This window comes from Sinohyriopsis cumingii, chromosome 5 (assembly GCF_028554795.1).
Source record: "Sinohyriopsis cumingii isolate HCF-2022 chromosome 5, ASM2855479v2, whole genome shotgun sequence".
NCBI classification, from domain to species: domain Eukaryota; kingdom Metazoa; phylum Mollusca; class Bivalvia; order Unionida; family Unionidae; genus Sinohyriopsis; species Sinohyriopsis cumingii.
Window position 1 is genome coordinate 107,885,587 of NC_142965.1, and position 576,716 is coordinate 108,462,302.

Consider the following 576,716-nt stretch of genomic DNA (forward strand, 5'->3'; position numbering starts at 1 on the left):
TTCATCAAGGTCTTAAAATCTTTCAGAGTGGGTAGAGCTGTTTCGTCTAAAGCTTTCTGGTGAAAGAGTTGCAGTCGTTGCAAGAGTTCACCGTACTTTTGCGATTTTTCTGTTTCGGACAAATCTTGGCGGTCCATCACGGACTGCAATTCGTGTTGTAACTGGGACATCTCGCTCAAATGGGGATTGGGAGGTAAATGCGGGGTGCGTTGTTCTTGCCAACGATGGTATTCCATCCATCGTTTGTAAGGCACTAAAGCTAGTTTTCGTCCTTCCATGGGTTGTCAGGGGTCGATTCTGAGATATTGGGACTTCCGAGGGCCTTTATATCTTGCTCCCACCAGTCCTCCCAACATGGTTCCCAAGACTCCTTTCAGTAAGGGGCCTAACAAGAGGGGTAAAATACCTCCACGTTGGACCAACATCTTCTTATTTTGACGAATGGGAATTTTCTTTTGAACCATTTGGCTAAGAACGTGACGATGTTTGCCTAAGCATTGTTTCTGGTGTTTGGACAAAGGGATCGTGCCTTTCAAGACGTTCAAACAGCATTCGCACACGGTATCGATGACCTCTTTGGAGGCTGATTGAATGAGTTCTTTTCGTAGGGGTGGAGAAGTTTTGGACAGGACAGATAGCATGTCCCCATGTTTGACTAAACGAGGAGGCAGTCCTTTCCTTTTCTTTCCTTGGGGTTGTTTAGAAGAGGGATGTTTTCTGGAGGGTGACATCTTCAGGAGCACCAAAAACACTGATACCCTACTTGGTCACAGGCCTTTTTTATACTGGAACGCGTCGCCACTGATTGTCTTTACGTCGTATCAACTTCAGGACAGGCATGGCACGTCGTGCAGGTGTACGCAACGGACTAAATCGAGCCAGTTCTTGCTTGGACAAATCCAGTAAACTTTGTAACATGCCCGATCTTTCTTGAACATTGATTTTGGGAGCAGGTACTTTGTGAGCAGCAGCCACTGCCACTAAATTGGAGGGTCCTGCCACTGGGGAAGTTCTTGGTGTCATCAACGGAGAAGTTCTTGGTGTGATCAACGTCTCCAAGTACTCTTCAGTTCTTGGTGTCATCAACGGGGAAGTGGATGAACGTGAGGCTGCCGGAGACGCAGTCACCGCCGTGGCAGGTCGTGGTTTGCGAGTGTAAGGTTGCGTCCTGGCCGAAGTGCCTCTCTTGCGACTAGTTTTCTTTTGTGGACTTTTCTTTTTCTGGGGACTTTTTCTCTGTTTCTTTTTCTGGGGGCTTCTTTTCTTTTTCCGGGGTGGTGTCTGGTAAGAGGAGGATCCCGCCACTGGAGAAGTTCTCCTTGGGGACCTGGTCTTTTTCTTCTTCTTGGAGCTTCGTTTGACTTTTTTCTTGGGGAGAAGTTTGGGGGCATTAGGATCTCATCTTAACAGAGAGCGAATGATGACCCCTCCTGGAGTACCGCTCCCTCCAGGTTTCAAAATGATTTGTTTTTTGGTTTGGGTGTCGATGCGGGGATCGGCCAGTTGGGTCAAAGCGACTTTGTTTCGATCAAAAAAGCGTTTGTTTTGATGAGGAATCTGAATGATTCCTTAGAGTAATTGACGTGCCGTCACCGTGAACCATCGTAAGACTTCTTTGAGACTAGCTTCTAAGACACGAGCTCGTATTTGTGGATTTTTTTCTCGACTGATGCCATACAAGGCACGAATCAATTTGACGGGAAGATGCGACTGAAGGGACGTCATGTTCAAAATGTGTGTGAGACAGACGAAAAGGGTCTGAGGTTTTTATAGATTTTTGTGTTGAGTGAAATTAAGTCGAGGACGGAGACGTGTACAGGACAGGCCCTCCGTGTTGGCACCAGTGGTGAAACAAGTGGGTACGAAATCGCAAATCATCGGGGGTCATAGGTTTCAAATCGACGAGTAAATAGGCGTGTGGAGTTTGAGTGGCATCGTCGTACACCTGAGTCAGCCAAGGCGTTCCTAACTGTTTGGCTAAGACTTGCACTTGCGATTTATCTCGAGGGCTTTTAAACAAGACCACGTAATGCGCATTGAGACTGATGGTGCGATGGGCTTTACTTTGTTGAAACAAATTTTGGGTGATGTAAACGACACTGGCATTACGGTGATGCCCTTTGCGCGTGAACCACAGTTTAATTTCTTCTTCGTCTTCTCCTAACATGTCGTCGAAAATGACCAAATGGGTTTGACGGGAGTCAGAGACGATGCCGTCGTCTTCTTTAGGAATGCTTCCACAAACACGATGGAATCGCCTTGACTTTCTCGCAAGAGGCTGTACGCCGATTGCCACTCTTTGTAACACCACACGATCCGCTGAGGTGGTCGATCGATCAAATGATGTTTATGTTCGATCAAACGTTTGACGAATTCGGTTTTGCCTGAACCGCTAGGTCCAGCAATGAGCATGTTAAAGGGATGGCGAAGATACAAAGCCTCCCAACTGGCACGATCTAAGTGTTCGTCGATGACTTTGACAGTAGAGGAAGAGGGAGCAGAGACAGCAGAGGTAGCCATAGTGTTAGGAATGTCACTTGTGACACGAAATCAAACAAGACGAGAGTTTATATACTTTTTTCAGGACACGTTTATTGAATGTTTTAAACATGAATACGAAAGACAAAAATACATAAAAGCCAAAGGCTTAAGTACAAGGATAAAAGGCACATGATAACCATCAACGTGGAATAAACACAAGTGTCTGTACAACATGTTTTGGGTAATGTTCTGACCAGTTGTATATTGGGTAAGGTCACACAAGTGTCCTCCCGAAAGGGTCTTTCAGGCCTGTCCACGACAGTCCCGTCCTGGGTGACGGGTTCTTCTGGCACCGTCACTAACACGGGTTGAAAAGTAACTTTTTTCCTTGAACAACTCTCGTGGATACTGGGCCACTTCTTGGGTCCAAGCCTCAAAATCCCATTCTTTCCAGGCACGGACATCTGTCCAATGGGGGTGTAAGTCACAAGCTACACACACATCGTCATACACGTCTTGGGTAGCTAAAAGTTGACGAATCTTTTTTTCCCGTAGAGGTCGAGAAGTATCCAGATGAAAACGCAAGGTTTTGAGCAAAAGGAGTCTTTCGTGACCATTTAAGGCCATTGGGGTGGTAAGTACTGTTCGTAAAGAGTCCACAAGGAATCGGCTGGTAAACGAAATCCCAGAAAACAAGTCACTAAGACACACACCACTTGTCGACCCGAATTGAATCGATACAGTTCTTGTAATAATCGATGGTAATGATCCACGGTTTGAATATGGTCATTGAGTTCCTTCCACGGAATCTGTTGGATTACATACGATAAAAGTCGTGGCATGGCAGCCTGTTTTTATAGTCTCTATTTTTCGGAAACAATACACGTACTTTCTAGCCAGAGATCTTCGTTCTCCAGTAGGAAATTTAAATGTTGCATACTGTAACCGAAACGTCAGAGTTCGTTTAGAAGTTTCCTCTTCCGCTAAGTAGATTCCACGTAAAATATGTCGGTAATCCTTTAACTTGTCTTCCTCAATGTGTTGCACTAGGTGAATCTCGAAGTAACTAAAATGATCAACACGTGGATCATCGGGGCCCTGGAAGTATTGAACAAGGTCTGGCCACTGAAACAATTTCTGACGAATCAGTTCTCTTATACCATTCAGGTACCAGTGGTTAAACATCTGGTGACGTAACGGATGCAACTGTTCTTCACGTTTCACTTGTATTTTCACCAGCTCTCGGTAAATGCGGTCTCTCAACTCCACAGGCAAAGCACGAATGTTCTCTTGTAAAGTATCCATGAATAGGTCAGTCCGTACAATTCACAATCTTCTCCTAGAGCAAAAGTAATCCACATAGTGAGTAATTTCTGACCACTGCCATTCAGGGTAACGTCCAATAATGTCACTGAACTCTTTTGATGTAAACGGTCTAGAGTAATACAATAGGACGAATGCACACTTGACCCAAAGAAATCTAACACACTGGTTGACTTTTTTCACTTTCCTCTTGTGAATTTCTCGGCACAAAAGTTCTACAGTCACCCATTGAGATTTCACTCTGGCAAGTCCCTGCCAAACTTCCTTGTAAATCTTCTCTTGCAGTTCTTTAGGTAATGATTCAATATCATTTTTGAAATGAGGTTTAAATACTAGTCTCGTTGATGTCCAACATTTGACTCCTAGCCAAACTGGTTTCTTCTTCGTCAACGACATGGTAAGTTACTTTAATGTCTCGGTCCCACTGAGGGTAAGTAATGACAATTCGGTGACCATCGAGCATGTTCTACGTAGGCCGAATCTTGCGGTTCCCAGTGGTGAAGTGACACACCGCAACTGAAGCACTTGACTTTATCTCCTTCGCCCAAGTAGAACAATCCGGCTCTGGCTAATTCTTCGGGGGTCGGTCCTCCCAGATACTTAGGCCATTTTCCTTTGAACGATTGAAGATGATTTTCAGAGTCGCAGTATTCCGATAAACGCACAGGGAACGAATATTCGTCTTTCACAGGTTCGTTTCGATGAGGGTTGGGTGCCATGGACAGGAGTTTTCTCAGAGCTGGATGACATCCGTAGGGGAGTAGACGTGAAGGTGAACATCCACCTTTAAAACGAAACCCAGTAAAGTGTCCAAGAGGACGAGCGGCATCGCTTTCGCATCCCTCAGGTTTGACACGCACAGCATCACTTTCCATGATAGGGATAGTGAGAACAAAGTGCCCATGATGCTTTACGGCATCGCTAAGGTCACAACGTACAGCGTCGTACCCATCGCAAGGCTCACAATCGCATTCCACTTCCGAAGCCCCACACTTGAATTGTGCCTGTCTAAACTTGTTTTGTGTTTCTCTGAAAGTATTCATCTTGTTCGCTCGGTCTTGGTAGTCCCAATGAACTATCGATCTTGACCATAGCCCCTTTTTCATACTAGTCGCAATGCAGTCTCAAGCTTGTCTTGTTTTGGAAGGTACCGTCTCTAAGGTACCGTCATAACTGTACCGTAATGTCATGGGTGGAAAGGCCATAGAAAGGTAAAGGCAGTGCGGAGACCATCGAGTATGTTCCAGAATAGCTGAATCTTTATAGATATATAGATCCATTCGTAACTTCAGGCCACAAGCGAAACACTGTACTTCATATCCCAATCCTGACTCAGGTCTCAAGTAGACAAATCCTGTTCTAGCTAAAATATGCGAAGAAGGTAATCCTTTCCTATCCGTAGGCCATGCTTGAAACGTGTCCAATCGACGGGCACAATCATAATAGTCAGGCAAGAAAACCGGAAAATGGTAGGGTTTGAACTTGGAGCTCTCATCGGGTTTCTCACTCGATTCTTGCTGTGGCGAAGTCATCCTTCTGGTGGGTGGCTATCCGCTTACAACCAAAGTTTTATACCAACATGTCTATACGGCAAAGTGAAATTATTGGGAAGTCGCACTCGCTTCTGGTACACGATTTGATAGACTTTTTCCAAGGGTCGACTGACGATGTGGTGAGTGGGTAAACGTACAATCTTGTTCGGTTGATAGGTGGTCACTTTAAAGTGTTGATCTTTTCCAGACTGCAAGGCTTCTTTCAGTACCTCAAAGTTGACCACTCGACTGGTACGATAATTCAGAGTCAATCCTTTCACTTTGCACTGTGTGTGCACTTCTCCTTGTTTGTCCCGGTATTCGTAACCGTAATTTTTAGGACCACCACTGGCGAAACTTAGAATCTTGTCGTCAGGATGCTCGTCTGTCCAGGCTCCTAAACGGTCTCTTTCGATGTCAGGGTGCTGTTGACTCGGGTGATAGATGTAAATGCAACTGTCCGTGTCAAAGTACAGGACGCGTTCCCCTAACAGTTCTAAAGCTTCGTACAATTTTAAGCGAGCATGAGCTGTCACGTAAGCCGCAATGATGACATTTCCAAAAGGGTCGTCTTGTACAAAGTCCAGATCTTCTTCGTAATTGACCAAGATCAAATCATCGCGAACGACGTCCACGTGTTTTATGTATTTGGTTTTGTCGTGAATCATCTGGAAGTAGAGGGAAGGTTCTGTCAAATATTCCGTCTTGGGTAAACACGGTCGTTGTGCCATTTTACCCCACAAGCAATTTAACATCACTTTGGCAAACGATCGCCTGCCTTCGTTTTTCTCGATGTGGTCTAAAGAGATGCCTTCTTGTTCATAGTATTTCTCTTTGAATTTTATTTGGTCTTCGGGAGTGTGACACCAGGAAGGATAGCCGCTGGCTTCTTGCTTTAGTTTCAAAAAGGCATCCACGTAGTCGGCGAAAATGCCTTTCTGAGTGGGGTCACCCTTGTGATATTGTTGTGTCTTGGGAAAGTGACAAATTTCGTACACTTCTAACAGTTGGTATCCCATGTCCAGAGCTTTGAACAATTCTACGCTGACCCAGGTTCCCGTCAAGGCGCGTTCTTCCTGGGTGTGCTGGCAAGGTTGATCTTGGTTGCACGTTTCGGCACAAGTACGGCACAAAGGAAACATCAGTTTGCCTTGGCAATGGTGAGGTAACACGGGATGGTACAAGTCCGTGGGAGGCAAAACTTTACACTTGATCAGACCTTCGTATTGTCGAATGTTTTTCAGGTCGATGTGTTCCGTGAACAATTGTGGGTGCCCTGCAGGAAAGCGACAATATTTGCACACGTAAGGATACAGCAAGCACACGTCCAAGTATTTGATTTCTTCTCCTTTCTCTACGTCGGCTTGGTACAGCAAACAGGTGGCATTGGTCCTTCCTCCGTACAAACTATCCCTTGGATTCAGGGGGTCCATGAACTGGTAACTTTCCACGAGGCGTTTAAACTCGGGATCGGTTTTCAAACGGTGATCGTACTCGTGTTCCCACATTTCCACCACTTGGTATCCTTGCTGTTCTAACTTTAGGCGTCGCTGACAAGTGGCCTGGTACAAGTCTTCCATGGTTCGTTGTAAAAACTGATTTTTAGTGTCACGGTCAGGGTAACAGAGGGGACATCCGTGAAATAAGCAACCGTTAAACTCGTACACGATCTTGGGGTTTTCTAAGTCCCAACCATCGACCGAATGCGTTCCGATGGTCTTTTCACCTCCTCCGTTGCGAGCATGCTGAATCCATTTGTCTTTCTTGTCGCACAAGTAATGTAACCAGCGTAGGGCTTTGACCGAGTATTGACGTTTGACATAGTGGGTCGTTCGAGGACTGATGACAGCCACGGTGTTTTCAGGCATGAATCGTTGCCGGTACACTAAGGAACACGCTTTGGCAATGGTGCAAGCTTCTTTCAAAGGATCGATCCCCCCCCCCCCCCGTGTTCCATGAACAGTTCTCGAAATTTTCCACAGCATCGCCGTAAAATGTCCACGTCGGAACGACAATACTTTAGCATTTCTTCCTGAAAGTCGAAAGGGTCAGAGGCGTGAGCCTGGTATCAAGCGTAGAAAGCTTCTCGTTGTTCGGTACGCATGTTGTCGGGGTCGTAATAATGAGCCTCAGGTAAATGGGGTAGAACGACGTGTTGATTGGCTTCCGTATTGAAAAAGTGTGGAAAGTACCCTTTAGTCATTTCTGTCATTCCAAACGTTTTAGGCATTCGACTCAAAGGCATGGCCAAGTAACTCATCAAATCTTTAAACTGTACTTGTCCCACTTGCATGAAAATGATTTTGGCTCCGTTCAAAGTCACTTTAGGACGTTCGGTGCCTTGTTCCGTATAGTATCTCAAAAGAAACTGTCCATCGTATCCGGAGAAATTGTGAGCCATCACTGTGGCATGACGATGATAATCTCCGTAACGTTCGATTTCCTCTTGGCTCCACGTCTTGTCGATGGGGTCTAAGACCCATTGTGCAAAATCGGCTAACGTGTTCGGTCCTCGAAAGATTTTTTCACGCCCTCCAGGAATCTTGCTGCAGTGAGGGCAATGACTGAAGATAGGTTCTTGAATGCACTTCTTGCACGCTCGATGAGCCACGCAGAAATTAGGAATGTGAATACCGGTCTCTTGCATGCATTCGAAATAAAAAAAGATGAAATTGCCTTTCTTCTTGTGACCGTCCTCTTTCTCTGGTGGGGGCTGGTATTTTTGCACGGTTTTGGTGATGCGAAGGTCGCTCACCAGTAACACCTTATTACGTTGTCCGGTCCCTTGAGGAGGAGAGACGTGGGTCATGTCGAGTGTGGCTTTTCCATCGGTGATGTCAAACTGGTCATTAGATTGTTGCACGTGTTGAATCTTGTCCATGACTTTGGAAGCAGTCAATTCTGCAGGGGTGCTAAACTCGATCCAAACATGGGATTTCAAACCGTCGTGTTGTATGGAAAGTCTCAAGCGATCGTCTTCTTTGGGTTGACACTGTCGCTTGAGTGCGGTGAGCAAAGAATCCCACACCCCAGTGATGAACCCTTCTGCTTTCTCTAACGGTACTTCAGCCTTGAAATCTTTAAACTTCACCGTGTATTTGTAAGCCGTGGTTCTAAATTTTCTAGAGGAGCGCATTTCCGTCTCTCGAATGGAATAGTACTTTTCAGGGTTGACTAAGGGTGGTGAACTTTGTTTAGAGGGTTCGGATTCTGGTTCACTCATGTCCTCTTCAAAATCACTGGCATGAATTTGTGCCAAGACTTCAGCCCTGGTACGAGGCGATAGATCACGTTTCTGCCTCTTACTTTCTTCTTCTTTCTTCTCGAATGAATTGGATCGTTTCATCTTGAGTGTAAAACGTCAAATGACTCAAGTTTAAACACCATAGACTAATTTATAGTCATGGCAGACCAGCGTATATAAAAGGGTGTGTGTCTTGTCCTTTCACTATTCATTTCACTCTCAAACCGAGCACAACGATGGAAGAGACTAGCCAAATCGAACGTTTCATCAGAGCTTTGCGAGGGGTCATTAGAAAGTTCTCTTCAGACCAGCCGACGGACTACTCTCCTTCCTTTCAAGATAAAAGTAAGATACTTGCTATATCTGTCAAAAGAAAGGGCATTGGTCTTCAGAGTGTCCAGACCGTCAAAAAAGAAAAACAGGGGCTAGAAAAGACAAAAGTCAAGATACCTGTTATTATTGTAAAGAAAAAGGACATTGGTCTCCAGATTGCCCAAAAAAGAAACAAGAGGAGTCAAAAGAAAAGAGGGATTCTTCAGAAGAAGAGAGGGATTCTTCAGAGGAAGAAAGCAGCCAGGTGAAGAAAAAGAAACAGGAGAAGAAAAGAAGAAGGGAAGAAAGCGAAGAGGAAGAGGAGGAAAAGACTGTGACGGTGAAGAAATTGAAAAAACAGAGAGAGTAAACAATGAATAGAAGAAGTCTATGAACTTTTTAAAGTGTTATGTTGTGAATTGTGAATTGGATTGTAACTATTGAGAAAAGAATACATTAATTATATAAGGTAAGTGTCTTTGAGTTTTGATTTTAAAATAAGAAGCTACACTCACGCACTTATATACACGTAATAAAGGGGTAAAATGGTTTGGTTTTTTTTTGAGTTATTGGCAATTGAAAGTGTATCTCTTTTCGAGAGACGTTGGTGGCCCTTAAAAGGGCCTTTTTTGGTGCAGGGGTGAGTTTAAGCAATCAACTTTAACTGCCTTAAGCCTTTGCCACGGCCAAGGCCTACTTCTGGACTGCGTACTGTTGATGATGATTTGGTTGAAATCACTAAGGGTGGTACGGTAGGCTTAGTCACAGGGTTGACGTGTTTAGCTCGGGAAGGTCGTATTCTCTTCGGTCGTAATAAAGAAGTCTGATACATTTGTTTCAGACTTCTTAACTCCGCTAAAATGTCCAACAGTACCGTGACCGTTTGATTTTCACCCTCTTGTTTCTTTGCTGCTACTTCTTCTTCTTCTTGTTTTTTTCTTACCTCTTCATCTTGCTGCTGTTGCTGTAGGAGAAAAGCTTGTTCCGCTTCCTTTTGTCGTTGTATAAATTTCTCCAATTCTTCTTTCTGTCTCTGTCTAAAATTCTCCACTTGCGGTAATGAAGGTGACGAAGGTTCCGGAACAAATTCTTGCGAGGTAAGAAAATCCACAAAATCCCAATTTACCTCTTCTGAAAGTAAGTCCGGGTTCCCTTGGACGGTCTCCACTGCTGGTGCACCCCAATGGATCGTTTTCTGAGTTTCCGTCATGTTGAATCACTGTCTCATAGATTGACTGCACACAGGCGCTAGCGAATCTATATAGACCACGTGACGTCACAGACTGCTCTCTTCGGATTGGATGCGGGCTGACTGAATTTTGTAACGCGTGTTTGGATTGGTCAATGAACTCAATCCGTTTCAATCCTTCCTCTACCTATAAATAAGCGCAGTTCACTGCATTGATTCACCTGTTCTCGTCGCCTCAAGATGTGGACCACAGTTGAATCATCCACCCTTGTGTCTTCAATGATGTTTAGGACGGACATGCTAATGTATGTCCGATCCAAGTGGACCGTTGTCCACAGGACAGACACCAGTCTGTGGATACGTAGGATCTACGTAGAAAGACAAGGATGCCTCAAAAGAGTCCTGGTTTACGGGCCTACAGTGAGGCGCAGCCTAAGGACAAGAAGAAGACCAATACGGTGCCCCTTATGTTAATGGATACATTAACATAAACCCAAAGGCCCTTTTCAGGGCCACCCACATTTCTCGAAAAGAGATTGACTTTCCATTGCCTACCCCTTTTTTATTTTTTTTTATTTTTTTAATTTTTAAAAATCCCATGTTTCAATTGCCTTTGTCCCTAGAATGGATATTTTTTTCTCCCATTGTTCAATTGCCTTTTTCCCTAAAATGGATATTTCCTTTCTCCCATGTTAAATTCCCTTGTCCCCAGAGTGGATGCCTTTTTTTCCCATGTTAAATTTATATAGTCCCCAGAGTGGATATTGCTTCCCATGTTAAATTTACGTAGTCCCCAGAGTGGATATTACCTTTTTAACATGGAACTCCCCTAGTCCCTAGACCGTCCCACCTTACTACTCCCGTACGTGCAATGAATGGGAATACCTTGAGCAAACCAGCATAAAAGTTCGACAGATGGAATGAACATTTCATAAGTTTGATCAAGAACAAACCTGTAAAAGACCGGCCCATCATAGGAGAGAGAGAGAGAGAGAGAGAGAGAGAGAGAGAGAGAGAGAGAGATGTCAACATAGGGACTATTACCAAGATATAGGTCATACAAGTAAACGGGAAAATCAAGAGTGGTAAATCCCCTGGCCCAGACAACATTCTGCTAGAAGTCTTCAATGTATATACCACAGTTAAAGTTATTGGCCCTCTACAATAAATATGGGAGAAAGAAGAAGTGGAGAAAGCCAGATCGGCAGTAGATTCACGAGCATTTGCAGTAAATATCTAAAGTTGTACGTGTATGATACTTGACTTGATTACATACTGCTTTGTCCAGCGGTCAAGTAATTTTTTAACTACCTTGACCATCATGACCATGACATAAGCCAGAGACAGTATATCACATAGGGATTGGAAACTCCTGAGTGCAGCCAAATATCACCCGTTCCCGTTGACATGCAAATGGGGTTATCAATGGTCTGCTGAGCAGTAAGATCAACGTAATGTTGCCATCAAGTTAATACCCACTATATACTTATGTTTTCAAAACTTGAAATTCTATCTTTATCCATATTCTTTACTCTTCCTTTACTTTTGGGTCTTCTTTTTTTCTATTCTCCCACACTCCTATCTTAATGTTAATAATGAAATATAGGAGCAGTGAGGCTTACATACTGTGCAGCATGAATAAATTCGTTGGTTCCATCAACACATCCACCCTACGCTCTTACAGTGCAATTGGAATCTCGTTTGCATAGCACTAGGGAAATGGGAATATTTGGTGTGTTAGGTAGGTAGTTTCCCATCTCCCTGTATATTAGTCTCGGTCTAATATACGGCGTTTATAGTATTTTGTTATGACAGTATTAAATAAATAGCCACTTGCCGGTATGACTTAGTTGACGATCTGGCTATGTATGACACACAAGCATTAAAACCATTTTTTTTTAAAAAAAAAGAAATCACATATTACTATACTATACTTAGTTTTGTGAGAAATTTGCTTATTTTAGACTGATAATGCTTGTGCATTTTGGGGTTCTTTAGTAGGCGTTTCAGACTATACGTTAGTTACAAATGGTTGCGATCCAGTATTCGGCTGTTTGGGCCTGTGTTTGAGTTGGTACGTCACAGCAGAGACCTGTATGTAGACTGGTGCGTGGCGGTTTGTGCGCCGGTATGTAGGGTAAATTTGCGACTTTTATCATATCAGCCCATCCATAGATTCATCAACCTGCTTTGGTTAAATTTATGAGCCCGCTATATTGTTATGTCTAGCTTTGTTATAAAAGGACATACACATGCAACTTACATATGGACTATACACGGGCAATGGTGAGGAAATGCGTATTTCGGAACCTTTTCTGGAAGTTTAGGACTATATGAGAAGAGTGACAGACACATGCTATATATATGAGAAATACCAACGAATACGAATTTATTTGAATAAAAATTTCTTTTCAAAATGTGACTAGTTTTTAAAAAAACTGATACCATAGTACACATATAAACGTCAATCTTGTCGAGAATACACGAAAAAAAAAAGAAATTTAATCCTAGTTACGTAACTGATAGGATTTCTCGTGGTATTCCATGTTACGTAACCGATAGGATTTATCATGGTACTCCATGTTACGTAACCGATAGGATTTATCATGGTATTCCATGTTACGTAACTAATAGGATTTATCGTGGTATTCCATGTTACGTAACTAATAGGATTTTGTCGTGGTATTCCATGTTACGTAACTTATAGGATTTATCGTGGTATTCCATGTTACTTAATAGGATTTATCGTGGTATTCCATGTTACGTAACTTATAGGATTTATCGTGGTATTCCATGTTACGTATCTGATAGGATGTATCGTGGTATTCCATGTTACGTAACTGATAATATTTATATAAGTATTCGTGTACAAATCTAAGATGTACCTCATCCCGGATATAAATCATAAACAACACATAGGATTTTGGAACAGAAAATAAATGAATGAAAAAGAACAAGAACATCCAACAGACTGAAAAAATGACAATGGAGTAGTAAATTTGTACAGATTATTGGAGGGGGGGGGGCTTTTAAAAAGTGGGAGGGAAAATCATCTGCATACGAAACATAAGTAGGGTATGATTTTTTTTTTATGCCAAACCAGGTTAGATATATAATGCATGTGTGTGAGTCTCAGATAAACTTATTGGTATAATATTAATGACACAGTAAATATTTATCAATTTCTGAGCATGCGCCGTTGCTGTAGTTCGATATGGCACATACGTAGGATGGGCATTTCCTTATGCACATTTCTTCTCCAGGCATTTTTTTTTAATTACTAAGAAAGATAACTGGCTGAGTTTTGAAGTGAATTTAAACTACCAACACCAGCACAATTACAGACCTTACTGTGTACAGTCAAAACTACATTGAATGTCACCTCCACTGAGCAATCATCTTTCTTTAACATCCGACGTATTAAGGTGTATACAAAAATTGTTATTGACATGAAGCTCGATGCTACTATCTTTGCAATCTCGATGCTACTATCTTTGCAATCTTACTCATCGCATCCTCAAATACTTCCAAACAGTCGGGCCCTTACAACATTTCGAGTGTATCTCTTGCGGACTGATTCAACGTAAAATGAATATACAAAACTACCACTGTGTTTTATTCAGAGCTGGCGGAAAGAACGAGTTGGATATAACACAGGGCCCGAGACCGAGACCTATTCATACGCCGTATCAATCAATCAATCAATCAATCAATCAATCAATCAATCAATCAATCAATCAATCAATCAATCAATCAATCAATTAAATGATTGAAGTCGCCTACGCAACTAGTGCTTTCGCGACTGGTTAAATCTCGAAGGTCGAGATTTTCAATTGGTCGGGACTGTAGGAATGGAGCCACTACAGTCCCGCTTTTATGTGTGAATGTCGCACTTTTTAATTCATGAACATGTCCGGCCGAGGAAAGGAGGCAAGGGACCCGCGGGTCGCGAAACTCCACAGGAAAGCTGTACTCCCAGAAACGGCAAAGCGCGCAAGGTCAAATCCAGTTGTACTAGTGGACAGAAATCTATTCCAATGGTGTGTAAGCCACTCGTGTAATTTTCCTAATCATCTGAGTTGTGTAAATTCATTACTGTTAATTAAAGTTGGAATTTGGTGTGCAAGGTATACTTTTGATTTTCCGAAATGTTGTCAATCAGCTGGGTGTCAGACACCGATACATGTTTGGGTCACGCTGTATTTACTTTCGTTTTTCACTTTTGATGGTGGTAAACAAAGGATCGAGTTAGGGTTGTGGGGACAGAGCTTTTATCGAAAGAGGTCTTCAATAGCCGAAGGAAGAACGTCATATAAATTGGCAATTTGAAAGTCGATGTCCGTTTTCTTCTTTACTCCTTCTTCATTCTGTGATACCCTCTTTCTTTCTTCGTGCTGTTGTAGTGTTTTGCTGTTTTGCTAGAGTTTGCTGTTCTGCTTCGACTCGACTTCCATAGCCTTAGATTTTGATGTTTGCGACTGGTCTTTTATCGCCATGATTCTTTGTTTAATAGCTATATTGAATTTGAAAGGTATATTGTGCCCTTTTTGTTGTATAAATAAGTATGTTTGGTCTGATTATCAGTGATGGATTTACATGTCGTGTTAATAATTGGGGATTGTGTTGTTGTTGTTTATTTAGTTCCGCCTTGTGTGTGTGTGTGTGTGTGTGTGTGTGTGTGTGTGGTTTTGGGGGGGCCTGATGAATGAGCTTAGGTCACCTCATAGTCTTAAGATGGTTGGGGCCTAAGAATTTTTTGTGTTTATTTATTTCTTACCACTCTTGTTGTCGTGTGTATCTGGTCCTGATGGCGGGGCTTTGCCACCTGTATAATATGTATACATATACATAGTTATGGTAATATATGTGGGTTTTTTCTCTCAGACCATGATGGTTAGTATTGTATTAGCTGCATACCTACATGCGGACCCCCCCCCCCCCAACAACAACAACAACCATGGGCGTGCGCTCAAGCTAGCAGTCTTACCTTACTGCTTTAGCCTTTCTATTAATTGTTATTATAATTACTTGTGGGTGTATTTATATGTTGCCATGTTTGTTAATTTGTTTGAGGTACATTATTATGTTCATGTATGTGGTATCGATGTTTTTGTTGCGTACCTTATCCAAAAATTCAGGGTATGTTGTAGGGGAATTAAATTTCTTTGGGTAATCTTGGAAACCGACTCGTTGATTATGGTATCTGGGACAGGTGTTGAATACGTGGTCCAGTGTTTCTGCAGCACGGCAATGTGGACAGCTAGTACTTTGGTTCAGTTCCTTTCTGAGATATTTCCCAAAGCTGTTTCGGAGTAAAGTTTTTCCTGTTTTGATCCTATTGATAATTCGGATGTCCACTATTTCCAGGATTTTAGGTGTCTTGATTACCTTCAAGAAAGTTCTTTTCCCAACTAAGAAATAAAAAACGAATGTGGTTTGGTAATTATTACGAACCACCTCTTTTGCGCTTTCGAGTTATTCAAGCTTGATATTTTAGCGTGACAGTATCAATGATATTCAAAACGAATTGGGATTTATGCAAGTTCACTGTTTAAAGTTATCAGAGAAGACATGCAAGTTAATATATGCATCTGTGATACGGAAATACGACCTGAACATTTACATCTAACAGCCGATCGACCATGTAACCTTAAACGGGCATGTAATACAGCCCTGATGGTATGTATTAACATATTTTGGTTGTCTAAAATACTTTTCTTGATTACAAGCTTCCGTCACGTTTTGTGTACACTATATCAAATAGTTTATAAAAGCGTTTGAATTTCATAATGCTAAAAGGTCTAGTTGTGTGATATAATTCATTATGCTCAGAGGTTTGGTGGTGTGGTTTAATACATGGTGCTGAAAAGAAAGGTTGTGTGGTATAATTCATGTGCTAAAAGGAAGTCTGGTTTTGTGGTATAATTCATGGTGGTGTGTTCTTGTTTATACACTCAACTTGGTCTCCTTATTCAGTGGGTCTCTTTGCAAGTCCCAATGTTAAGTCTAATTTAACGTTCACTGAACAAAACTGTTGGAGATTTCCCATGGTGAACTTCTCCCAGAATGGTTCAATGTCAGTGAAAAAGTAACACATATATTAGTGGTTCCCTCTGTAAAATGTGTGCTCAAAGACATTTCGATTCAACAATTTAAAGGAGTATTAAAGGAGTCTGTATGTTTTTCTAAATTGTTTCAGCGTTGATTAATAACTATCACTGTATTAATTTGGCAAAATTTATTTTCTCGAGTCAATTTCAATACATTTGACTGCTAATTTTGTACGTTTATGAGGCTTAGTGTTTTATGTCATTATTTCATGTGTACATGTACGTCATGGTTTCACGGGGACAAGTCTACAGTTCAATAAAGCAGGGAATACGTTGCTGTTTCATTAGTCGTTTATCGAAAATAGTGTAATCTGCTCACTTTGCTTTTCCTGATTTGCCATTAGACACATTTCAATCTGTAATACCATGCGTTACCTCTACACAAAAAAGTTGTAAAAATTATAATAATGACGAATCTTTGCATGTGACAGACAAAAATCTGTAAAATCCTAACAGGCGATATCTAGCATTCTATAACTACGTCTGACTGCACTAAAATATATATATTTCCTTACCTCCACGAAGTCTGACTGGCATAGTAATTTACAACTCTCTCTCTCTCTCTCTCTCTCTCTCTCTCTCTCTCTCTCTCTCTCTCTATATATATATATATATATATATATATATATATATATATATATATATATATATATATATATATATATATATATATATATATATATATATAACGTGTAATTATAAAACTAAGATTAATTCGAATCAAACAGTTACGGAGCGAGATTAGTCCAAAATGGCAAACTATATAATGTTGAGAATAGCATGTCTTGCTAAATATTGGGTTAATTTAATTTAATTAATTTTTGTAATTGCAGGGCGAAAAAAACATTATCAGAGCGTAAAACTTATGCAGGCGAGACACTTCCCTTGTAGTTGTGAAGTGGGAAAGATGGACTATAGGTCGAACAGAGTTTTTCCCCTAGTATTTTAAGATAATGGTGGTATATATCAATATTTCGTCAAAAACGATTGATATTATTACCAAAACCAATAATTTCAATATATGGACGACCATTTTAAGGGGATGTGTGGAATGGGTTAGCACTTTTTGTCCGTTACCACATGTATCTTAGTTTAGCGAATGTTCGACACGTAGGGTGCGGCATCTTCGGCAGCCAAGGCTCCGATATGATATCTCTGTGTATATAGGGTTATCATATTTATCACATCAGAACCTTGGCAATCGAAGATGAGGGTGCGGATGTAACTGTGTATGTTAAGTCTAAATTATCTTGACATAGACTCCAATGTCTTATTCCTTTGTATGCCGACTTTTTACGTATCTTACATAACCATTGTTCGTTTTCATGTCCACAAATTATAACTTTTGTGAACGGGACTTCTAACGCATTATTCGCTGTATCGTATCAAAGAAATGGGAGTTAAGTGCCTTTCCCAACGAACTGATCTGGCATTCACAGGTATGAAACCCACGACCCTTAGAGTACGAATCAGACGCACTACCAACTGAGCTACCTCTGTTCCAGAACAGCTACGCAAGCAGATTGTTTTCCGAACATGATAGTTTTTATTGGACGTGTGAATTTATGCCAGAAATAAAACAATTTTGCGGATGTTCATTAATATTACATCAAACTTTTGTGTTGCAGTCATCTTAACTTGAAACGTTTCCATTCCTTCGTTATAAATGTTTTGTAGACTGTTCGTATAAACAACCTACTTTGGACATAAAAGTATATAGCAATTGAACTTGTTACTATACGAAATACGAGAATACAATCGCTTTGTCCATAACAAATGTCGAAAAATAAAGAAAAGAAATACATCTGAAAATTTATTTTTTTATTTGAAAAAATACCATCACCGTTTGTTATGTACAAATTTTAAAGTCATCTGATACGTAGATTTTTGACGGCGACTTTCCATGGTAAAACGGCAATGCACTTGCTTCTCACTTCTGCGTGCAGTCTGAAATTCGAGTCTTGTCAAAAGTTGGTGTACTTCAGGTTTCGATTTTCTCCATTCACATTTCGAATCATGGTATACTGAGAACTGTTGTACAACAGAACTAAAAGTACAGAGACGGAAAATTTTCAAATGATGTCAGATTTCGTAACAAATAGTGACATAAAAAGGAATATCTAAATGGTTGTTAAACACAGATGGCTGGTGATGTGTGAATGTGGGCTCGAAGCGGGCGAGTGAGAAAAGTTTTAGCTTCTTTAATGGCACTCAGAACAGTGTGTGTGTGAGGGAGAGAGATATTAAGCATTTAAGGGATTCCCGGCACATCAGTACAATCATGGTTATACAGTTTAGATATCCACAGCAAATCCTCTCAACAAGTCGACTCGTCAGAATACGAAGTCAAACGACACGAGGGCGCAGGGGTCATAATCTAGATCTTCGAGCCCATGGGGGGGGGGGGGGGATAAAATCGAAAAGAAAATTGGACCGGGATAAACACTCTAAAATGATTAGACCTTTCTGTACTGTGAATATTCAGTGTATGCTATCCTAACCTACAAGTATAGAAAAATCTAATTACATCATGGCCTCAGATTACGCCCTTACGATGATAAACAAGAACGAATACTCTACGAATGTTGATGGAAAATGATACGTCTAAACCAAAATCCTTCATCTTGTATTTCATATATACAACCTCTGTGCAGTGGGATACCTGTCAATATATGCTTGTAAAACTTAGAAGGGTACCTACCTTACGTATTAAACGAGTAGAAGTTGTTGAAATGTCTGATAAAGAAACTAGATCTGGAGATACCTAAAGAGTTAGACGACTACTACACCCACCCACTTGCGCTTGAATAAACAGCTTGTATTTAGCATGCAGTACCGGATTACCCATTAAGCACACTAGGCACGTGTTCAAGGCACTAGTGATGTGATGTGATTTTGGATTTTTAACGTAGCTTTAACAATTTTTCAGTCATATCGCTACGATGTCTGCAATGTGGCAGTTTATAGCGATGTCTAGCAATGGGGCATCATGCCGCAGACATGTAGCTTGATGTCCCACCCAGTCACATTATCCTGACACCAGGCCAACCAGTCCTAACACTAACATCTTAATGCTGAACGCCCAGCGAGGCAGCTCTTAGTACCATTTTTGTAAGTCTTTGGTAAGACTCGGACGGGGATCAAACCCACGACCACCAGCATCCGAGACGGACGCTCTAACCACTAAGCCACCGGAGAGGTATCTCAAGACACTAGCCAAACAGTGGCACCATCAAAAAATTCAAATTAATTGTTGATGATAAAACTGAATGAATTATATATGACCAATTCGATCTGCATGTACGAGTATGTTTTGACTTGGAAGGATGGAAACACTGGTATTTTCACACCATTTTAGTTTTAAACATATTTTTTTAGTTTCACATTTTGTGGGGCGGGGCACCTTCATAATTTTAGTACTTAGGGACCAGGGAAGCCTTAATCCGACAGTGCTAGCATGGACGACATATCTGAGTTTCAAAAACAAATCCTTGATCAGAAGGTCACTGCAAACTAAAGAGCAATATATTCTCCATGAGATATATTAAAGCGTTACACATATTATTGTGTACAACCGAAAGGGATTCATATAGCTGCTCTGTCAGATCAACAAATCCACATCGAGATCAATCTAAGTTTGAGGCACACACAAAAACCAATGACGATTTAAGGAAGGACTTTTTAATATTTATAGACAAGAATGTATCCTGTAATTAGATGGAGACTTTGAAGATACAAAAAAAAAGACTATAATATGCTGGTAGAAAAATAAACTTCCGAAATGTCACTAAAGATCTTGTAATTTGCCATTGGAACAAGTATTGATACAAACAAATATATGGTGGTTCTACTTTGCTGAGGCTATCAAAGCGTTTAAGATATAATTTTTATTTCAATATATTGGAAAAACAAGTCTGAAGAAAGAAAAAATTGCTTACGATTGATATTGGATACAGTCTGTGTCCATGTTAAACCGGAACACCTTCATAATGGCCCGAGATAAAAAAATAATTTTACTATCTCAGTGAATACTCCAAAGAAAACATATTCAACATAACATACTTAAACAAAACCATACCAAGAGTTTCAGAGGATGAATTAAACGGCATACCAGTTAGAAAACTATTGTTTACGGTCAAAATTATATTCGTTTCAGATTGATTATGAAAAATACAGTTCAGCAAAGAATACAAAAATGTGTGATAAGACAATAATCTCAAGAGATACCTAATGAAAACAAATAATAATAGTTTTATTACCTCAAACAATAAATTCATTTTGATTGACAAAAAATGCAATTTCTTGCGAATATTAAATCAATAAATTGTAATAGTTGATTAAATTTTCAAAAATCTGTATACTTGTACGTGTGATATCTATGTTCTTTCATGTTTACAATGTTTTTATAAACTTTATATCTATATTTTAATTTGGTGGCCGAGTGGTCTAAAGCGATTTCCGGGTTCTTCCTCCACCATTAATACTAGCCGCCATACATAGCTTATCATTTGCTGAAAAATGGTGTTATTGTTGTTGTTGTTGTTCTAGGGTTTAACGCCATTTTTCAGCACAAGATAGGCTATACATGGCGGCCAGTATAACTGGCGGAGGAAGAACCATGGAAAACCCAGGGAATAACCACCGACCCACGAGAAGCTACTGGCAGGCTTTCCCATGTACCCACGCTAGCCGAGCCTTGGACTCGAACCCACGCAGACAGAGGTGAGATGGCAGTGATCCGGAACGGTGAGCGCTTTAGACCACTCGGCCACTCGGGGCCCCCAAAAATGGTGTTAAACCCTACAACAACATTTTAATTTAGATGTATGGACTATGTAGTATGAAATAAAGAATCATTATCTTAAATAGTAATAAAAACTCAGGTTTGGTGCCTTTGTACGCCCTCGAAAAAGGCAATGACGTATCCAATAATATGTTTAAAGTGCGGTTAGAAACCAAACAACCAACCAATGTCAAGACATAAATATTTTTTTTTCTGTTGCAAAGGTGTTCAAATGGGATAGCTTAGGTCAAAATTATCCATGACATCAAAACAAAAGACAAAAACAAAAACACTTTAATAATCTCGAGCTAGATAAAAAAGCGTTCGAAGAGCATGCCAAATATGTTGGTGTGCTGAGTGATACGTATTACATATTCAAGAGTTCCTTTCGTATACCATCCCTAATTAGATTCTTGAAACAAAAGTTATATTGTTCCGAATGGACAAAAAGTGTCACCGAAAATGAAAAACATCTATAAAACAAACAAACGAATAAAAGAAACGTTGAAACAACTAATGAGGCAGTAGGTGGTGGGTCAGTTTATGTTAAAACAACAAATGAGGCAGTAGGTGGTGGGTCATTTTACGTTAAAACAACTAATGAGGCAGTAGGTGGTGGGTCAGTTTATGTTAAAACAACTAATGAGGCAGTAGGTGGTGGGTCAGTTTATGTTAAAACAACTAATGAGGCAGTAGGTGGTGGGCCAGTTTATGTTAAAATATTGACGCCAGATTATGCAGAACGAAATCTCTACATGTTTTAATGAGATATTATTACAAAATGAACCAGTAAATGAGTATTCCTTCCTGATCATATTAAACGAGCCAGATTATTTATTTGTGTTTCTTATATTACGATCTCAATACACCTTATTCATATTCTAGTACATGTATGAACAAAAATGTCAAAAATGAATTAGCGTTAGACCCAGAAAATAGTCCGTATATTATTGAAAAGGTAAACGAGCCATTTCACACAATAGCAAGACCAAGAAAGCCAACTAACAAGATGACACAAATAGCTGATCCACTTTATGAAACAATGAAAAGACCATACTACGTTACCATGAGGCACATGAAAGTATTTTTAACAATCTATTTTCTGGAAACATATTTCCATTTGATGAATTAATTGTTGATGATTACAAGTACCTATGCCATCATGAAGACGGAATTTCTGGCACACTGATGCTTTTGTTTGAAAATTTTAAAAAATCAAATCAAAAGGTAAAACTAGAGTTGCTAATGTGTGTACAATTTGGAAATTTAAAAAAAAAAATGGCAGTGTTCCATAATTCACACCCTCACCGGACCTCTCCTTTCCAGTTTGTAATTCGGTTACCCGTGTATTACAATGTCGACAGCAAAAGGAAAGAAAAGCATGTACATACGTATTCATGCGTCTTTCTGGTGCATTTACAATCTTTTTTAAGCAAATGGTAAACTTGATTTCTTTCTTGAGATTGATTATTTTCTTGTAATGATATGAATTGAAGTCATTATTTTACATGATGCATGAATTCATGAATCTTGAAAGTTGATTACATGCCATCGACTCCGTTTTGGCCGTTCGTGTAGTGTGCAATCCATTTTCCAGCTTCATGACTGCGTGAAAAATTCAGTTCTTTTTTCAAATCTGTCTTTAATTCCTGTAGCAATTAAATGATCTGTACCCAGGGTCAGGTTAAGGTCCGTGCAGGCCCTATGCACACAGGTACACACCTGTCAGTAACACGGTGTTCATAGGCCAGGTATGTACTTTTCAGTAACGTAGTGTTCGTAGGCTTTAGGTATACACTTTTCAGTAGCGTAGTGTTCGTAGGCTTTAGGTATACACTTTTCAGTAACGTAGCGTTCGTAGGCTTTAGGTATACACTTGTCAGGAACATGGTGTTCATAAACCAGGTATACACTTGTCAGTGATGTAGTGTTCATAAGCCCCACGTATACACTTGTCAGGAACATGGTGTACGTAGGCCCTAGACACAGTGCCTACTCTATCTATTGAATAACACAGCCCTGTCTGTACCTAGCGAGATATCAACTTACTACACTATGGATTATTTAAGCCTGAAAAGTTTCATATTAACTATCCCTCGTCATAGTTCAATCGGTAGCTTTATCTTTTCGCAAGGACTCGAGGGTAAAAATTAAATTCCAATCATATGCTTATTTTCTTTCTTTCCTTTCAGTACGTTTTCATTTATATTTGTCACCTATTAAGAACTACCTGAAGAGTTTTATGTTTCATGTAGCAATATCTAAGTAGGGAATAAAGAGTTTCATGAAACACTTAAACTTTGAGTAAAAACTCGTCTGAAATCGTATATGCTATTTTTGTTATTGGCAAATTACGATTAAAAAAAATCAGCAGTAAATCTTCCTTTTTACTTTGCTAATTGAAACTTAGAGATTGACCTTAAATGTTACTTTCTGAATATTTTTTTAGAGGAACACAACTTTTAGTTGAGTACGTGATTAAGTTCAGAAGTTTTATGAGAACAATGCCTGATGCCTGTAATTTGGTATGCATTCATTTCTGTTGATGATACAGTCATATAAATATTTGGATTTGTGTTGTTGTTGTTTATAGTATTAATATTTGGTCCAGAACTATTACATATGTATGGCATGTACTGTGATATCATTTTGTTTATGCTAGTATCGTATTCATATATTGTGTGACTTGTTGATATCCTATTTAAAGGACGTTTTTGATGGCATGGTACATCTTTGTTAACTCAAGTTAGCAGTCCACAGAGACAATGTAGAACGGAGTGTATTGACAACACAAGGCTATCGACGGTATGGACTGATTTCAGCCTATCACATTTTATTGATTAATACTATAATAGCCTATTAAAAAGAAGAAATACCAGAATCACTTTATCAGGGTAATATAATTTTCTTTAAGAACACAAACTGATGGCACAGTTAGATACGTCTGCATGACCCTTTTATCGCTGGATATCTGTGTCATCAACAATGAACCAGACAATCGCAAGCTCTAAAAACAAAACGAATAACAAAAACGACAGAGTAAATATGAATCAGCTTTGAAATGCATGTCAATATTAAAAATTATCATTTGTAGCGTACTTTTAGCGTTAAAGTTTGCAATCCGTTCAAGACAGATTCTAGATTAGTCATGCGGTACACAGTAGTACATAATCCCATGGATATTCCCCTACAACTTTAATAAGGAAACCGATCAGGATGACCAAACAGATAGACCCACCTTCATTCGTCAGATTCATGTTACAGACATTTATTATATAAATTCATTTTTTTTTCTTTTTCTTCTTGACAATCACACAGTGGAGGAACCTCACAACAAATATTACTATTTGCCTTATTTAGTTTCCCCGTTTCATAGAGAAACAAGCCATCCAGAATACTAAACAAGTCTACTCAATAAAAGAGAAGAATAAATAAATAAATAAATGACACAAAAAGAGCTAGCATCTGTTATTAAGAGAGAAAAACAAGCATGCATCAAAACAGTATTATAGCGTTATACTGCTTGGTGTGACCAAGTTGCTTTCCTTTCAAACTTCTGGAGAACCCGACAACAGTTTTGTAACTTTGGAGTTTCTGGGGAAATCTGCAACTTGGTTTCTCTCGATCGTCTTGGGACTCCTTCGCCAATAAAAGCCTAACCCAACCCACTGGATATGTGCGTGTGTTTGTGCGTGAGTGCGTGTATGTGTGTGTGTGATAATTTTATTTTAAAGCTCGTCTTGATTGTGTGAAATGTATTTGCCCATGAACCCTTGCAGTCAATAGTTAAACTTGTACATGTATAACACGATTACGTTCTACTTTATCTGTCGAGTATTTGTTTACTTGCAGCAATCTTGACCATCGTGACCATGACTTGCTCCATGTACAGTAAGTATATCGCACAGGGATTGGAAACTCCAAAGAGCAGTCAGATACCATATGTTCCCAGTTTACATGTAAATGATGTTCTCAGTGGTCGGTGAATCATTAAGATCAATGAGAAGTTTCCCTCTGTCCAAGACCCTAGTTATACTTAAGGTTTTGACACTTATAGTTAAATGTTTAGGCCTATCCACTTATCTTCCTCTTATTCCCTCTCTCTTTTACATGACAATTTTATTTTTATGTTAATGATGAAACCATGGGCGCCCGCAAGATTTTTTTTTGCGGGTGGGGTGGGGTGGCCGTCAGTCACGGGCGCGAGAGTTAGTTGCCTAGTTCCGTGTGTAAGCAGTCTGAAACTAAAGCTAATATTTACTAAGCGTTTTGGACAGAATCTTGGGACATATTTTCAGCTTCATTTGCATGATTAAACTTGTCGGAATTTGTGTTTATATTTGCATGACATATGCTGCGGGTGCCCATGGATGAAATGTAGGAGCGGTGTAGCATACAAACTGTGATTCATGCAAAAGTTCGCTGATTCCGTCAACAAATCCACCCGATGTTCTTACGGTGCACTTGAAATCTCGTTGGATTAGCAATAGCGAAATGAAAATAGTTTGAGGGCTAAGACGGTGTTTCTGGTATTTTATATGCCAGTAATAAATAAATAACCAATTCGTCTACATTTGAGTATGATTTGGTTTATGATTTGACTGGGAATGGGGTACAATACCATTAAGACCATTAAGTTCAGCCGCGAAAAACATACGCAACCATTAAAAGCTATTAAACAAAACAACGAAGTTTCGCATAAAACCAAGTATTTGTATAGTATACTCGATTTTAGATGAAAATTGTTAATTTGAGATTTTTGTAACGTGCTTCTTTTTTGGTGGCTCGACTTTTCTGTCCTGTGTTAAGGCGTCTCAAAATGCACGTGATTTACAATGGTTGCGTCCCAGTCAGCCTATGTGGCCGTACAGGTCTGCACTTGAACCGATAGATGGCGGTAGGGATCTATATGTGGACCGGTACGTTGCAGTGTGGGCCATAGGTTTCACCACCATACTTCCATTAAATTCATGTCTCCACTCTATTGTCTTGTAGATTTCGTTAAACAAAGGACCATACATTTGCAATAAGATTCATCATCTGAGATCATAGAGGAGACAAAAATAAAGTTGATAGCATGTTAATTGTCAGTCATGCTTATCTACATGTCTGTCTGTCTACACACACACACACACACACACACACACACACACACACACACAAATACATACATACATACATACATACATACATACATGCATACATACATACATACCATGTACCACATTTTAATAAAGGTGTATTGAGGTAGTAATATAAAAAACACAAATGAATATGACTTTCTTTTTTATAATAATTTTCTTTTCAAAATTTGACTAAAATCTAGTTAAAACACTAATGTTCATACCAGACATATAAATGACATTTATGCTAAATACACGAAACTACACGACAGAGATGTAAGGATGGTTGTCATAGGTCTTGATTGTGTAACTGATATGATTTAGCTTTGTATTCCAGGGCATGTAGCTGATAAGATTTATAGCAGCAGAGAGGGTGAACAGACCATAAAATTCCGACAAAACAAATAAAACAAACAAATAAAATCATCTCGTAGAAAGGTTCAAATTTTTACAAATGAACTTTTCCTTGAGATGTTTTATTTCTGTAATGACCGATTGTACTAATAAAACCTCAGTTCGAAATAGTAGCTGAAAAAATAAAGTACTCTACGTGTTTATTTATTTTTGTTTATTTTTTTGACGACCAACGTTGGTAGGTACCCTCTCTGCTGCTATTAATTTACCACCATACCAAGTTTGATGAATATTTCTCAACTCGTTCTCGCTGTCGTTTTTCCTCATCTGTTTCATCTTCATCTGTTTCATCTTTATTTGTTCTATGTTTCAAGTAATATTCAAGTTCTGATGGTGGTTTTTCTATTTTTGGATTTATGTTCTTTCTGTGTTTATAATATATCATCAAACTTCTGTATCGATCTCCACCGCAATTTTTGCAAATCTGATACAATCCTCTAACGCCGTTGTTTTCAACACAACTCCGTGGACCAGCATGAAGGTTTTTCTTTATAAGATAATTATGTTTCTTGCAATATTCTCCACGGCATTTTTTATTACATTTGTTAGTGGTTCCTTGACGCAGCCACGCACAGTTGTTCATTATCTGTTTAATTTAATTTAATTTTATCATCACCCCTGTTACCCAAATATTTTATCAAGACCCACACGATATCTTGTTCTTGGATCATGTAGATTTATTGTTATAAATCCATGTGGAGTAGCTTGCGCTCGTGAGAAGAAATTTTTGAATTTAATTATATCCATGTCACCACCACACCAAGTTTGATGAATATTTCTAAGTGTGTGTGTGTCTACGCCATTAAACACAACTAAAATGTTGCAGTTGTCTCTGATCACCTTCGGAATTTGTGTATATCGTTGAGTAACATAGATTACGTCTGTATTTTTATGTCTACCTCGGGAAAATATTCTGGCTGGATTTGATTGTTTATCTAGCATCACATCGTCGTATACAACTAAATTATTAATAAATCCGTCTATGGAATCTACGGATGGTGCTTCATCAATATCGGTTATAAACTCTATAACATTATTACCTTCATCCAGTAATCGCGCGTTTTCATTGAAATCTTTAAGTACATCATAACACCGTTGATCATCAGCGGATGGTGCTACTAAATACAATTTATCCCATTTCAACCATCTCATTATCAGATTAAGTAATAATTGCGTCTTACCCGATCCAGATGGTCCTATGATAATCATTCTGATGGAGTTCGGTAGCGCAGGATGATGCTTAACTGGCTCTCGTTTTCTTGTTGCTGAGAAATCAATTATATCCATATATTTTATAACATGAATTTATATTGCTTACGCTGTAAAGTTAAAACTCCAACTACTGATTTAGCTACGGTTACAACAAAAAATAAAAAAATAGCGTACGGTGGAAAATGTTCTATATGCGGTAGAAAGAAATTTTCGTTTTTACCTAATAAGCGCGGTGGTGATATTGCTAATTTGATGTCAAAGTTTCCAGGTGCTCCATGGGCTAAATACAGTGGAGAAAAACATCTACCGGGATATAATTATTGCGGTCCTGGTACCAGACTTGATATCAGGCTCGATAATCAAGATCAACCAAAACCAGGCGAGGAACCAATAAACGCTATTGATCGAGCTTGTCATGCTCATGATGTAGCTTATAAAAGTCAAAATCTACAACATAGGCATATTGCAGATGTGAAATTAATTCATGCATTAAATTCTATAAAAAATAAAAATATTAGAGAATCATTAGCTATTTGGTTAGTAAGATCCGCAATGAAAGGTAAATTAGCGCTTGGGGCTGGTAATTAATAATGGAATTAATTTATTATTCACCAAGAGGATACTGGAGAGGCAAAGCAGCAATTGGTAAACTCGCTGATGCAGCAGCGGTTAAACATTCTACTGCTAAAGCGTGGTTATCCAAACAAGCAATATGGCAAATTTATCTACCACGTCCTAAACGAATTCAGTACGCGTATTTCGATGTCAGTGTTCCTAATGAAGTTCATCAAGCTGATATTCTGTTTTTACCGCATGATACTGTGCGTAGAAAAACGTACAAATACGCGTTAACCGTAGTTGATGTTGCAAGTAGATATAAAGAAGCAGAGCCGCTATCAGCAAAACATCATCTGAAGTAGCCGATGCGTTTGAACGAATTTATCAACGAGGACTCGGACCACGAGGTGGTCTGCGATGGCCACAGCTACTACAGGTTGATCCTGGTAAGGAATTTCTTGGTCCAGTATCATCGCTGATGAAACGACATAATACCAAAATACGACGAGGTCATACTGCAATTCACCGTGATCAAGCAATTGTTGAGCGATTTAATCGAACACTTGCTGAGCGGTTATTTGGATATCAATACGCGAGGGAATTTATTCAGGATAAAAGATCTCGCGAATGGGTTGCAAGATTACCAAGCGTGATAGCTGCATTAAATAATGAGATCACACGAACAACCAACATGAAACCCATTAATGCAATTACAAAAAAAATATACCAACACAACGAAAAGATGTTAAAAAACAAAAAATATTAGGTGATGTCACAGTCAGATATTTATATGAGCCTGGTGAACTTGAAGGTGGTAAAGCGAGAGCGACTGATCCTATTTGGAGTGTTACCACACACAAAATATCTACCGTCACAAGATCCTCAGGTAGACCTGCAATCTACAGATTAGATTCGGCCGCTCCTCAGCGTGGATTTACACGTGAACAACTACAAATAATTTCAGCGGATACACAACTACCACCAAAATCACTTCAGTGATTTCGATCACTTAACTAGCACTAGCGCCAAGGGTGCCAGCACCCAAGGCGCTAGCGCCTCTACGTCGATTACACTCAAGACAGGTTAACATGGTATTTTCTCGTATATGACCGCGACTATTATCTTTTCTATCTACGGTGAATTGTCTTGAATCATTACTCGAATATCGCCATAACATTATACAATTACAACTTGCGCAATGATTGTTCTGCTGCTGTTTTAACTCAATAATAACTTCAACATCAAGATCAAAGTCACGTTTATTTTTTTTATCAGATTGTTTGTATCCGATTAATTTTTTTCTTATTATATCATCATCGATGATGTTAAATTTATCAACGATTTCAGGAATTATGATTCTACGTAATTGAGATATATTTCTGACCCTCGATACCGCTAAATAAACTAAATTTGACCACTCGATGCGATCGTCTACAATCCAGACTCGTGTATCAGAAATAGTTAATCCCTGAGACGAGTGGATTGTCATAGCGTATCCCAACACCCATGGAGATTTGTCAGCGTGTATTGCATCTTTGACCACACTGATATCAACGGCGACAATATCATTTAATACGAGATTTTGTTTTTCAGTCTGTCCTGGAATATCAACATTAATATTCTGTTTTCGTGTATCTGATGGTCTATAACACAACGGTACGGGTAATTCTGAGTATTTTTCTTTATGTAGTTGAAATAACTGTTGTTGTAAAGCGTCTCTGATTATTTTTCTACTTGCTACGATCAAATCGGTGGGTCTCCATAATTTCAAAAAATCACTCATTGAGGTCTCTGAGATCACTCCACGTATTATTTCACACTGAATTTTGTTTGATTGTAATCTGATTAATTTTTTAAACTCCCTCAAATTTGCATCAAGAGCTCTATGATCATCATCTATTTCTTCGTAATAATCAACGAAATTTTTTAACCAATCATGTGGAGATGGTCCAACAAAAGGCGGCGGTTGACCATGATCGCCACACATTATTATAGCGGTATTTTTCGTCAACAACCAATCAAGAAACTTTTTTAATGTATCCAATGAGACCGTGCATATCTCATCCCAAATAATTATTTTAGGTATATATTTTTTCCCATCCGTTCAGGAGTCCATGTATCTCCGCGCCACCGAAAGAAACTATGATACGTACACGATTGTACTTGCCGCTGTTTCATCTCACGTGCAAGTCTATGTGTGGGTGTCAGCACGATTATATCTGAATTTCTAAAAACATTAATCGTTCGAGTTGTTTTGCCGCATCCACCAGGTCCATTGAGATATACTGTCTTATATCTGGTTATTGGATCACTCAACGATGGTGCTTTCGACATTTCTGATATTTTATTACCCTTACGATAAAAATCTCTCATTGGAACATCTGCTGATTCTGCATAATTGTGTAATAGTTCCTTTTTTATTCTCCACGAACCCCATCGTTCATCATTACTTGTAAATTTCATAACAGATTCTAAATATTTACTCGAAATATAAAACGAATCTGTTGCGACTCTGACTGCGGTCTCAGGAAATCTATTAATCATCGATAATAAATTTATAGAAACATAAGCCAACATGGAAGATCTTAGATGAGTATATTGTGGGGATACGTCATTTATGTAGCTAACGATCGTACCTAATTTTGTTCCGTCGGATAAATAAACACTTTCTCGATTTACAAATATATTGTTCGCTGTTGTATCAGCGATTATAAAATCGTACTCGGCATCATCTAAAATTAATCGTGCGTGATGTCTTTTATAATCATATGCACCACCTTGAGTAAATTTACCTATAATTTTTCTACCGAGATCTTTTGCGGTTTTGAGTTTATTAGGAATATCATCTTCAGAAACATCAGGACATTTTTCCTTAAACTCGCTAATAACTTCAGAATCTGACATGGGCAACCAAACTTTGGTCTGTGCATGATATGATATAATTGCCTCACTGACCACCAACGATGTCAGTATCATACAATCTAGCATATATCGTAACAAAACTATAGGTGCCCAACGTTTTTCACAAAAATGTCTACCAAACCAAACATAACAAATCTTGTGAAGATTTTCGTTAAACTCGAATGATTCAATACAGGCGAATCCAGTCAGATCAAAATCAGGTAACGGTCCATTAATTGCCACTCGCGTCATCTAGTTTGTTGGGTGACCAAATCTTTCAAAGTACACAGAACAATCTCCGTATCCCAGAAAACTTCCTGGATAACATGCAACCATATCAACCGAAATAACATCATTGTAATTATATTTGGTATTCCATAATCCGCCATGTCCGTATTCGACGCAACTTGCGCGTACGTCCTCGAGTAAATCAAATCGTGTTGGTTTCCATGAATTTCTTTCTCTGGCGAAATGAGCCGCAACAGATGGAACGGTAAAACAATTAGTTAGTAATTTGTCAGTATTTCCGCGTGCTTGCACTCTAAAAACTTCGCGAGATTTTTCATCTCGTCATGGAGGGATTCTGTGCGATATATTTCACCGTTTGGTTTGACAAACTGATCAAATTCACCTTCCTCATTACTTTTAAATAACCATACCGATATAGGATCGGTTTTACTTATTTCTTTAATAAAATCAAACATACCTCCCCCAGAATTATCTGTGGGGTAAAATCTAACAGTTCGATCACGTGGAAATATTGTTACTGCGTTAGTCCATGCATGCGCGTTGTGATCAATAATATTTATTGGAGCTCCTTTCGATTTATATTTCGATTGGTACAGTACTTCTCCCGTTATTGTCGCTACGGTTATTGGAAATTTTAATATTTTTCCTAACTCAGCAACATCTTTTATTGTAGCACCGGTATCCTTAACTGAATCAGCCCACCAGTTTATTTTTTCACGTCTTAAATCAGTTAATCCATTTCCACGCATCGCGTTTGTAAAGTGTTCTATTACTCGTTCGGCTACACAATTTAACCTTGAAAATTTCATCGGCGCTAGTTTATCAACGTTGGGTTTTTTATTTATCTCATAGATTCCATAAATAACCACTGTTACAGGATACGCTCGCTCATAATACGGTTTGTCAATACCCGTCAGTAGACCCGGTCTGGAATTTTTACTTAATATGACAGCTTTATTATTGCCAAGGACAGGATCATATTTGTCACGGATAATCCAACTACCTGTTTCTGTTAATACAATAAATTTTACTCTGAAGAAATATTTTTGATTACCCTCGTATTCAGCGATGTAGTTAATGATAGTTGCCGCTCGCTTGTCGTTCATTGTGGCGTCCGTGACAGAGTCGACACTGACTTTGTCAGTGTTGCGTATGATCTTGAACGTTGACCATGTATGAGATGCACCATCCGTGTAAAATTCTTTCTTGGCGTCGTGAATTTTCGAGATCAAACTTTTTTTCGGATCAACCAAATCTCGCACTGGCAAGTCTGGAGATAATTTGTCGAGGTTGAATTTATATTTAACAGGCCTAGTTTGGGATAATCTCTCAAACTCGTTCATATAATTAAAACAAATATTTAAAATAAAAAATATTATATATACAATGTCTCAATGCAGATGGTTGATGATCGGCTCAGTAAATCGATGCAACAAATCCTGCAGAAAGGAATTTTGTTGGATGCACTTACAAAACATACGAGGAAGTCTAGGACCAATACCATGTCTGCGGTGTGGTATTGGAGTGCGAGGAAAAACAGAATTATGTGGAAAGTGCGGTGGAAAACGGTTCAGGGAACTTAAAAGATATTATGACAAAAAAAATAATAACGGTGAAAACGCTATAAAATCCGTGGAGGATTATATATCAAGATTTCAGACAAACAATGATTTAAACAAATAATATTATTATAATGGAGCAAAATAAATTTGTCCCACATCCTGTCATAACAAACTATGAATCAAATATTAATGGTATCATCAGACACTGCAAGTTGAAGAGACCAGTTGGCGTTGTTTCTAATACTGGCTATCTTAGATTTACAGTTGGAAAGAAAAGATATCATTGTCATCGTTTCATCTACGAATGTTTCTTCGGAGTGATCAAAGACGGTCTTGTTATTGATCATATTGACGGGGATCCTCAAAATAACTCCCTACACAACCTTCGAGTTGTCACACGAAGCGTGAACTCTGCATGTGGTAATACAGGAAGATGTAAGACAATCGGAAAGAGGGCGGTAATTTCCACAAACACAGAAACTGGAGAAAAAATATTTCGTTCAATGTATTCAGCTGCTAAATATTTTGATACTGACTCGCGTGTGGTAAAATACGTCGCAGAAAATATAACCAGATCTACATTCTCGAAAAAATATAAACAGAAAATTACCTTTCAGTATCAATAATTATCATCACCACATTGAATTATATCATTATTTGAGGGGGTCCAGTACTGTCTGATTGTATGCTACTGAATTTTTGATTATATAAAAGGGAGATTACTTTGTAATATATAGTTTTCTTCGTAGATTTTTGATTTTTTATGATCGTAATTAGTCAGTTTAACTAATTACATCGTAATTAATTACTCATAGAAGTATTATTTATGGTTTTTAAATATTTCCCATCATACAACATTACGAGAAATCATGATAATGTTATTGATCCGCAAGGTACAGAACAGAAACCGTTGTCATGGTATAAATCGATCTGCAGGTGTGTTCATGCCACTGTTATTATTGATTCGCAGTCTGCTTAGGACAAACGCTGTTTTATATTCAGAAACTGTTGTTATAAATACAGAAACTGTTATTATTCAGAAACCGCTGTTTTAGTGTAAATATTGGTTCCTTGGCTATATATTAACTTTCGAAACATATGTTCGTAACAAGGTTTGATAGCTCAGTCAGTATGGTATTGGACTGTGACGCTCGCGGTCCAGGATCGAATCCCCATGGCTGACAATTTGTCGGTGGTACGCATAATTGCGATTTTTATAATAATGGGGGAACCGCAAAACCCCCCGCTCAGCAAAATTCAACCATCATATTGACTGGTGGTTGATACATATTTTCGTATCACCCACTGGATTAATTATTGTGGGTGGGATTTTGCTGAACGTATATGTTTGTACTGTCCTTAATTAAGTTATATGTTTGTGCCGTCCAATGCATAATCTGAGCTCGCTAATACACTCGATAGGGGCTCTTCATTCATAATCTGAGCTCGCTAATACACTCGATAGGGGCTCTTCATTCATTGTATATAACCATTTCATTGTATATATCCATTTCATTGTATATATCCATTTCCTTAGTTATATGTTATGTGTATATCCTCTAAACTTGGTAGATTGCGGTGGCAAGCTACGAGTTTAATGAGGATTGTGCCGTCCTTAGTTATATGTTATGTGTATATCCTCTAAACTTGGTAGATTGCGGTGGCAAGCTACGAGTTTAATGAGGATTGTGCCGTCCTTAGTTAAGTTATATGTTATGTGTATATCCTCTAAACTTGGTAGATTGCGGTGGCAAGCTACGAGTTTAATGAGGATTGTGCCGTCCTCCCTCTTGGGCCTTCTAGACCGTTGTTTGGCGGGTTAGGGGCTCTCGTAGAGGGAATATTTGCCTAATGAACTTGGTAGATTGCGGTAGCAAGCTACGAGTTCTTGGTTGTGCTGTCCTTGAAACATCCCGACGAACTCGCTAAACACTCGATAGGGGTTCTAGGGATATTTTTTTTTTATTTTAAAGATTTATATAATATATAATGAACCATGAAAATATCAATGATGTAATTGTTGCTATTAAAAAATTGAAAAAAGATGGAATTAATATATCTGATGAACTTAATCCTGAAAAAATAGTTTCTGACTTTGAGATTTTACAAGAACGTAAAAACCAGGGAACACACACACTATCATCTGAATACAAGCTCATGAAACGGATTCAGGCGGCAATGTTTCAGTCGCTAGCTACCGTAGAAGATGATCATGTGAAGGAGTTCGTTCCTCTCTCTGCCGCCGTAGAAAGAATTAAATCGTTATTATCCCACGAGTATGAGGCAAAGAAAACGATTAGTACTCGTATAAGACAATTAAGAAAAATTATGTCAGAAAGTAACTTCGTTACTGGTGAAACGATCCAGAGTAACTTCGTTACTGGTGAAACGATCCAGGGTAACTTCGTTACTGGTGAAACGATCCAGGGTAACTTCGTTACTGGTGAAACGATCCAGGGTAACTTCGTTACTGGTGATAATGAAAATGAAAGTTTTGGTAACTGGGGTCCCTGTCAACGCTGACCACGTGTAGTGTAAAATGATCAAATTTTCAGAAAAAAAATATTTTTTTTTGCAAGGCCGATTAATTGGTACCAAACACAAATTTGTGCCAGTAATAATAAAATATTTTTTTATTTATTTTTGTTAAGTTGATCGAATTTAAGTCTGATCTCTGTTAAAAATGTTCTTCTAACTGTTAAGAAATCCTCGTGTGTAAAAACCCTCCATTACATAAAGATCTACGATTTCACATACAGATTTATCACAAGTTCTTCTCCACGTATGTCAATTAAGCGATTAAGGTGGTCTGTGAGCTTAAAATTTATTCGTGTTAACATATTATTGTGACACCGCAAATACACAGGATTAGTTGGTTCTTGCACGATTAAACTTCCAGGGGGAACTTGTGGTGTGAACGTGTACAGGATGTATCCTTGTTGAGCCTGATTTGATCTTCCGAGATCTATTTGATAGCTGCCATCGATTACGTCACAAACCAGATTGACCGCGACCGTCGGTGTTATATTAACGATTCCCGGAGATACGTGTCTTCCGCCGCCATGTGGATCATTATCATATCTAAGAACGGTTGGATATGGTGCTAGTTTTCTCCATGCATCGAGTATTTTAGGAAAAAACTCATCAATGACATCATTGACAGATTTTCTTAATTTATCCGGATTATAATCAGGAAATTTAAACGTTACAATGTCAAAATCTTCTATAATCGCCAGATGATTCAAAAACCAGGTTTATGATTCTATTATGAAAATATTCAATAGTATCAGCTATATGATTTAAAATTTCCACTCGTTTAATAATTTCTTCACGCGTAGATGTCAAATCAGACAAATATTCATGAAAACTATCACGTAAATTAACCAGTTGTTCTTCGTGATCTGAATTTATGATATTAATGACATTATTGATATTTATATCGTAAAATGAATTACCACCATCAACGTTGTGTAAGAGCCAATAATACTCACCAATATTATTGACATGAAATTGATCCCGTTTATCCCATACACGTTTTTCTATATTCCACCAGAAACTTGTATAATTCATTTTAATATTATGATGAAAACTTTTCGATGATGTAAAATCATCCCGAGTTGGTTCTGGTAGTCCTTCATACACCGGGGGAATTTCAGGCCAACCTAGTACGGATCTGATTGAAGATTGATAAATATCAACGACGTAATCGGGAGAATGTATTTCAACCGTCGAGGACAGGGTCGGTTCATGAACATTAATTGATATTTTTGCTTCTTTTCCCGTTATTGATTTTATTCTACGTTGAAATTCCTCATTGATCTCTTCAATCTCGTAACTGCCAGTTGGTATTCCAACAATAACCCAGTCAGGTGTTCCATCGGGTTTGTTGTTGTTAGCAAATACAAGCGAATTATTTGCTGGTGTACCATTAAATGATTTTGATCTGATATTTGGCCAGCTGTAATATACTCGTAATTGTGCTAGTGCTATTTCTTTTACTGGAATTGCAGTAGGAAAATTAACACTAAATTCAGGATTAATTGATCTTACCGAGATCATCGTTATCTTTGGCGGAGTTGTGTTGGTCACAATCTGCTGGAGTAATTCTGTCATTATTGATACTTGTATCTTTAATACCGATACCTTCGTCGTATATTTTGGTTATCATTGAAAATTCGAAATCAGATATAATTCCATCACTGAGACTCGCTGATAACAACGAGGATAATTTCGAGTATGCTACCGTCGCTGTATGTAATTTTATTGTGTAATCGGATAATTTTTCGTTCGTGCAAGTACATATTTTTTTGTGATGATATTAAGCACACCTGCAATAGTTGTTGCTGCTGAAATACAAATAGTTACAGCTACTGGTGCCATCGTTGTCAACGCTGATAATATTACACCGGTTCCAGCAACAACAGCGGATACTGAATAAACAATCACATCAACGATAACCAATCGTCGTCGATATTTTTTTACTTTTACTGTATATTGATCAACTTGATCTTTTAGCGCAGCCTGCCATTCACTCGCTTGATTGTACCTGTATTGTGCACCGTCCATATATATTTTTATGCAGTAACCAATTGAGGTGTTTCAGCTACAAATTCCAAACACCACCAGAAGGATGTTGCGGTTAATTTCTTATCAGCTGCTTCCAGAATAAATATTTCTTCGGTTCCGCTATTTAATATAACAGATACAACCCCGGAAAACCTGTCGGTGGAATGACGCCATGGAAACGTTGTAAATATTTCAAATTTTGCAGCACTAAACACAGACAGCCTGTACACGCCAGTGACTGTTGCGGTATATTTGATAGTATTATTTTGCTGCGACCATGTTGCAAATCCCGATGATACCGTGCATACGATGTTTGTGATATGCCCGGGAGTTATTCCAGCTGGAATTTTAATCAAATTGGTTTTATTGATAATCTCAGGAATTCCCGCTACGATGTCTTGCTGTGTTCGTTTGATCGTGTCTAGGTTAGTTTTGATATCAACGAGTTTCATGTCAATGGCGTGTGGAGTACCGAAGAATTTATCTATGGAATCATCGGTTTTTTGAAAATTTCTTCGAAATCTTCCAAAAGCGCCTGCGTGAACATCATATTCGGCTCGTAACGTGGATAATTTACCGTCTACGGTGTCGACGTATTTTTTTGTTGCTGCGTCTTCGTCAGATGTTGGATCTCTTAAAACTACTATTTTATTTCCGTTCATGCTGAGTTCACCCGTCATTGTGTCACCGGTGTTTTTCATACGATTAGCAACACTTCTTGCAATTTCATTTCTAATTGTTGCTAATGATACACTTGAATCTCTGATTTTGCCGCTATCAGTAAACACGGGAATATTATCCGTAACTGCACTGAGTACTCGCCGGACTATATCATTCCATTTGATATTGCTGGTTTTTAGTTTACCATATCGATCTTGAAAAATAACAACTTCATCTGGGTCAATTCCAGCCAGGTTCATAATATCAGCGAGGTCATCCTTAGTCGCATACTTTGACAGATCAACGTCGCCGGGTTTTTTCTTAACGCGTGAAGATCTTCTTTCGTAGATGTCAACCATTATATAAGATCCTTCGGATCTAAGATCTGTTTAAAACGCTTTACGCGCAACATATCGGTTGCTTGTATAATCGTGCACGACTTTATGTGGCGGCCTGGATGATTTTGATATAGCGTCGAGTACATTAATTACTTCACGGCCGCATATTGGCGGATCTGTCATTGTTTGTGTGGGTAGCGTTGAATACCAAACTCTGGTTGTTGCGTGAAGTGGTGCGACATACTTGATAAATTCAACAGGTGGAGCTAACCTGTACGAATCAAAATAAATGATTCCACGTGGATCAACCGCGTATGATACCCAATGAGTACCGGGTCCGGAACGTTCGTCAAGATTAATAATACCTGTTTCGAGTTTGTTTGGTTGTTTCGGTAATTGATCTCGCATAAAAACACCTCTAAAGGCTTTTATTTTTAATTTTTTAGCAGCATTAAGTAAATCAAAATTTGATGCTCGAACGTCTAACGAAGTGATCCTGGAAGCCTTAGGCCTCTCCCCCAACGAGATCCTGGTAATCTTAAGCCGCGTCCCTTTTTTTTGTATCCTTGCCCTGTTGCTTTCTTTAGTGCCATTCCAGCAGCTGTTCCAACAGCACCTAACGCGGCTGCTTTTGCTACGGCTGGAGCAGCTGCAGCTATTAATGCCGGAATGGCCGCGAGAAGTGGAAATATACCACCCGTTTTAACCATGTCTTTGATGGCGCTCGGGGAGACATGAAATTGAACTCCAGTTTTTAATTCCAGAGCTTTATTGAAATGTTTAATCTGATTATTTGTCAACGATAATTTGTTTGGACCACCACTAATCTGATCTCGTTTTAGTGATATTTTAGTTCCGCATTTGTTGGCGGTTTTTGATTGAAGCTTTTTTACCTGACCGGGAGTCAGAGTAACATTAACATGACTATACGACATTTTTTATATAAATAATATTTTTTCTGAATAATTAAAGATTTTCCACTGGTGCATCAACAACTCTCATTCGACCACTACCACCTTCAAGTAACATGGCTTTGTCGCTAAGTATGACCGCGATCGCTCTGTAATCAACACCACCGGTATTTAATGTTGCTTTGAGATGTATATCAACGACAGATTGTTTTGATAGATCAAGATGTTCTAATGAAAAATAATAAATCGGGTACAAGTTTTTAAAATCTAGTTGTGATATTTGCAACCCAGTATCAACATTTTGATCACGTCCCATAAATGACATCAAACGATGATATGCACGTCCTATATGATTTTGTGCATAATTTAGTTGTACATTCTCTGTTGGTTCCTGTTGTCCGTTTATCCGTAAGGAAATATTTGTGAGACCTAGTTGGTCAAATATCATATGAGAGTGAGTTTGTGAGTTTAAACGATTAGTTCCCTGAAAAGCAATAAAAATATGTCGTGGTGCAGAAACACCCTGTTGTGATGCTATATGCCATGTAAACTGACCGTTAACGTTAGTTTGCATGCTATCCGTGCTTGTTGTTAACCATGACAACAAGGATTTACCACCTGCATCCATGAAAGAAATCAGTTTTTGTTCTTCTGCGATCGTTGGAGTCATTACCGGCATCCACAGTGAAAGTTTCGATAATATTACTTTACCAGCATCACCAGCGGGTCTCCACAGAGCATCATTATCATCGTTCTTTCTTACAAGAACAACCGTGTGTCTAGCTCCAAAAATAACCTTTTTAACATTCCTGCAAAATCCAAAAATATGCGATAGTGGAATTGTACATGAAAAACCTCTATTGCCTTCTAGCAACATATTTCTACGTGCTGCAAATCCCAAGTTGAAATTTTCGCTAGAACCATGAACCACTGGCCACACGTCAGCATCAGCGTTATTGGCAAAATTTCTTGGTCGTCTTATATTATACAGATCGCTTTCAGGGTTATTGGAGTTATCTTTCACAAACATCATTGTGGGACCTGCTGATCTTGTATAATCATCAGAATATCTTGCTAATCCTATTATTGTTGTAGCAACGTCGACATCATTCTGAATTGATTCAATATTTTTTCCATCAATCATATATGTGGCGCCACTAAATAATGCCATGATCCCGTTGTTGACAAAACCAATTTTTACTGGATTTAAGTAATTAGTATCATCCGTTTTCACAATTGTACCTTCTACCTCAAGAAAGGCATCAGCGGGTAAAAAGTATCTACTTGTGTCATGAACTTGTAGTTCAATTCTTCCACGTTGATCTGGTTGTTTTGCGTCATAGGAATAAAATTGATAATCACGTACCGATTCATCCTTAAGGACGGGTGCTTCCATGTCAAATGCTGTGTCGGATACGCGCTTGAACATTTTATTATAATTATTTTTCGTCTAACACGTTGATTACCGCGTTCGGGAAATTCCACCTCGGGAAGTTCCACTTCCGGATATCAAACTTGAGATATTATTTCCAGATTCACCGAATCCTTGATCTGCTAACGCTGCTAGTTTTTGATTTGCAGCTTGATTTATTATTTTACTGACATCTGCAGGCATCACTTCAGTACTTGCCAGTTTCACTGGTGGTTGTTGTTTTCGTCGCAATAATCGTGCTAGTCTTTCTTTGATCGCCGAGAACGCCTTACCAGCAACATTGACAATTGCACCAGGAGCTTTATCACGAACAATATCAATAGCCTTCATCGATAATTGTTTTGCTACAGGTGCTACTTTTGGAGCTATCCTTGTAAATAATCCCTGAATAACATCACCAAGTCCATCTCCGTAAGTAGCTCTATAGATTGGTAATCGTGAGTTTACCGCTCTGACCTGTACAGGTTTGCGATGATTATTATGCATTATCATCTTATTTTTATTTACCATTTATCTAACAACTAGTCATCAACAAGTTCATCAATAAGTTCTCGGTAAACGCCGATATCCATGATACCACCTTGAAATAGTCGCCGACAAATATCAGCTGCTTCATTAATTATTTCTGGTGAATTATTTCCAGCTCGTTTTCCTCCTATGAGAACTTCTAACCGTGACACGTCATTGATGATATTATCAGGACATAAACCAGATCCTGTTTTAGGTTCATCTTGAGGTGTTTTAAATACTGGTGGTTGCATTACCGAAGTAAGTACTTCAGTGGTGACCGGGGATGAGCCAGGTGAGTCACTTCCTCGAAATCCAGGTGGTGTATCTATCGGTGTAAATGTTATTTCCGGTGCAGAAATTTTACGTAAAGGTGAAGGAATTTTCTTCAAGGAGGGTGATTTTTTAAGTGACTCTTTAGCCCTTTTAATTTCCGACTTCAACCTTTGCTGCGGCGAAGAAGATTGCTGTTGTTCTATTTGTTGCAGAGGTGGAGGAAGCTGATACTGGGAGAACTCTCCTTGTTCTGGTTGTTCCAGTCTCTCTCTGTAAAGTCTTTTTACTTCTTCATTAAGTCTTTTGAACTCTGGACCTCTAGCTCGTTTTTTGTTGTAATATACGCGATATATCCATTTAATGAAATTATCATCACTTGTTTTTTCATGAAAGGGTTTTAAAATATTAGATTTATCAGATATATTATTTAATATCATCTCAGGTAATTTTTTTCTTTCAGTATTTCTAATAATATCAACAACTCCTTCGTTAAATCTTGCAATTAGTTTTAAGTTTTCTTCTGCTGATTTGGATTCAGATGCAAGTTTTTTTCTCACATCGGCGACTTCAGTACGAAGTTCTCCAATACTTTCAAGTATTTCCTCACCAACAGGTGGAGGTTGAGCTGCAGCTATGTCAGTTGGAAGGTCTCGTAAAATCTTCTTTGCCTGTTTAGTTCTTCTTGCTATTTTTTCTGATACCGGAAGAAGATCTTCTTTGATGACAGTTGTAACTTTCTCAGTAGCTGCAGTGACGGGTTTAAATAGTTTTTTAGTTTCTTCTTCATACTCAACTTGTGCTTCTTGCTGCGCTTGCAGATTTTTTCTGAATGAGTCTCTGACAGGAAGAAATTTTTTAATTGCTTCTAATCGTTCTCGAGCTGTTCTTGCAGTATGAGATTCTGGATGTATCATTTTATTATAACATAATGATTTAATTAATATCAGCAGAAGAGGTGTAAATTAAATTAAACAGATAATGAACAACTGTGCGTGGCTGCGTCAAGGAACCACTAACAAATGTAATAAAAAATGCCGTGGAGAATATTGCAAGAAACATAATTATCTTATAAAGAAAAACCTTCATGCTGGTCCACGAAGTTGTGTTGAAAACAACGGCGTTAGAGGATTGTATCAGATTTGCAAAAATTGCGGTGGAGATCGATACAGAAGTTTGATGATATATTATAAACACAGAAAGAACATAAATCCAAAAATAGAAAAACCACCATCAGAACTTGAATATTACTTGAAACATAGAACAAATAAAGATGAAACAGATGAAGATGAAACAGATGAGGAAAAACGACAGCGAGAACGAGTTGAGAAATATTCATCAAACTTGGTATGGTGGTAAATTAATAGCAGCAGAGAGGGTACCTACCAACGTTGGTCGTCAAAAAAATAAACAAAAATAAATAAACACGTAGAGTACTTTATTTTTTCAGCTACTATTTCGAACTGAGGTTTTATTAGTACAATCGGTCATTACAGAAATAAAACATCTCAAGGAAAAGTTCATTTGTAAAAATTTGAACCTTTCTACGAGATGATTTTATTTGTTTGTTTTATTTGTTTTGTCGGAATTTTATGGTCTGTTCACCCTCTCTGCTGCTTTTATCTAATTATTCATGTCAAACTCACTGAGATGTACATTATCTCAGGTTACAGATATCACTTGCTTATATAATTTCGGGACAGAAAATGTATGAAGAAAAAAGAAGATAACAAAGAGACTGAAAGAATGATAGCGGAGTAGTCAATTGTTACCGCGGGGGGGGGGGGGCGGTTGGGCGGCTTTTAATTAGGGGAATGGAAAATTATTGCGCACTAAAAATAAGTACAGTATGATATTTTGTATGCCAAATCAGGCTAGATAAATAATACATGTATGTTAGACAGGGGCAAAACTATAGGTAATTACAGTTACACTGATCCCCTTCCCAACAAATATGGACTGCTTTCTGAGCATTGTCGTTGCTGAAGTTGGACATGTCATATGAGAAGGATGGAATTTTTTTTTATACACAATTCTCCTTCCGAAATACTTTAACGGAAAGATGGGCCAACGTTTGAAGTTAATTTCCACTACCAACACCAGCACGGCTTCAGACCTTACTGTGTAAAGTCAAACCCTCAGTGAAGGTCACCTCTGTTAGGGAACCACCTTTCTCAAACAGTCGACGCTTTTAAGGTCCCATAAATAAAATATCGTAGAAATGAAGCTCTATCAGGGTTGAAGAAACATAATGGTATTTTAAAGTACAAAATCGGATGCTTTAAATTTTAATCGGGTTATCTTTATTTGTATCAGATTTAATTCATTTTAATGAAATTTATCAGGCCATAGAATATGATTATATTGGGAATAAAAGAAGAGATAAATTCTTCATGTTCCATAGGTGAAAGGGCAGTGTTAGTGTTATAAATGTGTAGTTTATGGTCGTATGTTACACAAATCATTTCGATTATTTTTGTGATGATGTTTAGAATGATTTAAATAACGATCTAATGCATCTGATTCAAATCAGGCAATAATGAGCTCTCTACTAATAGTATTCCATTTTTACTCAAAGCATCCTCAAATACTTCCATACAGTCTGTACCTATACGAATATTTCCATTTCATCTCTTGTGGACTGATTTGACGTAAAATCGATACACAAAACAACAACTGTGTTTTTTGTTCTGAGTTGGCGGAAAAAAACGAGTTTGATTTAGCACAGGGATATGGGGAGGCCCTGAGATTGAGACCTATTCACAAGCCATATCAAACGAGCTCTTTCCACAGCTCTGAATAGAACACGAATGCGGTTTGGTAATTATTAAGAACCCCCTCTTTTCTAGTCTGATATTTTAGCTTGTTACGAAACGAAATACGAAAGTACAACCGTTTTGTCCATAACAAATGACGAAAAGTAAAGAAAAGAAATATCTGACAATTTTTTTTATTATTTTGAAATTTTTATGTCACGTGTTTAGGTTCGACTAAACAGTAATACAAGAAAGAGTGAATAGAACACGAATGCGGTTTGGTAATTATTACGAACCAACTGTTTTCCGCTTTCTAAATATTCTAGTCTGATATTTTAGCTTGATTGCATGAATGACATTTAGAACAATTTGGGATTTATACAAGTTCAATTCACCGCATTTAAAGTTATCGAAGCGCAGTCATCAGAAAAGACACAATAAGTTCATTGAAAAGGTAACACAGACCTTGGTTATTACCTCTGTAAACTGTTTGCTGATAGATATTTCAGTTTAACGATTCTTGAAGTTTCTTCGTAATGATTGGTTTTTATTTTTTTTTAAATTGGTCGGTTTTTAGTCAGTTTCTAGCTCAAAGGCATAATGAAGGAGTCTAATTTGTCTAGATTTTTTCGGCACTCATTCATCAATTATTGGAACATTACTTTGGATTTATTTATTTTTTCGAATCATTTTCAATATATTTAACTGTTAATTTTTTGCACGTTTATGAGTTTCATTGTTTTATGCCACTGTTTCACGTGTACATATACGTCACTGTTTATGGGCACATGTCTGTAGATCTATAAAGCAGGAAATATATTGCTATCTCATTAGTCGTTGATCGAAAATCGTGTACACTGTTAATTTTGCATGGCTTGATGTGCCATTTGACAACTTTAAAGATTTATCTAATTAAGAAGAAGAAAAAAAAAAGAAAGGATTTTTCACCTCTGACAAGGTTAAGTCGTTGAACCACAAGCTGTCAGTTTGTAATATTGTGCGTTACCTGTAGAACAAACATTACAAGTTGTACAGAATAAAAAATAATGACGTTTTGCCTGCATGTTATTCATCTACATGTAAAATCCTAACAATCATATCTAACTTCCTGTACCAAAGTCTGACTGCACTACAAATATATATATATATATATATATATATATATATATATATATATATATATATATATATATATATATATATATATATATATATATATATGTGTGTGTGTGTGTGTGTGTGTGTGTGTGTGTGTGTGTCCATAATACCAACAAGTCTTGTTGTTGTAGAGTTTAACGCCATTTTTCAGCACACGATAGGCTATACATGGCGGCCAGTATTAATGTGGAGGAAGAACCCGGGAAAACCTCGGAAAAAACCACCGACCCACGAGAACTACTGGCAAGCTTTCTCACATACCCACATTGGCTGAATTTGAGACTCGAACCCATGCAGACAGAGGTAATATGGCTTTAGACCACTCGGACACTCGGGGCTCCACCAACAAGTCTGACTGCACTACAAATATATATATGTCTGTAATACCAATAAGTCTGACTGCACTACAAATATATATGTAACATAGTAATTTACACCAATATATTTTTTGACGCTTGTATTGGTGGATCATATTTATAGTGTTATATTATAAAACAAATATTAATTCAAAACAATTACGGGGCGAAATTTTAATTACAATTAATGGTGTTAATTTAATATATTAGTCCAAAAAGGCAAAATGTATACAACTGACAATTACCTAACTTACTAAATATTGCGTTGATCTAATTAAATTATTTTTTAAATAGTACATAATGAATGTTTAAACGTTAAACAGGCGAAACACTTTACTTGTAGTGGTAACAATAGGTAAGAAGAATATAGGTCCAATATTTTAACATTAATGGCGGTAAGTATGATTAATATTTCGTCTAAAACGATTGGCATAATTACCACAACCGATACTGTCAATATATGGACGTCAATTTTAAGAGAAAGAGATGCGTAATGTGGAATGGGGTGGGTAGTGTATTCTTCCAACGAATGCTGTGTTTCATTTCATTTGTACCTTATATCTATGTTTATTACGTTGTATTTTAAGTTTATTTTGTATTGCCTAATGGTCGACAATATCCAAGCAGATAACTCATTAAGCTACACATATGGTTTGTACGGTCCATACATATATGCAATCCAATGATACATATGGAACAGTCTGAGGAAGCTGCAGTGTCCTAATGCAAATCGTTTTTTTTATTTTAATTTTTAGTCGTAACTACAAATATCGTAATTTAGCGAATGTGTGACACATGTAGGGTAGGTGTTCTTGTGTACGACTGAATGCGAAATCTCAATTACCTGTAGAAGAAGCATTAACTCTGATGGCTTATCTCCCTTTTATGCAGACTTGTTATGTATCTTACATATCCATTGGTCGTTCTCATATCCAAAATTTACAACTTTTTAAACGGCACTTTAAGCTTACTGTTCGCTGTATCGTGCCCAAGAAAAACGAGTTAAGTGCTTTCCCAAGGCGTTGATGCGGCCGATCTGTGCTGGCCTGGGCAGGTATAAAATCCACCACCCTTAAAGTACGAGCCATACGCTCTATCAACTGAGCTTCCGCGTTCCAGAAGGGCTACTCTTGCAGATTTTTCGAAAATGACAATGCTTGATCTCCTTTTTTATATACTGGACTCCTGTATTTGTGCAATAAATGATGTCATTTTTGAGGAAGTTTGTTAATATTACAGGAAAATGCTGTGTTGCAATCAATTGGCATTAAAAATTTCGTTTCATTCGTGATAGATGTTTTGTGGATTATTTGTATAAACAGCCTACTTTGGACACAACGGTACAAAGCAGTTGAACTTTTTTAGAAACGAAATACGAGCATCTAAACTATCGTTTCGTCCATAAAAACAGCGAAAAGTTAAACATTCCCCCAAATACAAAAACAACAAAAGACAACAACAACAACAAAAAAATAATTAATAAAGCCCTAAAACTTTTGCCGTTTGTTATGTGAAAATTTCAATGTTATCTGATACACAGATTTATGAAGGCGATTTTCCGAAGGTACAACAGTAATGCACTTGCTTCCCAGATCTATGCACAGTCCCAAATTCATTTCTGGTCAAATGGTGATTTGCTTCGGGTTTCGATTTTCTCCACTCACATTTACGACCATGGTCTACTGAGAACCGTTGTTGAACTAAAAAACAATATACGTTAATGGAGGTCACCCAAATATAGAGACGGAATAATTTCGAACGATATACGATTTCATAACAAACAGTGGCACATAAATTAGTATCTAAATGGTTGTTAAAACACTGATGACTGGTGAGGTGTAAATGTGGATTCGAAACAGACAAGTAGTGAAAGTTTCTGTAATGGCACTCTAAAAATTAAGAGAGAGAGAGAGAGAGAGAGAGAGAGAGGTGCGTGTAGATTTAACTGAAATAGAAGTGTTATAGTATAGGGTTTCCCGGCACATCATGGTTATACAGTGCCGGATAAAGTTTAGGTATCCACAAAAAGGCACTCCAAACAAATCGCCAAAATAAATATCTAAAAATACAAAGTCAAACGGCATTGGGACGCAAAGGGCATATTCGAGATTCCAGAACCCGCAGAGGGACGAGATATAAGTGAAATGAAAATAATGGACGAAAAAAAGACTCGAAAATGACGGTATGCGGAGAACTCGCCCTGGGAGAACTCGCCCCAACGTATCTAGATAAGTCGCCCCAGAGTGGTTGGAGAAGTCGCCCCAGTTGGTTGGAGAAGTCACCCCAAAACTTGTCACCCAGATAACATTTTTATAACAGAATTAAATCATCTTTTACTTGATTCATATTTAGATTTTTATATATACGCGATCACGAAAGAGATTTAATTGGTAATCATAAAAAACAATATCATAGTAATATTTCTAAAGACGAAATTAAGTCTTTATATAATCTCATGAATGACGACAGTATAGTGATTAAAAAGGATGATAAGTCTTTTCGTTCTCTTAGACGATCATATGCTTGGTACTGAATAATATGGGAAATATTGATGTTCTTTTTCATCAGTGTTCATCTCCGACAGTTATAAGGCAAAACTTTTTCAATATTGGTAGCAACAAGTATTCGTTTTGAAATCCTTACTTTATTTCGTTGTTGAACTATGATAATTATATTGTAAAATTATATTAACATGGGTACTGGAACAATCCTCAATTTTTGGGCACTTTTTTGTATCTCATTCTTTGAATTATAATAAAAATAATTCCAAATGAAATAACATTAAAAACATGTTTACGCGTTTTCATTCAATGTTTCCAACATCAATTTATTATGCACCTTTGATTTTGTATGTAACTGAATCGGATGAATATGCATTTTTCTTCCACACTTACTTACAAGACTGTTTTCCACTCGTTGTATAATAAACCCTTCCTTCCCATTCTGCATTCATCTTGTTTGAGTGATGTTGATAATAGAAATATAAATCACTTATAATTGAAAGTCACAAAGAAATAAAGTAAGGATTTCAAAACGAATACTTCACATAAAAGCGTTAAATTTATTATAACAACACACACCGGATCACCACGAGCATTTTTTTAAAAACAAATATAACGTTCGTGATTGATAAATCTACTATAGTAACATTACTAATTAATGTGGTAATTCCTCTCAAACTCGGCCCAGGCTGAATCTGTAAAAATTACTGCCTGAATCGGCCCAGACTCCTGGCTGGTTCTCCAAACTTCCAAGCTGATTCGGACCATGTGAAATATTATTCAGTTTAGTCCAGGACTTAAATGTGACTTTTAAATTTGTTTTTAAAGATGATCTTCTCATTATGTTCCAAGTACGTCGAGCAGTTCAAATATGCATTTAAGGTAACAAAATCCTGCTAGTACGCGTGATCATGGTGTTTTTATATATATATATATATATATATATATATATATATATATATATATATATATATATATATATATATATATATAATAAAATAACGTAATCTTGTTTATTTTGTATCGGCAGTTTAGTAGTGAAATATTTTTTTTAACTTCTCGTTCAACTTTAAATAGTTTGTTTTATTGAGAAATAATAAAATTACGAACACTGACAAAAAGGAAGAAATAAACTAAATGATGAGCTTATAGAAACCGTCCGAATTCTGCGTATTAGCCATGATGATGAACTCAGTAGCAACCGCATATCCTGAGTAGATGTCAATGATGCTTTTTATCGAGTTCAAGTATCATTCGTCAATGGTTAGCAAATCTCAATGAACAATCAGATTAAACTGTTCAGTTATAGTGATGATACTATAACCCTTTGGCTTATTGACGGTCATCGCAAATTCAGTCGATTTTGGGTTAAAGAGGTCCATGCCATAAAGTCGTCTCAGGATGACTTTAGGTTATTAGGTTGCAACCCTTTCATATATAAAACTGCAGACATCACATCATGCTTACACCCACTCTATTTTTCCAAATAAAATGCATCTAATGATTTGAAGAGCAGAGCAAAAGGGACGGATAACACTTATTTTTGTTAAGGACAGAAGCGGAGTTGATCAAATGGAAAAGTTGAAAAATTGCAAATTTTATAGGTTTAATAAGTTATTAAGTTGAAGAAAAACAATAAATAAAGCCGTAACAACCATGTGGCGACATCTCAGAATTACTATATATGATTATTGGGGCGAATTCTCCAGGCGAAGCGGGGCGACTTCTCCGACCACCAAGTGGCGACTTCTCCTGGCACCTGGGATGAGTTCTCCCACGGCGAGTTCTCCACGGGGCTAGTTCTCCGCTATTCGAAAATGCCGAGGCTTTTTCTCAAATGAGAGTATTCGGGGTATGGTATCCCAATTAACAAGTGTCAAAAAGTCTACTTACATGATGGCCTCAGATTACGTCCTTAGAATGCTAAATTATACTGTCACTTACTACATTTAGTTGAGTAAAAGACAATTACCCTGGGCAGAATACCTTTGAATGAAGGAATTAATTATTATTCATAAACAGAATATGATTCAGTAATACATGCCATAGACAATAGTTGTCCATCTACAGTCACGCGGATTTTTTTCTTTCTTTTTTGTGGCCTTCGCTCCATACGAAAATTCAGTTCTATGATTACAATATATAACTACTATAATACATATATGTATGGCCCACGAACTTTACATTTTTGGTCCATGTGGCCCACTGTGTTGAAGATTTTGGACGACCCAGACAAAGACTATTACTGTGAGGTATACAATCTAAATTCTGCGCTTTCAAAACAGGAACTAAATCGATGAGGCTTAATTGTGTATTGTCAGCAGAACTGCAGTCAAGTTGTACAGCAGCTTACTTGTGTTGAAATAAATACTATATGTTCCTGTTCGACTCAGTTTAATGCACATTAAAAAAATTGTTAGCATCCTCGAAGAAAACAAATATTTCACGATGAAACCAGCAATTGTCGCCGATGAAATGTTCCCTGAGGGAGCAGGACCATACATGGATATAGAGGAGGTCAACATTTAATATGTCAATAATAATGTCTTTAATGACTTGTAATTGAAATGGCCTTCCAGTCTTGGTAAATCGTATTCCTACACTTAAGAAAACGACGCTGCTATTTATGTTATGGGCATCAGGGTCTTACTGCCTGACTAACGGCGCTGTGTAGCCTGTTTTGATGTCGACTAACATCGTAACGAAAGTCAAATTTTCAGGAATATCTCACACAACTGGCAACTAAAATAACGACGCTTTTCTACAAAGTAAAGTCATAATGTTTAATTCAAACTTTACTTACTCTGATGTCTTTTCTCTAATAAATTCAGATTCTCACAAAAGAAATGGACCTGTTTTATAGCACTAAAACAAACTTAACATGTGCTATGTCTTACATTGTAGGACTAGGTAAATCAATACATCCTAGTCCTACACGTAAGACCTCAATGTAATCCCACAATGTAAGACAACACGTTAGTTTTGTTTTAGTGCTATGTCCCAGACGCCCAAAACATAAATATCAGCGTCGAGGTCTTGCATGTAGTACTAGACCTCGACGCTGATATTTATGTTTGGGGTATCTGGGACATAGCACTAAAAACATTAATAATATGTGATATGTCTTACAATGTAGTACTACTGTACATCCTATTACTGCGTTACTACTTTAGGAAACGTGCCACAAAAATATTCACTATCCATTTTTTTTCTTTTTTCCCCCTGCTGCAACAGTAAAGAAAGTGTGAGGCATTGGCTGTATCAAATGATTTTCATTTCTTATCAATGGTCCACCAAAATGACAGGTATTCCTATTTGACCTTTTACGAGAGGCTCTTTATTAAAGAGAAGGCTGTATGGCCTCTGGAGTTAAGATTACTGTAACCGTTCGTAGTATGGTATCAAAGGGGTGAAATGATGTTTTGTAAAGGCAACACAGTTAATACAAGTTTTCCAAATTAAATTCATAAGTTTAATTAAGAGATTTGTAGGCCCAGATCATAGTAGAACCATTAAATGATTATGAATTTAACAATTCTTGTGTGATATTACATAGCATATTTGTATGGTACAGGTCACACGGGTCATGTATGCGCATTTTCTCATTTTAAATTAAATATAAATTGTTCTCTTAAAATTTAACACTGATTTTCTTTAACCAAAGTCTATTCAGTCCTGATTATTAAATGCTCTGCACCTTAACTGTCACCAGGAAACTTCCAGATGAAAATTATCTATTGTTATGGACTTTTACAATGTTGGCCATGTACTCAGCTTGGGTCAAAATAAGAGTGCATCTAGTGCAATCGTCACAATTGAGGGTAGTATGAATTTGCTTATCAATATTTGTAGCTTTCATTGTGACATAGCACATGACATTCAATCCTGATTAGGTTCATTTCTTCCAAAATGTCTATGTACTTTAACATTGATTTTGCCATATATGCACATCTTTGGGCATCTAAAAAACGACCTTCCAAAGGAATATGGATGTATATGAATCTGAATGAAATGAATACTTGCCACTTAAAGGTATGTAGAATCAAATTCTTAAAAATGATAACCATTACTGTAATAGTCGGTGTTGAATGCCTACATAACCAGTGTGACTTGTACTATAGTTAACACCAGCCTCCATAAACTTAAATTGTATGCTTCATGTTTAGAAAGTATCTTTTATGAATTTGAAGGGATGACAAGATTATTTAAGTTACTTTTATGCTACTAATCTAAGGATTCAAAATGAAATTTAATGAGTCTGACAGGATACCTTTAATTGGTCAATACACAAGAAAGATAAAAAATTTTTTTACCAAATAGCTAAAGTCATATCACCAGTTTTTGCATTGTTTAAATTCAGTAAAAGCAGAAGATGTATTTTTTGACATTGTGCATAGTTAGATTTTATGAATGAAAATTATAAATAAGGGACTGGATAAATCAGATCTAATGACTTAAATGTTTACATATAAGAGAAATATATTTTTTTAAACTATAAATAGAATATTGCTTTCAAATGTTTAGCTTGATGGCAGTGTGAACTTCTTTAGTACACATCTATAGATGGGTCATTCAGATGTGACACATGATCACAGTTTTCAGAAATGCTCAGATGCCATAGTGATACCCATGATGCTGTAATAGGATGCCATAGTGATACTCATGATACTGTAATAGGATGCAATAGTGATACTCATGATGCTGTAATAGGATGCCATAGTGATACTCATGATGCTGTAATAGGATGCCATAGTGATACTCATGATGCTGTAATAGGATGCCATAGTGATACTCATGATGCTGTAATAGGATGCCATAGTGATACTCATGATACTGTAATAGGATGCCATAGTGATACTCATGATGCTGTAATAGGATGCCATAGTGATACTCATGATGCTGTAATAGGATGCCATAGTGATACTCATGATGCTGTAATAGGATGCCATAGTGATACTCATGATACTGTAATAGGATGCCATAGTGATACTCATGATGCTGTAATAGGATGCCATAGTGATACTCATGATGCTGTAATAGGATGCCATAGTGATACTCATGATGCTGTAATAGGATGCCATAGTGATACTCATGATGCTGTAATAGGATGCTGTAGTGATACCCATGATGCTGTAATAGGATGCCATATTATATTGCAGCAGCATAATATGGTTCATCATACCACCTTGGTCATTACACCAAGACAAATTTTCACATAAAAAAATATTGTGCTAAATTCTAACTGCTGGTAAAACCTATATTACATTATTTTATTATAAATAATGAAAATTTAAGACACTCTCAACTAGAATTGTCCATTTTTTTAAAAAATTTCTATAAACTTCAACAAAAATTGACGAAGTCAGAAACATTCAAATACACTTTTGAATTGACTCTGTAAACATGTAGTTATAAAGTTGAGGTTACATGCCATAATGTTAGTGACCACTATTTAGTATTACCCAAATCCATTACCAGTATAGTGTAAAGACATTTGTGCCTTGTGCTTTCCTGTACATTGATAGTGGTTGTTTCAAAATTACTTTGAAATATTTGGGCTTTGTGACTATCAGAAAAGTCATTCTGAGGCAGAATGAGAACCATGTCAAGTGTCAGACAAGTACATGTTTACTACATAAGCCCACCCCCCCGCGAAAACATTATATATATATATATATATATATATATATATATATATATATATATATATATATATATATAGCATGCTCCATTATAACATGAATTCGGCCATAACATGGTTGTGGTATGGCTCCCAAAATTTCATACACATGTAGTTATCTTGTACAGAATAAATAAAATCTTTCTTAAAAGTATTAAAAAAACATAAACAATTTATTATCATTTAGGAAAGAGACCATTGTAGTGTGACTCCTGAAATTTATTATGTATTTTTGTCGTACACAAAAAAATAGGTTTTTCTTCTTAAAAGTATACAAAATAATGTGTAAAATGTTTATTCAGGGATCGTGCAGGGCTTCGCCAGTGTGGCAAATTGTGAATTTTTTTCCTTATTGGTGGCAAAATATGCCATCTCAATTTTTTTTTTTTTGGCAACATTGTTGTCTAAACTTGAATATACAACCATTGGTTCAGAGTGGAGAAATTCAGAGACCGCATGAAAGGAAGCCGCAAAGTTTATATAAAATGCACTGAAATATATGTTGTTACATAAACAAATTCATTGATCATATTGACTAACCATCTTAACATTGCATTGTTATATCTGCTAGCATGAGTGTATGTTATGAGATATCCGCTGATTTTTTGTTGTTGACATTTCTGGTAGCGGAGATCAGCCGGATGAGGCATAATCTCAATAATCTATCTTTCATCGGATTTTTGGCCACTCGCTAGTAATTAATATATTTACATAGACTGGCATTTGTATGTGGATGGTAAGTAAAATTCCTCTTCTTTTCACTCAGAATTAAATCCTTCAGAACACTCATATTTTCTGTAGTAATCCCTGTCATCAGAACAGAACACCTGCGTCTCTATCTTATCTTGACCCTTTTTAAATTTCTGACCCATGTATGGAAGGCAGCACCACTCCGCTACCACAAATGTACTCCCCCAAACAAGATCATACTTGTTGGTCTATTAAATAGGCAGGGAGGAACAGTAACTACATACAATCACCCAAATGACAGCCAATTACTTTTTTAAAAATGCACCCAGATAAAATAGTTTGCTGACATTTCAAAGAAAACAGATTACCTTTGAAGCACCGGTTGTTATGAAAATGTACTAAGCAGATGGAAAAAAAACCAGTCTCAACCATGCAATACAATTATTTGATGTTGCCGCCTCAATAAGAAATGGTAATTTATTTGGTTCTCCAAAGCTTTCCTTTAGCGGTGACTTCAATAATGCATGAACCCTTCATTAAAGAAAGCTGACTACAATCTTCAATAAAAACAAAGAACTTTTCTTCAAAGGAAGTCAGTACCAAACTTAAATAAAACCAATGGAATCTGATGGATTGTTTCTTTTTCCAACATGACTGGAACATTGGGTTATTGTGCCATGAAAGTTTTCTGTTTGCATGAAAAACGTTTATACTTACAAACACTACCAATGGCGATTTAAAACGCAAACTAAATTTTACAAACTTGGGACGTATTTAAAAGTAAATCTGTTTCATCATTTGTTACGTGATTGTGCTATTTTTTCCCCCACTGAATTCAGACCTATATGACTTGTGACAAAATTGTTGATTATTTTAAATCTCTGTGTGTGCATATTTTTGATGGATTTAATTGTATTGTGGATTCAATGTATATGATGAGATTTGCGGATGAGTACATGGTGTTGATACTCTATTCATGCTATACATTAGACATGTATATATAAACAGTATACACATATATGGACTTGATTTGTGTTTACTAGTTCATTTAATATAGCAGTTTTAAAGAATGCTAAAACAGAAAGTGGCATTTATTGCACCCTTTAATTATTGTAACTTCTGAAAGAAATGGACAATAAACAGCCTGGCAAATAGAGTAAACAAAATTGGCTGCAAAATCATTTCATGTTAGAAAATATAATCCCTTTAATTGTATCTACTCAACTGTTTGTCAAAGCATTGTCCAGTGGGTGCAAAATCAGATACTCTGAGTAAATGATACTTTATATTTGTGAGAAACACAAAGGGTAATTTGTAATTGGAAAAGGGCAGTTTGGGGGGTAAAAGGCCCAGCATTCTGGAAAAATTAAAAAAATGGCCAGGAATGCAGAAGGAAAGAACTACATTTTGAGACTCCAACTAATCAATCATTTCATCAAATTTACAGATTTTAATCAGAACATGTTTGAAATTATACAGCTGTCCCTCATTATAATGCCGTAGTCGGGGTATTGTAAATAGTATAATTTATGAAGCAGTGGTATAGCCGTAAAGGGTGTTTTAAAAAAGAAATGAAAATACAAGACTAAGTTTCACTTTGTTTTCTTTCAACCCATATTGTTATACATTAGTTTGAATTTGGTTGTAGGATGCATAGTCGTACCATGTTGTATCATGAATCGTGTTATAATGGGGGAGATTTCTGCTAAGTTTGAGCCAAGTCTGTTTACCCATATTCATTTATCAGCTGTTTAATTTATAAGATATTCGGGACTAGTTTCTTTTTTCAGTAGGTTGCTCATCACCATAACTATGGTCTTTTGTATTATGACTGAAGCAAGACCAGACCAGTTATGAAATCAGTGCTAAATGAGTTTATAATAAAATGAAACCAAGTGGAAAGTAGATTGTGTTTGGCTCATTCATACTGACTTGCATGGAAGGGTAAAACTTTTTGTTTATATCTTTTTGCTTATTGGTCCATGACTTGTTTCCTTCTCCCTCTGTTTATACCTATGCCAGACTTTTCCAAATTTTCATAAAGCTTAATCCCATTCATTGCTACTTTGACTCAAGTAATATGGCTTTTATGAGAGGAAGACTAAAATCCTGACCCGTGATCCAAATCCAGTATCACTGATCTTTTTACTCTGAAAAATCCAGTTCTTAAAATTTTCCTTTTTCATCTAAATCTATTACTTATATCATTTTAAATCAAATATTTGCACTTTCTGCTTATACCTTACGGATGGGTATATGACAAACAGTTGTCACACCCCTTGAAAGAAGGATACCATCCTTGCCACCTTAAGTCCTCTCTGGGGCTGATTGTACATTGTCCTTGTCTGATGCATATCGATGCATAAGGGGCAATTGAAATCACAGAACAACTAATACAAGTTGACTGCACTATATTTATGTAGGATTTACCCATAATGATTAAGTGCACATAGTTTTCCATGTTCATTACAAATTAAAATGTAAACTCCCAATATATCAGTCTGCACATTCCATGTAGTACTCTAAGGTCTTCTACACTAATTGAATCTAGTACTTGTTATTACATCCTGTTGTAGTGTCAAAGAAAACCGTACCATTGTTTTCTCTGGTTTTTCATGGCGATTTGCTTACCAGTGAAGAATTTTATATGTATTCAATAGATAAAAGAATTTAAGTCTAAGCAGAAAATGAAATGTTCATATGTTCATCAAGTCCATTTTCTTGCATTTTGTATAGGATGACACAGGAAACTGGTGTAATAGACTGGTTTTGGAATGGTCATTTTTACTAACAATGTTGGAATGGAAATATGGAAAGAAATTAACAAGTATAGTGGTGCCTCAAACTCAGGAGAATTTGGAGTATCAGGCAGAGACAAATTTAGATGTATGTTTAATAAATGACTACTTTATTTAAATAGTATTGTCAATATGTATTATTTGTTCTGTGGAACATGATTTATCACAAATGAGTACCTAAAGTTGATTTTGTATTTCAGGCTGGTGGTTCTAGTGCACTTCTGATGGATTTGGCTGCAAATGAAAAATCTGTCCATGCAGACTTCTTTAATGGTGAGCCAGTCATTGAAACACTTTTATTTGTATCATGAAGTTTATTAAATTTAGCTAAAAGAATGCACCTGCTGCCCTCCTGTGCATGGTAACAAATATCTAGTTATAATCTCAAAATGTTTGAACACAAGATGATATCTGGAGAATACATAAAAATTGAACATGCAAGTAAAGGAACCAGACGGAAGAAAATTCTTGTAGTTAAATTTGTCCAGTTAAAGTGAGAGAAAGTAACACATTTTAATATACAAAAAATTAAATGTGTGTAAAGCTTCATTTTAAATATGCAGTATCCAACAAAAACAACAGCAAGAAGAAACATCCGATGGCAATTATTTAAGAACGGAAATACTGGTAATCAACATGGAAATACTGGTAATCAATGTGGAAATACTTTATATGTACCATATTTAATATGCTAGTATTGATGGGTCCATAAATCGGGCATAATTTCTTACTCCACTCACTGCTCAAATAAAATATTTTTAGACACAGGCTCTGGGCTAGTCACTTAAACTCACAAGACCGAAATTCCACAAGCTTGGACAATAATTTCCACATGCCCCAAATTTCCCCTTTTTTAATGTTGTCACACAGTGTTGCAATAGCTACAGTTTGAATAGAAATTCATGATGGTTCAAAGGGGTTTGAAGGAATGGCATCAGGATATACTTTATTGTTGAAAAGGTCAGCAAAAAGATTCAGTGTAACTTGCACATGTTGTTAATTTATGTTTAGTGCAAACTGTGAGTGTGAGACATGATTGGGACTGCTTAGTGTTTTAGGGACTAATTACTTAGATAACTCGTTTTTGTGGTCTTTACTGAGTAACACAGGATGCAACTACAAGGTTGCTAGTCATCGACTGTAAAGGACGCGAGTCACTTATATTAATGAAAAATTAAAACTGTACTTTGTAAAACAAGTACCACTCCAGTGGCCTAGTGGTTTGAGCATCCACCTTGGAAGTGGGAGGCTGAGGGTTCGAACCATAACCGAGTCATACCGAAGACTTACAAAAATGGTACTAACAGCTACCTCGCTTGGCACTCAGCATTAAGAGGTTAGTGTTAGGACTGGTCGTTCTGGTTTCAGGATAATGTGACTGGGTGGGACATCATGCTACGTATCTGAGGCATGATGCCCCAGTGCTGGTCATCACTATAAGCTGTCACACTGCAGACATCGTAGCGATATGACTGAAAAATTGTTAAAGCTACATTAAAATTCATAATCACACACACACACACACTCTCACACATATAAAACAAGTCTGTGTCAAGTACAAAGAATATGGCTACTCTAGCTCAGAAAGACAAAGATTTATATCCAGTTGAACATGAGGCGGCTACCAGGTTACTTGTTGCTCCTATTTCTACTGTGAGGGGTTCAGGTCCCAGAGTCTGATCAAAGCAAACTTACGAAATTCTATAGGTATATCTACCCTGAAAAACTGAATGAGAATTTGTTGATGTGCCCAGTGTTGAGAATTTTTATATCAGGAAGGCATTTAAGAAATGGTCTTGGAAAAAAATGAGGAAGACATTGATAAAGTGTCATTGACATTGTTCATAAATACTAAGCAGTATTTTGTATTATAAGTTAAAAAGAAGCATTCTTATTCATTCTTGCTTTTCAAGTGACTGTGATTTGGATTTTTAATGTAGCTTTAACAGGACTATATCATGACTATGTGACGAAACAGGACTATATCATGACTATGTGACGAAACAGGACTATATCATGACTATGTGACGAAACAGGACTATATCATGACTGTGTGACGAAACAGGACTATATCATGACTATGTGACGAAACAGGACTATGTCAGTGGGGTTGGTAGTACAAAATCACCATGCTTCAATCTGATTAAAATCAGATTTCAATTTCATGTAGGACAGTGGTGAACTGATTTAGATCACAGAGGCTTGTATCATTGCTTACAATTTAACTATCAGTAATACATGTAGTATTAGTATTATTTGTATGACTGAGAGTTAAATTGTTGGCAGCGTTATGAGCCCCTGTGATTTAGATTGTGCCATGTTATGGCAGGTAAGTCAGAACATTTTGAAAATACAGTTACACATTTCAACGACTGAAACATTTCCTCAGGCAAATTTAATTTTTTTGGACAAGCCCGATGGGCAATCTCTCTAAGAAAACAGGGTGGGCCCGATCAAAATTTAGAGGAACCCCAGGAGTCAGACTTTCTGATTTGTTTTGCACTGCCACTTCTCAGTAACTTGTTGCATTGTCTTTCCCAAGTGAAAATTCTCGTTATGAACAAAGAATGAAAAACTGTTTGAATTGTTAACACTAGATTAAAATTGGAACAATTTCTGAGTTGTTTTAAATGGCAATTCATATTGTATCTCGGGAGACGGAAGACTTGACAAAGGCAATGCTCACTTCTCATCAGTTTGGTTATGGGTAATTTCATACCACTTTATATCCGAAATGTTTTATTTCTTGGCACTTTGGTTCATTTCACATCTAAGGCTGCTAAGGGACCTGTATGCATTGTGTATGCCTTTTGGTGAACTGTCAGGTTGTTTTGTCCTTAAATATTTGTGGAATCCCATGTCTAGTCCTATGAACAGTCCCAACAGCGCTCATTGTCTGTGTCCCATAGGTTTAGGAACAGTCTTGGACATGTATGGTAATTGTCCATGGAAAAAGTAACCCTGTTCCAAAATGTTGCATATCATGTCCGTAGCCAGGTCATATATTTTGCCATTTTCACTTAAAGCTACACTAGTTTTTCCAACTTACAACTAGAACTTATATCCATTAGTGAGTCAAAGACCATATAGGACTTGATCCCATACTTGATGGGTTTATCTGGATTATAAACTCTGAATGCCAGTTTGCCCCCATGCGGGATCATCCCCTCATCCAAGCACAGGTACCTGTTTGACTCAGATTACATAGTTTCATTTAAAGTGAGTAACAAAAACTGGTTAAAAAACTAAAGACATTTATTTGGAGTCATCTATGTTCCTCCATAAAAGTAAAGGCTTTCTACGCAAGATGAAATTGATATTTTTGTGTCCTAGATTAATGTCTTGTGCATTGCAAATAATGTTTTTAATGGGAGATTTTAATGCTAGAATCTATTATGCATTATTATTTAGAAAAGATGAGTTCCTTCTCATAGACTTCAAGTTTGGGGCCAATTATGTTTTTTCAGCCATACCAAGAAAATTCTTGATTAGTATATACTGCCTAACAAATGAGTATACAGTAGGTTTCAAAATTAGTACGACTAGGAAAATACTGATAAACAGGTTTAAAAATAATGATCTTGTGTAGAAATAATGATCTTTTGTAGAAATAATGATCTTGTGTATAAATAATGATCTTGTGTAGAAATAATGATCTTGTGCAGAAATGATGATCTTTTGTAGAAATAATGATCTTGGTATATAAAATGGAAGATGTAGTGACAATACAACTTTTCAAAATGCATCTGTTATTGACTATTCATTTGTTTCTAAAACCACTGAAATATGATGATAGTTTCTGTATACTTGAACATACCTGCTTTTTTACAGTTGTCACTCCTTAATAATTACTAGATTTGTTTTTACTACAGAACTAAGCAAAGTTTATTTGTTGACAACAATACATTATCACAGAAACCATGATGGCAAGAAAATAGAAAGACTTTTTTTTGTGACAATTATTGACACTGATAAACAAGAGATAGCAAAGAAGACTCAGTATGTACATAATGTTATACAATTAGAATGACATCAACAGTCAATGTTCATAAATGTCATAATTATTTAATGACACTGCTTCAGAATATTTGTAACAGATAATAGCAGTCTCATTTGTAATAAAATAATGCACAATGTTTTGTAACTAAATGCCATTTGCCTGCAGAAATATCACCAGATAAATATACATAACAATAACCAAACACAAACAAATATTACCCATCATATACAGAGTTTATATGGATCAATCAGTCTTATAACCTTTAATGCCATTTAGCTAGTGCATATAGCAAGAGCATGCTTTATTTAGTAATACATTTGCATAATATGATGGTTTGTCTCATTCCTTCAATGCCATAGTGATTCTACAAAACAGAGTTCTGCTTGTGCTTAATTGTGACATCATACAGGGATTTGTTTCTGTATCAATTTGATCATAGTCATTATTCTTAATGAAGAGATTAAAATATTCCAGGGGCTCTTGAAGTTGTTCAGCACGTGCCTGCAACCCAGGTGCATTCTGTTCTTGTGGTTTTATCACCAGCTTTCCACTTTTCCAAAATATCATTTTCCCTGTCACCAACATCTCTTCCATCATCTTTGTGAACACTGTCCTTATCAGACCCTCTCAACCTCACTCTCGGTATCCTCACCCTCCAACTTGTGCAAGGAGTTTTCTTTATAATTATACAAACTACCATGTATTTTATATCAGTGTATCCCATTGGCAGCCAAATCTCCTGGCAGATTTGTTACTTTTCTTCCTTTATTTGTTGGTTATGTATCATTTACATGTAAGCATGAAACTTACTGGACCATCTAGGATATGGTATTCTTTATAATACTTTTAGCATGTCCTTTGGCGATTCAGCATCCTTTAACGTCATTGACAATTTTTTTATGGCTACCACATACAGAAGAGAGTGTATTATGACCATATAAATATAGTTACCACATACTGGTAGATTCATCCACACTACAATGGATAATAAAACTTTAATAATGTTCTAAGAAATAATTAATTATTGTAGCAGTATGCACTTAGTGTTTGTTTTAAATGGATTTTACAGCATGTAGAGATAATAAATTTATTTATTTGCAACAAATAATAACAGTCCCTTTTGTAGTAATATAATGAACAATGTCTTAGAACTCAGTGCCTTTTGCCTGCAAAAATATCACCTTGAAAGAAAATATACATAATAATAACCAAACACAAACAAATATTATCCATCAGGTATAGAGTTTATATGGATCAATCAGTCTCTTATAATCTTTAATGCCCGTTAACTATTGCATATAGTGAGCACATGCTTTATTTAGTAATACATTTACATAATATGATAGTTTGTCTCATTCCTTCACTGCCATGGTGGTTCTGCAAACCAGAGTTTTGAAATTTTCCTTATCATTATACACAACCGCCATATTGTTTTTATCAATGTAGCCTATTGACAGCCAAACCTTCTGGCAAATTTGTTACTTTTATTCCATATTTTGTTGGTTATGTCTCATTTACATGTAAGCATGTAACTTGCTGGACCATCGAGGGCCATGTTCTTTATAATATTTTTAGCATGTGCTGTGATATTTGGTGGAGACTCAGCATCCTTTTACATCATTGTTGGAAATTGTTATGGCTACCGCATGCACAATAGAGTGTATTATGACCATATAAATATAGATTCATGTAACTTAAGACATATATTATTGCTTCCACACTACAATGGATAATGAATATCAAATAAAATTTTAGAAATTTTTAATTTTTGCAACAGATTGCACTTACTGGGTAGTATTCATTTTGAATGGATTTTGATAGCATGCAAAGATAATAAATTTGATGACTGGTAAAGCATGGGATGGTGTAACGTTACCTCAGTTTTGATGTTTATATATTTTCAGATTTTGAAGACCTGTTTGATGATGAAGATTTGTCCTAGAGGAACTTCTCATCACTAGTTAATTGTGTTCATGCAAAAGAAAACTGAAGAATGTTTGTTAGATTTGCATGTTTCATCATATTGCCAGATCGAAAACAAGTACAGAGTATTGACTAAGATAAATATTTGTGCACAGTGACTTCCAGTGCTTAAAATATATACCCTCAAATAAGTCAGGTCCAACGGCAAACATTATAGACCCAGATCTGCTGATTGGCAAATCAGGGTCTGTCTTTGTTCTACTGTTTACTCCTGTAGACCCAAAGCTACTAGCACTTTCCTGCAACAGATCTGGGTCAATGCAGTCTGCAGTTGGACCCGAGTTATATCAAAGTATGTAGGGTACATGTATACTGGTAACATATCAGTTGTTGTAGGTATTTATTTGTCAGTGTCAGTTTACATTTCTTTATCATAAATATTCTTGCAAATTTCCACTTTGACTTTTGCAGTCCAGTTCTTACAACTTTCTGTTAAATAATATGTAATTAATTAAACGCCTTATAAAATCAGCTTTCATGCAGTTGTTACACGTACATGAATTTTAATGTTTCTCATCAGGAACTGCCTTTTTTTTCTCCAAGTATGAACAGATTTTACCTATAAGAAACCTTCTGCAAAGACACTCATTACATACATTTATATTATCATTTTATGTGTGATATTTATTGACAGTAATAAAGATGGGTTGATACATGCACCTGACATGTTTTTCTCTTTTTCTCTCAGTTCATTCATAGTTAAACCTACATACTTTAAAAAATATTCAAATTAATATGGATTCTTTCTGCATGTATAAATGCAAATTGCTGATATATTTTGATATAAGGAAACCAAACATTAGACTGGGCATGAATGGAGATGTATCTGGCTACAAACCCACACATTTGGTTCATAAGCCAAGATAATCTGCATTGCAGGGGTTCTGAAAATTGGCATGTAAAAAAAAAGTAACTTTCAGTGACCCGACAATTATTAAACTGTTATAAAAGTACTATGATTGATTTTGTTATTATTTTGCATGTGTATATTTTCTGATTTCTCCTACACAAAGTTAATAAAGGTAAATACAGACTTCATAATTTGCGGGCTGGTTGAGTTTACCATGACGAATTATAATGTACAGTACTTATGCAGAGCGTCACTTAAATCCCAAACATAGATACAAATTTTTCTTTATTCATTGTTTCGACGAAATTGCATTCTTCCAGATAACAATTCAGCTAGTCCTTAATAGCTGTTTCAATTACGTTGAATCATGCGCTCACAAGTTACTCATTTTCAATGATATAAGCGATCCTACAGAGGTAATATTTTTAAAAAGGTATGCACATTTATTTGTACAAGGCACATAACCATCATAATTTACATGTTCACAAAGAGTGGTAATAATAAAGGCTAAAATCCTCATATAGATCAACTAAGATCAACATCAATCAATTTTAGTTTTGTGTTTTAGCTGAACAAATATAACTTTCCACACAATGGAAAGCTTGATGTTTCAGTGTCTCCTATGTTGATAGTTGGCAAATTTGTCTCTTGTATTGTGACAGCAGTACAGGCCAGTTAATCATTTAAACCCTGAAACTGGCTTGTGATAAGAGGGAATTTTGACTGGCAACTATACCAGTACATTTTAACATTGGTATATACGGTATAAAAATGCCAGGTGTTCACTCGTGTAAGTTTCTTTTGTGGGAATGGAGCTATAGCATATGGAGTTTAAGCATTCATAGTGATCATTCTTGGGATTGAAATTAATTGTGGATGATTTTATTGTTGTGGTTTATTTTTTTTGTTGTGGTTTATTTTTTTATTATTATAGAGGTAAAAAGAAATCATTAATTTACATGATTAATGTTTAAACTTAACATTCTATTTAATGAAAAAGCAAATTCTTTATAGTAAAATAATTATTTCGTCCAAACAATAATTCACAGGTGATACAACAGAACATGTAGGACTCAAACAAAAAATATTTGGACTTTAATACCACATGTATTACAGCCCCATCTTTTAACAGATTTATGTGAAAATGAGGAGGGATAGCCAGTATTTAATTTTCTGTTACTAAGAATAGATTTGGTTTTTAATAATATGCACTTCTTGTTTAGCTCTGTTGTTTTTAATCTTGAAAGGCCATTCATGCTATGTGAAGGGACATAAATTCTAATCATGGCATGTGCAACTTCCTCTAAAGTGCAGATTGAACAGCAGTTTTTAAATGTAACCATATGATGTAAATGTAACTAGATAAAACGGGTTGTGAGCTTGTAGACTGTAGTTTGTGCATACCTGTTCAAATTCTTAGCAGAAAAGGACTAGACACAGAGTGATTACATCCCTTTAGAAAGTTTGACAGTTCCCATGTGGTACATTTAAACCAGTGGTTCCACAACCCCAGGTTGCAACCCAAATTAAGGTCAGGATGGTGTTTTGCAAGGTTGCAGAGGGTCGTCAGGATTTTGTCTTAGGGTGGCAAAATTATCAAAATGTGGAAATAAGGTCACGAGGCTCAGAAAGATTTCTTTTAGGGTCATGGTCAAAAAAAGGTTGAGAACCACTGGTCTGAACAATATAGGCTCTTTTCAGGAGAAAATGTTAATCAGAAAGGTAATTGCTTAAAGATTTTCTCCCTAAATATATTTTGAATTTATAAATGAATTTGCAGTTAAGAGATAAAGAGGAAAAAAAACCTGAATCATTTATACACATATTACATGTATATAGAGAGGGATAGTGGTATTTGCGTGTGATCATATAAAACCCCCAAAATATTCCCACCTTAACTGTCCAGTATTATCAGTACTTTGATTCAACTGTATTTTCGAAGATGGTCTTCTTGTTGTTTTTGTAGGGTTTAACGCCATTTTTCAGCACATGATAGGCTATTAGGCTATACATGGCGGCCAGTATTAATGGTGGAGGAAGAACCCAGGAAAACCCTGGAAAGAACCACCGACCCATGAGAAGCTACTGGCAAGCTTTCTCACATACCCACATTAGCTGAATCCGAGACTCAAACCTACGCAGACAGAGGTGAAATGCCAGTCATCCATAACGGGAAGATGGTCTTGATTAATGAATTGTTTTAATATGGTGCTAGTACAACATGACTAAATAATGAGCAAGGCCCACGAAATACATTTAACATGCAATGCTCAACCCAGGTGTATACTCTTCATTGCACAAGAAAAGTATGCAATCAGATTGTGTTGCATGCCATTCATGTTTTATTGGGAAATCACATAAATGTTACAAATGATAGATATGTGTAAACTTGATACAAGAATGATCTTGTCTATTTATATTATTTTAATTTAAGTTATGTCATGAAATTATTGCTTATGTTTGGTACTAATTTTTGTGGATTTTATGCTTGCTACATATTAAATAACCAACAAAGAATTATATTTTAGTTGGAAATCAGTAGGAACCTTTTCCCAATCCAATAATTTAAATGGAAAATCTGTCCTTCAGATTTGTTATCATAATATTAATCTTCACATCATACCAATTTTCAAAAAGTGATTAATCAAGTAAGCTACAGACCAAAATTTAATTCTTACAGGGTCATTCCATGTTGACTCTCCAGATGACCTGAATTAACTCCCTTTATCTTCTGGGTGATCTCATTGTTGTTATGGGTATAATGCATTGTTTCAGCACAAGATAGGCTATATTTGGCAACCAGTATATTTGGTGGAGGAAGAACCACCAACCCAAAGGAAGCTACTGGCAAGCTTTCTCACATCCCTATGTTGACTAAGTCTGAGACTCAAGCCCACAAATCAAAGGTGATGTTTAAGTGATCTATAAAGGTGAGCACCATAGATCACTTGGCCACTAGGGTCCCAGGTGATACTATCATATCTTGCTGGTGATAAATGTCAGGATTTACACTTTAATTGCTTCTGTATATTTATACTAGAATTCTGCATTTTTATGGCAGTGAATTAATTTTTTTCACACATAAACATAAGCTATACAAAATCCATACAAGATCAACTTTTCATATTCAAATTCCTGTAGTTGACGGCAACTGTTTAAAAACATTTGAAACATATACTTGAAAAATGTACAGGTACTAATATTAGGTTTATTTTATTAGTTTTTATAAATTAGCAGGATTGGGTCCATGACTTACAATGTTGAAATGCATTTCACAAACCTGGCCATCATATTGATAAAGGATAGAACACTAAAATTTAACATGATTACTTAGTCTCATCATACATTCATCATGACATGGGACAGGTTTATATTTAAATGATCCCAGGTATCATAAATATGAAATTTGTTGTCGGGGGTTGCTGCAGGCAGCTGCTCATTTTTTTATTTTAAAAAGCCATGTATTTGATAACTTGTGACTGAAATGCTATGAGCTGCACTGATATGTTTGCACTTTTAATACAGTAAATGCATGCATGCATGCACACACACACACACACAGAGTGATCAGACTTGACAATGCTGACATGACAGTAACTGGATGTGTCAGTTACACATCACAAATGTTGCTTTCTTGATGGTGAAATGCCTGTCAAAATATTGAAAAATGATGGCAAAACTTATGTCATAAATAATGAAAAATGAAAATACTATTACATACACTGGTAACTAACAGCTGTGCTAAAATTTTACACTGAAAATAAATAAAATGAACTCGCGTGTTCTTTCCCTTCAAATACCAATGAAATCCAATTTTTAAAGTGCAAATTTTATTTCAACAGTGCTTGCCCAGTCATATGCTAGGAGTACATTAACAACCTCACAGATCCAACTGCCTGATTCGCCAAGAAAGATATACACTACATCTTTTGGCTTCTTTCATCAATGTATATGTTGAAAGGTAATCAGCTTGCCTTGGCAGAGGTATGTAAAGGGTGGTCTTTCCTTGGACTGAGGAATTGGTGCTAAATCGGGTCAATCAGCAATTACTTGGAATTGTATATGCTCACTTATCCATGAATGTGACTTGGGTGAGTGGGTGTCTGTATTATAATTTACTTTTAAAAAAAATTGGTTTCTTCAGAAATGTTACCAATCATAATATGTTAGGAGAATAGCCATTTGTACTATTGACATAGGTCCCACCAGGTTGAACTAAGCTCTTTGATATGAGAGGTGTCCAAAGTAAAATCTGAAAATGTCATCACTAACCACAATCTCATGGCTGGGATGTTGTCATTTGGAAATCAGTTGCATTTAAATGCTATGCTAGTAATGACTGCCCCAAGTTTATGTGCTTACAAAATGCATCATATCTTTGATTCTTTGCATGACCTCATATCCCGGATGACAGTCTTGGTGGAAATATTGTTCCTTCCTTTGAGTGGTCAAAGCAGGCAGATCTCCCTCTTGTGATCTGCTCAGTTCATTTCAGGTATCAATTATGTGCCTGACAGGGTCCTAAAAATGCCCCATGGATAAAGTTCCCAAAGAAGAAAGTGGATATAAAGACATAGGACTCAATCCTGATAAACAAGTTCGTTCTTGGCAATGAAAGTGGGATTGTAGTGAGAAAAACTGAACTATCATTGGAGAACTGCAAATGCTGTTAGTTCGTCACAGAATGTATCTTGTTTCTTTTTCCTAAATTGAGTGTGTCTTGTCATGGACCTTGTGATCAATGTTTTAAAGTATATAGTCATGTTACAACCCACAGAATATCCCATTTCAGACAAAGGGCCAATGGTCAAGACAGTCAAAATTTTGAATAACGCTGGAGATGTATTTACTTTGGCCTATGTTCTCCTTTTCTTAATGGTGATTCGTCTCAGAAATTATGGTACAGTAGCCCTTTATTGTCATGGGAGCTATGTTCTCTTCCTTGAAAAAGCTAAGGGAGGGAAGTTAGCTATTTGGTGTATGGTGGCTTTTAAGGGAAAGATGTTTCTCTTGGCAAATGTGGATGAAAACTGTCCACTTCCTTAGTTACTTTTCAAGGTGGTGGATCTTGTGTAATTCTGTCCCCAGCTTTTTTGGAGAACTATTTCTTCTGAGGGTCTTTATTATATGAACTGCTGGACTTGCAAGCTTAACATCTCTAGGTTTGGATGGAAAGCTTGCACTTGCGATTGTTTCAACATTAAAGCCAGGATTTCCCTGCAAATACAATAGAGGTCATTGAATCATGATTTTTTTTCTTGCTTGTTGGGAGCTGTCTGGATTAGGTGGTGCTTCAGATCCCTCATTTTCTGCATGAATTTAGGAATCGGTGGGGATGGGGATAAGGCATGTGCAGATTGAGCAGATGTGATTTGGCTGGAAAACCCAAGTACATGGTAATTGGAGAGGAGATGACAGGAATGACCAAAGCTACACGGTTGATTCCTCCATTTGATGGGAGTAATGACAATTAGTTGATTACTTCGATTATATTCATTCTGCAAGATGTTTGGGAATCAGAGGGCTTGTGGGAAAGGCATGCATATTAAAACCACTCCAATTTGGGGAAAGACTGATGATGTCAATTTCTTTAGTAATGAAGCTGACAGTATGTCACCTTAAACTGCTTGTAATAGAATTAAAATTAATTTATATAGTTCATCAAATAAAATGATAAGCAAGTGGGTGAGAAAAATAATCATGGCTGAAGCTGGCACTAAGATGAGGAAAACCAGTCCCAGATTTCAATCGTTTTTGTTTCCCACTGCAAAGCCTTACAAAAAAATGACTGAACTTCTCACCTGGGATTTTCTTTTCTCAGTTCCAATCCAAACAGATTCTGTTAGTCTCTGTGACACTACCAGATGATTTGTGTATGACCTAAAACAAGGTATGTCTCCAAAATGTATGAAAGAACCATTAACCAGAAGCAGTCATCTGAACGCCGTGCATGTCTGTGACCTTGGGAAAATAAGTCTTGCTTCTCAGTATGTCCACTTCACTTAATCATTACTATTCTACAACACACAAGCATTCCCAAAAACTTAAGCAAAATGGATAATCTGGGTGGATTTTTAAGACCAGCATTACCTTTTGAAACAAAATTTCTGAAGGGTTGAAAACTATATTTTACAAAAAATATTCAACTAGAAAATTTGCCTTTTTGATTGCTTATAGAAAACAAGTGGATATACACATCACACCAATATTTAAGAAATATCATAAATAATTATTTACAAATAATTATATACTCATATTCGAAAAATGCTGGTCTAATTCATCACATAGTTTAAAAATAAAATCTTAAAAATATTTTCCATTGGTTTCATTGAATTTTCATCTACTTTTCCATGTAATTATGGATGATCCAGTATCCTGGACATATTCAGTGTTGCTGAATGTTAAAGAACTATTGTTGAGAAATAGTGACAGTATATACAAATCTTTATTTAGGCATATGAAACTGCATGGATCTGCAAATATGGTCAAATCTGACTTCTGTACAGTCATGGGTTTGAGTTGTTACCTCCCCATTCTTAAGCTTAGTTTACAGAACAAGAATATATTTGAAACCAATGTAACCAGGTATTTATTTCTGTTTAATGCACTGAGCTTTGCATATAAAAGGAGTAGAATGTGACTTGTTGTCCAGATTGTACTAAAATTTCTAATATTTTGCAATGTCAACGGGTCAATATGAAGGTTGCTTATTAACTCCCTTTATTGATGATGCTTTTTAGTTCCAGAGTTAACTAATGCAAGACATGATCAACACTTTTATGTCAGAGGCCGAATCCTTGGATTCACATGTTTTTAGCAAATAGGAGAATGTTTAATTTCAAAGTAAAATTTAATAACTGATGACTACAATCTGGCTCATTCATTGCTCAAATTCTGGAATGTACAGAAAATGGAGATGGTGAGACAAAATTACTGTTGCATTTAGTTTGTGGGTGAAATATTACTTCACATCGCTATTATTGTAAACTTGCGATTTTGGTATAGGACCTCAACCACTAATTATTAATAAAGTACCAGTCTTGAAGTGAGGAAACAATGGATACCTAGAAGGGACTGACACTCTACTGGCTTAAAGAGTTTTCAGGAATTTGAGATAAGACTATTTAATATTTTTAACTATCGAGTGTTGAAACCATCTCTAATATTCTTTACTGATAACAAACTTGGCAAATTAGCTGTTGGCGTGGACGTACTGGATGTCATACTGTCACCATTTTAATTTGAAACCAATTTGACATCATACTGTGTTTCAGTGAAAACTCCTTACTGACTGACTGACTGACTATTCATTTGGAAGGAATAGTAATAAAATGATTTTGAAGATGGCCATTGTGAGAGCCATACTGGATGTACAAGTTAGAATCAACTAGACATAAAAAAAAGTTTTTTAGCAAACACCCCATGTTGATACTAAATCCATGAGAAACAGCAATAAGAGTATTTTCCAGATGGTGACTGAGGTGGACATTGTGGATGTCCAGGTGGCACCATTTTCACTGACAACCAACAGGACCATGTTGAAATCCCATGGCAATGTCCAGGGTGAGTAGTGATAACAATATAACAGATGTGAAAATTGACACCATTTTCATTTACGACCAATCAGCCATCATATGAAGTCTATAACTCCAATGTTGATATGACCATCAACTCAGATTTTTAAGATGGCTGATGTGGAGGCCATGTTTAACATCAGATCAGTACCATTTTTATTAAAGACCAACTAACAGATTGACAGATGATGGACAACAGACCATCACACAAACTCTCTGGTCTATAATAAGTAGTGCTAAAAACTCCCCAAAATGCTGACAATATAGCTTGTTTGGGATTTACTGTGATATGTACATGGACACAGCTAATATAATGCTAACGGACAAATCTTTCAAGTCAAAAATAGGGTCATAATGCTGTAAAACTTTGTTGAAATAGTGGCAGGCAAACTTCATTTAGGTCTTAATAATTCAAAATGAAATGTGGTTTGAATGCATGAAGGGTCAATCTGTAGAAATGAAATTTACTGAAGGGCAAAGTTCCAAGTCAAACATGGGCCATAATTCCCAAAATAAGGGTCTTCAAACCAAATTTTGTTTCAATCCATAAAGTCTTTTCAACGTTATTGAAAGAAAATGATGGGGATAATGTTGATGTCAAACAGATTATAACTCTGTTCCATTTTGTTGCAAACCCTAATCTCACTCTAAAGCCTCGAACCAAATTGATTTTGAATCCCTGAAATCCTTCAAAAGTTATTTTGTGGAAATGAAATTTGAAGTAAGTTCCAAGTTAAACATGGGTTTTAATTCCATTCAGTTTTGCTTGAAAATTTTAAAAAGGATCTTGACCAAGATCTTTGGAATGTTAAGTCCTCAAACCAAATATGGTTTCAAGCCAATAAACAAGTGGAAATTGTGTTGTATCCCCATCCCTTACATTTTCCGTTCCTGAATAGACCATGGACTGGACTTGTGGAAAGGAATAAGCAACAAAAATTGTGTTTTTTGCAACTGAAATATAAAATGCTCCTTTCTAAAGATGTTGCTAACAGCTCCTAAAAGACAAGAGTGGATTTCCTAAGTGATCAATAGGTGACAAAGCAAACAATAAGCCAATTTTGTGCTGTCTTTTGTTTATATCCATTTACAGAAAGGTATAAAAAGCATTACATGTACAACATGGTAGCTTATGAAAAGATTGGAAATTTATTTAAGTTCTCCCAATTCTGATGATGGAATTCTACAGATCATAATGTAAAGTCTTGATCTTGCTGAAGCCAACAAAACACTTCTGTCTCCACGGTTTGTCAGTGTGCCTGCTTTTAGCCTGCAAATCAAATTTCATCATATGTTTCTGGAACTGAATGCAAATCATATCTTTAAAAATGATTTACTAGCATCAAACAGTTACTACGTGTACACATTCTAAATATAACCATATCAACATTCAAGATCAGAACTTTAACAGAATTAAAATCTCAAAATGTGACCAAAGTGAATTGCTTTTGCAAGATGACATGAGTACTTTTCATGGGCAACCTCACAAAGAAATCTTCTACTTGTTCAATTTATGCTTATTACTAATATTTTTCATGCTCCTTGCATGCTTGAAATCTGTGTCAGTTACTGATGACGATGATCTGGACCTTGACTTTCTACTCCCTTGTGAGGCACTGAAGAAAAAATAAATAATTTAAATGCTAGATACACATTTAATATATAGAAGAAAATATTACAATCCATAACCTCACATTTCAAACCATTTTAAAATGCACTGTGGTCTTCAATGTGACCTTTACCTTTGAACTTGTAAATTATGAACCGCTGTAGGATCTTACAAAACATTTGATTGGTAGCACTTGTACTGCATCGTTGTTGTTGTTGTTGTATGGTTTAATGCCATTTTTCAGCACAAGATAGGCTATACATGGTGGCCAGTATAATTGGTGGAGGTAGAACCCTGGAAAACCCCGGGAAGAACCACCAACCCACAAGAAGCTACTGGCAGGCTTTCTCACATACCCACGTTAGCCGAGCCTGAGACTCAAACTCATGCAGACAGAGGTGAGATGGTAGTGATCCGTAACGGTGAGCGCTTTAGACCACTCAGCCACTCGGAGCCTCTTGTACTGCATCAATATCACCTCAAGTTAATAACTGCCAAGAATAGAGAATGCTTTTGCACTTGTGTAGGGTACTGTTTGCACCATCTGAGACTAATTTTAACCATCTCAACAGATAAAACCAACAAATGAATTATATTCTGGCGAGCATCTGAGCAAAGCTTAAATTACAAGTCAATGATACAAAAATAAAAATAAAAATTCTGGTAAATCAGTGAGCAAAGCCTATGAAAAGGTAAAGTTATGGAGAACATCTTTTGGCAAACCTCAACAAAAAGCTTAATATAATGACAATGATGCAAGGGCCCCTAGTGGCTGAGTGGTTTAAAGTGTTCACTGTTACAGATCACTGGCATCTCACCTCTGTCTGCACGGGTTCAAATCTGTGGCTTGGCCAATGTGGATATGTGAGAAGGCTTGCTAATAGCTTCTCATGGGTTGGTGGTTCTTTCCGGGGGGTTTCCCGGGTTCTTTCTCCACCATTTATACTGGCTGCCATGTATAGCCTATCCTGTGCTGAAAAATGGTGTTAAACCCTATAACAACAACAACAACAAATGCAAAAATGGAGCAATTGAAATTTAAAAAAACAAAAACATTTTATATATCCACCCAAGTCTGATTTGCATGAATTCAATCACAAAATGTCAATGCAAAACTTGAACTTTATTGATGTCATCATGCTTATGCAGGGGAGGCAAAATCAGTTTGTACTAAAAAGGTGACACTGGACTGATTGAAAGACATCATAACCACTATATTTTACTCTTGTGACATATATCACAGGCAATCCTTGTGACATATAACACAGGCAATCCTTGTGACATTAACACAGTCAACCCTTGTGACATATAACACAGGCAATCTTTGTGACATGTAACACAATCAACCCTTTTGACATATAACAGGTTAACACTCAAATATTGAAGGAAACCCTTTGACATATATCACAGGCAATCCTTATGACACAGCACAGGCAATCATTGTGACATGTAATACAAGCAAACCTTGTGATATACAACACTGGTAAAGCCTGTGACATATTGCAGGAAACCTTGTGACATATAACACAAGCAACCCTTGTGATGTATAATACAGGTAAACTCTTTGACACATTGCAGGAAACCATTTGACATATATCAAAGGCAATCCTTGTGACATATAACACAGAAAACCTTTGGGACATTTGACACAAACCTTGTGACATAAATTATAGGCAACTGCTGTGACATATATTGCAGGAAAAAAAAAACAAAATGAGAAGAAAACATTTAAGTGTTTAGTGGTTTTAAATGAATGAGTCAATAAACAGCCATCCAGTGACTTTTATCAGACAGATCTTTTTGCCATCATAATGGCTTGGCAAAATGGGTCCTATTTTAAATCACTATTTTCAGGATACAAGAACACAGCTGATTAATCCCTTCATCTTCAGTGGCATACATGAATAATCTTTTGTACATTCTAAGCATAATTTTTAAAACTTGGTTTATTGTAGAATTATGATCTGTGATAAGCAAACTGGTTTTTCTTTCAGTCTACTATTGTACAAGTCATCTTAAATTCTGAAATGTATGTAAAATATGACCTCCTATGGATTATGTAAATGATTATATAAAAATATATTGCAATCTAACTATACATGTACAAGGAATTATTTCTTCATAAAGATTTGACAAGTCAATTGTCATTTAAAACACAAAAAGTAGGTTCATGTGACCTAATTACCACAAAGGCATTAAAGAATCATGCCTAGAACATGCTCATAAAGTTTCATAAGAATAACATGTGATAACAGGAATCTATGGATGAAAGGAGTTGCTAACTTGATTAAAGAGTGACAGATTTCAAAGACTATTGCTAACTTGATTCGAGAGTGACATATTTCAGACTATTGCTAACCTGATTAGAGAGTGACAGATTTCAGACTATTGCTAACCTGATTAGAAAGTGACTGATTTCAGACTATTGCTAACCTGATTAGAGAGTGACAGATTTCAGACTATTGCTAACCTGATTAGAGAGTGACAGATTTCAGACTATTGCTAACCTGATTAGAGAGTGACAGATTTCAGACTATTGCTAACCTGATTAGAGAGTGACAGATTTCAGACTATTGCTAACCTGATTAGAGAGTGACAGATTTCAGACTATTGCTAACCTGATCAGAGAGTGACAGATTTCAGACTATACTTAACCTGATAAGAGAGTGACAGATTTCAGACTATTGCTAACCTGATTAAAGAGTGACATATTTCAGACTACAGTTAACCTGATTAGAGAGTGACAGATTTCAGCCACATACAGATTCATATATTTAAATCTCAACTTAATGCACATCCTGTTAAAGAGCTAGCAAAATGGAAGATAAATATCTTGATAACAAAAAACATTAAATATATATCAAAGCAACAGCTAATTAGGCTGACAAGTTTACAAGTTGTGTGAGAGAAAATATTCTGTCTAATATTAGGATAAATTTATGGTGGCAACTGAAAAACAGTGGAGCAAGAGATATGAATAATAAAAAAATGGCTACCTTGTATTTCTATCTTGTAACTCAGTCACAGCAATCATAAATCAGGACCAACGTTTCCATTCAATCCATCTATTGGCAAGTCAATATGGGTGTCAATACAGTTGAGACTTTCATTAGTTTTAAGTTCTGATTTCTTCTCAATTTTTTTGTCCATTGCTAAATTTACTTCACACTTCTTGGTATCTTCACTTCCTGACCTCTCTGTAGATTTTGTTCTTGCCCGATTGTGTGGTCTGTTAGATGAATGTTTCCTCTTTGTCCTTTTCCTATGTTTATGGTCTGATGATACTGAACTTGACCTTGACCTTTGCTTTGCCTGTTTGTTCTGTCTGTCATAAGATCTTGACTTTGATCTGGAACATCTACTGGTTTTTCTATCAACAGACCTTGACCTTGATCTACTTTTTCTGTTTAGGTAGTGCTCACTATCATCATAAGAACTTGACCTTGATCTAGAATATCTGTCTCTACTAGACCTTGATCTTGATCTAGCTCTGGAATATCTACTATGTGATTCTGACCTTGATTTAGATGTTTTCCTTTTCCTCTTTGACCTTGACTTTGATGAAGATTTGGAGTGTCGATGAGATCTTTTTGACTTTGACCATGACCTAGACCTACTCCTTTTGGATCTTGACCTTGATCTTTTAGACCTACTTCTTGACCTTGATATTCTTTGGTATTGCCAATTACTGTGGTGACTTCTTTGACTTGGGTGATTGCTTCTTGCTGGTGTATCATAATCTCTGTCAGCCCGCCAGAATTCATTATTAGGATTATGAAACACATGGAGAAAATTACAATTTTTCCCTTTCGGACATTTCTTGCTGGCAAACAATCCTGCAAAACAAAAAAAAAAATAACTACATTTCTAATTAACATCATAATCAAGTGTTACTCAATGTCAGTCATGATATAATGTTTCCAGATATTTACTCGGGAAGCAAGTCGTAATTACTTACCTGAATCTCAAACATGGATGCTTGCATAGTCCATTTACACTTTTTGGCACAGACAATAAATGTACAGTGTAATTTCTTTTATATACATGTGGGGAGGACATATACAACAGTTCATGCAGTGTAAATGCATGCCCTACATACTGTGAAAGTTAAAAACAAAATTAAAAACAAATTGTGTAATTCAATGATTTGGGACATGTTTTATGCGGTTCAATGTCATATAAAAATCTGACTAATGTTTAGCAAAATACCAAATTCCTGTTAGAATTGAGATGCATCAGGGGTAATGTAACTAGCAGCTAGTCATATTAATGGTGAGAAGGAGGAGCTCAGCTGGCAGAGCATCAGACGTGTACTCCAAGAATCATGGGTTCAATACTCACTCACTCTGTCCAGCATGGAACAGCTGCCTCAGTGTTTTCTTGGAAACAGCACTTGGGTCCCATTTCCTTGTCATGATATAGCCAATAATGTGTTAAAAAAAGTCTCTTAAAACAAGACAAGTTTTTGTTTATGTGGTGACATTTTATACTTACGTTGTAGATAAATATCATTTTTTAAAAAGTCATAATCAATATCCATTCTTCAATGGCTATTTTTTTAATAAATCAGATGATTAAAGATTGTATGCCAGCTTCCATACAATTGACAACTTTAGTATAAAGGGAGGTAACTTCAAGACAAAATATGCATAACACATTTCTATTACATAATTAAGTGCTGATGTTAGATGGATACAACTCCTTTCATTTATGACTAAACAGCTATTTGACATAATTTCTGTACTGAGCCTAATTGAATTGTTCAGCCTACATGCTTTGTAGCATTTAAATTCATGTATTGTCAGTGCCTGGTCTTTTATGACTGGATTAGTTCCCCAAGATTACGTTTAAATTCGTGAAAATAAAATCATAAAGTACATGACAGACATCTGAAGGTGACACACTGACATGTTATTAATCCCTCCTCAATCCACTTTTCTGATCATTCCCTTACCACAAATGGCTTTCCTCCACTCAGCAATATCAACAAATTGGCATGACAGAATTTTGCCTCCATAGTATCGCCCATTGAATTGCATAAATGCTTCTTGTGCTTCTCTCTCCCTGAGGAAAAGAAACAATACAGAAAATCAATAATTTTTTAGAAGCATATATCTTTTGATCAATTTAAAGTGTTAGTAGAAATTTGTGATCTAAAAATGTTATGCTTTTTTAAAGGTTTTTTAAGGCCTTTGTGACAAATTTTTAGGTTTAAAGAACTGCACAATGTTCAGACTTTCATGCACACAAATAATAGCATACTCATCAAATTTACATTATTTTTAATAATATGACTTGAACTTCTTTTCCGCATCCTTCAAAGTAAGATCTAAATGAACAAAGCATTGAAAGGTTAAATCATTTATTTATATATATACACACAAACACACACACACACACACACACACACACATAAAAGCAGAGCAATATACATTGCACAAAGTGTCAAGCAACATTCAGACATATTTCAATGTTTCTAGTTTATCATCGATCTGTTTGTCCAGATCCAACTGTTCTTCCAGGTTTTTTTCATAGATGTCCTTAAGTTATTTGATGTGCTGATGAAAGTAACATTCCTCTGATGTTCAGCTTTTAATGCATAGTCATCAGCTAAACTGTTCATTGTTTCTATATCATAAGTTAGTGCTGATTTTTTCTTATTCAAATCCATGATTTCCTCGTCCAATGTTTTTCTTTTCCTATTTGTTGTCTCAGTCTCCTTTTTCTTCTTCTCATCTTGAAGAAACACTTCATACCTGCTGTATGCACTTCCGGCACTGGTAAGCAGCCTTGGGGTGATTTCAACTTTATTGATTCCACCAGAAGCTTTAACGACATCAATAATGACCCTTTTGGCAATCAAAGTTCTTTCTGCTATATTTATCTCTTCCACTTCTTTATTTACTGAGAACCCCCTCTAAACCGTGGCTTGCCCATGTGACAAGAGAAGCTAGGTCTTGATAACTTGCCAAAGGTTAGAATACTGCTGCTGATGAGCAAGCCTGTCATAAATAAAAGTGTCAATATGTTCTTTCTTTCTTGGAAAAGATCCAAGTGATCCATTGCTAATGACAGAGTCAACAAATGCTGAAAACTCATTAATAACAGCATCACAACAACTGACATTGAACTTTCTCCTGCTGACTAATAAGTGCATTATTCTCTTCAATTCAGCCTCTGCTTGTGCTTTACTTTCTAAAATGGCAGCAGGGTCAAGGCATGCCATGTCTTTCACTAAGCCATAATGAAGTGGTGATTTTGTGAGGAATTTGTCAGCAAAACAAACAAGAATAATTTCGCATGCATCCTTAAATTCTAAGATTTGTAGCTCACTCACTTTTTTGACCATTTTTAGTTCATAAATCATAGAATCTGCTACAAAGCCAACAGCAGCCATATGTCTGGTTACATGATTTAATGGGTCCGTCACTTGAAATGTAACCATGTCTTTTGTTGATCTGATTTCCTCAATCTTTTCTGGGATAACAAACCTCTTTAGGAGGCCTATGACAACAGCATTCAGGTAATGATGAGCAAATGGTAGCATTGGTGCATCAGTTTTGTATTCTGTAAGGTAGGGCTCCACATGATTGGAAAGTGAAATGAAGAATGTCAACTTAGGTGCCAAAAATGTATCCTTCTAAAGGGCTATTTTCACATTCTTAAAGGACTTGAGTCAGAAACACTTGATTTCATTACCTCACCAACATATTTTCTTAAAGGTTCCATCAGATTTAAAGCCCTCTGATCAACAGTGGTGTTCTCTGATCACCTGTGTTTGCAGAACTGAAGAGGAAAGGTGGAAGTACCAGTAGCATTTAGAAAATCTTCTCTTTTTGCTGGTGTGTCGTGAAAAAGCTGGAAAAGAGATCTCAGAATTTTATCTAATTTCCATTTAACAGCATTCATTGCTGTCTTGCATGCACCATGGACCTTGTGAAGGGAACAACTTCCTGCATTTAACAATGTGACACCATGTTCAGTGGCTAGGGCAGAATCAATCTTCTTCTAAAAAAGCAAAATTAACATTTAGCCCATCCACAGATAACTGAATCAAATAATTCAGGTTTGTTGTCACAGATTCAAATGCTGAGACCACATCTGAGGCAGTACCAAGGAAATTTGATGTTAAATAACTTTGACTATGCCCTGATCATAAAAACATTTGTTTAGTTTGAAGGACATCATTCATGCTCTCATCAAAAAGCAAAACAAACTCTTCACATTTTATCAGATCCTCCAAATGAGATGTAAAATACAGAGCCAATCCAAATGAAGCCAAATATGTTTTCCTGTCTGAGAGACCAAACTTTTTTGGCAACTGCACTATCAGGAAATATGTACTGGAATACTTTTGTTATTACAGAATTTGATGAAAAGCTGCAGTCTTTATCTAGTGTATGCAATGTCCAAATAATTTCTGCTTTTAATGTGTCTTCTTTTGCTAAATGATCTTGCACAGATGCCGAGGTTGTAGACACTACTGAACAGGATGGCTGAGAATTCGGATTTTGTGGTAACACTACTTTTCCTGAATCAGATTGTTGACGCTAGAAAAGAAAAACAACTATAGTTTTATATTTATATATCATTAGAATATATTAAAAATTATTTTACTGTAATTTAATTCTGCCTTTTTCATGCCATAATTTTTATACTGCTGGTACTTTCTGCACATTCAACGTACTGCAATGTATAGCTTGTCAGAAGAGTTTCAACACAAATTCTATTTACTTTTCTAATTTAGTTTTATCATTATTAATTTGAATGTAGCCCACCATAAAAGTAATAAAATGTAAACACCTGGAATAATTACATATAGATCATAAATTCGAAATTAGGGGAGGTAAGCTTACTGTTACAGTTATGACACATGTTTCCCTTTTAATACCCTTATAAATACTTAAGTCTCAGATAATAATGATGATAAAGCAAAATTATGCAAAAGTAAAGAGTAATTAAAATAAATATATATCCTATACAATACTAAAGTATTTCAGACAATTAATCCCTTTCACAAGTTTTATTTTTGCTCCCAGTATTTTCCTATGTTCTGGTAAATAGTGTGACCAGCTTCAAATTCAATGTGACTTCTGCAAATTATTTTGACGCTATAATTCAGAGAGAGAGAAAGATAGACAGATAGTGTACATTTATACTCACAGTCAAGACTTTCTTCAAGTCAAATGTGGAGGATATGCTTTTCTCGTTTGCTTGATGTTTTATTCCTTTTGCATGTATTCGTAAGCCACTTTCACCCAACATCATAATGCTGAATGATTTTTTTTACACAATTCATATCTAGCAGAAAACACATCTTCATCTTTTTCCAACTAAGGAGTGTACTGCAGTTTGGACAGCCAACTCATTTGAAAACATTTTTACTTCAAGCCAGGATAAACCAGATGTGCAAGTTACTGATAACCCGGATGTACGACAGCTGTAGTTGGTTTCCGGTGCAGCTTGCATTTTTTTTAATCGTGCAGTGCTGACTTTTCCGTATAAAAACTTTAATTTACCTTTTTATTGCTGATTTCGGTTGAAGACTTTTAAGGTTTACTTTTAATTTATAAGGTTTCTTATACAAAGTTAAGGCCTTTTTTAGGTTGTTTAGGTTAAAATGAAATCTTAGGCTTTTTTTAATAGGTATTTTAGGCTCCTTATGAACCTTGAATTTAGCAAAGTCACCACTTTTTAGAGCAAAATGTTTCTTCAAAAATACATATTTGATCATAATACCTTGGTGAACACCAAACACTGTGAAAATCGAGCATTCATAGATGACACACACACACACACACACACACACACACACACACATATATATATATATATATATATATATATATATATATATATATATATATATATATACACACACACACACACACACACCAGACAGAACAAAAAGTGCTCTATCATACAGGTTAGATAATTTTTAATTCATACTCTATGGAGATTCAAGCCCAAGTCCGTGGGTAAACGGCACCCATTGCCTTGCCTGTACACACAAGCCCATGAGAATTACTAGGTCGTCAGGCAAATGTGTCGGCTACACATGAGTGCATATAACACCGATTGAGTAACATAATTTTTGGGGTGATGTGTGCTTAGTCGTGAGGGAATAGGGGCTCATATGTGCAGGCAAGTTGATGGATGCCATTTACCGGCGGACCTGGGTTCGAATCTCCATAGAGTACGAATAAAAAATTCTCTAACCTGTATGATAGTATTATCTGTCTGCATGTGAATTCTCCATCTGTCATTAGAAATGTTTCTTTTAAGATATTAGTGTTATATGTTTAGTTCCTTGGACCTTGGGCAGTTCAAGAGCATGTAGTTGCAGCAAATTAGTTGCTTTGTGGTTACATGAATTTTAGCGTATAGCTTCTCCCTATTTTTAACAAAGTGCCACTTCATAGGCATGTTCTCAGACTTCCTGCAGTCCATGGAGTCAAATTATGCTGAATTACTAGTTGGCTAATCCCATATTTATTATGCCTATAGGAAAAACTGAAAATAAGCTTTAGCTATTACCATGTTGATCATTATATTACACTTGGCTTGTCAAGGTCTGTAATTTTTACATTCAGCACCGTTTCTTGCACAAGTTACATGCTTGTGTTACCCCATTTAATACCAAATGGGTTTTCTCCATTACGTGTTTGCTTGATGGGAACATCACAACACATATGGGAACATCACGACACATATGGGAACATCATGACACATACACTAAATATGAAGTTTTAGGTTGTTCGTGTTTCGCAGTAAACAAACTTTTCATCGATCAAGTCAAGTTCTTATGGATGCCAATTTTTTGTTCATTTGTGACCCATGACCTCAATGGTTTGATATTACAGGTATGTGATTCACATACATTTATACTCAGATGAAGTCACAGTGAACTTATTGCTGAAAGTAATACCTGCCATATACTGACTTTATATAAAAACTGTAAGATTTATTGAGTAATGTAATTTGTTTTGTGCAATGTTGCAACCCCCCTAGCAACTGCAATTCTTTTAGTACCATTATGCCCTGTCATTGGTTTGCCACAGTTTATCCATTAAATTAATCTTCCAAATTATCATGCAGTTATCTCCCACCACATTGGTAACCTAGGTTAAACGACTACAAAGCAAATCTTCAACTCTCATCTGTTGGGGTCACTCTGTGAGTTCCAATCATTATTTAATTTATTTAACATTGAAACAAACTATTATGTGCTGAGACATTTCATTGAAATGATCCAGGAACAAGAAGACATCAGTATCTAATTGTTATAATACAAGAGTTCAAGCAATGAGTATTTCCTTGCTGGAGTATATTTGTCTTATTTCAATGAATATTATGTATTGTGACACCTTTCCAGTTTCTTAGCAGTGTTACTCTCATTAAACATTTTTGTTGACTTTACTGCTGAGTGGAACTTCTTCAATGAACCCTCCCTAGCACACAGAAAGGAGAGAGAGAGAGAGACAGAGACAGAGAGATAGGCACAGAGATAGAGAGAGAGAGAGGAAGAGAAAGAGTGACAGAAATTCCAATGGTATGTTTTACTTCAAAGAGAGATCTTATAAACCAAGAAAATGAAGACCATTTAAATATTTCATCACTTGATGAGATAATGATCTCTCTTTTCTAAAATTTACTTCATGTTTGCACCATATAGCTACTACAGTGCTGAGATGTCATAAAAAGGTCTTATGGACAATGAACACAAACTAGAAACACATTTTTAAATGGAAGAGAAATTTGTCTCCTAAATTTTCATTTTGATTAAGGTTTGGATATTTTGTTATGCAGAAGGTCAAAACTGAAAATAAAACAGACATGACAACCACATAATGTACAGTCTTTCTGATTTAACCAATGGAATTAGCAGTACAAAGGTCAAAACTGACAACCACATAATGTACAGTTGGCTCCTGGATGACAGTACAAAAATGTGTTTTCCTTCCGATTCAACCACTGAAATTAAGGTTACAATGCAATATACCACTGTTTTTAAAAAATATTTTCAATAATGAAAGGAAATAGGAAATGGTAGAATGGCAAAAGCTATATCTTCTCAATACTATCAGCCAACTAGACATCAGAAAAAGTCTTTAGTAAACATGACCACCAATGTTTATATCATGATCCATTCTGGAGCTTTAACAAGATTTTCCAAAGTACCACCATGCTGTCAATACTGGATGTCAGATTGGCACCATTTTAATTTAGGACTAACTAGGCAATATGACAAGTTTTATGGTATATAGCAGTAACAATAAGTAGTGCATATCATATCTGGACTGACTTTGTACAGGACAAAGTAGACATCATAAGAAGTCTTCTGGTGAAAACTCTTTGTTGATATGACTTTGTGTTTTTATGAATAATGATATTTTTAAGATGGCTGCCATGGTGACCATACAGAATGTCAGATCAGCACCACTGTCATTTAGGACCAACTAGACATCATAAAAAGTCTTTCTGTATTTAATCAGAAGTAGTACTAACAAGACTGTAAAGATGGCCACTGTAGTGACCATACCATATTTCTGAATGACTCAATTTTCATTTAGACCCAACTATACATCATAAGAAGTCTTGAGGTGAAAACACCATGTCATTATGACTCTCTAATAAGAAGTTTTTGTTGTTGGTTGTTGCCACCTTTTAACACATTACTGTTTATATCATGACAAGGAAATGGAAGTTAAGTACCTGCCTTAAAGACATACCAAGGCAGCTGATTTGTGTGTATGTGTGTGTATCAAACCCACAAACCTTGGGATTCTGAACCCAATTCTCTTGCAACTGAACTACTGTGACTCCCTACATCTGATGACAATATTGAATGTCCAAATTGCAAGTTTTCATTTAGGCCCAACCAGACATCATAAACAGGTCTGTGATAAATTCCTCATATGACTCATTGTTCTGAATGAGTAGTGACACAATTTTCAATGTGGCTGTCATGGTAGTCTTACTGGGTGTACAAGCAGTAAACATCTTCATTTAGGGCCAACTAGACATCATAAGAAGTCTTGTTTTAGAAACCCCATCTCAATATATCTTTCAGTTCAGAAGGAATAGTTATAACAAGATTTTCGAAACAGCTACTGTGGCAGTCCATATCTGCTCTTACACCATTATCATTTGGAACCATGTAATGAGTGTGTGTGCAAACCATGAAGTAGTTTAGAAGCAGTAACGTTAACAAACTTGCACTGAAGGATGGACTGACAAAATACAATCCCATGAGCTTGTTTGGTCTATGACCAGTACAGCCAACAATTACACCACCTCCACCACCAACAGCATAACTATGACAATGCAGCCATGGCACTATCATGCAGGCAAACTATATCTCAGATTCACTTACGTCCTGTACTGGACATACACATTGCCTCGGAGGTGTGGCTCGTAGTTACTGCTGACTTTAAACTGTACAACTCTGCCAAACTTTTTAAACTCTGGGAGAACGTCTTCATAAAATTCTTTGAAGTTGTTGTAAATCTCACTGTCTTCATATTCTAAAACAATATCTGCAATTAGAAATGAAAAAAATGTAAAAGAATAAGATTTAGATGGTGTTGAATAAAAATATCGAAAGTTATTCACATTTAGATATGCTTTTAGCGGATTTTGTGGTTGCTTCAGATGAAAGACTCATAACAATATATGAGGTCTTTTAGCAGGCATTTAAAAATTAACCATTACAAGAATATTGGATTTCCACCACACCCTAACTTATCACAGCTATTGGAAATGTAAAATTAACAATAATTTGCAATGTCATGTTTGGGGACCTTGACCCAAGATCTACTGATCACAGCTACTGGAAATGTAAAATTAAAAATAATTTGCAATGTCATGTTTGGGGACCTTGACCCAAGATCTACTGATCACTGATACAATAGGGAGCTGCCATTCCTCAAAATGTAATGCAAATACAAAGCCAGTAAAAACTGGGAGTAGGATGACTTGTCAGGCTCAACCAAAAATAACAGTTTTAGTACTTGTGACCTTTGATCTCTGAACTCAAGAACTAATGGACAGATGTAGATTACCAGGAAAACTGAGCACAAACCAAAACAATGTTAACTCCTGTGACTTTACCCGTAAAACATGATATATGAAGTGGAAACCAAACACAATTATATAGTCAGCTCCAGTATTCTTGATCTTTCATTTCCTGGCTGCCAGAATCAATTGAGAGTTGACGCTGCACAAGTGTAGTCTACCTATGAAGTCTGATGAAAATTAGGTCAAGGAAACTTGTCATGCAGAAAGTAAAATTATATTTCCTTTTTCAGTGACCTTGACCTTGAATGTATCAGCCCCAATTTAAAAAGCTTTTTGCACCTACCCATGGTAAAGCACGTAAAGTTTGTGAAAAAATGACAGCAAACTAAAGTTTTGTTGCAGAAACCACTTTGTCTATGGAAGAATGGACAGAAGAATGGATAGACAGACTGACTTTGTTATCACCATATTCCCTGAACCTTTGGATGGATGATTAAAATTGAAGTCATAGTATCAAAGCTAAATGGAATACTCCAACCTACCAACATATCTACAATCTAATTTAAAGGATTTCAGAGTATAACTGAATAAATATCTGAAGACTAACTTACATAATACAGCATGCTGGGGATAATGACAAATAAAATTTCAACATTTTTGACAGTAAACAAAAGTTCAATACAACTCAAACATGCTGATAATATCAGCATAAGATACAACTCAAACACGCTGTTAATATAAGCATAAGATACAACTCAAAAATGCTGTTAATATAAGCATAAGATACAACTCACACATGCTGTTAATATAAGCATAAGATACAACTCAAAACATGCTGTTAATATCAGCATAAGATACAACTCAAAACATGCTGTTAATATCAGCATAAGATACAACTCAAACATGCTGTTAATCTCAGCAAAAGATACAATTCAAACATGCTGTTAATATCAGCATAAGATACAACTCAAACATGCTGTTAATATCAGCATAAGATACAACTCAAAACATGCTGTTAATATCAGCATAAGATACAACTCAAACATGCTGTTAATATCAGCAAAAGATACAATTCAAACATGCTGTTAATATCAGCATAAGATACAACTCAAGCCTGCTGTTAATATCAGCATAAAATACAACTCAAACATGTTGATAATATCAGCATAAGTTGTTTTTTTTAAGAAAATAATTTCAAATAAAAAAAACTTAAATCTTGAACAGCATTTCAATATTACGTTAAAAAAATGTTCCATACAAACTTTCCACCCTCTAGAAGGTAAACACTCCTGTTGCTGTAGTCTAATGGATGGAAATCTCTAAATGATATATTCCTACATACAGTCAAACAATGATTATCCAGGCTTCATGGTGATGTATAATTAGTGAGATGCACCCTTCCACGCGTTACAAAAGGCAACTAACCAAGGCAGGAGTCATGGAGACTCAATGGTTGATGTACCTGACTTCTGACCAAATGGGCACCAGTTCAAATCCTACCACTGGGATCAGTCAGGATTGCTTACCATGATGCATCCTTGAGCAAGGCACTTTATTCTAATTATCTCAACATTAAATAAATATTGCTGTTCCATAAAACACCAAAACAAATCCCAAAACAAAATGAACAAAAAAACAAATAAATGAATGAATAGACAAAATGCTACATTACAATTGACAATTATGGTGGCATGGGGATGATAGAGCAAACAACATATTTTGGTCCCAAAAAGAGGACATTCGTCTCCGTTTGCGAAAAGTCTTTTTAATTGTGTGTGGATAGTCAATAGTTTAATGTAAAACTAAAACTGCATGTTTTATCTCAAATTATACACCAGCATGTAATGACTTAATCTGCATGTTATTTTTTTTACCTAGGTCATATTCCTCCATGAGTCCTTGCTGTAACTCAAAGTGATTATACATTCCTGGAAACATCAAAGTTCTGCTGACCTCTGGATATGGATGACCACGGGAACACCTTTAAACAAATATTTGTTAAACTAGAGATATGTTCATGAAATCATCAATGCCCCTAAATAATGATCTAAATGTAAAGCTTTACTGGATCAACAAAGCTGTGTAATGTCATGGTATGTTTCACAATACCTGGTGATGTATTACACTCCTTGATATGTTTCATACAGATAGTGTGTGACACAATACGTACTACAATACAGGAAAAACACCGCAATACATAATATGATACAAACTAATATCATGCCAATTTGTCTTTGAATGTAATGTGTATGTTGCTGTGTTGGCATTGTAAGCAAGAAGCAAGGATGCTAGTATTATCTGCATGACTATAGTATCACCTGCATGACTGTAACATTTCCTGTGACTGTAATATTACCTGTGACTGTAATATTACCTGCATGACTAATATCACCTGCATGACTGTAACATTTCCTGTTACTGCAATATTACCTGCATGACTATAATGCTTGACTGTAATATTACCTGTGACTGTAATATTACATGCATGACTGTAATATTTCCTGCATGACAGTAATATTACCTGCATGACTGTAATGCATGACTAATATTACCTGTGACTAATTTTATATGCATAACTATAATATTACCTGTGACTATAATATTACCTGTGACCGTAATATTACATGCATAACTATAACATTACCTGTGACTGTAATATTACATGCATAACTATAATATTACCTGTGACTGTAATATTACACACATAACTATATTACCTGTGACTGTAATATTACCTGTGACCATTTAAAGGATTAGTGAGAATGCTGTAATTTCCTCACAAGGGGCTTCCTAATATTTGTTGTTGTTGTTGGGTTTAACGCCATTTTTCAGCACACGATAGGCTATGCATGGCGGCCAGTATTAACGGTGGAGGAAGAACCTGGGAAAACCCTGGGAAGAACCACCAACCCACAAGAAGATACTGGCAAGTTTTCTCACATACCCACATTGGCCGAATCCTAGACTCGAACCCACGCAGACAGAGGTGAGATGGCAGTGATCCGTAATGGAGAGCACTTTAGACCACTCGGGACCCCTCCTAATATTTAAAGTGTAATAGGCTTGAGACTTAATAACAGAGAATAAAATTAATAAATCTCAGAATAATAACAACACTTTATTTCTAAGAAAAACAAATGCATTCAGATTTTTATATGGAAAAAAAAAAATCCCTACAGATTACATAGCAAATAAGGTACACTAGGTTCAACAGTTCAATAAATTCTGAACTCCAACTACACTACAAGTACAACTACTGGAGATCAGAGTCTGCTTTTATGACAGTCACAAATCATCACATGAAGAACAAAATACAGTGGAAGGATAAAAAGTAGAGGAAGTAGAATAATCACAATCTTTTCTTTAAATTCTACACTCAAATATATAATTTGCACACCTGAAGTTGTCCATGGAAGACAAAGTCGATTTTTGGAACAACTGCGATGCATGATATGATGCATTTACATGGCATCTTAAAATCGTCTGCTGCGAAGGTATGCAGCATGTTGCTGTGTCTAATTTTTGGCTGTCGTGTGATTACTCATAGAAATTTTAGAGGTACATTGACACGTAGATATAAGTACATAGTGTAGAAGACAGCCTTTCTGTAATTAGGCATTTAGCCATAATTTATGCCCAAAGTTTGGTAACAATGCCAAAAAAGTCAATAACTGACTTTAGCAGACTTCCGAATGTTAGATCATACCCAAAAACCTGAAGCTTGTAAGTACAATAAGAAAAAAATTGTGACTAATTTTGTCTTTATTTTTCATTATCTTTTGTCTTGAGAGTTTGAGCAGCTGATTCACGATGATTTAAAGTACAAAGATGTACCACTACCGCAGAAAATAATATGACAAAGAAGAATGATCATTGGAAAAGATTCATGCACTTTTTAATGCTCTCATCAGGTCCGTGCACAATCATAACTATCTGATTGGTCACGCGTTGTAAACCACCCAACAGCAAACAGTTTTATTTCGATTACATGACCTAATGGTATGAAAAGAAATTTTCATACATTAGTTTGTTAATTTTATATTTTTCAAGGTCTAAGGCTTATTATCAAGTACTTTTCAAGGTAAAAATGATTTTCAAGTTGTTGTAGGGTTTAACGCCATTTTTCAGCACACGATAGGCTATACATGGCGGCCAGTATTAATGGTGGAGGAAGAACCCGGGAAAACCCCGGAAAGAACCACCGACCCATGAGAAGCTACTGGCAAGCTTTCTCACATATGCACATTAGCCGAATCCGAGACTTGAACCTACGCAGACAGAGGTGAGATGGCAGTGATCCGTAACGAAGAGCGCTCTAGACCACTCGGCCACTCGGGGCCCCTCCTAATATTTAAAGTGTAATAGGCTTGAGACTTCAAGTACTTTTCAAGGATGAATCGAAATTCAAGTACTTTTCAAGGTACCATGCAAACCCTGATAGTGTATAACATGGTGACAAGTCAATTTTTATGCAAAAAAGTGATAGTAATATAGAATTTTCCCCAAATAATACAGCAAAAGAAAAATAATTTTAAACATATAGAAAGTTTATAGAAGAGATAATATAATTTTACATTTTTTTATCAGTTGTCAAAATGAAAATGAAGAAACCTAAGAATTCTTCAAAAAATTTATGATACTATGTTCAATATAAAAAAAAACAAGTACTGTACATACTCGCTTATAAGTCATGTCAGCTGCAAACAACACAGACTTTGATCTGCCATCACATATTGTACTGGAAGATCAGAATCAATGTTGTTTATTCTACTGATTAGTCCTAAATACTGCTCTGACCCACATCTGCCAGCACATCATGCAATGCCAGATCTGGGTCTATGCAGATTGCAGTTGGACTCATAAGTGAGTACTGATTGTAACTTCCACTATTCTGAATGATCAAAACACATAATTTGGCTTTCCAATATATTTCTTGCATCAGCTATCACTTTTCTTTCTCCTTTTGTATTTAAGTATGGTTCCCACTAATTATACTCATAAATAAACACATCTGAAATTTTAGTACAGGAATATTTTCAAATCAACATTACCACACAATTATAGAGGCCCCGAGTGGCCGAGTGGTCTAAAGTGCTCTCTGTTACAGATCACTGCCATCTCACCTCTGTCTGCATGGGTTCGACTCTCGGATTCAGCCAATGTGGGTATGTGAGAAAGCTTGCCAATAGCTTCTCGTGGGTCGGTGGATCTTTCCAGGGTTTTCCCAGGTTCTTCCTCCACCATTAATACTGGCCACTATGTATAGCCTATCGTGTGCTGAAATATGGCATTAAACCCTACAACAACAACAACCACACAATTATAAGGAGAGAAACCATGTACGATAACTATGGCTCAATATCAGCATTAGCTACCAGCAAGTGCATTTTCATTTTCACATCTATTACTGGCATAAACAGTAGGTAAAATAAAAACTGACTTGAAACTAAACTTTCTTTTACAGATTTGGACTATAATTTTACCTCTCGGCAAATCTGCAGGCTCCAGTTCTAGAGAAAAACAGGCAGGTTTCCACTTCTCTTTCTTTACTATACTGTACTGGGGCCAGAGGGTTGTGCCAGCTACCAGCCTCCTGTAGGACAGACAATTTTATATGACTAGTTTTTTGAGAACCTCTTTAAACAGTGTGCTAACTTTCTCATCTAAGATGACCAAACTTGTATCAAAACAAGCATAATGCTAAATGGACATGCACAGCACCTGCAAATGGAATGGCTGATACAGTACTCCCTCATTATATGGTCAATCATTATAACACAGTTCCTGTTTAAAGATGGGTAGGGCCTTCAATCCCATTTTAGTATGAAGTAAAATGACTTATGTATTTCATTATAAAGTGGCTTCACTATAATGCAGTATACTCCATGGCTTACACGAAGTGTTATAATAAGGGACTGCCTTATGTACAAGTGTTTCTGTACTTTGGATTTTTAACGTAGCTTTAACAATTTTTCAGTCATATTGATACGATGTCTGCAGTGTGGCAGTTTATAGTGATGTCTAGCACTGAAGCATCATGACGCAGACAAGTAGCATGATGTCCCACCCAGTCACATTATCCTGACACCAAGCCGACCAGTCCTAACACTAACCTCTTAATGCTGAGTGCCAAGCAAGGCAATTGTTAGTGCCATTTTTATCTTTGGTATGACTCGGCTGGGGATCAAACCCACAACTTCCCTCATCTGAGGCAGATACTCTAACAACTAGGCCACCAGAGCAGTTGTTTTTGTCTTTATACATTAGAATAAACATGCATGCTTCAATAGGATATGCAAATACATTAATACAGATGAAATATGATCCCCTTGAAAAACTCATCATGCTAACAAATCCATTTGATCACTGTTTTAACAGTATATAGAACTATCAGCTATTAATAAAAGCAAAGACTATTACATAATATTTTCATTTTGGTTACAAGCTGGATAGGCTCTGTAGGTGGCACTTTGGCATACAATTTGAGTTTGCAAGTTTAGCTTCATAAATGTCATGCCCTCATGCCAAGAAATTAATCTAAATTAATACAATTTACTTTATATCCTAGAAATTAATCTGAAGTAAACAATACAATTTACATTATGTCCGAGAAATTAATCTGAATTATACAATTTACTTTATGCCCAACTATAATCAATTACCCCCCAAAAATGTTACCGATGATGCAATTTATACAATTTTCCAGACCTTTTTTTTGATAAAAGAAGAAACTTCCAAGTTTGAGCAGAATCAAACTAATATTTTCTTAGTTATTTTTGCTGAAACAAACACTTCTTATACATTAGTACATTTTGAAGGACTCAATTTCACTAAACATCTAAAATTTTCTTCCTCAAAATAAGATTATAGTAGATATTTTTATATACTTAATTCATGCTTTACAACACTTTTTTTTTACCAAGTATTCAGCAAGCATCAAGGACTGAAACAAAATTTATAATTAAAGTATTTGAAACAAAGCAAGAATTGTGTTCCATCTCTTAGGAACATTAGGAATATCCTCAACAACTCAAGAAATGCTCGGCCAAAGAATAAACCAATTTCAAGGAGAACTTTAAACAGCTATTTTTCATCTGTCCTTTACATCAGACAAACAAAATCATAAGATTATCTGAAGTTCCAAAACTTTTTTGTGGAGAAATTTTGAGCAATTAAACAAAACTGGTTTTACAAAATCAAAACTACCACAGTCTGTTAAATATTGTATACATCTTTCAGCAAACCTGAAACATAATTTTGCACAAAATTTAATATTACTGATTAAATCAATGATGAGGTTGATGCTACCATAAACACCAATGCCTCCCAATATGCTAATACAATAAACATTCAACAAAAAACAAGGAACGCTTAATTTTTAAGCCTCAATAAATTTTAGTTTAACTTGAATATGCAGAATATTACATGAATAAAATTAATATTGAACATTACGGGTTTAATATTTTGATATTTTGTTTCCTCATTAAATAAAAATGAGTGGCTCAAGAACATTTTTTTAATTTAAATAAAGTTAACAATAAGAAATAATTGTACTTTCTTACCTTGTTTTCATGTGCTGTGGCTTGTTTCAGCAAAGCTTCCTACATGGGCCATGTAGAGAAGAGACAAGGCATATCTGATTATCTGAGACAATATGTTAAGTATCACATAAAATGAAGCTATATAGATATATGTAATTAGTTTCTATATGCCAGTATAATGTTTTATATATTTTATTACTAATATTAATATCACATGCACAATATTATGTGATGACATTACACTGTGTAAATAATAATGATGGATCCACCCACATTTACTTGACACATGACTCTACCTTTTTGTCCATGGATTAAAAAAGGTGCATAGAATTTTATTTAAGAGTTTAACGTTTTTCCTGAGTTTATCGTGGTATAAACTGTCAGTTGCCAACTAACACAGCAAATAACGCCAGAAGGGTATTATGTAAGCTGTGTGAGTTGGCAATTGACAGTTATACCACAATAAACTCGGAAAAAAAACATTAAACTCTTATAACTTAACTTTTAATTATTCATTATATTATTTTGTTTGCATTATTAAAAAACAGAAATCTTAACTGAGCGTAGTAATACATGTTTGGAGTTTTCTGTTACACAGCTATTTATAGCACATGGGATTGTTCTGCTGGATCATAATACATTTTTTACAAATTTCAACAAAGAAAGAATGATTTTATTAAAAAAAGATGCGAAATACCGTTTGCTTTAGTCTTTCAGATTAAATTTATGCAATTATCTTTTTTTAAATTGTAAGAATGTTCTTTTCCTTTAATGCTTACTTCCTGTCTGCCTTCACTGGCAGTGTTTATCTTATGCTCTACACATGACTCTATTTATAGAAGTGGGTATTATTAGAAAAGTAGTTCTCCTTACAGTCCATACAGAAATAAATGCAGTTCATTTAGATCATGTGGTAACATTCTGACCAATGGAAATGTTACTTTCCTTTACCAGCTACTGGCATTGCAATTATATACAGATGAATCTCAATGATTTGAACTCAACTGTCTATCAACACCCATCACTGTTCAAACTACCTTTTAAGTCCCTAGCAAAATCTCTGTATATTATAGAAAAACTGATTGTAGATGCCTTAAACAGCTATTCCCCAAAATCTCAAAGGGACTCTGGTGGGTGAATAAGTGGTCAGAAGTGCTAGCCTTACAGACCACTCACACAATTCAACTATGTCCACACAAGTTTGAGTCTCAGCTAACCAATAGCTTCCTGCAACCTGTTGGTTCTTTCTCCACCAAATATACTGGCTGCCATGCATAGCTTATCATGTGCTACAAAATAGTGCTAAACATCACTGACCCAAATCCAACCAAAATCTCAAACTCAGTCTACAGTTAAAAGATTTGATAGTAAGATTTCCTCTTCCATTTTAAACCGCCTTGTCATCATTAAAGCCTGTCTAGTGATGGATAACATGGAACTATATCATATCATTAATCTAGGAAATGATGTTATCACAATTCTATTCACTAATACCAATGCATCATCACATCATGCAGGTATTTCTACAACTTAATGTTAAGTACATAGCACAAATTGCCCCATCACTCAGAAACACTGATCTTTTTCACTCAACTACGGTTCTCTTGAACTGATTTCACAGGACTCTTGGGGCTCAAACTTTCTAAGCATAACATGATAAAGACATACCCAAATCTCTGAGAATACTGTGCCAATGAAATGTCAAATTATTTTGAATATGTCTTAAAATTCTTTTCAAGGTCAAGAAAAAGGAATTACAAGCCTTCAAATTCCCAATACCTGTTACCAGGGGCAAGTGAATTTCGACATGAGCAAAGAAATATCTTGATGTAGAAAAACCCTCAAGGAAGCTAAAATCTGACATTCTCTCAAAGGTAACCTCCGATCTCTGACAATGTACATAAAGGCTTGTACGTAACATGCAGTAATTTTATCAGATGCATTACTTCAGATAAATGAATATCATGATATCATCTGAATATGTTTCTGACCATTACATGCCTGCTACCAACATTCAGAAATTTGCATGCTTATGGACAAATAAACTTGCAAAGAAATTTCAAAGGCCTAAATTTTTTATAAAGTGTCAACATTATTAAGACCAAGGCATTACGGTAAAAAAAGAACACACTAAAAATCTCACCCATTCTGAATTATAACCACCTTCGATCGTGGAAATTAATAACTGGTTATAATTCAAATTTAAGAATGATTTAATTTCTTCAAACTTAACTTTTTATAAGCAGTTCCTTCCTCAGTAAATATATACTGCATATAATTTGTAAGACATCTGCTACAACAGCTGTAATCTAGAATTTGTATCCTTTCTACATGACACCAGCTGTAATCTAGAATTTGTATCCTTTCTACATGACACCAGCTGTAATCTTGAATCCCCCAGTTTTACATTACAAAAGCTGTAATATTGAATTTGTCTTTATTTCTAAGCAAGAACAGCTGTACTATTGAATTGATATTACTATACCCACATGAGAACAGCTGTAATCTTGAATTTATATCCTTTTTTACACGAGAAAAGCTGTAATCTTGAATATGTACCTTTATATCTACATGAGAACAGCTGTAATCCTTAATCTGTATAATTGCTTCCATATGAAAACAGCTGCAATCTTTATTGCACCCTTTTCTACATGACACCAGCTGCAATCTTGAATTTTCCCCCATTTTTACATGACAAAAGCTGTAATATTGAATTTGTCCTGATTTTTAAGCAAGAACAGCTATACCATTGAATTGATATTACAATACCCACATGAGAACAGTTGTAATCTTGAATTTATATCCCGTTTTTACATGAGAACAGCTGTAATCTTGAATATGTACCTTTATGTTTACATGAGAACAGCTGTAATACTGAATTTTTATAATTGCTTCCACATGAAAACAGCTGCAATCTTTAAAAGCACCCTTTTCTACATGAGAACAGCTGTAATCTTGAATTTGTATCCTTATTTCTACATGAGAACAGCTTCAATCGTGAATCTGTATCCTTTTCTACTTGAGAACAGCTGTAATCTTGAATTCATATAATTATTTCTACATGAGAACAGCTGTAATCTTGAATTCATATAATTATTTCTACAAGATAACCAATGCACAATAATGGTCCTGAAAAAAGTGACTTTGCCCAAAAATTTGTTTTATTCTGATTTAGGTGGTACAGTGAAACCTCTCAAGGCTGAAACCTCACTGAAATGAAAACCTCTTAAAAGTGAACAACTTTTCTTGTCGCATTGTTTACTTCCAAAAGCTATTACTCTAAATGAAACATTTTTGGTTCCAAAGTTTAGTTGAACACTGAAATGAACCCCATAAATTCAAAACATTAAAACTGTGGCAAGATAGCTGCCAGATCCCAGTTATAAGGTCAGTCAATGGTGCAGTAAACAGCTTAGGGACATGTGTGGGGTAAATCAAAGCATGGCACACACCCCTGACTGAAGGGACAGCTTTTGAGGTTAATTGTTTGTAATATAGTGCCAATGGTTGTGAAGAATCAAAGGAGATTATGATTATTTTGCCAATCGTCTATGATGAATTCTATACTTCAAAATACATGTCATTCCCAATCAACTAGATTCTGAACATGCTCTCCGATATTTACCCATTAGTAACATATGAAATCATGTGTATTACCAGATTACCAAAAATAACAAATACATGCCTTTAAATACTTGCCATATAAATATCAACAGAAATAGAATCCCAATATTAATAAGACACAAAATACACACAAATGAACAGATACATTATCCCTATACCTCACATAAGCTTTTATGGATGCCTCTGCCCTACTGTCATGGAAGCACTACTGGATGCTGCAATCTGATTCACATAAAAGCATATATGGACCCCAATTCAAAGAAGCATGTTTCAATGACTACAGTAAACATTAGCCATTTTGAGCTGGTTTTTAGAGTGCCACCTTCAGGGAAAAAGCCCTATCAGACAATAAAGTTACTGAGGCAAATGACCATTATGACACAACACATGGCTGCTATTGAAAATTTAGTCATAATCTGTTATTTAACTCTCCAAAATGAGAACACAGATTCTATTATTATTATTATTTATAAGACTGAACAATTAATTGATACAAATAGAATCTAATAAAAAAATGAAAATATTCAGATCACTTGGTAACACTGAAATTAAAATCAAAAAGAATAAAAGTAGAAATTATCTTATAAAATATATTCTTGTCAACAGTAAAATTTAACTTCTTAACAATTTTGAAATCAGTAACTCATTGGGATGATTATTAACAAATAATAATTAAAAATTTACATAAGCATATACAGCCAAACATGTTTGATACATGCATTTAATCCATACACTTACATTTACAGTTTAACTTTTCACCAAAATTTAATTTTCTGGGGCAACCAATTATCTGGATAAAATCCATTTCCCATGATGGGTAAAGAGAAACAATATTCAGACATGATTTTGGTCTTCCATAAGAAAAGCTGAAAATTTTAAAGGAGGATTTGGGGGTCTTGAAGGGCAATGCCCCTGATGGAGGGGGGGCGCCAAAAATGCATTTTACACTCATAAAAAACTGCTCCTGGTGCAACTTATGATCATAAAATAAACCAAAATAATCATTTGAAAAACTAATAAACTTACCAAAAATGTTCAACTTTATTTCAATAATTTCACAATATTTATAGTCACATGAATTTGTTTTCCAATACTATTGATACTGAAGTTATTTCATCTGCATGCCAGTGTTCTCTTCATAATTAAGTCACAATAATTTGTCAATTTTTTCAGCAAATATATTATACTTTTCTATTTTCATAATAAATCTGTAAAATAAACGCCCAAGTACATCAACTATATACAAATAATCCCATACATTCACTTGCCTTTTTCTAGAATGGACACAAATTGTTGATATGCCAGTCGAGCTCTATGTGTGGCTTTGGCAAAGATTTCATTAGCCTACTTTTTTGTCAACAATGACTTTTTGGCTCAATTTGCAGTCGTTTCTTTTCCTTCTCAATGTTAGCCTTTTTCCGTTCAAGCTGGTGCTTGTATTGGCGACATGCAGTGCACATATTCTGACAGAGGGCTACATCTGTTCTCTCATGCAAAAAATCTTTGTTTTTATAGTAATTAATTGCACTTTTTCCAGATGCCTTCTGAGCTTCGAATTTTCTGTGTGCAGCTTCTTTTGTACGTGCTGTTCCAAACTCTTCCAACTGTGATTACCGTAACTCACATTGTTCTTGCAGAGGTCACAAAATGCCAGTCCTCTAGCATTCAGTTTTCCTATAAACTGACCAACTAAATTTCCGTCAACTTTTTGCTTCAGCCATTCCCATTTCCATACATTTTTGAAAACCTTTATCAAAACTTTTTGTATCATGCTCTCTCTCAACAACTCGGGACACCATGTTTTGCAAGCATGCTTCTTCTTTCCATTGCCATCAGTTTCCATTACATGAAGGTTCCTTGGATGAATTTAAACCTTTGACCAACCAGAATATTCTTTATGAGAATCGTGTGCTAACTAATATATGGAACGAATAATTTACAAGGGTCATTGCAGACCATTTTTTAAAAACTGGAACAGAGATGATAAAAAAAAGGGACTATATAAAGAAAAATCTGATTCAAGTCAGGAGAAAAGTGGAACTCTGCTTTAAAATGGAGAAAAATCATGTCTGAACATTCTGCTGTATTTCTGTATGTTTAGGACATTTTAAACATATTTTTATCTTTTTTATTTCGTTATAAGTAGTAAATCGTTTCTTCCAACAGTACTACTAAAACTATTACCACTAGTCTTATTCTATAGGTATTCATCAAAATGATGCCATTTTAAATACAACCCAAAATCTGAATATGAGTTTGGTATGTTAAAAATAATGGATACAAAAATTCAAGCCTCTATCTACAGCCCATTTTTAAGATGTGAGAATTTTGCCGTTTTTGGTTTCGTCTTTATCTCAACAGCTGCCATTGTAGTGGTGGACATTTTGCAAGTTGTATATGGCATTTTTGTAACCTGCGCATAATGTCTGCAACAAGACACTTCAATTCTGCCTGTAAATTAAGATACCCTGTCCCACCCAAATTCAGAATGGATTTAATACTGCAACTGCTGTTCACAGCAATATTTTTCAAAAGATTTTTTAAGTTTGTGAAGACAGAGGAAGGAATGTCTCGAAATTAATTTGGTGCTAAAACGTTAAATAATTATAAACTAAATCTGAATTGCAACTGATATTTTATATTCCAAAATCAAAGGTAATATTCCATTAAGAAAGAGCGAGATCCTGACTGTAATTTAAAACAGATGTTATAAGTCTGATATGCTAGAAAAACCTGAAAACAAAGAAAAACTACTGACTCAAAAACTTCCAGATAATTTCTTGCAATGAAGCATGCTGTACCACAATGAAAAATGATGCATTAAAATTTGTATACAAGAAAGATTTTATGTTTTAAAAATACTTAAATTTTTCAAAACAACACAAAAGATACAGATAGCATGTCCTAAAAAGTCCCCGTCATCCATCGTATCTGATTTATGCATGTCTGATAGTAATACTGTTAAGGAAACCATGAAATAAACCACAACAAATATTACATTTTATTTAACACCCTATATTATTCATGACATGTCAGTTACAGTTTCTTGTCAAAAGTGAGTAGCTGAGTGAGAACAGTGGACATCATTTTGAGAAATATTATTTTTTTGTAAAATGTTTCTTTGCCAATACTTACCCAATCATATTATCTTAGAAGAGCAACTACTACCTCACACATCCAGCCCTTAGAGGTTAGAAACTTTTAGCTAGAAAGCTGAAAGTTATCTGCACACCTAGGTGGCAGTTGGGCTGAGGGATCACCCCTTGGTACAGGGACTGGTGCCAAATCCCATGAAAATCTCTATTACTAATGGAGAGAAAGGCACACTCTCTATGGATATAACTGCATGGAGGCTGTGAGGGTGTATGTGTATGTATTATGACTGGGTAAGGATTCTTGAAGAAACATTTTACAAGGAAAATTTGGTTTCTTCTTTAAACATGTTACTCAATCATAATACCTTTGGAGAATAGGTAAGAGGTGGAGGAAGGTACATCCACTTAAAAAGGATATATCATCTCAGGTTCCCTAAGGAATGTGACACAGCTTCAAGGTAACCTGACTGGAGGGGACTCCATCAATCTAGGTGCAGCTTCAAAATAGACATCCCCAAAACAAAAATCCAGTGGAAGTCATGAAGCCACATCTTAATGCTGTCGATCAACCAGGAAGGTTACAGATCTAGGTCCAACCAGACTGAATTGGAATGATATCTCAACCCAAAAAAAGCTAGAGAATGTGGACTCAGATTTCCAAACCACAGCCTGCATATCGCTTTGTAAACAGTTCCAGAAAAATGCGAGGCCGATGGCAACGGTTCTACTTTGTGAGCAGAGATGTGTATTAAGTTTATGTGCTGGAGTTATATCTCTATATGCAGAGCAAATAACCCACTTAATCCAGGCCAAGATAGTCTGTGCTCACATATCCTCCTGTCCTGTCTTGAGAGGTAGAAAGAGGTGTGATCTCTCTTGTAGAAAGAGGTGTGATCTCCCTTGATGCAATGGCTGTTCTTAAGGTACCAATGGGTCTGTTATTGTGGACGGCCTTCAGCTAATGTGTCCAGATGAGACAGAGGTTTCATGACAGAAGTCTGGTTACCCATGGAAGGAAGCCTGTTCTTAGCAAATAAAGAGAATGCCATCATGAGTAAGACTGACCCATCTTGTCAGAACTGCATGTAATTTGGGTCTGCTAATGGGGCATGTCTTTTGCTAATTCTGTCTGAAGTCACTAATGCCATGAGGAAGCAGGACTTGTATGAACATGTGCCGGAGATGACCATGAAAATTCTTTCAAAAGGTGTTTTGTTCAGCCAGGTTAATACCAAAGATAGGTTCCACTTGGGCAAAGGTTAATGTTTCAACTGTGTATACTCAAAACAGGCAAGCAGGTTGGATAAGACCTTATTTTGTCAGATATCCTCTCATTCAAGATGACGAAAAGTGTCAGTGATCATGGGGCTGTAACCTTTTATCTTACTCAGTGCTAACTTTCTTTGAAGAGCTGGAGGAGGAATAAGCTATCTGCATTATACTTGCATGTACAATATGAATTTAGCCTGCACTGAATGTGAAGAGTGCTATGGCTCCCCATGCAAGATCCTAAATATGTGATGACAACAAAGTGTTAGAAATCTGTAGATGCAGAAATTTTGTAAACTCCTCCAACTTGTAAAAGTATATCTTCCATGTACAGGCTGGCTTTTGCAAGGCCTCTCATGATGACAGCACATTTTTTGGCACGAGCTGAAGTAGGAACTGAGAGGCTCTAAGACTTTGCTGCCAATTCTTATACATTTGGGGAAATCACTCTGCCTGAATGCCACATAGGTCAGCAGACAACTTTTAGCTCCCACTGGCTAAAAATTGTATCTCTGAGGGCTGGATTTGCGAGGTAGTAGTAGTTTTCCTAAAGTATTATGACTGGGTAATGCATTTAAAAAAGAAATCATGGATATTCTTGTTAACAGGTGTCCAAGAAAGGTAAGAGAATAAACAAATATGGCTGCTTAAATTGGCAGTCAGTACCCTTTCTGCACCTACTTTCTGCAGTGACCATCTAAATGTCTTACTGGAACCCCTAAATATTGCTCTTGAAACTGAATTAAATAAAATGAAGTGACTTAAGCATGTAATATTTGGTAATTCATCATCATAAATTCATCTTTCATATCTAAAGCCAATTGTTGCATGTATTCTATCAACATACAATGAACAGTAAATACACAATAGTTTAGGATATGGGCTCCTGTTTGCTGACGTCACCTGTTTCTCTTTCTTCTTCTTTCTGTCTTCTTCCTCCTCCTTTTCTTTTTTCTGTCTCTCCTCCCATTCCTCTTTTATCTTCCTCTGAAATTTTGAACCAAATTCGTAAAATCTGTATCATATCATTACAAACAAAAGAAAAACAACCATAATACCTGCATATAACCGAGACTCATTTATTAGATTTTGCCATAATGTCACTATTTCAGCCACAAGCTTTTTATCAACAGGAGCATAAAAAAGGAAACAGATTAATGCACTACTACTCTAGGTTTTGAACACAGGTGCCTGTCAAATTTGGCAGAATAATTTGAAGTATCATGTTTGGCTTGTTGCACACTATGCATGGAGTACTGCACACTATGCATGGCTCATTGCACACTATGCTTTGTGTATTTCAGTAAACTGCTATCTTGTTTTGCATCAATTAAGTTATTTCAATGTCTCCAAAACAAGTGACAGCTATCACAACTATCAATTCTGTAAATTAAAGAAATGTTCACACAGAGTGGATCAATTACCGTTTATACTTGTGTGTAAGCCCATTTGCAATTAAGATGACCTGCCCACACTGAACAGGTATAACACTAAAAAATGCATGACCTGCATAAAAGTCGACCCAGAACTCCAGGCCATTGCAAGATGCACTCAGTATGTTCTAAATGCATTTATTTAGGCAAATTTATATTGACAAAAATTACACATATACTTGTCAAGGGGTTAGAATGTATGGTTATTAAACAGGAATGGTATAAACTGGTTTGAAAAGTAATTTTCTTAATTTTCTGTTTTCTTATTTTTTCTGCCCAATTTAGATTTGTGAATAATTTGATTGAATGATGACATGAATTGAGCAATCATGAGTTGCTGTAACACTACCTCTCCCTTTTATCCCAATTATTGTTTGTTTATGCATTACTGCATTGGACATTTTATATCAATGCAACAGCAATCACGTTTTTACTTTGCCTTGAAATTGTAAATACCTAAATAATAAAAGTGTGATCCCAGTATGACAACACAGTGAACAATACAGTTTGATTCAATGCCCTCAATTAGGCTACTGAATGTATTTACATAATGGTGCCACTACATGTACATTGTAAGTCTGAAGTACATTCTGCTGAGTGAAGTGCATCCCTTGGAGTCGAATCACAGGCATCACTGCATTAAACTTTAATGATATCTCCAAAATAAAATACAGAAGTTTCAGAAATAATGCTTCAAAAATTATGTTAATACCGTAAAATATGAGTTGTTGTTTACTTTGATGTAAGCAACCTTAAACCATACCTGTCAACTCTAATGTCAGGAGGAAGAAAAAAAGCTTGATTTTTGGGTTGCGCCACACCTACCTACCATTTCCATAACATCTCCCAATTTTTATATTATGTCTTAGATTTTCATTTCTCCTAAAAAAGACGAGTCCTACATAAATGGATGAATCGTATGCAATCCTTGTTCTGTTGTATCACCTGTGAATTTTGTTATGATGAAATAATTACTTTATTAGAAAGAATTTGCTTCTTCACTAGATAGAATGTTAAGATTAAACATTATTCACGTAAATTTATGATTTTTTCCCTCTACAACAATACAAAAATCAACCAAAAAACAGAACAAAAAGAAAACCATAACAGTAAAATTGTCGACAATTAATTTCAATCCCAAAAATGATCACTATAAATGCTGTAGCGCCATATGCTATAACACCATTCCCACCAAAGAAACTTACATGAGTGAACACCTGGCATTTTTATAGCGTATATACAAACGTTAATTACCACCGTTAAATTAAAAGGAATGAAAATACATACCACGCAGCTTACATGTCCTCACAAAACTAATTACAGCAAACAATACTAAATGCCTTACAAGCTGACAATAAGAAAATAAGGTCAGATATACAACAAGGGGAAAATAGTTACCACATGTATGGTACCATGAGGCTGCCTATTTAGGTACCTTTAGTTCAATAAAATTGGGAATCCTTTATTTGCCAATCAATTGCTGGTGCTTGCATGACACACAGTAGTGTAGACATGGTTTCTTTGAATTCTGACAGAAGACCAGTCATTTTCACAAAATACTTGCATCGAAAAGGATTAACTTTCAATTAGTTGTGATGGCTTTCTTGCCTGTTTATTTAAGACTAACCTTTAGCTATTGTACAGTTTGGTCACAGCTGATCAGAATATGAAAATAGGGCATGTCCTGGGGGAAAATAAGTTGTGTCACAGGGAGAAACAGCGCTTCCTTTATGAATTTCATGCATATTGGACCGGGAAGATCGATCAATATTTATTCAAAACAAGGCTTTAAAAATGCCATGAAAAACCTACTGATTTTAGGTCCCAATCTCTGTTTTTTTTATTCAGTCTCCTTACTTGGCTTTTGAGAAGTTCACAGGTATGCTTTATAAAACTACGGTATTCTTGCTTATATTATGGAATGAAAGGCAATTAGCCATCAATGTACTGGTATAGTTGCTGGTCAAATTTTTCTCTTAATACAAGCCAGTATCAGGGTTTTAATGATTAAATGGCCTGTACTGCCATCAGAAAACAAAAGACAACAGCCAGCAATGGAGACACAGAAACATCAAGCTTTCCATTATATGGAAAGTTATGATGCTGTTTGGCAGAAACACAAAACTAAAATAGATTGATGTTCATCTTAGTTTATTTATAATGAGAATTTTAGCCTCTATTATTACCACTCTTTGTCAACAATGTAAGTTATGCTGGCTATGTGCCTTGAACAGTTAAATGTGCATACCTTTTCATAAATATTACCTCAGTTTGTAGGATCACTTATATCATTGAAAATTAGTAACTCATGAGCACGTGATTCAACGTAAATGGAATGGCTATTAAGGACTAGCTAAAATGTTATCTGGAAGAATGCAATTTGGTTGAAACAATGAATAAAGCAAAATTTGCATCTAATATGTTTGGGAATTAATAAGGATTTAAGAGCCACTATGCACGCTTTGCACTGTGTAAATACTGTACATTATAGGTCAGTCTGGTCTCCCAGGTAATCTCAATGGGCTCGCGAATCATGATGTCTGTATTTACCTTTATTTAACTTTGTATTGGAGAAACCAGAAAATATGCACATGCAAAATCAATCATAGTACTTTATAACAGTTTAAGAAGTGTTAGGTCACTGAAATGATTTTTTTTTACATGCATATGTCTTAAGACACATACACTTTCTTCTTCCATGTCCCAAGATTTACAAACATTACAATAGTCAACAAAAAGACTTAAAAACTGTAAATTTTAGACATTGGCCTGCAGATAAACCAACCCACCCTTCTTCCAGGCCTTATTTTTTCCTAAATTATTCAGTTTATATACAAGTATATATACGGCAGTAGATCCTACTTGTATTAAAAGCTATATTGTATACTGCCCATCTGATTCATAATCTAATGCAAAAATACAACAACAGGGGCTGAATCATTTATAAAAATTTACTTGCCATTCAGGTAAGTACTAAAGCTTCATCCACAATAAACTCAGGCAGTTGTTATAGAAATATAAAAGAAGACTATGAAAACAACCTAAATTTAATTGTGTGTATTTATTCTAGGACCCTTCTAACACCAGTTATTATAAATTACTGTCTGCTCTCCCTCTGGTGAGTGTTTGTTAATACTGAAGAATGAGAGTAAAGCACTTGTATGAGCTTGATAAAAATGACTGGGAAACAAGCTTCAAGTACCAAGCACAGACTTTCAAATAATAAAGACAGCAAATGGCTAACATCCTTGTCCTTCAAGAGAAAAAACTGTCGCATGGATAGGCAGGAATGAATTGTTTCTGCTTGTCCATTTCAATACAATACAGAGAAAACAACAAGGAAAAACAATTTAACAAATGAAACCTCAATCTCTTCCTTTTTCTGTCTCTCCTTTTCTTCCCACTCCTTTTTCTGCCTCAGCAGTTCTTGTGATCTCTGTTCATGGAAAAGCCACAACTCATGCTGTCGTTTGGACTCCTCCTCAATCTTACGCCTCTCAAGCTCCTCTTTTAATTCTTCTGCAGCCCTCTCTGCCTGGTAGCTGGGAGAATTCAGCCTTCTTTCCTCTTCTACACACAACAAAAAGAAATGTATTATTTTCCACAGATACAATGTTATACATGTGTTGGTCTTGTTTTAAAATTATATGATTAATTTTTCACCTGAGTCATGTTATGCTACTTAGGGTCTGCCCAAGGCTAACAAGACATCTTGTTATTAAGTTCTTGGATAAAACATTTTATCTGTTATGAAGTTCAAGTTTCATTTCCCCAGCTAAATTCCTAATCACTACATATTTCAGAGGTCTCGCTGTAACATTCCTTTGTCATAATGTGTGACTGGTTATAGCATTTGAATTGTTGTAAATCAGAGAAAATTAGCTCAGTTTCAATGTTTTTAATATGCGAAAACCAGGTAAGCAATAGCAGTAGTCAAAATAAAGCATTCAAAGGCAAAACTTAACAAAAGCATGATAATCACACTTCAGTCATAATTGCTAATAACAAAGGTACTATGTAACAAAGACTGATAATCACGTCTCGTTCATATTGCCAATTTACAATTGCAGGTTCTTTTTCATTGTATTTAAAGCACGACAAAAAATGCTTTGTTTTGTACTTGTTTGACCACATACACTCGTCCCCCTCTTATACGGCCACCCCTTCTGCACTAGGAAAGTGGCTTGATAAGACAGGTAGACTTTCCAGAGGGGGACTAAATTTTTTGTGAGAAGTAGATGTAATATATGTAGTAAGAAAGCGACGTACTTCAAATGCATGTAATATCTTCATTTAATATCTTCATTTAATATCTTCATTTAAAAGTAATATCAATTATTAAAAGGTTCTTCTTGTCTTAAGAATAGAATTATATCAACTGAATATACATTAATAGTTCTTATTCTTGGCATAAGCGTGATATGCGAGAGGGTACTGTTGTCATGCATATTGCAAAACCATTCCAAAATGTTATTTAAATTTAGGTACACACATAATTCTCTTTCCATTTGCTACATTTCCCCACTGCTGCTGAATAATCTCCTTATCGGTTATGACACTGTTTACTGGAGTCTTTTCTACATAAAATTATACTGCAAGCCCGCCTCCCCACCCCCAATGTCATCAAGAAGAATATCCGACTTTCTTCTAAAGTAATATGTCTCCATTTATGTGATGATATGTTAATGTTTGGTAATGATTTCTGTGGATGTTACTAACTGTATACGATTTAATTATGCAGACAACACTTTTGTAGAGTGGAAAATATGCCTTTTTCATAAAGGAAGTGACAGAGGTATTCTCATGTGATCTTTCTGTCTTTTCTGGTACCCTGTTTTGTTCTGGGTTAATTTCTGTGTGTGTGTGTGTGTGTGTTAATCCAAAAAATCTATCTTTAGCCTACGCTGACAATGTTATGATCTTGACAATTACATCCAGTTGTAATCATCAAAGAGAAAAACTTGACAGATGTGTGAAGCCAAAAACTCTATCATAATATTGTTGAGCATATTTCCTGTAAATGTTGGCTTTTATAGATAATGATATAACCTGGTCACTTTAGAGGAGTGGCCATTCTTGAGGGGTACTTCTGAACACAAGCTCATCAGTGCCTAGGGATTCTGGCCATAAGAAGCGGGTGGATAGTGGTCGGGGGTGGGGGGGGCCATTCAAGAGGAGGACCACTGTACTTAATAAACTTCCTTTAGCTATCATCCTATACTTATATGTTCAGTTCTTAAAAAATCCTATCACCCTATGCCCAGGGCCCTTCTAATTTTAAATCAGGCGAGTTCTATATTCTAAGTGAGGTGCCTGTTGGGTTTATCAACAAAATTTCATTTGCCTGAGGAAGCTTTGATAACACTCATGAAATGTGTAAATGTATTTTCGAGATGTTGACATACCTGCCGTAACATGGTGCAATTTAGATCACCACTGTCCTATGTGAAATTGAGATCTAATTTTAATCAGATTCAATCATAGCATGTCATGCTAAAATTACGATTTTGTACTCCATAACCTCCTAACATGTTCATCTTTCAAGAAAATACAATTTTCAGTAATCTTCACACAAAAATGTACTGTTTTCAGTATATGCCATTTACATCCAGCAAGTATTAACAATAAACAGTCATGATTGGAGCTGATATAAAACTATCACGTAGGCAGTATAAATAGCGCCAACTAAAGCAAAGAGGTCAGGTATAAACCACCACTTCACATATTACTTAACTGGCTGACAATAGCTAGTGTATATGAAGGCTGCAGTGCGTGAGCTAATTGTGCTAATTTGCACAGGTAGGATCAGGAAGTGTAACAACCCATTATAGGTAAATCAAAGAGAAGGTAGATGCATGTACGAGAAAAGAAGTTATTACATATTATTGCCTTGAATTTGAATATTTAAGCCATATGTATTATATTTTTGACAAGTTTGTAAACAGCAGCAATATTTCTTTGAAGTTGGATTTTATTGCATATGCAGAATGCAAAGCATGATCATTTCACTTGTCAAAATAGTGTTCAAGTGTAGTTCATTTCTGAAGCTGATTTAGGTTAGCTATCAGCAAAGCCCAACAAAAATAAATTTCAGAACTCTTGATTTACCAAGTTTTAGTTTGTGAAGCAAGCAAGCATAGTGATGAACGCTAATGACACTTGCTGTACCTTCAAACCCCTTTGAACCCTATTGAATTTATATCTGAATTGTAGTATTCCGATGTTTTGTGACAGTATTAGAAAAGGGGAACTTTTGGGCATGTGTAAATTGTAGTCTGGGCTTGTGGAATTTCAGTAAGGATTTGTGAGTCTATTTAAGTCACCAGCCTGGGGCGTGTGTCTAAAAAAAAAATCTTTGAGCACTGATGAGTATATCTGAGTATATCCTCAAGTAAATCTCTCTACTGAGTCACCTTGAAGTCAAAATACCAATGAGTTCTAATCCGGACATACCATCCAAGCAGAGACAAAAAATCAATATGACTTGCTGGGTATTTTGCGAAGTTCCCACAGACTTTGTTAATACAAATGTAGAGGGTAAGCAGATGACAGTGATGATGTTCCCTTGCCGTGGTAAATGATGCATTATGCCAACTTGGGTCTGGTAACGAGGATGTTGATTGATCATGTTAAATTTGATAGCAATACTGCCACATATGCAATACCAACAACTCAAAATATTGTTTGTGAATCACCTGGAAGTTATGAGGATGGTGATATACCTGTAACCAGACAGGTTTTAGATAATGAAAAACATCAACAAAAAATCTCAAATAAAAAATAAACTGATGACTATGGACAATTTCATTCACGGTGATACATTTATATATATAATGACACTTGTTTAATGCATGTACATCTAACATCATCAACATGGATGCAAACATAACATTTCTGAAAAATATACCATGAATTTGGTTATGTTTCTTGGTTGTAGCATTGTGTGTGTGTGTGTGTGTGTGACTTGGATTTTTAATGTAGCTTTAACAATTTTTCAGTCATATTGCTATGATGTCTGCAGTGTGGCAGTTTATAGTGATGTCTAACATTGATAGCATCATGCCACAGACATATAGCATGATGTCCCACTCAGTCACATTATCCTGACACCAGGACAACCAGTCCTAACACTAACCTCTTAATGCTGAGCACCAAGCAAGGCAGCATTAATACAATTTTTTTAAGTCTTTGGTATGACTCGGCTGGGGATTGAACCCACGACCTCCCACATCTGAGGCGGATGCTCTAACCACTTGGCCACTGGAGCAGTTGGTTGTAGCATTGTAAAAATCCACATCCCATACAAAATGTTATAAACAATCTTTATTGTATATTGAAGAAAACTGAAAATGATTAGTGCAACACCTTTTTGAACTATTAGTATTGTTAACAATTGTACTGTAAAATAAAGTAACATGAAGGTAATATGATATGATATCACATGTATGTGTGAGTAAATTAACATAGCACAGGTATACAAGGGTAATATGATATGATATCACAGGTATACAAGGGTAATATGACATGATATCACAGGTATGTAAGGGTAATATGACATGATATCACAGGTATGTGAGGGTAATATAAAAACATAGGTGGAGAAAAATAATAATGACAGATGTCTTACTGCTGAATTTCAACCAATTCAAAAACAGAGGTACAACAATTGCATTATAAACAAACAAAGAGTTTATGCAGCAGAAAAAGAATATGTGTACAAATTGGGTTTATTAGCACATCAGCAACATCCTGGCTATATAGTGTTGGGAACCTTAAGTATCTCAAAAAATGGAATACAAAACACACATCAAGGAAAAAGGATAGAATCGTTACAATACAAAGTCAAATCTCTTTTTATTATAAACCCACCATATATGTATGTCTACTTAATAAATACTGTTACAGGTACATCTATAAAATAAAGTGAGAAACAAATTTTTGGAACAAATTTGCTTCTTTCATATACTTATTCATTCATAGTACATTAGGTAAAAATCCTGTACCTACCAAAACTAGCTTGATTTAGCAATGCTACAATGCCACCTACTTGCCAAGACAATGGTCAGAAGAGATTGATATTCCGTCCAAGAGGACTTGTACCAAATCAAGTCAACTGTCAGTTACTAAAGATACATATTTTACTCCAAAAACTGGTTCCTTCTTCAATACATCACTAGCAGTTTATCAGGTTGGAGAAATCTGGATATAAACCATGTGAGAGCCTCCAATTTTCTGTAGTGGGGTCTTACATGGTCCAAAACTTTGACAATTTGGTTTAGTGGACAAAATTTTGGCTGCCACTGGGATAGACGGATTGTCTGCAGAGGTTTCATGGACACACTAATAACTCAACAGGGGAAGGGGAAGGCAAGCATGGGCTGAATTTGACTCATTGAGCAAATGGATGACACCAACGAACTGATTTTCAAAGCACTGATTTAAGCGGAAGACAAAGACACAGTGGACATATCTAATTATATTATCCTTTAATTTCTCATATTAACGAATAAAAAATGTACACTATAACAAATGCAGATTTTCGACTGAAACCTATTTCCAAAGTCGTTATTTTATACAATATCTAACTTATACAACAATTGTGGTGAAGCAAAATAAACAAAGCTGTAAGTGTATAAAGTTTTAATATATTTATTTGAATCAGCTGTCATGAAATGTTCAAAAAAGATTGACTATTGAATGTTTTAAATTATGAACTTTCTGCAGAAACATCTTCCTATTTTCAACAATTTCACCATACTCAGGATCAAAAATCCCTGTGCACAAATAATACAGTCGAGCCTGGACCAAACATCTGACTTAAACAAAAATTGTTGTTTTGGGTCTGATTCCATTTTTCAGCACATGAATGGTTATAGCCTGTATGTGGCAGCCAGTATATCTGGTAGAAGAAGAACAGTCACGGTAAATTACTGGCAAGAGTCACACATGCTCAAGCTGGCCAAGCCTGAGACTCAAACCCATGCAGACAGGTGAGATGTCAGTGATCTGTAAAGGCAAGCACCTTAGACCATTCTACCCACCCGAGGCCCCTCAAAAATTTGACAGACCCAATCTAGCTGATTCGCTTCAATGCAATTGTAACTAATAATTTTTTTAAGGTTAATTTATTCCTGTTTCAAGAGTTTAAAAAATGCTGCAAATTGAACCATTTTGTAAGATGGGGAAAAAAACACACAAGGAATTTATGAGAATATTTGAACATGCTGAGTTTGTCTAACCTCTTCTCTGTTCCTCATCCCTCTGTTTGGCTTCTTCCTGTCTTTTAGCTTTTCTTTTCTCTTTCTTTAGAAAAGCCTTCCATTTCTTGTGGCTGAAAATTGATGGAAAATAAAATAATTTTTGTTCATTGCAAGATAAATATAGTTACTGTTCTGATCAGAATTCATACATCTTTTTCAAAATAAATTTCCACATTTTTTCCAGATCAACTATTACAGCTTTCCATTAAACGGGATAATACTTCATCACTTTCCAAGAAATGGTAGCACACATCTAGTTTTATAACCATGGAATGTTTGTTTTTTCTTCTGTTGTATGGCACTGCATTTCATCATGGTTTTATTGTGCCCAGTCAATTGGAGCAAAGCATCTTGCTCAGGGACACACTGCAGTAGCTGGACCAGGCTGGTCAGGTGGTACAGGCTCAGGGTTCAATCTACATTGTAGGCTGAATTTTTATACTAACAGCAAAACAAAATTATTGATGGCTAACTCAAATATGAATAACTCATCCACATGGTGCATTGTCAAAATAACTGGCACAAATTTGTGCATATCATGTTCACAGTTGTAAATCTAGCCCTTTACCTGTCAAATACATTAAGCAGTGGAGCATCTGACTTACAGAGACTGATGGTTTAGTCTGACTTGTTATAGTGCCATATTGCACTGGAGCATTTGATTGACAGAAAATGATGGCTTAGGCAGACTGATTATGGTGCCTGATAGCAGAGGAACATCTGACTTACAGAAAATGATGGTTTAGTCAGACTGGCTCTAGTGCTTTACAGCAGTGGAGCATCTGACTTACAGAGACTGATGGTTTAGTCTGACTTGTTATGGTGCCTTATTGCAGTGGAACATTTGATTTACAGAAAATGATGGTTTAGGCAGACTGATTATGGTGCCTGATAGCAGAGGTACATATGGTGCCTGATAACGGAGGAACATCTGACTCTGAGAGACTGATGGTTTAGGTTGAATGATTATGGTGCTTGATAGCAGTGGAAGATTGGACTTACAGAAAATGATGGTTAAATCTGAAAGGTTACAGTGCCATACAGCAGAAATTTACACTAAATACAGCAATAACTGATCACCATTCACACTGTACACAAACATCTTTCTGAGAAGTGATTCACAAACCTGTTGACCTTTTTCATCAAATTAATTACCAAAATTAATTTTAAAAAAGTGACACTAAGATGTCTTGCAAGGTACCCAGTCTATCAGTGGATAATAAGATGAACTTTTGGATAGAAATCGGAATGGTACTGAAGTCAGCAAGCAGTACAGTGGTCCCCCTCTTACAAGTCACCCCTTTTACAGCAAGAAAGTGGCCTTATGCAAGGGGTTGCCATTTGAAAGAAGAACGGCAAAGATTTAATAATCATTATATATAAAGTTAGACAGAAGTAACTATTTTAAAATATAATAATGAATCAAAGATGATTTCAACAATAATCCATCCCACGAATTTTGAATGTAATTTTTAACACAATGGCTCTCAGTTTTTAACCTCCTGGTCTTCTTCATATAATCAGTGCTGCAATTTATTTTCCGATGTCCTGTTATCTAAGATTAAAAAATCTATATTACAAACCAACGTCAGATCCACCATTGCTGAAATATCAGCTCCCTTGTCAGTTTTGTAACAATTTACAGGTTGGAGAATACAAATACTTACAAAGTCCATACTACTACACGATTCAAGCAAAACAGTCACCTGAGAGTCCATTATTTGACCTAAACAGGTCCAAAGAGCCAAGCTAAATTTGCATGGATTTTATGAAAATTAATCTTTTTATGCCAGATTTCATTTTATGGACATACTTAGTCCATAAAATCAGGGTACCAACATCTGGCTACCATCCTCCTCAGTCCATTTTATTTTTACACTGCTGATCTTGCACCCAATTTCATAGCAATGATCAATGGAATTTTCCCTCTAGTGGTTTAATTAAATTGCTTTAAATTTTCTCCCATAACTGAAAAAGTATAATTACATTTTACCACAGCTTAATCTTGCATTAGCAACGATACCAATATCAAACCAGTTTTACTAACCGAAATGCTATGTTTACAAAGGAAGTATGTTTATAATACAATGAACTCACTTTAGTCTGCTACCCTTTCAAATATTTCATCATCATATATGAAAATCCCTGAATGCTAACATACCGTTTTTACTTTATGACAACTCTAGCTGAACAACAATGTGCTTCTCATCTTGATAATTATCGATGGTAATAACAGATAGTAATTATCAAAGTAATTATCAAAGTGACAAAACCTAATATTGAAAGAACACAGCTGTAAGGATAACTGAATTGCTCAACTGTATGTACAGACTAAAATTAAGTTTTTTATTGGCATGTCAGAACAAATATCAATAGATTGAATATAGAAATGAAAAAATATTCAAAACATTTCTGGCTACAGATGGAGTTTATGAATGGGGTGTACTAACCCCACTATGTATCCTCTTGCGAGGGGTAAATCCAACAATTTTGGCAATGTTAGAGAAGTGGCATCCAAGTCTTGAACACAAACTTGTTCCTACCAAGGAATTATCACTATAAAAAGTGGGTGGGCACTGGACAAAGGGGCCATTCATGAGGGGAACCCATTGTACACTCATCATGGCCTGCTGCAACCATGGTAAAATATTGTAAAAGTAAACATTTGTACCTCTGACTCTCTCAGGGTAATGAGAATGCATTAGTGTATAGCTTGGATTGGAATGGTGCAATTACAGCTCTGGGCCACTGATATATTTTCATTTACATGTTCATTTTTTCAGGCATCCTCTGCTTGTACTCCTACTAAAGAAAGCATAATTATATTGTTAAAATATGCATGAATTTCTAAAACAGCATTTACCTCCTCAATGCAAAAGTATCATATCTACTGCTATTCCAAAGTGAATGCCTTGTTGACTGTACACCCCATGACACCTAATTCCTGGTCACATTGACATTTGTTGAGAACATTAAACTGTCCTACACTACTATTTTTAGGTTAATGAACCAGTCTGGCATGAGCCATTTCAGCTGGCTTGGAATGGATCTTTAGGCAACCGATAAGCAGACCACTCGAGTGACCTTGTGGTTAAAGCATCTTTCTCAGATGCGGGAGGTCATGGGTTTGAATCCCAGTAAAGTCATAACAAAGACATAAAAATGGTACAAACAGCAGTAAGAGGTTAGTGTTAGGACTGGTCAACCAGGTGTCAGGATAATGTGACTGGGTGGGACATCATTCTACCTGTCTGTGGAAAGACGCCACAGTGCTAAATATCACTATAAAGTGTCACATTGCAGACAGCATAGCGATATGACTGAAAAATTGTTAAAGCTATGTTAAAAATCCAACTCACATATACACACAGAAGACTGAAAAATACACATATACAGAGAAAGACAGGTTAAGTTCAACAAGAAAGCTCACAAACAAAGCTTCAGCACTGGTAGCATGCGGGACTTGAGTAGGTGGCTTAAAGTACTCTAAAACTGAAATCTGGGTGGGGATGCTATAGCAGTGTGCTGTTTCACATCGTTCTGCCACATGCCTTGTTTTGTTGCTTACTATTTATCTTTCACACATGTACTTATAATAATATTACTACATGGTACATGTATGACAGGTAAATTGTAAGCAACAATACCAGTCCCTGTGCATATTCCCAATTGTAAAATTCAAGGCAGACTACTGTGTGAAAAGCATAATATACATCGATATTTGACGGGTGAACGCTAGGCCAAGTTTTGGTGTACTCCAATCTATACTTCACTTTTTGTGAAATATGAATCTTTTTCCTTTGAGGTGAAAACATTTTAAATGCAATGTGGTTTATTTATGAAATGGTATTAATCCAGAAGATGAAATCTAGAAACAGCGAACGATTAGTGGTGATGGCACATGCAAAAAATGAACTCAAGCAAATTATGACATATGCTAATCTTTCAATCTCAAAAATTCCAATGCACGAAAAAGCTGTCTTCATGTAGATTTCCAACCTCTATGGGCTTTTTGCTACCAATTTGCTTCCCTGCATAGTCTGTGCCATCATGCGCAATGCTAAAATTTGTGGCACACTGCAAAAAGCATGATGTATATCAGTATTTGATGGCTGAATGTATGGCAAATGTTTGGAATATTCCAAACTAAACTTCACTTTTTGTGCAATACATTTCTTTTTCCTTGGTGGTGAAGATGATTTAAAGATGCGATGCCGAATGGTAGTTTAAACCAGTGTTGGCAGTGCATGCGTGAAGAAAAATTCCAGTTAGGCCCCGGTTTCTTTCAAAAGCCTTTTGTAAAACTATTCTTATACATATAGATTAAATTACACTAAAATGCTTGCTACCGGGCAAATGGTACCAATTGGCTATAGTTCTAATAATATTGTGACTAGCAGTGCCGGACCGTTTTGGCAATGGCCAATATCATGACTAGCACTTAATGGGAAATTGTAAAATAACTGAGAATTGGGGAATTCATGATTTTCTGGCATGTGGCACGAACCTGTGAATTGCTGTAGAAAGTCGTGAAATATGCCAAAATCGTGAGGGTTGGCAGCTTTGTAGAGGGCATAATTCAAATAAGAGAACACACATTGCGCATTAGTTTTTGCTGAAGTTGTATGGCCAAAATGCAGGACAATGTTTAGTCCTACAATGTAAGACATAGTACATGTTGGTTTTGTTTTAGTGCTATGTCTTACTATCCAAATAACAGCCTTATTATTGGAAATTTGCAATGGATAAATGTACACGGAAATGCATATGAGAAAAGTTTAGCAGTATGAAATTTGTACAGACACCATTCATATATCCTGTAACGTAATGAACCGTACTTCGTCTTTCTTAACCTAATTTTGCTGTTAATTTTTTCCACTGAATTCAGACACATAATGTTGTGTGAAAAAATTATTGAATAGTTTAAATACGTATGCAATTTTTGGAATGGAATTACATATTTTATGGATTAATTTCAAGCCCCGACGGTACAATATCAGACAGCAAGTAAACGGTGTTAATACTATGTTTATGCTATATATTAGACGTTGAATTCAGATATAATGATTAGGGGAAAAAATATTGAATATTGTAAATCTGTGTGCAATTTTTCAGTGGAATTACATGCATTATAGATGAACTGAATGCCACGACGGCACGATAGTGTTGACACCCTATTCATCATATACCGTAGACATGAATACATGTATATGTGCCAATGAGTTGTTCTCTCAAAAAAGTAAAATACTGCAAAACCCTGCATTAACGCGATCCAATTTTGTGGGCCCCAATTATCACGCTATAGCCTGGTTCCACTGTACTTACTGTGCTGTCTTTATCCTGGCGGAATGAAACTATGACACTAGCAAATAGATGCATTTTCATGTTCCATTGACATATATCTGAATTAGTTCCAATGCGACAGTAGTCGAGGTATGCCAAAGTATGTTTAAGTAGGTTCATGTGGTAGATATGTTTCTTGAATGAAACGAAATGCTGCTTACTGTTCCAATAGGCATAATATATTTGTGTTCATTTTGTTAAAAAAAATAATGTTTCAACTTAACGTGATTTTGGCATTCTCTGCTTTCATCGCTTTCCAGCCAAATGAAATGTAGGCCAATGAAACTTGAAAACAGGTCCATTTCTTCTGTGAGAATTTGAATTTATTAGAGAAAAGATATCAGGGTAAGTTAAGTCTTACAAAAGCATTATAACTTTACCTTGTACGAAAGTGTCGTTATTGGTTGCCAGTTGTGTGTGATATTTCTGAAAATTTGACTGTCATTACACTGCTAGTTGACATCAAAACACGCTACACGGCGCCGTTATTTAGGCAGTATGTGTGTGATTTAGATTTTTAACATAGCTTTAAAAAAATTTCAGTTATATCGCTACGATGTGTGCAGTGTGACAGTTTATAGTGATGTCTAGCACTGGGGCAGCTGTTAGTACCATTTTTGTAAGTCTTTGGTATGACTCGGCCGGGGTTCGAACCTATTTAGGCAGTAAGACCCATCACCCTAGAACAAAAATATCGGGTGATGTGTCTTACGACGTAAGTTACGTTGTAGGACTAGACAATCTTATGATAAAACTTAAACAAAACACCAGATAAAATATGTAGCAATGTAATTTTGAAAAACAAAATAGTTTCAAGTGTTGGCTACATCATACATGGTGTGTTCTCTATAGTTATAGTCTATACAAAGAATTATTTCATTTTTGTACATTTCGAAAATTGGTGACTATCGATATTAGACATCCGAGTTAAAAACTCGAATCCCTTGCCACAGTTACAAACGTTGACGGCAGTGTAAATAAAGTATATAAATAACCTCATTTTGACTGCAACATTCGAAGTTATATCATTTGTGCCTCCCATTTCGCAATTAACTTTACTTTCATCTGTTTCTGACTTTTTATTTACGGAATCTGAATTGAGCACCAACATTTTTTCTAACCGGAATACCTCATAATTCTTTCTTATCGAGGACCTTAGTTGACTTGTACATTTTCTAATTTGATCACACGTTAAAATAATTTATATCTGGGTACCAGACTTTTCTTCCCCTCACAGCAGTCCTTATGGAAAAGTAACGAAAGTGTCCAAATATATGAATATGACGTTTATCGCAAATTTTGTGTCGTTTTCAACAAAACAGCGTCGAATAAGTCGCACGACAACAGCTGATCAGGATTTATATTTAGATCCTTTGTGGCAGGGTACAAAACGTAAACAAGGCTGATGATTTGTAAACAAGAAAAGAAGCCTCAGCTACTCTCTTAAACCTAACAGCAAACTCCAAGGATTACAGAGATACTGGTCAGAACTTAAGGGAATTTCCCAGTAACAAGGTCGACTCATTCATCTGAGTAAGTGACTCGTTGTAGTATTTAGAGTGAGGTTATGTATATTGAAATACAATGTGCCAAATTCTCGTGTTCCAGTTTCATCAAGATGGGCAAATACATCGACAAAAATGGTATTATGTAGGGTCTGAAAGCAACAGATACTGCTAAACCGAGTACCAGGTAAAAAATGAAAGCCACGTTTGTTGACGTCATAAGAGAAGTTAATTAAAATTTCTAACAGATCTCTTGCATGTATTGAAGCATATGCCAGTTGCGCGTAAGAAACCCGTTACTCTTTCCACATATGGGAATTATATAGTTCTGGAGTCATCAAGCTCATTAGTTTAAGACATTGAAAGAGAGCTAAATGCAAAAGTAAAATAAAGAACATCAGCCCAGGACTTTTACACTGCTGTCGGGCATTTCTGTGCACCTAAGGTTTTCGTTTCCAGTATTGAAGCAAAATGCGTACCGAATTCGAGCAATTGACAAAAATAAAATACAGCAATGCTTACCATTTGAAAAGATGCAATTATAATCACCATTAATTTTTGACACAGAGGATACCAGCCCCCTTGTTTTCATGACTCGCTCTATGTCGACCTATTCTGTGCATAGCTTTGAAAAGATGTAATGTTTATCCATCGGGCTAGAGAAATGAAATATATTACTTTGGACTGTTTCCATCAGCACTTCAGTCGAGTAATTAGGTCAGGTTTATAGCTAGTTTTACCAAATTCAATGTAAAAATGCCAATAAATGGCAAGAGATATTAAGCAAATTAAACCGATCTTGTAAAAAAGTTAGCAAAGTTCAACATTTTATGAAAAATAAACAATTACGTGGAAGAGAAACAACAATGAATAGGATGTAATGTGATTACAACGTCTTGTTGATGGGGAAAAATTACTACAGAATTGAGAAACAGACTATAAGCTGGGGAATTTGTTGACAGTTTATGTTCTAACGTCAAGTAGAAACATTGGGAAGCAAACAATTTTGTATGTGTGGGACAACTTCTTGTAAAACTGGAAACTTGGATTAAAATACAATTTTGTTTTAAGGTACACATTTCCATCTTTTATATAATGTATTTATTTGTATGGTTCTAAATGATGCATAGTAAATCAAATTTTCTGAGTTACAGGTTCAAGAAGGTCATGGATTGGGTCTTCACGTTGCCATTTATAAATCACATTGTTATGTGCATTTCAAGTCTAAATGTGGGATATTTTTGTACACTTTATGAATATCACTTTTCTTAATTAATGAATGATTGTTCTTTCTGGAGACAAAATGGATTTTTGACCCAAAATAGCACTTGATCCAATGTTTACAGAAATGACGTATTTTTGCGCATAATTACCCGACACACAGAATTGGCCAACATGGTGGTAATTAATTTCAGCTGCCGTGTATCTCATCAGGAAAGACCGTTACATGGATGCCATGTATATAATTTTCATAAAGCTTTTTTTTTTCAGGCTCATGCATACCTAATTTTCAAAGCATAAATCAATTTTACACATGATTAGCTTCCATATTTTCAACTCACTATTGTTAAAATTTGTACAATGATATACTCCTTCACCTCCAGGAATGTGGTTGTTGTTGTAGGGTTTAATGCCATTTTTCAGCACACGATAGGCTATACATGGTGGCCAGTATTAGTGGTGGAGAAAGAACCCGGGAAAACCCTGGAAAGAACCACCGACCCACGAGAAGGTACTGGCAAGCTTTCTCACATACCCACATTGGCTGAATCCGACCTCCAGGAGAAATATAAATTTTAGAAACAAATCTTTTGAGTGGGGCACAACAATATTGTGACCTAAATGATGAACCTTAGATTGTTTTTCACACAAAACAAACAATTTTTCATATTATTTTTTGAGTTGGCTAGCTAAAGGCTATTAAAAGCTTGAAAGTAGCAGATTTTTGGGGTAATGTTAACTGTTTACTTATATGTTATGCTGTGTTTTGTGTACATTAGTGTTTTTAAACAGTATTTACAGAAGTACACAAAATCAAACAAGAGATAAAAAGGATTGAGAAACAAGCATAAGCTTATATTATGCTCTTTCCTCAGTGATAATAATATCTACTTATATAATTTGGCTGACATGATTAATGAAGTTATAATAATGCAAATATTGAAAGATGATAATTAGATATTTAAAAAATTATACATACAATATTGCTATATTGACTGAGAGCAAGAAAAAAGTATTTATAGCAGAAACATTTTACTGTGTCATTGCAAATGAACAAATGTGAAAGATGAAAAAGGTATAACGATGTTGACGGTGATGGAGTAGGGGTTAATAAAGGACTTTTTACATTATGTTCACTTGCGTACATTGGTAAGTCTGAGTAATATATGTCTTACTTCAAGAAATAAAGCATACACTAAAAATAAAAAAAGGCATTAAATATGATTCAGTTCTAGACTTTTTGCATGACAGACTTACATTTCAGCTTGACTGTTGGAAGATGATATTTATGTTATGGTTGTCAATTGAAAGCAAAATTCGGTACTGTTAAAGTACAGTTGATTTATCAAAACTATTTTTCTTTTGGGGATAACCACTAATTCATGGACTAAGCTCTAATTATTTGGATACCTTATTATAATCATTGTTATTGATACTGTGAGACATATGCCATTTGCAGTGAGAATATTGTCAGTGAACAGTAGTTGTGTGAATAATGTATAGCCTATCTTGTGCTGAAAAACAACAGAACAACAGCAACAACAACAAAGCAACATGGGCTGGACATTGGTCCTTAAGTTGAAGATGCCAATGGGTATCCAGGTACTCATGTACCTGTCTGTTGAAAAGAATCCCCAAAATAAAATGAGCCATAGGGTACCCGTTTACTGTAGATATGTTTTCTGCCAGTGCTTGTTATGGCAGCACTCACTTTGTTTTCAAGCTGACAGTCCTTTTGACAGAGTTGTGAATATGTGACTTTTTTAGCGCCAAACATAAACTAGTTCTGACTCTTCCAGTAAATAATTGGCCTTAATCTCATTGCTTGTTTTTCTATATGACAACCTTTTATTGCACCATGAGTACAGTAGAGTGGCAAATAACAGAAGGTGATTATTTGATCTTGCTGCAGAACTGTCATGTGTTCAGTTGCAACCTTTAACAGATTTCACAAACTGTATGATCAAAGTCTTACATAGCTTGAGCTGAGTCTCTAAAAAGGCATCTGCATATGATATTGAGCCTAATAATTACATTTGACCACTGGTCAATCATTTATGTCTTTATTTACAACATAAAACACTTGCATGATAGTTCTATTGTGAAATTGTTGTTTGCTTCCTTTCTTGAATCTTAAACTTTCTAGAAACATTTAAATACCAACAGACTCAGCTCATTCAGGTCAAGTTCTTAAGATTATCAAAATTATGAATAATATTTGAATATATATGTATGTCTTTTTGATCACCACTTTTGGTTGTGAAATTTGGTTTATTGACTTGCGTTTATTTTTGTGTTGCACATTTGTGTGAAATCTTTTAAATTATATTTGAATTGTACAACATTGTATTTCAGTAATTATATATATATATATATATATATATATATATATATATATATATATATATATATATATATATATATATATACATTGAAATCTTTCTTTACTAAATAAGTTTTGTCTGTTTCTAGCTGTTTGTCTATACCTTACCATGAGGCACAATGCTCATTTTACATTTAAAATAAGCATTAGCTAAAAATAGTATCAATTCAGACTTGAGTCAATATGTTTACTAGTGTACACAGATAAAACTTATAGAAATGGAGCTCTCAATAGAATTTTGAAATTTTAAGTCCATGACCACGTTGGCCTCAAACAGAGGCTAGTATATCGAAAATTGCATTCAGATCTTTAAAAAACTTAATGTCCAGGACCAGACATTGATTGTCCCAGAAGCAGGGACTATGGAGGGTCATGGTTAACGTAGGGTGAAGGAATCATTTTCTTGTCAATTACATAAAAGACAAATATAGCACCTACATAGCCTTTTATCGAAGGTTCAAGTTGTCAGAGTCATCATATTATACATACAAATACATACAAATTCATGTTCATGTATTTTTGCATGTTTAATTGTGTACCTCTGCAAAAATGACAAGAATAACCCAGAAATTAAATTTGTAGATTGAAATATCTGAAGTTAAGTTAAAATTAAATAAAATTTGAATGTTTGAAATATTGGAAGTTTGTTAAAATAGGTTAAATTGTTCCCAGTAGATTTCAAACATGGTGCTGACTTGAAGCTTTCTTGCAAAGGTTGTTTATACATGTATGTGCAACAAATTGTACTTTATCTCTTTGTGGCATAAATGCCAAAATGTTTCACTACTTTATTACAAGAGATATACATGAAAAATTGCAGATATACGTGAAAAATGTTTTCTTTTTTATTGTTGATCATTTTGTGCAAAGCAGCAGCAAAAATGTACAAAATGATTATCATTTTCTGCAGTAATGTTCAACATGTGCCAAATATCTAAGTTAAATCATGTTCATTTGCAGTTTTAGGATATGTTTATTTTAGATTTAGCAACAGATACTAAGTAAATGGAGATCCTGAAGGGTTTGACAAGGTTAGGCTCATGTATTATAAGTATCACATACAGTTATGTATACCCATTATGCATGAACACAATATTTTTATGGAGTTTCCCTGAATAAACATGTGAGAACCCTGTAGCAACCACATGTATTATTGGTTTTTATGTCTTTTTGATTTTCTTCAAACAAATAGCTCAGAGACACTTTGACAAATGTTGATTCCATTTCACAGAGTTAATGCCTTTTTTATATTCATTTAAATTTTCTTTTGTGGCAGTTACTGATAACCAGTATGGATCATTGTCTATTCAATCAGTATGGATCATTGTCTATTCAACCAGTATGGATCATTGTCTATTCAATTAGTATGGATCATTTTCTATTCAACCAGTATGGATCATTGTCTATTCAACTAGTATGGCTCAATGTCTATTCAACCAGTATGGCTCAATGTCTATTCAACCAGTATGGCTCAATGTCTATTCAACCAGTATGGATCATTGTCTATTCAACCAGTATGGATCATTGTCTATTCAGTATGTCCTGATATACTTGGATGTGGGCATTGTTTTCTAGATGTAGATGACCTTTTGATAACTGCTACATTTTTCTTGTTTCTAACATTTCATTTGTCTGTGCCAAGAACATATTATGTTGTGATGCAAGTCCACCTGTCTGTCTGCCTGTTTATCCATTTTGGTTTTGGCACTTTACTGTAGGTTTAGATTAAAATGTACCTTGACCAAGAATCATACATAGCTTGCACACAGAGGAATAAACTGATATGTTTTGGATTGGAGAGTTCAATTTCTCTGTGATTGAAAGAAGAGATATGGGATTTGCAGATTAGCTTTATTTTCAGACCATTACCTTGACCAATCTTGTGGATAGCTTACTTTTAAGGGACAGGAAGATTTTTGTTGTTTTAAGGGTCCAAAAATCAGCGATGTTGAAATTTACTCTGAAAGATGAACAATGGTTTCTTGGTAAAAACTATATTACTAGACCATGTACTTTGCGCAAACTTTAGTTATACTTCACAAATTTGGATTGAACTGTGTGGATGGCCTGGTCATGGGATGGGAAAGAAGCCTATGCAATTTTGGGTAAGAGGTCAAGGTTACGGAACCTTGACCAGACTTTGTGGATAGCTTGCATTTATAGCAAAAAAGATATCTGTTGTTTGATGGGGGAGTCACAAGCACAAAGGTCAAAGTTTATGTGACTGAAAGATGAAGAACAGTTCCAAATAGTACTTTATTTTTAGGCCAATGTACTCTAACCAAACTTTTTGGATAGATTGTTAGTTTCACAATAGACTCATAATCCAGAGTTGTAGGCTTATTCCCCATCCAGGTCTTAAACTTTTCCTGTTGAATTTTCTTGTTTCCATCTTCACTAGCTGACAGGCAACAAGTCAAACTTCACTAGATGTTGGATCATTGAAATTATGAAAACTTCTGTTCCAGAAGGATATATGATTGCCTTGAGCTGGCAGACTACCACTAATTTTGAGCCCTGTAATATCTTGTAAGTGGCATTAAAAGTCAGCCACCTATCATTGCTCTTGGAGGAAGAATACACCTTTTAATTTTGAGGTCCTAAGGTCAAAAGTCAAGGTGACTGGCTGATTGACTGAAAGCTGAACATTTGTTTCTGCACAGTAATTTTAATTCGAGACTTTGGACATTAACTCATTAAGCCCCAAATGCTGCCTATATTCGTGATGAGGTTGTACCCTACTTCCGAGCTTTGTAGCATCAAGGTCATTTAAGATACATTGAAGTTTGTGGTATTACAGACAAGTAGACTGATGTAGCTCTACAATGATACCTGATAATCTGGACTTTCTACTCACATTACAAAATACAGAGGGAAACACAATTTTTGACACATAATTTTTTTTTACAACAAACTTTGCAGGTAGTTTGAACCAGATTTTGTGTATGGATTTTAGACCTTTTGACCTGAAATCTGAGACAGACCAGTCTGAACTGCACATGAACAGGTGAACTTTTACAAAAAGTACAATAACTTTGAGATCTGAGGTAAAAAGTGGCCAGGAAATGATGAGTCCAGTAAGCAAAATAGAACGGAACTCCAACTTTTACCCACCTGCACATGTGTAAGAAAAATAGCCAATAAAAATGATGTTTCTAACACAGCTAGGCATCCGGCTAAATGAATTCTCTTGGAAGCATATATATTTGGAAGTATTCAGAATTAACCTCCAGACTACATTTCCTACTCCCATTTCAGGTGAAAATGACAAAAATCTCCAGTGATGAAATGAGTTAATCAGGTTTTGTGGATGATGTACAGTGTAGGTAAGGAAGAAGCCAATTTTGATTTTGAGTCAAGGTCACTGCCAAGGTGACTCACAAAAACATAATTTAGCACAATAACTTGAGTTCTAGATCAAGCACCTTTACTGAAGTTTGTAAATGGCTTTCCTCTAAAGTAAGAAAGAAGCCTATCAGGATCATTTTTTCACAAATACTTTTATTCAATGGTAAATTCCATGACAATCTTTTTGGATTCCATGCATTTGGAGTAAGAAAAGAGATCTTTAGATCTTTGGATCCAAATGGCAAGGTCATGGTAAGTTTACTAAGAAAATAAACGGCTTTATGCACAACAGTTAGTTTAGTTTAAGATCGTATTCTCTGATTTTTTAAAAATTGATTATTTTAACAAGGGGCAAGAAAGAAACCACTTGATTTTGGAAAGGTGAAGGTCACGGTGACTCAAATAAAGACAGTTGGGTTCCTATAAAGTCTTCTTTTGATAAAATACAAAAATGGTGCCAAGGATAGAACTTGTTAATAGTTAAATTAAAAGGACAAAATCTTGGAGACAATTGGTCAGTACTTTGCACAGTCAGCTGGTGCCTTCTTAAAGGACTATGCAAATTTGAGGTGGATGTATAATGTATTGTTTTTCATAGCTGCTCCTGCTATTAATTCAGTCACAACTACCACAACTATTTTTTTTTCCACTACTACTGTTGGTGATGATATCAACAAAAAGTTCTTATGCAGAACCATGGTTACTTTGCCATCTGGTGACTTTTGATGCAATTAATACATCGCTGTATGACTTCAGTTCTTCATAAGTCAAGAAATGCATTATCAACATGAACATATTTTTTGTTTTCAATTTTGAGTCTGTGATTGTCATTATTTTTGCTATAATTGTTTCAGTGCACTAGAGACTGTTGTAAAACCTGAAATTGTAGGTAAATCTTATATCAAAATAACCCTTGTTTCATTTTAGGTTGTGTGCAGGAGCGATGTCAAGAGCTTGTGTAAGCTGACTCATGTCGAGTTCAATAAAACCATCTCTGGGTGATGGCAAACTACCAGTGTTTGTCTTTCCCACAACGCTGACTTTCTATTCCAATGACCAGAGTTCCCATAAGCAGATACTCACGCTGTACAATCCCTATGAAGGACCCCTCAAATTTAAAGGTTGAAATCCTTTATAATTTTGTTTGTTAACTTAATATTGGATTATTTTCATTTGTCACTCTGTGCATTGTCATTTTCTATTTGTCTGTTACCTTTTAGTTTTTTCTCATAACCTTGAGAACCATCGGTGTTTAAACCTTTTAATGAAGCTTTTCATGCACAGTAAACTCCCAATTTATGTGTATCCAACTTTCCCATGTTTCGCATTTATACATTATTAACATTAACACATAACCGTAAAAAAATACCCAGAGATGTGCATCATTTGCATATATACATGAAAGTACATGGGTTCCTAGTCATGAATCACCAAATTTTTATGTGTTTGACTGGGATGAAAATTCAGCTCTTGATTTGATTCACATAAATTCAACATGTGAGATTTCTTAGGAATGCAACGTATGTGTAAATCGGGAGTTTACTTGTGAAGTTTTTGTTATTCCTGTGCTTATTGAAAAAAGGGAAGGGATTAATAGAATACTTCATGTATGCACTAGTGTGAAATTGGAAAATCTCACCAAAGGGTCAGAAGTAGAATCCATCATATGCACAGGAATGAGATTAGGAAATCTCACTGAAGGGTAAGAAATTGTAGGCCAGAATGAGAATTTGCCAAGATTGAACCCACATCTTATCTCTTTGGTGAGATTTTCCATCCCATAGCAAATGATTGTTTTTGTTGCATTTCTCACTTGGAATTGGTGTTGTAAAAAGAAAAGGTGAGGTATCAGTGGTATGCATATAGCTTTGGAAATACAGAGTACTTTTTGAAAGAATTTTCATTATTAAAAATCACAGTATACTGCATAAGAGTATGAAATCTAAAATTGACTTGCTTCATGCAAATACCATGCAGTTTAACATCTTGTGTTTTATTGTAACTTTATTTATTGAATCCATATTGAACAGTGAAATCTCCTTATTAAATTATTCTCATCCATTTCTTAAGGATCCTAGATGCTATGAAAACACGAGACTAATTCAAGGCTATGGGAAACCATGCACAATATAAAGTATGGAGAAATAAAATAAGAAGTATGATTAAAAAAGCTAAAAAAAACTTATTATCAATCATTGCTTGAAAACAAAAAGAGCAACACAAACTCCATTGGAAAGTCTTCAATGATCTCACTGGAGGAACACACAAAGATCAGACAAATAAAATTCACTCACTTCTGGTAAATGACATCATAGTCACTGATGACACTGACATTGCAAATGTTTTCAATGATTTTTTCACCAACATTACTACAAAGTTAAAAGAACCAGTGATAGAAATAACTTCAATGAACTGAAAAAGTTCTGCAGCAGCAAAATCTCTAAGGAGGTATGTTTATCCCACCAGTATAAAAAAAAAAACTTTGTTAGAAAATGTCACAGTGAATTTGATACTAAGAAAGCCACAGGACTGGATCAGATTGGTCCACAACTCATTAAATCTTCTGCCTGTGCTATTTTAGATAGCATAACATTCATAATCAATTTAAGTGTTGCAACCTCATCTGTCCCCAAAATATGAAAAACTGCAAAAGTAACTCCTATTCACAGATCTTGTTCTAAGGATGATGCTGATAACTACCGACCAATCTCAATACTACTAAACTTGTCAAAATTGATTGAAAACATGTCCATGACTCATTCTTGTCATATTTAACCAAACACTTGCTGTTACACCCTAATCTATCAGGCTTTAGGCAGAAACATCCCTGTGAGACTGCCTTGATCTCCCTAACTGATAAATGGCTTCAAGCACTTGACCAAGATAGAATAATAGGATCTGTATTTGTAGATTTCAGGAAAGCTTTTGACGTGGTGGATCATGAAATCCTTTTGAAGAAACTGAAAATCTACTAGTGTGATGAATGAACACCTAGATGGTTTACTTCTTACTTAAGTGAAAGAACACAACATGTTTACATAAATAATGTTCTGTCTGAACCTGGAACAGTTATATATGGAGTACCACAAGGCTCAATTCTAGGTCCATTACTATTCATTTTATTTATTAATGACCTACCACTTTTACAAAGAGACTCAATATCATCAACAAATCTCTATGCAGATGACACAACATTGTCAGACATCCAAAGCATGAACTTGAAATTTCTTTACAGATTGCCCTAAACAAACTGGAATGTGAAATGGCATGGTGGTAAATACTGGTAAAACTAAAATATTACTTATCTCAACATAGCAAAAAAGGAAAAATCTTGATAGTGATGAACTATGACATGGAAGGATAAAAATTTGCAAATAGTCTGTCATGATAGACTACTTGGTATTCTGGTAGATAATAACCTATCATGGACTGAACATATCAAACATATCAGATAAAAAAAGTCAATTCAAGTTTATGGCTTCTAAATAGGATAAGACATTTTCTGCCTGAAAGGCACATAAAACTATTTTATAACAGTTACATACAACCCTATTTAGACTACTGTAATACAGTATGGGGGAATTCAAATGATAAAAACATAGCAAAGCTGGCACATCTTCAAAAAAGAGCATTAGGGCTAATATCAATCCAGAAAGAAAGCAAGGAAAATTTAGCTGGTAAGTTAAAAATATTACCTATTAAAGACTGAATCTGTTTGAGAAAAGTCAAATTAATGTTCAGGATATCCCATAATAGTGCTCCTGAATATTTACAGTCACTATTCCAGTATAGGCTACCTGGTAATACTCCCCACCTGAGATCCATGTGTACCAAACAGTATAAAATTCCCAAACCAAATAAGGAGTTATTTAAAAAATGTTTCCAATACTCTGGAACTCTGCTCTGGAATAGTATTCCAGTTGAGATTAGAAATGCCCACTCTGTTTTCTTCTTCCAAACCCAGTATATCCAGTGGCTTCAGAGATGCAGCTAAAATAAATAAATTCCTTTGTATGAGGGCCTCAAGGTAGATTAGTTCTTAGCTAATTGTGTTACCCTCTTAAAATAAGGTCATTATTAAGGATAGACAAGCACTATGAGGTGGCAAAGTGATATACCTCAAAAGAAATATTCCTGTAATTCTATGATCAGATTTTGATTTACCAAGGTTAGAACGCATTTGGGTAGAAATAACTCTAAATGGGAAGAAATTACTGATTGGTGGGCTATACAGACCATCATCTGTATAGGTTCATATTGAATTATGCATTGAGAGAGCCCAGAACACTCAACCAGACTAGTTCTTATGGAAGATTTTAATGAAAATTGTCATGTTCCTAATAATAAAATACTTAAACTTTGCCACGCTTGTAACAACAGATTTTGCATAGTGCTCTGAGACTTTGATATTTGTGATATTGGTGTCAGACCCCAAATTTGTATCTAATGCTTGTGTCCTTCATCCATTTCATTCTAGCGGAGTTAATACCATTGCCCAGTAAACGTTTCCTTAAAATTTACTACCTCAAAACTCTAGTGCTGTAAGAAGGTGGTATGGTTATATGATAAGGGAGACTATACATTGTTAAATTTGCAGAATGTTCTATGGGATGAAATATTTGAAAATAATTAATTAATTAATTAATGATATGATTACTAAATTTACAAGAATACTTTGGGATGCAGTAAGTAAAACTGTACCACAAAAGATGGTCACTCTATGTGTTAAAGACCCAGCCTGGATGCACAATGAAATTAGAAGACTCATTAGACAAAGAAAGCAGCTTTACAGTTAAGCAAAACACACAAGAAACCCTCAACATTGGTCGTTATATCTTCAAAAAAGGAAGTTATTAGTGAAATACATCAATCTAAATATTTTTATTATCAGCAGTTGGTTGACAAAATTTAAAATTGTTCAGGTAATTCTAAGGAGTGGTGGAAACTTGCTAAAGACATTCAGGGAAAGTCCATGAAGAAATTTCGTTGTTTCTGTACTAAACCCTATGAAATGTTATAGACATTCATAATGTCATGGGCATAATGATGTCATATGCATCATCAGTAAGTACCCTCATGTGTGATAAGGGTATAACGTATGTATAAGAATGAGGGAATATATAACTCCTACACCATTTAAGATAAAGGCTTCACTATTTTGGATTGAGTGGAATGGGGATTATACACTAATGTGTACAGCATTTCTACAATTTTGATCCATCCCCATTACTGTGGATTGGGGTTTATGACACATTTACAGGGATTGGGCTAAATGTAACTAAGAAAAGCACATTGTATGCTGTAGAATTATGGTTCAATAATTGTAGGAATGGTTATGATAGTTTGTACGATTATGGGATAGTTACATATTTTTGCCGTGTTAAGTCAGATTGTTTTGTTTGTTTCAGTGCTATGCACTGCTCCACGGAAGTACTCAGTCATGGATTCGGAGGGAACTATACGGCCTCGCTGCTGTGTGGACATGTAGGTTATATTGTTGATGTTGTCTTTCCCAATTTTTTTTCAATATCAGTATTGTTTGTGTTGACATGTTATTATATTATGCTAGGTTAGTTAAAAACCTTCCAATGCTTAATAAAGGCTAATGACCTGAAACCCGTTCTGTTTAAATTGCCTTAGGCAACTGAGCTTGTACACCAATCCCCACCAAACATCCCAACCATAATATTACACTTTTAGCATAATCGCTATAGGCTTTTTTCCCCACTTAATTATGTTTTACTCTCTCCCATAATGGAGTATGCATTTCTGGTTCATTAAAAAATAGAGCAAGAAAAAGTTGTATTTGTCAATTTTATTATAATTTCTTTAATCCCACTCATATAAATTTCAGAATATTTTAAAATGGAAACTGCACCATAAGAATAGCATAAAAGTAAATTTGTGCATCCTAGACCTACTTGTTCTATATTTTCTGTTTAGAGCAACTGTATGACACATTTGCAAGAAAGCAGATGAGTTTGTTTAATTTGAAACTTTGCCATACAGATTCATAATATTGATAATATTGGGGGGGGGGGGCCAAGTGGCAGAGTAGTCTAAAGTGCTCACCGTTATGGATTATTGCTATCTCACCTCTGTTTGCATGGGTTTGAGTCTCAGGTTCAGCCAGTGTGGGTATGTGAGAAAGCTTGCCAGTAGCTTCTCATGGGTCGGTGGCTCTTTTACGGGCTTTTCCCAGGTTCTTCCTCCACCATTTATACTGGCTGCCATGTATAGCCTATCTTGTGCTGAAAAATGGCATTAAACACAACAACAACAAATTGATAATATTGTTAGTTTGTGAACCAGTCTGTACTTGTATAATTGATGAAGTGATCAGGATCTTCATTGTTCCCATCAAACCACAGCATAAGAACAGCATAGAGAATGATATGTCCTTGTATAATGGAATGAGAGATATGGGTCTTCATAGTTCTCTAAAATCACAAATAGAAAGAACAAAATAGACACTAATCTGTCTTTGTGTAATGATTTTAGATGATGGTCTTCATTGTATTTTTGAAATCACAAATAGAAAGAACAAAATAGACACTGATCTGTCATCGTAATATGGGCTAAGAGATCAGGGTCTTCATTGTTCCCTTAAAATGACAAATAAAAGAACAGAATAGACCCTGATCTGCCTCATATAATGGATTTAGAGATGAAGGTCTTCTGTATTCCCTTAAAACATAAATAGAAAGAACATAATTGACACTGATATGTCATTATATAATGGACAGAGAGATCATGGTCTTAATCATTCTGTTATATTCACAGATTCAGAGAACAGAATAGACTGATAACATTCATTGCATAAAAGACTGAGAGATCATGGTCTTAATCATTCCCTTATATTCACAGATTCAGAGAACAGAATAGACTGATAACATTCATTGCATAAAAGACTGTGAGATCATGGTTTTCATTATTCCCTTAAAACATTCAAATCACAAATAGAAGAAATCATAAATATTTATTTGCCCTTACATTGTGATGGTATATAAGAGTTTCTGCTGTTTTGCAGTTGTTGCATTCATTGTACCAAAACCACTGTACTTCTGCATTATTTTGTATTTCTTATATATTCATCTACTCATAATAAACATGGTTTGCTTTATGAAATGTGAATTTTTCAGTGTCATTCGGCATATGGACATCTGTATCAACCATGAGGGGGTCCAGGACAAGTTCAGAGTGCATATGAGTGAAGTTGGGCAGAAGAAAATCATTGGTAAGCATGACCTTCCTTTTCTTTGGTTGAGCACTTAAATCATTTGTTATATAAAAAGTCTAGGAGACTTTGTCTTAAAAAAAATTTCTCCTCTCCAAAGGATTGGGTTGATTTTTGTTAAAAGATTTGCATATAATATATTCATTATTGACTTTTTCATCATCATCAAAAGGGCTGGAAATAATCAGAAAATCATATTCCTGCTTGAAATTCAGATTTTATACATATATATAAAAAACCAGTACACACACTTTCAACAGAACAGGAGCAATTTGATTTTGAGAGTATGGTAGGCATGTTTCTATCTATGTACTGAAATGGTTTTTAGCTGAATTGGCACTTTAGTCTAGCATTAATGCTGGCAGATGTAGAAATCAGCTTAAAGTATGGATTTCAAGGGTTTAGATTATGGGTCATAGGAAGTAAACATGCATTTAATATGCGTTTAAATTTAACTGCTGTTATTGATTAACATATGTTTTGCCTTATTTTGTACTTTTTTACCCAATTTTTCTTTGTAATTGATGGGGTTCACATTAAATATGTGTTTAAAGCTTGCATTTTTGTTGACACAGGTTAAAGTTTGTGTATTAAGTAACATGTGTCTGACATTATTCAATACTTTCATATACTACTGCCATAAGATGGAGTGTATTATATTATAATATTGTCCCTCCATCCATCTGTCTGTTACCAATCTCATTTCAACAAAGTAAGTTGAGATTTCCACTATCTACAGTTACCAAACTTTACTGATGCCTTAAACTTTCAGAGTCAAACATTAAACAGTCAAGATCACAGTGACTGAAAGAAGACAAATGGTTTCTGCACAATAATTCAATCTCTATCATCTACATGTACCAAACATTTATAGACCTTATTAGTTTTGGGGTCAAAAGCTCAAAGGTCACTGTCATTGTGACTGAAGGAAAAAATGGTTTTGTACAGTATATTTAATTCTCCATATTTATGGTCACCAGACTTAACTGAATCACTTGCACTTGAGGTAAGGAAAAATGCTTCCAACGTTTGGATGAAAAGGTCAGGGATGAAGGTCACAGTGACTGAAAGATGAAAATGATTTCTGCACAGTGACATTAGTTCAGCATCACGTACAAGGACCAATCTTTGTGGATGGTTCTCACATTTGTGGTAAGAAAGAAGACTGTTGATTTTATGCATAAAAGGTCAAAGGTCAAGGTGACTGAAAGAAGAAAAATGTTTTCTGCATTCAGAATTCAGTTATTTACAAAAGGACTTCTAAATATGGCTTGAGTATATTATATGCAGTTCACAGTACACTTATTGCCCTATTATACTGATTTGTGTACTATATGTATTTTTGCTAAGACTTTGTATGATGTTTCATTGGTCCTCAATGAAAATAGTGTCAATATGATTCCAGTATGGACTCCAAGGCAACCTTCTTGTTACTGTTACTGCTGTTGAATGGAAGGTCATATTGGTATGGTTTTTCCTCAGAAGACTTCTTATAATGTCTAATTTGTTCTAAATAAAAATGGTTCTGCTCAAACATCCAATATGGCACAGTGATCATCTTGAAAATCTTATTGCTGCCTGGTGGCTGGTCTTATTGACATTGGACTTCTATCAAAAGACCCCTTATGGGGTCTAGTTGGTCCTAAATGAAAATCATACCAATTTGACTCCCAATATGGCTACCACAGCAGCCATTGTGAAAATCTTGATGTTGCATCTCCTCCAGAAAGGCAAGACATGTCAGTATGGTATTTATGGGGTTTTCACTGGAAGACTTATTATGGTGTCTTGTTGGTCAAAAAAATTGTGCTGATCTGATATAATACAAAATGGCCACCACAGTGACCGTCATTAAAATCTGGTTGTGTTTTCTCACCAGAATATTTATGATGTTTGGTTGGTACCAAATGAAAATGATACCAGTCTGACATCTAGTATGGCAACCAATTCAGGCCTCTGAAAAATTTTGTTATTGCTACCTCTTAAAGTCTGATTGACATGGGGTTTTGACTAGAAGACTAGTTGTGATATCTAATTGCTCTTGAATGAAAATGGTGCCAGTTTGAGCTCATATATGACCACCATGTCAGCCATCTTCTTGTAGATATTCCTAAATGGAAAATCATATCGACATAGTGTTTTCACTTCTAATGGTGTCTAGTTGGTCATGAATCAAAGTGATGTTGATTTGACATCCATAATGGATGTCTTGTAAATCTTGTTAGAGCTACTCCAGTAGAACAGACTGTCACATCAACACAGACTCATCATCATATCTAGTTCGTCCTAAATGAAAAAGGTGCTTTGCAGCTATCCAATATGGCTGCCACAATGAACCTATTGAAAATTATGTCACTAATTCTCCTCAGTGAATGGTCATATTTCATGGGGCATTTTACCAAAAGTCTTCTAATTGTGTTTTGTTTGTCCTACATAAAAATGGTGCTATCATTGCAACAGATATGGCTGTCACAGTATCTAATTTGAAAATCTTGTCACTCAGAAACATCAATGATGGTTTCAATACAAAGGAGTTTGAAATAAGAAATGGTCTTATATACAGTTCTTGGAAGTTCCTTTCAGACTGTAGAGCAATCGGTCTTTAGAGGGACATTTGTTTATTAATTTATTTTGTTCCTGATTTTTTTATATTACTTTGTTGTACAAATTCTAGAAATAAGATTGAGGTTAAAGTTTACATTAAAGTTTTATTTTATGAAGATAGTAGCTTAAAGTTTGTGTGTATATATATATATATATATATATATATATATATATATATATATATATATATATATATATATATATATATATACATACATGCATACATACATACATACATATATATATATATATATATATATATATATATATATATATATATATATATATATATATATATATATATATATATATGTACATACATACATACATATTCATGCACACGTTCAGGACAGTTCATTCAGTTTCACTGCTGTATTTATAAACAATTTCATGCCATTTTTGTTAGTTGTTTATCAATCTCATGTTAGTGTGAAGTGAGACATACCACTTTTCCAACTGCAGTTTCAACACTTTCCTATAGCATTCCTTAAAACCTATATTGTGGGTTTGACCTGCATGCTCAGTCTTTCTTTTAACAGATTTTTTCTTATGACAAGTTATACTGTATGTATGAGATTAGGATCTGCATTTTTGTGTTTTCTCCATCAGCTTAAAGTTTTGATAGCCACTTTCTTATTACCTTTAATGTCAAGTAATGTCTGCACAGTAAAACTATGTTCAGATCTTGTTTGATGTTACAGAATAATGGAGATAAGTACATAAAACATTTGCCTTTATCTTGACAAACTTTGTAATCAAGTAACATACCACCCCCACTGCCTTTATTTTTTTCAGTCAAATAATAAATTTGACCTTTTATGCACTAAAGTTTCTTATACATAATATGAAAGTACTGCATGCAAGATGGTAATATTGTTAATAAACAATCATACAGAGCATGAAAGTATTACATGCAAGATGGTAACATTGGCATTTAACAATCATACAGAGCATGAAAATATTACATGCAAGATGGTAACATTGGTATTAAACAATCATGCAGGGCATGAAAGTATTACATGCAGGATGGTAATATTGTTAATAAACAATCATGCAGGGCATGAAAGTATTACATGCAAGATGGTAATATTGTTAATAAACAATCATACAGAGCATGCAAGTATTACATGCAAGATGGTAACAATGGTATTAAACAATCATACAGGGCATGAAAGTATTACATGCAAGATGGTAACATTGGTATTAAACAATCATACAGGGCATGAAAGTATTACATGCAAGATGGTAACATTGGTATTAAACAATCATACAGAGTATGATATTATGACATGCAAAATGGTAACATTAATATTTTTAGACAAACACAGAATATGAAAGTATGATACACAAGATGGTAAAATTAGTATTAAACAATCATACAGATTATGAGAGTATTACATGCAAGATGGTAACATTATTATTTTTACACAAAAATACAAAGTATGAAGTATTACATGCAAAATGGTAACATTAGTATTAAATAATTATAAATATATTTCCAAGTCTCATAACTCATTAAATTATATGTATATACTTTTTGGAGCAAGACATTGTTCCACCTGTGTAATCTTAATTTTATTTCTATATAAAAGTTTTTAAAAAAAATAAATACATATAAAGTTAATGGAAGATAAGATACTTTTAACCTGGGACACAGTTTACATAAAGAAATAACATTCCTTCATGGTAACTTAAGATTTAAAAAGAATAAATATAAAATTCTGCTTGAAGCAGTATGCTATATTAATTAGTTATTAAACATAGTCCTAATACATTTTCCTCTTTCACATGCTGGATTAATTATCATTAAGAATTACAGGTAATTCATCAATTAAATCAGTCTATATTAATATTGTATTTACTGGTTTTAAATATTAAAATATTCATTGTAATATTTGCAGATAATTTAAACGTTTAAATCTCTTGATACTGTGGGTTTCTTATAATTCCCTGATTCAATTAAGAAATAGCCCATGACTCTATTACATTTTTGTTTCAGCAGGTGGTACAAGGTATTTTTTTTAATTCAAAGTCATGCTTGATCGAAGAATTTAGTCAGAATTTATTCCACTTGATTCTTTAACAGATTGTAAACTTTTCTTCTTGGCTAACCAGACTTTCCAGACCTTGAACCATTAGCAATTTCCTTTTGCTGAGTGTGTCTCTGTACACACCTAAAATTGACACAGCAAACAATTTTATATGGAATCAGTCCATTGGCTATGGATCCTGCATCTTCTAATAAACATCAACGTGAAAGAGAGTTATGGTTTCTAGCAATGTTTTACAGTTCTGAAGGCTATATAAATATGTACAAGGTATGTACCTAACTGTACAAGGCTATATAAATATGTACAAGGTGTGTACCTGTCTTCTGATTGCCAGATTACTTCTAACTTTATTATTCCTTCACAGTTGCTGTTTATAATGGCAAGCTAGTTTGTTGTATGCATTCTTATCAAAACAGTTTTGTACTGCTTTACTGTACATTAATGTCCCATTTATTCAGGTATTCCCTAAAGGTCCCATACTTTGCAACAGTTGGTACCTATATGTCTGTTTATTATTTTTTATGTTGTGGATTTAACACCGCTTTTAGCACATAATAAGATATACATCAGGGGTCTCAAACACGCAGCCTATGGGTTATTTCCTGTGACCCACAATGACACCTGCCATTTGCGAAAAATTAATTATGCAGACTTTTTCTTCACAGCCAGCCATTTTTGATAATAAAATTTTATGTGTTACATGATTTACTTCATGTTTCCATTATTTTAACTGCCTACCTTTTATATGAGTTGCTTTTGCTGTATGAAAAGATTTTGGTGATGTGGCACTCGGGCAAGTGTACTAGTCTGCCTGGGTTGATTTGAGTTTCAGATCCATACGATACATGGTAGCCAGTGTAACTGGTGGAAGAGGAACCCAGGGAAACCCCCTGGTAAGAACCACTAATCTGTTGGAAGCTACAGGCAAGTCTTTTCACATACCCATATTGACAGAGTTTGAGACTTGGACCCACATGGACAGAGGTGAGATGTCAGTGATCAGTACAGGCAAGTGCTTTAGATCCACTGGTCACCTGGGGTGTTGTCTGATTATTGAAACAGACAGGTTTAAGCTTAACCAGAGGACTAGTTTGTGTGGTAGGTTGACACTGTCACTATTCATAGCTTCCAACGTTCCATTCATTTGGGGTTTCTTTTGACTCTGAAAGTATGTTTTGTGGTCCTAATTGGGGGTGGGGGGCATTGCATGTCACAGCACAACCGAAAACAAAACAACTGAGAACAAGTTATTGGATAAGCCCTTAGAAAATGAGTGGAAATTCAAATTTGAATAAAAGAAAATAAAAATAGTTTGACTGAAGCATTTAATACACTTCCAGACACAAAATAGCTGGTAGACTTAGCAGTCATATACCATCACTACAAACACACACACACACACACACACACACTCTTGAAAAATAGGCTACGTTTATATCTTTAAATTCAGATAGAAAGTGCAATACAATATTAACTTCTTGTTGAAGGCTTTGCTGCTCTCAGTAGTTCATTAGATGATTTGATGTTGATATATCTGTCATTAGAGTTCGGTGTTTCACCCATTAGAGACTGCATGTTATTATGAAGCAGTGTCTTTAGAGTTAATTGTTTGGCTAATTAGAGACTGCATGGAATTATGTGGCTGTGTCTTTAGAGTTCATTTTTTGGCTCATTAGAGATTGCATGGTATTATGTAGCAGTGTATTTAGAGTTAATGTTTGGCTCATTAGAGACTGCATGGTATTATGTAGCATGTGGCAGTGTCTTTAGAGTTCTTCTTTTCACTCATTATTGGCTACATGGTGTTATATAGCAGAAGAACACTTCTTTATTTATACTTTTGGGACTGAGTTCTTTTAGTCATGCATTGCCTCAATGCAGGTTAGAATGTCAACAGATTTTACATGTCATACATTCCAGAATGGCTAATGTTGACAGTTGTTTCATGTCATACACTCCAGAATGGCTAATGTTGACAGTTGTTACATGTTATACATTCCAAAATGGCTAATGTCGACAGTTGTTACATGTCATATACCACTACTCCAGAATGGCTAATGTTGGCAGTTGTTACATGTCATATACCACTACTCCAGAATGGCTAATGTTGACAGTTGTTACATGTTATACATTCCAAAATGGCTAATGTTGACACTTGTTACATGTCATGTACCACTACTCCAGAATGGCTAATGTTGACAGTTGTTACATGTCATATACCACTACTCCAGAATGGCTAATGTTGACAGTTGTTACATGTCATATACCACTACTCCAGAATGGCTAATGTTGACAGTTGTTACATGTCATATACCACTACTCCAGAATGGCTAATGTTGACAGTTGTTACATGTCATATACCACTACTCCAGAATGGCTAATGTCGACAGTTGTTACATGTCATATACCACTACTCCAGAATGGCTAATGTCGACAGTTGTTACATGTCATATACCACTACTCCAGAATGGCTAATGTTGGCAGTTGTTACATGTCATATACCACTACTCCAGAATGGCTAATGTTGGCAGTTGTTACATGTCATATACCACTACTCCAGAATGGCTAATGTTGACAGTTGTTACATGTCATATACCACTACTCCAAAATGGCTAATGTCGACAGTTGTTACATGTCATATACCACTACTCCAGAATGGCTAATGTCGACAGTTGTTACATGTCATATACCACTACTCCAGAATGGCTAATGTTGACAGTTGTTACATGTCATATACCACTACTCCAGAATGGCTAATGTTGGCAGTTGTTACATGTCATATACCACTACTCCAGAATGGCTAATGTCGACAGTTGTTACATGTCATATACCACTACTCCAGAATGGCTAATGTCGACAGTTGTTACATGTCATATACCACTACTCCAGAATGGCTAATGTTGACACTTGAAATGCTATGTCAATAATGCAGTATATGCAAAGTTTAAAGTGCTCCTCCATGCTACTGTGCTTCACAAAGTCAAACTCAGTCAATGAAGAGTTCTGAAATTTACTTTTGCTTGGCTTTGCAGATGGTGCATCCTTTCCTGAAATACAGCTGTGTTTTGACATTATTTCTTTTAAAAATGAATCGCACTTCCATATTGCTCATAACTTTACAATTCCATCTACTGAATTAATCAAGTTTGTAATTTATTCATTGAGTTGGATCCAACTTCAGAGATATGTTGCCAGAAACATTGCCACTGATCATGAACTAGTCAGTAATCTTTAGTATAGTAAGGCAGTGAGGTACAATAACTTTTGTTTTTTTTCAATGTGTCTCACCTACTGTAACTTCAAAATGAATTAGGTTGTTCCACTTTGTTTACTTTACCTATGCAAATAAGTTTGGGTAGTCACACAGCAGGGATAGTAATGCAAAGTATCACTAGCTGTTTTCAGACAGGTAAGTAACTTGTGGAATTATGATTGTACATCTTTGGGATGGGCTAGGTGGCTGAACAGGTTCAAATCTTGGCTTTGCCAATGTGGGTATGTGAGAATGCTTGCCAGTAGCTTCCATTGAGTATAATCTTAAAGCTGTGGCAATATTGTTTTTACAGATGTTCTATTGTAAGTTATTTCTCTAATTTTATGTCATGCTCTTAGTGACATAGTTTGTAAAAAAAAACAGGAGGTGGAATTGGTTAAAAATTTCTAGCATATAGTGGCTCACATCCTGGAATGTCTGCAACATAATTTCTGGCACTCAGGTATCATTCTTTTTACTACTCAAAAAATTTAACACCAGTTAAATTAATAAGTATATTTAGTATATAGTTTTATGCTTCTTGGAAAAAAAAATCATATTTCCATAGTATTGGAAATGCCAATATTTTGTTGATGAACTTCACTTAAGGAACATTCATCAGGTTTTAATCAGTTTGGCTCTGTTGCCTGATTCATTTCATTCTTTCCAACTTTACAGGGAAGAAAGATATTACATCTGTTCTCTTGCCCACCAAAAGAAAAGAAAGTTCCCCTTTCCCAGAGGATCAATTTCATTCCCTCCCATCAGGTCCCAGGAGAGTTGAAGCATCTGGCTCAGCCACAAATACTCCAACAGGTACTATAAATCATAAAATATTTTAAAATGTCATTTACTACAGTATATATGTTGCAAAATGTGAAAATGTAATGTCACAGATATGCTAAAATTTGCTGCATTGAGAAATATTTGACTTGGAGATCCCATCATGCTGATGGCATACTGTACACTCTTCTGTACTATAAATTGTTTTTGTTTCTAATAATAGAACATATTGAAGTTAGCTCTTTTTGGCCTTGAAAAATTCCAGCTTGTAAAGGGGGCGCTCACCAGTTATTATGTACTTTTGAGAGAGTGACGTATGTAAGGTGAAGTTGTTTGCATTTAAAACATGCACAATGGAGAGAATATTGGCATACCTCTATGCTACATTAATGTAATGTGGATGATATTTCTTTGGATATTGTACTTTTGGATATTATACATGATTTAAACACACTGCTAACTAAAATGACTGCTCCCTTGTGCTAAAATATCAGCTTGAATTAGTCTAAAGTAAACTATCAATAGCAGCTATTAAAATAGGGAAAATGAATTTTGCCAGACTAGACAATACCAGCTTCTGAAAGTGCAATGAATTAATTACCAAATATATTAAATGTACAAAAAGTTATCGGCTCTTTTTTATACAAGTTACCTCTGAAGTTCAGGAAGTGAAAACGACCAAGTGGAGCTAGCACTTTTTTGAAAGGTGCACATCTGGAATAAGGCCAAGCTGTATACTCTATAACACATATTACACCCATCAATTATACACCAAAATAAAGGCAATTAAAGGTTCTTTGAATTATACCAAAGATATACAAGGTCTTTTTTAAATAGCCAGTATAACCAGTGAGGAAAGCCAGGGAAATTCTTTTTCTTTAACATCCTAACCCTATCAAAATATGAAACTGTAGAGCGCCACCAAAGGGATTCTTATCCCTGGAGGAAATAATTAGACTCTGAGTGGTTACCTCCCTTGAAATAGCTTAACATCTTCTGTGTAGTACTTCAAACAGGACATCATTTTGAATAGAACATTCTCATAACAAATAATTGGTTAATCAGTATTTTTTCTCAAACTATCATGAAAGTTTAATCAGTTCTCTATTGAGAGCTAGATGAACGAAAAGCCCTGCAACATATATTTCAAATTATATGAATTTAGGAGGATATTGGTATTTGTTTATGATTATTAAAAGGAACATGATAATCATTATCTGACAGTTTATATTCTTCCTTTCAACCCTGTTTAATGTGCCATATGATCAGAACCTGCCAAGCAATTGATCTATAACCAGTATATTACACAAATCATTTTCCAGTTGGCAGTATATTACATTATTCAGTAATGACTTTCTATTCAGTTAAAGATGAGGTTTGAAAGAAATACCATAAAATGGAATAGAACAGAGTTTTGTAAATGTACTCAGAAAATATCTTGAGATTGGTTAAAAACAGCATAATCATTAAAGCTCACTGTCATCATCATGATTGTTCCAAGGTCATTAAAGCTCACTGTCATCATCATGATTGTTCCAAGGTCATTAAAGCTCACTTTCATCATCATCATTGTTCCAAGGTCATTAAAGCTTACTGTCATCATCATCATTGTTCCAAGGCCATTAAAGCTCACTGTCATCATCGTGATTGTTCCAAGGCCATTAAAGCTCACTGTCATCATCATGATTGTTCCAAGGCCATTAAAGCTCACTGTCATCATCATGATTGTTCCAAGGCCATTAAAGCTCACTGTCATCATCATGATTGTTCCAAGGCCATTAAAGCTCACTGTCATCATCATGATTGTTCCAAGGCCATTAAAGCTCACTGTCATCATCATGATTGTTCCAAGGCCATTAAAGCTCACTGTCATCATCATGATTGTTCCAAGGCCATTAAAGCTCACTGTCATCATCATGATTGTTCCAAGGCCATTAAAGCTCACTGTCATCATCATGATTGTTCCAGGGCCATTAAAGCTCACTGTCATTGTCATGATTGTTCCAGGACCATTAAAGCTCACTGTCATCATCATGATTGTTCCAAGGCCATTAAAGCTCACTGTCATCATGATTGTTCCAAGGTCATTAAAGCTCACTGTCATCATCATGACTTGTATAGTAGGATTTGGCCACCAGATTTTAACATATTACCACTGTCCCTTAAATTGTTCAAATATGTAACAGTCAAGGCTAATTGTTCTTCTGAGTTGCTGATAACATTTATGTATTTTTTAAAAACTTTAAAATCATTTTAGCCCTGTAACACGTGTAGAAATCAGATTGATTGATAGTATCCAGTATTTTTCTTTTTTTTTGCATCTTTGGCTGATCTAACTAGCTAGAGGGTTGGGTTTTTTTTAGCTATTCCTGAGCACGGTCTATAATTAAAGTTAAATGTTTACTTTGTCTTTACTCCAGGTGCAGCCACTGGAACACATGGACCAGGAATGCTAGTCATTTTCACTGCCATATCATGCATCATTGCATTAATGTTGCCTTTACAAGGTGATACTGGATCTAGATTCCCAGACTACCTTCATCTTACCATCAATCAGAAGCTAATTGCAGCCTATGTACTTGGTACGTTATATATATATATATATATATATATATATTTTAGTTAATGTGACAGAAGAACAGAAAAATATCCATTCTTTATTTCTCCAAGCACTTTTACATCATCTTTATGGATACCCTTCAGGTGAATACATACTTTCTTTACATACATAAAATGTAAAGAAATGATGTATTCACCTGAAGAGCATTCCATAAAGATGATGCGAAAGTGCTCAGAGGAATAAAGCATGGATATTTTTCTGATCTTCTATTACATTAAATAATTTTTCTGTGTATTATCTGACATAGACAGATTAATTTTTTAATATATATATATATATAAATATATATATATAAATATATATATATATATATATATATATATATATATATATATATATATATATATATATATATATATATATATATTCTCATAAAATGCCATACAGGTATCACTTCCAATATGGTACCACAGCAGCAATCTTGAATTTTTTTAAAATCACACATGCACCAGAAGGGATGATCCTATCAGCATGGAGTTTTCACTCAATGACTGCTTATGATTTCTAGTTGTTGCTAAAAGAAAATGGTGCCAGTATGGCCATTATGGCAGTCATCTTGAAAATTTTGTTTTCCCCACTCATCCTTAGTGAAAAGGCATATCAACATGAGTTTTTACCAGAAGACTCCTCATGATGTTTAGTACATGAAAATGGTTTTGCTTCTGCATCCAATATGGCTGCCACAGTATCCCTCATGAAATTCTTGTTGTGATTACTTGTTTTGAATGGATGGTCATATCTGCATGGGGTTTTACTACAAGACTTGATATGATGTCTAGTTGGTCATAAATAAAATTGAAAATGGCTCTGTTTTAATATGTGCTATGACCACCAAGCAGCCATCTTGAAAATCTTGCTGTTGCTGAAATGAAAATCATTTCAATTTGGAGTTTTCACTAGAATACTTCTTATGGTGTTTAGTTATTTCTGAATAAAACTTATGTCGATCTGATATCCAATATAGCCACCATCTTCAGAATCTTATTGCTATTCCGCAATGATGGAAAATCATTTCGTCATTGGGCTGTCACCAATAGCCTTTTTATGATGTAAATTTGGTTCTAAATGAAAATGATGCTGATCTGATATCCAGTAAGGCCACCATGGCAGCCATCTTGAAAGTAATGATTTGTTTGGTCTCTGAATGAAAATGGTGCCAATCTTACCAAATCTATAGAATTGACCAAGTCTCTCAATATGCTTGGTCGTTATGTTATACCAGTTCTTACCTTGCTCTTGGTCAGATTCATAAAAGCAGTTTTGTTTTACACAAAGATGAACATCACACTGCTTGGGTCACTGTCACTGTCAAAAGGATACGAACGTATTCAAAGTCAATTTATTATTCTGCAGTTTTATCAAATAATCAGTATTTTATTACATCTATTAAATAGAATTGTACATCTACGCTACTCTCCATTGAAATAATAATCAATATTTTATGACACATGATAAATACAATCTTAACATCTATACACCATAGTTTATTTATCCCATAACTAGTCTGACATCAGTATACCCACATTATGATTCTTCTGTATGCAATGCATAGAATAACACCTCATACATCATGGCATCATCTGAGGCAAGGCCATGCTGTAAAAACAATAAGGACATATTCAAAGTCAGTTTATTATATGCTCATTTTTGTCGCCATTAACTGTACATTGTCATAATTGTGCAATATTTCACGATACACCGCTCCCTCGATAACTCGCGCCTGGATAACTCCATCTTGGCTCCCAATTTTTTCCAGAGAAAATGTATTTAAAATATCTTTAAAATATGCTGAACGTGAAAAAATTACGATAAGAATTGGTAAATTAAACCTTGATACATTGCTCGTTTTATCATCGAAAATGGTGATTAATGCCCGTAAAAATAGAATCCATGTTTTGAAATTTGCGAGTTCTAAATAAGAATTAATTTCAGAGACCTCGAAAACGCTTAATTACGCATATTTGGATGCCAATTTTTGATCTGGGATGCAGAAAATCACTCAGGTGGGAGTCCTTCGTATGCATATAATAGGTGCGCGGGAAAATTCAAAGATTTGCCAGTCCTGTTTCAGCCACCTGCTTTGTGGGAAAATGTGTTGATCAGTTAGCTGTGCTGATATTTACAATGACTAATTCAGTGACTGAAAGACTCCTTGATGTACATACATGTTGCCATTTTATAAGAGTACATAAAAAAAGAACATGATGCAATAGCTAGGCAGCTAGTTCAAAGGCTTTGACTGGTGGCTGGGTGAGAAAATGTACTGATATTTAGTGTTTGAATTCAGAGGCAGAAAGACCCAGTTTTAAAATCCTAGCGAGACCTCTGTTTAAAGGTATCATATATTATGTAAGTTTTTATGATAAACAGTTGTCAGTATACTGTAAATAAACAGTCTGGTGAAATAGCGATCAATGAAAACTTCTGGTAAATGCTAACAGGTGGCAACAGAGAATGAAATAAACACCAATTAAACGTCTTCCTGTGTGAAAGTCACATTCTAATCCTTTAATTCCGTTTCAGTGTAAACATTATAATCGTAACATATTCTATTCATTGAAAACATGAAAAGAGTCAATCGACTGTCACATCGAAACTCGTGAGTACTTCTATGAGAACCTAATTACATGCCGGCTTTGTTTTGATCAACAACTTGGAAGTGTTTGTTGTATTAAAAAAATCGATTACAAGAGACCTGGGGTGCTGGATTAAGGGTCTTGGAGCTGCCATTGATGTGAAGCAAAACAGTAACATAGACAGCGACGATGATAGTGACTTTGAAGGTTTCAGTGAAACTGATGTCATTAATGCCGAGGCTGTTTGGGAGAAATTCATACAGACTCATGGTCCTGAGATGGACGTTTCTCTTGATGATATGGAGGAATGGAATTGTGCTGACAATGATTGCCCCACAGCTAAATACATGTCAGATGAAACAATAATTAATTCTATAACAAACAAATTTGCAGAAGACAATTCTAACTGGAGTACCACAAGAGTTGAAAGAGATGCAGATGTCGCACCACCTTCCCCCTCTGCACAGGAAGCAGTCAAATCTTTTGATATTGCCATAAGGTGGCTGGAAACCCAAAATGTTGACTACGTAAAGCTCATGCAGTTGAGAAATCTGAGGGATTTTGCTCAACAGCAAACAAACCAAGGAGTAACACACAAAAAAAATAAACTGATTTTTTCAAAAAGTGAATTGATATTTGTCAAGCCTGGCACAAACGGCAAGTATTAACTGGTTCTAATTTATGTTGTTTTAATTTGTAGACCCATTAAATATGTTAGTACTGATTAACCTTTGTTTTTTGTTTTACATTTTACTTCTATCGCAATCAAATCTATCTATCTATCATTCAATTGACACTGTTTCTCGAAAAGAGTTGATCTTTTATATATAAAAAAATGTCTAATTTGGATCAAACAATAAAACTAGAATGAATCCAATTCAACATAAAAATTAGTGACGTAGTACACAGTGTGTGAAGTGGTACACATGTTAAGTGAACGGAAACCATGTGGAATAATGTTTTCAATGATCGCCTCAATATACTGTAATTTATCCTGAAATTAATATTGCTCTATGAGGAAATAATAAACAAAGTACACCATTATGAAGAGATATTTATTCACAGTTAATCTCAGCACAATTATAAGGTGAGTATTCAACACTATAATCTGCCTACCCCCCACCTTTTTTTTTCCTTGATGTCGTCGATCACTTTATTGGTTTTGGGCTTATTTTATAGGTCCCTCAATAACTTGCACCTCACTTATAGTGCTGTCGATGTTTCTGGACCCCGATGTGCACGAGTTATCGAGGGAGTGGTGTATTGCACTCACATGCCCAATAGTATATTAGGAACTGCTTTGTGAACAAATCTTGTACACTCACGTAGTAGACCTTTATGTTTTGGTTGATTAAATTTGTTTCTAAATATTATAGTTCCTGTGTATGTATGCTGACATTATAAAAGTCGAATATAAGAACATTTTGATTGTGAAAATTTTCACTTTCAGATTGAACATGAGTTTCTGGGTGAGAGAGGTTTGAGAATAAGCGGCATGAATCTTCACTGATTGCAATGTTGTTTGTGGTGTACCTTTTTCAGATTGAATATTTTGTACTTTTTTTCTTTCAGGTTTGGTCACCATGCTGATTCTCCATGTTTGATGGCAGTGATCTCCTAGCTTGTATCTCATCAATGCTGTGTGGGTGCAGTACCTGCACATCATATTTTACACAGTACCTGCATTGCATGCTTACAAAATTATCATGTTTGTATGTACTATTAGAAAAGTTATCTACCTTTTTCTTTGCTAGCCACACTGCTTGATGTTCAAGGTGGATTTTGCTTCCTTCCCATGAGGTATACCATATATACACACTTATATGTTGGACACAACTACAGTCTGCATAGACCCAGGTCTGCTGGCGCATGATGCACTGTCAGATCTGGGTCTGTGATGTTGTTTTAAAGGTAATCAGTAAAACAAACAAAATATCCCCTGTTCTGCCAGTGCAGTATGTGATCGCAGATTAGGGTCCATGTTTTTTGAAATTGGACCTGACTTATAAGCAAGTACATATGGTACATGTACTGACGCACATGTACTTAAGAGATGGCTAATGTTTTTTTATGTGGCTTTTTTATCAGTAGTATGGTGTGTACTTAATAAAACGTGCAGGTATTACATCAAATACAGCACCAGCATAGGCATACCAATGTGATATTTTCATATTCTTTTCTCCCATCTTTGCTTAAATATATCTATACCTCATTGATTTTGAGTCAAGAATATGTGTTAGATGCTAGTGAACCATTAATTTCTTTTTATTAAATCTTTTTTTCTTTACCGTGTAGAATTAGTAGTGTATATAAAATACTCTTGCCTTATCATTGTAATTTTATCAAGTTGTGCGAAGTATTTATTAATAAAAGCATGTATTATGTTTGAAGACAACACTGTTTTTAAAGCATTTATTGTGAGCTATTTTATGAACTTAAACACAGATGTACGATCTTTGTACCTGTTATCAGTTGTTGTGTTAGAGGCTAGTAGAACAAATACACCATTTTTGCAATGACAATGTTTGCATTTGCTGTGACTTTGTTAAGAAGAATATCATTTTGTCTTAAATTTTTGTGTTTAAATTTTTTAAAAGTCTTTTAACATACATCACATTATATCTCTCTCATTATAATGCTGTCCGTAGGAGTCACAGATTATTTTACCTCTGAATAAGTACATTCTGTAGATAATTTCACTATTATAAAATTGGATTCATGACTGTTGTACAAGAAACTACGTTATAATGAACAGGGTTTTATGATGAGGGAGTGCTGTACATTTCATAAGATGTTCTGCAGATATATAGATGTATGCATATATCTATATGCTACTATTGTCTTATTCATGCACATTATGGGGGAAAGAACTGAGTTGTCCACTTAATATATACCTGTACAACGGGTCTCTAACCTAAAATTTGGAGGAGTGAATTTTGAAATTTAGAATTTCCACTTAAGTTAGAAAATGTGCAAGGTATTTCCATTGTCTTAATGATAAATCCCAGACATTGTTTTTATTTGTTCATGTACATGCGCATGATATTTACATTTGGATAAATGAATGTAAAAGTTTGTGTTTATTTGTTACAGATAGGTATCATGTGTGCCATGCAACATCATCGATTTCAGAAGAAATATTGGAGAAAAAAATAATCCAACTGAAATAAATTTCAAAACAGAAAAAAAGGGCAAATTAGTGATCTTCATGTTGAAATGATATGTATAGCTGTCGGTTATTCCATATCAAAACAATAATATTGACACATAGATAACAAAATGTCTCATACGATTAGAGTAAAATATAAATGTCTTAAGAATTTAATCATTTTTGTTCTCACCTACTCTAAATTTGTTTTTTTGTCAGATTTTATTAGCAAGTAGTTTAGTTACATGTAATGTTGTAGAGGATTTAGCTTATATAGTCAGTTGTTATAAAATCTATGAAGAAGTTTAATAATATGTATTCTGCAAGCTGTAGTGAAGTTTCGCTAAAATAAATTACAGGAAAGTTGCAAGGGTTTACACCAGTAATACACTTGAACTTTTTTATCATATTGTGATGTCAAAATAAGATGTAGTTATCTAATATAATATCATGGCATGATATTTCACTAGAAATTATGGCAGAGTGGTACAAAGAACTCACATTTACAGATCACTGACATCTCATGTTTGTCTGCATGGGTTCAAAGTTCAGGATAGGCCAGTGTGGGTATGTGAGAAAGCTTGTCAACAGCTTTCCATGTGTTTGTGGTTCTTTGGTGGGTTCTTCCTTATCAGTTATACTGGCTGTCATGTATGGCCTATCATGTACTAAGAAATGGTATTAAACCTACAGCATCACTAAAACGTTTATCAAATATCTTCAGTACATCATAATACAGTATCAGTGACTTAATGCATTATCTCTAAACAGAGTAGCAGATTGTGAGATTTGAGAGAATATTGTGTGAGATCTATTTTTTTTTTATTATTATGGCCATTCATGTGTACTAATTTGAATATGAACAATATTGTTCATATTCAATTTCATAACTACTTTTTGGAATCTGGAAACTCTAATGTTCCATCCCCACCAAACAAATTCCAATATTTGATTGGCTTACATTAAATCACACTGACCAATCAGAGTGATATTTGATTATCTTACATCAAATTACTCTGAGCAATCAGAGGTAGAGTTTCATTTGACTCTAATTATGAAAAATTTTGTTAAATATTTGGGCCAGAACAAGGGACATGTGAAAACTATAAACATGCATGACATACAGTTGATTACATGAAGACTTCAAATTTCCTAACTTCTTTTAGTATTGATGAATGGTTTATTGTAATGTAAGAATAAGCTAATGTGATGCATTTTTAAGATGAGAGTAGGTGGTTTAAGGGTGCCACAGTCAAAACTATGCACAAGTATAAACCAGCAGTAAGTATTATGTGAAAAGGTCAGACACACTGGTAAGTTTGACTGTGTTTCATTTAATGTAATACAGCATGCTGTTCAATATGAATAAAAGATTGTAAAATCAGATAACATCATTGTACAGTTAACATTTACAGTTTCCGTTATATTCTACAATGTAGGCAAAGATATACTGCCTATAAATATAACATTCAAATCAAAGATAAGAAGAATGGTGTGAAATTGTTATATAACATGTATAGATTTTCATTACAGCCCATCATCAGAATTTATTTAAAGTATAATTAGATTCAGATTCATGACTATTCAGTTGTTATAAGTTAATGGATGAAATGCTAATTTCTACAGGCTGAAATATCAATCACTTCATTATCATCTGGTTGTGTGGCACTGTTTTTGTATTGATAAAATGCCAGTATGTGTGCTTAACCATTTGTTTTCCATAGTGCAATAGCTATTTGAAATAAATGTGACTGCAATGTTGACATTCTCTTTGTCCTGTCTCTTTGTATGCCCTTGTCATTTTATTCATCCAGTGTCATATGGTAAAACCAGACCATCCCCTAAGCCTTTTATAACTTGCCTCTATATTTATTCAGTGTCAGAGGGTAAAACCAGACTGCCTTCTATCCCTTTCTTGACTTGCCCCTATATTTATTCAGTGTTGTAAGGTAAAAACAGACTGCCTTCTACTCTTTTCTTAACTTCTTTATTTAACCAGTCATTAGATAGAATAAGACTGCCACTTTCATTATTGGTATGTTTCTGACACTAGCACCTCTTAAAAGGCAAACCTCAATAAACTGAAACCCCCTTTAAAAACACATTTTCAGGTTCTGAATTTTTCTGTCTTTAATTGAATAAGAAGTCTACTATGTTGAAATATGATGGCCATATTGTGAGTTAATCTGCATCATTTTCATTTAAGACCAACTGGACATCATAAGGACTCTTATGACAAAAAAACCCATGTCAAAATAACTTTCCATTTAAGAGGAGTAGCAAAAACAAGATATAAAAAATATCCACCATGTTGGCCATAGTGGACATTTGCACCATTTTAGCTTAAGCCTAACAAGACATTATAAGAAGTCTTTTTGTGATCATATTGGAAATCAAATTGGCACCATTTTTTTAATGATGAACTAGACACTATAATAAGTCATTCAGTGAAAAACCCATGCTTATATGTGATCCTTCATTTAGGAAGAATAGTGATGAGATTTTCAGGACGGCCACTATGGTGGACATATTTAGTGAGAGCAATACCATTTTCATTAACAACCAACCAGACAATACAAGAAGTCTTCTTGTAAAAAACCCATGTTAATATAACTGTCCATTCAGGAGAGTAGTAATAACATTTTCAAGATGGCAGCAGTGGCTGGCAGTCATGTTGGATGTGTGGGTGGCATCTATGGTCATTTATGATCAACTTGACATTAGAAAAGGTCTTTGTGTGAACTCCCAGTGTCAATATAACATTTTGTTCAGATGTAGCAATAGCAATAGTTTTGAAATTACTGCTGTTGTAGCCACATTGAACATCAAATCAACACCATTTTCATTTAGGACAAACTGGACAGTGATATGACCATCTATTCAGGAGGAGTAGTGATAACAAGAGTCTCAAGATGGCCCTCTCAGTGATATAACTATATTCAGGAGGAGTAGTGATAACAAGAGTCTCAAGGTGGCCCTCTCAGTGATATGACCATCTATTCAGGAGGAGTCGTGATAACAAGAGTCTCAAGATGGCCCTCTCAGTGATATATGTACTTTTGTTATTATGTAATTTTGAGAGAGAGACATATGTAACGTGAAGTTGTTTGCATTTAAAACATGCACAATGGAGAGAATGGTGGCATACCTCTATGCTACATTAATGTAATGTGGATGATATTTCTTTGAATATTGTACTTTTGGAAATTGTACATGATTTAAACACACTGCTAACTAAAATGAATGCTCTCTTGTGCTAAAAAATGAGCCTGAATTAGTCTAAAGTAAACTATCCATAGCAGCTATTAAAGTAGGGAAAATGAATTTTGCCAGAAGAGACAATACCAGCTTCTGAAAGTGCAATGAATGAATTACCAAATATATAAAATGTAAAAAAAAGTTATTGGCTTTTTTTAATGCAATTTACCTCTGAAGTTCAGGAAGTGAAAATGACCAAGTGGAGCTAGCACTTTTTTGAAAGGTGCACATCTGGAGTAAGGCCAAGCTGTATACTGTATAACCCATATTACACCCATTAATCATATACCAAAATAAAGGGAATTAAAGGTTCTTTGAATTATACCTAAGATACACAAGGTCCTTTTTAAATAGCCAGTATAACCAGTGAGGAAATCTGGGGAAATTCTTTTTCTTTAAAATCCTAACCCTATGCAAAATATTAAACTTTAGAGTGCCACCTTAAAGAAAATAAAATGTATGCAATTTTTTTCTTCTTCATATAATTATGTATGATCTTATGAATCAAATGGTACATTCATATTGATGTTAAGCATGAAAATAAGCTACTTATGCTTCTTTTGCTCTTGTTTATATAATTTGCCATGAGGCATGTTTGTGTGAGTAGTGACCTTAATTATGGGGAAATTAAAAGTCTTAGAATATAGGAATAGAGTCAACTTAAATTTAAAACTGTTGCAATAAGTAAAAGAAATATATAGTGAAAATGTTTCGTTTCATTTATTTGCAATGAAATTTAAAAAAAAAATGATGTGAAAGTGAATTCGCTTCTTCCATATTAAACAATAGGCAAATATTTTACACTTTGACCTTTATGAACCTGATGTGTTCCACCCCTTTTCAAACTGTAAAGTTCATTGTTGATATCTTAGAAATAATTCTGGCTAGTTTCATGTTCCTGTCATTCAGCATAACATTGGTTGCTATGCTTACAAAATGTAATGTGCATTCTTAAAATAGCTCACTTTTTATCATGGGTGGGGGCTGGACTTGTTAGAGACTCTGACACTCATAAACACTATTCTGTGGGGGGAGATGCAGGAGAATTATTCAAAAGGACTGTTTTGATGCTTGCAACTTAAATGTTCAGCCATAAAATCATAATTAAATCATACAATAATAATACCTATATTCTCTTTATGGGGGCACTCACCAATTATTATGTGTTTTTGAGAGAGTGACATATGTACGGTGAAGTTGTTTGCATTTAAAATATGCACAGTGGAGAGAATGGTGGCATACCTCTATGCTACATTAATGTGATGTGGATGATATTTCTTTGGATATTGTACTTTTGGAAATTGTACATGATTTAAACACACTGCTAACTAAAATGTATGCTCCCTTGTGCTAAAAAATGAGCCTGAATTAGTCTAAAGTACACTATCCATAGCAGCTATTAAAATAGGGAAAATGAAATTTGCCAGATTAGACAATACCAGCTTCTGAAAGTGCAATGAATGAATTACCAAATATATAAAATGTAAAAAAAGTTATCAGCTCTTTTTTATACAATTTACCTCTGAAGTTCAGGAAGTGAAAATGACCAAGGGGAGCTAGCACCTTTTTGGAAAGGTGCACATCTGGAGTAAGGCCAAGCTGTATACTCTATAACCCATAGTACACCCATCAATCATGTACCAAAATAAATGGAAGTAAAGATTCTTTGAATTATATCTAAGATGTACAAGGTCTTTTTTAAATAGTCAGTATAACCAGTGAGGAAAGCCGGGGAAATTCTTTTTCTTTAAAATTCTAACCCTATGCAAAATATGAAACTGTAGAGAGCTACCATAACCATCTATTCAAGAAGAGTAGTGATAACAAGAGTCTCAAGATGTCCCTTTCAGTGATATAACCATCTATTCAGGAGGAGTAGTGATAACAAGAGTCTCAAGATGGCCCTTTAAGGTCAGCATCATGTTCATTTTTAACTAAGTGGACATCATAGGAAGTCAGCTGGTGAAAACTTCATTTTTTTATGACTTTCTGTTCATGAGAAACAATAAAAAATTTTAGATGGCCACAGTGGAAGCCATATTAGACACCAGATTGGGACCATTTAGGGCTATCTAGATACGTGGTGACTATTTTGGATGTCTGAGCAGTACGATTTTCATTTAGGATCAGCTAGATGACTAGTGTGATGACACTTTGTAATGTTTCATTGCAATCTTTCAAGAAGTTTAGGAGGAAAAAGGATAATAAACTTGTGCTAACAGGAAGATGGATAGATGACAGACAAATCAACTATCCCAGAAGCTCTTCTGTTCTATGACTACTTGAGCTAAAAAAATACTCAACAGAATTTGACAGGACTAACAAAAAACATTATGCATAAAGGCTTTCAAATTTTTACAAATGATGCCAATCCCCCATCAAATATAGCCACCATGTCTAAAAATAAACAAATCTTCAAATGACTTAATAAAAAACCCTTAACAGAACCTGACCAAATCTAGCATATTAGTCACTTTTAAAATTATATCACTGATAGAGACTCAACATCAAATAATCCTGCCATTACTAAAACAATAAAAGCATCAAAATTGGACCAAATTTGAAAACATTCTTGATTTGAGAACTTTTCAATTTGTTACAAATATGCCAATCCTCCTTAGAATATGGCATCTGTTACTAAAAATAGAAAAGCCTCTAAACAACTCTTTGTCAAAAAGCACTGGACAGAATTTGACCAAACTGGACATCCTGGCATAAAGGCGTTAGAAAATTGGACAAATAATGTTGATCTGCCATCAAATATGGATGATGATTCAAAACATAGAAACTTTTAAACAATTATTTTAAAAACATATTCAATGACCAGCATTGGAAGAAATATTGACACAAGGCATCCTGCTGGCTAACATTTCTTTGTAAACTGCTCTTACATTTGATTTGTAGACCTATATCAGACAGGTGAGAGAATTCAGGCTTCTTGGGACTATTGTTGAGAATATGCAATGCCCACAAAATTAAATCCACTGTAAGAAAGAAAAATGTCTTATCTATTGGGTGTTAACGTGAACACTGTGACCCAAAAATGTTTAACTCCATTAAAATCATCTGTTCACCCCCAACCCATACAATTTTATCCCCATCAGTATTTCTTTTAATTACCCGTGTGTTCAGTCTCCTGTGTGCATGTGTTTTCAGTTGTATTACATAACACATTGTTATACCAATATTCATTTTAATCTAGAAACCATCTAATTTGACATAATAGTACCTCTGCTTGTGTCTGACTATGGATAGACAACACTTATCATTGCAAATGCCAGTTCTGGAGATTGAATCCAGGACTGAAGAGGTGCAAAGCAGGTACCATAACCACTTCAGTATACAATCTTTCTACTGCTATATACTTCACGGGTGCCATGCAGTATGTCCTTTTAATAAAAATGATATAAGATAGAGTGCGATATAAACATTTACTGAGACATACTATTATTAGTAGTTGTAGAGTTAATGACATATTAGCACAAAACTGGCTCTATGGCATTGATTAAAAGTAAATGTCTAAAAATGTAAATAGAAAGAATTGCACACAAATTACATGAATTGAAATGCAGTCGCTAGAATGGATTAACAGTAAGGGAAACCTTTGCACAATAAAAAGGAGTCAAACTCTGAAGAAAAAAGCACAAAGACTTCATTATTTATATTTTTATTAGGTGCAGTTTATATATCAACATAAAAAGATAACATTTATATCTGATTTATGTGAATAAATATCAGATCTCAATCTTCTGAATCAACATTTATGTATTGTTTTACTTTTTACTGGTAATAGTATTTCCCTGACAAGCAGACACCCAATATTTTGATTATAATGCTTTCACATACCAAATATACATTCATAAATTTACAACATTTTTTTAATAATAAGCCCCCCTTGACATCTACAAAATGAATACACATGTTTATCAAAGAAAGCCTTATTTGTCCAATTACTTTTTTTGGCCCCTCCCCCACCTCTCCATCCATCCCCATGAGAAATAATGTACATCTTTTTAAAAAAAAAAGCATATATAAAAGCATTTGTGATGATCCAAAGATTGATGTAGCTAAATACAGTTTGATGGAGGGATACAAATATTTTTAAAAAACGTGTTTTGCCAGATGACTACAAATAATTATGCAGACTATATAGTACACATGCATAGAGTTGATGATATACATATTTCTTATGCTGAAAGACACAAACATTGAATAACTGTGATCCAGTAAATAATGTAAAGGCAAACCTGTGAATAACAGCCTTTAAGTAAACTGGATAATATATTGTTTTGAACAGGTGGTATATGCAGGTAATTAAGGAATTACAAGTGTGCTGGAATGGTATTTATCACCGAGTCATATTAATTATGATCTATGTACATGGGTTGATTTTATGTACCGTATAAACCTGATTGTAAGTCAGATTTAATTGTAAACATAAACTACATAAACGTTCCTGTTTCTTATTAAAATCTGTACTGACAGTGAAAACTTGTATAATGATCATGTGGGTATATTTGAAATCTTTATTAATAGTAAATACTTTAACAGTATAATTAAAAAATGTAAAGTATAGGGAAATGATAATCAGTGTACACTGTACGAACACTAAAATTTCAAAAAGAAAAGAATGGAACAAAATCATAAAATAAAATTAGATTCTAGATTAATATTAAAACCTTTAATTATCTGCATGTACATGGAAAACTGCCTTTTCCAACCTACAAGTTAAAACACTGGCTGACTTTTCCTAAATAAATTTCAAAATGCTGGCTACAGTTTTCTAAATAAATGTCAAAATGTGGGCTATATTTTTCTAAATACAAGTCAAAATATGGCACTTTAGATCATTACCAAGAAATTTGTTATTTAATGCAAACTTAGACATGCTTAGAAAAAGAAAATTAAATTTTTCAGGATGAAACTTTTTCTGTCTAAAAATGGAAATTAAATTTCAGGAAGTTATGGAATTGCATGAGAAGCTTGAACAAGATGAACAAGGCATTGCAGATCTAGAGCTGCCATAATATACAAATCTTGCCACGATATATTGTAGGGACTTCAGACCCAGAGCAGTTATCATTTATACAATTACAAATCTTGACACGATTTATTGCAAAGATTGCAGACCTAGAGTGGTTATGTTGTATATGATTAAAAGCCATGATGTGATTTATTTTTCATGATTAAAAAAACACCAGGACTGCTATGTTGCTAAATTTTCTACTGCTAAAAACTCAGACGGTACTGTACCATATATACCTGAATATAAGTTTAGTCCAACTGCAAAAAAACAACATGGACCCTGATCTGCTATTGCATAATGTACCAGCCAATCAGAATCTATGCTATTTGTTCTACTTATTATTCCTAACAAACTGCATAGACCCCGATCTGCTGATACATTATGCAACTACAAATCCAATTCTGTGTAGTTGCCATTTGGACTAAGCCAATAAGTGAGTAAATATGGTAAATCAATGATAAATTTGACTGAAAGGGATACACATCAAAATACTCATAGGTGAAAAGAAAACTTATTTACTTAGTTTTCTGTATTAATATAGAAAGTATTTTTTATTACAAAAATTCTTTGATGTAAAAATCTGTAATTTAAATTTTCACAGCTCATAAAATTCAGAAATGTCTAGAATGGTCAGTAAATCACGTCTAAACTACCATTTAACAGTGTAATTCATTTGAAATGCAAATAGCATTCAAAATGGATGATAATAAGTGATTTGATTATACTTATATTATGCCCATTATTCTACTGTAATTGTAACGTGTCTTGAAGATGTACTAGTCTGTCCATATGCAATTGTACGGTACATACATACTTTTTTCTCCAAAATGCAAAACAATGAACTTAAACAAAATTGCTAAAAATAGTCATTTGCAACATAAAATCTGTTCTATTAAACCCTAAAATATATATATTTACAGACTATTGACATAACTAAAAATCATGTTGCCATGGTTTATGAATGTCTGTCCAGAAGTTCATCCATTTTCTAGTGTTAAAAATCAGCTAAGGACTTGCATTTAGATAATTTGCATGGAGACTTGCTTGAAGAGTGACAACTTATAATGCATGGCTTTTAACCTGGCAATACTGCATTAATAGTTTTCTTGTGTGTAATGATGTGATTTAAAATTTCATATTTACTCATTAGAATGCTTAGTCAATTGTTTTTCATCAGTATTCCTATTTGTTATGCATGTGGACAGGCATCTATATATATCTCAGGCATGTACAATCCTCAAGGTTCTCACTGGGCAACACACTATCAATTCTGACTGAGCACAACATTCCAATGATACAACAAGCTAAAGCAAAATACTTCCTTGTCACAGCTGTGTGAGTACACTTGTACACCAGTCTGTTTCAGAAATTAGCTACAATACATATGCATGTTGCCAGTTTGCTGGGATGACTGGTGTTGCTTATTTCAGTCAAAGATATACTTTGAAACAGTATTTCTCAATGAAGCAGACCATATTTCACAGTGTAACAACAGTGAAGTATACATACAAATTGTGCCTTCATTTTTCTTTAACACATGTCATATGTGCAATTTTGTGATCAGTTATTTGGTTTGAGAATTTGGCTAATTTTGGAATGTGCTTAGAACTTACTTACCAGATGTCAATTATAATCATACATTTATCATTAAAACTGTCAGAGTAGCTTCTACTATGCTAAATATGAATTGATTAAAAGTAACATTGCAGATTTCTTTGTTGGGCAGCTTTATGTTTCCAAGGTCCCTGTATTTTAAACTTACTGAGTTCTACAGTCAGAGTGATTCTATTATATAACATTATTAAGTATATTTATAATTATGAAACAGATGTTCAACACAATGTTCAAGTTTTCTTAATTAAAAATTACAAATATATGTTTCTTTTATCAAACATGATTAAATTTTTTGATTCCATTATGATAACATTTCTATCATATCCTTGTGTATTGTAATATTGTAATATTGTAACATTGAGATCAGCCATGATCAACATGGTTGTCCTTCATCATAATGCACAAAATATATAAGAATTCAGAAGATATATTTCTAAATAAATTATTCAAGTGCCAGTTGATTGGCTTCAAACACTTCATGAATATAAATAACTTCCAACATTTAAAAATCCCATAAACATGTGTGGATCCACGATATTTCAATGGGGGAGGAGCCAAAAACAGACCATTTGTTTTCCTCAAAATGGTCACCTTTCTCTGTTTTAAATTGATTTTTTAAAAAAATTTCTTCACTAGAAAAGGGAGTAGAGGTTCAGATGACACTCTGGCTCCTCTTGGCCCCACTATGTAGGTACAGTATGGATAAGACCAAGCCTGACTCTCTCTTGCATTTAGATAATTTGAATGGAGACTGTTGCTTCAAGAGTCACAACCTAATTTACATGGCTTGTATACTGGTCATACTAGATTAGCAGTATTCTTGCATGTAATGATGGGATTTAAAATTTCATATTTACACATTAGAATGCAGAATCCATTGTTTTTCAATTTTTTAATTGAATGTTTTTAATTTCCTTCAGTTGATCCTCTGGATCCACTCTGAAACTTAATAACACCAAACTTGACTCTCTCAACTGTACTCTATATTCAAACTTGACTCTCTCAATTGTACTCTGTATTCAAACTTGACTCTCTCAATTGTACTCTGTATTCAAACTTGACTCTCTCAATTGTACTCTGTATTCAAACTTAACTCTCAATTGTACTCTATATTCAAACTTGACTCTCTCAATTGTACTCTGTATTCAAACTTAACTCTCAATTGTACTCTATATTCAAACTTGACTCTCTCAATTGTACTCTGTATTCAAACTTGACTCTCTCAATTGTACTCTATATTCACTCTGCATACATTATGTTATCAATAGGTATGCATTACTAGGTCTTTGCCAAGTAAACATGTGTATATAATAACAACAGATTTTAGGTTTCTGTATAATTACAAACTGCTTACTGGAAGAATCCAGAAGTTTTAATGGGGCTATTTATTTAATTATTTAATTTTGTGCAACATTACTAACATTAATTGACATAAAAATTATCATAACACAACATTATTAAGAAACAAAGTAACAAGGATTGTTGATGTTGTTGTTGTTGGGTTTAACGCTTTTTTACAGCACACAATAGGCTATACATGGCAGCCAGTAATAATGGTGGAGGAAGAATCCAGGAAAAACCCCAGAAAGAACCACCAACCAAGAAGCTAGTGGCCACAGTAACAAGGAATTCTTACACTTTATAGAACACTATTTTTCAACACATGATAGGCTATACATGGCGGCCAGTATTAATGGTGGAGGAAGAACCTGGGAAACCCCCCAGAAAGAACCACCGACCCACGAGAAGCTACTGGCCACAGTAACAAGGAATTCTTACAGTTTATAGATAATACAAATGTAACTTTATTTTATTTAAGCATCTAGAAATAAGTAAATAAATAAACAAATCAATAAATTATTATTTAACCTATATTTATATCATATAAAATATGTTACTTATATATGTATATAATCAGCATGTAAAAGATACCTACATATTTGTATCTTGTTAAAAGAAAAACTTTTGGTCTCATCTGTGATAATAAATAATTGGTGTTAAAAAAACATGTTTATGTTTTATGATACTGTTTGTTCTGATATGCCTTCATACTTTTGTATCAAAAACATTTTAGTATATTATTTGAATCAATTATATAAATGTATTTTTAGTTAGCACAAGGGTCCCTGGGTGGCCTTGTCATCTAAAGCACTTGCTTCTGTGGATCACTGTCATCACAGCTCTGTCAACATAGGTTTGAGTCTTGGGCAAAGCCATTGTGGGTATGTGAAAAAGTTTGCCAGTAGCTTCCCTTCAGTTGATGGTTCTTACGTGGGTTTTCCCAGATTCTTCCTTCACCATTTATACAAGCTGCCATGTATAGCCTATCATGTGCTGAATAATGGGGTTAAACCCACGACAATGACAGTAGACACATAATTAACATTATGAGCTAAATGATGGATTATCAAAAAAAAGAAAGAATGGGGAAAAAACTAGCGTATCCTAATTAACAAAGCCATTGCATTTTTTTATTTGTTAAAACATGGTTTGACCTATAACATGGTTTGATCTATAACATGGTTGGGTTCTATGGATCCCAACCACAGTATTGTAGTGGAGTCACACTGTATTTACAAAACATTTGTACTTTTCAATGCATTTTGCAATGTTTTATATTCAACCTGGGCTGCAGCTGGAGGTAGGAGGTATTAGGATACTTGTTTCATGACCTTCCATCATTGCCAACTAAACAGATCTTTGCAAAGCCTGGAAATTATCTGAGGATAAAGGTGGTGGTACTCATTTTGAAAAACAGTAGTGGACTTACACTAGTGGTTTCAGACCCCTACCCAATTCCAGGCAGATTTGGATATCCTATTACAGACAGGTTTTTGCACCCCATTCTAGACAGATTTAGACATCCCATTACAGGTAGGTTTGGACACCCATTCCAGACAGATTTGGACATCCTATTACAGACAGGTTTGGGCACCCCATTACAGACTGGTTTTGATACCCCATTCCATACAGATTTTGACATCCTATTACAGACAGGTTTGGGCAACCCATTCCAGACAGATATTGATATACCATTACAGACAGGTTCTGACACCCCCATTAAAGGTTGATTCTGACACCCCATTCCAGACAGACACTTTGATTCTCTATGTCAGTAAGGTTTTAAATAATCCAACAAAAACACCTAGAAAATATAACATCTTGTGATTTTTGTTAGCTGTTTAAATTTTTATATACAATTTAGGGTTTAGAGTGAAGACATTCAGAGGCACCATGAGGGGAAACCACAAACTTGATATACAATGCACTGGAATGTATCTATTGTTACATAAACAAATTCTTCATTCATATTGACAAACCATCTTAACTGTACTATGTTATATCATAATCCACTTATTCTGACATCAGGCCTGTGTATGGTAAGCTGTGAGATCTGAAATATTTTAGTAATTTAAATAATTATTGAATCTTTCATGGGTTGTTTGAGCTTGGATTTGACAGCTTTCTAGCCCATTACTGGCTATATCACATTAGGAAATGTAAGTCACATGAATAATCCCAAAGACACATCAAGGCAGCTGATTCAGACTGGCCAAGACAGGTATCAAACCCACAACTCTTGGATTACAAGTCTAATTCTCTACCAAGTGAGCTACAATAACCAATAAAGTGATATATAGTTATTCTGATATTTGTATTCAAATAAATCCACCTGGTCTTTTTTGTCACAAGTTTGATTCAAAAGTATTAATTATTATAGAAGTCTATGGAACTTTTCAATGTAGGAGTTCACTCACACACAAACACATTAACACACACATTAAGCATATATAAATGTAGCTTGGAACTAGCCTTTTTGCAAACAATAAATGGTCCTGTTTTCATGGTACAGGTCATCACATGTGTAACAAATGTAACAAATTGATGTATGTACATCAGTAATCTGGTTGTAAATGGCAGACAGTTTTCCAGTGTTTATTCATATCAACCAGAATCACAAAATGATATCATATTTTCAGCAGCTTGATTCTCCACTGATGAGGCCTACGTAAGCTGGCTTCTTCTGCATTTGAGAGTTCATGATCCAGGCAACATGGGACATGATGATATCATCCATATTGTGGCCCTGTTATTAAATTAAAAAGAAAAAGGCTTAGAAATGCAACAGATAAGTCAGTGTCAATGCATCAAAAAGACATCATGGTTTGGTTGGATGAAGAAATAAATAAAAACAAATAGACAAGTCAAAATGTAATGACTGCAATAAAATATTAATCTTCAGGCAATACCTTTAATTAAAATATGAATGATGTTACAGCAAAACATTGAATTTTTACTCCTTGTACATACTATATTTACCCCCATATAAGTTGAGTTCAATGCAAACACAGATATCTGATCTACCACTGCATAATGCGCCTGCAGATCAGGGTTTATATTGTTTGTTCTACTGACAAACTGCATAGAACCAGAGCTGCTAGCACATTATGCAATGGCAGATCTCGGTCTGTTCACTTTGCAATTGTGCTCAACTTAAAAGTGAGTACACACAGAATGTGTGATATTTTCCAAGCATCAGTCTGCATGGTCTGGCAAAAGGAATAATTTTCTGCAAGATTTATTCTTTTTCATTGATATGTATGTGTCATACGGTTTGCTCTTATAAAAATCCTATAATTTTTTCATAAGAAAAATTTCATTGCTATAAATTTTGTGTGCTTTTCTTGCAACATAAAACTTTAGAAAATAATTTGTATTTCTAAATTTATGTCAATACTGATGAAAAATCACCAATAATATTTCCTTAGTGAAAAAAAAAAGAATAATAATCCATCATAATATTCATTGGCATGAAATATGGAAATTCCACTCTTGGGATTAGAATCTGACAGCAGGAATTTTGCAAAGTCTCATTTCTGCCTACACAAACTGGTCCTAAATTTCTGATAAACATGCTCTCATAAAAAAAAGTTTTATGGTTAAACACAATTTTCAGGGTTATAAATTAATCTACATTACATGCCCTTGATGACATACCATCACTACCAGCAATGCAATTAACAGTTTTAGACTATTAAAAACAAATAACTTCTTCAATTTTTTAATTACAATGTTGCATGAATAACAAAAAAATTAAACATACATGAATTTTAATGTTTGTTGAAACTTACCTTGTTCAAAATCAAGTTCACTGTGCACCTAATAAGGAACACTGATGTTGTTTTGATTTTGGTAAGTAAATAATGCATAATTAATATTTCTTTATGAGAGTGGGTTAATATTAGGATCATTATCAGTAGATGTAAACATGTCATTTGGGTCTAGGTTATTGGAATTCCCCCATGAAGAACCTGTTGTTACACCTGATGTTTACAACATTTTTTATTGTAGTTTTAGGAACAGATATTATCTGCTTACAACTTTGAATTTTCTAGAAATGAACTTTGGACCTACATCCTGGGTCATCTTTTGTGTCTTAGTTTTTTTATATATAATCTTGTTTACTTTAAAAAATATTCATTTTTGCATTCAACATCTTTAGCAGAATCCTTTTTGTTAGTGTGTTCTGATTTTGATTTTGGTATAATTATTTATTCAAATTATTATTCACTGAAAATACAAAGTGCTCTTCAATAATATTCTTGGATAAACACAGTAATTCAGAATTACATGTATAGTGAATTCAGGCAAGGACAACTTGGTTATATTATTGTGATTAATTGGAAGACTGTTAGTACATCATCACACTTCAGGTTATGGATACATTAGTACATTCAAGACTACAGGCACATCAATGCCTTCAGCACTGGATCTTATTTCAAGCATAACTGGAATTTAATTAGAACTTTATTTATCAGGACTTATGGACTATTTAGGATTTAATTTGCAATACTGACAGTTCTTTTCACTTTGTATTCTATCAAAACAAATTATTTGTTGAATTTTACAAAACATGTTGGTTTTTGTGCTTTTCTATTACTTAGTTTAGGATGATAGAGTCCTAAAATAAAATAAAAAAACATACACATCTTGGATGTGTCAGTACAATAATCCTGAAGTCTCTTCACAGAATCAAAGTCATTCAACTCATATTGAGATGAGGTTGTTCTGAATGCCATTGTATGTATGATGTATTAGAAGAGTTAGCTCCCTTTGACAGTGTTGGGAACTCTTGCTTTTTTTACCCACCAAGTTAATTTGTAACACATGCATGATGTAGATTCTGAGAAACTGTTGTGGTCTTTTTTAAATGCAATTTCCCTTCCACCAGGTATGTCTAGATTGAGATAAATTTCTTTAGAAAGTGTCTATTTTATGAACTTTATCTGCCCAAAAGAAGGATTTGGTTTGGAGCTTTATGACACAGCAACACAAATAGGTTATTTAGTGTTGAGACAATTGGAGTAAAGTGACTTGCCCAAGAACACAAAATGGTAGCTGAACTAGAATGGTCTGATGGTAGGATCTGAATTGCACCCTTTCAGTTACGAGTCCAACACGCTAATTACTGAGCCACTGTGGCTACCAGAACAGGGAGCTTTGTTAATATTAAGGCATGTGAGTCTTAACATATTGTGTGTGCCCCAATATTCAATGCATTCTTTGTTAAAGTGCACCCTCTACTTTTTTACTGCTTGGTTTTAACATTGTGAATTTTCAAAATGATTGACAGAGTATTGCATACTGTTAATATGTTTGTCCGCATTGCATTGTGGTATTCTGCTTCATTACCATGGCTATGCATAGTGCCTTTTTTTCTACATTATGTACAATTTAAATCTTGTTACAACATGAAACAATACATCAAAAAATGCTAATAAGTAATTAAATTGAAAAGGATTGGGTAAAAACAGTCTACTTCTTGTGTAAAAAAGATGGAAGTTCTCAAATGCAAGTGTTTCTGATGAAAAAAAAAATTAAAAAAATATTGTTCAATTATTAAATATATTTGGCTATTAATTACATCTAAGTACATTGTCTAACCTGTCTGTTGGCTATTAATTACATCTAAGTACATTGTCTAACCTGTCTGTGAAGATGTCAACCATGCAAGTAGATTAATATCACACTTTACTGTGAAAACTATAATTCTAATTCATGCACTAGTCAGTGTGCTAACATTAAATGGAATGCAAAAAAGAAGTTTTCATTTATTTCAGCCTAAGAATATTTTGAATAAATATACATTTATTGCTCATGCCAAATTCTTTATTGAGGCAAAAAAAAGATATAAAAGTAAAATAATGATATACACTGTATTTCTTTGTCCATGAAAGATTATGTACACTTAATAAGAATCTATTCCAGAAAAGCAAACATAATTAAAACTTATCAAATAGGAATTAATTAAACAGACTGAAAATAGGGATGAATTCATGGAGACTTTCCCCACAGTCTCTTACCCCAACTCTTTTATTTCATGCATTCATATGAAGCCATGATGAAAACAATTCACTGCAACCTATTTCAACTTTATCTGTTAATCTGCCCGATTAATTTCAGGATTTTCATGGAAATGTTCTCTTTAGATTTTAAAGACTAAACTGTCATTACCATGATCCCCCACTACTATCCACCTCAACATAAGATGGTCCCCAATATAAAATGTGAAACAAGTGTACTGCAGTGGCCTCTCACTACCATGCACTTCAGTCTAAGATGTCCCCCAATATAAAATGTGTAACAAGTATAGTGCAGTGGCCCCTCACTACCATGCACATCAATAAAAGATGACCCTCAATATAACATGTATAACATGTGTACTGCGGTGGCCTCTCACTACCATCCACTTCAGTCTAAGATGGCCCCACTAAGATATGTGAAACAAGTGTACTGCAGTGGCCCCTCACTACCATGCACTTCAGTCTAAGATGGCCCAACTAAGATATGTGAAACATGTGTACTGCAGTGGCCCCTCACTACCATGCACTTCAGTCTAAGATGGCCCCACTAAGATATGTGAAACAAGTGTACTGCAGTGGCCCCTCACTACCATGCACTTCAGTCTAAGATGGCCCAACTAAGATATGTGAAACATGTGTACTGCAGTGGCCCCTCACTACCTTGCACCTCCGAATAAATGATGGGATCCAATATAACATGAGTAACAAGAGAACTGCAGTGGTCCCTTGTTATCATGCATCTCAGTATAACATAGCTCCCAATATAACATGTCTAATAAATGTACTGCAGTGGTCCCTCCATACTATGCAAATCAGTATAAGATAGCCTCTTACATCATATGGGTAACAAGAACACTCCAGTGGTCCACCGATAGCATGCACCTCTGTATACCATGTTCCCATATATAATTGTGGTAACAAGAACACTCCAGTGGTCCATCGATAGCATGCACCTCTGTATACCATGTTCCCATATATAATTTGGGTAACAAGAACACTCCAGTGGTCCATTGATAGCATGCACCTCTGTATACCATGTTCCCATATATAATTGGGTAACAAGAACACTCCAGTAGTCCATCGATAGCATGCACCTCTGTATACCATGTTCCCATATATAACTGGGGTAACATGAGTAGTGAGCTTTAACTTGAATGCACCTTGGTAGAACATTGTCTCTCATACAACTGAGGTATACCACTATTGCAGTTGTCCCTAATTATAATTATTGCAATGGTCCCTCATTACACTGTACTAATAGAATAACATGCTTACTCATATTATGTGGGTAATATGATTATTGAAGTGGTGCCAAACTAACATGCACTTCAGTATAACATGGCTCCTGATATAACATAGGTAATAAGAGTATTACAGTGGTCCCTTGTTATAATACACACCAGAATAACATGTTCGCTCACATAACATGGGGGTAACCATAGTGTTACAGTGGTCTCTTACTATAATGTACTTCTGTGCAACACATTTTATCATATAACATGGGTAATAGGATTATTAGTCACCCCCACTAAAATGCACCTCATTATAACAAGGTCCTTCATATGACACAGAAAATGAGACAGTTGCCATGGCCTCTTATTGTAATGCACCTTAGTACAACATGGTCCTTCATATAACACAGAAAATGATACAATTACCATGGCATATCATTGTAATGCACCTCAGTACAATATGGTCCTTCATATAACACATGAAATGAGACAGTTACCATGGCCTCTCATTGTAATGCACCTCGTTATAACATGATCCTTCATATATCATAGGAAATGAGACAATTACCAAAGTCTCTTATTGAATTACACATAATTACAACATGGTCTTTCATGTAACAAAGGAAATGAGACAATTACCATCATGGCATACCACTGTAATGCACCTCAGTACAATAAGGTCCTTATATAACACAGAAAATGAGACAGTTGCCATGGCCCCTCATTTTAATGCAACTCATTATAACATGGTCCTTCATATATCACAGATGATTGTTCTAATAATATGGGTTACATGATGGCCATGAATCCCATTATTTTGGTCAATTAAGTTTTGAAACCAAAATCTACAGTAATTACTTTGCTTCATTTCTGGTGTTCCCTGCTGATTATAACACAGTACAATGTGGTCGCACATAAAAATAATACTATCATAACATAGATTTGGATGTTAAGAAGGCAACATACAGTTTCAACACATCCTTCACTGTAACATATCTCACTATGAGGTGGACTCACCAATAACACAGTGGACTTTTAAGGGTCCTGTGAAATGCACAACAAAGACCATTGCATATTACATAATCAAGCTCTAATCCTTATCCCACAAGCTTAAACACATGGATTATACCTACCACAACAGAGGGGGCCAATATCATGGAATTTGGACCCTCAGACTGAAAAGAAGGGATTACACTGCGTATATGCTTATCTTTTTTAAATAAGAGGAAACACAAGCACTTGTGGTTGAGTTTATAGTTCCACTATTTTCTTTAAAACCTACCCCTACTTCTTTGCATAAGAAAGTCATTTTCCAAAAATTATATAACTTGCTATGATTTTAAATTAATTAAGAAAAGCTAACTTCCAATTTAGGCCAAAATGTAAGTGAAACAAAAAGTTATTATTTACTCAATATGGCTTACTGGATCTTGTCAGACTGTCACCCTACGGACTAATTTGTGTTATGTTAATGTAATCACTAGCTCAAGGCAGCAGCACATAGTTAATGAGGCAATGAAGTGCTAATTAAGTACTAATTAAATGGCGTGTACTGACATTTTTAATCAGTGCTAATGCCTGGTCCATGTATCAAGCTCAGAGGATCTACTTCTTGAATGACATTTATTGGAAATATGTTAAGTTAAACACATGTATTTAAAAGGTGAGTAAATCCATTATTTTCAAAGGGACCATGTTGGACAATAGGACCAGACTGTAGAGTTTCGAAGATAAAGCTAACTATGGAGAACACATATTTTTATTCAGCCAATGTTTGGTCTCTAGGTTTAACATTTTTGTTACACTGAACATTAGACACATTATTTAGTTACCACATATACTGATTTATTAGTTGGGTTCATCTGCAAACAATATAGACCCTGATGTGCCATTGTTTAATGTTGTTTGTTCTACTGATTTCTCCTAAAATTGCACAGATTCAGATCTGAGTCAGTGAAGTCTGCATCTGGATGTGACTTATTTTTCTTGACAGAAACATGGCTAAAAACATCAGGTGATGAGCCCAAGTGTGTGAATCTAACACCCACTGGTTACTCCATCAAGTCGTTCCCCCATAATTCTCGTGTAGGTGGAATTGCCGTCATCACAAAAAACTCCATGATAAAGCGTCTTAACTACACCACAACATTCAATTTCGACAACACATCGTTTGAACTAATCCAAACCACACTCACACTGGAGCAAAGGTCAGTCCATTTTTTCTGCCTATACCGCCCTCCTCCTAGTAGAAAAAACAAGCTGGCTGACTCTCTCTTTTTGGAGCAGTTTCCGAATCTCCTGGACTATAGAAATTAGATAGGTGGCAACCTGATTATTCTTGGAGATTTCAACTTTCACTTTGACTGTCCCGGAAACTCAGATACATCAAAACTCATAGATTCCATTAATGTTTTCAACCTCGAACAGTCAGTTCACCAACCCACCCATAAACATGGTCACATTTTAGACTGGATTCTTCATAGACCTGATGATAACATTCTACGGTCCTACCTGGTATCCCATGACCTTGCATCAGATCACCTCTGCATTATATGCCATCTTAACGTATCAGTCCCTAACCTTCCTCCACCATTAATACTGGCCACCATACATAGCCTATCGTGTGCTGAAAAATGGCGTTAAACCCTACAACAACAACAACCTTCCATCTTTATCTGCTACTAAGAGGAACCTCCGTATGATAAATAGAACCAAACTAATGCACGACATCCAAGTTAACCTAATAACTTGCTTACCTCCTACCGCAGAACAACTCAATAACTGTCTGTGTTCATTACTTGACAAACATGCCCCAGCTACAATGTGCAGAGTATCAATTCAAAAGTGTTCTCCATGGTATAACAGTGTTAGGGACCAGCTTCGCACTGCTAAAAGAGACCGCCGTAAAGCTGAGAGGCTCTGGCTTTCCACTATTCATAATCAAATCTATGAAGTCGCTAAGAAGAATGTCACAAATATAGTCCATGCTGCGAAATCAGCCCACTACACTGTTAAGATCATGGAAAGTTCCAGCTGCAAAGAGCTCTTCGAGATTACTAACAAGCTAATGTCAAGGAACAAATCAACACCACTTCCAACTACCTTCTCTCCAGTCGACCTTCTGGACATGTTTGCAAATTTCTTCCATGACAAAGTACAAACCATTAGAGATAAGCTTGACACCACAATTTCAATTGACTCGTCGTCACCTTACAGTTGGGATACAGAATTTGAGAGGCAACCATTAGCAGCATTTGAACCTGTCTCTATGGATTTCATACGTACAATCGTGATGAAGAGTGCACCAAAATCATGTGAACTTGATCCATTTCCAACATCACTGCTGCTTGAGTGCTTAGATCCAGTATTGCCTTCACTAACTGATGTTATTAATACCTCACTCTCATCCGGGGAATTCCCATCATTTTTCAAAACTGCCATTGTAAAGCCTCTGCTGAAGATACCAACACTAGACCATAACGATTTAAAGAACTACTGCCCAGTTTCTAATCTCCCATTCATATAATAAATCTTAGAAAACTAGGTTGTAATATCCCAGCTTGTATCTCATCTAAATTCAAATAGTCTTTTTAGCAATGTACAATCTGCATATCGCCCTTGCCATGGTACAGAATCTACTCTTCTAAAAGTAGTTAATGACATTCTCTCTGCGTTGGATAGTGGAAAGATTACAGTCCTCACCCTCCTTGATTTGTCTGCAGCATTTGACACAATAGACCATGATATATTACTTCACCATCTCCAGCATGTATTTGGCATTCATGATACGGCCTTACTGTGGTTCAAGTCCTACTTGGTCAACAGGACACAAATTGTATCTGCAAATGGAATACTCTCCAGCCCAGTTGATCTATGTTGTGGTGTTCCACATGGGTCTGTTCTTGGACATGTTCTCTTCATTCTGTACACTCAGTCGCTCTCAAGTGTCATAGATTATCATCCAGTGTCTCACCAGTTGTACGCTGATGACACCCAAATATACAAATCTAGCCACCCAACTGAAGTTGATGCTACCATCCAAGGTGTAGAGAGGTGCATTTCTGATGTGAAATCATGGATGACATGTAACAAACCGCAGATGAATGATGATAAAACTGAGGCCATTTTGATCACAACAAAAAGACTTTCTCATTCACATCCTTTACCTCAAACAATAAATATCAGCAATGCCAACATTAAATTCACACAATCAGTACGAAACCTAGGTGTTACTCTGGACAGTACTCTCACATTGCACCAACATGTCTTGAACATATGCAAGCCTGCATATCTTGAGCTGAGACGCATCAGCTCAATTCACAAATATCTTTCAGTTGATGCCACTAAAACACTTGTGTGTTCATTAGTACTTTCAAGACTGGACTATTGTAACTCAATTCTGTCTGGTTCATTTCAATATCTACTCCAGAAACTTCAGAATGTTCAAAACACAGCTGCTCGGATCATACTTAGAGTACCATGATCAGAGCACAACTCCCCGCCGTTCTGTACCCTACATTGGCTATCCTTTCAATCCAGAATCAAACACAAAATTTGTTGTCTGTGCTACGATTGACTGTTAGACTCTAGTCCAACATACCTATCCGACCTCACCCATGTGTACACACCAGCAAGATACTTACGCTCCTCTTCTGACAATCGTATACTCATTATTCCCACTATAAAAACAAAGTCATATGGACAGCGTTCTTTTGCACACCAGGGCCCAGCAACATGGAATGAATTGCCCACTGAACTTAACACAAAGACACAGTGATCACATTCAAGAGGGCTCTCAAAACTCACTTATTTCGACTGCAAGAACAAACTTAAAGACCTAATAATGTTTCCTACCTGAAATATTCTCAGCATGTTTTTTATGTTTTAATGTTTTTCTAATTTCATGGTGTTTGTTTTTGTAATAATATTATTATATGTTTTTTATCTTATAGGTGTTGTCTAATGTTGTAAAGCGCTTAGAGCTTCTAAAGATTAGGCGCTATACAAATTCCTCATTATTATTATTATTATAAGCAGGTATATCTTCTAGGAACTATATACTGTAGGAACATTTGGTTGGCAAATAAACAGGTGTTAATAGTTATCAATTTAAGGTCAATAAGAAATTGTATGGTACCATACAGTGGTCCCTCACAATAAAGTACTGCAGTATAGAACCATCCCTCACATAGCACAGTTAAAGCCATGATTCCCTTTATTGTTAATGTAGTTCTTGACATTGAACCTATCTCAATATAAGACAACCACTTATAATGAAGTACATTTCTATGGCTTGCCATAACACCAACATAGTGAGAGACCTCTCCTTTATGTCCACTGCCTACTACTTACTGACATATACAAGTCAGTCATTTTTTGTTTTTTTTTTGTTCTAAGAATCCTATCCATTTAGTGCGTTGATTCTAGTTGAAATACCTGACTGATAGCTAATAAAAGTGTTAGCATAGTCCAGCTGTCTTTGAGTGGTCAATTACAATTAATGTATTACTACTCAGAAGGTTTTTTAAAATGTGGATATATTTTTCTTGAATATGGTATAATTATATATTATATAATTTAGTTAATATTGACTCATCAAAAAATGAGGTAGGACTATTTTGGGGGTAAATATATTTATATATTTAAAAGCAGTATTCTCCGAAATATGTTAAGTTCTGAATTGTGCCTTCTGCAAAAGCATTTTAAAGAAGCAAAGCATTGCTTTAATAGTTTTCAAATATTTTAGCAGGATGGAATCAAGCAAAAGTAAATAAATATTGCAATAATAATAAGACGAAGAAGATGAAGAAGATAAAAAATAATTTTTAAAATGGTTGCTAACTTATTTACATTAGAATCCATTTGAATTAAGCCAGTTATCTTCTGACTACGTATAATTGCATATAATCAAGTACAAGTTGGGTTAGTCAAGGTAGATTGTTATTCATCCCAATACCATTTATATTTACATAACATTTACATATTTATAATCAGAATAAACAAGCAAGAAGGCGGGTGGGAAAAAAGTCAGACAAAAATTGGAAAATTTAAAAAATGATGAAATTTTATAAAACCTACCACATTGGTTTCGAAATGGATTTTAGTGAGATTCTGATTTTCACCAACCACCAGGGTGAAGGAGTGTTCATCAAAAGCCCAATTTGGAATCTTGTCATACCCATAGGTTGTTAGGACACTCTGCAGAAGAAAACAAATCAGATAATGATAATTTTACTTACAATCTCTCACAGAGTTATGATAAACAATGGCTTCAAGTGATGTAATATTGATGATGTCATAATGTAATAATCATGTAATACTGATGATGTCATAATGTAATAATCATGTAATTTAGAGGTGCACAGTAAACATTGATTTTACAAAAGTAGATGAGTTTAATTCCCCATGTGCCATGTACACTCACTTATAAGTCAAGCCCAACCACAAACTGAACAGACCCAGATCTGCCACCACATAAAGCACCGGCAGATAAGGGTCTGTGCTGATGGTCAGGATTAATCAGTAAAATGAGCGACATAGTCTGCAGGTACATTATGTGGTGGCAGATCAGAATCTATGTTGTTGACAGATGGACTCGATTTATGCATGAATATACCTCCCTGTTTATTTTGTACCCTCCTACCGATGTCAATAATGGAAATCTTTAATGTGATAAAAAGTGCGCAGAAAATAGTCAAGTCATTCACTGATATATAATTTCTAACCTAAATTTGACCAGAGTGGCCCTAACACTGGCATTCTCTGTGCCTTTCATGTTTAATGGACTTTCCATACTAACACGGAGCATGTTGCATACACTATGGGTGATTTGATTTCCTCAGACAAAATTGTGATATAGCTCCTATTTGGTAACTTCTGGATAATTCTGTAAATTACCATAATGTTGAAAGTTTAGAGTTATATCCCTTTGCACACCTGTACATATAAATTATACCAATTGTTAAATCCATGTGCAAGGCAAATTTGTAGTTGTCATTCTTTTCATTGCTTGATTTGACATTGTAAATATAGGAAGCAGATGATATAGTTATTTTCCTTTTATGTCCATACACGTGTGGTCATGCCTATACCCCTTCGCTGAAAATGGACTGTCCAGGAACAGGAAATGACTGGTGAACAGGGTCCTCTTTTACGCTGAAAACTTTTGTTTGGAATGAAACACGCTGACCATAACAGTGTTAGGGTTCCACCTGGGCATTATTAAGTTTGAAATTATAAATCAATAAATGAACTGACTAAGTTCTGTGCATCTTTTATCTCATTTGTACCTCTTGTTTTTTAAATCAGTATGGGGGAACAAAAAATGGGGAGGTATATTCAGACTATAGACAACAGACACTTACCATTGTCACAAATGTCCATAGTCTCTTTATGTACGGTACATTACACAATAAAATCAAACAATTAGTGTCAGCCTTGTACATTTTCCACTGGAACCTCACAGCATTTTTAGACTTCCTGGATTGAGTTCATTATTTTATCCATATATCAGTTTATATTCATTTTCGATAAATAAACATGTTGATTAGTAGGATAAGAACATCCTTGTGTTTTTTCAATGTGAGTTGAATAATTTCAACTGCCTGAAAGAGACTCGGACATAACTGTAGTAATAGTTTCCGAATTGGTAACTTACTGGCATGAGAATATGAACTAGAATGTGAGGAACAGATCCTCATAATAAATACAGGCAACCCCACCCAATCATTTGGCACTATTTCAACAATCAAATGATGTATATACAATTCAATAATTTAATATTATCCCTATTTAATGAAAAGAAAGCAAATCATTATATTTTTAAAACTATTGCCACTGTTGCTATTAGTGAAGACAAATTATTGAATCATTATGAAGTCATTCAGGTTGATGACATCATAACAACTATGGAATTGTGGAAAGCTTAAGATGGCTACTATATACATGTGAGGTCATTTTCTAGGCCAAGGATGATCTGAATGTTGGTCATTGCTACCTTTATCTCCATGTAAAGTGCACTCTACTGCAAACAACAATGATCATGATCTGCTGTCCCATGAGGCACAGACAATCTTGGTCAATGCTGTTCACTTGAAATTGTAAATAGAACAGAGTAACCTAGACCCTGATCAAATGGCTCATTATTAACTTTGAGGACAGACTTGGGTCTATGCTTTTGCTGATGTAAGCATTTTATACGGTGAAGAATACAATAATATTTGTCTCTGAGTCTCTAAAATATCTATATATCATTGTGTTCTTAATTTAGTAGTCTTTAAGCTCACTAAAGGTGAGCACCTTCCATCACTAAAGGTGATGCAGCTTGCAAGGCTAACAGGACAGCTGCAGCAGAACAATGGAGGCAGGCCAGACAATCCTGAGCCAATAACCCCCCGATCAGCAATGCTATCGTCCCATGTCCACAATGCTACAGAGCATTAAGGGCACACATCAGCCTCATCAGCCAGCTATGCACCAACACACCATTTGTTCCTGATAAAACACTGGATGACTAAAGTGGTCCTCATTGACTGAAGGATGAACTACAAGTTTTTAAGCTATTATTTGGGTTTTGAAAACTTACATATTTGTATGTACATGTATAAGCTGAAAGAGCTTCCAGTGACTCATGCTAAAAGAGAAGCTTCCGTGGAATTTTTAGCTTCCAGAAACTCTTGTTAATAGGAAGCTTCCATGGAAATGTTAACTTCCAGTTACTCTTGTTAATAGGGAAACTTCCATGGAAATGTTAACTTCAGTTACTCCTGTTAAAAAGAAAGCTTCCATATAAGACTTCTGCATATAAAGGACTAAATTGTCATGGCCTCTGACTCCTTTATAGACAGGTTTCATTGCTGTGATGAACTCTTATGTCAAACATGCATAACAAATACTGCATGCATGAATGTCTTTGACATAAATTCAAATGGACACTTTTCATGTCTGATTTCTGACAAAAATGTATCACAATAAAAATTTATCAGTTATTTCCTTCACAGTTCCTGAGAACCAGCTAGCTACTGTATTTAGCATAATACCCACACTATCTATGCACCTCAAAAATTATTGAGACAGTTTCATTAGGTTAAAGTTCATAAAAAGCACAGTTATGTAAACAACTTTGTGCCCATCATTTGCATGTACATAATAGTAAAGTTAGCTCCCTTTAGTGGTGTCTTGCGCTCTACACTTTGAAGATGCAGTCTCTCAGCCAAGATGGTCACACTGAATAAAGTACACATAAAGATCTATTTTTTACAATGATTAAACCCTCAGAGTTAATCTACAAAGAGATACCAGGTATCTTTGTTAGTAAGTTCCAAGGAATTTACAAAGTTCAAGGTAGGTTATAGCATTTGCTTATCTCCCTTGTGGATTGCAAGCAATAAGACACATACTAATATTAGATATTGTTATGAGTCTTCTTCAGCAAAGAGGGTATGTGTGTGTGCTAATTAAAGCAATTGTGAGTACTTATCTTGAATACTCTATAATCCTAAAATATGTACTTGCTTATAAGTTGCAATTAGACCCAAAATCTACCATTATAAAATGAATCAGCAGGTCTAGGTCTGTGCAGCTTGTTGAGACTTATTAGTAGAACGAAAAACAAAAACAAAAATAGACCCTGATCTGCCAATGCATTATGAAGTGGCAGATCTGGGTCTATGCTATTTGCAGTTGGATTCGACTTATAAATGAGTATATATAGTATCAAAGTGTCCATCTGTGACAAATATAAACTTGTTTGTATTTTGCATGAACAAGATTAAAATCTGTTAAAAAATATTATTTAGACGTACCTTTGTAGAGGGATCTATCAAGAGGACTCCATTTATGTTGACAGCCACTGTTAAGTTTTTGGGTATGTTTTTTGATCCTCTTTGCTGAAAAAAAAATGCATATTTGAAAGAGCTTGTAGACTGTCCATATCAGTAATTATTAAACTATAAAATGCATATTTGAAAGAGCTTGTAGACTGTCCATATCAGTAATCATTAAACTATAAAATGCATATTTGAAAGAGCTTGTAGACTGTCCATAACAGTAATCAGTAAACTATAAAATGATAAGTCATTAGAATTATAAATTGATATTATGCCAGTGATTCTATATATCAGACAGGAATTACATGCTAATAAATAGTTTGTAATAAAAGAGTTATTTTTTATGACATACCTTTACTTCAAAGAATACTGATCCGTATGTATCCAGCTTACTCATTTCTTTCAAGAAAGCCACTTTTCCATCATCTTTGTTAGGGAAATGGACTTTCTCCAAATGAGATTGCAGTTCCTACAATTAAAGAAATTTGAGAGGAAAATCAAAGTTGATAACTTTTGTTAAACAGCAATATATAGTTGTTTTTTCAAAGACAGTAGAGAAGGATTTTTTTGCAAAATATTGTTTTGGGTCAGGACTCATTAAAATTTCATTAAGTTTGTTAATTCCTCAAGTTTTGTTTCTTTGGGTATGGAGGGGGATTGAGATACCAAATTGGACTACAGCATACATTTAATGTATGTGCTATGTTGCAATACATGTACTATGTTGCAATGATTCTACTGTGTTCTAATGTCTGTATTTTGTTGTAATGTTTGTACTATATTGTAATTCATTTACCACATTGCAATTTATTTAATTTATTTTAATGTATGTACCATTCTGTAATGTTTGTACCATGTTGCAATCTTTGTACCATGTTGTAATGCTTGCACATTCTTGTAAAGTGTTTACTATATTGTAATGCATGTACCATGTTGTAATGTTTGTATCATGTAATGTTGGAACTATGTTATACTGTATGTACTATGTTGTAATGTTTGTAATTAATTTCATTGTATGGTATGTACTGTGTTATACTGTATGTACTATGTTATACTATATGTACTATGTTATACTGTATGTACTATGTTATACCGTATGTACTATGTTATACTGTATGTACTATGTTATACTGTATGTACTATGTTATGCTGTATGTACTATGTTATACTGTATGAACTATGTTATACTATATGTACTATGTTATACTATATGTACTATGTTATACTATATATACTATGTTATACTGTATGTACTATGTTATACTGTATGAACTATGTTATACTATATATACTATGTTATACTATATGTACTATGTTATACTGTATGTACTATGTTATACTGTATGTACTATGTTATACCATATGTACTGTGTTATATCAGAGACTCTTGACATGGATACAATTTCATCAAATGTTGTTTTCCAACTATTAAAAATATAATTCTTAGAAAAATTGTATGGTTTACAGTACATAATTTTCAACAATGCACACAATTTAGATGCTCTCTTTGTATTATATGAAATTGCTGCTTACAATTAAACCTTTCTAACTTTTATTTGCTAATAAAGGTGTGGATGCATAATGGCATTGTAGCATGCTACCTCAATGATACTAAGCTGAGATCTGCTGCAGCAGCTTTTGAAAACAATAAATCTATTTTCAGAGATGTCATTATTCATCTTTTTAATTCTATTTGAATTAGAATTCAAAGAATTATATAATTACTGTTGTTACGGATTTAACACCATTTTTCGGCACATAATATGATATACATGGCAACCTGGATACATGTATTTGGTGGAAGAAAATAAAGGAAGAACCCCTGGGAAGAACCAGCAAGTCACATGAAGTTACTGGCAGACTTTCTCACATACCTATATTATCCAAGTCCAAGACTCAAACCCATACAGACAGAGGTGAGATGGCAGTGATCTGTAATGGTGAGCATCTTAGACCTTTTGGCCTTCTAGGGCCCCACTTGCACACAGTAAAATTAGCAACGGAACAATTCTTGAAGTAATCTTGCTCCTTTGGGAACAAGAAATCCTTTGTCTGAGTGACATGACCCTTGTTAGATAAAGCATTAAGTTGCAAATGACATGGGCTAGCTCTATACCCATTGGGGGAAGCTTTATACCCATTTGTGGCAACTTTTTACCCATTGGGAGCAGCTTTATATCCATTGCGGGCAGCTTGATAACCATTGGGGACAGCTTCAGACCCATTAGGGGCAACTTTATACCCATTAGGGACAGTTTTATACCCATCAGGGTATATGCACAATGTGTGTACACCACTATAATCCAACTAATCAAAACCCATCAGGGGCAACTTTATACCCATTAGGGGGCAGCTTTAGACCCATTAGGGGGCAGCTTTATATGCATTGGGGAAGCTTTATACACATTGGGGGCTGGCTTTATACCTTTTATAGACAGCTTTAGACCCAGTGGGGGCAGCTTTAGATCCATTAATCACCCAAGTTCTGTCACCCATCACTTCAAAATAGTAAAATATAAAGAGTTGGAAGTTGTCAATCCTTTGTAATTTGACAGTGCATGATAATGAGCATGTCATTTTGAACTGAATGTAAGTTTTACAATGAGTTTCTTACCTTCTTCCACTCATCTGGACTTTTTATGACATTTTAAACTGAATGTAAGTTTTACAATGAGTTCCTTACCTTCCTCCACTCATCTGGACTTTTTATAACATTTTGAACTGAATGTAAGTTTTACAATGAGTTCCTTACCTTCTTCCACTCATCTGGACTTTTTATGACATTTTGAACTGAATGTAAGTTTTACAATGAGTTCCTTACCTTCTTCCACTCATCTGGACTTTTTTTCTCAACCGCTGTCCTGGGAATCAAGGACGGAAGAACATTTCTGTGGTAAAAAATATAGAAATGACTAAATAAGTGTATAATGACTAAATAAATATATAATGGCTAATAAATGAATAATGACTAAATAAATTAATAATGACTGAACAAACCAAGATGATGCAATGGAATAAAAGCATCATGAATAAACCAATGATTTTCAATGGCCGAGTAATTCCTCCTTAAATTAATTAAAATGTAATGAAATATAGCTTCAATTTAACAGTAAATTTTACTAATTTTGTCTGAAAGACATACATTTTAAAAAAATGTGATGCAATATTTGCCTATCAACTTTGATGAACTCTGAAGACACACACAGAAAATACAAAATAAAAATTATGTGTAGTTCAAGAAATGTAACATTTATTAATAGTATAAATTAGTTTTTATTAAGCTCAAGTATCTACCTTACATTTTGGGAACATGATAAATATATTCTTACACAATATGATCTAGTGGCTGCTTTTCCTCGCCGTATTTGGCCCTAAATAAAAGACAAGCTATTTCTGCAATACGCTGTTCACTAATTTTGTGGTAGCCTCGTAAAAAGTTCTGCTGCTCCTGTAGGAATAGATGCATGCAACAAACTAAAATTATTAACACTTTTCAAAAGACTCTTTGTTTTGTCATAATTACTAAAATATTACCTTTTAAAAATTAACCTCCTATTTACAAGATTTATGAAGTCTTGAACCATGTAAATTAATTATACAGTACATAAACAACCAGAGAGAGAAAGAGAGAGAGAGAGAGAGAGAGTGAGAAGGCAAGGGAATTGTATCCATTTTTAACATGGACATTGTTTGCTGATACAACTCCCTTGAAGGAACTTGCACTCTACTGGCTGAGCAGGATTTAAGAATCCATGATAAGTGTTGAAACCCCATCTGATATTCTTTGGTGATAATAAGATTTTCAAGATGGCCACCAAGATAGATGACCAACAGGATAATAAGTCATCTTGGAAAACAATCCCCATGTTGATATGACCATGCATTTATGATGAGTAGCGAAAACAAGAATTTCAAGAAAGTGAGCTCTGTGCCTGTACTATTTTCATTTAGGCCAACTAGGCACCATAAGAAGGCTTCTGGTGAAAACCTCATGTTGGTATGACTTTCTATTTATGTGGATTCATGACAAGAAGACTTGTAAGGCCACTCCACTGGATTTCAGATTAAAGCCATTTTCAATTAGGACCAACATCATGACAAGTAATCTGGTGAAAACTCCACGTCAATATGTCTTTCCATTTAGAAAGAGTAGCAATAATAAGATTATCAAAATAGTCATTGTGGCAGCTATTTTCATTTAGGACCAACTAGACCTTGGGATAAATGTGTGTGTAAAGTTTCAAAGTAATCCTCCAAGTTGTAAATATAACAAACTTTTCCTAGCAGATGAATGGAAGATAGACAACAGACCATCCCATAAGTTCATAGTGGGTTATTAATTTAATGGGTATTTCCCAAAGTATTACAATAAAATGTACATAGTGGGTTATTAATTTTATGGGCATTTCCCACAGAATTACTATACAATGCACTTAGTGAGTTATTATTTATGAACATTTCCCACAATATTACAAGACAATGTAAATAGTGGGTTATTAATTTTATGGACATTTCCCACAGTACTATACAATGCACATAGTGGGTTATTAATTGAATGGGCATTTACCACAGTATTACTATACAATGTACATAGTGGGTTATTAATTTTATGGGTATTTCCCACAATATTACTATACAATGCACATTGTTGGTTATTTCTTTTACCCACCTGTGGGAAGTGGAATTTAACATCTGCTACTTTTTCAACCCCAGGTGTGGCATTTGTCCACAGCTTCTTCATGAATATCAGGACAGGTGGTGGTGACATGGTATCTCCAGTAGAATCATCTGGTTACATTGTTACATTGTTATAAATACATTCATTAGTCAAGTTAATAATTGTAAACAAATAAATCACAAAATGCAGAAACATAATGCTACAATTTTATTTCTTTCAAAAATTATAATTTTCTTTTGACTTCTGGATTTTTTTGTTTGTGATACTTCAAGAAAAACTGCAAAGTCAATCATTTAATAATCAAATCATGTGTGTTTCTTCAAACAAGTCATCAGCTTTTTAAGGACAATGTCTTTTTAATAAAAGAAGATTAACAAAAGAGGCTAAAAGAAGAATTTAATTTACAGTGATTAAGAACATGCTCGTTTCATATAACGTTTTCTGGTGTTAATGATTTTTATATATTATTTTATTGACTCAGTCGTAGATGATGTTATGGGTCTGTAAACAAAATTGCTCCTGAATTCTTTAGCAAAATACAATTGAATTTTCTTCATTCCTCTCATAAATATGATCTTGATGATTTTACTTACTCGTTACATTTGATGCTGCAGACTCAGGATTCTTCACATAATATCTCTGCACGTGAATAATGTTGTCGAATAAAAAATCTCTGTCATTAGCATTGACAACTGAAATTATATAATAGTTTATTACAGAAAATTGATTTAGGGATGGTTCTTATAAAACGTTGATTAGGGAAAACTTCTATTTACATTTTCATATAATGTTTCTTAAGATGGCATGCCCTGTCACTTGGATATCAGAAGAGCTACTATCAAAGAAGATCATCATGGTGGCCAAAAGGAACACTGCAAAGATTTCCTCAAATCATCCTTGAAACACTTGAACACTGACCCTGACTCTTGGGAGGATCTCTCACATTGCTCCACCTGGTGCAGTCTAATCCATACTGGAACTAATGATTTTGAACTGAGAAGTTGCAGATACAGTGCTTAAAACACAAGCAGTGTAAATCTTAGAATTGTAGCACAATCCTCTTTTGATCATGTAATCCCAAGTTGAATCTCCTGCAAAGTGTGTCATGGTCATCTTTGCCCATGAAGGATGAACAACAGCATCAGATTTCTTGATCGCACTACAGATCCAGCCTCCTTATGGCACAGCTGTATCAGTGGTAGGTGTTGAGAATATACCACAGTAGCCACATATCAGTGGTAGGTGTTCAGAAGCCATATATCAAACATAACCACTTGTAGCATTCATGCATAAATCATATCAGTATATCTTGATTCCATCAAAATATTATGTGACATACAAAAGGTGTAAAATTTAAATAAGTTCAGACAATTTTTACACAAATGCAATCAAATCTATTCTTCTGTAGTACTGTGATCCTGTTTCAAATTCTGGTTTAAATCTCCATATATCCTGCATATTACAATAAATTGGCAAGTCTCTTGATAATATTTTGATAAAGTAAATATATAATTTTTAAAACAATTTGGTGAAAGAGCTTTATGAATTTTGTGTAAAGGAACTTAAACAGACTTCTGCGATTAAATGATTTAGAGTTTTTTAAACGAAGCTAATCTCTGATGATCTCTTTACCAAACTGTTAATTTCATTTGATGACAGCTTCAGAAACATCATGAAACATCCTGAAGATGAGCTCAACCAAATTACGTTTTAATGTAACTTGTTTGTCAAGATTTAGAGAAGAAGAGCAGAAAGAACTCCTAATGAAAAGTGCTCATGAAAACTGGAAATGCAAAACGTAAAGCCTTCAACCTTTATCTCGAAGTCCAAAGAATAGTCCATATTCGTCACCTCCCTTCAGCTTCAGCTGTTCAATGACCTCTTTCTTGATGTCCACAATCCTAGTGCTTGCATCCGCCTCAATTTTCTGAATAAAGTTAGAAACAGCAACATCGTTAAAATGAACACATCTGCAGGTTTCCCTGTATCCAGGTGTATAAAAACACAGGACTTATAACTTTTTTAAGAAATAAAATCATTGGTAAGCAGCTCATCATTGCTCTTTTATATTGTAAACCACAAACAATAATCAAGAAAAACATTCTGTTTTTCCATATCTTTGTAATTTTGTTTCCATTTCTGTTGAAAGACATATGATGCATAAAACAATGCAAAATGCCTTCATGTTTTCAAAATTCAAAGAATTTCTCTCTGGACTATGCAAAAGACAAATACCCTATGTACTAACAAGTTGAATCAAAATTCAATCTGCATATACCTAGATCTGCCATTGCATAATTTGTTGGCAGATCTGGGTCACTCTGTGCAGTGTGTTAGGAGTAATCAGTAGAAAAAACAATATAGACCCTAATCTACCATGACATTATGCAATTGCAGATCAGGGTGTTTTGTTGTTATGGAGGACAATGTTTTTTAAACAAAGAAATCTTATGATGATATATGTGTGTGTGTGCCAGATTTAGATTTTTTGACATAGCTTTAACAATTTTCATCATTTCAATATCATGTTTTCAGTGTGGCAGTTCATACTGATGTCTAGCACTGGGACATCATACCGCAGGCATATAGCATCATGTCCCACTCAGTCACACTGTCCCAACACCAGGCTGACAAGCCGTAACACTAATCTTCTACTGCTGAGTGGCAAGTGAAGCAGCTGCTAGTACCAATTTTAGAAGTCTTTGGTATGGCTCAACTGGGATTCAAACCCGCAAACTCATGCATCCGAGGCAGATGCTCTAACCACTTAGGCCACCTGAGAGGTCCATGATATGTACTTTGAACTAAATTCTTATTTGGAAAATTTGACAAGATCATAATGGCAAGGGTAGTAAAAAGGTATCAGTAAAGAATAAACAAAGAATCTACACACCATCTGAGACTGGTCTGGAAACAGAACGTGATAGTTGGTGATAGAAGAGTGAGTTGCCATGGTTTCATGCTCAAGATAGTGTGGTGGGTAGGTTCGGCCACCATCCCTAAAATAAATAAATAAACAAATAAATAAATATGTAAATAATGAAATAAAAACAAAATTACATGTGATCATTATACAATGCATCCACTGTGTAAGGAGTGTTTAACTGTTTTTATTTTTTATGTTTTTTAAATACAAGTCTATATTTCTGCATGGTTACAATGCACAAGATCAGGTCCACAGCACAAACTATTTCATGAATATGACTATTTCAGCCAGTAATAGTAATTTTTTTGTTGCCACTAACAACATCTCTGTCTCTGTAGGTAAAGTTAATGCAAGAAAATATAAAAAATATATGGGAATACTGGATATTCTATCAGTAGATCTTTACACATTTGTTAATGCCTATTATATAATTAAAAATCAGCAATGGTGGTGCTAAATTATAAACTACTCCAAATTTATAAACAGATAATATTCAGATAGTACTTACTGTTTTGTTATTTGTATTCTTGATAAACACCGCTTAGCTAGTGGGTGTTTGTTAGACTTGAGAAATTGTTCAATTTCCTCAAACAGCTCATTTTGCGGGAATGCTGAAGTACACAGGAACCAAAACAACTGCCAGCCTCTTGCCTCACTCGATCTTCAAGAGCATAAGAGTTCCAATAGTAGTCATCTTTCAATCAATTAACTGACATTATCCTCCTCAGACTACAAATAAATGTAGTACTTGAGGAAAAGGTCCCTAAATATAAAAAAATTAGGTTTTTTCCCCCCATGACTGTTATGGAAATGGCATGTATGTCAATTTCTAAGTTAATTTGCACCTAACTGAACAAAATTAGGTATTGTTTTCCTTCAAATGTGGTATTATATGCTACCCCATTGCTATTCACGGTTTCATGCATATATTCCATTGTTGAACAAGGAACTCTTGATCTAATAAACAAGTAATACTCTAAATCACAAAATATTTACTGGCATAAAATATTTCATAATTAGCAATACACTTAAACTGATGCTGAACTTATTCATTTTAATAGGTACATAACATAGCATGTATGTGACCAATCACCAATCAATTAAATTTGTTGTTGCAAACTTGCTAAATTAAGTAAATTGATGAACATTCAGTTTCATAATGGTACAAAGGTCCGTTTCGAACACACACACACACACACACACACACACACACACACACACACACAAGACACACATTGCAAAAAGTTTCCAAATCTCTCATTTCTATTTGGTACAAGGAAACACCAGTGTCCACTTTTTATAGAATTTCTACTAAAATTGTACTCTGATTTATATAAAGATATACAAATAAATGGTGATCCAATTTGCAGATGCAAGGCAAGGTATTGTACAGCATTCAAATTCATCTGAGTAGGACTGAAGAATGTACAAATAATTTAATGAGCAATTAAAAAATGAGTTCTGCACAACACCATATCTCACAATATGCAATATAATTTTCCAAATATGTTGTCAAGTCTTAATGTTGAAAATGTTTGGCATCAACAACAGAGTGATAGCAATACAAAATTCTCACTATGTGGATAAAAATATTAATAATGCCTAAAATTCAGGTTTACAGTAGCTTGCCAAAGTGACCAATAACATTTTACAGGCGCTAAAAAGGTACTTACTTGTCTGGGTTTTGGGTAAGTTGCTTGATCAACTGGCAGTAAATTTCATCCCGTAGATATCGCTGTCAATAAAAAAAAAGCAAATAAATGTGTTTTATCAAACACTGTAATTATGTGATTTTTCCCCATTGTTGTAAAAATTGGTTTTTATGACAAAACACATTATGATTATTTGAAAATAATGTGCCAAAAATGTAAACTCTTCTTGACAAGCTTAAATAACCATTGAAAGTAGCCTAGGGTCAAGATTAAAATAATCATTATTTAGGGTGAATTTGGTTGCTGTAGGTCCTGACATGCAACCTCTTCATTGATATGTACACATTTTTTGCTTAGATAATGAAATATTAGTGAGAACAAGATATTTAAATAAAGAAAGAGATGCTGTATGTTTTATTACATTAGTTGAAACATTTAAATTTTGCCTTATTGCTTCTGCAGACTGATTTAAAATCATTGTTAACATGGCATTCTGATTCACTGCTCCCTAGAGGACATTGCAGAGAAGTAAGAGCAAAGTATATAAATTTCTAAAGGTAATTCAACTATTTTCATGTAAATGTGTAATAGAATTTATCAAAGATTTTTTTCCTCTCTCATTTTCAAAGAAACAACATTTCATTAAATAATGAAATTCGTTACCAAGTGCAAATATAAAATTTCCTCTCCTCTATTAGAATACCTTATAAATCTTCCTTTTAACTTTATGATTCATACGTTTGAATTTTGAGAGACTTAGTTCTAGCTGAAGAGACAGGAATTTCAGGAGTAGTTATAGTCCTAGAAGTTTTTATCTGACCGTCCAGAATATGAGTAGTTACTTCAGGTACAAATTAAATATTTCCATTCTTGTCAAAAACATGAACATGTTCTATACATTACTGTTCATTTTTCAATTTATTACTGTTCATTTTTCTTTGCATTACTTTGAATTTTTCTATTTATTACTATTAATTTTTCCATGTATTACTGTTCATTTTTCTTTGCATTACTTTCGATTTTTCTATTTATTACTATTAATTTTTCCATGTATTACTGTTCATTTTTCTTTGCATTACTTTCGATTTTTCTATTTATTACTATTAATTTTTCCATGTATTACTGTTCATTTCTCTTTATATTGCTGTTCATTTTTCTATATAATACTTATCATTTTCAACAGTCCATATGTCATTTGGTGTAATCAGACTTCATTTGGTATAATCAGACTTCATTTGGTATAATCAGACTTCAAATCAGACTTTATTTGGTATAATTACACTTCAAATCAGATTTAATTTTGTATGATCAATCTTCACTTGGTATAATCAGACTCCAAAATATTTTATGATTATGCATTTTAATGTAGTACTTTGTACATGAGTTTTGCTATTTTAAAAGACAGATGCAATAATTATGTTCTAATAATTCATCTTCTTTATTTAATCTATAAATTAAGTGGTTGTATACCATGTTCACCCCATATCATGCAGATCTATATTGACATTATTAATGTCAGCAGCATTCACAAAATTTTCGAATCAAATGATTACCGGTATATAATATCTAGCTTTTCAGAACCCCACACATCATTATCATACCCTAGACCAACCACTGCATCAAACAAATGACACAGTACATCAGTTTTGACCCAGCCAGTCAAATCACCACAACTTGATACACCTTGACATGGGATCTTTCACCTATATTATTTGACAGGCAAAATTTGCAATAATCCTTAGAATGTGATGATGGCAAATGGAAATATTTGAAAAATTGCCTTTCATATTGACCTTAAATTCCCTCTGCTGTTCTTGCTTCGAGTCTGAATATGACCATGACAACACTAACTAGTTGGATTTCTGTGAGCCCCTGAGTGGCTGTCAGGCAAATTTGTTGTCTGAACTGTCTGTGGCACACTAGACATGAGATGCCACATTGGTGTTCTTGATCAAGGATTGCTGCAGTTCTGAGATATGCTGTTTGCAGTTCTGCAATGCCTCTGCAATGCTCCTGAATTAAAAGTCTGAAGCTCTAATATTATTGAGACTGCTAGGTAGAGCAGTCATGTGCAAGATCTTCCCAAGACTATAGGTCAACATTGAAGTGAATCAAGAATGACTTGAGGGAATTTTGAAGCATGTTTTCCAAACACCTTGAGATTTCTCAACTAGCCATTGATTTTCTTTGACAGTTGCTGTTGTGACATCCTGGTGGCATCGCCTACCCATTTCAACTATGATTTCATTAGCAGAGTGTGAATGCTGTAAATGTCTGCCTCTGTAAGAAGTTCAAGGTCTGGGACCCTGTCCTGCCATTTTGTTCTCATCAGGTTCCTCAGGCAGTCCATGTAAAAATGGCTCAGCGTCTTTCCATGGCATCTATACACTGTCCAGGTTTCATATTCATCCTGTAGGGTTGGGAACACAATGGGTTTGTAGACATTTGGTTTTGTTTGTAAACTGATAACTTTGTGCTGCTCTACATTTAGCAGTAGTCTGCAAAAGCCATACTTTCTTGAGAAATTCTGGCTTTGGTTTCATCATCAATGTTGACTTGACATGACAGTGTGCTGCCTATATAGGTGAACTTGTCCATAGCCAGAAAGGACTGACCATGAAATGTGATGGTAGGATCTGCTAAAGGCCTTCCTGATCAGGATGGTGCATCATCCCTGTCGTCTTTTGGTACTAGTATTTTCTGGATGGCACACTAACTCTCAGACTGGAGCCTTGATTGATGTGATGCACAAGACAATTCTTCAGAATTCTGGTGAGGAATTTGCTGGTTACTGACAGTAAGGAGATGCCATGGTGGTTGTCATAGGAGTAAATTATGTTGTATATTGAATTTCTTCATATATATGTATCATTGATAATCACCCACTTTCATAAATAAAGAAGCATCTATTGCTAAATGCTCTCACTTTCTGATCATCTCAGCATTGTCCTGAAGGGCAGAAAAGACTTGGAAAATTAAAATGCTGATCTTCTGGTGCAACATTTTCTTTATAGATACTGTCCAGTCATGATAAATTCCAATCATGTGAGCTGGTAAGTGGAGTAATCCTGTGCATGACATTTTATCATGTGATAATCAGAGCTCCTTACATTTTCTTAGTGTTGCATACAATGTTATTGAATCTTATTCAGTTAAACGTTATTTTGTCAAGCTTGCCAGTGTAATTAGATCTGACACTTAACTTAAGCAATACAGATTATTAAAAAAATTTACAATTTATATAACCATTAAAAGTAAAATGTTTATCTTCAGGAAAAAGAAATAAAACTTTGGATTTGCTTGCATTTATTACTAGAGACTTAGTAAGACAGTATAGATGTGGGGCATTCAAACCATCATGGAGTTCCTTGTCTGGCTCGGTCAATATTATGGCAAGACCAGCAAATGGCAAAAAATGAAGACAAAAAAGCCCTATACTACTTTCTTATAATCAAAGGTCTGATGAATTATGTTATGATTCTAGTTAGTCCATCATAAGAATTTAAAAATAAATCTATTAAGTCACTGATAAATAGTAGAAATAATATTGGCACAAGGTTTTCACCTTGGTGAACACCTATACTGCAAATGACAATATCGGGATGTCTGTTTTATTGTTTTATTCATGCTTTGCCTTCTGGATACATACAATATATAACTTTAAAAATATTTTTTAAGCTTCATCATGCAGAAGCTGAATGCCTTTTTACAATTAATAAAACACAACATAGTTTTGGTTTCTTTTCTAAAATGTATATTTTTATACAGTACTTTAGAATCAATGTAAGATTGTTTACACTAGAACCTTATCAAAAACTAACACTAGTAGCATTCACAAACTTTCTACATGCCAATTTAATCTTAAAGACAACAGTGAGTAGTTTTTTCCAATACAGCTCAGTAAGTTTGTATCTCTTAAGCTGTCAGTATACAAAATGTTGAATTTTGTTTTTATAAACGCGAAGAACAATTCTTTCATCCATGTTGAAGGTACTATACCAGTCTTGAAAACAAGAAAGTTATGTTAATAACAGAGTTAAAGTGTCCAGAGACTATATTAAGAAAGAGAGAATGATAATAATTTCACACGTATTATTCTTTAATTTTATATGGATTCTCATACATGTACTTATGATTTCATCATTCAAAAACTGGTTACTCATGTCTGTGTTAGCAAGACACATAGATCTTTTGTTACATCAGTTTTGGTTGGTTAAGGAGGCATTTATTTCAGTTTCATGCAAATTAAATTGACTCATATGTATTTTATAGGACACATCAATAGGGCGTGTAAGGCTGGCCAGAATGTTTACAAGTCTAAAAGCATCGATTCCAGCTGCTTTGAAAAATTCTGAAATACCTTATTAGCAGGATTCTTAGAAATACCTTATTACCAGGATTCTTAGTGGGATTAAGCAGAATTCTCAGTGGGATTAAGTAGGATTATTAGTGGGATTAAGCAGGATTCTCAGTGGGATTAAGCAGGATTCTTAGTGGGATTAAGCAGGATTCTCAGTGGGATTAAGCAGGATTCTTAGTGGGATTAAGCAGGATTCTCAGTGGGATTAAGCTTATGGATTTGCATCAAGAGATTTTTGGCAATAATTTTAATCACTGGGCTTCATGCATGTAAAATTTAATTGAACTAGATATGACTTTTCATCCATGAAAGAGACATAAGGTTAAGGGAAAAAAGAAATACCAAAGTATATTTACTAGATAAATATGGTACATGTATTTCATTGTACTTTGTTTTTTGGGGTCATATTGTATGTTTGCTTGAGGGATCCTGCGATAGTATTAATTGATATCGAGCTTGGGCATGTCTGAAATCGTTACCTATGTCTCTAAAGCATGGAAAGTACATTACTGTCTTTTCATCTTGAGAGTAAAAAGTAGCAGACTTTCCAAGCAAAATTCCACATTTGCTCAAACATTTAAAAATTATAATTGACAGCATCTCATGTCACCTGCCATTAATGTTTGTTTAACATTTATGAGTCTTCAAACAAAAAAAGAAATAAATATAGTGGAGGTGAATTGGAAAGCTAAATTTAGTGTAAGCAACAAAGGACTGGACTCAAGCTATATACAGATACCAGCCATTGTAGCTAATAATGAATTTCTGTTATTGCCACACACAGATAGAAGCGAAACATGTACACAGATGGAAACAGTTATTTATAGGTATTCATTCCATATATTAGCAGTTTATCATTCCATGACTGAATTAAAAAAATCTACAATCAGATGCTGCATTCGAAATGAGATTTTACTCCCATTCAGTTTTCATCCAGTTCAATCCCTATAAATCCAAAATTCTTGCCCAATCAAATAAATTCTTCCTCTTGAGTTCTGAATTGTTTCCATGGTAAAGCATCTTCTTAACAAGATCCAAAACCAAAGTGTTTGACTTCATAGAAAAAATATAAATTTGGAAATATCAATTAAATCTATACATGCAAAAAGATTAAATTCATCAGTAAAAAAGACAAATTTATAAAAATGGAAAACAAAATATATTTTGAGTCCTGACTTGCAATAAAATAATAAATGCTAGAAGTAAAGTTCTGACTCACATTGCAAATGGCAGGGTCGAGTACACCTTCATTGGCAATCACCAGATCTGTTGCATTTTCTGTATTTGGGGCATCGCCCATGTATTGTAGTATGGGTAACATTGTTAAGGAGTCATCACAACAGTGTATATATATATGATCTCAAATGCGTAATAATTTAATACCTAATTTATGAAATGAGTTGAATATTGTCCATCTTTTGATAAATATATATATATTAGCAGTTTGTTACATATCTGCAACCATGTAAATAATCAAAACAACATAAAAGTCTCTTCTAATATTTGTTTCTGATGTCTAAGTTAGGACATGTTTGTAACATTGCTAATTTAATGGCAACACCTTTAACTATAGAAGAAAGCCATCCACACTTTTATTTGCCTTCCTTTGATAGGCTATGTCCTGTATTTAAAACCTTCCTTGTCATTTATGTAAAACATACAAATATGATCTTAATCACAGTAGACAGTAATAGCTACTAGGAAGCCTACATATTAAATTTGAACATATGACATCTGATCTGCTTTCCTGCCTCTTGGGCTAATGCAGGAATTGATACATTTATTGTTATCCACTCCTTGGGCTAATCCAGGAATTGATACATTTATTGTTATCCACTCCTTGGGCTAATCCAGGTATTGATACATTTATTGTTATCCACTCCTTGGGCTAATCCAGGAATTGATACATTCATTGTTATCCACTCCTCCAGTAGACACAAGATACCAAATGGGATTGTGCTTCTTCTTTCAGTGTTGATGAAGTTCAGGTTACAAGATAAAACCTACACATAGGCAGACAGAGGAACATATGCACATGTGGACTGATAAGGATAAATAACAGGTCACAATATATCCCCCAATGTGTGTACATAATGCATATATAAAAATGAAATAGAGAGTAAATGCTTTGCTATTTAGATATAACATTAAACATCAAAACGTTCAATTAAAAGTGAATATATCAGCATCAATGAAAGATTTCACCTTTGCATTCCAAATTTATAACACACTGTTGTTACGTGTTTGTATTTCTTTCAGGTCAAAAGGATATATAGGAAAGCTCGAACAGCAGCTCTGCGGAGATCTTCTCTTTGGCTTGTCCTCTTGAGCAGCGGTTTCTTCAGGGGTTCTTTGGAAAATTTCCATAGGGGGTCTTTCTTTTCCTTCTTAAAAGAAGCCTTGCTCAGTAACTTGGTAACTTTGTTATCACTAGACTGTCTGCAATAAAAAAACATAATTCAATGTTTTGCCATCTTAAAAATATATTAAAATTACAAGTTCCAACTGAATCTTTTGAAGCAATATTTGGAATCTAAAAAAAGAACCTGAGGATACATATGTGAATAACATTTTGTAATTGTTTGTTTTTATTTGGCCATTTTTTAAAATATCAGAATATTGCTTTAGCTTTTTAACGTAACATCGAGAAGATGATTCAATTGTGGACTTTAACATTCTTCTTCTTATTGCATGTCATGGTTTTCTATGCATTAGAACAATAAAGGAAATATTTATTTCAAAGTCGAAGCTACTTTCTTCCTTTTAAATGATACTGAATGAAATAATTTCTTCAGATAATTTCACATTCAACATTAGTTCTAAACTAATTCTAGAAATAATACCTATCATTTTAAATAAATCCAGAAACTGTAAGATCTAAAGATAAAATCTGAATTTGTAAACATTTTTAAATTAAGCACAGTTTTTTTCTTAATATTGTGACATACTGTTATTTAATGAACTGCATCCACACCGTATAGGCACAATGATGCTAATACATCCATATGCATAGATATATGCACATGCTTGCACATGTACATACAAACATGCATGTAATGATACATATATGCATACATAAACCAGATATTTACCTGAAATTATTTTTTGCATAATTCTGAAGTGTATGCTCCTCTAAACTAAACCGAATATTCATGGGTAAGGGAGGGAACTCTTTCCTCAGCTGAACAGCAAGCATTCCCTAAAAAAAGTCTTGGCACATTATTCAAATATGTAAACTTTTTTCATCAGAGCTTATAGAAATATAATCATCAAACACCTGACTTATACCCCCTATTACTTAAGTTCACATTTCCTTGCAGTTTCCTTTTACAAAAGTGCTTAATGTTATTTAATTAATAATAGTACAAATAAAGAATATTAATTTTATATCAACTGATGTATGTCAAAAACATATTCATGTTAGTAAGAAGGAATTCATATTGTAGAAACAATCACTCAAGCACTGAATGTTCCAATAACCTATGTTAAAGCTTGAGTAAAATAACTATTTGTCATCAATTCAGTTTTAACTTACTAATCCTTAGCAATCATTTAATGTGTTTTGAAAGCTTGATTTTTCATTCTTTGTCTGTTGTTGGTGTCTTTTGGAGCCAAGCTTAATTTCTTGGCACATAAATATATAAAATATGTGACTTTGATGTCCAGCCAGCAACACTATCAACTGTGGCTTAGTAATGTATTACAAAAGGTCACTTTTAAGCCTGAACTTTAACCACTGAACTATCACATTGCTAGAGATGTTTCATCTCATGTTTTTAAACTTATGCACAATATCTGAATAACAACAAATTTATGAAAGGGAAAGATGTTGATGTTTCATAAAACATCCAACAATATCCCTTGAAAGCTAATAATGACTCACCTTGACCTTTCAATCATTATCACATAGAATGATCCATTTTTAAATGAACCTGTTTCAATGTTAGAGATGTGAGAATGCATTCCTTCCTTAAAAATAAAATAAACCAACTGACCAGCGTGACCTTCACCCCTTCACCTTGGCATTTCAACCATCAAATTACTAGAAATGTTTTGTATCCCATGTCAAATTTCTCCATAGTGTCTAACAACACAATTCACCAGTGTGACAAAAGTTGATGCTGTCAGATTCAGCAACTTAAACCCTTAACCAACCACCTGAAATTTAAACAATGTTTCATAAGACCTTGACACTTTATCCTTAAGGCTTTAATTTCTCAGAATGATTCCCACCCTGATGAAGTTGTGGGCAAGATCTGATGATGATCTACTGATATAAAAAGGGGATACTGTCCATCAAGTCCAGGCAGCCAGAAGGACTGTTATGCTTTGACTTGCATCAGACATCACAGGCAAGAGAAACATGATATGACTTTATTCATTCATACAAATCGTACCAGAACATTTGCTTGTGGTTCATCCGCTGTTGGCAGTATGTAGACCACATCCTTTGGAAGACTGCCATGTTTCCCAGTCCGCATACATGTTCCCTGGTATACGTCAGCCTCCATGTACTCTTCATATGGCTTGTCCAGTTTGACTAGGTCTCCCTTTGCTGCACCAAATCCTATTGCACTCTCTGTGGATTTTATATTATGTCACTTCAATTCCTAAATGTTTACTCTGGTACTATTTATAACATGTTACACAATTTTCCCTTAAACAATTTGTCCTTGTTGTGTATACAATTAAGATTAATTTTCTAGCAACGGATTATACAATTAGGAGAAAGCACCAAGATAGCAGGTAGAGGTAAGATATATTGTGTTTAATCCCTTATTAATCAGATGCTAACAATTAATCAAGTTTCTTGATTGTGCTGAACAAAGCACTGTGTATGGCCATAATATCAATAATCAAGCTATATAATTTAGTCTTTCCCTCATGTCTTTAAGCATATTATTCCTTCTGTGTAGGGTTATTCTAAGCTGTTTTATGCTATCTATTCTTCTGTTTACGATTTTAAGGAAATGAGTAAGAAAAATATTCAACTTTGTTTGGGGACAAATCAAACATGTTTTCACTTATTATTCCAAATTGTTTCAGCTGGTTTTGATTTGAATGGAGTGTCCATGTTGTATTTTAGGTATTAGGATGTAAGTGACATTTTGCATACAATATCCACACGAGCATGGACAATATTTTGTATACAATATCCACACCAGCATGGACAATTTTTTGTACACAATATCCACACCAGCACGGACAATATTTTGTACACAATTTCCACACCAGCATGGACAATTTTTTGTACACAATATCCACACCAGCATGGACAAGTTTTTGTACACAATATCCACACCAGCATGGACAATATTTGTATACAATATCCACACCAGCACGGACAATATTTTGTATACAATATCCACACCAGCATGGACAATATTTTGAACACAATATCCACACCAGCATGGACAATATTTTGTACACAATTTCCACACCAGCATGGACAATTTTTTGTACACAATATCCACACCAGCATGGACAATATTTTGTACACAATATCCACACCAGCATGGACAATATTTTGCTTACTGTATTATCATGGCCTCTGTCAGCCACCATCAGAGACTGTCAGTGATGTTACAAAGTCAGGATGCATGTACAATGGCTATGAATACGACAGAGTTTAAATTTGTAATTATAGTACTTTCATGCCGGATATTTACTTATGTCAGCTACTCTTGATGCTGAAGCTAAAATAGGTTTGCATGTGGCCAATACATAGCTCTCATAAATCCTGATTTAACTATATCTGTACTGAAGGTACAGTTTAGTCAATCAAATCATAATCTTCTTTCCTTCATCATTGTTGGCAATCATCATAACCTTAAGTGTTCTTTTGATAAAAGCATTGCTGAATTGAAAGCAAACATAACTCAAGGTTCAGTGTTGTTAAATTTGGTACTTTAGGAAACTGCTTCATGGGAACATACTCTTAACTGTAGTAGTGAACAATAACCGCTCACAACCCAATGAAACATTCAGAGATCGACTTACGCTTTCATGTGATTATTTATAATTTACCTCTTATATGGAAGTGCTAAACATGCTAGATATTTACCATGTTGTCAAAGTTGAACTAAAATATTTCCATAAGCATAAGTGTTTTTTAAACTTCATTTATATTTTTGTATTTATGAAGTTCATATCTGTCATATAATAGATAGTAACAATTTTCATGAACATTCCATTTAGTACACTGGTATGGGAAAACGAAAGCCAGTATTGTTTCATCTTTTCTAGCCAAAGCTCCAATATGTTAACCCTACCTACACCGTGGCTGATCGAGCAGATATTTTCATGATTGTCCTAGCAACATCTATTGGATACCATGGGTTTCCTCCCTTAGGATCTAATGCCAGCTAACCAATAGCATGTAACAGTGGTGCATTGTACATCGGCCAAAAATGGTGGAGGAAATTGACTTCAAAAGGATACTTCGTAAGTCTAACATCAGGAGTATGACTATGTACCAGAGAGTCCATTACAGGTGTATTTGAGTGAAATGTATTTGTACAAACATGGACCAGCAGTGGAAAATCGCTTATTATCAGTCCATTTAAGTTGTGTGCTCCTCTTGTCTCGATCATGAAGGAACAGTGTTCAAATTTGAACTTAAGTTTCATTGGATGCAGTGTCTTGCCGCTGCATCCAATGAAATTCACAGACCCAAAGCACATACATATCTGCTTGATCTGCCAAGGAGTAGATAGAGTTAACATATCGGAACCTTGGCTAGCGAAGATGGCACAATTTTAATATAAGCTTAATCTTGTTGGTAAATATTCTATTGAATTATATACATTGTGTATAGACATTTGCAATTCGCAACAAACGTGTCATAGTAAATATTTCAACAACGCACACTTCACAATTGATCCCACTTTTCTGATGTGTAAAAAGTTGAATTTGCTTTTGTTCTGTTTCTCGGCAATGATCCGCTGTACGTACAAAATCGTTGAATTAACTTTGAACCTTGTTTAATGCTAACTATGTATGCAAATTCTGTGCAAGAACTATTCGTTTTATAAGAACGAGCAGTTGTCACTGCAATAGCTTTCAGTTGATGTTGCAAATATATACAAACCAAAATGGGAAGCATCTTGAACCACTAAAGCGTATCTGGATCGCCTTCTGAGACCCATTTGGAATGAAGTCACCAAGGTGAAAAGGTCATCTGCATGAGGCGACGTCATGTGGAAGTCATCTCCTTGAACTGTTGTTATGGTAACCAGATATCTGAAAATTTCAGACAATGTGCACTCTAAAACCAAATATAAAGTGGGTTCAGAGGTTATTGGTGTACATCGGAGACATACAGACACCACATGGTTTGATTGGACAAAGCCCGAAATATTTTGAGAGTTTTTATATATATATAAAAAACTTAACGAGTCATTTTATTTACATACACTGGGATGGACTCGGTTACTAAGGATTTCGATTTATAGGGTCGAGAAATAGGATATTGGCGTGCATTAGAGACGCACAGACACAACCTGGTTTAATTTGGCTGTGATTTAAGATAAGATTTTTTTCTTCTTCAAAATCTCCAATAATTGGGTCCACCATACTTACAGAGGTGGGCTCACATATTGATAATGATGATTTTGCTTAGGTGAACTCAGATATAAAGAAAAAAAAAAATAGAAACATCGGTTAGTATTGGATTAAGCAATTATTACTCTGGTTGAATAAAGTATATTTATACAAATTGGTTAGGAAGGCATCAAAAGTCAAGAAAGTTCCATAAAACAAAGAAGTTCTAGTCCTTTTTTTAAATTTGTCTTCCTTGAAAATTTAATTAAAATTTACCTCGGAAAAGTGTATCTTCAGTTTAATTCATGGTGCATTATGTGGGAATTTCTTTTTTCAGTACATTTAATGATTGTTTGCATTTGTGAACATTAAACAACAACATGTAATATTATATATGGTACACTTTCATGTTTTTCAAACGACGCATTTTTCCAGATATTAAATTTATCTCGGCATTATTCCAAAGTCAATGTAATTACACTTAGTTCTTAAATGTATAAACATTCAAATAGTGAAGCAGAAAGTAATGTGTAATTATTTAGACCTTGCGGTAGAACAATTTTGCAGCGGCAGTGTTCAAATTCATTGACATTTTCGATCAATTATGTTACCAATTTTAACGTTTTATTTATTGCCGTGCATAACTTTGGTGTATATTTCATACATCATTTTGGCAGAATGTCATTATCTTTCACTTTCTCCGCTCATGACAACGGCGATTTCATAAAATACCATTTTAAGAAAGAGAATTATAACTTATGTAAACATGTTTGTACAAATGCTGAGAAAATCAAGGTTAATCATGATTAAATAAAGAAATGTAGCTTTAAAAGAATTGCAATACTATTTTGTCTTTTCATCTGAAAAAGCACAGAGTAGAAGGTTTTGGATTTGGCTTTGTAAAATTGCATTCTTATGCAAATATTTTAGAGGCAAGTCCCCGGCGTAAAGCGTATAGACGTATGGAACACGCTGTTTTAAACGAGAATACAATTAACCTAAATTATATTCCTTTATATGAGTTATTTTGATATACTGCGATATAAAAATATACAGGACGCGAAATAAAGCCGATCCATTAATCATAATATATACAATATGCATCATATTATGAAAACTGGTGAAATAATTTGAAATGAAATTTAAAATACACGAATAAACAATTTATACATGTATAAATGTCCTAACCTTCGGAAAGTTGTGATATAAATATCAACAGGAATTCTGTTTTACCTATATTTATTGAAAACATTTTGCTTACATTTGGCTAGATCACTTATTTTAATATTTTTCATGGAAAAATGATATTTCAAAGCAGATTTACATTATTACAATTTTTTAATATACATAAATGCAGTGCTGAAGCAATTTAATAGACAAGCGGGTCAAATAGGTTTGGGATTATCGTAAGAAATTATTTTGTTGTTATTTGATTTATATTTCAAAAGTAAACGCAAGTCAGATGCTAAAAAACATTATAATTTAATTAGGAAGCCTGGTTAATATTCGTTAGTGCATTTGCTTTGCTTCTAAATGTAAAGTAAGACACGTTGTTTCAGTGGATACAATGTCAAACGTTAGACTCATTTCCTGAAGGGTGTTAGTTCAATTCACACTGTGGGAACAGCCTGAGCGGCTCCTGTGGTGTGTGAAATGGGCAAGACACGTTCTGCTACTCGCCTCCATATCAGTTGCATTATCGTAAAACAACAAAACCAAGTAAATTCAAAGTTGTAATTGCCGGAGATCTGATATACCACATGTTATATTCATAGATATAGGTGAACAGATTGATATCTTCTAGAGTTTTTTGAAATCGCATTTTTTAAATTTATGAAAAGATTTTTTTTGAAAATCACCTAGACAAAATCAGTAACAGGATTTGTATGAAATACATAATGACATAAAAATATGAACTAACTTGACTTGTTCGCTTAATTCTTGATTTTTCATGATTTCGCAAAAATATAGGTTCTATTCAAAAATCAATTATTTAAGGACTTTTTATGTCCTTAATTACATCTATAGTAAAACCCACCTTTTTGTGTGTCATTTTTGCTATTGAATAAAATGGATACTTCTATGTTGAAAAAATTCTATACTTAGACTTTCTGGAAATTTGAAAACATCAGGTCAAAACATGTTTGACTTGATCAACATGAATAATCATATCAAACAAGGAAAGCATAACGATTCTCTTGTGTCTTCACAAATATAAAGAAATGTCGGCAAGAAAGGTACTTTAACTCACACCGATTAATGAAATTCTTAAAGTAGCACGGTTAACAACTTTTTCACCAACATGTTATGAATATAGTTTTACCGTTTGTCATTTAATTTGATTTAATTGGTAAGGATACTAAAATCAGACCATGAAGAGCCTTTTCAGAAACCATTTCATCATTAATACTCTACGGCATAACAGCGTATTCAAATTGTATTTTCTCGAATCTTGTGCGCGTGTTTATTACAGTTTGTGTGCGTGTTTATTACAGTTTGTGTGCGTGTGTGCGTGTTTATTACAGTTTGTGTGCGTGTTTATTACTTCATTTAACATAAACATAAGTTTAAAGAACGCAGTAACCTTTATCTGCACTAAAGTAGTTAGAAATATGTTGCAACGAAAATGACACGCACAGAGAAGATACATTTTTTGATGAACGAGCGTTGGTATAATGATATTGCAGTTTCGATCATATAATCGTGTAAACTGATGAATTCGTTGCCTTTCTTTCCTTCATGAAAACATTTTATTATTATTTTGCATATCATGTATATGAGTCTTACTTACAATGTCCAAGGCTACTACAAACACCACCGTAAATATTATGTTTTCATATTTAAATTTTGGATGCGGCAAAATTTGATGAATGACAGGTCTTTAAAAAATAATTGTATTAGTAATTTTTGTCCCACATATTACTGTCTAATGCATGAAAATTTTACTTAAGAACTAAAGAAAAATCATATAAATACAAGAAAGTCAGCTACTGGCGTGACAAAGTAAATTTGCATTTTTAGAGACACAATGTTATTGAATGTGTTTTTTAAATACCACAAACCCTACCTCATGCAGTAGTCAAATTATTATCCATTTACTGTTATCCAGTAATTTGTTATAAAGCAGGAGGTTCAAACGAAAGAACCTTTCAGTCTCACTTACTGTTCATTAATATACAATGTGTTGCACACAAAAATCACAACTAGAAACTCCATATAAACAATAATCTTGTATACATGTTTATAAGTCGAGTGCAGCTGTGAGCAACACATACACTGATCTGCCATCACATAATGCTCTGCCAGATCAGGGTCAATACTGTTTGTTCTAATAGTTATTACAAAGACACCTCATCGACCCAAATCTGCCGGTACATTATGCGACGGCAGATACTTGCAGTTGAATTCGACTTATAAGCGAGTACACCAAATAACCTTAACCGAGTCTTAAGTAAAACATCTTTGTTTCCTGTACTGATACTGTTTAAACATAAAAGTCTGAAGGAACGACGCCATCATGCCAGTTTTTTTCTGCTGTATTCTTCTCATCGATAAAAAATAATGACAATTTTGATTTAGTAACATAAAAAATGATGACGGTAAAAAAGAATTGATTATGATTTATGTGGATTTAATGCACCCAATCTTTCTGAAATGGTTCCCAAAAAACTCCTGCTGATAATGTACAGGATGAGGTAAGACAATGCTCAAACTGTGATCAGAGGGACATGTCTTGTGACTTTGATGGCCTCAACCCAGTCTTCAAAGAGAACACCGAGGTCGCGCAGTTGATAGAGCGTTGGAATCCAAGGTTCGCGGATTCAAAACCCGCCCAAGCCAGCCAGGGTCGACTCAGCGATGTACAGTAAATACTATGCTGAAAATGCCGTCACAAACAAACAAACCAAGCAACTAACCGATCAACTAAACTAGCTTGACAAAACACTTGATACGGTTGACACTGGTAAAGTCTCAAATGATACAACTGTCTCCGTGTCTGATAGACAAAATAATAGCAACGATAAAATAACATATGTTTGTGATCGGATGATTATGATATCAACCGCTATAATTGCCTTTGTATGATCGATGTGTTCAAGATATAAGCTGATATAATAGCCGTTTGTAGGATCGGCGTGTTAAATATATCAATTGATATAATTGCCTTTGTGCAATCGGTGTATTAAAGATATCAACTGATATTACTGCCTTCGTGGTGATCGGTGTGTTAAAGATATCAACCGTTATAATTGCCTCTGCATGATCGATGTGTCAAGGATATCAACTGATATAATTGCCTCTTTGTGATCGGAGTGCTAAGGATGTCAACTGATATAATTGCCTGAATGTGATCGGTCATTTAAAGATATCATAAGTGCCTCTGTGTGATCGGTATGTTGAAGATATCAACTGATAGAATTGCCTCAGTGCGATCGGTTTGTTTAAGACATCAACTGACACATTTCTTCAAATATCTGATCTGGGTGATAATGATTACAACTGATATAATTGACTATGTATCTAATCGGGATACAGGGCCGGATCGGGGAGGGGGTAGGGGTTTCCGGACCCCCAGAATAAATTAATACCCAAAACACACACACACACACACACACACACACAAACGTACAGTCAGTTGACACTTGAAGTTTCACCATCGTTTTATTCTTGCGCAAGTTTATTGGGCATTATGCAAACTTTTAGTAAATAGAAACACAGACGTTTGCTTTGGTGCCCTTTCGATGAAAGTCAGGTCCCTTTTGACCCCCCCCCCTCAACCACACACTAGAACTGATCCGCCCTGAGGTGATAATGATTATAATTGATGCAATTGACCATGTGTCCGATCGGTGTGAAGACTCTCAACTGATAATGCAATGGCTACAAAATAATGAGCTCAGAAAGATTAATTGTACACATTAATAACTAACTTTCCCATGTATATAATTATTTGAATACACCATTTTAAATTTAAATAACAGACAAATAAAGTATCAATTCATCAGATTTGCTTATGAAATGAACTGAATGACTGGCATTAGATTAAGCGAAGCAAGCAAAGACTGAGGTAAAAAAATTCATACTTGATGGCTTGACCATCTTTTCTTTTAGATGAATCCGGCGGATATTCGATATAATGTACTAATAACATTTCAAAAGGAAAGAAGAAGCAAAAGCTGTCACTGAAATCTGTTGAATATTAATATAATTGTACAATCTTACCCTTCCTTGTTCTTGAAGCTGAAATATTACCAGTAATGATGTGATATAAAAAGAATAAAATTAATTGCTTCATAATAAAAAGCCATGCTAACAGATAGACAACATGCAAATTAATGTAGTTAAGAAGTAAAGGGGCGTACATTACTTGAGAATACGTATACGAATTTACTCACGTATAAGTCGGATCCAACTGCAAACGCAAAGAACCAAATCTGCTATCACATAATACGACAGCGTTCCTGGATCTACTGAGATTTTTAGCAGCAAGCAGTGGAACAAACAACATAGACCCTGATATGCCGGAGCAATATGTGACAGCAGATTAAGATCTATGTTGTTCTCAGATGGACCCGACATAAAAGCGAATATATACGGTATACATTCTAACTTACTATAAATTACCTAACATGTAAGCGAATATACACGGTATACTATGTATCTCACTTCAATGGCCTAACATAAAAGCACTACTGGCTCTACTGAAAAGTGTAAAAATATAAATAAAATAATTTGATTTTTTCGGTAACGTATGGCATACCTTTTACGTACATGAACTCCCTGTTCAATTCTGCAACTTAAGCAAGTAGAAGAAGAAGTATAAACTGAATACAAGGTACCAAAAAAACACAAAAAACTTTGATGGATTAATGGCCAACATAACAATTACAAATGGCGCTCAGCTGTATGGAATGGGTAAACCAAATATGTCGGATATAATATACAATTACAATCAGTTGAGCAGTCCAATAGTTTATATTCTGATATAAAATAATTAGAATGTCAAGAATATGATACGTCTACCAACATGAAATGTGTGTGTGTGTGTGTGTGTGTGTGTGTGTGTGTGTGTGATCTGCATTGTTAACGTAGCTTTGATAATTTTTCGGTGAATATGATACGTCTACCAACATGAAATGTGTGTGTGTGTGTGTGTGTGTGTGATCTGCATTGTTAACGTAGCTTTGATAATTTTTCGGTGATTTCGCTACGATATCTGCAGTGTGGCAATTTATAGTGATGTCTAGCACTGGGGCATCCTTCAGCAGACATGTAGCATCATGTCCCACCCAGACACATTACCCTGACACCAGGCCGACCAGTCCTAACATTAACCTCTGAGCACCAAGCGAGGCAGCCGCTTGCACAAGGGCTCGCATCGTTGCTTACAATATAACTATTAGACATATATATAATATAAAATAATACTTTATTACTATAAATGTATGACTAACAGTTACATTATAAGCAACGATACGAGCCCCTGTGGCAGCGGACGCTCTTAATCACTCCAGCCACCGGAGCGATACTAGCATGAACTAACAAGCGTCGATTAATATATGAACCCCCTCCATGCACAGTTCTGCATGCACTGCATTCAAGCTAATATCGTAACATATACACTGTACTCATGCAACAACTCTTAAAGTCGATTTTTTTTACCTTGTACACAAATGTAAAAGATAAAATTTTCTTCTTTTCTTGTTCTTTCTTTTTAATGTCGGAGTAGTACAATATGATTGAAAACTGAATTTTATGCGAATTTATATGAAAGTTCTAGCAATAAAAAAACTGGACATTCCATTTTTATGAGTTCATTGTTGTAAATATTTAATTGATATTCAATAAATGTATGAAAACGAGCAGGAAAAACAATCCGTTGAAATTGTATTTAATTTATTCGGAGGCAGGGTAGGAAATTGATAAATGACAAAGAAAACAGAAAACAGCCTTTACTTATTCCAGGCTTCCAGTCCGATGACAACATTGGAAGCAAGGGTATTGTAAATGTCTGCAGTAAGAAAACTAACTGTGATATTGGTTATTTCAATTTAATTTGGTTTTCTTCTTTTGCCTGAATTTTAATTTATAAGGACACCATGTACCAAGAACGTGAAATAATCTCTCTCTCTCTTTCTCTCTCTCTCTCTCTCTCTCTCTCTCTCTCTCTCTCTCTCTCTCTCTCTCTTTGTGTGTGGTATGGAAGCTGGAAAAAAGTTCCTAAGAATTATATTATCAAAACCTTTGCGCCACTATGCTACATAATGAAGGCTATAAAAAGATGTATGCTTAACGCGAAAATTCCACATGCATAAAGTTTTCCCATCTAGCACTGTGTATGCAAAATTTGATAAATACCGCTCCATCCAAATTTACCTGTACACGAAACTGCATTGGTTTACCATACCAGTATATGTGTCGCTGTAAATATGCAAATGATGATACAACCGTATGCTATCACTGTAAACTATTCTCAAATTTAAATACATTTGTTTATCGGAAGGAGTGGGGTTTTATTCTGACGTGTCATACTTCTTTTAGACTTTTCATAACAGCACTCTACATTATCTTTGTTGATTACAATATATCATACATAAATTAAGGTTCAAGATAGGGTACTATCATCAAATAAATGTCTTTCACCGATTTAGTTATCATATAATAAAAGGGCAACAATACTTTGCAGCTTATTAAAATGTCATATGTAAATTGTTTGGACGTTTACATGAGGGTCTCCTATTCTTTACTGAACATAAATTGTATGGACATTTGCAATAGGGTCTCTTCTTTTATATTGAATATTGTTTGTTATGAGGAGTCCCGCATATTTTAAATCGTTGAACGTTTTAAAATCCACAATTTTCTTCATCGTATTCAGTTTTAATACCGTCGTATTACTTAATTTATAACAATGTTTCGCAAAATATTAAGAGTTTATTAAGAATTAGAGCGAAGTCATAAAATCCTGAATTCTTCAGAACAGAAGAAAATATAACGATTACCTCATAATTTAGTAATTATGTAAAAGGCTTTTAAAAAACAAAACTAAAAAAGACCATGCTGTGCAAATATAGAACAATAGATTTATTTCTCATCTCTTGTATTCTACTTCTGAAAAGAATCCAAAATATTGTCAAAAATGCCATAGGCAAAATAAGATAAAGTGAAATCCCAGTTTGTGAGAACAACGTTGAGACTGACTGAAACTGGAACTAGCTGGTTCGTTTTTGTTCCGTTTTAAAAGACAACTTTGGACCAAAGTCGATGTCAAATATATTTTAAATAGCTAATTGAGAATGTGCATGCACTACAAACAGACCATATATTGCCTGAATCGTTTCCAGCAAATACTTTAGTTCTGTACAGAATTGCAAGACATCGAGGAAACATTGTAGTTTGAATAGTATATTTTTGTTCGAAAATGATCGTATGCATAAATACTAAAGTAAATCGGATTACAATAAATTGTATTTGGATCAAACGTGAAATATATAATAAAAGTACTAACCTTCCTTTGGAAACCTTTGAGATCTCCACGAAAGAAAAGTGCATTTTAACACTCTCACTTTCATCCAGTACATGAACACCTTTGCAGTTGACTCCCACAATCACCTTATTCCACGACAGGTCAGGACCTATGAGTTTCGATACATCATAAAACCTGGAAAACATTGTGTACCACTTGTTCATAGCAAACGTCACAATATCCGATTTGAGCGACTGTATTTTGGGTTTCTCCTTCACAAAATCCTTTTCTAAAGCACTCTTCAACTGTTCCACCCAGTACGGAAGCTCTTTCTCGCTTTGACTTTTTTTGGGAAGCCAGGCTTTCACGAATGATTCAATTTTAGTCTTTTCTAAATTGGTTGAAAATTCTATGTAATACCTTTGAGCAGCCATCATAACAAGCACTTCTTCCTGTTAGAAAGAAATCAGAAAATATATGTTTGGTATTTATTTTATATTTTGGCTTGTTCATTACTGTAAACTATGTTTGTCGTAATGAAGCTTCTGCGACTTTCATCATACAATGAAAGTCAGAGAATGTTAAAGATATTGGTTGTCTTTATTTGTTCATTCGTTTCTTTCGCATCTAATTATTTTGATTGGACACATTTTTGGGTTGTTGTTGTCATTTCTTTGTGCTTTTAATGCGGCCTCCATTGCATCGGAGATTTGTAAATGCAAGCCAAAGACCATCTTTTATGAAAGAAGTTCAAAACTATTTAATTTATTTGCTAAATCATTACTTACAATAGGCAAAGAGACATTACTGAAACAAATCAAGAGCAATTTTAGAAATCCATCTGCGTTAAATAAAATACGTTTTACAGTACTTGAAGGATAAGTTCTACATCAAAGTATCTGTTAGCAAATAATCAGAATGTAATTCACAAGATGAGGTATGGGAATAGTTTTAATGCCAACTGACCTTGTCACATTTGTACTCTCCCACCGAGATACCGCGCATGATCTGCTGATAGACAAGGTCTGTGGTGAATTCATCCGCGCTAGGATCAAACCAGGGCGTGAAAAATTCGTTACGGAAGTACAGTCGCCAATTGCTACTGCTCTCGCGCATGCCCATAGATTTTGTCTGTTGTTCACATTCGGCTACAGCATCCATTACCCTGTGGTTTCCATGGCCAATACACGCAACCTGCGAAGAACAGAAAGTAATTCTGCTAAATCTTTAGGAATCGACCACTTTTTCATGGGTGGTTGGTTGGTTGGTAAAGGGGAAGAGAGGCTGTGATTTTTATTTACAGCTTTGAAATTTTCTTTTAATTTCAACAAATATGACATAATTAATTCTTTTCCCACAAATTAGAGGAAGGGTTTATTTTCAAGTTATTTGATGACCTTCCCACCCACCCATTCGCAAATAAAACTTCTGAGACAGCTGAAGTGTAACTTTGCGTACTGACGAGAATACTACACGTAATTGTTTTAGGTATGGTCATCATGTCATCAGATTAAGAGAGATGGTTCTTCCATATTTATTTTAAATTCATTAAAATTAGATGTGACAGAAATGAATATTGATGGGTAAGAAGCAATTTGCAGCGTCTTAAATTCATACCTTAGGAAACACGTAAAAAATGTTTATGGCCAGTTGGGATTTCGTCGTTCAGTATGTGAAACTACACTTACATGTGCTATCATTATTACTTGATGCATGAAGCCTGAATTCATTGTCAAAAGCCTTCGCAAGGCTATTCTTTTGGTCCTACAAACACAACCACAAAATCAACAACACTCACCCTATGATGAAGACTGACGTAGATGGAAAAACCGCTGCGTTCCTTCAGGCCCACTTTGTCAGCGAGCTGTGAGCACAATTCATTTACGGTAGAGGCAGAGTCCGTTTCCAACAAGAAACGCTTTCCGTCCATTATGATCACTGGAATCAATATTGGTTTCCCATTCTTGGCAGCCTGTCAAAGTAAACACCAGTGGTAGAATGAACATTTCCTACCACACAAAACTTTTACAGCTGCGGATGTACAAAACATTTCACATCGTACATTCTTATTTCCTGGCAATGAAACTATCAGAGTTCTCAAACAACATCTTTCTAATGATGTATCACCAAGGATGAAAGCAATTGTTTTGAAACACTTAATTCACCCAAAACACAATTAGTACCGAATACATTTGCCTTCTATGCTTACTAAATTATATTAAGTCAATTTGACTGCTATTATTAGCCAAATTAGTATTGAGTCAATTTGCCCACAAAGTCAAATTGAGTTAAGTTGCCTGCTATATTTACTATATTTTGTATGATATAATTTTATGCTGACCTAAATCGAGCCATGGCTAAGTATTGTTAATGTTGAATGAATGCGAATAAATACAAAAATAAACAAGTATTAATTAGAGATTTGGAAAAGAATAAATATTTAAAGAACGGTAAAGTAATGTAGGCAAAATTTACCTGGAATTCCAGCCAGCTTGGTGGCTGTCCTCTTGTTCCTGTGATGAATGTCCTGCGCAGTAACCTCTCTACCCTTTGCGCATACTCCACCAAGCCGTCTTTCAGAAATTGAAGGAAAAATGGGCAGAACTGAAGAACAGGCACAATGTAATAAAATAACTTATATGGTATATATTGTTATGTAATATATTGTTATGTTTGTTATTGATTCACATCAACACAATTTGATACTGGTCAATGTGTCGAAGATGTGAATTTTACAGTTAGCTTTATGTAAGACTGGTTTGGCTTTTTACAAAATAACGATAACATTATTTAACTGGTAAATGTTGTTTCTCACTTGCCTATTGCCGAATGGTCTAAAGCGCTCTCCGTTACGGATCACTGCCATCTCACCTCTGTCTGCGTGGGCTCGAGTCTAGGATTCGGCCAATGTGGGTATGTGAGAAAGCTTGCCAGTAGCTTCTCGTGGATCGGTGGTTCTTCCCGGTTTTTTTTTTCCGGGTTTTTCCTCCACCATTAATACTGGCCGCCATACATAGCCTATCGTGTGCTGAAAAATGGCGTTAAACTCCACAACAACAACAACAACAACTCACTTGCCTATTTATTTAGGTGGCGCTCACCAGTTTTTATGTACTTTGAGAGAGTGGGTATGTAAGGTGAAGTTGTTTGCATTGGAAACTTGTGCAGTGGAGAGAATGTTGGCATACCTCAATGCTAATTTGAGGTAATGTGGCTGACATTTCTTAGGATATTGTGCCATGCCGTAAACCGAGAGTCTCTTGTATTATCTATTAAATTTGTCTATTCTAGTTGAATTCTAGAATTACTGTGAATTACTCAAAGGAGTTTTGGAATACGCCATTTTGATAATGTCACGATTTTTGGCGGCCCAGTACATTTCTAGTTTTGATGTATACGTAACTTTTCATTCATCTGGACTTTCATAGAACTTGATCAGGTTTAGCTTGGATTCACTTCATAATGCTGTAAATCATCTCACATTTAAATTTATATGTTTGAAAATTAACTTATTTGTTATGTTTTGCAATACTTGATGGTTTTGCTTCTTTCTGTTACTTAGTTTGTGACCACAGAGTCGAAGCAAGTATGTTATTCTTTTGGCGGTTGTTCTGTTTTTCTTTCCTTTTCTGTTTTCCTATTTTTCTTTATTTTAGTGATTGGAGACGTCTTTGGAATTTCTCGTATGGCAGGTTTTGGTGCCTTTAAAGGCCTCTACTTAAAATGTTTTTAATTTTAAATCATACTTTGGGTAAAATCCAAATAGGTCACATGAGCAATTGCAAAAATCGTATCTACAAGCACGTCGCATGAGGCTGCAACTGACACTTCAAATGCCAAATAATCATTGCGACAAAATAATGAGGCAGCTTATTGACGTCCCTGAAAACGGTAACTTGAATTCCAGAAACAAAATTGTATTGCCATCTAGGCTGTATCTGTAGCCGTATATATTACTGACGCACATATCGTTGCCAGTAACTTTTTCGTCTGCTGTGATAAGAGGCTCAATAATTGTTCCCAAAAGACAAAGAAAAAGTTACATATGCTTGCTGCTTCCCAAGCTTTTTTTTATACCTATATCTTCAGGCAATGCAAATGGGAAGAAACCAAGAACTGTGGCCAGCTCAAAGTCACATACAGTGGTTGGTTTAACCGAGTACCATTTTGGTGTCTTCTGTTCACCTTATGCGCTTTCACAAAATTGTCCAAGATAATGTTCAAGTTCATTATTATGCTATATAATCAACTGTGGGCTAAGCTAACACGTTTATATAAAATCACTATATAACTGTCATCTGCCTTAACTTTTATGTAAAATCATTATATAATCAACGCATTCTGCCATCGTTTTCGTGTAAACAAGAATATAAGAATATAGGCAACTCTGCTAATTAGTCAGAGATAAATACTTTAGCTCACCTCGTGTATTTTTCCATGGTCTCTGAGCTTTTTTCTGACAACAAAATGTGCGGACAAGATTCGTTTCCTTTGATGTGAGTTGAGGCGGTGTCATCATCTCCTAAGGAAAGAGGCCGTCGTCTGTGTGCTCCGATTATACGGGAAAAAGCGAGGAGAGACCACGGAAAAACGTACGTTGCGGTCATAATCTCCTTTACGCATATTACTGACACCTTTCTGGCGAAAGTTGCATAAATAGTGTGTCATATATGTTCTGGTAATTATGTTGATGCCTACGACAGATGTTTTTTTTTTTTAAACTTGGCTAGCATGTAACCAAAATAAATGGTACATAAAGTTCAGAATTATCAATTAGCTTACCCTTGCTGAAGGAACAAAAGACCCAGCGAACATTTGCAGAAGGACCCAGCCTCTTACAGTGCTGTTCTTGGAAGGGTTGTTCGTCAGTTGTTTGCACACCTGGCAATAAAGCTCGTCCCTGTGGAAAAAATATAAATATTATAGCAAAATGGCCAAAAAAAGAATAGTTGACACAATAATTGAAAACCTGATTTTTTAAATCGGTGTATTATTTTTTTACTTTGCCTTGCGTTTTGTGGTATTCATTTTCTCTTTTGTACTTTAAAAAATAAACTAAAGTCTAAATATTAATCTGATAAGATATAATCCTAAAAGCAACACGCACTCCATCAGCAGAATTGTAATCCTATATGCCTCCAAGCTTCAAAAGGCACGCGGAAAGTTGCTGACGATGTTCCTGGTGGAATATATTATTTGAACGATTCTGATGTTTAAGAAACTGTCAGATCTTCACAGTCTTACGGATCTAGTAAGGCTTGGTGGCGCCATGGACCTTATCTCCAACGAGACATGTCCAAATTAAAAACTTAAAGGTCAGGGTGAATGCATAGGAATCCTCAGCTGAATACAATATATTGTTCTTATTCTAAAGTTTTTAAGAAAAATTTGTGTTACCTCAGATCGGTTCTATATATGCCTAGAGCACATATATATTGAACTTTTTCCAACATTGATTCCCTATTGTCGGGTAGGAAGGGAACTTTTTTGTCAATAGCAGATGGGTCTTTAAACTGAAAAAGAGACGAAAAAGATATCTGTAACCTGTAATCTGTTTTGTAAATTTATCAGGTCTAGCATTGTTTCATTTGTCAGACGTACAGAATAAATATATTCACATCATCTCAAAGTTCATTAATTTCTTCATTTAATTGAAAGAATTCACAGCTTATAAATATTCAAGACTTCCATATACATTGAATCGTGAATGTTGTGTCTGTGTTATGTCTTAAACATGTTGATCATTCGTATGTAAGAAAAACACAATGGTCGTTCGTGTCCATTTATTTTCATTACTTAAAAAACTTTTAATGTTAATGAGATGGAGACATTTCCAAGTGAATTTAACAAAAATACAAATTTGTAAAAGAGAGAAAGAGAGGGCTATACATGCGGTTGGACCTTCGAATATCATCACGATCTTTACACGATGAAGTTTAATGGCATAGCTTAATATTTTATGGAATTCATGAAGCTTAAAAATCCAATATACACTATGTATACATGAAAGGACCTCGTTAAACCTTCATCATATGAAGTTCATTTCTTATTACAAATAATTATAAAAAATAAAAGTTTATCTTAAGTAGTAAATAAAACGCATTAGTTTGAATCATTCTTTACATGAACACACCAAGGGCGTATGAATACAAAATAATTCAATTGTGGTGTTAGGAACTAATAACTTTTAGTTTTCCGAGTTACACGATGTGATTTTAACCAATCTAAATAAATGTATTTATTATAAACTCTTCGTGAAAGCTGTATTTATACTGGTAGGAATCAAGGCGAGTAGGTTCATCAACGGTAAAAAGAATTTACCATCTCTGTGTAAGCTTTGTATGCATCATCCACGTCCTTTTTTGAGTACTTCTTATGGTAATTAGACTTTACTCTTTGAACAACTGGTGGTAATTGCTGTAAGAATAAAGATTATATACTTATAGAATACCGACATTTTAACCAGCGATAATTTTGTACATGAGCTTTTCTGTGAACAAGAAACACGCCATACTTGAATAAATCAGCAAATCAGTCTATTTGCAAATTATTAACTTGGAAAGTTTGGCTTGATAGAACTATGACACGTGACAGATTGAATCAATGTTCAATAGTAATGGCTGTTTCTGTTGCACACACTCTCAGATCTTGTCTGTCGTGCCGCCAGCTGGGACAACGTCAGCAATTCAATAGTGTTCTCTGGACTGGCAGCCATATTGTGCCAGAATACATAGAAAATCTTCAGACATCATAATCATTTCGAAATGTAGACTTATTCTAATTATGGATACCATCTCGTACAATGGCCATTATATTGGAAAGTACTAATACTGAACGTTTGTAAAACATATTTTCAAAACTGGAATTATGGTTTGCGATCAAAATAGGAATAACACCAGTTTAAATTCGTCTTGCGCGTACTATAGTTAATAATGATCCAGTAATCCCCAATTAACGTACTTACTTTTTGTCATATTTTGCACTTAAACAGACAACTTTACATAATCATTTAAGGGAGAAAGTGGATAACAAAACTTAATTCCGAACTTGCAAAATCAACTTTTTTTTTACCAAAATCACATGTCTCCTTAGGGCGGAAAAGATTTTATTACAATTGCTCTGAAATTAAGGGCAAGATTTAAAAAAAAAAAAACCATAGTGGAAGATGACGTAAGTAGTGTGAGGCGGGCAATATTCAGTCTATTAGAATTATATCCCATCGCAACGTCATGTCGAATTTCCGTAGACACGATAGTGACTCAACACTAATGCTAATTCCAAAAGACTCCATAGTGGACCAAGCGCATTCAACTTCATATTGAATAAAAACTAATGTTAAATTCTCTTTGGTCCTTAGCGATCCCTAACATAAGGACAAATTTACAAGGACCCCTTATACTACTTACATATTTGAATCAGTTTAATCACTGATTAATTTGTGTTAAACTTTGCACGTATAATATATTTCTGGATGTATTCTAGAGTGTCATCTGATAGGCGTGTAATTTACTGTTACTATGAGACTTTTAAACTTCTTTGATCTATGAGACTTGAAACTGTCTTTGATCTTGGTTTCAATTGGTGATGTTGACTAATAGGCAGGCGATTAGTTTCTGACATAGATTGATATAGTGCGGTAATATTATATCTTGCATAAAAATGTTGACAAGGAAAAAAATACGTGCTATAATTTTCTTTCGTTTCTAGATGTACGTACTGAAATCTCGTAAACTGTAAAGACTTCTCTGTGTGATAACCTTTACGAAGTTTCCGTGCTGAAGCTTGTTACAAATATAAAATATAACTTACCAACAGATTTTCAGAACCAAATATTTATATATTCATTATTTTACATTAGTTACATAGAAACATATTCTTACTGTGCTCACGTATATATATATATATATATATATATATATATATATATATATATATATATATATATATATATATATATATATATATATATATATATATGGAAAAATGCTAGATGCATAGAATGAATGTCCCTGATACTCACTCCAGCTACAGCAAAGGATTCCCCGTAATCAACTTCCGGTAAATCTCCCATGATTCTCAGAATTGTGACCCAGGCTGCTAGGGATGCCTGTAGATGATTTAAAAATGATAACAGCGATGAATTTGATCAAAATAAAGCTCCGAACATGAAACAGGTTTCATATATATCATTGGTCATTGAAAATGGAAAATAGTAAAATGTTTCTTTAGCATTACTTGTGGTGTCCTTCCTGTCTGATTTATTCGTTCCCGTTCGTTTCTTTTTGTATCGTTTATCAGTAATCTCACGGACCATGACTTAAACCAATCATGTTTCAATATGTTGTTACCTGTACTACTGAGCGAAAATACTGTTACAGGTAACATATCATTATTTTTGCCCTTCGTAAAGAAGTTTTAATATTGCATGAAACTAAAAATACATTTTTATTTTTTGTTTCTTCACTTTTTATTGATCTTTTAAACACAAACTATTCAAGACGCTTTCATTCGCCGACGAGATGACAGGTCTTGAGTTATCATTGTTTTACATTAGGATGCAAACACTATTGTTACATAAGTTATTCTGTCAAGAACTAAGAGTTCATACGAATTCATAATAGTTCATCATGCGTGATTCCTTGCTAGATTCACAAACATGCCGCTAAAGTCTTTTTAATTGTTAATGGTTGGTTCCTTTGTAACTTTAAGCGCTGGAAGGCATTTGGGACATAATTTCAATTAGCAGTGTAGAGACTACGCATTAACAATTTATGTAAATGGACTGGTATGCTATTTAATGGACAGGCCGAGGTATTCGGTTAATAATTATGAGAAAATGATATATGATGGTCCGATGTACTGATGCATCTATAATTTTGTACATTTCAATACTCGTTTGCTCAACAACTGTATGACTGGCATAATAACATCTCAATATATGAGAGAGAGAGAGAGAGAGAGAGAGAGAGAGAGAGAATCTCTTTCCACACTTTACCCATATTTTACAATCATCCGTTTCTAAAATGAAACTAACTGAAATTGAGCATTGACGAGTCTACGCACACAATATAGTGATTTATCTAGCTATACTTGTAACAGACAGTCAAGGGTAACTCATCGTACATCAGACATACGTCGAGAAATTGAGTCTAATAAAATTTCGTGCAAGGAATTGGGTACGAAATTACCTATATTACGGAGAAGATCATTAATTATTGAGGATGACCTTTCCTCTACCTCGATAGGCTAAATTTAAACACATTTAATTTTATAACTTTGTATTGGAGAATAAATGACGTACAAATATAGAAGGTAATGGATTAGAACGAAGGCAAATGGATTAAAATGTTCTTCTCCTTTGACGATTCGAAAGTTGTAAATATATATGAACATACGGCGGACGATATTAAGTTTAAATGACAAAAAATAATGAATAGTCAACATGACATGAGGAACATCTTGGTTACTTTTCAATTTATCAAGTTCTCTATTCTCGAGTAATGTGCGCTTGTCCCAAACCAAAATTACCATATTCCAGAATAGATCGTATAAAGTTGTAAATATAATTTTTAAAGAGTTCCTGTCAATTTGGAATTTGAGTCTACTTATTACATTAATTCTTGACCACTCCGTTTGTATGTAGTCTATCTGCTTGTACCATGAGCAGTCATTCAAAAAAAACCTTCAAGATATTTGTGAGCGTCAACTTCCTTAATTCTGTGGTTGAGCAAATATAGTGGATGATGGAAGGGTTTATTAATTTTCATAGAAATTGATAGGGATTCAATTTTAGAACGATACAAACCAATTATTTCCCCCACTGAGGAATTGTTTTTAAGTCAGAGTCCAGATTCTGAGGGGTAGCGATGGAATTATCTATGATCAGAAAAAGACTTGTGGGCCAAAAAACGCAGTCGGTGTATATATCATATATATGAATGCCCGGAAAAGTAAGGGACCTAAAACTGATCCTTGGGGCACACCAGCTCTAAACGTCTCCGCTCTTAAAACTCTCCCGGAAGTATCAATCGTCATATTCTGCTTTTTAGATAGAAAACTATTTTATAAGGGTTCCTGTGATACCAGTAGCAATATATTTTTTGGAGAGTCCTTTATGCCACACTCGTTCGAAACGTTTAGTTATATCGCAAAATACAACACTAAACAACTCTAATTTCCTTACCAGAATATGTTGCTTTGCACATATCGAAGTATGTTAATCGATTAAATGTAGAATCACCCCGAATAAAGACAAACTAAAAAGGCATGAATGCTATTTTTACGGAAGCAACTAAATTTTTGCTTGAAACCAGTCTTTCAAACACTTTTCCAGCTTTATCGAATAAAAATATTGATCTATAATCAGATACGATGGAAGGTTGCTCTTCTTTAAAATTGGACAACGTTTGCTTCTTTCCAAGAGTCTGCAAAGGTTGATTCTTTAAGAGATTGGTTAAAAAGTAAACAAAATGGATGTAAGAGTTCATAAGCCAACTCATTCAAAATACAGTTATTTAGACCATCGTAACCATAAGTCTTAGCAAAAGGTCGTTTGAGAAAATTTTGTACTTCGACCGACATTAAAGTATGGTTGTGTCGTCTAGGATCTGTACTACACTGAGGATGTTGATAAGAGTCGAGAAGGTTCAACCCCATGCAGCAAGATGTGTATATGTTTTCTGCAAAACCAGTGAAGCAGGATGCGTCACCAAAAAGTTATCGGACCTGGGTCTACATACACTCCAAGACAGGCGTAGTGTGATCCGTCTGACATTCCTTTAAAAAGTAGTCGAAGGATTAGTGCCGGCTCTCACCTAATATATTTTTAAAATCATTAGGACGAAAACGCCAAAATAAAAGCCAAATTTTTCCTCATTTTGAAACTATACACTTTGTAGAAAAACAAGTAACAAATAACAGTAGATGTTTCGTAGTTGAGCAAATGAAGAACAGAACAATTTAAAATTCTTTCTTCGAAAAAGCCATTGTGGACTGGAATTATTGACAGTGTTGTGTGCGCGCCAACAGTGTAGAGCTTCAAGACAGTTCTTGAACACTTCTATTAACTTTTTAGTGGCTCCCTCTTCCGGTGCAATTTTATGTCGTAACTGGCCCTACACTGTATACATTCAGATTCAGATGAAGTGACTCTCCCGTTTATATTAAGACATCACAGTGAGTATCGCCTAGACGATATTTCCTAAATGGGTTAGGTAAAATGGTAGGGAAAGGTCATCAGAAGTAATGTAGGGAAATGTCATCAGAAGTAATGGAGGGAAAGGTCACCGGAAGTAATGGAGGGATTAAGCTAAGTTTCAGTGAAGGCCAAAATATTAAATTCCTGCAATTCTGCATACAGTGTATCGTATTTTAGACAAAATACCTTTTAGTCGGTAATGGCGAATTGGTGCAAAAAGTAAAGCAGATTGCGAGAAGAAACTGACGAGCTAGATGTGTCGTATGAGGAACTACTATGAAGTCTGTAGAATCGGGTGCTGATTAGGATTAATGTCACCGGCTATCACGAGTAAGCTCAGAAACCACGTGGTCAAAACCAGTGTGAACATAACGCGCAACAAGAACAAAAATAAAACTGACATTATTTAAATAAGAATTATTTTGCCAGAGCACGTCTAGAGTTACCAATCAATTTGTTCCAATATGAAGTCAGTGGGGACTTGCGTACGTCAAAAAAAAAAATAAATAGATGTAGTGCTATTATCGATCATGGTTAGGGTTCATAATCAGCATGTGCAATCAAGGCGAGCACGTGGTGTAATGGATGTGCCAACAGTAAAATCGATCAATTGTCTGGATTCATTAAAGGGAAATATTAATTTCTAGTCGATCACAAGGCAATAGTTGCACAGTAAATCCATATATTACATTTAACCGTTGTACAGGTAAGTACACTAAAGTGATAGATATACATAGGGGCTTCAAATCTTTTTCTTGAAATTAAGAAAACACATGCAAAAATCCTGCTCCAAAACATATGAACACATTTGAAAAAACGCATTAAAGCAAAGCATATTTTCTGTACACTGCATCAAAATTGGAAAGGTCTTCCTTAAGGACTTGGTCCCACTTTTGCAAAACGTTTTCTATTGACTACATGCTTAAACTAAATGTTTGATCGTGAAAATAATTATCATTGTAGAAATGTCTGAAGAGGTGAAATTAATCTAAATGGAAAGATTTGTTAATTCTGGAGGTCTGGGAAATTTGTTGCATGAGAATCTTAACAAAATAATTCTTTACTATTGACCCGAATTTCAGTTTAAGAGTGCAGTCCAGCTGAGGAAAATTGTAACGGAGCAGCCTGGCCCTAAATTTACGAAATTTGTTAACATGATTGCACACCCAAACTAAAAATATTTCCATTAACTTCATTATTTTTTTATTGAATTTTCACACAACAACCAATTACATTTTACAACATCCTTAAACCAGATAACTTCAATATTTAAACCAGTAGCATGCTGTTCCTCTTCTTCATTATCGATTAGAAGAAGAAGAAAAAAAATTAACCAAATTTGTTCGACAGCGCATTCAAGTTTACAGCTTTGTGAATATGGGCCTATGTTCACAAACAACCATATCCATAATAAAAGTAAACATATTTGTCCGGAACAAGTGTATATCGAAACATTTCTTCCGACGGAAATGCTCATTTCTTTGAGTCAAGTCTTCCTTAGTGGCGTACAGTAAATTTGTACTTTAAATATTACATCGAATCAATAAACTGACAAGATAACGTAAAAAAAATTTACGACACTTTTAAGAAACAAGTTTTGAGAACTGAATTATAAAATATAAGTTTTAAAGCAACATATTTGATTTCAGAGTTTTGAGCTTATTTCAAGTTTCGTCCACAATATGTTTAGAAAATGTAGCTTCGTTACATAACTTGCAAACTTGAACTTCCGTTTCTTACAAAAGTCTTACCTGATTAGGTGAATAAATGAATATCTCATATTCAAGCGTATGCAATTGATCTTTGAGATTCTCAAATATATGTGACTTCTTAAGTCATTATGGACATGTTGAAATTGTTACGAAATATTATTCTAAATTCATTTTATTCTTTGCGAAATTTTTTTTAAACGTTTGAAATGTCAAATAATTAGTCCTACCAGAATGTCTGCCTTCTCCGTTTTAGGTAGCAGCGGCTGCTGAAGCGGTGAACACGCGTAGCTAAAGGCCGACTTAACCTGGAAACGAGTCTGAGCGAACTTGATCCAGTTTCCCGTGCTGGCCTCAAAAGATTCCACTGATGATATGCTTTGTTCGTCCGAATGTTCAGTGGATCTTTCGGTAGATTGGTCTGAGTTGTCACCGTGTTCACCGTTTTGATTTTCATCGACGCTTATCGAAGACGAACGTTTTTCATCTTCGTCTTGGAAAGTTTGCTATTAAATAAATAAATAAATCATTTGAACTGTTGAAGAGCGGAATTAATCAAATCGCAAGCTAACATACCAGGAACTATAACGAAACCCAGAAGGTTATATAACTTCATCTTTAATCTCACTTAAATACCAACAAAATAATAAAGATCTAAAACAATTCTATTAAAAGAAATGTTTTCAATCAATATTTCAGCAGTAAAAAGTCGATCAATCAATCAAACTTTAATCAGTAAGTTTGTCAGTTAGACCTACAACTTTGGAAATAAATGTATATTAAAAATGTAGTACGATGTAAAATATAAGTGTAATACAATGTAAATTACAAGTGTAATACATTGCAAAAAGTAAGTGTAATACTGAAATTATAAGTGTAATACACTTTAAATTATAGTGTAATACAATATAAAATACAAGCATAATACAATGTAAATTAAATTATAAGTGTAATACTATGTAATTTATAAGTGTCATTCAATGTGTGTGAGTGTGTGATTTGAATTTTAACGAAGCTTTAACAATTTTCCAGTCATATTGTTACGATGTCTGCAGTGTGGCAGTTTATAGTGATAACCACTGGAACATGATGCCGCAGACATGTAGCATGATGTCCCACCCAGTCACATTATCCTGACGCCAGGCCGACCAGTCATAACACTAATCTCTTAATGCTGAACGCCAAGCGAGGCAGCTGTTAGTACCATTTTTATAAGTCTTTGGTATGACTCGGCCGGGGATCGAACCCACGACCTCCCACATCCAAGGCGGACGTTCTAACCACTAGGCCACCGGAAAGGTGTAATACAATGTAAATTAAATTATAAGTGTAATACTCGGGTTGTAAGTGTAATAATGCAAATTGAATTCTAAGTGTAATACTATGTAATTTATAAGTGTAATAAAATGTAAATTAAATTATAAGTGTAATAATAGGTAAGTTATAAGTGTAATACAATGTAAATTAAATTATAAGTGTAATACTAGAACAAGAAGAAAGTATGTATATTCTAACGTGTTACGTCATTCTAACGTCAGGAAGAACGTCTGAAGCTTGTATAAATTTATGTAAGTTCTTGTCTCGGTGAAAACACGATTTCTTTAAGATCTGAGATAATTTAAATAATTAGTCGAATTTATAAATACCTTTTCTGACCATCAAAAAGTAATTAATCTGACAAAAATAATTTGATTAATCTCTTTCTTTTCATTTTCTAAGCCTTTTGCGCCTAAATGTGTAGCGATGCAGATTCTCCCTTTTAATACAATTTGTGTTTTGCCTTTGAATAAATAACTTGTATCAAAAATGGATATCTACAACCATTGTAGTGTCCTTATTTAAAACACCCATCACTGTTACACGTGCATTCTGCTTCCCCCAAGGGATCCTGCAACTTACGATTTCATCAAACGCTTTCGTGGATTTTGAGAAAGTGGCCTTTCCGAAGTCTGGTGCCATGATTTCTGAAACCTGTCTGTTGGTTTCACTCTTTCCAACCTTCCTTCTAGTAAGAATGTTAAAACTCTCATCGTCATCTCCAAAACCTGAAGCGGTTGGGGCAGCAAAGGAAGTCCTATCGACGGAAGATCTTTTCTCGTCTGATGGTCGCCTTTCCACAGAAGATCTCCTGTCATCGGAGGCTCTCTGAAATTATGCATCACATCCTTTGTTATTGTTAGTATTAAATACCATTCCGAAACTGAGACGAAGACAGGCGTTTGGCATGGATTACATATGTAGGAAGAAGTATCATTTTAAGATAGGCCTGAAAGCTCACAAATTCAGTCAAGATATATCACTATAATTCATACGATTGGTGTTACCATAAAACAGACACCGTGAAAATATAAATTTGGCCAAAATGCATTCTGTAACAATATGTATGGTTCTGAGTAAGATAAGATGAAAACTGTTCATGCATGATGATGATGATGATGATGATGATGATGATTTAGCTAGCGAAATGATGACTGAATGCTGTTTACGTTCAGTGTCGTTTCAGTCAACACTTGTACATTTATACTCTAAAAAAGTACAGATCCTAAATGATCTTCGTGACAAAGATTAAACAATGGTGAAAATTTTGGGACATTTTACATTTGATGCTCATGTTAAAGGAAATAAATATTTGTTTACGAAAGTGAAGACTTGTAACAGATGAACAAATCTCCACCTCTCCCTCAAACAATGGCAATACATTGTCCATAATAACTAATCGTGGTTTTCAAGAGCGATAATTGTACTTCAGTGAAAGACATCTTTAATAAAAAAAATTCTACAAGTTTTCTTTCACTTGTTCACTTTCCTTTGAAAAATCTCTATAGCACTGAAATGCAACCGCGTAGATTTCTTTGTGTTCCACGAACTTTTCTGTGCCAAGATATCATTTACTTCATCCACATTGGAATGCAAAGGCGGCTAAACATAGCATTACACATTACTATCATTGCCGTATGCATGTCGATACAAAATGTGAATGCCTCGTACGTAGCTACTAATGAATTCCTTTTGAGTTAGGAGAAGACATATAATTCAAATGGTTGTTATTGTTATCTGGGGTGTAACACCATTTTTCGGTACATGATAATGCTATACATGACGGCGAGTATATTTATTGGAGGAAGAACCCGGAAAAGAACCAGGGAAGAACCACCGACACACGGGAAGGTACTGGCAAACTTTATCACATACCCATGTTGACCGGGCCGAGACTCGAACCCACACGGACAGAGGGGAGATGCCAGTGATCTGTAAGCAAGCGCCATATACCTCTGGGCCACCTAGGGCCCCTAACTGGAATTTTAGGAGTTACCAAATGGGGGGGGGGGGATGCAGGAGGGGCACAATCGCGTGAGAGACACGATGTTTCGATCACTGACACGTGACATGAAGCGCACTGATCATCGACACGGTTACTTTTATGAAATATTACAAATCATTGTAGCATGTCATGAGCCGGGATACATATTTACTATCCATTATACATTCTGTTATCATGAATTACATTGTTTACACGTGGTTGCCATGCTTAATTAGAATCGCCTGTTTTACTTGACCAAATTTCTAACGACGAATCAAATAGACGTTTTCTGAACATACTCAAAAAACTGTTTCCACCACCCATTTCTTGCGCTAGCCATGCGTAACCAAAACCACGAGAGAATAAAACATTTTAACTTGATTGTTCCATGTGCTTTTGCTGGCACCATCCATTTTTTAAAGAAAAAATATAAGATTTCAAAGGATATCTGCTTGTCGGCATATGTATCATTTTTGTCCAGTATTTTACACATCTGAACATATAAGCTATACTCAGATAGTATTGTCGACATTCACTATAAATAATTTAATTATTCACAGTATTTGGTACGTTAAGATATCTTTTACAGACTCTGTGTTGAATTGATTATATTTCTGTTGAATATTCATTCTACCATATTTCTGAGCCGTAATATAAAATTGTTTTCACCATAGCATCATATATTTTAAATATATCACATATCATGGGTAGGGAATCTTCTAAATGTGTGCTCATACCTAAATATTCTACATACTTCATTCAACATCTGTGATGCCAACATGGTCTTTTTTTGCCTACGTCTAGCTCAACCTCAATGTGAAAGGCAACCACATATATTTATAAAATGATAGTTTCAATAGGTTTACCCCTATAATACCAAAGCTCATAATTTATCAGGAAGCCACCATTTCGAAAGACAATTATTATTTGTTTTTGATAGATTAATTTCATTCCTGTTTCAAGACGGAATTCATATGTGGCATTAATTTGTTGTTGCGATAACCAGACAATTTCAGCACAATTTAGCCACATCATCTGCATACAATAATCAAAACATCTCAATTTAACCACATCATCTGCATACAATAAGGAAAACATACCAATTTAGCCACATCATTTGCATACAATAAGACAAACATCCAAATTTAGTCACATCATCTGCATACAATAAGGCAAACATCCCAATTTAACCACATCATCTACATACAATAAGGCAAACATGCCAATTTAACCACACCATCTGCATACAAAAAGGCAAACATCCCAATTTAGCCACATCATCTGCATACAATAAGGCAAACATCCCAATTTAGCCACATCATCTGCATACAATAAGGCAAACATCCCATGTTAACCACATCATCTACATACAATAAGGCAAACATGCCAATTTAACCACATCATCTGCATACAAAAAGGCAAACATCCCAATTTAGCCACATCATCTGCATACAATAAGGCAAACATCCCAATTTAACCACATCATCTGCATACAATAAGGCAAGCATCCAGGTTTAGCCACATCATCTGCATCCAATAAGGCAAACATCCCAGTTTAGGGGACGTCCATTAATTATGTCAACAAATTTTAGGCAATATTTTACCCTCCCCCTTCCCCCCTTGTCAACAACTGTCAAACTTTCAGTGACCCCCCTAATAAAATTATGTCAAAATTTTTTACCCCCCCCCCCCACAAACTAACAATATTTTATACGGATGGCTTTTATGCTAAAAATAGAATTATGGAAATTAAAAGGTCTACAAATAAATTTTAATACATTTTTTTACTTGTTTAACAGATTTCAAATTGACTATAACACTTTGAATTCATGAAAAAATCGAGACTTTATATTCTAGCTTCTATCATCTTCCCATGGGGAAGCCAAATGTTCCTCAATTGTTATAATGGGCATAGTGGCTGATTCATTAATTTCTTCAGATTAATACCATATGTGGTTAATCTGTCTAAAGTGTACAATCTACATTGAATAAAAACAAAATATGATGATGCAAGACTATGACTTCCTTGGCAAGAGCTCAACCGGTTTAGGATTAAACTGGTGGGCTGTTGACGGGCGAGCGAGTGTGTGCCATACCAACGCACAGTCTAATTTCCTATTTTTTGATTTATTAAATTGACTGTAAAAAAATAACATTGTTGACGTCAATTTATCTTGAACTCCCCCCTCCCCCATGTCAACAATTGTCAAACTTCTTCAAACCCCCTCCGCCCATTTTGTTGACATAACTAATGGACGACCCCTTAGCCACATCATCTGCATGCAATAAGGCAAACATCCCCATTTAGCCACATCATCTGCATGCAATAAGGCAAACATCCCTATTTAGCCACATCATCTGCATAAAATAAGGCAAACATCCCAATTTAGCCACATCATCTGCATGCAATAAGGCAAACATCCCAATTTAGCCACATCATCTGCATACAATAAGGCAAACATCCCAATTTAGCCACATCATCTGCATGCAATAAGGCAAACATCCCAATTTAGCCACATCATCTGCATACAATAAGGCAAACATCCCAATTTAGCCACATCATCTGCATGCAATAAGGCAAACATCCCAATTTAGCCACATCATCTGTATGCAATAAGGCAAACATCCCAATTTAGCCACATCATCTGCATACAATAAGGCAAACATCCCAATTTAGCCACATCATCTGCATACAATAAGGCAAACATCCCCATTTAGCCACATCATCTGCATACAATAAGGCAAACATCCCCATTTAGCCACATCATCTGCATACAATAAGGCAAACATCCCCATTTAGCCACATCATCTGCATAAAATAAGGCAAACATCCCCATTTAGCCACATCATCTGCATAAAATAAGGCAAACATCCCCATTTAGCCACATCATCTGCATAAAATAAGGCAAACATCCCCATTTAACCACATCGCCTGCATACAATAAGGCAAACATCCCAATTTAGCCACATCATCTGCATACAATAAGGCAAACATCCCAATTTAGCCACATCATCTGCATACAATAAGGCAAACATCCCAATTTAGCCACATCATCTGCATAAAATAAGGCAAACATCCCAATTTAGCCACATCATCTGCATAAAATAAGGCAAACATCCCAATTTAGCCACATCATCTGCATGCAATAAGGCAAACATCCCAATTTAGCCACATCATCTGCATACAATAAGGCAAACATCCCAATTTAGCCACATCATCTGCATACAATAAGGCAAACATCCCAATTTATTCTTTGTGATTAAAATACTCCTATTACACTTAGTTTGTAAATTTTTAACTAAATCATCAATAAAAAAGACAAAAAGGAATTGGGCTTGGAATATCTCCTTGTCATGTTCCTAAAATGCAATTAAAATATCTGGTTAGTCCATCCGGTGTTCGTGCACAGCTTTTCAAAGAAGAATACAAATTTACTTTTTAAACCTTTAAACATATTTTCATCAATACCTTTCTCTAGAAGAGAAAACTATAGTTTAATATGTATATTGTACACGATCAAAAAGCTTTTAAAAAAGGATAAATAAACAGTAAAACCCAGAGGCGTAGCTATGATATTTTGCGCCCGGGGACGAACTATAAAATTGGAGCCCCAGCCCCCTCCCCGTTTAATCACATTTTTGAATGTTACCCTTGTTTACTTATTATAATGTAACGTTGTAAGCCTCATTTTGGCGCCCCTGTACCTTGGCGCCCGGGGACATATGTACCCCCCTGCCCCCCCCGCCCCCCCCCCCAGCTACGCCTCTGGTAAAACCTACTACCAGATTTACATATATACTTCAGGACAATTGCGCGACATGTCCATGATCGCGCTCGCTTAATATGCAAGAACAACCCGCTGAATGGAATACTACCTTCTCATCGGCCAACTGAAAATAAGTTATAAATAAATACATGACGTCATTTTTTTTTAACCAATGAGAAGACAGTATTCCATTCAGCGGGATCTCGCTTGAATACTAAGCGGGCGCGATTGCGACCATGTCGAGCAGTATCGTGGGAAAATGATTTGCCATTCCTTAAAGGTATGATATTAAGTCAAACTTTTGACAGGGATACACAGTCGCATGCATGAGCTAAATATCAGTACCAAATTTATTAAGCTTGAAATATCAGCGTTTATTCTTAAATAGGTCGCGCGAGCAAGGAGACAAGTGTCCTCCTTTGTAGTTACTAATAATACATTTATGATAGGTCCATTGTAAGCAACGATACCAGTCCCTGTGAGATTGACGTATAGTATAGATTGACGTATAGTATAGACACTGTCAAATACAAAGGATCTCTCCGATAAGGATACCTATATACGCAGTGAATAGCCGAAGCATGCATCTAGAGGTAGATCTCAAATTTCATATCACTAATTCAGAGCAGACCGAATTATGTTGGCATTTGGATTGTTAGAAAAGATTAAGTACTTCTGCCTTTGTCATATTTGGAAGGTAACCTGTTGTGATGATTTCATCTATCCTCAGTACATATTTTCAGTAATCTTGATAGAAATTTCATTGAAGTCTCTACGTATAGCATTACAGTTTTAAACACGTTGCATGCTATTGATCTCCAGCATCGTCCGTCGCCTTTCACATAAGTTTCGCCCCCTAGTAAAATAGTTCAACCTTTCTCTTGTGCCCGTTTAGAACGTGTATGCCAGTCTGGTTGATAGGACACTGACATATCGTGCCGAATTGTACTGAGATTGTCACTCTATACTACTGATACCAGCAATCGGAGGCTTGGGGAGACGTAGCTACAGTCAGTGAGACTATCAATTAAAAACTTAATTAGCATTGCATGAAAACCCCCCAAATGTCGTGTGAGTTGACCTCTGTCAAAACATTCATTCTGGGACTGTCTCATTCACAAACGGGTAATTTTTAAGTCTCTCTCTCTCTCGTTTGTGGCGCTTGCTTATTCGCTTTTATTGCTAAGGAGTGAGAGGAACAGATGGCTGGATACCAGTTTATTAAAGGTTTGCGAATAAATGCGTCGTGAATATACCACAAAAAATGTACTTTGCAAGTTTATTTCTTGGACCCCTTTATTTGCCCCCCCCCCCCGCAAAAACACCCTCAAAAAATGAAGAAAAAAAGAAAACAAATAAAAAACAGAGAATATAACCACATACTATGAGTATTAAAATCCGCGCACACGATATACCGTGATTGTCACGTTGCACCATATGACTTTTATTATACAAGGGGTATTTCAATAGTTAAGACTATCAGACTATCAGTGTGTTGTTCATCACTTGCTGTTTTTCCTTAGTGAACAATATGTCATTGCATCCCCGAGAGTACTGCCCATGACCCTCTACACACTTTCTCAGCCAAATATATATATATATATATATATATATATATATATATATATATATATATATATATATATATATATATAGAGAGAGAGAGAGAGAGAGAGAGAGAGAGAGAGAGAGACTCCTGACACCAGCAGTGCATTATTGTTTACATTTCGAGTTTCAGCTAATTCTCTGCTTAGATTCGCCAGTGTTCTTTTAAACAAAAATATAGTTGATTGGGTCTTAATAAAACTAAAGTATATAAGGATCTTATTTATTTGGCCCCACCTGATGGTGGAACGCATATATTTTTCAACTCCCAGGGGAAAGTATATACTGAGAACATGTTTAATTACCAGTTATAAATTGGTTAGCACTTGTAAGGCGGTGTTTCGTCTTATTTTGTTTTGCCTGGAAGATTGTGTGTGTATGTGTGTGTGTGTTTGTGTGTGACGAACTACTGCTAGAATGACACGTTTTCAACCGATAGGCAGCGTCTCCATTTTCATCGCTGACAGCATCACCCGTTACAAGTGTCAAAAAGCGCTTGTAACTGCAATAAAGTGACAATGCGGTTGCGATATTACCTGGTTCTTTTCTCGCCTGTCATTCACGTTCGTATGTTAGCCGGCGACTCTAACGAGAGGGTTACCATTATAAGAAATGAATTGTAACATTTACGTTGTTGTGACATATAATGTCGAAATTGCACCTGCAAGCGTCATAATTGCTTAATTGATTAAGTACAGCCTCTGCGGTACCTGTCATATTGTTTTAGATGAAGATTGTTTATCTCTGCTAGGTGTTTACTTTCCACTCAATCATGTCCCTTGTTTATCCATTTGTGGTCTTTATTCATTTAAGTCTACGTGCGAGTGCGTCTTTTGTTTGTACGCCGATTATTTCGTGCGATAGTTCACGAGGATGGACAGTATATCTCCGCCTTTGCTTATCTACCTGTCCATCTCTTGTATTGAAATATTACTTCTGCCTACTATTATCAAGAATTCTTCTTTGTTAATCCAGGGATATCACTTTTCGTCCTGTCTGCTGTATATTTATAATTCTCTACAATTAATTCTATATACCTTGATTTCTTTCATAGGAATCCGGAATGACTGTGTTGATACATGAGAATTAATTACTATGTCGTCATTTGAGTGTGTCTGCTACACACGAGTACATTTAATCCGATTGAGTAACATCATTTATTAGGTGATGTGTGCTTAGTCGTGAGGAAATACCGTTTACCCGCGGACATGGGTTCGAATCTCCGTAGAGTACGAATTAAACGTTCTCTGACCTGTATGATAGTATTATTTGTATTAAAATATTAATTCTGCCTATTATTATCAAGCATTCTTCTATAGGAATCTAGGGATAACACTTTTCATTCTGTCTGGTGTATATTTACATCTCTCTCTCTCTCTCTCTCTCTCTCTGTATGTATATATATTTCTATTTGTTTGTCTTTACATATTTACGTACTTTGGAGAAGTTACCCTTATACATTTTGGTAGAGTGTAGTGGCGAAAACTCACATTATTTGGTCTAGTAATTACAAAAAAGGTTCGATTTACAACAACATTCACAAAGCACTGTATAAACGTTCAGAAATAGGTAAAAGTATTCATAAAATAATAATTGTTCTTTAATCAAGAAAAGCAAATGTAACGAGGCTATGCAAGCTATAAAGGGTAAGATGAAACAATGAAGGTGTCATTACTGTGTCAATGAAGATATATAAGTGCACCGAAAAAAACTGTGATGTTTTCGAAACAGATGGATATCATTTAATTCTATTTCTGAAGAGTCAGCACATTTGATAAATTTTGTTGTGTTTCAGACACGTTATTTTCTATGTCACATGTGGCATTTACAGGCGCTTGTGGCATTACCGATGCTTGTGAGACTGAGAGGCTCCATTTACATCACTGACGATAGACCGATTTGTCTATGCCTTGCTTTTGAACGGGAAAACATAGATTGGTAGGTTGTCAGTGTCATTTATTTTTACCACAGAGAATAAAACTCATTTAACTCAATCACTATAGACTGGCTGTTTAGTCCATTAGCATTTAACTGCTTTTCGTCCATAATAAAAGCCAAAGCCTTTACACTGTATTCAGTCCATTAGAACATGAATAATAACACGCAAGGACACATTTGAAACGCCGGAGTTTAGTTATGTATTTCGAATACCGAACAATGTGTACTGTTGCCTCATGTAGTCTTTTAATGAATAATTACAAGATGAAATAGAAATATTGTGTCTGTAAATGAAGAATGTGATGCCTGTTTACAACCTAACTTATATCATTGACAATAGTAAAATCAACATTATAGTCTGAAATGAAGTATTTAAGGTATACCTCGCGTACTATCTCCAACTACTTTTTTCAGTAGCCCTAGTCACTCCCCAAAATAAAACACCCATTATTGCAACATGTATATGCAGACTACATTGCAAACGTACATGGTGAAAACGCTTATTATTTACTTATACAAAAAGCTTGACCGGATACGGAAGTCGATGGTTTTGTTGTTGGGTTCGGGGATGGGTGTGTGAAATAAAGCACTTTGATGAGTCCTCATTAATATTTTTTTATAATAATTTGCGCAAATTATTATTCAGCAAACTCGACAAATTTACCTACACTGGTCTTGCAGCGGCAAATGCAGACATTAACACTTGTTGTTGTTTTGTTTTCTTCTCACACAGCCATCATATATGTCTCCTCGACATAGCAGAAAGATCACATGTCACATTACGTCATAAAGTCTGTCTCTGTTTCATTCCTTTAGTTGGTCAGATTTAAACACAGAATTACAATTTATTTAATCCAACTGATTATATCATTTAAGTCTAGACTCAGTTTCTGCCACCAAATCCAGACTATCTATAGTTTTAATTTTACTGCAGGCTTTCTACTGTACCCTTTCTCAATATAAACAATTAGGCCCAGAATATAAAAAATCCCATACATATGTCATATTATAAGTATTCAACCCACTGTACTGCAAACCACGGAGCCCATTTCGAAAATTCAAAATGCCTGTTTTTGTTACTAGTGACAGTCTAGTATCATATAGTCACCTTGTCTTCTTTTAAGTATGAGGCGGTTGTAGTTATTTTTTGGGGTTTAAGGCCATTTCTCAGCTCAAGAAATGAGGGGAAAATTAGTGTATTATTGCTTTTATTTATTATTATTCGACTTTAATGACGAAAGCAGTGCTTTCATAATGTAATTTTTGTTTTTGATTAAAGTGTACTTAAAAATATGAGCATGATGTTACATTTCCCTAAGGATTTTCAAAAGTTTAATCGGGGAAATTAAATGATTATAATGATAACATTCAGAATTTCTAAAGAAAATCAACAATGTGAGTCAGTTCAACCAAATCTTTCTGTACAACAAAATTGTATTATTACAGTTAGCACGTAAAATCATGGACAGTGGCACGTATTCTGAGCACAGGAAATAATATATTTCCTAATCGTTGAAATAAACAGATTTGGAGTCTGGATACTGTATCCACTATTAATTAATATAAAGCTTTATGTCACGTTCCAAAATATCGTCATCTCTTGGACAAATGAAACCACCAGGGAAGGTGCCAAAAAGTCCTATCTAATGTACGCTCCATTCGCAACATTAGAAATAACAGGGCGTGGTGGAACATAAGCAAAAACTAAATGTTTTTGCATTAAAGTTTTTCTTTTCATGAAATAAAAGAAATACTGATAGTATTCATATATCATCGTAACATTATTTACTAGAGGACACGGCTTGAAATAAAATACATAAACGTGGGTGGAGACGGTTTTGGTGCGCTCTAATTCAGATTCTAATGTGTCGTGCGTAAAGTGCGTAGAACGATTCATATTCAGAACAAAAATATGTACATGTATAATTCATACATAAATCCACACACACACACACACAAACGCAAATATATATATATATATATATATATATATATATATATATATATATATATATATATATATATATATATATATATATATACACATATATATATATATATATATATATATATATATATATATATATATATATATATATATATATATATACATACATACATACATACATACATACATACATATTAATAATAATGAAATCAGCGGCTCCAGAATAATTATAAAATATGTAGCAGTATTAGGAGTAGTAGTAGTAGTTTAACACGAACGCTCTTGAGAAGGACACAACAAGAAACTTAAAGCTCAGATCAACCTTACTATATATATATATATATATATATATATATATATATATATATATATATATATATATATATATATATATATATATATATATATATATATATATTCTTTCTTGAAAACCTTCTATAGTAAGGATCTGCTGTCATTCTACTTTGAACAGCAAATGTTGCGATTCAAAATGTCATGCCACAGGCAAGGACGCCCGAAGAATTAGTTTGGGGTGGGGTAGGGGGATTATATGTAGTGGTCAGCTATAAAGTTTTACGGATGTAAGACAAAACATGTCTAGAGGTGAAATCTAGAGGGGGACCAAATGCTTCATCATTGTCCCTATGTGCGGGCACCTATTGTCAAAGGTTGCACACATCTGCAATTGTTATCGAGATAATTACTAACGCACACCACCAGACATGCATACTCTCTCTCTCTCTCTCTCTCTCTCACACACACACACACACACACACACACACACCTGCGCGAATCTACACAGATCGCATTATGGAGTATTGAATAAACTAAATAAATCTGACTTGGCTCCCTTTCAGCGTAACCATTCGAACAAACATTGCTATCTCCTAATTAGACCCTGGATAATACGCTCACTTTACATCGGTCCACGGGTCTTTTGTTTCTTTAAGGAAGGGTATGTTTCTTGTCCACAAAAGATCTTGGGTTTCCACCGTGTTTTCCCAGTACCTCTTTCTCTAAAGCCACACCAAGACAACCACCTTACTCACATTTCGTACAATTTCAGAATATATCGTTGCGTAAGTCTGTTCTGACCACTGGGTCATCTAAACCTTGGTCCGTGGTCATCCCGATCTCCTTCTAATAGAAGTAAAATAACTGCGACTCTCTGTAAGAGACTCGGAGGTAATCGTGTGATACTTCCCAAATCGTTCGGTTTTGGTCGGACGAATGGCTGGATAGATGTGTGAATAAATAGTCTTCTAATAGGACAAATCCTGAAAATAAGACTCGACGATGTTTCAATAAATAATGAAATACTTGAACATTTATGTTTTAATATTATTCACAACATTTGAATTAAAAAAAATGTAAGCACGCATTTGGTTTAAATTGTCTGCAAGTATTCCTTGTGCTTGCGCCGTCATAACCTTTGAGACCTGTGCTTTAGTAAGTAATGCTTAAAAATGAAACTTTGGAGTATTTATTTTGCAACAATAACTCATCTCAATCGAATTTTGCGTAATGAACTCTTGCACACGACATTATTAGGTAAACGAAGTATATGCATATGCAATGGCGGCCACGGTAATATTTCCCTCGTGGGTTGTTTTTTGTGGGTTTTTTTCCCCTCAAAAATCACAGGAAAGACCCAAGCGTGTTTCGACTGATGTATAATGTATAATTTGATATAACTTGTTAAACAATCAGCAATCAACTTAACATGAATAAACTGTTAAACGCATTGTGTATGTATTAGGATCTCCTTATTGTAGATTTTATCTTATATTGAGCCATCATTTCAAAGTGATTCAAAAATTCATTTGATTCGAAGATTTATATTAGTATGCCACACGAAAAACAAAAGTGAGAATAAATCAGTTTTTAGCCAAACCCATTTGTCAGCTGGGTCACTGGTAAGATACTGTCCCGCGTGTAACCGTTTATTAAATAGGTCGCAAGTAAGATAAGTCCCGCGTGAACCTATTTGTTAACTACGTCACTAGTAAAATAAGTACCAAGTTTACCCAATTTGTTACCTTGGTTTGTTAGGTAAAAGCCGCATGTATCCTATTTTTCAACAAGGTCACTAGTAAGATAATTTCCAGGTGTATCCGATTTGTTAACTAGGTCACTGATAAGGTTATGTAAAACGTGCATCCGATTTGTTAACTGGGTGACAAGTTAGAGAATGCCAGCGTGTATCAGAAAGGTATGGATTTATAAAATTGCAAAAGGATGACCATAATTATATCAGCAATGTCATCTCCGGTGTTTTTTTTATATATCCTGGTATAGGCCGCTCAGAAGAAGATTTCAGTCATTTGAAGTGTGATATGATGCTAATATCCCTCGTACTTCCTTTAGCTTCAGAAATACAATCTTGAAATTCTGTGTTCTTTTCTTTTGGTGAAACGTGAAAGCCTTAAATTTTCATCGTTTCTGAGCTGCATTTTAAATGGTCTGGGTTTTGGCGAAATTGCAATTTTCAATCATGATTAACGATACGGTGTGAAAAATCCCAAGTTTTTCAACTACCGAATATATTGTTTGGACCCGTATGATAAAATCATTGATATAACTTTGAAAATACTTGATGACTATCTTCACTTTCTGTATAAATTAAATTTTGACGAATGAACAGAATCTAGCAAAGCTAGCCTCGCACTTTTTATTAAAGGCCCGTGCATTTACTAAGATACCACGAATAGCAACAAAATTCAAATGGGAACTTCCTTGTTAGCAAACTGTGCCCAACAAACAATAATGGATATACTTGAAGAGTACTTTATTCAGTATCATAAATCAACGCGTCTATTCAGTGATTTCTATATTACCTCTGAAAGAAAACAGTATACACTGTTTAGCTATTATCATATAACAAGCGGTACACACTGTATGTATTCGCTTATAAGTCGAGTCGAATTGCAAAAGAGAATAATCCAGATCTGCCGTAGAATAAAGCGCCAGTAGATAAAATCTGTTATTTGTTCTACTGATATTCCTAGCAGACTGCACAGATCAGAACTGCCGGCGCATTATACGATGGCAGATCTGGGTATGTGCAGTTTGTAGCTGGCCTCGTCTTATACTGGAGTATTACCGGATGCCCCATTTACAGCTCTAGTAGACGCTGTTTGCTATTAGAGGTCATATAACAAACATTATATATACGCCATATTCACAGCTGTATAATGAGATGTGGAACATGCTTATGCATACGCTTATGCACCGAGTCGAAAAATACTATTGAATTTTAAAAAAAAAGACTGAAATTCAGGCCATCCGCACATGTTAAGAGGGACTTATAATATTGACGAAAACAAAACAAAACCGACTTATTATACAATAACAAAAATATCGAGGAAAACAAAGCAAAATCTACTTATTATCCAATAAATAATATTGAAGAAAACAAAGCAAAATCGACTTATATACAATAAATAATACTGAGGAAAACAAAGCAAAACTGACTTATTATACAATAAAAAATATCGAGGAAAACAAAGCAAAATCGACTTATTATCCAATAAATAACATTGAGGAAAACAAAGCAAAATCGACTTATTATCCAATAAATATTACTGAGGAAAACAAAGCAAAATCGACTATTTATCCAATAAATAATATTGAGGAAAACAAATAAAAACTAACTTATTATGCAATAAACGCCCCGTGTAACGAATGTATAATTTCCAAATGATATAAAAATATTCCATAAAATCTTCATGTCCTCGCACGTGATGTTAAAATACACAAACAGGTTGATCACTGGCTTTAAAACCAACAAAACGTCTTATTGGGAAGTAAATATTAACATCCTACCCAAAATTAGATATAAATCCCACCTGCGTTCATTTACGTACAAAAGTCTTTCATGTGTATAAAACCTCTTATTAAATCTGAGGGAACCATTCCTACGTGTCACACCATGCTTCAGTGTATAGCCCCCGCCCCACACCCCAGGGACAATGGCTAAAGGTTATATGGAGGTCTTAAGTAAGATGATTGACATGTTGATGGAACTATTTATTTAGAGTAAACTCTAACACTCTCTGTGGGTGCGGTACGAGTCATGTTAATCCAAACTGCAATCCAATGTTCACCAAAAACTAATTCGTTGAGGCCAATTACTGTCAGTTTAACAAAACTTATCATTTTGACGTCAATTACTTTAAATTTTATGAAACCAGTTCTTTGATTTCAATTACTATAAATTTGATAAACCAATCCTTTTACTAAAAAATACTGTCAATTTAATTATTTGAGGTAAATTACTGTCACATTCACTATAAGTTATCAACATAACTTTTAATTTATTTTCAGAGCTGTTAAAAATTTCGAGGTCATGAGAAAATCCTTATAAATAATTCCGTGCATAATGTTTCGTAGGGATAGCTACGTGCGTGACGGATTAAAGTTACCTTGCAGTTTTGAAGCATATGAAATGCGAAAGCGTCATTTTATTTATATCAAATTAAGAAAAGCTCACATCTACAGACATTTATCATTATATAAAGGAAACAAAAACGCAAGTTACATACCACTTGTTCAGATTTTGACATAAGATTTTGTACCTCTTAAAGTGAATAGTTAAATATCATCGTCTGGCTCAAAAATATGACATATATTATTTAAATTGTTTTAAATCAATTTCTAACCGTCGTGGTAGTTATCCTTTGTTTCACTATTAGATCGTGAGTCATAGTAGATTGAAGATACTGACTGGTTGCAATATACATGTCCGAATAATGTATGTTGCTGTTTTTAAAAAAAACAATACAACAAGCAAATCATGATTAAACGATTGATGGGATCCAAGACGTGTTAATTTGGTACGGTATGAATATAAAAGACGTGTTAATTTGGTACGGTATGAATATAAAAGACGTGTTAATTTCGTACAGTATGAATATAAAAGACGTGTTAATTTGGTACGGTATGAATATAAAAGACGTGTTAATTTCGTACAGTATAAATATAAAAGACGTGTTAATTTGGTACGGTATGAATATAAAAGGCGTGTTAATTTCGTACAGTATGAATATAAAATACGTGTTAATTTGGTACGGTAAGAATATAAAATACGTTAATTTCGTACGGTATGAATATAAAATATACGTGTTAATTTCGTACGGTATGAATATAAAAGACGTGTTAATTTCGTACGGTATGAATATAAAGCGCTTAACGGAACAGCAGCACAATCCTAGCTATATCGTGCTTAATAAGTTTCTGTATTCCCAAAAAGGCGTGCATGACAAATATAAAGGCAAAAAACGAATAAAATTCTTATAATAGAAATTAGTTTTTAATATAAAAAGACCACTCTTTAAAAAGTCCAAGAACTTTCCAGCAACAGTAACATGGGATGCATATTACAGCAGCAAGGTTACCTCCTTAAGCCGCCTCTTAATCCAACAGAGCCAACTCTACATCCGCCTCTTAAGCATTGCGGGAAGGAATATCGAGCCTACTCTATATCCACGAGTTTAAATTAACAAGTGAACAGCCAATGGAATATTTCATTATATTGTTAATTGTTACAGCCCAGGGTGATGAAAAAGTCGCGTAAGTGATTTTGCAGGTAAGAAATGGGCGAGTGGACAGGCATATACACATTTCATGGATAATACTTTATTTTTGGGGTGATTGAACATGTTCAATGGATCGGATTTTTATTTTGCAGGGTATGAATAGATAAATATATTTGTGTGTGTGTGATTATAGAGTGTATGGAAGAAGTAAGGTATAAAGAACCATCGCTTGATGGATCGCATAATAAACTCTTTGAAATCGGTCTAACGCCCCACATTGTCGAATCTTGTGGAGTATGAAAGTCGATGCTCCTAAATCCCATAACTTGAAAGGAGACTTTGAAGTAGTCTATGTCAGATTTGAAGCAAGCATGAAGAGAAAGCATCAAACAGTCAGAGACAAACTTTCACAAAGAGACTGAAACTTCCAAAAAACTTCAACTGAGTTCTGAGTTAAAGTTATAAATGGTTACTACTGCTGTACACAGAGTTCGAGTTTGAAGTTCTTGCTCAAACGGTTCGAGCTAAATTTTCCTGGATATCGTCGAGGCCTCAATCCGTAAATTTTCAGTATCAAACACCTTATGGAAAGGACAATTCGTCGAATAATCGTTCACATAGTTTGATACAAGAACCATTCTTTGAACAGTCGCTCTACTCGCCATATACGTTCTATGTACATTTTCCCCAATTTTTCCTCAAAGTCAAATATAGCTGTTGAAAATTAGGCGAATAGAAAAATGCCACATGAATATATATATATATATATATATATATATATATATATATATATATATATATATATATATATATATATATATATATATATATATACGGAGACAAGGTAGGAGCTGCATTTTCAACACTCCATAACGCAATCTCGAGCCTCTTCCCAGATAAAGCCTCCATTTTAACAACTTAAATTACGGCCATAAATTCTTTGAACGACATTTAAAGCTCTTCAAAGAAGACGTCATGGTCATTTTAGATTTCCACTCCACACGGAAAGCCTTTGAAAAACCTTAACCTTGACAACCATATACATTAAAGTATTTGGGGGGGGGGGAGGGAGGGGATTGGCGTATGATGTATAACTGTCTGTCTATCTTGCATCAACACTGAGGTCAGGATTTGCAGTTTTTCTGAAACTATTTCGTTCAGTCATATAAATTGATAACTAGATGTTTCATACGAGAATTATGTCACTGTAGCCTATATTTCCACGGTCCAGCAGATTCGATTTACCATTACGTTTATTCCATTTTCTCAAGTACCACTGCTTATGGTGTCACATCACTTGTAATGGTATCAGTAGCAACACTATATCCATAACTGACTTCAATTTGTTCAGTGATTCATGAGAAAGACAACAACGTTTCTTTTGCACACTGGTGCTGTATGCAGGTTTCGTAGTACTGACACCAGAAATAGTTAATGGTTCAGTGATTTGTACTTACATTTACGTTTAGCTCAGTTATTTTAACGTACCATTTCCATATTTTTTAATAAAACAATTGTTTCCATTTTAGCTCTAAGCGAGACATCAAAATCCATGACACGTTTACTAAATTGTAGGTTGATAACATCACAGTTTTGAAGAACTATAATTATTAGTATTTGAATGTTTAAATTAGTGTTGCGTTACCCTTGTCAATGTTCAAATTAGTGGTGTATTACCCATGTCAATGTTCAAATGAGTGGTGTGTTACCCATGTCAATGTTCAAATTAGTGGCATGTTACCCATGTCAATGTTCAAACTAGTGGTATGTCACCCTTGTCAGTGTTCAAATTAGTGGTATGTTGCCCTTGTCAATGTTCAAATTAGTGGTATGTTGCCCTTGTCAATGTTCAAACTAGTGGTATATTACCCTTGTCAGTGTTCAAATTAGTGGTATGTTGCCCTTGTCAATGTTCAAATTAGTGGTATGTTGCCCTTGTCAATGTTCAAATTAGTGGTATGTTGCCCTTGTCAATGTTCAAATTAGTGGTATGTTGCCCTTGTCAATGTTCAAATTAGTGGTATGTTGCCCTTGTCAATGTTCAAGTTAGTGGTATGTTGCCCTTGTCAATTCCTCCGATCATCACATTCTTCGTTAGGTCTTGTGATCAGGTCATTTCAGTCACAGTGGCGGGTTATCCAAGTTCCATGGACACGTTTCTTTTTTAACTTTATTGCAGGAAAATTACATCTAACATCAAGTCTCCTTTAAGTGTTTGATACTCAATCTCTTAAGCCAGATGAATTTTCCATCTTTAAGATGTATATATTATAATCACATCGTCTAAAAGAATGGAGGATTTAAAAAGAGAAAAGAAATATCTTGTTATAAATTGTACAATTAGCCACCAGTCTTATCTTAAAATCTGTGGGCTGTACGATGACTAAAATAACGTATACACAGAAATGCAGTTTTGGGGATACAATTTAAGAGACACTTATCAGAAGAATTACATTGACCCCACAGAATATGCACTCTATAAAATTTTAATGACCCCACAGAATATGCACTCTATAAAATGTGACTGACCCCATAGAATACTGTTATGTATATTTGATTTAATTATATCTGATTTAATATATATTTATTTCAATTTAATTGTTTGTCAGTTTTAAAAATAATTATTTTTCATTACATGATATTGTAATGCAAATTTATTCACTAGAGATGATAATTTTTTTCAGAAAATAGTTTGACCTTGACTGTTAGTTTATAAACACCAGGTGTTGATCGAAATCCTGACCTTGTTTCAAAATTTGTAGCATCCACGTAAACAAGTTCTATTTTATTTTAAAATGATTGGTTGTTTTCGAGGTGATGATGGGACTTCGGGTTTAAGATGCAAACCTTTTTTTTAAATTATTTTTTTATTTCTTAGAGTCAAATGATTGGTTTTGTCAGGGTCACACTGGGTAGACGTGATCTTTAACAAGTACTAATTTCTATAAACTTCCAGAACATGATCACGTGACCCCTTGTTTACGTTTTTGAAGACCATATAACCTCTGTTTGGGAAGTTATTATCAGTAGAAGCTGGGCTGTTCAACTGGAAGTTGTATGTTGTGCTGTTTTGAGCTATTTCAAATTTATGTTGTGCTGTTTGGAGTTATTTCAAATTACTTGGATTCAAAAGGATTAATTCTGTTATTTTTCTGGAAAATACGTGCTCATATCAGATTCTTAAACAAAGACTATGAAATTTATTTTGATTTCCAAAACGGGAGTGATAATTCTTGTTTCTACAAGGGACTGTAGACTTCAACACTACAGGTTGCACCATGCGTCATCGTCTTCCATCTTAGATTCTTCGTCGGTATTCGAACTTGAAATCAGAAGAACATTTTGTTATTAGGACTTCAAAAATTTATTCGTGGATTATTCTTGGATTATTTTTGGATTTGATTCTATAAAACTGTAAGTTCATATTTTTTTCATTTTTACAGATTTTTTTCCCAGGGAAATGAATTATTGTATTTTTTCAAAGCTTGTTGTTTTTACTCTTCTTGTGTTAAGGTTTAACATAAGAATATGCACGCTATAAACTTTGACTGACCCACAGTATATGCACTCTATAAAATTTGACTGACCCCATGGAATATACTTTCTATAAAACATAATGTTCATTCTAACTGATCGTACAGAATATGCACTCTATAAAATTTGACTGACCCCACAGAATATGCACTTTATAAAATTTTACTGACCCCACAGAATATGCACTTTATAAAATTTGACTGACCCCATAAAATATGCTTTGTACTAAACCTAATGTACATTCTGACTTATCCCACATAATATGCTTTTTAATACACAAAATTAGTAGTTGCGTAGGTTGGAATGTGGCCTATTGACGGAGAAAAGGCTGCTGTATCCTTCATTGGCAAAAAGCATACTACAAAACTTCGCTTGCCTGATGTTGCATTGCTTTTTTTCAGCAGAAATCAGGGCAATAGGTCTTCACTTGAAATATATCAAACACATATATATTTTAAACCCTATTATCATATCCAATTCACTGTCAGTACTTCGATCACACCACAAGAGGGAGTTGGAGAATCCTTTTTGACTATTCTCATTAAACACACAACGCTATGTACCTCTCACAATATAGTATATGATAAGTTACCCAGTCTATATTTAAGGTAATGAAATACCAAAACGCGCTGCCAGATAGCTCTATCTCTATCTGATTTTAAAACTTGCATAAAAATATCATTATTCTGTAAGTGGCTGGCACCATGGAATGATGCTGTCAAAAAAAATCAAAAAAAAAATCCTCAATTCGGCCCTCTTCCTACTGAACCATCCGCCTGGACTAGGTAGTCATTGCATAAATTAGAATTGGTAATACTTGTATGACCCACTCCAAAGTATTCAGTGGCGAAGACCTACATGAGGTGCGTTTCTTGGAACGAACCCTTTACTGTGAAACACTTTCTTGTACATTCGTTCGATGTCCAACCTACATGGGATCATTACTACGATGTTCAGCACATGAAGGAACGTTTAGATGCAGTTAATAAGTCTTGTATTTTACATGTCATGGAGGAAGTTTACATTAGTTCTAAAATACAGCTTATGAGGAAACCCTATTTACTTTGCTTGTTTTTAAGTAGCATGTGTCCAATGGATCTCCATAAATTATCATTTATAGTCTTATTACCATTCTACACATCATTTACATTAGGGAACCTCACCATCTCAATGTTTTTTGTGCGTTTTTGGATCGCTGGCTGATAATGAGCCACTTTTCAAACGTAAATCGTTTCTCATCTAACCTCACTTTGTGGAACTATATAGCCTTACAGCGATGGTAAAACCACAACAAATGAATGAATCAATCAATCCTAATGGAAAATAAAAACTAGAACACGAGTAAACGTCTGAACAGATAAATGAAAAACGTGGGAGAACGGTAAAAAGCCTTTACTCGCTCTAACGAGTACATACCGAGTCTATGCCGAGTCGAGCCTGCAAGCCTATTGTAATGCAGACTGTCACATTTACATTACTGTACCACGCGGTATGGATTTTGCACTCCTTCTCCAGGACAAGGATGGTTTAAATAGTAACCTATAGGATTAAATAAGATTGCCTCGCTTATGGAGAGAATCATAGTCTAATACTAGTTTTTCAAATGAGAATTTTTTTTTATCAACAAAGATCAAACAACTGAAATGCTGTTTATTCTGCAATGTCAAATAGTGTATCTGTGGTGAACATCCATTATGGAATCTACACGCTTTTCGGTGGAAATGTCGCAAGCAGTCTCATTAAAATATGGCGCTACAACTACTCCAGCTGACCTTAGTTAACTTTGTTACATCGCACAGGAATTTCCATCGGAGATCCAGTGTTGAAAATTATGTCAATGTAAATATATTTTTGTCTATTAGGAGTTCATTTAATATTTGAATTGTGATTTGTAAACAATATTCTACTTTAAAATGTTATTGTCGAATTGTGCATTGTTGCGACAATTCGCGTCTGGGACAATTTGTTCACGCGAAAGGACTTCTGAACGAGATTGAAATGAAATACCGAAAATTGCTAGCTATTCATTCTGACTATTTCCACTCTGAATAAACAAATTACACGGTGATAAACAGAATCTCATACGATAATGGTTTAATACTGACTGATTGAGACTCACTGAATAATTTCCAGCTTTTTGCGAGCCTTGGCTGATGAAAGTGGAAAAGAAAAACACCTTTATCTTGTACGTTATATACGGTACATTTTACAGAATTCGAACATCTTCACCTTACCTTTGTCGTCCATTATTCGTATTTGTCTGGAAAGATTTGTCGTCCTAATAATTCTTATACACTTATTTACATTTTCATTATTTCAAAGGTTCATCTTCCTAGGGATTTTATACAATTCTTTATATTTACATTTTTGGAACTTTGCCTTTTAATCGGCACCATATTGCCATTTTTGTGCTGACGTGCCAGTAACCTAATACAACCATACATACATACGCATACACAAACACACACAAATATAAATACGCACACACGAACATACATGCATGCATGCATACATACATACATACATACATACATACATATTTCTTGTACAACAGTGTAATATTATACATAGAAATGTGTGCAGCCACCTAAAATGCATCTATTGATGACAAGATTACAGCACTTGCCAATCAGAACACCTCATTGCTTTTCTACGAAATTTAATTTGACACTACTTAGATGAAATGATACAGTTTAAGAATGGAGGCTAGGCAAACTAGAAGCACGTGAGAAGCATCATGATATGTCCGTGACATAACTTGTACAGTTTCAGTATTGAAGAAGAAAAAGAACATAGCTGTGTATAACCGTAATATTTAATGAGTACATACATGTCATTAAAAAAAATAACTACATTCACCATGCTGTTTCCATGGTACATTTACTCCTAATATATCGTGCTTAAATTACAATCGTTGCAAGCAATAAATTCGCTCTCAAGTTTCTCGTGAACATTGACCTACCTGTGACAAAGTACACTTTAAATAACATGCCTTGTCGTCTGCTCGGGACGAATATTAATAATTGAAAGAAATTGAAAATCTCTTCTAATATTATCTGAATATTTCCTTTATTTAGGTGTTGGCTATTTATTTATTTACTTATTTATTTATTCGGAAACAATCAACGACTTCTCTTTTTGATATAACCATTTCGGACATTTTTGCTGTAAAACTTTGTTAAGCCTGTACTATCAAAGTGGTTAAACATGAAAACCTAGTTAAGGGTTTGCATCGCAACAAATTAGAACATTGCACAGTTTATACCGTCTGAAAGTAAATGTTTCAGCAATCGGTAAAATATAGATGTTAACATTGTATTCATGAAACTGACTCTAAATCAGCCTGGTTACCAAGATCATCACTAAATCTTGTGTTCGGAACGATTACATCAAATTGACATGTATCACTAATAATGACAAGTAATATATATGGAAGTACAAATTGATGGGCCAGGAATCTTGGTGTGACTATGGAAGAAAGACCTGTGTTTACTTTACTTGCCAATATTGTACCAAAAGCAAAAAGGAAACAGTTTGTAGCTGAAACAATTGTACTCTTAAATGTTTCGAGTTACATAATCACGGAGAAGAAATATTCCATGTGGAACCTTGCTTGCAACATTAACAACCTGAACCAGCACGTTCCATCATGGCCTTGATGGTCAGCGTCCAGCTCATTTGCATTACCAGGTGATAACAGTGCTGCAGTAGTTAGGTCTTGACGAATGATAATACTGTACCAAGAAATCTGTCAACACTCATCTACTGAGGCTAGCTACAATTGCAATCCATATATGGTCCAATACTATTTTTTAAATCACAGCAGAATCTGAAGCATGCTTCAACAGACTGGCTGAAGCAGCTGTCCGGCAAACTTTTGAGATCATGGAGACATTGTTCATTGGTCTTTTCAGTCTCATGTGAATCTGGTGTGATTCAGACGCTACGGTTCGTCTTGTGCGTCAATGTAAGCAATTCACTAGAAGACAGAGATGCAAACGTACGGGGGGGGGGGGGGGCATATTGTCCAGCGATGATTTTAAATTTGTGTTCAAAGGTTTGCATCATACTTTTTAACTTAAACTCCGAATTTTAGTTCAAATCTTGTGTCAAGGGCTGTCAAACGAAATAATCGCAATCTGATTAGAATCAGATCTTCGCTCTCCTACGTGAAGATTAGAGGACGACCGATAAGCGGCGTGTTCTGGCAACTGTTGAATTAACCAATGGAAATGCAGCTTTCAAAAATCTGAAAGTGAATCAAATCACTCCGTACACATTCAAGCTCTTTGTCAACGCTATTCATGCTCCAAGCGCGAAGATATAAGACTTCATCTGATTGGTTGATAAAATTAGCGATTATAGTAAAAACATAGGTTACCAGAACATGACCCCTAAGCGGTCGCTCTCAGATCTTCAGTTATAACAGTGAAGATCTGATTTTATTCAGATTGAAATAACCGAGAAATTGAGGTAAAGTCAAGTTTATATATATATATATATATATATATATATATATATATATATATATATATATATATATATATATATATATATATATATATTGGTTTCAACCTTTTAAACATATCACTTACTACTTAATACTGATTCATCATTAAGAGAAGAGAATGTAGAGGCATTCAAATAGATGCATTACAAAACAGGCTCAAATATTAGAGTGAGGTCTGTAATGCTTAAAAACAAACAGCAAAGATCATGTTCATCGCAATGCGTCAGTTTTTCAAGTCCATTTAAACAGAAATATCTTCCGTACCAACTTGATCCCTATCCACGAAACTCCCTTCAAACTGTAAAGGCACAGTCAACAAAATACAATGACACAGACTTCCTTGTCTTGTCTTTCTATTAATCCAGCAAAGAGCAACTCACAACTATTCATGTAGGCTTGTCGCCATGGAAAACCAAAGACAAAGATTCATCTGGATAAATACAGTTGCAGGCAAGATGGAAAGCAGAATTTGCGACGGTCTTCCGGCCGTACAACACTAACAGACTGTGACACCACCAGATCATTCTACAAAATTGGTACACGCACAACCGATAGCGAACAAATGCAGCATGCCATCCGAATGGCGTTTAGTCTTGGCTATGACGATTAATGAAAATTTTATTCTAGCACGAAAAATCCTTTTGACTTTGTAAGATTTACGATGTGGAGTTGTTGGATAATTAACAAGAATATGATAAGTATCATATTGTATGAGCATGACGCCCATACAAAAAAGTTCCATATCATAAAGACGCTCATGTTTTGTAAAGAGAAACAAAAACTGTTTGGTAACTTGGACTGTAATTTGGTTGCTCCATTAACAGCTATATTTTGTAGTCTCTGAAAACTGTGTATAAGTGAATCTTATGAAATATGTTGACTCTTTGTAGAATATTTGAAGTTTTTAAAATTACACGATACTCGTATGTCTTTGATATAAAGAAATATAGATTCAAAAACAATTATTTTATTATATAAAAAAGCTACTTTGCATTTTCATCCCAGAGATTCCGCTTGTTGTCGTCGTTATTAGCCAAGTGTGCAAACAATTTAAAACTTTAGTTACCATGATAAGCAGACCAATTACCAGCTTATACCACGAATACTATTTCAAAAATACTTATTTTCTGAAAACTATGACAATGCGCTATATAGACTGGGTCTTGTTCTTAAGTGGAGAGGGGTTCATCAATCAGATTCCGTCATATCACCTAGGATATACTGTATATGGTAAATATACCTTCGTAATTTCTTGTTTTATTAATTGTAGGTAACTTCCTATTCTTTCACTAATTTCTTTGAATTTCTTTCATCTCCCGATAACAAACTAGTAGCTAATATTTGCCAAGACGACCTTCTTTCTGCCTGTTACAATGATACTGTTACACGCAATGGGTCTCATGCCTAGCGAATTTAACACCTGCATGTGCGTGGTTTGATCGCCTATGTTTTTTCCTATTTCCAGGGACCACAAGACAACACTCTTTGCCATGTGAAAGCTTCTTAGACGCGAAAATGCTACATTAATTGTTCTCATATTACCTATAGACCATACATCACGAAACTATAATTTCACATGAGTGCTTTTCTTTTTTGCATTTGTATGATTCATCAGTAAACCTTTCTAAGCCGAATATTAGAACTTTATGCCATGCAATACAAAACTCGACCCGAACACCCAGTAGAAATGATGACCAAAGTAGTTAACACTTACACCTAAAACTATTCAGAAAATTCAGTGTTAAGATATTACTCGGGAACTCTCACGGTTCGAACCCTGACCCCTAGTTGACTCCGGGCTAATTAGCATATGCTATAGAGTTATTTATATTGTGTTAATTGGTAAGAGAGGATAGTGTTGTCATGAGATCACACACACACCCCTTTTTACTGATAGAATCAAGATCCTATCTGTTGCATGCCTGTAAGCATGATTTTCAGTATTTACCGTAATACTGCAAGGTGTAACGGAAGTAATATCAATTTCACATGACTAAAAGTGCCTTTTAATTATAATTTATCTCTATGTCTGAAAGCTTTGTTTGGTCGCACTGTATACGTGTTGAAAAATCTCAGGGAGACTTGGTAGTCGGGCATCAATGGAGATTTAATTGCTTCGCCTTTCATTTCCTCGAAGGACATTTTTTACGCCACAATCGATTGTGAACATATCATTAAGAGTTCATATATTAGCAGAATGTGTTAAACTCGGTGTTTCGACAATTGGAAGCACGTACGCGTACCTGTATATGGTAACTGAAAAGATCGAGAGAACAGAACCAGCAACTGTTACTTGTGCATAAAATTGTGACTGTTTATTGATGTGCTGACGTAAGAAGGGCTGTCCATATAAATAGCCCCGTAGTTAAGGAAGCTGGCGGCGTGCTAAAGTTTCTAATACGCCCAATCCCTCATGATGCATGATTCACTTTGTTTGACAAAACAGGAGAGAGAATGCACTTTAGAATCGTACCGAAGACATAAATTACTCTGAGGTCTTTAAATGCCATGGACCAAACGTTATAGTTGCAGTAAATCCAAATTCTCAACCACCTGTATTCGGCTAATGTGGGTATGTGAGAAAGCTTGCCAGTAGCTTCTCGTGGGTCGGTGGTTCTTTCCGAGGTTTTCCCAGGTTCTTCCTCCACCATTAATACTGGCCGCCATGTATAGCCTATCGTGTGCTGAAAAAATAGCGTTAAACCCTACAACAACAACAACAAAAATCAACCACCTGTGTGTTCAGAAATGTAGAATAAGTCCGGTGCGCACGACGGGGCTAATTGGTATAGGAGTCACGGTAGCTCAGTAGTTACAATCACGGTATGAGGCGGACAATAACTGGTCCAATGAGAACGTTGCAAATTAAATTTTAAATTACTTGTCCTTAAAGTTCTGTTTCATTTTCCAGGTCGAAATTTTAGATCGTGTTGTTTGAATTGCACAGCAGCGGTTGGAATTTCAAAGTCACATGTCGAAATTTCTTAATTCACGTGTTGAATCAAACTGATTGTGTTGAAAATTCCATTTTGTATGTCAAGTATTGAGATTTCATTTGTTCAATTACATAGCGTTTGTTGAAACTTCGATATCCAGCGTCGCGTTTATAGATTGTATCTTTTGAATTACACAGCGGTTGTTGAAATGTTAATGTCATATGTCGAGAATTTCAATTTCAATTAAACACGTTGATTCACATTCATTTGTTGAAAGTGTTGAGAATTCAAATTTCACGTGTTGAATCGAAATGCTCGTCTTTATAGTTCCATTTTATTTTCTAGATCGAGAGTTTAGATCGTATGTGTTGAATTACACAGTAATGGATAAAAGATCCATTTACGTTGTCCAGGTTTTAGATTGTATCTCTTGAATTACACGGTGGTAGTTGAAATTTCAATGTCATATGTAGAGAATTCTTAATTCACGTGTTGAATTAAGCTGTTTGTGCTGAAAGTTCCATTTCATATGTCGAGTATTTAGATTTCATCTGTTGAATTACACAGCGTTGGTTGAAGTTTTTATGTCCAATGTCGAGCTGTCCATTTCGAATGTCGAGTTTTCAGGTTCTATGTTGAAATACACGGCGGTGGTTGGACCTTTCATTGTGTTTGTAAGAATTGCTATTTTTATATAGTGAAATGTTATGTTTGTGTTAAAACTTATATTACAAGATGAGAATACCCCTTCAATAACTGAAATTAATATCGAGTAGTAAGATGTATCGTTGGTGTAAAATGTTGCAAGGCGTCATTACCTTTTATACATAAACAGTTTGAAAGTTAGCATTCACAGGTCGAGAATTACTATGAATTTCCTCGCTAGATGTCGCTCGGTGCGTATTATTTAACAAGAAGGTTGCTTGTCGTTGTCGCTCCTTTCTATTGGAATCGGGTTACTATTAATACTTCCAGTTCAGTACGAATGTAGTTCTAGTCTATTTTTAGAACATTTTTTCCTTTCTCATTTTGGTGGTGATAGAAGAGTTTTATTTACGCATTTTTGGTAGGGATTTAAAGGTAACGTTTTATTCTTGATAATATGATCTCAGGGTGTTGTTGTCTGTGTGTATTTCGGCGACAGTGCACAGTGAGTAATAAGGCCTTGGTGATGATCCGGAAGTGAAATCTGTGTTCTGTTTACATGCTGCTATGTTGACAGTCCAGCATCTCAAAAAAGAGCAGGTCAACCTTTGACGAGAACTTCACCGTGAAGTCATCTTTGAAGGTATTTTAGATTAATCTATTATCTGCATTGATTGTCACACAAGTGAAAGGTCAGTACTGAGAAACAAATGTAGAGAACATATAGTAAAATTAATTGTGTTCTATGTCATATTATCATGATGCGCGTAAATACAAGTACATCTCTGCTGAAATTATTGATCTTACTCTTATTTTGACAAACAGTAGTAATGTGCTGAATGACTTAGTTCTATCTGCAATTAAGCTGATACAAATGACAAGTTCGGCTTGCTAGATGAGGCAGAATGTCAGTAGAGTCAACATATCAGATAGGTCGTCTGCAAGATCAAGAACGGCAGAACCAACCACAGTTGAGGACGAAGTGAGGATTCTCTTTAGGTAAAGGATACACGCATGTGCTGCAACTGAACTTCTAAAGCGTACGCAATTTTTGTTTGAAGATTAGTATTCGTATAGAATTCGAATAATTGTCAATGTTAATAAAGCTATAAAGATTTTTTTTTCTAAAACTTGTTTTGTATTCTTTTGAGTGACATTCCCCCTCCACATTTCTCCCTTCCAAGACATATTGATACACTGTAAACTCATTCATCTAAATGTAATTTACTAAAAAGCAGATGCATGCAGGTTATTGTCCCTGTTTATGACCCAAAACCATTCCTGTTGATGCTTCCCGATAAGGTCACTAGCAGACGATATTCTATCCATCTTACCAGGACGATCTTCCTGTTTACCCTATATTTGAGCAAGCCGAAACTGAAGCAAAATCAACTTATAAAGCAGGGTCAAGCATCAACAGATTATATAGATACTAACATAAAACCTGATATGCGTTCTATTTATGTATGTTTGTTTTTGTAACAGCATCGTCAGATTCAATGAATTTATTTCAACTTCCAAACACCATTAAAAACCCAACAGGAAATCTGCCAGCATGCCACAAATATGGCTGATGATGACGTCATTAGGGAAGTGCAAGGGACAGTTTTTATACACAAATTTAATACTGCATACACCTGACTGATATAAAAATTAAAAAAATTAAATAAAATACATGAGTGAGGTCACGAAAGTCTGTAGATATGTCATTGTATTGTCGCTCACCAAAAGCAATCAACGGAATCTTCCATATCTAAAAATAACGCGGTTCTTTTAGCGAGAGCGGCCTCTAGCGAGGATGTTCCTAGTGTTCTCGAACCATGAATGATAAGATTCAAACTGTAAATGCATAAAATGTAATGGGGCCTCATAATTAAATACACAAATGATACATCTTAACACTCGATATTATTTTGAATTGTTGCAGTAAACACTGTCACCGTGTAATGTAACTATTAAGCCCAACAATTATTTCAATAAATAAAAATAGCAAATCTGACAAAGCAAACTAAAACGTCCAACCACCGCTGTGTAATTCAGCAGATACAATCTAAAAGCACGACATACAAAATGGAACTTTCAGCACAATGAATGTGATTTAAGATGTGCAGCGTTAAAATTTCAATCACTGCTGTACACTTCAACAGCTAAAATCTAAAAACTCGACATTGGACACCGAAGTTTCAATCGACGCTGTGTAATTCATCAGATGAAATGTAAATACTCGACATATGAAATAAAACTTCCAACCACTGCTGTTCAATTCAACATATAAAATCTAAAGTCTCCACCTACACAACGGAATTTTAAGGAAAAACATCTTGAGTCAACATGTGAAATTTTATTTCTCAACATACGACATTTAAATTTAAACTGCAACGTTCTCATTGGATCAGCTTAGATAAAATCTTAAAAATCTATGAGGCACCATAGGGTACAAAAGCTGGTCCAATGAGAAAGTTGCAGTTGAAACTTCGACGTCGTATGTCGAGAAATCCAATATCACGTGCTGGATGTAATTGCATGTCTTTAAAGTTCCATTTTCTAGATAGAGATTTTGGATTTTATATGTTGAATTATACAGTGGTGGTTCAAATTTATATGTCCTATGTTGACGATTTACAGTATATATTTTGAATTACACAGAGAACCTGGTTGAAATTACAATATATGTCGAGAATCCCTAATTCACACGTTGTATGCAACTGTTTGTGATGAAAGTTCCATTTCATACGACGAGTATTTAGATTTCATCTGCTGAATTTCACAGCAACGAGAAGCAGCCTCACGAGAGCAACCTCTAGCGAAGAAATTCATAATAATTCTCGACATGTGAATGGTAACTTTCAGAATGTAAATGCATGAAATGTAATGGCGCCTCATAATCGAATGCACGAATAATGTAGCTTAATACTCAATATTATTTTGAATTGTTAAAGTAGACATTGTGTGATGCTAATTTTATCACCAAAACATCATTTCGTCATATAAAAATATAAATTATGACAAGCAAATAAAATATATAATCACCGCTTTGTAATTCAAGAGATACAAATTAAAAAATCAACATACGAAATAGAACTTTCAGCACAATCAATGTGATTCAACATATTAATTTGAGACTCTTGACATATGATACTAAAATTTCGACAGCTGCCGTATAGTTCAGAATATATAATCTAAAAACTTGACATTTTATATCGATTTTTCAGCCATCGATGTGTAATTCAGCAGATAAAATTTAAATACTCAACGTATGAAATGGAACTTTCAACATAAACTCTTTGGACCAATACATGACTTAGGAATTCTCGACGTATGACATTGAAATTTCAACCACCACAGTGTAATTCAAACGACACAATCTAAAACCTCGACATAGAAAATACAACTTTCAACCACTACTGTTTAATGTCATATGGACAGCGTTCTTTTGCATACCAAGGCCCAGCAACGTGGAATGAATTGCCCACTGAACTTAGACACAAAGACACAGTGATCACATTCAAGAGGGCTCTCAAAATTCACTTATTTCGACTGCAAGAACAAACTTAAAGACCTAATAATGCTTCCTACCTGAAATATTCTCAGCATGTTTTTTATTTTTTAACGTTTTTCTAATTTCATGGTGTTTGTTTTTGTAATAATATTATTATATGTTTTTTATCTTATAGGCGTTGTCTAATGTTGTAAAGCACTTAGAGCTTCTAAAAATTAGGCTCTATACAAAGTCCTCATTATTATTATTATTATTATTATTATTATTATTATTATTAAACAGATACAGTCTAAATCTCGACCTAGAAAATGGAACTTTAAGGACAAGCATTTTTTATATAACACGTGAAATTGGAATTCTAGATATATGACATTACAAATTTCAACGGCAACGTTCTGATTGGACCATCTTTTGTATGCTATGGCACCTCATAAAAATCAGCATTTGACATCCAAGTTTCCGCCAATGCTGTGTAATTCAACAGTTGCAATCTAAATACTCGATCGGTGGTTCTTTCTGGGGTTTTCCCGGGTTCTTCCTCCACCATTAATACTGGCCGCCATATATAGCCTATCGTGTGCTGAAAAATGGCGTTAAACCCCACAACAACAACAACAACAACAACAAAATACTCGACGTATCGAATGGAACGTTCAACATTAACAGTTAGATTCGACATGTGAACTTGGAATTCTGGACACAGGACGTTGGAATTTCAACCATCGCTGCACAATTCAACATATAAGATCTAAAATCTAGACATAGACAATGAGATTTTAAGGATTCGCAGTTTGATTTAACACATGAAATTGGAATTCTCGAAATACGACATTAAAATTTCAACTGCAACGTTCTCATTCGACCAGCTAGTGTCCATTAGGGTGCTTCATATCACGGACTCACTTCCGACAGGGTGCGAGTTTTAAAATCTTACCATCAGATATGACCCGCGTCAGCTACTGTGGCGTGTTCTTCTGCAAGGCTCTAAATACTCTGTGTTGCTATGTTCTATAGCCAGATAGTTGGAAGGCCATTCATAGGTACAAATTTATCTGCCCTCTAATTACAATGGTCTCGACTAGAGGTAGCCAATGGTCATATATACAAGAACAATATCTGAATCTGGTGGATGCTTTGGAAGTCCTGACCCTAATGAAGTCTCAGGGCTTGATTGCAGTTTTGGGCTCCCTTAAAAGACTAAACTGATGGGCATTTGCCCAGAAAAAGCTGAAAATCTCATTGACAATTGGTTTCAGAGCAATTACCATGCATTTGATCTCATTGTGATTTATGCCGTTTATACAAACAACTTTCAAAATTCAATCATAACATAATTTAGTACTCAACTCGCATGGTAAAACAAAATAAAGCAAGTAACGTAAGTAAGAAGTCGAGGTAAAGTTTTACACGCAGCATTTTGTTTTATCGAAATTCAATGCCCTTGTTGTTTTTCCTGAATCGCTTGACTGATTCTTTTTAACTGCTTCCTCTTGAAAGAGGTTAGACGAAATCGTCTGCACGCCTAGTTGTATGATACCAGTACAAGATATCCAATTATATAAACCAGTCTTATATCCAACTGTGACTATGGCCGCTGTGATCATGCTATAGCTTCAAAACGGATAATTCAAGGGCACCTCTGTTTCGTAAATTTACCAAAATTATATTTCTTAAAACCTTGAATTTCTAGTAAATGTTTAAAGCGGGTGGGGGTGGTATTACGTAGTTATGTGTGTCGTCTGCATCCAGTAGCGAAGCAAATTATTCTGGGCCATTACACACCCCACCCCACCCCATCAAAACTTAACTCTGGAGCCCCTCCAATACAATTTCGCTTGTTTGATAGCAATTTTGGGACTCTTTCAAGCTTCCCCTCCTTGGTCCGGGCCACTGAGAATAACTTTTCGGAGTTTGTTTTTAATTAGCTTTAGTGAATGGACCCAATTCATAATTACATAATGCTATGATAACTTGAACGCCTCTTGTATCCCTAAGTTAAGTCACTCGTACAAATTGTGATATTTTAATGTTCATCATTTGTTTTTTTGTAAACTTGCATACGATTTTCTCCGATCATTCCCAACCTGAATTTTGCTCCTGGTTTGGGGTTTGAGTGGGGGTGGGGGTGGAAGATGGACATTAATTATAAAGAGCATCACGTGATTCACCGATGAAAAATATATGGAGGAGCAATTACCGCCATAATTCTTTGCATGTATTTGAATTATATGCGTGTATTTTCTATCAGTATATGCTGTAGATTCTATTTTGTATTATCCTATATTTGCAGTTTCAATTTGTGTAGGGTTTTCTTTCTAGATTGCATCTTTACATCTGCCGATATTTGTTACTGAATTTATTGAGTGTGTTATTACACAACTGCAATTTCGAATTATCGAATTTCATGTGGGTTTGTTGTGCGTATTTATTACACACGTTAACATTTTGAATTCTGTCTTTCGAAATATAAAACTGACAGAATAATGCAGAATAGGATAGACAGCAATATACTAACAGTAAATACAGAATATATAAAATTATGGCGGCATTCCGCCTCCATAGTAACGATGCAATCTAGAATGAAACAGTAAATTAGGATAATCCAAATAGAACATGCAGCAAATACTAATAGAAACCTACGCATAGAATTAAATTCATCCAATGAATTATAGAGGCAATCTCCTGTCCACAGTAAATACAGAATATATAGAAATATGGCGGAAATTCCCTCCATAGAAATGAGCCGATAAAGAATTTTTCCCATGGCGAAATAAAAACAATAAAATACAAAACCAGAATACATACATGCCGCAGGACAAAATGAAAAATACAAAACTTATTTACCACACACCCCTCCGGCCAATTTTCAGTACACATTAATTTTTGACGTACCTTAAGGCGATAGACGAGTTATTGTCGTCTATTCTCTCATAACAAACCGTCTTCTGTCAGTGTGTATTTTGGACGCCCCCAGCTGGTCAGACATGATTTAAGTTAAACAGAGGACCCACTGTGTTCTTCATGGAAAGCCGTGTCCGTGGTCATAATGACATATCAAAACGTGCAGAATGTATATAATAAAGATTCAAGGGAGCAGGTAATGGGTCAGCGAGTGACAGAAGCAAACAATTTCTCAGCAAAATGTCTCCTCCATGGCTACTGTTTTCATCCTAGATGACACTTAAAACTCTGATCATAAATGTTTTAGTTGCATGGTGTTCCTTATTATACGAAATCATTATTCAGTACCTTGCTCTTTCCCATATTAAAAGCCTCATGCCATGTCATTACTGCCATTTTTCGATATGGTACGTTTCCAGCACATTATTTTACTTGTTGTGTGCAACAGCGGTATTTATTTTCTTTAGGACAAACAAATATTTTTCCTACAAATAGTAGTTGTGTATTTTACGCCCTATACGCCTTGCTGTCCATATCTTTTGCCCTCATAATTAGGTACCCTGCCCTTCGTGGAAGTCTTCTGACAAGTTCGTCTGCAGCATATTCCCACAAACATTATGACACAGTGTGCTGTTCACAATGTGTTTCATCCTTTCACCCCCTCCCCCGTGGCATGCGCTTCCTATGTCCTTTTAAACTGTTACTATGTCACATGAACGATTCTTTGTTTCTGTGAATTAAGTACATTGTCCAGTTATTGAATGTTGTCAATATATGAGAAGTAATCTGTCGATTTTACCTCGGAAGGCGAAATATAATCCAACAACTTTGATAACAAACCTAAGCGCAATATTTACGGCATATATTATCATTTTCTTATTAATTATTACACTCTCATTGATTGAAAAACCTCTTTTTAATATTAATTACCGTGGTTACCTGGTTTTTCACGCCAATTTAGATATGACCTACTTCTTTGGTGCCAAAATATAGTTTATTACCTCCCTCCTGCTTCACTATATTATTTCTATTTTACATCTATCAGACATTAAGTTCAAATGCATTCTGCCTATGTATGTATGTATGTATGTATGTATGTATGTATGTATGTATGTATGTGGGGTAGAAAATTAGGTAGGCCTTCTGGCATATATATATATATATATATATATATATATATATATATATATATATATATATATATATATATATGCACACGCACACATATAATCTTGTAAAATTATGTTTATACTACATATTTCGAATCAATTACCAGCCGTACTAATACCACACTACCCTTCCAGATTTTAGTGCGTGAGGTCGAGTATAAATCATTCCTACTTACTTCCATATCAAAAGCGAACAAAACATACTAATGTACATCAATACACTCACAGCTTAACAATGCAAAGCAACTGGGCCTCTGTGCAAAATTACTGAAAATGTCCCGAATGTATGGCGAAATAATCACTTACTGTGGGTAATCGTGTGTATCCGTTCCTACGGCCTAGCTCGAGGCCTGGGTTTGTGCTGATCATCTGAGATACAAGTCACTTAGGAAAGTACCTTTTTTATAACCTAAAGTTGCTTGAAAATCAAATCCATCAATATTTATTGAAATCATTGTGAACCGCAGGCTGAACATTCTTTACAAGTACTGTATATATTTTTAGTCAACTATTGTATATCAAAGTACGTGGGAGTATTTACTGCACTATTATTTATAATAAATTCAAAATTAATCAAGTAGCGAAGGAGTTGAACACGTACAGTACAATAATCAGACACATTGCAGATTTTTATTTTTGCTTCATAAATGTACCCTTTGTGGAATAGATGGATTTCTTTTTCTAAATAACTATTACATTCACACACACGCACACGTGTGTATATATATATATATATATATATATATATATATATATATATATATATATATATATATATATATATATATATATATATATATATATATATATATATATATATATATATATATATATATGTATGTATATATATATATATATATATATATATATATATATATATATATATATATATATATATATATATATATATATATATATATATATATATATATATATATATGTGTGTGTGTGTGTGTGTGTGTGTGTGTGTGTGTGTGTGTGTGTGTATGTGTGTGTGTGAACGAGTGATGAAACTTTCCTAAACCAGTCCTCCGTAAACCAGCATTGTTTTAATATTAATGGAACCTCCGTACTTTTACCATCTCTATAAAACGGACAATTTTTGTTATCCCGACAGTGTCTGGTTTATGGAGGTTTTATATTGGCAACTATACACACAAACACACATACACACACACACACACGTAAACACGCACACACAGAGGTTTCATCACACATAATAATACATTACTGTTAGTACGTGCCTGCTTTGAGAAGTTCTGCATTAAACAGTACATAATTTCATTTCAACGTTTGTGACCAGTGTGGCACATACGGCAAAATGACGAATGAATGACCATTTACTGACCAATCTCTGCAAGAAAAATATGTCAAACCTTGTGGGTACGTATCATTATCCTCTAAGCCTAAAGAACGTATCTGGTACAGTGATAGCTTCAGAAAACTCGTATCGCTTGTTTGATAGACTTATCGTCCACTTTATGCTTCATTAATCTAACAAAGGTGTTGAATAATCATGAAGAGAAAGAACAACAAGGAGCCCGGTCTTTTGGGGGGTAATATGGTAAGATAGGTTACGATACCATCTCTCTCTCTCTCTCTCTCTCTCTCTCTCTCTCAATCACGACTCTATTGCGATGGAAATTTCATCTGCGGGCAGGAAAATAAAACCACATGTACTATTTCTTGGAATAATTGAATATTGTAATAGTTTATGTACCTGGTGTAAAAAAAAAGGAAAATATCATATTCAAAGACATGACTTCCTTGCTGCATGAGACTTGAAAGGCTATCCCCAAAACAAAAACTGGCAGGTTTTTATTTTATTTTTCTCAGAATTGCACTAATAAATGTAACTTATCTTACATGATTATTTTCGGCAAACAGCTGCATAAGTGCAGCACGCACTATGATAAGAAAGGAAGAAATTGTCGGTATTTGACATTCACTACAGGTATAAAAAAAAAAAAATATGTGTATCGTGAGTACTCGATTACAAGTCGAGTCAAACTGCAAACAGCAAAGATCCTGATCAGCCGTAGCATAATGAGCCTGCAGATTAAGGTGTATGTTCTTTGTTCTACTGATTAATCCTAACAAACTGCACAGGCCAAGATCTGCCCGTGCATTATGCGACGACAGATCTGGGTCTGTACAGTTTGCAGTTGGACTTCACTTATAAGCGATTAAAAACGGTTTCGAAACGATCATTCTTGTGGGTGCTAAGGTTGCAGACAACATAGCCTCAAGAAATTCCTAGATACCTTCTATTTGCTTTTAAGCTACACGCAACGACAATAAATCGATAATACTGACCTCATTGCTTGACTGCCTGAATACCCCCCAGGAATTTCTCCAGATAAAAGCCTTGCTACACCTTGACAATTATTTAAGCCATTTTCAATATTAATATTCTCGTATTCATATGTTGTATGCCCTTAAAATCATATCCTTCAAAATGTAATCTAGTATACTGCTGAGATCAATAATTAGCACTTAACACAGACGCTCACGCTATAGCAGCAGCTTAGTCACTCAATATTTCAGAATATTTCCAATTTACACAAGACACTTTAATTTTCGAAAATTCGGCACTTGAAAGTTTCATTATATAATATTTGGCCAATTAATTTGGCGCGTGGCGAAGGTGACGAGAGTGCGGATGTGCACATACGGCTCAAGAACTTTCAATGAATGGCCATAGTAGAATGACGAGGCTGACACTGTAACTAAAAAAGGCTGGGGATGGAGAGGTTCGGATAAAGATGCCCATCGCTATAGTATTCTGGAGTTCATATTTGACTATATGCCATTGTTTTGTCATATAACCTTCGAAATCGCTTCTGCCCCCACCTTTCCTCGTAAGTGCAGAAAACAGCATTCTGAGTAATACGGTTCAGTACTTACCCTTGTTTCTGTAGTGTTGCTCATGTTAGTATACCCCGGGTGTACAGTTGATTTCGATTAATCCCATTGAATTGATTTTATATCCATAGGTATGATCTTTGATGTGTATTTCTAAGGTGGAAAATACCATGGGCAGCTAACCTGTGCGTTAAAAAGCAGATAAGTGTTTGTTAAATAGCAGATACCAATGATAATAACGCCTTATGTCAAAAAGCTACTCATTTTGGCACAGAACCTGTCAGATCATGACAGTGTGTAGCGTAACAGAACGGTAGGAGTCGCGTACCTTCCACCTTTATACACCTTTTAATCACTCCTTGTTCTAACAACATAACGAAACATAACATAAAAAACATCCAGACAAATGTACGAGAAACTCCCATAAAAGTATGCTAAATGCACTCCAAGTGTGCCAAGCAATCTATTAACTTCCTTCTCCTAGATGGAATGTGCACAACAAAATACTTGTCCCACAACAAACTGTGATCAACAGTATTTTGTCAATGCCTGCGTACATGATAGACCCGTATTTAGTATTCACGGTTTTTAAGTTCTCCAAATCACTGTAGTACCTGCTGTACGCAGCGTTTATACAAACAGCCCAACCTGAACTCCTTTGAAAATGGTGGTGTGGTTGATTGACATCTGATTGTGGCCAGGGCAGGCATACACATACCCCAAACTGTGGTTAGAACAGGCAAATCAGCGTCGCTTGTCTATCTTTTAGTTGTCTACCTATCGACCTATATCAAAGTCTGTTTATTAAAAATGTTGTTAAATAATCAGATCTCTTTCTACATACCACCTAGCCTGTTTGCAAATTGATGTCTTATGTTAAATATTTATGATAATTTGTGTATGATTACATTAAATCAACGCTACATTGTGTCGATATACTACTAACTGTATGCAGAAAAGTATACACAAAAGGAACTGCAAGCCTGAAATGCGTATGTCTGTCTCTCCCGTAAATTATAATTGGAAATAAGACTGAAACCATTATGGAAGAAAATGAACACAATATTGGATGAAATAATTTCCTTTCTTTTTGCACATCAAAAGCACGGTTTTACGATGAATGGATTCCTGCACCCCTGTGAAGTGGGAAAAAAAGCTGTTGCTGACACTGATCTATCAGGCGCAGTGTTTTCTTTCTGCAACTATTCTATTCGGACAAAAGGAGACATAAAGATATACAAAGCCCCCTCTCTGTCTGCCCATCTCTCTCTCTCTCTCTCTCTCTCTCTCTCTCTCTCTCTCTCTCTCTTTATCTCTCTCTCTCTCTCCAAGGTACATATTTATTGGCACCGCTAGGTGAATAAGAATATTACAAAACAAAGGTAATACCCTATTTCGGGAGAAGCATCATACAATAGAAATGAAGGAAGCATCGTAGATACATCGATTATCAGGATCTTACATTGCAAAAAGGTTATGTATGTATGTATGTATGTATGTATGTATGTATGTATGTATGTATGTAATCTTCGAGATTACTAACAAGCTAATGTCAAGGAACAAATATACACCACTTCCAACTACCTTCTCTCCAGTCGACCTTCCGGACATGTTTGCAAATTTCTTCCGTGACAAAGTACACACCATTAGAGATAAGCTTGACACCACAATTTCAATTGACTCGTCGTCACCATACAGTTGGGATATTGAATTTGAGAGGCAACGATTAGCAGCATTTGAACCTGTCTCTATGGATTTTGTACGTACAATCCTGATGAAGAGTGCACTAAAGTCATCATGTGAACTTGATCCAATTCCAATATCACTGCTGCTTGAGTGCTTAGATCTAGTATTGCCTTCACTAACTGATATTATTAATACCTCTGTCTCATCCGGGGAGTTCCCATCATTGTTCAAAACTGCCATTGTAAAGCCTCTGCTGAAGAAACCAACACTTGACCATAACGATTTAAAGAACTACCGCCCAGTTTCTAATCTCCCATTCATATAAAAATCTTAGAAAAGGTTGTTCTATCCCAGCTTGTATCTTATCTAAATTCAAACAGTATTTTTAGCAATGTACATTCTGCATATCGCCCTTGCCACAGTACTGAAACTACTCTTCTAAAAGTAGTTAATGACATTCTCTCTGCGTTGGATAGAGGAAAGATTACAGTCCTCACCCTCCTTGATTTGTCTGCAGTATTTGACACAATAGACCATTATATATTACTTCACCGTCTCCAGCATGTATTGGCATTCATGATACAGCCATGTTGTGGTTCAAGTCCTACGTGGTGAACAGGACACAAATTGTATGTGCAAATGGAATACACTCCAGCCCAGTTGATCTATGTTGTGGTGTTCCATAGGGGTCTGTTCTTGGACATGTTCTCTTCATTTTGTACACTCAGTCGCTCTCAAGTGTCATAGATCATCATCCAGTGTCTCACCAATTGTACGCTGATGACACCCAAATATACAAATCTAGCCACCCAACTGAAGTTGATGCTACCATCCAAGGTGTAGAGAGGTGCATTTCTGATGTGAAATCATGGATGACATGTAACAAGCTGCAGATGAATGATGATAAAACTGAGGCCATTCTGATCACAACACAAAGGCTTTCTCATTCACATCCTTTACCTCAAACAATAAATATCAGGAACACCAACATTAAATTAACACAATCTGTACGAAACCTAGGTGTTACTCTGGACAGTATTCTCACATTGCACCAACATGTCATGAACATATGCAAGGCTGCATATCTTGAGCTGAGACGCATCAGCTCAATTGGCAAATATCTTTCAGTTGATGCCACTAAAACACTTGTGTGTTCATTAGTACTTTCAAGACTGTACTGTTGTAACTCAGTTATGTCTGGTTCATCTCAATATCTGCTCCAGAAACTTCAAAAAGTTCAAAACACAGCTGCTCGGATCATACATAGAGACCTACGATCAGAGCACACCTCCCCGCTGCTCTGTACCCTACACTGGCTATCCATTCGATCCAGAATCAAACACAAAATGTGTTCTCTGTGCTACGTTACACTGTCGGACTCTAGTCCAATATACCTATCCGACCTCACACATGTGTACACCAGCAAGATACTTACGCTCCTCTTCTGACAATCGTATACTCATTATTCCCACTATGAAAACAAAGTCATATGGACAGTATTCTTTTGCATAGCAAGGGCCTAGCAACGTGGAATGAATTGCTCACTGAACTTAGACACAAAGACACAGTAATCACATTCAAGAAGGCTCTCAAAACTCACTTATTTCGACTGCAAGAACAAACTTAAAGACCTAATAATGTTTCCTACCTTAAATATTCTCAGCATGTTTTATTAATGTTTTCTAATTTCATGGTATTTGTTTTTGTAATCATATCATTATATGTTTTTTATCTTATAGGTGTTGTAATGTTGTAAAGCGATTAGAGCTTCTAAAGATTAGGCGCTTTACAAAGTCCTCATTATTATTATTATTATTATTATTATTTACGTGTGTCTGATTTGGATTTTTAACGTAACTTTAAAAAAATTTCAGTCATATCGCTACGATATCTGCAGTGTGACAGTTTATAGTGATGTCTAACACTAGGGCATCATGCCGCAGACATGTAGCATGATGTCCCACCCAGTTATATTATCCTGACACCAGGCCGACCAGTCCTAACACTAAGCTCTTGATGCTGAGCGCCAAGCGAGGCACATGTTAGTAACATTTTTGTAAGTCTTTGGTATGACTTGGCTGGGGATCCAACCCACGACCTGCCGCAGCCGAGGCGGACGCTCTAACCACTAGGCCACAGGAGCGGTATGTATGTATGTATGTATGTATGTATGTATGTCTATACGTCTATTTATAGTATCTAATTGTTTCATCATGTTCTTTTATTATATGCTCATTTTTTCCCCGTTAACTTTACATTGTCAGAATCGTTCAATATTACCCGATACTGAACTCGCGCGACAATACACATATAGCATTCACATGCATAAAGGAACTACTTTCTATCGTAAACAAACAATGGACGCAGACGCCAGCACTTTTGATTTGTACACAAATCATGTACACTCGCGTAAGAGACTCTTTACGTTGTGGTTGTTTAAATTTGTTTCTGAATGAACTAAAACACGTTTCGTGGACTGCAAAACCCCCCATCTGTTTTGGCACATTCCTCGTTGATACAATGTTACGGATTTAGGCTAGCTACATTATATAACAGACGGAAGATAAATTCCTTACAAATAACATACAAGTGACAAGTCATATACTCTCTTCTTTAGCTGGTGACAAGAATGGCAAAATAAAATATACTTACAGTTTTACATCCTGAATTTCCTCAACATGTATTTTCTTAATTCTGCAAATCCGAATTACATGAGCCATGTCATAGGTTTTCAATCTGGATTACACATTTCGAAATTCTGCTGTAATTTCGATGATAAGTGCAATTCCATCCTCCTTACTGCACTCAGAATGAAATAAGCATTAAATTCCATAGCGTCTGTTTGATAATTGCAATTGAAAGACTTCATATTTTTCCCACATTATGATTTCAAACATTCAATGACAGAAACAGAAAATTATTTGCAGATGTAATCACGCTTCTCCCGCGCCACTTTAATCCGATGTATTTCATGTATAATTTTCACAGATGAATCCAGTCCAAAATCAAAAACTTTCGTCGAATCGAAACAAAATACCAAAATATATTCATTCCAGATCAAATGGAAAAGTTGTTGCAATGCGCATTCATTCACAATATGACTGCAAATTTCAATTTTAACTAGACACGCCATTTTCTTTCGAACGTTATGTCGAGCGCGCGACTAAGTTCAAATTTATCTGGGTGGAGTTATGTGCGCATTAATAATGATGTCATTGTGTAATGACAAATCTGCGCTTGTGTATTTAGTTTGGAATACGGCATTCATTCATTTACGTTGTTTCTTGTGGTGTATTTTGTTTATATAATTAAACCTTAGGTAGAATAAAAAATGAGCATATAATAAAAAGGTTACTGCATTTGTATGGGAAAATATGAACTCGTTTTGTCGGAAGGATATACTTCACTCCCAAGGTCGTGCAGTATTTCATCCCAAAACTCGTTCATATTTTCCCATACAAATGCAGTAACCTATAAATACATAGCTGTAGGAAATAACATCATGACGAGTCTAGGGATGTTTAACCTAAATTTTAGATTCGTTAAGCAAAGACAGATTGTTCATACTAAATACTGTTATCATACGGGGTAAATGACATACAAAACAGATGAAACAATCACAAACTGAGCGAGGTGCGGCATTAAGGCTGCAACGTTTACACGTGTAAAAGGATTATTTTAGTTTACTGCCTGTCAAGGTTTACAAATTTTGGTAAACGTGTAAACCGAGCTTGCATGTCGCTGTCACTGACGCAGGAACAACCCGTTTAATGTAAATTAAATATTCGTTCCACATCTTTTCTTAAGATTGATAGTTTTATAGAATTTTTACGTCCTTTGATTTTTGCTGAAGTATGTATGTAATAATTTTAACGCCGAATGTGGGATCGCTAGGAAAAAAGTTGAAGTTGAAAGAATTGGTTATAACGCACATTACATACCATTTCACATCAGGTTGATTCAATGATAATGCTGACAAATATTTCTTTAAGCTACATCATGCATCGTTATAAAAATAGGTTTGCTAATCAGCAGCATTTTATTTTAAAGAAACATCGTTTCAAGTTTGTAAGCCATGGCATAATTTCTTAGACATTGTAGAACCAACAAAAGCATCCCGTGCGCATTTTCCATGCGTACTTCCGGTTCCATTATCGATCTTTCAATTGTGGCTTTAACAATTTTTCAGTCATATCGCTACGATGTCTGCAGTGTGGCAGTTTTTAGTGATGTCTAGCACTGGGGCATCATGCCGCAGACATGTGGCATGATGTCCCACACAGTCACATTATCCTGACACCGGGCCGACCAGTCCTAACACTAACTCTTAATGCTGAGCGCCAAGCGAGGCAGCTGCTAGTACCATTTTTTAAGTCTTTGGTATGACTCGGCCGGGGATCGAACCCACAACCTCCCGCATCCGTTCAATTGTATACATGTATAGAGCTGTCGGTACAAATGCCGCTAGTGATCTTGTGCAGAAGCTGTAAAATATATTCAATAAGGACGTGTCTTATAAACTGAATACTGTTGTAATAAAGGGTAAAAGACGATCATCATGTGAAACGATCACAATATGGACGAGGTATGGCATGCACGTTAAAATTGCAGTCGGAAGTTCAATAAGTCTAGTGGGTAAATAGGAGTAAGAGTTGAGGTTCTAATCGCTTCGATTAAACGGCACATTTTCTGTTATTGTAAACCATGTTTGACCTTTGATAAACTTTGCAATCTTACTTGTTAGACAGCGTTTGAGTAAACGAGGATAAAAGGGCATATTTATAAGAGAGAGAATAGATGGAATTATAAATGGTGATCCTGCTTGGCTTTTAGCGGTACTTTTTTTTGCTATAGCATGTCCAGGAAATGGGATCTCAAGTCTTTCCCAACGATATATCAAAGATAACGAACCGGGATGACCTAGGCGGGTATCGTTCCCGCGACCAGTGGATTACGAGCCTGACGCTCTGTGCCGGATTACCAAATAGGCAGAGTAGGCACCGGCCTAGGGACACCGCGACAACGGATCAAAATAATATTGATTAAACGTATTAGGAGATAATTTGCGGCGGGAGCTTTCCACTGCATAAGTGCCTCCACAGGGTTTAATCCGGCACTGCTGACGCTCTACCAAGTGAGCTACTGTGGTTAAGAATGTAGAGTGACAGAGAGACTGGTTAGTAGTTGGATGGGAATGAGGAGGGTGGCAGAAGGTACAAATATTGGTAGATATGTATAGTCAGACCAACAAGTGGATCTCTACTTTTTTCTGATATTATCACAATCGATGTCAGAAAAAAGCACATATCCACGTGTTCGCTCTACGTATACAGTAAACGTCACCTTATAACAAACAAGGATGTTAAGAGTTGTTTCCCTTATGGTAGCGCTTTAGAGTTTCCTATTTTGCATAGGTTAGAATTTTAAAGAAAAAGAATTTCCCCGGATTTCCTCACTGGTTTTACTAGCTATTTAAAAAAAGACATTGTATAGATTAGGTATTGTTGAAATAACTTTTAATTCCCCCAATTTTTGGTGTATGATTGATGGGTGTAATATGGCTTACAGAGTATAAACCTTGGCCTTACTCCAGATGTGCATCTTTCAGAAAAGTGCTAGCTTCACTTGGTCATCTTCCTGGATTTCAGAGGTAAATTGTATTAAAAAAAGAGCCGATAACATTTTTTTTTAAAATACCTTTATATATTTGGTAATTAATTCATTGTACTTTCAGAAGCTGGCATTGTTTAGTTAGGCAATATTAATTTTCCAAATTTTAATAGGTGTTAAAGATAGTGTACTTTAGACTAATTCAGGGTGATTCCTTTTATCATAAGGGATCAGTCATTTTAGTTACCAGTGTGCTTAGATCATGTACAATTTATATAAGTATACTATTCAAAGAAATGTCAGTCAGGTTACATTCATGTAGCATAGAGGTATGAAAATGCAAACAAATTCACCTTACATAAGTCAGTCTCTCAATAGTACATACTAACCGGTGAGCGACCCCGATGTCATCGAAGACTGAGAGAGTTACTGCCCCTGGTAGGTAGGCAATGATCTACCACAAAATAAGAGCCATAGATTCAACGTTTCCAAACCATTTACTTCACAAATTATTTTTGAAATGTGAAAACATGTTAGTATAGCATTAGTTTATATTTATAAAAAATAGAGTACTAAATTATATTTTCATATATTGCACACAGTACAACCTGGAGTATTATACAATTATACCATTTATTTCACATCAAGTTAAATGGTAAGAATTTTTAAAAAAATGCAAAATATACTACAAGAAATATAACTTTATGAAACACGAACTCATAAAGCAGTATAATATATGACTGTATATGATTCGGTAAAAAATCAAGCATAATCAAACACATAAAAACATTGTTTAAAAAGTTTACACTATCAAACATACAGACAAAAATCGCATCAAAATATAACATACACACAAACATGCCTCGCGAGTGAGTTCTCGTACAACTTGTTCCATTAGTTTACTGGAAATTAATTTGTAGCCGAGTGAGATAAAATACTCGAGAACTAGGCTTGGAACGAATTATAATTGTATAACCCTCTTCATTGACATTATGTATGTGTTTTGGGGTTTTCAACGTAACTTTAACAATTTTTCAGTCATATCGCTACGATGTATGCATTGTGGCAGTTTATAGTGATACCTAGCACTGGGGCATCATGATATGTAACATGATGTCCCACCCAGTCACATTATCCTGACACCAGGTTGACCAGTCCTAGCACTAACCTCTTAATGCTGAGCTCCACGTGAGGTAGCTGCTAGTACCATTTTTTATAAATCTTTGGTATGACTCGGCCGGAGTTTGAACCCTTGACCTCCCGCATCCGAGGCCTACGTAATAACCACTTAGGCCACATGAGTCATTATGTATACATATTTTATATTGGAGCTTGTCATAAGCGCTTTCTTATATTTTTCATATATTGATGTCGACATACGAGTATTTAATTTCATGCATATAGCACGCATTGCTAAATATAATTTATGGCACTGTAGAATTCCGCTTGCCTAGCGAATGAGTTCTCGTGCACCTTGCTACAATATAGTCCGTAAGTTCGATCTTGTTTCATCCTTTGAATAGAGAAGAGCTCATGGAGTAGTGGATTATCGTTCCTATGTATAAGCGCTAGTCGATATAGGCAATAGGTGCCGTTATTTGCAGCATGGGTTCGACATCTGATTAAAGCATATATATGCACGCTTGATCATATTTATGGTTGCACGAGCAATTACAAACACTAAGAAGAATGAGCACAAACAGATGTGTGAGTGTATGATTTTGTATTTTAACGTAGCTTTAACAAGTTTTCAGTCACATCGATACGATATCTGCAATGCGACAGTTTATAGTGATGTCTAGCACTAGGGCATCATGCCACAGACATGAAGCTTGATGTCCCACCCAGTTACAGTATCCTGACACCAGGCCGACCAGTCCTTACACTAACCTCTTAATGCTGAGCGCCAAGCCAGGCAGCTGCTAGTACCATTTTTATAAATCTAGGGCACTACTCGGTTGGGGTTCGAACCCGCGACCTCCCACATCCGAATCAGACGCTCTAACCACTTAGACCACCGGAGCGGTAAAACAGATGCATATACACAGATACATACATATACTTGCACATACTTATAAGTAGCCCAGTATGCATACATACATACATACATACATGCATACATACATACATACATACATACATACATACATACATACATACATACATACATACATATTGTCACTGGAGCGGATCGAGTACATTGGCTTACATAGAGCAAGTGTTTGAAAGTTCATCTAGCGTTAGGGTGGTTTCAAATTCGATCTCCGACACGGCTGTGAATTGTTACACTTTTAAAGTTTTACATAAAATTAGGAGACACGTTTATAAGTCAGTAATTATAAGTCAGTAATTAAACATAAAAAGTAAATAAATACATACACTTAATAAGTTTTCCAAAGAGTAGTCAACCCAGAATATTAACTTGAAAGGGAGATAACTGGATAAAAGACATTACCTTGCCACATAAATCCACATTCATGAGTATTATTTCTGTATACAACGCGTGTCATTCATGTTAAGGTTTCTTAACTGAACACAAACTATATCAAATATTTTCAAAACCAAAGTGATAACGATTTTAGTTTCACACACACACACACACACACACACACACACACACACACACACGAAGTATACAGAAAGGCATGTAGGTCGTAGTACATAATTATTACTACCAATAATTTATACTCGAAGATGTTGTAATGAGCATCAAAGTTGCCCTATTGCCATTCTACCGACCACATATAAGACTGACCTATCAGAAGTCAGCACTATTTGCTGATAAGACTTGACCAATCAGATGTCAGCAGTATTTGCTAATAAGACCTGACCAATCAGATGTCAGCAGTATTTGCTGATAAGACTTGACCAATCAGATGTCAGCAGTATTTGCTAATAAGACCTGACCAATCAGATGTCAGCAGTATTTGCTGATAAGACTTGACCAATCAGATCTCAGCAGAGATCAATGATGAGACCTACTTAACTGCAAAAGCATGACAGTTCGACAATTGGTCCTATTTAGGTTGAATTAAACAGCAACTTCTACTGTCATTATTTAAAGCAATGAAAGGATGATTTTTTAAACGAATTTTGATTCGGTACGCCCAGTGTAATCATTACTATCGTACACTAAAATATAATTAACAAATTTTAAAAACGAAAATTAATATCATAATTGTCCTAATTAAGTTGGAGGAGTTATATGAATATCCTAATTAAGTTGGAGGAGTTGTATGACTTTTGCTGTAGGGTAAATTATATCATATTATGATTCAGATGCATGCTTAACAGAATGAGTTATACTGAACTTAATGATGTATTTATAACATATAATGTAATTCAAATCAACTGATATGATATGACCCTCCATTACAATGATTAGCTTTAAAAAAAATTATTTTTTAAAATATCCTATATCCCGAGTCATGTTGTATATACGGGAGAAGTAAAGACCCGGTAATCTACTCTATGTATTCGTTTACAAGACGAACTAACTGCAAAGACCCAAATCTGCCGTCGCATAATGTGTCGGCAGATCTGGATCTGTGCAGTTTGTTAGGAGTAAACAGAAGAACAAATAATATAGAATCTTATCTGTATGCGCCTTATGCTATGGAAGATCTGGGTTTTTGTTGTTTGCAGTTTGACTCATCTTATAAGTGAGTACATACGGAATTGATAATCAATACCAAATGAAATTTTGAAAAAAATATATGCATATTAATTATGTTGGAAGCTCTTATTTACACTACTTATATGTAACATACAAGTTATATAATATATAGGACCATTGACACAGAACATACAAATTGTATATAGATTTGAGAAATGTGAAAGGTATATAATAATTTGGAACGGTTCGGTTCGGCGTATACTCGTTTACTCGAGTCCAAATACAACCTATACAGATCCAGATCTACAGTCGTATAACGTGCTAGCAGATCTGGGTATATGCAGTTTGTAAGGAGCAATCAGTAGAACAAACATAAAGACCCTGATCTGCCAGCGCATTAAGTTAGATTCCACTTATAAGCGAGTATAGATGGTATTGAATTTAATTTAAATGTCTGTCATTTACTGCACGAATTTGGTTTGGTTTGATGCTATGCTGCACATCAACATAAGCAGGCAATTTAGTTCCGAAGCACTTTTAGTAAAATTCCTTCCCTAAGGACACAACGCGGTAGCTAATTGGTAGAATTCGAACTCGCACCCTTTCGGCCATGAGCAGGCCCGGCCTGAGCGCAAAGTAAACGAGGCAATCGCCTTGGGCCCCGCGCTTTCAGGAATACATCTCCGCAATGCAATTTTTTTTTGTTTGGGGTCCCGCGCTCATCGCTTGCTGCCTGGGGTCTAGCACATCCTAGGGCCGGGCCTGGTCATGAGTCAGCTACGCTAACCAATGAGTCAAAGCGGCTCCCGCTATTGCACATGAACTAAGTTTTTAGTATAAAAAGAACGCTGATACACCAATAATAGATGCTGTTGTTTTTTTTTTTTTTAAAAGAAGTTCAAATCGTTATTTGATATAATAAGAATTCTCGTCAATAAAAACTTGCCGTGTGTTGTTATGTATCCAAAACTTACAAAGAAAGATATATTTCATATTCAATGCAGTTTTTACAATAAAATAAACTTTAATACTCTTGTTACTGAAGTTTTGTTTTTATACATTACCGTTTTACGGTTGAAGCAGTGTGCACTAACCTTTGGTGAGCATAACTAATCTCAGTTAAGTTACAACCGGTTGAGTGATTTTCAAAATGAAAACCATGCTTAATTTAACATTTGTAAACCCACGAATCACAATACATACTTTGTAGGCTAACTATTAAACCATTCAGTAACTTATCTTTTTAAATATTAATTCGATATGGATTCGTATATTACAAGGTTTTGTTTGTGATATGATACGATACAATGTTATTGTGAAGCAACACAGAACCAGGCTTGTACTAATGAATACAGTGTACTCGCTTATAAGACGAGTCCAACTGCAAAACTGCACAGACCCAGATCCGCCGAAGGCGCATGCATATCCGGATCTGTGCAGTTCGTTAGGAGTAATCAGGAAAGCAATAACATACATATACCTTTATCTGCAGGCGCATTATGCTACAACAGATCAGAATCTTCATTGTTTGCAGTTAAACTCGACTTATAACGAGTATATACGGTCTTACAATATATGTGCGTGTACATCCCAAATCAAATGCGATCAATTTAGACTCCGATCTGTCAGATCATTATACAATGACAGAGCCGGGTGTACAGTGTTTGTAAATTAGTGAGTATATTACACGGGGAAATACGGCCATCACTCACAATAATGACTATGTAGTCACAATATATGTACATCTTTGATGGACTTTACAGAACCGTCTCATGTCACTCATTATTAGATCTACATGTATATTAAAATATTATCATCTGCATATAACATAAAAGTGAGATAAATTTTAATTTCCTTCAGTATTTAAAATACAATGTTTCGTACTTTACATGGATCAACACATGTTTTATTTTAAAATTTCCATTATGAGTTTTAAAAATTGAAATGTGTTTCACACAATTTGAACACTTTGTTCGTTTTAAAACATTTACAAATATTTAAAAAAATTAAAGTACTAACTAGATACATACATACATACATACATACATACATACATACATACATACACGTACAAACTTACACTCAAGTAAAGATGGAACCAATTCAATGACTAACATTGTACATAATTTGTTTGTGAATGAAATTATGAAAACGATGAGGTAATCGAAATATCCTGTACAGACGTGAACTTAAATAACATCACGTAACAACGAAGTCATGTCAACAAAGGATACAGAGGCACGGTGCCATAAAAAGTATTTTACGTATATTTGTTATAATGGCAGTGAGTTGCAATAATCGTGTTTTGTGTGCAAACGACCATCCATTTTCTCGTTACGAGGCCTCCTTGATGGACAGTTCTATTTATAAACCTGTTTCAACGTAAAATTACTTTATCCTCCGTGAAACTTCGCCTTTATCTGTTCCTTGAACTACACGTCTTTGTCATTATCTAAACGACCCCGTTTCTTCTGTTGCCCCAAACACACATATATGTCAGTGTTAAAACGTCTCTTTTTTATATTGCCCCAACTAAACGTATTTGTCAGTATCAATCAAATTTTTGGATTCAAACATTTTCAATTTCACAGCCATTCATTTGCATAACAATGAACATCACACATCATACAGAAGTTCATCAATGACCTGATAATATTTCACAGTGCAAAACATCAACATGTACAATTTCCGAATCTCCAATCTGATATGTATAAATAAACACGAGGATTTTTCACTTATATAGTTCTTACAGATCACATATTTGATACACAACACAAACGAAAATGACGTTAACGAATGACGTCGGAATGAAACAAATGTCCCTTACAATACATACGGTTAATATCTGTGTACACTGTCAAGCAGCTCTTCGATTATGGTGATATGACCAGCGGTGTTAGTGTTACTCATACAGAGGACATTGGTTTACGGAGTTAGGCGTAAAATCAAACTCACGATCTTTTCTTTTCTTTACGCCATCAATGAATTCATCAACGACCGTTTGACAAAACTTTTCTATTTTTTAGCCAAGTACTTAATTACTTGCCTTTAAGACGAATGCAAATGCAAACAACATTGACCATGCTTTTAAGTCGAATCAAACTGCAAACAATGCAGACGAAGCGTCTCCGTCGCGTCATGCGCTGGCAGAGCAGGGTCAATGCTGTTTGTTCTACTGATTACTCCTGACAAACTACATTAACCCAGATCTTGGTCTGCGCAGTTTGCAGTTCGACTGGACGTATAAGCGAGCAAATGCGGTACATAAGCTTTCTGTTCGAAGCGAAAACCTACTTCTCGTACGTGTTGACCTAAAACAATCAACACTGACATTGTAATGTTAAAACTTTTACATGAACACAGAATCTGCGCAAGAAACGTATGAGGAATGGCCTGAGACAATTTCCAGCAGGAAACATATGTCAATATTTCTATGTAGGCTAATAAACGCATATGTATTATTCTCCGCCAATGTGTGTGTGTGTGTGTGTTTAATACATTAGACCTTTTCTCACAATACCTGCTCATTGTCCTTCTAAAACAAACGAATAAACCAAAACAATCTCAAACATCTAAGTCAAGATAAGAAACTTCTTACTCAATTAATTTCCGGTAGGAAAGAGACGTCTCTATTTCCACGTAGACTAAAGCATCAATGAATCATATATAATGGTTGTTACGTGATGTGAACCAAAGGTACATAACCAAATATATTTCCACGTTCGCAACAATTTATTCCTCTTTTTCATTTCCTTAAGATGTACTTCTGAAAACAATGTCTGGAATATTGTCATCTTCAAAATCTCCATCTTCAGTCAAATTTTTTATTGATCTATTTGTTCTTTCATCAACAAAAGCAGATGTTTCAAATATTTCATCATAAAAATATCCATCGTCTGCTGCGTCATCTGAATAGTGTCGTTGTCGCGTGCGAGTGACGTCATTGTCATGATCCCCAATAGAAAAGAGCTCACGTGCCAATTTGGGCGCGTCTAAAGTCTCAAAGGTTTGACCTGAACAAGAATCTAATTTATCATCATCATCATCCTCATTGGACAAACATTCTTTGCTTGCATTAAATGACTTCAGAGGCTTTTTCCTTTTCCTTTGCTTCTGGATACATTTTTCAATGCCATCATCGCAACATTTCAGTTTGCTAGAAAGAGAAGAAATAAAAGATAAAAGGAAATCACGGTGGGAACTTTAGTTCACTGATGATTACAATCAGCAGAAGATAAGGATACTGTTGGTAAAATAAAACAATAGTCCCTCTAAGAGACTGACGCTTTACTGGACGAAAATGATTTCCTGGAATACAAGATTAGACCGTTTCTTCTTTTTTACTGTTGAGAATTGAAACAAAATCTCTGGTATTTTGTTTAGAAAGACCCGGTAGCAATCATATTTTCTTATGTCGGAGTTAACATGTTCACAAGATACCTGTAAGAGCAATAAGACGATTTTATCATGGCATTTGACCTTTAACCTGATATCACTGAATATAAGATTATAGAACTTTTCTACGACAGCATCAAGATAAAACCACATCATGCTAAGTTGGCTAAATTTATAAGTAATATTTTTGTAAACAGAAACAGTTATTTGAATGGTAACAGTCAACGTATTTTTCAATTATAGATTATATATGTATATTTCTAAGTGTCCTCATGTTTATAAGCCAGTACATTTGGAAACCAAAGTCAAAATCGTTAACCTTAAAATCAATTTCAGAGAGCTGTAACTAAAAACAAAGTTTCGTTAAAATTCGCTGTTTTAAGTACCACTTACCGTATACGTTACTTAATGAATGTACAGAAATGTAAGCAGTTACCTTTGACATGACCGCAAGGTCATAAAATTCTAGCAGTCAGAACTCATTTACAAAATTGTAGATATGCTGGTGGCCCCATTTTTATTCAGAACCAATTAAATTTCACAGGTGTTTTTTGTTCCATGGCATTAATCACGCAAAAGGAAGAGTGACAACATCACTTTCGAGATAGATGTGATGCCGTTTTGAGATTAGCACCATTTTGATTAGAACTAGTTATATTCTGCTACAGTTTGTATGCGAAAGCCCCATATCGTTTTGACCGTCCGTTCAAGAGAGGTGGGTATATAAATATTTCAGGACGGCTTTCGATGTATCCAGTTTTGAGGTTGCCTCAGTACCATTTTAATAAAGGAACATCGATAGATTGCAAATTTTGTTGGGGGATGGGTGGGATCATTTCCTTTAGAAAAATATAATGAGAAATTATGCAACGACACCAACATATTAGTGTAACTATTTTTAAAGAGGACTAGTGTTCACAAACGTTGCAAGATGGCCATACGGTTTTGGTGTCAACCATATGCCTATCTAATCATCCATTCATAAGATGCAGTTAAAACCAGGTTTAAAAGATGGTTACGAAAACAGCTATACTGGTGGTCTAAACGGCACCAAGATTATTTAAGTCGAACTATATACCATACTAATTTATTTATTTGTTTGTTTTAAATGAAAACCAAACGTTACTAAGATAATACATTGAGAATTACATCAGACGGCTGTCACTGCGCCCATATTAAATCAGCACATTTCTTATTCAATGGACACATGAACATAATTGACACAATTTTCGTTTGGGATCAGCTACATATTATAAGAAGTATTTAATGAAAATTATGTCACTTCTACTATCCCTCCAGAGGCAGTAGACATAACAAGACGGTCCCCGAGTGGCCGAGTGGTCTAAAGTGCTCCCCGTTACGGATCACTGCCATCTCACCTCTGTCTGCGTGGGTTCGAGTCTCAGATTCGGCCAATGTGGGTATGTGAGAAAGCTTGCCAGTAGTTTCTCGTGGGTCGGTGGTTCTTTCCGGGGGTTTCCCGGGTTCTTTCTCCACCATTAATACTGGCCGCCATGAATAGCCTATCGTGTGCTGAAAAATGGCGTTAAACCCTACAACAACAACAGAACAAGACATTTATCATCAGGGTGGCGCCATTTTCATTTATTACCAACGAGATACAACAAGACGTTTTCGGGTGAAACCTCATGAAGCTATATCATTCCGTTAAGAAGTGGCGTTACGGTTTAGCGGACATATTTTTCACTTGTGAGGTGCACCATTTTCAATTACGATCAATTAGACAAGAAGTTTCTTTTTAAAAAAAATTCAAATATAATATGACCATTCAAGATTTTCAAGATGGCCAACATGGCGGCCATATTGGATGTCTGAGGGGAACCATTTACATTTAGGGCAGCTCATCATCATACCAAGTCTTTCGGTGTAAAACCCAAGTCTCGACGGTCACTGTTCAGGAGGTGCAGCAATAATAAGATTCTTTCTACTTGCTGCCAGGTTAATCATACTGGCTGTCAGGACAGCACCATTTACATGTTGGACCATTTTGATATCGTGATAAATACTGAAGTGAAAAATCCATATCGATATGACTTTTAATCGCGACAAAAGTTTCTAGTTATTGTATTACAGAACTGAGAGAAAGAAACTCACTGCAATTCAGTCTGATTTAGAACTATAAGCTAAGAAATTAACGTAATGAAGTAAAGAAACAGTCAATGACGTCACGAAAATGCAACATTGAAATAAGTATCATACGTAACGCGAGGTCGTACAATCAAGTGAAAGAGATTTTCACACGTGCCATATAATAATGAACATTACACTTAGCTTCGTCTAACGTCGATGAAAACATTTATTTATCAGAAATTATATCATATTTCAGAAAACGTTTAAGATTATTCTGAGAAAAGCCACATATTGTGCACCGTCGACGCCACGTAAGTGTCTCCGCTATTCGCCAATTTACCATGCAATTTTGGATATTATCCCAGCAGCACGGACGTATACGTAGCTCCAAACACATTCGTCCATTATCTTGTTTGTAGCTATGACTTGAAAAAGTCAATCTTATATATGTCTTGATCGTAATTTAAACGAAGTTGTTGTTGTTGTTGTTGTTGTAGGGTTTAACGCCATTTTTCAGCACAAGATAGGCTATACATGGCGGCCAGTACAACTGGTGGAGGAAGAACCCTGGCAAACCCAGGGAAGAACCACCGACCCACGAGAAGCTACTGGCAGGCTTTCCCATGTACCCACGCTAGCCGAGCCTTGGACTCAAACCCACGCAGACAGAGGTGAGATGGCAGTGATCCGGAACGGTGAGCGCTTTAGACCACTCGGCCACTCGGGGCCCCTAAACGAAGTAAAATTCTTCGTAAAAATGTGTTAGCATGTGGTTTTGCAAAACGTAAAATTGTCAGTAGTCCTTTGAGCAGATTCATTATCAAATCCCCAGTTCTGTGGAAGGCCCCGGGTGGCCGAGTGGTTTAAAGCGCTCATTTTCGCAGATCAGTGCCATGTCATCTTTGCCATCGTGGCTCGGCAAACGTGGGTATGTGATAAAGCTGCCAGTGGCTTCTCGTGGGTCGGTGGGTCTCATTGGGGTTTTCCCGGGTTCTTCCTGCACAAGTTATACCGGCCGACATACATACTGTTTATGTTGTTGTTGTAGGGTTTAACGCCATTTTTAGCACAAGATAGGCTATACACGTCGGTCAGTATAAATGGTGGAGGAAGAATGTGGGAAAACCCCGAAAGGACCACCAACCCACGAGAAGCTTTCTCACATAACCACATTAGCCGAATCCGAGACTCGAACTCACCCAGACAGTGGTGAGATGGCAATGATCCGTAACGGTGTGTGCTTTAGACCACTCAGCCACTCGGGCCCCCCATACTGTTTATGGTGGCCGGTATAACTTGAAAATATAGCCTATCTTGTGCTGAGAAATGATGCTAAACCCCAAAACAACAACAAGTTTAGTTGATAAGCATTTTTTGTACGTTGTCAAGTTCTTCAGTTTTACACGTCAGTAAGTCGTACATGTAGCTCGTAATATACGGATATATAAGAAAGGACCAAATATCTTTAAATGTATATAATTTACCCAGAATACAAAAATGTTGAATAATTTGGCCACTTGCATTTTTAAAGCTTTTATCATAAAATATAGTGGAATATTCAGACGTAAGATAACTAACTATTCCCGGAATTCCAATTACATAACTTCTCATTGTATGTATTACCTTTAATAATGTAGACCTCTTTTCTCCATGGGAGATATTTAGTTAATTAACCTCCTTATTTAATTTGCATTGACCTGCATCTGCATCCATATGTAATTTCGTTTCTTAATATGCTTTCTTTGTGTCATGTACACTATAGACGATGATACCTTGTTTATTGTACTATCCACCAAAATGTATCCCCATAGTCCGTTCGGGCCATCGGAAATAATAAATACTCTTTAATTAGCATGACTGACTGTGCAGTTAAAGTAGGTGCCTGGAGCAGCACTGATGTACTCCCCCCTCACCACCACCCTTCCACCCCAATTGGCAAAAGCACACCTGTCTATAAGTTTGTACAAGGTCGTAGCAAAGGCATGTACATAAAGTGTTCGATATGCAGTAGGTGCCTGTCGATGACACAGAGGTTCTACCTTCACTCCATAGTGTATATACATGCCCTTGATATTCTATTTACAAAGTTGTAGCCGTGTTTGTTAGATATATATATACTCACCCTCTTTTCCGAAGGCAGTAGATAATTAGACCGGCTAGGAAAACAAACGTGGCCACCCCAAAGGATATGCCGAGGGCGGTACCAGCGTCCATCTTGTAATCTGTTGTATAGTGAAAATAATAATAGTTTTGTTATACAAGGAAGTACAACTGTTACATGTGTACGTGTATGCACTCCCTAAATCCTGTTTGTATGGATATTACAAACACGCCTCAGTAGTGTGTTGCCCTATGAATGCACGTTTACGTCCATGATCTTGTCCTAATGTGTTACTTAATCACAGCCCATTCAAGATTATACCGGCCACAACCAACAACGAGTCCGATTTAGAATAGAGAAGGAACGAGAAAAAAGAAAGAAAAAAAAAAAACCAACAACAAAACGCTCGAAGTCCTTTCCTACTGAGCAAATCAACGGAGTACTTTGAGACCATTTACTTTTCAAGAGGGAGGTCTGGGATTTTTTCCCCACCTGGATACGTAGATATAATAAGGTATTATTTTTGGGAAGTTAGAAGAGAATTGTTACAATGTTTTTTTTTTGTGATGTGGGGGGCAGAACAGTTTTATTAATATAAAAAAAGCACAGCTCGTCATCAGCTCATTAAATGGTAGATTTTAACGACGGGAATTTTAATGGTTGAAGGACTTAGTTAGTAGGTAAACAGGTTGTTTATTATGCATGTAGGTAGATAGGTACTGGTAGGTAGGTAGGTAAGTATATTTGATATATTTCATGTCAGCTAACTAATTTTACTACTGCATTGGTCTGCATCTATTTGTAATTTCGTATCTTAAAGGTACACTATCGATCTTGATACCTTTTTGACTATTGTACTATCGGTATTCAGTTAATTGAAAATTTGTCAATACAGCACATTTTGGACCGTTGCAGTGAATACAGATTCACTTTCATCATCATTAATATTCATATTCGATCAAAAATAAAATTTAGATTCCTTTCGTTTTTCGAAGAGTTGACGAACTTGCAGGGCCAACAAGAGGAGGTGGGCAACCAGGGATATATCCCCCGGGCCCGGGCCACAAACACTTTTTAATTTTATAAAAGAAATCTTGCTTGAACAAAAACTAGGAGAGGCTCGGGTGTTTCTTACCCGTGCCCGTTATCGCTCTATACGGCTCTGCGAACTTGTGTTTATCTCAAGTCCAGTGGCTTTCGAAGAATTTTGTTTTATAGTGAAATGTTATTTTTCTGATCAAAATAAATCTATAGCAAAACGTTTAGCCTTTATTCCTATAATTATAAGTACCGCAAATGTTAGAGATTCGCAACACCCCAGTTATCCAGCTATCTGGCATAGGTTTCCCTTTGGTGAGCAGATTTACTCTTTCTACACGGCTGAGTGGGTGTCCTCTGATTTGGTCTCTTAACTAAGGTGGGTGGGTTGATGTCCTCCAAATGTGGTCTACCAGCCGTCTTTTAGTTTGTAGTCCAATTTCTTTCGCTTTAGTCTTGGGAGTAATTTTCGAAGAAACTAATCCACGATAACAAAATTATACAATGTCGAAAACAATATCTTTCTAACTTTAAAATTTTATTCTAATTGACGCAAAAATAATAATCGATCTCGACTGATCACTGTCGAACTGAATGATAAAAAGGCTAGAACTGACCGACTAATTAATTAGTAGATCAATGAAAGAATTTGATTGAAACCAATCCATTTCAGTTTTATGTCGTGGAAGAATGCTAATTCCTGTTTACATAGTTACAAGTTCTCTTTGTAATAATTTCATGTTTGGAATGTAAAAGCTTGTCAACATCCCAAAGTACCTTTGTATTTTCCCGCAGAAATATTTTCACATACAAACGACAGCGCCAACAAAGGCAACACTGACCAGGCGTATAAATGCAACTAATAAAAAAAATACATGCACATAATCATGGAGCAGCAGGGAAGTTGTACAGACCAGACGGTCAGACCAAAATAAACCTTCCTACGCAAACTTTCTCCGTAGAAGCCTCAGAAAGCAAAAATAAGCCTTCCTGCGAGAATTAATTTGCGTAAATTCGTCACCGATTGCAATTTTTGTGTGCAAAAATCATTGATTTCGGACAGCAATTTTGGGGGGGGGGGTAGGAGAAATTTTATTCCGTCGATGAAGTTTGCAAAGTTTGGCTGCGAGTCTCATGAATAAACTTTATCAAGACCGATTCGATATCTACTACGCGGATCATGAAGATTAATCGTAATAAAACCATGCGGTGTTGCCTGGGCGCGGCTGAAGAAAATTTTGAATTTGTTTATGTCCATATCGCCGTTGCACCAAGTCTGATGAATATTTCTTAGCGTGTGAGTATCGACGCCATTGAAAACCGACAAAATATTACAATTGTCCCTAATTACCTTTGGAATTTGCGTATATCGCTGCGTCACGTAAATAACATCGGTATTCTTGTGTCGGCCACGCGAGAATATCCTAGCCGGATTAGTTTGCTTATCCAGCATAACATCATCGAAAACGACAAGATTATTAACATCACCATCTAAATTTTCCACTGATGGAGTTTCATTAATGTCTGTGATGAATTCGATTGTGCCTTCGTCGGTATTGTCGCTAAATTCCTTTAGTACTTGATAACAACGCTGATCATCAACGGACGGTGCAACCAAATACAATTTATCCCATTTTAACCATCGCATTATCAAATTTAGCAACAACTGCGTCTTTCCAGAACCAGACGGGCCAATAATTATCATCCTTATCGAATTCGGTAACACCGCGTTGTGTTTCACCTGCTCGCGTTTCTTCGTGGCCGAAAAATCAATTACATTCATGTTACTAGAATACATGGATCTATATTGTGTTAAGTGTCGCACGCGCACAGCTACGATAAATCCAACCGAAATCGTCACACGCAACAACAGGAACGCAATTGCAGGAGAATGCGAAGTTTGTAATACACGCAAATTCAGATTTGTAAAAAAAAAATAGAAGAACCGGAGGAGACATTGCCGCCTCCTTGAAAAATCTACCTGGGCTGCCTTGGGCGAAATATCCCGGAGAAAAACATCTGCCAGGATACAATTACTGTGGACCCGGCACAAGGCTCGATATAAGACTCAACGATAATAATCAACCAAATCCCGGCGAAGATCCAGTAAACGCCATCGATAACGCGTGTTACTATCACGATCTTGCGTATCGCAGTGGGGATTTACAACAAAGGCATCTCGCTGATGTCAGGCTAATTCACGCACTAAACGCGATTCCTGACAAAAGTTTCAAAGAAAAATTGGCAACTTGGTTGATAAAAGGCGCGATGAAAGGTAAATTAGTACTCGGTGCTGGTAAATAATAATGGAGCAAATATATTATTCTCCGCGAGGTTTTTGGCGAGGAAAATCAGCAATAGCCAAACTCGCCAAGGCCGCTAAAGTAAAACAATCTGTTGCTGAATCGTGGCTATCGAAACAGGCGGTCTGGCAAATATATCTTCCTCCGCCTAAGAAAATACCATATGCAAGTTTCACCGTCAGTGTCCCTAATGAAGTCCATCAGGCTGATTTAATGTTTCTTCCTTACGATACCGTCGACGGAGTCACATATAAATATGTCTTGACGGTTGTTGATATTGCTAGCAGATACAAGGAAGCCGAGCCGTTATCGAATAAAACAGCAACGGAGATCGCTAAGGCGTTTAGCGAAATTTATTCACGATCTCCATTAACATGGCCGAAGCTTCTCCAGGTTGATCCAGGTCGAGAATTTCTTGGCGCGGTTACTTCACTGATGAAAAAGAATAATGTTAAAATCCGTCGCGGTATTGTAGGTGTTCATCACAATCAGGCTATCGTCGAAAGATTCAATAAAACTCTTGCAGAACGATTATTCGGATATCAGTACGCGCGCGAATTTATTCAAGATAATCGATCTCATGATTGGGTAACAAGATTACCTCACGTGATTAACGCGCTAAATAACGAAGTAACTCGAACAATAGCAATGAAACCCGCAATTGCAATTACAAAATCGAATATACCACTAAAGCGAGATTCCACAATTCCGCCTGTGCTAGGTAGCGTCACGGTCAGGTATTTATATAAAGAAGGCGAGGCTGAAGGAGGAAGAAAAAGAGCAACCGATCCAAATTGGAGCGTAACAACACATAAAATATCAGCCGTAACAAGATCGTCAGGGAGACCAGCAATTTATTTCCTAGATTCGCTAGCGCCACAACGCGGATTTACCAAGGAAGAATTACAAATAATACCGAAAGATACTCAACTACCGCCAGCGTCATTAATGTGAAACCGAATTCTACCTAACTGAGATAATTTTCTTATTCTTGACACGGCTAAATACACTAAATTTGACCAGGAAATTCTATCATCGACGATCCAAACTTGGCCATCCACGGTTAATCCCTGCGACGAGTGTATCGTTGTTGCATATCCTAGTTTCCATGGCGATCTTTCTGCGTTTATCGCGTCATTGACAAGATTAATATCAACGAGAATAATATCGTTCAGTACCAAAATCTTTTCCTCTCCGCATGGTAAAGTAACACTGATATTTTGTTTCCTGGTATCAGCGGGCCTGTAACACAACGGCACCTGTAATGTTGGAAATTTCTCGCAATGCAGCTTAAATAACATTTCCTGAATAATATCACGAATAATTTTCCTACTAGCAACGATCAAATGATCGGGACGCCACAAATTTAGAAAAATATCCATCGGAGTCTCGTCGATTATTCTTCTCATCACATCGCATTGAAACTTATTCGGTTGTAATCGAATTATTTTTTTGAATTCGGTCAGTAAAATATCATCGGATCTATAATCGGCGTCGATTTCCTCATAATAGTCAACGAAATTCCTGAGCCATTCGTGAGGAGATTCACCATCAATCGGATCAGGTTGGCCATGATCTCCGCACATTATCACAGCGGTATTTTTCTCCTCCAGCCATGCCAGGAACGATTGTAATACAACTAAATTTACTGTGCAAATTTCATCAAATATTATAATTTTGTTGATATATTTGTTTCCCATGCGAGCCGAATCCCATAATCCACCGCTGTATTTGAAATAACTATGATACGTACCAGAATCAACGCCGCGTTGCCTTATTTCTCGCGCTAATCTGTGAGTTGGAGTCAATACTATCATATCAGATTTAGCAAATAAATTTATCGCTCGCGTTGTTTTACCGCTACCACCAGGACCATTCATGTAAACGAATTTACTACGCGAAATCGGATCAAATGCGGATGCAGCCGTCGATATTTCCTCAAATTTATCTCGATGAAATTTATCGCAATCTTCGACATCGGCGTCTTCGCAATAATCTAGAATATCCTCGTTTTTTATCCTCCAAGTGCCCCAAGAGCCATCGGAGATTAAATTATCCAGCCTATACTGATATTTCTTATCGATATAAAACGAATCCGTTGCGACCCTTACCGCGATATCAGAAAATTTATTTATCATCGATAGCAAATTTATACTCACATAAGCGAGCATCGATGATCTCAAATGCGTATATTGCGCTGATTCTCCGTCGAGATAGCTAATTACGGTACCTAATTTTTCTCCGTCAATGATAATATTTTCTCTGTTGCAGAATATTCCTCGCGATACCGTATCGGCAATAATAAAGTCCATCTCGGCATCGTTGATAAACAACCTAGCGTGTCGGTGTTTATGATCAACGGATCCTCCTTGAGTAAATTTGCCAATTATTTTTCTTCCGATATCCTTCGCGTTTTCACAATCCGTCGGTAGCCACACTTCAGTTTGTTTTCTATACGATATAATCGCCTCGCTCACCGTCAACGATATTAACATTGATGAATCCGCATATACCTCAATAACACTATAGGGACCCATCTGCGTTGAGAGAAATGCCGACCGAACCAAATATAACAAATTTTATGTAAATTTTCAGCAAACTCGAATGAAGTAACACAAGCGAATCCGGTCATGACAAAATCAGGTAACGGTCCGTTAATCGCTACTCTCGTCATCTCGCTGGTGGGATGGCCAAATTTAGCAAAATAATCCGCACAATCGCCGTATCCGAGGAAACTTCCAGGATAGCACGCGCTCATATCAACGGAGATCATGTCTTCGAAATAATATTTGGTATTCCACAATCCGCCATGGCCGTATTCGATACAGCTAAGTTGAATATCAGCGAGAAATTCGTTCCTTGTAGGTTTCCACGAATTTCTTTCTCTGGCAGCATGAGCAGCAACAGACGGAACCGTAAAACAATTCGTTAATAACTGATCAGGATTTGACGAATATTTCACCGCGATATTTTTCATAGATTCATGTAATTTTTCATCACGGTAAATATCTCCTCGCGGCAATATAAATTGATCATACCTTTCTTCGCTCGAGAATAACCAAACTGATATTGGATCAGACGCGGCTAATATTTTGATATATCGGAACATGGCATCGGAATTATCCTTTGCACCTTCCACAGGATAAAATTTAACAATCCGATTTCGCGGAAATATCATTACCGACTGCGACCACGCATGTGAATTATGATCAACAATCTCGATTGGTACTCCTCGAGATTTATACGGCGACGAGTATAATATTTCTCCCGATAGCGTTTTCACCGTGATAGGAAATTTAAGTTTCTTGCTCAACACAGCAACATCGTCAATCGATGCGCCATCAACAACTGTCTTCGCCCACGCGTTAATTTTATTCAACCTCAACTGAGTCAATCCAGATCCACGACGGGCGTTTTTCATGTGCTCGATAACGCGCTCGGCAACGCAATTTATCATCAGTGATTCTTTCATCGCAGGTAGATTTTTCATGTCAGGATTATTATTTAGCCGATAAATTCCATAAACAACAGCGCTAGAAGGATAAGCTCTAGCATAATAAGGACCGTCAATCCCCAATAACAATCCTGGCTTCGAATTTTTATCAAGAACGACGTTTTTCTTACCGCCACGCACGGGATCTCGTTTATCGCGAATAATCCAAGTGTCGTCAGGCATTTGTGCGATGAATTTTATTCCAAAGATAAATCGCTCCTCGGAATGCGAGTTTTTTATATGCTCGATTATCTTCTTGGCCCGTTCCAGATTCATCGTAGCATCAACAGCGTTAGTTTTCCAAGTCGACCAAACATGAATCCCCCCATCATCGAAAAATTCTTTTTTGGCGCGATCGACCTCAGGAATGATATATTCTGCCTCATCAAGATCAAATGTATCCATTATTATATTTTAGACAAATATTTAAATTATAATGAATAAATGTTCGTGGATACCAATCGGATCAACAAAATCATGCGACAAATCCTGCAGAGGCGATTATTGTGGCGCTCACATATATGCAATTCGACGAGGTAGTAAAGGACCACAACGGTGTTTAGTTTGTCAAGTTGGCACGCGAGGAAAGACACGGTTGTGTTTATCCTGTGGAGGGAAAAATTATCGGGAATTGCTCAGATATTACAAAAAGAAATCTTCCTCGATAATAACATGCGAAGAGGATTATATTAATCGATTCAAGGCAAATTATGATTTAGACAGATAAATATTATATAATGGAAATGAAATCGACGATTCCTCCAGCAACAATCACGCACGAGTATAGATCTCATCCAACTATCGAGGGATACGAGGCATCATCGGATGGTATTGTCAGAAATATCAAAACGAAGAAAAATGTTGGTAAGGTTAATAATTCGGGTTATCTCAGATTTACTGTCGGTGAGAATAAAAAAAGAAAAAAAACGAATTATCTTTCTCACAGGTTTGTATACGAGTGCTATCATGACCAATAAAAATCGATCTTGTTATCGACCACATTGACGGAAATAAATTGAATAATAAATTATCTAACCTTCGCGCGGTAACGCAGAGCGTAAACTGTAGATCCGGTAATGTTGGTAGGCACCCTAAATACGCCAAGGCCATCAAATCGATAAATCAGGAAACGGGTGAGGAGATGATATTCACGTCGATGACCGCCGCCGCAAAATATTATAATATTAGTAAAGCATCGGTGTGGCGAGTGGCAGAAAAAAAATGTAAAGCAGCATTTTCCTACAAATTTGACGAGTGGATTGAGTTTTACTATATCCCAATAATATTCGATTCGGAGAGCGACGAAGAATAATTAAATATTACAGAATTGTTATATAATGGATGAAGAAACCATAATCAACATCATTGAAGCTATCGATGACCTGAGAAAGAAAAAAATAAATCTTCCCTCGGAGTTGGACACGAATAAAATTCGATCCGAATTCGAGACGATTGTTCAGGGGAAACTTGAATATAAATACACGCTACCATCCGAATACAAATTAATAAAGAAAATCCAAATTGCGATGTATCAATCGTTAGCTACAGTCAGCGATGATCAAATTGAGGATTTTGTTAAATTATCGACGCTGGTTGAAAAAGCTAGATTGATTTTATCCGACGAATATGAATCAAGAAAAATTACAAGCTCGCGCGTCAGGCAGTTGAAAAAGCTAGTCGATGAGAGCAAGGCCAAGGAAATATCTTCCTGAAGAAATTCCACAAAAAAAAATAAAAATTAAAAAAATCTTCCAATTTTGAAAATTTCCCTGGATTTTATTTATTTTTTTGGCCCGTTTTTCCCTGGCAGACAGATTCTCACGATTTGAAAATTTCCCTGGATTTTATTTTATTTTTCCCTGGTGTACAGATTCTCACGATTTCACCAGCAGATTGATACTAACAGTTTCCCCGCGGATATCAAGCAAATTTCCTTTCTGATCCGTTAGTTTGAAATTTATCTTCGACAATAATCGATTATGACATCGCAGGTAAAATGGATTCACTGGCTCTTTTATTATCAAATAACCCGGAGAGGCGCTAGGTGAAAACGAATACAAGATAAAACCCTGCTGCGCTTGATTTGACTCTGACGAATCAACATTGTAGCTGCCTTCGACAACATCCGCGTGAAGATAAATCGCGATAACTTCCGTTATATTAACGATACCTGGCGAGATATGCCGCCCCTGCCCGGCGGGATCATTATCGTGTCTGAGAATCGATTCTGATTGTATTTTTTTAGTCCACGCGGCATGTAACTTCGGAAATAAATCATCGATGGTATCAGTAACAGATTTTCTCATTTTATCAACATCATAATCGGGGAATTTGAAATTTGGTAGCGTTTCCTCGGTTAATTCAAATAATCTCATAAATTTTTGTTTTTCTCCTGAATTTTTGATCAACTCGAATTTGCTAATAGGAAGAACATAATCGGCAATTGATATATCGTCGACTATCGCCTGAATAAACATACCATGATAATATTCAACATCATTCGCGAGTTGATTTAAAATCTTCACGCGTCCGATAATTTCGCTACATGAGCCCGATTTATTTAAGATGCATTCATGAAAGGATTCCCGCAATAAATTTAAATGTAATTTATGTTCTTGATTAAATTCGTTGATGGTTCTTCTTACCAAGATGCCTTCTATGGGGGCTATTATCTTAATGTGGGTAGCGTCGAAGATTTTCACACCGGGGGGAATTTTAGGAAGAGGCAACCACGAGAGAATTCTTTCGTCCCTAAAATTAAAAGAGAATATTACCAGGTTAAATTTGTGGTTGTTTATGAGGTTGATGGCGCTATCGATCAGAAATTTGTGTTTGATATCTCCATACCATCCTTCGTCGGTGGTAAAATCTTCCTTTTTTGGTTCCGGTAGTTCTGGAGGAGCTTCTTCGTACCAACCTGGAATAATAAAATCTGATTTTTTTGGTTTTGCTAGAGGTGCGATTTCAGGCCAACCTAATATGGTCCTAATCGATGATTGGTAAATATCTACCATGTACGGTGATTTCAACTCTATCATCGATGACAGTGTTGGTTCATGCGCAGATATTTTTATTCCCGGAGTATCATCGCCGGTTATATTTGATATTCTGGTAGTAAATTCCTTATCCAGCTGATCAATTTCGTAACTACCTGTTGGTATGCCAACGACGATCCAATCTGGCGTTCCATCGGGTTTGTTTTTGTTGGCAAAAACAAGTGAATTATTCGATGATAATCTGCCAAATGATTTCGATCTAACATTAGGCCAGCTGTTATAGACACGCAATTGTGTTAACGCAATTTCTTTGACGCTGATTGGTGTTGGAAAATTGATGCTAAATTCTGGCTTAGTTGAGCTTAACGATATTAACGTTGTTGTCGGCGGTGTCGTGTTTGTCACGATCTGGGCTAGTTCGGACATTATTAATATTCATTTGTTCAATCTCCGAGTAAATACTTATCATTGCCGAAAATTCTAGATCGGAGATAACGCCATCGTTGAGACTCTCCGAAAGCAACGATGATAATCTCGAATACGCGTCATTGACCTTGGTTAGTTTGTTTTTGTACAACGATAACTTTTCACTCGTGCACGAGGATATTTTTTTCGCTACGATATTGAGAACACCAGCGATTGTCGTTGTTGACGAGATTATTATCGTTGCAACGATTGGCGCTATCGTTGTTACCGCGGATAAAATTATTCCCGCGCCGGCAACTACCGCAGATACCGCGTACACAGCAACGTCAATGGTAACTAATCTACGCTGGTATTTTTTTATTTTTGTTTGATATTCGTCGAGGAGCTTTTTTAGCGAATCCTGCCATGATCGCGCCTGATTATAACGGTAATCCGATGCGGTCATTTATTAATCTACGATAACAATTACGGATTCTGCGTATATTCGGATAAAAATTCGAAAAATATAGTATAATACACTGGTCCCATGTTGGTTCTATCTGGTGGTTCTAGCACAAATGTGGAAGTGTAACCTGCGTGCATAATGTAATTAAAATTTTCATTGAAAAAAATGCTACCTGCGGCTCCTATTTTAAATTTTATCGGAGCTTGAAGAAATATTCGATATACTCCAGTAATTGGCGGGGTAAATTTAAATATGTTATTCTCGGGTGTCCATGCGCCCTTTTGTGTCTCTACCATAAATGGAACACGGCATTGTATATTTTTTGTTACCACCTGATCCGGCACGTGAAAACGTGCCAATTTTGGAAGATTCAATGGTGATATTTTTGTGTTAATATCGCTAATTTTTGTAGATGCGTCGAGAAGATCCTCGTTGATTTTTTTTATTTTCTCATCTGTCGATTCACGCATCGCGTTAAACCCCTTAGTAAATTCGGGAACAACAAGATCGCTGAGTTTATTAATTTCCTTGTTGATATCGTCGATTGTTGCTCTCTGACCTAACGAGATATTTATTTTGGTAATTTCCTCGTTAATGGATTTTACTCTCTCGATGAGATCGCTGTGTGATGTTCTATCGGTTTTTTGAAATATTAATGCACGTGCCGATTCAATCTCTCTGTTGATTTGGACGATATCTTCGTTTATTTTCTTTGTTTTCTCGGTAAGATCGTTATGTGATGTTCTATCGGCTTTTTGAAATATTAATGCACGTGCCGATTCAATCTCTCTGTTGATTTGGGCGATATCTTCGTTTATTTTCTTTGTTTTCTCGATGAGATCGCTGTGTGTAGTTGAGGAGGTTTCGATGAATTTTTTTATATCCTCATCGAGTTTTTTATTGAGATTTTTTGATGTATCGTCTAGTTTTTTAAGATCGTTAGTTAGCTTGGTAAATCTTTTTATCATTCTGTCCTGAAGATCGTCGTGTAATGCTTTATCGGCCTTTAGAAGCATCGCCGCTGATAGCTCTTTGTCGGATTTTTCTACATCCGCGATATTAGCCTTTAGTGGCAATACCGCTAATAGATCAGTAATATCAGCTATAGATTTCAACACTAATTCTGATTGACGAGTAAACTGACTAATATGATCATTATATTCTTCTCGCTTGATTATATCAGTTATTTTCACGTTACTAGTGTGTAATCGCCCTTCGGTATTTTGAAAAACAGCAACTTCGCCAGGGTCCACCTCTGACAGCGATAGAAGATTGTTAATATCGCTCTTGGTTGCGAACTTTGATAGATCGACGTCAGTCACTTCTGCTTTTTCCTTCCTGTAGATAAATCTACCGTAAATATCAACCATGATATTTATCTACGGCGTATTCAAATACAATTTTGTGATACGGACCGGATGATTTTGAAATTGCGTCAAGAACATTAATTGACTCTGGACCGCATATTGGTGGATCCGCTAATGTTTGTGTTGGAAGAGTCGAATACCAAATTGGAAGATTTAGTTTTGACACGTAGTTGATAAATTCATTTGGTGGTGCTAATCCATATGAGTCAAAGTAAATAACTTCGCGAGGATTAATCGCGTATGCAACCCAGTGTGTGCCAGGGCCGGTATTTTTATCGAGATTTATTATTCCCGTCTCGGTAGGGTTTGGTTTTTCTGGTAGTTGATCTCGCATAAATACGCCTCTGAAAAATTTTATTTTTTTTTCTTTACTTCACTGATTAGATCTAAATTTGAGGCTGGTAGACGCGACTTAGGCCGGATCCGTATGGGGGGCGTCTTAGATAAAGGCCGGATCCTTTTTGTTGTTTTTGCAACATTTTCGCGATTAGGGGAGAGAGGGCGGGAAATAATCCTCCCTTTTTTTATTGTATCTCCCTCCCACCACCTTCTCTCCTAATTTGGAACCTATGCCTGTTAGCGCGCCTAATCCTAATGTCTTTCCAATTATCGGAAGGGCCATTTTTATCAGAGGAAGAAAAGGAAGAAATTCGCCTGTTTTGATCATGTCTCTGATTGCGCCTATTGAGAGATTCAGATGAACGCCGGAATTCGCTGATTTGGCCTTGGTAAATCTTTCACGCTGACTTCTAGTTAGCGATAGTTTGTTAGGCCCACCGTGAATTTGATCGTTTTTCAGGGTTAAATTCATACCGCATCGCTTTGATATCGCTGATTGGAGCTTTTTCATCTGACCCGGGGTCAGAGTTACGCTGACGTGTTCGTATGGCATATTAATAATCGCTTAGTCTAAATTTGGAATTTGTCACATATTCTCGACAGGAGCATCGATGACTCTCATTCTACCACTGATGCCTTCCAAGATCATTGTTCTATCGCTGAGGATTACCGCGATGGCTCTTGCTGCTCCGGCTGTGTTAATTCTAGCTTTGAAATGAATATCGACAACGGATTGTTTTACCAGGTCGAGATGCTCCAGGGAAAAGTAATAGATGGGATAGCGAGTATTAAAATCCAACTGTGATATTTGCAATCCGGTATCGATATTTTGATCGCGGCTCATGAAACTTAGCAAGCGATGATATGCGCGGGCAGTCGAAAAATTTTCAAAATCAATCGATATTTCCTCCGATGGTTCTTGTTGCCCGTTTATTCTCAGTGAAACGTTTGTTGCATCGAAATTATCAAATATCATGTGACTGTAATTTTGATTGTATCTATTTGCATTTTGAAGAGCAACAAAGATGTGTCTAGGTGCCGAAGCGCCCTGTTGTGACGCAATTCGCCAGGTAAATATTCCGTTGATATTAACATCGCAGGAGTCGGTCATCGTTGTCAACCAGGACATGACAGATTTTCCGCCTTGATTCATGAATGATAATAATTTTTCTTCCTCGAGCATCGATGGAACTATCGCTGGCATCCACAAGGTAAATTTAGTTAGGATTACCTTGCCTGCATCACCAGGATCTCGCCAGATGGCTCTGTCACTGCCAGCAGCGTCTCGAACGAAAGTTATCGTGTGTTTTGCTCCGTAAATAACTTTTCTGAAATGCCTGCAAAATCCAAAAATGTGAGATAGCGGAATTGCACAGGAAAATCTTCGTTCATCTCCCTTTAGCATAGCTCTTCTCGTGGCAAATCCAAGGTTGTAATCGGGATTGGGGCCGAGTACTACATCGACGTTGGTGGCGGCGGCATTACCAGCGAGATTTTGCGGTCTGCCCATAACATACGGGGAATGGTCCGGGTCATTGGAATTATCCTTGGCAAACATCATACTAGGACCGGCTGACCTGGTAAAATCATCCGAGTATCTCGCTAGGCCTATAATCGTCGTTGCTATATCAACGTTGTCCGTAATTGATTCGATCTCTCTTCCGTCGATCATGTAAGTGACGCTCTTGAATAATGCCATGATGCCGTTGTTGACAAACCCAACAACATAATCTCGCTCGTAGTTGGTATTATCTTCCTTTACAATTCTCCCAACAACCTCGATATATGCCTCAGATGGAAGAAAATACCTTGTTGTATCGTGGACTTGAATTTCCAAGCGATTATTTGTATTTGGGTCAACTGCATCGTACGAGAAATACTGGAAATCCCGCACGGATGTGTCTCTACCTACAGGCTCGTCCATGTCAAACACTTCATTTGACACTTGTGCGAACATTTATTATTAAGAATATCATCTAAAACGAAGACCACTACCTGAAATAAAACTTGTATTTGCAACTTCCTTTGCTAGATTTGTCTTAGCAACTTCCTTTGCTAGATTTGTGTTAGCAACTTCCTGCGCTATATTTGTCTTAACAACTTCCTGCGCTAGATCGTTTATTTTTTTATTTGCTGCGTCGTTTATGACTTTGCTGACTTCGGGTGGCATTTCTCTGGTGATAGGTAATTTGACGAGTTGTTTTTTGCGCACTAAATTTAATATTTTACTTTTGACAGCATTGAAACCCTTGCTGGCCAAATTACCGATACCAGAAATGGCAGTCTCGCCGATCTTTCCTATTGCTTTTAACCCGAGCTGTTTGATCACGGGTCCGATTTTAGGTATTACTCGCGTAACGAGACTTCCAATAATATCGCCGAATCCATTACCGTGAATATATTTGTACACGGGCAATCTAGAGTTTACTATGCGGACCTGTTTGGGTCTGCGCTGATGTTTGTGAACAATCATGTTATTTCAATTGTGTTGTTTTAATCGATGAGTTCATCGACGAGTACTTTGTAAATGTGAGAGTTAATGATGCCACCGCGGAATAACCGCTGACAAATATCTGAGGCTTCGTTGATTACTTCGCGAGAGTTATTTCCTGCTCGTTTTCCTCCGATTAATACCTCAAGGCGAGATACATCGTTGACAACACTGTCAGGGCAAATTGTATATCCGCTTCCTGTTTTTGGTTTTGGAAATTTCGATGGCGATAACGTTTCCTCGAATACTTCTCCTGACGATGTCCCTGATGACGACGTTTGTGGCGAATATATTTCTGGTGAAGATGAAGGGGTACCCTTAAAAACCCAACCCTCTGCTGGATCAATACCCCATCTTATTTTGGGGAGAGGTAAGGGACCCTTCCAGTTTGTCGATGTTGGTTCTGGAGGTGGGGGGTGCCAGAAGGGGCGCTCTGCAGGACTCCCCCTTGGATATATTGAAGGAGAAGGGGGTGGGGTGGCGAAGATCAAAAGGGGAGGAAGAAAGATTATCACTCTTAGGTGATTGTTCTGAAGGGAGGTAAAAGGAAGGGGGGGGGGGGGATCAGGGGGATTAACGTGTCACTCGCCACTGTAGGTGACGAAATTGTACTTATCTTCATTAATTTATATTTATTAACATCCGATAAAAATTTTGTAAAATTTTCATCATAATATTTTATTGGTTTTCCTAAACCACCAAAATAAATTATCGCCAGCCAATCAAATTCGTTAATTTTATCGGCAATATCCTTATTCAAAAAAAATCTTTTATTTTCCGGAGAATTATCCGCAGCCATCTGAATTCTTGAATCATAGTTTCTGAGTAAATGCAACAAGTTCTTGTTCAAATAATTATCAGCTGATAGTTTAGGATCAATTACAAACGAACCATTGTCCGCAGATGGTTTATATTCGCTTGGTTGAGTTACTGGTTCCTGATCACTCTGATCTTTTTTCCTTCTTGATTTTCTCTCTTTTTTCTGAGGTGTAATTTTTTCTTTTGGTCTAGCTCCTAATTCCTGTGGTTGAATATCTTCTTCCTGTGGTTGAATATCTTCCTGTGATTGAATATCTTCCTGTGGTATTACTTTTCTTTTCCGTGTTTTAATTTTTTCTTCCTTCTCCTGTTGTTTTCTTTCCTTCGTGTGCTTTTTTATATCTTCCGCTAGTTGCTTATTATGATTATATCTATCGTCTGCTGCTTCTAAAAATCTTCTAAAAAATGGATCCCTTTCACTCGCCTGTGTTTTTTCCGCATAAACTTTATATAACATACCATACCAACTATTACGGGTTTTATATTTTCCCTTTCCTATTTCAGTCAAATATTCATTTCGAACACTAAACATATCTTCCGCAAATTGACCAATTCGATCTATGGAATACAGTGTCGAGAGCGGTCGTGATATTATTTCCCATCCCTCATCGGTGAAATTTTCTCTTAAATTCTCGATATTAAACTTCCCTTTTTTTACTCCCGGTTTTCCTAATACGGTTTTTCCCTTACTACCTGTTTTATAAGCAATTGCAGGTTGTCGCCCTTGTGCTGCTGCTGCTATTGCTAATCGCTCGGGTAATGTTCGTGATTGTTCCTCAATACCTTTCAACATAGGAAAAATTCCCTTTTTCTTCGTATCTGGATCTTTTTCGTCGCCAAATACAACTTGCTCGATTGTTCCGGTAACTGGCTTTAACCATTTCGATGATGCCTCGGCAATTCCATGTTGTACATCTTCGTAACCACGAACATTTCTCTTGAATAATTGTTTTGTCGGGATAAGCTTCTTTAATGCCGCTAATTGCTCTCGCGCTAATCTGGCAGAATGAGGCTCTCCAACTGTACTAGCTTTCGGACTCATATTATTTTCAACTATATTGTTTTAATGCGAGGTAAAATTAGGATCAGCAGCCAAATCTTCGCAAACTTCATCGATGGAATAAAATTTCTCCTACCCCCCACCTAAAATAGTTGTCCAAAATCAATGATTTTTGCACACAAAAATTGCAATCGGTGACGAATTTACGCAAATTAATTTTCGTAGGAAGCTTTATTTTTGCTTTCTGAGGCTTCTACGGAGAAAGTTTGCGTAGGAAGGTTTATTTTGGTCTGACCGTCTGGTCTGTACAACTTCCCTGCTGCTTCATGGCGGTAGTCCCCCTCCATTGGTATAAAGTTAATATGTACGCTTGCTTAGCGGATAACCAGTTAGAGTTAACATCTGGGGACGGTGTTATCTTCGCTAGACAATGTTCCGACAACCTTGTCTACACCTTGGCGTAACGAGCATACATTTCTCTGCTTCGGGTCTGTGAATTTCATTGTTCTTATGTGACCGAGACAATCAAATAAATAAGCAATTTCCCAATGCAGGTCCGTGTTGGCACAAATACTTTTCACTCAAATACACCTATAATGGTTTCTCTCTGGTACATTGTCATACTTTCAATCTTAAACTTTCAAAGTATCCTTGTTAGGTATATTGCCCCAACCGTTTTCGACCGCTATTGGTTAGTTGGCATTACATACTAATGGAGGCAAATCCAATACATGTCGCTAGACCAAAGCACCAGTGTATCTGTTCGATCCGCCAAGGCGTAGATAGGATTATCGGAACCTTGGCTAGCGAATACTGGAGCGCTAGGTACGACGATAGGTACGATAGTAAACTACTGACATCAGTGTAGCTTTTTGATTAATCCAGTGTTTCCCTCTGGAGTTTGTTAATGGACTTCTTGATGAAAAACTTAATTGTGCAACTTTTATGAGAATGACTGACAGTTTTATATTTTACAATTATAAAATGGTCTAGGACTTGGAGAAGCTTCAAAGAGCAAACATGTTGACCAAATCACTTGCTAAAGAACTTTTTTTCTGACCAGTTGCTTCAAAATTCAGATTCAGGGATTATGGAATCCTCAAGATACAGGTTATATGTAAATATTTCTCCGATGTTCTGATATAATAATATTTAAATTTTGGTTACAGTACAGAAGTTTCGAAAATACTATTTTAAAAACTGTAAATATCCACCCCCACCCCCCGTAATTGGCCAATTTAGACTGGAATATGTTACAGACTCTACTCCTACTGAATAAAGTTTGTGTACTCAAAGATAAGCATCAAAATTTTTGGGCCACGGGTGGCCGAGTGATCTAATGCGCTTGCCTTTACAGAGCACTGACATCTCACCCCTGTCCAGGTGTAGCCTATCACTTACTGAAAAATGGCGTTGAACCCATAACAACATCAACAACATCATCAGTTATGACAATGATTCTGTTTCGAATTTTATATATATATATATATATATATATATATATATATATATATATATATATATATATATATATATATATATATATATATATACACACATACATACATACATACATACATACATACATACATATGTGTGTTCACTGTATTATTCGAATTTTATTTGGGGAAAAAAGTGCTTCAAACTTTTTCACTATGGAGTATGGAAGTTTCACTATGGAATACTGAGTTTTCACTATGGAGAACGCATTTTTCACCTGGAGTACGAAGTTTTACCATGGAGTTTTGTAGTTTTGTCAAATCATTAAGTTGGTGCTCTACAGTTTTGTATTTTGCATAGGTTAGAATTTTTTTAAACAAAGAAATTTCCCAGGATTACTCACTGGTTATACTAGCTATGTGAGAAAGACCTCGTATATCTTAGGTATTGTTCAAACAACCTTTACTTCCCTTTATTTTGGCGTATGATTGATGGGTGTAATATGGGCAATAGAGGACACACGGTACTAATTATACGGAAGAACTGTGAACCAGTCTAGAAAAGGGTGAAGAAATAATAGAGTATTTACAGGTTTGGTGGTCCATAATTGGTTAATAATGAAAATTAAAATTTTAGGAAAAATATCTTTTGAGAGCTTATCCTATATGTAATGTAAAAAAAATATTGACAAATTTCTACTGATGCATCTTTAGCATTTTTACAGGCTTGACTCAGGAGTACTCAATACTGAAAGTAGCACCTGATTCATTTGGTGCAGAATCAATAACACGTGTTTCATGCACATGTATGTAAACAAGTTGCCGCGGGTCATATGGTGTTCTCCACACATAAGCTTGCACCAAGGTTAGATGTGCACGAAAAATTATAGGTGTTATTATCAGCACCCATAAATTTTAAGTTATTGAATTTTGAATATGATAGTGTTTCCATATGTTTACCATTGGAGTGGAATTAGTACCGTGAGTCCTATAGTATACAGCTTTGACTTACTCCAGATGTGCACCTTTCAAAAAGGTATTAGCTCCACTCGGTCATTTTCACTTCTGGACTTCAGAGGTAAATTGTCAAAAAAGAGCCGATAACTATTTTTTTTTTTGGTGTACATTTTATATATTGGTAATTTCTTCATTGCACTTTCAGAAAGCTGGTATTGTCTAGTTTGGCTAAATTCATTTTCCCTATTTTAGGTGTTAAAGATTTTAGGTTAATTCAGGCTGCTATTTTTAGCACAAGGGAGCAGTCATTTTAGTTAGCAGTGTGCTTATATCATGTACAATATCAATAAGTACAATATCTAATGAATATGTCAGCCACATTACATCAAAATAGCATAGAGGTATGCCAACATTCTCTCCATTCATGAGGGGCCCCGAGTGGCCGAGTGGTCTAAGGCGCTCTCCGTTACGGAACACTGCCATCTCACCTCTGTCTGCGTGGGTTCGAGTCTCAGATTCGGCCAATGTGGGTATGTGAGAAAGCTTGTCAGTAGCTTCTCGTGGGTCGGTGGTTCTTCTTTATGGGGTTTTCCCGGGTTCTTCCTCCACCATTGATACTGGCCGCCATGTATAGCCTATCGTGTGCTGAAAAATGGCGTTAAACCCTACAGCAACAACAACAACAACAACAACTCTCCATTCATGTTTATTTGTCTAAGAGGCTGATTACTTGGACATCGTTAACACTATATTAGATACAAGAATAAATGACGTCATGGAGAGGTTGTGTGGCTTTAGGATAACTAAGCTAATACCCCCCCCCCCTTCTCTCTCTCTCATACAGAATGTCTCAATGAGAGAGAGAGAGAGAGAGAGAGAGAGAGAAGTTACTCATTCCTGTTATAATCTTTTGAGTTTCAGCACCAACCTGTCCAGGAAATGAGCTAGAAATCTGGACGGGGTAATTTTGATAACATTTCTAACATATACATATCAACCATTGCATATTCAAGCTCTTCTTTCTTTTGGAAATCTTACGTAACAAACACAAAAAAATAATTCAGATGCTACGGTTACATTTAACCCGGAGATCAGAGATTGCACTATCTAAATATTTGAAATATTTTTATCTTCTCTAACAACATTTCATCTTCTGTAACAACTACTAGCACGCGCTTGTGCATGCAATTAGTAAATTATCTCATTTTTTGGAACGAAGAAAATAGAATGGTGCCCTCAATAGCCGTATTTTCCTTCCATATTCAAAAGGGTTAGAACTATTAGTTAAATATCAGTCACACAGGAATTAAATTTGCCACAGGACTTATGTTATTACGTTTGACATCTTTTTAACTATTCGTCATGCGATAAACAATATGAGCCATCCAAATTAAATTTTTGGATCTGTTCGAAAAATTTAAACCTTTTGCTCACCAAGGCTCGGAAAATAGACTCGCGTCCTAAATTTCTTTTAAAATGAGCCTTGAAAATTTAGTGCAAGAAGGTTATTGATACATTTGTATAGCAATTACTTCCTTGAAATAAGAAGCGTTGTGTATGATGCTCCGACATGAAATCATGGTAGTTTTCCCATGCGACTCGTGTTTAAGCAACCGTGATATGTGAAAACAACGGATAGGTTTCGTGTGTGTGTGTGTGTGTGTGTGTGTATTTTAAAACTATCTATTAAAAGCAAACGGAAAATTACGAATAAAGATCTTTACACTCGTAATAAATGTGTTTGCTCGCTTTAATTTACAGTAAGAAGCATTCTATTTACTCGGTCCTCATCCCTTGTTCGTGTGATATTTCTCAACCTAAATAGGACCTGAATTATCTCAAAATGCTTTCTTTACATTATCAAAATGGAGGAGGGTAATTACTGGCGAGCTTGTAATCGAAAATATTTTCCTACAATTCGAAACTCTCTGTCAAAGGATTTTTTAAAAAAAATATTAATCAAAGTTAAACATGTATGAAGGATGAAAACCAAGTAAGTCACGTCCTCAAATGATCCGATAAAGAAATCTGATTCAAGCAGACATTAAAAAGTAAAATAAAACTAACGGAATAAATGTTAGTAATTGAAAAAAAATTAAAGGCAAGAAAAGAACGATTTACGAGTTGATGAAGTTGTAACTGTCGAGTTTATCGTAGTATCTCCTGTTGAACTGTTTTCTGCTGTAGTTTCATATGTTGAAGTGAACGCTGCTGTTGAATTCGTTGACATGAGTTTTATAATGGCTGAAACAAAAACAAATTTTTCATTTAGTAGAACTTGTTCAGGTTGAAAAAATTTAATAGATAATTGTCAAATTTGTTTTGACTGTTTTTGCAAACTTGTAGGGATACCCCATGATAATTGTTTATTTTTATATTAAAGACTTATTTGTGTTTCTTCAAATAAAAAAGGCGAATACAGGAACTCTCTCCTGTGATAAATTATTGATCGGTGGTCGGTGCGTAGAAGTAACCAGCTGCATAATAAGCGCATTTTATTTTAAAAAAAGAAATAAAAATCAAAGAGAACAAACACAAAAAAGCAAAGAAAATAAAGACCCCATAACCCATGGGACGCACATACCTGACTCGTGCACACCTCTTAAATTGTGAACCTCGAACGGAATGTGTACCCTGCCAGTGTACACTGACAGTAAATCACATTCTTGTCAATTTCCACCCTGCGAGACATAAATCTTTTACGTCCACTGCTTGGAGAAACAAAACAATGATGTACAATCCCTAGAAAATCTTGGATTTTTTAAGTGCATTTCAATTATATTTTAAGAATTTATGCATTACTTTATCAATTATTTTATTTACATGTTACACGTTCACCATTCCATTGACCTTTGTGGTTAGAGCGTCCGCCTCGGATGCGGGAGGTTCCGGGTTCGAACCCCGGCTAAGTAATACCCAAGACAAAAATGGTACTTACAGCTAACTCTACTCGCTAGGCGCTCGGCATTAAGAGGTTAGTGTTAGGATATATATATATATATATATATATATATATATATATATATATATATATATATATATATATATATATATATATATATATATATATATATATATATATATATATGTGTATGTATGTATGTATGTATGTATGTATGTATGTATGTGTGTGTGTTTTAATTACATAAATCTTCAGCGACAAATCGGATAAGGTACACAATAACCTACATATGAATGGTCGCGAAAAGGATGAAGCAGATTGATTTGAATATGAAAGGTCACGAATATTATCCACTAGGTGAACGGTTTGACTGAACAATCTCTCTCTCTCTCTCTCTCTCTCTCTCTCTCTCTCTCTCAATGGTAGACTGCAAAGTAGCAGCATGTATACCGGGTTAGACAATGCTTTCTATAAGAAATAGATAGACAATTACATCCTTGATTAAGTGTGAGAATATTCACCTCAAAGGGTGACCTAAAGCAACAACAATTAAAGAAACAAATCTTGTGCTGATAGTTCATGTCCTATGCCATAAGGTTGAGAGAGAGAGAGAGAGAGAGAGAGAGAGAGAGAGAGAGAGAGATGAGATGTACATTCCTATCACACTTGATTGTCTAGAATATGCACACAATCAAGTCCGGGCACATGTGAACACGATAGTGAATACTTCTTGACATTCACATATTACCAATTGGACAAAGTATTAAACGGCATTAAACCGTGTTAAAAAGCCCACATTCAGACCCAAACATATACATAAGGATTTCAATTTGACAAATAGCCTGAAAAGCAACGCTTCAATTTAGACAGCTTTACACTGTTTCAAAAAAAGGAAAACAATCTTAAACACAAGCTAAAATGGGGTGGGATTATATGCAGCAAGAACAGTTGCAAGAGAAGACAAAACTGGTATACCAAAAGAAACTTAACAATTGTAAGACGATGCCAAAATAAGTTTTATCGCTAGAGTTCTGTTCGTAGGTTTAATTCCTCTCAGTTTCATCAGTGATACATACACTACGCTATAGCGATATAGCCCAAACTGCCTTACCCGATATGAACACCGAGCTATAGCGATATAGCCCAAATTGTCATACCCGATACGAACACATAGCTATAGCGATATAGCCCAAACTGCCTTACCCGGTACAAATACTGAGCTATAGCGATATAGCCCAAATTGTCATACCCGATACGAACACCGAGCTATAGCGATATAGCCCAAACTGTCTTACCCGATACGAACACCGAGCTATAGCGATATAGCCCAAATTGTCATACCCGATACGAACACCGAGCTATAGCGATATAGCCCAAACTGCCTTACCCGGTACAAATACTGAGCTATAGCGATATAGCCCAAATTGTCATACCCGATACGAACACATAGCTATAGCGATATAGCCCAAACCGTCTTACCGGGTACAAATACTGAGCTATAGCGATATAGCCCAAATTGTCATACCCGATACGAACACAGCTATAGCGATATAGCCCAAACTGTCTTACCGGGTACAGATACTGAGCTATAGCGATATAGCCCAAACTGTCTTACCCGATACAAACGCTGAGCTATTTCGATATAGCTCAAACTGTCTTACCCGATACGAACACCGAGCTATAGCGATATAACCCAAACTGTCTTACCCGATACAAACGCTGAGCTATATCGATATAGCTCAAACTGTCTTACCCGATATAAACACTGAGCTATAGCGATATAGCCCAAACTGTATTACCCGATACAAATACTGAGCTATAGAGATCTAGCTCAAACTGTCTTACGCGATACGAGCACAACGATACAGAGATGCACCCAAAAAAGCATTACCTGATCACATTTATGGTTATTAAAGGACACCCGTATGTGATCGCCTATAAGACTAATTTAACTGCAAACTGCACAGGCCCATCTATGCCGTCTCACATTGCACAAGCAAATCTGTGTCTTCTCAGTTTGTTAGGAGTAATAAATGGATCAAACAACGTAGACCCTAATCTGCATTATGCGAGGGCAGATCAGGATGTATGCTGTTTACATTTTGGCTCTTCTTATTAGCGAATGCATACATTATTGTGTAATAACCAATAAAGACATTTTGTATTAAACAGGTTACTAAAACCATTGTTTACAACAAGTCATTGTACTTCGACCCAACTCTGCATGGTACTAACAGCTGCCTCGCTAGGCGCTCAGCATTAAGAGGTTAGGTGTTTGGACTGGTCGGCCTGGTGTCAGGGTACTGTGAATGGTTGGGACATCATGCTACATGTCTGCGACATTATGCCCCAGTGCTAGGCATCACTATAAACTGCCACACTGCAGACATCGTAGCGACATGACTGAGAAATTGTTAAAGCTACGTTTAAAAATCTAAATCACAATCACAATTCTGACTTATTAAGTAACATCTTTATTTTCGTACATACTCATAAAACCGCTAGGCAAACGTACATATCTGTTTACGAGTCCATGCGATATCAATCTTGGTTACAGAGAAATTTTAGAAAGTATTGTGTATAATCATTCTCAGTGAGATTAAATTTACATGGTCTTTTATCGTGGAATTTTGGCAATAACTTAAATATTGAGGTAATAGCCAGGTAATGTTTACTTCAAATCGGATATGCATTTACGTTGAACAAACTGCAAGAGAGGGAAGTTACGGTTGTACTAACCAGACCAATCTGGTTATACCACCGAGTCTGAAAACCGCCTATGATCACTAGAACATGATATGATGAAAAATATGTAATTTTTCTCTTCCGCCTAAGGACATAAAACGTTTTACTAAAGCAAAATCGCACAACTGCTCAATAATTACAAGACATTGCTGCCTTACATAGCTTACTCAAGTCATTTTTTCTGTCTTCCGACACTTTACATTTTGTTGGTATCCTAACCGAACAAGAATTAATTATAGTTTCAATGTTTATGGGGGCCCTGGGTGGCTGAATGGTGTAAAGCGACCACCTGGTTGCTGAACCTTCCCTAGTTTGTCTTTTACCAAACGAACTGGCCACCACGTATAGCCTATCATGTGCTGACAAATTACATCAAACCCCCCACAATCAAGCTAATTATATGCTTGTTTGTAGTTGTACTTTATTTATCATATAATCACATTTAGTGATAGAGGGTGCGTTGCATACGACCTTGGAATGTAGCTGGTTCAGGCCACAGGTGCGTGACGCGAGCTTGATGTTGAAAACATGCAATGATCTGATGGAAATAAAAATCATACAGAGTCATAAAATTACCCCATATTACCTCCATGACCCGTTCTGGCATTAGTATGATAGTGTCCTGTGTCAGAACGGGTCTTGGGGGAATCTGAGGTAATTGTCTAACTCTATCAATTTTTTCCCCCTTCAGATTATTGCATTTTTCAACATCAAGCTCGCGTCGAGAACCTGTGGTTCAGGCACCAGTACCGACTTCGGAGACTAATGGGATTTCATAACTGGTGTCGTCATGAAAATGATCATGGATGCAGGTACTGGCTAAATTCGCCTCTGCCTTCACGAAAATGTACTTCTGTTTTAAACAGTCGTGTTTAACACATACTTTACCAGCATTCACGAGTACCTTTACATTCGGTGATGACAGATCAAAGTGTAAACAGAGTATATAATACCTTTAGTACCTAAGTACGTTTATTTTTTCCTCCTCTGATTCGTGAAAGTTTGTGAAAACCTGAAATAGTTCAATGGTGAAAGAGTTCAAATAACTTGTAATTCCGAGCAAGTAGATCCAGACGCACTAAATTACAATCCGCGTGTATACTTTTGTTTTCACTGCCCAAGTAACTTTGAACCGAACTAATCATCCAAATGATTCAAACGGCATGAAAGATACATGTCGAAGATAAATACAGTTATCGTCAGTCCAATCCACTGTGCAAAAACGCGGGTTCTTGCTGAGGTTATAGGTAGATCGTGAAAAGTTGTTTTTGGGGTGGGTGTTTCTCCATTTTGCTTTTTGTTCCCGTAAGCCAATTCGTCTCATACCTGTACAAAGTATGTAGTAGCAGTAACATCGCGAATGAAAGGTTAAGGCCTTATACATTCAACGTTCTAACTTTACATATCCAAACAAGTCGGTGTACACATCTAAATTTAGCATACTCTGATGTGTCACATGAAAGTACACAGAAACAGAATACGAAGCATACTATTTCTTGTTTTCAAATTATATCAAACACTTTTTTCCGTGTATTATTCAGAAATACATACCTAATGTTGACACTGCCTCACAAATCAAAACATAAACGTCTGCGTGATAGATGTTCTTTTATCTTACCCACTTGTCACAAAAATTGCCTCACAATTCAATGGTACAGGTACTACTGTGAAGAGATTTCGAACAATGTTCAGTTTGATATGATACCAGTATCGTAACTGCTTCTAATCAAGGGTCAAGTTTGATAATGCCATGACTGTACCGAAATAATTCTGATAAAACTCTGAACTGTTTTTAATAGGCAGAAAGACTATGTACCACGTCCTTTGCTCGAGAGTTACTCTCCAGCTATGGAAAGCAGTTTTATGTTCTGAGACACGAAGTTAGAGAAGGAATACGTTAACCGTGAAAACACATGATTTCTAATTTACAATAACCCCTAATACAAATTGATACTTTGCATTTTAATAAACAATTTGGACCTTTAAGTTAGAGCAGTTGATTCTAAATACTATACAAATCTCCAGAACCAACGTTCCAGAATCTATTTGACACCATCGAAAGACTATGGCTAACAAAAAAGCATTGAAGCTTGCAAAGTTGAACGATTGCGTTAAACAAGCCATGAAAATATTAAAAACAGACATTCCGTTTCATTTGTAGGTTTTATTTTGCTAGGTTCAAAAATTAGTAAAACATGAAATTTAAACCGAAGGTAATAGTCGACATAACTAAAGTACCTGTCATATTTAAGTCTGCGCCATCTGGTATTTTGACCAAGAGGCTGAAAAAAAATCCATGGCTGATAAAAAGATCGGTTAAAATTCACTTGACTCGTATTTCTTTCTCTCTGATGTAAATACAAAAATCATTAAAACAAGCTCATTTGAGTGTAACCATGTGATGCTGAATTCATCGCATTTGGACAATTCACTCTTTGGGAAGCACTGCAAGTTGTTTGAGTGAAGTAGCACATACTTTGATGTTTTACGGAACTATAAAATGCTCTCTTACAGTCTGTATAAACTATGTTTTACACTAAATATTTATTATGAGAGAGAGAGAGAGAGAGAGGGAGAGAGAGTCCTAGTAAACATTTTGCATTTTCTGTTGGTATATACCGTATGCACTCGCTTGTAAGTCAAGTCCCATTGTAAACTGAACAAACCCGGATCTGCCGTCGCATAAACGTCGACAGGTTTAGATCTGTGCAATTTCTTAGGAGTAATAAAAAGAACAAACAACATAGACCCAGATCTACGGGCGCATTAAGCTACGGCTTATAAGGGTCTTAGTTGCTTGCAGTTAGACTGGTCTTGTAAACGATTATATACGGTATATTATAGCTTTATTTACTGAATTTGCCAATACCCCCTCCCCAAGAAATAGTTTTATGGACTTTGCCAAACTGAATATAATATATTATCTATACATATTGTTAATTAATCGTGTCTTCAATCTAAAAGGAATATACTTATAAAATCAGAAATGAAATAAATACATTATGAATCCTTTATTCCCGCTATTACCTGCATGATTGATTTTTGTAATCTTTACTGTAGTACACTCATATGTGAATCGTTTCAAATCATAAAGAGCAAAGCTTATTACCCCTTCAAGGTAATAATGGTACGTAAATTGGTGGGAGTCGACTTTGATAACGCAAAGGAGACATCCTTGCTTAGTACCATCGTCATTCAAACAATGTAATCAAGAGAACTGTAATCCTACTATTGTACGAATTTATGGTGGAATTTACAATCGTACAAGACAAAGTTCAGATGTAATAGAGTAATGTCCGCTGTTATATTATATTGCATGTTCAAACGAAATGTGACACTTACCTCTCAAGAGCCCTTGAAATCGCTCATAAAACATTCTGATCGTTATCGACTTGAGTTCTTTTTTTTTTTTTTCAAACTGTATGAATTTTCAGTTAACCATGAACATTGTTTCGTATATAAGTAGTATGGTGGGACGGTCTAGGGACTACGGGAGTTCCATGTTAAAAAGATGATATCCACTCTGGGGACTACGTAAATTTAACATGGGAAGCAATATCCACTCTAGGGACTATGGAAATTTAACATGGAAAAAAAAGACATCCACTCTGGGGACAAGGGAATTTAACATTGGAGAAAGGTAATATCCATTCTAGGGACAATGCCATTTAAAATAATGGAACAAAATATCCATTCTAGGGACAAAGGCAATTGAATAATGGGAGAAAAAAAAATAATATCCATTCTAGGGACAAAGGGGATTTCTTTTTTGGTTTTGTTTTTTTAAAAATTAAAAAAATAAAAAAAAATAAAAAATAAAAATAAAAAATAAAAAATAAAAAAGGGGGTAGGCAATGGAAAGTCATTCTCTTTTCGAGAAATGTGGGTGGCCCTGAAAAGGGCCTTTGGGTTTCTTCTGCTTCTAATTTCTTCTATTTCTCCACCAACTTCTTATTTTCTCTCCTACACTCTTTCTCTTCTTTTCTTTCTTTTCTTCCTTTTTTCTCTTCTTTCTTCTTCTCCTCCTCTTCTTTCTTCCTCTTCTCATTTTCTTCTTCTTTTTCAATTTTTTTATTCCATTCTCTTATCCTTATCCTTTCCTCTTCATCCTCCTTCTCCTCCTTTATTTCTTTCATCACATCACTTATCATGTCCTTTACTTTTCGTAAGTTGTTAATCTCCATCTTCACTCGATGGGGACTATAAGAATAGTGATCTTCGTTTAGTCTCACTAGCATTTGTTCCATCATGCCCAAATTGTCCAGGACGTCTTGCAATGTTTGCAATTTATCGAGGTGGTTTGAAGCCATCTTCTCTGTAGAATGGTTTGAACGACGAATACTGTGGGTTCTTATATGAAAAGCGCGGACGTGATGGAAAACATCCCCCTAAGACATAAAATTGATCTTACCTAGATCGTGACCAAACAACGCGCGGACGTGAAGGAAAACATCCCCTACTTTTCTCATTTCATATAATATACTATCCACATAAGTAAACCAGCAATAAACAAACCCCAAATCTACTATTTACACACGCAAATCATTAAAACAAAATCCATAATCTACTATCCACACAATCGTACGTGAACGGTTACAAAACCCAAACTATACTCTCCTCATACGCTAAGAAACAATAAACAAACTCATAATGTACTATTCACACAAACGTACCTGAGCGCTTACAAACACAAACACACAAACACATGCCCTCACACTAGGAAAAAAAGAGTCAGTGTTTATATTCACACTACTCTACATACACACATTGGCAAATCGATTGTTATTTCTTTTCTAGAGTATTGGGTAGCCCTGAAAAGGGCTGTTTGTTTTTAACTCCAGATGCACCTATCTAATGCTGGCACCTTGCTGGCCTGGCGCCACACACACATCTTCTTCCCCAGTCTCCTTTTACCTTTTTTCTTGGGAGTGCAGAGGCGGGATGGGTGGCTTCAGAATCCCAATTTTCTGTCTCTGGGATTCTGAAATTTCTTCTCTCCTTTTCCTCCTCTTCTTTTTTTCTTCTTTCCTCCTCCTCTTTCATCCTTCCCTCTTCGACAATGGCCTCCGCGGCCAGTTCATTCAACAGGCGCCTGGCATATTCCAGGTGCATCTGGAGTTCTAGCAGTTTCACAATTCTGGTGTTCATTCTGGTGTTGATCAATCAACAAGGGTAGCTAGACTGCCCAGCGAGTTTCAATTTATAGTAAAAGCGCAGACGTGATGGAAAATATCCCCCTTAAAAACATAAAATTGATCTTACCTAGATCATGACCAAACAACACGCGGACCTAAAAGAAGCACTCACTCACATTTTTTATACTACCCATTACTATTCTAAAAAATTTTCATTAATCACTTCAATATACTATCCACATACGCAAAGCAATCAAACCACAAATCTACTCTCCCCACACGTCAAACAGCAAAAAACAAACAAAAAAACATGACCTTAATCTACTATCCACACAAACGTACGTGAGCACTTACAAACACACAATCATATACACAAACACATACACTCACACTGTAAAAAAGAGTTAGTGTTTATATTCACACTACTCTAAATACACACATTGGCAAATCGATTGTTATTTCTTTTCTAGAGTATTGGGTAGCCCTGAAAAGGGCTGTTTTTTTTTGTTTACTATGGCAATCCTTTAGTTTCTAAGAATGCGACGTCCTCTGAGGATAGACTTTCTGACGATAGGTCTGCTTCTTCGGAAAGAGAAGAAGAACTCTTTGGTGTCGATACGACAATCGACAAAGCCTCTGTCAGGTTCAGGTTCCTGCTGCTGCTGTTGTTGTTGCTGCTGCTGCTGTCTCTGAAGTCTGTACTTCTCTGTCCATTCTTCTTTCTCCCTGTTCACTTCTTCTCTGAAGAGCTCTTCTATCAGGTCTTCAGTGACTTTTAACATTCTCACATTCTCTATTTCTTCTGGCTTCGGTATCAGACTGTGTCTGACCCTATGCAAATTCACGTAGGCTTCGTTTAGCTTAGCTAGTTTGGAGCACATCTTCGTAGGAGGATGAGTCGACAATGGATGGTTTGACTGGAAACTGCCCCGGTTCTTAAAGTCAAAGCGCGGACGTGAAGGAAAACATCCCTCTACGGTTTTCGAGCCGCAACGTTCAATGAGTGTCATGAGAGAGATAGAGAGAAGTCAAAGAGCATGAATCAACATTCTTAAAGCCAAACAAAAGACAAAGGCATTTTTTTCTTCAAAACACAACATTTTTTATTCAAAATCACTTAACACTAACAGACAACTCTAACATTTTTAACAATAATCCAACAATATAACATCAAACATTTTTTTTCAAATCACAAACATTTTTTCAATTCACACTCTACTTTAAACAGGGCTGACAACGTTGTGAATGAAATTGTGATTTCCACTGTTGGAAGTCATTAGGCCATTGATGGACACTACGTTTCCTAGCTTGAGACAAAAGATAAGCATACTGGTCACAGAACCATCGATCTACTTTCACATCGTTTCTTGAAGAAGAACGAGGATCAAAATGAGTCACTAAATGTTCTAAAGAATAGCCCAGGCTGCGATGATGCAGAAAATACACACAGTACTGTCCACACACCAAGGAATCTGTGCCTTGTAATTTCACATTATTGAATCGGGTGGTCTGAGCATTTCTTCTCATAAAGTCAATGATATCGTCTTCAAATGGGGGCAATCCGTACGAATCGAAATATTCCACACATCCTTCTTGAGGAAAGTAAACGGCTACCCAGTGGGTTCCTGGGAGATGACTGTCGTCCGTGTTGATGGCATAAGCTAGATGGTCTTGAGGTTTGCGATGAGGGAGTTCATCTTTAGCACAGACGACAGGATTCCAAGAAGCCGTATACGAACTGTGGTTCAAAAGGTAATAAAGTTCCCAGGTATCCATGTTTTTTTCTTCTTCACAGGTAATAATAAGTCATCAGTTCGATCCTGACATTTTGCTTGAAAATGTCTGACAAATAACCGTTTCTTCGTTTCGTCTCCTCACTCTGATTCAGGAGAGCTTCGATACGATGGATCACTTTAGTGGTTAATGGTGGACAAGAATGTTCACGCAAGTCTTTATACCACTGGTGCAACACGACTTCGTCCGAGATGAAACTCCAAGCTTCGTCCAGATACTCGTCCAATTTTTCTTCTTGACTCAGCATCAGGCATTTATCGTGTTGAATTTGACTGGGATGATCGTTTTGACATCCATAGCAATTTTTCTTGATCAATTCCGTCATTTTTTCGACCAAGTGTTTGGCAAAACAGGAGATTAAATGGGCTTCTTGTTCTGGCCATCTAGACTTCATCATGACAACTTCTTCGTCTTTGTCTTGGAATTCTTCTTCCACGATCTCCTTACATTCCATCTCCAAAGTTTCTCCACTTTGTAAAAAGGGATAACAGTCTTCCATGGCTTCTAATAATCTAGAATGACTTCTCTCAAACTGTTGATTTCTATCGTATTATCGAATTCTGCATACAGGATGACGTTCACCGTTTCATCAGGGTCGCGTTTTGTAAACTGAATTTCCACACGAATCTGGCCGGATTTTATAGGGTGGAAATGTCCCTCGTCGCTGCCTTGGTCTGGAGTGAAATCAAAAGCCCACAAAGCATAGCTTCCTGCATAATCTTCGTACGATATGCCATGACTGGTGTTGGTTCCTAACTGTGCGGTAGCTTCGTACAAGGACAAGTACGACCTCAAGTAATTCTTCTTGTCAAAGTCGGGTGCGAAAGGTCGGGTACACAAGGTTTTGCCATCGCGACTGACTTCGATCTTGGACACGCCAAAGTGTTGAAAGTAGAAAGGATTTTTATTGGCAGCTCCGTTGAAGGCTGTATTCTCGACGATACCAACGATCAAACGTTTGGGTAACTGTCCTTGGAACAGATGATCTTCGATCATGGATCGCTGTCCCTTGGGAATGGTGAAGGTTTTCACTTCCACGCGTCGTATGGAATACTTGGCGGTCGTTCTGCTCAACGTCTGACTGATGTCGTTTCCCACTTTAGGTAAAACTTCCACACGGCGTACGTAGAGTCTGGCTTCTTGGATTTTGGTTTTGTAATCGTCAGCACCAGCCATTAAATGGAAAGCGCTACTGCTACGATTCAGTCTCAGGAGGACATCCATCCCGTTCAGCAAATACTTTTCTTGCAACCACATGTCCAAATGCAAACGATCCATCAGTTCTAAACTCTGTCCGTCTTTGATTTTGTTTCTTCGTTCTACAAATCCCTCATTGTATTCTTTCTTTTTTTCAGTTGTATCAGTTTCCAATAATTCAAACTGGCCTGCATCGTCAGCTTCCCATACCACACAGGCATTGAGATGAGTGTTCTTGGCGTCTATTCCGTACGTCAAGAGATTTTCCAGGTAGGCACGATAAGGGTAAGTATCCATGCTGCTACTGACTAGTTTGTTATTCAAGTACAAGTCCACTCCACTGAACAAGGAATGCATGAAATTGTTGACGGGAGCTACTGCTTCAGTGTCTACAGGACCTCCAATCTTATCTAGAACTTTGACTTTCAGGTACAAGTAACTACCGTTCAGATCGATGTAATCTTCGGGTTGTCCTTTCATTTTAAACTCGATGGGAGCGGAATCCGTCAAAGAGGAGACGGGATAAAATTCTACCCATTGGGATTCTTGCATCGTCATCATGGTGGGTGGCATGGCAAACAGATCCAGTTCCGATTTGGAACAGGCGCAAGACTCTCGGTGCATCATTCTTCTGTTTCTCAATACTTTAATTATAAAAAACGTCTAAGTCTCGAACATTTCTTCTTTTCTTTGTCTTTCTAGCTTTAGAAGTGTGAAGTCTGGTAAAAGGGTGTTTTCTTCGTCGTCTCTTTCTGCCTTGTCCTTGTTGTGGCGTCAGGGAAGCAGGAATGCCTGACTCGGCAGCGTGCAGGGCATTTATAGGTGTTTCTCGGCGGCCCAAAAGGTCTTTGCCCGTTTGCAGCAAGACATTTTTGCCTGCTCTCAAGAAGGCTTCTTTAGGGTTTTGTTTGTCGATGATGACATTTTGGAGAAATTCTTTGCCTTGTGTCAATGCTGCATCTTTCAAGGCGTGCTATCCGCGTGCCACCATCGGTTTCAACACGGGGGCCACCGAACGAAAGGCCGATTTTAACATATCTCCTAAACCGTGACCTCGCTGTCGAGCAACGCCTCAGTACACTGGATACATGACGTACGAATTGTTAGAGAACCGTTTTCGAAAATGGAGTTTCACCGTGACTTTCCCTTTGGTGAATGAAATATTTTGTTCCAGATCTCCTTTTATAGCGATGTTGACCGTGTCCAAATACGATTTGCTGACGGGCAAATAATGAGGATGTACAAATTCGCGGTGAACGTCATAAGTGTTTCCACCTTCCTCGTCAGCGTTCGTGGCAGAATTCACTTTGAAAGGAATGACACGCAGTAACGGTACGGAGGTGTGTCCCACCACGTTATACTCCACCACATCAGATTACACAAAGATCAAATTCAGTCCTTGGTTCAGTTCAACTGGGGAACGAAAAAACTTGCTAAAAGAATCGTTGTCGGAAATGACTGGTAATTCGTTTTTCCTGATCATTTTCATCCTCATCTCCATGTCCCCACCTAGCATGTCAGACAATTCAGGACAAAATAACAAAGACAAGATTTTACCCCCGTCAAATTTCATCAGGAAGTGATGAGCTACTTTGTGGTACTCCAGGGTGACACTTTTTTTGGCACTCTCCAGAGCTTTAAGAAACACGACATTAAACCTGGAGGTAATGGTGCTGACCAAATGTTGACCACTAAAATAATAGCCTGGGGGAATGATCAAGCGATAGGTCGACTTTTGAGTTTCTGAGTTATATATCTTGTTATATTTTACATGGGTATTCAAGCACTGCTGCAATTGTTCGTCATGAACTTCGACCGTAAAATAATTTTGATTGGGAAGGATATTGATGACTTGGGTCGGGTGAATCATTTCCACTAAAGCCACTTCCCAATGGGCTTCGTGATCTAATTGGATGGCCTGAGGTAATTTGTTCGTGTTACAGCACAAAGTGTTATTGGGAAACACCTCCATGGAACTGTCACTGGGTAAGGTTAAGTAAAATTGGTTAGGGTGACTCATAATTCCAGAGTTCTGTGGCTGTACGAGAGGTTAGTAGAAGTCTATGGAGTGTCTCCGCCCAAAATGGGGTTGTTGTTGTTGGAGTGGTGACTGACACTGGCACTGGACACAAGGTTCCCGTTGTTTCCGTTCTAAGAGAATTTCAGGGAGGGATTGGGAAGCAGGTAACCGATGCAACTGCTCAATAAAATGGTCCACAATTGTTTGTCTCCTTGTTGCAAAATCAAATTGGCAATAGCTGCACCGATGACACAATACACCACAAAGACTTGGCAGAAAAAGACGATTTGCGTTTTAGGCACACGTTCTCCACATCAAACCCACAAGGGTTGTTTCTGTAAATCTTGCAAAGAACTCTGTGAAGGAGTGGTCACCGTAGTTGAGTCTGTCTGAAAGGGCATGATGGTCACTTCTTTTTATAGTCGATGACTTGCGAAGCGTCGATCCAAGAATCAGAACTGGGTGGATATCCTTTCCAACGTACTTTGACTTCTTTGACTCGTCGTTTGCCCACTTTACGGGTTTTGCGTTCGAGAATGCTTTCGATGTCGTACACGTCGTCTTCTTTTTTGGTGACAAGTTGTAACTCGGGCAAATAAAACGTTCCTTTGAGCATTTCTCCGTTCATGTCTTCCAGTTTATAGACAGCAGGATGACGACCATGCACTCGTCCAGTGACACGAAACAATTCGGTGGTCCAGTTAGGTAAGTAACCTTTGTCGAAAATGCGTTTGGTTTTGCCAATGCGTACCCATTCTCCTACGTCCAACACTCCACTTTTCTTGGGGACAGCCCTCGTTGGGGACGTACCAAACAGGCGATCAGGCACCAGCACTTCGTTGTCGGGAGTCACCTCTTGCGGGGCATGTCCAATGTTTCGATGGTAAGACTCGTTGTACGCTTGCACCAGGTCGGTAAGATGTCGATGTACTTCAGAGTGTGGTGATGCGTAAAATATTTCCACATGCGTTCTTTCAAAGTGCGTTGAAAACGTACCGCGATGCTGGCTTTGGTTTCAGGATTCTCTGTGGTAAAAAAAAATGAAGGTCACGTTTCTTTAATTCTTTTTGGAAAGCTTGGTTCAGAAATTCGGTGCCTTTGTCCGTTTGCCATCGAAGAGGGTGACGACCACGTTGTTTCAACACTCGTTGCATTGCTCGCACTAACTCACTGCTCGATTTGGAAGACAATGGTACGACCCAGGCAAATTTGGAAAAGACGTCGATGACACAAAACAAATATTTGTAACCGCGATTGTAGCTGGCCAAATGAGAGACATCGGCTAAATCGGCTTGCTATTGATGATCAATGCCTTCCACTCGGGTGCGACTTCTGGAAAACTTGCGCAGAATGGGTTTGTGGAAAGTGTAGATAGCTTGTTCTTGTAACCATCGTTGCACTTGAGGTAAACGGAGACTTTTCAGTCGAGTTTTGGCAGCACGATACAATTTTTGAACTCCTGCGTAACCTGCAGGATGGGATGGATCGTAGTAAATGCTGGCTAACACCTTTTCCATTTTGTTTGTAAATAAGGCACCCACTCTTGGAGAATGCTACTCATTTTCTCGTGGGGGTATTTTCTTGGTTTGTAATGCTTTACGTGTGCGACCAGCGATAGGTGTCGAAGATGAGGATGTCTAAACAGGGGATATCGGTTCTTGTTTCACTTCTGTCTTCACCATCTTTTTCTCTTCTGATGAAGAAGAGGTGGTCATCATCTTTTTAATCCATCCAATTCTGGAGGTAGGTGGTGTTGTTAACTTGCGTACCTTTTCTGGTGGAGTTTGAAACCCTTCTTCTTCTTCTTCTCTTTTTTCTATCTTGGTCACTGGTAGTGGTGGTGGTAATGGTGATGGTGCTGGACTTTTCATCAAGGTCTTAAAATCTTTCAGAGTGGGAAGAGCTGTTTCGTCTAAAGCTTTTTGGTGAAAGAGTTGCAGTAGTTGCAAGAGTTGACCGTACTTTTGCGATTTTTCTGTTTCGGACAAATCTTGGCGATCCATCAAGGACTGCAATTCGTGTTGAAACTGGGACATCTCGCTCAAATTGGGATTGGGAGGTAAATGCGGGGTCCGTTGTTCTTGACAACGATGGTATTCCATCCATCGTTTGTGAGGCACTAAAGCTAGTTTTCGTCCTTCCATGGGATTTCAAGGGTCAATTCCGAGATCTTTGGACTTCAAAGGTCCTTTTTATCTTGCTCCCACCAGTCCTCCCAACATGGTTCCCAAGACTCCTTTCAGTAATGGGCTTAACAAGAGGGGTAAAATTCCTCCACGTTGGACCAACATCTTCTTCTTTTGGCGAAGGGGGATTTTCTTTTGAACCATTTGGCGAAGAACGTGACGATGTTTGCCTAGGCATTGTTTCTGGTGTTTGGACAATGGGATCGTGCCTTTCAACACGTTCAAACAACATTCGCACACGGTATCGATGACCTCTTTGGAGGCTGTTTGAATGAGTTTTTTCATACGGGTGGAGAAGCTTTGGACAGGACAGATAACATGCTCCCATGTTTGACTGAACGAGGAGGCAGTCCTTTCCTTTTCTTTCCTTGGGGCTTAGAAGATGGATGTTTTCTGGAGGGTGACATCTTTGAGTCTTCAGGAGCACCAAAACACTGATACCCCTACTTGGTCACAGACCTTTTTTATACTGGAACGCGTCGCGACTGATTGTCTTTACGTCGTATTAACTTGAGGACAGGCATGACACGTCGTGCAGGGGTACGCAACGGACTAAATCGAGCCAGTTCTTGCTTGGACAAATCCAGTAAACTTTGTAACATGCCCGATCTCTCTTGGACTTTGATTTTGGGAGAAGGTACTTTGTGAACAGCGGCCACTGCCGCTAAATTGGAGGGTCCTGCCACTGGAGAAGTTCTTGGTGTCATCAACGGAGAAGTTCTTTGTGTGATCAAAGTGTCCAAGTAATTCTCAGTTCTTGGTGTCATCAACGGAGAAGTGGATGAACCTGAGGCTACCGGAGACTCGGTCACCTCCGTTGCAGGTCGTTGTTTGCGAGTGTAAGGTTGCGTCCTGGCCGAAGTGCCTTTCTTGCGACTAGTTTTCTGTGAGCTTTTCTTTTTCTGGGGACTTTTTCTCTGTTCCTTTTTCTGGGGACTTTTCTTTTTCCGGGGTGGTGACCGGTGAGAGGAGGGTCCCGCCACTGGAGAAGTTCTTGGAGACACGGGTCTCCTTGGAGCCCTGGTCTTGACACCGTGGCTCTTTTTCTTCTTGGAGCTTCGTTTGGCTTTTTTCTTGGGGAGAACTTTGGGAGCATTAGGATCCCATCTTAAGAGAGGGCGAATGATGACACCTCATGGAGTACCGCTCCCTCCAGGTTTCAAAATGATTTGTTTTTTGGTTTGAGTGTCGATGCGGGGATCAGCCAGTTGGGTCAAAGCGACTTTGTTTCGATCAAAAAAACGTTTGGTTTGATGAGGAATCTGAATGATCCCTTGCAGTAATTGACGTGCAGTCACCGTGAACCATCGTAAGACTTCTTTGAGACTAGCGTCTAAGACACGAGCCCGTATTTGTGGATTTTTTTCTCGACTGATGCCATACAAGGCACGAATCAGTTTGACGGGAAGATGCGACTAAAGGGACGTCATGTACAAACTGTGTGATACAGACGAAAAGTGTCTGAGGTTTTTATAGATTTTTTTTTGTGGAGTGAAGTTAAGTCGAGGACGGAGACGTGTACAGGACAGGCCCTCCGTCTTGGCACCAGTGGTGAAACTATTGGGTACGAAATCGGAAATCATCGGGGGTAGTAGGTTTCAAATCGACGAGTAAATAGGCGTGTGGAGTTTGAGTGGCATCGTCGTACGCCTGAGTCAGCCAAGGCGTTCCTAACTGTTTGGCTAAGACTTGCACTTGCGATTTATCTCGAGGGCTTTTAAACAAGACCACGTAATGTGCATTGAGACTGATGGTGCGATGGGCTTTACTTTGTTGAAACAAATTTTGGGTGATGTAAACGACACTGGCATTACGATGATGCCCTTTGCGCGTGAACCACAGTTTAATTTCTTCTTCGTCTTCTCCTAACATGTCGTCGAAAATGACCAAATGGGTTTGACGGGAGTCAGAGACGATGCCGTCGTCTTCTTTAGGAATGCCTTCCACAAACACGATGGAATCGCCTTGACTTTCTCGCAAGAGGCTGTACGCCGATTGCCACTCTTTGTAACACCACACGATGCGTTGAGGTGGTCGATCGATCAAATGATGTTTATGTTCGATCAAACGTTTGACGAATTCGGTTTTGCCTGAACCGCTAGGTCCAGCACTGAGCATGTTAAAGGGATGGCGAAGATACAAAACCTCCCAACTGGCACGATCTAAGTGTTCGTCGATGACTTTGACAGTGGAGGAAGAGGGAGCAGAGACAGCAGAGGTAGCCATAGTGTCAGGAATGTCACTTGTGACACCAAAACAAACAAGACAAGAGTTTATATACTTTTTTCAGGACACGTTTATTGAATGTTTTAAACATGAATACGAAAGACAAAATTACATAAAAGCCAAAGGCTTAAGTACAACGATAAAAGGCACATGAAAACCATTAACGTGGAATAAAAACAAGTGTCTGTGCAACATGTTTTTGGTAAAGTTCTGACCAGTTCTATATTGGGTAAGGTCACACAAGTGTCCTTCCGAAAGGGTCTTTCAGGCATGTCCACGACAGTCCTGTCCTGGGTGACGGGTTCTTCGTCTTCTTCTGGCACTATCACTAACACTGGTTGAAAAGTGACTTTTTTCCTTGAACAACTCTCGCGCATACTGGGCCACTTCTTCAGTCCAAGCCTCAAAACCTTTTTTCCAGGCACGGACATCTGTCCAGTGGGGGTGTAAGTCACAAGCTACACACACATCGTCATACACGTCTTCGGTAGCTAAAAGTTCACGAATCTTTTTTTCCTGTTGAGGTCGAGAAGTATCCAGATGAAAACGCAAGGCTTTGAGCAAAAGGAGTCTTTCGTGACCATTTAAGCCCATTGGGGTGGTAAGTACTGATCGTAAAGAGCCCACAAAGAATCGGCTGGTAAACGAAATCCCAGAAAACAAGTCACTAAGACACACACCACTTGTCGACCCAAATTGAATGGATACAGTTCTTGTAATAATTGATGGTAATGATCCACGGTTTGAATATGGTCATTGAGTTCCATCCACGGAATCTGTTCAATTACTTGTGACATAAGCCGTGGCATGGATTCCTGATTTTATAGTCTCTTTATTTCGGAAGCAATAAAGGTACTTTCTAACTAGACATCTTCGTTCTCCAGTAGGGAATCTAAATCTTGCATACTGTAACCTACACTTTAGAGTTCCTTTAGAAGTTTCCATTTTCCGCAAAGCAGATTCCACGTAAAATATGTTGGTAATCCTTTAACTCGTCTTCCTCAATACGTTGCTCTAGGTGAATCTCGAAGTAACCAAAATTATGAACATTTAGTTTATTCACTAACTGAAAGTGTTAAACAAGGTCTGACCACTGAAACAATTTCTGACGAATCAGTCCTCTTATACCATTCAGGTACCAGTGGTTAAAGATCTGGTGACGTAACGGATGCAATTGTTCTTTACGTTTGACTTGTATTTTGACCAGCTCTCGGTAAATGCGTTCTCTCAACTCCACAGGCAAAGCACGAATGTTCTCTTGTAAAGTATCCATGAATAGGTCATATTAAATCCTCTTTCTTTCACAAGAAATGTACCGTTTGCACAGACATGGTTTTACTTCAGTGTCGAATTTAAATCGTTTAGTCACTAATTTACACATTACAATTCGTTCAGAAGTTTCCTCTTTCACTAAGTTGACATTATGTAAAAGATGTTGGTAATTCGTTAACTCTTCCTCTGGAATTCGATGCAGTAAGTTTACAATGTAGTAAATAGAATCATCAATAGCAAACCAATCCTTTTTAAAACTAGGGGGTCGTTGATCAATGTCTGTCCAATGGAACACTTTCAACTCAATCAGTCCACAGGCAAAGCACGAATGTTCTCTTGTAAAGTATCCATTCAGAGATTACTGATTTTGTCCTACTAATGGTAAATAGTGACAACTGGGAGACCATCGAGCATGTTCCAGGAAAGCCGAATCTTGTGGTTCCCACTGGTGACGTGAAGGTTGACATCCACATTTAAAATGAAACCCAGTAAACTGTCCAAGAGGGCGAGTGTCATCGCATCCCTCAGGTTTGACACGCGCAGCATCACTTTCCATGATAGGAGTAGTGAGAACAAAGTTCCCATGATGCTTTACGGCATCGCTAAGGTCACGATGTACAGCACCACTCCCATCGCAAGGCTTACAATCGCATTCCACTTCAGAGACCCCAAACTTGAATTGCGCCTGTCTGAACTTGTTTTGTGTTTCTCTGAAAGTATTCATCTTGTTCGCTTGGTCTTGGTAGTCACAATGAACTATCGATTTTGCTTATGGTCCCTTTTTATATACAGACCAATACCAACATGTCCATACGGTAACGTGAAATGATTGGGAAGTCACATTCGCTTCTGGTACACGATTTGATAGACTTTTTCCAAGGGTCGACTGACGATGTGGTGAGTGGGTAAACGTACAATCTTGTTTGTTTGATAGCTGGTCACTTTAAAGTGGTCATCTTTTCCAGACTGCAAGGCTTCTTTCAATACCCCAAAGTTCACCACTCGACTGGTACGAAAATTCAGAGGCAATCCTTTCACTTTACACTTCGTGTGCACTTCTCCTTGTTTGTCCCGGTATTCGTAGCCGTAATTTTTAGGACCGCCACTTTCGAAACTTAGAATCTTGTCGTCGGGGTGCTCGTCTGTATAGGCTCCTAAATGGTCTCCTTCGATGTGAGGGTGCTGTTGACTCGGGTGATCGATGTAAATGCAACTGTCCGTGTCAAAGTACAGGACACGTTCCCCTAACAGTTCTAAAGCTTCGTACAATTTTAAGCGAGCATGAACTGTCACGTAAGCCGCAATGATGACGTTTCCAAATGGGTTGGCTTCTACAAAGTCCACATCTTCTTCGTAATTCACTAAGATCAAATCCTCACGAACGACGTCCACGTGTTTGATGTATTTGGTTTTGTCGTGAATCATCTGGAAGTAGCGGGAAGGTTCTGTCAAATATTCCGTCTTGGGTAAACACGGTCGTTGTGCCATTTTACCCCACAAGCAATTTAACATCCTTTGGCAAACGATCGCCTGCCTTCGTTTTTCTCGATGTGGTCTAAAGTAATGCCTTCTTGTGCCCAGTATATCTCTTTGAATGTCTTTTGGTCTTCGGGTGTGTGACACCAGGACGGATAGCCACTGGCTTCTTGATTCAGTTTCAAAAAGGCATCCACGTAGTCGGCAAAAATGCCTTTCTGACTGGGGTCACCCTTGTGGTATTGTTGTGTCTTGGGAAAGTGGCAAATTTCGTACACTTCTAACAGTTGGTATCACATATCCAGAGCTTTGAACACTTCTACACTGACCCACGTCCACGTCAAGGCACGTTCTTCCTGGGTGTGCTGACAAGGCTGGTCTTGGTTGCACGTTTCGGTACATGTACGACACAAGGGAAACATCAGTTTGCCTTGACAATGGTGAGGTAGCACGGGATGGTACAAGTCGGTGGGAGGTAAAACTTTACATTTGATCAAGCCTTGTATTGTCGAATGTTTTTCAGGTCAGTGTGTTCCGTTAACAATTGTGGGTGCTCTGCAGGAAAACGACAATATTTGCACACGTAGGGATACAGAGAACACACTTCTAAGTATTTGATTTCTTCTCCTTTCTCTTCGTCGACTTGGTACAGGAAACAGGTGGCATTAGTCCTTCCTCCGTACAAACTATCCCTCGGATTCAGGGGGTCCATGAACTGGTAACTTTCCACGAGGCGTTTAAACTCAGGATCAGTTTTCAAACGGTGATCGTATTCGTGTTCCCACATTTCCACCACTTGGTATCCTTGCTGTTCTAACTTTAGGAGTCGCTGACAAGTGTCCAGGTACAAGTCTTCCATGTTTCGTTGTAAAAACTGATTTTTAGTGTCACGATCAGGGTAGCAGACGGGACATCCGTGAAATAAGCATCCGTTAAACTCGTACACGATCTTGGCGTTTTGTAAGTCCCAACCATCGACCGAATACGTTCCGATGGTCTTTTCGCCCCCTCCGTTGCGGGCATGATGAATCCATTTGTCTTCCTTGTCGCACAAGTAATGTAACCAGCGTAGGGCTTGGACCGAGTATTGATGTTCGACAAAGTTGGTCGATTGAGGACTGATGACAGCCACGGTGTTTTCAGGCATGAATCGTTGTCGGTAGACTAAGGAACATGCTTTGGTAATGGTGCAAGCTTCTTTCAAAGGATCGACCCCTCCGTGTTCCATGAACAGTTCTCGAAATTTTCCACAGCAACGCCGTAAAATGTCCACGTCGGAACGACAATACTTTAGCATTTCTTCCTGAAGGTCGAAAGGGTGGGAGGCATGGGTCTGGTACCAAGCGTAGAAAGCTTCTCGTTGTTTGGTACACATGTTGTCAGGGTCGTAATAGTGAGCCTCAGGCAAATGGGGGTAGAACGGCATGTTGATTCGCGTCGGTATTGAAAAAGTGTGGAAAATACCCTTTAGCCATTTCTGTCATTCCAAACGTTTTAGGCATTCGACTCAAAGGCATGGCCAAGTAACTCATCGAATCTTTAAACTGTACTTGTCCCACTTGCATGAAAATGATTTTGGCTCCGTTCAAAGTCACTTTAGGACGTTCGGTGCCATGTTCCGTATAGTACCTCAAAAGAAACTGTCCATCGTATCCCGATAAATTGTGAGCCATCACTGTGGCATGACGATCGATGTCCTCTCGGCTCCACGTCTTGTCGATGGGGTCTAAAACCCATCGGGCGAAATCGGCTAGCGTGTTCGGTCCTCGAAAGATTTTTTCACGTCCTCCAGGAATCTTGATGAAGGGAAGGCAATAACTCAAGATAGGTTCTTGAATGCACTTTTCACACGCTCGATGAGCCACGCAGAAATTAGGAATGTGAATACCGGTCTCTTGAATGCATTCGAAATCGAAAACGATGAAATTACCTTTCTTCTTGTGACCATCCTCTTTCTTTGGTTGGGGTTGGTATTTTTTGCATGTAGCATTGATGTTCCAAGTCTACGATTCGGTGACAAATGTGACATTTTTTCTTTCCTCGACATACGTGTGCCTTGGCATTATTGGTAAGTATGCCTTGTCCACAGGTAGGGCACAATCTCGGGAGTTGACAAGCGCATTTCTGCTGTGAACCTTGTGTCTTCAAATGTTGTTGGTAACAGGCAGGACTGACAAACGTGCGCAGACAAGCTGAACAATGCACTCGTTCTTGTCCTTCGTCGAGACAGGGTTGAGAAGCCAAACAACTTGAGCATTTCCATCCACAATGTTTGTGTTGCTCTCGATTGTTATAGCCATAGTCACATTTCTCGCAGTAATAACTGTATCCCAGGAATGCGGTGATACTGGTAATGGCATCGAAATGTTCATCGAAATGTGATGACAGAGATGAATGTATTTTCCATCTTTAAAGTCTTTCCCTCGAAACAACAGAGGCCCGCGCACTTCTTGAGGTTACACTTTCAAGGTGTAGCGTGGAGCTAGGACGTTTTGCAATTTTTGCATTTCAGGAATGCCACAGGGTGTGTCTTTGTACAGGCCGGCTTGTTGTAACAGGAGTTCTGCTTCATATCTGGTCTTGAGGGTTGTGAACTTGGACGAGGCTTGTTTTGGTGCTTCGAATACCGTTCACCAAGAAGACATTTTTGCGTCCAGTCCCTTGAGAAGGAGAGACGTGGGTCATGTCCAGTGTGGCTTTTCCATCGGTGATGTCAAACTGGTCACTGGATTGTTGCACGTGTTGAATCTTGTCCATGACTTTGGAAGCGGTCAATTCTGCAGCGGTGCTAAACTCGATCCAAACAGGGGATTACAAGCCGTCGTGTCGTATGGAAAGTCTCAAGCGATCGTATTCTTTGGGTTGATATTGTCGCTTGAGTGTGGTGAGCAAAGAATCCCACATCTCGGTGATGAACCCTTCTGCTTTCTATAACGGTACTTCGGACTTGAAATCTTTAAACTTCACCGTGTATTTGTAAGCCTTGGTTCTAAATTTTCTAGAGGGACGCTTTTCCGTCTCTTGAATGGAATAGTACTTTTCAGGGTTGACTAAGGGTGGTGAACTTTGTTTAGAGGAAAACTCTCTGGGTTTTGATTCTGGTTCACTCATGTGCTCTTCAAAATCACTGGCATGAATTTGTGCCAAGACTTCGGCCATGGTGGTACGAGGCGATAGATCACGTTTCTGTCTCTTACTTTCTTCTTCTTCTCCTTTCTTCTCGATTGGATTGGATCGTTTCATCTTGACTGCAAAAAGTCAAATGACTAAAATTTAAAAACCATGGGTTACTTTATAGTCATGACAGACCAGCGTATATAAAGGGTGTGTGTCTTGTCCTTCCACTATTCATTTCACTCTCAAACTGAGCACAACGATGGACGAGACTACACAGATCGAACTTTTCATCAGAGCTTTGCGAGGGGTCATCCGAAAATTTTCTTGAGACCAGCCGAGGGACTACTCACCCTCCTTTCGAGATAAAAGTCAAGATACTTGCTATATCTGTCAGAAGAAATGGCATTGGTCTTCAGTGTCCAGACCGTCAACCCCCCCCCCCAAAAAAAAAACCAGGGGTTAAAAGAGACAAAAGTCAAGATACCTGTTATCATTGTCAGGAAAAAGGACACTGGTCTCCAGATTGCCCTAAGAAACAACAGAAGCAAGAAGAAGAGGGGAGTGATGGAGAGGAAGAAGAGGAAGAAAGCAGACAGGTGAAGAAACAGAAGCAGGAGACAAAAAAAGAAGGGAAGAAAGTGAGGAGGAAGAGGAGGAAAATGCTGTGAAAGTGAAGACATTTAAAAAGAGAGAGAGAGTGAAGACAGAGAAAAGAAGAAGCCTATGAATGTTTTAAAGTGCTATGTTGTGAATTGAATTGTAAAATTTGTACCAGAATAGAAAGTCTATAAAAAGTAAGTGTGTCTTGGTTTTGATTTTTAGAATAAGAATCTACACTCACACACTCCATCATTCACACGTACACTAGGGGTAAATAAGGTTATTTTTTGAGTTTTAATTGATGTTGGCAAATTGAAATATTATTTCTTTTCAAGAGACATGGGTGGCCCTGAAAAGAACCTTTGGGTCTTGGTGGGTTTTAAACAACAAAACTTAGGAAGCAATCAACTTTAACTGCCTTAAGCCTTTGCCACGGCCAAAGCCTACTTCTGGACTGCGTACTGTCGATGATGATGATTTGGTAGAAATCACTAAGGGTGGTACGGTAGGTGTTGCACTGGGTTGTTCTGTTTAGCTCGGAAAGGTTTTTTTTTCTCTTCGGTCGTAATAAAGAAGTCTGATACACTTGTTTCAGACTTCTTAACTCCGCTAAAATGTCCAACAGTATCGTGACCGTTTGACTTTCACCCTCTTGTTTCTTGGCTGCTTCCTCTGTTTGTTGGTTTCTTACCTCTTCTTCTTCTTGCTGTTTCTGTAGGAGAAAAGCTTGCTCCGCTTCCTTTTGCTGTTGTATAAATTTCTCCAATTCTTCTTTCTGTCTTTGTTTAAAATTCTCCACGTGCGGTAAAGAAGGAGAAGGTGACGAAGGTTCCGGAACAAATTCTTGCGAAAGAAAATCCACAAAATCCCAATTTACCTCTTCTGGAAGTAAGTCCGGGTTCCCTTGAATAGTCTCCACGACTGGTGCACCCTAATTCACGGTCTTCTGAGTTTGTGCCATGTTTATGCTCACTGTGTCGCATGGATTGACTGCGTACAAACGCTAGTGCCTCTATATAGGGCATGTGACGTCACGGACTGCTTTCTTCCGATTGGACAAAGTGTGACTGAATTTTGTAACGAGTGTTTGGATTGGTCAATGAACTCAATCCATTTCAATCCCTCCTCTCCCTTTAAATAAGCGCAGTTCACTGCATTCCTTCACCTGTTCTTGGCACCCCAACATGTGGACTACAGTTGAATCGTCTACTTTAATCTCATCGATGATGTTCCGGACGGACATACCGATGTATGTCCGATCCAAGTGGACTATTGTCCATAGGACAGAAACAAGCCTGTGGATGAGAAGGATTTACGTGGAGAGGCAAGGATGCCTAAAGAGGGTGTTAGTGTATGGTCCTGAAGTCAGACGTAGTTTAAGGAAAAGAAGAACATCTCGAAGATGCCCTCTAAGTTAACAGTAGGGTAATGTTAACATAAACCCAAAGGCCCTTTTCAGGGCCACTCATAGGTCTCGAAAAGAGATTCACTTTCATGCCTACCTTTTTTAAACAAAAATCTATTGTCGAGTGTGTGTGTGTGTGTGTGTGTGTTGTATCCCTCTCCCTTGTTCAATTTCCATTGACGCTATACAGACCCACCATGTTCAATTTCCCTTGACGCTAGACAGGCCCACAATCTATTCCCATGTTAAATTCCCCTTGACGCCAGACAGACCCAAAATATATTCCCATGTTCAATTCCCCTTGACGCTAGACAGGCCCAAAATCTATTCCCATGTTAAAATATCCTTGACGCCAGAGTGCCGGGACAGTTTTCCCCATGTTAAATTTGCATAGACGCCAGATTGCCGGGACCCTATTTTTAATGGTAAGTCCCATTGACGCTAGGGTGCCCCACTATACTACTCGGGTTAACTATACATATGAGATATAATATAATATAATATAATATAATATAATATAATATAATATAATATAATATAGACATAGAAATTAACTTGATATTTATTTCATGGATCGTTTTCAACTTCGGCATGTATATATCTAATTAAAATTACGAATTTTGTAGGAAATTATATCAAATCATTAACCATGTCAGATTCGACTTTCTGTGTAAAAAATTCTTTCCTTGTTCCTACATTATGCGTTCGTTCCAAACAATACGACGAAAAAAAAGATAAAATGACCAAAACAATTAAAATGTCAATAGTGACGCATCTTTGAAAGGCAAGCTAGTATACCGCGCTTCAGGGTATATTGGAGGCTATATTGCACTTCAGGGCACTCTGCGATCCTGGAGTCCGCATTATGAGTTCGGTTTGGTTTAGTAGTGTCATAATAAGTATTTTGAATTGTTTGTACCTGAGATAGATGAATGCCTTATATACCCCATGACTTTTACACAAATCGTCATACACGAGGCGAGTGTATGCAATATGGTGCAGTCAAAATAATTCTAAAGTTAGTGTGAAATATTTTGTGACTATTACCAATTTTGTTGAATACTATTTTTAAAAAAAAAAATACACGGTGACACTGTCAATAACGCTGCAACCGCGATTGCAGACAATTCCTTCTTTGTATATACGGTGTCACTGTGGAAACTTGATACAATCACAATGGCAAACAGTTATTCCATTATCGCTGTATTTAACTCAATTACTTGTTTTTGCGCTCTGGTTCCGTATCTGGGAGCAGAAACGTCGTTGGTTTCCCATTTCCACCAGTAACTCACCCATACTAATTGTTTTTTCTTCGATTATCATCGAGTAGAGTTTACTAATCGTAATGAGACAACTTTGTGTCGTCGTGATAAATTCTGAATAGAAACCTATTCGCGAATGTAATCGTATCGAAATTATTTGGCCAGTACCACTGGCGACACTAGTAACGATCGATATGGCTCCAATAACAATTCCGACTGGTGTACCGACGATAGCAACATTTTTTATGCTATTAACGACTCTTTTTGCAACTTTTTAGCGATTGATGAAGCGCGCGAGGCCAAGGCCGCGAGTACATTTTGTTGTGCGCCTCTAAGCATTCCCCAAATATCAATCAGGCCCAGACATACCAAAATCTTTTGGTCATAAATCCCGAGATTTTTATTTAGTATCCGGCTTTTATCAAAAAATTTGGTAGACCTGTAAAAATTGTTTTTTTTTTTTTTTTTAAAAGAAAGAAGTGCCGATAAATCAAACTCGATAACCGATCTAATGCGTAATATACACCCAAATAATACACAATTTGGGAATCTGAAATCCGGATATTTTTTAAAGTAGAAACCCAAGTTGCTGAGACTTAGATATAAAGCGGTAGAAACCTGCTTTTCTACGGAGATTTGGAAAGCCTGAATGCCATTTCCGCAATATGTCATGTACACAGGTTTTTCTTGCATTTACAACATACATGGGTATTATAAATCCAAGCTTGATTGTCAGTTTATTAAAAATAAAGTCGATCTCTAATGTACAGTTGTATTGTCAAGGGGACTCCGCGGATGTCCAGCATGTCCTCGTCCTGATCTATATATGTAAAACAAAGGTTTGTAAACCGGGGATTGCTGCATAGAAAATACATAGGCATGGTCGTAATCGATATCAGATCACACAGGGCCTCAGTTGTGGCAAACCAAAACAATTTATAATAGTACGATGCTTGCGTTGTCGAGGCCGAGGATTGATAACTGTCACTGATAACGTTACAGGTCAAATGAACCTTTGTTGTCGACGTAATACTGACAATATCTGGCGCGAGATTGTAATTTGTTGCTCCACGAGAATCTTATTAATATCTTTAGATCAACCAAGAACTGTTATCAACGATGACTGTGTACTGTTAACCGCATACGCTGAAGATCCGATCTAAATGGCAGAGCTGATTGTTGGGTCCTGTTAACTTATTTAAATTTTAGAATCGCGCTTAGTCACGACGGAAATCATCCGTCAGTTATCTTCAACGATTAATTAAATCTTGTACGCGCACGGAAAACTTCCAACGACATTCCAGGTGGTTCCACCATTTGCTGAAAATACAAAGGAGTTTTTGTTGTTGTTGCGAGGAAGCCCCCCCCCCCCCATGGTTGCCATCGAATATTAGGCCAGTTGCGACCTACAAGCAACGAAGCTAGTGCGATCTCAATTGCCAGTCAAATAAAATTTGGGTTTCTTTGATGAGATCGTAATCATCGAGATAATGATCGTGTTTGTGTATGCACGACACGCTGCACTACATAATTAATTTCGCGAAAAATCGCCTCAGAATTCTTCATTGTTGTTGTATAACAGCCAAGCCCGCTATAAAAATAAGTTGACAAATGAGATTGTGACTCATATCACAATCAAGTTCTCTGTTGGAATCAGCGTATTTACAGATTTACATTTGTGTTTACAGATATTTATGATGACAATGAAACCAATTGCATTGTATTGCAAAACCAGTTTGAACATTTAACAGCAGACTTGATCTTGAACACGTTTGTGAAATGTTTGGAAAAAAGGTCTATGTTTTTCAAAGAGAAGATTCTGACTGGATTTTGTTTGACTTTTCAAGATACTTACTAAACATTTCAAATTATAGTCCTCACAGAGGAGGCTCTTTTCTCGAAGTACTTGTAAAATTAAAAGCGGTCAGAGCCGAGTCAACATCGAAAAGAAGGAAAACAAATGTTTCGCAACAGACGTACTCAATTATAACCGCCGGGAAGCATTTATTCAAATCGCGCTGGCAACTACAAGCAATATCAAGATCGGTTGAGTTTCCTGTACACAGTAACTAGGGGTCAAAGTTTGAGAGGTTAAATAACATTCAGTGATTCGTTTTGGAGTAACTGCACGGAGAAACATTCAACTGCTACATCTTTCTGTTGGTGTTGTTGTGAAAATTGACTTGCTTTGCGGTTATAATTATAAAGAAGACTACACTATGATTGGATTTAGAATCTATTCTGATTTGATGAATCAATATAACAAGTACCAGCTCAAAACACATTATTGCAGAAATTGTCTCCATGGACAGTCTAGCGAGCTTCTTGACTGGCAGGGTCTAGATTGAGTTGACACAGTTTAATCAGTTTTGCCAGATGATGACAATAATGCGTCGTTGTTTCAAAATTTCAATAACATGATCAGAAAGAAAATATTAACATCATATTCCGCGTGGCTACGTTTAATAGCTGTTCGACAAAATACTTTCACAACCACCGCCATTAGATCCATTCGGAAACAATTTTGTTCAGCATCTGTATGCACCGGGGGAGTTCGAATGCAGGCAACGTCATGCTATTGACCCTATCTGGTCCGTCAATGTATTTATAATCTTGGACAAGATTGATACTCTGAGGCAATCAACATCTTAACATTTGTGGAGATCAAGGTCTCCTAGTAGGTTATTTGTGCGAGTGGAATCGCAAGTTGTTCCAGTGGATACAGAACTATCACCGAGGTCTATTTTTATTCGCTAGAGTATCAATCATAAGGTGACTCACAGTCATGTGGTGTCCATATGAATATGTAGTAGTTTTGTTGGGGTATATATATCGCTTGGAATCAAGCGGATGCAAGATCATCTTGGTTCAACAATATACACCCATGTTATGTGTCTTTGACCCGATCAGATTTGCGTCTCTTATGCAAACATTTCATATACATATTATGTTTGAGATCCTTTGTGACAACAATCTAGGGAACTCGTTTTGCCTTCTTAATGTTCTTACCGCTCTGACGTCTGACCATAATTAAGTATATTTTAGGATGCAGTCCCACATACTCTGTGATTGGCATTCCCTTCAACTTTGTTGTGGGTATTACTTAAAAGGGAATGATCTTTTGAATAATCACTTGTGCCAAGTTCGCTTACAATGTCCTATGACATACCTGTATATTCATCGTCTGTGGTAATATGCATGATAAGTTAATCGATCACAAAACTAGTACACCAAGAACTTCAACACGTCCATCACAGATATATTTCATCATCTTTAGCTCAACTGTCTTACTGTGATCCGCGATGAGTCATCCATAAAATAGCTTGCTTGACTCAAATTCCAGTTCAGTAACAAGCCTGCGAAGTATGTCTTGTTCATTATCACATACGACGTTGACATGAATTCTCTTTTTAAAATTTTCCATCGTCTTACTAAACTTGGCATCATTCATTAGCTTTAATTTGTAAAAAAAAAAAAATGTCGTGGCCTATGTTTTCAGATCTGTGTTCATCTTGGAGCCATAGCCATGGAGGTGATCTGGTAATAGCTAATTATTTAGTGCCCTTTATAACTATGTCTCCCCAGCCGTTTATACAGCTTGAGGTTTCTGACATGTACAACATAATTAAGCTTGGTGCATTAATTTGGAACCAGTTTGGTGCATTCTATGCAGGGGCAACCCAACTCCTGAATGATTTGGCACTGATATGGAGACATTCAACTTGAATACAGTCATTGCATCTAGTGCTATTGGGTAGTCACTATCCATGTGGTGAAACTCATCTGGATGTTCCAGGTCAACTTCATAAATGTAACGGGTGGCCTAAGTGGTTAGAGCATCGGTCTCGGAAGCAAGAGATCGGGGGTTTGAGTCCTGGTGAATCATATCAAAGACTTATAGTACGAGCAGCTGCCTCGCTTGGCACTAAGCATTTTGAGGTTAGTTTTAGGACTGGTCGGTCTGGTGTCAGGATAATGTGACTGGGTAGGACATGATGCTACATGTCTGCGGCATATGTCCTGATACTAGACATCACTATAATCTGCCACACTGCAGATATGGTAGTGATATGACTGAAAATTGTTAAAAGCTACTTTAAAAATTAAATTTACACACACACACACACACACACACACACACTGTAACCAATTTTTGTCTTTAGACTGTTGTGGGATCAAACAATACAACATCTCTTACACCATTGCCGATTCATAGAGGTTGTTGGTGTCCAGATAAATTATGCAACTGTTTGGGGACAATGGATTATACCCATTCGTGCTCGAACTGTTTGCAAAAGCATAACAATGACTTGCCAGGGCAATTCCACTGCTTAAGTTCCCTTGAAAAAATAAATGTTGGTTAATATCTGTCAACAGTTCCAACTCAATTTTAATTTTTGATAGTAATGCATCCTAGGCCATTTCCTGGGAAGAAAAGTAGTGCATGAGTTCAAGCTAGTATTCATGCATGGCTGTATCACTGTTTCAAACACATCAGCCAGCAGCGGACAATAAGAACAAAATTATATTATTTGTCTTCCATTCCCACAGAAGCCATCCAACTTAACCCCTAGATGTAGGTGTTCTGGGTTCAATGAAGTATGTCTACAATTGTGAGTGCCAGCATTTCCTTTAGAAAAATTATGGTATGAAGGTGATGAAAGATAAAATAGGAAAGCTTGCCAGAAAGGTCTACCAGACAGCCAAGTCTCTGGAAAACTTGATGTGAGCATTTGGGAAAGCTTGTGTGTACCAGTTCAATGCCTTTGACAGATAGTTTAATCTACAATTTACCAAGAATCTGCATGAAAAAAATCAAAGGTAAAAAGCTAGTCGAACATGGCATGCAAAGTAAGATTGGAAAAATTTCAAACACAACCAATTACAGGTACACGTAGCAATAAGTGTTTCCTTTAAAAAACAAGGTCTCAATATAATCATCCATTTGCGAGGAGTAGCAATAGCAAGCTTCTCAAGATGGTGGCCATATTCAAGATCAGATGGACAACATTTTCACTCAGGTCTAACTAGATATCATAATCATGATCTGATACAAAGACATTATAAATGTGATACTACAACAAAAAAAGACTGTAAAAATGCAACAATCACTTCTGCAAGTCAAAACACATTCAACACTTAATTAGGTTCTCAAGGAAACACTCGTGGACATAGCTGTGGTGGATGACTGATGTGGTTTTGAAAACAAGTGGGCATATCACATACATGATGATAAAACTTAAACTGAATTAAAAGATAAAACTAAAACAAGAACTTCACATGACAAAACTTATTTCGAATTTATTTCTTAAAGTAATACCAACATTTTAATTGATCAACATTTTATTGTCTATTGTTATTTACAGGGAATTGTGACTTGTTCAAAGTTGCCAGTTTCATGAAGAATTTCAGTGCCCTAACCACCATGTTTGACTATAAAATGAGCAAAATATCAATGTTTTATTTATCAATTTCAATCACGATTTTATTCATGTTCAATGAACATAAGCCTATCTTTGGACATTGTTTAATAAGGGAAAAACAGGATTCACAACTACCCCAATAATCAAATCCAGGCATGATACAAGAAGGAAGCAGTATAGTGAAAAGTGTTTGTATGAAAAAGATCCATGTAAATATGACCATATGTTTAAAATGAGTAGAAATAATGCCATTTTTAAGATGGTGGCCATGTTGGAGATCTAAATGGTACCATTTTCATTCAGACCCAACTAGATATAATAAAAAATCTTTTAGAAAAACCCCCATGTTGATATGATCATCCATTCATGATCAGTGGTAACATGAATTATAAGATGGCCTCTATGGTGGGCATGATGGGCATCAAACCAACACCATTTTCACTTAGAACATCTAGATATCAAAAAAGTTTTAATCAAAACATATCAATATGACCATCTGTTCAGGGGGAGTAGCAATAACAACATTTTCAAGATGGCCACCATAGCAGCCATACTGTTAGTCTCATTTTCATTTAGGTCCAACTGGATGTAAGGATGAAACTGGGTCAAGCTTATGGCAATCTGCCCATTAGATTAGGAGGAACATCAATAACACATCTGTGTTAATGAATCGATGGTTGGATGATGTCTGACAGGCCATCTCACAAGCTCTTCTGGTCTTTGACTAGCAGAGTTAAAAAACAAGATGGAACTCTGTTACAAATATTGTCCAGAATAGCATTTTACCATAAAAAAGAATATTCTACAAGATCTAATATATCACAGTAAAAAAAAAATGTCTGCACTAAAAACTACTTTGGTCATGCATTATGTTTGAATATTGCACATTATGATTCAGTATAAGCATTTCTACCGATATATACTAGTACATATGTGTCAGTTTGAGATGTTGGAACTGTTATGACAATCTTGAACCTCACAAGCACTGAGCTGACAGTGAATGGTGTATAGGGTACAAAACAGTCATAAAATCCCATATAACCTATTAAACTACCATTTGTACTTGCTTATGTGTCAAACTGCATAGACCCAAATCTGCTGTTGCATATTGCACCTGCAGATCTGGACCTATGCAGGTTGTTAGGAGTAATCAGTAGAACTAACAACATACATCCCTTTCTGGCAGTGCATTATGCAATGGCAGATCTGGACCTATGCAGTTTGCTAGGAGTAATCAGTAGAACTAACATACATCCCTTTCTGGCAGTGCATTATGCAATGGCAGATCATGATCTATGTCGTCTAAAGTTGGTCCAGACATACGAGTATATACAGTAATATAAATAAACTTTTACCTTTTGAACCTTAAATATATTGCTGAAAAATAACAGATAAGTATCACTTGTCTACAATGGCTGTCTATGTACATATATTTTTCTTTTTACAAAAGCATGCTAGGTGTGGCATCTACCTCCTTTGGACAGCAACAAAAACTCAGCCAAAATGTGTGTGTGTGTGTTGGTTTTAATTGAAATTTTAACACATTATTGTCTTATTCATGCCAAGGAAAAGAGAGTTAAGTGACTTTCCCATGGACACACTAAGGCAGCTGGTCTGTACTAGTATCAAACTCAACACTCCACCAACTGAGCAAACCTGGATCCTCAAGCATTCTTCAATTAAAATCTAGACTTGTTTTGGGAGGTAATTTCATGTAATAAATAAACCACACAGTAACTTATTCTGTATATAACAAAATTATCTCATATATTTTAATAATAAATTCTATCACTGCATTTTAACTATTGAAGTGGAGGTTGTCTGCCTTTCTCAAACAGATAAGCATTATAGAAACTGTTTTCAGTACATAACAGGTAAAGTCAGAAAATTTAAATACATTTAAAGTAAAAAAAAATAAAAAAATCTGAACCTCACTGAAATTGTTGTTGTTGTTGTTGTGGGGTTTAACGCCATTTTTCAGCACGATGGGCTATACATGGCGGCCAGTATTAATGGTGGAGGAAGAACCCGGAAAACCCCGGAAAGAACCACCGACCCACGAGAAGCTACTGGCAAGCTTTCTCACATGCCCACATTGGCTGAATCTTAGACTCGAACCGCCGCAGACAGAGGTGAGATGGCAGTGATCCGTAACGAAGAGCGCTTTAGACCACTCGGCCACTCGGGGCCCCGAACCTCACTGAAATAAACCTAGCTTAATTTAATTACTAGCTTGTCCAACTATACATCCCATAAGCCTGCATAATGGGGGCAACTCACATTCATTCAAACTTCCTGGTTATAGAAACATTTTTTGTATTGATCAGGATTTTGGTAAAATGAGGTTTAAATGTAAAAACAAAATGCTCATACAATACAAATGTTATCAAGGATTTTTCAAAGATTTCCAATTTTTTTCAAGGAGTATATCTTCTTATGGAAATGAGTCATGAACCCATTTTGAATTGCACACACAGCACATTGCAAGCTGGGTCACACTCCATAACAGATCAACCGTCAATCAACAAAGTGATTATTGCACCACTACATCAGATGTGCATTTGGTAACTAATGGTGTCATGTGTCAATTAATCCATAAAATATTATCTCCTTTATTTTTGGAAGAAAGGTAAATAACAAAAATATTTAATTTAAAAAAGGGACATATCTTTTACAACAATTTTTACATTTGTATAATTCAGAAAATTCAGGGACCTGTTGGCAAATTCAAAGAGTTAAAAAATTTATTTTTTAAAGAATTTTCATGGATGAAACAAACATTTTAAAAATCAAGGAGTTTTCAAGTTTAATATGAACCACGATAGATGAAGGGTCTGATACTTTAATTTAATGAAATATGTCAATGTATTTTAATGAGTTGGAACAACAAAGAATAGCAGTGTAGTATTTAGTTAAATTATGAGTACTCATGTTTCATGTAGTTCAATGAACGATGTCATATCTGTCTGGAGGATCTTGCTCTTAAATTTACCAAGAGGAATATTAGCATACTATGCTATCTGCATTGTACAAGTCACCCTCTAGGTGGAATAGGCCATGTGCATTGTTCCCATAAGTCATAAGATCCTTGCAGGCAGAAAAGGCCCAATGCACCATTCCATATGCCATAAGGTCCCCATTCAGGCAGAAAAGGCCCAATGCACTGTTCCATATGTCATATGATCCCCCTGCATGTAGAATAATTCCAATGCACTGTCCCATATGTCATATGATCCCCCTGCAGGTAGAATAATTCCAATGCACTGTCCCATACATCATATGATCCCCCTGCATGTAGAATAATTCCAATGCACTGTCCCATATGTCATATGATCCCCCTGCAGGTAGAATAATTCCAATGCACTGTCCCATACGTCATATGATCCCCCTGCAGGTAGAATAGGTCCAATGCACTGTCCCATATGTCATAAAATCCCCCTGTTGGTAAAATAGGCCCAATGTGCCATCCCATATGTCCAAAAATCACCCTGTAGGTAAAATAGGCCCAATGTGCCATCCCATATGTCATTTGATCCCCCCACAGGTAGAATAGGTCCAATGCACTGTCCCATATGTCATTTGATCCCCTCATGTAGAATAGGTCCAATGTACTATCCCATACATAGTAAGAGATGACTAATGGAGACATGAGCTGTAATGGCTCAGTGGTTAGCTTATCATACTCGTGACTGATAGGGTACAGGTTCAAGACCTACCATCAAATCAGCCGAGGTTAGTTAGCATGGTGTATCCTTGGGCAAGGCACTTTACTCAAGCTGCCTCGCCACTAAATATCCTACCTGTGTTGCTGTGTCATAATACCCCAAAATTCAAAGAAACATAAATCCTTAAATAAGTATTACACGATAATAATATTATAAAATCCTGTTAAAAGAATCGATACAATTGCAAACACATGATTAGGATGTTTATTATTTATTATTGAGTACAAATAACCTTTTTTAGTTGAATCACCAACTATATCAATTATTTTGTGCCCAAATGACATACAAATATTTTAAATTACTGTAAAGTCTTGATAATCAGCATGCACGCTTGTTTTTCAAGTTTGAGAAGACTGGATGCAATTATAAATTATTTATGCTTATCAATAACACAACAGTTGGGTAATATAGGGAAACAATAAAGACTGCGTAAAGGAAAAGGCAAAATGAAAACAAGATACTGATTTATAGTTTCACTGTCTTCCATCAACCAATTCACGGCAAATATAACAATATAAAGATACAGTAATGGTTATCATTAATTTAGAACAGCAATTATTCGAACAATGTCTTTGCATATCATAATTTGTTTTCCCCAACACACATATACATGTTTAATGTTACTAAAGAAACAGTGGCTTCATTTTCAATATCCGCTTAGTTTGGCCATAAAATTACTGGAAGACTCATGTGCCTATATTCTCCATTTGATCAATATTTATCCAGTATGTCTAATATGAAATGGGACATTTATCAGAAAGACATTCTTGGACACAACAATGTTATTTTGGCACAAGGAAAGGTTAACATTTTAGAAAACAAAAAACTCTAACAAAATAATGGACTCATAATAAAGGGTTTGGAGATCTGAGTCTGCATTAGTCTTCAACTATCCCATTGGTTTTGTTTTATGATGTGAGAGACGACAGAATAACAGCAAATGAGATAAGTAAATGCCATATGATGTATCATTATCAAAATGCAATTAAATCTGATAAGGTACTTGTATATAAGAACCACCTGAAAAAATATCTGCAAAGTATTATTATCCCTCAATAAAAAGTATTTCCTTAGGGTGCAGTCCCTTTTATAACATGGACACATGATGCCATTTTCACAAAACATCTCAATATTCATTAAAATCTAAGCTCAAGGTTTGCATACTTGATATTTAAACTAAGATGGCTTATTCCATCAAACTTATGTTTTTAAACAAGCTGGTTATTATGAGGCATACATTAAGCTGCTGGCCTAAATTGTGAGGTCACTAACATTTTAAAGAGGGACAATATATGCACTTGAGCTGGAGAGTTTTATGTTGCTGTTGTTGTTTTGGGTTTAATGCCATTTCTTGGCACCTGGTAAGCTATATATGGTGGCCAGTATAAATGGGGGAAGAAGAACCCTGGAGAACCCTGTTAAGAACCACCAACCCATGGGAAGCTACTGGCAAGCTTTCTCACATACCCACATTGGCTGAGCTCGAGATTTGAACCCATGTGGATAGAGGTGAGATGGCAGTGATTGGTAAAGGCAAGTGTTTTGAGAAATCAAAACCTGGGATGAATGTAGTTCTGAAACCTCACTTTTCAGTGCAATGCATTATTATGGTATCTCTTATTAGCATTATAATGAGAGAGCAATGAATGAGGTCTTATACCGTAAGCAACCGTTAAACAAGAAAAATGTGGATCCTTATTGTACAGTAACCAGTGGTCATGTAGATGTGTTTATCTTTTAAGTAAAACATCATCAGGTTGAAATGAAAGTATCAGTCTTTTGATCTACATGCCTACATTCTGTCAATCCATCTATCTGCATTTATCTACCTTTCTTTCCGTCTTTCAATTTACCTAATTGACAATTACTTGAAGATAAAGACAACTTGTCAATAAATACCGATTGGTGATTACCTTGGTGGATGCTGTACACAAGTTTCACTGTATATATAGTTTTGTCAAGTTATAATTTATTATATTGTATATAATATCATATATTTCAACTGGAAACATTATACATATATCATAAATACCAACCATATGAAATTTTATAGATAATAATTTTACCATATTACATCAAACATATTGTGCATGGTATACATGTTATATCATACACAGTTTAATTCAAAAAATATATTTTTTACATGGTAATGTGGACATAAATATATAAGTACACTTTTGCAAACTCTCATTACTTAATGTATGAATGACTATGCTTCATATTATGCCATCAATATCCAGGAAAGGATGAAAGTACTGATAATACCGATGACTTGGAGGGCTGAAGTCGTGCTAGTTTACATAAGGTCAGAAGGTAGAACTTTGAAGATATTTATGGTCCTTGCTGATATCATACCATACTGCTTGAATTGTTATTATTTCTAACTTTTCTCTTTTTAAATGCCACAAGAGATTTTATATAAACAGCTGAAACATTTAATGGATAATGCTTTAAAATCATTTCATTTAAAAAGCATTTTCTACTAATGTTCTAAGTCCTATCATCAGTACAATGATTTCCAAGGGAGATTACCATATTTAATTATTTACCTAAACTTGAGTTGCCTCTCTTGATATAAAACTGACCTGAAAGGATATTGGCTCTATACTTTGTTATTAATTTTAGTAATACAATAATATCTGCTACTATTATTAGTAGCACAAACTATAATTGGTAAAAGAGAATGGACAATATACCATAGACCTGGCCAGACAAAAATTAAAATTTAACTAAGTCGTAAACATTGTGGAATATTATATATGCAGTATAATGCACTACCAATGCTCTAATTGGGGTCTAAAACAACTTAGCTGATCTGAAATCAATATCATTACATGATTAGTTAGACAAATTTATTTTCCTCACATATAAGCAGATTAACAAGTGTCCTTTTACCAATGATTCTGAAAGTCAGCTAGCAATGAAAGCACCATCACATATGCACACAAAATCAATTAAAAGACAAAACAAAAAACTTGAAATGTTTCAAAGAAACATGGATGCCCACCACTGTGCTTGAAATAATACAAAACTTAATCAAAGTGTGAGAGATAGATGGGCAGACAGACAAGAGTAATATTATCCCACCCACAACCCCAAAACTTTGGCACTTTTATAAATCATCCAAGATTTCATAAAGAAAAGCAGGACATTATGCCTCACAGAGACCACATCTGATCCAATGCTGCAGCATTTGTACTGGATTTTCTATTCTGTGGAGACTAAGTGATCATCAAAAGCATAACTCTAAGAGAATAACATATCCGTTAAAATAAAATATCACATTTTTCATGCTAAGATGCAAGATTATGCTTGTCCCAGTAAATTACTGCATATGGATAAACTTCCACATTCATAAAACATTTTAAAAGTTCTAATTCTGAAAAATTATCTCTTTACTTTTCATGATTTTGCCTCTTTCCAACTATTTCAATATTTAACTTAATTTTCATCAGGTTAATTTTTCAAATCAATGAGTTAACAAAAACTGCAAAAAAAATCACACAGAAATTCTTCTCATATGTGGCAAGTCTGTGGGATGAAAGATTTAAAATGACTTAACTCATTAACCCATGGTGATTTATGTCACTTTTGCTTGAGATGCGAGTAGGAAACAGATTGGGGGGGGGGGGGCCAATAATGAATACATCCAAATAAAACTGCTCCAAGAGATTTTTGGTTATTTTGATGCCTAGTTATGTCAGAAACGTTTTTCATTGGCTTTTTTGCTTGCACATAAGCAGAAGGGTAAAATTTGGAGTTCTTTTTTCTTTGTTTGCTTAAAGGACATATTTTCGTGTCACTGCCACTTTTTACCCCAAATCCCCAACTTATCCTATTTTCTGCAAAGGTTCGCCTGTCTTTGTGCAATTCAGACCGGTCTGCCTTAGATCTGAGGCCAAAAAGTCGAAAATCCAGACATAAAATCTGATTCCAACAATGAGCAAATTTTTTGTGTAAAAAAATTGGGTCTCAAAAGGATGTTTTTACCTCAGTACTTGTATTTTGTAATATGAGTAGAAAGTCTAGATTATCTATTATCTTTTTTGAGCTACATCCATCTTCTTTTCTGAAGAACCACCCACTTTAGTGTATCTTAAATTGCCTTGGCACTACAGAGCTCGGACATAGGGTACTACCACCTGATGCACAAATGTGGCACCAGGGGTTAACAAGAGCTTTGGAAATTTCTTACAAATTGTCAAGGAATGGCTATTGTGTAATGTATGTGTGATGTTGATCAACAAATGATCAAATACATAAAATTGACCAAATAAAAGGCATGAAATACTTCAAACTGTTCTGTTCTGTATGGGCACAGTAAATCTATTATCTGGCTACCTATTCATGGCACACATCAATAACAGTTTTTAAATGTCCTTTTAAATAGTAACCGATTAAGTGTCTTTTCCCACAAATTAATTTTATGCTTGCTTATAGTGCCTTTTGATGATGACTTGACATGGGTAAAACTAGTACTACATCACACACAATTAATTCAATTTAATTAATTTGAAGAAGAAACTCAAAACAGTCTACATTACAGACCATGTCCAACTTAAATTCTCATTAATGGAGTAAAAAGAACTGTGAAGCTGAAAGATTTGGTTTTAAGACAGGTCTTTTTAGTTGTTGTCACCAATACAACCTCTACATCACATTAGAAAAACAATTTAAATGGTGATTAAGACGGCACTAAAGTCAACTCCAGTTCTAACGAGCAACATAACAAATAGGTGTTTGGAAGCTGTGGTTCAGTTTTATAACAATGCTTGTAAAACTAATAAGGTTGTTGAATTTTTCAAAAAAATAGCTGTAGAAGTAAATTCTTCATTACAGCTAAAAATTCTAATGTTTAATTCTCAGGCAAATTATGCTTTCATGAAAATAAAAAAGAATTCCACAATCTGATTCCTATTGAAGCTTTTGACTATGCTTCAATTTACTGAGCTCTGACAACATTACAACATAGGATTTCTAGTGTCCTTTTCAACTGAACTTTGACTGACCACTGAAATATAGGTGCTAATTAATAACTGTACCAATCAATTTCATATTTCTTGCAAGTGATCAGTTGTTCTTCAATGATGTAGAACTTTATGGATGTAGAAAAGTGTTGCAGAAGTTCAGCTTAAGTGAACTGAAATGGAAAGAATGAATAATTTTTGGTTGTCTGGTTGAAGACTGAAAATGTATTAACACATATATTGCAAGATCTATTTCTAGAAGGATTATTTTTATGGCATGTTGACTTGCCTGGCAACAGCTATTTTGCAGACCTGCCAACCCTGACGAGTCCATCTCAGTAAGGCAGTTCATTTTTTTTTTACATAAGATTGACCAGTTTTCAGTAAGGTGTAACAAAATATCAATAACTGCTATTGTAAAGCTGGAAAACGTAAATAAAAGTTTGACATAGCGACGATAAACATTATGTTCAACTGAAAAGGTTGTAAAGCACACATATAATTTATTAGTACTAGTAGTACTACCAGTAGTACAGTTGCACAAACTTCAGTTCCAAACCCTATGCAACTCAATGGCTTTTTGCTATCTCGCAACTTGATGTAATTCTTGGAAAGTCTTTTTTCATTTCACAGGACGACAGCAGTCATATCTTCCACCACGAGACATACTCAAATTGGCATGTGATATCCAATAAACGTAACTGTGTCCATTCCAATATTTTATTCACAAGAATCTGAATACTCCTTTTTTATTCTTCAGTGTTGATTACTAACACTTTTCTAGAAGCTTAATTTTCACTTTTGTCTTTAACTTGCATCGCTTTCTGGATGACATTTAATTTTTTTATATATAATTATCAGTATGATCATGCAGATGCTTCGCATGAACAAATAGGTGCAGTTTAAAGCGCCTGGGGTACTGCTGTAAAGTTAAGTCTGGTTCCCTGACTAATTTCACTAATTCTAATATGAAACCCGGATCCAAATCAAACACAGACGAACCAACGATCCGGATTTTACACCAACAATCATTTCTTCATAGTTTTTGCTTGCATGCTGTAAGTCTGTATTTTAAGATTAATTTTCATAAGACGTACGGCAAAATCGTAAGAGTTGGCAGGTCTGATTTTGCATTGTGATAGTCGAGAATCATAAACATTATTTTCTTCAGTACTGTTATGGATTAAATTTAATAATTTACTTTTGGAATGTGGATTGTCAGACTGAAAGTTTGTCAGACTATCAGGACTTGAACTGTAATGGGACACTGTTAGATCTTCACCTGAAATGGGATGCTGTCAGACATTGCTTTGTAATGGGACACTGTCAGACCTTGTCCTGCAATGGGACACTGTCAGACCTTGTCCTGTAAAGGGACACTGTCAGACAATGTCCTGTAATGGGACACTGTCAGATCTTGTCCTGTAATGGAGCATTGTCAAAACTTGAATTGTAATGGCACATTTTCAGACCTTGACCTGTACTGGGATGTTGTCAGATCTTGTTTGGTTAACAGAAACATTAGCAGAAATTAAGATCAGATTTGCTTTAGACTTAAGAAAAAAATCACTCAGTTTCTGAGCATTCATGTCCTTATTAATCCCTGACTGAAAACTTTCAAAGCACCATTGTAGTCAGCTGTAACAACGATTTCTCCCTGGTCTGAATTGTCTTTACTTGCTGAGCATTCTTCATTGATGGAGAAATGAGACGGATTAGTTGCGAACACTGCACATGTCACCACTGTATTATGCACTGAAAGAAACAAACATAATTCAATAAAACATGTTTATTAAAAAGGAAAAGAAAGTGACAATTAAAAGTTATTGTCAGTGTGAAGTAAACAGGGTAACCACTAAGTACCATGTAACATACCGTAATAAAGAAAAAAAACCAACAAATTATTGTTACCATATTAAATCTAATATCTGCTTTGTGTGCTTAAACAATTAAATACTGGGTTAAACCCTGTCACAATAAGCACAAATTAGCATGTTGATTGTGGAGATATTATGAAGCACAAAATGAATCTCCATGGTCATATTTAAAGTTAAAATTTAATTTACTTTATTTGTAAAAATTTAAACACACTGTTCTGCATAAAGCAATCTGAAAATAGACATATAGGCTACAATAAGACAAGACCATCCTCAATGCGAAAGGATTTAACTATATCTTATACTAAGCAACTCCAATTAAACAAAATTCATGACAAAACGAATCAATGTTACAATGAGAATTATTTATCTTCGTAAATTTGAGTCTGAGTATGATCTCTAGTGTTGAATCTTTAATTATCTTTAGATTTTCCTTGAGGGCCCTAAAAAATATGTGTTTTTGGTCAACCTACCATCCCTGTTTTTCACTGCCGACCATAGCATTCCCACCCTCAAGATTAAAAAACAAACAAGGCTGAAATTGATTTATGCATGTAATTGAGTTGGTTTAGCCCAGTACAGGAAGTGTTTAGTACATTATATACACATAACTAATCATTATAATATTTATAATGGTTTGAACACTCCCCCAAATTCCTACCTACCCTAACTTTAAAAACAGTGCAATAGGAAATACACATATATGTTTATGGCCTAGAGATTTTCTAATCTTTTGCCTCTAATCTATATTATTAGGTCTACACAATTTCCTAGATGTCTGTATCACGACTTTGTCAAGCCAGAAACTGTGCCTTTCTCAAAATGTTTGCCCATTATTATATATGGTAGGTTAACATGTACCAATATAAGGATCAACATCTGTTGTATCTTGTGGGTGTCATTGAAGCAAAAGCCCAAAGTGCAAAGGTTTGAACATGACCATGGGATTATGCAAACATTGATGATACAAAAAAGCAAACAAACAAAAACATGTACGATCACTATTTGTACATAAAACCCTAAAAATCTATGAAATTATCAGATGCAATTTTAAGCTGCCCTTGTGATATTGCAGACATGATATGCTGGCTTTATTTAATCCTTTTCTGAGTGCACTCCTGATCAGCTTCTGTAACAATGATGATCATCTTGCAAGAGCGTGTGTGTGTGATTTGGATTTTTAACATAGCTTTATCAATTTTCCAGCCATATCGCTTAGATGTCTGTGGTGTGGCAGTTTACTGTGATATCTAGCACTGGTGCATCAAGTCCCACCCAGTCACATTAGCCTGACACCAGGCTGACCAGTCTTAACACTAACCCTCTTAATACTGAGTGCCAAGTGAGGCAGCTGCTAGTACTATTTTTATGTTTTTGGTATGACTCAGCTGGGGTTCAAACCTGCCACCTCCGCATCCAAGATGGATGCTCTTTTCACATAGGCAACTGGAGTTGTACATCTTTCAAGAGAATCCACTTCTAAGATCTACTAAAACTAACCACTTTTAGTGAATTGTTTAGCAGAAAATCTCATTTCTTACGAGTAAAGCAATTACAAGGTGTTAGGTAAAACTGAAAATACACAGGTTCTGATTTGTCTGTAGCCTTGTGGAGTTTAACACTACCTTTCTGCACAAGATACACTGTACATGGTGGCTACAAAGGTTCTGAATAGTAGTCTGATTTATAAACTAATGAGAATACACAATGGTAGCTGTAAAGCAGAAAGATGAAAATCCCATAACACGCATCATTATTTATATCACACTGAATAAATCAAATGTATTAAGGCAAGAGAGAACATCATTATTTCTCTACTCAGGAAATTTCCTTGTTCTGTGTGAATCTAATAGCACTGTGTGCTTTCAATCATTACTATAGTCATTTGTATTGGGTGTGGCCCAGAAAAAGGATAAGTATAACAAAACGCCTGGGCATTACTGCCATGGATAAGGCCACACTGCTGCACACAAATGTTTCTTTAAGAAACTCATTACTTGGTTGGATGGATGGTTGGTTAGATGGATGGATGGATGAATGGATTGATGGATGGATGGATGGATGGTTGGTTAGATGGATGGATGGATGGATTCACAGATGGATGGATGGATGGTTTAATGGCACATAAGCATGATCAACGTGGCTATATCATGCTGACTAAAAGTTAAGATATTAAACTATAACGGTAATTAAATGTTAAAAACTTTGGGGAGATAACCATTCTAGAGAAGTGTAGATATGTGGATCATCAATGCCCCTCCACAGAATCCAACCCTATATGCAAAACTTAAATGGATGAATGCATGCATGTTCATGGATAATTCTGGATTGATGGACAAGGTAACACGATCTGCCCTCCGATGTTCAAAAGTAATAAAGAGCTGTGGAATACCTTTAAAAGCCTCCCAATAGTCATTACGATCCCTCCTGGCAGATGAGAACTTGTAGAACTCGTGCTGTGTCCTCCATATATACACAAAGCTATCCTCAGATCCACATATGACGTATTTACCCTTGGGACTGAAATTACATAGAGACTACAGAAGTTAAGTGAAATAATGTGGTTGTAGGAGAACTTATGAAATGTGGTTGAATGTTTATTCTTAAGCTAATAAGTACACCGATCGATTTTATGAAATTTCATCATAATGTTTTCTTGCAGGCAAACAAGATATATATACAACAATAGACCTTTGTTGAAATGAATATGAATTGTTTTAAACCTGTAAACCTCATACTGATTGATTCAAGGTCTGCATATGTTTAATTATAAAAGAGAAACAAGAGGCCCATGTAGGCCTCATGTCACTCACCTGACATACATTGGTCTAAACAACAAACTTTAGTAAAGGTATGCAGTAGAAACAAAAGTCAGGAAAATGAGCAATCAAGGAACATATATATCTCTTGTATTTCATAAAGTGGAATGCTGAAAATTTTACTCAGGGTTTCATTAAATCTGACTGAAACCCAACAGTTCTTTGCAATGTCCTGAAGGGGATGGCAAAGTCAGGTGAATGTGTGATAAGGGGACATAACTCTTGTAATGCTCTCTTGGACTCTTGGAAAAAGAAAAAATTGAAGTCCCTCTAAATTCTACAAATCTTTGTAAAGTTAATCTGCAGAAGCCAAAGTCAGGATAACAGGAAAATGAGGGTATAACTCTTGTAAATGATGTTGTGTAATGCTCGAAAATTGAATTAATTCAGGTCTAATCAATACTGAACCACTTACCAAATATGAATAAAGTCCAATAATCCTGGGAAGTTAAGGTGGTGCTCTACAGTTTCATATTTTTTGCATAGGGTTAGATTTTTAATGAAAAAGAATGTTCCCCCTTTTCCTCATTGGTTAAACTGGCCATTTAAAAAAGATCTTGCATATCTTTGGTATTGCTAAAATAGCTGTGTAATCTCTTTATTTATGTATGATTGTTGGGTGTAATATGGGTTATAGAGCTTACAGCTTGGCCTTACATTAGATGTGCACCTATAAAAAGAAAAACTGCTAGCTCTGCTTGGTCATTTTCATATGTATATTGTAATTTACACAAAAGAAAATGAGGATAATTTGTGCATACATCAATGTTTCATGGGAAAAGTTCCAGAAATATTTTGTTTCTTCAGGAAGTGATGTAATATTTGGAAGTTCCTCAAGTTTAGCATATGTGATGATAATGGCAGAAGCTAGTGACAACTCTAGAAAATTTCTGACAAATCTGTCATGCTCATCTTCATCATCTGAGTATGGTGAACCCTTAAAAGATGACACGCATAATGAATCTGAAGTAGGTTCTGCTCACTATGAGATTAGGTGTACCAATGAGATTAGGTGTATCCATGAGATTAGGTATACCAATGAGATTAGGTGTACCCATGAGATTAGGTGTTCCCATGAGATACCAATGAGATTAGGTGTACCCATGAGACTAGGTGTACCCATGAGATTAGGTGTACCCATGAGATTAGGTGTTCCCATGAGATACCAATGAGATTAGGTGTACCCATGAGACTAGGTGTACCCATGAGATTAGGTGTACCCATGAGATTAGGTGTACCAATGAGATTAGGTCTAGCAATGAGATTAGGTGCACCAATGAGATTAGGTGTACCAATGAGATTAGGTATACCAATGAGATTAGGTGTACCAGTGAGATTAGGTATACCAATGAGATTATGTGTACCAATGAGATTAGGTGTACCAAGGAGATTAAGTGTAACAAGGTGACAAAGTTGTCAAGGACCCTCAAGAGTAATATAGGTCATAATCAGGCTAAGCATTCTGGTAATTAATATGGTAATTATGACTATTTTTATTATTCCTTTGTTAATCTTATTTCAATTTCATAATGAAATGAGAAGGGTAAAAATTTGGTTAAAAGCTTTGAGGTCTTCAGATGTGTACCAATAAAAGAATCCATGCTAAGTCTGCTTGGTCATTTTCATTTCCTGAACTTCTGAGGTAAATCATTAAAAAAAAGAGCTAATAACTAAATTTCCTTTTATACATTTGGTAATTAATTCAATGTGATTTCAGAAGCTGGCATTGTCTAGTGTGGCAGAATTTGTTTTCCCTATTTTAATAACTCAGGCTGATATTTCAAAGCACATGCGAGCAGTCATTTTGGTTACTTGTGTTGCTAGATCATGCACAATTTCCACAAGTACAATATCCAAAGAAAGTTCAGCCACAGTACATGAAAGTAACAATGAGGTATTCCAATATTCTCTCCACTGTGCATGTTGCAAATGCAAACAATTTCACCTTACACCTTTCACTCCCTCAGAAGTTCATAATATCTGCTGAGCACCCTAAGCTGCAGAAATGTTACATTAGACCATAAGGGGCCATGTTTTCTTTAAATGTTGACAGAGAACTGTGTAAATTGACAATTTATAGCTCACAAATATTAAGTATATGCAAAATTTGAATAAAATTGAAACATTCTCTTTAAAGTTGTACTGCAGACATCAAGTTGTTGATGGACAGATGGCTGGACAAAAGTACAAGCAGTCATATAACATCATGATTATTTTGCAAGTCTGCTGATTTTGCCAAGTCATGCCATAACAACTTCAAATCAAATGCCTTAAGAATTGATCATCTGCACTAAAGTATACATGCTAGGTTTACCTGAAACTGGCCCTAATCTGGCTGCTGTTGTTTGTTGGCCCTTTGTATTTACATGTTAACGTGAGATCACGCAGGTCATAGAGCCGAATCCGAGAGTCATTGGAGGTTACAAGTACCTGGAATAGATTTCAGTGATGAGTGTATTCAAAATCATGTGATTCAGTAGTGACAGCCTGCCATGCAGCATCCGCTGACAAAATCTGAACACAAAAGCTTGGTTGAAGGATAAAAAAAGGGTAATATATATTTCATCCCCTTTAAATGAGTGATGCATAGTAGTGATTTTTGAGGTTGAGAATTTAGCAATCTAACAGTTTTAAAGTGAAATTATGAAAACAAATCCTGTCAGAATTGACCATCTTCAACATTATAATCTCTCTAGTTCTGCAAAAATTGTTGTAACCAGCAAAACTTAAAACCTGATTTTGATCAAAGTTGCTAAAATTTTTGTCTGCAAAATATAATCACTGTATGGTATATTTTGTTTTTATCCATCTCAAAAAGTGTTGACACAACTACATTAATAATTTACAATTTTCTGCAACAGTACTTCATCAAATTAGTAACAACTGACTTTTATGACAGAATGATCTGGTTATTTTGGCCAGGTACAAATTTTACATATACAATTTTGGTAAAAGAACAACCTGAAGCAAGCAACTGGAAATTCAATAGAAATTCTTAACAAACAATGTTATATGCAAATCATTTCAAGTTGTTTTCAGCAAGTCACTACATACAAGAACCTTAAATACAGAGAAAAAAACAGAGCAGAGCAAAACTTGTATGGCAACACATAGTACCACCACAGTTGAATGCCAAAAAAAAATTAATATTTGTTTTACTAGTTCCAATGTTTCATTGTTTACTGTGGAGAAGAGCTTCAGCTGCAAATGCAAATTTCAATAATAAATTAAACAAAAACTGTGAGTACTCATTTGTATATTTAAAAAGTAATGATGTAAGATAAAATAATGATAAGTCATTAAATATATTATACAAAACATTAAATTTGTACAAACCATCTTTATGACTTCATGCTATGTCACATGCTATGTTAGTATGTACATGACACTAGACTCTGTTTCCGTGATTTTAACTATTTCATATTGTTGTTTTACTTGCTTATAAGTTAGGAAAAACTGCAAACAACACAAATACTGATCTACTGTTGCACAATGCACCTGCATATCAGGGTCTATGCTGCTTGTTCTACTGAGTACTTCTAAGCAGCTGCAAAGACCCAGAATTTTCAACACATTATGTGAAGACAGATTTAACTTTATGCAGTTTGCCACTGGATCTGACTTTCTGCAAGTACACAGGATATTTGCTTTAAATGAGTGAATAACAGATATATTTCAAGTGGGTGAATACTTAAGTTTTTCACCTCAGTCCTGCCAATTTATGGGCTGCTATGAGTAAAAATCCTCACTCCTGCCAATTATGGGTTGTAATGAGGCAAAGCCTTAGTCCTGCCAACCAATTCTGATATTTTAGGTGATATTTCCATATCCTGGATATGTAGATTGTTTTAGTCTTAACTGTAAACAATGCCATGATGCATTTCCTTTGATCCTCAAAATCTTACTACAAGTCTGAAATCTCAAAAGAGATCTCCCTCATTTTAATGTCATTATTATAATATAATTCTGGATATAACGAGGTACTGCTTTGGACTCCATGACCAAACACTAAACCACTATACTGGCCTATCAAATGTATGACAATGTGAGTTGAAATAAAAGATGAGCTTCACATGATGTGTTTATTCCCCTCTTCCATCACAGATTCAGGCACTCACTGACTTTGTGATTACGTTGTGCTTTGGTATGTACCTGGTACTTGCTACCAACACCAACTAGTACATCATAACAAGGGCGAGCTATATTGCTGATGTCATACTGTTGTCAGCAGAATACTGATAATGTCTTGCGATTTTCTACAGAAGAAAGTGACACTTATGTATCAAAGCATATGTGTATTCTCACCTTATCCTCTCCAGGTAATGGCTCAATGCCTGTAATCTTTCGTCCTCTAGCATTTTTGCCTCGTGTGGATCGTACATGGATTTGAGTGTAATACTTGAGTTGCTGAAATGCAGTAATAAATACTATTAATTACTTTTAAAATAAGATTCTAGTTCAAATTGGTCTTAATTGCTTTTAATATGGATACTTTGTTAGATATAAAATTCATTCAAAAAGATAGGAAAGGCTTTGCTTAAAACTGTACAAGTCTAAACAAACTTAAACAGTTAGACTACATGTAGTTTAAAACATATTACACAGACTAATTACAGGTTTATTCATAAAACTGACAATTAAAACAATTTCAGACTAGTAATAGATTGATTCCTTTCAACTATCTAATTTCTGGCTAGTAACAGATTATGATTTCTTTCAACCATCTAATTTCTGGCTAGTAATAGATTATGATTCCATTCAACCATCTAATTTCTGACATGTAATAGATTATGATTTCCTTTTAACCATCTAATTTCTGACTAGTAATAGATTATGATTTCTTTCAACCATATAATTTCTGGCTAGTAATAGATTATGATTTCCTTTTAACCATCTAATTTCGGACTAGTAATAGATTATGATTTCTTTCAACCATCTAATTTCTGGCTAGTAAAAGATTATGATTCCATTCAACCATCTAATTTTTGACTAGTAATAGATTATGATTTCTTTTCAACCATCTAATTTTTGACTAGTAATAGATTATGATTCCTTTCAACCATCTAATTTCTGACTAGTAATAGATTATGATTCCTTTCAACTATCTAATCCTAATTAAACTGAGAAAGAGTGACGGCCTCAATATTTTAATTCTTCAGATTTTCTACAATTATATTTGATTTTTATTCCTCATCACTGAATTCCTAACATTTTCTGAAGATCTTTTCCCAAGACAGTTTGATCGAATGGTAAATGTTAACTTCCCTGTGTCCTCTGCTTTCTAGATAAAGCTGGCACCTTTATTAATTCAAGTTTTAATCCATCAGCTGCATTAGAATGGCGTGCGTGTGTGTAAGGTGACATGCAGCTGACTTTTATAATTGTTCTCAGACACTGGATTCCAAAGTGGTAACTCATGACTGGTCTTTTATACTTATTTTATGTGAAGAAAGGGCATACTCACATATTTCCTCCAAATCTTTTACAAAGCAAACACTGCCATGGACTTATCCCCTTTGAACATCCTATCAATGAATATTTGGGATTGATGACCCATCTGTGATTGAACAAGCAGTTCCCAACTATTAAAGCAGATGATCAAGTCAATGTTCACCATCATACTTCAACCTCTATTGTCTGGTTTACGACCTGTGACACCTAGACTATTCTTTCAGAAGTCAGATTTATAAAATATCACAGTCTGGCCATAAGACATGGGAAAACAATGAAGGTATCCAAAATAAACATAATATGTGATAAATAAAGTATTTTATTGATCCTCAATATTCAATTTTCCCCAAAAATATAATTAAACAGGTAAAATTTAAGCACTTAAAACTAATAAGACAAACAGTAGTAAAATTAAAGGGCTTTTAAAGAACTGTCACTGCAAATTTAAGGACTTTCCAAGGTCTTTATTCACTCTTTTAATTACAAGTGTTTCAAGACCAGACATCAAACTCAAGGGATTTCCAAGACCTGTGAAAGCCATGCAACCTATTGAAAACACTGACAGTAAACAATAAAGGAAAATCTTACCTCTGTACTGAAAAAGATGCATTTCCCATCATATGTTCCTACCACAGCAAACTTGCCATTGTGGCAGAAATTAGCTGTGGTGATGAGGGTAGATGAACCTGTCACTTCATTCCACATGGTAACTTTCTTGTCTGGTATGTTCCATAATCTCAGTTTGCCATCTAGTGACCCACTGAGAAAATATCTATCATCCTAAACAAAATAAAACAGGAAATGGTCAGCTAAAGATAAGTAGACTGGAGTTCAGAGAACCACCAGAAGGAAACCATTTAACCTAAAATTTGGTCTAATATTGTAGTGGGTGAATTGTCAAATATTGCAAGAAATTGTTTGTAATATATTTAGCTGTATAGTTTATTATGGGTCTGAAAAATTTGGAATTAGTGTAGATTCATTATCACAATGAATATGAACCCTTAACGAGTCTTCAGTTTTAATGCGGGGGTGTCCAACCATTTTGGCTGGGGAGCCAAAACAGATAAAAAGCTTAAGGTCAAGGGCTGCATGAACAAGATCAGTTCATTACCAATAATTATGCATATTAATTAGAATGCGTACAGAGACTCCTCACTTAACGACCTACCTGCTTAACAACCACACGGACTTACGAGCACTCCAATGTGGGGAATCCCCTTTCTCAGTCAGTCTTGTTTCCACAGTTGGTTAGAACATGTACATGTATTCACTACAAAACGCGTTTGCAATCTCCAAGACTACATACTTTGTTTTAATAATCTGTACTTTATTGTGATCTACACCCAGATATAAAGGTAGTGTATCGGCCTAAAAGCATGACTGCTATCCTACAGCCAATGGACCAGGGGCTATAGCTACATTCAAAACATTATACTTGTGCACAACTTTTTCCAAAGCTGTAGCAGCCACAGAAAGTCAAGAAGTAACCAGTTATTGGAAATGGTACAACATTTACACTGCATAAAGAACAATGAATCAGCTTGGAAGGGAGTGACAGAAAAGTGTATGCAAGGCATATGGAAAATATGCCAAAAACGTTTCGTGAATAATTTTGAAGGGTTTGACAAAGATGAGCATATTGATGTCATACATAAAGCAACCAAGTTTTAATAGAGTTTTAAGCACAGCAGCACTTGGAAGAGGAAGAAGAGGAAAGAATGGAATAAGTACAAAAGAAGTTCACTGTAAAAGGGTTAGCTGGTGTGTTCTCGAAAGTGAATGCAGCTATATTAGAACTAGAGGGTATGGATCCAAATGTGGAACGGTTCACGAAAGTGGAAAAGCAAATGAATGAACTTTTATTATGCTACTGTGAAATTCAGGATGAAAAGAAAAACAACTTACAAAACAAACCACACTAACAGGACCCCTACCCCTAAAATTACTTTCATTTACTTGCCGTCATCTTCCTTACCCATGCCTCTACAGCTCCTGATAACTCTGATGATGACACTGATGACCTGGAACCACTACCACACTTTGAAGGATTCGATGACTAAAATGTTAATCTGAATGTCTTTTTTTAATGAATAGACTTTAATTTTTTTGGTACATCATTTTTACAATTTTTGCTGATTGTATTTTTATGTTCTGTAATATGTAAGAGATGCATATTAAAACAAAGTTATCAAGTTTCCTTTAGACCTTTTCTTTATTCAGAATAAATAAAAATGATTAAGCTCCTCATTTTTTCATTTTTCGACCAATTCGTTTAACGAGCCAGTTGTAGGAACAAAACTTGGTTGTTAAGGGAGGATATTCTGTATTTTCAAAAGGACTACCTACATAGCTGTCAGTCATACAATGTTAAGGACTGGGCCATATGTGGCCTTCTGGTTGGATATGAATGAATTACAACCATTTCACCGAATGTACCTGAGGTCCTGCTTGAAACTGCAAAGATCCAGATCTACCATCACATAATGTACTGGCTGATCTGGGTCGATGCAGTTTGTTAGCAGTAATCAGTACAACAAAAAGCATAGACCCTATTCTGCTGGCACATTATGCTATGGCAGTTTCGGCTGTATTTTGTTTGCAGTTGGACTCGATTTATAAGTGAGTATATGTGATAATTAACAATTTTAATAGTAAATCAGTAAACCAGGACTTGATCCATAATTCCATGGTTAGTTTCACCTTAATACTTTGACTCTTGTTGTTATAACTTTCAGACATCGGTGTATATTTACAATATATAACAGCAGAATTTATCCTATATACTGTAGGCTCAAGTTGATTCACGTATGTTGAGTTTGGCAATCCTGTAGCTAGTGTTGTGCACTAGGTCGAAACAAATAAATCTATCATAAATCATTACTGGAGCAAAAGTATGTGGTTATGCAGAAATAAAGGTACACCTGGAGTGTTGGAGAAAACAATCTAAATTACACATAAACAGTTTCTTGTATGAAATCATAATTAAGTTAAAAGATTATATAAAAAAAGAAAAATATACCCGAGGATGGAAGACAATTGCGGTGACAAAATCCATATGCTGAAATGTGCAGAGACATTCCCTCCTGGATATATGCCACAATCGGACAGTCTTGTCCATAGACGATGACAGGATAAAGTAGTTCTGAATAAGAACAAAGGCATTAATTTCAGATTTTCTTCCTTCGTTAAATTATTTAAATATAGCCTAAAATTGACATGGCTATAGTAAATTAGACAGCATAAAGACCTCTTAAAAGAGAAAAATTTAATATGTTCTTTTAAATTTTTTTAGAATAAATGAATATTTTCTATGGGTTATTCACTGTCAAGTTTGGAATTAGTTCAGGGTTTGAGATACAAAATGTTATAAATCAATCCAATTAAACTGTAAAAACTTTATTGAGTTGTACTAATATTACAGAAAAGTACTGAAATACAAAATACACAAATAAATATCGAAAAAGTTTCATTTACACCAAAAAATACTAAATCTTATGTATAAACATCAACAAAAGGGCTGTGTGTGAACCCATACCTTTGACCAAGAAAGGTCCAGGAGATCAGCAGAATGTCCCCTGTACGTAGAGAAGGGCTTCCCAACAAATGGACCCAGTCTGGACTCATCCTCCTCCACTGGAACCTAATGACAATACATTAAAAACTGTTCTCATGTGAAGCTAAGACAAATTCTGTTTCTTATATTTTCAAGATATAATATCAAATGAAAAGATCATAACATTCTGTACATTTTATATATATATATATATATATATATATATATATATATATATATATATATATATATATATATAATGCCAGATATAGGCAACACATGCAAAAATGCTTAAAACATTATTGAAATTTGTTCCATCAATTTCACTGACAAAACCATCTTGATACTGTTGAACTAGATCTGTTAGTAAGCGAATTTTTTTTATGAACAACGCTATTCTGCCAGGATATGTGTTAGATTCTTGATATGTAATGTAGTATTCTACTCAGAAGATAACTGAGAGAAGATATCTGAGATCTAGATGAAAGATAATTTTAATTTCATTTAAAATTAAAAAGTCTGATTAACTCACACCAAGAGTTATTGTCTCCGACATAGAATTCAGACTGTCTTGTGAACATGCTGGCGATACTTTCACTGAAATAGAAAAATCAGAAATTCCATTATATGTTACATACCTGGAGGTTTCCTTTCCTTTCTTTTTGTGTGGACAAAAGCTGAACTTAAAAACATGTGTTGTTCAGTAACTGATGTTACAATTGTATTTTTTGAAGATTTTAGTGTGAATAAAGCTTGTTGGTAACATCTGCACATTTCTTTTTGTTTTAAGCTGACACTTAAACATGTTCAATGTCAGGATTTTATATATTTCCTTTAACACCTCCTGATAGTGTTTTAGTATTATGCATAAATGTTGTGAAGTTCTGCCTCCTAGTTTACACAGTCTATATTAACAGAAAATACAAACTGTCTGTCTGTCTGTCTTTAAATGTTGAAAAAGTCCTGACTCCAAGCTTACATAGTGTATATTAATAGATATAAATACAAACTCTGTCTCTTTTTCACACACATACAAACAAATACTGTCAGACATACAAAAAATACACATGTCACATTGAGTGGTAATGTTCATTAACAAAAATATGGTGTTACTCAAACATGCAAATATTACATTAGAGAACTTAACAATGGATACAGTGTCTGGCTTTAGTATTCCACAAGCTGTTAAGTTTAAAAATGGTCCACTTTTTCTCAAACATGTATGTTTTATCATGCAGCATTGCTAAATATTTTTCTACATTATTGTTGATGAAAGCAATACTTCTGTAACTTGTAAAATTTGTTGCTATTTTTTGAGCACTGAGACTCATGAATTAGATATTTTACAATCAAAATGAAAAATTAATTTGATTACCAAAAAAACATTTCTTTTTTAAAAGCAGCAGGGAGGGTGAACAGACCATTCTGAGAAGGATCCATTTGTGAAAATAAAGCTTCCTACGAAAAAATAAAAATACAAGGTCAATAATGCCAAACCGAAGCCTCTAACTGACCTAGATTTTCTCTAATTGGGTTAGTTCATTATATATTTTTTCTGATGCTTGTGTTTTTCAAATTTTTATGCATGTTCATTTACCTACCTGGACACTGAATTTTTGTCACCACCCTCCCTGCTGCTGTCTCTTAACATCATTTTTTTTTATCGAGACCTACACGATATCACGACCGAGGATCATGTAAATTTATTGTGATAAATCCGTGTCAGGTAGCTTGTGCACATTAAAAGAAGTTTCTGAACTTAATCATATCCATATCCCCTGAACACCAAGTCTGATGACTGTTTCGCAGAGTATGTGTATTGATTTCATTAAACACAACTAAAATATTGCAGTTATCTCTGATTACTGTAGGTATTTGAGTATATCGCTGATTAACATAAATCATGTCTATTTTTGCACCCTCCTCGAGAAAGTATTCTAGCTGGATTTGTCCAGCATCACATCATCGTATACTACAAGATTATTAATAAATCCATCGAGGTCATCTACAGATGGAGCATCATCAATATTGGTGATAAAATCAATAATATCATTACCATCCTTGTCCAATAATTTCACATTTTTATTAAAATCTTTGAGCACATTGTATCATCTTTGATCATTTACATATGGTGCCACCAAATATAACCTTGTCCTTCTTGAGCCATCTCATTATCAGATTAAGCAACAATTGCATCCTACCCGACCCAGATGGACCTATGATAATTGCTCTGATAGAATTTGGTAGCTCTGGATGATGTTTGACTGGCGCTTGCTTTCTTGTCACTGAGAAATCAATGATATCCAAGTTGTAGAAATATAATAAACAATATGGATTTATACTGAGTTTGATGCAGAGCATCCACCCCCACAAGTGGATTAGCAGCAATGATAACAAAAAAACAAAAAGCGCGCACTTACAGGCAAGTGAATGAAATGTGGTACAAGCAAATACAGATTAATTTTTGCCTCGTATGAAGACAGGTGGAGATACCACTGTTTAGCTGGGAAAATTAACAGGAATTCCATGGGCTAAATACACAGGAGAAAAACATCTTCCTGAATATAATTACTGTTGTCCTGGAACCCGAGTTGACATCCGACTTGACGAGAAAGATCAATCAAGACCTGGAGAGTATCCAACATGCAATATGGCAAATTTATCTACCACCACCTAAAAAAATTCAATACGCACATTTTTAAGTCAGCACTTCCAATTAAGTTCATAAAGCAGGTATTTTGTTTTCACCACACGATACTGTTGAAATTGGTAGATGTCAATCACACACATATAAATACGTGTTGACTGTAGTTGACATTGCAATTCGGTATAAAGAAGCAGAACCACTATCAACTAAAGCAGAAACTGAAGTCACATCTGTGTTTGAACGAATTTATCAACATGGCGGTCTATGATGGCCACAGTTGCTACAGGTTGATCTTGGCAAGGAATTATCATCTCTGATGAAAAATCATAACGTCAAAATCAGACGAGGACATACTGCATTTCATTGTAATCAGGCAATTTAATCAAACACTTGCTAAGCGCTTATTTGGATATCAGTATGCAAAGGAAATAATTCAGAAAGACAAGAGATCTCGTGAATGGGTTGCAAGACTACCAAGAGTAATAGCTGCATTAAATTATGACATTACTCATGCAATTTCTATGAAACCCATTGATGCGATCACAAACAAATAATACCAATACAACGACACAACTCCTTCTCAAAACAACCAGTACTAGGTAATGTGATTGTAACATATTTATATGAACCTGGTGAACTTAAAGGTGGTAAAAAAAGAGCAACTGATCCTATTTGGAGTGTGACAACACATACAATTTCCAGTGTGGTAAGATCCATGGGTAGACCTGCAATCTACAGACTAGATTCAACTGCACCTCAGTGTGGATTTGTATGTGAACAATTACAAGTAAAATTCCTGAGGATACACAATTACCACCACGTTCACTTTTGTGAACTGGTGCCTCGACAGTGATTACATTTAAGACAAGTCAGCATCACATTTTCGCAAGTGTGACCAAGACTGCTATTAATTCTATCTATGGAAAACTGTCTTGGATTATTATTTTAATACTACCACAACATTACTGTGTTACAGCTTGCACAATGATTATTCTGTATCTGTTTCAATGTCATGATAAATTCAACAATGAGATCAAAGTCTCGTCTACTTTTTTGTCACATTGTTTATAATGTTTTTCTTAATACGTTGTTGCCATTGCTGGCAGTTTATTATTTTCTGTGAAGCAGCTGAGACATTCTTCTGATTCAAGACACTGCAACATAAACTAAATTTGACCATTCAATACGATCATCAACAATCCAAATATTAGTATCCAAAATATTTAATCCTTTTTATGAATGAATCGTTATAGCATAGCCTAGCATCCATGGAGTTTTGTCTATCGTTAACGCACTTCAACAACATTACTAAAACAATATCATTTAACACAAGTTTTTGTTTACTACCACAACTTGGAATTTCAACATCAATATTTTGCCATTGAATATCTGCTGGGCAATAGCAAAATGGTGCAGGTAGCTTTGAATTTTTTCTGTTATGTAACAGAAATAACTGTTGTTAAAGTTTCTCACGAACTATCTACTTGCAACTATCTGATCAGTAGGACTCCATAAATTCCAAAAATCATTTATGTGTGTTTCTGAAATTACTTCATGCATTATTTCACACTCAATTTTATTTGTTTGAAGACTGATTAATTTCTTAAGCTCTCTTAATAATGGATCAAGCACTCTATGATCATCAGTTATCTCCTCATAATACCATTCAGGTAGAGACAATCCAACAAAAGGTGGTGGTTGAACATGATAACAGCAGTATATTTTGTCAACACCCAATCAAGAAATATTTTTAATGTCTCCAGTGACACTATACATATTTCATCCCAGATAATAATCGTCGAATATATTTTTCACCCATTCATTCAGGAGTCCAGTTATCTCCCTTCCATTGGAAAAAGCTGTGATAAGTATAAGATTTAAGTCCTCGTTTGTTCATTTCTCTGGTGAGTCTATGTGTGGATGTCAAAACAACCATTTCTGAACAACTGTTCAGGAATAATTCGATCACACATGCTGTTATACCAGAACCTCTCAGTCCATATAGATAAACAGTCTTATATCTGGTCACAGGATCATATACCGAAGGTACAGATGACAATTCTGACATCTGTTTACTTCTGTAATAAATATCCTTGATGTCAATGCCAATAGATTCAGAATAACTAAGTATCTTTTCTCGTTTTATTCTCCATTTGTCCCATGATGCATCAGTGCTGAAATGTAATTTTTCTAGCAATCCTGTATTTTTTTATTGATATAAAATTAATCTGTGGTGACTCTAACTAAGGTATCAAGAAATCTGTTTATCATCAATAATAAGTTTATCGAAACATATGCTAACATCGAAGATCTTAAATGAGTAAACTGGTGATTCACCATCAATATAGCTCACAGCTGTACCTAATTTAGTTCCATGTGATAACATTACTTTGATTTATAAATGTGTTTTTCTTCGTTGTATCAGCAATTATAAAATCTAACTCAGCATCGTCTATAATTAATCTTGTACAATGTCGTTTATCATCAAATGACCCTCCTTGCATATATTTACCAACTATTTTCTACCAAGATCATTCACAAGTTTATTCTCAAAGTCAGTTATATCAGGATTTTCATCATCAGAATATTTATTTTGTGGTGGTAACCAAACTTGTTTCTGCAGACAACATGATATAACTACTTCACTTACGACCAACTATATCAATATTTTTACATCAAGCATATATCGTAATAAAACTATTGGAGCCCAATGTTTTCTGAAAAATATTTTCCAAACCAAGCAGTGACAATCGGATGAAGGTTTTTCAGTGCAAATTCGAATGACTCGATACAGGCGAATCCAGTCAGTTCAAAATCTGGTAAGGGTCCATTTATTGCAACTCTGGTCATCTCATATGTTGGATGTCCAAATCTCAAAGTATTTAGAACGTTCTCCCATTCCAAGAAACTTCCAGGATAACATATAACCATATCAACTGACATAATATCCTTATAACAGTATTTAGTATTCCACAATCCACCATGCCCATATTTGATGCATGTGCATTGGACATCTTCAAGAAATTCCAACCGTGTTGGTTTCCATTAATTTTCCTTCTGAGCAAAATGAGCAGCAACTAATGAAACGGTAACACAATTACTCAGTAATTGTTCAGTACCATTGGTGTGTTTCAACGCAAGATTTGTCATTTCTTTGTGGAGAGATTCTGCATGATAAATATATCCATTAGGTCGTACAAATTGATCACAGTTTCCATCATCAGAACTTTATAACAGCCACACAGATACAGGATCACATTTGCTATTTCTGATAAAATCAAACATATCACCATTATAGAACTTAACAGTTTGTTTTCATGGAAATATTGTCATAGCAAAAGTCCATGTAAGAGTATTATGATCAATAATATTTATCGAAGTGCTTTTTAATTTATATTTCAATTCATACAAAATCTCTTTGGTTAATGTTTTTACCATTATTGGAAATTTTAATTTCTTTCCAAGTTTAGTGACATTATTGATAAATGTATCTTCAACAGTTTCTGCCTGCTCATTTATTTTTTACGTTGTAAATCTGTGAAACTGTTTCTATGTATTGCGTTTGTAAAGTGTTCTGTAACTCGTTAAACAACACAATTTAGCCTTGACAGTTTCATCAGTTTGAGATCACAAGATACGCTCATTTATAATATGGTTTGTCAATACCAGTCAACATTCCTGGTTTAGAAGTTTATTTAATTTTACAATATCTCCAGTGTGATGTAATCTAACGGGTCACGTTTGTCACGGATAATCCAAGTATCTTCTACTTCCATAATAAATTTTATTCTAAAAAAATATCTTTGATTATCGAGATAATCAATATTCATCGCTGCTCACTGGTCGTTCATTGTAGCATCGACGTGACAATTGTAAATGTTGTGAATAATTCTGAATGTTGACAACACATGAACTGCACCATTGTCGCGAAATTCTTCTTGGTGCCATAAATACTTTCAATCAGTTTTATTCACTGGATCAACTAGAGCTTGCCTTGGCATGTCAGGGGATATTCTGTCAAGATCAAATCTGGATTTAGAGGGCTTGATTGTAGATAATATCTCAAACTCCTCCATATTATAATTAAGGCAAACATATATTTAATTGAAGTATAAGAATAAATGTAAATGGTGATTGATTGGCTTTACAACTCCTTGTAACAAAGCCTGCATAAAAGAATTCTTTGGATAATAATAATAATACAAATGAGGACTTTGTATAGCTTTGTATAGCGCCTAATCTTTAGAAGCTCTAAGCGCTTAACAACATTAGACAACACCTATAAGATAAAAAACATATAATAATATTATTACAAAAACAAACACTATGAAATTAGAAAAACATTGAAAAATAAAAAAAACATGCTGAGAATATTTCAGGTAGGAAACATTATTAGGTCTTTAAGTTTGTTCTTGCAGTTGAAATAAGCAAGTTTTGAGAGCTCTCATGAATGTGATCACTGTGTCTTTGTGACTAAGTTCAGTGGGCAATTCATTCCACGTTGCTGGGCCCTGGTATGCAAAAGAACGCTGTCCATATGACTTTGTTTTCATACTCGGAAACTTGGAATAATGAGTATACGATTGTCAGAGGAGGAGCATAAGTATCTTGCTGGTGTGTACACATGGGTGAGGTCATATAGGTATGTTGGACTAGAGTCCGACAGTGAAACATAGCACAGAGAACAAATTTTGTATTTGATTCTGGATCAAATGGATAGCCAGTGTAGGGTACAGAGCAGCAGGGAGGTGTGCTCTGATCGTGGTACCCTGAGTATGATCCGAGCAGCTGTGTTTTGAACTTTTTGAAGTTTCTGGAGCAGATATTGAGATGAACCAGACAGAATTGAGTTACAATAGTCCAGTCTTGAAAGTACTAATGAAAACACAAGTGTTTTAGTAGCATCAACTGAAAGATATTTGTGAATTGAGCTGATGCATCTCAGCTCAAGTTATGCAGCCTTGCATATGTTCATGACATGTTGGTGCAATGTGAGAGTACTGTCCAGAGTAACACCTAGGTTTCATACTGATTGTGTGAATTTAATGTTGGCGTTGCTGATATTTATTGTTTGAGGTAAAGGATGTGAATGAGAATGTATTTGTGTTGTGATCAGAATGGCCTCAGTTTTATCATCATTCATCTGCAGCTTGTTACATGTCATCCATGATTTCACATCAGAAATGCACCTCTCTATTAGTAGGCACCTTCATTTAAGGCATGCCTGCTTATAAAGAACAGCACTTACTGACCCCTGCTGTTATAATTATGATGATTTGAATCCTGTAAATTAAGGACAATGTTGTGTGGTCCTTTAAGTGTCCTTTAGACACAGGCTGTAATGAAACTGTACTGTTTATCAGGGTCTCTATATAGCCTGAATTTATATACCCCTCAAGATAACTCAATGATTGTTATGCAGGATTAAACGTGCCAGTGAAGCATCCATATATACTTCCTTATAACTCAGATCCAGCTGTAAACAGCACAGACCCAGATCTGTATTCACATAATGTGCCAGAACATGTGAGTCCCTGAAGTTTGCAACAACTAATCTGTTAAGCTAACAATAGAGAATCTGTGAAAGCAGATCTAATTCTATGTTGTTTGCAGTTGGATTGGAATTATGAGTAAATATGTAATGTTTTCTTCATGAGATATAATCAACAATTCATGTATTCCAATACGCAGTGGTCCACTTACCCTCAGCATATTTCTGTCTCATGTCATCAAAATAGTTAAAGGCACTTTTTAGTACCCATATTCTCAGGATGCCATCCTGACCACCTGTAGCCTGGGAATAAAACATGTACAATTAAAATATATAGGATTTAATATCTTGATCTATGAAAACTGTGCATAAGTAATCATAAATAATACTGAGAATAAAACACGTTTAGGTGAAATATAGTGGATTTAACATTAGTATCTATTAGCTAGCTCTCAACTACAAAAATTGTGCTTCAGTAATCATAAGCAATGCTGAATAATTTTTACTAACCTTGGAAGAACAATTATTAGATCTTTTGAATCATTCACTTAGTGTAACAACTACCATTCTATTATCTTCAACAAATGATCTTTCCTAAGGAATATGATAAATTCAGAATGATTCCCTATCCAAGTTGTAGTCAACCTCATATGGTATGTAGTATTTATACAGCAGACCAGTCAAGTGTTATGTTTAATTAATATCCAGTCAAGTATGGCCACTATCAGTTCTTTTTGGCATAATTCTAAGGGGTAGAAGTCCTAAATCAAACAAAAATATATTTTTTGGTCACAAATTTAACATTATTTTCTCTCCTTGAAGAATTGTGCTATTTTAGAGGTTCTCTCACAATACAACAAATACAAAATGGTGGATGGACAGGTAGGAGAAGGGAATGGATAGAACAATTTTTTTTGTCTGTTGGTAATTAAATACAGGATATCAAAATAAAAGAAAATATTTTTTTGACAATATAGATTGAAGTTTACAAAATTAATGGAAAAAAACTAAATAAATTTACTAGCCAATGGCTGCATCTCAAACTATTAAGTACTCTATGTTTTATTCCTCCACCAGTAGACTGGTTCCCTGTCAGGAAAATAATAATGGTCTGATGTCTACATGGGTGTCGTAAGTATTGAAATACTGACTTAGTTCATGGAAGGAAAATAAGCTTGCCTTGATTATTTGACTTTTTCATGTTTACTAAACTGTCAAACAAGAGAGATATTCAGTTATTCTTTGATACAAGAGGCAGTAAGTCTTTGGTTGCAACCTGTTTCATATGTCTATATCTACTGTTAAATTTGACTAGTTAAGATACATGTTATGAACTATACTTGTAGTTAATTTGTACTGTATCAAATCGAATAATGAAATTTTAATTAGATACTTGATCTTGATCAATAATACATAGATTTTCCTTCATTTAACAAAATACTGTGTGTTTAAAATGCAATAAAAAATTTGATCAAAGTTTTAAAACATACTTCGATGTCTTAATCATCACAGACTCTAAAAAATATGCCATAATGAGGTCTACCTATAGTAACTATCATATCCTGTACTGCACTATGAGGTCTACCAGCAGTAACTGACATCCTGTACTGTGCTAATAAGGTCTAACCATAGTAACTAGTACATCATGTGCAGTGCTAGAATCAAGTCTACCCATAATAACTAGGACATCCCATACAGTGCTAGAAAGAGGTCTACCTACAGTAACTAAGACAAACTGAACTGTGCTAATGAGATCTACCCAAAGTAACTAGGACATCATGTGTAGTGCTAGAGTGAGGTCTACCCACAGTAACTAGGACATCCTGAACTGTGCTAATGAGGTCCACCCATAGTAACTAAGGCATCCTATACTGTCATAATAAGGTCTACCCATAGTAACTAGGACATCCTGTGAAGTTCTAGAATGAGGTCTATTAATAGTACCTATGACATCCTGAATTGTGCTAATGAGGTCTACCCACAGTAACTAGGATATCCTGTACAGTGCTAGAATGAGGTCTACCCATAATAACTAGTGCATCATGTGCAGTGCTAGAATGAGGTCTACCCATAGTAACTAGGACATCCTGTGAAGTTCTAGAATGAGGTCTATTAATAGTACCTATGACATCCTGAATTGTGCTAATGAGGTCTACCCACAGTAACTAGGATATCCTGTACAGTGCTAGAATGAGGTCTACCCATAATAATTAGTTCATCATGTGCAGTGCTAGAATGAGGTCTACCCACAGTAACTAGGATATCCTGTACAGTGCTAGAATGAGGTCTACCCATAGTAACTAGGACATCCTGAATTGTGCTAATGAGGTCAACCCATAGTAACTATGACATCCTGTACAGTGCTAAATGAAGTCTACCCATAGTAACTAGGACATCCTGAATTGTGCTAATGAGGTCAACCCATAGTAACTATGACATCCTGTACAGTGCTAAATGAAGTCTACCCATAGTAACTAGGACATCCTGAATTGTGCTAATGAGGTCAACCCATAGTAACTATGACATCCTGTACAGTGCTAAATGAGGTCTACCCATAGTAACTAGGACATCCTGAATTGTGTTAATGAGGTCAACCCATAGTAACTATGACATCCTGTACAGTGCTAAATGAGGTCTACCCAAAGTAACTAGGACATCCTGAATTGTGTTAATGAGGTCAACCCATAGTAACTATGACATCCTGTATTGTAGTAATGAAGCCTACCTGTAGTAACTATGACCTCCTGTTAATGTAACATTTTTGGAACCATATAAGAATCTTTTTCAAAATATATTTAGAAGCAAATTGTCATGGGAGGTAACAAAAGGTTATTTTTAGAGCCACATCTGATGTATGAAATAAAATCCCAACAATGGATGCACTTAGTAAACCACTGTGAAATATTTTCCAACTTTTCATATTGTAATAGAAAATGAGGTAGACAGAAAGAAAGAAAATGAGAGAGTAAGGAAGAGAGAAAGAAAGAGAGATTACCATTAGTCTCCCACATGGTGAGAATTTCATCACCCACACAGCTCCCTATAAATACAATTAAATCAATCATTACATTCTTAAATTACCTGACAGATATTTACTAAGAAGTCTTAACTGTTATTGCAAGGAGAACAGGGATTCAAATTCATTTGACTTTGACAAAGCAATTTGTAAGAAATTCAGTGCAGCATGTCCATGCTGAATTGTGACAAATAATCACATTCAAAATTAAGCAAACAGAAATGTTATATTTAGTTTCCCAGTTTAATACCTACCACACATACTCAGTTATAAGCCAAGTCCAAATGCAAAATACGTAGACCCTGATCATCTGTTACATAATGTGCCAGCAGATCCGGGTCTGTCATGTGTTCCACTGATTATACATAACTGTATAGACCCAGATCTCCTGGTGCATTATGTGACAATAGATTTGGGTCTGTATGCAGTTTGCAGCAGGATCTAACTTACATGCAATTAAAGATGGTAACTAACAACCCTTTCTGCTCTAGACTGATTAATTTTTATTTCATCACATTTTCTAGTTGGGAGTTGGTTTGAATCTGCTTTACAAAATCAATTTTTTTTACCTGTACAAGACTGTTTTGCCAGGATTCCAATGCTCTGACTACTCTCAAGACTAAAGGAAAATGCCACAGTGTGCGAGTCCAAGTAAAGTATTGAATAGATGGAATCTTTTGTGGATTTTTATTTAATGATTTTTTAAATAATTTATCCATGATTTCTTCTGGAAATAATAACTTTATTTGGCACATATATGCTTCTCTTGTGCTTCTTTTATACTAAATTCATGGATGGATGATTCGACACTATCCACTACAACCTGTGATTAGTTTTTCACCTTTGTGACTGAGATTTTACAATTACAGACTTTGGCACACCACCATCTTCTCAAGAGTACACTGACAAATCCTGAACAAAACTCTAAAGAAAAGTACAAATAATTTAGTGGAATCGCTGAAAGTGATTCCACTTGAAAATGTTTTCAATCTTGGGCCTCCATTATCTTCACCTAGCTCACGTGTAAGCTATTTTATGTCATCAGTAACCACTATTTCTCGCATGGTTCCTCCTCCCAAGCCATTTTAAAAAGGAAACATGGCAGCCCCAATGACTTCAATGTCAAGGTCTGCCAATTTTACACAAGGTGCAGTTTAAAAACATCAACTGCCTGCAGTCATTTATGCAGCAAAAGGCAGTGATCCAGAGTTGGCAGATAAAGCTGCATCTTCTGCAGAGAAAAAGAAATCCTCCCTGCCACCACTGCTGTTGAGAATGATTGTACACCAGTATTTCTGCCACCAGCCTGGACATTTGCTGAATTTTATGACAAGGAATATAATTTACAAAAGTTTTCAACAGATTCCAAGGATGCTATGTCATTTCTTACAATTTTACTGGTGCATAAGAGGTAGGTATCCTGTGCATAATGGTCTTGCAACTAAATACACAACCTCAGGTCTCAAGAACTAGCTCTGTGCAGGGCTATTCATCACATCACTTTGATTTTGTACACTATGATCTTTTCCTGAAGTCCCTCAGGTGCAATGGAATTATTATCATAAAACTTCATCTTATAGGTAAATGTCATTTAATTACCAATTATGATTAAAAAAATTAACTAATATTTACCGTATGTTCTCCATTAATTTCCTGTAATTGCTGCAGGCTCCCATAGTCCCAGGGTCCCTTTTTGTTGTGGTTTGCCTTAAACTTAAATCGGCGGCCATCAACAGAAGATTCTTCTTCCTCTATCACTGTCTCCTCTCCATGTAACACTGAAAAATGATAAGGAAGCACATAATCAATCTGATGAGCTCAAGCATAAGGTATACCTAACTGTATAAAGTATAGACTAAGATAGGCTACTGCTTCACTAACATGTCATCTACTCAGTCTACCATTCAATTTTTCTAGCTATGATTCAATGCATATGGTGTAGATACAGTAAGTGGTGCTATCGGCTTGTTTGTCTGTGCATATTTGCATGGGTGTATGTATGTATTATGTTAACAAACGGTTGAATACCAAAATGTTGAATTTTATGATTTATTACATATGATATGTTGATGATGCACAATGGTCATAGAACTTTGATCCTAATGCAGAGGATGGCTGGATGTCTGGCTGGCGGGCTGCTGACTGTATGACTGTGTGTATAGGGTTTTGGGTTTGTTCTGGTGCTCTATGACACAGCCAAACAATTAGGTTATTTAGCGTGGAGGCAAAATTAGTGCAAAGTGCCTTAACCAAGGACACATAATTGTAGATGCCCCAGGGTGATTTGATGGTAGGATTCTAACCTGAATCCTTTTGGTCATGAGTCTGCCATGCTAACCACTGAGCCAACACAGCTCCCTGAATATAGGGCAACAGGGCACATCAGCACAATCCTGACTATACAGTACTGAGTTTGATTAATGTGTGAGTTAGGTATCCCGAAAAAACCCATATATAAAGACAAAGGAAAGGTCAAACCTTCCAATAAAAATTGACATTCTTGATATAAATTGCACTCTTTCAAAAGTCTAAGTGCTTCTTGGCTTGAGCATCATTATGGGATGCAGGCAAAGTGGTTGCTTATATCTATCTCTTCTTGTGACTTGCAGCAAGGTAGTTTGATAGGGAAAATTAGGTTTAAAGGGTTTGGGATGAAGGTGGAGGGAAGATAATATGGATAATAATAATTTAAAAAATTCTGCAGAATCTCATCTCTGAATAGGATTGCAATCATGACACTTCCTGCTTACACAAGTGAGACAGGAATTCCTGGTAAGCAAAAAGATTAATCCTTCATTGCTATTCAATCCTAGGTTGCTAAGAGTTAAAATTGGTCAGAATATCTTTCATAACATCCTATTCAGCTGCCATGTTGGCATATCTGACAAGTGTCAAACATATCATTAAAGTTACACAAATGTAATCATATTTGTACTATTCTAAATTAATTTGTGACAAACACAACTACAGTGGTCCCATCTTGAACAGCTCCCTAGTGACCACCTGCTTATTACAGCCAGAATCCATTGGCATGAGTTTGTTTTCAAAAGTACCCCTCAAGAACAGCCACCTCTCTAACATGACCATTGGCCAGCTTATTAGTACAAAAATGTAAAATATTCCCCTCATAAACAGCCACATTTTATTTGAAATGTGTCCAAAACCAATATTTATTTCATATGGTAAAGTAAGTAATCAGATTATCTCTACCGATGCCTGTCTCCTGATGTCAGGTTTCCATTACTGAAAGAAGTGTTGGCTAAAGTGCATGTAACACTAATATTATATCATCATCTATAAAAGCTTACAGGAAATGGGATCAACAAAGCTGTGATAGGGTTTTGGGCTTCACACAGCTGTTGAGTTTTCCTCTTTGATGATTACAACCAGACATAACTGTCATGATCATAACATGGTCAACGTAGGCTAAATATAGATTTTGTGGATTAACATACACAGAGAAATTAACCTTGAACAAAAGAGGTACCACAGAGAAATTATAAACAGGTTACCAGACAAAGACCAACAAATCACATGACAATAAATGTAACACTTTCATTATAAAGATGGCATTTTGTCCACTCTACAAATGAATTGTCTGAATAATTAAATTGCAGTACTGTACAATTAGCAACATATGAATAAATCATTACAAAACTTCAACATGTCATCAAGTGAATGGAGACATTACTTTGAAGAATGTCAAAGTTATTTGACTCAATGATATTGGGTGTGGGGTGGGGCAGGCCAAACAATTTTATATTGAAAAGACTCAAAGAACAACATCATAATAGATAAGGAGAATATTCAGTGACATTGGGAAAATGGAGCAAATGGAAACAGAATCATGTATGTACCAAGATTTAAATGATGTTTTTGCATTGTTTTGCAATGTGCATTACAACAATACTCCACTCGAACTTCATGCTTATACCAAGAATAAGAACTATTAATGTATGTTCAGTTGAAATAATTATATTCTTAAGACAAGAAGAACCTTTTAATAATTAATGTTACTTTTAAATGAAGATATGAAATACTTTTAAGTACACAGCTTTCCTACCATGTACATTACATTTACTTCTCATTAAAAATTCAGCTCCTTCTGGAAAGGCCACCCATCTTATAAGACCACTCTCCTGGTGCAGATGTGGTGGCTGTATTTTGTAAAACATTGTGTAATAATTTTGGTATTATTTTATCATGAAAAATTAAAACATGATTTTATACATTAAATTCATAACAAGATTACTTGAAAAAGTACTGTGATAGATGCTATCAGAAATAAATACCACTGGAAAAAGGTAATACTGCACACCTTGGTTTATTGTTATTTACAACAATGGACACATAAAAATGTTCGTTACAAGTTCAGCATGAGCATGTAAAGTGGAACCTGTTTATAATGGACACTTGCTGGACAATAAATGCCCTTGCTGGACAGGTATTTTATAAATAGAGCTTAAATATGTCAATACAGTTAAAAAAGCAGCTCTTACATGTCTTTTAAAACAAGGTATCCTGTATATGAAGGTGTCTGTTACAGACAGGATTGACTGTTTCTTAGTGACAAAATTTTTGTTGTGGAAGCTGTAATATAAAAGTGTCAATGTCTTACTCTGGTCTGCAACAGATTTGACTTTGGTAACTGTTTTTCCAACTTTCCTGCCCAGCACTTTCTTCAGCTTGGACCTGAAATATACAAGAAACTAGATATGTGTCCATATGACAAAAAATATGCACCCATCAATATGACGCACCTGAGAGACAAAGTTCTACGTGAAACAGAAGCCATAGCAGTGAAAAGTGAAACAGAAGCCATAACAGTGAAAAGTGAACTGGACCTAGGTCTTTTTAATATAAAGCTTCAAGCCTGGTTTTAAATCACTAAATTCCTCCAACATTCCTGAGTGGAAACTTAGGGGCAATCTTCTCAGTCAAGTATACGTCATAACCAAACAAATTTGTGCCAGAAAATGATGGAATGTAAACTTACCTAGTTTTTCTTAATGCAAACCCATCATCCCTAATTTGGTTTGAATCCACAAAGTCCTTGGAGTTTTATAAGTGGAAATGAAATTTGTGATGGATTATTACTGGTGCACATCTTTTAAGACACACAATCAACACCTGGTTTGACTAGGCAACAAAAGTCAAGAACAGCCTCATACTGATGAAAAAAGTAATTCAAGTCACAAGTTTTTAGGGAACAAATTTCTGACAAAATGGCATGTGATATGGGACAGGCACATTCATTTAACATTGAGGATTTTTTTGGGCCACATTTGGAATAGGTTTGGTTTGGGTTTTAACACCATTTTTAAGTACCTGACATGCTATAAATGGGGACATTATATTTGGGTGGTGGAAGCACCAGTGAAAACCCCATGAAGAACTTCAATCTGTGGGAATTTTTCTCACATAGTCACACTAACCATGCTGAGCCTAAAGCCCATGTGGACAAAGGCGAAATGTCAGTGATCTGTAAAGGCATCCAGGGCCCCACATCTAGAACAGCGTAACAATATAGATTTGTAGGGCCAAATGAACACAGCTGAATAATCACTTCAAGGTAAGTTATTTATTTCAAATTGCCATGAAATGCATAATTTCTATTCCTGAGAAAATCCTGCTACTTCTCTTGCTCTCAAAAGGGGTAAGTAACATTTGAATGTCATCTATGTGTGGGCTTTTTTCCCTTCCTTTCATATGTGCTGTGTCTGTATATTTGATGCAATTCAATTAACTATTTTGGATATAAAATGTCTGGGGACAAATATACTGGGCTGTGTTTGGTAGGGACATTATCATACATTGTAGGCATGGGGCATATTTAACTAATATGAATGGCCTATCCTCTTGAAGTTCAATGTTTTAAATTGTTGACAAAAACTCGCTCTGAATTGTCACAGCTTAAATTTTTTTCCAAGTTTTAAACCTATGTTATATGTTTCAAACCTTGTTAATCCATTATTACAAGCAAACATGACTTGCCTTTAAAATTTTTACTGTAGTCCCTCACTATAAATCACCTTAGTACACTGCAGTCCCTCACTATGTAGCACCTTAGTACACTGCAGTCCCTCACTATGTAGCACTTTAGTGTAGTGCAGTCCCTCACCATAAGTACGTTAGTATATAGCAGTTCCTCACTATGTAGCACCTTAGTATACTGCAGTCCCTCACCATAAGTACGTTAGTATATAGCAGTTCCTCACTATGTAGCACCTTAGTATACTGCAGTCCCTCACCATAAGTACGTTAGTATACAACAGTTCCTCACTATGTAGCACCTTAGTATACTGCAGTCCCTCACCATAAGTACATTAGTATATAGCATTTCCTCACTATATAGCACTTTGGTATAGTGCAGTCCCTCACCATAAGTACGTTAGTATATAGCAGTTCCTCACTATGTAGCATGTTATTATACTGCAGTCCCTCACTATGTAGCGGGGCCCCGAGTGGCCGAGTGGTCTAAAGCGCTCTTCGTTACGGATCACTGCCATCTCACCTCTGTCTGCGGCGGGTCGAGTCTAAGATTCAGCCAATGTGGGTACGTGAGAAAGCTTGCCAGTAGCTTCTCAAGGGTCGGTGGTTCTTTCCGGGGTTTTCCTGGGTTCTTCCTCCACCATTAATACTGGCCGCCATGTATAGCCTATCGTGTGCTGAAAAATGGCGTTAAACCCCACAACAACAACACTATGTAGCACTTTAGTATAGTGCAGTCCATCACTCTGTACCACTTTTGCATGCTGCAGTCCCTCACTATAAAGCACCTTAGTATACTGCAATACCTTTTATAACATGGGCATGATCATGCATCCAAGTAAATTATTAGAATTTTCGCTTTATCATTGCTAATCAAATCTTCATCTAGTCTCTTGGCTAATGAGAATCAATTATGATGTGATTTCACTGCCTGTAGTCTCTTGGCTTATGGGAATCAGTTATAATGTGATTTCACTGACTTCAGTCTCTTGGCTAATGGAAACAAATTACAATGTGATTTCACCCGACTTTTATCTCTTGGCTAATTGGAAATAATTATAATGTGACTTTGCCTAATCTTTGTCTCTTGACTAAATTAAAAAAATTATAATATGATTTCAACTGATTTTAGTCTCTTCACTAATGACAATAATTTATGATGTGGCTTTATCTTGGCTTTTGGATACTAATTATAATGTGATCTGTACTAAATTTAAATACCCTATTTTTATGTTTACATGCACTACAATGCAACCTTGGTGGATCATCCCTCAGAAAAAGACTATTTCTTTCTTACAACAAGGGTCACTATAAAAGCAAGCTCTGTATAAATTACATAGTTCTAAGTGCATGTCAGGATTATTTAATAATGGTTAATAGAACCCTAAGTAAATTGTTTTCTAATCAATCTTTCTGAGAGGAAAACAAAAATTGCAAGCATTGCTTGCAGTGTGCTATATACACCTCATGTATTCTTAGCCAAAATCTGGTTACTAGCGTCTGCAATACCATTCTGCATAGCTTACATCCATGCTGTTCGAAACCCAAATCTATGTAACTGTATGATTAGCCAAATTTGACCATTTACCTCGCTTTCTCTTTCTATAATGTACATGTATGGTTAGCCAAGATATTTTATAACAATTTTCTTTAGTGTTTTTAGAGAAGCCATTTAAAGGTGTTATTATTTTTAGTAATGGGGGCACATCATTTTTTGCACAAATTTGAAAGTCTTCTAAGCCAGGAAGATGGTTGTCCAACATGGTAAAGTTCAGTTTGGTAGCCTTTGAGAAGTTATTGAAGGGTTTTTCCATTTCCATTAATGCAGGCCATATATGTGACTAGACTGGCATTAATTTACTCAAGTTTAAAAGACCTTTATACCAGAATGCTTTCTGTCAAATTTGGTTGAACTCTGCTGTTTAAAGATTTTCTACTTTGACCAATAATGGACATAGTGAATTACAGATCATCGTGAAATGAATAAATCCGAAAGGCCTTGATGCCATGCAAAGCGATAAAGTACTTTCGTAAATAACAAATGGATGACACACAACAGGCACCACATGAGGAAAGACCCTGCCACTACTTCAGTTTGTGTTTTGTCCAGGCAAGGTAAAAACATTCAAAACATTTTAGGACATGTATTGCACCAACATTTTTATTTGTATCAATATGAGTAACATTAAAGGCACATTGTATGCTCACCCTATGATTAAACATTCTCTATTTAGATAGCTGAAATTCGTAAGCAGAAACAATTTTTTTCTTTTAGTTAGTGACCTTGGCCTTTTTACACCATATTAAAAGACTTCTTTCCTATCAAAAGTGTAAGCCATCTATAAGGTTTTGGTCAAGGTCTATGATCTAGAACGAATATTATTATGCAGAAAACACTTTTTCTCTTACAGTCACAGTGATCTTGACCTCTGACTCCAAGATCTATAGGATTCATCCCTATCTCATGTGCTAGCCATCCACAATGTTTGGTACAGGTAAGTGATGTAGAACTAATGTTATTGTTCAGAAATCAGTTATATTCTTTTCTGTTACACACTATGACCTCTGACCTTTTGACCCTATAACTAATAGGGTTCTTTCTTACACCAAGTATAAGCCACCCTCAAGGTAGCTAACCATATATAACGAAGTTCTCAAGTTACTGTGTGGAAACCATAGTCCTTATTTCTGCTAGTGATTTATTACCTTTGACCCTGAAATCAACAGATTTGTTGCTAAGGCATACATGTATTTCAACTCTGCAGAAACTTGGCAGTAACACTGGTTGCCAAAGCATATTTCTTCATCATAGAAGCCCAGCACTGACTCTCATATACTAGGATCCAAAACATTTTGTTTTTAGACACATCATGAACTCACTCTGATGGAAATGTCACTGTCATGAAGAATGATCCCATGTGGTTTCTGACCTTTAGCATCCATTCCTTTTATCCTGAGAATACACACTAGGCAGACATCTGCCTAAAAGCTAAATGAAATAGTTTACCAAGAAATCTGGGTCAGTAGGATGCTTTCTGTAGAAATTTTGTCCAATGTTGCTGACTATGTTATAAAAACATCTGTACCAAGGTTAATATATGTTTGTATCGTCATCCCAGGATGTTTTATATCATATTTTATTTGGGAGGTCCTTTTAGATAATGCTGTGTACCATAATTCTTATAATATTTGGTACCATCTATCAATAAAAATCATAACTAAATGTATCACATCTTTTGCATGTAGAACTTCATATTTTTGTCAAATTCTTTACAGTTTCATAAAATATTATACTGTGGAGATTTTTGTTTGAAAATATGTGACTATCTTTACAAAACGAGTAAGATTAAAATCAATTATGGCATTTTTTCCTTGTTTTTAAATCTTTGTTTTACCTCTGTATCTTATTGTATTTGGTACCTTGATGTGTTATAACTGTGTGTGCTATAAACAACCAGCACTACCTTGTCTCTGCAATTTGTTCTATATTGTTCATCCAAGACAGTATCAAAATCTATTGAAAATATCGGTGGTATCAGCTCTGAATTGATCTGTAACATCAGATCAATGGGCTTAGGCTCAAAATCCTGAATGTACAACATGTAAAAGGAGAAATTCTATATGTCAAAGTTTTACCTTCTTTAAAATGTGATTTTCAGCTTTCTTGTTTTGTTTTGCGATGAACTCATGTTTAAATTCCTGATTTTCTGACATTCTGAATAAAACAGAAGAACACACAGAAAATCAAATTTATGCTCCACCAAGTTCCATCATTACTCTCCAAGTTGTATTTATACAGAAAAAGCATGATAAATAAATTTATACAAGAAATAAACATTTACTTACGCTTTTCTGAAAACCTTCTGTGATGACTTTCCTCTCTCTGACCTGTTATCCTCCTCCTCCTCCTCCTCATCTAATTTTCCTGCATTGTTGTCACTGACCAAACATAAAAAGTATTTCATGTCATGTTTATGAAGACTAATGGAAACAGTAATGCATGGCTGAGTGACACTGCTAAATGAACCCCAACAGGAAGTCCAAATCTGTTGGCAGGAACAAAGTCTGCTGAATTTCTGCCAAACAAAACCCACTAACCCTGAAAGTGGGATTTAACTATTCCACTCATATTCTTAGCTTTTTCTTTCCCTTATTCACACTTTAAAATATGTGTCTGAGACTTGGATTTTTAACGTAATCTTAAAACTTTTCAGTCATATTGCTATGTCTGCAGTGTGGCAGCTTACGGTGATGTCTAGCGCTGGGACATCATGCCACAGACATGAAGCATCATGTCCCACCCAGTCAAATTATCCTGACACCAGGATGACCAGTCCTGACACTAACCTCTTAATGCTGAGTGCCAAGTAAGGCAGCTGCTAGTACCATTTTGTTTTTGGTATGACTCGGTTGAGGTTCAAACCTGTGACCTCCTAAATCTGAGGTGGATGCTCTTACCACTAGGCCACTACAGTGGTCCTTTAAAATGTACTCATTGCAATAAAAGAATTTATAATTTACTTCAGCTGCAAAGCACATCCTTTAGAATCTGACTTTATAATGGTTCATACCGTATTTCATCTATTTTTTCGTACCCTTTAAGTTTTTTTTACACAATTCAGTCATCAAAATAATATTTATTTAAATGTATCATAATTTTGTGTACATAGTATATCACTTTGTATTTTTGAAAAAATCCATTAAATCGTTGGACATAAAATTTCTACTAAGAAGATTTATGTTTTCAAAAAAGATTGAAAATACCATATTGCCATTTTATTTTTTACAAAAATTAATAATTGTTGGTGAAAAAATACAAAGATTGATGTACAAGCATGACCCCCCCCAAATCCTACTGCAATATATATATATATATATATATATATATATATATATATATATATATATATATATATATATATATGTATATATATATATATATATATATATATATATATATATATATATATATATATATATATATACATGTTTAATCATGCAAATGAAGCTGAAAATATGTCACAAGATTTAGTTCAAAATGCTTAGTAAATATCAGCCTTAGTTTCAGACTGCTTACTGTACTAACTCTCTTGGCCAAGACTGACTGCCAACACCCACCCAATCCCGCAAACAATCCTGACCCACCAACAAAAAATGCTGGTGTTTATTAACATGTGGACAAAGGACTTCACAGACCATACCTTTAAGTATTATCATTAATTAGTTCTCCTTATTAAGTCCATCACAAAACACCACATGCATTTTAAAATGAGTTCGGAAGCCCTTGTATGTTTTCTTATCCAACAAAAATTACATCTTAGTACATGCTAAAGTGAAGACCACAGACCATTCATTGGTCAACTAGTCTTGTTTTATTATAGTCATACAAACATGAAATATAAAAACCATGTCATTTTCCATGATCATAAATTTGAAAGTCATGGACCCCGTTAAATTGCACACTGAGACATAATCCTCTCTCTCTCTCCCTCGTTCACTAATAACGACAAAAATCTTTTTGAGTGCTTTTATTTTTATTGCAATTAGATTCTTGAATTTAGAGCAGAATGAGACAGAAATATACATTTACTTTGTATGTTTGTACTGTTAGGTTGTCGAGTACCATGTGTAGAACTTGTTCAGGTCTGATCATTTCATTTTACGAACATGGTCAGTACCACCAAATGATAATTATTTATTTTACATATAATTTGTTGTACACTCAAACTAATAATTATTTTATCGTGTACAAAAAATTACATGAAATATGGAGAAAAAAATAAAAACTATGTTTTAAAGACTTTTTAATAATCACAAAATTTTCATTATTCAAAAGAATTTTAAATAATCCTTATAGTAACTAGAGTAAAATGATTCCAACTGTGATGAAGCAAAAGCAAATTTGACATCAGATGGCTTTTTCAGTGACTGGTACCAAAAAATGATCTGATGGGAATTTCATTATCTTTACTGTCACACACCCAATGATTTTATTACTTATTGAAAACATAACTAATAGAAATCATACCAAATTTCACTACATTTGGTATTGGAAGAAGCCACAGTGGCTGAGTAGTTAGCATTTTGTGATGTGATGTGATTTTGATTTTTAATGTAGCTTTAATAATTTTTCAGTCATATCGCTACGATGTCTGCAATGTGGCAGTTTATAGTGATGTCTAGCACTGAAGCATCATGCCGCAGACATGTAGCATGATGTCCCACCCAGTCACATTATCCTGACACCAGGCCGACCAGTCCTAACACTAATCTCTTAATGTTGAACGCCAAGCGAGGCAGCTGTTAGTACCATTTTTTAAGTCTCTGGTATGACTCGGCCGGGGATCGAACCCACGACCTCCCGCATCCGAGGCATAGCATTTTGTACCAGCATCAAAAAGGGAAACATTTAGTATCCTAGACCTGGATCAGCCAGGGTCAGGTGTGTTCCTAGCGAGGCATGATACTTTACTCTAATTGCCATGGCAATAAATAATCTATTTGTGTTACTGTGCTGTAAACACTAAGCCAAACCAAAAATGTGAAATCGGGCTTTCTTGGATGCTGCATATGAGGTCTCTGACATCATTAGTATCTGACAATTATTTCAAACTGATGCATTATTACCAAGACTATTAAATTATAGGGGTGATTATAAATGGTGTGATTATTAGAATCTTCTCAACATATGTGGATAGGAAAGAAATATCTATCGCAAGGGCAAACACTCTGAAACAGGCAATTTTACAATATATACATTTTGTTTGCATTTCATCTGTACTTCATTTGTGGTTATTCTGCATTTCATTTGTAGTTCATTCCATTCATGTTAGTATTTCATTTGAAGTTCATTTAATTTGCATTCCATTCATGTTAGCATTTCAGATATAATCTTATTTTTCATTTTGAATCTCAGAGCATTCAAAGTTAGTTAATCACTACATCATTTCCTTTCATTTTCATTCATCTGGAATGCTTTTACGAGTTTGAATTTGTTTCTGTTAGCATTAAATGGAAATAACCACTGATTTTTTTTATCTTGACTTATAAAAAGTCTGTGTTATTAAATACAGAAAATATTATAAAAAATATAAACAATATAAAAAATAATATAAGAAATATAACTGCAACTGCAATAAATATGAAAACACGCTTGAAGAATATTTGTAAGCAAAGTGTATTTATTGTACAGATACAACTATCAGTGATGTCATCACACTAATGGCAGTTGTTAGAACAATTTCATGGCTTGTAAGCAGTGACAAATTGGCAACCAATATAAAGAATAAAGAATTTTAATCCTGAATTATCACGCAAATGATGAAAATTTAACTGCAGACCAAATTACAGGAAAACATATTTTAAAATCTATTCAAGAAGCATAGTAACATTTTGTTATTTTCATTCGTCATTTAGAATTTTGCATTTGCATTCTCTCTTTTCTTTATGCTGTTAATTGTTCCATTTTTTGTTTATTTTACATTTCATTTGCATTTATGTTGCATTCTGTTTTGATTTAATTGGTAATATTACTTGTATTAGGATCTTGTGTTTCCCTATCAAGAAAGATTTTTCTTATGCTATATTGCTTTTGCCTAAATAATGCAGAATAAGAAAAGTCATTGAACAATATGCATATTATGGTATGTGCATCAACAACATCAAGTGAATGAATAATGTTATATAGGTTGAATGTGAATTTATTTAGCATCAGGTGATTTTGTTAATTTTGTGTTGAACTGCCCAACAACACCAGTATTTAGTATCATGGCAATTGGAGTAGAGTTCTTTGCCCAGGGACATACTATAGTAGCCAACCCATGCCAATTTTTGATGTTAAGATTTGAACCCACACCCCTTTTGGTCACTAGTCCAGCATACTATGCACTGAGCCACTGCTCTTCATCCTCAGGGTGAGACAGATCTTTATAACTTAGGAAAAACCTTGGAATAACCCTGTCCACTGGGCGAGAAAGACTGACCCAGACTCAAACTGTTGGTCACATGGTCTAAGTGCGTATGGATCCTTTGTTGCTGTTGTGGGGTTTAATGCCATTTTTCAGCACAAGATAGGCTATGCATGGCGGCCAGAATTAATGGTGGACGAAGAACCCAGGAAAACCCTGGGAAGAACCACCGACCCACGAGAAGCTACTGGCAAGCTTTCTCACATACCAACATTGGCCGAATCCTAGACTCGAACCCACGCAGACAGAGGTGAGATGGCAGTGATCCATAATGGAAAGCACTTTAGACCACTCGACCACTCGAGACCCTCATATGGATTCTGTGGCTTTAAATACCACCTCAGCACAATAGTGGCTATATGGTGTCAACAAAACGTAAACTTCAAAAACTAAAAATGAAGACTTGCATAACAATTTAAGACAAACCCATACAAACAAATGTAAATGTTAAGTAAAAAAATAATATAAAAGGTACAGATGTTAAGATTTTGACAAAGGTATATAAAATAAAATTTAAAAGCATGGTTAAACTTTGTTGCATAATCTGCAATCACTCCAAAAATCCAAATTTTCTTGGGTCTTACATCATCATACAGTCTCTTCATTGAGTTCACCAACATAGGTTATTTAATGTAGAGACAACTGAAGTGCCTTGTCCATGGACTCAACATGGTAGCCATCCTTGGCTGATCTGATGGTAGGATTTTGAAACCACATGCAAGACCAGCATTCTAAGCACTAAGCCATTGCTCCTCATTCTCAGGGTGAGATAATTCTTAATAGCCTAGGAAAAAACTCGGGATAATCCTGTCCACTTGGGGAGGAAGATTGATCTAGACTGTTAAATTGTTAGACACATGGTCAAATTATGTATCTATGTATGTAGTAGCTTTTGACACTACCTCAACACAACCGTGGCTATATGGTTCCAACTAAAAAAATAAAGATAAACCCTCCCAAATAAATGTACACATGAAGCACAAAAAGACTATAAAACATAATGATGTTAAAATTCAGCAAATGGTATATAAAATAAAAATATATCACTGAAATCTGCTGTATAAACTGCAATCACTAAAAAATCCAAGCATTTTCTCCCATCTTACATCATCATTCACGCTCTTCACTGAGGTGACATCAAAATACTTGTCTCATAAGGTGCAGGTTGACCCATGAAATTTGGGTGGAAAATAATGTGCAGGTAATAGCTTTTTGAACTGTACCTGCTGTACTCTTTAGTTCGGCGAAGAATGTGGAGTGCTAGGGGATCCATACACCTTGGTAGTTTTTCTTCGGCATCCTTAAGGGGCAAAACCTCCCCTGTGTCAAGATTCTTCACCATCACTGTCTCCAGGATCTCCTATAAGAGAAAATAAATCATAAAACACAATTACCGACATGGCTGTTAAGTGCCAGAAAATGCAGGTATTTGTTTATAATGTATATACATATCAGTCAAAAAATATTATACCATTATGAACCCATTAATCTCATATGATGCAAAGCAGTCAGACTGCATTTAAAGGTCAGCCAATGTCCATTTTAAACAGCACAAATTTCAAGGTGGTCATAAGTGGGGAAAAGTGTTTCCAATTAAGCTTTCTTTATTATTAAACTCAATGATCTATTCATATTCGTTGAGGAAAATGTGTGTGTGTGTGTGTGTGATTTGGATTTTTAATGTAGCTTTAAAAAAATTTCAGTCATACTGCTACGATGTCTGTAGTGTGACAATTTTATAGTATGTCTAGCACTGGGGCATAATGCTGCAGACAGGCAGCATGATGTCCCACCCAGTCACATTATCCTGACACCAGGCAGACCAGTCCTAACACTAACCTCTTAATGCCGAGTGCCAAGTGAGGCAGCTGTTAGTACCATTTTTGTAAGTCTTTGGTATGACTTGGCCGGGGATCGAATCCATGACCTTCCGCTTGAGGAAAATATACTTGAAAGGTTAAAAATGGTTCACTATATTAAAACCTCAAAAATAAATATTGGTAATAAATCATTAAGCAATGAATAAAGATAATAATGTAATAAAACCCTCAGCATCCTTATGCTTTACTTTACTAAATGTCTATAATAAATGTAATCACCATCTACTACTTGCACAAAGTTTTTAATTAATAAAAAGTAATCAATTAATTTAAGTCTTTACTGGACAAGAGGCCCAAGTGGATGTTATATTGTTCACCTGACTGATAGTTCTTAAGAGCCAAATATGAGGACAGATGACCAAGAAATCTGGGTTAATATGGTGTTGGTGACATTCAGCTTTTAATATTTGTTAAAAACGGCAAGTGTATTGGTTTGTGGATCAGAATAATTTTTCCTGGCTTGAAGGCTTTATGCCATGATGTTTTCTGTGAAATCTGGTCAACTTCTGTTTTTCTCTATAAACATAATAGCCTTTATGCCAATGTTTTATGTTTATTTTGGTCAAATTTGGTTCAAATAATTTATCAATAAATACAGAAAATGGCAATAAACAGGTTTCCAATTTCAGCAATGGTTGCAATATTTGATGGTGGATTGGCATCATTTGTACAAATGTAGAGTGCCATCAAGTAAGAATCCTTTCAGTAAAATCTGTAGATTTTCAGTGCTCACTAGACAGAATGATAATGGGAAGTAACTTTAGAAATGATAACTAAAACATTTTCAATGACTCATGCATAGTCTAGCTTGACCCCCTGGTGACCATTCATGTTTTCATTTTAGTACCGAATAGACTTCATAAGACGTTTTCCAGTAAAACTCAATAATGCTGACATGGCCTTTCATCAAGGAGGAGTGGCAAGAAGATTTTCAAGATGGCCACTTCAGCAGCCATATTGGGTTTCTGATCAGCATCATTTTGAGTTAAAAGCATCTGGACAACATACCATATTAATGTATAAGCCTGTTTGCATAATAGCTGCTCCCCGCCCCCAAGTGGATGGGTATAAACACTAAAAAGTGCATGACCCATGTATAAGCTGACCTACAAGTCTGAAACAAGATCACAAGATGCACACGGCAAGTGGAATGAATAATGTGTGGAGAAGTAAAATTTCTGCATGAAGCCAAAACACAAAACTAAAATGGATTGAAGATGATTTTAATTAATCTATATTCATAATTGAGTCCTATGTTGTGATCATTCTTTATTGAATATATGCTGATTATGTGCCTTACATAATTAAACATATCTTTTTCCATAAAAATTATATCGTTTTGCAGGATCGCTTATATTACTAAAAAATGGTAACTCCTGAGCGCATGGAAACAAGTAAACAAAACAGCAATGGAAGCATCTGCATCTATTATTTTTTTAATTTAAACAAGGATATAAGTGATGATTTACACTGTATAAATACTGTACACTGTAATATAGGTCTCCCACTCAACTCTAAGTGGCCTGTGAACTAAGAAGTTGTTATTTACCTTTACTGTATTTCCTTTTGGAAAAACTGGAAAATATGCACATGCAAAATAATAACATTAAAACAATCATATCAGTGTCTGACAGTTTACTGACAGGATATCTTAACAAGAGCTGGTCAGTGCTGTTGACATGGCCATCTTGCCAATTCTGACTTTGTCATTTTTGCATCGACACATGTCAGGATACCAACTTTACAATAATTTTTACTTCCATATAAGTCAAGGGATATGAAGAAAAGTTATTTTTTTCATGTACCACGGTTTAATGTCATTACGGTATATACTAAATTTGCTTAAAATCACAAGATTTCCATTTAAGTTATCTTGCACAAACCAAACTGTTAACAAGTTGATGGATGGATAGCCAGTTCACTGGATGGACAACGTAATTACTGAAGGGCTATATTGAGCAGGGTTCTAATTACTATTATTTCTATGAATGTTGCACAACTTTTTAATTCTTGTGGGTGTTTTTATTTGACAACACTGATGTAGGTGAGCTTTAGATTAATGGTAAAAACTTGGCAGTTCTGTTCAGTGGTTTTTGAGAATTTAAAACTGTTTTAAAAATGCTTTTCTACTTTTAGTCATCTGAGCAATTAAAAGTAAAGTAACAAAAGAAAAGTATGTCTTATTCTGCAGGCTGAAGATCTTACATAATTGCTTATTTGATATAAAATTTAAGAAACGAGTTGAATAATAATATATACAATGAGTCTGCTGAATGAGACATGTTTTAGTCTTAATAAGCTATATAACCTAAGTACATGATAACATGAAACTGATATCATCTCACATTTCACATAGCAGATGTCACTGAAAGCTGTAGGACATTAGAACATATTGAAGCCTCAAGATCTTAGCAATATTTATCGGTGAAAAATTGGAGATAAATAATCATGTGTGCCAGACAGGGATTAGAAATTCCACCCTCAGGGTCAGATTTGTTAGCAGGAATTTGGGAAAACTGGATTTCCCTATTGAATACCAGTTAATATAAATTTTTTCTCAGTGCAGGTCAGAAGGAAATCACATAGCAAGACAGCTACTTACATCATCAGTCAGCAGTCTCCCTGAGTTTGTGCGAGGTCTTATCTTTTTCCCATCTTCTGAAGACTTTTCCAGACTGGATGATTTACTGGTTTGAGGGGATTTTCCAGTTGTGGATGGTGACTTTATGGTCTGCCTTGGTGAATCATGGTCAGAATTAACTGCATTAGCTTCAGCTTCCTGCAAAATACAGTGAGACATGCTGAATCAACATGTTTACACAAAGGTACTGTATATACTTGTGAGTCCAATTGCAAACAACACAGACCCACCAATGCCATCATATAATGCACTGGCAGATCAGGGTAAATGTTGCTTGTTCTACTGATTACTCTTACACAAATCTGCCAGAGCATTATGCAATTGTAAATCTGGGTCTATGCAGTCGGCAGTTAGGTTTTACCTATAACAGAGTATATACAGTAACCTGTAAATCACCATATTTTAGTAAACTCATGATAAGCCCCAATTTGTTCCAATACAACACTCTCCTGGTGAAGCAGGTGTTAAATATTTTAATAGGCTAAAAATTGTCACTAGATGTTTGTGTTTGCAACTGTACTTTACAAGCTCACTACAAAAATTTAACAAGCATAAAAATATTGCTTGCTAACAATTTTTTGATTTGTAGTATATATATAAAGTTTACAATATGTATTAGACATGTAGCATATACAATTATTAAAACAAGGTCATCTAAAGATAAGGTATCCCCTGATTACATGCTTATATAACAACTTTTACTGAAAGTACACAATGGTCTAGTACTTGCAATTTTATACTACTTATGCTAGAACAAAGGTCTAGGGGGCCGTGAGTGGTTGAGTGGTCTAAAGCGCTCTCCATTATGGATCACTGCCATCTCACCTCTGTCTATGTGGGTTTGAGTCTTGGATTCGGCTAATGTGGGTATGTGATAAAGCTTGCCAGTAGTTTCTCATGGGTTGGTGGTTCTTTCCGGGGTTTTCCTGGGTTCTTCGTCCACCATTAATACTGGCCGCCATGTATAGCCTATCGTGTGCTGAAAAACGGTGTTAAACCCTACAACAACAACAACAACAAATGTCCAACAGTCTCAACTTTTGTAACACTCATGCTACAACACAATGGTCCAGCACTCTCAACTTTTGTACTACTTATGCTACAACACAATGGTGCAGCACTCTCAACTTTTATATTTCTTATGCTAAAATATTGGTGCAGCACTCTCAAATTAGTAATTTTCACCCCTTCCTTCAGCATTCAATGATTGCTTTATTAATGCATGGTCTAATATGTGACCTTTGACCCAAATGTGATCTTGAAAAACAGTGCATGACCTCTACAATTACAAGTGGATCAATATATAAATATACAATACCTACCAATATATATCAGGCATAGACATTTGTTCCTTTTAATTTATTATCACCTGTTTATACAGGTCAACTGCTAATGATGGCCATTTTTTGTTTTTGTATGCCTGAAAGGTGACTTTCATTGATTGGTTCTACAGTTCTTTGTCTTACATCTGTTGTGAAATGGTAAGGACAGAGGTTATAAGAATTAATGTATGCTTACAAAATAATTTATTTCAAGCCATAAGCCATACCTCAGCTCTGATGTGCCTTTTCCCTCCAATAATACTCCTAAGGTCTAATCTATGCTCAGACCGTCTATCTGCATTCTCTACATCTATACTGGCCAATGCCATTTCTGCAGGTAGTCCTCGCAGTGCTTCGGTCTCCTCCAGGGAACTCAGACTGGTCCTGCTACTCACAGAGCCAAGACCAGATCCACTGCACGCATACTGCAAGGGGAAATAACTCTTATAAATAATGCCACAATAGATCTGCTGTAAGCAGGATTCAAGGGGAAATAACTCTTATAAATGAGCTGTGGTTTGCCTTAAACACTTGAATCCTAAAAACATCAAGGTTATTTTCTGCAATATTAACATATTTTGTCATTAGTTTGCTTCAGCTATGAATGACATAATTTAATATACATTTCTGAAGGTGTTTATACAGCAAATAAAAGTTGAACATTTCACTATCGATGATGACTAACTAGAGAAAGAAGAGGAAGATAACATTTGTAGTTGAATACTGGACTAAAATGTAATATCTGATTGATATAAGACCATGTACAACGTAACACTGAATAATTCAGAGTCATGTGCACATGCCAAAATTTGAGATCAACACTTTTTGAGAATGATGTTTAGTCTATTACCAAATGCAAACAGCTACTTTTCTTTTCATTTTGCAGAAATTAGTTTACAGAAATTTCATGGCATGGAACTCAATCATGACTTTTATCTGTTTCTGGATGGTGTGAGTGTATTCTACAATTTTACAAAACTGTTTCTATGTTCTAAGTAGAAGACTACTGAAATCATTCATGGACAGAAATCATTACTTCAAACTGTATGGACCCAGACCTGCCACTGCATAATATGCCAGCATACGAGTCTATGAAGTTTGTCAGGAGTAATCAGAAGAACAAACAACACAGACCCTGATCTGCTGGCACATTATGCAATGGCAGATCAGTCTATGTTGTTTGCAGCTGAACTTGCCTTACAAGCAAACATATATGGTAATACTTAATCAACTTTAAGACATGACAGTAGCTGATGTTGATGTTGTTGTTTTGTGTTTAATGCCATTTTTCAGCACATGATTGGCTATACATGGCAGCCAATATATCTGGTCAAGAAAAAACACTGAAAAATCCCAGGAAGAATCACTGACCCAAGAGAAGCTACTGGCAAGCATTCCTACATACCTGCACTGGCTGAGTCTAAGACTCGAACCCATGTGGACATAGGTGAGATGTACATGAGCTGTAAAGGCAAGTTCTTTAGACCACCCATCCGCACGGGGCCCTGACATGACAGTAGCAAGTATGCCAAAGTGAGAAAAAAAGTTGAGTTTTATTTTTTTTTAGTTTCCTCACAGCCGGATTTTTGAATTATTTTGCCAAGATACTCTAAATGATATCAGTTTCAAAGGAAGAAAATTCATAGGCCATACTTGAAATAACACTGCAATTTTTATGCAGAATTGTAGATCATTGTGTAATAAATGTAAATGGACTGGTATGCAGATCAGAGTATTTTCTTAATTTCTGAAGCTACATGTGCCATTTTATCTTGAAAATGCATGTTTAGTGTACAATATAACAATTTTGTGTTACTCAAATTGTCCAATGTATAGTAAACCCATGATCCAAGAACATGGCAAACAACAAATGTATTGATAAACTCTTAAATTTAAACAAATACCGTGAATGCTAAAATCACGTTGTCCAAGAAGTAAAACAAATAATTTCTGATGGGAAAAACATGAAGGTAGACTGGTTATGACAATCCAATCAATGAGCTTCAAACTGAAACCAATTCCCAACACTACTTACCAGTCTGAATCTATACTGGCAGCTAAATTCTGATATTCAGATTGAATCACAGGCTACTGAAATTTCATGAATCAAGTATGAAAATACTATAACATCTGCAAACAAGAGTTCCTAGAAGGGTGTAAAGAATTCCCAGGAATTCAAGATAAGGCCATTTTTTTCCATTTTGACTGCTGAGAGTCTGAACCATCTATAGCAATAACAAGATCTTCAAATCTGCTATGGTGGTGACATGTTGGATGTCAGATTGGGACCATTTTCATTTAGGAAATATGGGCATCATTAGAAGCCTCAGTTGAAAACCCCATGTCATAACGATCATCCATTGAGAAGGATTAGTGACAACAAGATTTTCAAGAAAGCCATTGTGGAAGCCATATTGGACATACAACTGTTACCATTTTCATTTAGGATCAACTGGGTAACACAAGTCTTTGTGATATAGCTATCCATTTGGGAGGAGTAGACATAACAATATTTTCAAGATAGCCACCATAGTGGCACTAATGAGGGTTAGTCATTTTCATTAAAGACCATAAAAACTCTTCTGATGAAAATTCCTTGTCAAAATGGCTCTCCATTTAACAGTAGAGAAAACAAGATTATCAACATGGCCACATATACGATGTCAGATCAGCATCATTATAATTTGGGATCGACATGACATTAAAGCAGTCTTTTAGTGAAAACTCTATGCTGATATGACCATTCATTCAGAAGAAGTAGTAATAACAAGGTTTTCATGATGGCCACTGTGGCAGCCATATTAGACATCAGATCAGCACCATTTTCATTTAGGACCAGCTGCATTTTATATGAAGCCTTCTGGTAAAACAACATGTAAACATGACTCTTCATTCAGAAGGGGTAGTGATAATAAGATTTTCAAGACGGCCACTGTGGTGGTCATGTTGGGCAATTTTCATTTAGGAACAAAGCAGACATCATATGACCATTAATTCACTCAGAAGGACTAATGATAAGATTTTCAAGATGGCCACTGTGTGGTGGTCAGATTGGAGCCATTTTCATTTAAGACCAACTGGAATTCTTCTGGTGAAGACCCACATCATATGACTTTCTGTTCAGGAGGAGTTGTTATAACAAGACTTTTTAGATAAGTGCCATGGCAGTTATACTGGATGTCAGATGAGCGTAAATTTTATTTAGGACCAACAAAACATTATAAAAAGCCTTGCAGTGAAAACCCCAAATTAATATGAACATCCAAGTAGGAGAAGCAATAACAAGATTTTGAAGATGGCAACTGTGCTGGCAATACTGGATGTCAAATCTGCACTGTTTTCATTTGGGACTAACTAGACAGTATAAGAAGTCTTCTAGTGAAAACACCATATTGATATGACCGTCCATTCAGGAGTTCTATAGTGATAACATGATTTTCGAGCTGGCTGCCATGGTGCATGGCAGTCTCATTGGATGTCAGTTTGGCATTATTCTCAATTATGCCCAACTAAACATCACAGGAAGTCTTTTGATGGAAACCTGATGTTGATATGACCATCCATTCAAAAGAAGTAGCAATAATAAAACTGTCAAATCCTAGATGTGCCAGCCAATTATGAGACAGCAGATCTGGGTCTGTGCAGTTTGCAGTTGGGCTTGGCTAATAAGTTAGTATAAAGTATATTTTAAATTTAAGAAGCAATGACATTGTAATTTATCCGAAAATCACAAAAACTCCACCTATGAAAAGCAATAAATAACAGTATAATAAAACTAAATTGAATGTACATGCATATATACATAGTAGTTCTTATTCTGTTTAATTTTGTGTTTATTGGCACAGCAACACAAGTAGGCTATTTAGTGCCAACGCAATTGGAGTAAAGTCCCTTGCCAAATGACACATCATGATAGCTGACCAAGGATGATCTGATAGTTGGATTTAAACTTGTATATTTCAGTTGCACACTAAATACTAAGTCACCAAAGATCAAGCCTCCATTAGTTGCCTCTTATGACCTGCAGAAGTTTTATTTTCATCTAAATAAGTAACAATGATGTCTGTTCAGTGAATCTAATCTGGAACAGGTGTAAATGAAATATACAAGTATGGAATTGCTGTAACAGTTGTACATTTGCCACATAGATCTAGTCTCTCCTGTACTGCTGTTATAATCTGAGAGCAAAATCACTAATTTACATAACCATACCTCCTCAGAACCTGTACTCCCACCCTCTTTCCTTTTTCTCCTTCTCGGAGGAGCTACAGGTTCCAGGAAATACTGCTCAGTTGATCTGGATAATGCCTGGGGCACAGGGGTAGTATTTTGTTGCAGTGTGTTTGGTGGAGTCCTGTTCTTGGTACTTTTCACAATGTCTGGTTGATTCTCATCATTTGAATCGTAAGCCTGCTGAAAAACTTCATCCACAATCCTTGCCGATAGAGGCAAATCAGTAGAATCATCCCCAATGATATAGTTCAAACGCTTTGTTCCTTTTTCCTTGTTTGGGTGAGTGGACAGAATGTTATCGGAGTAATCCATAAATTTTCCTGAATTTTCATCCATAGTAAGTTGGTTAACATTTTTCATAACCTGTTCATGAAGTTCATCCCTTGACACATGAAACCTTGGGGCAATTACTTCGCCTTCAACTTCATTCTCTGCCAACAACTCTTCACCAGAATTTGGAACTAAAACTTCACTCTTGCTGGAAACAGACTGTCGCATTTCCTCAAGCTTACGTCTCCGATCTTCTTTTTCTTTTGCTTTCCTTTCCAGTTCCTACAAAGCAAATTTAAGAGCATTTTAAATGTTTGTTTTACTCATCGTGTTACAAGAATACAGAGTATTGTCATCCCAACAAAGTGATTCCATTGAGTCAAACATTTTACTGGATACATAAACACATTATTCCTAATAATAAGTCTAATTAATGATGTACTTTTATGATCAAGAAGCTTGCCATCACCACTTGTATGGGTCATCATGTTTAGGATATAACTATAGTATGGGTCATCATGTTTAGGATATAACCATAGTATGGGTCATCATGTTTAGGATATAACCATAGTATGGGTCATCATGTTTAGGATATAACCATAGTATGGGTCATCATGTTTAGGATATAACCATAGTATGGGTCATCATGTTTAGGATATAACCATAGTATGGGTCATCATGTTTAGGATATAACCATAGTATGGGTCATCATGTTTAGGATATAACCATAGTATGGGTCATCATGTTTAGGATAAAACCATAGTATGGGTCATCATGTTTAGGATATAACCATTTCCCTAATGAGAGGTAGCACCACTTAGATAAAGAGTAAGAAATGTATGTCATTTCTTACAAAGGAAAATAATTTTTTGTCAAAAGTGCTGGGTCATCATGCCGCAGACATGTAGCATGTCCTATCCAGTCACATTATCCTAACACCTGGCCATCCAGTCCTAACACTAACCTCTTAATGCTGAGTACCCAGCAAGACAGATGCTAGTACCATTTTTTAAAAAGTATTTGGTATGATTCAACTGGGGTTCAAACCTGCAACCTCCCACATATGAGGCAGACTTTTTGACCACTTAGGCCACTGGAGATGTCCAGCCATAAAGTTAAACTCAGTCTTCTTTACAGCAAGATCCGGGTTCAAAAGCTGATCATGGGTTTCACTTGGGGTTCTCAATATCTAGGAAGCCTCCATGTCCATGTAAAATCATACAGAGCATAAGAAAATGTACCATTGATGGATGTGTTCTGGTAACTGTCCACAGGATAAACCATAAACTGCAGACCCAACAGCTGAATGCATGGATAGGCAGCCAGAGGATCTTGGATTGCCAAAAAAGTAGCAGCCATGTCAAAGCAATCTAGGAAGATGGGGATGGGGAGGGGTGTCTAAAGGGTCATATGACCTCAACTATACTGGCAAATGACCTGGTGTTTCATTGAAGGCCAATGTCTTTGACAATTTACGAGTTCAATCTCCATTGTTTTTTTTCCCTGCTGTCTAACTGTTTTGCAGAACATTGGAGCAAAATCCCTTCTGACCAACTTGTGTAGGCACTTCAAGGTTTAGATAAAATACATATAGATGAGTGTCATGCATCATGTTGTGTACCCGTAACCACAATGAAGCATGACCAAGCCAGATAAAAAACCACAGGGAAGCATGACCAAGCCATATACCTGTGACCACAATGAAGCATGACCAACCAATATACCTGTAACCACAAGGAAGCATGACCAAGCCATATACCTGTGACCACAATGAAGCATGACCAAGCAGCCATATACCTGTAACCACAATGAAGCATGACCAATCCATATACCTGTAACCACAATGAAGTTGACCAAGTCATATACCTGTAACCACAATGAAGCATGACCAATCCATATACCTGTAACCACAATGAAGTTGACCAAGTCATATACCTGTGACCACAATGAAGCATGACCAAGCCATATACCTGTAACCACAATGAAGCATGACCAAGCCATATACCTGTAACCACAATGAAGCATGACCAAGCCGTATACCAAACCACAATGAAGCATGACCAAGCCATATACCAAACCAATGAAGCATGACCAAGCCACATACCAAACCAAAATGAAGCAACACCAAGCCATATACCAAATGACAAGGAAGCATGACCAAGCCATATACCAAACGACAAAATGCTATAAACTGTACATGCACTACAATATAAAGAAATTCAACAGTGCCTGTTGTGTAATGATAATAATACAGCCCAAACACAAGAACAGTATGTGCAGGGACTACGTTTACAATGGTGGAACAATATGCACACGACAAAATACTTTAAAAGCATTAACTGATTGTCACAATTAACCTTTTACAAGGATTTCTGAGAAAATTGAGATTCTGAAATGCTGAAACGTTTTTTGAGAGGTTTCAATATAGTTCAATCACAGCTTTAACCAATAACTGACTCAAGAAGTGTTGCATCAGCAGTTGCAACCATGTCTCCATCTTTCTAACTGTCCATATAATGGACATATGGTCATGATACGAGGATTTAATTTCATTTAGTCTACTCTGAAAAAATGAGAGGATTAGGAAAAGATATTTTGTAATGGCATAACCAATTATTTTTTCTGGGGGTGGGGCCTTAACCAAGGTGGTAACTTGAAAATGGATATTTACCCATAGGCTTCAAACGTAAAGTAATTTTCTCTCTCATCTTAAAGGGAACAGACCTTAAAATAAGCACATGGTCTTGAGATGATAATACTTTTATGGTATAGTTTGAATCATAGAGTCTGTGTATAACAATCAAAAACAACTTTACGCATGAAATGTGGCTGTGAGTGGAAACTCACTCTCAGACTGATCCTCACAATTTTATCATCGCCTGAATGGTCTGTTACAAGCATCATTACTTAGTCAAACCAGGTGTCGCAGCTATACAAATCTAATCAGATGCCGTATTACTTAGATAACCAAACTATGTGTCACATTTACAAGTTTAATCAAAATTCCTCATTTCTCAGCCAAACTAGGTGTCACAGCTACACAATTTTAACCAGAGTCCTCATTACTTAGAAAATCAAACCAATTGTCACAGTTGAACAAGTCAAACTTGATGCCTCATCACCATCACTTAGATAACCAAACAAGGTGTCATGGATATGTAAGTCAAACCTGGTGCCTCTTTACTTGGATAACCAAACTAGGTCAGGGATCGTCCTGGGCTTCGCCAATGTCGCAAATTGCGATTTTTTTTCCTTATTGGCGACAAAAATATTCCATCTGGCAATTTTTTTGGCGACATACTTTTTGGTTATTTAATTTGTACATACAATCATGGATTTGGACTGAATAAATTTAAAGCCAGAATGAAAAGAAACCACAAACTTGACTAAGCAATGCATTGGAATCAATCTGTTACACAAACGATCCTTTGTTCGTATTGACAACCCTATCTTTACAGTGCATTGTTACATCATAATCTGCTTACGCTGACATCTGGGCTGAGTACTGTATGCTGCAATACAGTCAATCATGCTACCGCACTATACCTACAACTGACTGACTTCTGAAGACGCGAATAGAACAGATACAATTAATTGTATGGCTAATCCTTCTGTTTTTTTATACATATACCAATACAATAGTTTTGCTGAACCTTCAAAGAAAACTGATAACCTCTGAAGTACCGACTACTGTGTATAAATACAAAGCAAATGGAAAAAATCTCAATCACAATTACATCTGTCGCCAGTGCAGCATTTTACTCATTGATCTTTTCCTTTTGCCATCAGTCCCGTGTTACGGCTGCAGAGACTTAAACTCCGCAACAAGAAATAGCAAAAAAAAAAACAGTTTTGCATAATTAATAATAATTATTTATTTCTCAAAACACAGGAGTGAAAGAATCCCTAAATTGGGTGTGAATTTACGCTTATATATACAGTCCAATATTGCCAGGTGTTCACTCATGTAAGTTTCATTCGTGGGAATGGAGATCCTATTTTTCTTGTCGAGAAAATTTAAACAGCATTCAGTGATCATTCTTGGGATTTAGGAAGCAATTCGCTACAAGCTTTGTGAAGCTAGCCATAAAGGGGTGGGGGGGCTGCTGAGAGACTACTGGTGTCACCTGTCAGCACTGAGGACTGTGAACGTGGTTTCAGTAAGATGAACCTCATAAAAACTGACATCAGAAATAAGCTCTGCATCTCATCTCTCAAGAATTTAATGAGAATCAGCATGTACAGATGTGAAAAATTAGACTTTGAAACTGCATTCAACAAGTGGGCAGCCCTAAAATCGCGACGGATCTTCATGTAACACTTTGTAACATTTTGTTAATGCTTGTTGTAATTAAAGTATTAACTAATCCATCTTTTGTAATTTTCATTGCCTGTTACATTGATAGACTAAATTAACACTTGGAAAAATGTATACTACTTTTTTTGGCGACACTTTTTGAAAATTTGCGACAAAATATTGAGGTTGGCGATTTTTTTGGCGACAGCTTTTTAAAAGCCAGGACCATCCCTGTAGGTGTCACTGATATACAAGTCTAACCAAACTAGGTGTCACTGATATACAAGTCTAACCAGGTGCCTCATTACTTGGATAACCAAACTAGGTGTCACAGCTGTACAGGTCTAACCAGATGCCTCATTACTTGGATAACCAAACTAGGTGTCACAGCTGTACAAGTCTAACAAGGTGTTTATTACTTGGATAGCAAAGTAATCTGCTACAGCTAACCAGACAGTTTGAAAACTGTCTTTAAAGAAACCATAATTGCTTACATTATTACATTCCAAATTATCACCAATGTACATTACACTTGGGGGGAAAAAGAAGAACAAAATCACCATAAAGACGACTTATGGCAAAGACTTCAATAACTCCATGTTAATATGGAGCAAAGGAAATAGTTCCAGGGCAACTGCTGACTAAATGGCCTCTCTGAACTTAAAACTGTGAAAAGAAACAGGTTAATACAAACCAGTTGTCTTTCTTGTTCTGTTTTCTTCTTAAGTAGGGCTGACATCCGAAGTTCCAACTCTTCATCTTCTTGCCTGCGCCTAGAGAATTATAAAATTATACAACTATGTTAGGATCATTCAGGGATCCTGTTGGGTGTGGGGTGGGATGGGTGGACAAAATACTTGTCTTTGACAGTAAATTTTGTTTTGCTGTTGTGGTTTTAAAATGACACATATTAATGGCTGCATCATGCTGATGTAATGAAGAGAGAGTGTCATTTCAAGGGCACACTGAGGCAACATACTAACCTGGGTGGGTAATGAAGCCAACATCATTATATTTTGAGGCCAGAGAAAGTGCCATTTCAAGGGCACACTGAGGCAACAGACTTTAACTAACCTGGGTGGGTAATGAAGCCAACATTATTAGATTTTGAGGCCAGAGAGAGAGAGTGTCATTCCAAGGGCATGCTGAGGCCAGAGAAAGTTCATTTTAAAGGGCATGCTGAGGCCAGAGAAAGTGCCATCCCCAAGGGCATGATGAGGTCAGAGAAAGTGTAATTCCCAAGGGGATGCTGAGGTCAGAGAAAGTGTAATTCCCAAGGGTACACTAAGGCCACTGACCCTATCTAACCTGAGTGGGTAATGAAGCCAAGACCTTTAGATTATGAGTATGAAATTTCACATTTGACTTAGTCACATGATGACCCATACTATGGTTATATCCTAAACATAATAACCTATACTATGGTTATATCCTAAACATAATGACCCATATTATGGTTACCGGTATATCCTAAACATGATGGCCCATACTATGCTTATATCCTGCCACAAATCAAAGCCTGCTCCCCATTTCTCTAATTTAATCCAATGATATTCTGCGCAAAACAGCACCATCAAGGCTGACATGATTACAAATAGTTACAAATAATCACAAATAATTACAAACAATTACAAATAATCACATATACTGCAAGAATGTACATTCATTTCATATTTGGGATCATTGGTACTTATTCCTTCACATCAGCAAAAGTCCATCCAAGTTTGGCGCTCTCTGGGGAAAGAACCTAATATTGCTTGTTGCTCAATCTATTTAGATAGATGCATGCTGAACAGTGTGTACTATTCCCAATGAAACCTGATTCTGTTCTTATACACTTCCCATACAGCTCAATATTTATATGTCCAGATACTTTTTTATATTATTGCTATCTGCTAAGTCATCTCTCTTGGTCAACAATTTGTCAAGGAAGTAAAATATGTTCCTAAAGTCCATCTTTGCACAAAGACTTAATTCCCAAGTTTTGCTCACTTCATGAGATCTAATTTCTACATCAAATCAAAGACCTGATAAATTGTTTTACAAATAAATAATCATCTCACAGTTAGGCAGACTAATCCATCAGGACTGAGAAAGCAAGAAAGCAATTTTATGCAAATATTAAATTTCTTGAAATAAAGTTAAAAACTAAAAATGTGTTCATTGAACATCAATGCCCATCATGGGTGCCTTAATGATTAATTGACTGATTGTAATTTTACAGTACACCAGCACTGTTAGGCTATTTAGCGCCATACAAAAGGTTATATTTAAGATCATTTAAAAGTGATAAAAGGTTTCGTATCTACCAGCGATATAAAACCAAACATTTGAAAGTAAAGCGATAAGATGGTAATGGTAATATATAAAACATCTCGATCAACAGGGAATGTAAATGGTGTATTGTTGTTGTTGTTGTTGTTGTTGTGGGGTTTAATGACATTTTTCAGCACACGATAGGCTATACATGGTGGCCAGTATTAATGGTGGAGGAAGAACCCAGGAAAACCTCAGAAAGAACCATCGACCCACAAGAAGCTACTGGCAAGCTTTCTCATGTACCCATGTTGGCTGAATCCGAGACTCGAACCCACACAGAGGTGAGATGGCAGTGATCTGTAAACGGAAAGCACTTTAGACCACTCGGGGCCTACCGCACAAGGTGTAACGGTGTATGTTAATGAAGACAGATGAAAAGGTATTGAAAAGAAGGGCTGGTATATATATTACATAAAACTGCTCACGGTGAGGTGCCTTAAATGACATACATGCAAAACTTAACCAAGGTGTGATGGACAGATGTATCGACATGTTAACTTTGTATACCCCTACCACAAATTTTGAACATTCATATCTCAAATAATATTAACTACGTTTTTTCCAAAACTGTGATATTATAGACATTAAATGAATTTAGCAAATGTGTCATGGATTATGATTCAGATTTTAGATTATAAGGACAGGACATGTAATATCTGGTATTTCTCAAAAATTTAATTCCATCAATATACTCAAAAGATGTTTTATCAAAATACCAAACATAGTTGACTAGAACATATATCTAGCTAAAAAATTTAAAAATAAGTGAAAGGTTTGGGCGATATAATGCATAAACAGCTAAAGCTGGCACAAAGGCAGTAAAATTAAACTTCTAACAGTAGAATCTGTTTTGGAAGGCACCCATTTGGCTAAAAAAAAACATGGTGATTTCTCAATAGAAATCATTCTCTACATAAAAGACTTGTTTGTACACTGAGTATCTGGTCCCTCAGCCACAAAACTTTACTCTATCTTTTCACATAATAAACTTTACTCCTGACATGGAAATCTCACTGTAAATCAAGAAATTAGCATTTTGATTCATGAGAATGTTTCAGAGTAAGATGTAGTCGAATTCAGTAAAGTCTTGCAACAAATTAACCTGGTCTCTCAAGACATGATATTTCATAGTAGAAATCTCTCAAGTAGTCTGTGACAGCAGTGGTCTCTCAACACAGGCAGTTTTTAATAGCAGTGGTCCCTGAAGACATGTGGAATTTAATAGCAGCAATCTCTCAAGACAAGCAGCCTTTCATAGCTGCAGTGGCCTCTCAACACAGGGAGTCTTTAATAATAGGAGTCTCTAAAGACATGTACTCCTTCAAAAGCAGTGATATTTCAGGATAGGTTTTAGTGTATAATACAAACCTGACTATAAATGCAACCAATGTCTGGGGTATAGCTTTAAGTTCCAAATTTTCTGACTCATACTTGCCATGTAATAACTAGCAAAGTGCCATTGCCAGTATGGCTATTTTGCACATCATGAATATCATACATTTGTTTTCATTTTTTGGGTATAATTCTTTAGCTTTGGTTGACCAGGGGTGGGAGGAACCTTTAAATCATGCTTTGACACATCTAAATACCAATGTGTGGGGGCTTTACAAGCAATTCTCTCTAAGAAAACAAATCTAAATGTGAACCTAACCCAAAGAAACTGAGCTAAGTGCAAAAGAAGGCAAAAATGTTTAACTGGTTGTTGTTGTTGTTGTTGTTGTGGGGTTTAACACCATTTTTCAGCACACGATAGGCTATGCATGGCGGCCAGTATTAATGGTGGAGGAAGAAACCCTGGATAAGATACTGACCCATGAGAAGCTATTGGCAAGCCTTCTCACATATCCACATTGGCCGAATCCTAGACTCAAACCCATGCAGACAGAGGTGAGATGGCAGTGATTCGTAACGGAGAGCGCTTTAGACCACTCAGCCACTCGGGGCCCCCTATTTCACTGGTAGTTATATTCATCCTAATGTATCATTACCAAGATATGTGACCCAATATGCAATAGTGCCTGAAAATATGAACTCCTGGATAAATGCAATAGTTAAATGAAATACTCTATGTGCAACAGTATTTGAAGAAATGACCCAACCTCAAACCCTAATATGAATGTTGATGCTAAATGGATGGTCTTTTGCATTAATCTATTGACCGTAACTGGTTATCAATACCACCCAAAAACTGTATACTTGCACAGAATAGTTACAAAGCATAAAAGATCAATGTTACTCAAACTATTAACTGGCCTATCATCTTAAAGATGCAACAAATGATTAGGCTTCTGTGAAAAGAATATGCACACATTCCTAATCCTTGAATTTAGAGACTGATTAACTGTCGTATTTTTCACAAAAACATGAGAAAATAAACTACAGCTACCTGCATTGCTCAAAAAGACAAATCACCAAGCTTTTCAATGCATGTTTCCAATCCTTATTCTCATCCGTAACCTAACCATTATATACATTCTATATATTTGCTTACAAGTTGGGTCCAACTGCAAACAACATAACACCCTCAGGTAGTTGTGGGTAGAGGCCTAACATTCATATCTCATCCTCAGGAAGTTGTGGTTGAGGCTCAAAATTTGTATCTATCCCTCAGGAACTCCCGAGGCCCAAAATTCACATCCCATTTAGAGGTGGACACAACATGGACAACCAAGTCTGCTGATTTCCACTATGCAGTTTAGAAGAATAACTGGTTACAAAGGAATGAACGGATAAACAGATTGAGAAATAGAAAGACAGGGTATTACAAGATCCCATTGCTGAAGTGTGGGGATAATGAAATCGGAGAACTTAACCTCTGCAGGGTATAAGTTTTTTTTTTTATAGATAATTACAGAAGGACATTCTTTATTCAAACTGCATTCTTCTAAATTATCAGTAAGTAAAACAGTGACTGAAATATAGACATGAACACATCTACAATTCACCAGGCATGTTTGGACTGATCAATCTAAATATTTAGCATGGATGCATGGTATGTTTTGATTCCAGATTGTTAGAGCTGAGCTAATAATTGAACCTATCTTAAGGCTGCAGATATGGCACAAACTTTATCTAAACTTATTTTATTTGTTGGGGGTCCCATGAAGAAATCAGATAAACAAACCTCTCCTCCTGAATCTTCTTAAGTTGCAAGAGTGTCTTCTCCTCTGTATCAAGGTCTTCATTCTAAAAGAAAAATAACTAGACTAAAAGCTCATCAACACCAATAGTACTTGTCCCATTAGACAAGTGGCGTTTAAAAATAGTACATGCATTGCTGCAGAGTGTAACATGAAAAGCAAATATGTTAACTCCACAATGAAAATTTAAACTTTGTTAATGCTGCATACATACTCAGTAACAGGCTAGACAACAATGAAATTAAGAAAAACAAATTTCAGATTATATTCCAATCTCTGCTATAATTTAAACAAAACCACACTTTAAAAGTGGTGGAGGAGCATGACATGCATTTTTAAAAGCCAGTTGCAGAAACAAATTTGACATCCTACTAAAAATGTACCTATTATCTGGGTAAATTTCATATAAACAAACTGTGGTTAAGTCATAAACAGCATCACCATTATGTGCATATACATACTAGAAGAGTTAGCTCCCATTGTCTATGATAAGAAAACTCCACTAGGGGAATCAATATGGTAGCACCCAATAAAAGATATGCAAGACACAATAATGTTATACTAAGCATGCATGGTGGGTGGTTCAGAAACAAATGATCATGTTTTAGGCTTATTTTAAATGCCTCAGTTACAGCAATACATGTTCTCTAACACTCTGCTTTCCTATTCCTAAAGTTAATTATGAATTGACTTTGTACAGTTCCTGTGCATTGCCTGATTGGTTGCACTACAATACATACCATGATACTTGTGTCGTGATACATGTCATGATATAATTGTGGTGATGCAAGACATACCACAATATGTATGATACAAAGAAGAAAGTGAGTGTTGTGTTGCTGTTTAAGTACAGATGTCTTTCTTTAAAGCTGCATTTCATCCCTAAACCAATATTTAACTAATATCATAAATGTGTTCTTTGCGGCACCCAGCAACAGAAAACAATGGTCTTAGCACAAAACATCCACCCTTATTGTCCACTTTGGCTTGTTAAATTTCTGGTTGAACAAAAGTATTATTTACACTCAATGACGTGGGGTTCATATCAATAAGCATGCCCTGCGTTTAGTTTGTCTTGATTGTATTTGATCTAGTACACTTTCACAGGCAGACCAGGTTTAGATTAGGCACAAATCACCTTGAAGTGACAGATGTACTGTGAGGGCATGAGTTCTCTTATACTTATTTTGCTACCCTTTCAACTAATTATGAGTTGGTTGTGTACAGTTGTTTAGCATCACCTGTTTGGTCATGATACCTTGCATCATAATACTTGTGATGTGATGAAATACATACCATGTTTCATAGTTTGCAGGTAATACATATTGCAATACAAAAGTGATGATACAACAGGCATCATGACAGTTTTCTAACTTGTCTGTCTGCATTAACATGTAATGTCTAAGTCATGCATTGGGAGTAAGTGTGCAGCATTGTTAGGCAACAAAAAAAAGTATTTGTGGTTTTGGTTACCCAACCTACACTATTTAACTGCTGAACCCACATTTTGTTTTTAAAAGAAAAGGAAAAAGAAAAAGAAATTTTGTAAGAAAAAATTAACAAAGAGATGTAAATACCATCAAAGTTAAATTCAGGATTCAAATGACGCTTTTCCTAGACATTTAAATCTGTCCAGACCAAATAAAAACAAAAAATAAATGACCTACCAAACCTAAATTTATTTCAATGTAACCAGAATGAAAGATATTTCTTTTATTGGGCCTTACTTGTATCATACACTGTTTTATCTACAAATGGCTTCATGTATGTCATTTGACTCATTAAGGCAAACAAACAGTGAGTCAAAATCCAAACCTATGAGTCCTATTCAATCCGATGATCAGTTTTCAGTAGTTTTTAAAATATAATCACGTTGTTTAAATACACAATGAAAATATTAGCTATATAATGTGACTAAAGCCATCTTACCTCATCTTTGGATGATGAAGGCTCCACCAGTTCGATAACAATACTCAGAGGTCTCAGAAACACTTAATCATGCATATTTGGATGAAAAAAAATTATACCTGGGATGCAGAAAATCACTTACACACTAGGCCTTCTGTTTGCACACATTTGCCAGACAGCAAATTCAAGGACTTGCCAGTCCTGCTTCAACCATCTGCTGAGTGGGAAAATGTTTTATCAAATGATCATTTTAGTTTTGCTGATATTTACATTTAGAAAATTCAGTGGCTTAAAGACTGCCACCCCACCCCCCAGATGTACATGTTTTCATTGTAAGAATACATCTGAAGAACATGACACAATAGCTTGGCAGCAAGTTCAAAGACTTGACTAGCTGCAGAGTGGTGGGAAAATGTACTGATATTTACAATGACTGAATTCAGAGACACAAAGACCCAGTGATGTTCTTTTGTGTAAGATTACATCAAATGAACAGATTTACCTTTCAATATTAAGTTCATTTCCAAGTGTAGCCGAATAAGTAGTGCATGTGACTTCAAAATCAAGACATGTTGAGAGTTAGAAAAAATGATGTTCGGAAATCTGGATAAGTATTTTGGGGCGATTTGGGCGAAGACTGTAATGTGGGCGAAGATTGTAACGAGATTCAACAGCGTGCTAGAAGTTGCTGAAACCGATATTTCACACGGAACACTATGTGTAATGCTAGCTTAGTGTGTGGAGTAAGATGTTTCCTTGGCCTGCCATAATTCACTCTCACTTCAATGGACAAATAATAGGTATATGTCAGTAGTGTAAAGAAGTTAGAAAATTAAACTCAATGGTAACTACTAGTTCAACTCATCTGAAAATTAAGCCACTTCAGGTATGCTCACTATGCTTCTGGTAGGGGACTGCAACTTTTGCTGGTGGACTATTGTTTTTGTTTTCAAAATACGAGTCCAGGACTCCTAGTTTTAAAATTGTAGCGAGATCTCTACTATTATCATCGGTCGTTCATAAATGCGGTCCAAAAGATAATTTTGTTTTGCAAGGCATAAAATTGAGTGAATGGAAATTGTTGCTTCATTGCGTCACAAAGGTACGCATAAAATAATAGTTTCTCGTGAGAATCACTTTAAAATCATGTGCTTATTTTCCACCTCATTCTTGGGTATGGTGATTATACATATTTGATGCATGACGTGTGGGTAGATAAAAGACTGATCATATGAATATATCATGACCTTTCTTCATAATCTGTATAAGGTTCTGTTACTGTCTGTACAGTGCTATTGTAATTATTTTACCTCTGCCTGATAACATGAAAATGAACAGTACACAAGCAGTGAATGAAAATTATAAATCACCAATGCAAATAAGTTCTTACTCATGCTATATATTTTATTTATGAGTAAAGGCAAAAAGAAACAGAATTCTCCAAAGAAATTTTGAGAGTATATATAATGATTATGACTAATGATTCACTGTCAGGGTAGTTGCAAGGTGAGTTCAGGCAGAATGTGTGTCTGTGTGTGATATAATATGCAGTCCGAGCAAGAAGGCATATCATAAATGTGATGGTTTTTTCATTATGACTCCTAGATCACTCTATGCGGGTAGTGGCAGGAGGAGTTTCTGGCAGAAGGGTGTGTGTGTGTTATAACATGCAGTCTGAGCATGAAGGCATATCATATATGTGATGGTTTTGCATTGCGACTAATGGATCACTTGTGTAAGCAGTAGCAGAAGGAGTTTTTGCAAACGGTGTTCACATATCAGAATATGCAGTAACAATCATGGAAATCATGACTGGGATCCATTACAGTGGCTCTAATTATTATTATTATTATTATTATTATTATCATCACTGTGTATCTGTGAAAACTGATGTTTTAGATTTGTCCAACTCTGTAATGTTCTTTTCATTCAAAATTTTGTGGAAGGTGGAAGAATAGATTTCTTTTTTAAAATTAGAGAAAGGCAACAAACTTTAACATATCACGTTATTTTGGTACATTATATAACGGATATAAAATAGAATAATAGAATCATTAAATCTCTGGAAAAAACTTTACTTAAATTAACTTCAGTACCTACCCCTGGTTCATCCTCATCAACAGCAATAAGGAAAGAACTGAAATGAAAGAAATACATACTTTCAACATGCTTGTTTACTTGAGAGGTTTAGCTAAATCCCAAAACATGTGAATTTTAGGCCACATAAGGGTCTAAGACACTGAGGTGAATTGGACTTGGGATCAAGGAAAAAGAGTGACCATACTTTGTCTTTATTCAGTTCCCCAAAATGGTTTATTTTTTGCTTAAAATATACATTTTGTCTAAAAGAATTATTTTGTCTAAAACAGACATTTTATTTATAGCAAATAGGTATTTTGTCTAAATTAGACATTTTATCTATAGTAAATCGGTATTTTGTCCGAAATAGGCATTTTGGCACTTCTCTCATCCCACCCACCATTTTTCAAACTAAATGTCAAGCTTATGTACTATTAACCAAAATTGCTACAAAAGAATATTTCAAGTTTATTTTAAAAAAATTACGAAATTTACTAAAATATTATACAATCTGAGCTAGCTCCTGTACTTTATCAGCTTTACACTACCTACTACCTCATTCACACTACATTAATGCAAGGCAGAAATCCACAGACTTAACATTATTTAGTACTTATTTTTTTTATCAAAACCAATTATGCAGTTTATTCTTCAGTTTTACAAGGTAATTAGTGCTAAGGACTCCTATATATGTTTCAGCTCTCACTTATCCTTGTTCTGTCCAAAAGTAGATGTCACTTTTCCCTAAAATTCGAGTCCAGCTTGACCCCTGCATCAGTGGAGTTTATTGGGAACTCTGCACTTACAGGAGGCTCTTCCCATTATCAGATTATTTATTAGCAACAAAAAAAAGCTGTAACAACCCAAAAGATTTACTTTACTGTTCGAATGATGTGGGAACTATGTGATATGCACTCACAAACAATAATAAGATAAAATAAACAGAGTCCCACAAAATGACTGATCCTCCAATAGACAAAAAGAACTTCCAGAAATCCAAGATGAGTCCAAGTCTTCTTTTAAAATGCTGAATGCTGAAACTATCTCTGATATTCTTGGATCACCTACATGTATGTCAATATGACTATCCAGTCAGGAGGAATAGCAATAATTAGGTTTTCAAAATGGACACTGTATTGTCCAACTGTATGATGATCCGTTCAAGAGGAGTAGCACTAACAAGATTTTCATATTGTATCTAAGATTGGCACCATTTTTATTTAGGACCAAGTACACACCATAAGAAGTCTTCTAGTGAAATAACAAATATTAGTAAGAATTTCCATGTAGGAATAGTGATAGTAAGATTTGCAAGCTGGCTGCCATGGCACCCAAACTGAATATCAGATGAGCAAACCCACCAATCTCCCCAATCGTGGGTGGGGTGTGAGGCCCCATGATAGGAGTCAGTGAACATGCCCCTAAGCAAAGTGAAGTAATGTCGTACAATTGAGAATATGTTATATACTCATAAAAGCATATAAAAAATAATGACTTGAAATTCAAATCTGAATAAATGGAAACATACCCATTTCATTTTGAGCATTTAAGACACTTGCAAACAATACATAAACAGTTGGCAGACTTAGAAATGTCAAATATCATGACCACATATATATCCACAATCACATAATTAGATTTACCAGTTTTTCTGTGACAGGCATTTCTGCAACCATCACTTCAGCAACTGTTATTTAGCGAATGAAATTTCCATGTCGATGTTAGTCAGCGACTGCCACACCAGCGTTTAATTGTGTGCAATTGTTGCTATGTGCAAGTGCAAACAAAAATATTGCTAATTGATGCATCAAGTAAACATAATAAAGAGATTAAGGCAATTGAGCAAAGCAACAAATTCTTCAAATGTGCAATAATTATGATCAAAGTCATCATAATAAAATTCAGATTTGCACATAAAAAGAAGGTATGAGTAGATTAAAAACAAGTGCAGCGTTAGTAAACAGAAAAAAACTAATTATTGCATATGTAAGATTCCGGTAGTTGAGCAAACTAAATTAATCCTTTTAATGTATAATAATTATCAAAATAATCATGATAATAACTGTCATCTCTGTACATATCCAAGGGAGATAAGAGTTAGTGAAAAAGTGCAAAGCGCAAATGACCAAAGTATTGCTGCTAAATCCATCTCAATTCCTTTATTATTGCTTGCTTCTTCTTTAATTTCAATTTCGATTGTTAATAGCTTTTTTTTTATTGTCCATCTGCCAGTCATGGAAATTACAATTAGCGTAAATGCTGGATGAGGAAATGCCTTATGCAGAAATGCCAGTTGCAGAAAAATAGGCATACCATTATTACAATGAAACAGACATTAATTCTAGATCTGCATTAATGCAAGGAAGTTTAAAACATGCAGGTCTGAAACTGCAAATGGTAGATTTTGCTGTGCAATAAATTGCATTAAAGAACATAACTCTTGCGATATGGTCTGTCGATAATTGTGTCAATTATTGTGTTAAGTAATTTTGGGATTCAGCTCTGCATTCATGCATTGTCCAAATGCTGGACAGTGTTGCTACAGCATGCTGACAGATGTCATATGCTCCAGAATATCTAAGGTTGATATGCAGTTTACATAGAATAAAATCTATCTCATTGCTGCTGGGTTTTACAATGTTCAACTCCATTAACCTGTAGTTCAGAAATTTAGTTTTGCTGGGGTTTGCTCTCTCTGAGAATTTTGTCTGGTTCATCTCAATATCTACTCCAGAAACTTCAAAAAGTTCAAAACACAGCTGCTCGGATCATACTTAGAGTACCACGATCAGAGCACACCTCCCTGCTGCTCTGTACCCTACACTGGCTATCCAATCGATCCAGAATCAAACACAAACTTTGTTCTCTGTGCTACATTTCACTGTCAGACTCCAGTCCAACATACCTATCTGACCTCACCCATGTGTACACACCAGCAAGATACTTACACTCCTCTTCTGACAATCATATACTCATTATTCCCACTATGAAAACAAAGTCATCTGGACAGCATTCTTTTGCATACCAGGGCCAAGCAACATGGAATGAATTGCCCACTGAACTTTGACAAAGACACAGTGATCACATTCAAGAGGGCTCTCAAAACTCACTTATTTCGACTGCAAGAACAAACTTAAAGACCTAATAATGTTTCCTACCTGAAATATTCTCAGCATGTTTTTTATTTTTTAATGTTTTTCTAATTTCATGTTGTTTGTTTTTGTAATATTATTATGTTTCTTATCTTATAGGTGTTGTCTAATGTTGTAAAGCGCTTAGAGCTTCTAAAGATTAGGCGCTATACAAAGTCCTCATTATTATTATTATTATTATTATCACAGATGCATTTAAACTTCTTGCCTCCAAATACGCCCCCCCACACAATAACTTGTAAAACCACACTGTACACTATTCTGAACATCAAAATATTGATGTTTTGCAATTTATATATGGAGGAAAACTGACTCCAAAGAAATGCTGCTGCTGATTATGAATTTGCCAACAATTATTAATAAAGATGACATAAACATTCTAATTCAAGACACTGATGTCAAATGAATTTGACTGTCCCACTAAGTCTACTTCACCTATTCAAATTAGCCCAATGGGCTCTCCCCTGGCAGACATCCAAGGACTTAGGATGTCATCACCCTAGCTAGAGTCAGCCAGGTAAGTAACATGCCAAATGGTACTGGTTTATCTCTGACCCCTTACCTTTTAACTTTCATAATCGTTTGCCCAGAGGATAGTTTTACATGAGCTCTAAGCAGGTCTATTTAATAGGCTACAGGTTAAAAACATGTATCAAAATAGTTAAGAATAACATCCCTATCTTTTTCTTATTTTGTTTGCTAAGATTACTAAATATTATGGTACATTTTCTTATATATGACCAAGTTGGGGGCTTGGGAGTAAAACATTGCTTTTTTCACATGTTGTGCTACTGCATATATGGGTTGCCACCATTAGCACCATCTTGACACCTATGTGAAGTTTATTTTCTACACGACTGCTGGTGATTACTTGAAGATTATATAAAAATAAACACTGATTAAAATCAGGTCTCTGCTGTCCTACGTGAAAATCTGACAACGACCGATTAAGGGTTATGTTCTGGTGATCTTTGAACTAGCCAATCAAAATGCAGCTTTAAAAAATCTCAAAGTGAATTAAATCGTTCGGTACACATTCATGCTCTTCACCCACAGTGCTCAGTCTCCAAATGCAAATATATAAGACTTCATCTGATTGGTAGATAAAATTAGCTATTATGGTAATAACATATGTTACCAGAACATGACCCCTAAGTGGTTTCTGTCAGATCTTCATGTTAAGAATGGAGATCTGATTTTAAACAGATTGCACCGAAACTATGCTTCAAAATGTTATTTTTCCTTCAATAGCAGAATCATTTTGTACACTAAGCATGAATAAATCAAAATCATTATACATATGTCATCCAAACTGAAGAACATTTATTTATGAGTCAGTAATCAATTATTATCAATGTTGATAGTGCCAACAGATAATTTATCACTGACAGATTTCTTATAATGAAATATTGATAAATTTATCATATGTGTCATTTGTATAATGATTACAGCATCATCCAAATGATTTGTTCCTATTATTATCAAGTATTTTCTTTGTTTGTGAGTAATAACTGTGCTGAATGAGATCTGGCATGTAAAATAGCCCGACTTAGTATACTAAAGTGAATAAAAATCATGTAATAACACAAACCCAGACTGTAATACCTAAGCAACTTACTTATCTCATATTTGCACACTCCAAATATACAGGATTTCAATATGCATCCAATTAGTACAGATCATTTAACTATCTGTTATCTTTACTATTCAGTAACAGTCAAGAGATAGCGCATTCAAGTACATGTAATAAGAATGCACTACTTTATAAATTTGTATGCTCCATCCTGGCACAGCAGAATTTTTCTAAGGGGACAGTGAACTTTTGTACTGCACCAATGTGCTCTCAATTAAACAATGCAAGTGAGGTTAATTTCTAATAAATTATATTAAAAATACAGGAATTGAATGCAATTTATTGTTTTTATTTTCAATCAATGAATATTCATACTGACAAGTTCATTGTGTTTTGTGTTGTAGACTTTAATTGATTAATTAATAATTAGTGGGTATCATTGACAACTGTTGTAATAATATATATAATGTGTAGGGTTTCATGACACATCAGCACAATATTGACTATTTGGTGCTGAATAAATTCTAAGACTTAATGGATGTACCATCCTCATCAAATGCTTTTGGAGCCCCCTACGCTATTCTGGTCTTTTCCACCCTTCCTTTTGTATATGAACCATATGTGATGGCAGTATAGCATTTAAATGATCAAAATTTTCTCATGCATTATTCTTTAGCATACATAAGTCTCTCACACTATACACGCTTCTCAAATTAAAAAGCTGACAGTCAAAAGCAATAAAGAGTAAGAAAGCAATAATTCCTTTATTAATGCTTGCTACAATTTCCATTTTACAATCTGCGTAGAAAAAACCCAGTAATGACTAATTATTCTGTCAGTGCAATGGCACATCCCCTACCCCTCCTCCCATATCAGACTTGTAAAAACATTAAAGTTGATGTGATGCAACCAGAAAACTGATATCATCGTGCTTACTCGGGTAAGACAACAAATACAAATCTAATTGTTCAGTCAGTTATCAGTGATTATTGACACCTATGGTATATTGATGAAGATGTACATGTACGACTGTTGCACAAAGTTACTGCTGACACCACTTAACTGCTGTATATAAGGCAGAAAATTATTGCATTTAAAAGAATAAATTCAAATTTTTCATGATAATACAGTATGCATGAAGAAAAGAATTACACTGTTGTAATTGATATGGGTTACTTTATACAATGGATCACTGCATTGATACACTTTCATGTCGAATTTTATTGTTTTGTTGGTTGTAGTATTAACACATACTTGACTAATGAACTGATGAATTGGGAGCTAAGTGCCTTACCCAAGGACACAGAGGCAGCTGACTTGGGCTGGCTTGGGCAGGTAGTCAATCTGTGATTCTTAACAAAACTGATGCTCTACCAACTATAAAAATCCCTACAGTGCATACTGAATTTGAAAAACTTGGATTTAATATTTATAGACCACTTTATATACAACAGTATTAATGCAACAATATACATGCATGGCACAATATATATATAGAGCCTGAGTTGAGTGGATTTGAGAAGTCTAATCAATTTGCTATCCAGTTTATTTGATCTGCTTAATCTTAGACTGTAATGCATGGTTTTGTGGTTGTATCAGTTTTAAAAATGTTTTTATGCATGTAGCAGGTAAGTTACACAAACAATTTCCTTTATAGACTTTTTGTTTCATTATTATGGAACAAAGGTCAGTCCATTTTTTCTGCCTATACCGCCCTTCTCCTAGTAGAAAAAACAAGCTGGCTGACTCTCTCTTTTTTGGAGCAGTTTCCGAATCTCCTGGACTATGGAAATTCGATAGGTAGCAACCTGGTTATTCTTGGAGATTTCAACTTTCACTTTTACTGTCCCGGAAACCCAAATACATAAAAACTCATAGATTCTATTAATGTTTTCAACCTGAAACAGTCAGTTAACCAACCCACCCATAAACACAGTCACATTTTAGACTGAATTCTTCATAGACCTGATGATAACATTCTACGGTCCTCCCTGGTATCCCATGACCTTGCATCAGATCACCTCTGCATTATATGCCATCTTGACGTATCAGTCCCTAACCCTCCACCTTTATCTGCTACTAAGAGAAACCTCCATATGACAAATAGAACCAAACTAATGCACGACATCAAAACTAACTTAACAACTTGCTTACCTCCTACCGCAGAACAACTCGATAACTGCCTGTGTTCATTGCTTGACAAACATGCAAATCTATGAAGCCTCTAAGAAGAATGTCACAAATATAGTCCATGCAGCAAAATCAGCCCACTACACTACTAAGATCATGGAAAGTTCCAGCTGCAAAGAGCTCTTCAAGATTACTAAGAAGCTAATGTCAAGGAACAAATCAACACCACTTCCAACTACCTTCTTTCCAGTCGACCTTCCGGACATGTTTGCAAATTTCTTCCGTAACAAAGTACAAACCAGAGATAAGCTTGACACCACAATTTCAATTGACTCGTTGTCACCATACAGTTGGGATACAGAATTTGAGTGGCAACTATTAGCAGCATCTGAACCTGTCTCTATGGATTTCGTACGTACAATCCTGATAAAGAGTGCACCAAAGTCATGTGAACTTGATCCAATTCCAACATCACTGCTGTTTGAGTGCTTAGATCCAGTATTGCCTTCACTAACTGATGTTATTAATACTTTCTCTCATCCGGTTGTTCTTGTTGTTTAATGCCATTTTTCAGCACACGATAGGCTATACATGGCGGCCAGTATTAACGGTGGAGGAAGAACCTGGGAAATCCCCAGAAAGAACCACCGACCCTCGAGAAGCTACTGGCAAGCTTTCTCACATACCCACATTGGCCGAATCCGAGACTCGAACCCAAACAGACAGAGGTGACATGGCAGTGATCCGTAATGGAGAGCACTTTAGACCACTCGGCCACTCGGGGCCCCGTCTCTCATCCGGGGAATTCCCATCATTTTTCAAAACTGCCATTGTAAAGCCTCTGCAGAAGAAACCAACACTCGACCATAACAATTTAAAGAACTACCGCATAGTTTCTAATCTCCCATTCATATAAAAAAGGTTGTTCTATCCCAGTTTGTATCTCAACTAAATTAAAATAGTCTTTTTAGCAATGTACAATCTTCATATCGCCCTTGCCACAGTACTGAAACTACTCTTCTAAAAGTAGTTAATGACATTCTCCCTGCGTTGGACAGTGGAAAGATTACAGTCCTCACCCTCCTTGATTTGTCTGCAGCATTTGACACAACAGACCATGATATATTACTTCACCGTCTCCAGCATGCATTTGGCATTCATGATACAACCTTACTGTGGTTCAAGTCCTACTTGGTCAACAGGACACAAATTGTATCTGCAAATGGAATACACTCCAGCCCTGTTGATCTAATGTTGTGGTGTTCCACTGGGGTCTGTTCACGGACCTGTTCTCTTCATTCTGTACACTCAGTCACTCTCAAGTGTCATAGATCATCATCCAGTGTCTCACCAATTCTACGCTGATGACACCGAAATATACAAATCTAGCCACCCAACTGAAGTTGATGCTACCATCCAAGGTGTAGAGAGGTGCATTTCTGATGTGAAATCATGTATGACATGTAACAAGCTGCAGATGAATGATGATAAAACTGAGGCCATTCTGATCACAACACAAAGACTTTCTCATTCACATTCTTTACCTCAAACAATAAATATCAGCAGCACCAACATTAAATTCACACAGTCAGTACGAAACCTAAGTGTTACTCTGGACAGTACTCACACATTGCACCAACATGTCAAGAACATATGCAAGGCTGCATATCTTGAGCTAAGACGCATCAGCTCAATTCACAAATATCTTTCAGCTGATGCCACTAAAACACTTGTTTGTTCATTAGTAGTTTCGACTGGACTATTGTAACTCAATTCTGTCTGGTTCATCTCAATATATGCTCCAGAAACTTCAAAAAGTTCAAAACACAGCTGCTCAGATCATACTTAGAGTTCCACGATCAGAGCACACCTCCCTGCTGCTCTGTACCCTACACTGGCTATCCATTCGATCCAGAATCAAACACAAAATTTGTTCTCTGTGCTACGTTTCACTGTCGGACTCTAGTCCAACATACCTATCCAACCTCACCCATGTGTACACACCAGTAAGATACTTACGCTCCTCTTCTGACAATCATATACTCATTATTCCCACTATGAAAACAAAGTCATATGGACAGCGTTCGTTTGCATACCAGGGCCCAGCAACGTGGAATGAATTGCCCGCTGAACTTAGACACAAAGACACAGTGATCACATTCAAGAAGGCTCTCAAAACTCACTTATTTTGACTGCAAGAACAAACTTAAAGACCTAATAATGTTTCTTACCTTAAATATTCTCAGCATGTTTATTAATGTTTTCTAACTTCATGGTGTTTGTTTTTGTAATCATATCATTATGTGTTTTTTATCTTATAGGTGTTGTCTAATGTTGTAAAGCACTTAGAGCTTCTAAAGATTAGGCGCTATACAAAGTCCTCAATATTATTATTATTATTATTTATTATTATTTAAATCTGCTTCTGGCAACCGACTTGCACCATTTTTCACACCATTCTATTTGTTTAAAATGAGTTTAAAATGTTACAGTTATTCAAACTGTTACTAATAGGCGAGTGCTCAGAGAAATGATAACTTTTCATATTTGTGCCCTGTTACAAACAAGAAATCTGAGTTTCTTCTTTCTGATTGAATGGTAACTTTTTATACTGTATGTGGAAGTTAACTGGAAATTTACATACAAGGACTTTTAAGAGTGACCACCTGTCTTGAGCGACAACATTTTTTGGGAGATGATGTAGTGTAATGATAGGTTTAACTGAATTTGCTGTCAGCAGCAGGATACATTTTAATGTGGAAAACCTGTACCTAAATAGACTTAGGATAAAACATTCACCTGGTGGCCTTCACGTGTTTCCATAACATCTGTTGTAACTCAAGACAAGTTATACATTAAGAACAGGCACAAACTCTTACCCTCAATTATGGACAAAAGTCAAACATACAATACAAATGCTCAAACATTTACAATACTATAAAATGTTCAAATACTCTACTTTGGAAACTGGGCTGTAATTCATTTATTCCACAGATAAAAGTGTACATGCTGTTAAATAGTCATCAATTTATTAGATGCCAAAAGTCTAAGTTATTCCACTTTGGGATCTGGCATACACTGGATAATTTTATGCCAGAAATGTTCAAAAGCTGACTGGTTTGATAGACTGGAGAATTTAACAGGTTTATGTTGGAAATTGCCTGGTCCAACCTTGGATTACTGCTATTTTCAGCCATTGCAGTTACTTCAGAAAGTGTATGCAAAAATGTTACTGATTATATAAAGAAAATCCAAGAAAAAACAACAGGTCACATAAACATCAAGTGGTGATAAGCTGACTACTACATGAAGCAAATATAAGTGCCATAGTTTTGTACCTAAATCTTCAACAAATTATGCTTTATCTATTTAAAATATATACACATACATACACAGTAAAGATGGTTTACAATGATTCTGTGGGACTGGAATTTTTATTACATTATAACCCAAAAGCTTTATATCTAAACTGACTGTGTACTTTTGAAAATATGGATGTACTTGTCTTTAAGTCGATGACAGTGAACATGCATGTAGATAAAAATTTATCTGAAAGTTCAGTTTCAAAATCTAAAATATTTAGTTTTGCAACAAAGCCTACAACATTCATTAAAACGTCTGATTGTATGCACACTATAGCACAGCCAAAGTTTAACTGAAACATTTAGAAACACTCAACCTTTCTGGCTTACTAAACAGCTGACAACTAATACAGTACAATGTGCATACCTTACCTATTGCAACCATATTTTTTTAAAATTTGCTGTAGGTATTTTTTTTCACATTTTAGTACGGCATGATTCAGTATGTAAAATATTCTTTGTTGAAGGTATAGGTAATTTAGGTATAATATCACCAGAATCATTGTGATATTATTTCTTACTGCTACATCCAGGTACATGATTAAATAAAAATAAATTCAACGGGATACATTGTGTGGACATGCACATGGGATAAATTTGTAGGATCTACACTCTAATGGTCAATCCAGCAGATCATTCCTCAAATGTATACTAACAGATGCCATTCAGGCCAGTTTGGCTATTATGAAACAAGTTTTACTATTTTCATTTGCAATTTCTCTGCCAATCCTGAAGCCAATCCAAAGGCAAAAAGAGCCAAGGCGGTCTTTAGTAGATTGCAGTTTCTTTTTGTGATGAGACTTTAAGTGATCAAAACAATTTTGTTGTGTGCAAGTTAATGTCAAAATATATCAGTCTTATTTTTGTTTCACTGAAAAAGCAGATGTGGTACAACTCAGATCTACAATGTCTATACAACTATTAGGTGGCTTACAAACTTGAAATGGTACTTCTTTAAAATAGACTTTTACTAAACAAAGATTTTGTTAATAAGTATTACTTTTGAAAGGTAAAAAGAAGTGCTTTAAATAAAACTTCATCAAAATTATCAGTAAATCAACCTGTTGTGAAATGTATGCAACAATCAGTTCTTGTCAAAGACAGCCTTTACTAAATGATCTTACATGCTATGTGAAAAATCACTCATGTAGACCAATCCGGTGGCCTCCTGGTTAGAACGTCCGCCTTGGATGCGGGAGGTCATGGGTTCAATCCCTGGCCAATTCATACCAAGGACTTACAAAAATGGTACTAACAGCTGCCTCGCTTGGCACTCAGCATTAAGAGGTTAGTGTTAGGACTGGTCAGCCTGGTGTCAGGATAATGTGACTGGGTGGGACATCATGCTACATGTCTGCGACATGATGCCCCAGTGCTAGACATTACTATAAACTGACACACTGCAGACATTGTTGCGACATGACTGAGAAATTGTTAATGCTATGTTAAAATTCCAAATCACACACACACACTTTAAAGAAAGGAATGACCTGAGAATATCATACTAAACTGTCCCTAAATAGAGAGGTAGAAATACACTATTTGCTGGGAATGTGTATGTTCATTTACCCACTTAACAAGTTTGTAATTGGTTATTGGCCGTATATTAAATAAAGCCATTTACATGTATAAACAATGTTGTGTTTTTGACATGTTTTTATTTACTCAGATCTACAAAGCTATAGCTTAGGAGCATATTTGTGTATATGTATGCAAATTAACTAAGAAAACTGTTCATGTGTTCATATTAGGCAAAACAAGTATGTTTTAAGTACTTAGTCTAAACTTTTCAGCATATACTGCCACTGGAGTTGGCACAGTCCGTATTTTTAGACAGTATCTCTGATCATTATATAATATAAATCATGCCACTGGTACAAAATTTGGATTTTTGCACACATCTTAAATATCAGTACTTGATCATCATAAAAGCACTCACTCAAACTGAGCCATGTAATCTAATACAGAATTAATTTTGATCATTAAGTCATGTGACATATTTAGTAAGGAATATTTCATCATGAATAAGACTCTGCCTGGAATAGTGAGTTTGCATTTTGCAGTGTTCACAATATACCTCATGGAATATTATAAAACCACAGTTGGTTCCAGTCCTGGGAGTAAAAATACTCAATTGATTAAATACCTATCAGGACATCAGGGTCTCTTAGTCCGACAATGTAAGCCATCTGCCCTGATATTTATGTTTAGGCTGACATATTATGGCATTGTGAACAGTGTTCCCCAGTGAACTGACAGTGGAATGAGAGGCCAAATTTTCATTATTATCTCACAAACTTGACAACCCATATTGATGCTTTTCTTCTAATTAATGTCATATTGTTTTAGTCAAACATTCCTTATGATGTTGTCTTTTTCCTAATGGATTCAAATTCTGACACAAGCAAAGTAAAGTGTTCTCAAGTTCTGCTTAACTACATTTCATTTGGCTGGAATGCGAAGGAAGTCAAGAATGTCAAAATCAGATTATGCTAAAGTATGTTTCTTTAATGAAATGAATACAAATATAATCATTTTGAAGAAGTTGTTTAGATAGCTTCATTTCGTTCAAGATAATTATCATCCCTTAAACCAATTTTGGCTTTCCTGGCTTCCATTACATTCCAGCCAACCTAAATGTAGGCCAATGGAAATTGAAAACATGTCCAATTACTTGTGTTAGAATTTGAATCCATTTGGATAAAGATTTCAGAGTAAGTAAAGCCCAACTTAAGCCATAGGTGCTCGATGCGAGCTTGATGTTAAGGAAAAAAAAACAATCATCTAAAGGAAAAAATCATAGAGTGACAAAAATGCCTTAGATTACCCCCATGACCCATTCTGACATAGGACCTTTTCTATCATAATATATAAGAGAGAAGGTACATTACTTCCAAATACTTCGCTCCACCCATGACCCTCGATTTCCTTCTGCTATTTCCGTCTTTAAAGGCATATGACCATTATATAACTATATGGTTTGTTTTACTCCTGAGATATTTTTCAATCCATCATTGACTTCTCTGCGTTGTACCAAACTGAAGTTACAGGCTCCGAAACGTGCGATTTTTGCGAATTTTTTCATTGTGGACAAGTCTGTGCACATGTGAAAACCGGTGACACGAGTTATATGGACAATGTTTTAAACTCTATGGTGCATCCCTTCTTGAACTGCAGAAAGTGGTAGATGCAAAAGTAAGTTTTTTACTTACCATTAACTAGATTCAACTTTAAGAATCCTGTTCCATGCAAGAATTATACATTGTATTCTTCACTGCACAACACATCGTATACATGCATCTCTTTTCCAAATAGGCAAACTATGCGGCACTAATGTGAGCACCGAAATATGATTGGCTCAAAAGGTTAAACTTATTATCATAGGAGCATGAACTTGTCCACAATGAAAAAATCTCGAAAATGGCACGTTTGGGAGCCCATAACTTCAGTTTGGTACAACGCAGAAAAGTCAATTATGGCTTGATGGATAGAAAAATATCTCAGAAGTAAAACAAGCCATATAGTATGGTTGTGTGCCTTTAAAGACAGAAATAGCAGAAGGAAATCGAGGGTCATGGGTGGATCGAAGTATTTGGAAGTTCCATACCTTCTCTCTTATATATTATGATAGAGAGGGTCCTATGTCAGAATGGGTCATGGGGTAATCTAAGATATTTTTGTCACTCTGTATGATTTTTTCCTTTAGATGATTGTTTTTTTTTTTTTAACATCAAGCTCGCGTCGAGCACCTGTGACTTAAGCCATATAACGTTAATTTGTGTACAATGGTACATATGGGCTGCCAAATCTGTGAGATATTCTTGAAAATTTCGCCTCTGATTCCTGTAATACAACCAGGGAACTCGCTACACAACGACATTATCAAGGGGAGATGTCATACATTGTAGTACTACTGGGTCTATACAAAAGTACAGTATAGACTATAATGTTCCTGAACTTAACCTAATAGAAGAAAATGCTGCACAGACCTGACAAAATTACACCATAAATATGCGAAAATTTATGCAGTTTTTATTTTTTTATATATTTATTCCAGAAACTTTTGTTACCTTCAATAGCTGACGTCATCCTGTCAAAGCGTGAAAGGCCTAATTAAATTTTACCCTAATTTCGATAACTCACCTTTTAGGGGTTATGTCTTCAGCATCGAAGAATTCGTCTAATTCACTATCAGACGACATATTCCCTCCTAATTTAAAACCTAGCTAGTTCAAATGATCGATCAAAGATGCATTCTACTGCTGTTTCATGTAGAAATCCTTATAAACAATCGCATTTTGCGATGAGCCAGGTCCCAGCTGTCACTCCGCCTCCATATTTATTTGTGAAGTGACTGGTGTATAGACCTAGTTATATTACATCGATGGATAATACTACTTTTAATAACCTCTTACATCCAGTCTGTGCATTGCTAGTCGTTCCGTTTGTTTATATATCAATTCTTGACGAAAATTTGTACATTTTATTGACAGTCTAAGTAAAAAATAAAAAAGAATTAATTCTGGAACTGTAAGGAGTAGTTAAATGGCTTTTCTCTGACTTGAATGATATTTTCTAGAACGTACTCATGTACAGACACTGGTCTCTGCGAGACAAATTATGAATGGTAGCGCTATATAGTTTCGCATTTTACATGTAGGGTTAGAATTTCATAGAAAAAAAATTCTTCGGGTTTCGTCACTGGTTATACAGGCTATTTAAAAATGACCATGTATATCTTAGATATTGTTAAAATAACCTTTAATTCCCTTTATTTCGGTGTATGATTGATGGGTGAGATGTGGGCTATAGAGTGTACAGCTTGGCCTTACTCTAGATGTCAATCTTTCACACAAAAAATCTGCTAGCTCCACTTGGTCATTTACACTTCCTGAACTTCAGAAGTAAATTGTAAAAAGAAGAGCCAATAACTTTTTTAAAAAATATATTTTATATACTTGGTAATTCATTCATTGCCCTTTCAAAAGCTGGTATTGTCTATTCTGGCGCAAAACATTTTCCTATTTTAATAGGTGCTAAAGATAGTGTGCTTTATATTAAATAAGGTTGTTTTTTTGTAGCACAATGAATTTGACTGATTGATTGGATTTACGTCGCGTGCGCCCAGAAGGGCATGTGCGACGGGTTTATTCCCGCACAGCGGGATGCTAAATGTTCTTGGGAGAAGGAATTAGTGCCATATCCCCCATGCGTTTAAGTGCTCAAGGAACACTGCTAATTTATTGGTCAGGTCGTAGGACTATATGTCTCTAACGACCTGAATGAAGGGCTTTCAGAGTGGGAAAGGGCCCAACACACACTCATGTTAACAATGAGTTGATTTCAGTCCATATTTTCTGTACTAGGTGACGACCCAAGCAGTATGTAACGCACGTTGCGATTGGTCGCAACGATGACGTCACATCGGGACACCTAGCTTTAGGCGGGTGGAAATGTTCCACATCTTCGCCGTTATACGATGTCCCAGAGAGGCAAGAAAGCAATGAACTCGGCAAGCCAGCCATGGATGTCGTGCACTCCCAAGAACGTCAGTCCGTACTTAGTCAGATTTAGTCTAGTTGTACTAACAGACAATAAAAAATACCAATATTGTGTTAGCCACCTGTGCAATTGGGTCAAATCAAAACAAGTTGTAAAATTTTCTTACGTCCTGACAATCGTAAAAATTCTAGTACATAGTGTACGTTGTAGATGCCCTACAAATTTTTAATAACTAATATGTCTGAGCGACATTAAAAAGTTTGGTCTCTGTTAGGTCATAAAAGGTTTGAATTTTGAACCGGTGGTTAGTGTACATAATAGTTTTATCGAAACGGGATACCAAGCCAAAATGGTTCCCTGGATAAGAGGCAGTATTGGTAGCCCTTAGGTTTTTTTTTTTTTTTCTTATAGCAGAAGTTCCCTGTTCTTCTTCTGCTTCTTTACATTTCTCCACAGTCCTTTTTCCTCTCAGGTAATTTCGGGGAAATGGTAGCTGTGTAGCGTAAAATTGTGCTTAGCTGCTTCTACTAGCTGCTGGACTGAGTAGTTCTTGTAGGCCTTTTGATAGAATTGTGTAAAGATTCTGACAACATAGTGCCACTCGCTATTCATTTATTTTCGCTTTTATTTATGTTAGGTGTTGCATGCGCGCGTTTCATTGGTGACTCTAGTGCTGATCCAACGGATATGGTTTTCCAAGGGGCGGGGTCAGGGGAGTGAGTGTACTGTTCTTGTAGAGCAAGTGTTGGTAGCTTTTCCCCGAGTTCTAGGATTTGGTTGCCACCGGGTGGGTTAGGAACTAGTTTGCGGCTAAACGGTTTGTTGCATTTGCTAATGGTTACTTTTGTAGCATGCGAGTCGGGGTGATTTGTTAATCGATTGGAGTGTCCGAGGAGCATTTCCCGTCTTCTTATTTTTAATCGCAGTTCACCGGTGATGACTTGAAGTTCGTCCAATGATTATCGATGGTAGAGTGCCAGTGCAAACAGATAATGCTTTCCTTTGGATGGTATCCAGTTTGTTCAGCAATGTTTGTTTCGCTGAGTTGTAAACTTGACATCCATAATCTAGCTTCGACCTTATAAGTGACCTATAGATGGTTAATAGGGTGTCTTGATTGGATTCCCAGGTTGTCCCTTTAAGATTTCTTAAGAGATTAATATCTTTATTGCAATTTTGAATTAGTAGTTCAATCTGATACAAGGGGGCAGTAGTTTAAGTTAGCTGTGTGCTTAGATCATTTATAAGTTCCACCAATACAATATCCAAAGAAATGTCAGCTACATTACATCAAAGTAGCATAGCGGTATACCAACATTCTCTGCATTGTGCATGTTCTAAATGCAAAAAAACTTCACCCTACACACGTCACTCTCTCAAAAGTACATAATAACTGGTGAACGCCCCCATAATCACTTTTGTTCACCTGGGTACCATGGGTCGTCGGTTAATACACTTTTGTTTTAACCTACGAACCAGGGTACCAGGATGAAATATTATTTTCCTCTAAGTTGTGACTGGTTCGGAGCGTGAGCATTCGCACGAAGCGCGACTTTTGGTCAGAACGATACGGCTGGGACGTTCGGCTCATTCACAGACGTCACGATTGTGTGCGCAAATAACCACAACGCAACGAGAGCGTACCTTTCGCCGCCATTTTGAGTCCCTAAGAAACTTTTATCAACACGAGTCATCACGTATATTCAAGATAATAATCTGATTTAATTGTCGATTGGGATATTTGCTTAATCGAAACGATACATAGATTAAACTTGAAATTATGTGCCCCTCTAGCACGAAAATAAAAATAAAACTAAGTTACATGGGTTATATCGAAAGACAGAAGAGTGAATTTAAACCTTAGCAGCAGAGAGGGCGAACAGCCTCTAAATGGTTCGCCCGTATTTTCGCAAAATACGACTTCCTGGGAGATCGCAAAAATCGCGATATTTTCTCAGTATCGGACATGAGTCGACGTTGTTCGCCGAACTTAATAGACTCCAACCCCACTTACTGGTTATCGCGATTACCAGCGATACATCGAAGGAAAATATGCGATTGTTGTCGGTGCCAAGTTGGAGGAGCGCCCTCTCTGCTGCTATTATCCAAAAATTGTATCAAGTCCGACTTGGTATCGTGTTCGAGGATCATGTAAATTTATTGTTATAAATCCGTGTGGAGTAGCTTGCGCTCGTGAAAAGAAGTTTCTAAATTTAATTGTGTCCATATCACCGCTACACCAAGTCTGATGAATATTTCGTAACGTGTGAGTATCAACTCCGTTAAACACAGTAAGAATATTACAGTTATCCCTGATCACTTTAGGAATGTGTGTATAACGCTGGGTTACATAAATCACATCTGTGTTTTTGTGTCTACCTCTGGAAAATATCCTAGCTGGATTTGATTGTTTATCCAACATTACATCATCGTAAATAACTAAATTATTAATAGATCCATCAATATCATCAATACTTGGTGCTTCATCAATATCAGTGATAAATTCAACAACGTCGTCTCCGTTCTCATTTAAAGATTTTGCGCTTTCATTAAAATCCTTTATTACATCGTAGCATCGTTGATCGTCTACAGACAGGACTACCAAATACAACTTATCCCACTTCATCCACTTCATTATTAAATCAAGTAACAACAGCGTCTTACCACTTCCAGATGGACCTATAATAATCATACGAACAGAATTTGGTAGCGCTGCATGATGCTTAACTGGTTCTCGTTTCCTTGTTGCAGAAAAGTCAGTGATTTTCATATAGAAAATACATAAAAAGAATATGGATTTATATTGTGTGAAATGCAGGGCGCGTACCCCAACAGGTGATCAAACAACTATTACTACAAAAAATAACAGATCAGCAGTTACGGGTAAGTGTGAACGATGCGGTACAAAGAAATTTAAATTTATTCCTTTGGGCAATAAGCCAAAGTCAGTTAAAAAAAAAAGCAACACGGAGGTGATATTGCAGCAAAATTAGGAAAATTACCAGGGACTCCGCGGGCTAAATACCCAGGGGAAAAACATCTTCCGGGATATAATTACTGTGGTCCTGGAACCCGACTTGATATCAGACTTGACAACCAAGACCAACCAAAACCAGGTGAGTATCCGATAAACGCTATTGATATAGCGTGTCATGCTCATGATGTAACTTATAAAAGTAAGGATCTACAAGATAGACATGTCGCATATGTGAAATTAGTTCACGCGTTAAATTCCATCATTGATAAATCTTTCAAGGAAAGGTTAGCTAGTTGGTTAATAAAATCCGCGATGAAAGGTAAATTAGCGCTAGGCGCTGGTAATTAATTATAAATGGAATCGATTTATTATTTCCCAAGAGGATACTGGAAGGGTACCGCAGCGATTATTAAACTCGCCGAAGCAGCAGAAGTGACACGTGTTACTGCTTAGAAGTGGTTATCCAAACAGGCAATATGGCAAATTTATCTACCACCACCTAAGCAAATTCACTTTGCACATTTTGATGTTAGTGTTCCTAATGAAGTCCATCAAGCTGATATATTATTTCTATCACATGATACCGTTAAAATCCAAAGACGTCAAATAACATACAAGTATGTGCTAACTGTAGTTGACGTTGCAAGTAGATACAAGGAAGCAGAACCGTTGTCAAGAAAGACAGCACTGAAGTAGCCGATACGTTTAAACGAATTTTTATCAACGAGGGCCTTTACAATGGCCACAGCTTTTACAAGTTGATCCTGGCAAAGAATTTCAAGGTGCAGTATCATTGCTGGTGAAACAACATAACGTCACCATCAGACGATGACATACTGAGATTCATCGTGATCAGGCAATTGTTGAACAATTTAATCGAACACTTGCTGAGCGGTTATTTGGATATCAATACGCGAAGGAATTCATTCAGGACAAAATATCTCGTGAATGGGTTGCACGATTACCAAGCGTGGTAACTGCATTAAATAAAGAAATTACTCAAACAACCAACATGAAACCGATTAGCGCAGTCACAAAAAAACATATACCCGTACAACGACGTGATTTTTCAACACAACCAATGCTGGGCAATGACACTGAGATATTTATGTGAACCCGGTGAACCTGAAGGCGGTAAAAAAAAGAGCGACTGATCCTATTTAGAGCACCACTACACACAAGACATCTAGTATAACAAGATCCACGGGTAGACCCGCAATTTACAGACTGGATTCAACTGCTCCTCAACGTGGATTTACACGTGAACAATTACAAGTAATTCCCGAAGACACACAATTACCGCCCAGATCACTTAACTAGCGCCCCAACATCGATTACATTCAAGACAGGTCAGCATCACATTTTCTCGCGTATGATCGCGGCTGTTATCTTTTCTATCTACGGTAAATTGTCTTGGATTATTACTCTAGTACTGCTACAACATTACACAACTACAGCTCGCACAGTGATTATTCTGCTGCTGTTTCAGCGCGTTAATAAATTCAGCGTCAAGATCAAAGTCGCGATTATTTTTTTTGTCACTTTGTTTATAACCAGCCAATTTTTTTCTTATTATATCGACTTGACATTTATTAATCACTGACGCGTCCATGACGATTCTCCGCAATTGAGATATTTTTCTAACTCGAGACACCGCTAAGTAAACTAAGTTTGACCATTCGATGCGATCATCAACAATCCAAACGACTGTATCAGTAATAGTCAGTCCTTGAGATGAATGAATCGTCATTGCGTATCTTAGCGTCCACGGAGATTGGTCAGCGTGTAGAGCATCCTCAATAACATTGACATCAACTGCGACAATATCATTCAACACGAGATTCTGTTTCCTTGACTGTCCTGGTATATCAACGTCAATATTCTGTAACCGCGAATCAGCTGGTCTATAACACAACGGCACTGGCAGCGTTGAAAATTTTTTCTTATGTAACTGAAATAACTTCTGTTGAAGTGTGTTTCTATCTTTCTACTTGCCACTATCAAATTGATTGGTTTCCACGTTTCCCAAAAGGCGTTCAAGGCAGTTTCTGAAATCACCTCGCGCATTATTTCACACTGAATTTTGTTCGGTTGTAGTCTGATAAATTTTTTTAAATGCATTTAATTCCTCATCAAGAGATCTGTGATCATCAGTTATCTCCGAATAATAATCAACAAAATTCTTCAACCAATCGCGTGGAGATGGTCCAACAAACGGAGGTGGCTGACCGTGATCGTCGCACATAACCACTGCAGTATTTTTTGTTAATAGCCAATCAAGAAATGTTTTAATGTTTCTAACGGCACTGTGCACACTTCATCCCAAATAATAACTTTTGGAATATATTTCTCTCCCATTCGATCTGGAGTCCACACACCACCGCTGTATTTGAAACATCTGTGATAAGTACAAGAATCAACTCCTCGTTGTTTCATCTTCCTGGCAAGTCTGTGTGTTGGTGTTAGCACAATCATATATGAATTCTGTCGAAATAATTCGATCACTCGAGTTTTCTAACCAGAACCCCCCGGCCCGTTCAAATAAACGGTTTTGCGTCTGGATACTGGATCATACACAGACGGCGCCAACGACAATTCTGATAATTCTGATTTGCAATAACTATCTTTAACCGCAACATACGCTGATTCACAATAATAATGTAACATTTCTTGTTTTATTCTCCACGAACTCCATCATTCATCAGTGTTTGTAAAACGAGCCAATAATTCTGAATATCTTTTATCGATATAAAATGAATCCGTAGCAACTCTAACTGCAGTGTCAGGAAATCTATTTATCATGGATAGCAAATTTATAGAAACATAAGCAAGCATCGAAGATCTTAGATGCGTGTACTGAGGTGATTCTCCATCAATGTAACTAACAATTGTACCTAACTTTTTCCCGTCGGATAAGTAAACATCTTGTCGATCACAAAATATATCTTTCTCTGCTGCATCAGCGACCACAAATTTATACTCGGCGGGATCCATAATCAATCTTGCGTGATGCCGTTTATGATCATATGCACCACCCTGAGTAAATTTACCGATTATTCTTCTACCGAGATCCTTTGCTGTTTTTTTTACTGTTGCTGAGTTTAATCTTAAGAATATTTGGAGCATCATTAACAATGACATCAACAGGAGTATTTGGACATTCCTGCTTGTATTCTTCGATGACCTCATCTACACTGATACGCTCCGGTGTTGGAAACCAAACCGAAGTCTGCGGCCGATATGATATAATTGCTTCACTGACCGTCAACGATATCAATATTTTACTGTCAAGCATATATCGTAATAACACTATTGGCGCCCAACGTTTCTTCGAGAAGTGTCTACCAAACCAAATATAACAGCACGGATGAAGATTTTCAGCCGATTCAAACGACACTACACGAGCAAATCGTGTCAGATCAAAATTGGGTAATGGACCATTAATCGCCACTCGTGTCATCTCATGGCAAGGATGACCAAATCTTTTAAAGTATCCAGCACACTCACCCATCCCGAGAAAACTTCCCGGATAACACGCGACCATATCCACGGAAATGACATCCTTGTGGTTATATACGGTATTCCACAAACCGCCATGTCCATATTCAATACAACTTAACTGTACATCTTCGAGAAACTCAGCGCGTGTTGGTCTCCATGAATTTCTCTCTCTCGCGGCGTGGGCAGCAACTGACAGAACTGTAAAACAATTAGTTAATAATTGCTCAGTTTTTTTTCTGAATATCTCTGTGCGAGTTTTCTCATTTCTTTGTGTAGAGATTCTTTACGATGTAATTCACCGTTGGGTCTTACAAATTGATCATACTCGCCATCTTTGGAACTTTTAAACAACCACACTGACACGGGATCGTTTTTACTTATCCGGTTGATAGCATCGAACATTCCACCCCAAGAGTTCTCTGACGAGTAAAATCTCACGACACCATCTCGTGGAAATATTGTTACTGCATTAGTCCAAGCGTGAGCTTTATGGTCAATAATTTCAATTGGTATTCCTTTTGATTTACTGGCTGATTCATATAAGACCTCCTCCGTTAACGTTTTTACTACCATTGGAAATTTTAATTTATTTGATAACTCATCGACATCGTTTATTGACGCTCCTGTATCCTTGACCGATTCAGCCCACTTCGCTATTTTTTTCACGTCGCAGATCGGTTAAACCATTTCCACGCTTCGCATTTGTAAAATATTCCATTACTCGCTCGGCTACACAATTCAGCTTTGAAAATCTCGTCGGGACAAGATCATTAATGTTAGGTCTATAATTTAGTAGATAAATTCCATAAACAACCGCGGTCACAGGATACGATCGAGCGTAAAATGGTCTGTCAATCCCAGTTAACATTCCTGGTTTGGAATCTTTACTTAACACAGCAATTTTTCCATTAGCAAGGGCAGGATCACGTTTGTCACGGATAATCCACGTATCTGAATCCGACTGCACAATACATTTTATTCTGAAAAGATATTTCTGATCGGGGTAATCGATAATCGTTTTCGCTCGTGTATCGTTCATTGTAGCATCAATGACATCGTCGACGTTGACTTCGTCAGCGTTGCGTATAATTTTGAATGTAGACTACACGTGAGATGCTCCATTCTCACGAAATTCTTTTTCGGCATCCCTGATAATATCAATCAGATCAGTCAGGGCTCGCCTCCGCGAGTCAGGGGTTAGTCTGTCAAGATCGAATCTAGAAGCCTTCCAGGGCTTGATTCTGGATAATCTCTCAAACTCATCCATATATAATTAAGACAAACATTTAAATAAAAAATATTATATATACAATGTTTCAAACAAGAAATCAATGTAAATGGTTTAAGGTAGGATCTGTGACTCCATGTGGCAAATCCTGTGTAAAAGAATTCACAATGTATTCGTAATGGAAGCTTGGGACCAATATCATGTCTCCGATGTGGCGTCGGAGTCTAGGGAAAGACACAGTTGTGCGCTCGTGGCGGTGGTAAGCGATACAGGGAACTCAAAAGATATTATGATGAAAAAAATAATGACCCCGACTTTGTCTGGGACAGAGTCAGGGGTAGAGTTATAGCGTGTGAAGAGGATTATTTAAATAAGTTTTCAGACAAATTCTAAATTAGACAAATACATTATTATATAAAATGAACCAATAATTTGTCAGACATCCCATCATCAAGGATTATGAAGCGTCTCGTGATGGAAGAGTTAGACATTGTAGGTCGAAAAAACCAGTTGGTGTTGCTAATAATCATGGCTATCTTGTATTTACTGTTGGGGCAAGAAAAATTATCTATGTCATCGTTTCGTGTACGAGTGTTTCTTTGAAGAGATCGAAGACGGTCTTGTGATCGATCATAATGACGGAAAGAAACTTAATAATTTATCTAACATGCAAGCTATCACACAACGCGAGAATGCTGCACGTGGGGGTGCTGGGGGAAGAGAGGGCATAGGGTAGTTAAATATTTCAATGGAGAGACCGGCGAAGAGAGAGTTTTTCAGTCAATGACTGCGGCTGGCAAATATTTCGATATCAACACCGCTGCGGTACGATATGCTGCAGAAAATATAACCAAATCGGCCTTTTCAAACTCGCATAATGCCTGAATTTCGTTCTCTTATATTCCATTGGTGTTAGATACAGATAACGGAGATAACTCCACAACGATTGTGTAAAAGTCAATGATGGAATTACCTCCCTTGAGATTGCGCAACAGCCGCTCATCATAGCTACTGTTTATTTTTGGTCTAAAATATTTTTCTTTTAAATACATAATATTCGGTATAATGAATTACGAAAATATCAATGATGTAATTGTTGCTATTAAAAAATTAGAACATGACGGTATAAATATATCTGATGAACTAAATCCTGAAAAAAGTATTTCTGACTTTGAAACACTGCAAGAGGATAAACAACAAGGGTGGTATATTCTGCCATCACAATATAGATTTATAAAGAAAATTCAGACGGCTATGTATCAATCACTAGCCACAGTGAAAGAAACACGAATAAAGGAATTTGTTTCATTGTCTCGTGCAAATGAAAAAATTAGGTTGGAATCGTCTCTTGAATATGAATCAAAAAAGATAATTAATACTCGCGTAAGGCAACTAAGAAAAATTATGTCAGATCGTGAAGCGATCATAAACGAAAATTAGACTCGTACGTGGAAATCCAGTAAGTAGGAAATGAAATCGAAAGTTAAAAACTGATTACAATATTTGTTTTTTGTTTTTCACTGACAGTATAACTTTCCTTTTGTTTTTCACTGAAAATTGCTGGGTTTTCATTATTTTTACTAGCAAACACCCTATCACAATTAACAAATCGGTCGATTTTCATGATTTTTACTAGAAAACACCTTATTAGAACTAACAAATCAGTCGATGTGCGCAAAATATATATAAATAAAATATTTTTACTGTTGCCAGTGCACAAAAAATAAAATTATTATACTTGCTTATGAAATCAGTCGATGCACATGATTTTGACTACCTAAATACCCTTCAAAATTAACAAATCGGTCGATTTACACGACTTTAGCTACCTAAATACCCTTCAACGTTGAAAAATCAGTCGATTTACACGATTTTGACTACCTGTTACCCCATCAACGTTGAGAAATTCGATAGATTTTCAGTAAAAAATAAATTTCTTATACTTCTGAGCGACAGTAAAAAAAATATCCACCTTGACTGTCAGGAGAATTATTTTTTTGGTACTGTTTTCTTGAATGAGATCCTTAAGATCGAAAATCTCTCGGATCTTACAAGTAAATTAATATTAATATCTCATTCCTCAAATCCAACAAGTGGCCGGACTGGTCAGTTAGTTTGAAATTTATTTTTGATAACAGTGTATTATGACATCGTAGATAGACTGGATTGATCGGCTCTTGAACAATCAGATATCCAGGTGGTTCTTTTGGTGTGAATGAATAAAGAACAAATCCTTTCTGGGTTTGATTTGATACTGTCGTGTCCGTGCTGTAGCTGCCATTGATTACATCACACACAAGATTGACCGCGACCACTGGGGTTATATTCACGATTTCGGGGGATACATGTCGTCCTTGTCCCGCTGGGTCATTGTTGTGCCGGAGAATAGCTGCCGGTGGTAGCGTTATCTTTTTTCACGCAGCGAGTATTTTAGGGAAGTTTTCATTGATTAGATCGTTGAGAGTTTTCTTTATTTTTTCGGTTGCAAGTGCTGGTATTACAAATGTCGGTAATTGTTGTTCGGTTAGTTTTAAATAATTAAGAAGCACATTATATGAGGGCGATCTGGTTCCATAGCGTTCATGATACTTTTCATTAATTACCATGCTACGAATTTCTCGATTAATATGCTCTCTATCGTCCATAATTTGATTTATATGCTGAATTGTTTCGAAACTTTTTTGCTTTAGGTCATCAGAATAATACTGCGCAATACTTGCAAACAAATTCTTAATTTAGCAAATGCGCTTGTAAGTTCAGGAGTAATTGCGGTTGAAAGAAAATCAAAAGTATTCTTCTCGGACAGCCAGACTAGTTGGTGGTGTCGTAAACTCAAATAATTTATTAAAAAAAATCTTAATGAATCACCATAATCAGTCAAAAAATAATCACCGGAAAACGTTTTTCTGTACTCTGGTTCCATTATAAATGTTTTCACATTCGTGACATAGTCAGACCTTTTAGGTTCTGGTAACGACGGTGCTTCCGGTGGTGGAATTTCAGGCCAACCCAAAACTGATCTTATCGAACTCTGATATATATCCACGGCGTAGTCGGGCGAGTTTATTTCGATTGCAGAAGACAGTGTTGGTTCATGAACGGTAATTGCTATTTTAGATTCCTTCCCGGTGATATTTTTTATTCGACCCTGTAATTTCTCATTGATTTCTTCGATTTGATAGGACCCGGTTGGTATTCCAACAACGTTCCAGTCGGTTGTACCATCGGGTCAGTTTTTATTTGCAAACACAAACGAATTATTTGCTGGTAATCCGCCAAATGATTTTGATCTGATATTAGGCCAACTGTGGTATACTCGCAACTGTGCCAGTGCGATCTCGCTTGCCGGAATCGCATTTGGAAAATTAATATTATATTCTGGTCTGGTCGAGCTCACTGTTATCATTGAGGTTTTCACGGGGCTTGTGTTTGCGGCTATCTTCTGTAGTAATTCTGTCATTATTCATTTTCGTTGTTTTCAAATGGTGGACTTGTTTGTAGTCTTAGTATATCTTTGCCATGTTCCTGAATTCAGAATCTGATATCGTTGCATCGTGGAGGCTTGATGATATCAGTGACGATACTTTTTAGTATGCTGCTGTTGCTGTGTTTAGCCGCGTGACATAATCGTGCAATTTTGTGTTCGTGCACGTTGATATCTTTTTCGCGATTATATTAAAAACACAAGCCACGGCCGCTGATGATGAAACGCATATTGTTACTGCGATTGCAGTTGTTACTGGCGTTAGCGCTGATAATATTACGCCAGTGGATGCAACTAACGCGGATACTGAGTATAGTATAGCATCCAGGACGATTACACGCCGCATGTGTTTATTTTACTTTTTTGTGTACGTGTCAATGATGGTTTTTAACTCTGACTGCCATTCGCGTACTTGATCGTATCTATATTATTGCGCATCTAATGTTGTCGTTGGCGCTGTAATTGACTTTGTCAACACCATTTATTATTTTACGCAGTAACCAATTGAGGTGTTTCAGCCACAAATTCCAAACACCACCAGTAAGATGTTGCAGTTAATGTCTTGTCGGCAGCTTCCACTATAAATGTTTTTTCGGTTCCGCTATTTAATATGATAGTCACAACCCCGGAAAACTTGTCGGTGGAATGCCTCCAAAGATATGTTGTAAATATCTCAAATTTTGCAGCACTGAACACAGACAGTCTATACACTCCAGTGACTGTTGCGGTATATTCGATAGTATTATTTTGTTTTGACCATGTTGCGAATCCAGATGATACCGTGTATAATGTGTTGGTATTATTCCCGGGAGTAACTCCAGGTGGGATTTTAATCAGACTAATTTTGTAACGATCTCGGGAATCCCACTTACGATATCTTGCTCTGTTTGTTTGACCGTGTCAATGTTAGTTTTGATATCAGAAAGTTTTGCGTCAACGGTCAATGTGGTACCAAAGAATTCTTCTGCGATTTCATTAATTTTTCTAAAGTTCCTACGGAGATTTGCAAACGCGTTTACGTGAACGTCATACTCGTTCCGCAACGTGGATAATCAATAGTCAACGGCGCCGTAGTTAACGTCTACGCATTTTTTCGTCGCGGCATCTTCGTCTGATGTTGGATCTCTTAAAACGACTATTTTGTTTCCGTTCATGTTGAGTTCACCTGTCATTGTGTCACCGGTATTTATTAAGCGATTAGCAACTCTCTATATGATTTCGTCTCTGATGGTTGTAAACGATATACTTGAATCCCTGATTTTTCCGCTGTCAGTAAAAACAGGGATGTTATCCGGGGTAGCTCCAAGAACCCTGCGAACTATGTCATTCCATTTGATATTGCTGGTTTTTAGCTTGCCATGTCGGTCCTGAAAAATAACAACCTCATCTGGGTCTATCCCGGATAACGTTAAAAGATTGTCGATTTCATCTTTGGTCGCATATTTTGATAAATCTACGTCGCCGCGTTTTTTACTCTTTGTTTCGATGAGAGATCTTCCGTAAATATCAACCATTATTCTTTAGGGATTGTTTAAAATGTTAAATCGGTCCGCGGTATACTCGTGCACAACTTTGTGAGGCGGTTTGGTTGATTTTGATAACGCTGCAAGCACATTTAATACTTCACGGCCACATATTGGCGGATCGGTTAGTGTTTGTGTTGGTAGCGTTGAGTACCAGACTGGAATGGGAGTGCTTTGCACTTTGTGTGCGTATTTTAGAAATTCAACTGGCGGCTCTAACCCATATGAATCGAAATAAACAATTCCACGTGGATGTATCGCGTAAGCAACCCAATGAGTTCCTGGACCATCGCTGTTATCAAGATTAATAATTCCAGTTTCTGAATTATTCGGTTCGCGCGGTAACTGATCTCTCATAAAAACACCTCTGAAATTTTTTCTTTTAAGTTGTTTAGCAGCATCGAGGAAATCAAAATTTGACATCGGCGTTAACGGCGTTTGGGATACCATGAGGGCGGAGTTCCTGGAAGTCTTAGACCCCTTCCGTACCATGAGGGCGGAGTTCCTGGAAGTCTTAGACCCGCTCCCTTTTTTGTATCCTTTTCCAGTTGCTTTCTTTAATGCCATTCCAGCAGCCGTTCCAACAGCACCTAACGCGGATGCTTTTGCAACAGCTGGGGAAGCAGCAGCTATCAGTGCTGGTATTGCTGCGAGAAGTGGAAATATACCACCGGTTTTAATAATGTTGCTGATGGCTTTTGGAGCGAAATCGAGTCGAACACCGGTTTTTGCTTGCTTTGCTTTATTGAAATGTTTTAGTTGGGTTTTAGTCAATGATAACTTGTTTGGACCACCATTATCAATTTGATCTTGTTCTAGTGCCCCACATGCGCTCGCGTTTTTCGATTGTAATTTTTTCGCCTGACCAGGAGTCAGGGTGACATTAACGTGATTGTATGATATTTTTATAATAAACGCAATTGATCTAATTGTCTACATATTTTCCACTGGCGCATCAACGACTCTCATTCGTCCACCAACACCTTCAAGTATCATTGATTTATCACTGAGTATAACGTCAATTGCTCTGTAATTATCAGCTGAACGCACGATAGCTCGAAAGTGTATATCAACGACAGATTGCTTAACTAAATCAAGATGTTCCAGCGAAAAGTAATAAATCGGGTATAGAGTTGTAAAATCTAACTGCGATATTTGTAAACCAGTATCAATATTTTGATCACGTCCCATGAATGTCATCAAGCGACGATATGCACGTGCTACTTGATTTTCGTTAAAATTCAACGTTATATCCTCGGATGGTTCTTGATGCCCATCTATTCTTAAAGATACTTCTTCGACGCCAAGTTTGTCAAATACCATTGGATTTCTTTCTTGATTGTAAAATCGTTCAGCCAGTTGAAGAGCAACAAAGATATGTCTCGGTGCAGAAACGCCTTGCTGTGATGATATATGCCAAGTGAATAAACCGTTGACAGGATTTTGATTACTGTCGGTAGTTGTTGTTAACCACGACAATATTGATTTACCGCCTTGATCTATAAAAGAAAGTAGACGCTGCTCCTCAGCAATTGATGGTGACATTACCGGCATCCATAACACGAGTTTAAATAATATTACTTTACCCTCAGGAGAGCCGGCTTCTCGCCAGATAGCATCATTATCTTCCTTTCGATGAAGAACAACTGTGTGTTTGGCTCCAAAAATGACCTTTCCGACATTTCTGCAAAATCCAAAGATGTGGGTTAGTAGAATTGCGCACGTAAATCTTCTACGATCACCCTTTAACATTAATTTGCGTGTAGCAAAACCTAAGTTGTAATCAGGGTCTTGACTATGTGGCATCAAAAATGCGGTAGCTGGTCTAGCTATAGCTCCAGCTGGTTGTGGGTCAACTGCAGTATCAAGCTCCACTTGTACGTAACGAAATGGGTTGGGATCAGGACGGTCAAAATTATCTTTGACGAACATCATAGTTGGGCCGGCTGATTTAGTATAATCATCAAAATATCTTGCTAGACCTATAATCGTTGTAGCAACGTCAACATTATCCTGGATTGTCTCAATTTCTTTCCATCAGTCATATATGCGGCACTTTTGAATAGCGCCATAATGCCATTATTAACAAATCCAACTCTGACATTAGCTCCGTATGGTGCATTAACGAAGACGTTTGTTACAAGTTCACCTGTGACCTCAATAAATGCTTCAGCGGGCAAGAAATACCTACTTGTATCCTGAACTCGTAATTCACTTCTTCCACGTTGATTTGGCGATATTGGTTCATAAGAATAATACTGATAATCACGCACGGATTCATCCTTGAGTACTGGTGCATCCATGTCAAACGCTGGGTCAGATACACGTTTAAACATTTTATTATAATTTGTTATCTTCTAAAACGAAGAAGACCACTTCCTGATATCAGACTCGTATTTATTTGTTCAGCCCCTTGATTTATCAGCGCTGCTAGTTTTTGATTTGCGACTTGATTTATTACTTTACTGACATTTGCAGGCATCACCTCAGTGCTTGGTAATTTGACTGGCTGTGGTGGTCTGCGTATTAATCGTGCTAGTCTGTCCTTGATTGCCAAGAACGCTTTACTGGCAACGTTACCAATAGCACCAGTAGCTTTATCACGAACAACGTCAATAGCTTTCATTGATAATTGTTTTGCGATCGGTAATGCTTTGGGAGCTATCCTTCTGAATAAACCCTGAACAACATGACCGAGTCCATCTCCGTAAGTTGCTTTATAGGTTGGCAATCGCGAGTTTATTACCCCAACCGGTACGGGCCCACGATGAGAATTGTGTACGACCATTTTATTTAATTGTTTATTTATCTAACAACTAGTCACTATGATAGTCATCAACGAGCTCATCAATAAGTTCTCGGTAGATACTAGTATCCATGATACCGCCTTGAAATAATCGTCGGCAGATATCAGCTGCTTCATTAATTATTTCTGGTGAGTTATTCCCGGCTCGTTTTCCTCCGATGAGAACTTCTAACCGTTGCACGTCATTGAGAATATTGCTAGGACAGGCAATAAAACCACTTCCCAAACCACTGCCAGTAGCACCGGGTACTTCTCCTTGAGATGGTCGTTGCTTTGCTTTAGCTACCTTTTGCATAAATGTTAGGTAATCGGGATCCCTTAGATTAATATTGGATTCAGTAGCGGAAAAATATATTATAGTAGGCCAATCATCAGGTGTTACTCTTTCAACATATTCAGGTCTTAGATACGCTCTTTCAACATATTCAGGTCTTAGATACGCCCTGTTGTATTTATCATAACCATGCGCAGCAAAATTGATTAACTGATTATATTCTCTTGAGGTAATATAATTAAGAGGGCCTTCTCCAAACATTACTGAAGGCTCGGGTGGTAATTCCTCCGGTTGAGGTTCGGGTTGAGATCTTTGTCGTTCTGTTTGTTACAGTGGGGGAGGAAGTTGATAAGACTCCTGCGTAGGCGGCGAATAGGGAGGCGGTGGCTGTTGTGATACGAGCTTATCAAGTCGTTTAATTTCCTTTACCAAATTTTTATATATTGGGTAATCATGCCTGACTTGTCCTTTGTCGTAATACACGCGATACAGCCATTTTATAAATTTATTATTGTCTATGGCGGTATATCCTGGTTTTAAAAATCGTTTTTTTATCATCTAAATACGATAACATTGCAGAGGGTAAATCATTTTCTTTTATTTCTTTAAATATTTCAATAAAACCCTCATTAAATTTTGCACTCAGTTCAACATTTTCTTTTACCGGTTTGGGTTTAGGTGCGAGTTCTTTTTTTCACGTCGGCGACTTCAGTACGAATTTCGCTGATGCCTTTAAGTATTTTTTCTTCATCGACGGGTAGAGGTTGAGCTACAGCTATGTCAATTGGAAGATCTCGTAAAATCTTTTTTGTTTTTTTAGTTCTTGCTATTTTTTCAGTCTGCACAGCGGTTTGTTTTAATAGTGGAAGAATACCCTTCTTCCTCTCCTCCTCATCCTAAATATCTCCCCATATAGCGCTTTCAGTAGTTGCTGAAACTTTTTCAGTAGCTGTTGTAATGGGCTTAAATAACTGTTCTGTACCCGTAACAAATTCAACTTGTGCTTGCTGACGTTCTTGAAGTATTTGTCTTACAGAATCTCTCACGGGAAGAAATTTTTTGATTGCTTCTAGTCGCTCTCGAGCTAGTCTAGCGGAATGTGCTTCAACGATATTTGCCATTATTGATATAGCGGTGATTTAATTTATAGCAGCAGAGAGGGCGCGCCTCCAACTTGGCACCGACAACAATCGCATATTTTCCTTCGATGTATCGCTGGTAATCGCGATAACCAGTAAGTGGGGTTGGAGTCTATTAAGTTCGGCGAACAACGTCGACTGATGTCCGATACTGAGAAAATATCGCGATTGTTGCGATCTCCCAGGAAGTCGTATTTTGCGAAAATACGGGTGAACCATTTAGAGGCTGTTCGCCCTCTCTGCTGCTACCGTAATCGGGCATATTGCTATCAAATAGAAATGCAGTTATTTTTTTCATACAAACAGACAATATTGTCTTTTTTATATAAAAGAAAGTATTTTGTGTGATGTCCGTAAGCTTGTCACCTTGAAAGAGTCATTCCGGACAATGATCTTCAGGATACAATAACGGTTACGGAAATATGATTTCATAGCATGTGTACTATGCCAGAACTGTTATGTACAAATACATTTCGCAAAAACGTGCATATGTCAAAGCTCGCTGACAACCAGTTTTAATAGGTACGGTCAAATATTGTATTTGTGGTGGAGATGATGGACGTAGGTTGATATTGAATGTAGGCGATAACCGTTCAAATAAGTTTCGTCTAAAACGAAACATTTGCCTAACGGAGCATGACTTTGTACCGAATGTCAAAACCGATTATTCTTGAAATACTTTTAGACATATGAATATATATATTAATAATTGGCTTTTTAACTTGAACTATAATCAGATGATTGATTTCAGCCTATGTAAATTGAAAATCGTTACATGTTTCTACTTGTTTGTGTATCCATTTGATTATGCGTCTGTTTATTGATGGATCTATTTGTTGTTGTTGTTCTAGGGTTTAATGCCATTTTTCAGCACAAGATAGGCTATATACATGGCGGCCAGTATAACTGGTGGAGGAAGAACCCTGGAAAAGGTCACACCATAGCCTTAAGTTAGGAATTTGCCAGGAGCCCATAAAGAAAATGGACCCTGTCACCTTAAGAATTTGGCTAAAAATGGTTTATGTCAAAATCACGTATTTAGACATTATGTAGTAAAATGGTATAAAGGATAACTTTTTGTGTGCGCAAAACTAAAAATGGTATTACGCTTTTAGAAAAGTGACTACTTTGCGGCAAAAGCACTGCATTATTTACATTGTGAGTTATGACTGACTGCATTTCTTGAAAGATTGCAAATTGTTCGCAACCTACAATGTTTTTGGTCTTTGTTTACCACCATGACAGCATCAAGACAGAATCAAACTTGCTTTACAATGTTTCATGAAAATCAAGAAAATATTTGGAAGTTATACATTTTACAACGTACTATTAAATAGTCACAGTCATTTTTGAGTAGGTAGAGGGTTCAGATTGTCAAAGAGATCGTTGAATACCATTTCCTTGATTGAATATGCTCAGCACGTATCCGAATAAATTTTTTCATTCTCTTAGACCATCCAACACTTGGTACTGAATAATATGGAAAATATTGCCATTGTTTTCCATCAGTGTTCATCTCTGACAGTTACACGGCAAAACTGTTTCAATACTGGTAGCAAAAAGTATTCGTTTTGAAATCCTTACTTTAGATCGTTGTTGAACTCTGATATTTTTATTGTAAAATTATATTAACATGGGTACTGGAACATTCCTCATTGTTTTTGCTCTTTTTGTTCTCCATCTTTGAAAAGTAAGAAATTATCTACCAAATGAAATACCATTAAAGAAATGTTTATGCTTTGTCATTCAATGTTTCCAACATCAATTTATTATGCACCTTTGATTTTGTATATAATTACATCAGATGAATATGCATTTTTATTTCCACACTTACGTTCGAGACTGTTTTCCACTCGTTATATAATATACCCCTCCTTCCCATTCTGCATTCATCTTGTTTGTGTAATGTCGATAATAGAAAAATAAATTACTTATAACTGGAAGTCATATAAACTCGTTAGATTTCTTATATCAACACACACCTGAACACCACGAGAAAATTTAAATAAAAAATTTTACAGTTGCATTTCTTGATTGATATATCCATTATACTAACATTATTCATGACCGCTCCGGTGGCCTAGTGGTTAGAGCGCCTGCCTCGAAAGCGGGAGGTCGTGGGTTCGAACCCCGGCCGAGTCATACCAAAGACTTACAAAAATGGTACTAACGCTAGGTGTTCAGCGTTAAGAGGCTAGTGTTAGGAATGGTCGACCTGTGACGGGGTGGGACATCATGCTACATGTCTGCGGCATGCTGCCCCAGTGTTAGACCTCACTATCAACTGCCACACTGCAGACATCGTAGTGATATGACTGAAAAACTGTTAAAGCTATGTTAAAAATCCTAATTACACACACACACACACACACACATTATTCATTAATATGGTAATTACTCTCAAACTCGAACCAGGCTGATTCGGTAGAAATTACTGACTGATACGGACCAACTTCCAAGCTGATTCGGACCATGTGAAATATTAATGAAGTTAGCCCAGCCTTTAAATGTGACATTTCAATTTGTTTTTAGAATGATCTTCTCATTATGTCCCAAGTACGTCAAGCAGGTCAAATACGCATTTAAGCTAACAAAATCCCGTTAATACGCGTGATCATAGTGTTGTTATATATATAATAAATTAACGTAATCCTATTTATTTTGCATCGGCAATTTAGTAGTGAAATATTTTTTAACATTAAATAGTTTGTTTTATTGAGAAATAATAAAAGTACGAGCACTGACAAAAAAAAATTAAACTAACTTAGTACAAGTGATCTTTCAGAAACCGTCCGAATTCTGCGCATTAATCATGATGATGAACTCAGTTGCGACCGCATTTCCTGAGCAGATGTAAATAATGTTTTTCTTTTTGTTTTTTTTAAAATCGAGTTCAAATATAATTCGTCACCAAATCTCAATGAAAAATCAGATTAAATTGTTCAATTAGAGAGACGATACTATAAACTTTTGGCTTATTGACGGTCAGCACCAATTCACTCGATTTCTTGTTACAGAGGTCCATGACATAAAGTCATCTCAGGATGGATTTGGTTATTAGGTTGGAACCTTTTCAAATATAAAACTGCAAACGTCAAATCATGCTTACACCCGCTCTATTTTTTCAAATAAAATGCATATAATTATTTGAAGAGCAGAGCAAAAAGGGACAGAGAACACTTCTTTTTCGTTAAGTACAGAAGCGGAGTTGATCAAATGGAAAAGTTGAAAAATTTCACATTTTATAGATTTAATAAGTTATTAAGTTGAAGAAGAACGACAAGAAATTGTTACGTGTTTAGGCTAGAATAAACAGTAACACAGAAAGAGTGAAAACAACAAGCTTTTTAAAATTTAACAAATAATTTATTTTCCTGGAAAAATTCTGTACAAATGAAAAAAAAAACAAACAAGAACTTACGGTTTCAAGAATCAAATCCAAAACTAATCTAAGAATAATCCACGAATTATTTTGCAAAAGTCCTAGTAACATATGTTCTAATAATTTCAAGTTCGAATCCTGATGGAAATCCAAGATGGATGACAATGACGTATGCTGTAGTCAGTACTGTGCTTATCTACAGTTCCTTATAGAAATACAAATAATGGCACTCTGGTGTTGGAAATCCAAACGAAATTTGTAAGCAATGTCTTTCCAAAAGTTCTATATGAGTACTCTTCAATTACTTCCAGAGAATAAAGAATTAATCTTTTTGAAATCCAAATGATCTGAAGATAATTAACTCAAAATCTGGCAACAACAATGAAAACAACTTGATACTAAGTGTAAAAGCCCAAAACTGAGAAATCTCTCTCTCTACACATCTCAGTTAAAACTAACAAATGCGTAGTTATGGAAAAACCAGAATTGAGAAATCAAAAGGGGGTCACGTGATCATGTTTATGTTACGTACACCAAAAAAATGACCCTAAGAAATAAAAAATAAAAAAATTGCTTGCATCGTAAACCCAAAGCCCCATACTGACCTTGACAACAACCAATCATTTTAAAATAAAAAAGAACTTTGTTTACTAATTTTGAATCAAGGTCAGCATCCAGGCCAGCACCTGCTGTTTATGAAAAGAATGATTCAGGTCAACCAATTTTCTGGAAAAATATCATCTCCAGTAAATAAATTTACATTGCAATAGGATTAAGAAAAATATATAAAAAAATTAAAACTAATAAACAAACAATTAAATTAAAATAAATATATATTAAATCAGATATACGTAACATAATAAAGCCGTAACAACCATGTGGCGACATCTCAGAATTAGTATATATGATCCTTGGGGCGACTTCTTCAGGCGCAGTGGGACGACTTTTCCGACCACCATGGAGCGACTTCTGACACCTCGGATAAGTTCTCCCAGGGCGACTTCTCTATGGGGAGAGTTTTCCATAATTCCTAGTCTTTTACGATGCAAACTGAGACCTGCAAAAAGAACAGAAACAAGTGACACTGATGTACTTTTAACATTCAGTGAAAACATAAGAATTTCAGAGGAGAAACTGTAATTTCAAATGCATGAAACTGCCACATAATTTTAAGCTTTCCCCCCCTTTGTTAACTGAACCTAGAAATTTCAAGATATATACATAACATTGAAGCAATTCCTATTATCACCCAAGTGTCAATATCATCATGGGTATGGGACTGATTTATCGGCCTACATTTGTACACGGTAAGGTTGGCCTTTGAAGGTTCTCCATGGTCTTGCCAAAGACGGACTGGTTCATAAGTTTGAATAGGTTTTTAAAACGCATTCTTGGCCTTGGTCCGCAGTCCAGCGATGAGCTGAATGTCTGGTGTCATCCATTAACTTTAGTCACACTCCATGGCTCATTTGATCTTGGACACGCGCATCTGGAAGCTGGAGTAGAGCTGGAGGTTCCGGTACTGGACGATGTAAGTTTTTTTTCGACCAGATTCTGAACAAGCTTCGCGAATCCGCTGACCTGAACTTGCCTCCTTGCGGGTTTGCAAGTTCGCACTTACAGGTTCTCAATCACTCTTTTTGAATGGTCATAGCCTCGTGGGCTAGCGGGTAAATGACGTGCGCATGGTGAATGTCTTCCGGGTAAAATTCCATGTACTGTACTAATCCATGTTGTTGGTTATGGTGCTAATGCCGGCCTCAGAATCCGTCTAGCTGACCGCCATAATAAAGTGTCTATCGTAACCTAGCATATTGTAGATCACGACCTGCACCTTGGTACACCATAAGGCCCACATCCTTGATCCAGATGTTGTGGTTTTGGCGGGTACGCCTTCCCTGTTGAACAATAAAGTCCGATTCACTTTCTAGCTATTGCATAGCGATTAGAGAATGTTCCCCCAACCAGGAGCTCGAACTTGCCGAGACCGGATACCTTCAATGAAAAGTAGATTTCATCAAAGCTAAACGCGATAAGCTGCTGACGGTACTTACCTGACTGGCTGATTTTGTCGACCGCGGAGTGCATGTCAGACAGAATGACCTAACCAAAACAGCAATTGAAGTTGTAAATGTAACACTTAGATCGAAGACAAAACTTAAAAATATTTCACATGATCCAAAATCAATCAGCTAGTTCTACGATTCGAATTTGACTGTTCATAGAGGGAAAATATTTTGAACAAGCTCTTTAATGTTTGATAAACGTGTAAAATATAACACAACATACCATTCCTGACACAAAATTGTAATTTTCTACTTTCTACCCGGAAATTCCTCTCGCTTATTTCATGGCATAACGTGGTCTTATCAGTGGGTGTTACGTGTTAGAAGATTATCATGTATGAAAATGAGTCTGAGCCTGATCAGAAGTCGTTCAAGAGCATCAAGCTGGGTGAAAAAACATATCCTGGGTGAATTAATAAACTAAACGTATGTGGAAGAATACATTTTAAATATTAAAATCAGAATACAGAAATTTGCGCTTTAAACAAATACCGGTTTATAGACCAGTTGATCTGCCCCATGTTTGACTTGTACATGTTCCGTTTCATTGCCCCACGCACGACACTTCCGTGCTGCAAGTAATGGAAACATTTCCCGCCACAAGCACGATGGAGGCGGGCAGACAGTTTTTGTACTGGATGGCTATTTTGAAAAGGTAGACTCATTAGTAATTCATACATCGAATTAGAAGTGTATGCTTCCGTTAGAACATAATGTCACTTCAGAAAGGCCATACCATGTTTGGTAATTTAACTATTTGGGCAATTTTGACTCGTATCGCACGTGCAGTGTCGTTTTCCAGGTCGGGATTGGTCGCAAGTCAAATCGTTTTTCTGCTCCATCGAAATGTTGATCGATCAATATATTCTGATAGATCCATCATACAAAACGCGCTGCACCATCCCCAGTCTGAAATTATATTAGAATTGTAACCGTCTTCACAAAACGTTAAATTCACCAGAATGTGCCAATTTTCTTAGGGATCGACCATTTAAATTTTGGGTGTGGGCTGGGACTTGATTCCTTAATTCCTGAAGCTTGGAAAAATATTCTTGCTCCGTTTTATAGCAATATAAAACCCCATGGGTACCTGAAGTCTAAACATGTTTTAGCCTACATCCGTAAAACTTAAAAGCTGACCACTACATGTTTGCTCCCCCCACCCCCATTCTTTGGGCACCCCTGGAAAAATCTGTCAAATCCAGTGGCGTAGCAACCTCAGGGGTGGGGTCAGGCCCACTGAGGCTTCTAAATTCCCATAAAACATGCAAAAATGTATTTTCTGTTGAGAGTTGGGGCAGAATTGGTGGGGTAGAATTTTTTGCTACACCACCAGTTGTATCCACTGAAACAAAATTATCTTAGGATACAAGACAAAAATATAATGCTATGGTAACATACCATCCAAACCGCCTGGTAGGGTCCAGTGGGATCAGAATTTTCATGCTGAGCTACTGAATATTCCAGTTAAAAAATGAAAACCCACCGAAAAAATTAAATGGCCGCTCCTGATTGTGAATCCGCCTTCCAGCTGATCTCAGGGTACAAGGAACAGTTTTTATGCACAAATCTATCACGTTAACCTGCCTAATATAAGAACTTTTAGCAACATAGTACAAAAGTGAGGTCAAAAAGATTCAATTAAATAATAGCAATAAATTAAAATAATACCAGTTAATGTTTACTCCTTCACCACACAAACCGTCACTTTGTGCAGGTCATAGATGATAAAAACGTTTTTTTCGTTTTTTATTTTACCTCGAAAAACGCGGGTTTTTTACGTTTTTTATTTTTTTTGCGTTTTTTATATTTGGTACTTCCATTTTTTTATCATCGGCCATACAGGAGGTCCTCTGTCACACTCTAGATAACAAATTTAGATCAATAATGAATCTATGATGCTAGCCTACGATACTTTACGTAAACATGCTACAACATAGTGCTGATATCTGGTAGTGTAGGCCAGGCGTGTATACATTGGAAGATGACGCTGTGTTTAACCTTTTGCAGTCCCTTTTTTGGAACGTTTTGCATGCTATAAAGTCCAGTTTTTGTAGTTTTTTTTGAGTATTTTCTAGTCATCAGATTAGGATAAATATCTTTCACAAAATAGCGTGTAAATAAGTAAAATATTGATTTTTGTGTTGCCTAAAAACTACTGGAAAGTTTTTTTCGTTTTTTTTTTCGTTTTTTATTTATTGACAAAAAAAATGCGTTTTTTATGTTTTTTATTTTAATTTTAACGTTTTTAACATCTACGGTGCAGGTTACAGTATTTGAAGTACCTGGAATGCACCCTCAGTCTGGTGTTAATACAGAGGCTCCATCTAGAGAAAACTTAGCTTCACTCATTCTGGTAACAGTTCTGGACTTTGGTGAAACACAAGCTTTGTTGGAGTCCTCACTGCACAAAGAAAATACCCTTATATCAAGAAGAATTACAACCCTGGAACAGTTTTTCTTCTCAAGTCATCTCAATTTATCAATGCATTCTATAAAACACTTTTATTTTTCAGATAAAATTTGGTACTGCTTGCATACTGATGTTATTCCGAGTTTAGTTTTGTGATTCATCAGATAGAATTTGGTACTGCTTGCATACTGATGTGATTCCGAGTTTAATTTTGTGGTTCATCAGATAGAATTTGGTACTGCTTGCATATTGATGTTATTCCGAGCTTAATTTTGTGATTGATCAGATAGAATTTGGTACTGCTTGCATACTGATGTTATTCCGAGTTTAATTTTGTGGTTCACCAGATAGAATTTGGTACTGCTTGCATACTGATGTTATTCCGAGTTTAATTTTGTGATTGATCAGATAGAATTAGGTACTGCTTGCATATTGATATTCCGAGTTTATTTTTGTGATTGATCAGATAGAATTAGGTACTGCTTGCATACTGATGTTATTCCAAGTTTAATTTTGTGATTTTTCAGATAGAATTTGGTACTGCTTGCATACTGATGTTATTCCGAGTTTAATTTTGTGATTTATCAGATAGAATTAGGTACAGCTTGCATACTGATGTTATTCCGAGTTTAATTTTGTGATTGGTCAGATAGAATTAGGTACTGCTTGCATACTGATGTTATTCCGAGTTTAATTTTGTGATTCATCAGATAGAATTTGGTACTGCTTGCATACTGATGTTATTCCGAGTTTATTTTTGTGATTTATCAGATAGAATTGGGTACTGCTTGCATACTGATGTTATTCCGAGTTTAATTTTGTGATTCATCAGATAGAATTTGGTACTGCTTGCCTATTGATATTCCGAGTTTATTTTTGTGATTGATCAGATAGAATTAGGTACTGCTTGCATACTGATGTTATTCCGAGTTTAATTTTGTGATTTATCAGATAGAATTTGGTACTGTTTGCATATTGATGTTATTCAGAGTCTATTTTTGTGATTTATCAGATAGAATTTGGTACTGCTTGCATACTGATGTTATTCCTAGTTTATTTTTGTGATTGATCAGATATAATTTGGTACTGCTTGCATACTGATGTTATTCCAAGTTTAATTTTGTGATTCATCAGATAGAATTTGGTACTGCTTGCATATTGATGTTATTCCGAGATTAATTTTGTGATTGATCAGATAGAATTTGGTACTGCTTGCATATTGATGTTATTCCGAGTTTAATTTTGTGATTGATCAGATATAATTAGGTACTGCCTGCATACTGATGTTATTCCGAGTTTAATTTTGTGATTGATCAGATAGAATTTGGTACTGCTTGCATACTGATGTTATTCCAAGTTTAGTTTTGTGATTGATCAGATAGAATTTGGTACTGCTTGCATATTGATGTTATTCCGAGTTTAATTTTGTGATTTATCAGATATAATTACGTACTGCTTGCATATTGATGTTATTCCGAGTTTAATTTTGTGATTTTTCAGATAGAATTTGGTACTGCTTGCATATTGATGTTATTCCGAGTTTAATTTTGTGATTGATCAGATATAATTAGGTACTGCCTGCATACTGATGTTATTCCGAGTTTAATTTTGTGATTTATCAGATAGAATTTGGTATTGCTTGCATATTGATGTCATTCCGAGTTTAATTTTGTGATTGATCAGATAGAATTTGGTACTGCTTGCATGCTGATGTTATTCCGAGTTTAATTTTGTGATTTATCAGATAGAATTTGGTACTGCTTGCATACTGTTGTTATTCCGAGTTTTTTTTATAGCTGTCCTCACAAATAGGTACATCCCCAGCATCTAGCAACTACTTCTTATGAGATGTGGAAAAATATACAATTGAGGTAAAACTGGATTAATTTTAAAATCAGTAATGTCATTTTGTACCCAACTAGATCAGTCAAATTTCCAGAATGTTTTTTCACTAACTGGACAAATAAGTAACCTAGGAAGCAAACTCATCAATTTTCCAATAATAATGATCATGTAAGTGCTCCTTTTGTAGAATTTCAGTAATGATGTTTGAATGGTAATAAGCAAAGATAATTAGATGTACATTCATCAGTTTTGGCCTATATTCTCTAACTTTAAGTTCCAAAATAAATGTCGACTATAGCGAAGCTTTTCATGGATATATCATAATCCATCTCGTATTAGATTTGCTTATGTTAGTCTGTATTCAAAGTTTGGTAAAAATCCAACCAAAACAGTGGCTTCTATAATGGTAGCAAATTCATCCCATCAAAAGGAATAAGATCTAATTAGTACATGTCGATCTTACTCCTTATCAAACACCAGAATCTGAATAATATTTGTTTAAATTGAAAGTTTGGTATAAATTCAATCATAAATATTACTTCTAAAGTGCCTGTATAATAATGATGACAAATGGACAACAGGCAGATGAGTCCAAATAGAAAAGTATGTGTGACCTAATATTTACTGATGATCCTATTTTTTTTCGGTGACAAAAACCAAAACAAAACTTTGGAAAAATAGGAGAAAACATAATTAATGCAGGAATGTAACTCTGATTTAAGTTAAATTCAGGATGCAAATGATATTTTTGTCCCAGTAATTTGAATCCATCCTGACCCCCAAAAACATACCAAAATAGAAGTTTGTATCTAATAATCCTAAATATTTTTTTGATGTGACCCGGAACCACACAAATTTTTTAAAATATCTGACTTGATAGACCAAAAAGCTTTACCAAAAGCTTTCCTGCATTATGTTTACCTTTACCAAAAAGCTCATGAAATTCTGTCAGAAAAAATACCTTTCAAAGTCAGAATGAGGCCTTTATTCAAAACACATGAAGTCATCTTTTTCATTGATACTGTGCCATATGGCCCTTTACACTATGTATTTATGGTGGATTGGTATATGAGTAACTAAGATCAGCTTGTATGACTTTCAGTAATTTGTTATAAATATAGTTAGACTCCTAAAAATGTGTGTGTTTCTGGTCAGCAGACTGTCCTTTTTTGTTGTTGCTGACCCAAACACTTTTTCCGCTGAGGGTATAAAACGAGAAAGAAAAAATCTGAAATGGATTTGTGCATCTAAATGAGCTGGTCTTGCCCAGTACTTGAAGCACTTGCATACTTTTGCATACATTGTATATACTATTCATTATAAGATGTAAACCCCAAAACCCTACATATCCTAATTTGAAAACCAGTGCAATAGGTAACACAACTTTTTTGCCTTCTTTAGTATGAGAGGATGGAGACTAAAACTCCATAGTACAGCTTACTCAGGCTGTGTACTAAACCATTAAAAAAATTCAGAATGAAAAATGTGACAAGGCATATAGGTCAGTGGGATAAAATTTACTTCCCTTGCTCTTATGAACTTGGATGCCAGAAAGCAACAAAATGAAATGAGTCAAACACAAAATGCATTCATTTATATTGTTCATTTTGGTAAAGATACAGATCGTCCATGTGCGGCATGGTGCCATAAGCTGATGTCACAGTTTGGTTCAGATATTGATTATCCAAGTGCGGCATGGTGCAATAAGCTGATGTCACATTTTGGTTAAGATACTGATTGTCCATGTGCGGCATGGTGCCATAAGCTGATGTCACATTTTGGTTAAGATACTCACTATCCAAGTATGGCATGGTGCCATAAGCTGATGTCACATTTTGGTTAAGATACTGATTTTCCATGTGCGACATGGTGCCATAAGCTGATGTCACTTTTTTGCCTTCTTTAGTATGAGAGGATGGAGACTAAAATTCCACAGTACAGCTTACTCAGGCTGTGTACTAAACCATTAAAAAAAATTCAGAATGAAAAATGTGACAAGGCATATAGGTCAGTGGGATAAAATTTACTTCCCTTGCTCTTATGAACTTGGATGCCAGAAAGCAACAAAATGAAATGAGTCAAACACAAAATGCATTCATTTATATTGTTCATTTTGGTAAAGATACAGATTGTCCATGTGCGGCATGGTGCCATAAGCTGATGTCACATTTTGGTTAAGATATTGACTGTCCAAGTACGGCATGGTGCCATAAGCTGATGTCACATTTTGGTTAAGATACTGATTTTCCATGTGCGGCATGGTGCCATTAGCTGATGTCACATTTTGGTTAAGATACTGATTGTCCATGTGTGGTATGGTGCCATAAGCTGATGTCACATTTTGGTTAAGACACAGATTGTCCAAGTACGGCATGGTGCCATAAGCTGATGTCACATTTTGGTTAAGATACTGATTGTCCATGTGCGGTATGGTGCCATAAGCTGATGTCACATTTTGGTTAAGATATTGACTGTCCAAGTACGGCATGGTGCCATAAGCTGATGTCACATTTTGGTTAAGACACAGATTGTCCAAGTACGGCATGGTGCCATAAGCTGATGTCACATTTTGGTTAAGATACAGATTGTCCAAGTACGGCATGGTGCCATAAGCTGATGTCACATTTTGGTTAAGATATTGATTATCCAAGTGCGGCATGGTGCAATAAGCTGATGTCACATTTTGGTTAAGACACAGATTGTCAATGTACGGCATGGTGCCATAAGCTGATGTCACATTTTGGTTAAGATACTGATTGTCCATGCATGGCATGGTGCCATAAGCTGATGTCACACTTTGCTTAGATATTGATTGTCCATGTGCGGCATAGTGCTATAAGCTGATGTCACATTTTGGTTAAGACACAGATTGTCCATGTACAGCATGGTGCCATAAGCTGATGTCACATTTTGGTTAAGATATTGATTATCCAAGTGCGGCATAGTGCAATAAGCTGATGTCACATTTTGGTTAAGACACAGATTGTCCATGTGTGGCATGGTGTAATAAGCTGATGTCACATTTTGGTTAAGATATTGATTATCCAAGTGCGGCATGGTGCAATAAGCTGATGTCACATTTTGGTTAAGACACAGATTGTCCATGTACGGCATGGTGTCATAAGCTGATGTCACATTTTGGTTAAGATATTGATTATCCAAGTGCGGCATAGTGCAATAAGCTGATGTCACATTTTAATTTAAGCATTATAAATAACTAATAATTATTAACTGACATTCTAAAATTACACCTGAAATGTTCCTATTATGTACAAATGTCTTTGTTTAAAATTTGTGGGGATCAGAGTTTCACTCTCAGTTGATGATACAGGATATATTTGTACCCACAGTTTCTCAGTGAGGCACATGTTTGACTGTAAGAACTTGGAAAAATGTTATTTCCATCATAAATTGGCTTACCTATGGTAACATCTTTTATAATAATAATAATAATAATAATAAGAAGAAGAAGAAGAAACTTTTTTAAAAAGAGTGATGCAATTAGATGGAACTAATCCTACTTGTGTCTCTCTATTATTTGCAAATTTACATACAGCGTACATGTACGTAATTGTGTACACAATAAAAAAGCATTGATAATAAGCTAAAATTATGTGTAGTGTGTATAGTGTGTATGAGAGCATAAAAAGAAACATACTGGTATGTACAATGTATGTAAGCAATGCAATTATAAAATAAACATTTTGTAAATTTTAAGTTGATGACAGCAAGGAGTAAAGTAAGGAATAACATTGGAAACTGATTTATTGATGCAGGCCACACAGGTGACAATTGTACTGAAAACAATATTATGTCAGTATGATAGAAAATGCATAAAGTTGTTTACAAAATGACTTTTCTAGAAAATGTGATAAAACTACTTAGGTAAAGGTTCCAATGTAAATTTGATCTCATAAGAATTGGTATCAGATCTGAATTTTTTAACCGTCAAACCCAAAACAATTGATTTATGAGCTGAGACCACCATAACATAGGAATTACCATGCAAGTCACCCGCTTTGCATGGGGCCTGTGTAACCTCAGGAAGGATAGTGTAACCTCAGAAAGGATAGAGAACTGCATCTATTCCTGCATTCCACCACCCTTTCCTGCAAAAACCATACGCCAAGATGGACAAGCATGCAATATGCATACACATCATGATACAAAGGTCATCTGACAAGTCAAATAGAAAGATAAATCATCCTTAAACTTTGGCTAGGATGTGTTAGATATGGTAAAAGGTAGAGTTCTATATTCAATGAATTCAATACAATTACAGCCCATCACTGATTCACAGCTGTAGAAATTATCCAGATAATGTTCCACTTCATGTGCACCCTGCCAGTCTTCATTTGCAGTGAACTAACTTTCCATATGGATGAAATCTGATGTATTTAGGGCTGTGTACTAACTAAACCTGAAATTGAAAGCAATATTTGTGTGAGTATATGTGCATATTAATAGAAACAGTATGTTGTATCTGAGGCATGCAAGCACCAGGAACATAATGGCAGGGTTTTTCAATGTTTGCTTCTTTTACAATATCATCCAAAGCCTCATCAGTGTGAAAGCAAATGCAACTGTTAACATTTTGATGGGCTGAAAAATTTGATCTTGTTCAAGGAGAGTGTTATCTTGGGCCTCACCATTTCTTATCCCATGTACTATAGAACCATTTGTTGTCCAGCATATCCCGATTCCTTATCCCATGTACTATGGAACCATTTGTTGTCCAGCATATCCCGATTCCTTATCCCATGTACCATGGAACCATTTGTTGTCCAGCATATCTCAATTCCTTATCCCATGTACTATAGAACCATTTGTTGTCCAGCATATCTCAATTCCTTATCCCATGTACCATGGAACCATTTGTTGTCCAGCATATCTCAATTCCTTATCCCATGTACTATAGAACCATTTGTTGTCCAGCATATCCCGATTCCTTATCCCATGTACCGTGGAACCATTTGTTGTCCAGCATATCTCAATTCCTTATCCCATGTACTATAGAACCATTTGTTGTCCAGCATATCCCGATTCCTTATCCCATGTACCATGGAACCATTTGTTGTCCAGCATATCTCAATTCCTTATCCCATGTACTATAGAACCATTTGTTGTCCAGCATATCCCGATTCCTTATTCCATGTACCATGGAACCATTAGCTGCCCATAACACCTACATTCCTTATTTCATGTACCGTAGACCCATTTTCTAACCAGCACACTGCCATTCCATAGTCCATTTACCATAAAACTATTTGCTGCCCAGCACGCTGCTATTCCTTATTCCATGTACTGTACCATAGAACCAGTTGCTGCCAAGCACACCTCCAAACCAACTGTGCCAGGTGCATCAGTGTGCAAATGAATAGCATGTGAGTCCAGCCATCAGTCATGGAGGAACAAATCCAACTATGCCAGCTACATCAGTGTGCAAATGAATGGCATGCAAATCCAGCCATCAATCATGGAGGAATAAAGCCAATTGTGCCAGGTACATCAGTGTGCAAATGAATGGCATGCAAGTCCAGCCATTAATCATGGAGGAACAAAGGCAACTGTGCCAGGTACATCAGTGTGCAAATGAATGGCATGCAAGTCCAGCCATCAATCATGGAGGAACAAAGGCAATTGTGCCAGGTATATCAGTGTGCAAATGAATAGCATGTGAGTCCAGCCATCAATCATGGAGGAATAAAGCCAATTGTGCCAGGTACATCAGTGTGCAAATGAATAGCATGCGAGTCCAGCCATCAATCATGGAGGAACAAAGCCAATTGTGCCAGGTACATCAGTGTGCAAATGAATGGCATGCAAGTCCAGCCATCAGTCATGGAGGAACAAAGGCAGTTGTGCCAGGTACATCAGTGTGCAAATGAATAGCATGCGAGTCCAGCCATCAAACATAGAGGAATAAAGATCTAACATTGAATTCTCCCAGGATTGTGCACCAGAGTTACAGATTACCCTGAACCCCATTGTATTGCATATGAAGTGATGTGGCTTTGACACACCCACTGTCAGATCAATCAACCTTCTCAAGAAAGCTCTACCAGGCAGGTCAACTGCACATGCAAAATTGATTGTCAGCTATGGATTGGAGATTGTTGAGTCATTTTGGATTTTGAAGGAAGAGTGTTAGCAGACTAGCACTTCTGGAGTTTATCTATGGGAAGTTTTACTTCCACCTCGATTAAATTCATTTCATAGCCCAAACATACTGTGATCTAAAAAAAATTCCTGCAGACATGGGAATGCCAGCATTGGCACAAAGCATCAAGGTTTTTGTCAAATTTGTCCTTACAGGTATTGTAGTTTGATTCCAGCACCATAATCAATTTGTGAGTTGCAATCCACTGTAATGCAGTGCTAATATAGTCAAAAATTTGACAACTGGAGCTACAGCCTATAGGAAGGCCTTGTGACTTGTCATTGTGGTACTTGTTATTCAAGTGAAGCCAAAAATACAATAATGAGTGAGCAGAGTGGAACAATTCTAAAGGCACTAGCTATGTTTGTTTTTGCCATAACACAACCTTTGCCATGTTTATAATTATAATAGCCTATTCTACAGTCTGACATTGAACCATACTTTTTAGGAGATGTAACATCATTAAAAGAAAACCCCTGAGGATGTGACAAATGGTGAATCATGTGGAAAGTACAAGGTGTTTTCATTGCAGACAAGCAAAGATGGGATGTTTGAAATGGAGGAAAATGGTGGCTCTTGAAATGATCAATGATATTTGCGCAAATCTGCCAAGATTAAAGTTCTTCATCTATTTTGTCTTGAACACTCTGGATTCTGTATGGCTAATTGGAGATTATTAGTTTGAATTGGTGACAAAGAACCCCATGCCCTACATGAAGTCCAAATGTAAATCCCTCAGTTAATGGATGTTTCATACCCCCTCAACCAAAGTTGGAACCATTTAGCTTTAACAGGAATAGGGCAATTACTGTTATGTGGGACCACTTTTCCCTTGCAGGCTGTGTTGTTGAGAGTTTGAAGTTGGTCTGTGGGACTGAGTGGGTTTGTAGCCACCACAAAAGGGCTGCATGTTGTCTGAGGTCTCACCTGTTTTGAAACATTTGGATAACAATTTGAATGGTTAATGAATGGGCAATTTACAATTGATTAAGAGATGAGATTCCAAACAAATGAAACAATTATGTTGCTATTTGCATGCCAGTCCTGCAGAACAATGCAGCCCTTTGTGGTGGTTAAAGCAGGCCTCTTTTGGAGAATTCAGTATGGAGATGGAAGATGGTACTGAGGTACCATTGGAGGCCGCCTTGTCACCCATGCTATTAAGAACTGATCCCAAGTAAAGTTCAAGGTGGGTTGCACACCATTTATCCTGTCCCCTCCCTATCTGCTCAACGTAGAAGCTCCAGTGAGCCCTGTGCTTGGCCAGCTTCATAACAACTTCCATGTGGTGTGATAGAACAGTGCTCAACTAATGATTGATGGATAAGTTCAGGTGTATTAGATGTGACACTGAACTGCAATTGATATGTATTGTCTGTGGATGAGGATAGGAGAGTTGGAAGATCTATGTAAGATCCAGCCCAAATCTCAGGCCTGCTTAATTTCATTAGGCACCAAGGCAGTTATGTCAATCAATGTGCTTTCAAAGTTGGAATGACTCTCTGCATCAGGGGTAGTAAGTGGTGTTATGAGATCACCCAGAGTATCTATACCTGTAAGAAAGAGTCCTGTGAAGGCTGAGGTAGCATGTCCCACAACTGCTTGTTGCACCTGGACTGGGTGTGGGACATTGCTTTCAGGCTTGGTGCTGGATGAGATAGACAGCCCCTGCTCTGGTTCCTGGGAGGATATGGCAGGTTGCTGAAAATGAGTGGTCCCCTCCAGGATGTGGTCCAATTTACTGTCCACTTGTGTGGTGATGGCTGGTGTAATCTGCTGTGCTGTATGGTCAGCATTAGCTTGGTCCATTATTGCTGCATGGTGTTGACCCCGAGTCCTGTTTTTGTTGCTGGTGGCCAACTGACTGCATCTGTGAACTCTTGGACTGGACCCTCTTCACAGTACTCTTAACCCCTTCTGATGCCTTGCATTTGGGTAGATGATCTGATATAGTTTTAAAAAAAACACAAAGTTAAAAAGAATACATGTAGTAGGAAATATGCAACATTAATTGTTACACCTGTTTATAAACAAGATAGGGTAACATTTATTAGAACATTAAAAAAATGAATGCCAAATAATGTATATATGGCTTAATAATAATAATAATAATGATAATAATAATAATAAAGACTTTATTTATAGAAGGTAACTCATTTAGTTAAAGAACTAATCTACCTTAAGGCCTTCTATCTGTTAAGTACAATATATACAGTATATACAACATGATGTGAAGAATCTAGATAATTAAGTGATTTTAAAAATCAAAGTATCAAACCTGGAATATTTGCTTAAGGCATCTGTGAGAACATAAACATATATAAAATATAAAATAGTGTCCTGCTTTGAAAAATTAAACTGTGAAAATGATGCAAAATTACAGAAAAGCAGGCGGTATTTATTGTACTAGAACTCTTCAATTGTCTAAAGATTTCATCCATTTGAGACATTGATTACGAAAAGAAAAAATGCCCGGAGCCTGCCTTATGTCACTGGCAATGTTGTTCCTTACCAGTGGACCAATATATTAAAAGCTTTATATAAAAAAATCCTTCTTTGGCCTTGGTACAATGTAATTTTTACTTCTTACAGACCTCAAATTTGGAGTATCATCAGCATGTCTTTGGTGGAAGATATTGCTTAGATAGACAGAAATGGCTTTTCTGGATACTTTATACATCAATGTGACCATTCTAAGAATTATTCTTTCATGTATTGCTAAAATCTTTATATTATTCATTACATCCTGTACATTGTCTGTACAATGATGTAGATTTAAATAGCAAGCCCTCCTTTTTGAGTCTTAAAAGTGTTGTTATGTTTGAATTAGAGGTATTGCCCCAAATTACATTACAATAGTCCAGATATGGCTGAATATAACTTTTATTAAAGATGACCCTATACTGAAGAGGACTGTTGTTTTGATTTTCCTCAGCAGCCAAAGATGAGAATAAACCTTTTTTAAAACATGTTTAATGTGAACAGACCAAGTAAGCTTGTTATCTACGAATACACTCAACAATTTTATCATGAGAGGCCATATTAAGGCTCACATTGTTAAACAGAACTTGGAGTTTGTCGCTATCTAGCCATGCTCATTATTTTGCACTGTAATAGGGCTTTCAATTTTTTCTGTATTTATGATCATACTGTTGTCCTTGCACCATACTTAAAGTCTGCTGAGAGCATCTTGTAAGTTCTTTTCAAGTACCATTTTGCTTTTACCCATCTCAGACAGTGTAGTATCATCCTCAAAGAGGCCAGTGAAAGAAATTGAAGTTCCAATATTAAGAGGTAAGTCACTGATAAATAGAATAGAGGTCCAAAGATAGAGCCCTGTGGTACTCCACATTTAATATTTTTACTTTGAAAAAGTTGACCATTTTAGTTTTTCAAGCAAAATTTCATCTTCAACAAGATCAAAAGCTTTAAGAAAATTAACCATAATAATTCCTACCATTTCTCCTTGATTTAATGCTTTCAGCCATTTATCAATCAAAGATACAAGTGCAGTTTCACAGGAGTGATTCTGTTGAAAGCCAGACTGATTATCATGAACAAGATCATAAGTGTTCAAATAGCTGAGAAAATAATCATGTACATTTTTTTCTAGTAATTTGGAGAGACAAGGAATGATACATGCATGTAATGGAGGTATATTTAAAGTTATAAGTTTTGCTTTTAAGTCTACACTGTACAACTATATAGAATGACTTGTTTGTAAGATAAATGATGACCAGAAAGCCTAGGCAGTTATGATAGTCCAGACCAATTTTTCCTTAGTAAAAACAGCATATGTAGAAAGTCGCAGGCAGGTATGGGACCGGAACCATTATCAGTCAAAACAGGCAGAAAACAAAAGTACTTAAGAAAAGAGCCAGGTACGTCACCTGGCACATTATCTCCCATGGTGGGCAGATAAATAAAAGACATTGGAACTTGTTCTGGCAAACCACTTATACAAGACCACTTGTATATAAGTATAAGTAAGAATAGGATACCTTGATATGTGAACATTATTGAAGTGGTAAAAGGACTACAATTTTATAGGGACCTCCATTCTATGTAGGCCTGAGTGGTTGCTAGGATCAGGTACAGAATCTGAGGCACTAAGGATGTTTAAAAGAGGGACAGGTACAGGACAAATGAATGCCATCTGAGCAAAATTTATCTGACATGCGGCCTATCAAAGCAAAATTGGCTATTATGGTCCCAAAATGTCAAATGCAGATCTATAAATAGCCACTTTAGATTGTAAGATATCATTCACCTTTGTTTTCCAAGTGACAGTACTTATCTTTGTAGTTTCTTTCAGCTGTGTCTTTCATTTTGTTACATATCCCACGTGTAAAGTTGCAGGAATCTGGGCATGAGTTAACAAAGAACAATATGTTTAACACAGTATTTCCTGTGTAAAAGCCACCATCTTATGTGTGATATATCAGTGTTTACATCCTTGTCCTGATAAGCAGAATTACAATGCTGGGGCTTCTTTTGCGCATTTCATTGATGTCGGGGCCAAGAATGGCCAAGTGGTCTAAAGCTCTCTCCATTACGAATCACTGCCATCTCACCTCTGTCTGTTTGGGTTCGAGTCTTGGATCCGGCCAATGTGGGTATGTGAGAAAGCTTGCCAGTTGCTTCTTGTGGGTCGGTGGTTCTTTCCGGTATTTTCCTGGGTTCTTCCTCTACCATTTATACTGGCCGCCATGTATAGCCATGTATAGCCTATCGTGTGCTGAAAAATGGCGTTAAACCCAATAACAACAACATCATTGATGTCATGGCTCGAAAGTTTGTTAATTGAATGACCTCTGACCTCTTTCATGTGTACATTACAAATTTACATTATGTTTAAGGACAGAATGAGTCTTAAGATCTGTCCTGGTCCTCAAATACCGATCTAACCATTTACAAAGTGAAAGACCCAGAAGTAAAGTGCCTTTCTCACTGTACACAAAAATAATGCAGGCAAGAAGCTGATCCATAAAATAACAAGGGGGAATAGTTGCAGAGAAACAAGAACAAGTAAAGGGATAGCAAAGAAGAAGAAAAAATTTAAAAGATATGTGTACTAAATATACAACCTGTATTTTCAAGATTTCTTTTGCAAGTGACACTAAGAATAATAACCCATATATTTGTACACCATAAAGCTATATGCCATTAGCTGAAAGAGTTCTGCGACCCCATTCCAGGGCCTGTATAATGCATTGTTTACAGTGCCCAACAAGACCTTTTCACACCTCATCATACATATCCTTGAACTAGCATCAATAGTTTTACACATGTTGACAAAATAAACAGAAAATTTTGTTACAACATGCTCAAATTATGCATTTTAAATTTTGTACATTGCCATTTAACTAAATTTTTATTGCCATATATAAAGTATTATTATTAGAAGTAGTGCTTCAACAATGATCAAACATTACCATCCCCACCTTGTCTTGTGCTAGCTAGTGTACTGTGTTAGCTGTTTAGTCTCTAATTCGTTGAAGATGTGTCTCATGAGTATACTTATGGAAACCTTGTATACTTAAGGGAAGAATGTTACTTCACATTTCTGAGTGTCACTATGTCAAGTTCAATGTTTTTCCTCAGTGTTTGTGCACTTAATGTCATTTTGAAATGTTCATATCTAGCAGTTTTACCTCATAGAGCATAGTGACAAAGTGCAGCTCGCTATACATAGAACACAGGTTACCTAGTCGACCGCATACGCATAGCTTGCCTGTGAACTATTAAGCAATGTAGTGTATGTTACGTTTAACAGCAATTTTAACCATTTTACATTTTTGGTACACATCTATTACATGTGGAACAATTTAAGAGTAAAGTCAGATTGTTATAGCTGTGTAATTATTTATCACGGAAGAATTTGTTATGTGCTTTAAAATCTGGAGAGAATTCGTTCACCGTCATGTCAGTGAGGCCGTGTGACCAACCGTAGAGCTGCCATTTCTCATACTCGAAATTTACAAGTTTTTCATCTGTGTCTACATCACTAAGTGATCTAAATTTGATAATTTATAAAAACTAATTGCAGCCTATATCAATATCAGAGCCTTTACCTAGGTTATTGAGTCTTGCATAGTTGTGATTCTAATCATGAAAACTTCGTAAGTACTGAATGAAATCCGCGACCGCCATTTTGGAGAGTGGAGATTACGACCCAGTTACTTTAAATAGCAGATATCGACCAGTACATAAACAGTGACCACGTGATCTGACGTAATTGTCATTCACAGAAATGAATGTAGTATCTAATCAGGGGTTTCCCCCGAAGGTGGCGCTACGAAAACCGGCTTAAAATGGCTGATGTTTACAGTGACGTCAAAAGGCGCTTCTATAGGACTTTTGTAGAAGCGTCAAAAGTCGCTTCAATGCGACTTTTGTAGAGGCGTACAAAGACGGTTCTATGAGGTAAAATCTTACTGATCTATAAGTACAACATGTTATATATTTTCAGGTCTGGCCTGGCATTTGGAACAAATGGAAAGAGCTTAGCTTGGAAGTTCTTCAGCAGTCAGGTGGTGATACCAAAATCTCATTTTGACATGTGTCCAGTGTGCCTGCCAAAAGTTGTCAAGATCAGTTCATACTACTGTACTGATATCACATATATGGCTTAGGTTTTTGTGAGAGAGATCAGCACCACTGTTCAACAAGGAAGAGCCTCCCTAGAGCTGTAATTTCCTATGACATTGTTGCCTTTGATGGTTAGTGACACTGCATCTCATAGTATTTTATACAAAACATGGTATTGGTCCCATCAAAATGTGAAATTTGAGTGTGCTACTATTTATACTAACAACTGGCAAAGTAGCTAAAATCAAGTCTTAAAGCAAATCTGGAACATTCCATTTGTCGGTGTTTCTTTAGTACTTACACCTAAATACATTTGAATAGGTATATTGCAATCTGCTTAAAAAAATTCTTTGTGAGCAATCTTGTTGATTGTCCCAGGACAAGTTGTTTCAAGCTGTGCAGACCTAAGCTACCACTTGTCTTAAATAACATCCATTGGTCAACTTTGCTGTCTAAAAGATGTCAGTTTCATTTTTAAAAATTAATTCCAAAATATTTTACACATTTCAAACACATTTTCAGATACAATCATCTTGTATTACAAGTATGCTTTTACTGCATTGAAAAATTACTATGATTAAGAAAGATGCAGCAAATTTAGTTTTGGGGTCTTGATAGCATTGAATCCAAAAACTTCCATCCAGCAGAACAACAACACTGCAGACCTGCTGACAGCTGTCACACATTTTGTTTGCCATGAAATGCACAAAGATTTCACAAGCTGAATAGGTGTGGCATGCATCATTGCAAGTTTAACTAAAATTCATAATAAATAAGTTGGCCTGATATGACTTGGGTCCCAGTAATTACTTCTGGGTCAATACTCACAAATATAGTTCCAATCCATTTTTTACGATATTTCTTTCCCTCAGTTTGGTGATGAAACAAGTTAGATTTAGACATTCTTGGTATAGAATAAACATAACTGTTTATTGTTTAGAATGTGAGCTTTATAGTGTGGTTGTCTCTGTGTATTTTGGTGACAGTACACAGTGTATAACGAGGTACTGATGCTGGTCCAGAAGTGAAATCTGTGATCCACTAGATGTTGTTTTCTTTATGGTCCAGCTTCTCAAAAAAAAAAGAAGAAAAAAAGGGCAGATAACCTATGCAACAACTTCACTGTAAGCTCATCTCTGAAGGTACTTTAGATAAACATATACTTTATTAGGATTTGGACACACTCGAAAGTTCAGTAATGACAGACAAATGAAAGGACTATATAGAAAAATAATTGTATTCTAAATACATATAGAAATTATAAGTGTCGTCTGTGCATGTCATATTAATAGTAACAGCATCTCAATCCTTGGGAAGTTTTACAGTTCGAGATTCTGATTTCTTGTATTTGTGTGGATCCTATTTCTGCAAATAAGCATAAACCAAAAATGTTATTGTCAGCTACCACAGATATGACAAAAGAATTTCTCTGGTTTCTGGATTAAGTGCATCACAGTCATATTCAGAGCTACAAGGAATACATCACTCGTGCAGCTAAATAATGCACTTTATATATATATGAGAGAGAGAGAGAGAGAGAGAGAGAGAGAGAGAATTACAAATACACACCAAACAGAATGGAAAGTGCTATCCCTGGATTCTAGGTAATACTATGCAGAATACTCAGTAACAGGTGTCAGCCAATAAAATTAGCTATAAATTACCATTTGAACCAGCTGATCATCTTTGAAACTGTATGCAATTTCTTTATCAACAGATATTAAGAATAATAAATACAATTCTTTGACATATTTAAAAGCCAATAAAATCTTTACGTGAAAAAGATGGTGAAACCCAAGCTTGCTACACATGGAAAAACCTTGAATGACAAAAGCCTGATGAAAGGATGGTTTATTGCATAAAAAGGATGATGATTTTGAATGTATTAAAATGTGCGCCAAAAGAAAAATTTGGGTGAGTGGTAGGTTGTGAGTGGTCATCAAAAATGGCTTGAAAAGGAGTAAAGATTGGAGGCTAAATGATTATTTCCATGCTGTCTCAACATCATGAAAGTGGAATATTATGAACAGGCAATTTCATTTTCATCAAAATAAGAAATGAAAATATTGTATATCAAATTCTTTTGCAGGTGTGTAAGAATGTTGAATTCGTGTATAAAATCCATATATATGTTTTCATGAGAAATGCAATACACCACTCTAGTAAAATCTATATAAATTTTGCTATATACTGGATGAAGAAGGTTCATGTGCAGTTGTTACTTCTGCAAAAAAGTTTGTAATCAAATTGGTAGAACATGGTTCTTCACAAACATGTCTGTTTTAAGCAGATGCATTGACATTCAAGTCCCATTTTTGGTAAAGATGTTCTTAGCTACCTGTATATTTTATTATATTTATAGAGATCTATCTTTCTTGTAAAAAAAATTAGAAAATGTTCAATTCACAACTTAGAGAAAGATGGAGAGAGAGCAGTCACTTTTACATTTAAAAATGAATGCCAATATTTTAAATTAACCATGAATGGAAATAAATGTTAAATTAATCTGCAAGAATAACAGGTGTAGAGAACAAATAACGAATAGAAGGATTAAAGCCTGGGGTTAAAAGAGTGGGTTCAGGTTGTCGCAACTTCATGTAAACTATTTGGATGGATGGGTAGAGAAAATGTTGCCAGGTACCAAGCAGGGTTGGTTTTTACTGGGATGGATGGGTAGAGAAAATGTTGCCAGGTACCAAGCGGGGTTGGTTTTTACTGGGATGGATGGGTACCCAGCTCAGCCAACTATATCCAACTGGGTTTTGCACTACCCAGTAAAAGCCAACCTGGCTGGGTACTTGGCAACATTTTTGACCTGTCCATCCCTAGCAGTTATACATCTTCCATAATTCTGCATAGAAGTCTCTCATTCTCCCTCTTCAATAAATATGAAAATTCAGTCAATGGTATTTTCAGTTGACTATTTGATTTTTTTTCTTTCTATTTTCATTACTGGGGAATCTTTTATGAGCTGTAAAATCCACAAGTGTTTCGTTTATATTCACAAAGTAATCATTGAATGCATTTATAATTTCAAGAGGTTCTTCTTGAATATCACATTTTCATCACTTGTAGATGTAAATGGCAGGTTATTTACAGATTTGGGGGCCCCAAGTGGCCGAGTGGTCTAAAGCGCTCACCATTCTGGATCACTGCCATCTCACCTCTGTCTGCGTGGGTTTGAGTCCAAAGCTCGGCTAGCGTGGGTACGTGGGAAAGCCTGCCAGTAGCTTCTCGTGGGTCAGTGGTTCTTACTTGGGTTTTCCAGGGTTCTTCCTCCACCATTAATACTGGCCGCCATGTATAGCCTATCTTGTGCTGAAAAATGGCATTAAACCCTAGAACAACAACAACAACAACAATTTACAGATTTGTCCCTCAAGTCATTGAAGATTTTCCAGAGTTTGCCGCTGTTTATTTTTGCAGTATTATCTGATATTTAAGTGGAGTAGTAAGTTTTCCTTGCAGTTTGAATCTATGATTTGACTTTGTTTCTCCATAATTTGTAACTGTTGGTGTCTTTTAATTAATGAAATTTAAAAGGGTTGGATGGGCAGAGAAATTCTGCTGGATTTGGGTATCTGGCTGGGAGTTACCAGTGGGCCATGTATTTCCTGGTATTGCAAAGCTCATCTGGGTGGCCTGGCATAGTACCCTTCCACCAGTAATGAATAAGTAAATGCATTTATTTTTTTTAACTAAAATTTGGGACAAAGGGTACATAAAACATTCTGGCTATTGGACTGCAATGTTTTTTTTTCTCTTTTGTTTGAAGAATCAAGTAGTAAACATTATTTGATGTATGTTTGGTTTGGGGTTGTTTGGCACAGCAACACATGAATTCAAGGCAGTGTAAAACTCGTGGTCTAGCCTTCCCTTAATCCATCAGTCATTTTCAGATGGAGAGGTAATTCGACAATGTTGGCACATATTTTACAATGGTGTGCCCATGTTGATGAAGGACCCAGTGTGGCCACATGGTCTAAAGTGCTCATCTGTACTGATCACTAACATCTTACCTCTGTCCATGTGGGTTTGAGTCTCGGACTAAGACAATGCGAGTATGTGAGAAATCTTGCCAGCAGCTTTCCATGGGTCAGTGGTTGTTAATGGGGTTTACCTGGGTTCTTCCTCCTGTGACATATAGCCTATCATGTGCTGAAAAATGGTATTAAACCCAAAATGCAAGTAAGCAAACTGTAAATCATAGTGCAAGGTGTGTCTCTTTTAATAAAAAAAATAAGATGTGGAAATCCTTGATTGCACTTTAATAATTCACAGTGAGAGGAGGTGGTGATTAGTCTTGCAATCATTAAAACTGTCCCTTTTAATTGTTCATTCAGCAATAAATTTAATTCAGTTAAGCTGTGGACAGTTAACAACTTTCTCTGGTAATTGCTAGGTTATAATTTGGGCTGTTAAATGCAATCTTTCTCAAGGCATAATTTGATGCACATTTTGAAAAATATTTTATAAGTTTAAAATAATGGCTATTAATTTGATTTCTATTCAAGTTAATAAAGGGTGGGGGAGATGTGATTAAGATTCTTTGTGAAAAACTGGAAAACAGTTGCCTTGCTTTGATTTGAAGAAAAAAAAACATTACTCTGTGCCATGTATTAGTTGAAAGGAGTCGTCTGTATGCAACATTGTGAACAAGTGTTGTTCTTGACAATTTGTACTGCCATTTCCACTTAAGGACTATGCAAGTGGTTGAAATTTCAGAGTAAATTCAGTGCTTTCTATTGTTTTCTTTATTTTAAATAATAATGGTTGTCATTTGGAGTTTGATAGCCCATATCTTGGAAGACAAAGTTTCCTTTGTGACATTAGGACAAATTTATGCTGTTTAAGAAAAAATGAAAGGCATGACACTTATGTATACATCTTAGTTCAGATTTCTTTTAAGTAAAGTAACAGTGCAAAATTTCTAGAACTGTCAGTGATCAATTTTCTACTTGTGATGATGTAAAATTCCTTGGGTACAATATTTAAATTGAATTTGAGAATGCACAATTTTTTGTTGACATCAGCAGAAACTGCAAATAGAAGTATACAAGACCCTTGTTGCTTTTGTTCTAATGTCAGTAGGAGGCAGTATGTTATAACAGTGCCATAGGACTATAGTTGATACAATTTCTCTTGCAGGTGGGAACCTGTGAGAACCAAGAATGTGAGATGCTGTCTTTCTTATCTAATGCAATAAGTTCACTTCACCTTTGGTCATGGACAGAAATATTGGCAACTTTTAAGGTAAGAAATGGTGTGATTTTTTTACAGTGCTTACATTATTCATGTTTGAACAATAGGATGATGATCAATTAATTGGAGTGCTGGTACATTTGTATTATGTTTCCAGTTTTTGAATATATCTGCATCATTGCTGCTTCATGTCATATTTTGCATTTCTAGTGTGCAGTGAGTTCTTTGCATTTCAAGTCATATTTTGCATTTCTAGTGTATTAATAGACATGTAGGGGTTTCAGATATAACATATTAAGTGCAAGTTTTCCACATACAAATTTTGAACTGAAATTGAGGCATGCTTAAAAATGTTGGACTTCAAATCCTGTTAGTGATACTTTACTAAAGTGAACTTCATGATGTTGCCTTGTGTTACAAGTCTTGCTATATATGTTGTCATGTTCCCAAATGAATCATTTTGCAAACAAGAGGACTTTTGTACAGTAGAGTTCAGTACAAATGAGGGATATTTAAGATTTAAGCATTGGCTTTTCAGATGGCAATAAGTGATGTCTACTAGACCCCTCCATGTAATGTGTGTGTGCCGAGTTGCAGTGGTCATTTGCATTTTTGCATTTCTTCTTCAGATACCATTATCGATCCTTATCTAAGTGAGCATGATTATGGTGCCTTGTATTAGTACTTGTGTACAAGTCTTGCTGCATATGTTGTGGTTTGATGTGAATCATTTTGCAAACAAGAGGATTCTGATAGTAACTGTACAGTTTGGTATAAAAGAGTGATATTAGCAATTTTGTTATGTGCAATGTTGATATTTCTGTAGCATTGCTGAATTGTATTTACAAAAAAAGAGATGGATTGTTGTACCTGTGCCTGATGTCACCAAGAAGCTGGAAGAACTCCAATGGCATCTACCAATAGCTCACATCCGATTTCACAAGCAGGTGGGAACCAAACCTGGGAGAACCAAGAACAAATGACACTCTCATTTTAACTTAAAATGCTGACCAGTTCACATCACCTGAGATCCTTTCGTTTCAGGCGGAAACATCAACAACTTTTAAGGTAACAATCAGCATGTTTTATAACAGTGCTATATGTTTTAACATTAGTACATACATAACACCCTTTTGATATGATTGTTTTATTGTCCAAATATGTAATCAGTATGGGGGCCTCATATGGCTTAGTGGACTAAGGTATTCACCTTGACTGATAACAGCCATATCACCTCTATCAGTGTGGGTTTGAATCTCAGACTTGGCCAAAGTGGGTATGTGACATGGCATGCCATTGGCGTCTCGCTGGTTATCTGTTCTTACCTAACTTTTCCCCCAGGGTTCTTCCTCCACCATTTATACTGGTCATCATATATAGCCTATCATGCACTGAAAAATGGCATTCAACTGAAACAGCAACATGTCATCAATATAAATATGATTGATTCTCCAATTGATATCTAATCTTAAACCACTATCTGTCTTTCCATGGGTAGACTTCATGCATTGGCTATTCAAATGTCAGTCACTTGTTCCTACCATGCCCCTCCATGATGGAGTTGCACAGGTGAGGGTGCTGAGTTGCAGTGGTCATTTGCATTTTTGCATTTCTCCTTCAAATACCATTATCGATACTTATTTAAGTGAGCTTGATGATGGCGCCTTGTAATAGTACTTGTGTACAAGTCTTGCTACATATGTTTTCATGTTTTGATGCGAACAAGAGGATTATGGTACCATACTGTTTGGTATAAAAAAGCAATATTTGCAATTTTGGTGTGTGCATTATTGATATTTCTGTAACAATAACAGCAACTTCAAAAAAATCTTCAAATATATTGATGTTGATTTACTTTCAACTACCAAATGTGTACAGTTATGTGCTTGAAACAATTTTCAATTAAAATTAGTGTAGTCAAAAATTATAAGCCATGTACAAATACTGCCATCAGAGTCCAAGGGTCATGTCATTCCAGATACTTATGTATTTGAAAATGTTTGTGACTAAAATTATCTGAATTTACATCATTACATATTTGATGAACTAAAAGTTGTATTGAAAAATTCATTTTCACCAAAGTATTATCCCTGTGCCACATGTCATCAAGAGGCATGAATTTACCCTGATGCCATCTACTTATAGTTCTCTTCCAATCTGACAAGCAGTTGGGAACATAGGCAAACCAAGAGTATGAGACACTCTCATTCCTATGTAACCCTATACTGACAAGTTCACTTCACCTAGCATGACGCCTCAGTGGCAGGCATCACTATGAACATGCTACACTGCAAACATCATAGCAATATGACTGAAAAATTGTTAAAGCTTTGTCAAAAATCTAAAGCGCGCACACACACACCAAACTGAGAATAAAAGAACTTAACCTGCTGACCAGTTCACATCACCTGGGATCCTTGGGTTGGGGAAGGAAGCATCAACAACTTCTAAGGTAATAATCATCATGTTTTATAATAGCGCTATATGTTTTAATATTAATACATGATACTACTCTAAAAAAAACATATAGAATGGCTTACAGAATAAAAAAGAATTACTTGCCTGTCCTTTTTAAGAGAAAAATTACTATTAAAAATACTACATTCATAATCATTAAACATGTTTAGTAACATTTCCCTATTTCCAGGCACTGGTTTTGTGAATCTCCAAAACCTCATATAGTAACAGTACTAAATAACCTCCCTCCAAAGTCATGCAGTAACATTACCCTAATTCCAGGCAATGATTTTGTGATCTTCAAAAGCTGATGTAACAGCAACACAAAAAAGCTATCACCCAAACCCATGTAGTAACATTCTCCTATCTCCCATTACTGATTTTGTGATCTAAAAAAAAAAAGATGTGGTAACAATATTACCGGTACATATCTATCCAAACCCATGTAGTAACAATTTCATATTTACAGGTATCACTAGAAAACTGCTTTTGTGATCGCCAAAACTTTATGTAGTAACAATACCACATAGCTATCCCCAAAACCCATGTAGTCATATTATCTTATTTCCAGGTGGAAGTGTAAAACTAATTTTGAAATCACCACAACCTGATGTAGTAACAAAACTACACTACTAACCACCAAACCCATTTAATAACATTATTCCATTGCAGCACTGAATTTGTAATCTCCAAACCCTGCTGTAGTAACAATACTACACTGGTAAACACTAGAATCGTGTAGTAATATTTTCCCATTTCCATATGAAGGTGTCACACACATTTTATGATCTCCAAAAACTTGATGTAGTAAGAATACTACATTGGTAATCACTGAACCCATGTAATAATATTACCCTTTTTCAAAGTAACAGTGTAACACTGATTTTGTGACTCCCAAACCTGATATAATAATGTAATACTACATGCCTAAAATCCATGTACAAGCATGGCCATATAATTTGTCCAGGCTAGAGTGGAACACTGATTTTGTCTTCTCAAAGACATGATGTGGTAATATTGCTAAGTCATGTTTCCTCAGTCCCAGTTTGTAAGTCATGTATAAACTAAGGTATTATTACAAGCCATGGTTTGATGTCTAAACATTGATGCAGGCTAGAGTTAACATCTTACGCAAGGTTACCATGACACATATCTTGAATTGGCTCAGGCATTAGATTGCACGACTTCCCACCTATGTGTTACAGTTTAGTCCTAAGGTCAGAGGAACCCACAATGGGAATGGGGCGTGTTCTAAATCCATCCCCACGTGGACAGGCAGGGAGAAGGACATTGTCCACTAAGCTTGATTGGATCGGGTCAAAGCGACACCCAATCAGAATTGTGATATACAATTTCAATCCGAATTATAACTTCTAACTAACAAGCATAAATTAAGTGTCACCTAGGAAGATTGCTGAGCAATATAGGGTTACTCCGAGGAAGCCACTCATAATTTGGCAGTAAAACTTAGAGAGGTGATTCTAAGGAAAGACAAAGCTTCGTAAAGGTCATTAGGTTATTTGCTCAACTTTTGCAGAATATTACAGCATTGTAATTGTAATTATGTGTCGTATGTATACTTAATTACTAGGATTGTTAGTACGTAGAATTACCTTTGTAGTGTTTAATTTACATGTGTATCTGAGAAATGAGTGAGTATTATTTAGAGAATTATGTTGATTGTTAGCTTGTGGTCCGAATTAATTTTGTCATTTGCTAATAGGTTACTTCATAGTAAACTAGTGCATTTATTCATGCGTTGTGTTAGAATTTCCACTTGCTTGAATTGTGAATTTGGAAAATGGTTGAAGTGTGTAAGATTAGTTAATATGGATGTATGGAAATAGCAGAGCATGGATATTTTAATATTTGTGTACTTTGTATGAGTTGTAAAGAAATGCGTCTGATTGCTGTGATATTGTTTAGTATAATGGGATTAGGAATTTGTACTGATGTGACACAATTTATTTCTGTATGTATGAGAAGTAATTGACAATACATTGTTTTACCATGCAAGGAAGTATGAGTATTTTGATGTGAATGAATGCATGAAAGAAGAAATTTAATGGCCATTATCTGATAATAGGTTGAGTGTAGTGTGAGATGACAGGGCTAAGGAAATTATGGTATTGTCCTTGTGTTTTCACAGGAAGCTTTTTAGGTGGACAGAACTTCCAGTTCAGTTAAGTCTGAAGTCAATAAGAGGGGAGACAGAAGTGAGACTAGCAGAGCAGTCGGAGTTGACATGTCTAGTCGGTGGAGAGAGGAGGAGGAGGAAAAGGTCAAGGAGGATAAAGTGGAGAAGGAGGAGGAGTATGGAGAAGTTGAGGAGGAAAAGGAATTTGGAGGAACAGGAGAGAAGAATACACAGATGTGTATAATACAAGGTCAGGTGGAAGGCTATCTCACACTAATAATCAAATGATGTAATAGGCTATCACTAGAAAGCTATCTCACACTAATAATCAAATGATGCAATAGGCTATCACTGGAAAGCTATCTCAACGCTAATAATCAAATGATGCAACAGGCTATCACTGGAAAGCTATCTCACACAAATAATCAAATGATGCAATAGGCTATCACTGGAAAACTATTTCACACTAATAATCAAATGATGCAATAGGCTATTACTGGAAAGCTATCTCACACTAATAATCAAATGATGCCATAGGCTATCACAAGGTCAAGCAGAAGGAGAGTACTTAGGAAATTTGAATCATTTGGCTATCGAATAGTTATTAAATTGTTATTTGTTGAATTTCAGTTTTTTTTTGTCTATTCAATCATTTAACCATCAGCATTGCTGACTGGGGGCTTGGAGCTTTACATCTATCTTTCACTAATTTAACTTCCAATTGAGCCTGGGTGGGACTTCTATAATAATTTAAATAAAATATTGGGAGCACCCCACCCCAACCATAACATACCTACCACATCACATCACATGCTACATAGGATGAAGTTTAATGATTTTCATTAATGTTGTTTGTAACATTACTACATTGTTTCTCCAAAAACCCATGTTCTACTGATATTCCTGATGATGCTTTTCTACTTTGCTACTATAAAAGCTATTAATATTAAAACCCTTGTATTGTACCATTATCACCCAATTTTCAAGGTAATAGTTTAGTACTATTGTTTTGATCTCCAAAGTCATTACATCATCAGTACAACTTTACTCAATTAATTAACACCCTAACTAGAGTAACAGATAAAAGTGCTACATGTACTATCATTGATCATGTCTATACTAATAAACCTGAAAACATAAGTGAAATTAATGTGCCAGTGTATGCACTAAGTGACCTCTACCCAGCTTGTATAACTAGACATGTTCCGAAATCATCTAAAAATGGTCAACACATTGAAATACAATACAGGGACTTTAAACAGTTTGATGAGGAAATGTTCTTAAATGATTTAGTTTGCAAACCCTTCCAATCAGTCTGTAATATGGCTGATGTCAACACTGCCTTAGACAAATGGTATTGGATGTTCAATGCAGCCTTAGACAAGCATGCCCCAATTAAAACAAAAGGGTTAAACACCAAATTACACCCAAGTGGATTACCCCTGAGTTCAGTGAGGCTAGGCACCTAAGATATAATTTCCACAAGAAAAAATACATGAAAAGCTATAGAAAGTGGAGGAATAAAACTAAGCACCTGATAGATAAGGCAAAAGAGAACTACTATACACAGGCTATTGATAAAAGTGAGAGTACCAAGTCATTGTGGAAGGATCTAAAAGAGCTGAACCCACCCAGGAACAGTTGTCTTTCCCCTAGACTTAAGCAAAATGATGATAAAGCAACATCTGTACAAGACACTGTGGAAATGTTCAACAATTTCTTAATATTAGCATCTCCAGTAACATAATTCAGAATCAAACTAACAGCCCAATTGAACTTGATGCTCTTCTATTATTAATAAGAGCTAAAATTCCTGATGATAATAATTTTTCAATAGCTAATGTTAGTGAAGGTGATGTCTATGATATGCTAATTAAGTTGAATATTAATAAACCCTCTGGATTGGATGGGATTGGTCCACGAATTCTTACAATTGCTGCACCAATAATAACAAAGTCACTAACACATATCATTAACTTAAGTATAACGAGTGGTAATTTTCCAGAAACACTGAAATGTTCAAAGGTTACACCTATCTTTAAAAAAGGAGAAAAGGCGGATCCAGATAATTACAGACCAATATAAATTCTACCTGTACTGTCAAAATTATTTGAAAAGCATGTAGCCATTCAGCTTCATAAATATTTTGAAACATGCTATTTCATAAAGCACAATCACGATTTAGAAAGTACCACTCATGCCAAACAGAACATACCAGATTAAGTGATCTTTGGCTGAAGGAAATGGATAATGGACATACGACTGGGATTGTTTTCCTTGACTTCAAGAAAGTCTTTGATCTTGTTGATCATTAAATTCTTCTGCATAAGTTGAATGGTTACAGGTTCGACAATCCTTCTTTAAATTTTTTTAGATCATACTTAAACCAACGGTCTCAACAAGTAAGCATTGGCAATATTAGCTCTCCAACTTGCACAAAATGTTATTCCAAGCACAACACCACATCCTGTCTAACAAAATACACCTGGCATTGTGTTCTGCCACCAGATGGAGGAAACGGTACCTCTCTCTCTTTGTTGTTTTCCTTCGGTCAATTCAAACACTAGGGCCTTTTTTTTTTTACCACTAAATAAGTGGTGCATTCCAGGGGCGGTCAACCTAGACCAACCCGGTAAAATTGTTATTCCCAGCACAACACCATATCCTATCTAACTAAATACACCCGGCATTGCGTTCTGCCACCGGGTGGAGGAAACGGCACCTCTCTCTCTTCGTCGTTTTTCTTTGGTCAATTCAAACACTAAGGCATTCTTTTAAACCACTAAATCAGTGTTGCTTTCCAGGGGCGGTCAACCTAGACCAACCCTGTAAAATTGTTATTCCCAGCACAACACCATATCCTATCTAACTAAACCTGTTCAAACCAGTCTTAACCAGCACAAAATATACTTGTACCATGAAATCTACTTAGATTAAACCGGTTTGAACTGGTTTTGAACTGGGATAAACTGCAATGAACTGGTTTGAACCAGATGGAACCAGATTGATCCAGATGGAACTGGTTTAAACAGGATCATACCAGTCAAAACCAGTCCAAAGTCTACTTAAACCATGAAGTCTACTAGGATTAAACTGTTTTGAACCGGTTTTGAATCAAGATAAACTGGAATGAACTGGTTTGAACCAGATGGAACTGGTATGATCTGGATGGAGCCAGTTTAAACAGGTTTAAACCAGTCAAAACCAGTCCAAACTAAATTTAAACCATGCAATCGACTTGGATTAAACCGGTTTGAACCGGTTTTGAACAGGATAAATTGGAATAAACAGCTTTGAACCAGATGGAACTGGTTTAAACTGGTTCAAACCAGTCAAAACCAGTCCAAAATGGACTTAAACCATGAAATATACTTGGATTAAACTGGTTTGAACCGGTGTTGAACAAGGATAAACAGGAATAAAATGGTTTAAACCAGATGGAACCGATTTGATCTGGATGGAACTGGTTCAAACCGGTGCTAACTGGTAAAAACCAGTCTAACATGGACATAAACTGGTTTGATCCAGATGGAACCGGTTTAAACCGGTTTGATTCAGTTAAAACCAATCGAAAGTGGTCTTAAACCAGGAAATCTATCTCAATTAAACCAGTTTGTACTGGTTTTGAACCAGGATAAACTGGAATGCACTGGAGTGAACCAGATGGAACTAGCTTGATCCGGACAGAACCAGTTTAAACTGGTTCTAACGGGTCAAAACCAATCCAAAGTGGACTTGAACCATGAAATCTACTTGGATTAAACCTGTTTGAACTGGTTTTGAATCAGGATAAACTAGAATGAACTGGTTTGATCCAAGTGGATCAGGTTTCATCTGGATGGAATTGGTTTAAACTGGTTCAAACCAGTCAAAACTATTCCAAAGGGGACTTAAAACCATGAAATCTACTTGGATTAAACCGGTTTGAATCGGTTTTGAACCAGGATGAACTGCAATGAACTGGTTTGAACCAGATGGAACCGGTAAGATCCAGATAGAACCGGTGTAAACCAGTTCAAACCAGTCAAAACCAGTCCAAAGTAGACATAAACCATCAAATCTGCTTGGATTGAACCGGTTTTGAACCAGGATAAACTGCAATGAGCTGGTTTGAACCAGATGGAACCAGTTTGATCCAGATGGAACCGGTTTAAACAGGATCATCCCAGTCAAACCCAGTCCAAAGTGGACTTAAACCATGAAATCTACTTGGATTAAACCGGTTTGAACCGGTTTTGAACCAGGATAAATTGGAATAAACTGGTTTGAACTTGAACCAGATGGAACCGGTTTGATCCGGATGGAACCAGTTAAAACTATTTCAAATCATTCAAAATAATCCAAAGTGGACTTAAACCATGAAATATATATTGATTAAACCGGTTTAAACCGGTTTTGAACCAGGATAAACTGGAATAAACTAATCTGAACCAGATCGAACCAGTTTGATCGGGATGGTACCAATTTAAACCGGTTCTGATCAGTAAAAACCAGTTCAACATGGACTTAACCCATGAGATCTACTTGGATTAAACCAGTTTGAACCAGTTTATCCTGGTTCAAAACCGATTCAAACCGGTTTAATCCAAGTAGTGTTTATGTTTTAAGTCCACTTTGGACTGGCTTTGACCAGTTAGAACTGGTTTAAACCAGATCCATCCAGATCAAACCGGTTCTATCTGGTGGAAACCAGTTTATTCCCGTCTATAATGGTTCAAAACAGGTTCAAACCGGTTTAATCCAAGTAGATTGCATGGTTTAAGTACACCTTGGAGTGGTCTTGACTGGTTTAAGCCGGTTTAAATCGGTACCATCCCGATCAGTAAATATTAGTGTTCGGCAAAAAATGAATCCTCTTTTTTTATATAAAAGTAAAGACGTTTCGGTAAATGTTTTAACAATGTTTTTCATTTGGGAGTTAGTAATCGATAGACCACGGTACTGTAACATTATTTACGTTTACCTTACCTGATTGCTTTACAAATATATTGCCCAGTCATAGAACTGTATGAGTACTGCCACTACCTATCAAATATGGAGCTGCCAGTCTTAAATATTTAGCCATGGGAACTCAATGTTTACTGTCGACTTTTGTGATAGTCATAGTTATCTCCCTTACAATAGAGATTGTCACGAGACTCAGTGAGCACTTGTCTTACGACTTCTACTCATGGTGAGTAGCATGCTGCCTTGCAAAACAACTGCAAGAGTCCTGGTATTCAACTCAAGAATAATTCTGAGAAATTACTCATTTAGGATGAACTCGACTTTTAAATATTTTCGATATAAATTATAGACTTATTTATCCATGCTGATAATAGGTATGTCTATAGAAGTCTAACTATTTAGCATAATCCACCACGACAAGTTCAAACAACGTTGCAAGCGTGTCTTTATAAAATGCTACCAACATTTCGACACAAACAGGAACGTTTTAAAGATAGTTCTTAGTCGTAACATCAGTGTCTCCTTTATAAAGAGACACTTAAATGACCTTACCTGTATAGGCCATGGATCGAGTTCTCGCTTTATATGTAATTTTCCGATGCAATTTTGTAGTAGCTGTGTAATGTCCACTTAACGTCCAAAGCAATATGCATGGATGGTAACACCAATATCATTATTGTCCGCTATATTTGTATTGATAAAGTCCAGGATGTTGGTAGGCCTTACACCAGACAGTTTAAACTCCTGCATGATGTTGATGATAACCATAATATGTGCTTGACATTTGTGATGTACCACTTAGAAAATGTATGTCAACCATGCAAGGCATGGACTGATAGTCAGTAGGCATCAATACTGGGTGTTCAATCAAATGACACAGATAAAACGGCGAAAAGTATTTGAGAGACAAGAACGATACTAGAATCAATGCGGACATCGTCTCGGTCAATACTATCTTGCGGGATGAGTATCACAAAACATAGGGCTCAACAACACAATTAACGATTCAGATGATGCTTTCAGTGACAGCTACAGCCACTATTCCAGCCTTTCCGCCTTAATTAGATAAGCTTGTTTGGCAGTATAAATAGGCTTGACCCCTCAGATGTATGATGACATCTCTTCTTGCTAGATAAGAGCCAGGTAGAGAACATACCAGTCCAACACCATTACTGTCCCACATGATACAAATAAGGTCCAGTTTTGTGAATCATATATTCCACGATCCATCCTAGCATAAGGAACTTAACAACATTTTAAAGGATCCGATTGATCTATTCTGCCATGATCATACTCACCCATTTAAACCAGATCGTATAACGTAAACACTAAAATTGATGTTAACAGTAATGTCAAGGAATGTTTTGTCAACTATACTTACGACACCAGATTACTGACGCCATACTATTTCAGCATACCCATTATACCGTAGTGTCACAGGTACACTCCAATGAATAGCTTTCAAGTTACTGTATGAATTTACAGCTTGGTTAGCTATCACGTTCAACAACATTCACAAGCTCGATTGCCATTGCAAGACCTAGCAATGACAAATGAAGCTTCTGTCTTCTGAGTATCGATCAAATAAGTCTTTTGACTTTTATTCCTATAATTATATCCACTTCCTCCTTCTCGGTAACATCTTGGACAAAGAAATTGTAGGCCTGGGAATTTCAAGAGCTAAGACAAGGACGGACTAGAAACCCTTCAATTAAACTCAGTTTCTCGACAATGTCAACACAGTAAGGGCATTGTTGGACTTTGATTCAGTGGCAATTTTCAAACAAGTAAAAAGCAGTTTATTCTCTCCAAATGAAACACCCGTTCAAGATGCATTTGAGTCTGTCTAATGAATGATGCAAGTACTAAACAGCAGCACAGCACTTGCTAGCCAATGCCTTGACATCAGTGGCACATTTACAACTTGTGGAAATAATTGCCGTACTTTTCATTTCCACTAAGTAAAAGGAGAACCACATAACCAAATGGAAATATCAGCTATTTTCTTCCAACCTCCCCTTGAATGGCCAGGTGGAGGATGTGTGTATGCAAGCAAAAAATGAAACGAATCTATATCAGGCTCAGCTTGAGCGACAGTGGTTATTTGTATCAGAAGAGTGATAAAGGGAAAAGTCTTCTAAGAAGTTCCTTAAGTTGGCCTTCAGGGATACATTTTACCAGTTCATGGCACTCCCATTTGGCCTGAACATCAGTCTCTTCTCTTCACAAATTTTATGGACAGATATTGGCTCACTTCAGGACAATATCCAAGTCCATGACATTCAATTACCTGTACAACATATTTCAACAACAGCAGATGAATTATACTTTAAATCTAAATATGACATTTCTTGTTACATACCTCATTAACCTTGGAATCCTCCTCAACAACAAAAACTCTGGTGCATACGTCTATCTCAGGAACCCTCAAATATCTGATTCCATAAGTTCTACAAAAGGTAGGGGAATTAGAATGCCATCTCATCCTGATTATACCTTAAATTGAAAAAGTCCTTAATAAATGACTTCACAAATTGCCAATGGAAATTCCGAGAAAAGTAGCAAAATGTCCTTATCTGCTCAGCTCATATCTGTTGAGTAAGCATGTCTGGATCATATTAAACAATCCCTCAAAAACAAAACGTTCTCACTATTTGGGAAGAGAATCGCTAGGGTGAGAAGGCCACCACTTCGAAAGCGTTTCAGGGCAAGTGGAGGATTTTCTTCAGAGGTTCGAGCGAGATGGCACGAACACCCCATATAATATTTTAATATGGTTCTTTGAAGTGAAGAAGTTGGCTATAAAAGGTCACTGTTTCATAATCTCTGACGTGTTTAAATAATCATAAATGAGTGGATATAGCACAATGCAAAGACTGCAATCTTCTTGTGTATATTGATTTGTCAGGTCCAATGGCATTGGCTCTGTGATTACAGTGGAATCTCTCTTCAGCATCATTATTTTGACTCTTGTACAATAGTGTTTTAATACGCGTCCTAACGACAGCAGACAGGATTAGCCAAATACATACTTTGTCTTTCAAACAAAACTACCTATATTCTGTTGTAATGGGCAAGCGTAACTCAAGAAGACCCTTATTTCATTGCTGTGAACAGGATCCTGCTCATGGGTAATCAGTCGTTTGTGGTGAAAGCTCAGTCCAACCTGAATTCTTTAACGTATGATCATTTACAGGACCCTTGGAGATCTTTGAAATGGTACATATAAAGAACTGAGCTGGTGCGATGAGGGAGATTGTGTCTGTTCTTACCTCTGAAAAGGTGAACATTGATATCAGTACAAGCTCAGTCGTCCTCAGTAAAATGTTATTGGTTCATCATATAGAGAATCTTTCATCCCAAAAGTCTGTTAGACATGGTGAGCCATTCACTACAGCACAGAAAATTACTTTTCCTGGTCATCTGGCAGCTACTCATGGACGTGGCAATGCAATGTCCTCCTTGGTTTGCGGGAGAACATGTTCCCGTTTCTATCTAAAAGAGCATTTTGCATATGGAGTCAATTTGGAAACGTCCCCTCATACCTTTGCCGACTAAAGATGGTTTGTCTTAGGGTAAGGGGATATAACTCTCTCCACCTGTTACATATTTTCATAAGATCTTATGATCGGGTAGCATATTTGAAGAAGAAGCCAATTTTTAAGTGACAAATGTTTCTTCAATCATACTTACTCAGTCATAATGAATATACAATTTCTAAGTCTCCTCATAGTTAAATCCTACTAGGAATGCTAGTGGTCACTGAGGTTATGCACATGAAATTGTTCTGTTGTGAGCAGAAAACGTTGAGCTCCCACATGTGGAATTTTTAGACTAGGAGCGCTGGATATGTGAGGTAATGGTAATACTCCTAAGGTATTGTGATGAGGTAAGTATTAGCAAGGAAAGTTTTAATCTATATTTTGTTTTGTTTTGAAAACATACTGTCATTAACTTAACATTAACCAGATACAAAAGCTTGATTGATCTTTCATGTTCGTGCACAATGCATTAAAATATTGAGCATGAAATGAACTAAACGTCAGCAACGAGCAGCTTACAAAAAAAGTTATGCGTCAACATCGAATATGTAAAAAGCTTATTAGTGAAGGACTACAGTGTTATTTTTCTTTATACTCTTCCTCTTTAATATGCATGGACTGATTAACAGTATTGGACCATTTACAATAATAATAATTCCAGTCATGATGAAAGAGATTGTATAACTTCTTGTCTCATAACAATCATCATGTAATTGAAAAGAATTGTTTACAATAGCATATAAATGTTAACTAAGGAATTAATGTCGTCAAGTCTATCACTGATTTCGTATATATTATTCAGAAACACTGAATGTATTGATCTATTGTTAGTTTCTGTATATATTTCAATTTCAGTATCCATGTATGTATATTGTTAACTAAATTTACATAAAATGACTAAATAAACGGATTATACAATGCAGGTTATCTACAGTGAGGCATATATAAATGTCCTCTATATGTCTATCGCACTCTGGCTCATTCAACCCATCTACTTATAATTCCTATGGTACTACACCAGTGTAGTTGACATGATACCCTTTTGTCTGTTATCCGGAGGTTCAGTGTTTTGTTTTTGCCATGTCAATCTACTAGGTGGATTGCTGAAAAACATTGCTCCTAAAAGAAAATGCGCCAATATGTCCACGAAGGCAAGCTAACTTAAAAACCCAAACAAAGAAAACTAAACAATATGTCACCTGAACAGATGATTGTATTGACGTCAGGTATTAACTTCAAGTCTTGTTGTTATATCATTTTGGTCCTAAATAAAAACTTTGCTGATCTGACATCCACTATTAGATTATCATATCATCATGTAGTATTCACTGAAAGACTTCTTGTGATATCTAGTTGGTACTAATAAAATGGTACCTATCAGTCATCTATTATGCTAGTTACAGTAACTATTATGAACATCGCGTTATCACTACTCATCCAGAATATAAATTAATATTGACATGGGGTTTTCACCAGAAGACATCCTATGGTGACTAGTCCTAAATGAAAATGGTTCAGCCTGGACAACCAATATAATTTCTTTCACAAAAGACTTGTTGCGTTTTTTATTCATAACGGATGATCATGTAAGCATGGAGTTTTAGTAAAATGCTTTATGATGTCGACTTGATCGCCAATGAAAATTGCACCGATCTAACATCTAATATTACTGCTCCTCCTAAACAGAAAGACATATGATTTAACCAGAAGACTTCATATAATGTATAGTTAGTCTTACATGAAATGACGCAGCCAGGATATCACATATAGCCACCTTAATGTCCATCTTACAAATCTTCACCAAGCAGCAGGGGCATGGCTATGATATTAGTCAGACTGTTTATACATAATCTGAATGTTGCTAAAGTTTCATTAAATTACCTGCTGTAATTCAACATTATACTATGGACAAGGTTATGTCAGAATCAAAGTTGCAGCGATAACTTGAGGTACGGGCAGTGGCTATAGCTGACACAACAACAAGTCTTGATGAATACTTGGGAAACGTTTAATACAATTATTATCGTTGGAAAGTTATGTGCTCAACATGCAAATGGTAATTGATGTACATGTGCATAGATGGGCAGACAGCCATTATATATATCCGACTTAAGAATGGGCAATGAGAAAAGACTAGATATCTAGAGATTCTATGCAAGCAATTAATATTGTCAAAATAAGTAAACGTGGATCAAATCACATTGAAATTATTTCGTTTGTATCAAATGTAGCTCAAGTTACCTTAATCTCTTACTTGTTTACATCCTGGACAATATACATCTTTCAAAGTTTTGCAGAATTTATTGAGTCGCCCAGGTCAATATCCATTTTTTAAAACCTCTCATAAAAATCTTATGCGGCATGGTTCTTTTATGATCATGAGCAAAATATTTTATATTAAACACCAATCCACCCATTAATCTAACTTGAAGCAATTATAAATACCTGCAGGTGAACAAGTTGAGCTTTCGGATGTTTTATCTCGAACTCGAGGATTTTGATCTGCTCACTGTTGTCCTGGCAACTGCTTCTATTGAAGCCTGTACTGGCTAAAAACACCGACTTGAAGACTGCTTCTGAAGAGGTACATGGTGGGAGAGAATTATTTAGTATTAAATTCACGGCCGGTTTATTTGGCAAGCTAAACTGATCAGGAAACAGTTCATCATATATGTCTGTCAATTGTGGAAATACTATTTTCAATGTGTCATTTCCATAGTGTTTTATTTTGATTATACATGTGATTGCGTTTTTGTGCAGGTTAAACTAGTATGGAGGTAGAAGTGGATGTGACAGGACTAATTATTCATGGTTTTGATTGTGAAATGAAAGTCTTTTCATCGTCCGTTCGGCTGCTCTTTAGAGGATCTACTTTGTTCACAGGTTTTTCTCTCACAATGTCACTATCAGATCTAACCCTTGCATGCCTCGTAAGATCTTTAAGTGAAAAATCCTTATGATGATATAACCATCCAGTCAGGTCTGACCTTGCATGCATCGTAAGAAGTCATTAAGCGAAAACAACTTATGTTGGTATAACCACCCAGTCAGATCTGACCCTGGCATGAATCGTAAGAAGTCTTTAAGTGAAAAATCCTTATGTTGATATAACCACCCAGTCAGATCTGACCCTTGCATGCATCGTAAGAAGTCTTTAAGTGGAAAAGACTTATGTTGCTATAACCATCCATTCAGGAGAAGCAGTGATAATAATATTTGCAACACCGTGGTGGCATTGTGGACATTACAGCAGCACGAATGTCATCTTAGACCACCTAGACCATGGGACGCATGCGACAGTCACAAGCAATCCTCCAAGTAGTTTAGGAGGATTAGTGATAATAAACTTCTGCTAATAGATGGATGGGTAACGGACAATGAACAACAAACGAAATAATAAGTTCCTCTGGTCTATGACCAGTAAAGTTAAGTACTCAATATACACTAAATTATTCTTTTAAGTCACACCATATTTAATATTTTGCGCTAATTAAACCAAAATCATGTTACACTAAACATTTGATGATCATATCAAATCAACTGTGTTAATTGAGAATGTCATCATGCTATAAAGTATGAACAAAATGAAACTGTACTGAAAAGCAATATCGGAAATGTTAAAAATACTAGACCTCCAGGGCACATGAGTAATTGTCTTAGTATGTTAAAAATTCTAAAATACTAGACTCTGGGACACAAGTTTAAATGACCTACACTCAACTATAATACTCAGCCAATTAAATGGTGATAACTATTTCTATCAAATAATTCTTTTTTCTTGAATAAATTCATGATTGCTGAGAACTGTTATGTATTAAAAATGTCATGCAGTATGGAAGATAGATATCAAGTTATAAAGATCTAAAACTACATATTTCATGTATATGGTACAGGAAATCCACATAGCTCCTGACATACACTTGACTGATGGCAAAGGAAGTAATAAACTAGGTATTCACCAAGCTGGGTGATTAGGTTAGTTTGTATAATACATGACAGTAGTGAAAGGTACAGTGATCTATTAAATACTGGCTATTAAACGTTTTCTGGTGTATGTGAGTTTTAACGACTTTTTCTTGTCGCATGATAGTCTATATAAGGAAAATGGGGTGGAGGAAGAACCTTGGAACATCCGAGAAAATAGTCTATATAAGGAAAATGGGGCGGAGGAAGAACCTGGAAAGATCTCAGAAAGAACCACTGGCACCAGGGTATCTACTGACAATCGTTCTGACATATCGATATCTGTTGACCTGAGATTCGCACCCACACAAACAGAGTGATCTGTAAAGGCGAGCATCTTAGATCACTCAACCACGGAGGTCCTTTTTTGGAAGTTGAGAGCACCTGGGAGGTTTTGCAAAAAGAATTACTGTCATCCTCGTAAAAGCTAGAAAAGAATACCTTTACATTGATTTGTAGATGAAACGAATTATATGCATTGTTTTAGTTACAAAATACACTTACTCTGATTTGCAGAAAAAAAGCTAGTTCTATGCAAAAATGGTCTTCAGATAAAAAACAAAACATGTTTGGCCAAAGAAACACTGAGACCTCGCCTGCTTGCCTGACAATACATGTACAGGCTTACGATATTTCTGTATAAAAGCCAGATTCTCCTGATGTTTAGCTGCGTCTCATGTCATATCGATTTATATAAAATGTTCTGAATTGCATGTCCCCAAAGTGTGAAAAACTAGTTGGACTTTAATTACACACTATATTACAAAAATAACGTTATTGATAAAACAAAGACTGAAAATTGTGCACGTCTAACTGAAGACAACAAATGTAACCACAAAACATCATTATTGTATTTTAATTCAGTTACATGACGATACATTTGGAACTGTCCGGGATGTTGATAAAGTTTCACATTAAACATCGACCACTGGATTCACTGTAAGCAAGGAAATCCGATAAGCATTTAACAAATAAAATACACGCAGGATGAGTCAACATTTCAAGGCACTTGTCCGGCAGGGCAAATGGTTAAATGAAATTATTTTCTAGCTCATGGGTTTGAAAATATACAGGAAATGTGGTATGTTGAAACTCTTTTACACTTCACTTTGAATAGGAACACAATATACAGGAACTGATATTGTATTCCGAACGTGGATGCATTCAGTTGTAAACAGTGAACCTGGGAGTGGATGAAGATATCGCCTTTAGAAACGATAACGTTAAGGGTTCTATCTCTGCATATTTGGATGAAGTGCCAGGCGCTGGGTTTAGTTTTTAACCCCAATCACCCCCAAGTGTGTACGATGAAATATATCAAATGCATCCAAACAAAATGAACTTGTTATAATTCTAACACCCTAAGTGCCTTGGAAAATAGTTTTACATTCTTATTTTGCATATATACCTGAATTTGGATGTATGCTTATTATCAAGCCGAGATCTAAAAAAGAACATGATAAATTGGACAGTTTTACTCGTGATCTGGTACTAAGCATGCATGTTCACAATTCAATGAGGCACTTTATGAACAAAGCAAAACACAAAACTAACATTACAGACTATAGTCGTAATCATCAGAATGTGAATAATGTCTTTTGGAATGTGGCTTAATAATCAAGACTAGGTTATGATGTGTTTGATTAGAAAGTTTTATTTGAGAACTCATTCTCACAATCCGAATATACTATTATTTTAAGAGGGGCACATAGAGCTTGAACAGATGACATATAGTTTAGACTGCTCCATCATACAATACAGACTACATACAGTAGGAACAATATGCTGAAAACGTCGGACCAGTGCTTAAAATTAAAACTGCTTTGCATAACTTTAATGCACTGAACGTTTTCGTTGTTTTGCATCGAATTATGTGTGTAAAATATGCTTATAGTCTGCTTATATTCAGCTCTTATTAACCTTTATCAATGTATTTTTTGTGTTGCTGATCCAAAACTGATCTGACAGTTCTTTTATTTAAAACACCCACCCTACCCTAACATGGTAGTATAAAACAATAAACAAAAAATAATGTACACAGAATAATTATCTCCTTTAGAGTATTATATGTAGTTCTGATAATACAACAATAATGTGTGCTTCTGAACGATCAGTAAGATTTCAAAACTGAACACTAGGTATAATTTCTTCTTTTTCTGATTGTAATCAGTAAATTTAATTTGAAGAAAGAAATATAGATTTAAGATATAATTCTGGCATGATAATCCTGTACCAAGATGGGCGATTCTCCACAGCCTTGTACAAAGGTGCTACTCATAGAAATAATAAAATTTGCCTTTACTAACTAATTAAAGAAGAACAGGAGGGACAATATAGAAATATATCAATAAGCAAGTATAACCACAAAATATACTTGATGCCATAATATATGCACATATGTAATAGCGTTTCACGGCCACCTCAGCGCAATAGTGGCCATATGGTGCCAATTACAATCAAGTTCTAAAAAGGTATAAAGGGGATGGGTAGTGCGATTGCAACAAAATGTAGGAAGATAAACCCTTTTGAATAAACGGAAACATGTGGTACAACAATATATAAGGTAAAATAATACAATTCTCAATAGAGTGTATAAAGGATAACGGTAACAATGTAAACTGTGTGGTTTGCCTATGCATGTGTATTTTATCATTACCACAAGCCATGGGTGAAAACCTTCTATGCTCTCTATTTACTATTTATCCTAAGACAGCCCGTGACGATTTCCTCTTTTCTCATGAATATGCATAAACCTGCTTAACCAATCACGGCAAGCCTGAGCAAAATGTTACAACAAGGCTAACCCAATATGACCTTTCATGCTGATTTCGTGAGCCAGTTCAATTTTCTCTACAAAACACAGTCCTCTACAGATCTATAACGTGTCACGTCTGTAGTGAGCTTTCACTGGCTTGACCCAGGTAGACTTGCTCGTTGTCATTGGAAAAGGAAGTTAGCTCCCATTTCCTCAGCATGGTAAAGCTAAAAGTGTGTAAAAAAGAGCATCTGAACCAACAACACAAATTTGATTTGATACCTAACTATTTTGTATTTATACCTAATCATTAATTGGAAACCGGGATGCCTTATTGTTGGCAGCAACATGGCCTGCAATCGTGGCAATTAATTTCCATACTCAGACGCCCGTTATTCTAGAGCGATAGCACCAGTTAATGCAGAGTTGCATTCTCTGGTTTTACAGCCATTTTTCAGCACATGATCGGCGATACACAGGAAAACCACGTACGAATTACCAAGGCACGTGAAGCTACACGCAAGTAAAGTGGTCTGTCTTTGACCACTCGGCCACAGAGAGAGAGAGAGAGAGAGAGAGTGAATGATCATGTACTCTAGTTACATCTATATTATCATCCGAAACATAAATAAAATTCGATAACAATGCGCTATATGTTATGCATTGGGGAACACAAATTTCGTTATACATATATATTAGGAAAGAGGAAAGTGTATTTTATTGGGGGAACAAAAGAGGCTCCCTAATTTCGAGAATTTCCATACAATCATATAAAATACAAATGGTTGACCTGACCAGCCAAAACTAATACACATTTAAATAAATCCAACCTCTATAGTATTGATCTGTTAATACAAATACTGGGTTCACGAATTTACTAACCTTTTGAGGTTTTAACTTTCATGATCTACATTTTACGAATAAGCTGACCAAATGCCTATCCTTTGCCGAAATACAGACATATTTTATAATTTGCATGATTCGCTGCGGATAAAGGCAATGGTAATTAAGACTCAGTTCATTTGCATTATTATTTGTACTTGCAATAAAATGGCTGTAAAAACGTACATATCACAAAGTTATTTTATTAGTACCAAACAAGCTATAAAATTTACGTAAAGAATCCGGAATTGGGTCAGCTCATAGACTTGCAGACCTTCTTCTAAAACGTGTCTCTCCACAACAAATCGCATTAGTTGAACACACCATGGGAGAATCAGTTCTTATACTAATTAGTACGACTAAAGTTTAGAAATAGTTTTTGAGTGTTGTTACGGAAATTCCCGGCAGGTTTGCTAAAGTATATGCCTGAAACGCGTATTATGATATTTTGTAGGTCCTAAACAAAACTGAGTCAAATCGGATGACTAATATGGTTACCACAGTTGCCATCATAACAATCTTGTAATCGTTACACTTCCTGAAAGAAAAGTAATATTGTCATAGGGTCTGATCCAGAATGTTTTTATGATGTCTGGTTAGTTCTCATATCAAATATATCAGCCACAGCGGCCATCTTTAACATATTGTTTATATTCGTCCTGAATGGATTGACATAACAACATAGGCATTGCTTAAATAAGTATTATGATATCTAATTGGTTCTAAATGGAAAAAGGATCACGAAGAATTTTAATCTTTAAACTTAATTGTCGCTGCTTCTCCGGAACTGCATGTCATATTTCCATGGAGTTTTCAATAGAGGACGTCTTTTTATGTATAGATAGTCTTAGAGTCTTAAATGAGAATAGTATTGATATGTTGACCACTGTAGCCGCCATAATGGCCACCTTGAAAATCCTATTATCGCTAGTCTTCCTGAACGAAAAGTAATATTGTCATGTGCATTGATCGTCAATTAAAAATGTCCAATATGGCAATCTTAAATATTTTGTTATTGCTATTCTCCCTGAATGTAAAGGAATATTGCCCAAGGGTTTGCCATAGATAGCTTTTTATTTCTGGCTGTTTGAAATGATAATGGTGTCACACAATGGCCATGTCAAAATGTCGTTATTACCAATCCTCAACTGCTGAATTAATGTCCTATGAACAGGAAGATTTTACAAAAGCACTTCTTATGGTGTTTAGTCGGTTCTAATGACACCATTCAGACAGTAAATATGTCTTCTACAATGGCTATCTTGAAAATGTTATCAATACTTCTTCTGAATGATTGTCATAACAGCATGGGGTTTTCACCAAAAGACTTCTTATTGTGTCTGAAAAACATGACTGAGTATTTTAAAAAGCTACGTTAAAAATTAAAATCACACACACACACACACAACCAAAATTCATCTTATTTTGTCTAGTTGGTCTTAAAATGAAACTGGTACCAATCTGGCGTATACTATGATTGACACGATGACAACCTTGACAACCTTGTATCACTACATGTCCTATCTGGCTCGTGAAATTAACATTATACGTTCACCAAATGGCTTTATACGCCGTCGAATTGGTACTAAATAGAAGTGGTACCAATATGATATCGAATTTGGCCACCATGACATGTTACGTGAAAATCGTTACTCCCCCCAAACGGAAAGTCTTATCAACATGGTATTTCCACCAGACAACTTATACTGATGCCTTGCTGTTCTAAATAATAATGGTTTGTAGGTGGCATATAATATGTCTACGGCAGTAGCTGATATGTAAATTTTGTTATCGCTGAAGATTATCAAAGATAGTTTCGAAAGTCAGTTGTTTAAAGGAAGAAATGGTTTTATCTAGAATTCCAAAAATCATTTCCAACCAGTAGAGTGTCAGTTCCTTTTATGGACTCTTGCTTATATTCACACGTAAAGTATATCTTTCTTTACACTGTGTAATCAGCATGTCATCCTGTCTGCTATATAAATGTTTTGTTAGAAATTATATTTTATTTCAGTAGCTTCTTACATCATGCACATATTACAAGACTGTAATGAATCGACGAAAGAGCTTTGATTAAAAGGGACCGACTAAGTATTTACATCGAAATTAGTGAGGATAATATACTTTTTAGTTCTTGTTTATTTATGAAGAAATGGTATATTATTTGCAGTCAAATAAATTGAAATTGTGTTATCTAGTTTTGCATTTGGTGACCTACAGTTTGTATTCCTTGTTCAGGGTGTTGTCATGAGAGGTGAAACACAATGAAATGTAACTTTAAATGATTTAGAAAGGTCTTGTACGTTGACATTTATAAGTACAGCAAACGATTATTTATTTATGTATTTTTAAACGTTATTTCTTGAGAAGTCAAAGAATTGAAGTTTAATATTTGTATCTGGGTTAGGTACATTATTATGCTAACAAAATCTCCCCAAAGATCATTGCATTGTGTATATTTCTTGTCACTGTTGACAAAGATGAAAATTTATTTATATTTTAAATACAATAACGATAAACTATAACATAGTATTGGAACTTTTATATCGTCTTAATGGATATACTCCAGCTAGATAGTGACGTCACTATAACCTAAAAGTGGCCTTGCTGGACAATCTAGCAAAAAAGAAATATACACCAAGTTTTGGTATAGCAGACGGTGAGCTAAGTTTAAATTCGTTTGTGTAGTAAGAATTAAGGACGCTGATGAAATTCAGATTGGAAAACCAAGTAAACAAGAACAATATACAAACGGTATCTATTTTGAAACACATTAAAGCGGTACAGGAAAAAGGGGATAATTTTGATGTTGCTTGAAAGTTAAGAGTTAAGGTTACTTGTTCGAATATTTTCTTCAAACTTCCAATTTTTTTAGGAGTTAATAAAACAAAATACTTGAATATGTAACTTCTGTAAATGTGTATGCAACAGTGGAAGGAGAAAACTATGCCGATAAGCGGCAGCCGTGTCCTAAGAACAAGTGCAAACACCATTAATAGAATCTACGTAAAACTGGTCAAAATAATTTATTAGGCATTAAGAAGATAGTCGTAACAGCTATGATAGCGGAAGGCACCGTTAGGTAAAAAAAAAGTCTGTCAAGACTGGTGTCATCACATATAATTATAAATTTACTTACATATATTTCGTATAAGTGTTTCAAGGAAAGGTATCAGAACGAAAATACTTTTTGGGTCTGCTTTTGATGTGGAGGAGGTTTGGTTTGGTGATCGTTATCTAGGAGGTGATCGACCACGGTGTTATTACCCGGATCGAGTAAAGAACAAAGCAAAAAATGAACTTACTGGATGGAATAATAGAGACCTGAGTAAAGACATTGAATAGATCAACACGAGCACCCGTATGTAAAAGATAACAATCTAATCAATTAATTTGAACATGACAACATTCACTGAGTTCCCTGCTCTCTTTATCCACTGTGTGGTGTATATACGGAGCTAAATAAATGTATAAATACGTAAACAACTGGAATCGAACAATATTCTCATTCCTTTCACGTCTGATATCGTTTTGTCGTAATTCAACAGTAACCGAATCTAATACGGGTCAGACTGCTTCCTGACAGGCGCTACATACGACGCTATTAACATAAAATTGTCTTTTGATTAGCGGTTAGTCCCATGCCTAACGGGGTTATGACATCTAAATAAACCACTGGTACGCCCTTGCTCTTGGGTATAAATCACCAACTGGACTATGCAGGTAGTTAGGCGTACGATCCAGGGTTGAAAATAATTCACAACTTACTGACACAATCGAATTAATGGACTTCACGTTCTGCCTTAACTACATTATTTGCCAACTAGTAATGTATTGGCATAACACTTCCAGACACTGCACTATCAATTCCTAACCTATGATGTCTATTCCATATAAAGATTACATTCGGACAATTCTCTGAAAGTTCAAATCAATGCAATACTGTATGACACTCTTAGAATACAAGAGTCATATACCATTGAAGACAAATGAATGGAAGAAGGTAACTTCCAAACTCAAGGAGTAGTTATGTATGAATATATGTATGAATTGGAAACGAATACATTAAACAAATAATTAGAAAAGTATATTTATGAACATACTGTACGCGACTGAGACAACACCTTGTGCCTTTTGTGACTCGCTATCATATATATATATATATATATATATATATATATATATATATATATATATATATATATATATATATCCGAATCTCTATTTTCCTTTATGTTTCGTGTCTCACCTTCCAAACTCTCCATCCCTTGGAGAATTTTAATCAGAAAATGCTTGTAATTTTCCCGGAGTCATTTTCTTGGCTTCTGACAATAGCTAAGGCTGATGGAAACTTAGTTCGATAGCACTTAAAACATTGAATTTCGCCTGACAAGCACACGCATTAAATAGCTTAGCCAATCAGGAGTATCTTTATCTAACCTTCAAAAATTATCCCACGCCTATCAAAGGTTTAGCCCAAAATTGTCTTTGGATTGTCTCCACTTTGTCATTTTACCTCTACTTAGCACCTCCCCAATTCACGTCTCCTCTCCATGTGTCTGACTGTTATTCCAACTACGGATTCTGATTTTTAAAAAATCATGCCCCAAATCTGGGATGCTAAACGATCATAAGTTATCGATTTATTGTGGGCCTAGCACATACGCGTTTCAAGATCTTTAGTACAGAAATGAAATCTTCTGAAATACTATAGTATATTTCAGATCATTGAAAATAGCACTGTATGTAGAATTATTATGATAAACATAGAGAAGCAAAGTCAAGTAAAGAATACTTCCTGGACGTAGAGGACAAGGTAAAATTGTAAGAAAGTTCAAGGTCAATCTAAAATCATTATGTAAGTAGACTCCACTGTTTCATATAAGCCAGTACATGCCAGAAAAGAACATTGTATGTGCAAATGAAGAATAAATTATGTTAAATATATATTTATACATTGCTTCTTTGCATCTGCCTTTTGGAACATAATAAGATATTGCAACAGATGATTTTTTTTTATAAACATACAATCAAAATGTACAGTGTAGTACTATGTTATTATGATGAGTGACAACATAAATTCATTACATTGAAGACACGAGAGCACTTTATTGCCAATGGGATATTCTGACCTCATTAATTATTTGTTCCATTTTAGTGTTGCACAGTATCTACAATTTCTCGTTTCATTTTTCTTAGAACAGTATGGTTCTCTGTATACACGGTCTTCATTGCTTTTCTGTCCTTGCAATAGAAGACGATTTAAAGCATGTGCATTATTTTTAAAATCTCTCACTAAAAGATTACACATTTCGACTATAATCCTCACTAAAAGATTACACATTTCTAATATAATCCTCACTACAAGATTACACATTTCTACTATAATCCTCACTACAAGATTACACATTTCGACTATAATCCTCACTATATATCTAAATGCATATTAACAAAAATACTTCACTAAATAGGACCAACGTATGTGAACCTTGAAATAGAGGAAATTAATAGAAATTGCATTATATTTTATAATTGGAAATTAGCTTCTGCTGAAGAAATTTGACTCGACGTTGTTCGCGTCTCTTAGAAGTTATATTCAATTACTTGATAACAACGATAAACCAGCTGTGATGTTTTGCTGACTCGGACGTGCTTTGTGTTCATTTAGAGTCAAATAGTTTGCCAAAAATAAAATTTCCTACGACAGTTTGATCAACCCAATCCTACCGCTCACTTGAGAAATTATATATATACTGTGTACTGACGGGTGAGTTTAATTTTCCAAGTTTTAATTCTGGGCAGGGCTTGTATATAATTAAAAGAAAATGATCTTTCATTACATAAATACCGGATATATTTCATCTTGTGGTATCCAAAACGGTATGATGTAAATTGTTGCTTCGACACTCATTAAAATATAACCTTCTTTGTACCACACGATGAAATATATTCGGTGTTAACGTTGGAAGAGACAATATACTCTGTGTTCATTAGATAGTTTAAGACATCTACCATGCAGTTATTATCAATTGTACATATACACGAAGCTAGATACAGTTTCAGTGTACAATTTATGAATATTTTTGTTACTAATTTCAATGTCTTTTATTGGTCATTGAATAAATTCTTAGAGGCTTTCGTAAATTGCTGCCTCAGTCAAACTCCTCTTAAACGAATCCATGTTTGATAGATTTACTGTGCCTCGGGTGGAAACTCTGAGAAGAATCCACATTTAATAGAACTTCTGTGCTTCAGATAAAAACGCTGAGAAGAATCTGTTTGTCTGATATCCTGACGAAAAGCACATAGGATCTGTTGATAATTGTATGTGAATATTTGAAAGTAAATTGGTATTATAAAATTGCCTTTTTCATACACCACACATAGTAGAGCTTCTGTAACGTAATATTGCATATCATGTGCCTTTGACCTCAAAATTCTCTATATGTTGCCCCTTGTTCAATACTCTTCATTAAATTGTTACAGATAGCAACCAGTCCCCCCTGTAGGTCGTGAAAATGTTGCAGTTTATTTAACTAGAAAATATATGGTGGTCTGTTTCGCACGCATTCTGCTCGAATTGTTTACAATTGCACTTTAAAATCTCCTTTCACCTTCATATCAAACGATATGATGAAATTCTAGGTAATATAATATTTGACCTACGATGCATAAACTACAAATACTGCACTCAGTGCTTGAACTAAATCAAAGCATTCCAAACTAGACAGCTACTAAATTGTGCATAATGTACATTAAAACAGCTACTGTATTGTGTATAACCTACATTAAGAGACAGCTAATGCATTATAAGTAATCTATATTAAAAGGACATCTACTGTATTGTAAATAATATACAATAAAAGACAGCTACTGACGTGTACGTAATGTACACTAACAATACATCTACTGTATTGTAAAAAGTCTACAAAAATAGACAGCTACTGAATTGTATGTAATATACATTAAAACAGCTACAGTATTGTGCACAAACTACATTAAGAGAAAGGTAATGCATTATAATCTACATTAAAAGGACATCTACTGTATTGTAAATAATATACAATAATAAACAGCTACTGAAGGTACATTAAAAACAGCTACTGTATTGTAAATGATCTACAATAACAGACAGCTACTGAATTGTACGTAAATGTACATTAAAAACAGCTACTCTATTGTGCATAACCTATATTAAGAGACAGCTAATGCATGATAAGTAATCTACATTAAAACACAGTTACTGTATTTTAAGTAATCTACCTTAGAAGACAGCTACTGAATTGTACATAATCAACATTAAAAGGACATATACTGTATTGTAAATATCCTACATTATTAGACAGCTACTGAATTGTCCGTAATGTACATTAAAAGGACATATACTGTATTGTAAAATCTCTACAAAAATAGACAGCTACTGAATTGTATGTAATATACATTAAAACAGCTACTGTATTGTGCATAACCTACATTAAGAGACAGCTAATGCATTAATCTATATTAAAAGGACATCTACTGTGTTGTAAATAAGATACAATAATAAACAGCTACTGAATTGTACGTAATGTACATTAAAAACAGCTACTGTATTGTAAGTAATCTACAATAATTGACAGCTACTGAATTGTACGTAATGTACATTAAAACAGCTACTGTATTGTAAATAATCTACAATAATAGACAGCTACTGAATTGTACTAAATGCGCATTAAAAAGAGCCACTGTATTATGCATCACTTCTATTAAGAGACAGCTAATGGATGATAAGTAATCTACATTAAAAGACAGTTACTGTACTATAAATAATTTATATTCGAAGACAGCCACTGTACTATAAGCTTTAAAGAACAGCTACTGTGCTATAAGTAATCTACATTAGAAGACAGATGCTTTACTATAAGTAATTTACATTAGAAGACAGCTACTGTACTATAAGCAATTTACATTAATCGACATATACTGTACTATAAACATTAAAAGACAGTTACTGTACTATAAGTAATATACATTGAAAGACAGCTACTGTATTATAAGGAATTTACATTAATCGACATTTACTGTACTATAAATAATTTACATTAGGAAACAGCTAATGTAATATAAGTAACCTACATTAACAAAATAGCTACCGTACTATAAGTAATTGACATCAAAAGACAGCTACTGTACTATAAGTAATTTACATTAGAAGACTGCTACTGTACTATAAGTAATCTACATTAAAAGGCAGCTACTTATTGCTAATAATGTGGATTAAGCGATAGGTTCTGTATTTTAAATAATGTACATTAAAAGAGATCAATAGTATTGGGAATAGTCTACATCAAAAGACAGATACGGATTGTAAATGGTTTAGATTTAATACAACCACGGTATTTTAACTGATCTAGATTACATGGCAGCTACTGTAGTGTACATAATCTATATTACAACACAGCTATAACATTGTATGTAGCCTACATTAAAGACAGCTACTGAACAGTATACAATCTAGATTAACAGCTGCTAAACTGTACGTAATCTTCATTGAAAAACACGTACTGTTTGTAAATTGTGTACATTAAAAACAGTTATTTTAAGTGGATTACATTAAAACAAAGCTGCTGTATTGTAAGTAATCTAGATTAAAAGACAGACCCTTAAATGCATGTAATGTACACTAAAATGAGTATCTGTATTTATCTGTAATAATTAAATGCCCTTGTGATATCACAATACCAGTATTTCTTTGACCCATACTCATATTCACATTCCAGTGGTTTCAAGCAAAGCCGTTGTATAACAATTTAAACGTATAGGAAAAGCATGACATAATGTGTAAATAATCAAAAGCATGACATAATGTGTAAATAATTAAATTTTCTTAGGATAAAATATGTAACTGCAGTAACGTTCCATACCATTTTATGAAAACGGACAAGTCGACAAATTATACGGACCATCTTTCGTTTATGTATTTTAATGACAATTTGCAAAATTACTTTTGCTGAATCAAACATCTAATTTTTATTTTTATATCATTAGGAGTGTAATTTTTTGCTGAACCGTGTACAAATTGAAGCTTGCAATTCAAATTAGAAATTGCCATTAAAAGTGGTCACATATTCTAATGTGACCCAACTTGAAATAAATTATTGCTAGGCACACAGTGGAAAAAAACCAGGTCTTGCTAAAAGCTTGTAGCATCTCCACAGAGAATGGTGCTGTTGTTGTTGTGGGGTTTGACGCCATTTTTCAGCACACGATAGGCTATAGATGGCGGCCAATATTAATGGTGGAGGAAGAACCCGGGAAAAACCCCGAAAGAACCATCGACCCACGAGAAGGTACTGGAAGCTTTTTCACATAACCACATTGACTGAATCCGAAACTCGAACCTACGCAGACAGAGGTGAGATGGCAGTAATCCGTAACGGAGAGAGCTTTAGACCACTCGGCCACTCGGGGCGCCATTTAGTTAAAGATATTTGTAATAAAAATAAAAGTTAATGAGTATCATATAAATATTTGTAACATTTTAGAGAGTATTTATAGTAAATATACAATAAATGATGAACTTTTTTTGCAAATAAAACCAAAACCTACCGACAGGGGAAGAATTCGTATACTGTATGGATGAAAGGAAAAGCATTACACATTTTACGATGTGGAAATATCAAATATTTTGTATGACATACATTTATTGCACAGTATGAATTGTAATAATACTACAATAATAAATTCCATCTGAGTCGCATAAAGCGAAACATTCGTTCATAAAGCCAACACTGTGACTGTGGAATCAGAAGAATCAATTGCAATTTTTGTTTACAAATGCAACAAAGAAACAACCGATACAGAAAATTGAAAAGCAAAATGCTAAAAGATTTTGCGAAAGCAATAAGTTTGAAAGTGGTATAAGTAGGTGAATATATCAACAGGACCGGATCAAGTCACGTGTTTGATGTATAATGATTAAGTAGGATGTGAATAAAGCACATTGAATGTATTGCGGAGCTCTCTTCATACGTCTGGAAGAAAGAACCCATATGGCTCAAATGATGTGTTTGGGTAAGATCGTCTTACATTCACTACTTTCAGGTGGCGTTATGACGCGTGCAAAATGCCGATAGATTGGTAATAAGGTTGATATGATGGTGACTTTTGAAAACGTCTATGCATTTGGCGTCACATTAGATAAGATTAAATAACTTATCAACCACAAGTTGCAAAATTTCGTGTTTAAATATGATGTAAGAACGAAGTCTCCGACCTTTCTTGTAGCATATTCAAGACGTAAAGGTGACGTAACCAGCTCAGTGACTCCTCTGTCTACAGTCTAATCTTCCTTAAGTGACACTTTTTACACCTGCCCTATATGAAGGAGACAATACTTACTTGTGCATGCATATGAGTAGTATTTTGTTCTGCCAGTGACGTTAATTATGTCCTTACTACAGCACTTTAATTATTTTAGTTTATCACGGAAACAGTGGCACCAAGGGCATGCAAGTAACATTGAAAGCGATTCAGTTCTAGAAGAAAACTAAATTCAGGGAGTCTACATCGGAATATTGCCACCTGGATTTTAAAAAAAATATTCAAAATGCGCATATTTCAAATACATTATTTCTCTGGTTACAAAATTTTTTTTAACAGTGTCTGTGCTTTAGATAAGGCTTTGTACGAATCCACACTTGCCAGTAAGTCAATTATATTTAATATGATAAAGTCTTCTTTTATCAATTTGATTATCTTGAAGGAAATATTATACTAATTAGCGAATTAGTGATCTAATAAATGCTTTAAGCCTAATACAATGGGCTTGTTACATTCACTTTAAACTTGACTATATTTTGTTTCTTTAATTGGCAAGATCGAAAGATGTATATGACCATATCTTACATGGTACCTCATGAGAATTCAATTGAACATGGGCGGTAGATTATCATTCAAGGGTTATATATCGTATCCAGGTAATTCACTGTCCCTACATGTATGGTCCTGGCAATTGACACGCATATTAAGCGATGAAAATGTCACGGCTATGTGAAGGAAGAGATCTCCGCCACCTCTTTCAGTGTTTGGCTATGCTTATTTTGGAATGACCGATGACGGTCGTATTGCCTGGATCGAGCAAACATTAAAATAAAATATGAAATTTTTGGATGCAATAACAGAGATCTGAGAAGAGATGTAGAATAGAACAACACGAGACCCCGTATGTAAAATATAACAATTGAATCAATGAAATCGAACACTTGAATGATTCTTTTTCTTATAAAAATAGAGTTTACAAATGTATGCCAAATTCACTTTGACATTATGTTGTACTGACAGAATAAATTTCTGCATATAATGGAGTGACTGATCAACCTCAAATTGTCTACATGTCAGCATCACCCAGTGCTTTCAGTCTTTTCCAAATCATATATGATAATAGGTCGACGTTTCCGTATTTGTTTTCTTCTCTCTCTCTCTCTCTCTCTCTCTCTCTCTCTCTCTCTCTCTCTTCTAGCCTCTTTGGGTAATCAACCTCTTGGTTTCAGACAGCGCTTTCTTTACACTGTACAGTCAGCTATGTAGCTATTTTTCTTTCAAAACAAAAATATAATACCCAACCTAAATACTTGTTAGTTTTTGTTCTTCTCCAGGGATGAACCAGTATTCCCACTATTTTCGTCAGATACCATCTATAACATTTCACCAGAGTTGGCTTTGGTCAGTTCGCAGCCTACTAGTGATTCACAATCATCTTAATGTGAATATTTGTCTTTTCTAGCGGAAACTTGCATTCTTAACTGGAACCTGTCATAATTACTCCTCTAAGATAAACCATAACACCAGCTGTGGCTCAGAATTACAAGCTGTGCTATGCCAGGCGTCACAGCTCATCCATTCTTGCCTGATGAGAAATCACAGCTGAACTACACAATAATTACTTGACTTCACTCCTTGTCAGAAATACGTTACTTTCCTAATCAGCGATTCGTTGACATACATTTTCAGACATTTAACATTTGAAACAAAATGCATGCAAACACTTAACTACTGAATTCAAGGAAATAGAAGTGTGGATTTAAAATGAACAAATGCAATAAATATTTACAAACATACAGCTACGAACATAAATGACATGTTATTGAGACAAACCTTGTACTCTATCCAAGACTCGCACCTCCCTATGAATTGGAATCTCTCTCTGCATCCATATCTCTCACTTTCCGACATGCTCCCTGAGACAATTTAACGATAAATACTTATATTTCCCGGAGCTAAATTCTGGCTCGCCCCAGATATTTAGATTGATTAGTAAAGATTCTAATACTATGAAGGTGTTATATAAAGTTTATTATTAATGAGACGTATGCATGCATCTGATTGATAGATTATCCTTTACCTCACTGGTGAGTATTTTTTTAAGAAATTCGGAGTCGGATCAAAATTAATAAATATATGTAAATAATCATCGTGTTGGCGGAAGCTGACCATGAGAGGGTTCTAGAGATATTTTTGTGAGGTAACCTGTACCTCACTGACCGAGGTTGTTACCACTGTCAAGACTGAATTCCGATCTGACTGAATTTGTTACCACTGTGAAGACAGAGATCCGACCTGACAGATGATTTTATCACTGTGAGGACCAAATTCCGATATCACTGAGGTTGTTATCATCTGAAGACCGAATTCCGATCTCATTGAGGATATTACCACTCTGAAGACCGAATTGCAATATGACTGAGGGTCTTACCAGTCTGACGACCGAATTCTTATCTGACTAAGACCAAATTCATATCTTACTGAGGTTTTTACCACTCTGAAGACCGAATTCCGATCTGATCTCGCTCTTGCTTACTATCATTGTCTTAGATAGATTCTATTAAGTTTGGGAGATGATTTATGTGGGCTTGTGTTCCGTCAGTACTGTTATGTGAAATGGTTAGCTGTTGAGTTATGAAGGCCAGATAAGCGATATTAGACCCACTTGGGACACTTACGGAGTGTGGTATTATATTGCTATTTATGTAAAAAGAAAAGGTAAAAGTAGCTAACACAAAAGGGCTCTAAAGATCTCAACTGACGGCAACTTATCATTTTGCTTGCAATTAGGGCGATGGCTTAGACAATCCGTACAATTTTATTCAGCTCTCAATCTGTTTAACAGCATCTCTCTCACTGTACATCACGTAGCAAAATTCTAATAGTAAAAATGAAACAGCGTTGTCATAAAAGCCAATACATGAGTTTTCATTCCCGCAGCAAGAAATAAAATGTTTTTACTTTTATTTTATCACAGCGATTGCTGCAATAACTGAACGTAGTGTTTCAGTTTCGATCAATTTGCACTGGTAAGGAGAGGCACTTAAGATTACTGTCTTTGATAATGCATCAGTGATATTTTGGGGCGAAAAAGGTGATATTCTTTTTCTAGTTCTGCATTTGTTCAAGCCTATTTCACAAACCTAACAATGTTTTCTGCAACAGTTTATTATGCTCTAATAAATCTGGCCACAGCCAGATATACATGAAAATAATTAAAAGGGCTTGAAAAATAACGCGTATTTTTATACCACAAATAATGGTACGTTTTACACTTATTAAAGATAAGCTCTCTTTCTGTCAACATCTTTGGACAGAAAGAACAAATTGTTTAACATCATTTTGTCTTGAGATATTTCTAAATGTATACATCCTTCTAATTAGGGGCCACATATGCAGGCCCCATTTTGCATATAACCTTCTGACAGATTGAATATTGCCATATTCTGAATGCGCTTCCGGAACTTTAAGGGACCGTTAAAGCGTAGGGTCAGTTAAAATATAATTTTCTATTATCTTCATAACAATAACAATGCTCTGGATTGCAAACATTAATAGTGTCCCAAACAAATTACGACAAGAAAAACCCTATTTTATGGAAGTATTTTCGAGGTAGGGCCACGATGATGTCCTACCAAAGGTGACATTACTATTGCTGTTATATAAGTATATATTGCATCGATCACGTTTACTTCTTTTACCAGGATCTGACTACCACCTTTTAAAATACATATACAGTTTAAGCAGACTTTAGTTTATGTAAATATATTATGTAGAATATTGGACGGATATGTAACATGGGAGACATGTTCACATTTTGAATTCGACTCAGGAATTAACATGATTGTAAATGAGGTTAGTTTGTATTTTCTATTTTACGTATCTGTAATTCGTAGTCCAAGACGCATCTGCATTCATATATTTAAGTATAAATCACTTTAATATAATTATTTGGAAAAGAAGGAGAAAATGATTACGAGATAGCCTCCATTTTAGCATATTATTTTCACAAAGTTTACATTAATCTATACATTTAATCATTACAGACAGTGTATATTGTTGACGATGCAAAAAGATAACATCTTGCATATTCCTTTCTAAATTGCTACAGTTTGGTAAGGAGACGTGACTTTTATATGTTTGTCATTATATTTTAATGCGCAACAATCAACATTAAGTCAATGATTCATATTCTCCTCAACATTTCGCATCTGAATTAAATTTACAAATGTGATAAACATATTCTACCAACACCCGTTGTAGCAAAAAATAACAGGCGAAGGAGATCGGTCAGCTAATTGTACACTAAATCCAACTGTCCACAAAGGAGAGATAGACACCAGACCAGCTTAGGATACATAGCTTGGTCCACTATATGCTACAGAAAGTTTCTGTTTTGTTCGTAATATACAGATTTCCTTGTAAATAAGTCTTCGAAATAGTGAACGTTCATGGTGGTCATCCACATACAAGAATATCGCCATTGTCAGATAACCTTCGTTATTAATTTTTATGTGGATTTTCAGATAATGTCAACTCACTGAAATTTTAAGGAAATGATATACATTATTAAAATTAGTTTGAATAATTGCTATGCTACTATTTTCCCACCCGAGGCAGCGTTTATGAATTAATACATGATCAGCTAGGAGGTATATTTAATTTCCGTTTGGAATGTACCAAACCGCAGCTCATTTATTTCATTGAAAGGTCTACTGTAAGCTCCTGTTCGAATGTCTTGTCTGTAGATCAAATTAATTTGATTGAAACATATGTAGGAGAAATGTTGAGAGAGAGAGAGAGAGATAGAGAGAGAAAGAGATAGAAATTCATCATCTTTAGTTATATTTTTGACGCATTCTAGATTTGATGATCCTTTGAGGTTTGTCATAGTTTTAATGAAAATATCACAAATGCAAATAAGGAAACGGAAGCCATCGAAACTGAACATTTTATCTAAAGTTTTAATCTCCCCCCCCCTTCGTTTCGTTCCCCACGGTGGCTGCACGTAGGATCCGAACGTTTCATTGTAATCGGTCTTTATGAAACGTTATACCATATTTGCTTTTTGGAGTTGGGTTATTTGCTCAATTGATATTTTAAACATTTTAACAACATTGAAAATTGCTTATGGGTTTATTTTGGAAGAGAAAAGCGGAAACATAAGGTGTCAGTTATCTCCAAAATAGCAGTATGCTACATAAACAACCTAAAGTCAATCCAGTGGTGTCAGATTTGCGTTGATTAAAGATGAGACAAGTATCAGAATGTAGGTTGGATCTAACTACAAAAGACATATAGTATAATATGCCGTTGCATAATGCTCGGTAAATCCAGGTTTATTTTGTTCGTTTTGCTAATTGTGCTGATTAATCCTATTAAACAGCATTTCCCCAGACGTCCTGGATCGTTTTGTTATGGTAACTCAAGGTTCTGTCTTGCCTGTCATTGTGCATATACCGTACTAAAAAACAACGACGATGTTCGGTCTGCAGAGTGAAATTCAAAATTCAATCGATCAAAAGCAAATCAATGATGATTTTCATCGAATACTACAGAAATTAACTTAAAATCAGATTTCATCAAAATCAAATGGCCCTTAGCTCGTATCGTATTCTCATAAACACAAGTATTCTAACAAAAACAGTTTGGACTGGTCGTTAAGTGGGGTTTTTAGTAGGTTATATATGGCGGCCAGTATATCTGGTCGAGGAAGAGCTTCAGGGAACTTTTCAGAGGTATAACGACTACGGGGCGAAGTATTTAGCTTCCTGTCCTAGAGTATCTATACTGCAGCTTTATTTAGCTGGTTGAAGTATAGGTAATATAAATATTGGGAGAGGGAGAGAGAGAGACAAAGAGAATTCTGTATACCAGAAATATTTAAGTGAAACCTATAGCTGACAAACTATTCAGGCTTATTCAGATCTTGTAAAAGACGTTGATTTATTACTTTTTTGGGTTGTGCAACAGAAAACATAAGGGCGATATTTCTTACCCCCTGCTACAAACTTCTATTATGAATAGTACAAATATTGCATAAGGATAACGCACTAGATTACGTAAACACAAGGATAATGGTCAGTCTACTCAGTGAAGCTTAAAATTTAATTATATTGTACATTGAACGGTATCTGTATCAGTAATGAACATTGATATTGGTTTCAAAGGTCCTTGGAAACATGCCCAGTGCTCAAACGATAGCTAAAAGAAGCACACACACACACACACACACACACACACACACACTTATTTCTGGCACGAAAAAATGTCATTTTAAATTTTTGCTAAAATAATGACTAAGACAGAGTTATATGATATTATATTGAATTATACATATGTTATAGAAGTGACTTAAACATTTCGCAAGTTTATTATGGAAACAACAATGTATGTAACCGGCGACAATTTATTTTTGTTTTCAAGTTTAGATTGGTTAAAAGCGTCACTAAAGCTGGCTAAATCTAACAGTAACATACAGGAGAATATAATTGTAAATTTACCGGTATCCGGCTTTGTGCAGCTATTTTACAATGCTGGATATTTATGGATTACTTTCTATTATGAAACTTTTGAAATAAAAGCAAAATGATTACAACAGCAAAGTATGACAAATAATATTAATGGCGCATAACGTCAAGGGTTCTATCTCTGCATATTTGGATGAAGTGCCAGGCGCTGGGTTTAGTTTTTAACCCCAATCACCCCCAAGTGTGTACGATGAAATATCTCAAATGCATCCAAACAAAATGAACATGTCATAATTCTAACACCCCATGTGCCTTGGAAAATAGTTTTACATTCTTATTTTGCAGAGACACCTGAATTTGGATGTATGCTTATTATCAAGCCGAGATCTAAAAGAGAACATGATAAATTGGACAGTTTTACTCGTGATCTGGTACTAAGCATGTTCAAAATTCAATGAGGCACTTTATGAACAAAGCAAAACACAAAACTTACATTACAAACTATAGTCGTAATCATCAGAATGTGAATAATGTCTTTTGGAATGTGGCTTAATAATCAAGACTAGGTTATGATGTGTTTGATTAGAAAGTTTTATTTGAGAACGCATTCTCACAATCCGAATATACTATTATTTTAAGAGGGACACATAGAGCTTGAACAGATGGCATATAGTTTAGACTGCTCCATCATACAACACAGACTACATACAGTAGGAACAATATGATGAAAACGTCGGACCAGTGCTTAAAACTGCTTTGCATAACTTTAATGCACTGAACGTTTTCGTTGTTTTGCATCGAATTATGTGTGTAAAATATGCTTATAGTCTGCTTATATTCAGCTCTTATTAACCTTTATCAATGTATTTATTGTGTTGCTGATCCAAAACTGATCTGACAGTTCTTTTATTTAAAATACACACCCTACCCTAACATGGTAGTATAAAACAATAAACAAAAAATAATGTACACAGAATAATTATCTCCTTTAGAGTATTATATGTAGTTCTGATAATACAACAATAATGTGTGCTTCTGAACGATCAGTAAGATTTCAAAACTGAACACCAGGTATAATTTCTTCTTTTTCTGATTGTGATCAGTAAATTTAATTTGAAGAAAGAAATATAGATTTAAGATATAATTCTGGCATGATAATCCTGTACCAAGATGGGCGATTCTCCACAAACTTGTACAAAGGTGCTACTCATAGAAATAATAAAATTTGCCTTTACTAACTAATTAAAGAAGAACAGGAGGGAAAATATAGAAATATATCAATAAGCAAGTATAACCACAAAATATACTTGATGCCATAATATATGCACATATGTAATAGCATTTCACGGCCATCTCAGCGCAATAATGGCCATATGGTGCCAATTACAATCAAGTTCTAAAAAGGTATAAAGGGGATGGGTAGTGCAATTGCAACAAAATGTAGGAAGATAAACCCTTTTGAATAAATGCAAACATGTGGTACAACAATATATAAGGTAAAATAATACAATTCTCCAGAGATTTTATAAAGGATAAAGGTAACAATGTAAACTGTGTGGTTTGCCTATGCATGTGTATTTTATCATTACCACAAGCCATGGGTGAAAACCTTCTATCCTCTCTATTTATCCTAAGGCAGCCCGTGACGATTTCCTCTTTTCTCATGAATATGCATAAACCTGCTCAACCAATCACGGCACGCCTGTTACAAAATGTTACAAAAAGGCTAACCCAATATGACCTTTCATGCTGATTTCGTGAGCCAGTTCAATTTTCTCTACAAAACACAGTCCTCTACAGATCTATAACGTGTTACGTCTGTAGTGAGCTTTCACTGGCTTGACCCAGGTAGACTTCCACGTTGTGCCATTGGAAAAGGCAGTTAGCTCCCATTTCCTCAGCATGGTAAAGCTAAAAGTGTGTAAAAAAGTGCATCTGAACCAATAACACAAATTTGATCTGATACCTAACTATTTTTTATTTATACCTAGAGCATTCATTGGAAACCGGGATGCCTTATTGTTGGCAGCAACATGGCCTGCAATCATGGCAATGAATTTCCATACTCAGACGCCCGTTATTCTAGAGCGATAGCACCAGTTAATGCAGAGTTGTATTCTCTGGTTTTACAGCCATTTTTCAGCACATGATTGGCGATACACAGGAAAACCACGTACGAATCACCGAGGCACGTGAAGTTACACGCAAGCAAAGTCGTCTGTCTTTGACCACTCGGCCACAGAGAGAGAGAGAGAGAGAGAGAGAGAGAGAGAGATCGAGATCATGGACTCTAGTTACATCTATACTATCATCCGAAACGAAATAAAATTCGATAACAATGCGCTATATGTTATGCATTGGGGAACACAAATTTCATTATACATATATATCAGGAAAGAGGAAAGTGTATTTTATTAGGGAAACAAAAGAAGCTCCCTAATTTCGAGAATTTCCATACAATCATATAAAATACAAATGGTTGATCTGACCAGCCAAAACTAATACACATTTAAATAAATCCAACCTTTATAGTATTGATCTGTCAATACAAATACTGGGTTCACGAATTTACTAACCTTTTGAGGTTTTAACTTTCATGATCTACATTTTACGAATAAGCTGACCAAATGCATATCCTTTGCCTAAATACAGACATATTTTATAATTTGCATGATTCGCTGCGGATAAAGGCAATGGTAATTAAGACTCAGTTCATTTGCATTATTATTTGTACTTGCAATAAAATGGCTGTAAAAACGTACTTATCACAAAGTTGTTATTTTATTAGTACCAAACAAGCTATAAAATTTACGTAAAGAATCCGGAATTGGGTCAGCTCATAGACTTGCAGTCCTTCTTCTAAAACGTCTTTCCACAACATATCGCATTAGTTGAACACACCATGGGAGAATCAGTTCTTATACTAATTAGTACGACTAAAGTTTAGAAATAGTTTTTGAGTGTAGTTACAGAAATTCCCGGCAGGTTTACTAAAGTATATGCCTGAAACGCGTATTATGATATTTTGTAGGTCCTGAACAAAACTGAGGCAAATCTGATGACTAATATGGTTACCACAGTTGCCATCATAACAATCTTGTAATCGTTACACTTCCTGAAAGAAAAGTAATATTGTCGTAGGGTCTGAACCAAAATCTTTTTATAATGTCTGGTTAGTCCTCGTATCAAACATATCAGCCACAGCGGCCATCTTGAACATCTTGTTTATGTTCATCCTGAATGGATTGACATAACAACACAGGTATTGCTTAAATAAGTATTATGATATCTAATTGGTTCTAAATGGAAAAAGGACCACGAAGAATTTTAATCTAAACTTAATTGTCGCTGCTTCTCCTGAACTGCATGTTATATTTCCATGGAGTTTTCAACAGAGGACGTCTTATTTTGTATAGATAGTCTTAGAGTCTTAAATGAGAATAGTATTGATATGTTGACCACTGTAGCCGCCATAATGGCCACCTTGAAAAATCCTATTATCGCTAGTCTTCCTGAACGAAAAGTACTATTGCCATGTGCATTCACATGCGTAATCTTCTCTTGATGTATATTTTTGATCGTCAATTAAAAATGTCCAATATGGCAATCTTAACACTTTTGTTATTGCTAATCTCTATAAATGCAAAGGGTTTTCCTCAGATGGCTTTTTATTTCTGGCTGTTTGAAATGATGATGGTGTCACACAATGGCCATCTTAAAATTATCGTTATTACCACTCCATAGCTGCTGAAGTAATGTCATATGAACATGAATATTTTGCAAAAGAACTTATTGTGGTGTTTAGTCGGTTCTAATAACACCATTCAGACCATCAAGATGTCTTCCACAATGGCTATCTTGAAAATGTTATCAATACTAATTTTGAATGATTGTCATAACAGCATGGGGTTTTCACCAAAAGACTTCTTGTTGTGTCTGAAAAATATGACATATTTTTATAAAGCTACGTTAAAAATTCAAACCACACACACACACACACCAAAAATGCATCTTATTTTGTCTAGTTGGTCTTAATGACTGGTGCCAATCTGGCTTATAATATAATTGTCACGATGACCACCTTGACAACATTGTATCACTACATGTCTTATCTGGCTCGTGAAATTAACATTATGCTTTCCCCAAAAGGCTTTCTACGCCGTCGAATTGGTACTAAATAGAAATGGTACCAATATGATATAGAATTTGGCCACCATGACATGTTACGTGGAAATCGTTACTCCCCCAAAACGGAAAATCCTATCAACATGGGGTTTCCACCAGACAACTTCTAATGATGCCTTGTTGATCTAAATAATAAATTGGTTTGTAGGTGGCATACAGTGTGTCCACAGCAGTAGCTGATATGTAGATGTTGTTTTAGCTGAAGATTATCAAAGATAGTTTCGACAGTCAGCTGTTTAATGGTAGAAATGGTTTTGTCTAGAATTCCAAAATTTATTTCCAACCAGTAGAGTGTCAGTCGCTTTTATTGACTCTTGCTTATATTCACACGTAAAGTATATCTTTCTTTACACTGTGTAATCAACATGTCATCCTGTCTGCTATATAAATGGTTTGTTAGAAATTATATTTTATTTCAGTAGCTGCTTACATCATGCACATATTACACGACTGTAATAAATCCACGAAAGATATTTGATTAAAAGGGACCGACTCAGTCTTTACATCGAAATTAGTGAGGAACACTTAGTTCTTGTTTATTTCTGAAGAAATGGTATATTATTTGCAGTCAAAGAAATTGAAATTATGTTATCTAGTTTTGCATTAGGTGACCTACAGTTTGCATTCCTTGTTGTCATGATAGGTGAAACACAATGAAATGTAACTCTAAATGATTTAGAACGGTCTTGTACGTTGACATTTGTAACTACAGCAACATTGTATTTATTTATGTGTTTTTAAACGTTATTTCATGTGAAGTCAAAGAACTGAAGTTTAATATTTGTGTCTGGGTTAAGTACATTATTATGCTTACAAAATCTCCCCAAACCCCATTGCATTGTGTATATTTCTTGCCATTGTTGACAAAGATGAAATGTTATTTATATTTTAAATGCAATACCGATAAACTCACAACAGAGTATTGGAATTTTTATATCGTCTTAATGGATATATTCCATCTAGATAGTAACGTCACTATAAACTAAAAATGGTCTTGCTGGACAATCTAGCAAAATAGAAATACACACCACGTTTTGGTATAGGAGACGATGAGCTAAGTTAAAATTCGCTTGTGTATTAAGAAATAAGGACGCTGATGAAATTCAGATTGGAAAACCAAGTAAACAGGAATTATATACAAACGGTATCTGTTTTTAAATACATTAAAGCGGTGCAGGAAAGAGGGGGATAATTTTGATGTTGCTTGAAAGTAAAGAGTTAAGGTTACCTGCTCGAATATTTTCTTCAAACAACCAATTATTTTAGGAGTTAATAAAACAAAATACTTGAATGTGTAACTTCTGAAAATATGTATGAAACAGTGGAAGGAGGAAATGATGATGATAAGAGGTTACCGTGTCCTGAAGAACCATTGCCAACACCATTAATAGAATCTACGTAAAAATGGTCGAACTAATTTATTAAGCATTAAGAAGATAGTCGTAACAGCTATGCTAGCGGAAGGCACCGTACGGTAATAAAAAGTCTGTCTAGACTGGTGTGATCAAAAATGATGATAATTTACAGACACATATGGTTTAAAAGTGTTTCAAGAAAAGGTGTCAGAACAAAAATACTTTTTAGGTCTGCTTTTGATTTGGAGGAGGTTTGGTTTGGTGACTGTTATCTAGGAGGTGATCGGCCACGGTGTTATTACCCGGAGCGAGTAAATAACAAAACAAAAACTGAACTTACTGGATGGAATAATAGAGATCTGAGCAAAGACATTGAACAGAACAACACGAGCACCCGTATTTAAAAGATAACAATCTAATCAGTTAAAATGAACATGATATTTGAATGTGATATTTTTCTTTTAAAGAAAATTACCAGATGAATCAGAAATGCAATTAATGGTCTTGTCATGTCGATATAAGATATGTGATGATGAAATCGAGCGAATGATCGAACTCATTTGCTCAGCATGCCTGCATAATCTGGTTGCTTTGGGTCCTTTCAAAATCAAAGTTACTGACAGGTCCGCGTTGCATGTTCATTGTCTCTCTCTCTCTCTCTCCTTCTTGGGAGCACCAACACCGAGTTCCCTGCTCTCTTTCTCCACTGTGTGGTTTATATACGGAGCTAAATAAATGCGTAAATACGCAAACAACTAGAATCGAACAATCTTCTCGTTCCTTTCCCGTCTGATATTGTCTTATCGTAATTCAACAGTAACCGACTCTAATACGGGTCAGATTGCTTCCTGACAGGCGATACATACGATGCTATTAACATAAAATTAAGTTTTTTGATTAGCGGTTAGTCCCATGCCTAACGTGGTTATGACATCTAAATAAACCACTGGTACGCCCTTGCTCCTGGTTATAAATCACCAACTGGACTATGCAGGTAGTTGGGCGTACGATTCAGGGTTGAAAATAATTCACAACTTACTGACACAATCGAATTAAAGGACTTCACGTTTTGCCTTAACTACATTATTTGCCAACTAGTAATGTATTGGCATAACACTTCCAGACACTGTAATATCAATTCCTAACCTATATGATGTCTATTCCATATAAACGATTATATTCGAACAATTCTCTGAAAGTTCAAATCAATGCAATACTGTATGACATTCTTAGAATACAAGACTCATATACCATTGAAGACAAATGAATGCAAGAATGTAACTTCCAAACTCAAGGAATAGTTATGCATGAATATATATATATATATATATATATATATATATATATATATATATATATATATATATATATATATATATATATGAATTGGAAACGAATACATGAAACAAATAATTAGAAAAGTATATTTATGAACATATTGTACGCGACTGAGACAACACCTTGTGCCTTTTGAGACTCGCTATCATATATATATATATATATATATATATATATATATATATATATATATATATATATATATATATATATATATATATATATACCCGAATCTCTATTTTCCTTTACGTTTCGTGTCTCACCTTCCATTCTCTCCGTCCCTTGGAGAATTTTAATCAGAAAATGCTTGTTATTTTCCCGGAGTCATTTTCTTGGCTTCTGACAATAACTAAGGCTGACGGAAACTTAGTTCGATAGCACTTAAAACATTGAATTTCGCCTGACCAGCACACGCATTAAATAGCTTAGCCAGTCAGGAGTATCTTTATCTAACCTTCAAAAATTATCTCACGCCTATCAAAGGTTTAGCCCAAAATTGTCTCTGGATTGTCTCCACTTTGTCATTTTACCTCTACTTAGCACCTCCCCAATTCACGTCTCCTCTCCATGTGTCTGACTGTTATTCCAACTACGGATTCTGATTTTTAAAAAATCATGCCCCAACTCTGGGATGTTAAACGATCGTAAGCTATCGATTTATTGTGGGCCTAGCACATACGCGTTTCAAGATCTTTAGTACAGAAATGAAATCTTCTGAAATACCATAGTATATTTCGGATCATTGAAAATGGCACTGTATGTAGAATTATTATGATAAACATAGAAAAGCAAAGTCAAGTAAAGAATACTTCCTGGACGTAGAGGACAAGGTAAAATTGTAAGAAAGTTCAAGGTCAATCTAAAATCATTATGTAAGTAGACTTCATTGTTTCATATAAGCCAGTACATGCCAGAAAAGAACATTGTATTGTAAATGAAGAATAAATTATGTTAAATATATATTTATACATTGCTTCTTTGTATCTTCCTTTTAGAACATAATGATAAATTGCAACAGATGAATTTTTTTCTAAATTACAATCATGATAAGCACATCTTCAAAATGTACAGTATAGTACTATGTTATTATGATGAGTGACAACATAAATTAATTACATTGAAGACACGAGAGCACTTTATTGCCAATGGGATATTCTGACCTCATTAATTATTTGTTCCATTTTAGTGTTGCACAGTATCTTCAATTTCTCGTTTCATTTTGCTTAGAACAGTATGGTTCTCTGTATACACGGTCTTCATTGCTTTTCTGTCCTTGCAATAGAAGACGATTTAAAACATGTGCATTATTTTTAAAATCTCTCACTAAAAGATTACACATTTCGACTATAATCCTCACTAAAAGATTACACATTTCTAATATAATCCTCACTACAAGATTACACATTTCTACTATAATCCTCACTACAAGATTACACATTTCTACTATAATCCTCACTACAAGATTACACATTTCTACTATAATCCTCACTACAAGATTACACATTTCGACTATAATCCTCACTATATATCTAAATGCCTATTAACAAAAATACTTCACTAAATAGGACCAACGTATTTGAACCTTGAAATAAAGGAAATAAATAGAAATTGCATTACATTTCATAGTTGGAAATTAGCTTGTGCTGAAGAAATTTGACTCGACGTTGTTCGCGTCTCTTAGAAGTTATATTCAATTACTTGATAAGAACGATAAACCAGCTGTGATGTTTTGCTGAATCGGACTTGCTTTGTGTTCATTTAGAGTCAAATAGTTTGCCAAAAATAAAATTTCCTGCGACAGTTTGATCAACCCAATCCTACCGCTCACTTGAGAAATTATATACATGTATATATTGTGTACTGACGGGTGAGTTTAATTTTCCAAGTTATAATTCTGGGCAGGGCTTGTATATAATTAAAAGAAAATGATCTTTCATTACATAAATACCGGATATATTTCATCTTGTGGTATCCAAAACGGTATGTTTAAATTGTTGCTTCGCCAGTCATTAAAATATAACCTTCTTTGTACCACACGATGAAATATATCCGGTATTAACGTTGGAAGAGACAATATACTCTGTGTTCATTAGATAGTTTAAGACATCTACAGTGTAGTTATTATCATGTATACATATAAACGAAGCCAGATACAGTTTCAGTGTACAATTTATGAATATTTGTGTTACTAATTTCAATGTCCTTTGTTGGTCATTGAACAAATTCATAGAGGCTTTCGTAAATTACTGCCTCAGTCAAACTCCTCTTAAACGAATCCATGTTTGATAGATTTACTGTGCCTCGGGTGGAAACTATGAGAAGAATCCACATTTAATAGAACTTCTGTGCTTCAGATAAAAACGCTGAGAAGAATCTGTTTGTCTGATATCCTGACGAAAAGCACATAGGATCTGTGGATAATTGTATGTGAATATTTTAAAGTAAATTGGTATTATAAAATTGCCTTTTTCATACACCACACATAGTACAGCTTCAGTACCCTAATGTTCCATATCATGTGCCTTTCGTCTCAAAATTCTCTATCTGTTGCCTCTTGTTCAATACTCTTCATTAAATTGTTACAGATAGCAACCAGTTCCTGTAGGTCGTGAAAATGTTGCAGTTTATTTTTAACTTGAAAATATATGGTGGTGTGTTTCACACGCATTCTACCCGAACTGTTTACAATTGCATTTTAATTTTCTTCCACTTTCATGTCAAACGATATGATGAAATTCTAGGTAATATAAAATTTAACCTGCGATGCATAAACTACTAAAACTGCACTCAGTGCTTGAACCAAATCAAAGCATTATAAACTAGACAGCTACTGAACTGTGCATAATGTATATCAAAACAGCTACTGTATTTGTGTATAACCTACATTAAGAGACAGCTAATGCATTATAAGTAATCTACATTAAAAGGACATCTACTGTATTGTAAATAATCTACAATAATATACAGCTACAGAACTGCACATAATCTACATTAAAATGACATATAATGTATTGTAAATACCCTACAATATTAGACAGCTACTGAATTGTACGTAATGTACATTAAAAGGACATCTATATTATGGTAAAAAATAGACAGCTACTGAATTGTACGTAATGTACATTAAAAGGACATCTATATTATGGTAAAAAAATAGACAGCTACTGAATTGTATGTGATATACATTAAAACAGCTACTGTATTGTGCATAACCTACATTAAGAGAAAGGTAATGCAGTATAAGTAATCTACGTTAAAAGGACATCTACTGTGTTGTAAATAATCTACAATAATAGAGAGCTACTGAATTATACGTAATGTACATGAAAAACAAATACTGTATTGTGCATAACCTAAATTAAGAGACAGCTAATTCATTATAAGTAATCTACATTAAAAGACAGTTACTGTATTTTAAGTAATCTACATTAGAAGACAGGTACTGAATTGTACATAATGTACATTAAAATGACAACTACTGTATTGTAAATACTCTATAATATTAGACAACTACTGAATTGTACGTAATGTACATTAAAAGGACATCTACTATATTGTACAAAATCTACAGAAATAGACAGCTACTGAATTGTATGTAATATACATTAAAACAGCTATTGTATTGTGCATAACCTATATTAGAAGGCAGCTAATGCATGATAAGTAATCTATATTAAAAGATTGTTACTGTATTTTAAGTAATCTACATTAGAAGATAGCCAATGTATTATAAGTTATCTACATTAAAAGACAGCTACTGTACTATAAGTAATTTAAATTCGAAGACAACTATTGTACTTTAAGCAATCTACATTAGAAGACAGCTACTGTACTACAAGTAATCTACATTAGAAGACAGCTACTGTACAATAAGTAATTTACATTAAAATACAGCTACTGTACTATAAGTAAACAACATTAAAAGACAGCTACTGTACTATGAGGAATTTACATTAAACGACAGCTACTGTACTAGAAGTAATTTACATTAGGAAACAGCTACTGTACTATGTAATCTAAATTAAAAGACATCTACTGTACAATAAGTAATCTACATTAAAAGACAGCTACTGTACTGTAAGTAATCTACATTAAAAGACAGCTACTGTACAATAAGTAATCTACATTAAAAGACAGCTACTGTACTGTAAGTAATCTACATTAAAAGACTGCTACTTCTTGCTAACAATGTAGACTAAGCGACAGGTGCTATAGTTTAAATAATGTACATGAAAAGAGATGTACATTATTAGGAATAGGCTAATCAAAAGACAGCTAAGGTATTGTAAAAGATGTAGATTTAATACAACCGCGGTATTTTAACTGATCTAGATTACATGGCAGCTTCTGTAGTGTACGTAATCTATATTACAACACAGCTATATCATTGTATGTAGCATGCATTGAAGACAGCTACTGAACCGTATACAGTCTAGATTAACAGCTGCTAAACTGTACGTAATCGTCACTGAAAGACATGTACTGTTTGTAAATAGTGTACATTAAAAACAGTTATTTTAAGTGGCCTACATTAAAACAAAGCTACTGTATTGTAAGTAATCTAGATTAAAAGACAGACCCTTAAATGCATGTAATGTACACTAAAACGAGTATCTGTATTTATCTGTAATAATTAAATGCCCTTGTGATATCACAATACCAGTATTTCTTTGACCCATACTCATATTCACATTCCAGTGGTTTCAAGCAAAGCCCTTGTATAACAATTCAAAAGTATAGGAAAAGCATGACATAATGTGTAAATAATTAAATTTTCTTAAGATAAAATATGTAACTGCAGTAACGTTCCATACCATTTTATGAAAACGGACAAGTCGACAAATTATACTGACCATCTTTCGTTTATGTATTTTAATGACAATTTGCAAAATTACTATTGCTGAATCAAAAATCTAAATTTTATTTTTATATCATTAGGAATGTAATTTTTCGCTGAACCGTGTAAAAATTAAAGCTTGCAATTCAAATTAGAAATTTTCATTTTCTCTCTAACGACCACAGAGTATATTGTCCCTTCCAACGTTAATACCGGATATATTTCATCGTGTGGTACAAGAAGGTTATATTCTAATGTGATCCAGCATGAAATAAATTATTCCTAGGCACACAATGGAACCAATCAGGTCTTGCTAAAAACTTGTAGCATCTTCACAAAAAAATGTAGTTAGAATAATGCTGACAGACATCTCGTGATTAGTTGATATATGTCACACAAAGATTTGTATTTGCCTTTCGTGCCAAGCGCTGTATTGTTTAATATGTTCGATTTTCACTTATCTTACCCGTTGAAAAGTCATAGGTTAAGATAAAACGAAATATCCCATTTGTCACAGTATATAATTATAATAAATACCACCCACCCCAATAACAAATGTCAAGTACGCCGCTACATGAAAGAATTTGGATATATGCTGCAACAAATAAAAACGTTTATGCTTTATCCTAAAAATAACTGAAAATGTATTCCTTAATCACAGCTGTTCAGTTTCTATCAGATTAAAGACTTTTAAAGCATTCATAGGATGTCCATTTAAATCAGTCTTCAAAAATAATGAACTTTCGTTGTGGCCAGGTACATAAAAATATCCCTATGACCAGCTAAGTGTTGTGGTCAATTTTTTATGTGGAGTTTACAGACAACGTCAGCTCAAAACCCAGCAAGTTTTCGGTCGTGGCCTCTTGTCGCAATTATTAGTACTAAATGTCTTCTTGGTATTCATGCCAACCTTTCTCGACTATAAAAGAGTTTTTAAAACAGAACCAGCTCGATCATAGTGCATTGTAGCATAAAAGGATCCGACAGACATTCTGAACGAACTTGTTGCAGTACATAGTCTGCCGTGAATTGTTATAAAGCGGCCACCATGTATATTGAAAGGTATTCAGCTAAAAACCTTTTGCAACATAGAAACCTTATTAGAGCTGCCAAACGTAAGTCTCGTAAAAAAAATGAGAAAGTGAAAAGAAAAATAGAGAACTTATTTGTCATTATTAAGATGCATTTTTCTATGTTGAGCAATCCGAACAATACAGTTTAAGAAAATGGTTTAAATTATTCAAAAATAATTTGATTAATTTCTGTTTTACTATTTTCTTACTTAGGGCAACATTTAAGAATTATTCCATGATGTTCTAAAACTTATTTTGAACTTCCGGTTGGAATATGCCAAATCATCTGTTCTAATTTAATTCATTGAAAGACATACCGAAAGGTCCTATTCAAATATGTCGGGTATTCAAATGGATTGTATTCGATTGAAATACACACTTTATGTTCGTGTTCGAATATATCAGTTCTGCAGCTCTATTTTATTTGTTGAAAACACATGTAGGGGAAATGTAGAGAGTGAGAGAGAGTATGTGTGTGCATTATATGTATATCGGACAGATATGACCGAACAGAATATACCTGTAATTATTTGCAGTCAATATAGTTAACACACAGTGTTTTTCAATTGCTCTCAAGCTACATTTCTCACATTTTCAAAAGCATTTGAAGTATTTTCGTTAGTGTTAGAAGAATCATCAGCGCGCCATGTCTTTGATGCTGCGTGGAACTAATACTATAATTGATACAAATGTCAACAATTGTACCTGTTTCGGTGGTGTAAGGTCAAACACTAAATTAATTAATCACAAGGATGATGGGTAATTTACTCATTGAAGCTTATACTTTAATTATATCAACGATAAAATAATAACTGTATCAGTAAGGCGCACGGACGTCATTTCAAAAGTCCTTAGAATCTTGCCCGGTGCTGAAATCTAAGGTGATTTATAGCTCTTTTGTAAGAGCAAGAAGAAGCATTACGAAACCAAATCTTACCTGCTGCTCAGACTACTATTATCAATGGTAAAAATATTGCTTAAGGATTAACACTCTAGATCACGTGAACACAAAGATAATGATTAGTTTGCATCAGTATGTTACAACAAGCAAACTGTGTACCCGAAGATGGAGCAGCCTTTTCACAATCGATTTTAAAAAATGGCAAATTTTAACGGAATTCTGTACTCATAATTGCATTTAAAAGAGGCAAGACAGGTGGAAATTATCGCGAAAAATGCATATGTTGTAGATTAATATTTACATGCCTTGTATATTATCCCTAAGGACAATATAATATACGTTTAAAACGAAATACAGAGAACAGCACATGCTAATTATATTTTCTAGGCCCTTGATAGTCCACTTGTCTCAGCAACACAAAAAATATGATTTATGGAAAATGTATAAGAAGACACATATAAGAAGATACAGCGGATTTCGTGTGGAAGGGTTAGGTAATATATGACAGAAAGAAAACTAAAATATGGCCGAAGATATCTTACATGATTACTTCAGAAATTAAAGAGCATTCCATTCTGAAGAAGAAGAAGAAAAAAGATTTGATCAAAGAAGCGATATTTTCAACAAAAGCTTGAATCGTGTGGTAGAAGAAAAAACCTTGAATACTTCTCAACCTACTCCGACAAAAAATAGATCAGTTGTTGAAAGATTCAACAAACTCTTAGAGACCAATATGTGGAGATACATTACACAAATAGAGACTAATAATGGATAGACATTTTACCTAAATCAACAATGGAAGACAACAACACTAATAAAGATCGAAAGGATCACACCAGTTGAAACAAGCAAGGTGAAAAGCACATCTAAAGATTGGACCAATCTATCCGCTTACTTAGCAAAACTGTTTTCTGGTACACATATATTTCAAATAGGTAAAACATGTATGATTGTGAAATATACAATCAATCATAGGAATATATTCTTCCATCCAAATTTTAATAAAGAGATTGTTAAAATGAGACAATGGTTGTTAAGAGCCCGGGTTGTAGAAAAAAAAACTGCAATCATTCCACGCACTGCCTCTCCATCAAGGGAATGTTTCTACTTGTGAAATGGAAATGATGCGACGATTCTTTCACCAGTTGGTAATCTTCGAAAACGAATTGTTTGATTATAATAAATATTGGAAGAAATATAAATAACAGTATCATGCAACAAACGGTTTGATAAAAGTTAATTTTGTTTGTAAAATCGTGAAGACGTCAAAAGAATGATGCAGGACGCGATAAGAAAGGAGTAGAACGATGCTTGATCTGTCAGTTGGTGTTTATCATAGCACCATAGAGAAGAGTTACATTTCGAAATGTCATAGGTGCGCTAGAAAGCGTCACACATACAAACAATAAGTCGACTACTGTATATACACTCCTCTAATACGATAATTAATATTATAGCACAAACAAAACATTAAAATAGATGACACTGAAGAATAATAAATTGATTATAAATATATCTTTGTAAAGCAAACGGAAAATCGTCAAAACGAAAAATCACCCCAGCAAACAAATAAAAAGCGACAAAGCTAAACAAAACCAAATACATTGTACACGATTGCAAGATTTAAAGATATTTGTAACTAAAATAAAAGTTAATGAACATCATATAAATATTTATAACATATTAGAGAATATTTATAATAAATATACTATAATTGATGAACCTTTTTGCAAATAATCTTTACCCATGTACAAGTTTAATGCATTCATACAACCTTCAATCAAAATAAATCAGCGCAAACTAAACCAAAACCTACTGACAGGGGAAGAATTCGTATACTCTATGGATGAACTGAAACACATTACACTTTTTACAATGTGGATATATCAACTATTTTGTATGACGTTCATTTATTACACAGTATGAATTGTAATAATACTACAATAATAAATGCCGAGTCGCACAAAGCTAAACATTGCTTCGTAAAGCCAACACTGTGACTGTGGAACCAGAAGAATCAATTGCACAAATGCCACAAATGCAACAGAGAAACAGCCGATACAGGAAATTGAAAAGGAAAACGCTAAAAGATTTTGCGAAAGCAATACGTTTCAAAGTGGTATAATTAGGTGAATATATCAACAGGACCGGATCAAGTCACGTGTTTGATGTATAATGAGTAAGTAGAATGTGTATAAAGCTACACTGAATGTATTGCGGAGCTTTCTTCATACGTCTGGAAGAAAGAACCCATATGGCTCAAATGATGTGTTTGGGTAAGATCGTCTTATATTCACTACTTTCAGGTGGCGTTATGACGCGTACAAAATGCCGATAGATTGGTAATAAGGTTGATATGATGGTGACTTTTGAAAACGTCTATGCATTTGGCGTCACATTAGATAAGATTGAATAACTTATCAACCACAAGTTGCAAAATTTCATGTTTAAATATGATGTAAGAACGAAGTCTCCGGCCTTTCTTTTAGCATATTCAAGACGTAAAGGTGACGTAACCAGCTAAGTGACTCCTCTGTCTACAGTCTAATCTTCCTTAAGTGACACTTTTTACACCTGCCATTGATGAAGGAGACAATACTTACTTGTGCATGCATATGAGTAGCATTTTGTTCTGCCAGTGACGTTAATTATGTCCTTACTACAGCACTTTAATTATTTTAGTTTATCACGGAAACAGTGGCATCCAGTATATGCAAGTAACACTGAAAACGATTCAACTCTAGAAGAAAACTAAATTCAGGGAGTCTACATCGGAATATTGCCACCTTGATTACAAAAAATATTCAAAATGCGCATATTTCAAATACATTATTTCTCTGGTTACATAATTTTTTAAGTCTCTGTGTTTTAGATAAGGCTTTGCACGAATCCACAGTAAGTAAACTGTATTTAATATGATAAAGTCTTCTTTTATCAATTTGATTCTCTTGAAGGAAATATTATACTAATTAGCGAATTCGTGATCTAAAAATGCTTTAAGCCTAATACAATGGGCTTGTTACATTCACTTTAAACTTGACTATATTTTGTTTCTTTAATTGGCAAGATCGAAAGATGTAAATGACCATATCGTACATGGTATCTCATGAGAATTCAATTAAACATCGGTGGTAGATTATCATTCAAGGGTTATATATCGTATCCACGTAATTCACTGTCCCTACATGTATGGTCCTGGCAATTGACACGCATATTAAACGATGAAAATGTCACGGCGATGTGAGATGAAGAGATCTCCGCCACCTCTTTCAGTGTTTGGTTATACTTATTTCGGAATGACCGATGACGGTATTATTGCCTGGATCGAGCAAACATTAAAATATAATATGAAATTTTTAATGTAATAACAGAGATCTGAGAAGAGATGTAGAATAGAACAACATAAGGCCCCGTATGTAAAATAAAACAATTGAATCAATGAAATCGAACACTTGAATGATTCTTTTATAAAAATAGAGTTTAAAAATGTATGCGAAATTCACTTTGACATTATGTTGTACTGATAAAATAAATTTCTGCATATAATAGAGTGACTGATCAACCTCAAATTGTCTGCATGTCAGCATCACCCAGTGCTTTCAGTCTTTTCCAAATCATAAATGATAATAGGTCGACGTTTCCGTATTTGTTTTCCTTCTCTCTCTCTCTCTCTCTCTCTCTCTCTCTCTCTCTCTCTCTCTCTTCTAGCCTCTTTGGGTAATCAACCTCTTGGTTTCAGACAGCGCTTTCTTTACACTGTACAGTCAGCTATGTAGCTATTTTTCTTTCAAAACTAAAATATAATACCCAACCTAAATACTTGTTAGTTTTTGTTCTTCTCCAGGGATGAACCACTATTCCCACTATTTTCGTCAGATACCATCTATCACATTTCACCAGAGTTGGCTTTGGTCAGTTCCCAGCCTACTAGTGATTCACAATCAACTTAATGTGAATATTTGTCTTTTCTAGCGGAAACTTGCATTCTTAACTGGAACCTGTCATAATTACTCCTCTAAGATAAACCGTAACAGCAGCTGTGGCTCAAAATTACAAGCTGTACTATGCCAGGCGTCAGAGCGCATCCATTCTTGCCTGATGAGAAATCACAGCTGAACTACACAAGAACTAATTGACTTCACTCCTTGTCATAACTACGTTACTTTACTAATTAGCGATTCGTTGACATACATTTTCAGATATTTAACATTTGAAACAAATTGCATGCAAACACTTAACTACTGAATTCAAGAAAAATAGAAGTGTGGATTTAAAATGAACAAATGCAATAAATAATTACAAACATACAGCTACAAACATAAATGGCACGTTATTGAGAAAAACCCTGTACTCTATCCAAGACTCGCACCTCCCTATGAATTGGAATCTCTCTCTGCATCCAATGTCTCTCACTTTAAGACATGCTGCGTAAGACAATTTAACGATAAATACTTATATTTCCCGGAGCTAAATTCTGGCTCGCCCCAGATATTTAGATTGATTAGTAAAGATTCTAATACCACGAAGGTGTTATATAAAGTTTATTATTAATGAGACGTATGCATGCATCTGATTGACAGATTATTCTTTACCTCACTGGTGAGTATCTTTTCAAAGAAATTCGGATTCGGATCAAAATTAATAAATATATGCAAATAATCAAGGTGTTGGCGGAAGCTGACCATGAGAGGGTTCTAGAGGTATTTGTGAGGTAACCTGTACCTCATTGACCGAGGTTGTTACCACTGTCAAGACTGAATTCCGATCTGACTGAGTTTGTTACCACTGTGAAGACAGAGATCCGACCTGACAGATGTTTTTTATCACTGTGAGGACAAATTCCGAAATCACTGAGGTTGTTACTATCTGAAGACCGAATTCCGATCTCATTGAGGATATTACCACTCTGAAGACAGAATTTCAATATGACTGAGGGTCTTACCAGTCTGACGACCGAATTCTTATCTGACTAAGGGTCTTACCATACTGAAGACCAAATTCATATCTTACTGAAGTTGGTATCACTCTGAAGACCGAATTCCGATCTGATGTCGCTCTAACTTAGCATCATTGTCTTAGATTCTATTAAGGTTGGGAGATGATTTATATGGGCTTGTGTTCCGTCAGTACTGCTATATGAAATGGTTAGCTGTTAAGTTATGAAGGCCAGATAAGCGATATTAGACCCACTTGGGACACCTAACTGAGTGTGGTATTATATTGGTATTTATGTAAAAAAGGTGAAAGTAGCTAATACAAAAGGGCTCTAAAGAACTCAACTGACGGCAACTTATCATTTTGCTTGCAATTAGGGCGATGGCTTAGACAATCCGTACTATTTTATTCAGCTCTCAATCTGTTTAATAGCATCTCTCTCACTGTACATCACGTAGCAAAATGGGAGACATGTTCACATTTTGAATTCGACTCAGAAATTAACATGATTGTAAATGAGGTTAATTTGTATTTTCTATTTTACGTATCTGTAATTCGTAGTCCAAGACGCATCTGCATTCAGATATCTAACTAAAAATCACTTTAATATAACATTTTGGAAAAGAGAGGAAATGATTACGAGATAGCCTCAATTTTAGCATATTAGTTTCACAAAGTTTACATTAATCTATACATTTAATCATTACAGACAGTGTATATTGCTGACGACACAAAAAGAAAACATCTTGCATATTCCTTTCTAAATTGCTACAGTTTGGTAAGGAGAAGGTGACTTTTATATGTTTGTCATTCTATTTTAATGCGCAACAATCAACATTAAGTCAATGACTCATATTCTCCTCAACATTTCGCATCTGACTTAAATTTACAAATGTGATAAACATATTCCACCAACACCCGTTGTAGCATAACAATAACAGGCGAAGGAGATCGGTCAGCAAATTGTACACTAAATCCAACTGACCACAAAGGAGAGATAGACACCAGACCAGCTTAGGATACATAATAGCTTGGTCCACCATATGCTACAGAAAATTTCTGTTTTGTTCGTAATATACAGATTTCCTTGTAAATAAGTCTTCGAAATAGTGAACGTTCATGGTGGTCATCCACATACAAGAATATCCCCATTGCCAGATAACCTTTGTTATTAATTTTTATGTGGATTTTCAGATAATGTCAACTCACTGACACTTTAAGGAAATGATATAAATTATTAAAATTAGTTTGATTAATCCCACCCGAGGCAGCGGTTTTCGATTTAATACACGATCAGCTAGGAGGTATATTTAATTTCCGTTTGGAATGTACCAAACCGCAGCTCATTTATTTCATTGAAAGGTCTACTGTAAGCTCCTGTTCGAATGTCTTGTCTGTAGATCAAATTAGTTTGATTGAAACATATGTAGGAGAAATGGAGAGAGAGAGAGAGAGATTCTTCATCTTAGTTATATTTTTGACGCATTCTAGATTTGATGATCCTTTGAGGTTTGTCATAGTTTTAATGAAAATATCACAAATGCAAAATAGGAAACGGAAGCCATCGAAACTGAACATTTTATCTAAAGTGTTAATCTCCCCCCCCCCTTCGTTTCGTTCCCCACGGTGGCTGCATTCAGGATCCAAACGTTTCATTGTAATCAGTCTTTATGAAACGTTATACCATATTTGCGTTTGGAGTTGGGTTATTTGCTCAATTGATATTTTAAACATTTTAACATCATTGAAAATTGCTTATGGGTTTATTTTGGTAGAGAAAAGCGGAAACATAAGGTGTCAGTTATCTCAAAAGTAACAGTACGCTACATAAACAACCTAAAGTCAATCCAGTGGTGTCGGATTTACGTTGATTAAAGATGAGACAAGTATCAGTATGTAGGTTGGATCTAACTACAAAAGACATATAACATAGTATGTCGTTGTATAATGCTCGGTAAATCCATGTTTATTTTGTTCGTTGTGCTAATGGTGCTGATTAATCCTATTAAACAGCATTTCCCCAGACGTTCTGGATCGTTTTGTTATGGTAAATCAAGGTCTGTCTTGCCTGTCGTTGTGCATATACCGTACTAAAAAACAACGACGATGTTCGGTATGCAGAGTGAAATTCAAAATTCAATCGATCAAGAGCAAATCAATGATGATTTTCATCGGATATTACAGAAATTAACTTAAAACAGTATATCTGGTCGAGGAAGAGCTTCAGGGAACTTTTCGTAGGTATATAGACTACTAGGCGACGTATTTAGCTTCCTGTACTAGAGTATCTATACTGCAGCTTTATTTAGCTGGTTGAAGTATAGGTAAGATAAATATTGAGAGAGAGAGAGAGAGAGAGAGAGAGAGAGAGAGAGAGAAAGAGAGTATTCTGTATACCAGAAATATTTAAGAGAACCTATAGCTGACAAACTATTAAGGCTTACTCAGATCTTGTAAAAGACGTTGATTTATTGCTCTTTTGGGTTGTGCAACAAGAAAGATAAGGGCAATATTTCTTGCCTACTGCTACAAACTTCTGTCATCAATAGTACAAATATTGCATAAAGATAACGCACTAAATTACGTAAACACAAGGATAATTGTTAGTCTACTCCGTGTAGCTTAAAATTTAATTATATTGTACATTAAACGGTATATGGATCGGTAATGAACATTGATATTGGTTTCAAACGTCCTTGGAAACATGCACAGTGCTCAAATGATAGTTAAAAGAAGCACACACACACACACTTATTTCTGCCACGGAAAAGTGTCATTTTAAATTTTTGCTAAAATAATGACTGAGACAGAGAGTTATATGATATTATATTGAAATTATACATATGTTATAGAAGTGACTGAAACATTTCGCAAGTTTATTATGAAAACAACAATGTATGTAACCGATGACAATTTGTTTTTGTTTTCAAGTTTAGATTGGTTAAAAGCGTCACTAAAGCTGGCTAAATCTAACAGTAACATACAGGAGAATATAATTGTAAATTTGTTGGTATCCGGCTTTGAGAAGCTATTTTACAATGTTGGATATTTATGGATTACTTTCTATTATGAAACTTTTGAAATAAAAGCAAAATGATTACAACAGTAAAGTATGAAAAATAATATTAATGGCGCATTTGTCCTGCCAAATTTTTGGATCAGCATGCAATTGCCACTTGTAGACATTGTAATGTTTTAATATACAAATTAATTAATGCAATAAGAGATACAATTCAGAGAGTAATAGCTTGATTTAAAATAGCATGTGGTGGCGAATTATATGGGGCAACCTTTTTTCCATCTACTGCATCAATGTAAACTTTTAATCGATAGCTGAACTCATTCATGGGTTTTAAAGAACCAAGAGACATTGCAATTATCGAGAATAAAGGTACATGTTGTAGACGAATATTCTGTTTCTTTGTTGATTATAACTGAAATGCATACAATAGACGTTTCTATGTTTTCAATTAGTCCACCTATTGTGACCCGAATGGCACTAATACTGGCATCCCCTGCATACTTCATGCTTAACAGACTTTCCATACCAACTTGCGCCATATTGCGTACACTATGGGCTAGTTTATTTCCATCAAACAACATCATGACGTAGTTTAATTTCTGTATTCATGTGTGCAAATGGATATAATATCAAACTCTCAACGCAATGGTAATTTACGGAATTATCCGGCAGTTGGAGGGAAGAAAACTAGTACACAATATGGCGTCATGTAAGCTTGGAAAGTCCGTTAAGCATGAAAGGTGCAGGGGATGCCTGTATTGGTGCCATTCTGGTCACAGTCAGGTTAGAAATTATAAATCAGTGATTCAATTGACTTAGTCCTGTGCAATTTTTATCACATTAAACGTTTTCGATATTGAAATCGGTAGAGGAGTACAAACAAACGGGCATGTATAGTCAGACTATAAGATTATAGAGCCTGCATAGATGATGATTTACATCGTGCACGAATCGGGCATTTATAGAATGATTGCAACTTTCAAGGAATTTTTGGGAACAAGTTTGCACATAAACTTGGACAAAAAAACTAGTCAAATTAAGTATTTTTCTACCTTTTTATTGTATAAAGTAACTATATATGACTCTCTCTCTCTCTCTCTCTCTCTCTCTCTCTCTCTCTCTCTGTATCTCATATGTAAATGTAGGTATCTATTCAATTCTTTGTAGAGACTAAAAAGTGGGGCCCTTGGTTGGGGCAATAAAGAAATTCAAAAACGTATAGAAAACGTTTAACGGATAAAATAAAGTTATAGGAATATGTGTTCATATATACCATTAAAGTAAAGCTAGTCCCATTATTAAATTCCTTATTATAATTTGACAGTGGTTTTGAAGGCAAATTTTCTGCATAAATAATTTAAGTACTGTATAATATACATGTAGGCCGACATGTTTGTCCATATTCCTATGCTAAAATCATGCGAATATCTCGCCGTAAGGCTTTGTAAATAACTGGAGGTTTAGAGAACTGTTAAAATGAAAATCTATGCAAGCAAGAGACGATAAAGCATCTGATAAAAGAAATGCACCTACTAAACACATATTTCCCAACTGTAGCAGCTAACCAAAACTAATAGTAAATCCTGATGATTGTAATGTCCCCATTCATCCACTCTCAATATGACCAATAGGTGATACACTCCTGCTGTCTGTACAGTTGAGATCAGCAACTGTTACTGTAATTGCCATTTTTGTGTGTATTTAACCTTGGACCCCACTTAGATTCACTGGGAGGTGACCAGACAGAACTTGCAATGCAATGACTGCACAGTTATCAGATAGAATAAAAAGCATTATAAATAAACTGTTCAGGCCAACATGGACATGAAAGGTCAAATTGTTAACAAGTATGCCTTAAAAATATACCTTTTTTATCATTTGAATGTGGTATGTACATAGATTACCCATTAAGCATACTAAGCACGTGCTTAGGGCACCAGGCCAACAGGGGCACCAGAAAAATTATAATTACTTGCTGAAGATAAAATTGAATAAATTATATATGACCATTTCGATCTGCATGTACGAGTATTTTGATTTGGAATTGTGGAAACACTGTTGTTTTCCAGCCTTTTTTACCTTCTGATATTTGTTTTTTCTTTTAAATTTCACATTTAGTAGTGGGGTGGGGTATACAATATTTTCAATGATGAAGGCCCTGAACGACCTTAATTTGGCAATTGTTTTTTAGTATCATTCTCTCTTCCTCAATATCGCAAAAATAATATAACATAATAATGAACATATCATGATATGGAAGACAATTTAAATTATACAATATTATAATTTGTCATATAAACATTAGAGGAGCCAAATGACTACTGAAGAAAGTAGCGGTCACGGTGTAGAAAAGCAACTCCTCATTTGATTCCCAGTTGTCATATTCACACTCTGGAATAGACGAAGCATCTTTAAGATGACTAGTTAGTGATGCTTTCTTTGTCAACTCATCATTTACGCATATTTTGCAGCCAAGAAACCATAGGAAACTAGATACATGGGCACAATACCCAATAACCCAAGCAACAAACTTGTAGGTACAACACCATCCTTTGATGGAGTTCATGAAATATTGTAGCTTGTATTGGATCCACAGCGAATGGATTTTATTTTTTGCTGTGGCGAGACTGGATTTTAACATGTAACAGACCTGGATAGACAGAGGCTAGGAATTCCATATAATCAGTTTGGGTTCTTTTAGGGATGGAGCCAGAAACTGATTTTATGAACAGTATCTAAAAAGAAACAACTCGGCTTTTTATGTATTAATTATCATAATTCTTGTTTTATATCATAAATTCTTGTGTCATCCATTAAGCCATGTTACATCCCAAAAATTGTTATTTCACAATTGTTTTGGTCTGAATATATTGTATGCTTGATATATTTCATGGTTAGTGCCACCCCCACCCACGTCTTTGTTTCCACAAGAAAAATAGGTAGATGGACATTCTTTTAGTATTAGTATAAATGCCGTTATTATTATTATTATCATTATTATTATTATTATTATTATTAGTAGTAGTAGTAGTAGTGGTAGTAGTAGTATAGTAGTGGTAGTAGTAGTCGTAGTACTGGTACTTATATTTAAGCAGTATGTACTTTCATATGTAAATGTTATTATATTTATGATTTCCTGTTGTTAGAATTAGTAAGTGTATAAAGTTATGAGGTTATCATTTAATCAAATAATGAAAAGATGCCATTGCAAAAAAAAATAATACAGTATTTAGGTAAATAGACTGAACAAACTTGATTTGTTTATTTTTATTTTTGCTGGTTAGGGGGTAGTAATAATACCATTATCTTTTTCAATTACCAAACCATAAATCAATGCAGTTAATTTAGCTTCCATCCTGTCCTTGGGACATGTTTCCCACTGTTTGGAAAGAAAATGTGTATTTTCTAATGTATTTGATAGAAAAATCATTGATTTAGTAGGCGAGTAAATATTTATGTCAGTCCAAAACTAGTTTTTCTTGATTTGGAGGAGTGATTATGAAAATGTGATAAAACGTTAAGTCTTATAAAAATTTGCATAAACAAACATGCATTAAAAAATACTATATAATTATGGAATAATAATTGCTTGACAACACTGGTTCCACCACAATAATTTTCTGAGATATAAATATTTGGCCAATCTCCTCTAGTTTCCGTTTACATAAATATCATACCCATAAACATAACACTTTAGGAACATAAAACTAAATTGATTTGCAAATGATTGAGGCTCATATAATTGCTAAGTTTTGGCCTAGAAGTAATGCAAATAATGTTTTCAATTAAAAAAAACATAAATCAATTTAGTTACATGGCTTCCATCGTGACTGTGGACATGGTTCCCACTATTTGGAAATGGTTTTTAATTTCAGTAATTGTTAGAAACATCATTGATGTAGTAAGCAAGTTTAAATTTTTTATTTAAGTCTAATACCTGTTTTATTTTCCTCATGCAGACGAGTGCACGGGTAAATGTCATAAAAATTAAGTATGAAAAAATTGAATATAAATAAATTTGTATGAAAGTTATACTATCTAATTTATGGACGAATCACCGCTGCACAACACTGGTTCCATTACCATTATTTTCTGTGTAAACTGATTAGCCACCCTTGTATAGTTCCATTTTAGATGAATAACATATTGATGAAGAAAGGTTAACTTGCACGACATTAAAATAAAATTTTCAAATTGTGCAGTTACTAAATTTATTTCAAACCTGTAAATTGACAGCCGTGGATATAATGGATATTAATTCTTAAAAAGAAAGAAGAGAAAAGAAAAAAAAACGTGTGCTACAATGTGTCACGATAATTCTTTATATTTGAGCTATTGAATTTTACATTGTTCAGTCTGTATGTCATGCAGATGACACATTTCTTTCTAGCAGATTTACATAACATCAATCAAATCTTTGTTGTTTTCCCAGTGATTGTTTTAGTTTTAAAGAATTAATATTGTTACTATATGAAGAAAGACCCAGTCAACAATACGCTGGTTGTAACTTTTGATTCCATCTGGAAATAGATGGATTCATTTAACGATTACATGTACGGGATTATACTGAAAGAGTGAATTAAATATATCAAACGGTATCATGATGGAAATTAAGAGAAAACCCTGTCATTAATGTATAAAATAAATAATATATATGTAAGTATCCTGTTATTTACAGTATGTTTTTGCAAAACAACTGGCAACGTAAAAAGACAATTCCGTTTAAAGTTTACTCCACGTAGTCTTTGTTTACATATAGTTCTAAAGGCCCCTTCAGCGCCTCATCGAAAATCGTGGTCCCAAGGCAATTTAAAAAGATTGAAGAAAGGGAGAAATGAATCGATAACATTGCTTTATAAAATATCTGAATATTTATTATTTCGAGATTTTTGAAATATAATATTGAAGGAAATAATAAAGCGCATTCTAGAAATGCGGGTCTAATTGCTTATGCATAGCGATACGCATGCAGCTACCGTGCAACAGGGAAACAGCGACAATGATACATAGAGAACAATATTTAAGAATTTTATGGTTTTTAGTGATCAACACAAACTTGTTCACATAGGTTAATATGCGAACCCAAACATGTTCATACAAATTAATCAATCAACATAAATAACTTCTTTGAGCAAGCCTGCGCTTAGATGTTATTTCTAGTTTTAAGTTGCTCAAATGTAGTATTTTCTCTTAAATTTTCCATACCAACCCATGTTCAGAGGTCGTGTTCAGGTATGAAAAAGAAATTTATATGCATATTTAATGCAGAATAGGGTGATTTATACATCGAATAATACAAAGATACACAGACTTGTGATATTTACAAGAACTTTTACCCCATAAAAACGGGGGAGGGGCAGAAATGGCACTGATTGAAAATAGTTCTTTCCAATAGGTAAAACAGCTAGTATTGTAAAATGAAAAAATACATTGTGAAAAAGTTGCCTTCCAAAGTTTAATAGAAGAGATTTTTAAAATAATACAATGAATCTTAGGTGATCCGGTAGTGTACGAACTACAACCATACTTCCGACCCTACCCTACCGGCTTAATTTAACTGATTGTCAGTTTTAATTTTTTAAATTCTATTATATGCTATTTTAATGTACATTTATTCACTGGAGATAATATTTTTCCAGAAAATCATTTGACTTGAATCATTCTTTCGTAAACTCCAGGTGTTGACCTAGATCCCGACCTTGATTCAAAATTAGAAGCAACCACATAAATAAGTTCTAGTTTTATTGTAAAATGATTGGTTGTTATTGAGGTCATGATTTAAGATGTAAACAATTTTTTTTTATTCTTGGAGTAAAATCATTGGTATAATCAAGACCATATTCTGTGATTTTTATATCTCAACAATAAAACGTTCGTTCATATTTTTTTATTTTTACCGAATTTTTCCAGGGAAATAAATCATTTGTTAAATTTTTAAAAAGCTGTTTTATAGTACCTAAACAAGTGATATAAGAAAAGGATAATTTTGAATTTTGGATAGAATATTTCAGAGAACATTGTTTTTTTTTGAAATTTGAATTCCCCTAGTTTTTGAAATCTTAGTTTTTTTATTAAATATCATCAAAGGTAGAGAATTTTTTAATAATTTTACTCAGGAGTGGTTGGACATTTTGAAAATGGAAGTACAGATAAAAAAGTTGGAATTAGAGATAAGACAGGTTCAGTTTCATATCGAAAAGATACAAATGGAAAGAGAGATGGAAGTAAGACGAATGGAGTTGCTAAAAGAGAGCGAGGAGAGAGAAAGAAAAATGCAGTTACAAAAAGAGCTAATGCGTTTACAATCAGAGAAGGATGAAAGGAATTTAAAATTAGATTGAAAGAATTAGAGCTGGCAAAGGGAAAACACTCCCCTACTTTTGATGTTTTAAGAAATATCAAGTTAGTGCCGATTTTTCTGGAATAAGAAGTAGACGGATATTTTTTCGCTTTGAATGAATTGCTGATAGATTTAAGTGGCGAAGAGAGTACTGGACTCTATTATTACAGGTATAACGGTACCAATTGCGCAAGTCCAGGTGTGCGGAGCTAAAGGTGAAGGGAACATTGGATTCAGAATTAAAGAACAACACTAGCTGTGATTGGTGCATTATGTAATAGTTTCTGTTTGGCTTAAAAAAAACGTTCAGCCTCTTGGCAACATGTGAGTTTATGTTAATTTATATCTAGATCATATTTTGTATTTCTTATGATTTCTTTAATATATGGCACACATGGCTGAAAATGTGCTTGTTGTGACTAGATAACTTTTACCCCTGTCTAGTTTCAGTAGAGCTATATTTCTTAAATGCAATAGAGTACCTGGTTATGTCATTGTCAAATTGATAATCTAGCATTGTTCTCTATGACAGTGTGTGACATGGATGCTGAAGTAGGATAGAAAGTATATTTATTTCACAAAACATTAACATTGAGGTATATGGAAAAACAATTGGTACCGTGATACCTGCAATTTTTAAAAAGCTTGTTGTTTTCACTCTTTGTTGCTGTCTATTAGTACCTAAGCAAGTGACATAAGAAAATTGGGCGCTCGTCCAAAGGATAATTTTGAATTTTGGATAGAATATTTCAGAAAACTTATTTTTTGAAATTTGAATTCCCCTAGTTTTTGAAATCTTAGTGACATCGGCAAGCTTTTTTGTAAAATATCGCCAAAGGTAGAGAGATATTTTAAAATTTTCCTCAGGAGTGGTTGGACATTTTGAAAATGGAAGTACGGTAAAAAAAACGTTGGAATTAGAGATAAGACAGGTTCAGTTTCAGATCGAAAAGATACAAATGGAAAGAGAGATGGAAGTAAGACGAATGGAGTTGCAAAAAGAGAGCGAGGAGAGAGAAAGACAAATGCAGTTGCAAAGCGAGCAAATGCGTTTACAATCAGAGAAGGATGAAAGGAATTTCAAATTCGGTTGAAAGACTTAGAGCTGGCAAAGGGAAAACACTCCCCTACTTTTGAAGTTTTAAGAAATATCAAGTTAGTACCGACCTTTCTGGAAGAAGATGTAGACAGATATTTTTTTTTCGCTTTGAATGAATTGCTGAGAGTTTTAAGTGGCCAAGAGAGTACTGGACTCTATTATTGCAATGTGTACTTACTGGTAAAGCTAGTGATATTTACCGTTCACTGTCAGTTCAACAAAGTGGTGACTATGATACGATCAAAGAATGCATCTTAAGGGGTTATGAGTTAGTCCCTGAGGCTTGTCGGCAAAAATTCAGAAACTATAAAAAAATGAAGCTGACAAGACCTATGTCGAATGTGCGTGAGAGAAAGGACGACAATTTGATAAATTGTGCTTATTTAGAAAAATTAATAAAGATTACGAAAGTCTCAGACAAGTCATATTGGTTCAAGAGTCTAAGAACTGTGTTCATTGTGACATTAGAGTCTATATTGACGAGCATAAGATCGAAACTTTGGAAAATGCTGCTCGTGCCGCTGACAATTATGCTTTAGCTCATAAAGGTTATTTTGTAAATAAGACTTCTACTCAACAGTCTTTTGGCAGAAAAGTATTTCAGCCTAATACAAGCCCTTCTAAAACTCAGACTGGCACAACTTCTAAAAATATCAAACTTCAGAGAAGCTTGATTCAAGATCCTTGTCTCTTCCTACGTGTACCTATTGCAGGAAAATAGGGCACATTATATCTGATTGCTACAAATTGAAAAAAGGCATCAGAATCAAGACAGACCTATTCCAAATGCTCTTATTTCTAAGAGGTCAAGGTCACGGTCATGTATTGAAAGCAATACATTTGCTGGTTTTAATAAACCACAGTCTGATTTGATTATGGAGAATTATGAACCATTCATATCGAAGGGTTTTATATCACGCTTGGGTGATTCAGCCAATCCTATCCCTATTAAACTTTAAGGGACACAGGAGCTTCTCAGGGTCTTTTATTGCCGGGTACCTTGCCTTTTTCTGAGAAGTCTTTTTCTAATAAGAGTGTTCTTATTTAGGGAGTAGAATGCGGCTTTGTTAATGTTCCTCTCCATTGTGTAAATTTGTCATCTGACTTAGTCTCAGGACCCGTGACAGTCGGAACGGTCTCTATTTTACCCGTTTACCCGTTTTACCCGTTGAGGGCATTAATTTACTACTAGGCAACGACCTAGCTGGATACAAGGTTGTAGTTGATCCACTTGTAACTGACAAGCCTTGCTTGGATCATGAAGTAGATCCAATTGAAAAAGAATTCCATGATTTATTTCAAGCTTGTGCAGTTACCAAATGTATGGCAAAGAAAGCTCCTGAGAATGATGTTGATAAGGAAAGTATTTCTTAAGCTGACACATGTATTGGTCAGGCTTTTGATGAGCTCACTTTCATTTCTTGTTCGGACCAATCAGAAGGTATTGATCACAGTAATCCTTTTTTAACGACTCATTCTCTTTTTTCTAATCAGGGTTATTAACGACAATCACTCGTCGTCGAACAGGAAAAAGATCCTGTGATCTCCTGTTTGTTTCAGAAGGCCATTAGTGAAACTGAAGGTATTGAAGTTTCTGTATTTTATTTCAGTAAAAATGGAATTCTTATGAGAACATGAGACCTCCCGATGTACCCGCTGATGACGAATGGTCAGTGAACTATCAAATTGTAGTTATAAACCCTTACAGACAGGAAATACTTAGTCTGGCCTATGAAACTCCATTGGCTGGTCATTTAGGGATCGATAGATCTTAACATGTAATTAAGTTCTATTTTTATTTTAAAATGATTGGTTGTTCTTGAGGTCATAATTTAAGATGTAAACAAGTTTTTGTTTTGTTCTCGGAATACAATCATTGGTCTAATCAAGCCCATATTCTGTGTATGTGATTTTTTTTATATGTAAACACCGTCACGTTGCCCTGTGATTTGCAATTCTGATTTTTCCATTACTGCGCCTCTGTTAGTTTTAACAGAGATGCGTAGAGAGAGAGATTTTTCTGTCTTGGGCTTTTACGCTGATGTTAAGTTTTGTTGTAGCCAGATTTTGAGTTTTCTTCAGATCAGTTGGATTTCAAAAGGATTATTTCTTTTTCATCTGGAAATATTTTGAGGAGTGCTCACACATAAATTTTGGAAAGACATTGCTTACAAATTTAATTTGGATTTTCAACACCGGAGTGTCATTATTTGTATTTCTACAAGGAACTGTAGACTTCAACACTACACATTATAGCATACGTCATCGTATTCCATCTTGGATTCTTCGTCGAGATTCAAACGTGAAATCAGTAAAACATTTTGCTATTAGGACTACTAAAATTTTATTCTCGGACTATTTTTGGATCCTTTTTGAACTTGATTCAATAAACCGTATGTTCATATTTTTTAAATTATTTTTAAAGCATTTTTCCAGGGAAATTAATTGCTTGATAAATTTTAAAAAAACTTGTTTTCACTCTTTCTTGTTACTGTTTATTAGAGCCTAAACAAGTGAGATAAGACATTCCAAAATATCACACGTAAATTCCGAAACGGCATACATTAAAAATGAAATAAGGTAGTTAATATATACAGCCAATAAATATTATAGCAATAAATATTAAAATACATGACACTGAAGAATTATAATTGATTATAACAATATCTTTGTAAAGCTCACCGAACCAGAACATTCAAATTCAAAATGTTACAAATGCAGGAGAGAAACAGCCGGTGCAGGAAATCGAAAAACCAATCGCTGAAGATCGAACAAAGAAAAACGATTAAATTGCGATTATAGTAGAGGAAATTGCCATATTATCGAGATATATCAGCAGATGTTAGTATGTAGATGTGGACAATAGAAAAAATGGAATCGACACAATTTCGCAAGAAAAGCAAATTTCACACTAATTTTCCAAACTTACAAACGAAACGATACTCATTAGTTTTGTTATTTATTAAATAAAAAATAAAATTAAAACATGAAAGAAAAAACAAACAAGTATCACTCCTTCACTTTATTCTGAATGTAAGTTCGACTCCATAGTTAACCAAAACATATCCAATGTATTTTACATGACTAAAACCTGTTGACGAATTAATAGATATTGAACAGCAGTTAAATGTAACGTGAAAATGAGACATGTACTTATTCGAAGTTTAAATTCTTCTTTATAGGAAGGCCTGTAGCTCGATAGCAAAACTACCAGTGCAGTTTCTATGGAAAGGTGAATACTCTATCATTTAAAATAGGTAAATAACGAGAGGTGTCCAACTTAGCTCTTGTCATGAATCATCATAACATGGTTTATGGTTTATCAGCGGATAAATCTACAATTCTTAAAAAAAAGCCCGAGGACTATTGTAAAATGCTACTTCGCCATTGGTTGATATTTCATGAAAAGTGGGTTTAAAAACCTATTTCATTTAAAATCATTTCCGCTTCTGTCAATATAAAACAACGTTAAATACCGTAGGTAATCATCTTGAAAGGATTTTAGGGAACGAGAAGGACTGAACGTGAATTCTTTCATTCCAAAAAGGAAGGAAACTAGGTAGAACATTTTTATTTTTTAATTTATTTAAAGTTTAAATATTAGACTATATTTTTCGTCCGCATAAAAATTTCAAATTTACGTTATCAATATGATAATTATTTTTAATGTTATTATTATTATTATTATTATTATTATCATTATTATTATTATCATTATTATTATTATTATTATTATCATTGAGTACTAAATAAGTGTAAGAAGAATACCATTCAGTATTAATACAAAATCATAGCTTTGTTTTAAAGAAAATGTGTACTGTGAGCCAGGTCTTGTTTGTTTAAGCAAGAAAGTCTCAAAGAAATTCCCCTACATAAACTTTGATGAAGCATAGATTTTCTAATAAACGCATATAGCAGTATTTTGAAAGCGTTCAGTTCACACAGTAAGTTACAATTTATGTTTGTTAATATTGAACTCTATACATTATTTAAATTACAAAATTAGTGGAAAAGTCTTGCCCAGTGAAGAGGAAGCAAACCAAAAGCCATATACAGTAAACTCATAAATAATCAATATTAATTTATTAAACTGACCACTTTATGCAGAGGAAGGTAATCAATACGTTCTCAAATGCAGCTTCCAAATTTGATCACTAGTTTCTCACGGAATTTTCACTTATAATTGAACATGGAATTGTAGTTACGAGTAAATAACAAGTCATGAAACTTATGTTAACTCCGAACTAATTCTGGCCCTTCAGAGATAATTTGTATAGCTTTAATGTTGATAGCAAGTTAAACAGAAATACATACAGACACCCACACAAAAAAATATATGGAGGATGGCTTTCACCCTTGTGCTAGTACCCATATGGTGACCATAAGACCAATATGCCAGCATGAGTTTGTATCAAAATTGTGTCTGTAAAAGCAGACAAGAAAATCAATTGAACATTTTGGTTACTAGCAAGTATAAAGCATTTTCAGCTTCAAAAAAGTGAACTCATGATCTCAGCTACTGTAATTTAATTTCTGTAGTTGTGCTCCTAATCATTGGACGAACTAATAAAATCCATTACCACATGTTTGTTGTCGGTATCTATCTTGAAAAGAAAATCTGAATCTAATCATCTGATGTCTTCTTTTACTCTTGAATCCTAGTCAATCATTTTAAATGTTGTTTTAAAAACAGTAAAGGAAAGAAAAGAAAAAGCTAGAGTTGCTGCTCCTTTATGTTATAGGGCATTGGGAACGTCTGCAATAAAGAGCGGCAATTTAATGTATTTGAAACATGTGACTCTTGATAATATTATCCCCTTTTTGAAAGACACAAACACGCTACATTGAACAGTTCGTTAACCACCACAATGCATTTGCAATTGTATACGACTTCATAGTAATGTGTTTCTGGAATTGAGTCAAGAAAGTAAATCACTCCAGTTAAAGACTCTTTATATATGGAGTTATTAACCACTGCAGCTAGAGAAATGTTATACTTGCTGTTACTAACCAATGCATAAGAGACGCTTTATTCTTGATGTTTCAAAAATACCTTGCATGAAAGAAAATACTGATATGTGTCACAAACCTTCCATTAGCATTTCTTCGTCTGATATCCTAGCATATTGGTAATTGTTCTTTCTTCGATCCCACGGGATCGGATACATCTATGAATTGAGTCATCGTTTATACATTATGGTTAACGAAGCAGAGAAACGCTACGCGTTTAGCCACTTTTAAGCGTGAGAAAATCTTAGACTAATTAATAAGTGCATTTCACAAAGTTATCCGTAGGAAAATTGGGTACGTCGAAGAAAAACGTTTGCGTAAGCTACTCGTTGGCATGAAAGGTAGGTAATAACTTGGAAAAATGTAATAGACCACCTGCAAGATACTTAGGAATGATGGCGACGAAGATGATGGCAAGAAGAAGAGGAAGAACATCATAACCTAAAACATATCGGAAACCATATTGGCTATATTCACTGAAATATAGGCATTATTTCTGATTATAGAAGGTAGAAGAACAACAGTTAGAACAACATAACCCAACACATCGGGAAATATGCTTTAACCTATATAGGTATTATTTATGATTATAGAAGATAGAATACCTGTATTTGCTAAGACAGATTTATGATTTTACAATTACCAGTTACTGTCAACCCTCCATCTTGTCCAAAAATAAATCCTTCAAGCCAGAGCCTTTAGATATCCTTACACCTGTAATATATCGCTGAAGTGTTCACTGAGATCTATTTAATCGACAAAAAATTCCAATCGATCTTAGTCAGCTTTGCGGTGTCGGTCAGCATCCTCTGCTTTAACATTAATGGCAGTTTTATCATGGTTGTTAAATTGCTTTGTCTCAACCAGCGAGATAATTGCGCAGGTCACCAGTAAAGTCGATCTTGAGGAAACTATACGCTTCCGGGGTGATCTCCGTGAACATATCCCGAAACTCATTCCATGAATGGTCGGTAGCATATCATGTTCAATAAATGTCTGAAAGAAAATTAAAGTCAATGCCAAGTTATATCATCAGTATGTCCATAGATCACGTCTCTGTTGGCCTCGAGAAAATATTCTCGTAGGGTTGTTTTGGTGTTCAAGCATCACATCGTCTTATACAGCAATATAATCTGCGATAGGGGCCAATGTTGTAATGAGTGGGGCTTCGATAACAACGGAAAAGGAATAGTGGATGCTTTCCTTTTCCTCGACGAGGCAAAGGATTCCGTCAAATGACTGAGATATAACAAAGTTGATCGTCTGAGGATGGTTGCCATCACATACAGTTGATCGGCTTTGACCAACTCATGATCAGTCTCGGCAATTTTTCGGTTGAATGGATCCAATCGGGCGAATGATTAACGCCCGAACTGAGTTTGGAAACAAGTGACCATGCTTGGCTGGTGTGGGCCTTGCCTGCGCAAAGAAGTCAAGGAAGGAAGAGTCGACTTATAATTTTTAATGCCACGTTGAATATCGTTTCTTGTATATGATTTTCATTCGTATCGTCTGCATTGCTGGAAAAATCTCGCACTGTAAATCTATATATATATAAAAATCCAACTTAGACCAGGTTTTATCAGTTTTAGTTTTGTATTTTTATTGTGAACAGCACTGATTGTGAACATCCATGATTCTGCTGTCAAACATCTTGTATGACTGAAACGCAGGGTAGAATATTAAGCCTTCAAAGTTTATATTGCTCCTGTCCCAAAGAAGGTCAACGTTGATTCGTTTTCGAAGGTTCACCTTAATTTTCCCGAACACAGCGTTGTTCATGAGTTTAAAGAAATTTTTCAAACTCATTCATCGCAACCGTTCACAATCCTGTCCAGATATATGTTCATCCAGATGTATGAAGCCATTTAGGCGCTCTTGCGAACGCTAAACGTTTGGTATTGACCTGTATTTCTAGCCGTAAATACAGCTAGAGGTTTCGTATGCAGACGATTACACTTTTATTCGTAGCTTTTAGACAAGCTTGACACATCATGTAAACATGCGTCCGGAAACATCCACGAGTACACACTAGTATTGTAACAGCAACTCGTTGAGCACCAAAAAAGACTTCCAGTTCATATAGATAACCTTTACGGGTGTTTTGCAGGTAGACCGGTTACTCAAGACAAACTTCAAAGAAATAGTCATGGTTGCTGTTGCTATTGTACTCTTGTATGCATTTGCCACATCTGCACTGATTCACACCTCCAACAGGCGTGATCTGCATGATTGTCCAGCCCTCACATTTGTTTTAAAATTTGCGAGGAGATACGTAATATAACTTTTCGGGGATGCATAATTGCACCTGTCTATGAGTGGAATATTAGCGTGAGCGTAACAATAGCAATCCTTCCTTCCTATTTCGATGAATAACTGGAGGTCGATATTGGCCAGCAATTGAAATTCTACCTTTGTTTCTGTCAACAGTGCATCCCAGATCATTACAGGGGAATGCATTGTGCAGGGTCTCTCTATCACGAAACGTATCGAAGACATACGCGAGTAGAAGCACATCTGATCTAAGATACATATCGTGATAGTAGCAGTGGTATGACAAAACACGAATAAGACAATGTTCCTGTACGCATAGTCTTTGGCGGAAATGCCGATAAATGACAGTCATCGATGGGTGGAAACAGAGTTTCTGAAAACACGTTCCAGTAGCTTATGTACTCGTTTGAATGTTTTGATTTGCGCACGAGCGGGAAGAGCATATTGGAAGAACCATAGTATCGACGAGTGATTGTAAAACGGAAATATGTCGACGAGTGATTGTAAAACGAACATGTGCATTGAAGCTGGCCTAATACTAGCGAGATGTATTTTTCAATATTGTTAGAGATTATACTTAGTGTTGCCTGAGTCCTGGCGTAATCACGTGGCCAGTCATACTAACTCAATTTACGAAGTGCTACAGGGTTTTTGTTTTAAGGGGGGTGCGGGGCCAATTTACAGCTGTATGTTGCATACTGTGTGCGCGGCTCATATGTACGTACCAGTGATTTGGCAGTGGCCGCGTACTTGATAATTGGTGCAACTTTACAGATCCAGCAATGAGCGGACGCGAAAACCTCTCGCGTCATCATACGATATAATTATGCCAAAGGGCGAGGAGACGGTGGAAGTGTCTGATGTCTCAGCCGTAAAACATGTTCATGCAGAAGTAGTTTCCAGCTTGTAAAGAGAAGACATTTAAAAAAAATGAATAGCTGAGTTTCAACATTGTCTTTAGACGGGAAAATCAATGACTGAAAACAAATCGAAGGCGTAGTTCTTTCGGCAGTGTTATTTTTTTCCTGGACGTAGAATATGACATAGTTTCTTATCATGGAAGAAGGCGATTCTTAGTTCCAAGGTTTAATATCGTCCATTATTATTCACAAAATAATCTTCCAAACTTCATTGAAAGTGCTCAAATATTCGATTAGCCATTACTAATATTCCACTTTTTCCATTGGTTAATTCTCTCCTCTGACGTCACAATCCATACCCGTCTCCTTAGCTTTGAAATATGTTTAGATTTTCCCATCTGTGTACAATGTGAATTCATAGAATATATATATATATATATATATATATATATATATATATATATATATATATATATATATATATATATATATATATATATATATATATATATATATATATATATATATATTCATACGGAATTTTTTTAATTAATGTCTTCCTTTGTGTTAGAAGACAAAGTATGTTCTTTTCATTAATAGTTTTGAAAATATCGAAGAACCCTCTAAATTGTTATATCTGAACAACGATTAGTTTTGATATATGATTATTATTGTTTTAAAATAACTTAGTTTGAAAGTATTGTGATGGAAATGAAATAGAAAAACTAATTTGCTTATGAATGATATCATATCTTCTTTGGCTTCCACTATTATGCCTAGAATGAATGTATGTTTAGGCGTAAGAATAGAGTAGCCGTTAGTAGTATGAGATAGGATGTCACTTCCTTGTTTACATTTGGAATCTCGAAACCTAATCTGAACTGGGTTATAACCATGTCCTGGTTAGTGACAACATTCAGTTTAGTTGTTCTGATCCTTGATATTGCTTTAAAATTCTCCATTTCTGTTATCATAAAGTTATGTATAGTACACTTAGAAAGACTTGTATTAACACGTTATTTACAGCCAGTATATCGTCGTAAAGTGCTTGTCTGTGTAAAATGATTTTCTTCACCATCAATCAAACGTCAAAAGGTATAAATGACCAATACAGATATATTTTTACATGAGCCAGCTACTGATTAATGACTGTCACTTATGACATATGGAAAATGTTTGATAGAAGCTCAATATTCTCTTCATTATGCAATACTTGTTGCAATATGACTTCCTTTTGTTATTGTTGGTTTCATATATATATATATATATATATATATATATATATATATATATATATATATATATATATATATATATATATATATGCTCTCGCTAGGTCTTCGCTTGAGATTATTCAACGACAATGGGAGCATCTGAGTCCAGCACAGGCAGTGACTCCAATTCGTCCGACAATGCGACAACGTTCAGCAATTCAACTCTGAAGAACGCAGTCCTATTTGAGACTTCAGGAAATAATAATGGGATTCTACCTGGAAGCATAAATCAGATAATCTTCCCTCTTCTCTTGGTGGCTTTTATCTGGTTCCTTTCGCAGCGCCGTAAGATTGCATATCATATTCATATTTTTTTTTATTTATTGTAAGCCAACCTTGAAAATAAGAAACTAATTTCTTGTCTTGCCGTTTTGTCTTTCATTTAAAAGTTCAAAGAACGAGTAATCGTTGACAATAAATCCTCATTATAAGGAATTTATATGATTCATCAGTACCAGTAGATACTATGTTTTTACAGATGAGTAGCATATATTAAGAATTACTATTCAAAATCTTGTCCTTAAGCCACATATTCATGTACAGAAAATGAGTATGCTCTTCGTAAATATTATATATTAAACTTATAAATTGGAAATAGTCATAAAATTTGTTGAGATGCACCAAAAAAAATATTATTTAAACTATATTGAATGATTTATAATTTCAGGATTTTAAAGGAACAAGGGAAAAATGAAGAGGTTAGTGATAAACTATTTACATCACAATATATGTTACTAGCGATATATTTGTGAACACGTGTAAGAGGTAATTATTTCTTTTCATGCCTTTAAGGAAAAGAAATAAGGTACACAACTTGCCTTGCCATTTTACACATGTCGGTGTGTGAAAAAAGAAACACAGGCACATGTGTAAATAACACAAATTGCGCATGACTGTGTTTGAGAGAGAGAGAGAGAGAGAGAGAGAGAGAGAGAGAGTGATAGAGAGAGAGAGACTTACTTTTCCAGTTTTCCTTAATCACTGAAATTCATTTCCCGAATAAAGAATTGAATATACTGTTCGTGAGTGACAAAAATGTAATGTGTAATGTTTGTATAAGTTTTGATAATTCCTCTTCTTTGCTTCACAGATATGACACCATTTACTTGGTCGAAGTTCATTGATATTAGAGGAAACAAACCAATCCGGACTTTTCCTCCCCATTAGATCTACAACATCTGTGTTCTGTTCTCTCTGATCATAAAACTCGTTTAATAAATTTCTGAAACTGTTTATGGATATTTTTCCTTTTCAGGTTTCAATCAATGTATCGTACAAATCATCATTAAGGCAAATATACAGGTTAAATCCGTTCAACATACATTAGTAATAAGAGTTGGACACCATGAATCACATTTCTTCAAATATTTTATCTCTTTCACTGAGGAGTGTACATTTTCATACTTGGAACAATTAATGAACAAATGTGATCTTTTTGTGTTTGTTTTTAACAGTAGAGCCCTCAGATTAAAAACAGAACAAATTTTAAAATATGGCTAAAATAGATTTTTTTTCTTCAATTTACCGGTTAGTTACAGTGCCATTGTTATCCAAATGGGTAATGAAAGAATTATACTGCAACAAACTGAACGTCAAATACTGTGATAGAACGAAGGATGTTATTTCTTTATGCACTTATCTGACAAAGAGGATGTGTAAGCTGATGTGAAAGATCACGTAGATTCTTTGACTCTAGTTCACATGCAAAAGTAACATATTTGCGGATTAAGTCCACCACTTTTATCATTTAAACTGACACAAGTTAGATGAAAGCTAGTAAATTAATATAAAACTGTGTATTTAAACAAATGTTAAATTAAAAATGAACGATGATCGCTTACTTATTCATCAAGAAAACGCTGATTTTTAAAAATGATTCATTACAGAATAGATTTTATTTACATTTACTAAACATAAATTTCAAAATGGCTGCCACTGAATGCTTTTCTTTGGTTTGGTAATTTGCTTCGTTTTTACATTTTATAGGTTGTTACATTCATCAACCAAAACAATGTATTTGTTCCTTGATATTAGTAGCAGTAAAAAAGTAATTCCAACCACGTGTGCAATTTATTTTAAGATATATAACTATTACATTTTAATATTTTCTTAGCCACTTATGTTGCAAGTCATATTAAACAGAGAAGGTGGACAGTAAATTCAATTTAGGAAATAACTCGGACCAGATTCTGTGCAAATTCAGTCATTTCTTATTTTCATGTTGTAAGGCTTTTTCTCATACGTTTATTTAGACATGCAGTGGGCATGAACGGTTTTAAATAATTGCTAAGAAAGTTTATCTGATCATCAGACACTAAACATTTATACATTTTATGAACATCTGCATTTTCACTTGTATTTTGAAAGTGAATTCATAGTGAAAGGTTTGCTTGTTTTGGCCAGCTAACAGACAGTCAGTCTATCAGCATGTGTAATCCAGATGCCACGATTACTAGTTAAGTCTTAATCTGATTTGTGTTCTGTTTATTGAAGAGATTATTAGTAGATTGTGCAAACTACTGATTAAAATGATAGTATTGTAAATAAGTACTATTTCGGAGATTCTCAGGAGTCAATTTGTTTTATGTTGATTAGTTGAGAAATATTTCTGGATCAGTTTCTCCTCTCGTTTTGCACAGTTTCAAAACAACTCATTACGGTTGAATAAATTGTGAGATTTGTTGAACTTGTACTAGATGACAAGTAATTCTCCTCCTAGCAATGTAGTATAAGGTAACATTTCTGTATTTGCTACTGACAGTCGGCCTAAAATATTCCCAAGTAAAGTGGTATTCAAAATATATTTCCTTAAAAAAGGAACATGGTTTCTATGATATTAGTTCGCGCATTACCTGCCCCTGATCTTAATGTTCCTAATGTTGCAGTCATATAGATTGGCTCCATCATTTGTTCTATCCGACGGAGGTTACTGCACATTTTTGAAAGTAATGTTGTAGTCATTTAATTTGGAAAGCAGACCATTATCTCTTTCACAATCAAGCTACGGAATTCGTATCAAAGTAATGTTAGAATCTGCTGTCACCTTTTGAGACGAAAAAACAACCTAGTACAATCAATATATAGTTGGACATCAGTTTGGAATTGTTGCCTGTAAAAGTTCAATGTTACTCTATGTGTTTGTAATATAATTATATGTGGGACCCGTCCATTCAACTAGTTTCTGTATCGCTTCCTTCTTGTCAGGTGTTAAATATTTACCTTACGTTGCCAGTTTCTATTTATTCTTTTTAAAAACAGCACACATTCATTTTCAAGATTTTGCATGAAAGACGTTGTCTTCGCCACGGCCATCCAAAATCTTACAAAGTTTAAAATAATTATAAGCAGCATACATATCGCAAATGGCAGTCATTACGTCCTCACAGTTTGCTGGAAGAAAAGAACCTTGGTAGAAATCATCTAATTTAGATCATCTTGGATTCTCGAGTCTTGCATTGCATTGTAAGGAGATGAACCGGGATGAGCAGAAACATAGAAAGCGCAAACAAGATCTTGTTGATTACATCGGTATCACCAATGCTTGTTGCCTCAATCTTTCTTTCGAAAATTCACTGTCTTTCCTATGTTTTCATTGACTTCCGCGGAGTGGTCATTTCATGATTTGTAATCAAGAGCTCAATTAAATGTATGGACAGATAGTTTCATCCCGTGAATGCTAGGCCATGAGCCGTTCCTCCACTAGTAATAATTTATCCTGCTTCCTTTTTACTACTTATCTAGAGATACATAATTTAAAAAATTATTTTGCCTACGCGATAGCTACGGTATTGAAAATCAACAATGTTTCGTTATACTGCCAGTTCTACCATGTATCCTACGAGTTTGGTGCTTTTTTTTGTTCTTCGAGCCAGGTGATAAAAGATGGTTTTATTCTTGATAGCATATAAACAGTTCTTTAAGAATGTAACAATGAGCTTTGATTTTTGTAGACTCTAATGAGTAGGAGACGCATTCTTTGTCTTAGTATCTTCTTCCAAGGGATCGATAAACATACACATTCGGAAAATTAGCCATTTTGGTTTCGTGAAAGGCCAACTAGATGTAATGATCTAACAAATAAGAAGCACTCTCAACAAGAAGAATAAGACGAGTACACATAAGACGAGTTGTTGTTGTTGTTGTTGTTGTTCGAGGGTTTAACGCCATTTTTCAGCACAAGATAGGCCATATATGGCGGCCAGTATAACTGGTGGAGGAAGAACCCTGGAAAACCCAGGAAAGAACCACCGACCCACGAGAAGCTACTGGCAGGCTTTCCCACGTACCCACGCTAGCCGAGCCTTGGACTCGAACATACGCAGACAGAGGTGAGATGGCAGTGATCCGGAACGGTGAGCGCTTTAGACCACTCGGCCATAAGACGAGTACACATAAGTCTGCCACCAAATCATATCTTTAAATATTATAAACAGAGCATAAAAGAATGAAATTAATGAAAGTAGAGTCACATTTTACATATCAAATTTGGACAGCAAAGAGTCAAAATGGATGGTATACAGGAATGAATGATTAACAATAAACCTATATTGGTACTAACCGCTAACTGAAAACCGATATATGGATGCGTGAATTACTTTATTATGAATACGTTTTGTACGAATGCAAACAACATGTATGTCACAAATATCTTTGACGCTATCGGGTCAATCTACAAACCACCTCTGATAGACTTTTAAATTACATTTGAAATAGATACTGTCATTAGTATAATAAATACCCAGTGTAATTATATAATATTCCAAAATTGGAACTTGATTTGATTTGAAATGTATGCAGATTTGTTAGAAAATATTCAAAGGCAAACAGTGCATCTAATATACCCTACAATGAGCCGGCAAGAATAACTGTCAGAGAGAAAGCAAGTCATGTTGATTGTGTCCATTTAAAGCGACCGTTGTAACAGCTAAAATGAAGGGATATACCATGATGTTGGAACAAAAGATTTATCAACAAACAAATACGATGGGAAGAAATGTATCTGTACCACTACTGGATATTGTTTCTACAACATAAACGATATTAGTAAACAAAAATGCTGCAATGTTGTAAGCTCGATTGATGTAATGTTTGCACAAAGTCCGGTTACAAAATTTCAGCTTATCTAAATTAATTAGAATAGTTGTATGCTATTTTGTACCATCGCATCGTACACGAACTGTCCCTGCTGTGAACCACAAAATCGTAACGTTGATATGCACCAGTCATGGTACACTTCAAATACTATTTCCGTTGGTTTCTATCGCTCTCACTGATATTTTAAAATGACTACCACTGAAAGGTAGCCGAGTTAGATTAAATGCTTTCTGTTTATTTTTGACGTCATCAAAATTCCCAAAGTAATCAATATGCAGTAAATATTTTCCTTGTTTTCTACATGTCAATAAGTAAATCTGAACCTTTATCAAAGTATACAAACTTTTGTTATTTATATACTCATTTGTTCCCCGTTAACTTTACATTGTCAGAATCGTGCCATATTACCCGATACTGAACTCGCGCGCCAATACACATATTACATTCATGTGAACAAAGGAACTACTTTCTATTTTAAACAAACAATGGAAGCAAACGCCAGCACTTTTGATTTATTTTATTTGTCTGTGGATGAAGTAAACCAGCTGTTTGAGACATCTGAAAGTAGAGATGCCAAAGTTGACAACGTGGATGAATTCATAGAATCACAAAAGAACCTTTCAACAAAGCAAGCGACTGAACTTGATATCAGAAATGTGCAGCGATCGCTGTATCATAACAAACGTTAGACACGCTGCATTGAAGATATTATTCGTGATCATTTAAACACGTATTGAGCCGAGATGTTTATAACGATTCGCAAGGCTAGTGTTTGTGAATATGAGCCATGCTCTTTAGATTCCAAAAGAAGCAGCATAGTACGACATCTTAAGGCTAAAGCGTATCCCGTCTCTAGTAGAGACCGTCATTTTCAGAAATCAATCGAAGCACTAAATTCTAAAATAATGCAACTGAAGAAGGCTGGCTTTGGAAGAAAAGCACGTGCATCAGAGCTGATAGGCCACTATGACCAAGAAGCTTTATTTTCAGCCGGTGAAATGGTCTCTCACGCGCCAGCTGCTTTGCAATTTTCCCTGTTCTCCTTTTTTGGAAAAATGTTTTGGATTAAGAGGCCCAGACGAGCACATGCAATTAATGTTTGGAGATGCATCAGTTTTGACACATTCAACCAGTAACAAATATCTTCAATACGCTGAGAGGGATAGCAAGACCTTTGACGGTACAAGGAAGGATGACTACAGATGTACAATACCTCGCATTTTTTCTACTGGAACAACATCGGAGCCATACTATGTTCATCTTTACCTGCAATATGTTAAACGAAGGCCCTTGGAGATGATGGATGCCGACAGCCCCTATTATTTGACACCAATTCCAATGCAGAAACTGACAGAAACCTCCCAGATATGGTAATTATATTTCTAAAGATTCAATTAATGTCCTTATTTAAAATTAAAAAATAAATAAATAAATAAATATTCGTAATTTTTTCCGGTAATAAAAACAATAAATGAAAATAAAATTATATCAAGGTAATCAAACATTTTTGGAAAAATATGGAATAAATTTCGTACTCTGCGAATACCAAATAATTTTCACAATGCAATTCATCAACCAAACTTGCGAAATATAGATTTTTATGAGCGTGTGCATTTAAAAGGTATAAAAAATATATTTTACTGGACAAAATATTAAAAAAGTGCAAGTATCATCCGAGACCAATTGGGTTTAATCAACTGGGAACTCTGATTAAATGATTCTCAGAAATGGCAGAAATCCAAGGGAGAATTACTAACCATTCAGTAAGGAAGACTACTGTAACAACCCTGTCGAAAAATGGTGTCCCTCCAACAAAGCTCATGCAAATGACTGGGCATAAAAATATAACTATAACTGGCAATACTAATGAGAATAGATCTACTTGCCTTTTTGCATCTTTAATCTCCTCAAAATGTACTTTGTGGGCTCTTTCTGGTAATAAGAATTAAGTTGTTTTCCAAATACTGATCCGCTTCACGGAAATGTACTGTAATATGTAGGCCTATAATCCAGACTACATTTTTGAACTCGAAATCACATTACAAAGTAGACTGTACTACACTCCAAAACGAAAAGAATTTGTTGTTCTCTAAAAAACAATGTTGAATCCAGCATCTTCTTGAGAATTTAGATTTAAAAACTTTCATATCTTTCCAGCTTACGATTCCAAATTATCTATGGCAGAAGAGAAACAGTTACGCAGCTTATGGTCAACGCCAGTCCCTCAAGTCACATGTACATCGTGCGGAAAACACACAAAAGGAGATAATCAGAATTTAGCTGGATTGACAGAACAACTCAATTCCTCCATTCCTGTCCAGCTGGGAACTTTGTTCAATGGCACAGTCATTCATAATATGACTTTAAATTTCAATTTCAGATAGAGCAAAATGGGATTTCTTTTCAAATGAATGACTGAGAGTACGGTACGCTATGAAGTTAAAAGGTCGTTGGGCGGAGCTATGTGCGGATGAATACTGTTATTGTGTATCGAAGAATCTACAGTTGTGAATTTATTTTGGAATAAAGCATAAATCAAATAAACTGTTTCTTGTAATGTATTTGATTATTAAGTCTTAGGTAGTGAAACAAAACTGAGCATGTGCTTTGAAAAGCATGTAGGTTTTTGTCTAATTGTTATCTTTTATAAACGCACACTGTTATTCTTAGGAAACTGACCTCATTATTTTAAGGAAAAGTTACACGTAAAGTTTTGATATGTAATAGGTTTATCTTCAAAACCAATTGAGATTACTGACTATTTAATCAGAATACTTTGGCACATGCATTTTTACTTCAAACAAATGGAAAAAGAATGCTTATAAATATGATAGCATACATCAACACTGGCAAAATGTTTATCTTTATTAAACACATAACGGACACAGCGGTTGTAGTATAAGTAGTGAATGGGGATACGCTAGAGTATATTGGTATTCTATGTTAAAATATTGTGTTTTTACCCTGGGGTTTGTGGGAATTTAACATGGGTGGGATACTATATGGTCAATGGGAATTTAACATAGTTAAATTAATGTATAGCGACATTGTATTGGGACTGTCTAGGGACAAGGGGAATCGGAGAGGGGTAACGTCACGGTAACAATGGCAGCAATGTTGCAAGGGGCTGACCTCAATAGGGCGGATCAGTGAGGAACAGTGTTACAAGGGGGCTGACCTAAATACGCGCTACTCTAGGTAGCGACAAACAACATAGAGACAGACATATACCAATGCAAACCCGAGATTTATACATAAAGCAATACCTAGACTTTAAATTATGTTGGCGGTGTTCATAAATTTGTGTAATGGTAATGATGCTTTAAATAGCTATAATCAAGGAAAACTAAGTTCTATGCTTTTTTCTGTACTCGTAATTTCTTGCAGGTCATATTCTCAAATAAATTGCCAAGACACAAACATACATACGATCCCATTTCCCTTCATACGTATATTGGTTGTGATGTTTCTGATTGTACTATTTTCAAAAAGTTGATGAACTTTATCCAAGTTGTTTTTAACTCATCGAGTAGCTTTTATTACGATCTTTATAGGTTTAGGAAAATTGGATTTTTCAGTTGCACATTCTTCACATTTCATATATTTCCGAAAGAAATGTATGTTCCTAATGACTTAGAGTTGCTTTCAAGTTAATCTAGTCTTTGCTAAAGTGAGGTTCTCAGCAGATAACGAGTGTCTTAAATACATTTTTAATGTTACTTTGACAGCCTTAAAATTTTTTTGCAACGAAATTAGTTTTCCTAAAGATTTTTTCAATCTTTTTTACAGGTTATTATAAACGATTGCTTATTCGTTTCAAGATGGATTGCTATGCACTTACAAATATATTTAAGCAATCTTGGTATTTTGTTTATTCAATATAAATACAGCTGTATTTTTTATTTGTAGTGAATTAGAGTGTTTCTAAAACCATTACTCATTTCGACATCAAACATACTCTGCCTTGTAAATGTGGTTCAAGTTATCGCAGTATTGTATCAAACACATCCATTTCATAGAGCTATCATGTACTTTCCAAAGTCTGTAATATTAAGAACATATTAAAGTTTGGAACGTCACACCATTATCCGCCCGTTTTCCGGAGTTCACGACATACGAACTGTATTATTAAAAATAAATTTTCTCCCAAGACTCGTGCATACTGGGTTCAGAATTCAGAGCCTATATCACCAACCACGTTCCCAGTTAAGAACAAAACTAAATATTTAAACTTAGAATATTTATGTAGATTAGAGCATGTATATAATTTATTTACCTGTGTTGGAGATTGTGATAAAACAAGAATATACAACTCTTACAGTACATATACTTAAGTGCTGTAATAATGGTAACACCTCGTGTATAATACTGACATAGAGTGACGCCAAAAACATTCTGACAGAATTTTTCACATAATATAAATTTTCAAGCAGTGTTTCGTGAAAGTGAAACGTCACGCTCTCTCTTGTGGTAAATTATTTCATTTTACTGTTGTTGTTGTTGTTTTTGTTGTAGGTTCTAACGCCATTTTTCAGCACAAGATGGACTATACATGGCAGCCAGTATAAATGGCAAAGGAAGAACCCGGGAAAACCCGGTAAAGAACCATCGATCCACGAGAAGCTACCGGCAAGCGTTCTCACATACTCACATTGGCCAAACCCGAGACTCGAACCCACGTAGACAGAGGTGAGATGGCAGTAATTCGAAACGGTGTGCGCTTGAGACCACTCAGGACCCCAATTTTGTTTTTTGTGATAATTAATATATTTAATGGTGTATTTTCCAAGATCTAATGAGATTGATATAAAAGCTATGTCATAAATCTTAGCAACATTCTACACTGGTCGATACAACTTGTCCGGCTAATTCAGTGTTTACCAATGCATATGATGATGGAATGTACAGAATTAATAATAATAATAATAATAATAATAATAATAATGATAATGATAATAATAACAAACAATTGAAAACAAACTATCAAGCACATTCGTATCTGGAATATAAGCTCTTCCGGGACACTATACAAATGTTTACCTCACTTCATCATCACACGTGCCCAGCACAGATTTGGCAATCTCTTGGCGCAGATGGAATGATACTCCTTAGACACGCCTCTGAAAGCTCTGCTCACATAAGCGTCGTTGGAAACTTTTCACATGCATATGCAAAGTTTGAAAAGCAATCTTTGTAGACACTTCTGAATGATGCAGCGCTAAATCAGGAAATTTTGCTGGTCACACTTCACACAGAGATGAGCATTTGGAATAAAAAGTATTTCTCACACTTCACAAATTGTTGGAATAACAACTTAAACAGTTTATCTCCGCATCATACACGCTCTTCACAAATATCATAAGGCATTAGCTCAGTTGGAATAACAATCCTTCACAACACTGAATCATAAAGAACTACACGAACAACACTCGCTGGCCTGGCTTCACATCAATCAAAGCAAATGAAATAACAATCCTTGGCAAGACTTCACAAATATAAGCACTGTCGCAATCATGATACTTGAGAGCACTCCACATTAATAAAGCACTGATGGGATAACCTTATATAACTCATATTTCACCATAATAAGAAAAACTGGAGCAAAGCTTTTCAACCACACTTCACAATCATGAAACATCTCCAACATAGGAAATGCCTAAAATAACACGGACTTACCACACTCCAAACTTAAGGCACATTTGGAACAATCACCTTTCTCTACACTTCACAAAATATCCACATAAAGCACGGGGCCATCCTCAATGACGATCATTGAATGATATGTGAAACTCCAGCTGCACGAAACCAAGAATATTCCTCGAATGACACTCCCAACATCACATGGAACAGAACTGAAAGTGAAAGTGAAAGTGAAGTTCCATGTAAAGAACTTTTGATAACGCTGTATGTGGTCAGCGTTTTCTCAGTTTACACAAATGGAAAGCGTGTGCATTACAATGATTACTGATTTCTCAAAGTTGCCAAACCTTTACGTTTGACAAATGATTCTACATGTTTTCGAACATGGTATTATTAAATATTGTGCTATGAACCAAGTTTATCAATTAACATATGAAATTATAAACTGTTAAGATGAATACGATATAAATGTAGTCGTACTAAAACTGTCTAAAGAACTGCTACAATTAATATTGATAATAAAAATAAAAATAGGAATAACAACAAGAACAACAACAACAAGAACAATGTCTATAACAGTACTACTACTACTACTAATGCTACTACTTCTACTACTACACAAAACAAGTGAAAACTAACTTTGAAACGTATTCGCATCTGGAATAGAAACCCTAGCGTCACACTAGACAAATTTTAGCTCTATAGATATAACGAGGTATCGACACACTCCAAAATCACACGCGTAAAGCACAGATTTGGCACTCTTTGGCACAGACGGAATGACACTCCTTGGCCACACTTCTGAATTATAAAACACTGCTCACATAAGCCTCGTTCACCACAATTCACATCCATATCCGCAGTTTGAATAGCAATCTTGGTCCACACTTCTTAATTATCGAGCGCTGCAGGAAGAAATTTCGTTGGTCACGCTTCACAAAGATTTGTGTATTTGGAATGAAACATTTAGACCACACTTCGCAAACGTATGCAGTGCTGGAATTACAATTTGGACTTGATACACGCGTGTCACAAACTTCACAAGCGAAAGCTCACTAAGGCTCCCTCATCAAAATATTAGTATAAAGAACTGAGCGATAAGGCCAATAAAACACCTCTCACATATGAAACGCCTGGAATAATTATTGTAGACCACACTCCACAGCGGAAGGCACATTTAGAACAATAATCACGCTCTACACTTCACAATAATATGCACATAAAGCACGCAGTTATCCTCAATGAAGATCCTTGAATAACATGTGAAATTCGCGCTGCTCCAATCCAAGAATATTATTCGAATGACGATTAAAAAATCTCATGGAACAGAACTGAAACTGAGGGCCGTTCAATCAAAATAACATCGTCTATGGCAAGAGATTTCTCCATTTACACCAACCTGACCAGGGGGAAGAGAGTCGATTACATCGACTAGTGATTTCTCAAAGTTGCCCAACTTACACGCTTGAAAAATGATTCTACATATTTTGATATCCGACATTATTAAATTTCCTGCCATAAACCAAATATCCCAACTGACATATATCTAATGATAAACTGCTATGCTAAATAGGATATAAAAGAAATCGTAATTGAACTATTTTTACCACTCCTACAGTTGATAATAATAACAATAATAATAATAATAATAATAATTGACAATTGAAAACAAACCATCGTGTCAGGAATAAAAACTGTTCCGGCACACTAGACAAATTTTAGCTCTATTACAATAACGAGATATCTCCACACTTCATAATCACACGTGCACCGCACATATATGGCACTCGTTGGCACAAATGGAATAATACTCCTCAGCCACACTTCTGAATTATAAAGGACTGCTCACATTAGCCCATCTGGCCACACTTCACATCCATATGTATCTTTTGAATTGCAATCTTTGTCCAGACTTCTCAATGATGCAGCACTGCAGGAAAAAATACTGTTGGCAACACTTCACACCGAGATGCGCATTGGGTATGAAAACTATTTTCCCCACTTCACACATTGCTGGAATAACAATTTAAAATCCATTTCCTCGTCATACACGCTCTTCACAACACTGAAACAAAAAGAACTGCGCGAACAACAATCGCTGGCTCAGCTTCACATCAGTCAAATCAATTAAAATGACAATCTTTAACAATATTTCACACATATAAGCGCTGTTGCAATAATGATATTTAAGAGAACTCCACACTAATAATGCACTGATCAGGTAATATGATATATCCCATATTTCAGAATTCTAAGGAAAACCAGAAGAAGACGTTTTAATCACACCTCAAAATTATATTACATTTCTCACAAATAAAGCGATTGAAATAACACCCGCTGACAACACTCTATAGCGGAAGGCACATTTGGAACAATACTCGTCCTCCACACTTCACAATAATACGCTCATAAAGCAGTGGTCTTCCTCAATGACGATGCCTGAATGATATGCGAAACTCCAGCTGCACGAATCCAAAAATATTCCTCGAATGACACTCATTAAATCATACGGAGAACAAACTAAAACTGAAGCGCCATTTAAAGAACTTCTCATCATACTGTACGTGGTCATCATTTTCTCCGTTTACACGAACCTGATCAATGGGAAGCAAGTGCATTACAGTGATTAGAGATTTCTAAAAGTTTCCAAACTTGTACGCCTGAAAAATGATTCTATGTGTTATCACACACGGCATTATTAAATATCGTGGTATAATGCCAATTTTGACAATTAACACATATGAAATAAGAAATGATAAAGAGGAATAAGATCTAAATGTAGTCGTACTAAAATTTTTTAAAGCACTTCTACAATTAATTTAAATACAAGAATAACAGACAACACGTAATAATAATAATAATAATAATAACAAACTGAAACGATGAATAACATTCGTATCTGGACTAAGAAATCTACCGCAACAAATTTTAGCTCTATTGGAATAACAAGATGTCGCCACATTTTATCATCACACACGCACAACGCAGATATGGCAATCTTTGGCGCAGATGAATAACACTCCTTTACCATATTTCTCAATCATGACGCACTGCTCACACTTCAACTTCGTTGGCCACACTTCACATCCATATGAGCATTTTAAATATCGGTCTTTGTCCACTCGATGATGCAGCGCTGCAGGAAGAAATGCCGTTGGTAACACTTGACACAGATATTCACATTGGGAATAAATGCTTTTTGGCGCACTTCAAAAATTGTTGGAATAACAATTTAAGCTGTATATCCGTATCAAACGCGCTCTTCGCAAATTTCGCAAGCATTAGCACCTTTTGTAGAACCTCCTTCACAACAAAGAATCATAAAGAACTGCGCAAACAACTAAAGCTTGCCCCGTTTCCCATCAGCCAAAGCAACTGAAATAACAATCTTTAACAAGACTTCATGAATATAAGCGCTGTTGCAATCATTATATTTGAGAGCACTCCACACTAATAAAGCACTGATGCGATAACAGTATATAACGCATATTTTACAATTACAAGGGCAACCGGAACAAAACATTTCAACCACACTTCTCAATCATAAAACAGGTCCGAGATATGAAACTCCTGAAATAACACCCGTTAACAACACTCCATATCGGAAGGCACATTTGGAAGAATAATCTTGCTCCACACTTCACAATAATATGAACATAAAGCTCATTTGGAACAATAACCTTTCTCCACTCTTCACAAAGACATCCACATAAGGCACGCGGCCTTCCTCAATAACGATCCTTGAATGATATAAGAAACTCCAACTGCACAAATCCAAGAATATTCCCCGAATGACACTCACAAAATCACACGGAACATAACTAAAGAGAAGCTCAACATAAAATACTTCTGAACACACTGTACATAGTCAGCATTTTATCCATTTACAACAACATTAGTGCATTACAATGATTATTTATTCCTCAAAGTTCCAAAACTTATGCGTCTGACAAATGATCCTACATCTTTTCACACCCGGTATTATTAAATATTGTGATATGAACCAATTTTGACAATTATGTAAAATTTAAAATGTTAGGCTGAATAAGACATAAATTTAGTCGTACTAAAACTATCCATAGCACTGCTACAATAAATATTAATAACAACAATACCTATAATAATGACAACAATATGAACATACTAGAACAACAACAAAAACAACAACACTATTACTACTACCAGTACTGATACTACTATTACAACTACTACAACTAATGCTACTACTACTATGACTACCACAAGTACTACTAAAACTATTAAAAATGATAATAAAAATATTCAATTTAAAAAGTACTATCAAGCAAATTCACATTTAGAAAAAATACTCCTCCGTCACAAATACAAATTTTTTTTTAACGAGGCATCACCACATTTCAAAATCATACGCGAACAGCACATATTTGGCATTCCGTGGCGCAGATGGAATGACACTCCATGGACACACTTTTAAATTATAAACACTGCTCACATAAGCCTCTTTGGCCACTGTTGAAATCCATACGCGCAATTTAAATAGCAATATTTGTCTACATTTCCTTATCATACAGCGCTGCAGGAAGAAATTTCGTTGGTCACGCTTCACAAGGATGTGCGCAATTGGAATTAAACTTTTTGACCACACTTCACCAATAAATGTACTGCTGCAATTACAATTTAGAATTGATACGAGCGTTTCACGAGCTTCACAAGCGAAAGTTTAGTAAGACTCCTTCATCAAAATGAAGTCTAAGGAACTGAGCGATAAAGTCAACAAGAATAAAACTTTTCAATTACACATCACGATCATAGCACACCTCCCACATATGAAATGCCTGGAATATTAATTGCAGACCACACTCCACAGTGGAGGGCACATTTGGAACAATATTCACGCGCCACACTTCACAATAATATGCACATAAGGCATGAGGTTATCCTCAATGATGATCCTTGAATGATATCTGAAATTCTCGCTGCTCCAATCCAAGAATATTATTCAAATGACAATCTCTAAATCATATGGAACAGAAGTGAAACTTCACATCGTACACGGCAAGAGATTTCTCCATTTATACCAAGCTGACCAAGGGGAAGTGATTGGTTTATAATGACTAGTGATTTCTTAAAATTGCCCAACTTAGACGCTTGACAAATGATTCTACATATTTTGACATCATACATTATTAAATTTCCGTGCATAAACTAAATTTCTCAATTTACATATATGAAGGTATAAACTACTATGCTGAATAGGATATAAATGAAGTCGTAATAAAACTATTTCGACCACTGCTACAGTTATCAATAATAATAATAATAATAATAATAAAAATAATAATAATAATAATAATAATAATAATAATAATAAACAATTGAAAACAAACTATCAAACATATTCGTATCTGGAATAAAAATTGTTCCGGGACACTAAACAAATGTTAGCTCTATTGGACGAGATTTCGCCACACTTAATCATCACACTTGCACAGCACAGACACGGCACTCCTTGGTGTAGATGGTATGACACTCCTTAGCCACGCTTCTGAATGATAAAGCACTGCTCGCATAAGCCTCGTTGGGAACATTTCACATGCAAATGCGCATTTTGAATAGCAATCTTTGTGGACGCTTTTCAATGATGCCGCGCAAAGTGAGGAAATTTCGCTCGTAACACTTCAAGATGAGATGCGCGTTTGGAATACAAACTAATTCCCACACTTCACAAATTGTTGGAATAACTATTTAAACTGCATATCCACATCATACACGCTCTTCACAAACTTCATAAGGCATTAGATCAGTTGGAATAACACTCCTTCACAACACTGAATCATAAATAACTGCACGAACAACAATCGCTGGCCCGGCTTCACGTCACTCAAAGCAAATCAAATAACAATCTTTGCAAGACTTCACAAATATAAGCGATTTTGCAATCATGATATTTGAGAGCAATCCACAATAAGAAAGCATTGATGGATAACATTATATAACCCATATTTCACAATTATAAGGGCTACCGGAACAACACTTTTAAACCACACTTCACAATCATTAAACATCTCCAACATAGGAAATGCCTGAAATGTCACCGGCTGACCACACTCCAAACTTAAGGCACATTTGGAACAATAACCTTTCAATACACTTCACAAAATATCCACATAAAGCACGGGACCATCCTCAATGACGATCCTTGAATCATACATGAAACTACAGGTGCACGAATCCATGAATATTCCTCGAATGACACTCACAAAATCACATGATACAGAACTCATGATGAAGCTCATTTTAAAGAACTTCTGATCACACTGTACGTGATCAGCGTCTTCTCCATTTATACCAACCTGACCAATGGGAAGCGAGTGCATTACAATGATAAGTGATTTCTCAAAGTTGCCAATCTTTTGCGTTTGACAAATGGTTCTACAACTATTCACACCCGGTATTATTAAATATTGTGATATGAACCAAGTTTACCAATTAACATATGAAATTATAAACTGTTAAGATGAATAAGATATAAATATAGTCGTATTAAAACTGTCTAAAGAACTCCTGCAATCAATAATAATAATAACAATAAAAGTAGGAATAACAACAAGAACAAAAACTGTAACAGTACTACTGTAACTACTGCTACGAATAATAATAATAATAATAATAATAATAATAATAATAATAATAATGCTAATAAACAAGTGTAAATGAACTATTTAACATATTCGCATCTGGAATTAAATCTCTTGTGTCACACTATACAAATTTTAGCTATATAGGTATAGCTAGGTATCAACAGAATTCAAAATTACACGCGTAGAGCACAGATTTGGCACTCTTTGGCGATGATGGAATGACACTCCTTGGCCACACTTCTGAATCATAAAACAATGCTAACATAAGCATCGTTGGCCAGACTTCACATCCATATGCGCAATTTGAATAGCAAACTTTTCCACACTTCTTAATTATACAGCGCTGCAGGAAGAAATTTCGTTGGTCACGCTTCACAAAGATGTGCGGATTTAGATGAAACTTTTTGACCAGACTTCACAAATGTATGCGCTGCTGTAATTACAATTTAGACCTGAGATCCGCTTGATACGCGCGTTTCACAAACTTCACAAGCAAAAGTTCTGTAAGACTCCTTCATCACTGAAATATAAAGAACTGAGCGATAAAGTCAACAGGAATAAAACTTTTCAACTACACTTCACGATCATAACACACCTCCCACATATGAAATGCCTGGAATATTAATTGCAGACCACACTCCACAGTGGAAGGCACATTTGGAACAATAATCACGCGCCGCACTTTACAATAATATGCACATAAAGCACGCGGTTATTCTCAATGACGATCATTGAATGATATCTGAAACTCTCGCTGCTCCAATCCAAGAATATTATTCGAATGACAATCACTAAATCACATGGAACAGAAGTGAAACGTCACATCGTACATGGCAAGAGATTCTCCCTTTACACCAAGCTGACCAAGGGGAAGTGATTGGATTACAATGACTAGTGATTTCTTAAAATTGCCCAACTTACACTTTTGTCAAATGATTCTACGTATTTTGACATCATACACTATTCAATTTCCGTGAATAAACTAATTTTCCCAATTTACATATATGAAGGTATAAACTAATATGCTGAATAGGATATAAATGAAGTCGTAATAAAACTATTTCGACCACTGCTACAGTTATCAATAATAATAATAATAATAATAATAAACAATTGAAAACAAACTATCAAACATATTCGTATCTGGAATAAACATTTTTCCGGGACACTAAACAAACCTTAGCTCTGTTGGAATAACGAGATTTCGCCACACTTCATCATCACACGTGCACAGCACAGACTTGGCACTCTTTGGCGCAGATGGAATGATACTCCTTAGCCACGCTTCTGAATCATAAAGCACTGATCACATAAGCCTCGTTGGAAGCTCTTCACATCCATATGCGCATTTTGAATAGCAATCTTTGTAGACGCTACTCAATGATACCGCGCTAAGTGAGGAAATTTCGCTCGTAACACTTCAAAATGAGATGCGCGTTTGGAATACAAACTAATTCCCACACTTCAAAAATTGTTGGGATAACTATTTAAACTGCATATCCGCATCATACACGCTCTTCACAAAATTCACAGGCATTAGATCAGTTGGAATAATATTCCTTCACAACACTGAATCATAAATAACTGCACGAACAACAATCGCTGGCCCGGCTTCACGTCACTCAAAGCAAATCAAATAACAATCTTTAGCAAGACTTCACAAATATAAACGCTTTTGCAATCATGATATTTGAGAGCAATCCACAATAAGAAAGCACTGATGGGATAACATTATATAACCCATATTTCACAATTATAAGAGCTACCGGAACAACACTTTTAAACCACACTTCACAATCATGAAACATCTCCAACATAGGAAATGTCTGAAATAACACCGGTTGACCACACTCCAAACATAAAGCACATTTGGAACAATAACTTTTCACTACACTTCACAAAAATGGACATAAAGCACGGGTCCTTATTCAATGACGATCCTTGAATGATACGTGAAACTCCAGCTGCACGAATCCATGAATATTCCTCGAATGGCACTCACAAAATCACATGGAACAAAACTCATAGTGAAGCTTCATGTAAAGAACTTCTGATCACACTGTACGTGATCAGCGTCTTCTCCATTTACACCAACCTGTCCAATGAGAAGCGAGTGCATTACAATGATCAGTGATTTCACAATGTTGCCAATCGTTTGCGTTTGACAAATGGCTCTACATCAATTCACACCCGATATTATTAAATATTGTGATATGAACCAAGTTTACCAATTAACATATGAAATTATAAACTGTTAAGATGAATAAGATATAAATGTAGTCGTACTAAAACTAATGCACTGCTACAATTAATATTGATAATAAAAATAAAAAAACAGGAATAACAACAAAAACAACAAGAACAAAATTATAACAGTACTACTATAACTACTACTACTACTATTAGTAGTAAAAATGAAAATAATCAAGTGAAAATGAGCTATGAAACATATTCGCATTTGGAGTAAACTCTTGCGTCATGCTACACACATTTTAGCTCTATAGGTAGAGCGTGGTATCGCCACACTTGAAAAATCACACGCGTAGAGCACAGATTTGGCACTCTTTGGCGCAGATGGAATTTTTACGAGAAGAATTTTTCTCGCAAACTCTAAGTCAAGCTGTTTGCAAAACCCAACGGAGAGAGAGAGAGAGAGAGAGAGAGAGAGAGAGAGAGAGAGAGAGAAAAGGAGGAAGTTCAATCCTCTTGAACGAGGTATCACTTGGTACTCGGGATCGACTGCAAAGACAGAAGCTGTTTGAGTTTCTGGCGAGGAAACTTTATTGAAATACTCAACATATACAATTACATTCCAATATCAAACTACATAAGCTTAAATTACAGATATAAGAGATACATATAAAGCTACGATATTCTTTCACTTACCAACATCATACATTGTATAATTTCTGCCTTTTGAATATAATACAGATAATTAAATATCAAATAAATTAACGATAGCAAAAGAATCTAAAATTCAATATTTCAGACCAATACCGTAATTGAAATATATGTTACTGAATTTATTCTGAAATGTCAACATATTAAACTGTGCTATTTAAAGAGTTTTTTATTTCTAAATTAACTGTTACTGTGTATGAGGTTGGTAGGCGAGCGTTGCATTTTACTATAATCAATAATATAATTATAAGTAAACATAAGTTCTTCAAACAATTAAACTTTCCAATACATTATATTAAAGAATAGTAAAGAAATATTAAAATAATCTAATGTTTAAACATTTTGATGTTAGATTAACATCTTAACACTAAAAATTCTTATAACACTAAAAAGTCTTATACTATGAAAAATTGTACATAGACGATTATCTTACCTGCAAGGACAGAAGCTGTTTGCGTTTCTGGCGAGCAAACTGACGTGCCCTAGGGTTGGGGCCTTTTTATATCAGTTCTTAGGTCAAAGCCAAATATGGACATGAGCCTAGTTCTTTGCGTTGGCCAGAATCTCAAAGCGAGGCTTCGTAGTCTCTTACAGATTATCGTCTGGGTCTATGTACATTATTACGTAGGTACTTCTGCTAGATCAGCGCATTTGCCCTCTAGAAAAATCTTGGAATCTGTCTAACTCGTCTATTTACGCAACCTAGTGAATGTACTTTTTGCTGACTTTGAGATACAGGGCAATGTTTGTATGAGACGGTTCGTATTTAATCATAAGGGCGCAATCATTGTTAAATAGTATATAATTATAAAACCGAAATATATATATTTAATTTCAATATATTTTAATAGAAAATTACTTTAAATATAATTTAATTAAAACTTACTTTTAATACAATTTAGAGAAAATTTCAATCTTGTTACTTGTACTAAAAAATTCTGTCCTCACAGAATGACACTCCTCGGCCACACTTCTGAATCATAAAATACTGCTCATATAAGCCTCGTTGGCCACAGTTCACATCCATATGCGCAATTTGAATAGCAATCTTTCCCACACTTCTTAATTATACAGCGCCGTAGGAAGAAATTTCGTTGGTCACGCTTCACAAAGATGTGCGCATTTGGAATGAAACTTTTTGACCAGACTTCACAAATGTATGCGCTGCTGCAATTATAATTTAGACTCGATATCCGCTTGATACGCGCGTTTCACAAACTTCACAAGCGAAAGCTCTGTAAAACTCCTTCATCACTGAAGTATAAAGAACTGAGCGATAAGGTCAACAGGAATAAAACTTTTCAACCACACTTCACGATCATAACACACCTCCCACATATGAAATTCCTGGAATATTAATTGCAGACCACACTCCACAGCGGAAGGCACATTTGGAACAATAATCACGCGCCGCACTTTACAATAATATGCACATAAAGCACGCAGGTATCCTCAATGACGATCCTTGGATGATATCTGAAACTCTCGCTGCTCCAATCCAAGAATATTATTCGAATGACAATCTCTAGATCACATGGAACAGAAGTGAAACTTCACATCGTACATGCAAGAGATTTCTCCATTTACACCAAGCTGACCAAGGGGAAGTGATAGGATTACAGTGACTAGTAATTTCTTAAAATTGCCCAACATACACGCTTGACAAATGATTCTATATATTTTGACATCATATATTATTAAATTTCCAGGCATAAATCAAATTTCTCAATTTACATATATGAAGCTATAAACTACTATGCTGAATAGGGATAAAAATGGAGGTCGTATTAAAACTATTTCGACCACTGCTACAAATAATAATAATAATAATAACAATAATAACAATAATAATGATAATAAACAATTGAAAACAAACTATCAAACATATTCGTATCTGGAATAAAAATTGTTCCGGGACACTAAACAAATTTTAGCCCTATGGGAATAACGAGATTTTGCCACACTTCATCATCACAAGTGCACAGCACAGACTTGGCACTCTTTGGCGCAGATGGAATGACACTCCTTAGCCACGCTTCTGAATGATAAAGCACTGCTCACATAAGCCTCGTTGGAAACACTTCACATCCATATGCGCATTTTGAATAGCAATCTTGGTAGACGCTTCTCAATGATGCCGAGCTAAGTGAGGAGATTTCGCTGGCAACACTTCACAGAGATGCGCATTTGGAATACAAAACTAATTACCACACTTCACAAATTGTTGGAATAACTATTTAAACTGCATATCCACATCATACACGCTCTTCACAAACTTCATAAGGCATTAGATCAGTTGGAATAACACTCCTTCACAACACTGAATCATAAATAACTGCACGAACAACAATCGCTGGCCCGGCTTCACATCACTCCAAGCAAACGAAATGACAATCTTTAGCAAGACTTCACAAATATAAGCGCTGTCGCAATCATGATATTTGAGAGCAATCCACAATAATAAAGCACTGATGGGATAACATTATATAACCTATGTTTCACAATTATAAGGGCAACCGGAACAACACTTTTAAACCACACTTCACAATCATGAAACATCTCCAACATAGGAAATGTCTGAAATAACACCGGCTGACCACACTCCAAACTTAAGGCACATTTGGAACAATAACGTTTCACTACACTTCACAAAATATCCACATAAAGCACGGGGCCTTCCTCAATCACGATCCCTGAATGATATGTGAAACTCCAGCTGCACGAATCCATGAATATTCCTCGAATGACACTCACAAAATCACATGGAACAGAACTCATAATGAAGTTCCATTTAAAAAACTTCTGATTACACTGTACGTGATCAGCGTCTTCTCCATTTACACCAACCTGACCAATGGGAAGCGAGTGCATTTCAATGATTAGTGATATCTCAAAGTTGCCTATCATTTACGTTTGACAAATGGTTCTACAACTATTCACACCCGGTATTATTAAATATTGTGATATGAACCAATTTTACCAATTAATATATGAAATTATAAACTGTTAAGATGAATAAGATGTAAATTTAATCTAATGTGGAATGAATGTACACATATTTACAAAGGAATTTTATATATGTCAAATCATCACGTTGAGTATTTGTAATTATAACGGCATTCCATAATCAGCACTGCTCAAGTCAAATGGATTAGCAGTACGACCCGCACCCCTATGTTATTCTGAATAATCTGAGTAAATCTCATCTCAATTCAGGATATTAATTCGACGACTTACAATAAACATAAAGGGTCTTTGTATATAATTAATATATCTTGTATTGATTGTCGATTTCAAAAACACAAGTTTTTTTGGGCAATTGAAAAACGTGAATATACGTGTGTGTCTCTGTGTGTGTGTGTGTGTGTGTGTGTGTGTGTGTGTGTGTGTGTGCGTGTAGGTCTATATTCATGTGCTTATTCACATACACAAAACTTACAGAAATATTAAATTGTAACTTAGATTAATAATAAAATATTTACGTTTATATTTTTAAGAGCTTGAAAAAGAGTTGTGCCTTTAATATTTGTTAACAATGGAAAATATTGTAATGCATATTTTATTTAATTGTTTGTTTTTTAGTTTTAAATTTTTGTTTATTTCATTACGTGTTATTGTAATGTAATATTGTCTACTGGACTTCACCTTGTCCAAAACTGAGTTCCTTTCTGCTTGACCTGAATGACCTTTTTACTTTTTTTAAAATTTCATTTATGTAAACAACTACAAATAGCTTCATTATGCTCATATGTGTATGAGCTTATTAACCAAATTATTTTTCAAGTAAAAAACCTTTTTTTTTCTTTTGATCTTTCTCAGAGTAAGAATCATTAAATTGAGTCAAGGTCGTGCCTGGACTATGTGATATTTATCATATGTCAATTGGTAACAAACTTCTTTTTTCCAGAAGAATGAAATTTTGACCCTCATCCGAGAATCTGTTTTGTGTCTTAATTAGTTGTATGACTGGTGTTTTGATAAAGGTTTGTCGTTGGGCTTAAGACACGTGACACGTTAAGCTGTATTATGTTGTGTCAAGTTTGGGCTGAATTTTATTTTCTTCAAATCATTGAATTCAAGTGATTATTTTCCCTGGAAATACAAACGTGCTCTGACAAAATTCTTGGATAAAGACATTGAATGAAATTGATACTGAATTAAAATCTGGAATAATATTTCGATGATTGAACATAAGACTGTTGACACATCAATACTTCGTAGACCACAACAGACACGTCATCGCCTTCCAGTTTGGATCTCTTCGGGACTTGATCTGGGTTTTATTCAGGACTTTTATTACTGGGACACTTGTGTCTATAATTCTTGGATTATTTTTGGATTTAATTTTCAATACCGTAAGTTCTTTTTTTCTCTTCTGTTTCACTCTGTATTCTAGGGAATTAACGTACTTGTTAAATTTTACAAAGCTTATTTTCTTCACTCTTTTTGTTACTTATTTTAAGAGCATAACCTCGTAATAAATATATTATTGTTTTGCTCTGCGTGGGCTTTATGTACCAAGGCTAAAGAACTACCAATCATGATAACGTAACCGAACAGAACATAATATTATTGATTTGACTTATGCAAATGGACATTAACTAATACATAATACTTATAAAATGTACTGTTTCATAAATGAATGAATAGTTGCGATAAACACCTGTGTGAATATAACTTTTTGGATGAAGAGAGGGTGGGAGAACGAGAGAGAAAGAGAGATAGAAAACTAGACAGCTTGAGAAGATAATCTAAGTTGGAATGCATTGTACACAAAATTACCGAGGAATTTTAGAGTAGTCAAATCTTTATTTTGAGTAAATGTAACTATGGCGGGTTGACATAAGCATATATTATGTATGTATGTATGTATGGATGTATGGATGCATGTTAGTTAGTGATAAAAAGTAAGATTATTACTTATATATATATATATATATATATATATATATATATATATATATATATATATATATATATATATATATATATATATATATATATATATATATATATATATATATATATATATATATATATATATATATATATATATATATATATATATATATATATATATATATATATATATATATATATATATATATATATATATATATATTGGGGAAGTTGTTTAGTAGCAGTCCAAACCAGTATAGATAAGTATAGATATATACCTTTCCGTGGTCTGTTGTCTCTTGTTTGGAATTTTTTAAATTATAATTATATGGTCTGCTGCTTGTCTTATTGTTAGGTTGGTAACATTTAAACCTCTTTCACTAAAACCGTTTTTTTAGGGTTTCTCTTTTTAGGTGTATTTTGTTTATTCCATACACATTTTTATATAACTTTTTCAATTGGCTTAATCGAAATCGTAGTCACTAAATTCATACCAGATTCTGCTGAAAAGATAAGTTTTGGGAATCTGTATTCTGTCTATTAAATTGAAATATCTCATATTCCATATTGTAGGTGCTTTATAAATTTATTGACTATACTCATGTAATTGAGGTATTTTTCCATAATTTATTCCTAAAACTTTGACACGTTTTTTTTTTTTCTGGTGAGAATCTCGGGTGATTTTCTCGCCAGGTAACTATTAGCAGGATTTCTGTTTTTGCATCATTTATCTGTGATCCATATGCTTTGCCATAAAATAGAATTCTTTCCTTAAATTGGAGTATGAGAAGGAGTCTGCAATGAAATTTGTATTCCCTTCATATATCTCTTCTGATGGGGTTCATTTGAATAAGACCGGTAACACTTGGCTTTTCTTTCGGATTTTGTGTTATATAAGGCTCTTTTTAATGTAGATAAACTCTATTATCTTCTGAGGCTAAGAAACAAAAGTCTAAATGAAAAGGCCGAAAATCAAAACAAAAAATAAAACATATAACGGGAAAAATTATTTCCTTATGTCTGTATCTTTATGTGTGCATGTTTTTGGTATTGTGAGGGAAACGGTTTTGTTAGTTGTGTGTTTGTGTCTTACTTTATGTTTATGTTTCTTTGTCTATGTGCTGTATCCGGAGTTGGTTTTTTTTTTTGGGGTGGGGGGCTCTCCCACAGGCCTGTTCACTTCGCGTAGCACAATGTGACATAGCCCTGTGCAAATTACCCTCTATACTTCCTCCGGTTTGCAGGTTCCCTGTCCTGTCTGTATGACTTAGTGTTGTTACCCAAGATAGTGTTATTGTTAATGTTAGGTTGGTGGGTTTCCCTTTTTTGTATTGTGATATTAATTGTTAGATTAAGTAGGAAAGGTGAATCTAAAGGAAGAAATTGAAAGGAAATAACGTTAATCAGATATCTCTTTCAAAATTTCCATTCCGACTCTCATATTGTTCTTATGACATGTCAGAGATGTGAGAGGTTAGAACCGCCCCTAAGCGGGACGATGAACTGGAGCCCATCTCTCACAGTGGTCTTCCACAGGGATGCAGGATTGGTGTTCTATTGAACATACATTTTATTGTTTAAGTCGTATTATTTGACCACATTCTAACATTGTTTTTACTATTAAGTCTGTTACATTTTGGATATTATTTTTGATCTGTTCTCCCGTCTAAATATAGTCAATTATCTTTCCGGTATTTCCCTTTTTGACATGTCTGCATTATTGAATTGATCGGCTCTGTTTTATTTGACTCACATTGAGCAATTGCATGTGTTTTCTTGAAACTGGCTTTTGGACATCTTTTGCATTTTGGTATCACTTTTATTATGTGGCGTTTTAAAGCCACTTCGCCTGTAAGCCATAGGTCATGTGAGTACTTAAAAACCATACTTTGCATCTTTACTATCCCTGCCCATACTTTCCATACATTCTCCAAAATTAATTTTCCAATTTCTTTTCTTTTCTTTTGATCGTATGTTTTTAGTTAGCTCCTTTATTATCCATTCGCATGTGTTCTTACCCTCCATTTCCATATTTCATGTTTCTCTCGATATTTCAATACTATCTCCTTTATATGTTTATATACTTTCATGGTACTTCCAATCTTTTGGTCCGGCGATTGTTTTTATATACGTCAGGCCTGTTTTAAGAGTGAATCCCAGCCAATAAATATATAGTGCTTCTCATGCCAGAGTCGGGTTTGATTTTGTTTTCCTTTTCCGATTGATTATGCTTTCTATTTTCACTAAAAGTCGAGTTGGGACAGACATACATACAAACATACATACATACTCACACGGACATACAGACAGATAGACACACATATACAGATATAAATACAGGCAGACAACACACACATAAAAACAAAGGCAGACACACACAAAGACAGGCATACAGACAGAAATACACGCGCACACACAGACTGACACAGACAAACATACACATTGCCTTCATTATTTTAATTTGTTGTTATCTTATATTGTATTGATATTTATAGAGAGCTTAAACATTTTTAAAAAACCAAATTATCAAATTAAAGTATGTTTTTTAATCTAAGTATTTATTCAAACATATCTTTTCTGTGATTAAGGAAACGGAAATTTATTTTGATTTCATGTATGTATGTGTGTATGTATGTATGTATATGTATGTATGTATGTGTGATGTATGTATGTATCTATGTATGTGTGTGTGTCTGCGTGCGTGCGTGCGTATGTATGCATGCATGCAAGCATGCATGTATGTATGTATGTATGTATGAATACACGCACGCACGCAGGTAAGTACGTACGTACGTATGTATACATGTATGTATGTATGTATGTATGTGTGTGTGTGTGTGTGTGTGTGTGTGTGTGTGATTTGGATTTTTAACGTAGCTTTAACAATTTTTCAGACATGTCGCTACGATGTCTGCAGTGTGACAGTTTATAGTGATGTCTAGCACTGGGGAATCATGCCGCAGACATGTAGCATGATGTCGCACCCAGTCACATTATCCTGACACCAGGCAGACCATTCCTAACACTAAACTTTTAATGCTGAGCGCCAAGCAAGGCAGTTGTTAGTACCATTTTTGTAAGTCTTTGGTATGACTCAGCCTAGGATCGAACCCACGACCTTCCGCGTCCGAGTCGGACGATCTAACCACTAGGCCACTTATGTATGTATGTATGTATGTATGTATGTATGTATGTATGTATGTATGCTGCACAGTTATTACCCACCAATTCGAACAGCAAAGAAACGGTAGATATTAGGACAAAATGCACTTGCTTACGATGCGATTTGAAAGAAGGCCTGGTGTCTTTGTCTTGGCAAGCTTGGCGGCAAAGATAATGACAAATGACCTAATGGGCGTTTTAACAAGAGGCAGGAGTGCTTCCAAGGCCTTTAAAATGCCTAGTTTTATTCAGACAATAAACATAAGTGTATATTTAAATCAATTTCGACCAGGTAGGAGAGGTTTCAATTTAGAGAGAGATATATGTGAACATATTGTAGAAAACAATTATTTTTTTCAATTTCATAGCCTGGGCTACATTCCATGATTTGTGTCTGGTCCTCTACTCAGGCTAGTCAATTTAAGATTCTCCTACTACCGGTCAGCCATTTTTCGTAGAAGTTAGTTTTTAATATGCGAATATTTCAACGAGAACAATTAATATTTAATGTTTTGACAAGTTACACTTCGGCAAAACCCCTAACGGTCCGTTTTCAGGGCCAACTTGAACCTACAAGTGACTAGGCGTCCTCGATCGCCAGGTTTTGAAAACAGACGTTTTTTTTAAACGTTTGCTGGCTACCTTCGTCGTAACTATAACTAAACCATTTATAAACAAAACTGAACATCAATGGCGAGTTTTTATACATGTATGCTATTTTAGTAATGTGCTGTATATACGGTTACAAATTTTGGTATCAGTATAAGCGCATTTAAATCAGCTATAATGTCCTAGTTGCTATTTATAATATTTATCTAAATTGTTTTACTTTAATTCCGAAGAAAGTAGATGTTCTAAATTTAGAATCATTGGTGAGATTTATGAGTGATGTTGAAATAAACAGCACCTTCAGTGAGTATTGTTTATGATCCTGCTAAAGTTATTGCAAGCAATTCAACTAAGCTATATTGGAATCATGTATGCTACACACATTACAACAAGCTGTCTGTCACAGAGTTGTTTTAAGAGTGATTTGGAGGAAACTGGATCTGTTTTTAATCCAATTTGGTATCTTTCTGGCACTAAGTTCCAATTCCTACCCATGCATGGATTGAGGCCAGGCCTACATAATATCTTTTATCATATGACATCCATCCCAACTGCTGACCAACCAGTCTGGCTGTCCATCCAGTCAGTGTATAGTTTTGATGGACATGGATCTACATCCAAGACGGGCAAATTGCACCTTGCTCGAAAGTTTTTTCAGTGCAGCCTATGCATAGCAGACTGCCCTGGCCGGCTGGTCCAGCCATTCTTTGATACCAATACATGACATACCAGTATCAAAATTCAGGCCTTCTGTCAAGCTACTCAGCCTGGCACAATCATCTGCCCCAGACCAACACTCCCCAGCCAGACCACACCTGTACTGGATATGACTCGGCTGGCCCAACTATTATATCTGACAGGTATAACTATTGTTTGCATGATGACAACACAGTATCATCACTGCCATACCTTATGCAATACAATGGATGAAGAGTGTATAAGAGGAGGAGGACAAACCCCCCACTCCATTGAATGAGGGGTACAACATGGCCTTACCTGAATATTCCCATCCAAGGATGGACAGAGTTCGTTTTTAGAGTGAGATTCAACGATATATACTGAATTTTGCCTCCATTACAATGCCCTCCTCCACTAGCACTATGTACAAGGTCAAGCCCTTAGTTTACAATTGTTGAAGCTGATTATCAGGACTTGAATGTAATGTGCCCAAACAAGACAATTTTAATAATGTTGGAGGTGGAACAACAGACTTCCACTTTCATCTCTCCATTCCTTGATCCAGAGACATGGGCCATCAATGCCTTTTCAATCAACTGGGAGGGGAAATGGGCAGGCATATGCCTTTCCTCAAGCGCTTCTAATACTGAAACCAATCCAGAAAATGGCGGGCAAGGCTTGCATAATAGTTGTTGTTGCCCCTCTTCAATGGGACAGTCCTGGATCATTAATCGGCTCTCACTAGCAACATATGTACCCAGGAAAATAGTAGCGTCCCCCATTCTGCTCAAGCCAGGCTCTTGTCAGGGATTCCCAGCATGAAAAGTAGTCCAGTGCTTTGAATGTTGAGAGAATTGAGATAACTAGGCATCCCCTACTTTAAAGGCATATGAGGGAAAATGGCACATTTTCACCGATTAGTGTCATGTTATTGACATTAGACTTCCCTCAGTCTTAGTTCTCCTTCTGGCTAACTTCTTTATTTTTCATGGCCCTATAAGAAGCAAATGATACTATTTCTTGATTCCATACACATTCTAACATCATGGAAGAGAAAATATTGGCCACAGCAATTATCCTTATGTCATTAACTTTTTTTCATGTACAGACCATGTTTTCTCACCTTGATCCAAAAAATGGAACCTCACTTGGGTCCCGACTAAGTTTTGAGACTAGTCTGCACTCTTAGATGCTACGCAAGGCACACACAGAATGTCCACACTGGCCCTCAAAGGCACTTCCTAACACTTAAGGCAGGAAAGCAAGACATAACCCCACAAGCACTGGTCTCCTGGATAAATAGGCTTGTTAGACTGGAACATTCTGAACTCTCACAGTATCAGCCACTTCTAATGAAAGATTTCATCTTGTAAAATATGAGCCATCTCCACGAGCCTGTTTCTCTGATGTAATGTCTCAAATTGAAACGTAGTTGAGCTGGTTGGCTGGCATGCCTAGTCTGTTTTCTCATCTTCTTTTACAAGACATGGCTATGCATAAGAATGAGCTTGATCTTGCTGAGCCACTGATAGTTGCCTTGCCTAGACAGTTACCATGCCCCAGACAAAACAGCACAAGCTAAGCCTCTGACCTTGCAACCTTTACCGGTTTGGCAAGGGAATCATTTGCATGTAAGGCAGTAGTCCATTGCGGGATCCCACAGGGATTGCCAAAGCTTCTGTATAAATGCATGATCTTTGCTGGTGCCTTTACATTGAGGGACGTTCATCCTTTCATCATAGACATCATCGTGTTCTTACATGGTGATGTGGATAAAGGTTGGATGTGCAAACATTTCCTTTGCCTTTTTTTAGCAATTCTCCAAATGTTAGTATGATTATGTAATGTATTTGATGGAGAAAGGACAATTTTAATTTTTCAAATTATGTTTATTTTAAGCAATCCTTATCCAGTCACATTACCATCAATCAATCCCTCGCTTCTCTGCATATCTGAGCATCCTCAAGCATAAACTAGTAAACCTTGACATTAGGGAGATGTGTAGCCACCAATGCGGGAAAAAGGAACATTAATGTGCTAGTTACTTCCCTTCAGAGACAGCTTGATTCAGAGTTACCAGGGGGTAGTTTCGTAATGTTAATGTGATCAGCTAAGTATTTTCAGAGAAACATAATTTACAAAAACATTAATGTCTCTATATGATCGATCACATGTATCAATCATATCTTCAGAGTCAAGTGAACTCATCAGTTTGTTCTCCTTTTCTTCACTCTGGCTAAAATTCTTATTGAGAGAGAGACATGCAACCTGGTTACTCTCCTATTATGTCTGACAACTCCAGTTCTGTCACCAGCATTACCAGTTTCATTTTCTGTACGTTTAGTGACCTCACTACAGAAGGCATGGTACAGAGTTTGCTTATTCTTATATAACCTGTTACCGAGTAAAATTAATTATATATCAGATACCTCCATGAAGAGTTTTCAAACAGAGAAGAGACCACTCAAGAAGCACATGCAGTTTTGTTGTTTGACATTTGACATAATGCAGTTAAAAAATATGAAATATATGTTACACTTACTGGATATGCAAGATTCACGATATGAGATACACGCATTGCACCTCATAATAACACTCTTGCAATATTAACTATGGCATGACTTATGGTTGGCATGATATATATATAATATGCTGACTGGGTGAAACCATGACATTACTTTATATTATTGTGGTATTTATATGTGTGTCGTAAATATGGCATATTATTCTCTGAAGTTGCCCAACCTGCCATTAATATAATTTTGTAATTGTTGCTGAGATTTTCATGAATTGTAATGGTTGTCGAGATTTTCAAGAATCTTGGTCAACATTTATAACATAACCAAATAGTGTATTGCATACAGTAGATAAACATAACTCCTAGGCTCAATTTTACGATCATGGCAAGGAAAATTGTAGTTCTGTGTACCATTGTCTGGAGTGTAATTTGTTAACCATTGAAGATAATTTAATTAAGCAGTTATTTATCATGAATAAGGGTGTGGTGCATACCCCTTGCCTCAGAACAAAGCTACAAGCAAGGAAAACTATATTTATGTGACTTGTGGTTTTGTCTGTTTTGTGTCCGTTTTGAAATTTGCACACACACACACACACACACACACACACACACATATATATATATATATATATATATATATATATATATATATATATATATATATATATATATATATATATATATATATATATATATATATATATATATATATGTCATGTTTGGACTGTATGCTACATACCATAGGCACACCCCCATCTCAAGGTCAAAGTCACACAGCCACACATCCTTTTCCCCAGCAGGAAGGCACAGTGGCTTACTGGTTCCATGCAGGACTCTGACCGAAAGGGTGTGGGTTCGAATCCTACCATTAGACCAGCCTGGGTTGACTTCGATGGTGTGTCCTAGGGCAAGCTACTTTACTCCAGTTGTCTTGGCACTAAATAAATTAATCTGCTTGTGTCCAAATCAAAACAAATCTTCTCAGCACTTTTAGGAAATACATCCAGATCACCCTACTGCATGTCTTATGACAGACTAATGGCTGCAACATTTTTGCCCTGTGATGTGTCCTCTGATGATACTCTATTAGAGGAGGTCATGGATATTTAAAAAGAGCGAGGTTTAAAATAAAATATTTTACTTTGTATTTCAAATATTTTGCTCTTTTTATGCTTGAATCTCTGTTTTCTATGCTTGTTTGGGGGTGCATGTATTTAATGAGCACTACTTTTTCACAATTGTGATGCTATGCTGTTAAACCCTTCAACGGTATACATTCTACTGCAAGGTCCTGTCAAAGCAGATGACCTCAGTCATTGTACAGGTATAACTTTTCAATGAATGAAAATATTCTAATGAGCTGTTTGCTGCTATACAGCCAAATCTGCAATGCATACACA

The 576,716-nt window shown here is 35.7% G+C and overlaps 7 protein-coding genes across 18 annotated transcripts; 2 read left to right on the forward strand and 5 right to left on the reverse strand.

Moving 5' to 3' along the window:
• Positions 1-50,815: 50,815 nt before the first annotated feature.
• Positions 50,816-64,261, forward strand: LOC149799959 (COP9 signalosome complex subunit 9-like). The gene is made up of 3 exons (XM_089959460.1): positions 50,816-50,968; positions 57,820-57,892; positions 63,524-64,261. Exons 1-3 carry the CDS (start codon positions 50,849-50,851, stop codon positions 63,559-63,561), a joined length of 231 nt encoding a protein of 76 aa, XP_089815586.1. The 5' UTR covers positions 50,816-50,848; the 3' UTR covers positions 63,562-64,261.
• Positions 64,262-73,085: 8,824 nt separating this feature from the next.
• Positions 73,086-119,373, reverse strand: LOC149799960 (uncharacterized). Its single transcript, XM_089959461.1, has 11 exons — positions 119,216-119,373; positions 112,857-112,948; positions 106,982-107,187; positions 103,088-103,171; positions 94,218-94,256; positions 92,139-92,248; positions 88,530-88,636; positions 86,012-86,174; positions 78,590-78,699; positions 76,632-77,471; positions 73,086-73,642 (listed from the first exon to the last, which is right to left on the reverse strand). The coding sequence occupies exons 1-10, from the start codon at positions 119,329-119,331 to the stop codon at positions 76,666-76,668; spliced, it is 1,833 nt and encodes a 610-aa protein (XP_089815587.1). The 5' UTR covers positions 119,332-119,373; the 3' UTR covers positions 73,086-73,642; positions 76,632-76,665.
• A 145-nt stretch (positions 119,374-119,518) lies between these two features.
• On the forward strand, positions 119,519-152,712 carry LOC149799961 (motile sperm domain-containing protein 1-like). The gene is made up of 7 exons (XM_089959462.1): positions 119,519-119,753; positions 127,605-127,798; positions 132,086-132,161; positions 133,820-133,914; positions 142,501-142,638; positions 145,026-145,187; positions 149,374-152,712. The coding sequence occupies exons 2-7, from the start codon at positions 127,648-127,650 to the stop codon at positions 149,403-149,405; spliced, it is 654 nt and encodes a 217-aa protein (XP_089815588.1). The 5' UTR covers positions 119,519-119,753; positions 127,605-127,647; the 3' UTR covers positions 149,406-152,712.
• Positions 152,713-157,858: 5,146 nt separating this feature from the next.
• Positions 157,859-262,706, reverse strand: LOC149799962 (myosin-VIIa-like). 3 transcript variants are annotated; one of them, XM_089959463.1, is made up of 30 exons: positions 261,999-262,706; positions 223,701-223,946; positions 222,032-222,307; positions 216,916-217,002; positions 215,217-215,312; positions 214,293-214,408; positions 213,678-213,795; positions 211,371-211,499; positions 210,694-210,867; positions 209,862-210,089; positions 208,938-209,347; positions 207,806-207,850; positions 199,977-200,128; positions 197,284-197,465; positions 195,979-196,085; positions 195,159-195,325; positions 194,106-194,200; positions 188,548-188,609; positions 187,383-187,535; positions 186,842-186,947; positions 185,761-185,875; positions 184,542-184,640; positions 183,940-184,058; positions 182,600-182,718; positions 182,092-182,158; positions 179,623-179,739; positions 179,247-179,330; positions 175,522-175,641; positions 170,577-170,618; positions 157,859-164,934 (listed from the first exon to the last, which is right to left on the reverse strand). In XM_089959463.1, the coding sequence occupies exons 1-30, from the start codon at positions 262,020-262,022 to the stop codon at positions 164,824-164,826; spliced, it is 3,966 nt and encodes a 1,321-aa protein (XP_089815589.1). In that variant the 5' UTR covers positions 262,023-262,706; the 3' UTR covers positions 157,859-164,823. The 3 variants fall into 3 exon arrangements, with proteins under 3 accessions (XP_089815589.1, XP_089815590.1, XP_089815591.1); XM_089959464.1 differs by lacking the exon at positions 207,806-207,850 and adding an exon at positions 205,652-205,669 and having other exon boundaries at positions 261,999-262,705; XM_089959465.1 differs by lacking the exon at positions 170,577-170,618 and having other exon boundaries at positions 261,999-262,705.
• Positions 262,707-269,730: 7,024 nt separating this feature from the next.
• Positions 269,731-307,924, reverse strand: LOC149799963 (uncharacterized). 2 transcript variants are annotated; one of them, XM_089959466.1, is made up of 4 exons: positions 307,767-307,924; positions 302,690-302,812; positions 281,477-281,576; positions 269,731-277,024 (listed from the first exon to the last, which is right to left on the reverse strand). In XM_089959466.1, the coding sequence occupies exons 2-4, from the start codon at positions 302,796-302,798 to the stop codon at positions 276,622-276,624; spliced, it is 612 nt and encodes a 203-aa protein (XP_089815592.1). In that variant the 5' UTR covers positions 302,799-302,812; positions 307,767-307,924; the 3' UTR covers positions 269,731-276,621. The 2 variants fall into 2 exon arrangements, with proteins under 2 accessions (XP_089815592.1, XP_089815594.1); XM_089959468.1 differs by lacking the exon at positions 307,767-307,924 and adding an exon at positions 307,186-307,595.
• Positions 307,925-339,243: 31,319 nt separating this feature from the next.
• Positions 339,244-421,471, reverse strand: LOC149799964 (WD repeat-containing protein 44-like). Its single transcript, XM_089959469.1, has 21 exons — positions 421,285-421,471; positions 406,946-406,982; positions 402,922-402,983; positions 398,173-398,251; positions 392,891-393,463; positions 388,906-389,103; positions 387,318-387,494; positions 384,059-384,195; positions 378,715-378,807; positions 373,496-373,569; positions 370,510-370,655; positions 368,857-368,901; positions 366,074-366,164; positions 358,256-358,320; positions 357,706-357,810; positions 357,190-357,312; positions 354,756-354,947; positions 353,022-353,123; positions 351,031-351,146; positions 348,290-348,417; positions 339,244-345,775 (listed from the first exon to the last, which is right to left on the reverse strand). The coding sequence occupies exons 1-21, from the start codon at positions 421,341-421,343 to the stop codon at positions 345,606-345,608; spliced, it is 2,772 nt and encodes a 923-aa protein (XP_089815595.1). The 5' UTR covers positions 421,344-421,471; the 3' UTR covers positions 339,244-345,605.
• A 21,502-nt stretch (positions 421,472-442,973) lies between these two features.
• LOC149799965 (uncharacterized) lies at positions 442,974-506,355 on the reverse strand. 9 transcript variants are annotated; one of them, XR_016421261.1, is made up of 4 exons: positions 461,516-461,645; positions 456,995-457,385; positions 447,309-447,427; positions 442,974-444,014 (listed from the first exon to the last, which is right to left on the reverse strand). XR_016421261.1 is itself a non-coding variant. In XM_089959472.1 (4 exons), the coding sequence occupies exon 4, from the start codon at positions 452,052-452,054 to the stop codon at positions 451,377-451,379; it is 678 nt and encodes a 225-aa protein (XP_089815598.1). In that variant the 5' UTR covers positions 452,055-457,385; positions 468,105-468,194; positions 482,763-482,893; positions 486,937-486,975; the 3' UTR covers positions 450,258-451,376. The 9 variants fall into 9 exon arrangements, 8 of the variants coding, with proteins under 8 accessions (XP_089815600.1, XP_089815601.1, XP_089815598.1 ...); XM_089959472.1 differs by lacking the exons at positions 442,974-444,014; positions 447,309-447,427; positions 461,516-461,645 and adding exons at positions 468,105-468,194; positions 482,763-482,893; positions 486,937-486,975 and having other exon boundaries at positions 450,258-457,385; XM_089959478.1 differs by lacking the exons at positions 442,974-444,014; positions 447,309-447,427; positions 456,995-457,385; positions 461,516-461,645 and adding exons at positions 463,229-463,397; positions 468,105-468,194; positions 482,763-482,893; positions 486,937-486,969.
• Between the last annotated feature and the right edge of the window lie 70,361 nt (positions 506,356-576,716).

Coding starts and splice junctions, on each gene's coding strand:
- LOC149799963 (XM_089959466.1), bottom strand. CDS start 302,798: ATGTCAACGAATTCAACAGCAGCGTTCACTTCAACATATGAAACTACA. Junction 281,577..302,689: donor AGTTACAACTTCATCAACTC/GTAAATCGTTCT, acceptor ACTATACAACAG/ATTACAAGATGGACGCTGGT. Junction 277,025..281,476: donor TACTGCCTTCGGAAAAGAGG/GTGAGTATATAT, acceptor TTCTCTTTCTAG/CAAACTGAAATGTTGCGATG.
- LOC149799959 (XM_089959460.1), top strand. CDS start 50,849: ATGCACATTAAAAAAATTGTTAGCATCCTCGAAGAAAACAAATATTTC. Junction 50,969..57,819: donor CATACATGGATATAGAGGAG/GTCAACATTTAA, acceptor TTTGTATTTCAG/GCTGGTGGTTCTAGTGCACT. Junction 57,893..63,523: donor CCATGCAGACTTCTTTAATG/GTGAGCCAGTCA, acceptor ATATATTTTCAG/ATTTTGAAGACCTGTTTGAT.
- LOC149799965 (XM_089959473.1), bottom strand. CDS start 452,054: ATGCCATGCATGGACAATCAGTATCTTAACCAAAATGTGACATCAGCT.
- LOC149799960 (XM_089959461.1), bottom strand. CDS start 119,331: ATGTTGGTGCTCAATTCAGATTCCGTAAATAAAAAGTCAGAAACAGAT. Junction 94,257..103,087: donor AGAAGAAGAAAGAGAAACAG/GTGACGTCAGCA, acceptor TGGCCCATGTAG/GAAGCTTTGCTGAAACAAGC. Junction 78,700..86,011: donor GTGTATGTCCAGTACAGGAC/GTAAGTGAATCT, acceptor TCTTTTCCTCAG/GGAGAGAGAAGCACAAGAAG.
- LOC149799961 (XM_089959462.1), top strand. CDS start 127,648: ATGTCGAGTTCAATAAAACCATCTCTGGGTGATGGCAAACTACCAGTG. Junction 132,162..133,819: donor CCTCGCTGCTGTGTGGACAT/GTAGGTTATATT, acceptor TGAATTTTTCAG/TGTCATTCGGCATATGGACA. Junction 145,188..149,373: donor AATTGCAGCCTATGTACTTG/GTACGTTATATA, acceptor TTTTTCTTTCAG/GTTTGGTCACCATGCTGATT.
- LOC149799964 (XM_089959469.1), bottom strand. CDS start 421,343: ATGTCGTCTGATAGTGAATTAGACGAATTCTTCGATGCTGAAGACATA. Junction 373,570..378,714: donor CAGAAGGTTTTCAGAAAAGC/GTAAGTAAATGT, acceptor TGTATATTTCAG/GTCCAAGCTGAAGAAAGTGC. Junction 370,656..373,495: donor CAAATCTGTTGCAGACCAGA/GTAAGACATTGA, acceptor ATCATTTTTCAG/TGTTACATGGAGAGGAGACA.
- LOC149799962 (XM_089959463.1), bottom strand. CDS start 262,022: ATGAGCAACACTACAGAAACAAGG. Junction 217,003..222,031: donor CGGAGAAGGCAGACATTCTG/GTAGGACTAATT, acceptor AATCATCTACAG/GCATCCCTAGCAGCCTGGGT. Junction 196,086..197,283: donor AACCACAAGCAAATGTTCTG/GTACGATTTGTA, acceptor GACTTTTTTTAG/GGAATGCTTGCTGTTCAGCT.